At 43.4% G+C, this 535,391-nt stretch overlaps 2 protein-coding genes and 4 pseudogenes across 17 annotated transcripts; 3 read left to right on the top strand and 3 right to left on the bottom strand.

Annotated features, from left to right (window-relative positions):
• The first annotated feature begins 244,725 nt into the window (after positions 1-244,725).
• Positions 244,726-246,656, top strand: LOC129141804 (centromere protein N-like; annotated as a pseudogene).
• Positions 246,657-270,401: 23,745 nt separating this feature from the next.
• ANAPC1 (anaphase promoting complex subunit 1) lies at positions 270,402-387,236 on the bottom strand. Of its 14 annotated transcripts, none has more exons than XM_063789425.1 (48): positions 386,805-387,236; positions 383,449-383,685; positions 382,147-382,308; positions 376,925-376,976; positions 376,620-376,720; positions 375,942-376,024; positions 371,343-371,416; positions 368,076-368,221; positions 366,887-367,107; positions 365,604-365,813; positions 361,505-361,600; positions 359,995-360,085; positions 359,804-359,869; positions 353,940-354,074; positions 350,901-351,041; positions 350,314-350,374; positions 346,617-346,804; positions 341,661-341,735; positions 337,840-338,108; positions 336,458-336,549; positions 334,534-334,682; positions 329,007-329,085; positions 328,360-328,396; positions 328,195-328,265; positions 325,661-325,839; positions 322,444-322,658; positions 320,048-320,166; positions 316,571-316,842; positions 310,191-310,425; positions 307,051-307,142; positions 304,956-305,090; positions 304,699-304,781; positions 303,680-303,758; positions 302,038-302,112; positions 296,058-296,134; positions 295,468-295,558; positions 295,313-295,366; positions 293,593-293,786; positions 289,490-289,576; positions 286,625-286,742; positions 285,588-285,665; positions 285,162-285,229; positions 283,636-283,774; positions 281,644-281,730; positions 280,020-280,115; positions 278,202-278,400; positions 273,673-273,807; positions 270,402-270,747 (listed from the first exon to the last, which is right to left on the bottom strand). In XM_063789425.1, exons 2-48 carry the CDS (start codon positions 383,659-383,661, stop codon positions 270,632-270,634), a joined length of 5,835 nt encoding a protein of 1,944 aa, XP_063645495.1. In that variant the 5' UTR covers positions 383,662-383,685; positions 386,805-387,236; the 3' UTR covers positions 270,402-270,631. The 14 variants fall into 14 exon arrangements, with proteins under 14 accessions (XP_063645495.1, XP_063645496.1, XP_016804732.3 ...); XM_063789426.1 differs by having other exon boundaries at positions 322,444-322,670; positions 382,147-382,366; positions 386,805-387,127; XM_016949243.4 differs by having other exon boundaries at positions 322,444-322,670; positions 386,805-387,127.
• MERTK (MER proto-oncogene, tyrosine kinase) lies at positions 387,118-533,407 on the top strand. 3 transcript variants are annotated; one of them, XM_515690.8, is made up of 21 exons: positions 387,118-387,319; positions 398,450-398,534; positions 400,068-401,638; positions 432,113-432,533; positions 448,004-448,104; positions 450,438-450,611; positions 468,178-468,264; positions 471,121-471,236; positions 478,354-478,537; positions 485,916-486,067; positions 497,326-497,479; positions 500,404-500,557; positions 504,282-504,367; positions 506,176-506,271; positions 506,986-507,066; positions 511,481-511,573; positions 513,046-513,164; positions 522,500-522,609; positions 524,518-524,677; positions 525,356-525,492; positions 532,390-533,407. In XM_515690.8, exons 3-21 carry the CDS (start codon positions 400,795-400,797, stop codon positions 532,901-532,903), a joined length of 3,783 nt encoding a protein of 1,260 aa, XP_515690.5. In that variant the 5' UTR covers positions 387,118-387,319; positions 398,450-398,534; positions 400,068-400,794; the 3' UTR covers positions 532,904-533,407. The 3 variants fall into 3 exon arrangements, with proteins under 3 accessions (XP_515690.5, XP_054534707.1, XP_024210259.2); XM_054678732.2 differs by lacking the exons at positions 387,118-387,319; positions 398,450-398,534; positions 400,068-401,638 and adding an exon at positions 401,783-401,981; XM_024354491.3 differs by lacking the exons at positions 387,118-387,319; positions 398,450-398,534; positions 400,068-401,638 and adding an exon at positions 425,972-426,172.
• LOC107966565 (eukaryotic translation elongation factor 1 epsilon-1-like) lies at positions 390,563-391,565 on the top strand (annotated as a pseudogene).
• On the bottom strand, positions 443,299-444,036 carry LOC107973603 (RNA transcription, translation and transport factor protein-like; annotated as a pseudogene).
• LOC129143201 (zinc transporter 6-like) lies at positions 455,177-456,252 on the bottom strand (annotated as a pseudogene).
• Positions 533,408-535,391: the final 1,984 nt, after the last annotated feature.

The raw sequence follows: 535,391 nt of genomic DNA, 5'->3' as shown, positions 1-535,391 counted from the left end.
GCCAGTCAGCAGCATTCCAGGACAAGAGAGCAGCTGTCGCCAAGACCCCAAGACACAAAGGAACAGGTAAGAGTCCCCAGGATGGCTGCTGCTTAGTAAGCAACAGCAAGAGAAGACGGGATGGGGCTGGAGAAGGTGGCAAGGAAGGAGCTTGAATTTTGTGCCAGGTGTGATGAGAAGACACTGGAGGCTTTTAAACAGTAGAGTGACATGATCTGACTTGAATTTTCTGAGGACAACTTTTTCTTTTTCTTTTTTTTTTTTTGGACAGGGTCTCGCCCTGTTGCAGGCTGGAATTCAGTGACGTGATCATGGCTCACTGCAGCCTCATCCTCCTGGGCTCAAGTGATCCTCACACCTCAGCCTCCCAAATAGCTGGAACTACAGATGCACACCACCACTGCTGGCTAATTTTTGTAGTTCTTATAGAGACAGGGTTTCACTATGTTGCCCAGTCTGGTCTTGAACTTCTGAGCTCAAGAAATCCAGCTGCCTCAGCCTCCCAAAGTGCGGGAATTACAGGCATGTGCCACCACGCCCAGCCTCTGAGGATAACTCTTACTGCTAAGTGTGGAGCCCTTGTGTAGGACCAGGTGGAAACAAGGGAGATCAGTGGGTCCCCTTGGGGTCTGATGAGTGTAACAGAGACAGAAAGATGAGGACCTGTTTGAGTAATGTTTTGGAGATAGAGTTGTTGGATGGATTGGGTTCGAGGGCAGTGATGGAGAGAGATGAATCAAGCATAACCCTTCGATTTTTGGTTTGAGTAACTGAGGAGTGCCACTTACAGAGATGGGTGGTGTGAAATCCCAGATTTGGTTTTGGCCATCTTAATTTGGACGTGCCTATCAGATATCCACGTGGAGATGTTGAGTAGGCTTAGAATTCTTGGGAAAAGTCAATATTAGAGGCAGATTCAAGAGTTAATGTCCTACAGATGGAATTAAACACCTGGCCTGGATGAGAGAGAGAGAGAGAATATGTGGAGAAAGATGAGAAGGGAACCCAGCACCCTCAGCCAGTGAGGGTGAGGTTGGAAGAAAACCAAGAAAATCACCGCTCAGAAGCCAAGGAGTGAGCGTATCAAGAAGGCAGGAGAGGTCCACCTGCCAGCACTGCTGAGAGGTCAAGTCAGACAGGAGTAGAGTAGGATGCACTGACCTGGCCACAGGGAGGCCATGGGGACCAGGGAGATGGCCCCGGCAGCCTCCATGAGTGAGGCACAGGAGCTTGGCTGCAGGGAGTGGGTGCAGCACCCATAGACAATGCTTTCAAAAAGGGAAGCAGGAAAATGGGATCTGGAGCATCCTTTGAGGCCCCACCAAGTACAGTGATGGCAATTGAATGATAGAGGCCTGGGATCCACCAGCTAGCTTCTGAGTATTGCAGTTATCCTACAAATGGAGAAGGCAGGTCAGCATGGAATTAGGTGGGTGCTGCTAAAGAGTGCATGGTCCATGAGTGTGCAATGACATCATTCAGTCCAGGCAAACACGTTTTTCTTGGTATCAACTATTTCTAGTTTGGTGAAGACAGACTACGTATTTGAAATACTAGCAAGAAAACCATAAAGTAAAACTATTATTAAGAGCCAAGGCAGTTTAAATTCTTCAGTTTTGGCTAACAGGAAGAACTTATAAGTGGTTTCTTTTTGTTGTAAGCAAGGGTGGATGATAGCCTTCATCATTTTGCTTGATTTGATGTAAGTGGGAAGTTTCTTAGGCTTGATAACTGGCAAAACAAAATCCTTGACACCTAAATAACCCTTTGGTCTAATGCATACTGCCAAGAGATCAGACGGAGCCTGATCTACCATCTTGTTTCTTAGCTGAGTGATTCTTTAATAGCTTCTTAATTTTCACTTAATTATTCCATGCCCCTAATGACTCCCTCAAAAACACTACAAGGACAAATACACCCTAAGCAATCTGAGTTTGCCCTCTGAAAAGTTCATAATTAAAAACTTTACCTGTATTGAAAAAAAATCAGCACACTTCCTGACCACTACTCCTGAGTTGTTGAATTTAATCAGACATGGACTTGATAGAGTGCATTCATCTATAGTGGCTGTTAATGGGAACCAGTGAGTCAAATCTCATGTCTAACAGGGGACAGCCTGACTGAGGGCCTGAGAGGAGGTTCTCAGGTCAGCACTGGGTCCAACACAGTCCCTCCCATCCCAGGCATCACCCACCTCTTCACAGCCTATCATCATCACAGTGTCTGCCTGTCCTTCCTGCCTCTGACCTGCACACTCCACTCCTTCTGTGAACTGCTTCTTTCACTTTTGTGATGACACAAAGTCATAGATCTGATCGGGCCACTCTGGGTTTCACATCTGCACAGCTTCTCGGGGCCCTTGTGTGGCTTCAAGGTTTGTCCCTGAGACAAACAGACCCAGAGTGGAACGTAGCTCCCAACTCAGTGGCCTTGAGAAAGAGCCCTTCCTGAGCCTTTGTTTCCTCATTTGTAAATTGAGAATAGCCCTGGTCATGAGAGAGTCCTCGTGCCCCCACCTTGGTGAGGATGAAGTGAGATGATGCAGATGGTGAGGTTCACAGAGGGCCAGGCCCTTAGTGCCCAGCAAATGGCAGCTCTTTGTAGTGGATATGCTATCGTTCTGTCTAACAAACTGCACCCTTTCCTGGGGGACCCTCTCCTTCCCTTCATGTGGTCCTGAAGTTCTGTCATCTTACTCTGCTTCCCACCCTAAACCACCTATCATTAGGTCTGGCTGCACATTTCTGGAAAAATACAGCAATGCATTAAGTCAGGACTTCTTTTTCTCTTTCATGTAAAAGTAGCCTGGCATAGGAAGCACAGGCCGAGGGTGCAGCCCCAAAGCATTGCTAGGAAACTGGGCCCCTGTCTTCCTGATCCACCATCTCAGAGCCTGGCTTTCATCTTCAAAGTGGCTTCACAGCCCAGGATGGCTGCTGGCACTCCAGCCAGCAAGTCCGTATTCCCCATATTGACAGTAGGAGGAAGTGAGGGAGGACAGAAAAATGTGTAACGCCATCTTTTCCCACCGTGATGGAGCCTACTGAAAATTCCACATAATGGTTCCACATATGGAACTAGATCACCTGGGCTCACCTAGCTGCAGACTAGTCTAGAAAATGTGGTCTTTTCACTGACACAATGCCATCTGAAATAGAATTTTTTTTAATTAAGCAAGAAGGGGAGAAGGGTATCTGTTGTCAAGTAGTAGTGTCTGCCAAGGCAGGGGGCCCCAGGCTGGACATGAGTGCCCTTCCATGGGATCTGGTCTCCAACACTGGCAGAGGGATGGTCTGCATTCTCTATAGGTCATGGGCTGGAGGGACACAGTCGTATACAGAGGAACATGAGCCAGGGGAGGGAGAGAGGAGCGAGGCTGCCCTTGGGCTTTGGCTGGGGAAAAACTGATCCCCTCTAGACCCAAGTGAGTTTGAGTAGAGTCTCCAATGCTGTCATGTTGATTAAAGCACCACAGTTATGACTGTTTATTCTAGTGAGCAGGTCATTCTATATAAGCTGATTATTGACATTAATAATACCCAAGTGACATCAGGGGCTCCTCCAGCTGCATCCTCTCTCCAACCCCAAAGCTCCCTGCAGCCCCTTCCTCCATGCTGCCTCCTCGTAGGGTCTCAAACCAAAAGCCCCTTTTCTTCTCTCCCTGCCTACACCTGTGCTCCCCCTACCCCCAGCCTGCTCATTTCTCCTCCAGCCCCTCTCTCCAAGCAAATTCCTACTTCATCTTGAAGACCAGATTCAAATGTCACCTCCTAAGCGGAGCTTTCCCCAACTCCTTTGCGTTCACTTGAGTCCCTAATGTTTGAATGATCTTTCATATTTTGCTGCAAGGTTTTACTCCTCCACTAAATTGAAAACACCAAGAGGGAAATTTTCCACCCTTCCCACACACACACTCCCACAGGTGACCATAAACACTTGTCACTGAATGACTGAATGAATGGCAAGTGGATGAGGTTTGGCCAATGCAAGCTCTACCCAAGCAGAAGCCTTCTGAGTGAGGGGCTGGGTGTGAACCTCACTCTGCCTCCACTGCCTCCTCTGTAAAAGAAAGATAACAATTCTGACATCTCTCTCAAAAGATTCACAATGCCTGACACAGCGTAGAACCTCAACTAATGTCAGCCATTCATATCGGTACTGTTTTACTGCACGTCGTCAACCCTGCGGTGCATATTTCTTTTTCACATTGTAATGGCACTTGCTTTATACGGCATGACATGGTTTAACTGGCAGAGGTTTGGGGTTTTTGGGTTCTTTTTTTTTTTTGGTTTATTTTTTTCCCCTTGGTGATGCAACCAATGCTGTTTAGAAGTCAACGGAATTGTTATTCTTAGGAAAGGAATAGAGTTCAGAAATTCAGGGCTTTGCAAAGTCAGAAAAGTCAACTGCTTATAAAGCCCAAATATTAGAGATGAGACTGTGCTGGCCCTTGAGTGGTCAAGGTCTGAAGCGGCTCAGAACGAGATGAAGGGAAAGGACTGGCGTTTGCCATATGGTGTTCCGGGAAGAGTCAAGGTAGCCACCATTCCATCAAATGGGAGTGAGGGAAGGGGCACAAAAGAAAAGCAATAAAGCAGGTCTGAGGCATAGGCCTTGGCAAGAATTCAGTGTGACTGCAGCCAGGGAGCTGATGAGAAGCAACTAGGTCAGAAGCTGACTGTGTTTTTGTGGATCCTGAATTGTCAAAGAAACCATGAGTTAAAAATATATTTTATGGATAAATTGGAATATTATTCAGCCATAAAAAGAATGAAATATTAATACATGCTTCAACATGGACAAGCCTTGAATACATTATGCAAAGTGGACACACACTACATGATTCCATTTATATGAAATATTCAGGAGATTCAGCGAGGACTTTGCACCCAAGACTGTGTGGTAGATAGAGCTCCCTCTCCCCTCTCCCCTCCCCCCTCCCCCCTCCCCCCTCCCCCCTCCCCCCTCTCCCCTCTCCCCTCTCCCCTCTTTCCACGGTCTCCCTCTGATGCCAAGCCGAAGCTGGACGGTACTGCTGCCATCTCAGCTCACTGCAACCTCCCTGCCCGATTCTCCTGCCTCAGCCTGCCGAGTGCCTGCGATTGCAGGCGCGCGCCGCCACGCCTGACTGGTTTTTGTATTTTTTTGGTGGAGACGGGGTTTCGATGTGTCGGCTGGGCTGGTCTCCAGCTCCTAACCGCCAGTGATCCGCCAGCCTCGGCCTCCCGAGGTGCCGGGATTGCAGACGGAGTCTCGTTAACTCAGTGCTCAATGGCGCCCAGGCTGGAGTGCAGTGGCGTGATCTCGGCTCGCTACAACCACCTCCCAGCCGCCTGCCTTGGCCTCCCTAAGTGCCGAGATTGCAGCCTCTGCCTGGCAGCCACCCTGTCTGGGAAGTGAGGAGCGTCTCCGCCTGACTGCCCATCGTCTGGGATGTGAGGAGCCCCTCTGCCTGGCTGCCCAGTCTGGAAAGTGAGGAGCGTCTCTGCCCGGCCGCCATCCCATCTAGGAAGTGAGGAGCGCCTCTTCCCGGCCGCCATCACATCTGGGAAGTGAGGAGCGTCTCTGCCCGGCCGTCCATCGTCTGAGATGTGGGGAGCACCTCTGCCCTGCCGCCCCGTCCAGGATGTGAGGAGCGTCTCTGCCCGGCCGCCCTGTCTGAGAAGTGAGGAGACCCTCTGCCTGGCAACCGCCCCGTCTGAGAAGTGAGGAGCCCCTCCGCCCGGCAGCCACCCCGTCTGAGAAGTGAGGAGCGTCCTCCCTCCTCGTCCGGGAGGGGGGTGGGGGGGGTCAGCCCCCCGCCCGGCCAGCCACCCCGTCCGGGAGGCGAGGGGTGCCTCTGCCCGGCCGCCCCTACTGGGAAGTGAGGAGCCCCTCTGCCCGGCCAGCCGCCCCGTCTGGGAGGGAGGTGGGGGGGTCAGCCCCCCACCCGGCCAGCCACCCCATCCGGGAGGGAGGTGGGGGTGTCAGCCCCCCACCCGGCCAGCTGCCCCGTCCGGGAGGGAGGTGGGGGGATCAGCCCCCCGCCCGGCCAGCTGCCCTGTCCAGGAGGTGGGGGGCGCCTCTGCCCGGCCGCCCCTACTGGGAAGTGAGGAGCCCCTCTGCCCGGCCAGCCGCTCTGTCTGGGAGGGAGGTGGGGGGGTCAGCCCCCCGCCCGGCCAGCCGCCCCGTCCGGGAGGGAGGTGGGGGGGTTAGCCCCCCGCCTGGCCAGCCGCCCCGTCCGGGAGGTGAGGGGCGCCTCTGCCCGGCCGCCCCTACTGGGAAGTGAGGAGCCCCTCTGCCCGGCCAGCCGCTCTGTCCAGGAGGGAGGTGGGGGGGTCAGCCCCCCGCCCGGCCAGCCGCCCCGTCCGGGAGGGAGGTGGGGGGGTCAGCCCCCCGCCCGGCCAGCCGCCCCGTCCGGGAGGGAGGTGGGGGGATCAGCCCCCCGCCTGGCCAGCTGCCCCGTCCGGGAGGGAGGTGGGGGGATCAGCCCCCCGCCCGGCCAGCTGCCCTGTCCAGGAGGTGGGGGGCACCTCTGCCCGGCCGCCCCTACTGGGAAGTGAGGAGCCCCTCTGCCCGGCCAGCCGCCCCGTCCGGGAGGGAGGTGGGGGGGTCAGCCCCCCGCCCGGCCAGCCGCCCCATCCGGGAGGGAGGTGGGGGGGTCAGCCCCCCACCCGGCCAGCCGCCCCGTCCGGGAGGGAGATGAGGGGATCAGCCCCCCGCCCGGCCAGCCGCCCTGTCCGGGAGGTGAGGGGCGCCTCTGCCTGGCCGCCCCTACCGGGAAGTGAGGAGCCCCTCTGCCCGGCCAGCCGCCCCGTCCGGGAGGGAGGTGGGGGGGTAAGCCCCCCACCGGGCCAGCCGCCCCGTCGGGGAAGTGAGGGGCGCCTCTGCCCGGCCGCCCCTACTGGGAAGTGAGGAGCCCCTCTGCCCGGCCAGCCGCCCTGTCCGGGAGGGAGGTGGGGGGTCAGCCCCCCGCCCAGCCAGCCGCCCCATCCGGGAGGGAGGTGGGGGGGGGTCAGCCCCCCGCCCAGCCAGCCGCCCCGTCCGGGAGGTGAGGGGCGCTTCTGCCCGGCCGCCCCTACTGGGAAGTGAGGAGCTCCTCTGCCCGGCCACCACCCCATCTGGGAGGTGTACTCAACAGCTCATTGAGAACGGGCCATGAAGACAATGGCGGTTTTGTGGAATAGAAAGGGGGGAAAGGTGGGGAAAAGATTGAGAAATCGGATGGTTGCCGTGTCTGTGTAGAAAGAGGTAGACATGGGAGACTTTTCATTTTGTTCTGTACTAAGAAAAATTCTTCTGCCTTGGGATCCTGTTGATCTGTGACCTTACCCCCAACCCTGTGCTCTCTGAAACATGTGCTGTATCCACTCAGGGTTGAATGGATTAAGGGCGGTGCAAGATGTGCTTTGTTAAACAGATGCTTGAAGGCAGCATGTTCGTTAAGAGTCATCACCACTCCCTAATCTCAAGTACCCAGGGACACAAACACTGCGGAAGGCCGCAGGGTCCTCTGCCTAGGAAAACCAGAGAACTTTGTTCACTTGTTTATCTGCTGACCTTCCCTCCACTATTGTCCTGTGACCCTGCCAAATCCCCCTCTGCGAGAAACACCCAAGAATGATCAATAAAAAAGAAAAAAAAAAAAAAAAGAAATATTCAGAATAGGCAAGTCCATTCAGATAGAAAGTAGTTTAGCGGTTGTCAGGGGCTGGGGGAGGTGGGAATGAGAATAATTGCTTAATGAGTACAAGGTTTCCTTTTGGGGTGAGGAAAATGTTCTGGAACAAGATAGAAGTGGTGGTTGTACAATGTTGTGGTTGTCCTAAATGCCGCTGAATTTGTTCATTTTTAAATGGTAATTTTATGTTACCTGAATTTCATCGCCCTCCTTTTTCTTTTTTTCTTTCGGAGACAGTGTTTGGTTCTGTTACCCAGGCTGGAGTGCAGTGGTGAGTTCATGACTCACTGCAGCCTCGACCTCCTGGGCTAAAGCAATCCTCCCACCTCAGCCTCCTGAGTAGCTGGGACTACAGGCACGTACCACCACATCCAGCTAATTGTTTTATTTTTTTGTAGAGCTGAGGTCTCACTGCATGGTCCAGGCTGGTCTCAAACTCCTGGGCTCAAGGGATCCTCCGGCCTCAGCCTCCCAAAGTGCTAGGACTATAGGCGTGAACCACTGTGCCCCACGACATCTCAATTTTTTTAAAAGGCATTCGACTATTCAACTGTGGAACCTCCAACCTTCAGCAGCAGCAAGTGGGAAGGAGGAGCTGTGCAGACCCCACTAAGGGCATGTCCCTAATCCCATATCATACACAGCTATCCAGAGTGAGAGACCAGAGGGTCTCTCTGAGCACAAGCTAGGGGCCCCAGAGGACAGTGAGTAGAGAGGTTCCCCAGGGATAAACCAGAAAACCAGGGGGAAAGGCCTCCCACTGCATGCTCAGAAGGTTTATTGCTAGGCGGGGGCCCCTGTGTGCCTCCTGTCTGCTCCTCTTAGAATGGTGGTGCTGTTGCTATTATCCTGCCCCTGTTCTACTGTAGGGTACCGAGCTGTGTGTGGCAGCTAATTTATTGCTTTATTATCTGTTTATAGGCTTCTGGGTCGAGAAAGGCCAAGTTGCACACTACTGAGAGACTGCCATGCACCCCCTGGAGGCCTCAGAACATTCGACATGCTCCAGTCATGGTCACGGCAGTGACTGCTGATTGCCTAACCCCACATGTGTTCTCCCCCTTCCCTGATAATCAAGCCCCTGATTTTCAGCTGGGCACAAAATAATTCTTCCTAGGACAACTCCACGTGTGTTATCGCCCTTGCAGCTGGGGGTGGCCACCACTGGGGAGAGGCAGGGTGAAGAGGTGGAAGGAGCCTGAGTTAGCAGGGATGAGCAGTGGCCAGGTAACCCCAGACCCATTATCCTCTGGATTTCTTTTATGTGAAACAATAAAATGTCTTGTATTCGAGCCTTTGTTATTGTAGGTTTCTGCTATATGCAACGAACCGTAAGTGTAATTGATACAGTGGGCCCCATCCTAATCAACTCTGGGTACCACATTGTAAAAATCTGCAGTGTGGCTGTAACCCCACCATAATTTGCGATTTGGTGAACTTCCTTATTCTCTTAGATCTTTCAGAAATTGACTAGGGAACTAAGAGTTTCCCACAAAACTACCCCACATTTTCATAGTAGGAAACTGCAACAAGGAACTTAACAAGTTCCTTGTTGGCAAGACAGTTATCCCTGAGCCTGCAGGCCGCCTCTCTGGCCACTAAAGTTTCTAGACAGGCCTGCAAAGCGGTAAAGGAAAGCAGCATTGATCACTGCGTCCCTCTGTACAATATTTACTTGAAAAATAATTGCAAAATACCTTGATTTTACCCAGGATATTTTTCAGCATGTCCCAAAGAGGAAATTCATTTCTAATGTAGTTTGTGGATTTTTTGTTTTTATTTTCATATTGTTTTTGTTTTGCTTTCATTTCATGGGCAGTTTCGCCCACTGATTACCCAGTGGACAATTGCTCCCACCAGTTTCTGTTTAATGTTTATATTATTAATTGTGAAAAAATATGAATTAACCAAGATAGCAGCTGCTCGTTAGAGTAACATAAATTTCTTTTATCAGATATTCTTAAAGCTGGGGAAAAGTATTAAAATATGCAAAATATGTATATTTTAATATAAAGTTTATTTTTGTATGATTATAAAAGTTATAAATGCTGCCTGGGGATAACCTAGAAAATTAGAAGAGTAGAGCGTATTTTTTTTTTTTTTTTTTTTTTTGAGACAGAGTCTCATCTGTCACCCAGGCTGGAGTGCAATGGCATGATCTCGGCTCACTGCAATCTCTGCCTCCCGGGTTCAAGTGATTCTTCTGCCTCAGCCTCCCAAGTAGCTGGGACTACAGGTGCATGCCACCACACCTGGCTTATTTTTGTATTTTCAGTAGAGACGGGGTTTCACCATGTTGGCCAGGCTGGTCTCGAACTCCTGACCTCTTGATCCACCCACCTCAGCCTCCCAAAGTGCTGGGATTACAGGCATGAGCCACTGTGCCCAGCCAAGTAGAGCATATTAATCCCACCTTCCAAAGCCACACACTATTAATATTTTCCTATATTTCCTTCTGCTCTTTCTCTGTTTACAGAGTTGTAGTTACACTGTATACATTGCTTAGGACTCTACTTTATTTCACTTAACATGACAACATAAGCATTTTTCCACATTATTAAAACTCCCTGGTACCCAGAGCTAAGTTCTATTTTTATGGTGAAGCATAGCTGGTTCTCAGTGGGCTCTGCTACCCAGCCTTAATCACACAAAGACAAGTTATCAGGTTCCCTCTGAAGTCCTGGGCTGCCCCTTGCCTACTGAGCAGGAACCAGAACTAAGGCTGGCATGGAGGGGAAGGACAGGCCAAATATTGTTTGGCTGCCTGCTCCCTCTCGAGAAAGAGCCAGCTTGCAGCCTATTAAGGGGCCCTGCTGATCCAGAAGTTCTTTCTTGCAGAAACACACACTGGCTTTGAACCAAGGAAGCAGGCTTACTGCTGCAGCCCCAGGGGGAAAATCCAGACACAGAATAAAAAAGTAAACTATGCCAGTGATTGTATGGTGAGATAGCAGGACTGCTCATTTTAATTTCCAGAAAAGAGTCGTCCTTAATCACAGACATGACAAAGGCTGCCCAGCAGACTTCACCCCTGCTTTCCTCATGGTGAGCGCACTGGAGATTTCAAAAAGCCTGTGGACTAGGACCGGGGGAACAGCAGACACAGCCCACTGGGCAGCCCTGGGTGTTGACCCCTAGAGTGGACTCGGGGCCAGGCTCCTGGTGAGCGATTTGGCTTCCCTGAAGCAAAACATCTTTTCTGCAGAAATGCAGTGACAGGGCAGGGGCTTTGCTTATTTGTTCACTCCTGTGTCTCCAGCATCTACAACATGCCAGGCACATACTGTAGTATTTGGTATAGTTTATTGAATAATGACTCTTTTTGCCAACTCCCTTGAATGTTGACAATTAGAACCCAGTTTGAGTTCACAACCATTTCCTTGTGAAGGAACAAATGCCTCCAGGGACACACGCACTTAGCAGTCACTCTTTCCAGGTATGGCTCAGCCTTCACAGCTTGCTGCTTCTTCACTGCCCTGCACCCCATGGTAAGGTGGGCATGGCTTCAGCAAAAGAATGGCAGAGGGACGTGGGGAAGTAGACACTACCCAGAAGAGAAGAGGTGCAAGTGATCACAGATAGACTTCTCAATCTCAAAATGTGGCTCAGCATATTCATCTTCTTCCAGTCATTTTTCCTTCCCTGTTTCTTTCTCTTTTTTTTTTCTTTTTTTTTTTTTGAGACAGAGTCTCACTCTATCACTCAGGCTGGAGTGCAGCAGTGCAATCTCAGCTCACTGCAACCTCTGACTCCTGGGTTCAAGCAATTCTCCTGTCCCAGCCTCCCAAGTAGCTGGATTATGTCAACTAGTAGTGTCTGCCAAGGCAGGGGGCCCCAGGCTGGACATGAGTGCCCTTCCATGGGATCTGGTCTCCAACACTGGCAGAGAGATGGTCTGCATTCTCTATAGGTCAGGGGCTGGAGGGACACAGTCATACACAGGGGAACATAAGCCAGGGGAGGGAGAGAGGAGCAAGGCTGCCCTTGGGCTTTGGCTGGGGAAAAACTGATCACCTCTAGACCCAAGTCTGCAGAACAGCTAATTTTTGTATTTTTAGTAGAGACAGGGTTTCACCATGTTGGCCAAGCTAGTCTCGAACTCCTGACCTCAGGTGATGCACCCGCCTCAGCCTCCCAAAGTGCTGGGATTACAGGCGTGAGCCACCACACCCGGCCTCTCCTTCCCTATTTCTTAATCTTTTATCTCCTCCTGGTTCCTAGGACCCAGAACTCAGGTTGGTACTCTTAATGCCATTTAAAGGTCAGCTGTGTTAAGAGTTAAGTATGATAAGCAGTCCTGTGCACAGTTTTTATCATTTTATTTCTGGAAAAATGCAATGACAGCTTTGACTTTAAAAGAATATTTTGGATCACATGTATGCTCTTAAGTTTGGTGCTGCTTGTCTGTAGAATTTTCTGGGCATCTAGACCAGTTAAGAGGAATTCCAGAGTCTCCTCTACACTGAGAGATAGGAAGGCCAAGTGGTGCATCTATAATGTGAAGGTGTTTTCTCTACAATAAGAGAAAGAGACTATGCTGTGATATATACAGATAGGCATATCTCCCAAAGTTAGGAAACTGTAACCACATCTTAGAATAGAAACTGAATCATAATCATCACCATTGTCATCATCAACATCATTGTCATCATCATCATCATCTCCATAGCCATCATCAACGTGGTTAATAAGTGTTGGGCTATTACTATGCCCTTGGCACTACGCTAAGCAATATGTATCTTCTCATGTAATCCTCTGACAGGCAACCACATTATAAATTAGGAAACTGAGGCCCAGAGATGTCCAGCAGCTCACACAAGGGGACACAGAAGTGACAAGGTGGGGACCCACACCTAGGCAGTCTTTCTCTGGGACCTGGACTCCTAACCACTCATCATTGTAGGGAATGCAGAAGCAAAGCAGATGGGACTCCAGGACTCTGACTTTAATGGAAAGTGACTGCATCCTAAGCCCCTGCCAGCAAAGCAGGTGGGACTGGGTCTCTCGGAGTTGCCTGGGTTCTCATCTCTCTTATTCACTGCAGTGGCCCCAGGCAGTGCCATGCGCACTCCAGATAAGCAGAAGGTAGATGTTGAATGGACATATGAATGACCTAGTTCTCAAGTTCATTTCCCACTGGGAACTTCCTCAAATTGCTTTCAAATATTTAAACCAGGCTTCCTGACCTGTACTTGGGAGGTTGCACTGTGATTTCTGTGCTCCCATTCATAGCCCTGAGACTCTAATGTTGGCTTACTTGTTTACTTGAGAGTGAGCAGCGTGAGGGTGGGTGTTGAATCTCCCCCACCCAGTCACATGAACTCATAAAAGACAAGGACAACCATTAATAGAGCCATCGCTGGCTTGCAGGGCACAAAATCGGCTTGAGGAGCAGGCTTGGTGGTATAAAAGAACAGTACTCAAGCATTCTAATCAGGAGCCAATATTTCAATGAGGAGAGTGCGAACAAAGACATACAATGGAAAACTTGAGAATAGACACTAAGCTGAATATTAACCCAAGTGAAATGTTAAGTAGAGGATATGTTAGTGATCTAAGATAGACTTAAAACAATAAATATTTACTATCACAGTTTCTGTAGGTCAAGAATCTGCACATGCATTAGCTGAATGTTTATGGCTAACTGGATGTTTATGGCTATAACTGAAAGGTGGAAAGGGGCTGGAGGCAGTGGTGCACTTGGGGATAATGGTGCATGTGATTACATTTCCCAGACTCCTGAGCAGCTGGAGATGGCTGTGGAAATGAGAGTTGAGCTTGTTGAGTGGTACTTCCCAGGATGAACAGGATAGTCAGTGGGCTGGTGCCCTCTTTCTCTTCTCCCCCTGTTCTTTTCTTGTTGTTCTGCTGCTTGGAATGCAGACATGATGGCAAGAGTTCCAGCAGCTTAGGGCCATAAGCGAAAGGCTACAAGAACCACAGTGCCCTCAGCCTTTGAGCCAAGGCCAGCAACTGACTGCCTCCAGATTTCTCATTAGAAAAAACAACAACAACAACAACTCTTCTGTGTTTAAGCCACTTAGGTCGAGCCTGTTAACAGCAGCAGCTGAACCCACTTCCTAACTGGCTGGCCCTCTGTGGTAAGCAGCCTCTCAGATGGCTCCCAATATCCCTACCTCTTGGTACTCACACTCTTGTGGAATCCTTTCACTTGAATCTGGGCTGGATTTACTGACTTGATTCTAACAAAGAATATGGCAGAAGTGACAGAATATCACTTCCAAAATTAAGTTATAGAAAAGACTATAGCATCTGTCTTAAGAGTTCTCACATTCTTTTACATTCTTCACCCTGGGGAAAGCTAGCTTCTGTGTCATGAGATAACCCTTTGAAGAGTTCCAGTGTAGTGAGGACCAAGGCCTGCCAATAACCACATAGATACAGACACCACCCCCAACCAGATGAGCCTTCAGATGAGACTGCAGCCCTGACTAACACCTTTATTGAAACCTCAAGAGGTCTTGAGCCATAAACATCAAGCTAAGCCATGTCCAGATTCTGGACCTACAGAAATTGTGATAATAAATGTTTATTGTTTTAAGCCTATTTTAGATAACTAATATATCTTCCAATAATTTACTTGGGTTAATATTCAACTTGGTGTCTATTCTCTAAGTCTTTCATTGCATGACTTAGCTTACACTGTAGTTATTGATATATTGGCTCCTGAACAGAAAGTTTGGCATAGAGCCTGACACACAGCAGATGCTCAATAGATGAGTGAATAAATGAATGGGTGGATGAGTTAATGCATGACAGAGCCTATGTCCTACTCAGCTGGTCTTCAGCAACTGTATCCTCAATAAGTGTCAAACAAAGCACATAGAAAAGATGAAGGAGCCGGGCGCAGTGGCTCACACCTGTAATCCCAGCATTTTAGGAAGCCGAGGTGGGCGGATCACGAGGTCAGGAGATTGAGACCATCCTGGCTAACACAGTGAAACCCTGTCTCTATTAAAAATACAAAAAAAATTAGCCAGGCATGGTGGCGGGTGCCTGTAGTCCCAGCTACTTGGGAGGCTGAGGCAGGAGAATGGCGTGAACCCGGGAGGCAGAGCTTGCAGCGAGCTGAGATCACGCCACTGCACTCCAGCCTGGGCGACAGGGCAAGATTGTCTAAAAAAAAAAAAGAAAAGATGAAGGAAAAATAAACAACTATGATTAGTTCATCAGTAATTTTAACTTTGGGTTGGCACTTCTAGACCCAGTTTTATGATTTGCTGAAGGAAAATTCCTCATTGGAGGCCTACTATGTTAGAAAAGTTTTTAATAGCACTCAACATTTATCTTTGGATGTAAAAGTAAACAAAAGTTCTATTTATTATTGTGCTCAACTAAACAACACATTAGTGGGATGTGTTAAGGCCAGAAACTACCAGTCAAATAAACAGACTGACATTAAAAGAGAAAACTCACCAAATTCCCTGATAATTTATGAACTAGGGCTGATTTCAGAATCAGCAGAAAGGGTGGTGGGAACCCTGACTGCAGCTGTGTGAGAGGCAATGAGGGATCATTCTTTAACTGTCACAGGCAGACAGGACTCTTATTCTTCACTGTCACAGGCAGACAGGACTCTTATTTTAGTCTGTCCAGTTTTTCATTTCATTATTCAAGACATTTAAATGGTCACCTGAGGCAAACTATAAAACCCATATTGTGCTTTAATCTAAAGCAGGTCAATTTAAGAGCTTTATGCCGACATGTGATTGTTTGCCAAATTCTAGTTTTATGATGGAAGTGACAGGAGAAAAGGATTTTGCAAAACAGAGAGAGATAAAAAGTATGTTGGCTGGAGGGGCTGGCCATAGGGAGAAGAAAGAGCAGGCAAGAAGGAGGGTGCATGGCAGAGCAGGGAGATGGGTGAGAGCTCCGTGCTATAGCCTGATGGGATGGTCTGCCCAAGAGAGCAGGAAGGACACACTAAATATGCATGGTCAGGATCTGCTGCATTGCCATACAGTGGGGACATGATTCTCTCCAAAGTGACTCACATGACAAAGACAATATTTATTAATCTAGTCTCTAAATCCAGTTTTAAATTCAGAGAAAAAAATCTGTCTGGCTTTTTATGTGAATTGCTTCAATGTATTAAGTAGATGAATGGTTGTGGCTGGGGTGTTGCAGAGAGCTCAGAGGAAATTCTACCCCTCAAGAAGCCCAGGAGCTTCATCTGATGTTTATTCTGGCAGCCGTTTGATTCCCTCCACCCACTCAGCGCCTGCCCTCACCTCCTCCAAGCCTGCGTCCCCCCAGCTCTCTCAGGACAGGTCCTTGTAGGGCTGTAGAACATGGTTCCCATTCTACAAAGCAATGTCACTTGTATTTCTTAGAAATAATTGTATCCTAAGTAGCAACATCTTGAAAACATAAATGGATTCTACTACTGGTCAGAAAGGAGAAAGGTAGATCACAAAATTACTCAAGGAAGTAGTTAACATTGAGAAATAATCTCTTAAATTGTCCTTATTGTGGAAGGCCAAATGATCGGGAAAACCAGGCTCACACTGGTAAGGCAAGTGCCAACACCAGCCACAGGGGCTACTGAGTTCCAGGCAATGAGTGGAGTCTTCTCGTGGTACATTTTCCACTCTGTTGTTTGGATCTATCAGTGGAGAGGACCCACCAGCCAAAAGGACTGTCCCTTTCCTTAGGTCTCTTGGTCCATTTACACAACAATTTCATTCCTGAACCAACAAAAGGAAAAGTTCCCACGCTCCCCACACACCAAGATCCTCCCATCGCAGAAGCCCAGTGCCTCCTTCAAAAGACACTCATCAGTTCTCACGGCTCCCCCAGGCCAAGGTGCTATGCCTGGGAAACGGCCAGTCCCCACAATCAGAGAGAGGCCATGGAAAGCCTGTGTGAGAACCAGCTAGAAAAAAAAAATGCAGCTAGAAAAAGGAGGCAGAGAACAATCAGGTCACATCCTCAGTCTTCAAAGAAGAATATCAGACACGGAGCAGGCTCCATGGTTGGCCAAAAACGGAAACTTCATTTCATTTGTCAGAAGTTATGTAGAGTCAGAGAATGAGATCTGGCTCGTCCTGGTACCTGATAGGGGAGCATCTTCAGGCTCTAGAAACTTCAGTGTCTGAACATTTTCCAGCTAGATCCATCCCCAGACCTGGAATACTTGAGATCAAATGTACTCAACAAAGGGGCCTCTAAAGGTGACATTTCTGGGTGTGTAAGTTGAAATCCAGAGCTATGCAAAAAAATACATGAAAATATGTCTCCTCGAAAGTACTTGGAAATGTAGTAGTCACTGACTTAAGACAAAGTTTCAATCCCATGAAGGGTTTGAAATAATCAAATCCCAATCCTGTTTGAAAACAAGAGGATAGTGATGGCTGGTGGCTGAAAGAGCCACAGATTACAGGTAGCCCAGCCCATCACTGGTGTCTGCAGGGAAGCTGCCCTCTAGGCAGGGACTGAGTCACTTTCCTCGAAGGGTAAAGGAACCTCATTTCCACATACAGGCCCCTTTCTGTCCTTCAAGATATCCATTTATTCTCATTTCTTCCTCCTCACGCTTCTGTGGCTTAGCACATCATGTAGTCCAGAAGCAGAAATCCTTTTGTGACAACATACTTCCCCCTCCACCAGCAGTTTCTCTAGGGCTGGTTCAGTTGCCTTCACAGCGTGGGTACCTTGGAGGGGGACTGCAAATCCAGAAATGACATGCCAACTACCGTCACTGTCCACAGGTCTGTGTCCCCCTCTACTCTGTTGCTGCTGATTTCCCTGCACTCCTGGGACCAGGGCTGGCACGGGCTGACCATCTCTGCCTTCCCAGGATTCACTTTGCAAGGCTCTCTTTGACTCTGTGAGTAACTCCTATATCTTCCCATATAGTCTCTCTCTCCCTTGTGTGATCTCAAGTTTTCTGAATTTTCTTTTAGCTTGCTACCAAAAATGCCTAACAAATACAACATCTGGTGCCACCCCCTTTTTGGAGCCTGAACTACTCAACACACCAAATAATAGCATTTTATGTGATTTTTACAACCTCACTGAGCTGCAATGAATGAAGAAGTGAAATTTTGTCCATGATCACTGTTAACCCCAGGAACCAACATTGTGATGACGGTTTAAGAACTCAAAGTCTCTCTCACTTGGGGAATATAAATTAGTGTTTCTATAGCTAAAAGCCACCTTGAGAATATGAGGATAAGAGCTAATCCATTAGTCTTATGTCAGCAGCTGTACTAGAAGGAGAAAGTACGTCAAATGTGACACAGCTGATAGTGAGGGCATCGATTCTGTATGGTCCTGAGCTAATCACTCCCTTTATCTGGCCCTCTCTCACAGGCAAATGCATCCAGCAGGACCACAGTTAGTTATTGCTCACCTAAAACATGTGGGCTACCATAGGGGCGGGGAGGAGGGGAGGTGGATCGCAGAGGACCCGCTGCAATTTCAAAGGCATGTGGGATCTGACAGGCAATGCTGCCATGTGCAATAGATCATGGACAGAAGGGCAGTCCTTTCTGCCCAGACCTCTGTCCTCAGCAAGACTACAGTGCACAGGCCCAGAGGCAGATCCTGCAGGAGAGGCAAAATTCTGTCCATGACATCTTAACATCCCTCAACGTTTGGGGCTTATTTGACAAGAAGAATCTGGGAAGGACACAATTATCCTTCCACTAAATTATCTGTGATTCCACTAAAATTATCTGTGATGATAAAAGAGGCCCTAGCCATTCCTATGTGGAGGAGAGGGTCTGATGGGAAGCCCATGGAGGGTCATTAAAGCCTAGATGAGACGGGGTGAAGAGGAGAATCAGAAATGGAAACCCAGGGAGTACAGATTTGAAGGGACCCAGAGCTGGGTGATGTGTACCTTTGATCTAAGGACCGTGGTCTGACGGACCAATCACTTGGTAAGTAGAGGCATTCATGTTACAATCAAATAAACACGGCCATGCTAACTCAAATCCTGAGCCTTAGCCCCAAATCCCTCTAGTGGGTCCTTGCAATGGAAAGCTCAACTTGTTTGCTGTTTAGGTGGGCCAGTATTTCAACACAGGAGGTTAGAATTAATCTGAGAAATGAGGGAGTCTGTCAAACCCATACAGAGCCACATTAACCCTGGTGAGCCATTGGTGTGTATTTCACTTTTAAAAGGTTTGTAATATTTTGCAAATGTTGGCAAATCCATTGGATTAGCCTGGTGACTCCAATTTAAAGTGTATAATTGGGTATTCAACTTTAGAATCTGGATATTGGTCAAAAGGTAAAAAATGACTTGTGTAAGGTTTTACATAGGATGAACATGCATTCTATGTTTCATTTATCAGATTTCAAAGAATGCTTTAAGTTCTTGGAGAGGTCTTGTTTGTTACAAGCTTTGGGAGAACTTAAGACCGTCACATACATTAGATGCATACACGCAGTTTAAAATATTTATGGGGTGTAATTAATAAGTTGTAAAATTAAATTAGTAGGTAGAATAATGAAATTTATAATTTGAACTCTAAAACTTAAAGAAGCTAGGTTTTTGAATGTTTAAAAAATTCTAACATTTATTTTTCAACCCTAATACATTTGACCTGTTTTCTGTGCACTTACTGCTCTCTGGGATTCTACCCTGACTGCCACTGACAACACCCAATAGAGGATTGATTTTGTAAATAAGACGAGAGAAAAGGCTTGGACAAAATTAAAGAGTAGGGAGTCAACAATGCATTCTAGGCAAGAGTAGTCCAAAAGTAAAGTAGATGAGTCCAGAAAGCAGAATGGGAACCGGAGAGCAGGATTCTGTAGTGAATGTGAATGGCTTCCATTGGCTAATGTTTAGCTTGATTGGATTGAACCGGAATGATTTCAGCTGGGGAGGAGAGGGAGCTAAAGGAGGAACAACAAGGTGGGATTAGACTGCAAGACCCTGACCGTGGGGCTAGAAATTTATTTCTGATTCATGACATTTAGAGCTAGTGTCCTATAACAAGTGTCTCCCCTGGTGAGAAGCAGGCCATCTCTGAAGGCTGCCAAGGAAAGGAGAGTGGTAAGAAAATGCATCCGCCCTTAATATGGAAAATGGACTGGCACTATCGAGGATGCCGGAGGCAAGAGTAAGGGGCTGGCAAGGGAGCAGAAAGGAGGTCATCAGAGACAGGAAAAGCAAAGCAAAGATGACTCCGAGTTTGCCACCCAGGCACCCGAGTAATCAGATGGATGAAACAGGCACGGGGAGGCAGGAGGAGACACCCTGTGGGGAAAGAGGAGATCAGTGTCTGGCGCGTGTACTTTCAGGGCCTACGAGACCCTGGAGGGAAGCTGGCCCATAGGTAAGAGCACAAGAAGGGGTGTACAGAGCAGGTAAGCTGGGGTTACAGATCCAGGTCTGGGATTTGGAACAGAAAAATGTGTGCAAAGTGATCAGAGCAGTGAGGAGCAGGCTGGGGAAGAATCTTTCCAAAGGAGGTGAAGAAGGAAGGCACGGACTCCACGAAAATCACCTCCCACCCACCACTTACTAAACACACAGGAGAGGTCCCCATTCTCTGTATCTCCAGCCCACACAGCAACTCTGCAAAGTGGATGATTTTGCCCCATTTTACAGATGAGGCAACTGAGCCCTAAGAAGCTACAATTTTCACCCAAGTTCAAATGCTATCAGGTGGCAGAGAAGGGTGAACACCCAGGTCTGTGGGACTCTCCACTGGTTCCTCCTTCTAGGGCCCCGTGTCTCCAGGCCAAAGGCCAAGTACTTTCCAGCCCTTAAATGTGACATTTGCACTCACAACAGATGAGATTGGAGATGGGTTTTGGTTACTGGATTCCTTTTAATTTCATAAGAACTTGGTACATCTGTGTTTCAGGAAAAAAACAAACTATTTTCAGGTTCCAGTAAAGTTATGAAATCCAGGGAAGTGTAAACAGTGCAAAGCTGGCTTAAGCCCTGGGTCAGTTCTACAAAGGCTCCTCTGGAACCCAGAGATGCCAGAGAAACCAGAACCAGACCCAGTTTAACACAGACGATGAGTACACAGGCTGCAGCCGCATGACAGACATGGCCCCACGGCCCCACAGCCCCCAGACTCCTCTCTTTAGATAACAGGCCACAAAGCTGCCTCTGTGCAGTTAACTTCTTGCTTACTGGCTTGCTTTTTAAAAAAAACTAAAATCAATACCATAGTGATTAAAAAAAAAAAAAAGTAGTCTTCACAAAGCACGGGGAGTCCCTGAGATCTTTCTTTCTCCTCTCACATCTGCCAGAATGCAAATAAATTTCCCTAGGGTCTCAAATTCACTCTCCAAAAACTAAAGGTACCACCAGTCACTCAAACTTCCATGTAAGAGTTCAGACATCTTAGAGGAAATTTGCTTTTAGAACCCATGCATAAGGTGGAAATGACATCTGTCAACCAAAATGTAGTGCCTCCTCTTCATGCTGTGGCCTTGTGGCCAAAAACTACACGGCCCAGCCCCCCTGCAGCCCGACATGGCCCTAGGTCCAGTTCTCACCAGTGGGAGGAGAGGGGAAGCGTCATGGGTCTCACTCAGGCCACTCTCCCTGTCTGCTGGCTGAATGCCAAGGCCGCCGGGACCTCCGAGGTCTCAGGGAATGGTGGAGGGCGTGAGATGGAAGGAACCAGGGTCTCCGAATCACAAGGGAAAGGAGAGAGCCTGCCAACCAGGACTGTTCCACGAGCACTAAGGCACTGGTGTGCTAGGGTTCATCTGTATAGCTTCTGGCATTACCCTATCTAATGTATCTGTGTGTACAGAAATGTATTTATTCCTGTATGTGGTGTGTGCATTGTTTTAAGAAACCCTGAGATCCAAATGTAGGTTTTTATTAAATTAAATACATTTGCAGCACCGGAGGGTTCCTCATTGTACAAATTATTCACTGCAGGATTCCTTTACAAAAATAGCTCCTCATCCCATGCAATAAAAAATATTATTCTGCTTACAAAAAGTTGCTTTCCATATAGCTTGAGAACACACTGCCCGCATCATAAATGTGGACATGGATCCACACAGGAGACGGGGGGGCTCTGGTTCACCCTGGAGTCCTGGAAGACCCCTTCCCCTTCCCCCCTGCCTCCAAATGAATGAGGTTGGGACAGATTTTCTCCTCTGATCTGAAACGTCGCTGGGATCTCTGTCAGGCTTTTTCTTAGTGCACTCTACAGACCCTCCTTTCCACAGGCAAGCCATAAAAACAGCAAAGCAGGGATGTGCATTGTAATAGATTCACTTTTTGTTGGTGAACAGTGACGTGGAGGTTTCTAGGTTGTTCCTTCCAGAACAAGAGACTCAGGACCCAGTGAAGAGTGTTTGGGTACAGGCTTCTGTCAGCATGGGGCAGTGATCTGGGAGGCAGGCTGTGTGCATAGCTGGAGATGGGGCAGGTTGGGGGGCTTCCGGAGGGGAGAAGGGAGGAAAGAGAAAGGCTCTCAGAATGACACTTGAGTTGATTTCACACTGAGCTGACAAAAAGCAGATGTAAGAAAACACAAGAGAATCAAGCTAGAAATAGGATACATCCAAGAAGGAAAACAGATCCTAAAAACAACCTGACCTTTCAGTGCATTCATCATTTACGTAAAAAGTCAAAGTGTCGTGATATGATTTTAAATCTATTTTATCTAGACTTTTGGAGGGGAATGGTTATTTGGTCAAATAAAAAGTGGTTGCAAGTGTAGGCAGCCACTGGAATTGAAGGCAGTGTTGTAGCTCAGTTCCAAATCTTCTGTGAAAATGTCCTGTTAGGGCCTGAGCATGGCCGGGCAGGACGGCAGCCTGGGTCTCAGTCCCACATGTGGCCAGATCCTGCCAGCTTCCCATGTTCCTCTAGCTACCAAAATCCATTTTGTCTGTAATTCTCCTTCTCTCCAGAGAAGGTGTTGATAAATGAAGTGGTAAGGAATGCAACTAACCAAGGAAACCCAAACTATAGACATGATGCCAAACAAACATTGGAAATCCAAACAAGTGTTTAAATACTAAGCCCCTTACCATGTTTAATTAAAATCTCCCAAACTAGGATCTAAAGGACCTTAGAAACATACTCTAAAGAGAGTAGAAGAGAGGATCATCCACGTTTGTGGGCTAGAGCAGCATTTCTCAGCTTCTCAAACACCTGCGGGCATTCAACTCCCCCAGGATCTCAGCAAAATGCAGATTCTAATTCAGTAGGTCTGGGGTGGGGCCTAGGATTCTGCATTCCTAACAAGATTCCTGGGGATGACATTGCTGCTGGCTCCTCTAGTTCCAAGATTACATTGCTCTAGTTAAGTTGCTCCTGTAGCAAGGGTTGAGAGCAATTTAATCTAAGGACTAAAGGAGCTGCACATATTAGAGACACAGCTTCTGATCTGAGGCTTGGGATATGCAGAAAAATGGTGGCATTAATGGAAGTCTGCTCAGATCCATGCGATTTTCAAGATGTAAGCACACACACACACACACATACACAAATATATGTGAGCTTACACACATGAAGGTATCTATTTAAAACCCATGCTACAGATTTTTATCCATACCCTACATCACATGGGTAATAGATTCAATCTGGAAGCTTGAACATTCATCCTGGAAGTTTCTTTTTGAGTCTCAGTCACAAGGGTAACTTTTAAAAGCAAATTTCTAAAATACAGTCTGATATACAGGCATTTACACCTGACTCCTGACTCGTGACTCTTTTTCTCTTTTTTTTTTTTTTTTTTTTTGAGACGAGGTCTCACTCCCATCACCAAGGCTGAAGTGGAGTGGCACGATCATGGCTTACTGCAACCTCATCCTCTGGGGCTCGGGTGATTCTCTCACCTCAGCCTCCTGGGTAGCTGGGACTACAGGTGCCCACCACTACACCTGGCTAATTTTTTGTATTTTTAGTAGAGAGGGTTTCATCATGTTGCCCAGGCTGATCTTGAACTCCTAAGCTCAAGAGATCCACCGGCCTCAGCCTCCCAAAGTGCTGGAATTACAGGCGTGAGCCATTGCGCCCAGCCACGCCTGACTTTTAATAGCCCTGACCTCAACAGATGGGTACTGGGGTTTTTAATTGATATTAACACACTCAGGTGCTCATAGCCTGAGGCCCCAAAATGAGTGTGATTATCTCGTTCTTCATAAGCCAGACAGATGTTGACTGCCAGCAACATGAAGTATACCAGGCCTTATGGAGGGGAAGGAGATTTGAGAATACTAGGTCAAGGTCAGCTCCCAAAACACCTTCTCTAATCGCTCAATAGTTAACTGATGTCTTGAATTATCTTGGAGCTTAAAGGGAAGGGCTATCCTCTTTCTCCTCTAATCATGTCATGTTTATCTTTAAACTGAACAGACTTCCACCGAAAATATGATCTACAAGTAAGGTAAGTTAACAGGGCAGTTTCTTTGCATATCAGCTTTATTTAGAATTTACATTATGTTTTCATTTTTCTATCAAACAGTTGACCTAGGCTCTGAATTTTAAAAAGCAGAACATGTGGCCCAACAGGAGCCCTTGCCCAGGATCATTAGTCATTTATGTAAATAAATGACTTTCTAGGGAAGGAGCAGATGCAAACTCATGCTGAGCCTTGCGGACGCTGGGCTGTGGCTGAGGGTGCAGCCCCCTGGCCTGTATCTTGGGGATATGTAGTGGGGTGCCCTTTAGGGCCGACACAGCTAGCCCGTGCCTTACCACGGGACAGCAGCCCAACTTCAGGCATGGCACCAGGCCTCACTCAACCTCAGTTTCCCTAGCATGATCATATGTACTTCACAGGGTTGCCATCCAAATGGGACGAGATGTTATTAGTAAAGGGCCAGTATGTTGCAATCCCTATCCATGTGACAGTGGATGGTGGTAAAGCTTCTGCTGCCCAGAAACTTCCTTCCCTCAAAGGGTTTTTGACCTATTTGCAAGTTGATACTCCTCTCTGAGGCCTGTTTTACAAAACAAGGGAAATCTGCTGCCCCTACATATTGTCTAAATTCCTGCTTTCTGATTCTCATAACCTTCTTTTTCACACAAGTGGAGGAAATTATTATCTGTACCCAATATTATTATTATTATTGAGAGAGTCTCCCTCTGTCCCAGGCTGGGGTGCAGTGGCATAATCTCTGCTCACTGCAACCTCCGCCTCCCAGGCTCAAGTGATTCTCCTGCCTTAGCCTCCCGAGTAGCTGGGATTACAGGCATGCACCACCATGCCTGACTGATTTTTCTGTTTTTAGTAGAGACAGGGTTTCTCCATGTTGGCCAGGCTGGTCTCGAACTCTTGACTTCAGGTGATCCACCTGCCTTGGCCTCTCAAAGTGCTGGGATTACAGGCATGAGCCACCGTGCCCAGCCCCCAATATTATTTCAATGCCTTATTTTACCCACTTTTTTAATGGTGCTTTTGGCATCCTAATTAAGAAATCTTTGCCTTGGCCAAAATCATGAAGTTGCCCTCCTATATTTTCTTCTAAAATTTAAATTGTTTTATCTTTCTCATTTAAGTTTGCTCCGTATCTGGAATTAGTTTTTAGCAATGTAATTTTAAGTATTAATTTGCCATTCAAATATAATTTAAATATTAATTTGGTAGTATTTGTCATAATTTTTGTCTTTTTTGTTTTCAAATAAGAAACCAGGAATTTAGAAAGTGCCAATTTTCTGGGTGGAAAAAATTACATGCACTAAAATTATAATATTGTGCCATATTAGAATAGTCAAAATGTCAGAAAGGAATTTTTCTATTTCATGAGACTCAAGAAAAGCCAATTTGCCATAAGTATTAATTACATACATAGAAAGAGAATGCTTGTATGAGATGAATGAATCATAGTGACTACTTATAACATTGAGGCTGCTTTAAAGGATTTATTCACCCATTCAACAACATTGTATTGATATTTATATTATAAATATATATTCATAATAAATATACATTTATTGAAAATATCTATGTCTCATATAGGACAGTCATACTTGTTATATTCATTATATTTATTTGTACATGTTTACATATTCATTAAAATATATTACATTCAAAACATTGATATCGATGTGCCTATGAAGATATGTAATTTGCTTGGGGGAAACTAGGGAGATTCCAAAAATCACTCAGCATTACACAGTGACATTTGAGGACAAATTTGATGATGCCATTGGTATGCAATGTCAACTTCATTCCTTGCCTCTGTGCTTTGTCATTATTTCAAAGCACTGTCTTCTAGGTCACAGTGTGACTCCATGCGCACCAGAAAAGATGTCTGGTCTTAGTCTAGTATGAAAGACGTGGCATATGTGGTGCAGCTGTCACCAACATCCTGAGTCAGAACCAGAACATCAGAGACTGAGTTAAGACACACGCAGCAAAGCACAATTTCTCCCACTGGGAATTGATGTCAGATACTGGATTTCAGATGACCAAGCTACTAAGCAGGAAAGCAGTTTATTTATCCTTCTTTTGAATATGAAGATGAATGAAATCATGAAGTGACATGGGAGCCTTAGGTCAAAAGCAAAACTATTTGCTGTCCTATTTACAGGGCCGCAAATCACTTTTTATTCCAAGCAATAAATGCTATCATCATCCGTGATCCTGGTGTGTTTACGGTGAAGCAAAAATCATGCTGCCTGAAGGAAAGTGTTCGGCGGGGGGAATCAGGGTTTCCATGTTATAAAGAATGGGGCAGGGCTAGGAGGAACCTGAGTACAGTTTCCTGCTGAATTTGAACTGCCTGCAGTTATTGAGACAGAGCTGTCCAGTTACTCTGAAAACTTTTAAAGTCTGTCTTTATTATCATCCAAATAAAAGTCTAAATTTCACATCCACGTGGTCTGTGAGCATCTGAGAGGGCCCATATTTTCCTCAAACTCACTTTAACCAAAGCTCCTGGGGAAGACGCATGACTCAGAATACTGGCCCACGCATTGTCTTGAACATGGTGATTGGAACTGGAAAACCTTCTTCAAAGCCAGGATTACTAGCCAACTGTAGCAAGCGCACAGGAATGTCACCATGGGGCATGCAGACGGTGTCGCCCAGGAAAGAATCGTGCCCACGTAGGGGCTACAAGATGCTATTTGGCTCCAATGTTCACGCCAACATTGAAAACACCTATGAAAAACCCGGGTTTTGCATAACTGTAATGCATTCTAAGCCTCTCTGCCTGATAATCATTTACCTGTATGGCCTGCTTCTTTTAACTCTAAGTTAGGAATCATAAAACTCACACCTTGGCTCAAGGGAGGAGGCCCACATTCTTGTGCACAGCTATCTTCCACTGACTGCTTCAATCGCCCATCATATGTTGAAAAAGAAGAGTTTGTTTATGCCCTCTTTTATGTAGTGTTTCAGGTTCTCAGCATCCGAAGTTCATTATTTGTTGATTTGTAGCAGGTGTGGTCTAATCCACAGCCAGCCGAGCCAGTAGGGTCAACCCCTAAAAGGACAGAGAAGCTCTGGGAGCAGCCTCCCCTTGTTCTTAACTGGTATCTTGATTAAACTAAATAGAAAATGGAATGAAAGCTGTTAAATCCACCTGCTCTTTATGCTCGTGTCAGTGGGAAGACCTCATTCGGCTTGCAAAACTTTAATGTCCTCCAGGACCCTGCTGGCCATCAAAGACAAATATTAGCATCCCTTTCTCTTCTGTGATGGGACCCTTCAAAGCAAAAAAAAAGTCCTAATTAAAATTCTAGAAATATTACCACTTGAAAAACTGCATTAGCATTAGTGAATTTCTCATGCAAGTTCCTTTCTGGCTAGCTTGGCCAAAAAAAAAAAAAGCTGTTAATTTTCAATGCAATTCCATGAACTGGGGTTCCTTGTTCAAAATGTATAGCAAAGAAAATGGAAACTGCCATAATGACTTATATTGTGGCCAAAACTCTTCCAACTCTGGTAGAAAATCACATTTCATTTCTTTGGCGGGTGAGAGAGGCAACACAATACATTGGAAATGAGAGAATGATAGAGTCGGATGCCATGTTTCCTTCTAACTAGGATTCCAGTTTTCACCCACATCACTTCAGCAATGCAAAGTGGCATAAAAGCAGGTCACCGCACAGTGCCTGAGCAGTGAATGCAAATACAGTACTTGGTTCCTGACCACAGCATGTGAAAGCACATAAAAGAGAGAGGGTCACATTTCATGTCGATTTTGCTTCTCCATGACCAGGCTACATGGAGGCTGAGCAGCCGCTGGCTGCCTTGTTCATCTCTTTGGCCCTTGTCTAAATCACAACCTATTTCAGCCTGGAAAACGAAGGAAGAAACATCAGAAGACCATTTTCCAAATGTCGATCGTCTGCTTTAATTGTGGTTGTGCTGATTTTGTTGCTCTTGGCAAAATCTTGTTCTCCCTTCAGTGCAGCCGAAAATACTAGGTTGTATCAATTGCCATTGAAAACAACCCATTTACTCGTCAGACAAAGGAAATAAAAATCGCTGACACTCTGTTTTGCAAGGACAAATTAATTTGCCCCAGAATGGCATGTTTGCCACCAATCTCATTAAAAGTACTATGAGATTATCAGGAAAAATTAATACAAGCTGTTGGTTATCAGCGACATCATTTCAGCTCACAAAGGCAAGTCCTAGTTGTCAGTTTGCTGCTGGGGGCAAGGACAGGCATTTACAAAGAAAGTCATATTCAATTAGAAACCATAGCTGGAGCTGGCATTTGCGGTTCCTCTGCACCGGATCAGCTTGAAGAACAATTGCACTGCTTCTTTTTGGTTTGAACTTGAAAGCAAGGGCATTTATGGCGGCAAGGGGAAACAAGTCCTTTCTCAAATGTGCTTATGAGAGAACAGAGAAGTCTGCTTGGAAATGTGGAAACTGAGGCTCTATGGCACTGAGCATGCTCAGGAGATACAGGATTGGATAACTATTAAAAAGTGTCTTGGAACTACTCATCTACAAAACATGGGGCTGGATGAATCTGCTGATGACACCTCCCTCCTGTCTGTGTGCTTAGGTCCCTTCAGAACCTCTCCCCAGGTGTCAGTCCCATGATCTCTGCGCATGGCTCTCAGGCATTGCAGGCTCCTATTTAATGTCTGGGACACTCATTGACAACGACCACACTGATAGCCTTTGTGTGTCTTCTGAAGCATTCATTTATCAAACCTCTATTGAGCAATAGTTCTGAGCCCAACACCATTAGAGTGTACGGTAATGAGCAAGAACATCAAAGAAAGAGAAATTCTCTTCAAAAGCATTTTATTGCTAAACAAATTTCATTTGGTCTCCAACTTTCACAGATTACTAATCTAGGCTGTGGGTTATTTCTGAGTTATATTCATCTAGCAACGTTCAGGAATCACCTGTTTTCCAGTGATTCTACATAAGCAGCTATTGTATGTGTGCCTCTGCTCCTCCTTAGACCAGTACAGACAGTTTGTAAAAGTACAAATTTGGTCCCTGCTATAGGTGCCAGCACGTTAAAGGACCAAGGTCCTTCCAGGATATTTATTAATAAAATTATATAAAATAAATAAACGCGGTTTCACCATGTTGGTCTCCAACTCCTGACTTCAAGTGATCCGCCCACTTCGGCTTCCCAGAGTGCTGGGATTACAGGCATGAGCCGCCACGCCCAGCCTAAAGATATATATATATTTTTAAAGGCATATACGGAAGTCCAGAGCAGTCTGTGTCCCTGCATCAGATTGAGCCTTGGTTAGCATTGGCTTGCCTCTCCTGCTGGACCTTCAGATCCTGGGCCGGGAGGGTGGGGGAACATGATGTGTCAGATCATGTCCCCATAGCACTTTGCACAAAACTTCACTATGGTAAACATCCAAAAAAAGAAAGTGTTGACTGTGAATTTGCTTCTTTATCCTCTCTGGACTCTGAATCCCAAGATCCACGATTAAGGCTTGGGACTCTCCATCCTGCAGCATTCCCTGCTTTACACTGAGAGGCAATGGGAGGGACTGGGCCTGGGCAGAGGGATCCAGGAGCCAGTTGCGTAACTGGCCTGAGATGTGCATCTGAAAAGACTTTTTGCAGGCAAATGTGGCTCCAGCCTCCTGCTGCCTCCAGCCAGTCCTCCCTTCCCAGTCTGGGAGCCTGGCCTGTTCATGCTATACTGTTTGGTTTTGGCTGTGGCCTCCACCCTGGTGCAACCTGTGCATCTAAGGAGGCTCAACTGGAGGAATCCAGGCCCCTTCCCAGGAAAATGTGTTTGTTGGTGGCAGATAGCCAGGCTGACAGAGGTGTTCCCCCTCAGGTGAGGGGGCCTCATGGCCACAGCACTAATGGGGGGTAGGAAGGGGTTCACGTCCGCTTCCTGAGCTGAGCTGCCTCTGTAGCACCTGTGCCTCCTCTAGGGCGGCATCCTACTTCCAGTTCGTTCTTGATCCCACAGAATGCAGGGACAGGGCACTAAGTGTTCAGCTCTGCTGGCCTCAGCCACTCGCTCTGAGCTCCCAGTGGTATGAGTCTGTCAGAGACACTGGTACCAAGAGGTCCAACATGTGACACTTCCAAGCAGTCAGTGTGGAAGTTTCTCACAACAGTCCAAGAAGAAGCAAGAACAACTCTCTTGGGCTGGAAAGGATTAGAGTTGATCCAGGAGCACAATCTTCAGATCCTGCCTTCAATCTTGGCCTCAGGAGACAGAGCCTCCCATCAAAGGACAGAGCCACCAAAACCAACTCCGTTTACAGTATTCCAGTGGCTTCTGTGAGCCAGAAATTTCTAGAAGCTCTTGAAGGGCCTTTTGTGGCAGTGCACAAGGCTGAGTTGTCACAGCCCTACTTGCAGAGGTGGTGAACCCTGTGAAGAGCCTCCATCTCAAAGACACACACTTTGGAGAGCAGTAGACCTTGCAGGGGATGGGGGATTCACGCCCCCGTGAAACTGGGATGACGTAGAATTATGGAAGAGTACCTGTCCCTGAGTGTCCTTGAAAGTCAAGCAATTAAAACAGATGCAATCCCTTTGGATGGAGATGCAGCACAGCATCATTGCTGTGGAAGTCCATGGTACAGGGGTGGCTGGCAGTCACAGCAGACTCTGCAAAATGGGACTCCATCCTGGTTGGTTTCTAAGGATCAAGGTAGACCATTCTTACAATAATGACATAGAATAAGAGACATAGATACTTCCTCGGTTGAAAGAAACACACTGGCAGCTAGTACAGTGGAGAACACCTTTTCTTGTTCATCCTAGAGAAAGTGTCCCCGGGGTCAGGGGACAAGGCTGGGCCAGAGCTGCTCTCAGTTGAATATAAGTGAGTGGTGTTTGAATTACTGTAAGCTGGAACTCAAAAGCTCTCTGTGATTCATAAAGCAGCTCTTTTCATATGGGTTCCAAATTTCCTTTTCTGTTCATTCAACATCCTCTGACAAGCTCTCTGAACTTCATTCTGGCTTAAAAATCTAAGAAAGCCATGATAGTGAATACCCATGTCATGACTGTTTACCCTCAGTCCTCAGACTCGCCCTTCCCTGCTGAGGTGCCGCCCTGTGGAGAGGGATTAACCTCGAATGAGACGGTGGGACAGAGACCGATGCACTGTTGTGGTCACGGTTCCATAGGTGTGCTGTGTTTTTTCTCAGCATACCCATTTTAGGCTCGTGCGGTATCAAACTTTTCTGCCAGTAAGTAGAAAAGGCAATTTTTGTAAAAACTGAGAAACAAGTTGCAGGCGAGAGCAGATATTTCAGAAATGACTCAGAATCATGTTTTGCTAGAAGAATGCTAATGAAATACAGAGCGCGTATTCATGAAACTGATAACACTCCCTCGGAAAGAAAATGACTCTTATTAGACATCTGAACTTGAGCAAAACATTCATGTCATCGATTATAATATAATGGATGGCTCCTACTCTGGCAGCAAAATTTAGCTTTAATGTAACTACAGAAGCAAAGATTATTCTTGGGGGAATAATGACAGAGTGTATCTTTCTGATCATCTGAAGCAGTTCATTCACCTCTGAAACTGACTGTAAACCTCAGGAAAGAAGCTTCTCAGAAATACATGACCCACTAAGCTAAGAGCCAACTCCCTAGTGAATCACCTTCCACACCCGTGACCTCAAGTCCAGGACCCGTGTAAAGCTAGTTTCTACCATGTCTTCTATGACTGCTGGGGGATGGTACACTATCATCCTAGATCCAATTACCCACAGAAAAAAACAAAAAACAACTAAACCAGCTACTACTAAGCTTGAGCATGACTAGCACTGAACTACCTAATTTCTGACTGTTACAAATTAATCAAGTCACAGCACATTTGCGATTCATATCAGCTACCTAGGTCGTTTCTGTAGACAGCCAACCCATTTGGGAAGCAGTCAGCTAATACTATCTGGATGTCAGATGCATCTCATGTTTTGGCAGCTCTTTATAGTCTTTCAAGGGGATTGTGTTGACAGGCACTTGCCCTTCAACTTGCTGCTCTGTTTGGCAGCAGCTCTGTTTTCAGTCTTGCCTTCATTGCACTTGAGGATTTTCCACAGCCATGCATGGGGATGTTCTCGTGTAAGAGGGTCAGACGGGCAAAAATCCGGGAAGAAGGTAGGTGCATTCACAAAGCCATGCCTGGAAACTCTAGATCAGAGGGTGGACTCAACTCCTCCCAGAATCCAGAGGCTTGAAGTTGAGGTAGCTTAATCTCAGAGCGTACCTCTAGCTTCTCTAGGAGCAGTTTTTGGAAGGATCAGAGTCAGACTGCAACGCGGGCTTCAAACAACAGGAAAAGTCATTTAAAACCAAGAGTAATGAGAAGGGTGTGACTATTGGGAGGGTTTTTTAACTTCGTGAATTGGGTGTGATTTTTATTAAAATCATTTCCTAAAATCATGATGATTATGATTATGTCTATTAAAAATAAGAGCTCATATATATTTAGAGACACATACTAAAATATTTACAGATAAAATGATACAATGTTTAGGATACGCTTTAAAAAAATTAGAATGGGGTGAGATTGGGTTGTAGCTGAAACATAATTGGCCATAAGTTGATCACTGTTGAAGACAAGTGACAGATGGGAGCTCATTATAATTTTCTCTATTTTGGTGTATGTTTAAGATGTTCTATGATAAAAAGTTAGAAATGAAATATGAGATATATGAATGCCTTTCTCAGAGACAATTATCTAATTTGAAACTCAGTTTCCTTTAACTCAAGATTTGTTTGCATATATCTAAATCACATGGTTTTTATCTTGCAAAAAAGAAACCACAGCGTTAAACCCGGGCTTCTCTTCTCGGTTCTGCTTTCTTCCAGGGATTCCAAGTGACAGGGCACATGGTACAATGCCTCCCATTCAGTAGATGCACCCCAGAAACATTGTTATGTTGCCCTCGCCATGAAAACCACTCTTCACTGAGCACTGGCCGTTTAATGGGCCTGAGGTCACATTGCCACGTGAAGCAGCCAGCCCTCTACTTTTGAAAACACCCTTTAAGGAAATGATTGCAAAGCTTGACTATAAAATATTTTCAGATATTTGAATGAGAAAACAAAAAGCCATGGTTCCCCACTGAGAGACACAGAAAGAACTCCTACAGCTCTGCCCCCTCCCCACACAGACCAGCCCTCCTTCCTTGAGGACAGGACTGACTGGGTCTGAACACAGCAGGTGCCCCACGCATGAGCTGAACTCCACTGAACTACAGCCAGTCACACAGACTGGAGGGTCTTTCTGTGGGACTCTCCCATTCCCACTGAATCCTTCCCATAGGCAAAAGGTAGTTCCCTAAAACAAATGAGAACAGCTGGAAGGGATCTGTTTACTGAATCAAGAAAACACTTAAATCTATTAACTGAATGAAGACAACTGAAAAACAAAACATTCCTGAAGGATTAAACTCTGCAGAAAGAAGCTGGCATTTGCCCAGGACAAGGACAGGCATCCTTTACAATGCTTATCTCAGTTAGAACAGCCTTGTAGGTAGACAGGGCAGAAGGATCTCTGCTGGGTCAGCCTAACAGGAGCAGAAAGGGTCGCCTGGTGCAAAAACAGGGGAGGAAAGTTTCTGACCAGCTGATGTGAAAGCAAAGTTGGCCAGAGGTCATGTGAGGGAAGTCTGCTAGGATGCCTGTCTCAGTCTGTGTAGTTTTGCTATGAAGAAATATCTGAGGCTGGGTATTTACTTTTAAAAGAGGTGTATCTGGCTCATGGGTCTGCAGACTGTACAAGCAGGGTGTCAGCATCTGCTTCCAAAGAGGGCTTCAGACTGCTTCTGCTTACGGTGGAAGGTGAAGGGGAGCCCTGTGCAGAGATCACATCATGAGAGGAGAAGCAAGAAAGAGGACACGAAGGTGCCAAGCTCTTTTTTTTTTTTTTTTTTTTTTTTTTTTTTTTGAGATGGAGTCTCGCTCTGACGTCCAGATTGGAGTGCAATGGTGCGATCTCGGCTCACTGCAACCTCCACATTCCAGGTTCAAGCAATTCTCCTGCCTCAGTCTCCTGAGTAGCTGTGATTACAGGTGCACGCCACCACACCCGGCTAATTTTTTTTATTTTTTTGTATTTTTAGTAGAGATGTGGTTTCACCATGTTGGCCAGGCTGGTCTTGAACTCCTGACCTCAAGTGATCCGCTCTTTTTAACAACCAGCTCTCACAAACTAACAGAGTGAGAACTCATTCTCCCTCACCCTACCCAGGGAGGACATTCATCTATCATGAAGGATTCACCCTCATGACCCAAACACCTCCCATTAGGCCCCACTTCTTAACACTGGGGATCAAATTTCAACATGAGATTTGGTGGAGACAAACATCCCAGCTCTAGCCATGCCCACCTGCTGAATGCTTATTCACTGTGAACAACTGCTGTCTTCTGAAAAAGTTGTGAAATGCATTTTGTGAAAAGAATTCTATTTTGAATGCCTGAATGGAATTTAATTTAGAGGAAATCTGTTGTGAGTTACCTTCAAGAACTGCCAGGTTAGCTGTGTGACCTCAGGCAAGTTATCTAACTTCTCCATGCATCAACTTCCCCATAGAAAAAGCAGGGAGAATAGAATAGCAGTGCCTACTTCATCAGGCTGTTGTGGGAATTAAATGACTTGACACATCTGAAGGGCTGATGATGTGATGCTTGAGAGACGCGGGATACAACCCTTGCAGCCCTTGGCAGGCTGACGGTGCAGGCACTTTCCCTCAAGTATCTGGGCCCTTCCCTGCCCAGTGCCACCTGCCTCCCCAGAGCAATTACCAATCACATCAACAAGGGCTACCCCGGGTGGTCACTCCCCTGCTCAGCAGTTCTCCACGTCTGTAGCTACCGTGCCTTCTCAGCACCCCACACGATGTGTACCTCCTAGAAGTCACTCAATGAGCATTTGAAGTGAACAAACACCTGGCCGGATGCTCACCTGGAGGGTCAGATTTTACACACATGACTAATAAAGACCATCCTGCCAAGTCTTTTTTAGTGACCTTACACAGCGCCACACACAGATAGGGTCCTCAATGAATAAATATTCCTGGGTGGATAAAATGGGACTTCATTCTATGTAACAAAAGTTATGCCTTTAAGATCTTTCCATTCAATTTCCAGACAGTTTTGTGAGCTGGGGGTCTCCCTCCCGACTCTGGGGTGCCCCAGCAAGCCCAGGTTCTGCGCTTGCCTGACCCAGGCCACGCTGGCCCCGGGGGGTCCTGTACCAAGCTGGGATAGAGCCTCTCTCCCCCAGCAAGTGGACGGCCCACGCTAGGGCTCGGGTGCTGAGGTCTGAAGCCTGGTGGAGTCTTGGCTGTTCTTCAGCTGGGTTTTGTGACTTACGCATTGTGGGGTGTCTGGTGAGGAGCTGTGGTGAGCGGAAAGACGACATGAAAGTAGGTATCATTGAGAAGCAGCAGCAGAGTGCGTGAATTCTAAAACCATTGGTGGTGAGGTGGTTAAAAAACATTTTCCCTCCTGTAGCTACCATGACCACCAGACTTTTGTGGGGTAGGATAGAGAAAACTGTAAGCACAGTTCAGGGCCTTTCGTGGATGTGGCGTGGGTGCAGAGGGAGGCTCCCTGGTGGGACTCGCCCCCGCTGTCTGGACTGCATGTCTCCGTCCACTGCGTCCCTGCACCCATCACAGAGCGGCGCCCAAGCCCAAAAACAAAGATGTTCTTTTTTTCTATTTTTTTTTTTTTTTTGAGATGGAGTCTCGCTCTGTCACCAGGCTGGAGTGCAAGGGCATGATCTCGGCTCACTGCAAGCTCTGCCTCCTGGGTTCAAGCAATTCTCCTGCCTCAGCCTCCCAAGTGGCTGGGACTACAGGTGCACACCACCACGCCCAGCTAATTTTTGTATTTTTAGTATAGACGGGGTTTCACTGTGTTGGCCAGGATGGTCTCGATCTCTTGACCGCATGATCTGCCTGCTTCGGCCTCCCAAAGTGCTGGGATTACAGGCGTGAGCCACTGCGCCCAGTCAAAGATGTTCTCTTTTAAGATTACTTTTTAAAAAGACTCATGCTGTACCTTCCTGCAAGAAGACATGGAGACTATGTGACGCAGCCTGTGGGTCCCTGGACACCGGGACTAGAGGACCCCTCCCAAGAGCAGACCGCAGGCAAGACACCATTCATTGGCCTCGCTGCCTGTGCCCGCGGATTCCGCACGTGGCCACACCTCTCCTATACAAGGCAAGGTGGGTGTGAGGAGGAAAACATGCAGTCCTGACCTGGGCAGCTGGCATATGGGGGTTTCTGCCCCCAAGGCGCTTCTAGCACAAAACCTAGTGCTAGGTCTCAACCTCAGTAGCAAAGAGGGAGTCCCCAGAAGGTGCCATGAGGGTGGGCCCTGAAAAACAGCTGAGTGCGGTCGCCAGATTTTGGGGGTGGAGTGACAGGAAGACTGGTAAATTTGAACTTCTCTGCTTGGAACATAAGAAATACTCTCCATGACACAGGTGTCTGCACAAAATCAGGCATCTCTTGTCCCTGGAAAGTTATATCCCCAAGATAGAGCTGGCTGGCTCCCAGAACTAGGGTGAGCAAAGCCCCCACAGCAAGGAGCTCTGTTCTGATTTTGGCTTCCTGGGTGGCCCTGGAGATCCTGCAGCCCGGTGGTTATGGAGTGGCCTGGTGCTCCTCCTCATCAGAGATCCAGGCTAGCCTCCAGGGAGATAAATGAGAAGCACAAGCATTTTCCCCATATGACCTAACTTAAAGGATTTGAAATGCAGTGAAAACAGAAGCCACAACAGAAATCCCAGAAGCATAAAAGACGAAGCGTCCAGTCTCTCCTGACCCACTATGGCCTGCCCAAGTCCTGTGGCTCATCAGCTGCACACTGTCACCCAGGCCACCGGTGTATGCCCGTCTCCCTGAGCCTGAGCTGGCCAGAGGGAAGCTGGGCTCAAAAGACCTGAAGGAAAAACTGGAAACAGACAAAGGACTTCAAGGACCCACTGGAAACAGCCCGCACTTCCTGTAGAACTAGAGAATTTCTCTCCTTCTTTAATCTTAGTGGACTCCAGAGAAAGTGGATAGAAATAGGCATGATATAAAATATCACATCAAATCCACTCACCTCTTGCATTCCTCTGTGAAGGTGGTTGCCAAGAAGGGGAAGTTAGAAACCAGGCCTGGAGCCACACCGCTGGCCAGGAATCCCAGCTAAGTCCCTTATTAGCTATGCAACTTGAGCAAGGAGTTCTCCAGCTCGTGACCTCCATTTTCTTATCTGTAAAATGGGAATGAAAATAACATGACCGTGGGCCACACAGGGATGTTATAAGAAGAAATGAGTGAATACATATGTAGCCCTTAGAACAGCAATAGGCATGCAATAAGCAATCAAAACGTTAGCTATTCTTAATAGCTCAAAGGACTTGAAGGCACTCTTTTATATATGTATTTATTGATTTTTCCAGAAGATGAAAATAGATCATTTGTCTCTAATCACATGCAGTGCCAAAAGCCACCAGGTTTCTCGGGGTTTGTGTCACTGAATCCACATAACCCAATGTGCTTTCTGACCATCATCATTCCTGCTCATGGTTCCTGGGGCTCCCGAGCATCCCCTTAGTTACCAGACATAAATTCAATTATCCTCACCAAATGCCAGGAAAAGAGGATTGCATTTCACCAACCAGGAATGTCAGAAAAAGTTCATTCTCTCACTAGGATTTTCTTTCCTTTGGCTATATTAAGACACTGAGTTTTACTTAGAAAGCACTAAAGGTGAAGATATGGTCACAGGATGCTGTCAGTTCTATTGACACGACCCAGCAAAAATAATAATAATAAAAATGCTTGAAATGCAATACACGTATGTGGACATAGAAATGCTAAGATGTGTTTCAGAACATGCAGTCTCTCCATGTTCAGAATTAACACCCTCAGTACATGCTTCTGTGCTTCTTTACCAGTGCCTACATCCATGCCATCCTGTTGTTATCCATGGATGAACAACTCAGAATTTGGAGAAATGGATTTTGGGAAATCTCTGAGACACATTTTGAAACCAGCGAGGAATTAGGCTGCAAGCGGCAGCAGCAGTAACAGTGACAGCAGCAAGAAACAGCCACCTGCATCTCAAGAGTGGCACAGGGCTTCCACCGGCTGAGGCGGACACATGGCGGATGTGTGAGAAGCGTGCAGAAAGTGGTCAGTCGTGTGTGCACACACGAGTACATGCTCAGTGTCAGGCCAAGGCCCTGTGGGCCTAAGGAAAACAATGTCACGTTTCAACATGATTTGGGAAACCCTACTCTCCACTGAAATCTCATATTGGCAGCAGAAAACTCTGCCGATGCCTCAGAAGCCAAAGATAACTAAATTGTGTTTCTTTTAGTTCTTGCATAGGGGAAAGCCCACTTCACATTTCACGATACACCAACTCCTAGAGAGCTCCTTTGGGGCCCTATTTAATTTACTTAACTTTTGTTGGCAATGGAAAGTGGGCCTGCCACATTTGATGACTAGAGCAGGTCCATCCCAGTCACCTGCCTTCCCAAAAGCGCACTGGAGAGTGGAACAGAAACCACAACCCACTGTCTTGGACAGGCGTCAGCATTGTAAAATACACTCTGGCACCCAGCCCTGGCAGAATAGTGGTCTACAGAGGCAAAAGTTCAGATTTTTACTATACCCAAGGCATAATGAACTTTATCGAGGGTAAATATTGCCCAGCCTTCTTTTATGTAGGAACCAAGAAAACTAGACCCAACAGTTTTGCCTTTCCTTCCTTCTCTGTACATGTTCTTCCTAGTAGTACTGGATTTTGCTAATATCATAAGCACAGCTGTGATACAGCCAGGTCTTTATGCATGGATTTTACTCTTTGAGCAGCTTGAAGACAATTCTGTCTTGCTCTCTCTGGGTTCTCACGAGCTGTAACCATAATAAGCTCTCAATAAAGGTTGAATAGAGGCCACAGAGATCTTCAGGCCAGAAGTCAGAGGTCATTCCTTGAGGACATGTTAGTGACAGTGTCCTGTACAGTGGCTAGGCAGAGAAAGACTGCTGAGAACAGACAGACCTGGCTTTCATTAGTTAAGAGATGGACAGAGGAAGGAGCTCCATCCACTCACAAAGACAGTGGCCTCCATATCCCGAGAGGTGAGTCAGGAGCATGACATGTTCTACACAACTACAGTCTTCATCATAATCCCAAAGGCAGCCATAACCATGGGTAATTGGGATAATATTTAGAAAATATTTGCATGCCAAAACTGACATTTTTAGAGGCCATGGAGAAACAGGTTTCCAATGTCAAGTTTTGTTGAAAGAGGACACACATTATTCTAGATTCCGAAAGTCCCCTTCATCTTCAAAGAGCTAGGCCTTGCCAGTGTGACTGTGGAGTTTGCTATAAGCCTGAATAAAGAGAAGACAGAGGACATCAAGTTAGGGAAACCCCACCCAACAGGAAGGAGACACTCTTCTGGCCAAGAGGCAAGTTGGGGAGGGAGGGATGCAGAGAGAAGAGAAGATGAGAGAAGTTAAGGCTGAGCTAGTATCTGAGGGTACCTCACATGTACCCCACAGCCTGCCTCTTCCTCTGCTACACTGTGGCCAGAAAGGGGTCTCAGTGTTCTACGTGGCCCCAGAGAGTGTAGCTGCGAGCCAGACTGCTGAGAGGTCACCTTTGCAGAGCCTAGAGACAGATGACAGACAAAGCTGAGATTTAGAGATCTTTGGGGCCAGGAAGATCTGAGCAGTGGAGGTCCCAAAGCACCAGGAGAGACAGCTAGACCTAGTGGCCCCAGAATTGGATGCTCAAAGACATGATCAGGCCAGGCCCAGCTCAATCAGCACCTGCTATGTCTCAAAGGCAGGATGAGTTCAGAGGCACCACTCCACACTGTGAGAATCCATCATTGTTTCCCTCTTCCAGCTGCCAACCTGGGACATAGAGAGTGAAGAGACATCCTTTGAGAAGGAAATCTTAATTTTTATTTAACTGTGTATTTACCCAAAAGAAAGTGAGTTAGACCAAAAGAGTCTAAGTTGCTTTCAATGGGCAAGTTTAAGGTTCTCCCTCCTTCCTCTGCCATCAACAGGAAATGATGAGATCCATATAGAGAATATTTAAAAGGAAATAAATTATCATTTTCTGCCCCTCTGAGTTGCAGGGTGTAAATTCTTCCTCTGCTAGAAGCGTGTGCAATGTGGGAAGCCCAGCACACAGAAAGAGCTTAATTCATGCTGCTGATTTAATAGATTTTTTTTCATGGATGTGCCAGAAAGCCCCATTCATGTAAACACTACAATTGCAAAAGTTTATGCCAGACAGAAGCCTGCATTTGTTGGGGATTAAAAGAAAGGGCACTTGACTTTGTAGCCCAAAGACCCAGGTTTTCCAGGTGCAGTCCTGGCATTGAGTTGTCATGTCATCCCAGGCAAATCATGGACTTGTTCTGGGCCTCTGTTTCTTTCTTCAACATGAATGAATTTGTTAAAGAAATTTCTAAAATTCTTCTGTTAATGAGTAATGACGATAATATCAGTAGTCACAAGCATTTATTGAGCACTGACTAGCTGCCAACCACTGTGTTGTTTGCTTTGTTTATATAACCCCATTCACTTTTAAAATCATCTTATGAGGGAAAGAAACCATTATCACCCACATAAGGTATGACTGCTTATATAGAAAATGCCCAAAATCCATAAACAAATGATTAAGAACAATTAAATTTAGTGAAGATATAAAATTTACATACATCAAACAGCTAGAAAGTTTAATTAAAAGACAATATATTTTTTTTTAATTTTGAGATAGAGTCTCACTCTGTCACCCAGGCTGGAGTGCAGTGGCGCTATCTCAGCTCACTGCAACCTCCTCTGCCTTCCGGGTTCAAGCAATTCTCGTGCCTCAGCCCCCTGAGTAGCTAGGATTACAGGTGTAAACCACCACACATGGCTAATTTTTGTATTTTTTTTTTTTTTTAACTAGGGACAGGGTTTCACCATGTTGGCCAGGCTGGTCTAGAACTCCTGATCTCAAGTGATCCGCCTGCCTCAGCCTCCCAAGGTGCTGGGATTACAGGCATGAGCCACTGTGCCCAGGCCAAAAGACAATATTCTTTATAACAGCATCAGAAAACATCAGGTATCTAGTGGGGCACAGCGGCATGTGCCTATAGTCCCAGCTACTCAGGAGGGTGAGGTAGGAGGATCACTTGGACCTAGGAGTTCGAAGCTGCGGTGAGCTATGATCGTACCACTGCACTCCAGCCTGGATGACAAAATAAGACCCTTCCTCAAAAAAAAAAAAAAAATTAAAATATCAAGTCTCCTAGAATAAACCTAACAAGGAACACATTTTCAAGACCTCTAGAAGGAAAAGTGTAAAACTTTAAGAGATATTAAAAAGGGCTAAGTAATTGGAGAGAGATAGTGTGTTCATGGATTATATAATTTAATAGTGTAATTCGATCTATATATTCAGTGCAATTCTTGTCAAATTCCTAATAATTTTTTAAAAAATAGAACCTGAAAAAATGATTCTAAACTTATGTGAAAGCATAAAAGACCAAAAATAGGATGTTTCTGAAAAGGTAGTGATCAGGGGTTTCCCTTATTGATGTCTGGACTTTTATGAAGCTGGAGCAATTAAAACCCTGTAGTTTTGGTGCAGAGACAGAAAAACAGACCATGGGGTATGAATAAGATCCCAGAAAAAGATGGATGCAAATAAAGAATGTTGGTTTATTACAGAGGATACAGGAGGTCAGTGAGGAGAGGAGGCTGATAAACAAATGGAGGTGGAAAAAAGTAGTTATTCATATGGGAAAAAATGAACTTGAATATCTCCCTCAAACTATATCCGAAAAATAACCCTAGATAGATTCAGGAATTAAATGTCAAAAAGAAACTTTATAATTTATAGTAAAATACAGGTAACTATTTTATACCTTGGAGTAGCGATATGGTTTGGCTCTGTGTCCCCACCCAAATCTCATTTTGAATTGTAATTCCAAATGTTGGAGGTGAGGCCTGGTGGGAGGTGCTTGGATCATAGAGGTGGTTTCTAGTGGTTTGGCACCATCCCCCTAGTTCTGTATTTAAAGTGTGTAGTACCATCCCCTTCTCTCTCTCTCCTACTGGCCATATGCAGATATTCCTGCTTCCCCTTCGCCTTCCACCGTAATTGTGTTTCCTGAGGCCTTCCCAGCCATGTTTCCCGTACAGCCTGCAGAACTGTGAGTCATTTAACCTCTTTTCTTTATAAATTACCCATTCTCAGGGAGTTCTTTATAGCAATGCAAGAATGGACTAATACACACAGCTAAAGTTTTTCTTAAGCACTTAAATTGTGGACTATAAAATGATAAATTTAACTATGTCAAAATAAAGAACATTTGTTCACCAAGAGATACCTTTAAAAAGTAAAAAGACAAAGTAAAAACTAGGACAAGATATTCATAATATCAATCACAAAGGTTTAGTACCAAAATATATGTAGAACTGCTACAAATCAATTTTGTTAACAAAGCACAAATAACCAGTATAATAATGGGGGAAAAAGGCACCAATGGCATTTCACAGAAGAGGAAACATATATGCCCAATAAACTTATGAAAAGATTCAAAAAGAAAAGTGAAAAAAATTATGAATACCTAGTATATGATAGCACAAAAGGGTGACTATAGTCAAAATAATTTAACTGTACATTTTAAAATACCTAAAAGAGTATAATTGGATTGTTTATAACACAAAAGATAAATGCTTGAGGGGATGGATACCCCATTTCCCATGATGTGATTATTATGCATTGTGTGCCTATATCAAAACATCTCATGTACCCCATAAATATATGTACCTATTATGTACCCACAAAAACTAAAAATAAAAAAATTTGTTAAAGAAAAAAAGTGAAAATTAAAATCACAATGAAATAACATGTTATACTCATTCAATTAGCAAAAAGTAAAAAGCCTAACACAATTAAGTGCTGGAGAGGATGAAGCTTGTGGCATTGTAGATTAGTACAGAGTCTTTAGAGAATGTTTTGGCATTGTCTCCTAAAGCTGAACTTTCACATGTTCTCTGACATGATTCTCCTTGAAGGTCCATACCCAAGAGAAACTCTTATACTTGTACAAAGGCTGACATGTACCAGTAGGACTATAACAGCACTGTTCTAACTAGCAAAAGTCTGGACCCTCTCCTTTCCCAAGGACCCCTCAATGGGAGCATGGATGATTACACTATGGTTTATTTGTATACACTACTATGCAGCAGTCAGAACAAAGAAATTACAACGACACACAATACTGTGAATGACTCTTAGCAATATAACAATAAATGGAAAAAAGTAAGTCCCTAAAAGTTTTATAAAGTTAAAAAACAATTAAGATAAAAATATACCTACTTTCTAGAAATACATATGGAAGCATAAAACCAAATAAAATGGGAAGCAGGGGTATCAGGAACACAAGATTCATGATGGTGTAGACCTTAGAAGTGGGGAGAAGAGGTTATAAGATACTGGGGACTAGCTGAGAAGATGTAGGTTATTGTCCTAGACTTAGCTTTTGTTTGGTGGTAGATTCATGGGTGCTCATTACAATATTGGAAATAACTAGTTACATAACTAAATAAATGACAAAGTCATGGATGGATCCGTGGTGGAAGGTACTGTGAACAGGGATCAAGATTCATCTAATTCTTGAGCTCCAAGGAATTGGGATTGTGGGGACCCTATGTCCTATGGAATAAATGCTGTTACTATCAGCATGTTACAGGCAAGGGAACTGAGGATCAGGTTGGTGGAGCAACTTGCCCCAGGCCACACAGCTGGTGAATAGCAGAGCTGGGCATTGATTACACCCACATAAACAGGTAGTCACGGGGCCACGTGTTTAGATCTGTTGACTAGAACATCCCGTGGTGTCCATAACAGGAGTTTCTCATTTTAAGCCTGAATCGTTTATTCCCACACCAACTCCTGAGGTTGTTCGCATGCCATTATAACCTGAAGGTCTTGGAACCTTCCCATGATCTGATATTTCCCCCACCCCCGTGCACACACATGCACACACAGTCAAAGTATTTTCTGGCACCTTTTCAAGTCATTTTCATATTCTTTTTGAGCAGTTTCATTTTCTAAACCTGTTACTTCAGAACTCATTCATACGGAACCTATGAAAGAAATTCTGCTTGGCATTGACTAAGCATATGAGTAAGTTTTTATTTTAATAGCACCAAGTGGGAGGTTTCTTTATAAATGAATGGGGAGCAGAGGAGGGAATGCTTGCAAACTTCCCACAGACAAGAGCTAAGCCTATAAAAGCATATGGTAACACAGAATCATTCTTTTCAGTTTCAGGGTAAGCTCTTTTGCAGGGTAATATCATTTCATTTGCAAAAAACAAAAAGTCAACAAATAACCTTTTTACCCTGCAGCTCTTAAAAATGACAACTGTTCAATGAATGGAAATTTGTGGGCCACATACACAGACAGCAAATTTACCAGGATCCCATTCTGCCTAAAATGTATGTGTAATGGATTGCCCAGCTCAAAGTTGAGGAGGCTGGTCTGAGTTTAAGCACCATTATTTTGCATTGCTCCAAGCTGCTAAAATTCCAGATACAGCTCAGTGGGGAGAAGTGATTTCACTTTCAGAGAGATTGGGCCATGACAGTGCGTATGATGGGCTGTATGTAGCATCACCCTCCAAAGGACGAGTCAGAGTCAGGAAATGTTAATCACGTGCCCGCTGTCCCCAGCTTGCACACTTAATCTCTTCACTGTCACTGAGGTGGTCCCATCTCTGGAAGGCAGCACCCAGCAGAGCTGTAGCTAAGCACATGGTGCATGACGACATAGAACCACAAGGAAAGGCTGGGGTGTAACGCTGGAGTTTGGTTAAGACCCTACCCCTCATCTAAATGAGGGCTCCTTGTGCATTTTGTATCCTCAGAATGTGTCCCCTAGTTTTTAGTTCTCTTCCTCATAAGCTAGCCCCCTGAGCCTCTCACAGCGATGGGGAGGGTCTGGATTCTGCCAGGCCCTCCTTCGGTTATGCCCAGCAAGCACCTGTAGTCAGTGTCTCCTGGTGGAGGGCCCACTCACCCAGCCATGCCACTTTGCAAATTCTTCAGTATCCATCTCTCTCTCTTGGACTCCCCCAGACACAGGGACACTAAGGTCCCACATTCTCAGCTGATGGCCATTTCCCAGGCAGTGGTCTAATGAGCAGGGCTGTCCTAAGCCTCCTCAGGCAATTCCAGTTCCAAAGAATCTGCGTAGCCTCTTCCTGGGGACCTCTCCTCAGAATGGAGTGTTGGATGGGGTGTCTCATCCCCACCCCTCTCTCCTCCTTTCTCCTTCAACCCCTGGCTGCCCCTTTCCTGTGAGCTTCTGCAGGTAGCCAGGCCAGGGACTGCACATGCTGAAGGCCATACTGGGGATAGAGGGCTGCCACCCTGTCCCACAGTCTCGTGGGAGCACCAAGTTGGGGTGGACACACAGCCCAGAGCAGCCTCCCACGGGGGGATGTTCCACAGAAGCATTTACCCCCATTTGAATATCTCTATGGTAATGGACTGGATGTTCATGTTCCCCACCCCCTATCCCTGCCAAATTTGCATGTTGAAGCTCTAACCCCCTATCTAATTACCTTTGGAGATCATTAGGTTTAAATGAGGTCATGGGGGTGGGGTTCTCATGATGGATTAGTGCCCTTATAAGAAAAGAAAGGGATCAGAGCTCTCCCTGTCTCCACCATGTGTGGACACAGAGAGAAGGCGGCCATCTGCAAACCAGAAAGGGAGCCCTCACCAGACACCAGATCTGCTGCACCTTGATCTTGGACTTCCAGCCTCCAGAACTGTAAGGAATAAATGCCTATTGTTAAAGCCCCCCAGGCTATGGTATTTTATGAGAGCAAACACAATGGACTAAGACACCTAGCACGCCCCCACCTCCCCACGGGAATGAGTCATATCACTCCTGAAGGACCGCTGTGAGTTCAGGCATATGGGGCAGAAAGACGGAGGCGCACGCTGCCATTTGCCCATAGGTTGTTACTGCAAAGCAGCCCGGGGACAGCTGGAGGTGGTATGGAGGCTGGGCCACCTTGTATTGGATTGTCCACAGACCTTCTTGCTTTCTAAATAGATCTGATTTCCACAGCAGAACTCAGCCCCTCTTCCTTTATTTTTTTTCTTTTTAATAGATTTTTAAAAATTAATACAAGTACATAATTGTTATAGGTATTCAAAAGCTACAGAGCTATATAGGAGAAAGTCAGACCCCAGAAGTGCCCACATTCCACAGGTGAATAGGCAGCGCCTCCCAGTCATTCTGTGTCCCCCTAAGAGGCTACAGGTATGGAAACGGGGGCCCAGAATGGACCCATCGGCATCTCTCTGGAGGAAGCTGATATTGCACACTCCCTTCTCTGAGGCTACTGGCCCACGTGGTGCTAATCCAGCTGCAACTGTCAGAAAATGATGCTCCCTGGGAGTTTTCACTTAAGGATTTAGGTGGGGCTCCAGAAGCCCTCATAATGTAAGAGTGCTTTCCCCTCCAAATGCTGCAAAGTCAGAGGAAGAGGGGCTGTTTGAGGATCTTTAATGCTATTTTTATTTTCTCAGCATCATCTCCAATATTTCTTGGGATGCTTGTCCTAAAATTAGCAGACTGGTATTTATTTCCTGGTGTTTTTAAATCTTCATGATATTTTATCTCACCTAACTTTCTTTCTAAATTTACTGATTGTGGGTGTATTTTTTTAACAATACCACTGGAATCACCTCTTAATGACAATTAGCCTATCCTGCAGTAGAATACACTATTTGTTTTAAAGATCATAACACAGCAAAAGTTGAAATGACTTTGCAGTAATTATCAAAAGCACAGGAGTCTGGAAGCAGTGATTCACACCCACGAGACAAAGGATGGTGACATTCCTGTCTACCTGCTTACCCCCTGAAGTGGGAGACAGTTCACACTCCGCACCTCGCCCCCAAGAACAGCTTTGAAATTATGTATTTTTTGTTGTTTTTCAACTAAGAAAATGTTGCATTATTTCAAGTTTCAAATCAGATTATACAAAATCATGTATAATATTCTCTCACTGGTTAGGTAGGAGCTGCACTCCTTTCTCTAGTGTTGCCAAGATTTCCATCACTGGTATGTGAAGCCCTTCACCTCTCAGAACGCCAGAGAGAAGGAGTCCCTCCTGTGGTCCTGCAGCGTCACCCCAAAAGCTGCCCAGGTTGCCAGATGTGTCTGAGAGAAGTGAGGCCACCTGACTCATTTAGCCCAGTGCAGGGGAACTTCTCTGAATGTGGCCCGGGTGCTTGAAAGAGCTCTACCCCACAAGTGGAAACCCCTCTTCCCCACTAGGTATTCTGCTCTCAGATCCACCCCTGCTGAGAATACACCTCTGGTGGAGAGGCACTGCTCCTAAGTGCTGTCAGCAATGAGGACTTCCTGTCTGGAGTAGGGTAGTCCCAGTGAAACTGACTATCACTACAGGGCCCGGCCCACCTCCGTGTACCCCAGCACACCAGGCACATCGCTTACTGCTGGTTCTTTACACGCCAGCCTGATTCAGCTGTGGATGCTGTAGGCATTTAGTTTAGAGATCTTCCTCCACCCTGGGCAGTAAAACAGTGTCTGAAGTTGTCTTAATGGCCTCCCAAGCCTGGTCTCCTACCTGCTGGGCAAAAGCTGCAGGATGGGTCCTGCCTCGGTCATGGGAATGAATATGAAACCGAAAGAGCCAGTCCTTCAAGATGGATCCCTAGTGGCTAACTGGGCCTAAATTTAACATTGAGCCTAGTGGTCATTTATTGACTAGACATCACAGAGGTACTCCGTGTCAACAGAAAACCCATACCTCTGTTCAACTTTGGGACTTTCAGAACTCACCTGAACCAACCAATCAGAACTTAGCTTCATCAAGTAATTAGAACTAAGCAAATTTGAATCCTTCATTTGCATAAATGGACTTGAGTGGGAACCCGGACAGGAACTTTTGCTGTCAAAACTGAAACCTCCTTCTGCTCCCTGGAAGGAACCTTCATTTCAGACCACAGGCCACATCTCCCCATTCTGCAAACTGCTTAGTGGAATAAAGTCTCTTCCCTTCCAATTCTTTTACAGAGAACTTTTGTTCACCGACACCTTACCTCGCACCCTCCTTATCCCTCTCCAATAACATGCTCCCATCTGGGCTGTCTCTTTGTTCCCCAGATCATGCTATATCCACTAAAGGGGCTAGTTCTTTCTCTTTGTTTAATATTCAAATCTTACCACTGAAATTTTCTGCAAATAACAATCAACCATGAGAAAATCTCTCATGGAAATGGCACCTCTTCAGGCGTCAGCTTTTGATGCCCCACGGGGTGCTGAGCCCCTGGCAGCAGCCCTGAGGCTCTCTGTCATGTGTGGGGCACATGTGAACCCCTGGAAACTCACATCGCCTCAAGCCAAGGCTAGAGGGGCCTGTGCCTAACAGAGACCTGTTGGGAGCTCCAGGTGGGGCAGACAACTAGAGGAACTGGCAAAGTGGTTTAGAATGCAGCAGCCTGGTGGGGGGGTGAAGGTGGGGATGCTGCACAGGAGAGGTGCAGCATGTGGGATGGTGGGGGGCAAGGGGCAGGGGGAGAGTAAGTGGGGGCAGAGGGAGGAGGTAGGGAGAGGGTAAGGAGACTAGTTAGTGGGTAGGGGGCTTCTGAAGAAAACACTTGAGCACTGGAGCCAGTGGGGTGTCCAGGAAACAGCTGTCGATGGGGAGGCTTGGGCAGGAGGGTCACTCCACAGTCAAGGTGATTTATATGGCCCTGAGGGGCCCTCAGCTGGGTCTGAGTTGGGGCACTGCACAATCCTTCACAGCCATCAGCACAGGAGACAGGCCAGGAAAGCCAGAGCCACCAGGCAAGTGTCCCCTTTCATCATGGCTGCTATAACTTAGGCCCTTAACAGCAGAAACTTTCACATTGTAGGATCATTTTTATAAAACTGGTCCTAACTATAACATCAGAGTCATTGAGGGGGAAAATGGCATCATATGGCATATAAAAACATGCTGCAATCATCCTCGTAAACTTCCAAATTGTATCCTTTTCTCTGCCAGTACCATATATATGTATATTTAGAGACAGGGTCTCGTTCTGTCACCCAGCCTAGAATGCAGTGGTGCCATCATAGCTCACTGCAGCCTTGAACCCATGAGCTCAAGGGATCCTCTGACCTCAGCCTCCTGAGTAGCTGGAATTATAGATGCACATTACCTCGTCTGGCCCACAGATTTTTTTTTTTGTTATAATACCATGAAGACATGCACCAATGAATGAATGAAAAGAAATATTATAAAATGATACTTTCTTTAAAAGTTGTATGCATTGAACATTAGAGGTATCATTGTAAATTGTCATATTACTCAAAGAGGCATTCCATAGAGTATACCCTAAGGAAATGCTCACTAATGTTAAATGAAATTTTGAGAGGCCATTGTTTTGGACTGAGCTCCGGCACTAGGCTTCAACGGACCACACCAAACCAAAATGAAGTCACTCATGCTAAATGCCACATAACTAACGGGAACTTTAAGGAAACAGGTAGATCCCCAAACAGACCAGCTTTTTCTGGAAACAGAAGATTCCAGTCTACCTAAGTCAGCCTAATAAGGAAGTCCCCTCTGCTTTAACCCTTCAAAAGAAGTAACCTGAAGAAATCAGATGTCAACCCATCAGTATTTTTTCTATTGTTCAGTTTCCTTGTTCCACCTTACAAAACCCACTGTTGTGCCACTGCCCAGTGGGAGCCCCCATTCTATTTTATAGAATGGAGGCTGCCCCAATTCATGAATTACGAACATCAGACAACTAGACCTATAACTAAATTGGTTGTGATTTTGTCTTCTGACACTAGCACACACAGTGTGTGGCTGGAGGGGCTGCCATACAAGAAAGAACTGACCAGGACTGGTGGGCTTGTGACCTTAAGTGGACATTCAACTTCTTGCCCAGGAAAGTGCTATGAACAGAGCTGAATGAGACATTTCTAGGGAAGAGAGGAAATAGGCCAGGGAACAGCCAATCAGCCACAGCTACTGATCCCCTCTGCGGGGCACTGGGCCCAGTGTAGGAAGCCTCCATGATGAGAGGACCCGTCAGATATGCCTGGCCCCACCAGCTGCCACGCTCCAGCTCCTGGCCAGGGTGCAATTTTTCTTGATATCCCAATTGCCACCTGATATTCTGTGATATCATGATTGCTCGCTTGTTGCCCCTGTCCCCTAGTAGAATGACAGTTCAGTGAGGACAGAGCCTCACACACTCACACAGATTGACACCCCACACGACAGTCCCTGTCAACATCACCATCCATTGTGGCCCGGCCAACGCAGTGTTCTGTGGGGGCCAGCACCATGCCGTCCTTTCCACAGGGGTGCCCCCCTAATCTCCCACAGCCCTGCACTCTGAGTGACCATCACCCCTAGTTACAGAGGGAGACTCCCAGCTCCCACAGCTGGGAAGAGGCTGAGCTGGGATTCAAGCCCAGCTCTTATGAATTATGTGGATGTTCCTGAGAGTTCCTCGGGGTATAGGAGGGTGGGCACAGCACCTGCAAAACTAGGTGAAGACCTTTGTGAAATGCCGCTGCTCTCCCATCAAGCTGCCTCTTGACCCCTCTGGCCTCTCTGGCCTCTCCACCTCCGTCCACCCCACACACCCCACTTACAGCCACCACACCCCCATACCTCTCTCCCCACAGAGCAAGCGAATCTTGAAGAAGATAGCGGAGGAGACAAGTAACACATCTTTCCCCCTCACATTCCTCGCTCGTTCTCCTCTGCTGCGTAGGTAATGTGCACTTGAAAGGAAAGAGGGGCAGGGAACTGGCATTAATTCAGCACTGCCACATGCCAGTCCCTGTCCTGGTGACTTCTTGGTGTGCCACCTCAGATAATCCTCAAGAGAAACCTTTGGGTATATAGGGTCATTCTGACTTTGCAGGCGAGAGTTGAGACACGAAAGAGCAGAGCTGGGAGCCCGGCCCAGGGCTGTGTGGTCAGAGCCCAGCGGCAGCTGAGCAGAGTGAGGCTGAAGTGGGGAGGCAGCCCCCAGAGTCCCAGGGCCACCCAGAAGGTATGGGGGTTGGGAGGGGGAATGAAAGTGGCCCCAGGGTTAGCCCTGCAGGGTGGCAGGATGTGGCACCAACAGCAGGGGTCAAGTTCCTAAGGGAAGAGAGATTTGGGTTCAAAGGTAGCAGGTTTGGCTTAGGGCATCTTGGGGTGAAAAAGCCCCTTATGTTTGGGGAAATGTTGACCAGCCCACCTTCTCTCTGGGCTGATTAGCACCCACAGAGATGACCCACAATGGCTCCCAAGGCATGGTAGCTGCCTCGTCACCTTGGACACCGTGTACTCACAGCTTCGGTGCCCCTCAGCTCAAAAGCTCTAGGGAGTTACAGCAGAGCACATGGTCAGGCAGGTCAGAGATCCAGCCAGCAGGAGCACCCGAGCGCCACTTTAGCTCCCATCCATGGGGAGGAGGCGAGGAGAAGGGTGGAGAATGAGATCAATGAGGAGCTGGCAAGGAAGCCCCAGCTCCCCCTGGGCTGACTTCTGATCCTGGGCCTGAAGAGTGAGCTTAGGAATTCCCAGAACTAAAACAGAGCCCACATGACAATTATGGCTGTGCCTGAGTAATGTGGCATTTGTGCACAGAGATCAGGACAGAAAGGGGACATGGGGGAGGCTGCCCTCCTGTGTTTGATAAAAGCTTCCTGTGGGCCTGGGATGGCCATTGCTAGACCCCAAATTTTCACAGCCAAGGGAGCTGCCAATAGGGGCAGCCAGCTGTGATCGCAAGAGCAGCTCGACATAAAACACGGTTCACAATCATTACTAGCTGCAAGGCCTTGGCCGAGGATCGAAGGCCTTGGGACTTCCATTTCTTCCCAGAGAAAATGGATAGAAGGGTTCTGTCATATTTATTTGGACACTATTCTCATCACTTTAAAGACACACCTTTAATCAAAATAAAGGCACAAGGGTGTTGAGTGGTGTGGGTGTCAAATGCCATGGGTATCAAATGTTGTAGGTGTCATGCCCCTTCCAGGTCAAAGAAGAGGATTAATACCATTTGTTGAAAAATTCAGAGCAGAAAGGGATTTAGTCCTGACTCTGCTGCTCACTGGCTGTGTCCAGTTCTTAGCTCTGAGCTTCAGTTTTCTCAACTATAAAATAAAGGCCATAGAGCTACATTTGTGGTCTTCAACCTCTTACCAGAAGCATTATTTTATTAAGTACAATTTTGCACATAGCCTCAGTAATGACAATGCCTAATATTTATTAGTTGAACACTTTTCAAAGAGCTTTATGTGCATTAACTCATTTAAACCTCACAAAAACCTTATAAGGTAATAGTATTATCCCCATTTTTCAGATGAGGAAATTGAGGCACAGAGTGCCCAAGGTCACTCAGCTAGTAAGAATACTAAAGCCAGGTTAAAACATTGCTCTGAAGGCCACAGTTTCAACTCCTATTTCTGGACAGTGAAATGCTCTGCTAGGTCTGGGGTTAGAAGGGCTGCGGGTGAGTCTCATCTTCTCTGGTATCCCTTCTTCTTCTCTACTCAGAAGCCCCTTGGCACAACCACAAAGCCCTCAGGTTTCACATACCACCTAGGGCAGTCTAAAAAGTTCCCTTACAGTACTTAAATTCAACCAAACGCTCATTTCTCATGGAGGTATCAGCATTAAATGGGACCTGCCCATGGAGTGCTCCGGGGTCTCTGGCATGGGACACAGGTGGCACAGGTACGGGTATAGATAAATATCACTCACTCTTTTTGGCAGCAGCAGTGGCGGTGGTGCTGTTAGCACGGCCTGGGAAGGTCAAATAAGCATATTTAAATTGTGCCCAGGAAATGTTATGATAAACTCAGAATCAGGAGAATGAGAAGAGAGAGATGGATCACAAACCTTGGCAAGAAAAGGGAAACCCTTTAGCTGAGAGGATAAAGGAAGGTACATAATAAATACTTGAAAGAAACGATGGGGAGAGGGGCAGAAAACCTGTCCAGGTCGAGAGACTGGAAAGCAGGCGGGGAATGGAGTAGAGTGGGTGAGGGGGATGAGCTGCCAGAGAACTGAGTAGGAGAGGGCAGCAGGAGTCAGGGCCAGGCAGAGGGGAAGTGTGCCTGCATTTAAACCAGAAGTGTTGTGAGCTAGGCTTCCATCGATTTGCACAATGCTTGAACAATGTGATTAGGCCAGGCACGATGACTCATGCTTATATCCCAGCACTTTGGGAGGCTGAGATGCAAGGGTCACTTGCATCTCTTGCCAGGAGTTCAAGACCAGCCTAGGCAATAAAGCAAGGACCCATCTCTACAAAAAAGCATTTTTTAAAAAAAGTTAGTCAGACATGGTGCAAGGACCAGTGGTCCTTTCTACTTAGAAGGCTAAGACAAGAGGATCACTTGAGCCCAGTAGTTCCAGGCTACGGTGAGCTATGACTGTACCACTGCATTCCAGCCGGGGCAACACAGCAAGACCTACCTCTAAAAAATAATAAAAAATAAAATAAAATAAGAACAATGTGATTAAAGGGCTCCATTTATTTTTTAATTTAATAAGGGGATAGAACTCAGGTAATGATGTGCTGGTAAGTGTTTAATAACCAGCTGTCCAAATAACTAAGCATGATTTGCTGATTTCCATGGTGAAATCCTCCCACACAAGTAGGAACTGGGGAGAGAAGCACAGCTGCCCCGTCGCCCAGTACAGTATTTCCACCACACAGGTACCATAACGTAAAGAGCCTCAAGGGCACAGGAAATGGTAAAATGTCATAAAAAGGTAGTATAAGTTTTGTGTATCCATTACTTTTGTTTGCGATTTAATTTGCTTCCCTAAGGTTCTATAATTTTTAATAGTTGCTCTGGTTAACAACCAGGCCGAAAAGTTCCTGAAGATCTTGTAGCCAGTGCTAGTAAGCTAGTACTGGCAGCTCTAGCACCTCTGCACCTGGATGTTGCTGTGGAGGAAAGAATCGTGGCCAAGACAGCCTGCCGCCAGGAAGAGTTGGTCCCAGGAGAGGCCCACCCAGGAAAACCTGCTCCCCACCCCCAGAGCCCACCTCCCCAGGAGAATTTGCCCCCTCCTCAGAACCCCTTCCCCAGAGCCAAACCCCCAGAGACACCCCTCACCCAAGGAGATCCTGCCCACCCCCAAGAGCCTGCCACCCCCAGCCTGTCCCCGCCCTGGGGAGAGCTCGCCCCCAAGAGTCTGCCACCTAGGAGAGTCAGCCTGGGGCTCCACCACACCCAGCGCTGCAAGCACTTGGCAACCACATGTCTCAGAGCTCAGGGGCTCCCAACAGGAAACAGGTCCTGAGACTGGGAAATCATGTGGGCTGCTAATCCCGGCAGACAGCTCCTGTTCCCACATACCTTGAGAAAAGGAAGTACACTAGCCAGGGGGAGATCCCTCGGGAATTTCAGGGATGTGCCTACAACAGTCCCCAGAAGAATCTAACTGTGGGAATGTGCTGGAAGGACAGCACTGGAGCACAATGGAAGGCGTATTGGGGGAGCAGTAGAACCTCTGGAAAGGCCTGGAAAGAAGCGGTAACTCTGACCCCACCGCCTCCCGAACTGCCAACTGGACTCCCAGCCCTGAGCAAGGGGCTTACTTGGAATTTCTCAAGGCTGAAAATGTTGGGTGGTGGCAGGGAGGCATGAGAAGAGGGAGGTGAAGAAGAAAGGTGGCCAGCATGGGACCCTCACTGCCTACTCTGGTGTGTCTGAACTATCCCAAACAGGACTACCCACCTGTAGGAACTTGTGTACTGAGCACATGGCCCAGGAGACTCCAAGCTCTTTCCCTATTTAGCAGACTTCTTCACTCTTGCCTCTTGGCAAGCTTGGTTTATAAACTGTCCAGGTCCAAGGCAATAGCAATCAAAAGAGGACCTACAACGAGGCTGACAGAGGTGTCGGGGTCTGGGAAAGAGAGCCTGAGTGGAGCCTGTGGACTCTAGCCTGGCCTCGCCCAAGATGGGATGTGACAGTCATGAACACAGGAGAGCCTGGAATAGGCCCCCTCTACGAATCTGCAGCCTTCACACCCTCACACTGCCACAGCCAGCAAAGGTGACTGCAGAGGCCAGGACAAGCAAATGCATGGCGCTGAGAAACTGGAGGGTCACCAGATAAAACACACAGGGCCCCCACTAAGCCCCCTCACTATGCCCCAACAACCAGACTAAAAATCAAAACAGAGTTATCTATGCTACAATTCCACCAAACTGAAACTAAGTTGTTATCTGATCTTCCACAAAATTAGGAGCATGAGGTAACAGCTGGTATGGTTTGGCTGTGTGTCCCCACCCAAATCTCATGTTGAATTGCAATCCCCAACACTGAGGGAGGGACCTGGTGGGAGGTGACTGGATCATGGGGGCAGAATTCCCCTTTGCTGTTCTCATGATAGTGAGTGAGTCCTCACGAGATCTGGTTGTTTAAAAGTGTGTAGTGCTTCTTCTTTCACTGTCTCCTGCCACCACGTGAAGATGTGCTTGCTTTCCCTTTGCCCTTCTGCCATGAGTGTAAGCTTCCTGAGGCCTACCAGCCATGCTTCCTGTACAGCCTCCAGAACTCTGAGTCAATTAAACCTCTTTTCTGCATAAATTACCCAGTCTCAGTTAATTCTTTATAGCAGTGTGAGAACGGACTAATGCAACAGCCAGTTTCTCCAACCCTCCAGGCTGGTCTCAAACTCCTGACCTCAGATGATCTGCCTGCCTCGGCCTCCCAAAGTGCTGGGATTACAGGCCTGAGCCATGGTGCCCAGCCCCTAATTCTTAAACAAGAAGATAGAGTCATGGTTACCCAACAATGAGAAAAATCTCTCAATGTGAGAAACTCCAAAACAAACAAACAGAACACAAGAGACGCAGTGGAAATCATGCAGAAACCAGAAGGAAACAAAGCAACAGTAATTAAGTTTTAAATTAAAATGCAGCTACAATAAATAAACTCTACCATAAAGATACAGATCTATCTAAAATTGTCTTCAATTAATAAATCATAGATTAGCAATCAAAACATACTATATAAATTGTGGAAGTCAATACCAAATAAATACAACCAAAATAGACGAAAATATCTGCATGGGGTAAGGGGGTTGTTCTTTTCCAGTATTTTTTAAATTACACTTAATTTGAGGTAACTGTAGATTCATAAGCAGTTGTAAGAAATAATAGAAACATCACATGCTCTTAACCAAATTTCCCCTACTGGTAATATCTTACAAAACTGTAGTACGATATCACAGCAAGAACACTGTTATTGAAAGACAAGCTATTGACCAGGTGCAGTGGCTCAGGCCTGTAATCCTTGCACTTTGGGAGGCTGAGGCGGGTGGATCACCGGAGGTCAGGAGTTTGAGACCAGCCTAGCCAACACGGTAAAACTCCGTCTCTACTAAAAATACAACAAATTAGCCAGGCGTGGTAGTGGCACCTGTAATCCCAGCTACTCGGCAGGCCTAAGGCAGGAGAATCACTTGAACCTGGGAGGTGGAGGTTGCAGTGAGCTGAGATTGCACTACTGCACTCCAGCCTGGGTGACAGAGCAAGACTCCGTCCGTCTAAAAAAAACAAACAAACAAAAAGAAAGTCAAGCTATGAAACAATTCCATCCCCACAAGCATCCCTCATGTGGCCCTTTTGCAACCACCCCACTTCACTGCTGTCCCACCAACCACTAATCATCTGTTCTTCATTCCTGTAACTTTGTCCTTTTTAAAATGTTGTATAAATAGAGTAACATAGTATGTAACTTTTGAGGACTGGCTTTTTTTCACTTAATGTAATTCTCAAGATTAATCAGGGTTTTCTGTGTATCAATAGTTGGTTCCTTTTTATTGCTGAGTAGTATTCCATGATGTGGATGGTTTAACGCACTAAAGGACATCTTGCTTCTTTTCAGCTTTTAGCTATTATGAATAGAGCTGCTATAAACATTCTTGTACAGGTTTTTGTGTGAACATACATTTTCATTTCTCTGCAATAAATGCACAGGAATGCAATTTCCAGATCAAACAGCAATTGCATATTTAGTTTTTAAAGAAACTGCCAAACTGTTATCTGAATGACTGTAATATTTTTTGTTCTAACCAGCAATGTAGGTGTGATCCAGTTTCTCCATACTTGCCAGCATTTTGTGTTATAATTTGTTTTTAATTTTAGCAACTCTGATAGGTGTGTAGTAATATCTCACGGTGGTTTTAACGTGCATTTCCCTAAAGGCTAGTGATATCAAACATCCTTTCCTGCACTTCTTTACCATCTGTATAGTCTTTTTGGTGAAATTCATGCACATATTTTCCCCTCATTTTCTGATGGGATTCTTCATTTTTGTTCTTGTCTTTTTACTGTTGAATTTGATAAATTTTTGTGTATTGTAGATATAAGGTCTTTGTAAGATATGGATTTGAGTCCGGGCACTGTGGCTTACGCCTGGAATCCCAGTACTTTGGGAGGCCGAGGCAGGCGGATCACGAGGTCAAGAGATCGAGACCATCCCGGCCAACATGGTAAAACCCTGTCTCTACTAAAAATACAAAAATTAGCTGGGCCTGGAGTCCCAGCTACTCTGGAGGCTAAGGCAGGAGAATCGCTTGAACCCGGGAGCTGGAGGTTGCAGTGAGCTGAGATCGCGCCACTGCACTCCAGCCTGGCAACAGAGCAAGACTCCATCTCAAAAAAACAAAAAAAAGATATGGATTTGAAAATAATTTCTCCCAGTCTGCAGTTTGTCTTTTCATCCTCTTCACCGAGTCTTTTACACCACAAAAGTTTTTAATTATAACGAAGTATAGTATATTGACTTTTTCTTCTCTCTTTATGGATAGTGCTGCTGGTGTCATGCCTAAGAATTCTGTCTAGCCTTAGGTCCCAAAGATTTTCTCCTGTGTTTCTTTCTAAACATTATATATTTTTATGTTTTAGGTTTAAACTCATGATTTGTTTTTAACGGAGTTTCGCTCTTTCCCCCATGCCGGAGTGAAGTGGCATGATCTCAGCTCACTGCAACCTCCATCCCGCCAAATTCAAGTGATTCTCCTGCCTCAGCCTCCCGAGTAGCTGTGATTATAGGCACTTGCCACCATGCCCAGCTAATTTTTTTTTTTTTAGTAGAGACAGCATTTCGCCATGTTGGCTAGGCTGATCTCAAACTCTTGACCTCAGATGATCCACCCACCTCAGCCTCCCAAAGTGCTATAATGTTTTAATAGACTTTATTTTTTATAAGTTTAAAAAAAATGAGACGGTAGAACAGAGAGTTTCCATATACATCCTCACTCAGTGTCCCATCTTATTAACATCTTATATTAGCACAACTGTTTCAATTAATGAACCAATATTGATACATTATTATCAATGTATCAAAGTCTATATCTTATTTAGATTTCCTTAGTTTTACGTCACATCTTCCTATGGTCCAGGGTCCCATTCAGGATACTTATTGTGTTTAGTCATCACATCTCCTCAGGCTCCTCTTGGTTGTGACAGTTTCTCAAACTTTTCCTGATTTTTAGGACCTTGACAATTTTGAAGAGTCCTGGTTAGGTATTATCCTATATTCAATGTATTCTATGATACCCCCTTATTGAAATTCACCTGAGGCTTTTTTCATGATTCGACAAGGGTAATGGGTAAAGCAGTGAAGTGTCATTTTCATCACATCATATCCAGGGTACATACTCACACCATGATTTATCACAGCAGGTGTTGACCATGATCACCTGGCTGAAGTAGTGCTTGTCAGGTGTCTCCAGTGTAAATCTACTTTCCCCCACCCCCTATCTATTCTATACTCTTTGGAAGAAAATCACTATGTAGGCCCATACCTAAGGACCAGGAACTTACACTTCTCCTCCTTCAGGCTGTAGTATCTGTATTAACTATTTCCAGTTCTTCATAAGAGAGAGTTGTCTTTTTTCCCCCATTTATTTATTCGAGTATTTACTTCTATCACTATGGACTCGTGGATATTTATTTTGGGTGATAATACATTACTACTTTATTATTTTCTTGCTCCAATTATTCCAAGTTTGGCCATTGAGAGCTCTGTGGGTTGGCTCCGGTGTCTCTTCTCTCTCACACACACACACACACACACACACACACACACACACACACATTTCCTTACATTCTGGTGCTACAAAATGCTCCAGGTTCATCTCATATATTTTTCCCCCAAGGCCTGGAATCAGCCATTTCTCCAAGGAGCCCTGATTTGTTTTATTGGTGAATGGTGTTAGAAACCGAGATCTGTGTGCCCGGTGTGCTAATTGCTAGAGGGTTGTCATTGCTTCTTTGTTCTCTCAGGTGACAGAGTAAGGAAAACTATGTATGTATACTAACCCACACATATATTCATATCTATAGTACATTTTTAATATATCTCTTCATCATATAGTTTACTAATTTCCCTAGATATTACAATATATATACATAATATGTCATAGCTAACTGTATCAGCATTTTACCTCTTCAAGTGAAGTACAGAAATCTGACTTTTATTTAGGTCTGTTTACCCTCCCCCTTAAAATACAAATATGTTAAATAAATATTTCCACTACGGACACTGAACACCTCACCAGATGATGTTGTATTTTTTTGCTTCAACACAATTTTTTAAACACTTGAGGAGAATTTTTAACCATCGCATTGTTTTGTTTCCTTCCCGAAGTTCCAGCCTCCCTTTGTTATTATTCACTTTCTGTTTAGAGACGTCCCTTTAGTCATTCTTTAATGCTGGTGACAAATTTCTTATTTTTCTTCTATCTGAGAATGTCTTAATTTTCCATTCATTTCTGAAGGATATTTTTGCTAGGTATAGGATATGAGATTGACAGATTTTTTAAACCCCTTGGTCAATTTACATCAGATTTTCTTTTTAAAAATTTTATTTCTAAGACTATTTCCCCCTCAGCGCAATCTCACGGAAGGTAAACCATTCATATTATCAGTGCCACATTCACTGGGATCCTCAAGAGGAATGTGGGGCAAGGTCTTTGTTTGAATAAGTAGACTTCTGGAACCTGCTTTTGTTTTTAAACCAGAACCATAAGCAAGTATAGAATAAAGGCCATTTTTTTTTAGTTCCTTTCTGAAGAACATGCCTTTTGTTTGAGGTGAGATGTGATATTATCCTGGTTGAAACTAGAAACTTGCATCAACGTCTGTAGTTTTTCAGAATCATTTTAATTTATAATCTCCTTATATTCAGGAACATCAGGAATGTACCTAGTTTAGTGATATGTGGATATAGCTATTAATATTCTGTTTTATGCCATTTTCAGCTAGATTCAACCTGCAACACACTACTTGGAGGCTATGGGGTGATTCTGAAGTAAAGACTTGTGTTTTCCCAGTTCCTGGGCTTCTTCGTGCTGAAAGTCTTGCTCCATCACCTGTCCCATATTAATTTCCAGAGCTCCTTCTGAAAAGCTTGTTATCACTCAAGCTATTCTTTCGGTTCCGTCTTTGAAAAACATTTATAAAGGGCAGAAAACCTCCAGTGCTGAATTTTATTATTTTCGGTGTGATCGTTTCTTATTCCACAAAGTAAAATACCTTGGCTTTGATGATCTACTCATAAAGTTGCCAGTTTAGAAGAGCAACACTATTATCACACTCCTGCAAGCAACACCTACCATTTTCTTTTGTGCATCTCTTTCAAATGGAGTGGAATAGGCATTCTACCATCTTTATTATCATTTGTTTGAATTCTTGGTTTAAGATGAGTTTGCTTTGGATGCTAGATAGCTTATCCATATCAGAAAAAGTACAGAGCTACAAAAGAGAGTAATTTATTAAAAGCACTTGCTCAACTGATGCTGCAGTGCCTTTAAAGCTGGCCAATGCCTTTCTCCATACAAAAGGCGTTTTGAGTTTACCACTTTTTTCCCATATACCAACTCTCTTCCCCACAGCTTTCCCAGAAGTGTTTGACTTCTTAAGTACATACAACCTTTCGTGGTTGCTGCTTTTGTTGTCCAAGGTTGTATCTAATTCATGGTCCTTGATCTTTTTTTTCAAGTGTAATTTCCCTCTGTTTGAACACACTTGAGCCTGGAGCCTTAAAAGAATGCTCACTATGTCTGGGATGTGGGACAGTGATTTCAGCACTACCTGCTGATTCTAGACTTGGCACAGGAGAAATTTGACCCAAAGCTTGTGCCAATTTTGCTCCCTTTTTATTTGAAATAAGATAACTGTACCTTATTTGGGAAGATTGTCAACTCTCCCTCCCAGATCTTCGATGTCCTTTTGCAGTGTTTCAGATACCATGACAGAAGGCACATCAAGGAAACATGGTTTTCCACAAAGTGCTTGTTTTTAAATGCTTCCTATTTGTTATCCATTTTCACACACTTTGAAGATGGTGTCTTCTTTGTTCTGGAGCTTGTTTACTTAGATTTTAGCCTGGAAATGCCCTTTGCTGTGAATGCTGACAACTCCGAGATTCATGGCAGCTGTCAGTACCTACATCCTGGGTCCAAAGAAAGTGCCCTGGACTGGGGACCCAAGAAGAGGTGGCTCTCCATGCATTTGAGATGCCTGTCCGCCTCCTCACCGTCACCTCCTTCCCTTGGCACCCAGGCACGCTGGCCTCCTTTCTGCCCCTGAAACACAATGACTCTGCTACCACTTCCAGGCCTTTGAACTTGCCGTTCCTCTACTACAATAATCTTCTCCAGATCTCCACAGGACAGCTGTCCCTCCTTATTCAGGCCTTATCTCCTCCCCAAGACACACACATGCATGCGCACGTGCGCACGCACACACACACGTGCACACACACACACACACACACTTGTTGAGACCCAGTAATCTACCCTGATTCTTTGGTGGTGATGGGAATTGCTTTGGAAACTCTTATAAAAATGAAATTACCCAGTGTCTTTATTAGTTAGGTGCTCAGCATCTCTCTTCCTGGTAAAATTTTAGTTCTGTCCAGGGCAGGAAACTTGACCATTCTCTTCTCGGTCACGTGCCCATAACAATGCCCAACACACTGTGTAAATATCTGTTCAAACGCATTGCATTGAATCCAGTTGAAGTGATTTCAAAGGAAATAAATGAAACTGTTAAAAGATGGATATGTTTTTGGCTTGAGGGCTCATTCAAAAGGAACAAAGCTGCTAAAATTAAGTATTGGCCATGAATTACTCTAGACTTTCAATAGAAAAGAACATCCACCAGGCATGGTGACTTGCTCCTAGAGTCCCAGGTACGTGGAAAGCTGAGGTGGGAGGATAGTTTAAGCTCAAGGGCTGAAGGCTGCAGTGAGCTATGATTGTACCACTGCACTCCAGCCTGGATGATAGGGTGAGATCTTGTCAAGAAAGAAAGAAAAAAGGAAGGAAGGAAGGAAGGAAGGAAGGAAAGAGAGAGAGAGAAAGAAAGGAAAGAAAGAGAGAGAATGAGAGAGAAAAAGAAAGAGAAAAGGAACATCGTACTAAACCTGGATTCAACAAAGGAAAAGGTTCCTGTCTATCTCTCCTTTATTAATTAATTTATTTATTTATTTATTTATTGAGACATTCTCTTTTTTGTCGCCCAGGCTGAAGAGCAGTGGTGAGATCTCAGCTCACCGTAACCTCTGCTTCCCAGGCTCAAGCAATCCCCCAACCTCAGCCTCCCAAGTAGCTGGGACTACAGGCATACACCACTATGCCTGGCTAATTTTTAAATATTTTTTGTAGAGACAGGGTTTTGCCACATTGCCGAGGTTGGTCTCAAACTCCTGGGCTCAAGCAATCCACCTGCCTCAGCCTCACAAAGTGTTGAGATTACACGAGTGAGCCACCACACCTGGCTATCTCACCTTCTTGCCTTCATCCAATGTTTCATGCATTTGACTAACAAGTAGTGGAGGACATCCTGCAGCCAGCTGCCTGTCAGGGGCCAGGGAATGGGTTGAGGACCCCCTATTCCTGCCTTCAAGGCACTCACTGTCTGAGCCCATGGTGGGAACAAGGACAGGAAAATGCACCTGGGGGACTCGGAGCCTGGAGCAGAGCAGGTCACCAGAGTTCAAGCTATGCAGGGGTGTTGACGAGGTAGCTGGAAGGTACCAGCTATAGGTCAGCTTCCAAGGGTCCAACCTTGAGGAGATGGCACAACCAGCAGCAGAGTCCATTGCAGAGGCAAGGAGAAAACAGGTCAAGAGCAAAGACAGGAGCAGGAGAACAGGAAACCAGCATCCAGACTGAGTGGGTAGCCCGCAACCTACACAGGGCCTATTGGCCTTGGCCGGGGCTGGCGCTTGCACCTAGTGTTGTTGTTGTTGTTGTTGTTGTTGTTGATGATGATGATGATGTTGTTAAGAAGAAGAATGGTCAGCATTTACTAAGCATTTATTTTTGCCAGTTATCATGGTGACACATTACATGCTTGATCTCATGTAATCCATCACAACAGGGTGATGACTTGGAGACTCTTACTTATTGCACTAGACTTATGCAAAATTAATTGGCTTTTTCAAGTTTACACAGCTAATAAGTGGCAGCACTGGGCCCAAACTCAAGGCTGTCTCCTCTGGATATGTCAGAGGGGCTGGAGCATACACTGATCTCACAGATCCAACAAAATTCCTTGTGGGCCTCCTACAGCAGCTCCTTTCTCTGTGCTCAGCCTTGACCTGGCCTGACCTTGACACATCTGTATAGGGAGCTCCAGGCTGGTTTCAGACAAGGACAGCACACGCACAAAAGGTCGGGTCAAGGAGAGGGCACAAGCCTGGAGGAACAGAACTGAGCTCCAAGCACCTGCAATGAGAGTGTCTGGAAAGCCAAAAGCCCAAGGTGAGTTTAGCAAAAATGCTAATCACAACAGAAAAGGTTGTTTTTGTTTGTTTGTTTTTTGCTTTGGTTGGTTTCGCTTTCAAAATTATTTATTTGTAGCAATCTTGTGAAACTTTTATTATTTGCCTGATATCTATCAATCTCAAATGAGCATTAAAAATAGTTTGTACATTCAGGAGTTGTTCTTGGCATCCATAAGACAATAATATTTTCACTGGATAAGGCATGTGACTCGTCCGCAACTGGGTAATCCTCTACCACAAACCCCAGGATGGAAGGAGAGACAGAAGGGGCATGGGGTGGAAAAGAGCTAGAAAAGCCTGTAAGAGAAGAAATGAGGGGGCAGGGGTAGAGGGGAAGGGGAGAGTTCTCCTCCTGCATTTGAGAACAGTTTGGTTGGATTTTGGGGAACCCTAAGTTACCTTCCTGGTGAAGTCTGGGGTGTGGACATAGCCAAAATCCTCATCTGCAACTTAAATAAATTCAGGAATAAAGAAAAGAACTACAAAAGAACAGTCAAAGGATAAAAACAACGATCAGAGGAAAGATAGAAAGAAAAGTGAATTCTGGAGGAGGCGGAAAGAGGCTTTCAACTACATGACAATAAATAACAGCTTCTTAGATTTCTAGCAAATAATTAACAAATGTGAATTTCACATATCAGGTGGTGGTTGGTCTGATGGCAAGATGCATGCTTGACCACAGCGATTTATGGAGGCTGCAGTGGCCACTGGGGCCTCTCCTTTAGCAGAGACCCTCAAGGACAAGCTGACTTGACATCTGCCTGGGTTTCAGGGTGGTTTTGCTAAAGAATCAGAGATAAATGAGGAGGCATATACAGATGACTCTCCTAACCCTGACTTCCTTCACACAGAAAGAGATAAATGGGCAGTCCATTTTGGGATCCAAAGGGTGTGGAGTGGAAAGCTATCTGAGTGATGAAATTCCACCACTGTAAACCTCCCGAGAGGCATAAAAAGGGGCATGTATAGCATGTGCTCAAGTAAGCAAAAAGTAAAAATAAAAGGTAGATAAAGAGAAGTGTAGTTGTAGGAAAAAGATTGGGCCAAAGGTTTTATAAATCACAGTTACAGTACGAGTTTTCATATTGGATGGAGATGTTTATTATTAAAAACATGCATTGCATGGTCAAATGAAGAGAGTGCACTGATATGGTTTGGCTGTGTCCCCACCCAAATCTCAACTTGAATTGTCTCTCCCAGAATTCCCACTTGTTGTGGGAGGGACCCCAGGGGGAGGTAATTGAATCATGGGGGCTGGTCTTTCCCATGCTATTCTCATGATAGTAAGTCTCACAAGATCTGACAGGTTTCTCGGGAGCTTCTGCTTTTGTATCTTCCTCATTTTCTCTTGCTGCTGCCATGTAAGAAGTGCATTTTGCCTTGATTCTGAGGCCTCCCAAGCCATGTGGAATTGTAAGTCCAATTAAACCTTTTTTTCTTCCCAGTCTCAGGTATGTCTTTATCAGCAGTGTGAAAATGGACTAATACAGTAAATTGGTACCAGTAGAGTGGGGCATTGCTGAAAAGGCACCCCAAAATGTGGGAGCAACTTTAGAACTGGGTAACAGGCAGAGATTGGAATAGTTTGGAGGGCTCAGAAGAAGACAGGAATATGTGGGAAAGTTTGGAACTTCCTAGAGACTTGTTGAATGGCTTTGCCCAAAATGCTGATAGTGATATGGACAATAAGGTCCAGACTGAGGTGGTCTCAGATGGAGATGAGGAACTTTTTGGGAACTGGAGTAAATGTGATTCTTGTTGTGTTTTAGCAAAGAGACTGGTGGCATTTTGCCCCTGCCTTAGAGATTTGTGGAACTTTGAACCTGACAAAGATGATTTAGGGTATCTGGCAGAAGAAATTTTTAAGCGGCAAAGCATTCAGCAGGTGACTTTGGTGCTGTTAAAGGCATTCAGCTTTATAAATGAAGCACAGCATAAAAGTTTGGAAAATTTGCAGCCTGACTGTGCAATAGAAAAGAAAAATCCATTTTCTGGGGAGAAATTCAAGCCACCTGCAGAAATTTGCATAAGTGGCAAGGAGCCTAATGTTAATCCCCAAGACCTTGGGGAAAATGTCTCCAGGCCATGTCAGACACCTTCATGGCAGCCCCTCTTCCCATCACAGGCCTGGAGGCCCAGGAGGAAAAAGTGGTTTCTTGGGCTGGGCCCAGGGTCCCTGTGCCGTGTGCAGCCTAAGGACTTGGTGCACTGTGTCCTAGCCACTCCAGCCATGGCTGAAAGGGGCCAACATACAGCTCGGGCTGTGACTTCAGAGGGTGGAAGTCCCAAACCTTGGCAGCTTCCACGTGGTGTTTAGCCTGTGGGTGCACAGAAGTCAAGAATTGAGGTTTGGGAACCTCCACCTAGATCTTTAAGATGTATGGAAATGCCTGCATCCTCAGGCAAAAGTTTGCTGCAGTGGCAGGGCGCTCATGGAGAATCTCTGCTAGGGCAGTGCAGAAGGGAAATGTGGGACTGGATCCCCCACACAGAGTCCTTACTGGAGCACTGCCTAGTGGAGCTCTGAGAAGAGGGTCACCGTCCTCCAGACCCCAGAATGGTAGATCCACTGACAGCTTGCACCATGCACCTGGAAAAGCTGCAGATACTCAATGGAAGCCTGTGAAAGTAGCCTGGAGGGAGGCTGTACCTTGCAAAGTCACAGGGCAGAGCTGCCCAAAACCATGGGAACCCACCTCTTGCATCAGCATAACCTGGATGTGAGACCTGGAGTCAAAGAAGATCATTTTGGAGCTTTAGAATTTGACTGCCCAACTGGATTTCAGGCTTGCATGGGCCCTGTAACCCCTTTGTTTTGGCCAATTTCTCCCATTTCATAGATACCTGTACCCCCATTGTATCTAGGAAGTAACTAGCTTGCTTTTGATTTTACAGGCTCATAGGCAGAAGGGACTTGCCTTGTCTCAGATGAGACTTTGATCTGTGGACTTTTGGGTTAATGCTGAAATGAGTTAAGACTTTGGGGAGCTGTTGGGAAGGCATGATTCGTTTTGAAATGTGAGGACATGAGATTTGGGAGGGGCCAGGGGCAGAATGATATGGTTTGGCTGTGTCCCCACCCAAATCTCAACTTGAATTGTATCTTCTAGAATTCCCACATGCTGAGGGAGGGACCTAGCAGGGAGGTATTTGAATCATGGGGGCCAGTCTTTCCCATGCTATTCTCGTGATAGTTAATAAGTCTCATGAGATCTGATGGGTTTATCAGGGGCTTCCACTTTTGCTTTTTCCTCATTTTCTTTTGCTGCCACCATGTAAGAAGTGCCTTTTGCCTCCCCCCATGATTCTGAGGCCTTCCCAGCCATGTGGAACTGTAAGTCCAATTAAACCTCTTTTTCTTCCCAGTCTCAGGTATGACTTTATCAGCAGCATGAAAATGGACTAATACATGCACTATGAATCACAGGTCACAATTAACCCAGTTTCATATACCTGAGGTCCGATTTACAAAATAAAATGATTGTCATGATATATTATTTAAAAATAGGAGAAGTTTGGCATACAAAAGACACTCCTTTAAAAATAGTAGAAGTTAAATTTCTGGGTGAAATTATTGGAAGAAATTTTTATTTACTTTTCAAAGTTTTCTTGGATAAGCATGTAGTATATTCATATGCAGAGAAGGGCAGGAAGGTTTTTTTTTTTTTTTTTTTTTTTTTTTTTTAAAGTACACCCCATGACCCTTCATTTAGGCCCTCCCCTTCTCATTCTAATTTTTATCAGTCTCCTAATTATATCAGTTCTTAGACATGGGGTTTCCTCTTGGGCAATAGGGCATTTCCTATGCTGGGTCCGGTTCTCCTGAGAATGTGAAGCAGGCCTTGCTGGAAAGCCAGGCCTCCCAGAAGGTGCCTGGCAGTGACTCCAGCCTCAGGTCCCTGCCGCGGATACCAACATCTAATGTGCAATGTGTTTTCCCAAGCCAAGGCGCCTTCTCAAGAGTGGGCTCATTGCCACACTGGCTGGGAAGAAGCACTGTCCAGTCCTCGCCATTCAACTCAGACATTGGCCCCCAGCCAATGTCCGTCCAGTGAGACCAGGGACTGCCAGCCACTGGTCAGGAAGCTGTTTATCAAGCTGGGGAAGTCTGGAGCACACACAGCTCACTCTAAGGTCCATTTATTCTCCCAGCACTTACAATCCTCTCTCAAAAGACACAATGCTTTCCTAAAAATAATTAATCATGGCAGCAAAAGTGAAAAACAAGCTCCGTCTCCTTCCTTCCACAGACATAAAGAACTTCAAGGCTGTCTTGATCAAAAAATGGGAGGTGCAGGCTGAGAGCAGGGATGACCTGGAAGGAGGGATGAGAGCTCTCCTGTAGAGTTATTCAGGTTCAGTGCATCTCCTACAACATAAAGGAACGTGCCTCCTGTCAAGCGAAGACACTGTGTCTAAAGACTGTAAAACAATAATATATTGGGCAACTCCATGCCCCACGGACAAAGAGCATTGTGACCATGACAGAGCTGAATTTCCACCTGGCTCTACTGTTGCCTCTGTCTGGTCTTGGACTAGTCCTATAACCTCTCTGCACCCCTATAAAATGACAGTAATAATATTAACACCAGACAGGGTTGGATGAGGATTGAACACATAGCACATTAACTGGTATATAATATGCCCTCAATATTTTGTAGTTGTTATACTTATCATATGCTTTTCTAAGGGTAAATCTTGACAGAATAAGGCCAACCAGCCAGGGGGAGACCAGGTTACAAGCATAGGGTGTTGGCATGAGTGATCACTGCCTTTCATGTCTACCCCTTAAAGAGTACCTTGGAAGGAAACTATCCAGCCACCACCATCTCGGGTCATACCTGTAATAGGACAGTGACATGAGCCCTGGACTGGGAAATGGGAAAATCATGTCATCTCAAATGCTCTTCATTTTATTGAGGACTTACTATGTGCCAGACGCACTACTAGAAGCCAAAGTAGCAATGAGGTAACTTTGGGTAAATTACATATCATATCTGAGATCTGGTTTTCACATTTCTAAAGTCAGAACCAAAAATGAGATGCTAGAAATAAAAGCTCACTCTAAGTGGTCAAGTGGCTTTTAGATACACTGAGTTAGAACTTTCGGCATGACCGTATTCTGAGGCTACACCACATAGACCACATGCACAGCTTCTCAAGTAATGCTGGAAATGTGTGGCTGCTGACTAAATGTTAATGGGCATTGTCAGGGATGGTGGAGATGCAGATGAAAGTCTATCTGAGGGGTTCATACCTTTGAATGTGGTGTCTCAACTAATATTTCTTGAACACAAACCACACTCCGGCATCATTCTTAGAGCTTTGGGCCTTGAAGTCTGATGGAGAGAGCAATGCAGGACTAAGCCAGTACATGCCTACTATGCTTTGAAGGTGTTCCCCAAAGTTCATGCATTGGGAACTTGTTTCCCAGTGCAACTGTGTTGAGAAATAGGATCTTTAAGCGATTATTATTTCATGAGGGCTCTGCCATCGGGAATGGATTAATGTCATTATTGAGGGAGTGGATTCTTTACCTTGAGAGTCGATTTGTTATAAAAGCAAGGTCAGCCCTCTCTTTCTCTCCCCTGTAAACTTTCTTGCCATATGAGAGCTTCCCTTATCTGATGCAGTACCTCAATATTGGACTTCCCAGCCTCCAGAACCATAAGTCAAACAGATATCTATTCATTATAAATTACCTAGTCTGTGCTATTCTGTTACAGCAACACAAAATTACTAAGACAATGCCCACATGGGAAGTCAAACACAAGTGAAGAAACTCCCCAGTAGGAAATAATACTAGTCACAGAAAAGTGGTGGGGTTAGCCACCACTGAACTAGTGATGGTATCTTGATAAATATTTTATAACCTCTATGCATACTTCTTTTTAGCTGAAGTATGCCAGGCCTGTCTCTAACATATTATGCATATTTGTGATACCATTAAGTATAGAGGGTTTTTAAATAATAATCTGACTCAAAAGAAAAAGACAAAATTGAATATAATGAACTCCAAGGAGATACAGGAATTGTACAGATTGCTCAGAGTATAAGAAACTTGCTTAAATATGTGAAACTTGATTGTGATTAGAAAAAAAATTTATTTAATCCTGTTGTTCCTAGTTATTCAACATTTGGATGCCATAAAAGAAAAAATGGGCTGGGCACAGTGGCTCACACCTGTAATCCCAGCACTTTGGGAGGTCAAGGCAGGCAAATCACTTGAGGTCAGGAGTTCGAGACCAGCCTGGCCAACATGGTGAAACCCCCATCTCTACTAAAAATACAAAACAAAAAAAAAAATAAGCTGGGCATGGTGGCACACACCTGTAATCCCAGCTACTCGGGAGGCTGAGGCAGGAGAATCGCTTGAACCTGGGAGGTGGAGGTTGTGGTAAGCCGAGATAGCATGCCACTGCACTCTAGTCTGGGTGACAGAATGAGACTCCGTATCAAAAAAAAAAAAAAAAAAAACAGAAAAAATGAAAAAAATAATTCAACTATATTTTGAAACAATAACAACAACAACTTCATGGCAAAAAAAGAAAAAGAAAAAAGAAAAATGCCATGGGCAAGCACAAAAGATAAATAACAAACCGGGAAAAAACACTGCAGTTTATAACACAGACAAAAGATATGCAGAAGGAGCTTCACGTATAAGGATCTCCTAGAAATCAACAAGAGAATAAAACTCAGTAGATAAATGTGCGAAGGACAGAAACATATTTCACAGAAAAGGAAATGCAAATCGTCCTTAAACAAGTAAAACAATAACAATAAAAATGACAACTACATTGGGATGGCATTCACTACCTTTCAAATTGGCAACATTGCAGTAGTGTGCTGGAGCTGACTCTTGACAGTTGACCATGAATAATTACCAGATTTTTAGGAGCTGGTTTTATGAGTAGGTTGTTAAATGCAGATTGTTGCTAAGATTTAATTATATAAATTTATAACTAAATAAATCATACAAATACAAAGGAAATAAAAACTCTTAAATTCCTTATTATTTTACCACATTTCACAATTATCCATGCTACTTGCATCTCTTGCATCTGTGTGGTAGAAATACTATACAGTGGGTGCTATGGCCCATCTCTTCCCAACTCCATGTTCAGGGACATCATGTTGATAGCTTGCAATTGGCCTGGGTAGAAGTATTTATGCCATGGAAATCAGCAGATACTACAATTAGGGCTTCTTGTTTTTTTGGTTTTGGGTTTTGTTTTGTTTTGTTATGTTTGGAGAAGTGGTTGTTAAACATTTATTAGCACACCATTGCAGAAATCCCAAATGCTAGTAACAAAGTTGCTGGGATTACAGGCATGAGCAACTGCACCTGGCTTCAAATGTTGGTAACATATTTTATTGGAAAGGCTGGGAGAAGCAGCCACTCTTACTGCTGACAGGAGTGCCCAGCAGTTGATAGAACCCTGTAGAAGGCACTCTGGCAATATGTGCCAAAATTATAAAGAGATTTACCCTTTGCCCAGCAACTGCCCCACTGGGAGTCTATTCTACAGCTCTGCCTACGTGTGCATGCAACAAGGTGATTGTGAGATCATCCAGCAAGGTTTGTAAAAGCAAAAGACACAGGTCAGCCAGGATCCTTCCACAGAGACTGATGAAACCAAACACAGTCCATCTTGACACTGGACTCTCACGCAGCTGATGAAGAAAGGGGAAGCTCTCCATATAATGATGTGAAAAGTTCTCAGACATAGTAAGTGAAACGAAAGCAAGGCACAAAACAGTGTGCCTCCTTTTGTGTAAAAGGGGGGGAAACATGAATGTATTTATGCATGTTTATATTTGCATAATGAAATTCTGAAGGATAGACTGATACAATAAAACGAATTACTTGATTCAAGAGGTGATTGATTGGGAATGTGTAATCTGAAAAGACTAGTGATATAAAAGCAGACAAAATTAAGCTTTCCTTCACCAAGAACACAGAAGCAAACATTTCCCAAGGAGCAATTAAGAAAGAAGAATAAGCAGTGGGTTTTGTCTTTGAATGACATTTCCCTACAGATTTACACAACAGAGGACGGCCAAAGGAAGATGGAGCTAAGGGGAATTGGCAAGGAGAAGGCAGAGCTCAGAGGCTTATAGGAAATGAAAGAGAAGTCATTGCATGACTGAGAAGGTCACACAGAGAGGCACTGCGGTTTCATTTGAGAGGGAGGAGAAAGTGCAGTAGCAGAGACTTAGCCTAGAGGTGTAAATCTTCCCAGGAAGGCTTGCAGGCTGTGCTGCGGCGCTGTGTGGTTCCAAGGCTGAAGACAACAGTCAGGAACATTCAAGACCAGGATAGACCCGAGGGTTGAGGCACAGCTGCTCAACCCGACTGCAGAAACACACATACAAGAAGCAAGGAACAACCCAGGACACACAGCTGCCCTCTTTTGGTTTTTTTAGGTGCCATGCATATGCCATAAAATTCATCCTTCTAGAACGTACAATTCAGTTAGTTTCAGTATATTCACAGAGTTGTACAACCATCACTACTATCTAATTTCAGAACATTTTCACCACCCCAAAAAGAAAACACCACACCCATGAGTCATCACTCCCTAAATCCCTCTCCTTCTAGCCCTGCCACCACTAATCTACTTTCTGTCTCTACAGATTTGCCTGTTCTGGATGTTTCAGATAAACGGAATCATACAATATGTGGCCTTTTGTGTCTGGCTTTTTTTTACTCAGCACATTTTCAAAGCTTACCCCTATTGTCCCATTTATCAGTATTTCATTTCTTTGTCTTGCCAAAGGATAGTTCTTGGTATGAATATGCCGCATTTTATTTATTCGTTCATCAGTTTGTAGACACTTGGGTTGTTTCCACTTTGGGCTGTCATGAAAAATGCTGCAATGAACATTCGTGTACAAGTTTTGTTTTTGCGGGGGCATGTGTTTTTATTTCACTTGAGTATATACCTAGGAGTGGAATTGCTGGGTCATATGGAAACTCTACATTTAACTTTTCAAGGAATTGCTAGACTGTTTTCCAAAGTAGCTATGCCATTTTAAAATGACATCAGCAATGTCTCTATATCCTCACCAACATACATTTTTTTCAGTCATGCTAGTAGGGGTGAAATGATATTTCCCTGTGGCCAGCTGCCCTTTTTTGATTGACCTTCATCCTGCCTGCCAGACTTTTCACCTTTTTTCTCCATCATCCCCTTCTGTTTGAGAAGCTCTAAGCTTCCTGGGCTTACAGTGTTGCTTTCCTTGGTAATATATGCTAAATGTTTACTAGTGCTCACATAAAGCAATTTTACCCAATATCCTTTTCAGCAGGAGATTCCCCAACCCATGAATACTCTCAGAGGAAACTGCAGAATGACCACAGAGCTCACAGTCCTTGGGATTTAGGTTGCCAATGCAATGCACCCAGGGTTGGAAATCTGGGGTGGCCTACTTACTTGGGGACAAACATTGAAGTCTTCTGTTGGTCACCTCAATCATTCTTTTTTCAAAACAACATGAATTCATCATGTATTAATTGACAGCAGCAATTTTGAATCATTGAGATTCTCAAATTTGAATTTATTGGATGCCCAAGGCTATGTCATCTCTAAGCTCATGTTGGTCCCAAAGAGAAGGAAAAATGGATTTGCTCACAAGCCAGGCTGTGCAGACCCACCACGTGGAACAGCAGGTGGAGGGTGGAAGTTGGCTCTCCTACTGCTGACCACACTGCTCCATTTTCCACTGCACATAAACTCGGGACTGGTGGTGTCGACGAATTCCCCACACAAGACTCCAAACCTGCTTCCTAAGCAACGTGACAAATGACTGTCCTAGTGAGTACATATTCCTGGGATCCCGGGAATTATAGTACAACAATGATTCATTCTTTGTTCACATTTTATCACATTTGTGCTCTTTCTCTTTCTTTCTTTTTTCTCTCTTTATGTCGTTGAACCATTTGAGAGTAAATTGACCCTCTGCATCTCAATACTTCAGCATATGTACTTCCTAAGAACAAGGAATTCACTTATATAATCACAATACACTGATCAAATTCGGAAAATTTATTCATTTTTATGGTTTTTTTTTTAATTTTTGAGACGGAGTCTCAATCTGTCATTCAGGCTGGAGTGCAGTGGCATGATCTCTGCTCACTGCAACCTCTGTCTCCTGGGTTCAAGCAATTCTCGTGCCTCAGCCTCCCAAATAGCTGGGATTACAGGCACCTGCCACCATGCCTGGCTAATTGTTGTATTTTTAGTAGAGATGGGGTTCACCATGTTGGCCAGCCTGGTCTCAAACTCCTGGCCTCAAGTGATCCACTTGCCTCAGCTTCCCAAAGTGCTGAGATTACAGGCATGAGCGACCACACCTGGCCCAATTCAGGAAATTTATTATTTATGTATTATTATTTAATATACTGTACAAATTTAAATTTCATCAAATTGTTCTAATAATATCTTTTATAGGACCCCACCCCCAATTCAGGATCCAATCTAGGATCATGCATGGAATTTAGTTCTTTATTTTCCCAACTTTCAGAAAGGAAGGAAGGAAAGAAGGAGGGAGGGAAGGAGATAGGAAGGAGGGAAGGAAGGAAGGAAGGGAGGGAGGGAGGGAAGGAAGGAAGGAGGGAAGGAGGGAGGGAGGGAAGGAGAGAGGGAGGGAGGGAAGGGAGGGAAGGAGGGAGGAAAGAAAGGAAGGGAGGGAGGGAGGGAAGGAAGGAAGGAGGGAAGGAGGGAGGGAGGGAAGGAGAGAGGGAGGGAGGGAAGGAGAGAGGGAGGGAGGGAGGGAGGGAAGGAGGGAAGAATGGAGGGAGGGAAGGGAGGGAAGGAGGGAAGAATGGAGGGAGGGAAGGGAGGGAAGGAGGGAGGAAAGAAAGGAAGGGAGGGAGGGAGGAAAGAAAGGAAGGGAGGGAGGGAGGGAAGGAAGGAAGGAAGGAGGGAAGGAGGGAGGGAGAGAAGGAAGGGAGGGAGGAAGGAAGGAAGGAAGGAGGGAAGGAGGGAAGAAAGGAAGGAGGGAAGGAGGGAGGGAAGGAGAGAGGGAGGGAGGGAGGGAAGGAGGGAGGAAAGAAAGGAAGGGAGGGAGGGAGGGAGGGAAGGAAGGAAGGAAGGAGGGAAGGAGGGAGGGAGGGAGGGAAGGAAGGGAAGGAAGGGAAGGAAGGAAGGAAGGAAGGAAGGAAGGAAGGAAGGAGGGAAGGAGGGAGGGAAGGAAAGAAGGAAGGAAGAAGGAAGGAAGGAAGGAAGGACAAACAGATTTAGTACCTTGGCCACTTTAATAGTCACAAGATGATCTTTCCTATAATGGCCTCTCAGCTCTTGAACGCGCTTTGCCCCTCCCTACTCTGCATGGGCCACTCCATCCATGCCATGCCCTAGTTGTGGACATTGCTGCAGTAGGGCTAAATTAGTCCCAAACTAAATGCTGCTCTGGGCCTGCCATAAAACATAAAAGTAAGCTTTGAAGTGGTCAACCTGATCCCAAGCAACTTAAGTGTGTTCCAAAAGAAAGTCCAACACTCTTTATGGAAATGCAACAAAATCTAGCCCTCAACAATGAAAAGTGCACTATATAGAGCATCTAATAAAAAACTGCCAGGCATACAAAGAAGCAAGAAAACCATAACCCATAAACTGGATTTTTAAAAAAGACAGTCAATAGAAATTACAAAGATGATGAAACTATCTGATAAGAATCTTAAAACAGTTATTTTTAATCTTACAAATATTTTCTTTTTCCTTTTTTTTTTTTCTTTTTTGAGGTGGAGCTTTGCTCTTGTTGTCCAAGCCAGAGTGCAATGGTACGATCTCAGCTCACTGCAACCTCTGCCTACCAGGTTCAAGTCATTCTCCTGCCTCAGCCTCCCAAGTAGCTGGGATTACAGGCATGCACTACGACGCCCAGCTAATTTTTTGTATTCTTGGTAGAAAAGGGGTTTCACCATGTTGGCCAGGCTGGTCTCGAACTCCTGACCACAGATGATTCACCCGCTTCGGCCTCCCAAAGTGCTGCGATTACAGGCGTGAGCCACCAAAAAGGAAGGCATAAACATGACAAGCAAAGAAATGGAAGATACAAAAACCAAACAAATGAAATTCTAGAAATGAAAAGTAAAATATCAGAAATGGAAAGTTCACTGGATGAGATGAATGGTACATTAGATGCTGGAGAAGAAAAGATCAGCAAACTAGAAGGCAGCCCCATGGCACCTATCCCAAATGAAGCAGAGAGGGGAGAAGAACTCAAAAAAAAAAAAAAAAAAAAACAACTTTTACAGGGTCTCAGTGAGCTGTGGGGCCTCAGTGAGCTGTGGAGCAATATCAATTAATTTAATATACATGTTTGGGGTTTGCAGGTGGGGCAATATCAATTAATTTAATATACATGTTTGGGGTTTGCAAGGGAAGGAATGGTATAGATGGAGCAGGATTGGTCAAGATCGTTGTTGAAGTGGGTGGTGGAGACACAAGCATTTTGTTCTTTCATCCTGTGTTTGTATATGTTTGAAATCTGCCATGAAAAAGAGTTAGAAGAAGCCTCTTTTCTTTCCTTTTTTTTTTTTTTTTTTTTGAGACAGAGTTTCGTTCTTGTTGCCCAGGCTGGAGTGCAATGGCACAATCTCGGCTCACCGCAACCTCCGCACCCCCGGGTTCAAAAGATTCTTCTGCCTCAGCCACCTGAGTAGCTGGGATTACATGCATGCACATCCACTTCCGGCTAATTTTGTATTTTTAGTAGAGATGGGGTTTCTCCATGTTGGTCAGGCTGGACAGAGCCTCTTTTGGCCTACATCCTCTCCACCCAACCCTTTGCAGTTGTCTGTGTCCACAGTCCCCAATTCTCTTGAACCCACCCCACTCAGGCTTTTGCTGCAAAATCTCCCTCAAATGAGCTCCAAATTGCCAAGCCCCCAGATCACCTGACCTAAGAGCTGCTGTGACACAGCCAGACACCCCCTCCAGTCCACCGCTGCTTTCCTGCTTTCCTCTCCCCTCACTGGATGCCCCTCTACTGTCTCCTCCCCTGGGTCTAGCCCAACCTCAGAATGTCAGAGGCACTCCCTAGGTAACCCCATCCACTCTCATGTTTGAAATGCTGTATGCTGTCTGTGTGCTGATGACGCCCATGCTTATATTTCCGGGCTGGACCCCTCCCTCAACTCCACATGCAGATATCCAGCTGTCTAACAGCCTTCCTTGGCATTTCCCAGTGTAATGTATCCAAAAATCAGTTCCTGTTCTTCCCTGCAAATCTGCTTTCCTGTTACCTGCCCCACCTCGGTGAATAGCAATGTCAGAGTCAGAATCAATTCTTTCACATCCCTCATCCTATCCGTGAGCAAATCTTTGGGTCCCGCTTTCCCAGTTGAACCTTATTGTGACCACTTTTCACCATGTGTGGAACAGCCACTCTGGTCAAAGTCACCATCTGAATTATTGCTTGAATTATTGCAATAATGTCCTAAGGGTCTTCATGTTTCTGTCCCACAATTATCTGTTGTCAACTGGGCAGCCAGAGCGATCCTGTTAAACGCAACTCAGGGCGTGTGACTCCCCTGTTCCAAACCCTCCATGGTTTCCCACCTTACTCAGCAAAGAGTCATTCCTCACCATGGCCTGTGAGGTCCACCTGAGCTCATCCCCAGAAACCCCCCTCTGACGGCAGCTCCTATGACTCCCCCTCACTCAGTCACTTAAGTCACCCTGCCCTCTCTGCATATTCTCAGCCTTGGCACACTGCTGTCACAGGGCCTTTGCACGGCCATTTCCTCACCTTTAATGCACAATCCCACCCCAGGGTCATGCTCTCATCTCTTTCAAGTCTGTCCTCAAATGCCACTTTCTCATAGGCTTTTCCTGGTCAAGATATTTACTCTTGCAAATACCCCTGAAACCACAACCCCTGTTTCTTCTCTGTTTTATTTTTCTCCATAGACCACCTTCTAGAATACTCTATGTGTTCACTTTGTTCATCATTCATCTCACCCTGGGGCACCATCAAGGCAAGAATTTCTGTCTGTCTTTTTAACTGTAATACCCTGGCAAGAATAGCATTTGGCATAAAACTAATATATAATCAATGTTTTCTACTAGTCACTTAATTTGCATTTTATCTTTTGAGAATTATCTAGTCCTGTGGCCAGTTATTAAGAAGCGGCTCTGACACTAGCTGCTACCCCTGGACAAATTATTTAACATATCTGAACCTCAGCTTTCAAATCTATGAAATAGAGATGACATGTTATTGTGAGATTTAAATGAGTTAACTGGTGTTTCCTTCCCTTGCTCTCTCCTTGGATATTGTACGATGCCCTCCCTGATCCAGAGCTCAGTAGCTGCTGTGCAGGCCTGCACTCCACCTTTCCTGTCTCCTTCAGTGAGCATTCAGGGACTCAGTGCACTGAGTTGAGGAGGGTTCCAGCATTTCCCACAACTTGATTCTCTTGACATTGAACCAAAGAAAATCACAAAACCCTATATTTCCTTAGGAGGGAGATTCCTTGACCCCTGTCCACCGGGGTTTGCTCATTGAGTCCATATCTCCTGGGGTGTAACGGTCACCACGTGGCCCTCCTCTGACTCCCCCAGGGTCAGACTGCCACTGCTGTCCCAGGCAGCTGAGGGTCAGCAAGCTCTGGGTCACATCCACCGGTCCTGTCCTTAATGGCCTGTCCCAAGTTCTCGAGAGAGACTAATGTCCAAGCCTAGCTAGCGCTACTGCTACACATGTTGTCTCCCACAGTAGCCAAAAACTGGAAATAAACAAGGGTACAACAACAGGAGAATGAATAAAGAAATTATAGGATAATTATACAATAGAACATCACCCAGCAAACAAATAAACTACTGACAGACAAAACAGCAGGGATGTGTTTCTAAAACACTGTACTAAATTCAAGCCACTAGGCACCAAATAGTGTGTACTATACAATTCCATTTATGTGAATCTCAAAAACAGACAAAATTATTCTGCGGGGTTAAAAATCAGGACAGCAGTCACCTGTGAGTCAGCAGAGGTTGGGGTAACATACAGGCAATTTTACTAGAAAGGGACAGGAGGGGAGGGGAGTTGAGTCGTGCTGGTCAGACTGCCATCTGGAGCAAGAATGCAACGAATGCGTGCACAGGCAGCACTCACGGTGTCGACGCTGCTGGGAAAGATCCAGAAGACTGCACCGTGGCTGGGGCACAAAGTCAGAAAGGCCATCTCTTACTAAATGCCGAAGACGAGTTCCACTGCCTGTGACCTGAGTACTAGAAACTAGCAGGACAAAGGGTTGAGTCTATTGAGGAAGCCATGGCGAGGGTGTGGAACCAGAGCTGAGTAACTGCCACCACCTCCTGGAAGTCAGGAAGGCAAGAGAAACAGGAACAGGAATGTTAATTTCAGGCAGTGAGAACAGAGATCCAGCTGTGCAGTGGGAACCACAGGAACACAGGAAGGTACCAAACCCTGTGGAGGTAGAGGGATGAGACGCCAAGAGAGCCCTGGAGGAAAGCGCCATTTGAGCCCAGAGGGACACAGTAGATAAGGTGGCTGGAGGGCAGGAGCCTCAAAGGACGCAGCGCCTTCTCCATTTTTTTTTTCCCATTTGCTGAGTGAGAAGTGAACTGTCTGGGCCCGGGCTGCATCTTTCTAGGTGTTCAGAAAGTGCAGGCAAGTTCGACCTGAATCCGAGGCTGGGTAGCAGCGTGATAGACAGCCGAGGCTACAGCCAGCCCAGCTCGCCTGCTTAGCCATCCATACCATCCACCTCCCTTCCAGGCTTGCACCAGCCAGAGGCAGTGTTGAGTACACAGCATGGGCACATCAGCCCAGGAGGATATGAGAAGCAAATGGCGGAGAGGAGGGGGAGCACTGCTGATGGGCAGAGCAGGGTGTGCGTGGGCCAGAGGACTCTTGTGGTAATGGTACGATCCATGGAGAGACTCACCAGCTCTCCGGTGGGAATACATGGCAGTTTACACGGTCTTTGTATTTTCATTTTTTATTAATACATAATAATTGTACATCTTTATGGAGTACATGTGATTTTTTTAATGTAACACATACTAAGGCCAGGCACAGTGGCTCACGCCTATAATCCCAGCACTTTGGGAGGCCGAGGCAGACGGATCACCTGAGGTCAGGAGTTCAAGACCAGCCTGGCCAAACGGCGAAACCTCGTCTCTAGTAAAAATACAAAAATTAGCTGGGCTTGGTGACGCGTGCCTACAATCCCAGCTACTCGAGAGGCTTAGGCAGGAGAATCACTTGAACTTGAGGGAGGCAGAGGTTGCAGTGAGCCAAGATGATGCCACTGCACTCCAGCCTGGATGACAGAGTGACACTCTGTCTAGAAAAAAAAAAAAAGAATAGAATGTAACACATACTAAATGATTTCTGGCACTGCTTTTTAAATTCCACTGCTCACTGTCTAAATGCAAAATCCTCTTTTTCTATCATTTTAATCTCCTTAAATGAACAACAGGCACTGGCAACTGCTTTTCCTTTTAACCTGTGTGAAATGATGCATTGCACAGTGAGCCCGGACCCCATCTGAAGGCATGGAATGGCTCCTGGGCGCCCCCATTTTCACCAACCCGTTGTTGACCGCGTATTTAGCTGTTGAAATGAAGGATGTTGCCGGGAAGCCAAGCCCGGCACTTCAGGGAGATGGGTGCAGAGGTGAACAGAGGTGCCCTGCATAGTCTGTGGTTCTGCCTGGGGCGGTCTCCTCTGGCTCTGAGGCTCTGGTGCAGGCCTGCCTGGTTTTGAAATCAGCCATGGTCAGGGGAAAATATACAGAGGTGTTTGTTTATAAGAAACGCAAGCGCTTGATTTGGATTCCCTGCAATTAGAGGAAATACTTTCGAAACACAATAAATTATTTTGGAAAAAAAAAAAAGTATTTCCTGCTTAAGAGAACTATTTTCAAGCACTTGAGAGGTGACCCTGCATATCGACAGCTGCTATTAAATTACTTTATCTTCTCATAGAAGCAGCACAGCAAAGTGGGAGGCAGGCTATGGAGGTCTCAGGAAACATGGGGTCCTGGAGTCCAGCTGCCTCCTCCAGAGAGCTGTAACCTGGAAAATGTCACTTAGCAACCCAGAGCTCATATCCTCCAATGTCAAATGGGGATGTCGGTATAGCATATGATAATACACATCATATCATGGCTGGCAACAAGCTCTGATGTGTTTACTTAACACATTTGTGTTTGTGCATAATATATTATTGTACATTTCATTATTCAGAAAAGTATTTACACTATTATTGCTATTATTAAAATTTCCAATTATTTTAATATTTTAATTATATAACATAGTAATTTATTGATCACAAGGATTTTTGAAGGGTCAAGTGGAAATACAAGTCCAGCATTCCTGACCAATGCTCAGCATTTTGCCAACACCCAGTAAATGCTATTTGGTGATAACAGGAGGAGGAAGAGTATCATTATTATTGTTATTATCATTTAATAATTATTTGTGAGGTGAGTTGCTGTATAAATTCAAAAGAATTAAAATTTGAGTCTTCAGAAATAGTCTAAGTTTCAGAAACTGTTTTCTGCAATCCAATCAAGCCTTTCCTTAAGTACCCCAGACTCTCTCTCAGCGTCCATATTCTGTAAACAGAGGTTAAACACAGAGCTTCAGTCTACCCGCACCTCTGCTCATTCCACACTGCTGATAGGAACCCAAGCCTCTCCTCCTCATCTCCAACTCCACACCAGAGGTGTCCAAAGACAGGCAGAGGGACAAAAGCCGTCGGCATGAGCATGGCTGGAGCACTCCAGGCATTCGGGTCCTCCTGGGCAGTCTCATGGCAACTTGTGTTGAAATGTGGGCAGCCCCTGTGTATACAGGACCTTTGACCTAAGTGACTCCATCTTAGAAAAAGACTCCATCTCACATTTTTAAAAGACATCATGCCAACAGGAACCAGATGTTTGTCTAATCAATAGTGACTATACCCAATCAGATAAGGTTCACTTTATCAGTCCTCACCAGAGGACTCGGGGGCTATAAAAAGAGGAAGAATTCACCAGCTCCAGATGGCCGTCTTCATAGACCCCATCCTGCTGTCACTCATGACCAGCACCCAGCATCTGCCACGATAGTCTCTTTCTTACAAAATGTTGATGTCCATCCAGATCAGACCAGGACATTCTCCTTGTTCATGTTACTCTCTTGGAATGGTTCATTAACCCGTTTATCCTATCCCCCTTTCTCTTAATGTTAAATATTACTTTATGAATGTTTACTGATGTAGAAGGTTTAATCTATAGCAATTGTATATTGATTAAGTGTACTACTATGTCTTGTTTGCAATACTGACTGATTTGTAAAGTGCGCCTGAGGCTTTAACTACCAAGTAAACAGGTAGCACTAAAGAAAATCACCTCCTTGGGAACTCCATGCAGCTAGTGGCCTTTATGATTGAAATTGCATCAATAAAAGTCTGACCTTATACAAAGACACAAATGTTCATGGACCTGGTTATGTCTGACCCTGTGCCACTCAGGACACACTGGCTGGGCCGAGACCCCGCTGCTCCTGCTGCTGGGTGTGAGATGTAGGCTTTGTTTCCACATGGGAGAACCAGAGCCAGCGGCCAGCATTCAAGCCTGCCAGAGCCAGGCATTGCCCCATAAGGCTTTTTACCTGGTTAACCCAGTGAAGCTCAGTGAAGGTGCACTATTATCTTTGCATTTATCAATGAGAAAACAGAGACACCAAAGAGTTAAATGACTTGCTGAGCATTATACGGCCTTTCCATGGTAGAGCTCAGACTCTAGAGGTTCCAGCTCCAAATCTCCGCCCCCTGCCAATTACAGTAACCACGAATTCCCACTTGGAGCCCCCACAGAGGCAGAAAGAGGGGCAGACCCTGAGGACATTTGAAGACATTATGCTAAGTGAAATGAGCCAGGCACGGAAGACAAATACTGCATGATCTCTTTCATATGTGGAATCTATGATAAAAAGTCAAACTCAGAAGTAGAACGTAGAGTGGTGATAGCAGGGGGTGGAGTCAGGGGTATGGGGAAGGTTGGGGAGATATTGGTGAGAGGATACAGAAGTTCAGTTAGACAGGAGGAATAAATTCAAGAGATCTATTGTACAACATGCTGACTATAGTTAATAATGTATTGTATTTTGAGAATCACTGAGAGTAGATTTTAAGTGTTCTCACCACACAAAAAAATAGGAGGTGATGCACATGTTAGTAGCTCAGTTTAGCCATCCTACGAAGTATACATATTGCAAAACATCATATTATAAGCCATAAATGTATACAATTTTTATTTGTCAGTTAAAAAGAAAAAGAACTCATCTTTTTATTTTCCCCTTTAAGGCTAAGTCTTCTATCTGGGACTAGTTCAATGCAAGAAAAAATTTCATAAATACTTTTAAGAAGGTCCAATATATTATGTTTCTCCTTTTGGGAAGTTAGATGACACATTAGCATATTAAAACTTTTGAGAGGCTGTGCAGTAATTTAAAATGTTTAACTTTGTTTAAGCCAATGTTTCATATTCACTCTAGAACCCTTTCTTTGAGCGGCACCCATTAATACCCTGTGTAACTCACTGTGGAAAATAATACTTCAACATCTAAACTTTTGAGAACTTGCAATCTTAATCATCTTTTCATCGTATCTCCCACTATAAACCCCTTTCCCTGCGGCCTGCTGTCTTTTGTGCAAGTAATGGATCTGCAATAAATATTTACTAAATAAGGGGAAAAAATAGAGAGAGGACTGGGGAGTCTAATGGTTGAGAATGCATGAGAAAGACCCTGGAAAGCCGAAGTCACTGTCATGAGCAGGGACTGGGCCTGGGTGGCCTGCTGCACCCGCAAGAAAGCTGAGGTGCAGAGAGGAGAAGCTCCAGGGGAGTCTTCTGTGGAACACAGGTCTTCCAGGGAGGACCCCCTGGATTCAATCTGAATGGATGGAGGAAAAAGACCTGCCTTCACCTGCAGAAGACAGACCACCTGAGTGAGGCACCACAGTCGCCTGGTTGTGGCATACTCTAGTTTTAGAATAAAAGAGAGATATAAAGCTATAGCCTTGAGTGCTGACCTTGCAAAGCAGTCAGTTTAATGATCACAGCACCAGCACACGGCCGCTCTGAACTCGAAGGTCAGCTCAGAGGCCATCGCACGACCCTTACTTTGTCCCTGGTGTGAGGGGGGCTTGTTGAGGTCCAGATTTAGAAGAGGTTTGTAGTGACCATCTGAGACTGACCGTGGAAATGAGGGCTTAACAAAAAGAATGTCTCTCCTCTCACCCACCTATCACCTACTTGCTGTGATCCAGGGCAACTCCCATCGGCATCAACACACTCGTTAAGATCTGTAACACACGTCTGCTTAAGTTCAGGATCTGCCAGGAGTCGCCACAGTGGATGCAACACACTGTAAATAACCTTTGAACTTTAACTATGACAGACTAGGAGCACTCCCCCCACACGCTTTTTTTTAGGGCAAGTGGCTTTCTCAGAACAAATTCAGTATTTCCTGAAGTCACATGAGCTCTTTCAGACCAAGCAGGCGCCACCTAAATAAGACACCCAAGACGTTATTTTGGGGGCGACTGAGTCCAGGGAGTGAACACCCTTTAAGAAATACAAAAATGCTTTCCAGCCATTTGCAATAGGGCCTGCGTCATAGGGTGCAGCCCTGCAGTTGTGCAGGTCCCCATACAGAAGAGCCTCATCAGGATCAGCTATAGAATTTGCCTAATGCAAATGGCATTCAGGGCCTCTTGCTAAAAAAAGGTATTAAGTATGACAAGACAGCAGGAGCAGAGCATTGGGCCAAGCAGAGGTCCTTCTGTGTAGGGGCCTGCACAAGTTCCAGGCTGCACCCCATGAGACAGGCCCTATTGCAAAGAGCTGGAAAGCATTTTCATACTCCTTGTTTTTTGAAATGGAGTCTTCGCTCTGTCGCCCAGGCTGAAGTGCAGTGGCACAATCTTGGGTCACTGCAGCCTCCGCCTCCCAGGTTCAAGCGATTCTCCTACCTCAGCCTCCTGATTAGCTGGGATTACAGGTGCTCACCACCACACCCAGCTATTTTTTGTATTTTTAGTAGAGATGGGGTTTCACCATGTTGACCAGGCTGGTTTGAAACTCCTGACCTCTGGTGATCTGCCTGCCTTGGCCTCCCAAAGTGCTGGATTACAGGCGTGAGCCACCGCATTTCTTAAAAGGCGCTCACCCGCTGGACTCATTCCCTCAGGAGGCATTTCTCTGAGTACTGCACATGGACCACTGAAAACAGGTGGAACCCCTGGCAGCTGCTGGGAGCCCCCAGCCAACAGAGAAGCATTGAATGGGCCCCAGAAAATATCCTGATTGCCAGACAGATGGAAGATGGATAGACAGAAGCAGCTAAGGCACTCGTCCCTCCTGCTCCAGGTCTCTGGGAGACCCTCCCATTGCTTGACTTCAAACCTGTTGTCCTTGCTTTTTCTTGCAAATATCGGAACCCCAGATCCTCTGAACTTAGCACACGCTGAGACATGGCAGCACAAAGTGATGGCCAGAAACCACTCCAGCAGGTTGGTTCACTCAAACTCAGAAAGTCTTGGGCTCAATGTTTCCTGCCCTTCTTTACTTTACACACATGCATTTTAATGGAAATACAGTTCTTTCAATATGCAATTCCTTTTTCCTCTACCAATCAAAGTATTTACAAAGCACTTGACTCATAAGAAGGCTTTTATTATTGACAGAAGTTGGAAGCTCCTCTCCCAGCTCTGATTCATGTTCCATTTAGAGTGAAACATATGGGGAACAAGAACTCTCTGTTTCACAATCTGACTCTTAACGGTTCTAAGGGCCAATTCTGCTCTTCCCAGGACTAGGAAGATCAGTCACACACTTTGAAGCTGCTTTCTGAAACACATCTGAATTCGGATTTTCAGTGATTCTTCCCCATTAACGAGCATCCTTGCTGTGGGAGGCCATGCGCCCATTCACGTGAAGATTCCATTGCTTGAAACAATTTTTGAGCTGTGCCTTGGAGAGTGCCTCCCCTCAAGACTGTGGCCTCTCTCCTGAGTGAGCTAAATGAAGGTGCATTGTCCTTTGAGGGTGTATTAGCTTTCTGGAATCAGCCTGAAGTCATTTGAAGTCAAGCGGTGAAGCGAAAGGGAGCCAGAAATAAGGTGCATCTTTGCCCTCAGTCAGTTGGGATTCTTTTGGGCATTTAGAAGGGGCGGTCCTAGAGTTCTAGAGAATTTACGGAGGAGAGTTTCAGATCCATGCTGGGCAGGGCAATAGAGGCTTGGTTAGACTATATCTGCAAAGGAGGGTTACTTTGAAGGAAACAGCATTCATTTTATTGTATGCATTTAAGTGTGTTTATTAATAATGCGTTTACTTTTCTTACTTCCTGCTAAGATCTCATATGCATCTGGTTGTAAAGAAGATTTAGCCATGGCCTGTGGGCTGCTGTGCTTTTGAATATCTAACACTGAGAAACCACAGCTCTCAAGGAAGCTACCGGAGACAGGGAAAGCAAGAAAAAGGGACTGAAAAAAGTCACCAGGAGACAGTTCCATGAAGCAGCCAAAGCTCTCTATCCTTCATAATTAGAAACTTGCTATCAAGATTAATGGTGCCATTTCAAAGGAACGTACATTGTTCTGTCATATTCTTTGTTTGCAGAACAAGTTAAAGCTACTAAAAAGAAAGAAAGAAGAAAGAAAGAAAAGAAAGAAAGAAAGAAAACAGAAAAGGACACACACACAAAAATGTAAACTATGACAGAGTAAGAGCCTGTTTACTTTTTAGGTTAAGTGACTGCCTCATGACAAATTTGGTAAATTTCGAAGTCAGGTGAGCTCATTCTATTTCAGATCAGATTTCTCTGGGCTGATGTTGGCCATCTTACAAAGTCAAGAGCAGCAATATCATGGTTCTGCCACCTTTCCCTCTGGGGCTTAGGGCATTTTTCTCTCTTCCCTTTAATCCAATGTGGGTAGGCAGGGATGGATGTAGGGAAATTGCTAGAGAGGAAAAGAAGGACTTCTCGCAAGCCAGTACAAAACCAAGACCTGGATTTTCTCTTTCCATTGCTTGGGTCACATTCTATATAAGCAAGAGTTGCTGATGATTTCGTCCACCTTCTTCACACAAAAGTAGCACTGGCTTACATGGGAGCTCAGGACTGCACAGACAGCTCTGGGGATGGACTAGGGGAGATAGCCGTGTGCACACAGCCTGCCATGCTGCAGCCTGAGCCTGCCAGGTGGCCTTGTAGCATGGGCCAGAATGTGACCAACAGGCAGGGCTTCTGCCAACTTACTAGTCAAATGGTTGGCACAGAAATGAGCTGCTCATGTGAAAGCAGTCAATAGCCAGAAACTCACTGTAATCCACCCTCTACCCTATCCGTCCTCTGCCCCATCCCCATCTCACACAGTCTCAGCCACTTTCTCTCCTAGACCCCTGGCTGGACTGTTCTGAGGCCTGTGCTAAGTAAAGGTGGAAGACCTAGAGAGAAGCTCAAGGTCAGATACTGGCCTGGACATTGACCCAAAGCTGAGCAGTGGCATCCTGTGCAGGGGCTGCTTCTCAAGGGCATGTTCCATTCCTGTCCACACATTGTCAATTTGCATTGAGACATTTTTCTGGCAAAGAACAGGAAGGTGTCTTAGGATATGAATGCCTTTTTTCAATTTGCACAAAGGCCCCACAAGGGCTAACAGCAGTGCTGACTTTAACCACCACAGCCGGGTAGCTTCTGCCCAAAATAGCAGTGAAGAAACACACCACCCTCTGGGACTAGGTGGGGCTTCAGGAGAAAGGAAAATGTAAACAGATGTGTTCCTGCTGTCATCTCTGATATAAACAATTTGGCAGATCTATTCATTAGGAATTAAGTTTGGTCTATGGTAAGAGGGATCACAAAAAAAGGGGGAAGAGCAACTTAAAAAGAGGATGGTTTATTCTCTCCATAAAAGACAGAAAGTGAGTAATCCAGGACTGATACAGTAGGTCCACAAGCTCATCAGGGATTGAGCTCCTTCCATCTTTCTGTTGCACCATCCTCAGCAAGTGACCTCCTCATTCAAGATCATCTGTGGTTCTGCCATCATATCCACATTCCAGAAAGAGAGAAAGAGGGGAGGTAAAAAGGGAGTTGCACCACCAACTAAATCAGCCTTTCTTAGGCAACATTCCCAGACTCCCCAGACTATACTCTCAATTAGGTCTCACTGATGGCATTCACCTGCAAAGGCAGCTGGGAAATGTAGTCTTTAAGCTGTGCGTGGCCACATCCTGGATTCTCTTGCCACCCTGGTGCCTGCCAAGCAGGAGTCTTTTCCATTTCCCTAGTGCGTGAAATTATCTCCTCCTTTTCAGCACTCACACAGACCACAGCCAAATGATAAGAAGCAGATTCAATATACAGAGCACAGCTAGGGAATCTGTCCCACTTGGAAAGGTTGGGACTCCTTTCTTCCATTAGCCAAGCAAACTTTTGACCTAGGAAACTAGATAAGGTAGAAACAAACAAAAAAAGTGATTGATCTGAGTGCTTCCACATTCGTTATTTCTTGAGCTCCTCAACACAGATCTGAGAGAGAAGCAATTATACTCACTTTGCAACTGGACATCAGAGGCTTTAAGAGCAAAGCGACCCTGTCTAGGATCCTGCTGTCAGGGTTGGCAATAAAACCCAAGGGCCATCTTGACTCAAAAACTTGCTACTAGTGGAAGCTAACATAAAAATTCAATTACAGTAACTAATAGGGAGTTAGTTGATAAAACCATGACTTTTAAAGCTATAACAAGAATTTCAAACAGTGTCCTAGCACATGGAGGACTCTGCTAGTATCATCAAAACCACCCAGTTGATGACCTAGCTAGTCTATAACAAACACAGTGCCCTCACAATGACATTTTTTCCTTTTCCTTATGAAGTCATTTACTAAAATTAAAGTCAGTAAAGGCATACCTCATTTTATCACACTTCTCAGACATTGCATTTTTTACAAATTGAAAGTTTGTGATAACCCTGTGTCAAGCAATTGTATCAAGAGCATGTGCTCGCTTCCTGTCTCTGTTAAATTTTGGTAATTCTCACAATATTTTCAACTTTTTCATCGTTATGTCTGTATGGTGACATATGACGTATGATCGGTGATCTTTGATGTTACTATTATAACTGTTTGGGGTACCATGCCCATATAAGATGGCAAATTTAATTGATAAAGGTTTCGTATGTTCTGACTGCTCCGCTGACCAGCTGTTCTCCCATCTCTCTCCCTCTTCTCAAGCCTCACTGTTCCTTGAGACACAGCAATATTAAAATTAGGTCTATAATAACCCTACAATGGCCTCTAAGTGTTCAAGTGAAAGGAGTCACACATCTGTCACTTTAAATCAAAAGCTGAAAATGATCAAGCTTAGTGGAAGGCATGTCAAAAGCCAAGACAGGCGGAAAGCTAGGCCTATTGCACCAAACAGCCAACTTGTGAATGCAAAGGAAAAGTTCTTGAAAGTAGTTAAAAGTGCTCCTCCAGTGAACACATGAACAGGAAAGTGAAATAGCCTTATTGCTGATATGGAGAAAGCGTAAGTGGTCTGGATAGAAGATCAAACCAGCCATGCTGCCTTAAGCCAAATCCTAATCCAGAGCAAGACACTAACTCTCTTCAATACAATGAAGGCTGAAAGAGGTGAAGAAGCGGCAGAAGAAAAGGTTGAAGCTAGCAGAGGATGGTTCATGAGGCTTATGGAAAAAAAGCTGTCCCCATCACATAAAAATGCAAGGTGGGCCTGGTGCGGTGGCTCATGCCTGTAATTCCAGCACTTTGGGAGGCCAAGGCGGGCAGATCACCTGAGGTCAGGAGTTCGAAACCAGCCTGGCCACCAGGCATGGTGAAACCCCGTCTCTACTGAAAATACCAAAAATTAGCCAGGAGTAGTGGTGGGCGCCTATGATCCCAGCTACTTAGGAGGCTGAGACAGGAGAATTGCTTGAACCTGGGAGGCAGAGGTTGCAGTGAGCCGAGATCACAGCATTGCACTCCAGCCTAGGCAACAAGAGTGAAACGTCAAAAAAAAATTTTAAAAAAGGCGAAGCAGCAAGTGATGACATAGAAGCTGCAGCAAGTTATCCAGAAGATCTTGCTAAGATCATTGATGAAGGTGACCACACTAAACAACAGATTTTCAATGCAAGCAAAACAGCCTTCTATTGGAAGAAGATGCCATCTAGGACTTTCATAGCTGGAGAGGAGAAGTCAATGCCTGTCTCCAAAGGACAAGCTGATTCTTTTCTTTTATTAGGGCGAATGCACCTGGTGACTTTAAATTGAAGCCAACGCTCATTCCAAAACTCCTAGGGCTTTTAAGAATTACATACTCTGTTTATTGTATTCTCTGATGGTAGTTTGTATTTCTGTGGGATCGGTGGTGATATCCCCTTTATCATTTTTTATTGCGTCTATTTGATTCTTCTCTCTTTTCTTCTTTATTAGCCTTGCTAGCAGTCTATCAATTTTGTTGATCTTTTCAAAAAACCAGCTCCTGGATTCATTGATTTTTTGAAGGGTTTTTTGTGTCTCTATTTCCTTCAGTTCTGCTCTGATCTTAGTTATTTCTTGCCTTCTGCTAGCTTTTGAATGTGTTCGCTCTTGCTTCTCTAGTTCTTTTAATTGTGAAGTTAGGGTGTCAATTTTAGATCTTTCCTGCTTTCTCTTGTGGGCATTTAGTGCTATAAATTTCCCTCTACACACTGCTTTGAATGTGTCCCAGAGATTCTGGTATGTTGTGTCTTTGGTCTCATTGGTTTCAAAGAACATCTTTATTTCTTCTGCCTTCATTTCGTTATGTACCCAGTAGTCATTCAGGAGCAGGTTGTTCCGTTTCCGTGTAGTTGAGCGGTTTTGAGTGAGTTTCTTAATCCTGAGTTCTAGTTTGATTGCACTGTACACCTCTATGCAAATAAACTAGAAAATCTGGAAGAAATGGATAAATTCCTCAACACATACACCCTCCCAAGACTAAACCAGGAAGAAGTTGAATCTCTGAATAGACCAATAACAGGCTCTGAAATTGAGGCAATAATAGCTTACCAACCAAAAAAAGTCCAGGACCAGATGGATTCACAGCCGAATTCTACCAGAGGTACAAGGAGGAGCTGGTACCATTCCTTCTGAAACTATTCCAATCAACAGAAAAAGAGGGAATCCTCCCTAACTCATTTTATGAGGCCAGCATACCAAAGCCTGGCAGAGACACAACAAAAGGAGAATTTTAGACCAATATCCCTGATGAACATCGATGCAAAAATCCTCAATAAAATACTGGCAAACTAAATCCAGCGGCACATCAAAAAGCTTATCCACCATGATCAAGTGGGCTTCATCCCTGGGATGCAAGGCTGGTTCAACATACACAAATCAATAAATGTAATCCAGCATATAAACAGAACCAAAGACAAAAACCACATGATTATCTCAATAGATGCAGAAAAGGCCTTTGACAAAATTCAACAACCCTTCATGCTAAAAACTCTCAGTAAATTAGGTATTGATGGGATGTATCTCAAAATAATAAGAGCTATCTATGGCAAACCCACAGCCAATATCATACTGAATGGGCAAAAACTGGAAGCATTTCCTTTGAAAACTGGCACAAGACAGGGATGCCCTCTCTCACCACTCCTATTCAACATAGTGTTGGAAGTTCTGGCCAGGGCAATCAGCCAGGAGAAGGAAATAAAGGGTATTCAATTAGGAAAAGTGGAAGTCAAATTGTCCCTGTGTGCAGATGACATGATTGTATATCTAGAAAACCCCATCGTCTCAGCCCAAAATCTCCTTAAGCTGATAGGCAACTTCAGCAAAGTCTCAGGATACAAAATCAATGTGCAAAAATCACAAGCATTCTTATACAAACAGAGAGCCAAATCATGAGTGAACTCCCATTCACAATTGCTTCAAAGAGAATAAAATACCTAGGAATCCAACTTACAAGGGATGTGAAGGACCTCTTCAAGGAGAACTACAAACCACTGCTCAGTGAAATAAAAGAGGATACAAACAAATGGAAGAACACTCCATGCTCATGGGTAGGAAGAATCAATATCATGAAAATGGCCATACTGCCCAAGGTAATTTATAGATTCAATGCCATCCCCATCAAGCTGCCAATGACTTTCTTCACAGAATTGGAAAAAACTACTTTAAAGTTCATATGGAACCAAAAAAGAGCCCACATTGCCAAGTCAATCCTAAGCCAAAAGAACAAAGCTGGAGGCATCACGCTACCTGACTTCACATTATACTACAAGGCTACAGTAACCAAAACAGCATGGTACTGGTACCAAAACAGAGATATAGACCAATGGGACAGAACAGAGCCCTCAGAAATAATGCTGCATATCTACAACCATCTGATCTTTGACAAACCTGACAAAACCAGAAATGGGGAAACGATTCCCTATTTAATAAATGGTGCTGGGAAAACTGGCTAGCCATATGTAGAAAGCTGAAACTGGATCCCTTCCTTACACCTTATACAAAAATCAATTCAAGATGGATTAAAGACTTAAATGTTAGACCTGAAACCATAAAAACCCTAGAAGAAAACCTAGGCAATACCATTCAGGGCATAGGCATGGCAAAGGACTTCATGTCTAAAACACCAAAAGCAATGGCAACAAAAGCCAAAATTGACAAATGGGATCTAATTAAACTAAAGAGCTTCTGCACAGCAAAAGAAACTACCATCAGAGTGAACAGGCAACCTACAGAATGGGAGAAAATTTTTGCAATCTACTCATCTAACAAAGGGCTAATATCCAGAATCTACAATGAACTCAAACAAATTTACAAGAAAAAAACAAACAACCCCATCAAAAAGTGGGCGAAGGATATGAACAGACACTTCTCAAAAGAAGACATTTATGCAGCCAAAAGACACATGAAAAAATGCTCATCATCACTGGCCATCAGAGAAATGCAAATCAAAACCACAATGAGATACCATCTCACACCAGTTAGAATGGCGATCATTAAAAAGTCAGGAAACAACAGGTGCTGGAGAGGATGTGGAGAAATAGGAACACTTTTACACTGTTGGTGGGACTGTAAACGAGTTCAACCATTGTGGAAGTCAGTGTGGTGATTCCTCAGGGATCTAGAACTAGAAATACCATTTGACCCAGCCATCCCATTACTGGGTATATACCCAAAGGATTATAAATCATGCTGCTATAAAGATACATGCACACGTATGTTTATTGTGGCACTATTCACAATAGCAAAGACTTGGAACCAACCCAAATGTCCAACAATAATAGACGGGATTAAGAAAATGTGGCACATACACACCATGGAATACTATGCAGCCATAAAAAAGGATGAGTTCATGTCCTTTGTAGGGACATGGATGAAGCTGGAAACCATCATTCTCAGAAAACTATCGCAAGGACAAAAAACCAAACACTGCATGTTCTCACTCATAGGTGGGAATTGAACAATGAGAACACATGGACACAGGAAGGGGAACATCACACACCGGGGCCTGTTGTGGGGTGGGGGGAGGGGGGAGGGATAGCATTAGGAGATATACCTAATGTTAAATGATCAGTTAATGGGTGCAGCACACCAACATGGCACATGTATACATATGTAACTAACCTGCACGTTGTGCACATGTACCCTAAAACTTAAAGTATAATAAAATAAATAAATTAAATAAATAAATAAATAAATGAGTTACATACTCTGGCTGTGTTCTAAAAATGGAATAACAAAGCCTGGATGATAGCATCTATTTACAGCATGGTTTGTGGAATATTTTAAGCCCACTGTTGAGACCTGTTGCTCAGAAGAAAAGATTCCTTTCAAAATAGCACTCATCACTGATAATATGCCTGGTCACCCATCAGCTCTGAGGGAGATGTACAAGGAGATGAATGTTGTTTTCATGCCTGCTAATAAAACATCCATTCTGCAGCCCATGAATCAAGGCATAATTTTGACTTCCAAGTTTTATTATTTAAAAAATACATTTTGTAAGGTTATAGCGCCAAAAATAGTGATTCCTCTAATGGATGTGGGCAAAGTCAATTGAAAACCTTCTGGAAAGGATTCACCATGCTACATGTCATTAAAAACATTGATTCATGGGAGGAGGTCAAAGTATCAACATTAACATAAGATTGGAAGAAATCGATTCCAACCTTCATAGGTGGCTTTGCGGGGTTTGTGACTTTGGTGGAGGTAGTAACTGCAGATGTGTTGGAAATAGCAAGAGAACTAGAATGAGAAGTGGAGCCTGAAGATGTGACTGAATTGCTGCAATCTCATATTAAAACTTGAACAGACGAGGAGTAGCCTCTTATGAGTGAGCAAAGAAAGTGGTTTCTTAAGATGGAATTTCCTCCTGGTGAAGATGCTGTGAACATCATTGAAATAACAACAAAGGATTTAGAATAGTCCATAAATTTAGTTGATAAAGCAGCAGCAGGGTTTGAGAGGCTTGATTCCATTTTTTTGAGAGAAGTTCTACTGTAGGTAAAATGCTATCCCAAACAGCATTGCAGGCTACAAATAAATCTTTCCTGACAGTAAAAGTCAACTGACGTTTCAAACTTCATTGTTGTCTCATTTTAAGAAATTGCCACAGCCACCCCAAGCTTCAGTAACCGCCACCGTGGTCAGTCAGCAGCCATTAACACGGAGGCAGGACTCTCCTTCAAGCAAAAAGATTATTACTCACTAAAGGCTCAGATGACCTTTAGCATCTTTTAGCAATAAGGTATCTTTTAATTAAGGTATGTATGTTTCTTAGACAGATAAGGAGTGGTTATTGCACACTTAATAGACTACAGTATAATGTACATAACTTTTACATGCACTGGAAAACCAAAGAAATTGTATAAATTGCTCTATGGTGATATTTGCTTTATTGCAGTGGTGTGGAATCGAACCTTCCATATCCTCAAATATGCCTGTATGTAAATGTCTTTTGTTCACTGCACATTCAGTGGCTTAAACATGAAGGAAATGTTCACCTTACATTATTAACATGAAAAAACGTTTGTTATCATTTTATTAAGGAAATCAGGATCTCCCAAGTGCTGGCTCAGAAAAATATTGACACAAGAATTTCCCTTTGTTGCACTGGCCCATATTTATAATCTTCAGACTGATCTCTTACTTTCTTACAACCGCCCCCTCACCTCCTTAATCTGGTGGCACTGGGCCTGTTTAACAAGAAACCAAGAACAAGGAATAAAGGTTTTGCATGGTCTCATTCTCTTCTCCAGGCTCCATGGCCAGCCCAGTCCCATTCTCCAGACTCAGGGTCTACATCCTTCCCACTCAATAAAACTAAAGCGGCACCAACAGCTGATACATTCAGCAGCCAGGGACAAAACCACTTCTAGCTGTGAATTCCATCCAGTCATACACAGGGTGCAGCTGCAGCCCACATCTGCAAACTCTGCATTCTGAAACCCTTTGTGTATATACTTCCTAGGGACTCAGACAGTGGGCCCCAGGGGCAAGAGGACTTGTCCTTCCCAAGGTCACAGGGTTCATTGCAGGGCCTTCTTCCCCCGTCTTTCTCAGGCTGCTAGGACTTTCAACACAGTTGTGTTCTCCTTCCTCCTACACCCACCTCCTTTCACCCGGTGTCCCTCCTTCCCGGCCGCTTCTTCCTTACTCACCTCCTGTCCAGGAGACTGTTAGTGTTGGTTCAGGCCAGGCTCTCCACACGTCTCATCCTGGGCACACTCTCTAAATGAATCCAGGTTCCTTGAGCCAGTAGCACCTCCATTTCTTCAGCTGCAAAATGATTCTTGTTAGCACACCTATCTTACAGGGACTTTCTAAGATAAGAAAATGTGTATAAAATACTTTAGGACAATGGCAGACTGGCAGCAGCAGATATCACCTGTTAACATTAAACCCCTGGTTCCCATCTGATTTGGATGGGTTGGGTTGCAATGTCTGTGAGATTTCCACATGGAAGAGACAAGAAGGGAATAGGATTTTCCTAGAAGAGTGGTCTAGGCTACAGATGCACCCGGAATGAAGTCATTAATGGAAGGATAGCCTGCCCTTATGACTGGGTGCCTTACATACTACATTAGTCAGGGTTCTCCAGAGAAACAGAAACAACAGGACATGTAGAGAAATATAAGAGATTTATTATGGGACTTCATTCACCCAATTACCCAGGCTGAGAAGTTCCATAATCTTCTGTCTGCAAGCTGGAGGCCCAGGAAAACCTCCAGCTTGCAGACAGTGAACTGATGTAACTCAGTTCAAGTCTAAAGGGGAGGTGATGTATAAGCCCTGTTGTGTTAGTCCATTTTCATACTGCTATGAAGAAATACCTGAGACTGGGTAACTTATAAAGAAAAAGAGGTTTAATGGACTCACAGCTCCACATGGCTGAGGAGGCCTCACAGTCATGGAGGAAGGCAAAGGAGGAGGAAAGGCATGTCTTACACAGTGGCGGGCAAGAGAGCATGTGCAGCGGAACTGCCTTTTATAAAACTTATCAAATCTCGTGGGACTTATTCACTATCACTAGAACAGCATGGGAAAACCAGCCCCCATGATTTAATTACCTGCCACTGTGTCCCTCCCATGACACATGGGGATCTTGGGAGCCATAATTCAAGATGAGATTTGGGTGGGGACACAGCCAAACCATATCACCTTGTCTGAGCCCAAAGGCCAGAGAACCAGGAGCACCAATGTCGGAGGGCAGGAGAAGATGTGCAATCAAGCAGGGAGAGTGAATTTGCCCTGTCTCTGCCGTTTTGTTCTATTCAGGCCCTCAGTTGGATAATGCCCACCCACACTGGTGAGGGTAATCTTCTTTACTCAGTCTACTGATTCACATGCTAGTCTCTTCTGGAAATGCCCTCACAGACACACCCCAAAGCAATGTTTACCAGCTATCTGGGCATCCCTTAGCCCAGTCAAATTGACACATGCAATTACCCATTACATACACATTGCCTCTGCTCCCTTCCGCACCCCCTCAGCTCAGTAAACAGCATCGCCATGCACCTAAATGTTCTGCCTAGAGCCTAGGAGTTGCCCTTAAGTGCTCCCTCTCCCTGTCTCTCACATTTCCTCCATCAACAGATTCCACTCTCTCTTCTAGAACATGGCTATCACCATGGTCCCAGTCTCTTACCAAAACTGACAAGCAGTCTCCTGCCTCCATTCCCAATCCCTCCAGCCCACTGTCCACACAGCTCCTTAAGCCTAAGCCTGATCATGACATCCCTCTGCTTACAATCTTTCAGTAACGTTGCACTGGATGTAGTAGGAAACCCGAAACCCTCACCATAGCTGGTTTACAAGGCTCTGCACACTCGTGCCCCACTCATCTCACATCCTCCCCTGTGCTACTCTCCACTCCTGAGTAAGCTGCGACCACACCAGCTGCTCAGGGAGCCTCAGGGCCTCTGCCCTGGCTGTTCTCTCCACCTCGCGCCCTCACATGCCTCCCCACCCTCCTCTCCCACAGCCACCTCATTCTTATCCTTTCCATTCCAGCATGCATGTTGCCCTCCGCAGAGTGGGCTTCCTGCGTCACCCCATAGGAAGTAGATCTTCTCCCTCTCTGTCATGACTGAATGTCTGTGCCCACCCCAAAATGCATATGTTGAAGCCCCAAGCCTCAGTGTGATGTGATTTGGAGATGAAGCCTTCGTGGAGATAATTAAGGTCAAATGAGTTCATAAGGATGGGGTCCAATAAGATTAACATCCTTGTAAGAAGAGATATCAAAGCACTCTCTCTCTCTATCTGCTCAAACACAGAGAAGAGGTCATGTGAGCATACAGTGAGATGTGGCTGCCTACAAGCTAAAAGAAGAGGCTTCAGAATAAAACTTGCTGACACCTTGATCTCTGACCTCCAGCCACCAAGAGCATGTGAAATCAGTGTCTGTTGTTTTAGCCTCCCAGTAGATGGTATTTTGCTATGGCAGCCCACCTAAGACACACCCTCATCCTCATTCTCCCTTCAAGGCAGTGGTTCTTACATGTAATTAGTGTCTCTGCCCACTTACATAGTCTTTGCCTATCTCCCACCACTGGAACATAACTCTGAGGTCATCGTCACTTTCCTCAGGCCTAGCACAGGGCCTGGTACATAATAAGTGTCCATAGAACAAATCAGTGACTCAATGAATCCATCAGTCAAAGACTACGTACTTCTAGCAAGGGATGGAAGGAATTGAACCCACCCCTCATACCCAGAAAGGCATCCTGAACAAAGGAGCCACTCTTCCCAGGATAGACTCTGCAATAACTACCCTCTAAAGCACACATATTTATCTACTTCTTGGTTTAGATCCCATCTTGTCCCAAAATGAATTTAAGTGAGTTTATCAAAATATAAACAATACAACAGAATAAATAACATAGAAGGAAAAGAAAAATAAGAGAAAGCCACTTAGGTGACAGCATGCATGCCATGGTCACTTGCTCCGGGCACCCCAGCAGCCATGGCAAAGAAGGTAGTTCAGTGAGATGTACAATTCAGATTATCCATGAGATGCAAAGAAAGAGTTCTTTGTAAGAAGCATCTTTTTTTTTTTTTTTTTTTTTTTTTGAGATGGAGTTTCGCTCTTGTTGCCCAGGCTGGAGTGCAATGGCGCAATCTCGGCTCACCACAACCTCCACTTCCCAGGTTCAAGTGATTCTCCTGCCTCAGCCTCCCGAGTAGCTGGGATTACAGGCATGTGCCACCATGCCCAGCTAATTTTGTATTTTTTTGGTAGAGACAGGGTTTCTCCATGTTGGTCAGGCTGGTCTCAAACTCCCAACTTTAGGTGATCTGCCCACCTCAGCCTCCCAAAGTGCTGGGATTACAGGCGTGAGCCACCGAACCCGGTCGTAAGAACCATCTCTTAATGAGCCAGATCAGCTCAGCACTGAGGTCATGGAGGAATCCCCACAGTCCTCCCATGGTAGATGGGTCCTGATCAGCATCCTTAAAGAAGATTCAAGAAAGGGTTTCAGGCAGCTCTTCCTCCCAAGTTGCCTGAAGGCAACTCACAGCAATGCCTCACAAAGCAGGATGAGCTGCTCTACGGGCAGCAGAACAGTGAGTCAGTAATGCACTTTGTGCTCCTATAATTCTGTATCTCCACATAGCCTACATCATTATAAAGTAAACTTCCCTTTGTCTTCACAAAGCCAACCCTTGCAGCTGGTAATGGCTTAGAAAGTGAGACCCCAGCATGAGTGGTTTATTCCAAAGATGACAGATACCCAGCAGTTACAGCATCTGTGGGTGTTTTCATGGGTTGGGCAGCCACTGTAGCTTCTGGAGTCTGCAGTTCAAACGAACTCCTCTCCCAGCACAATCTTGCCCATCACCCATCCTATCCTGAAGATGGTCTCCTACTCAATTGCACACTACCCAGGCTGTGGTGACAATTATGTTTCCTCTTAAACACTGCTAACACATCCTTTGAAATGTTTTAAGAGGTTATTATCTTTTAATAGGGTGGACCAAACCCAGGAAGAGCTTGGACGCTGTAAACAGTTGGCTGTCTCTGACCTTATCTTGCCTGTGTTTGCTTTCCTGTCCTACTGGGGAATTCCTGCGCTGCAGCTGCAGTCTTTAGCTTCAACTGCAGGGGGCTGGGTGCTGCTGCCCTGCTGCCTCTTGCTCCAGGTGCACAGCCAAAAAGTGGCATCCTACAGCATGCCCAGAAAGCAACACAGGTGTGTCCCATGTCTGCTGTGCTCCTTATCCATGCTTACATAGATGCAAGGAGTTTGAAAGAGCCCTAAGGAAGCAGTGAGCTGGGATAAACCACCAAAGAGCTTTTGTGGCCAGATGTATATGGAAACAAAAAGGAATATGAAAGGTTTCCTTGGGCCATTTCTATTTTATTTCAGACCTCCCTGACTTCACAATCCGTAAGATCCACCCTGTGTCTGCATTTTCTGTAGCTTTCGTCCCAAACTGATTAAACCAGGCTTCTAATCCAGAATTTGCAAAAGCTATTCTGCCAGCCAAGATGAAGTCTCTTTATTTTTCTGGGATTCTAGCCTTGCTCATTTATCCTTCCCTGTCATTCCCTGACATACTTTCCTTCTTCTGATAAATTCTTTTTCTAGTCCCTTGAGCTCCTGGCCTGTCTGACATCTCTTCATTCCCTTCCCAAGAAACTGTTTAATTAGATGGCAGAGCATGACAAGAACAGGGATTCTGGAGCCAGATGGCTGGAGCTCACAATCCTGGTTCTGCTACTCACCTGCTGTGAAACTTTGGACATGTTACTTAACTCCTCTGTGCCTCAGTTTCCTCAGATGTAAAAAGGCTAATAACAACACCTCCATCATAAGGTAGTATGATAGAGAAGCTTGTGAGTGAGTCTCTTGTCTCTCTTCCCCACTACAGAGGCTAAAGAAACCCCATGTTCCAGAATGCACAGCCTAAAGAAGAAGGTAGCCTGTCAGCCTTGAATCCTGAGTGACTGTATGGAGCAGAGCACCACCTTGTAGGACAGACAGCATTCACAAGCAACCAACCTTTGCTCCGTTAAGCTACTGAGATTCTGGGAAAATTTGTTATTGCAGCAAAACTTAGTTCAGCTTGACTAATAATGGAACCACTTGTATGGCTGTAATTAAATACCAGTGAAAATTGAATACCTAAGTAGATAACTTATTCCTCCTCCAGGAGATGAGATCCCAAAGCAGCAGGCTCACTCTCTGTATTCCCTCCAGCTCCTGGCACCTGGCCTGGCACACAGGAGGAGCTGCATGAGTGTTTGTTGAGTGACAACTGCAAAAGTTTCCAGGCCCTTCTCCTCCATCATGTGCTACATCTGGCAGCTTCCAGGCTCGCCCAGCCCCTGCACCCAAGGATAAGGTTGTTCCAAGGAGGGGCAGTACAACCAGCATGAGAACACATTAGCAGCTCCTCTGCAACACACACATACAGAAACACACAGAGGCATACATGCACACACATAGACACACAGAGAGACATACATGTATGCACGCGCACACACACAGAGACAACACACAGAGAAAGAGACACAGAGAGACACAGAGACACACACAGAGGCACACACGCACACACAAAGAGACATACACGCACATGCACACACACACACAGAGACACAGCAAACACAGAGAGACACACACACACAGAGACACACACACAGGACACAGAGACACACACACACACACACACACACACACACACACACAGGCAGAGCATGAGCCCTGCACTTATTACTTCTGAGAAACAGGTGGGAAGAAAACCAGAGTGTTTGGGTCTGATCACTGTTCCTTCCGCCCATTCAACAGGGCAGTGAGTCACCTGCACAAAAGGACTCAGGCCTCCACATCAGGCAGAATTTGGCTGTGATGGCCAACCTCCATTGCTTTCCCTTGCTTTCTCAAGCCATGCTCAGAGAGTAAACCTTCAAGCATGATTAGAGGCTGGGGGCAGAGAGGTCCCCACTGGTATCAGTGACAGCCACGTCTCATAGCACTTCCCTTTCAGGAAGGGGACCCTCCCTCCCCTGCCCTCTACAGCTTCAAGCGGTCACTGGCCTGGACAGAAGCAAATCTGGACTAAGTCCTGGGAAAGCCTCAAATTTTGGAGCACTCTGGCCCTGAGCTCAGGTCCAGGATTCATTTTTCACAGGCATGCTTTATTATTCCCCGTGGGGAGCCAGGTTTCCATCCCTTGTCGTTCCTGAGGAAGGAGAACGTGCCGGGATTGCAGTCACACGGTGTGCCTGTATCTCTTTTCCTATAAAACAACTCCGAGTACCTGAGTTATGCACCTTATCAGAGACCATGTGCTGGATGATTTTAAATTATTATCCCCCAAATACGTATATATATTATGCCAAGAAACCATCAACAGTAAATTACCTCCTGTTCCAAGGGCCAGAACATGGTTACTGTCACATGCAAGTCATTCACATAAAATTCAGAATGTCTCACACTTTATCTTGAAAATTTACAAAATTTATTAATCTTTATAGCCCGAAAGGCAAAAAGATATATATTTTAAGTGCATGTCTTGTATTACCGACCCAACTGGCCATGTGAAATGACTCAGATTTATTATCATGTCCAGTTACCAGCATTTATGGCAACTTTTAAACATGTCATTTTACTGTGGACACCTCATGGTTCGGGACACTTTGGGACTTTAGTGAGTAACTCTCATTTCAGGAGCAGAACAAATAAATGATTTAAGTACTTTTACAGCTTATTGGAAAGAGAATTTGAAATTCACTTGAGGAGACTGTTAACCATGGATCACAGAAATGTAGGGAAGGGGCAAGCTCTCCCCAAATTTATGTCTCTTTCCATATGGGAATAACAGGAGAAGTTCCCTTTGCCAAATAGAGGTTCCCACGCTCCCCAGTGTGTACCTCTGCTCTGTCAGGGAGGTTTAAGAAAATAGCATTCAATTGTGTCCCTAGTTGCTAAAAAGAAAGTTAATACTGAGAAATGGAAAAGGAAGTTTGGGTTTCTTTACAAACATTCTTCAATGCTGTTTACTATTCAACAAGTATAAATAAATAAAACAGTCCTCACTGTGCATGGAATTCAGCCTCTGCTCATGATAAAACCCAGAGATGGTTTTTAAAATACCATTAGTTATTGAAAAAGAACAAGGGTCCTCAGGCCTCAAACTCTGTATATTCTAATGTACATGCCAAGCTTGGTCAAGCAGGCAGAAGCCATGGTCAGGTCTCCCTTCACCCCTCCCCTTCCTTCAGGCTCACATGTCCAGCCTGCCCTGGAATTCTGGATCCTTCCTTTGTGCATTTGTCCTTTCTCTCTCCTGTGCCTTCATACAGTGTACTCTGCCACCCAACCAATCTTCCTAAAAGTTGGCTCTATGAGGTCATCTCCAAGCTCAGACACCTTCCAGGCTTCTCACTGCCTAGGCCCAGAAGACCAAGTTGAAATCTGTTTGTCTGCCTCAAGGCAGACATCGCCTCTGTCTGTGTCTGTCTCTAGTCTTACATCCCGTCATTCCCCAGCAAGAGACATCTGCTCCATGAAGCTCAGTGAAATCCAACTCACAGCTGCTCCAGACTTTGCTTATAACACACCCACAAACTGAATGCCCAATCCTTTCTAAAGTCTCCCTGTCCTACCTGATAAGATTCGGAGAACCCCTCAGCCCTCCCTGAACAGGACTGCCCCACTCCTGTGGGCCTCTGCAGACACACAGGCCTGAGGCAGGACGGCTGTCTTCTGGGCACCAACCTCTCTCTCATCTACCCTCCATAACCCATGCTGGACACTTAGCCTCATGCTGCATTTCATCATTCTGCATACGGCATCTCTCCTTCATGGGATTGTACACCTGAGGGCAGCTACCAAGTCCCACACATAATTATCCTTCCGGGGTTCCAGCCCAATGCTAACAAAGGGTAGGTTCTGCAAAAATAGATTTTGAAAGACACAACTAAATGTATCTGAAAAAATAAAAGACTCAGGTCATAAGCTAGAAAAAGTAATGCAAACTCATTCATTTCATAGAATTCTGGGAAGAGATCATACATGTTATTTTTCTTTAAAAGCCACTCCAGTGTGGAATTGTGTTCACCTTCCCTGAAGGGCTGGGGAGGGGCTGGCTGGGAAGATATATCCCATGACGTCTATGGAAGAGATGCTTCACGTCTAGGAGTGACCGCTCCCTTGCCTCTGCCCCTCACCTACACCTCTCGTCTACAGGGTGTCTGCGGCAATACATCTGTGAGGTTCCAGAACCCCGACACATGCTGTGAGCTCAGCAGTGACTTGAGGAGGGCAGGCAGCAGACTGGCTTCCTCTAATGGGGGTGAAGATGGCTGAGTGCTATGGGCTAATGAGAATGCGTATGTATTTGGGTTTTTAAAGCCATCCAGCAAGACTGGTAAACACTCTGTTTCTTTTAGGTGCAGTCAGTTGTTCCTTCTCTGATTCCAGGAGACAATCGTTTGTGGCCAGTTTCAAAACCCAGCATTCACAACTCTCTCCGCTCAGTCCCCGAGGGCTAGCCCTGTTGAAGAGGAAAAGTAAAACCCCCTTTCCCTCTGTGCTTCCCCTTCATGTGTCAATAGGGTCTTGTGGCCTCACCAAGGTAAGTTGAAAATAGAGCCAGAAGGACGCCTCCACTTTCATGCCTGAGGAGACAGCAAGCCCATGAGCAGGCATCACGGCTTCCAACCCAGAGACATCAAGGACTGCTGGCAACCGGGCGTCAGGAGCCCAGACCAAAGCACAGGCTGCTTCTCATCGTAAACAGCAGGCAGTCTATTTACCACAACGAATGAGTGACAAGCCAAGGAAACAAAAAGAGAAGAGAAGAGGATCATCAAAGAAAATCTGTAATTAAAAATAAATACTTCACAATGTGACTCCAAGAAGTTTATGGCTGAGGCGGCTTTCACGGGTACTTATGAGTGTCCACAGACAGCCTGGAATTGTGTCTTTAAATGTGAGATGTTCATGTATGTGAAAGGGCCAACTGGACTTTCCTCCCCCAAAAGGCACACTGTTCTGGATATGACACTTTCAATGACCTCTTGTGTTAGTCTGCTAGGGCTGCCCTAACAAAGTACTGCAAACCAGGTGGCTTCGACCACAGAAATGCTTACACAACCACCTGCAGGCTGGAAGTCCAGGAACAAAGTGTCAACAGGGTTGGTTCCTTCCGAAGCTGCGAGGAAAACCTATTCAATGCCTCGCATCTCACTTCTGGTGGTTTGCTGGTGACCTTTAGTGTTCCTTGGTGTGGAGATGCATCGCACTGATCTCCACCTTCATTTTCACACAGAATTCTCCTGAATGCATCTGTCTGTATCCACATTCTCCCTTTTTAGAATGACCAGTAGTAATACGGATTAAGGCCCACCCTACTGACCTCATCTTAATTTGATCATCTGCAAAGACCCTACCTATATCCAAATAAAGTCACATTCACAGATATAAAGGGTTAGGAATTCAACAGCTTCTAGGAGAAGACAATTCAACTCCTAACACCTCTCAAACATGAAATGTTTCTATGAATAGCATCATTGATGGTATTACTTGACAGAGGAACAGATAGAGTCAGATGACAAAGGCCTCTCCAACAGCCATCAGTTTCATTCAGATCTGGACACAAGCAGGAAAAGTGGTGTGAACAACAGCTAAGCAGCACAAAGAATCAAGACTTGGGTGTGAGATTCTGCCTTGGTCTTCAGCCATGTAGATGTGAGCCGCACCCCACTCTCATCCCACCCAAGTGCCACTGTTATAGCTTGGGGGCTCAGAATAAAGCCAGACAGTCAGAGTAGGGGAGAGATTTTCCAACATAACTCAGGCCCTGATGTTTCTTAATTTTCCCTGAAAGAGAAAGTATCTTCCTAAAAGAATAAAAGACTTAAAAGTAACTTGATGTTAAGACACGCCATAAACTATGAGAATAATTTCTCATTTGTTCCTTCCTCCTGTTTTTTTTAATCCAAGACCCTCCTAGAAATACAAGAGGACTTTAGGAAGTTCATGGAAAATGGAATCAAAAGATAAAAATGAAAAATATCAACTTTATAAACTGTATTACTCAATATAAGCTCCATCAAGTTCAAAACAATTTTGTAAGTGATGATACCACCCATTTAGTCCATTCTTAAAATATTGAGGGTCCTGAGAATTTAACCCTATCAATACAGTCTTTTTACATTATTAACTGAAGAAAATGGGTGCCTTTTAATTATTTTGTTTTAATTAGGAAACAAAAAGAAGTCAGAAGAAGCAAAATCATAACTGCAAGTTGGAAACCCAATGATTTTCTATTGAAATTCACAAAATTGCCCATATTTAATGAGAGGAATGAGCAGAAGCATTGTCAGGGTGGAGAAGGATTCTCTGCTGAATTTTTCAGTGGCATTTTTCTGCTAAAGCTTTGGCTAACTTTCTCAAAACACTCTCATAATAAACAGATGTTATCATTCTTTGGCTCTACAGACAGTCAACAGCAAAATGCCTGGAGTATCCCAAAAAACTCTTGCTGTGACCTGTGCTCCTGACTGGTCTGCTACTGCTCTGACTGGAAAATGTCCACCTCTTGGTATCCATTGCTTTGATTGTGCTTTGTCTTCAGGATTGTACTGGTAAAGCTATGTTTCGTCTCCTATTACAATTATTTGAAGAAATCCTTCAGGATCTTCATCCTACTTGTTTAATTTTCACTGAAAGATCTGTTCTTGTCTGCAGCTGATCTGGGTGCAATGGTTTTGACACCCATTGAGTGGAAAACTTACTTAACTTTAATTTTTCAGTCAGAATTGCATAAACTGAACCAACTGAAATGTCTGTTAATCATCAGGTCTCTTCAATTAGGGCATGGTTAATTTTTTCCTTGCAAATTGACACGAATGGTCTGCCACCACAGGCTTCATCTTCAACATCAACTTCTCCCTTTTTTTTTTTTTTTTTTTTTTTTGAGACAGAGTCTTGCTCTGTCACCCAGGCTGCAGTGCAGTGGCACAATCACGGCTCACTGCAACCTCTGCCTCCTGGGTTCAAGTGATTCTCCTGCCTCAGCCTCCCGAGTAGCTGGGATTACAGGTGCCTGTCACCACACCTGGCTATTTTTTTTTTTGTATTTTTAGTAGAGATGGGGTTTCACATGTTAACCAGGCTGGTCTTGAATTCCCGACCTCAAGTGATTCACCTGCCCCAGCCTCCCAAAGTGTTGGGATTACAGGCGTTAGCCACTGTGCCCAGCCTCAACTTCTCCCTTCTTAAAAGAAGTTATCTATTTGTAAACTGCTGATTTGGGGGAAGGGGGTATTGTCCCCATAAGCTTTTCACAAAGTATCAATGAGTTCACCATACTTTCCCTCAAGCTTCACTATAAATTTGATGTTTGTTCTTACTTCAATTTTAGCAGAAATTCACATTGCTCTGATAGAGGCTCTTTTCAAACTGATGTATTATCCTTCTTAGTGCCTCAAACTAGATTGCACATGAACATGTTATAAAAAGGTAGTACAAATCAATTTTGGTGCAAAAAATTTGAAATCCAGCATAGTTTTTTCATAATATGCATTTCCTATGAACTTTTTGAAGAGCCCTCAGACAGCTTCTCACACAGCTACTTCACATCCTTGAGGATCAGAGATCAAGGCATCAGCAGGGTTGGTGGCTTCTAAGGGCTGTGAGGGAGAAACCGTTTATACCTCTCTCCTGGCTTCTGGTGGGTTGCCCCCCATCTTCAGCATTCCATGTCTTGGAGCGCTGCATCACTCTGATCTCTGCTTTCATCTCCAGATGACGTTCTCCCTGGATGTATACAGCTCTGTGTCCAGATTTTCCCTCTGTATAAGGACATCGGTCATATTGAATTAGGACCCACCCTAAAGACCTCCTTTTCCCCTGATTACCTCTATAAATACCCTCTCTCCAAATAATGTCACATTCTGAGGTACTAGGGGTTAAGATTTCAACATATGGATTTGGCAAGTATGTAATTCAACCCATAGCACCCTATGTCCAAACTGCACTAGCCCTGGGGATAGATAAATAAATAAAACATGATACAGGGAACGAAGCACTCACTGGCCGTTGGGAAAAACTCACAACTATGTCCCTCTCTGTTATTACCTTTGTAAGCACATGAAACTGACATGAGACTCTTGCAAGTCCAGATGCCTAGGACCCAAAGAATCTACCTCTGGGATAACACATTTTTCAACAGGTAACCAGGTAAGGTTAGGGGATGGTTTCAGATTTCTCAGGTTGAAAATTTAGGAGTATGTAAAAAACAGCATCTAGGAGTATGTAAACCATAGAGTCCAACAGCACAGAGGAGGGAGGCACTCAGGTGACCAAATCTTCCTAACCCAGTGTGAGAGCAGCCATAATCGATGATGGAACACAGGAGACAGAGCCGCTTCTCCTGCTCCAGGAAGGAGGAGGCTGCCAGGTAACGCTGGGAGACTGCGCTAGAGCTACTCCGCAGACAAAGGGCTGGAGTTCGAAAGGGGCACAGGCTAAGGACACTCCGGGCGGAAAGAGCAGCCAAGCTGCGGAACAAGAGGTCCCAAGTGTGTTTCTGAGAACCTTGATTTTGCACCTTGTTTCAGACACTTTCTTGTCACTGAGCTGGTGTAGGTGGGAAGTGAAAGTGTAAAATACGGTGGTTTCCGAAATAGGGTGTTTATACACCTAAAAAGTTTTGAAAACTCCTTGATAGGCTATTTTTTAAAAATTAAGTAAAATAATCTAACAAAGTTTCTTAACTTCTCAACATTTCAATGAAACCCCAAGAGTATGTAAGGTGGGTTCATTTTTACTAATATATTTTGGAATTTTCTGCCACGTAAGGGACCTAAATGTAGAAAAAAAAAAACAACCTAAAATTTAATCTGCATTATATTAAAAGGAAAAAAAAATCTCTCTTTATCCTCCTTTCTCTCTTCTTCCCCTTAAGTAGACATGGCGGGATTTCTTGAGCTGTTGACTGGGCTCTTCTCCCTCTCCCAGGCCACATAACTTGGTCATTCATTTCCTGTTCCCTGCTTCAGCCAAAGGCAATTTGCAGAGAGCAGAGGAAAATGGAGGTCTTCGCCTTTACCTTTGAGAGCAAAGCTTCAGCCCCGGGTTAAGACCAGGGCTCAGGAAGAATATTTGGCCTTTCAAAGCAAATCTTTGGCCTCAGCAGCACAGAGGCCTCCTGAGTATGGGGGAGGGGTATGGAGAGGCTGCAGTGTCCTGGGAAGGGCCTGTGCCCATGAAGTGGGCTCCATCCCCACTTTGTGCAGTTTGTGCAGAAAGATAGCCTCAGACAAAGTCCAGAGTGGCAGCAAAACCCTGACGTTCCCTTGGAGAGGCAGGCTGCGCAAATGCCTATTTGGTGATTCAGAATCAACAAGCCAGGCCCAAATTCACATGGGCTCCCTCCAGGATGGGTGAGAGCTCCCAAGAGCTTCATGGGAGGTCCAAGTGGGTGGCTGTGGCCTGGAGAGAGTAGGATTGAAGCAGAGCTGGGGTGGAGTGAGAACAAGAGACAACAGCAGTGAACAGCAGGCTCTGACAACCAAAGACCAGAAAGGAGAGCATCTCCCAGCCCCCAAGGGGAGCAATGCCAGCCCCCAGCATCAGACACATCTGCAGAAAAAGCAGGGGACTTCAGCTAACCAAGAATAATGTTCCTTTACCCAGACAGAATTGAGCCTGGGAAATTAGATAATGCTAAAGGGAAGCCAACATGCATTTTCTGCACACCTGGCTTCTGGGTCTAAGATTTTTGTCTGCTCCTAAAATGCAAGCCTTGTTGAATTGGTGTGGGCTTCTCGTTAATCGCTGGGTAAAGCAGAGGGCTGGGGCACAGCCATATGCAGTAACTCAGCCTGCCCTTAACCAAAGGGCCCGAGGAAGAGGTGAGACCAAAGAAGGTGAATCACGGATTCAAAAGCAAAGCAAATAAAAGCAGTGGGGAAAGACGGGGTATGAATATGGGGCACACTTTGAGACACAGACACTTCCCAGGACCCTGCAGCCCTCTGAGCATCCCTCCGCCCTACTCAGAGGCATTTTTCCCATATCGAACTCCTCGGAGTTGGGGATTCTGGATCCTCCTATGTAACCACTCCTTCCTGCTTCATCTCAACATCTGTGTTGTTTGCAAAGAAAGTGGGCTCCATAAGGTCAAGGGTTGCCCCAGGCGCATTTGGGTGTTTAACAGGGCACTGGGTGATGACTGTGTTAAAAGGAACAATATTAGAGTTTTTGACCAGAATGACTGAGGAGCTCACAGGAGTACAGGGTGGATGAGTCCCACCAAAGATTCCATGTGCCTTGGGACTGCCCCATCCCATTGGGAATTCCAGTCTGGCTTCTTGGCAATGGGTGCCTGGGCAACAGAACAACAGAGCAAGGTGGAGGAGAGAAGCCCTTCTGGTACCCATCCCCACATCAGCAAGAGGGAGCGCCAGACTCACAGCCTACCATCCCCTCCAGCCCCAGCCCACCTGACCTACATCAGCCACCTTCTGATTGATTCTGTTTTTTCCTGGGGAAAAGGCCAAAAAGCCATCTAGGCCTCAACCCCAGCATCTCTGAACCTCTGACCCAGCCCTGGACTTCCAACTTTCAGACTTCTTTCAGGTGAGACAAGCAAACCCCATGTTTTTTAAGCCTCTGCTATTCAGGTTTTCCATTGTTTGCAGCCTAACGGAGCCCTGGCTGCTCCTGTCTGGAGGTGGGGCACGTGGACGAGGCCTTGGAGAGGCCAGCATCTCTCACCTCCTTTCCAGCCCACAGCTCCAGGCACACGGACTCTTCCTGTGACTATATAGAAGTCATCTGTCTTCCTAAAGCCATAACCAGACAGACCTTCTGTCAAAAGGCAGGAGAGTTGGGAACGGGATTTTTGAGGCCACAGATTGACACTGTCATTGACCCCTCCAGGATCCTGTTTCCTGACATACACCCTTGATTCAGGTCATCTGGTTATTGTGAGCTGGGTCATAAATCTTAAGGAGCTCCCTTTCTTTGCAAACAACTATACCCCAAGAATACTCCTTATTTATAAAACAATATGTATGCTGGTTCTATGGAAGGTTTTCAGTCCTCAGGGTGCTAAAATTCTTGTGCCCTTCTGCCTCTTTAACCATAGCACACATGCTCAAGAGAACTAGAGTTGCCAAGAAATCATTTCTATACATGGGCTCCAACAAACCCAGGTTACGGAGGATGGCCTATTTCCAACAAGCTTCATTTAAGGTTCTCCTACATTAAAGGAATAAATATGATGATGTGAAGCAGAACATAAATGCCTGCAGAAAGTCAGAAAATTCCCTCCTGGTGCCTCATCATCATTGGGGTGAGGGGAACAAAAGGTGGAAAAATCGATTCCACCTTCTTATTCTTGGAGAAGAAAACAACTCTCTAGACAAGAACGTGGACCAGCAAACAGGGAGAGACTGATTTCAGTCAATTATTGCAGTTGCCACATTTCTCAGGAGTGTTGATGTCCAGGTCGGGGCTGACCCATGAATGGTCAGCAACACACTCAGGCTGACAAAGGAGGAGGAGGCCTGGCTGTGAATGCTCGACGTTAGCTCGTCATGTGAGCAGGTCACAGAGAGCAGATGCCTGTGGGCGCTTAGTGAACACTGCAGGGCATGGCACTGGTACTGAAAGGGACTAAAGTTAAATGTTTATCAGAATGTTTAGAGCAAACTTCCCACAGCACAGGTCAGGTGAACTCTTTCTGCCCATGCATGAGCCTTTGGACAGACAGCCCCCAAAACTATGAGTCTTTAATATTAGCCTGCATCCATCAGTTCTGGACTTTTCCACTGTACTGGGTTATACGTCATTCAAAATTCACCTCCAAAGGAACCTCAGCATAGATTCCTCACTCACTGTGGGACTGGACACAGCCTTTCAGGGCATCTCCAAATAGAACCAAGATAGTGAGGTAGGGGGCGGGACTCGACTCCAGAGGCAGGGCTCAGACACTGGACCAAATTGAGAGCTAGCTGAAAGAGGGCGAGGGCAGAAGTAGCTTTCCATAAGACATGCCCACCAGTGTGCCATGTCAGTTTACCATCGCCGTGGCAACACCTGAGAGTTACCACCCCTTTCTATGGCAGTAACCCAATGACCCGGAAGTTACCACCTTTTTCCTAGAAATGCCTGCATCAACTGCCTTTTAACTTGCATGTAATTAAAAGTGGGTACAAATATGACTGCTGAACTGCCCCTGAGCTGCTACTCTGGGCACACTGCCTGTGGGGTAGCCCTGCTCCACAGGGAGCAGTACAGCTGCTGCTGCCTCAATAAAAGTTGCTGTCTAACACCACCACTTGTGCTTGAATTCTCTCCTGGGCAAAGCCAAGAATCCTCCTGGGCTAAGCCCCAGTTTGGGGTCTTGCCTGTCCTGCATCAGTTGCAAATGGTAAGCTGATAAGAAATGAAAATGTAAGGAAAACTCCTACATACCACCCAGGGAGAAGCCCACTCCCAGGCAGCATCAAGCCCAGAAGGAAGCAAATGGAGTTTGCAGGACTGCTTGGTGTTTGTCTGTGCAACAGCCACTGGGCCTGGTACGGGGCGAGTATGTGGGCAGAAAGAGGAGCTGGCAAGTAAGAGTTAGCTTTAAAAAGATGCTGACTCTGGGCTCCCCATTTGGCCATGGCATCAAACGCTCCTGCCAAGTAATTTGGCTCACAAATATTCACCACATGAGAATATCTGAGCATTAAAAAGCAAACAAGAAAACAATCAGGAACTAAGTACCTCAGCTGGCTGGACAAAAAGGCATATGCTTACAAGCCAGGAGATGGGTGTGCAGGCTACTGAGTGTCACAAGAAGTACAGCTTGGCCAATTGTGACTTCTGGAATGGTCTGTGTCAAAGATTTCAAATGCTGTGTGCAGTTGGCATGTGGCTGCTAAGCTTCTAATTTTGGGACCTTTAAGATTGTACAAATGAGCAAAACCCTTCGTAGATCTTTAAAGGGAATTTTAAGCAAGGTTCAGGAGCAATGCAATGGTAATTTTTTTTTTTTATTTTACCCAGTTAAAACAGACTTTGTCAGGCAATGTGGAGACCTCTAAATTCACATCTTCTAAGGACATGGAGAGAAGGGAGTTTGTGTCTATTTTCACAAGAAAACCACCAGCCAGTTCCATGGTGCCACTCATCCAAGCTGCCTAATTAGTGGCATCAAGCCCTCTGTCTGAAAAGACTGCCTTGGATTTATTTAGCACCCATCTTCCTATAAATGTCTCCCAAAAGTCTTGGGAGTTCATCTCCTTTGCATTTTCACCGTATCACACAGACCACCATGGCCACACATTAATGCCCCTGCCACCAGCCTCCATCGTCCACCAGGGATAAGCAAGAAAACACTGATTTGGGACTTCTGCAGGGTCCTTCCTTCACATGGTGTATGCTTTGAAACTGCCACGTCCCCAATCCACCACCATGGGTGGCCTCCTTCAAAGCCCTCAGCTCTCCACAGGAAACCTCCTCCTCCAGGACACCTGTCATCAGCTCTCCAGCTGCCTTAATTTCCTTCATCAAAACACTCTACATTGCAATCATGCGACCATGCAATTGTTCAGCATATATGTTAGTTTCCTATGACTCCTGCAGCAAATTACCACAAACTCAGTGGCTTCAAACAACACAAATCTATTCTCTTACAGTCCTGGTGGTCAGAAGTCCAAAATGTGTCTTTCAAGGCTGAAAGAAAGGTGTCAGAGGGTTGGCTCCTTTGGAAGGCTCCAGCAGAGAATCTGTCCCTTGCCTCTTCCAGTTTCCAGAGCTGCCAGCTTTCCTTAGTTTGTAGCTGCATCACTCCCACCTTTACTTCCATAATCACATCGCTTTCTCCTATGCTGATCACCTGCCTCCTCCTTATAAAAACCTCTGTGATTACATTAGGCCAATGCAGAGTAATCTCTCCATCTCAAGATCCTTAACTTAATCACAGCTGCAAAGTCCATTTTGCCATATACGATAATATTCACATGTTCCAGGGATCAGGATACGGACATGGTGGGAAGGTGGTGATTACTCAGCTTAATACACAGTGTGTCTTTCCCACTAGGATGTTAGAGATCAGGGTCTTTGTGCAGCTAATTTAGTCTTTATGCTCCAGGATCCAGCACAGAGCCAGATTCGCTGTTCAGAAAATGAATAAGGAAATGAACGGAAGAGTGAATGTGCAAATAGTGTTCTTCTCTCAACTCTTCCACACTTCCTTTGAACTTTTTTTTTTTTTTTTTTTTTTTTTGAGATGGAGTCTTGCTCTGTCACCCAGGCTGGAGTGCAGTGGCACAATCTCGGCTCACTGCAAGCTCCGCCTCCTGGGTTCACGTCATCCTCCTGCCTCAGCCTCCCGAATAGCTGGGACTACAGGCGCCAGCACCATGCCCACCTAATTTCTTGTAGTTTTAGTGGAGACGGGGTTTCTGAACTCTTATTTATTTATTCACTTGTCTATTTCCTTTTCCTCTCTCTTCCCAGCTCCTGCTTCTTCCTCACAGGTACACCAGGGCATCCAGCACATTGATTTGTCCCCACTCGCCTTAGCCTGTCTCCTGCCACAGTTGTCTCATTTTGGTGAAGTGCGTGTCCAGGTTTCCCCTTGCTCCCAGCTGCAACATGGATCTGTGAAAGACAGTACAGCAGAAAAGTCTTCACATCCTGGCTCTCTCTGCCCTTCATTGTCTTTAAGCTCTTTAACAACTTTCACTTGGAGAGGAAAACAACTCTCTAGACAGGAACATGGAGCAGCAGAGGGAGAAATTGTGTGTTTACTGATTTCAGTCAATTATTGCAGTGACCACGTCTCAGGAGTGTTGATGTCCAGATGAGGGCTGACCCATGAAAGGTCAGCAAAAAGGAGGACCTATACTTTCCTCGGTTTGTAAGTTGTAAAAGACCCATGGAATGCCAACTATCCTTGTCCATGGACATGTGGACAGACTGTCCAGTGGCTATCATCAATTTTGCATCTATTTGTAAATTCTATGTCAGCATTCCTATTGTCCTAGCTATGCGTGGCATTTTTAATTCTCCTTTGGGCTGGTTGTAGCATCTTACTGGTTCCCTCATTAATTAATGAACTAAATAAAATCTTTGATATGTGTTCATTTTACATTTGTGTAAGAGTCATGATTTTACCTTTAAAAAAAAAAGTCATTTTACAGGTCTCAGGAGAGAGGCAGCTGCATCAACAAACACAAGGACTAGCTCTCCTCTAGAGAATTCACAGCTGAAGCGTGGATTAAATGCACCCTTTGCCTTTCCCACCTTTCATTCCCTTTACCGTATCTAGCAGCCGGATGGAATGCATTGCAGAAGGAACAGTGGAGAAGCATACACACACAGCACTTGCCTGGGAGGGTCCCCTAGAGCAGCTGGGATCTCTATGCCCCCACCTCCACCTTTTAATCTCATGGTTTCTTGGCCTCTTCTCTCCCTTTCACACCCATCTAGAGATGACTTGAAGAGGCTCTGGCTTCCCCTTGGCCACTCTCAGCTGTCTTCCCAACTCCCGCCTGATCTTCACACTGGCAGTTATTGTCTTCTCAATCCTACACAAAGTCTATGCCAGCACGGCCTCCCAGCCCACTTCCCACTCCAACAGACATCACACGAAGACATTCTGGAGTTATCACTCCATCCATGAGGAGCTGCCTACCAGTCCTTAGAAAGAAAGGGAAACTCTGCTTCCAAACATGAAAAGGGGTTAGACCAAGGACTACCTCCTGGCCAGGTGACGGAGGACTGGAGAAGCCAGATTAAGCCAGATTTCTGCCAATCCAAGCAAAAGGCAGGTGGCCAAGCAGCTACAGGGAAGAAAATATGTTTTTTCCTCACCCATTACGAGGGTCATAGCTGAGGCACCTATGGCAAAATACAGATTAACAAGAGAAACATCAAACTTATTTAATTTAAATTTTATGTGACATAAGACACCTCAGGAAAAAAGATCCAAAGAGGCTGGGCACAGTGGCTCATGCATGTAATCCCAGCACTTTAGGAGACTGAGGCAGGTGGATCACCTGAGGTCAGGAATTTGAGACCCGCCTGGCCAACATGGTGAAACACTGTCTCTACAAAAATTAAAAAATTAGCCGGGTATGATGGCGGGCACCTGTAATCCCAGCTACTTGGGAGGCTGTGGTGGGAGAATTGCTGGAGCCCAGAAGGCAGAGGTTGCAGCGAGCCAAGATCACGCCATTGCACTCCAGCCTGGGTGACAGAGCAAGACTCCATCTTAAAAAAAAAAAAAGAAAAAGAAAAAGAAGTAGGGAATAGGGACACCTGTGTGTTTTGATTGTAAGGTTGATGGAGAAGTGGATAGTAGTGGAAAAGTGTGATTGGACAAAGGGAGTATGATCTAATTCGTTATATACAAGGGGGAACTCAGCAAGGCCTGTTTGTTCAGCTTTTTTTCTGCGTCCCTGTGTCTTCAGAGATAAAGACGTTCCTCCCCTCCAGGTAAAGAGTGGGCACCTCTCACACAAGGACCTTATGCCTTGCTCCAGGAGAAAGTCAGCTTGGTTTCATGGCCGGCTTCAGGAAAAGAAGGGCAAGGAGAAGGTGAGAGAGGCCTTCCTGCTTCTGCCGTTTTCTCCAATGCCAATCTGCCATATTTTGGGGTAGTATTCCCTGAACCCCACCACAGCCTCAGAGAGTGGGGCTTTGCCCAAGGGTGAGTTGCAGCACTCTGCCAGGTGTTTCAAACAGCAGAGGTTAGTTACGGGGTATTGATTCAAAACAGCTACCACGCATGAGCTTGTCACCCTGCACCAACTCATCCTGTGCAGTTACCACTACTGTTAACTCTGACCTAGGATTTGTAGTTCATTCGGGATGTCATGCATGCTTCAGATCTCAGGCCCTAGTGACCTCACCTATAAATTTGGGGTGGGCAGTGATAGGCCTGGATGACCCTCAGTGGCCCTTCTAGCACAAAAATTTCTCAAGTCAGAACAACAAAACCCTGTACTTCTACTCTCCCTGGGACAGTGGCACCAAATATACCATAAGTGTTCATCTTTCCGGTGGAGTTCATACGTGTAGTGTTGTGTTTACTTTACTGACTGTAAACAGAACAGGTGCCTGTCATTCACTCACCCATTCCTTCCATCTGGATACAGGGCAGCAGAAATCAGCAGAATGCTTTTATTCACAGAGCTGAATGCCTACACCAGAAAACAAACATTAAGCAAATAGTGGCAGAAATAATTTTTTTTTTTTTTTAGACGAAGTCTCACTCTGTCACCCAGGCTGGAGGGCAGTGGGACGATCTTGGCTAACTGCAGCCTCCACCTCCCAGACTCATGTGATCCTTCCACCTTGGCCTCCCAGGTAGCTGAGATTACAGGCATGCACCACTATACCCAACTGATTTTTGTATTTTTAGTAGAGATGGGGTTTCACCATGTTGTCCAGGCTGGTCTTGAACTCCTGACCTCAAGAAATCCACCTGCCTCGGCCTCCCAAAGTGCTGGGATTACAGGCATGAGCCACCGCACCCAACCACAAATACATTTTAAATTGCAATTATGATCACTTCTTTGGATGAGAGGCTGGTCCTAAGGGAATGTATAATGAGTGTTTGACTTAAACATGGGGTCAGGGAAGTCTTCCCTGAGGAGGAGTAAACGGGTTTAGGAGATAGTTCAGGCTTTCACCATTAAGCATGATGCAACCTGCAGGAATTTTGTAAATGCCTTTATTATTTTAAGGAAGTTTCCTACTGTTCCTAGTTTGCTGAGAGTTTTTATCATGAATGGATATTGAATTTTGATAAATGCTTTTTTGCATTCCTTGAAAAGATTTTATTATTTTAATCCTTCATTCCGTTAATAGAGTAAATTACATTGATTGGGTTTCTAATGCTTAACCAAGCTTGCATTCCTGAGATAAACCCAACTTAATGAAGATGTATTACCCTTTCTCTAATATTAATGGAAGTCAGAGACAGGGACCAAGGAATAATTTAATTCTGCCTGTAATTCTCGATATGATTTGGATTTGTGTCCCCACCCAAATCTCATGTTGAATTGTAATCCCCAATTTTGGAGGTGGGGCCTGGTGGGAGGTGTTTGAATCATGGGGGTGGTCCTTCGTGAAGTTTAGCACCATCCTCTTGGTGCTATTCTTGCGATAGTGAGTTACTGGGGGATCTGGTTTTTTAAAAGTGTGTAGCACTGCCCCCCTCACTCTCTCTTGCTCCTGCTCCTACCATGTAAGATCCCTGCTCCCCCTTCGCCTTCCACCATGATTTTAAGTTTCCTGAGGCCTTTCCAGAAGTGGAGCAGATGCCAGCATCATGCTTCCTGTACAGCCTGCAGAACTATGAGCGACTTAAACCTCTTTTCTTTATAAATTACCCAGTCTCAGGTATTTCTTTATAGCAATGCCAGAACAGACTAACAATTCTCAATCCTCATTTTAAAATAATCACCATCTCCTAAGGCTGGGTGAAGACATAATATGTGTTACAAGGGAGCATGGTAAATGCTGGAGACACAGGTTGATTTATAAATGCCCTGCCATGACGCGGGATACATGGCAAGACAGGTTTCAGTATGAGCCATGCCTTGAATGACAGCAGGGAAAATCACTTTTAATGGATGCCAGGGGCTGGCAGGAGCAGAAAAGACAGACAGACAGAGTCTGGGAAACAGAGAGCAAACCAGCATGGCTGGGTAGAAGAAGGGCTGTCCATGGATGATCATGAGTGCTGGGCTGTGGCATTCAAACCTTATCCTCCTGGTCAGCAGGGAACCATGAACACAGGAAAGAGCTCACAATGCAAAGATGAAGTGAATAAAGCATGATACAGAACTGGAATGCAGAATGACTCCAGTTTTATTAAATTGTGTGTGAGATGAGAGAGGCTGGTTGTATTAGTTTGCTAGGATGGCCAAAACAAAATGCCATGAATTGGGTGGCTTAAACAACAGAAATTTATGTCTCACAGTTCTAGAGGCTCAAAGTCCCAATCAAGTGTCAGTAGGACTGGTTTCTGCCGAGGCCTCTCGCCTTGGCTTGCAGATGGCCGCCCTCTCGCTGTCTTTTCACGAGGTTGTCCCTCTATGAACAAGACCTCCTCGTGTTTCTTCTTCGTCCAAATTTCCTCTTTTTATAAGAGCACCTATCAGTTTGGATCAGGGTCCACCCTACCAGCTTCATTTTAACTTAAGTACCTCTTCAAAGGGCCTATCTCCAATTACAGTCAAGTCCTGGCATCACCATTCCCAGTGACTGAGGAGGCCAGAAGTAAAATGAAGATGGTATCTGCCCTCCCCCTGTACCGTGTTAAGCGCAGGGCAGAATCTGAAGGTCACCAGGTAGAGTCCATGGCTCCCTATCCCTGGGGTTTGAGGAATGCAGCCTTGCTGGGCATCATTGGCCTGCACATCCAGATGCGGCTGCTCTTTCTCACCCCACGCTTGCCCTGGTCAGCCAGAGCCTGAGCACCCGCGCTTCAGCCGACAGAGTGCTCACTGGAGCAGCATCAGAGCCCCTCTGTCCTCTTCAGAGGCTGGGTCAGAGCAACTTCACTTCGATGCATGACGCCTGAGAGGCACCTGCACACAGGTGCACAGCTGGAGAGAAAAGTCAGCGGCCTGCCTTGCCAGAGGGCAGACAGACCACGCTTGGACTTCAGTTTCCAGGTGGAACAAAAGGATCTCCACATTTTTTACCTTAAAAATTAATTGACAGGCCTCGTCTGTTCCCAAGTGTCTAACATCTAAGAGAGTTGGGTTCATAGTCTGGCTAAGGATATCCTTTCCCTCCCCTCCCATTTTTACTGTAAAAACATTTTGACTAGAAAAAGAAAACCTCTTATATACTCACTATCCCAGGCAAGGTTCTTCTTTTTTCTTTTTCCTCTCTGGTTGTTTTTTTTTGTTGTTTTTTTGTTTTGTTTCATTTCCTTACATGCTCTGTGCATTTGCCTATGCACCATGGGATTTAAAGAATAGATTGGGAAAACAGTGGAGAGGGCACTGAGGGTGCCCTTTTGTGGTAGAAATTGATTTTGCAACCCTCCCCTCCCCCCCATACACACGCACATACACACACTGGGTATTTGGTTAGTCTTAACCAAAGATCAAAACAACATAGCCTTGACCTTAACTCACAAACAGCCTCCAGCTACAGGGAAAAAGTCTCTGAGCAGGGGGAGTACAAGTCCCACCAGAGCCCTTATTGATGGCAATTTAACAACAGGTATTTTATTTAAGGCCTGAATTTTTCACACAGAGACACAGTGACTCGGCTTTCAGGTATGTCTCATAAGGAAGTAGGAATGGAGAAAAGACTTGGGATTTTGAATATTTTACACAGCTTTGCTGATGAACAGTAAACTGGAAGTGATCGCCATGTCTGACTGTAAAGGAATAGTTAAATACATGTGCCACCCATGAGTAGAATGCATACCTTACGCACGTGTGCATGCACCTTCTCCAGGCAGGAAGAGTTTCCTGTGCACCCCTCACCTCCACCCATAGGAAGAGCTATGGGGCCTACAGGAACTCCAGTGCTCCTGGGGCACTCCCAGCCTGTGGCACTGGAGTGTCACGTGGACAACAGAGGGTGGCTTTGTGGTCAGAACAGCACGGGCTCAAATCCAGCTTGGTCTTGCCTTGGCCTGGGTAGCCCGGGCAGCTCTTCTGCCTCCCCCAACCCAGGGAAGTGGGGTTGATATTCTGAATCTGCAGGGCTCTTGGAGAAGTTACAGGGTGCCTGACACATGGGAGCCAGCCTCTGCCCACAGTCACCCAGCCAGCATGTTGCAGAGCCAGGATTTTAAATTAGATCCAGCCAGTTCCAGAATCATTACTTTTTCCGTTCTGTATGCATACCAGGCTGCCTCTTTCTAGATTATCCTCCAAAAAGCCCTGGGGAGGCGGCAGCAGCATGAGCGGCAGACAGGCGGCCAAGAAGTGAGGCCCCAGCCAGGGATCTGAGCGTGGTCTTTGCCCTTGGGACACAAGGCATCCATCCAAGAGGTCACAGAAATCAGCAGCTTTCACCGGGAAGCCCCAAGTCCTGGGATTGGGGTGCTGAAGGGGGATCCAAAAAAAACAGTCATTGATTTGGAAGGAGATGCTGTTCTCCATCTCAGCCAGCTGTTAAAGGGACATGGATTGAACTCGCAGGCAGGGAGGGGCATTTTGTTTCCCTTGGCCACATCAGCATGTTTTTACAGTTGAGAGAGCAGGAGATGACTCTCCAGCCTGTGGCAGAGAGAAAGTGCCCTTGGCCCAACTCCGTGGAAGATGTTCCCCACCCGCCTTCCAGGAGAAGCTCCTGCTGGTGGATGCATGACCCCAGCTGGTGGCGACACAAGGTCAGTGGGCACTCTCTGCCTTGCTGAGGCCTCAGGCTCCTGGCTGCGAAGGCCCCGGGTTCCCCTCTGCAGCCAAGTCTTTACTTCCCCTTCACCCTGAAAAATGTCTTCACAGACTATCATTCTTGGTCTCTTGACTGCCTTTCTCCGGTTTCATTTCACAATCCCCCAGAGATGGGACATCTCTCCAGAGGACGCCTGGGTTGTGAGGATCTATGGTCAGAACATTTTGGTCAATGACAGATTACATACACCACAGTGGCTCCCTCAGATTATAAAGGAGCCGAATAATTCCTATCACCAAGTGACAGTGCTATGCCATCTAAGCTTGTGTAGTACACCCTATGATGTTCACACAATGACGAAATCACCGTTGTTAAGTAAATGGGTTTGGGAGAAGGTTCAAACAGCTTCCACCTGCCCCACCCTTCCATTTCCTAAGCTCAGCCATGCCTTTGGAGGGTAGCACCTTTGTTTCTTCCACATGTCGCAAATACAGTGACACATGACTGTATTCAGGAACAAGGAGGCTCTGGTGCAAAAAGAACATCATTTCCATATGTGAGTGCGTCTTCTGGGTCCATCACAGGCAGCCAATTCAACTGGTCCATCCGTCAACAGAATTCTTCTTCCAGGCTCACCGGGACTTCTTCCAGCCATAGCACATAACATCATAGCACAACACATTACCCACGTGTTTGTGGCAGTGCTGACGTCAACACAACTCCTGCACCGCCAGGCCTGTAAAAGTCTAGCACAATTTCATACAATACATAATACTTGATAATAATAATAAATGATTAGATTGCTGGCTTATGTATTTACTGCTGTATTTTTAATGGTTATTTTAGAGTGTATTCCTACTTATGAAAAAATAGTTAGGCAGGTCCCTCAGGAGGTATCCAGAAGAAGGCGCTGTTATCCTAGGAGATGACAGCTCCATGCATCATATTGCCCCGATGTCCCTCCAGCAGCACAAGATGTGGACAAGAAGGCAGTGATAGTGACGATCCTGACCCTGCAGAGGCTCACGCTAATGTGTGTGTTTGTGTCTTAGTTCTGAATAAAAAAGTGTAAAATGTTAAAAAAAATTACAACAGAAAAAATGCTTATTGAATAAGAATATACAGAAAGAAAATATTTTTGTATAGCTGTACAACGTGTTAGTGTTTTAAGCTGTTATTAGAAAAGAGCAAAACAAATTTAAAAATGAAAAGATCTATAAAGTAAAAATGTTACAGTAAGCTAATGTTAATTTATTATTAAAGAAAAAATGTTGAAATAATTTTAGTGTAGCCTGAGCGTACAGTGTTTCTAAAGCCTACAGCAGTGTACAGCAATGTCCTAAACCTTCACATTCTCTCACCACTCACTCACCGACTCACCCAGAGAAACTTCCAGTCCTGCAAGCTCCATTCATGGGAAGTGCCCTATACAGGTGTGCCATTTTTAATCTTTCATACTGTGTTTTTCCTGTGTCTTTTTAAGGTTTAGATATACAAATTCTTGCCATTGTGTTACAATTGCCTGCAGTATTCAGTAGAGTAACATGCTGTACAGGTTTGTAGCCTAGGAACAATTGGCTACACCATACAACCTAGGTGTGTAGTAGGCTATGCCATCTAAGCTTGTGTAAGTACACCCTGTGATGTTCACACAACGATGAAATCACCAAATGATGCATTTCTCAGAGCGTATCCCCGTTGCGAAGCGACACATGACTGACTGTATTCAGGAACAAGGAGACTCTGGTGCAAAAAGAACATCATTTCCATGTGTGAGAGGTCTTCTGGGTCCATCACAGGCAGCCAATTCAAACGGTCCATCTGTCAACGGAACTCTTCTTCCAGGCTCACAGGGACAGAACTGATAGGCCCACCATCCTTCCTTCCTTCCTTCCCTTCCTTCCTTCTCTCCTTCCCCACCTTCCACTCCTCCTTTCATCCTTCTCTCCTTCCTCCCTCCTTCCTTTCCTTCCCTTCAGAGGATCCTGCAGAGGCTCTGGGTGTCAAAGCAACACACTCCAAAGATCAGTGGAGGGACATGGATTCCTACATCTCCATACAACTTCACCCAAGGTACAGTCACCTTCTCTGAGATGAAAAAGAGAGAGAAAGGGAGGGAGGAACCCTTTATTAAGCACCTAATGAGTGGTAAGTGACCTCACAAGCCTGTGAGGAGGAATGCGGCTTCCCATCTGTATGGATAAGGTTGAGTATGGGAGTCAAGAGGGTTACTGATAGAGACAAGAACAGGACCGCAGGTTTCTGGCGCCAGTGTTCACACCTCTGCAACTTAGCATCACAGAGCTACAGAAATGAAACTCCCCCAAAGAGGCTGCTTCCAAAACCAGTGACTTGCCCAAAGGCCACAATAAAAAAGAGCCCACATATCTGTACACCTGGGACACTGAAAATGCATGATATGCAACCACACGTCACCAGGTGAATGAGTCCTGCAGATGATGGGGCTGGCCCATATCAGCTCACAAGACTTGATCACGAAATAGTCTGGAATTTAAATCATTGGTAGCTTGACATCAGCCATGGTGGAGGTGTTGACATTGGTAAATGTTAAAACTGAGGTCTTGTTTTGTTTTTTGATTTTTTGGTTGGTTTTGTTTTTTGTCTTCTGAGAACCAATTGACCAGAACGCCACTGGATGGCTTTTACAAATGCTGAGCAAAAGCAGCCAGATACAAAAGAGGACACTATGCATGACCCACATGAGGAGATCAAGGACAGCAAAGCTGAGCTATGGTGATGGAAGCCATGGGTATGGCAGGGCATCCGGGGAGCCGGTTGTGTTCTGAGTCTTGATCTTGGTGGTGGTTTCATGGACATGGTCAGTGTGTGAAAATAGTGCTGCAATGAACATACATGTGCATGTATCTTTATAATAGAATGATTTATATTCCTTTGTGCCTCACATTTATGATGGAATGTTTTTCATAGACACAGCCTCATAACATTTCTATGCATGTTGGTAGTGGAGAAGAAAATGGGGACCCTCTATTCCCTTTTATGAGAAAAAAGATCACTGATTGAACCTTTAAAAGAGATCAGATGAGGTCATACACGGGACTCTTGAATACTTCAGGATCAGGAGTTGGCGGCTCCATCCAGCTCTGCAAACTTGGGCAAGTTCTAATCACTCTGGCCTTCAGTTTCTTCCTGTGTTAAGTGGAGATAAAAACTTCTACTTCTGGCCGGGCATGGTGGCTCATGCCTGTAATCCCAGCACTTTGGGAGGCTGAGGTGGGCGGATCACCTGAGGTCGGAAGTTCAAGACCAGCCTGACCAACATGGAGAAACCCCATCTCTACTAAAAACACAAAATTAGCCGGGCGTGGTGGTGCATGCCTGTAATCCCAGCTATTCGGGAGGCTGAGGCAGGAGAATTGCTTGAACCCAGGAGGCAGAGGTTGTGGTGAGCCAAGATCATACCATTGCACTCTAGCCTGGGCAACAAAAATGAAACTCTGTCTCAAAAAAAAAAAAAAAAACTTCTAGTGTTGTTGAGGAGATTAAATATGTGTCACATTGTCTAAAATACTACAAATGTTCAATATATTGGCTATGATGATTATTAATCAGCCCCACAGGTGGATAGGAGAAGGGAAAGAGAAGAAGAATGCATATTTGAGAATACAGCCAGTGAAGGCAAGAACACAGTTCCTGCCCAATATTGTGGCCTTTGTGCATGGCTCTGTTCTCTCCCCGTGGCTGGCTGAGCTCCCTCCTAACTCTGAAAATATTGAATCTGCAGTGGTTTAGAGTAGTCCTGGGTCAAATGACCCCAACTTGGAGCAAGTTTGATTCTGGGGCACATCTGGGGACATGATCCAATCTAGATTCACATGGATGACACATTTTCCCAGCTAAGCCCATAGCAGGTTCACAGTTCAGCTCTGAAGGAATCATACCAATCGTGGAAGGGCTGAAAATTCTGACAAAGGCTTAGAGAAGTGCCTTGCACTGAGAAAGATCCTCACAGAAAACATAAATAATGAAAATTGCAAAGCTTCCATTTCTCTGAGTGGATTGTGTTAGAATCGAGTGTTTCACACTTTGATCCCAACATGATTTCCACCCAGTCTATTAGTAAATATGAATCATAGATCCTCAGGCCTAAAAGGGACCCAGGAAATTGTCTCATCCAATTGCCCACTGGAAGCTCAAATTCTCAAATTTCACTAGCTCAGTGGTTGACCGGCCAGCACATCCAACACATTGGACAACACGTTCCAGGAACAGGGAGCTCACTCCTTCATAGGCAGCCATGGCATCCATGCATAGCTGTGTGGAAACATTCCTGTGGCAAAGACAAATCAGCCTGGCCGTGGCTCCCCAGTGGGCCTGGGCCTATGCCTTGGGGTCACCCAATGACATCAGAAAGACACCTCTTCCATGAAACATTCCCCATCATCTGTGCAAACACCTTCCACCGGCCCCGCCCTCCCATTTCCTAGGCTCAGCCACGCCTTCGGAGGGTAGCACCTTTGTTTCTTCCACATGTCACAGTTTCCCATTTCTTCATCTTCCTAGTCTTGCCTTTGCATTTTAAACTATTGCAGAGGTACCAAAACAAGGCCTTTTCCCTTCAAGGCCAACTTTTTCTTTAAAAAAAAAAATGTTTTCCGCAGTTCATGGCATCCAGATCTTTTGCGATCTGTCTCTGCCTATCCTTCCAGCCTTGTCTTCTGATGCTGCCCCACACCCACTCTCCTTCAGCAGTAATGGATCTTCCTCCATGACTCTGCATGCTGCTCCCTGCACCCCATCATCGCCCCCACAATTTCAGCTCAGATGCTGCTTCTCACCTCACTACAAGGCCCACACCAAGTCTATCTGTGCCTCACTATCCTCCCCTGCAGGTTGCTTCTCCCTCCATGGTGTCTCCAGGAGTCTCTTCCCTACGATACCACCGCCCCAGGATCATTTCTTTCTATTTCTCTCTCCTACCAGACACTGAATGCTTGGATCAGAAACCAAGCATTGTGTCTCATCTTCCAGCACCTTCCAGCCTTCTCACACCTGTTACACCTACCATTTATTTATTTATTTATGTTCAGAAACAGGTCTCACTGTGTTACCCAGGCTGGACTGCAGTGGCTATTCACAGGCACAATCATGCACCTACTATTTTTTTAATCAACTTTTATTTTAAGTTCCAGGGTTCATGTGCGGGATTTGCAGATTTGTTACATAGATAAACATGTGCCATGGTAGTTTGCTGCACAGATCAACCCATCAGGTAGGTATTAAGCCCATCATCCATTAGCTATTCTTCCTGATGCTCTCCCCCCAATGCACCTTCTGACAGGCCTCAGCGTGTGTTGTTCCCCAACATGTGACCATGTATTCTCATTGTTTAGCTCTCACTTATAAGTGAGAACATGCGGTGTTTGGTTTTCTGTTCCTGCATTAGTTTGCGGAGGATAACGGCTTCCAGCTCCATCCATGTCCCTGCAGAGGATATGATCTCATTCCTTTTTATGGCTGCACAGTATTCCATGGTGTACATGTACCACATTTTCTTTATCCAGTCTAGTGTTGATGGGCATTTGGGTTGATTCCATAACTTTGCTATTGTGAATAGTGCTGCAATTAACATACATGTGCATGTATCTTTATAATAGAATGATTTATATTCCTTTGGGTATATGCCCAATAATGGGATTGCTGGATGTTGCTGGATCAAATGGTATTTCTGCTTCTAGATCTCTGAAGAATTGCCACACTGTCTTAAACAATGAACTAAATTACTCTCTCACCAACAGTGTAGAAGCGTTCCTTTTTCTCCACAGCCTTGCCAGCATCTGTTGTTTCTTGACCTTTCAATAATTGCCATTCTGACTGGCATGAGATGGCATCTCATTGTGGTTTTGATTTGCATTTCTCTAATGATCAGTGATGTAGAGCTTTTTGTCATATGTTTGTTGGCTGCATGAATGTCTTCTTTTGAGAAGTGTCTGTTCATGTCCTTTGCCTACTTTTTAATGAGGGCAACTACTGTTTTTAAGAAATTATTTTTCCTGCTCCAATAACCCAAGTCTGCCAAATATGGGTTTGCCACGAATTAGCTGGTTGTGTTTCTTTAAGAACTGTCAAGAGCCCATTTCCTGATATAAATCACAGTTTGTGTGGAAATAGTAGCTATGAGTTTGTGTGGAAATACTAGCTATGTTAAGCAACATGTTCAGATGCTAATCTCACTTAAGCCCAGCACATCAGTGCATTTCTCAACATGGATTTCTAAGAAGAAAGCTTCAGTGAGGGTTCCAATTACAAGATTTGCTCACAGAAGCAAGTCACAGTTGTAAAAATCAGCACATTTGGTACATGGTATATAGAACACAGTCCCTTTGACGAAGCTTTTATTGTCTTTGGATATTCATCGTGTTTTCAAAATTATAATCCATCAGGCCAGAATCTATTACAAGTTAGTAAAAATGAGCATGATTCTTTTTTTTTTTTTTTTTTTTTTTGAGACGGCGTCTCGCTTTGTTCCCCAGGCTGGAGTGCAGTGGCGCCATCTCAGCTCACTGCAAGCTCTGCCTTCCGGGTTCACGCTATTCTCCTGCCTCAGCCTCCTGAGTAGCTGGGACTACAGGCGCCCGCCACCACGCCCGGCTAATTTTTTGTATTTTTAGTAGAGATGGGGTTTCACCGTGTTAGCCAGGATGGTCTCGACCTCCTGACCTTGTGATCTGCCTGCCTCAGGCTTCCAAAGTGCTGGGATTACACAGCATGTTTCTTATAATTAAAAATGTGATGCCAGAATTTGAGCTTATGAGATGAAGGAGATGTACTTTTCCCTATTCCTCCTGGTAAGTACAACTAAAAACCCTGGACATTATATGTAAAATCAATAACTAGGTAAGAAGATTCTGAGAGGTGGAGAGAAGGCAGACAGGAGGCTAGGAACCTCAACACACAAGTAACAAAATGATAAGGAGTTCCAAGTTAATGTTTTGCCTCACATATGCCAGAGTTGGAACTGAACAAGCCAGCAAACTGGAAACACCAGTGGGCACAGACAAAAATCGCCCTGACAAAAGCCTGCTCCCCACAGCCAAAGGGCCAGCAAAAGTCAGCCTAGCAAGACAGAAAACTTTCAGACAATAACCATCCTACTCCAGCCAAACACCCAAGAAAAACGGTGGCTCAGCCACTACCCACACCAGCCAAGGTCAAGTGGGAGCCTAGCCTTGCAGGAATGTGCCCCAATCACCTGTCAGGTGGTGTCAGAGAAAGTTGAATAGGGAGCCAGGACTTCTATCCCCACCAAGCAGTAACAAGCATCTCCCATCACTACCTGGTGCCTTTAGAGATCACCTGGTCAGTCTGGATTTTTACCCCTAACTCAGAGTTATAAGGCCTCCCGCTCTCTGCTAGTGTAGTCTCAAAGGAGAGTGGAGAACCAGGATTTCACCACAGCCCAGTGTAAGAAGGCCCACACCCCATATCAGTGGTGTCAGTTGAGGCTGCATGGGGAGCAGAAATGAGTCACTCATATCTTTTTCAGCTAGGGAGGTATCAGTAGATACCAACACTGAGAGAAATGAGATGTTAGATTATCTGACAAAGATTCTAAAGTAGCTGTCATAAAAATGCTTCAATGAACAATTATAAGCACACGAGAAACCAATAAAAAATTGAAATTCTCAGCAAATAAATTGAAACTCTCAGCAAAGAACAAGAAGATATACAAAGAAAAGAGCCAAACTGAAATTTTAGAAGTGAAAAATACAATAATTAAAATAACAGGCTCAGTGGGTGGGCTTAGCAGCAGAATGGAGGGGACAGGGAAGAATCAGTGAGCTGGAACATAGAACAATAGAAATTACTCAGTCTGACCAACAGAAAGAAAGTAGACTGAAAAAGAATGATAAACAGAGCCATAGGGATTTGTGAGACTATAACAAAAGATACATCTTTTGTATTATCAGAGTTCTTGAAGGAGAGGAGAAAGGGCACAGGGCTGACAAACTGGTAAAGGAAATAATGACTAAAACCTTCCAAATTTGGTAACACCTAAAGATTCAGCAAGCTGAGAAAACCAAAAACAGGGTCAAACCAAATAAATCTATGCAAAAATCTATCATAATCAAACTTCTGAAAATTAAAACAAAGGAAAAAACCTAAAACAGTAAGAGAGAAATGACACCTTACCTATAGATAAAAACCAATTCAGATAACAGCATATTTCTCATCAGAAACCATGGACTCTAGAAGGAAATGGCATATTTTTCAAGTGTTGAAAGAAAATAACTGTCCACCCAGAATCCTATATCTAACAAAAATATCAGAAATTAAGGGGGAAATTAAGGCATTCTCAAATGAAACAAAACTAAGAGAATTTGTAGCAAACAGACCTATAATAAAAGAAAGGATAAAAGAAGTTCTATAAATACAAAAGAAATGACAAAAGAAGAAAATCAGACCTTTGAAAATCAGAAAGGAAGGAAGAAAACAGCAAACAAAAATGTCGATAAATACAATACACTTTCTGTATTAGTCTGTTTTCATACTGCTATAAAGTCATACCTGAGACTGGATAATTTATAATTAAAAGAGGTTTAATTGACTCACAGTTCCACATGGCTGGGGAGGCCTCAGGACACTTTCAATCATGGCAGAAGGCAAAAGGGGAACAAGCACGTCTTACCACGGCAAAGCAGGAGCAAAAGAGAGCACGCAAAAAAGCCACACACTTTTAAACCATCAGATCTCATGAGAACTCACTCACTATCATGAGAAGAGCTCGGGGAAAAATGCCCCATGATCCAATTACCTCTCACCAGGTCCCTCCCTCAATACATGGGGATTACAATTTGAGATAAGATTTGGGTGAGAACGCATAACAAAATCATATCACTTTCCTTGTCTTAAGTTTTCTAAATTATGTTTGAAATTTGAAGTAAAAAATTATGGCCCCCTCTGATATAGTTCTAATTATGTAATAGAAATATTTAAAACAATTATATTATAAATGAGGATAGTAAGGGGTCATAAAGGCAAATAAGATTTCTACACTTCACTAAAATTGGCAAAATTACGACACCTGTAGACTGTGATAAATTATGAATCTATAATGTAATACCTACAGCAACTAAAACGCCATGCAAAGAGGAACTGATATGGTTTGACTGTGTGCCCACCCAAATCTCATCTTGAATTGCAGTTGCCATAATTCCCATGTGTTGTGGGAGGTAACTGAATCATAGGGACAGGTCTTTCCTGTGCTGTTCTCATGATAGTGAATAAGTCTCATTAATCTTACGGCTTTATAAAGGTGAGCTCCCCTACACAAGTTTTCTCTTGCCTGCTGCCATACAAGATGTGACTTTGCTCCTTATTCACCATACGCCATGATTATGAGGCCTCCCCAGCCATGTGGAACTGTGAGTCAATTAATTCTCTTTCCTTTATAAATTACCCAGTCTCAGGTATGTCTTTATTAGGAGCATGACAACAGACTAATACAGGGACATTCAAAAATGCCATAGATAAACCAACACTACATTCTTAAAAATGTTTAAATAACCCATAGGAAAGAAAGGAAAAAAGAGAAAAATGCAAACAAGGAGAACAGAGAAAAAAAGTCAGATTTACGTCATGTCAATAATTACATTAAGTGTAAATGGTTACAATATGACAATTAAAATACAGAGATTGGCAGAGTGGGTTAAAAAAACATGATTCAACTATATAATATCTATAAAAATCAATTTAAAACATAATAATATAGATAGGTTGAAGGTAAACAAATTGAGATTATATATATAATGTATATCTCAGACAAAGTAGACTTCAGAGCAAAGAAAATTATCAGAGACCCAGAGGGACAGAGGGACATGGTATAATGATAAAAGAAACAATCCACCAAATGATTTAGCAATCATAAATGTGTATGCAACAACAGAGCTGCAGAATAGGCAAAACAAAAACCAACGGAACTGAAAGGAGAAATAGACTAATCCACAATTACTGCTGGAGATTTCAATAACTCCCTCTCAACAATTGATAGAATAACCAGACAGAACATTGGCAAGGGTATAGAAGAATGGAACAATACCATCAACCAACAGGATCTAATCAACATTTATAGAACAATCCACCCAACAACAGCAGAATATACATTCTTGACAGTTGCCTACAGAGCTTATACCAAGACAGACTCTATCCTGAGCCAAACACACGTCAACAAATTCAAGATAATTGAAATCATACAGTGTATTCTCCAGCCACAATGGAATAAAGTTAGACATCAATAAGAAAAATCTCAAAACACTTGGAAACTAAATAACACATTTCTAAATTATCCATAGGTCAAAGATGAAGTCTCAAGAGTTTTTTAAAAAATACATTCAACTGAATGACAATGAAAATACAACATATCAAAAGTCGTGAGACACAGCTAAAGCTGTACTGAGGGGGATATTTATAGCATTAAATGCATACACTGGAAGAAAGAAAATCTCAAGTGAACCTAAACTTCTACCTAAGGAACCTAGGGAAAAAAAGAACAAAATATACTCAAAACAGTCCAGGCACGGTGGCTCACGCCTGTAACCCCAGCACTTTGGGAGGCCGAGGAGGGCAGATCACTTGAGGTCAGAAGTTCGAGACCAGCCTGGCCAACATGATGAAACCCCATCTCTACCAAAAATACAAAAATTAGCCAGGCATGGTGGTGCGTGCCTGTAATCCCAGCTACTTAGGAGGCTGAGACAGAAGAATGGCTTGAACCCAGGAGGCAGAGGTTGCAGTGAGCCAAGATCACACCACCGCACTCCAGCCTGGGTGACAAGAGCAAGACTCCACCTCAAAAAAATAAATAAATATGCTCAAAACAAACAGAAAAAAAAAAAGAAATAGTAAATATAAGAGCAGAAATCAATGAAATTAAAACAGAAAGACAATGCAGAAAATCAATAACACAAGTGTAGAAATCTTACTTTCATTTAGATTCTTTTACTGTCTCTGCTTATTAAATGTAATCCTCTTAAAAGTATACTCTCTGCAGACATCGAGGACTACATCAAATGGTGTTACAGCTTTTGCTTCGACTATAAAACCATAAAATATAATCAAAGAAATTCATGAGATGGAGAATCTGTTTACTTCTAATTCTATCCATTCCATTGTTTTTTGTTGTTGTTGTTGTTGTTTGTTTGTTTTTTCCTTTCTGAAGGTTCCAGCCTTTTTCTACTATCATCTTCTTTCTGTTTGGAGAGCTTCCTTAGACATTCTTTAAAGGTAGCTATGCTAGCAACAAATTATCTTAGTTTTTCTTCTTCTGTGAAGGTGTTTATTTCTCTTTCAACCCTGAAGCATAGTTTCACTGGATATGTGAATTGGGGCTGTTCTTTTCTTTCGGCACTTGAAAAACATTGTTCCACTTCCTTCAAATAGTCATGGTTTCAAATGAGAAATCCACTGTCAATCAAATTGGTATTCTTGTATAGATAATGTATCATTTCTCTCTGACTACTTTTTTTCTTTTTTTAAGATGGAGTCTTGCTCTGTCACCCAGGCTGGAGTGCAGTGGCACAATCTCAGCTCACTGCAACCTCTGCCTCCTGGGTTCTAGCGATTCTCCTGCCTCAGCCTCCTGAGCAGCTGGGACTACAGGCATGTGCCACCACACCCAGCTAATTTTTTTTTTTATTATTTAGTAGAGATAGGATTTCACCATGTTGGCCAGGCTGGTCTCAAACTCCTGACCTCAGGTGATCCACTCACCTCAGCCTCCCAAAGTGCTGGGATCACAGGCATGGGCCACCATGCCCAGCCTCTCTCTAGCTATTTTTAAGATTTTTTCTTCGTCTTTAGTTTTCATAAATTTGGCTATGATGTGTCTGGGTGTGGATTTGAGTTTATCCTATTTGGGATTTTATTAGCTTCATGAATCTGAAGATTTATATATTTTGCCAAACTTGGGAAGTTTTCAGCTATTAGTTCTAATATTTTCTTTAGTTTCACACCAACATAGGCCTCCTGGCTGCTGCCACTATGGGCAGATGGGATCGCCCACTGATCTGGGCTTGTGAGTGGGGCCTGGACTGATCAAGGCTTCATTTCTCCTCCTCCAAACAAATCAGACCACCTGCAGGGAACCCGGTTACAGACCTGAGGCTGGAGGTCCCCACTAGGTCTCTGGTTGGCTTTCCTTTCCCTAGTCTTTTGGCCAGGGAGATCAGGCTTCTCTTGTTTGTTTTTAATCTAAGTCTGTTGTCGGTCCCAGGTTGCAGATCCCTCCTGCACCCAATCTGAGAGATACAAAGAAAACCCAAGCACTCACCTCATTGTCATTCCTCAAGTCCTGAGGCCCATACCAAATCCTCCTTCTTTTCAGTTTTTAGGGTCCTTTTATAACTGTCTGTCAAATAATTTCCAGGGGATTTAGATATATTTGGAGAGGGGAAACTGAGTGTATGCCATCTGATTCTAGAACTAGAAGAGCTGGCATTTATTTTTGATGCCACTTTGCACCAGGCACTGCACTCAGCTTCCACGGCTAACCAACAGCAGACCCTCAGGGACTTTGATGACTGCCTGGACCATGGTGATGGGTCACCTCTGCTGTAAGGCTATTGGCTTCTCAGGGGTAGTCTTTGAGAAAGGTGAAGTTTCACAAACGTGAATGTTCCTTTAACCCAAAGTTTCAAAGTTGCTTTATTTAATTTCACAGGATGAAAAGGTTTCTCGACGTATTGCACAGTCACTAAATGGGACAAAATCTAAACTCCTCTGGGCACCCTCTACCCTTTGCTGTGTTTCTGTCTCCTGTTCATGGTCCAGCTCAATAAGTGGGTCTCTCTTCTCCCCATTTTTTATACCTCTTTTCTCCCTAGACTTGCTGTCTGTCTGCCAGTTGTCACTCTGACATCAGGGTACCTACTTCTGGAAGGCTCTCATTTCAATCCTTACTTCTAATTTGCTGAGGGTCAAGGAAATCATATAACCAGGATTATATTATTGTATCTAAATGAAGAGTAAGTTGACTGGGAAGGCGCATCTAAGAGACATATATATTGTGAGCCAGAGCTTGGGTTCTTGGAGTTTTGATAATATTTTGGCAGTTCAGTAGCTGCTTTTACTAAATTCGTGTTCTTGGCTGTGTTACAAATAATCAAGGCTAGAAAAGTGGCCTCTAGATAACTGGAGAATTTTTGCATTTACTTTGTAAACACCCTCTCCCCACAACCCCACTACATCCCCAAAAAACAACACTAAACAGTTTTAGGCTCAAGACACAGACTCAAGTCCTTTTTGGGAAGAATACACAAGAGTGAAGATAGTTTTTTTCTACTTTTTACTACAAGAAAGCAACTGAAAGGATATTTTACAACACTTTCCAAAAGAAAGTGTTTCTGTGCCAAAATCAAGCATGAGACATTTCATCCCAAAATGAAATCTGACAATGTCATGGGTAACTTAATTATAGCTCTTCTACAAGAAAAATAGTATGGAGGCAAAAGGGGGTTTCAGCAGAGCTTTGTGGGAAATTAAATCCAATTATAATTAGTATTAAATGTGTGTTGGATAATGCCATTTCCAAAATGTAGAACCCTCCTCTCCTAGACCCAGATTTTCATTCTGAGTCTCAGCGCCAGGGACCTTCCATCATTGAGAATCAGCCCTAAAAGTCCACAGCACAGGTTCTGGAATTAGGCCCAGCTGGTACACAGACCTGTGTGACTTCAGGAGACAAATATAATGATGGTTACACCTTTCTAATCTCACCCATTTAGAGTCAAGACAGGTTCCTAAAATAATCACATACCCTGATTTCCTAACGGCCTTTGGCAAAGTTGCTGAACCTTCATTAGCAGCACATGTAAGGACCAGACAAACCACCCTTTTTCTCTCCACACTTCTGTCTCCCACTGATGCACAGTGAGAAGACTTATCTGGAGATTCGGCATCCCCCTCCAGATACCCTGAGCTGTCAGGTGATTGTAGAGCTATGCTGAAGCTTCCCTTTCCCACCTTGCACTGAATGATGTGGGCAATGACGTCATCCTGGGGCCCTACTTCCTTTCTCAGGCTCAGCTTTCACCCCAGGGCTCAGAGAAAAGCAGCTTTTTAAGAAAACTGGCCCCCAGGAGCTGTTGTTTCTTTGGACTCTATCCTTCCACAGCAAGTGCAGCCCGGCACCAGTTTGAGCAATTGATTCAGGAGCAGCAGCTTCTGCATCTGGTTGTGCAAGAGAGAGAGTGCGTGTGTGTGTGTGTGTGGCAGGTGTACACGCAGATGCACAGTTTCCCAAACATAAACATCCTCATGGGTACTTTTTTCAGCTCTCAGAACTCCAAACAGCCTCTTAGCAGTGTCTCCATTCAATCCGAACTGCCCCATCCAATCCCTCCTCCTCACTCATACCACCCGGGTCTTTCTGAAACCCAAAACTAAGGGGAGTCATATCTCCCCTCCCTGTTCAGAACCATTTGGGAATGTACTGCCTCACTGCCTGGAACTGGGCTGTGGACCCACTGTCTACCTCCAAGCCTGACTTTCCCCACTCCTCTCCCTTTATGCTGCCCACTCACCTTTCAAGATTCAGTTAGGACTCATATCCTCTGTAAAATATTTTCCAACCAGTCCATCCATCTCCCCACCTCCGCACACAGAAACAACACCACATCATCTATTTTGTAAGCACTATCATCCTACACAGAGGTTTCTATGGGATAAAAAGCCCCTGCAAAGTACCTAGCCCATAATGGCACTTGACAAATGTTGGGCAAGTGAATGAACACATCTTGCAGCTGGCAGAGAATTCCAGGCCCTTATCTGAATTGAATAAAGGATACATCAAAAAGAAAAGTTTGAGGCCAAGGGGATCCCCCACATCAGGGAACCGTGCAGTGGGAGCCTGCTGGGCCCTCCAAAGAATACACATGTATCTCCCAAGAGGCCCGTCATGTGGATGGCAATGAGGCAGGGGGTGCTTAGGGCCAGAAAAGACCAACGGAGAAGGGCCAGAGCCATAGCCAGCTTCCCCCTTCGGCCTGCCCGGGCACAGGGGAGCTGGACACAGGGAGAGGCCAAAGGAGGAGGAAGGAAAGAGCAAACCTTATCTGCACCCGTGCCCAGTACTGCTTCCCAGAGCCTGAGATAGGCCTGTGTTGGAGGAAGAGACTCCCTTTCCTGTTCTCTCTCCTCTGAGTTCTTGGGTTCTCAAAAAAAAAAAGAATTAGAGAAGACACTAACCAGAGCACACATACCTTCCTTCCCTCTCATCCCAAATCTCTGGAGACAAGAATAAAGTATGCTTTATAAAAGAAAACAATCCTTACCTGGGTCAGATAACCAGAAAGGGTGCTTAAAGGACCCAAAACTTGTAAGACACCATGAGGGATGAGGTCAGATGGTGACTGAGCCCGCATCCACAGTGTCTTTGTCTGTTTTGTGTTGCTACAACAAAATACCACAGACTGGGTGCCTTATAAACACTAGAAGTTTGTTTCACTCATGATCTGGAGGCTGGGAAGTCCAAGATCAAGAAGCCACATCTGGTGAGGGCCTTCTTGCTGTGTCATAACAGGATGGAAGCCATCACATGTGTGAGAGAGAGTGAGAGAAGGTGCCAAACTCACTCTTCATAAGGGCCCACTCTTGAGATAATAAGCCCATTCCCCAGATAACAACATTAATCCATTCATGAGGGTAGACCCCTCATGCCACAATCACTTCTTAAAGTTTCCATCTCTCAACACTGTTGCATTGGGGATTATGTTTCCAACACATCACTTTTGGGGGACACATTCAAACCATAACACACAGCCTACTCACTGCACAGCCTTGCCTGCCCAATACCACCCCCGTCATTAGACTGTAATAAAGGGGAAATAGCAGTCAGACAACCTTCAATACAAAACTGAAAGGGACATCAACAAAAGCATAAGTATTTAAAGAAGACTATAATCCATCAGAAAAAAAAAGCTTCAAACACACAAATAGAAAAATAAATTATCCAGAAAAAGAATTAGGAAGAAACAGAAGATAATCTTTAAATAGACATAATTAAACTGATACCAATCATAGGTATATATTCTTTTACAAATAGAAATTTAAAATGTTTAAAGTAAAAACTACTAAAAAGAGAACAAGTAAAATCTTCAAGGCATGAGAGAGGATAGGATTAATTTTTTTAGAAAAAGAAAAAGAAAATAAATTAAAAGAACTTAAAATCCTATACTCAACCAAACTATCATTCAAGTGTGAGGAAAAAGAAAACTGTTTCCAGTTACGTCATGGTAAATTAGATTATTGCTTCCAGTTATTCACTGTCTCCCTCCACTGTGGGACCCTATCAACCCCACCCCATTGGTTTTGGGCTTGGCCAAGTGACTTGCTTTGGCCAATGATATGTGAGCAAAAATTGGGGTGTGTCTGCACGGTTTTGCTGGCCTCTCGAGCTCCTGTGATTTGCCATGAGAAGAATATGCCCCAGGGAGCCACTGCTCCCAGAACCAGACACATGGAACAGACTCAAATTCAACTTACAGCTGGAGCTAAGCCCAGTCAAGCCCAACCAGAAGCAGACAAATTCCAGCTGACCCAAAGAGCCACAAACAAGGAAAATATATGTTTGCCATTATAAGTCACAAAGTCGTGTATTAATTATTAGATGGCATTAATGCAGCAACACCTGATTAATAGGGAAATAGGAAGTTTAATATTCAGGCACCTTCTCTGAAAGAATTACTAAAGGATAGCCTACAGCAAAATGCAGTATGATCCAAGAGACTGTCGGGGAATTTTTTTTTAAGTGATAAGAAAAGAGCAATATATACTTACATCTAAACAACTATCAATCACAAGAAAAGACAATACTCTTGATGATCATTCCATATAATCTTAAATGAGAAGTGGTGATGGCAGGGGAAATAAAAGTTAAGATTCTTGTTTTATTCAGACAATACAGTAAACAATGAGGAATATAGATGAAATTAAATTGACACTGAGAGAGGAAATAAGTGTCAATGTATAAATTACAGTTTTAGGAATAATCACTAGAAAAAAATGTATAATTGAGATATATTGCTTTCAAACCATTAGAATAAAAATGAAAGCAGCAAAAAGAAGAAAATCCAACAGAAGGTAAGAAGTTGTTTGGTTTTTTTTTTTAATCAAAAAGGAGAAGAACCAGTAGCATTTTAGAGATAAAGTAACATGGCAAAAATAAATTCTAACAGATCAGTGACCAGTACAATTTCTCTGTAAAGGTAGAAATTCTGAGAATGAGGGACACTCCTGAAATAAAATAATGCAAGAAGGCTAAAGCAAAACAAACCAAAAGGCATCACAGGCAAACACTAACAAATAGATACCAGATCAATAATGTTAATTTCAGACAACAGAGTTCAAAGATAAAAGCATCAAAGGAGACAAAAATATTTCTAATTTAAAAAAGGTAGAATCTATATAAAAATCATCTACCTTTAAGCAGCTAACAACTAATTCCAAAATATTTAATTTAAAAACTGATGATAGAAAGACAAGAAATGGATGAGTCCATCTCACATGGATATTTTAACCCACTTCTTTCAGAAATCAACAGATTGAATATACCCAAAAAAGTAATAATTTAGAAGATTTTTAAAATATTACCAACAGAAATTATTTAATAGAGAACTTTGTATCCAACAAGCAGAAAATACACATAAATTGCAAACACACAAAACCTGTCCAAAAATTGATCACTATCAGCTTCAAAGAAAACCTCGGCAGGTTTCTCAAAGCAGAAATCTCACAGGGCACCTTCACGAAACACAATTTCATAAAATATAAATTAATAGCAAAAGAAGAAACAAAAATCCAATTCATTTGAGAACTTTAAAACAACGTTTTAAAAAACAGTAAAACTCAAACAGGATTATAAACTATTTTAAAACAAACACAGGGCAATGCATATCAAAACCCATAAATTGCAGTCAGACAGATATTCTGAAAAAAACTTAGTCTTTAATGCAAATATTAGATAATTCTAAAAATGAAAATAAATGCATAGAACATTCAACTCAAAAAGAAAAAAAAACAAGGAAGTGTAGAATTAATAAATACAAAAACATAAATAAAGTTGAGGTAATAAAGTAGTAGAGTTGCTCAATAAAATAAAAAGTGCTTTTCTTGAAAACTAGATCAAAAACTAGATAAATAACTCTAAATAGGAGAGAGGAGTCAACAATGTATAATTTAGGAGTGCATGTGGGTGTAGATACGGGTATGTAAGCCACTGAATGTGAAAGTGATGGGATCTCAGGTCAGTGGGAAATTAAAGTTTGGTGGGGCACAGTGGCTCATGCCAGTAATCCCAGCACTTTGGGAGGCTGAGGCAGTAGGATTGCTTGAGCACAGGGGTTTGAGACCAGCCTGGACAACATAGCAAGATCCCATCTCTACCAAAAAAAAAAAAAAAAAAAAGAACTAAGAAGAAGCCAGGCATGGTGATGCAAACCTGTAGTCCTAACTACTTGGGAGGCCGAGGCAGGAGGATAGCTTGAGCCCAGTAGTTCGAGGCTGCAGTGAGCTATGATCATGCCACTAAACCTCAGCCTGGTGACACAGTAACACCTTGTCTCTAAAGTTAAGAAATAAAAATAAAATTTGGGGATTCAATCCAGTATCTATGTGGGACAAAACAAAGTTTAGATTCCTACCTCACACCATACACACAAAAATGAATTTCAAGTGAATTAAAGAACAAACATAAAATACACACTATAGAAGCATTACAAAAAAACTGTAAGATCACATTTTGGTAAATCTAGAGTAGAGTAGAAATGAAATGCAACAGCTATAAAGAAAAGGACTACATACATATCTCAATTATGTACAACAACAAAAATAGAGTTTGAAAACAACAGATTGGAACAAAAAAATTTGCAACACACATTGTCAATAAAGAATTAGTGTCCAAAATTTATAAGCAATTTCATAAGAAAACAGTAATAATCCTCTTTTTAAAATAGGAGGATGTGGATAGGCAATTTACACAAAGAGAAACCCACACAAAGTAGCTAAGAGGATACCCAACCTTGCTAGTCCCTGCACTAAGGGCTACCACCTCCAACTGGCTGTGGGGAAGAAAGAAGGAAGAGGCAATCACAAAGTCTTGGACTTGAACTCTTTTAGGAGAATTGCAAAACAGTGATGAAGGAAAAGAACTTCAGTGGGCTAAAAGGAGGCATTATCCAAAGATATCTACCACCAAAATCTGAATCTTGACTTAAAGGTCCTCTATGATTTACCAGAAGTTGTGCCTCAAAATTTCTGGAACTTTGAGAGAAGCACAAATTCTTTTATGTTTCCATCTGCACCAAAAACAAGATCACACATTGTTTTCCTTTTTGGATCACACATTCCAAAGCCAATCTTAGGTATACTCTTCAAAACTCACCCACATGTCAATCAGGCACAAGGCTTTTTTCTGGCAAAAAGCACCCAGGTCTTCTTCCCAGGCATGCAACATAAAACCTAGTCAATGTCTTAGAAACCACAAACCCGGGCTTACCCACAAAAACACCACCCCTGGGGGCCCAAGCCAGCAGAGCCCTGGTGGAGAGCTCTCAACCATGTGATGCATTAAAAGCTAAGCATAAGGGGCAGAATTACCAGCTAACAATCAAGAGAACATCAGGGGATATGGACCAGGACGGGGGATGACATGATAGTTATATTGGTATTCACAGCAAGTCACGTGGCACCCGAGGGCATGACAGCCTGCCTTAGAGACGAGCACTCACCTTCATGAATTACCACATTTAACCATCCTATTGTTTTAATTGTGATAAAATACATGTAACCCAATAGTTCACCATCTGAACTATTTTTAAGTGTACTGTTCAGTGGCATGAAGTACATTCACATTATTGTGTAACAATCACCACCATCTATGATGGGTTTCATCATCCCATTTGAAACTCCATACCCATTAAACATTGGCTCCCTACTCCCCTCTCCCTGCCTGCCCCTGGCAACCACCATTCTACTTTCTGTCTCTATGAATTTGACAACTCTAGATACCACAAATAAGTGGAAGCATATAGTATTTGTCTTTTTGTGACTGGCTTATCTCACTCAGCATAATATCCTCAAGGTTCATCCATGCTGTTGCATATGTCAAAGTGTCTTTTCTTTTTAAAGCTTAATTGTTTTCCATTTTATGGACATACCACATTGTTTATCCATTTATCCATCTATGGACACTTGTGTTGCTTCCACCTTCTGGCTATTAAGAAACCATCCTATTTCCCATGGCATTCAGAAGATTCCACAGCCTTCTAGTAATTCATTGCAAAGCCTTGCAGTAAGCTTTGTTTTTCCCAAGTTAGTCTCATGTCTAACCTAAGTCCTCTGTGTTGTCGTAAGGCCGTCTATTCCTTGTGTTCACTGAAGGCTCTGCCTGGCTCTACCACTTACCAGTTGAGGGCCTTGAGCAGCAGCCTTTGCCCTCCACCTTTCTACACCTTAGTTCTGTCATTGGTAAAAGGGAAAATCCTCGCAGAGCTTTGGGTAATCCTAAGAGAGCTAATGCACATACAGCACCTGACCCTGGGCCTGACACATAGTAGGGGTGCAATATTGGTATCACACTGAAAGAAGCATGATTTGTAGATTTTTTAAAAGTTGTCAATCTTCTGTACTCAATCTAAGTTCTTTGAACTCTTTCAGATGCCATGTTTTCTAGTCAAGCCCGCAGGGGTGTGTGTGTGTGTGTGCGCGTGTGTGTACATGGACACGTGTGTGTTGCCACTGAGCCACTTTCACACAGATGCCAGCTGAGGCATCCATTCTCCCTTCCTTCCACAGGCTGGCTCAGAGCTGAGATGCAGGGCCATGCTGTCAGAACCAGTCAGTCTGAGGGCACAGATTAGCATAATTTCAGCCACCTCAAGGACCCACATCTCTCCACGTCTCACCACCTAAACATCCAGAAACTCCCTCTTGGCTAGTGCTGAAGGAAGAGAACTTCAGTCAGCCTCTCCCCTCTCTTCCTCTTCGCCTTTGGGGCAAGTCTTTCCTCAAGATGAGGGAGCTCTCAACCCCAAGGCCAATGCATTCTGAATGAGGATGATGATTGTGATGGTATGGTAGGAAGAATAGCTGCCCTACAAAGATATCTGCCTAATAATTCCTAGAACCTGAGTATAAAGATATTACAGGTTCCAGAATAATAGGTTACTGGTTATGTGACAAAAAGGAATAAGGTTGCAGAAGGAATTAAGGTTGTTAATCAGCTGATAGAGTAATTATTCTGGATTACCTAGTGGGCCCAACTGAATCACCTGAGCTATTAAAAACAAAAGAGGGATCAGGCATGGTGGCTCCTGCCTGTAATCCCAGGGCCAAGGGAGGCCAAGGCAGAAGAATTCCTTGAGGCCAGGAGTTCAAGGCCAGCCTAGGCAACCCCATAGTAAGACCCCACCTCTACAATAAAAATAAAAAATAAAAAAAAGATAGAGCAGCAGAAGAGTTGGTCAGAGATGTAATGAGAAGGGCTCAACCCACCATTGTTGGCTTTGAAGATGGGGGAAGGAAGCCACAAGCCAAGAAATGTGATGGCCTCCAGAAGCTGGGAATGGCCCTCAGTCTACAGTGAGCAAGAAAATGGAGAATTCAGTCCTACAACCACACGGAACTGAGTTCTGCAAATAACCCAGATAAACAAGGAAAGAGATTCTCCCCTAGAGTCTCCAGAAAGAAACATAGGTCTGTCAACACCTTGATTTTCACATAGTGAGATCCATGTTGTACTTCTGACCTCCAGAATGGTAAGATGGTAGATCTGTGTTGTTTTATGTCACAGAGTTTGTGATGATTTGTTACTGCAACAATAGAAAGTAATACCTATGGTCATAATGCATGCATTGCATCAGGCCTTTGCTGAAAGCTTTACATGCCTGGTCTTGTTCAATCTTCACTACAGTCCTGTTAGGTAACTACTGCTGTCATCACCTCCATTATATGGAATGGGAGTGTATTCATTTGCTAGGGCTGTCATAGCAAACGACTGCAGACCTTGTCTCCAAGTACAGCTACATTCTGAGGTACTGGGGGTTAAGACTTCAACATATGGATTTGGGAGGATACAATTCAGCCCATAACAGGGATACAGTGTCATAGAGAAGCTGTGTCCCTTTTGCAAGTTCATACAGCCACAGTCCCTAAATGGAAAGTAGGGATTGGATCCCAAATTGGTTGGACCCCAGAGGTTGTCCATTAGCTACTATGCAATGATGCCTCCCCAGGTCCCCAGTCCCAGTACAGAGCCTCTGAATAACTCCTAGTCCCCTGAAGAACACACAGGCGTGCATGCACACACACACATTAGTAACATCCTGACCATCTTTTCCTACTCCATTTCCCTGCGGATCCAGGTGCCTTTTCACAGGAATGTCTGCTTGTGTTGTTTGATTATAAAGTCACTCATAATTTTTTGGTTGTCTAGGTTCTTGTAACACTTGACATAAACTAGAAAAGCAAGTTTCCAAGTTCAGCAGCTACTCCAACAGGAAAAAACATCATGTGGAAGGTTGGTGTGCTGCTTAAGAAAGGGTGAGAACCAAAGTTCACACCCCTGCCACTCCCTACCATAGAAAATCAAACCCATAGGCGCCAACAAAATTAATCATCTTAAGAATCCTTGTGTTAAAAGTCAAGGAAATCAGATATAAATCTAGAATAAAAGACTGGTTAATAAAGGGAGAAAAAAAAAAATGAATCCTCAACAGGTGATGTGGTTTCTTTTACTATCTGATGAAGGTCAAGATGATGTTATAAAAATAGTGAATTCACACTAAGGAGGCACAATATCTGACATTTCTTTGTCACCAATTCTCAGAATTCTAACATGGAACAACAATCATCATAATAAACTGTGGTTTTGTGGACTGTGACCTATTGAATTACTAGAGGGGTTTCACCCAATGTTAACCCCTCAATGATTTTTTTTTTTGTATCTGATGTTATTGTCTCCATTTGCAAACGGCAGTTATGACAGAGCAATTGTGACCCAGGGTGAGCACCCATGTGTCATCCCTGGCAGATTTCTGCCTTCTCATAGGACTTTGCTGAGGTCTCCATAGGAAACTTCTCTTTTTATTTAAAAGAAGTAAGTCTGCAATTTTGTGAAATGTAGGCAAGCCCAGGAATGAAGGACCATTCAGTTCAGCAAATAACTGACTGGGAAAGGGTTCCTTAAAGAGTACAACAGTGTTTTCCAGGAAGCCCACATCTGCAACCTCAGCTGGGAACCATAAGGCATCAGAAGAGGCAGCATTCCCACTTTACATTCTTCCTATGATTCCTGAAGTAGAGACAGAAATCAGGATTTGACTTGTTGCTCAAACACCACTAAGCCAAGAAAAAAGGAGGAAATTGATCTTGACTATTTACCATGTCTCAGAGGCTGCGGAAGCAACAACCATGAACATGTATTGAGTTAGAAACTCTGCTACGGCTATTACGAGCATCATCTCATTTGATATTTCTCACAGGGATGTCATAAGTCCCTAACATGCAGAAAGAGAAGCAGAGACCAAGACAGGTTTCTGTTCTAAGGTATCTCTGTTAGTGGACAATGAAGTCCAGATTTGAAGGTGGCAGCCAGGAGCTTTCACATATGCCTGCTGCTGTAATTGTTACAGATGAGGAATCTTTGTCACTGATTTACCAAAAAGTCCACCCAAGGTCACCCAACTGGAAAGCTGGAGTTGAGGCTGGAAACCACATTGTCTTTTCCCCAAATAAAGAAGGTTCAAGGAAGGTGGATTGGGTATCAGAAAAATCTTTTATCAAGATATCCAACTTGAAAAGTTTGGTAGCAATGGTAGCCATGGATTTACCCTGTGGTGGGCTGAGTAGGTGGGGCAGTCAAGGCCTTACAAGTTTTCAAGGGACTGGACCAAGGAAAATTCAAGAAGGCAAAAGAGGAACTGCTGCTGCTGCTGCTGAGAGCTGCAGATAAGAGGCTGAGTGAGCTCTGCTGTGTGAGCTGACAAGAGCCCAAGCACGCCCCAAATCACACCTGCCCACAATGCCCTCCCAAATGAGTAAGTCTTCCTCTTGCATGGGAACCTAATTGCCTTGTGAGTATGAGGAGCCTGGTATCCAGAACCAGGAATGCAGAGGATGGGGGTGAGCAGGGGAAAGCGGAAGCACAGCCAGAAGAGGGAAGCTGAGCCAAGCACCTTCCTCCTTCTAATTTTCTCTTCCCACAGGTGAGTAACTTGCACTGAAGGAAAAGTTTCTGAGCAGTTCTGGTTTCACACTTTTTTAAAACAATCTCTTTCCCATCATTAAGTATAAACTTCATGGCCAGGCGCGGTGGCTCACACCTGTAAACCCAGCACTTTGTGTGGCCAAGGTGGGCGGATCACGAGGTCAGGAGATCGAGACCATCCTGGCTAACCCAGTGAAACCCCATCTCTACTAAAAACACAAAAAATTAGCCAGGCATGGTGGCGGGCGCCTGTAGTCCCAGCTACTCAGGAGACTGAGGCAGGAGAATGGCGTGAATCCAGGAGGCAGAGCTTGCAGTGAGCTGAGATCGCGCCACTGCACTCGGTGACAAGAGCGAGACTCTGTCTCAGAAAAAAAAAAAAAAAACTTCATCTGGAGGAGGAAAAAATGTTTCCACTTGATAGGAAGAAGACTGTGCCATTAGAAGTAGAACTTCCAATGGAGGAACCCCCTTCATGATTCAATGAGAGCCTGCCATGGGTCAGATGTTACACCAGGCACTGGGTAGACACATAGACAGGAAGAAGGCAGCAGACAAAAAGATGGATATGCAGGTGCAAAGCAAAGCAAAGGTGGTGACACAGAGCTAGAGGGAGCACAGGAAATGTCTGATTTGGGGTAGAACAGAGCAACCCTCATCATCTTCTTACTCCTGCACTGAAGTGAGGCACCCACAGAGAAAAAATTATGAGTTAGGCAAGTCTGTTTTGCCTGGAAGCCCTGGGACAGGCTGAGAAGCCACCGAGGGGGCTGGCTTCAGTGCACAGAGATACTTTGTTTCAGATGTTGCACAGACTAGTAGAGCTAAAGGAGAACCTGAAGATGTTCCACACCAGTACTATCCTGTTACAGGTGAATAAATAACCTGAAGAAAGTGGCCCCAAGAGAGTTTCAGGGATGTGTTCAACAAAATGAAATGATTGCCAGATCAAAACTGAGGCCCACATATCTTTAATTTGGCCTAATCATTAATTTGGGCTGCTTCATTCATTTATTCCCTCATTGAAAAGATTACTGAAATATTTATTTGTAACATTTACAGAGTACAAATGATATGCTGAGAATTAGGCTTGTTTTATATTTTTATCTGTATAACAAAGAGACCTAAAGTTCATATGGAAATGAACTTCATTACTGCTATTTCAAATTTATAAATCATCAAAAGTGTTGCAATTTTTTTGTCACTTGGTATTTCCCTGCTTTGATCTCAATATAACTACCTACTGCCAAAAGGATCCAAGAAAATACATGTGAAACATAGACAGCACCTTCTGCAGTGTACTATAATAAAATCAGAGAAAACTAAAGACAAAAGAAAATATTAAAAGTAGCTAGAGGGAGGAAAACATATTTTCTTCAAAGGAGCAACAGTGAGACTTATGGTTAACTTTCCAGTAGGAACAATGGAATGGTTTTTCTTTAAGGCTGAAAGAAAATAGCTCACAACATAGGAAAACATTGTATATTGGGTAAATGTAGTTAAATATTGGTTGTACAAAACAATAATGATGATGGCTTACAGAAACTAAAATATATTTAGAATTAAAATTCATGATTACTATAAGAGCATAAAGGCATGAGATGGGTAAATAAAGTTAAAGTGTTCTAAGGTTATAACATTGACTGAGAAATGGTAAAAATATTCATTTGTATTTGGATGTAATTGCCCAAGGTTTAAAAAACTAATGAGTTAATGCAAAGTGGATATCAAGTGATAAAAATACTTTATTAATACAAAAAGAGGCAGGAAGAGAGAGAAAAAGAAATGTAAAACAGATTATATGAATAGGAAAATAAGACATATGTCTGTGTGTCACATGTATTCTCTTGGATCCTTTTGGCAGTAGGTAGTTATATTGAGATCAAAGCAGGGAAATACCAAGTGACAAAAATATTGCAACACTTTTGATGATTTGTACATTTGAAATAGCAGTAATGAAGTTCACTTCCATATGAACCCTAGGTTCTTTTGTTATAGAGATAAAAATATAATAGAATTTATCTATTCTAGGTGGTGGCTTACGCTTGTAATCCCAGCACTTTGGGAAGCCAAGGCAGGTGGATCACCTGAGATCAGGAGTTCAAGACCAGCCTGGCCAACATGGCAAAACCCCATCTCTACTAAAAATATAAAAATTAACCAGGCATGGTGGCATGCGCCTGTAGTCCCAGCTACTTGGGAGGCTGAGGCAGGAGCATCACTTGAACCCAGGAGGCGGAGGTTACAGTGAGCCAAGATCGCGTCACTGCACTCTAGCCTGGGTGACATAGTGAGACTCCATCTCAAAAAAAAAAAAAAAAGAAAAAAAGAAATATATATATATATATATGTATATATATAATAAAATAGACATAATTATATAGGAGATAAATAAAATAAGTCAAATAAAATACTGAGAAGACATCAGCAAAAACAGAAGAGTAATGAATTCCAAAAATTTCCCCTCCATAAAAGCAATAAAAAATGGGTAAAAATTCTCAAAATCAACTGTTTCCAGAAGTCTGAAAATTAACCAAAAGCTCCCAGCAACCCAGGGAGAATTTAATCAAGAAAAATTGCTGAATCTCATAAAGAAAAGCAAGCTTTGTGGCAATTGAACATACTCTAGTCTCATCCTTTACTTCCCAGCTCTGTGGCAACCTTGAAAATTAACAGCCACATTCCCAGGGCCTGAGAGAGTATTATGGGTCTAGAGTACTTTAAAAGCCTTAATCCCAACAAAAAGCTATTAATTGGCCTATTTGGTGTTTCCCTGGCATATACTGGAAAGGTGTCACTCTAACTTTCTTCCTTCAGAGGCCTTTGTTGAATATTTTTTAATTACAGCTACCTGAGGTAATAGATAATAGTTGGACCAAACAATAGGCTAACCAAAAAACTTAAAAGGAAAAGCTGAGAAGTGAGATGTCTATATGGGCTTTGAAAAGCTCCCACACAGTCCTGGGAATCTACAAGGAGTGTGTGTGTGCTCAGGAAAATAGCTGAGAAAGCTCTTATCTCTCACTTCTAACTGACCTTGAGTCTCTCCAAGCAAGAAGTGAAGGCTAAGGCATAGTGGTCAACTACCTGGCTGACCGTTAAGCAGCGTCCCAACACCCACAGAGAAATGCTCAGCAGAAACACAAAGACTGGAGACTTACTGGTTACTCATTTAAAGAAATCTTTGTCAAGTTATTAGCCAGCCACCATGTAAAGCAAGTAGAGACTTCAGTGGCCACATACTACAAAGCACACACTTTAACTAATCAGTTCATAAAAATCACTAAACAAACAACAACTACTAAGACAAGAAGCTACAACAACAAAACAAAAGAAAACATTATTTCCAGAGTTGCCACACTATATCATTTGAAATGCCCAATTTTCAAAACAAAAAAAAAGGGGTGGGGAGAGATGTTCAAAAACACAAAAAAAAGAATAACTGGTATGCAGAAAAAACAGAAATTAATAGAAACTGTCCATGTGGAAACCCAGGCATTGGAATTACTAGTCAATCAGCTATTTTAAATCAGCTATCCTCACTTAAAAATCAAAATAGCTATGTTTAAAGAACTAAAGGAAAGCATAAAAACAATGCCTTAACAAATAGTATCAATAAAGAGATTATTTTATTATTAATTATTAAAAGAAATTAAATAGAAACACTGGAGTTGAAAAGTACCATAACTGAAATGAAAAATGATTACAAGAAATAAAGAGCAAAATGAGCAGGCAGAAAAAAAGAATCTGCAAATTTGAAGGTATTTCAATTGAGATAATCCAGTATGAGGAACAGAAAGAAAAAAGAATAAAGAAAAATGAACAGAGTGCAGTGACTTCTGGGATACCATCAAGCATACTATCAAATGTACAGTGGGTACCCCAGAAGGAGAAGATAAAGAGAATGTGTAAAAACAATATTTAAACAAACAGGCCAAAGACCTCCCAAATTTTATGAAAAATTTTAATCTACACATATGAGAAGCTACAAGAACTACAAATAAGATAAACTCAAATATACCCCAACCAAGACGTAAGATAATGACATGGTTGAAAGCTCAAGACAGAGAGAAATCTTAAAAGCAGCAAGAGAGAAGTGACTCGTCATATATAAAGATTTGCCAATAAGATTAATAGCTAATTTATCATCGGAAACCATGGAGGCTCAAAGGCAGTGAGATTACATATTCAAAGAGCTGAAAGAAAAAATTGGCAACTAAGAATTCTATATCTAGCAAAACTATCCTTTAAAAAAGAAGAAATTAAGATATCCAACATAAACCAAAACTGACAGGGCTTGTCCTTAGCTCACCTGCTTTATAAGAAATATTAAATGGAGTTCCACAGGCTGAAATGAAATTAAAGTAGCTTGAGTCCACAAGCAGAAATAAAGAGCACTGGCAAAGGTAAATACATAGATAAATGTAAAAGAGAGTATAATTGAATGTTTGCATATAATTCCTTTTTTCTATCTGATTTGAGAAACAACTGCATAATGCAATAATTGTAAATTTAAGTTGATGGACATACAATGTATAAAGATGTAATTTGTGGCAATAAGAGCACAAAGAAGCAAATGAAACTATACAGGAGCAAAGGTTTTGTATACCATCAAAATTGAGTAGGTATTAATCTAATTGTTACAAATTAGATTGTTATAAATTAAGATGTTAACGTTAATCCCCAGGACAACCACTAAGAAAATTATATAGATATATATGTGTGTGTGTATATATATAATTATACTTATATATAATTATATTATATATTTATACATATACTTATATATTATATATGTGTATATATATACACACATATATATACAAACATTTTATATATAAACAAATATGTATTTATTTATATTTGTGGGACTCCCACTATGCATTTGTAAATGCACATGTATATATGTTTACTAGAAACACACACACATATTAAAAGAAATTACAAGTGTATTAAATTGGTACTCTAGAAAATATTTAACAAAAAGGGAATGCAGCAATGGAGAAACTGAGGGGCAAAAATACATAAGACATATAGAAAAAAAATAGCAAAAATGGCAAACCTAAATACTACCTTATTAGTAATTATATTACATATAAATGGGTTAATCTCTCCTATTAGGTTGAGATTGGAAGAATTGTTTTCTCAATGAGCCAAATATATGTTGAATACAAGATACATTCTTTAGAGTTAAAGACACAAATAGGTTGAAAATAAAAGAATGGAAAAAGATACACCACGCAAACAGTAACCAAAAGAAAGCTGAGTGGCTATACTAATATTTTTAAAATAATCTTTAAGAAAAAAATTGTTGTTACTGTAGTGATAGAACATTTAGAAAGATAAAAGGGTCAATCAACCAAGAAGATATAACAATTATACACGTATATGCATCTAACAATATGCCCATAAAATACATGAAGCAAGAAATGATTGAGTTGAAAGGAGAAATAGACAATTCAATAATAATAGAAAGTTCAATATTCCACTTTCTTTTTTTTTTCCAATCACAGTAAGATTCAAGATCCAAGAACAGCTTACAATGAGGTAGAACTATGTATATTTCAACCTGAATCTATATATATTTCAACCTGAATTTTAAAAAATCCAGTTTCAATAATGTATAGAACAACCAGACAGAAGATCTTCAAAGAAATATAAGACATTAACAACAGTATAAGCAAACTAGTCTTATGTCTATAAAGCACTCCATGCATTCAATAGCTAAAGAATACTCCCTTTGGCTGGGCTCAGTGGCTCACGCCTGTAATCCCAGCACTTTGGGAGGCCAGAGCAGGTGGATCACCTGAGGTCAGGAGTTTGAGACCAGCCTGACCAACATGGTGAAACCCTGTCTCTACTAAAAATACAAAAATTAGCTGGGCATGGTGGCAGGTGCCTGTAATCCCAGCTACTCGGGAGGCTGAGGCAGGAGAATTGCTTAGACCCGGGAAGCAGAGGCTGCAGTGAACTGAGATCATGCCATTGCACTCCAGCCTGGGCAACAGAGCAAGACTCCATCTCAATAAAAAAAAGAATACTCCCTTCATCAAATGGTATTGAGATAGCAGGATATCCACACAAAAAAGAATAAAGTTGGACCCTTTCCTCACTCAATATACAAAAATTAATTCAAAATGTATCAACAACCTGAATATAAGAAATAAACTATAAAACTAGACAAAAACATAGGTGTAAGTCTTCATAATATTGGATTAAGCAATGGCTTATTGACTATGACACTGAAAACACAAGCAACTGAAGAAAAAATAAATTAATCAGAATTTATTAAAATTTAAAACTTTTGTGTGTCGAAGTACACTATCAAGAAAATGAAAAACAATGCACATAGTAGGGAAAAATTATATATCTAATAATAGTCTATTATTTAGAATATATAAAGAACACTTATATAGCTAAAAAGACAAGTTACACAATTTAAAAGTGAAAAAAATGATTTGAATAAAACTTTTTCCAAAGAAGATATACAAATGCCAATAAGCACAAGCACATGAAAAAATGTTCAACATCAATCGCTTCTCGGCCTTTTGGCTAAGATCAAGTGTAAAAATGTTCAACATCATCAGAGATATGCAAATCAAAACCACAATGAGACACCACTTTACAACCTTTAAGATGGCTTTTATTTTAAAAAAAAATGCTAAGGAAGATAATCATTGATGAAGCTGTGGAGAGTTGGAACCCTCATACATTTCTGGTGGGAATGTAAAGAGCTCCAACTACTATAAAAGCAGTTTGGCAGTTTCTCAAAAAGCTAAACATTAAATTACCATATGATCCAGCAATTCAATCCTAGGTATAAATCAAAAGGAATTAAAAACAGAAACTTGAACAGATATTTTTATGTCAATGTTCATTGCAGCATTATTCACAATAGCCAAAATTTACAAACAACTTAATTGCTCATTAACAGACAAATGAGAGAATAAAATAAGTTGTACACATACAATGGAATATTACTAAGCCACAAAAAGGAATGAAGTTTTAATACATGCTACAACATGGGTGAACACTGAAGACATGATACTAAGTTTAAAAAACAGAAACAAGGCCGAGTGTGGTGACTCACACCTGTAATCCCAGCACTTTGGGAGGCCGAGGCAGGCGGATCACCTGAGGTCTGGAATTCGAGACCAGCCTGACAAACATGGAGAAACTCCATCTCTACTAAAAATACAAAATTAGCCGGGCGTGGTGGTGCATCTCTGTAATCCCAGCTATTCGGGAGGCTGAGGTAGGAGAATCACTTAAACCTGGGAGGTGGAGGTTGTGGTGAGCCAAGATTGTGCCATTGCACTCCAGCCTGGGCAACAAGAGCGAAACTCCATCTCAGAAAAATATAAAAATAAAAATAAACAGGAACAAAAGGACAAATAATAGGCAAATTTATAGAGACAGAAGATAAATTAGAGGTTATTGATGGGATTGGGGGCGGAAAAATGGGACGTTATCGCCCAATGGTTACAGAATTTGTTAGGAATCATGAAAAAGTTCTGGAAATAGAAGTGATGATGGTGCAACATTGAGAATGTTATTTTTGCTTTAAAATGTTTAAAATGGTAAACTTTATGTTATACATATCTTACCACAATTTTTAAAAATTAATAATGCAATATATCAAAACTATTGAGTTATACACTTTAAACAGGTGAATTGTATGGTATGTGAATTATATCTCAATAGAGATGTTAAATTTTTTTAATTACAAAAGTACAAAATTTTACAGACAGCCATAAAACATAACTGAGAAAAATTAAATGAGGCATAAATATTTGAAACTGCAGTTACTTTTGCACCAACCTAATACATGGAAGGATGAACTATGTTCATGGATCAGAAGATTTTGTGATTCTGTATTGTAAAAGTATTGATTCTCCCCTAATCATCTATAACTGCAATGCCATTCGAATCAAAATCTCAGCATGGTGGGGTGTGTGTGTGTGTGTGTGTGTGTGTGTGTAATGTGACAAGCTGATTCTAAAATATATAGAAACACACAGCTCCAAGAATAGCCAAGATAATCTTGCAGGGGAACAAGGTTGGAACTAAACTACAGTAGTTAAGACAGTGTGGTTTCTCATAAAAGAGTCAACAAATAGATACATTGTACAGAATAAGGAGTACAGAAACAGACCTTCACATATAAGTCCACTTGATTTACAGCAATGGTTCTATAGCAATATCCTAGACAAAGGATAAAAGTACATTATTTTTTCAATAAATGGTTTTGGTTCAATTGGATATATGAACGGAAAAAACAAAGCTTGATGCCTACCTCATACCATATACAAAAATCAATTTCGGTAGTACCATAAATCTAAATGTGAAAGGCAAATCAATAAAGTTTCTCTAACATTACATAGGAAAATAATTTTATAGCCTTGAGCTAGGCAAAGATTTCTCAAATAGGACACAAAATCGCCAATGAGTAAGTGAAAAATTGCTAAATTTCACTTCATTAAAATTAAGAATATTGAGAAAAAAGACACTATTCAGAAAGCAAAAAAGCAAATAATCTAGTAGGACAAAGTAACTGTAGCATAGGTATCCAACAAGGGACTCATATACAGGATATATAAAGAACATCTCTAAATCAGACAAGCTCTGATAACCCAATTTAAAATTGAGCAAATAATGTAAACAGGCCCTTCAAAAAAGGAGATATCCAAATGGCAAAAAAAATATGAAAAGGTACAAGACATTATTAATCATCAAAGAAATATAACTGAAGCCACAATGAGATACGACTGCACACACTCCAGAAAATAAACCAATAATACCAAGTGTTGGTGAGGATGTTCAGCAAAGGAATATTCATATACTGCTAGTAGGATATAAGTTGGTTCAAGCACTTTTGACAACTATTAGACAGAATTTACTGAAGCTGAACAGTTGCATACCTTATGACTCATCAGTTCCACTCCTAGGCACAGACTCAACAGAAATGCCTACATATAGTCACCAAAAGGCATGTTCATAGTAGCGTTATTCATGGTAGTCAAAAACTGAAAACAACCCGAATGTCCATTAAAAAAGGATGGATGAATAAATCAAGTGTATGGATAAAATTTACACGATGGAGCCCTATACAACAATGGAAAAGAAAGCGCTACCACTGTCAACAATGTGGAGGAATCTCACAGGCAGAATATCAATCAAAAGAAGCCAAGCTCAAAAGAATGAAACCATGCAGTTACATTTATACATAGTTTTGAAACAGCCAAAAATTAATCTATTGTGAGAAAAGTCAGGATACTGGCTAACGTTGAAGTAATGCTTATGAGGAGGCATGAGGCAGCATACTGAGTGCTTCCAATGTTCAATATCTGTAGTTAGGTGGAATATAGACAAGTATGTTGATTCTGTAATAATTCATCATGGTGTGTGCACCGTTCACTGTGTATGTCAAAAGCTTTACCAAAGAAAGCATTTGGAAGGCAAGGCAAGAGAGGTCATCCAGAAACTGCCAGAAGAAGTGTGCATAAAAAGCAGTGCAGGTGAGAGTGAGTCTAAGCAGAATCTGCAAGCAAAGTCAAAAAGCAAGACTGGATTCCTCTCTTATCACATTTTCCAGGAATCAAGTGCTTGGTCTTGCTGAAATGGAGCAGCTGCTATTCTGAGTATGAGAGAGAGACATTTAGAAGGGCTGACTTGGTCCTCATGGAAAACTCCATCACACTTGCCTCCTCTCATAGTTTTGAACCATCTTCAGTTCCTTCCTGATAGCACAAAAGGAAGAAATGTGCATGCATAGAGCTGACTGGAAAAAAAAAAAGTGTCTCTGAAGATGACCAGGGAAAAATATTAGGCAGATTTCAGAAGGCAAGTGTGCAACACTGGAAGTCCAGCACACAATTCTCCTATATGTCAGAACTCAGCAGCACTGCTTCAGCCCTTCAGCAGCACTGCTAACTAGCACAGTTGAGTAAAGGATGAGTACAGTTGAGTGTCAGGATGTGCTCTACGCCCTTGATATGTATTAACTTGTTTAATCCTCACAACAAGCCTATGAAGCATAGTTTACCATCATCATTCCATTTGACAGAGGAGGATATTAAAGTACAAAACTGTAGGCACTTTGACAAGCTCCCACTGCTGGTTAGTAGTGGAGCTGGCATTTGGCCTGTGCTCTCCAACTCTGCAAGATACCACCTCCTACTAACACAGACCCAGATTGCCTCTGCATATTACCAAAGGCAGCTTCTGCAAGACTGGGTTCATTTCTGGAGAAATATTCTTAGGGAATTCAAATCCAATGCACAAAATCCATGCACCTAGAAGGTAAAATGTGCCTTCCAGAGGAAAACGCTGGGATGCTGTTTGATTCCACCCCAGAGATATCACATTGCTAATAAAAAGACTAACCTCAAATTTTTACAGAAATGACCACAAACACAAAATTTCAACTATAAGTGATGTTCTTTTCAAGAGGTCCACACATGCTATGGAAAGTCTCATTCAATCCCAGGCTCAAGTCCTGCTCTTTATTCTATAAAACTGAACGACAATGGGCCCTAGCAAAAAGTTTTTCCCTTTATTGATAATGTCTCAAGGGCAGACTTGTCCATCAAGAAAACCATCTGTATTGGGTTTCTAGCCATTATTCCAGGCAGTGCCTGTAGGACGGTGGCCTCCCAATGACACCACAGCCCCTGGAAGCCACTTGGCACTTGTCTTCAGAAGCAGCACATCAGCATTGCAGGAGAGCTGTCCCCTGAGCTAGCACTGCTGAGACCCTTCCCTCTGCCCTCCCTCCTATCTGGAGTGTTCCAAAAGCAGGCTGACAGATGGGGGTTCCCGTGAGCATTCCTTGCTGCATCTAAGGGCTGGAATGTGGGCTGAAATGTGGGAGCACAGAGGTACACTGGCCCAGTGATCCCACCCTAACTCACTGGACCCTGAACCTGTCCACACTGGGAAGGTCTGCATTGAGGTATAGCACGGCTGCTTCTTTTGAACCACATCTTTATCATTTATGGGGATTTGTAAATATCAGCTTCCAATCTTGGCAAAGAAGTGAATGCACAATTTGGAATGTGTTATAGATCAGCTGGGTCATGGTTAACAAGCCCATTATTTTCTAGCACACAATCTATTCATGCCCCTCTCAAGTCATTCACAGTCCCCTCTCTGTTTACAACCGATGGAGTCAACTCCGTCAAAAACCACTATACCAATACCACTGAGACTAAAAAGAAATAACAAATGGACAATGTGGTTGCTAAGTGTGTGGGCCTGTTGTTGGTGCCGTGCCTAAGTGGAAGAATGGATGCTGTTGCCTCAAGGATCACCTTCCAGGGAAAGGAATATGGCTCTGCATACTGCTTTCCAGATCATTTCTACAAAATTTCAAGTCTCATCCATTGCAATACAAAGTTTTGTGTAAGTGGAAAATGTTGTCCAAAAAATGCAAGACAAGGACAAAATAATTGTTCCGGTGTCTAATAGTTCTATTAATCATGATATTTCATTCTGATGTTCATACTCCTACAGAGTTTCCATGCTCATAATCTAGTTTAGAGCCTGACACCTTCCTCCCACACTGGAAAAACTCTAGCCCCCCGCCCCCCTTGAATCCTGAAAAAGAAAAGGAAGGCAAGTTGTATTCTCACCCTTGGGCCTTCTGCCCACATCCCCTGTTCTGGTATTGGTGACCCAGGCACACATCAAGTTCTTGAGACAACTGCGGAATCATAGCCTGAGGGCTGAACAGCTGCTTGGCTGCCTGCGCTCAGTCAGTTTGGCTTTGAAGACCCTGCCTTAAAAACAGAGAGGTTGTGGATGGGGGAGCTCTGTGCAGACCAACCCCAGCAGGGGAGTAGAGAGCCCACCTGAGCCTCATCCCACCTTCACTGATCACAGGCTGCAGGGCCTCAAAGAGGCTGCTCAGCATTACTGAACCTCATTTTTCTCACCTGTAGCCCCAGGATAGTTAGATCTATTTACAGGGCTGTTGTGAGATTTAAATAAATTCGCACACCAAGCCTAGCTCACTAACTAGCACAGAGCACCAGTCATACATCTTGGTGTGTAGCCGAGAAATGGCATCAGATGGCTGTGCTGTGGGCGGAAGGCCTCTGCCGGGGGATGTTTCTCCCTGTTAACAAGCCTGCAAAGCCCACCCTCAGCTGCCTCTCACCCACCACCCCCACCACCTCCAAAGAAAGAGACCAGAGCTCTGGTATTTATTTCTGTTAGACAATAATGTTTCAGTGTTTCTCTGTCAATAAAGGTGCAGGTAATTCTTCAGCTTAATTAAAAGAAAATAATGCCCAGAACACACACAGATGTGCGCTCTGCTAATCCAGCTGCAGTACCCTTGGTGACCGGCCTCAGACCACTCTACTCAATTTCTAGAGCAGCCCACAGGCCACAGATGCTACTTCATGGTCAGTATCTGCTCTGTTTCCTCCTCTGCAGACACTGGCTGTCAGCCTTGGACTTTTCATTTGTCATTGGGTTTTTCTCTGAAATATCACTCTTATTTATTTTGCCCCAACCTTTTGATATGCACAAGTTTCATTTTTCAGAAAGGAAAGATAAGCAAGACAGTCAACCCGAGGGAATGGTTTTGAGATTTTTACCCACATCTGATCAATATATGTTACAAATCATAAAAACTTCTAAGGCTTTGTTCCAAAAGAGAGAAAAGAAAAAAGAAAATCAAGAATGCAACTGGGGAGACTCTTAAAAGAGTTCTGCAAGCCCCTCACTCCCAGAGGGTCTTCAGTTGGTGAAGAGATTCACAGATTTTACTAAAGATCAGATTTCTTAAAAAAAACAAAAACAAAAACAAAAAAAACCAGAAACTCTACCTGAAAGTTTCCCCTTCTTCTATTGATGCTTATTGATAATGCTATGGATAAATCACTCTCCCAAGAGTCTTGCTCTGGGAATTTATTATTTCCGTTTTTTGCTTTTTAAGTCACTGTCATTTGCTACGGTATGTGCTGCTGGCATTACTAGTGACCCCGCAATGGGCTTGATGTTCTCAGCCCTGCCACAGCTAGGATGCCCTGGGCCTGCCACCTCTACGAAGGCACTCAGACTTCCGCATGGAGTAGGCAGTTCTGACCCAAACCTTCATACAGAGCCTTAAAGTACAACCATTCCCAATTGGGTTTGTTTTTATTGTTGGTGAGGAGGTAGAGTATGGTGTGGGGGCAGAAAGGGGGTTCTGTTTTGGGGAAACACAAGACAAGGCAGAAAGCCACTCAGAGAGGCAAATAGGAGAGCAGCCTCTTCTGCAACCATCACACTTGGAGCCCACCTTCCAGCTGCGGGGACACAGTATTGTTATCTGTCGAAAAGGCAAGATGACGTCTGGGTGTCCTTGATGGAGCTCTGTGAGGCCCTGGGCCTCAAGTGGGCTCTCCACTCCCCTGCTGGGGTCGGCGTGCAAAGGGAGTGTGCCTGCTCCTTGAGCGCCTCGTCTTTCCACAGCAAAGGACGACGTGCGTGGATTTGTTCTTTGTGCTCCCAGCAAGGGTTAATCCAAGTAATGACTGAAAATGTCTTTGCCAAATACGTAAAACACAATCTCAGCCCCAAGACTAAATGGTTTCAATTCCCCTCCTGCTCGACATCCTCCCTCCTGCCTTCACGATAACTCCAGGCGGACGAGCCGGGCAGGTTAGCAAGTGCCAGGACTCCATCCTTCCACAGCCGACGCACAGACCTCTCTGCCTTTCTCAGAATAACCTTGCCGCTATTCTTACTTCTGTTCTGTGTCACCTTACTTGAAGCTTTCTTTATTTTATTACCAGCCAGAGGGCAAAGGTTTCTTCATGGAGTGCCGTCACCCACCGCCGCTCCCGGGTGACAAGGTTATTCCTTTCTGCTGGCCAGAAAGCAGCCACGACAGCCATGGCCAGCCCTGAGCCAGGGTAGAGAAGGGTGTGTGTCTGTTACCCAGGAAATTGGGGATTTCTCTCTCTCTCTCTCTGTCTCTCGGTCTCTCTGTCTCTCTAGCTCCCGCTCCTTAAGCTTTTGAGGTGTCTTACACCATATCCACTCTACATTTCCACTGCATTTCCATTTCCATTTCCATTCCATACTACTTTTCCACTGGGGCTCATTGTTAATGAAGCCAGTTCCCAATAATGCTTTTATTCAGTGGACTCAGGCACAACTGGACTCCAACCCAGCTCCCGAGTGACCAGCTGAAACCCCAAAAAAAGTCACTCAACCTCTGAGCCTCAAATTCCCCGCCCAACAAATAAGGATGATACAGGTCTTACTTCCTGGGAGGGGGGCAGTGAGACAGAGTGTGGAAAGTGTTAGTACAGGGCCTGGCACGTAGTCAATGCTCAGTAACAGCTCCAGAGGTGCTGGCTGGGGTAGGACCATCCATGCTATGGACAGTGACAGCTGGGGGCAAAAAGATGCATGGCATCTAGTCGAATCTTTTCACTTTACGATGAGGAAACCAAGGCCCAGGAATTGGAAATGAGTTTCCCAAGGGTACTCAGACATGTCTAGGCACAGCTGGGATTGGAAGTCGTACCTCCTCACGCCCCATGCTCTCCCTGGGACCAGGCTGCCTAAGGCCTGTCACACTGCTTCACTTTCGACAGCTGGAGGTCTTATACCGAGGGTCTCAGCAGTGAGACTGCCCAGGTGAGGATGAAGCAGGAGGAAACCTGGTTCAACTTGGCATGTACTTTATATCCAACAGATACTTCTGATCACAATTACCAACCAAGCTTCTAAGATTGAAATATGATAGTGTTTTCACAGCTCATTATTTTTCCTGAGAAACAATGAGTGTAATAAAGACAATTAAAATCAAGTTGATGGCTCAAGAAAAGCCATCAACTTTGGGAGGCCGAGGTGAGCGGATGGCTCAAGTTCAGGAGTTTGAGACCATCCTGGGCAACATGGTGAAACCCTATCTCTACAAAAAAATACAAAAATTAGCTGGCCATGGTGGTGCATGCCTGTAGTCCCAGCTACTCAGGAGGCTGGGGTGGGAGGATAATCTGAGGCCAGGAAGTTGAAGCTGCAGCAAGCCTTGATTGCACCACTGCACTCCAGTCTGGGCAACAGAGCAAGACCCTGTTTCAAAAAATAAAAAATGAAAAAAAAAAAAAAGGCCATCAGGTCAAACCCATGGGCTGTTCAGACTAGGATGTATCACTCACAGTCCTGGACATGAGGTGTTTGGAGAGGCCTTTCCTCTCAGAACTAAAAGATCAGTGGTTCTGACCACTAACCTTTAAGTGAGTGGTCCCTAAAATACCCATGTTTCCTCCATAGCTAATTAGGGCTCAGTCTTAGTGTCAGCAACTATCCTTCCCATCAACTTTCAAACTATTTGGATTTTCAAGCAAGACCTTCTCTCAAAACCGTAAATTCCAAGGCCAGGCGTGGTGGCTCACACCCATAATCCCAGCACTTTGGGAGGCCAGGGTGGGTGGACCACTTGAGGTCAGGAGTTCGAGACCAGCCTGGCCAACATGGTGAAACCCTGTCTCTACTAAAAATAAAAAAATTAGCGGGCATAGTAGCATGCACCTGTAATCCCAGCTACTCAGGAAGCTGAGGCAGGAGAATCACTTGAGCCTAGGAGGCAGAGGCTGCAGTGAGCCAAGATTGCGCCACTGCACTCCAGCCTGGGCAACAGAGCAAGACTCTGATTCAAAAAACAAAACCAAACAACAACAAAAAAAAACAGTAAATTCCAAATGTTGACCAAGTTTTCTGTCCTAGACTTATGTGTTGAGCGTTTTAAGGACTGTCTGGGGTCTGTGTCCACAGTGTGGTGTTTGTGCATACCCCTCACTGCAGCGCCACTGCCACCCTGAATCCTGCCATCTCTTGATCTCCCATCAAGCCTTTCTCAGCCTTACCCACTGAATTTGGACAACAACCCTGAGAGGCAGGTCCTGTCAGTCCCCTCACCTTACTTAGGAAGCATATCAGGTTCTGAGAGGGCAGAGCCTCACCCAGCAAGGAGAAGCCAGGATCTGAACCCAGGACTCTGTGATGAACAAACTTGTGCTGTGGTCTCATCAAAATACCTGTTTGTCTTTGTCCATGGTTTCTGGCACAGAGCTTCCCAAACCCTTCTCATTTCCTGAGTGATTTCACTGTGCTTTGTTATTCAGAAACAGCCCCTTATATAACTCCTACCTGAGTTTGCACGAAGGAGGTGGCCCTCGCATAGTTTCAGGGGAGAGGCTGGCCACGTCAGAAAGGCCAAGCACGTGATTAGAGAGTTGGAGGTTTCAGCCCCACGCCCTGATCTCCAGGGAGCAGAAGGAGCTGAAAATTTGAGTTCAGTCACATGCCAATGATTTCATCGCACATGCCTACTTAGTGAAACCCTGGACAAATACTGCAACAGAGAGGCTTGGGGACTTCCTGGCTGGTGAACATAATTGACTCTCTGGGAGGGTGCAGCACCCTGACTCCAGCGGGACAGAAGCTCCTGCACCTGCCGCTGTCCCCGCCCCCACCCCTGCCCCAGACCTTGCTGCCCTACATCTCTCCATCTGGCTGCTCATTTGTATCCATTATAATAAAACTGTAGTTGTAACCTGTAGCACATTCCTGAGCTCTGTGAGTCATTCTAGCAAACCATCCAACCAGAAGGGAGGTCATGGGAACTCTCAAATTTGTAGCCAAGTTGGACAGAAGTATGAGTAGCCTGGAGACCCAGGACTTACAGCTGGTGCCTGAAGTGAGGACAGTCTTGCCAAGCCCCTTCACCTGTGGGGTCTGTGCCAACTCTGGGTAGTTAACATCAGAATTGAACTGAGTGTGGGACACCCAGTTGGTGCCAGAGAATCCGTGCTGGACGGACAGGCCCTTCACCCCTCCCAGGCCCTGGAAGGAGCCTCGCCTTTCCTCCTCACCAGCTTCTCCCTGATCACATGCCTGTCTTTTGATGCAATCAATAACAATAACCGCACACTTTCTCCAGCTCAGAGGCTTCCTGATTGTGTTCCACATGGTACCAGATTGTTAATAGAGCATCAAGCGGGGTTGAGACCTCGTAATTTTAATACTGAGGGGCAGGTAATCTAGCCTGCAGTGGGTTGAAAATACACGATGAGAAACTCAAAATGCAGTTCTCTCTCCTTCCCTTAAATAAGGTGTTCGCATGGCCAGCATAAAGCATAATGCTCAGATGGAAATATTTTGAAACACAATTCTGAAAGGCCCGTCATCAGTAACGTGTGGGGCAGAACACGTGGGAATCCCCACTGAGCAGTGTGTGCCCGACAATCAGTGCTAGCATAATCGTTTCACAAAGGTTTAATAGACTACCTTATAAGGTAGCATACTTAGGCAATTGATTTGGGACTCAAAGGGCCTACTCTTTTTATGTATTTATTTATTTATTTATTTTTCTAGAGAGTCTTGCTCTGTCACCCAGGCTGGACTGCAGTGGCACAATCATGCCTCACTGCAGCCTCAAACTCTTGGGCTCAAGCAATCCTCCCACCTCAGCCTCCCAAAGCACTGGGATTACAGTCATGAGCCACCACACCAGGCCCATTTTGAAAGTTAAGTTTGCCCTAGATGATTCCCTCCTATGCTCACTGATGTTACCCACACATTGTTGATATGGTCGACAGGCCCTTTAAATAAAGTTTCCCTTTCTTTCATTAAAACAGAGACCAATAATGGGGGATTTTATGTTCTTTCCACAAATTCACTGGGAAAACACACAGTTTTATTTAAGACCATTTTTCCTTTTGAAACCCAGCATGTGATTCTCTAGCTTATTCTCCTAACTCAACACATAAAATTCCCCATGTCCCTAATGTTCCCTCGACCTCCTCAACGAAAGTGAACTGAAGGCTCCTCCAACAATAATACTACATTACACATTTACATTTCCAAATTACTTTCACACACATTACCCTGTCTCATTCTTTTTCCAGAGCAGAAAAGCTATTGCCATCTTCCTTTTTAAATATGAGAAGACCAAAGCCTCAAAACTAATGGCAAGCATGTATTCAACATTTCTCCTGCATGGGCCTAAGTCAGTTCCATATATTTCCCCATTTGATCCTTTCAGCACCCTATGAGACCAGTGCTATTAGTGGCCCAGTTTACAGAGGAGGAAACTGGACTCAAAGAAGCCAAAGAGATTACTTAAGGGCCATATAGGGAGTGAGTGGCAGAGCCAGGCTTCTTACTCCTGAGTATACAAGGCCACCTCTGTGGGCTCCCGGCCTGGGGCTTCTTACCACTGGGTGCCTGTCTAGGGTGTAAGCTTCCAGGCCTTGTTCCCCCGGGATAATCCAATAGATCTGGACCCAATGGCATGAGGGCACATGTGCCCTGTCTCTTTCAGCTTCTTCCTCCCCCAGCCCCTTCCTACTAATATTCTCCCTTATGAAGTTGATGGAGTCAAGGTCAGTGGACAGAAAACTCGCACATCTACTCACTCCTCAGACCCCTGGCACCTCCTGCATCTCAAATCTCTCTCCTGCTTTCATGCCCACTCCCTTCTCCTGGGTCTCCCGCCACAAGGATGATTCCTTCCCAGCCTCCTTCCCTGGCACCTCCTGTGCCCTGAGGTGCAGTCGTTCTCCAACCCTCAACACTCAGTGCCACACCCCTGCCATCCCTTCAACCATTCCCTCCATGTGGAGGCTGCACATTTCCAGACGGTGGAGCTAAGGCCTTCAATTTGTCATATGTCTGGCCTAATTACTGGATGCATAGTATGGGTGAAATAAACATTCGTTTAATTGAATCATAAACCTATAAATAGATATAAATAGATATAAAATTATAAATAGAAGTAGCTAATGGTTTAAATGAGTAAGGCATGGAAACCACTAATGACAGAAGAGTTAGACAGATGAACTTGCTTCTACTCACTTAATTCTCACCAAAATGCTATAGTAGATGACATTCTTGTTCTCATTTTGCACTTGAGAGAGGCGAGTTTTAGAGAGGTCAGGTGGTTTTCCCAAAATGACATAACTAGTAAATAGCACGGCCATGACTCCAGTCGCAGCCCTCACTCCAGGCCCTTGCCTGGTCTGCACCAGTAGCTGACTAAGTGGCCTTAGCCATTGTCCCCACCCCGCCAGTCTCCTGGGGCTCTTCTATAAAATAAGGGAATTAAGGTGGTGATCTCTAAGGCCCATCTCAACTCAGAAACCCTGAAGTCCTCTCTAGAGTTCTGTTAGTGACATGCATTCTGCCAAAAAAAAAAAAAAAAAAAAAAATCACAGGGCCAGAGACTCAGATTTTGTCAGTAGATGTGATTCACACTGTACTTCCTGCCAATGCATGCAACCTCTGTGCAAAGCCCTGGACAGAGATGATTTTCACTGTAATTTGGGAAGGGTGCCTGAAGAAGGGATGAAGAGGGAGAGAAAAACATCTCTTTTCAAAGATAATAATGCCTAAGCCTCACTTTATTTCATTTGTGAAAATCATTATGTATTTTTGGCCTGAGAGCAACATCTGAGGCTTAAACCGGGACCAGCTTTGAATTGCAGACACAAGCTGCTGGATGGGACTTGTGGTGTGCACCCATCCCCCAACTCCAGGCCACCAGCCCTCCTGCCCTCTGGTTTCCTTTCTTGGGCTCCTCTTGCCCCAGGAAACCCCTTCTTGCCCTGTCCAGAGCTTTTTTCTTTCCTCACATCCCAGTCAGACTGTGGGTGCCAGGAGCCCCCAGTAGGACCCAGGCCCTCTCCCCACCAGTGCCTGGCTCTCCTTCCTCCCAGCTCTGGCACCTAGAGAGCCCATGTCGCTCATATGGCTACCTCCTGCAACTCCAAGACGTGCCAGGTCCCAGAGGACCCTTGGGAAGCAAAGGGTGGACTCTGTTTTGCATTTTTGCATTTTTCTCCTGCAGAACAGCACCCAGGCAGTTAGACCATTGCTCACAGCCTGACACCCAGCTTCTGAGTCAACCCAGAACCTGCCAGAGAAGGTGAAACCGAGAGGCTAAACCAGGAACCTCTATGAATCTCAGCCAAGAACGGAGCAAACCACAGACTCTCCTAGAACCAGCAGCGAGGGCAGGGCAGCAACCTTGGAGGCCGACTCGGCTATGCTTTGACTCTACATTCATCCCCAAGGAAGCAAGGCTTCTGTAGGCAGCACTAAGGACAAGGATCCCCAGGGCCCTTCACAAATCCTACACATCAGTGGGACAGGCAGGAATTGGCTTCTTACAAACACCAATAGGGTTGAGCACGGTCTGGAAAACAGACGGGGTGAAGGGCTCCAACCCCACCACTTCTGCTGCTCTGTGATCCTGGAGTCTCATCTGTGACATCTGTCAAATTATTTGTTCAAAGGGTGGTTATGAGGACTCAATGAGATAATATATCTGCAGCTCAAGATAGCTGTTATCAACTCCATTACAACTGTTCAGAGGCTCTTTGCTTGGATTTTAGTTCCACAAACGTGCATGTTTACAGAGTGACAGACAGCACCCCTGTGAGAACACTGCCTGAGAACACGGCATTAAGTCATTCCAAATGCCGTCTCCCTCTGCTGGCTCTTTCCATCCTTCCAAAGTTTAGTCTCCACACTTCACATCATTGTTGGTGGTCGCTGCTCTTATGAAGGCCAAACACACAGCAGGAAGAACTAGACAGATGACAACCATCACTCCCTAGGGTCCTGTGCGCTGGGCAGGATGTAATCCATCTCGATTTTTCCATCAGCGTCCTAAGGACTGAAATTGTGATCTTTCACTAACTAACGGTAGCCAAGCAGTACCTGGACCCATGCTTACTTCAAGACAGTATCTCCTGTTTCTGAAGATTCCTTTAGGCTATATTTCTTTTCTTAGTTGAAGTGGGAGTTCCAACTCACCAGAAAAATACACTTTATGTTTTGGCGCATAAAATGTCTTGAGGTCTGGATTTTCCACTATCCTTTTTTAAAGTGAGAATCTGCTCTGGCCAAGTTCTCCTCCTTAAAGGCATTTGACCAAATTTATATCCCCAAAAGTTTGGCTCTGAGACGAGCATAAAGAAAAACAGATTCAGCACAAAGGATCTGGAAAAGACAGGCCAGAGGTTGGCACATGCTTCCAGGGCCTGGGGAGGCGGAGGCATGAGGCTGCAGACCCTCCCTTCTCCTAAACTGCAGATGATCTTCACTCATCTGCTTCTTTCGCTGCATTTTTTTTGAGTAGTTTTGAGTAAGAATATTAAACACACACACACACACATACTCATTTTGAAATTCCAAGCCCAATTCATTTCTCTCATTTCACAGGTAATAAACGGGTGGCTGGGGAAGGAATGATTGATTAGCATTGGTCATGCTTAAAATCCAGGTCCCCTCACTCCACGACCAGTGACCTGACCACAAACTGCTTCCTGGCCCCAGGAAAGGGGTGTTGAACATCCCAGCCCACCAGAACCATCTCAAACCAGGGCTCTTCCCCAATAGATTCTCAAAAATATGCCAATGGAGGGAAAATGGTTCTTTGCTAAGTAAGTCTTCTTTAGCCATAGATACTCCAATATTTTTTTCTGTGTGTTCACTTGGAGACTGGAAATCCTTTACTGGATAGAACAGAGAAGGCAAACTGGCTATCTGGAGACCAGATACTATTCCTAAATGTGTTTGTTTGACCTCATGGTTATTATGAGTTTTGTTAATGCAAGGAGTTATCTACATTTAAAAATGAAGCATTTTTGCATTTAAAAAGTTTAGATTCCAGCTTCTCTTGGAAAAAAAAGATTAGAAAATCTGGCAACAATGGGCCCTCCTTTTCTCATGGCAAAACTTGGCTAGACCTCAGTGCTTTGTTCCATTGAGATGGGCATGTGTTCCACATTCCCCGCAGCCCCCACTCCCCTCTGCCTCACAGCTGGCCCTCTGTGCCCACCACCACCTGCCCACTGGGAGGCATGTCAGCTTGCACCCCAGAAGTCTACCCTGGAGCCTGGTTCTCTCATAATACACCCCTCTCCTGCCTCAGGTTCCCCATTCCTACCCCTACACCCATCTAGTTGCCCCTCAGAGCAGAAAAGGGAAGCAAACTTCAGCTAGCTTCTGGAACGCTGGAAAAGCCGCCCCCACCTCACAGTGTTTCCACATCTGACACAGTCGGGCAAAGAAATCACTGTTGAGTAAATAAATGAAGGAACTGTCATTAGTACTGGACCTGTTTGTATGTCTCAGGCCTGTTTCGGTGCTGGATTTATCAAAGCATGATATACTATGTATCTAGTGAAAGTATTAATATGTCTTTTTCCACAGAGAGTAAAATCTAAAGGGACAGAATTATCCAATAAGGCTCTCCAATACTTCTGATCCAAAAAAGACAAAACTCCTGCCATTGCCTGCAAAGATGAGATGGGCCAGAAATAAGCGTGGAGAGAGAAGCCTCCCAGGAGAGCCCGCCTGGCCCTGGCATCAGGTGGAGTGACCCGGCAGGGGGCTGCAGACTGGTGGGGAATGCCTGTCCTCACACTGAGCCCTGCAAAAATCTCACAGCCTCCTCCACTCCTCTTCCTAAACTTAAACTAACCCATCTCATCCTTAATATGCCTTGGAAATAAAAACAATATTTGACCCTGCTGCCTTCAAGTTTCTCTTCCCTTATCACTTTCTTCCACCTTCCTTCTGTGATGCTAGCCCAGGAGTGTGAAGCCTGGCCTCTCCCCATGGCACCCAAGGTGACCCTGCTCTCTAATGACACAAATCTATGGTGCTTCCCCCTTCACGGTGCACCCTCCTCAGACAGCACATTTACGTCTTCACAAATGCTCCCCAGAAAACATGTATGCGTGTGTGGGCAAGTGTGATGAAGCACTGTGCAGGCAGGGTTTTAAAGTAGTCTTTAAGGTCTCGGACTCTTTCTTCAGGTGGAATTGCAATATGAGAAACAAATCATGGGGCTTGCCTCAGACTGAAGAGGGTTTTACAAGTGTAATCTGAAAACCTCTGCTCTGAGTGTGGTCCACATGTGGGATGAGGGTGGTGAGGATGCTGCTGGTGGTGGTGATGGGGATTATGATGGAGGTGATGGTAGTGGTTGTGATGGCAACAGAGGTGGTGATGATCATTGTAGTGGTGGTGAGTGATTGTAGTAGAGATGGTGATGGTGATGGTGATGTTGGGACTGAGGTAAAGGTGACAGTGGTGACAGTGGTGTTAGTGGTAGTGGTGGTAGTGACGGTGATGGCAGGGATCTTGGGGGGGCGGTAGTAGTAGTAATGTTATGCTGATGGTGTTGGTGGTGGTGATGGTGGTGATATGTTGATACTGGTGATGATGGTAATAGTAGTGGTGATGACCATTGATGGTGGTATAACTGCAATGATGGTGGTGATGGTGATGGTGGTGTTACTGGTAACAGTGGCCATGATGGTGTTGTTAGTATTCATGGTAGTGTTGATGGTTGTGTCATTGGTAGTGACGGCAGTAATGGTGATATTAGTAGTCATAGTGGTGGTGACGGTGGTGTTAGTGGTAGTGCTGGCAGTACTGGTGATATTAGTGGCAGCAGTGGTGGTGACAGCAGCATTAGCAGTACCAGTGGTGATGATGGTGGAGCTGATGGTGGTGGTGATGGTGGTGGTGGTGGTTATAATGGCAACAGTATTAGGTATAGACAAGATTCTACTGAAACAAAGGTTTATTAAAATGTTATTAATTTCAGGCACTCACTATGGTAAAGAAAATAAAGAAGTAAACCCTTTTTTTGAAAAGCATCTGTATTGGTCCATTTTCACACTGCTGATAAAGATATACCCAAGACTGGGCAATTTACAAAAGAAAGAGATTTAATTGGACTTACAGTTCCACATGGCAGGGGAAGCCTCATGATCATGGCAGAAGGCAAGGAGGAGCAAGTCACGTTTTACATGAATGGCAGCAGGCAAATGGAGAGACTGTGCAGGGAAACTCCCGTTTTTAAAACCATCAGATCTCATGAGACCCATTCACTATCAGAAGAATAGCATGGGAAAGACCCACCCCCATGATTCAATCATCTACCACCGGGTCCCTCCCACAACACATGGGAATTATGGGAGCTGCAATATAAGATTTGGGTGGGGACAGAGAGCCAAACCGTATCAGCATCAGGTTCTAATTCTTTTCTATTTCTCACTGGTATACATATTACAGGCAAAGGCACACAGTAGCCACCAAATAAATGTAATTTAATTTGCGATTTTTATGTCTTAAAAGAAACAGCTGATCCAGGAAATTCTGCTAAGATATCCCTAAGCCCAAAAGGACAACATTAAGCGGTGATAAGAAAACTTTTGCTGAAAAGTTATAAAGGTACTTTAAAATGAAAGGAAAAGAGAGCAGAGGAGAGAGGACAAGGAAACCTCTTAAAATCAGGGAGGTGGATACCAGCCCTATCTAGGAAGGAAAAGGAAGTAAGAAAACCATGGAGTGTGGAGCCCCTTGCTGACTCTTAACAGTCTTGCAGGGCAGGCTCTGTGACCTGCATTCCACAGAGGAGAACAGAGGCTCACACAGGCAGAGGCCAAGGCACTGCAGAAATCACAGCCCTGGGCCCAGAGGGCACCAGCCTGCCCAGCTCTCTCCAATACCAGCTCTAGACCGTCAGCCTGAGGAACGAAGGAATTCTATGGAACAGCCCTTCTGGAAGCACATGAAGCTCTGAGGACTTTAGCCATAAGACTTTAGCTGTAGTATCTGATGTGGTCCTGTTGATGGCATTCATGAAATATGCCTGACAGGGGTTGTTTCTCCTCAGATTTTTGAAACTTCCTTGTCCAGTTTTGAGGCAGGCAGTGGGACTCGACTCTGAAGGCAGGGCTTGGACTCCAGACCAGATTAAAGACTGGCTGAGACAGGTAAGAGGCTAAAGTACCTCTCCATAAGACATGCCCACCACTGCCATGTCAGTTTACCACTGCCATGGCAACACCTGGAAGTTATCAACCCTTTCCAAGGCAATGACCCAGAAGTTACCACCCTTTTTCTAAACATTTCTGCATAATCCTCCCCTTAATTTGCATGTAATTAAAAGTGGGTATAACTATAACTGCTGAACTGCCCCTGAGCTGCTTCTGCGGACACACTGCCTATGGGTAGCCCTGCTCTGCAAGGAGCAGTTCCTCTGCTGCTGCTATACACTGCCGCTTCAATAAAAGTTGCTGTCTGACACCTCCAGCTCACACATGAATTCTTTCCTGAGTGACACCAAGAACCCTCCTGGCCTAAGCCCCAACTTGGGGGCTCGCCTGTGCTGCATCCATTTGATTTCTGCCTGCCTTAGGTTTTCACTCCAAATGGACTGTGGCTAAGACACCAAGTCTATCATTATGTTCCACTGCAAATCTGAGGCTACAGAAAGAAACAGTGAATATATGTACATATGTGTGTGTGTGTGCGCATGTGTGTGTGATTTATTCTGAGGTATTGGCTCACACATTATGGAACCTGAGAAACTCCATGATCTGCCATCAACAAGCTGGAGACCCAGTGGTGTAATTCAGACCGAGTCCCAAGGCCTGAGAACCCAGAGAGCTAATGATATACATCCCAGGCCAAGGGTGGAGAAAATGAGTTGAGATGCCCCAGCTAAAGCAGTGAGGTAGAAAAGAGGCAAGTTCCTCCTTCCTCTGTCTTGTGTTCTGTTCAGGCCCTCAGTGGATTGAATGGCACCACCCACACTGGGGAGGGAGGTCTCCCTGACAGAGTCACTGATTCAGATACTAACCTCATTCTGAAACACCCCACAGACACATCCAAGAGTGTCCTGCGACCCACAGAAATTCACATGTAAAACTAACCATTGTGAGAGCAAAGAACCAAACTTGCATGAATGGAGTAGACCAAGCGCATGGCCAGGCAGCAGTGGTGGAATCCCTGTGCCCGCTTTTGACACTGCTGAGTTTCTTACTGGCCTGCTCCAAGCTGCACACTTGATTACAGAGCATGACCAAAAACAAAAAAAATACATTTATTCACCCCCTAAGTCACATAACACAGGTGACCTAGGACAGGTGCTCCCCACCATTGAGGGCCCTGCTCTCCCACCCAACTTACTGGATTTTTGTGATTCAGAAAAGAAAAAGTGAAATATTTGATTTTTCTGTTTACTTTGCATTTATTTGCCATGGAATAAAGGCAATATACATGTATTGATGACAGTTTAGAAAACATTAAAAATTACCTTCAAAAAGCATGGAAAATCCATCCCTAGTTTGACCATCAGTAAACAAGCACAGTTAACATCTTGGCATTCCTGCCCTTTTTCAAGGTGTGTGTGCGCTTGATGAGGGGTGTGAGGAGGGTTGCTTTTTTTGTTTTTTTTGTTTTTTTTTTTTTAATATAATCAAGCTCAATTTCTCTAAATCAATTTTGATTTTTTTTAATTTAAACTCCATTCACAAGCATTTCTAAACCATTAAATATAAAATAGCACCCATCCATTTAGTCTGTTCACAACTTTGTGCTGGGCACCTACTAGTTGTCAGGCACCAGCTGGGGACACAGAGGTGAACAAGACAGAAAAGTCCCACCCGTACGTCTAGAAGTGAAGGTGGACATTAAACACTCACCATAAACCAAGGGAGGGCTGAGTCAGGGGGCCAAGAACACGGAGAATGAACGCTGAGGGCGACTGTCCCGCCTGTGCGGCTGCTGGTCACCCTCTGTGAGGTCAGCCTTTCCACTGCACTGTGCCCACTCTGCGTGTGACATGCTGCCTTGGTTTTAGAGCAAACGGATATTTAAGTGTATTTAGTTATGAGAACTTGCAAGGTTGTTTTAAAACACCCTCTTGTGGTAACAGAAGGGGATCTAAGATGTCTCCAGAGTTTTGGTCAACAGATCAACCCATTGAAAAACCACGACAAGCCCCGCAAAAGTGCCTCCCGCTGCATCACCACTCTCCTTCAGCTCAAAGGCTGTGGCCAGAGGAGGGGGCTTGGGGTGCAGGTCCTCCCTGGGAGGGACAGCCCATATGAGGCTGCGGCACGGCCTTCAGATCACGTCCACCTCCAGCACAGAAGGCCATTGAGGTGTCCGTCAGGAAGTGCTCTGTGACTTGACGGACACGTATTTGTGAACACAGAGCAATCAGGAAATATGCCCTGGCTTGAGTGCAGCCTCAATTCTGACATTTCATCCTCAGCAACACAGCTTCAGAGAGGCGGGCCTGCCTGTGTGGCAATAATAATAGTATATAGTAATGCAGACACTGGAGCCTGGGCTGACATCGCAGGCTGGGCCCTGTGCTGAGAACTAAGCATTTTTCAAAGAGATCTTATTTAACAGGAGCAAAGGGCTAGCAGACCTATGGGGGCAGCTTCCCTAATCAACCTTTTCACACCCCAAAAGGTAAACACCTATGCATTAGTACAACTTAACCCAACAGCTAACTAGGACAGCATGCCCAGAGTACCTCTATTTTAAAAAACAAATTGTGCATGTTAATAATTTTAAGTAAAGCTGAAATTTTTAAATTAACTTTTTAAATTTGTTTTTCGTTTCAATTGCTCTAAACCAGGCATGGGCCTGGGCATGGAATGAGCGTTTCACATTTATAGACGAGTCTGAACTCGACAGTGATCTATAAATAAACTTTTTAAACTGGAGGTCCCAGCCACCTGCACAATGCAGCTGTGGCCTTATGCACAGACACTAACCCCAGCCCCCAGCTCCCAGCCCCCACCTCTTGGCAGCTAGCAGCCAACATCGTCTTCTTGGGGAAGAGACTTAGGACGCATTGGAAGATCTCTACAAGGCAGGGCACGGGGAGAAACTCGGCTAAAGGGAGAAGCAGTGGTGGTACTGGCGATGAAGAGGGCAGGCAGGTCGCCCCTCTCCTCCACAGTGTGACTCTCAGGCCTGCTATGGACAGAGGGAAGGGGCCGCCTGCCTGCCAGTCAGAGTGGCTCGCCTTGCTGATCTTCAGTGCTGGTCCTTGGGTCAGCTGTAGGATGAGAATTACTCTACCTGGGCTTGAAGATACCATTCTCTTCTCCTCAGACTCATTTGTGAAGCAGAGTTTAACATGTGGCAGCTTCCTTCTTCTTTTTTTAATTAATGGAATAACCATCATGTTTCAAAATGTTCCAAGACACAGACATGCCATGGAGAAGTGAAGGGTGGGAGCACATGAGTGTATCTTATTTCAATAAGAATACAGAGCCGAGGTATTTGAGCATAAGTAAATTAAAACTTGAGGACAGCCCCGAATAACAAGAGTGGGATGATCAGTGAAAGAGACCCAAGAGGAAGGAAACCAAAGTCAATACGAAAAGAGCTGGCCCTGGCCTGACCTTCCCATGGTAACGGTCAAATGCTCACTGGGCTGGTGACGTCAAACCTTCACCATCCCCTTGCCAAGCTTTTCCTCACAGAGTTGCAACGCAGGCTGGAGGAAGCGGTGAAAGGGCAACAAAGGAGGGACCCAGCTGCCTCCACTCTCAGTTCAGGGCCACTAGAAGGCTTCTGCCCTGGCAGGCAAGTCCTCAAAAAAAAAGGCAGTGAGCCTCAGTTTACCCAGGAAACTCTCTGGCATCAGGCCCTCCCCACCTCCTCTGACCAACTGGCTCCTCTGCCTGGAGGAATTGGCATGGTCCTAGGTGAGGAGGCACAGGAATCAGACTTGGTACCTGGATGGTGACCCTCTTCTCTCTTGGGGACCTGTCCTTTGTAGGAGGCCTCTGTGGAGTGGGATAGCCCCAACTTCCCAGAAGGGAAAAAAACTTTTGTAAAAGTGAGAAACAGCCCTCTCCCTCTCCCCGGTCTCCCTCTCCCTCTCCCCGGTCTCCCTCTCCCTCTCCCCGGTCTCCCTCTCCCTCTCCCTCTCTCTCCACGGTCTCCCTCTGATGCCGAGCCGAGGCTGGACTGTGCTGCCGCCATCTCGGCTCACTGCAACCTCCCTGCCTGATTCTCCTGCCTCAGCCTGCCGAGTGCCTGGGATTGCAGGCGCGCACTGCCACGCCTGACTGGTTTTTGTATTTTTTGGTGGAGACGGGGTTTCGCCGTGTTGGCCGGACTGGTCTCCAGCTCCTGACCGCGAGTGATCTGCCAGCCTCGGCCTCCCGTGGTGCTGGGATTGCAGACGGAGTCTCCCTCACTCAGTGCTCAATGTTGCCCAGGCTGGAGTGCAGTGGCGTGATCTCGACTCGCTACAACCTCCACCTCCCAGCCGCCTGCCTTGGCCTCCCAAAGTGCCGAGATTGCAGCCTCTGCCCGGCTGCCACCCCGTCTGGGAAGTGAGGAGCGTCTCCGCCTGACTGCCCATCGTCTGGGATGTGAGGAGCCCCTCTGCCTGGCTGCCCAGTCTGGAAAGTGAGGAGCGTCTCTGCCCGGCCGCCATCACATCTGGGAAGTGAGGAGCGTCTCTGCCGGCCGCCCATCGTCTGAGATGTGGGGAGCACCTCTGCCCTGCCGCCCCGTCCGGGATGTGAGGAGCATCTCTGCCCAGCTGCCCCGTCTGAGAAGTGAGGAGACCCTCTGCCCGGCAACCGCCCCGTCTGAGAAGTGAGGAGCCCCTCCGCCCAGCAGCCGCCCCTTCTGAGAAGTGAGGAGCCCCTCCGCCCGGCAGCCATCCCGTCTGGGAAGTGAGGAGCGTCTCTGCCTGGCCGCCCATCGTCTGGGATGTGAGGAGCGTTTCTGCCCAGCCGCCCAGTCTGGGAACTGAGGAGTGCCTCTTCCTGGCCGCCATCCCATCTGGGAAGTGAGGAGCGTCTCTGCCCGGCCGCCCGTCGTCTGAGATGTGGGGAGCGCCTCTGCCCTGCCGCCCCGTCTGGGATGTGCGGAGCGCCTCCCTCTGGCCGCGACCCCAGCTGGGAACTGAGGAGTGTCTCTGCCCGACCGCCACCCCGTCTGGGAGGTGAGGAGCATCTCTGCCCGGCCGCCCCGTCTGAGAAGTGAGGAGCCCCTCTGCCCGGCCGCCACCCCGTCTGGGAGGTGTACCCAACAGCTCATTGAGAACGGGCCATGATGACGATGGCGGTTTTGTCGAATAGAAAAAGGGGGAAATGTGGGGAAAAGAAAGAGAAATCAGATTGTTATGGTGTCTGTGTAGAAAGAAGTAGACATAGGAGACTCCATTTTGTTCTGTACTAAGGGAAATTCTTCTGCCTTGGGATGCTGTTAATCTATAACCTTACCCCCAACCCCCTGCTCTCTGAAACATGTGCTGTGTCCACTCAGGGTTAAATGGATTAAGGGCGGAGCAAGATGTGCTTTGTTAAACAGATGCTTGAAGGCAGCACGCTCGTTAAGAGTCATCACCACTCCCTAATCTCAAGTACCCAGGGACACAAACACTGCGGAAGGCCACAGGGTCCTCTGCCTAGGAAAACCAGAGACCCTTGTTCCCATGTTTATCTGCTGACCTTCCCTCCACTATTGTCCTATGACCCTGCCAAATCCCCCTCTCCGAGAAACACCCAAGAATGATCAATAAATACTAAAAAAAAAAAAAAAGTGAGAAACATAAAACAACTCAGACACACATGAAAGGAATCTGTAAATTATGAAAAATCTGGTGGTTCTATTTCATTCTGCAACAGTTTAAAAACTGCAAGATAAAAAAGATCGAGATAAAAATAGAAACCTACTGTTACCATGTCTAAGCAAATTATGCCATTCCACCCCCAGCCCTGCAAACATTCTAGGTATGCTCCTCTGGAGGTCACGAACCCAGACGCAGGCAGGGGCTGGTGGTTCAAGGGACAAATAAAGAGGCCCGGCAGCCCCAGAGACCCCTGCCCCATGTGCAAGGGGCAGCCACCACTCACCTCCTGCCCACTTGCAAATTTCCAAGAGAGGCAGAAGATCCAGATTTTAAATCTCCTGCTTTGAAATATTAACAACTAATTTTTTCCAGCATTTAAACACTGCCGGCCAAATAGAACACATCTAGGGGCAGATTTGTCCAGCAGCTCCTCTCTTTCCCCATTTGCACCCTGTATTCTAAACCTCTGTGCTATTTCTAGTCGAGGTCAGATAATTGTGTTTTTCTCCTAAAAGTCAGGCTTGGCTCTGGTACACTTCTGGCAGAGCCATACGTTGGCATCACTTTTGGGGGGAGGACAGTTTGGCAGTATTTATCAAAATCTGAAATATCTTTCTATCCGGCCATCTCACTCCTGGGAATCTATGCTAAAGACACACTTCCTCAAGGGTGCAAAGATATAGACATGCAGAATGATCCATGGGTTTGTTTTTTAAAACAAAAAATTGGGAAAAAAATTTAAATGCCCTTCAATAAAAAGATGTTTAAATAAATCCTGCTATCCCTGGGCCATCAAATGCTACCCAGCCATTAAATGAAATGACTTGGGCCAGGCGCGGTGGCTCACGCCTGTAATCCCAACATTTTGGAAGGCTGAGGGTGGGTGGATCACTTGAGGTCAGGAGTTCGAGACCAGCCTGGCCAACATGGTGAAACCCCGTCTCTGCTAAAAATACAAAAAGGTAGCCAGGCGTGGTGGTACGTGCCTGTAGGCCCAGCTACTCAGGAGGCTGAGGCAGGAGAATCACTTGATCCTGGGAGGTGGAGGTTGCAGTGAGCCAAGATCACACCACTGCGCTCCAGCCTGAGTGATGGAGTGAGACGCCATCTCAAAAAAAAAAAAAAAAAAAAAAAAAAGGCTCAGATCTGAGCACATTGACATGAAAAGATGTCCATGGAATGTTTTTGTTAAATAGCCACAGAAAAATATACATATGGGGGCCCGTATTGTGTTAAATGGAATGCTCAAATATTTGCATGTTTGTGTACAAATATAAAAAAATTTGGAAGGACAGTCAACAAATTATGAACGATGCTTATGGAAAAAGTAGGTTTCAAGGTGATTTTTACTTTATAAATTAAGCGATTGACTCATTATTTTTGTAACTGGTGTATTTTATTTGAAAGTGAAACTTAAAACTGTGCTCTTGCAGGGATAGTGTCTGGAGGCACTCAGAATGGTCCTGCATTGGGCATAGGCTTTCCTACAATGCAGCCTCTAACAAAACCAGACTTTCCCAAACTTCTGATAATAGAATTGCTTACTTTATACCAAGAAGGCTGGGAAGACACCCATATCTGCATGTGACCTGTGCCCAGGCAAATGGAGGGATTTGCGCTGTGAGACCAAAGTTCTTAGGAGATTGTCTAGAATGAAAAAAGTCAGCAAGGCTGATGGTGGTCCCATGAGTGCCAAATGTGTCTGTGACCGGACCAAGTGTGCTTTCCTTATTGAGGAGCAGAAAGTTGTTGGGAACATGCTGAAGGCACAAATACAGAACCAGAGAACTAAATTTAAAATAAATAAATAAATAAAGCTTGAGTAATTAAAAAAAAAACCCCAAAGGCAAAAACACACAAGAACATCCATTGTCTGAAAAACGAGAGAGAAACTGAAACCAGTTAAAATGCAAGCCTAAACTATATGAATATCAATGTTTGGACTCAGTGCTGTGGGCTCAGATATTTACCATCAGTAGTGAGGTATTTCTACTTCCTCTAAAGAAAGGTTATGCATAGTAACTACATACCTGGACCAAACCCCTAGAGATCGTCTTGCACATGTCCCTAAGGGAGAGTGTGCCCTGCAGCTCCGCATGGACAGCAGAATGGTGGAGACAACCGAATATCCACTGACGGCAGTGCAACAGGCTGAATGCGTGTGTCCCCCAAGAATTCATGTGTTGAAACCCAATCCCCAATGTGATGGTATTTAGGAGGTGGGGCCTTTTGGAGGTGCTCAGGTCACGAGACTAAGATCCTCATACAAGGGATTAGTGCCTTTATAAAAGAGGCCCCAGAGAGCTCGCTCACTCCTTCCACCACGTGAGCACACAGCAAGAAGGCATCATCTGTGAACCAGGAAGAAGACCCTCACCAGCCACCAAATCTGCTAGCACCCTGATCTTGGACTTCCCAACCTCCGGAACTGTGAAGAATAAATTTCTGTTGTTTATAAGCCACCCCAGATGGCATTCTGTTATAGAAGCCCAAATGGATTGAGACAGGCAGAATGGAGAAGTAGAATATGCCCTGCTCAGCAGTTAAAGGGAACAAGCTAGTTCAAACTCCAGGAAGATACAGATGACAGTGATGAGCTAAAATAAACAAATAAGTAAAACTTCTGCACCTACAAAGAAGTCCTGTCCCAAAAGCTGAACCAGCTTCTAGTCCAGCCTTTAGATAAATATCCATTTCTTGGAGTTAATGAAATACAGGATCAGGCTGTATGACACTCTGAGAGCAAAAGGAGACCCCCGAATGGGGGCTGTTTTCCAGGCAAGTGATTGGGTTCCTTTGCTTTCATGGAATAAAAATAAAACAGGAGAGGGAAGGATGCTCCACACACAGCATCTGGACTCTAATTCACACAGACCAACCGAAAAAGGTATTTTTAAGACAGGGAAATCTGACTACAGATGGTAAGAAATTCTCACTGCTTTTGTTACATTTGATAGTAGCTTTGTGGCTATGTAAAAAAAAAAAAAAAAGTAAACAGTGTAGCATTGCACACAGCTGTTAGGATGAAATGACAGGATGACTAGGATCTGTGATAAAACACTTCAGCAAAGAGGACAGGAGGAAAATAAGCAAATGTGGTAACATCCTAAGAACCACAGATGCTGAATGGTAGGCATAAACTTCTCTGCTCTGGCTGTGTGTGTGGACTGTATGGACAAGTGTAAGAAATGGGCTGGAGGGGCACAAACCTGTAGTGAGGAGGCTGCCTCTGGGGCAGGGGGCCCGGGGAGTGGGGAGAGCCAGTGAGACTCCCACCTCTATACAATGCCTTAATATAGCATTAAAACAAAGACCCAAGGCAAGAATGACGAGACAGTACTGATGACCGAATCCGGGTGGTATGAGCACAGGGATTGGTGTGTTCTCTGTGCTTCTGTGTATTTAGTTTTTCACAATAAAATAACTTCAAAACAGAAGGCACAGGAAGATGAAACAAGAGCTTATGCAACCCATGGGAAGATACAGACCCTGGAGCCAAGCATGTAGGACCCGCTTGGCTCATGGAGCTGCTCGCCAGGAAGGCCCAGAAACTCGGCATTTGCTCACACAGGTGACTGGGGCTTTGGCCACACTGACTGCTGGAGCACCACGGGCCCTGGGAGCACTCTGGGGACACAAAACCACATATGAACATATGTGGCCACGTTTGACAAATGGAGAGAAACCTGGACTGCTGGTCACCCTCCACAGACCTGAACAAAGGATTTAGTAGTCAGGTGTCTAAAGCTGGGCTGGTATGGGGACTTTCTTCTTTAGGAACAGGCTCATTTCCTTCAATACCATTGATTATTGATTGTTATTTAAAAGCTCCATACATTTAGCCATTCAATAACTATTTAGCCAGTGTCTGCTCCTTACCAGGCACTCAGGCCCCATACAAGAGTGGCGGATACCAAGCTACACAGCTGGGCATCATCCTAGCCAGCCAAAGCCTGCAACAGGAGCCCCACCTGGGTGCCCGCCCATCCCCATACCTCCCCCTGGTATCTGCAAATGGGGTAATCAGAGCACCTGAGGAGGGAGAGCCAGCTAATTATCTTCAAGCCCTTAGACCAGTGCTTGCCTCACAGAAGCCCCCAAATACTCCTATGGGCCTGTCCCCATGGACCCTGTCCTTGTTCTTATCCTGTCCTCGGGAGCTGCCCTGAATGCCCCTTTTTAACAAGGTCTGCCTTCCCTGGGGGTTTGGAGTGGCTTCCACATAGCCTTGGCCCCAAGCTCACCGCTAAGGAAAAGCCCAGGGCTCACTTCCCTCTGAGTTTCAACAACAAAAACATTCTAAGAGAGATCACATGTATTCAGGAAAATTTCAAGAAAGGAGACCATGGAGAATCATTGATTTAAAGTGATAGAGGGAGAAGGTAGAAAATGACAAGCAGATTAAGGAAGCCCAAAATAAAATCAGCAAGAATACAAATCCTGAGTAGGATTTTATATATGTGTGTGTGTGTGTGTGTGTGTGTGTGTGTGTGTGTGTGTGTACCTCCTTCTTGGTACTTTGCTGATTTTCATTTTTTTTTTCAAACATGAGCTTATATTACCTTTATCTTTAGAAAATAAAAACCTATTTTTAAAAAACCTATCCATTCAAAGTCAATTGTGGTGATCAGATTTCACCTGTTTTTCATTCACAATAGTTTGACGTAGAATAGGGACGGGAACCCTCATTAACCGCATAGAATCAGGTGCCTCCAAAACTGCACTTGGGGGATATCTTTACGTGCAGCAAATTAAACCAAGCCAGTTCAAGGTTACAGAAAGCATTCCACAGACAGGGGCACCCCATGACAGAACCCGAACCACGTGGGAAGAAGTGTTTTCAGCTGTGCATAGCAATCACAGCTAGAATATCCACATTCTTATTGCTTTAAAAAGATACACCTTTTCCTGTTTTAAATCAGCAGATGCAAATGCAAAATGCCAGCCTGTCCACGCCGCAGCTTGGTAACAGTCAGGATGGGCCTCAAGAAAAATCATGATTATAGTTCTGTGCTGAAATGGAGACAAACAAGATTCTCCTGGGTGGTGGCTTAACTGCCAGAACTGCCCTGCCTCCCCCCGCCCCTCTTCCCTGAATCTAGTCCTTTGCTTCTCTTCTCCTAAGTAGTCACGGCTCATTTTCAAGTGCCCCGAGGAACCTTGTGTTTTCCTTTGATCTGATGATGCTGAGTCAGGGGAGTAAGTAGATGAGGAATAGAAGGAGAAAGCAACATCGGGGTGGAAGGACCAGGGCAAGGTTGCCTTGGGAAATGGAGTGATTTTCTAGGTATTTGATAAACCAAAAACAATGTGATCCATGTGCACTACATTTGATGATTTGTAAAATGCAAAAGTCATGCATTATTCATACAAAATGAGTAATTCACCAACTGGTTCCCAAGGATCAGGCACCAGGCCTACACTGACACCTTGATTCCTTACAGTAGCTAAGCCAGCAGGCAGCAGCAGCCCACGACACCCCCAGGGAAACCCAGAGTGGGGGCAGAGGGACCATTCCAGCCCGCGTCTGCCAGGCTCCAAAGCAATCCCCTTGCCACAGCTCCATATACAGCTGCAGAATGTTAACATTAAGAAAAGAAAAAATAGCATAAAACTGATTGCAGAACAAAAACCAAACTTTGGGCTCAAAGTTAACTGTCAGTTCATGAGAGTAGTGAGCTTTGTTTTATTTACTCCTGGGTCCCCAGGCCTCAAAAGGAAAGCAGTCACACTCAAGAAGACGTTAAACGAAAACAGCACAAAGCTCAAAAGCCACAGACTTGCATCATCATTTTAAAAATCACAGATTTCTGTTGAAATGAGAGCTGCCATGTGCATCCGTGATGATTCAATGCCAATGAGAGGCTTCTTGGTGACAGAAACCACTGGGACGTATTCTGTATCAGATGAGATGGCAGTGGTGTAGAATGCATTGGTCACACCAATGCTATCCTAGTCTTGCACCAAGAACTGAATTTTTCAGGTGAGCAGATGAAAAAATGAAATTCTCCCCCCAAAAAGATACCACAGCAAGCATTGTATTTGCTTAAGTTTAACCTGCACCAGAAGGATTCTTTTTTATTTTTTTAGAGACAGGGTCTCACTCTGTCACCCAGACTGGAGTGCATGGCACAATCATAGCTCACTGCAGCCTCAAACTCCTGGGCTCAAGCAATCCTCCCACCTCCGCCTCCCAAGTAGCTGGGAACAAAGGCACCTGCTACCATGTCTAGCTATTTTTTTATTTTTATTTTTGTAGAGATGGGGTCTCACTATGTTGCCCAGGCTGGTCTTCAACTCCTGCCCTCAAGCGATTCTCCTGCCCTCAAGCGATTCTCCTGCCTTGACCTCCCAAAATGTTGGGATTATAGGCATGAGTCCCATACCTTGCCCCACCCAAACAATTCTGAGTTGTTTATCATCCCTAATACCCTCTATGAAGAGGGCCCTGCACCCTGGGCAGCAATGGGTTCCACTGAGCCCCACGACAGGCCTGGGTTGTGAGATGGGAATAGGAGCAGGGACAGGGCTGAACTGCACCTGGTAGTCAAGGATGGAGACTTCCCAGCTGTGTAGAAGGTGGTCTGAGAGGGGACATGAGTGCTGTGACCGATAAACCTCCATGCTCAGAGATGTCTCACGATGAAAGTTCTTTCTTGCTCACAGGCAGTCCAAGGTGAGTGTTCAGCAGGCAGCCTTCCACACCATGGTTCAGGGATCCAGGATCCTTCCAACTCGTGGTGGCCTCTGGCCAGTAGACAACCACTTAGGTGAGGTGACCCACATCACGTCCACTCCCATCTCACTGGTGGGAACTGGTCAAGGGGCCCCATCTAGAGGGAAGGGAGACTGGGGACATGACCCTTGCCAAGGCAGCTGCATCCATCACAACTCCATACAACGGGAAAGGAGCAAGAGCCTCCTCTGGTGGGGATGAAGGAAGTCCTAGAGGATGAGAGCAGCCTCTGAGGCTGGGCTGGGCTGGAGAGGGGTCAGAAAGAGAGCCCTCCAGAGTCCAGCAAGGATGTGTCAGCTGGTGGCTGTGATGACATGAAAAACCTCCTTTACATCCTCCCTAGAAAACTCTCAGTGATGTTTTATGGGGGATAGCTAGAAAGGCACTGAGTTCTGTGTTGGCTCTTACATGAAAAGAACTACAAATACCAGAGCCAGCCTGCATCAAACTTACATTACGTGAATGGACAACCCCAACTTCAAGATAGCCTGATGCTATGCATGCAAATTTCAATACCATCATGTATCTTGCAACTGTGGTCCTGAAATGAGTATCCACATTTTGCACATCTGGAATTCGAAATGTACATTGTAAGAAAGGTGTACTGGGTTCACAAGTGTTCCTCCAAAAATTCAGGTCTATCTGGAACCTCAGAATGTGTCCTCATTTGGAAATAGGGTCTTTACAGATATAATTCATTCAGATGAGATCATACTGCAATAGGGTGAACCCTAAATGCAATATGATTGGCGTCTTTATAAGAAGTGGAGCGGCACACAGGGAAGAAGACTATGTGAAGACCAAGGCAGAGAGATCGGAGTGACGCAGCTACAAGCCAAGGAACACCAAGAATTGCTAGCAGCAGCTAAAAGAGACAAGGAAAGGATCCTCCCTTACAGCCTCCGGAGGGAGCAGAGCTCTGCCAACACCTTGATTTCAGACTTCTGGCCTCCAAAACTGTGTAAGAATAAATGTCTGTTGGTATAAGCCACCCAGTTTGCTTCCTAGGGCTGTTTGGTTACAAATCCTCATACAGTAGGGGATGGTCAGAGGGCAAAGTTAACAAAAATGAGTATAGAAGAAAGTATAGCTATCAGTGGCTCTTCCCAGTCTATCCCCGCCTCTCTCCTAGCACTGGACATTTTTCCAACAGACTGTAAGTCTCCCCAACCAATTGTCTTCAAACATGTTAAATACATGAAGTCTAGAGCCCTTCCCATGCCTCCTCCAACCACCCCTCTCTATGAGCCCGCCTTCCTATTTCTCCATCTGCTCACGCGTCCAGGCTGGAAGCCTTAGAGTCAAGCTCACCTCCTCTTTCCCGGACACCTCCCACATCACACCCATCACCCAGTCCTCACCTCTGCCTCCAGGTTCTTTTCTCTGATATTGAGAGGTGACAGCGTGCTGGAAATCCTCACAGCCCTCGCTTGCTCTCCGCGCCTCCTCTGCCTGGGCTACCACTTTGGTGGCACTTGAAGAGCCCTTCAGCCCACGGCTGCACTGTGGGAGCCCCTTCTGGGCTGGCCAAGGCCGGAGCTGGCTCCCTCAGCTTGCAGGGAGGTGTAGAGGGAGAGGCGCGAGCGGGAACCGAGGCTGCGCGCGGCGCATGCGGGCCAGCTGGAGTTCCGGGTGGGCGTGGCCTTGGCGGGCTCTGCACTCGGAGCAGCCGGCCTGCCCGGCCGGCCCTGCCGGCCCCGGGCAGTGAGGGACTTAGCACCCGGGCCAGCGGCTGCGGAGGGTATACTGGGACCCCCAGCAGTGCCAGCCCACCAGCGCTGCACTCAATTTCTCACCGGGCCTTAGCTGCCTTCCTGCAGGGCAGGGCTCGGGACCTGCAGCCCGCCATGCCTGAGCCTCCCACCCCCTCCATGGGCTCCTGTGCGGCCAGAGCCTCCCTGACGAGCGCCACCCTCTGCTCCACAGCGCCCAGTCCCATCGACCACCCAAGGGCTGAGGAGTGCAGGCGCAGGGCGCGGGACTGGCAGGCAGCTCCACCTGCAGCCACAGTGCAGGATCCACTGGGTGAAGACAGCTGGGCTCCTGAGTCTGGTGGGGAGGTGGAGAACCTTTATGTCCAGCGCAGGGATTGTAGATACACCAATCAGCACTCTGTATCTAGCTCAAGGTTTGTAAACACACCAATCAGCACCCTGTGTCTAGCTCAGGGTTTGTGAATGCACCAATGGACACTCTGTATTTAGCTACTCTGGTGGGACCTTGGAGAACCTTTATGGGATTGTAGATACACCAATCAGCACTCTGTATCTAGCTCAAGGTTTGTAAACACACCAATCAGCACCCTGTGTCTAGCTCAGGGTTTGTGAATGCACCAATCAACACTCTGTATCTAGCTACTCTGGTGGGGCCTTGGAGAACCTTTGTGTCTATACTCTAACTAATCTGGTGGGGAGGTGGAGAACCTTTGCGTCTAGCTCAGGGATTGTAAAAGCACCAATCAGTGCCCTGTCAAAACAGACCACTTGGCTCTACCAATCAGCAGGACGTGGGTGGGGCCAGATAAGAGAATAAAAGCAGGCCACCGGAGCCGGCAGTGGCAACCGGCTCGGGTCCCCTTCCACACTGTGGAAGCTTTGTTCTTTCGCTCTTTGCAATAAATCTTGCTACTGCTCACTCTTTGGGTCACGCTGCTTTTATGAGCTATAACCCTCACCGCGAAGGTCTGCAGCTTCACTCCTGAGCCAGCAAGACCATGAGCCCACCAGCAGGAACGAACAACTCCAGACGCACCACCTTAAGAGCTGTAACACTCACTGCGAAGGTCTGCAGCTTCACTCCTGAGCCAGCGAGACCACGAACGCACCAGAAGGAAGAAACTCCAAACATATCCAAACGTCAGAAGGAACAAACCAGACACGCCACCTTAAGAGCTGTAACACTCACCGCGAGGGTCCGCGGCTTCATTCTTGAAGTCAGTGAGACCAAGAACCCACCAATTCCGGACACAATATGGGCCTTAGCAATCACCTCCACATGGCCCCTGCTCTCTGGTCTCTCACTTGGCAATGCTTCTTGCATGCCCCCATAGACCGCGTGTGCTACACCTCCAATGGGAACATACGCCCCAGCTTCAGCATGTCTGCTCACCCTTCCCCAGCTACCCCCTAATCTTCCAACGTGTTAAAGTCTAGATCCCTCAAGGACATGTAAGTCAAGAACTTGACTTGGGTCACTTAAATAGCCCCCTTAAATCCACTCTAAAGTTAGGTCCAGGCATTAACCCATCTAATAGGTAAGAGTGAGGAAAGATGAAGTTACAAACAACTTGAGGTGAACTGTGCCTCCAAATTAAGCCAGTTCTGTTGAAAAGCTTCAACTCGAGATTGGAGAATAAGACATGAATTCTCCCAGAAGTCAGAGATCTGTGCCCCTGTTAAAATACTAAGTTCATCATAATAATTATGGCATAGTAATAATAACGAATGATGTTGGGCTATTCAAAAATGAGGTTAAGCCTTGTGGGTTTACAAGATCATCCATGGAAAGTCCCATCACTGAGATCTCTTCAGAGTCTTGAAAATCCTATCTTAGCCGGGTGCAGTGGCTCACGCCTGTAATCCCAGCACTTTGGGAGGCCGAGGCGGGCAGATTACTTGAGGTCATGAGTTCGAGACCAGCCTAGCCAACATGGAGAAACCCCGTCTCTACTAAAAATACAAAGATTAGCTGGGTATGGTGGTGCGCATCTGTAGTCCCAGCTACTTGGGAGGCTGAGGCACAAGAATCACTTGAACCCAGGAGACCAAGGTTTCAGTGAGCCGAGATCACGCCACTACACTCCTACCTGGGCGACAGAGCGAGACTCCATCTCAAAAACTAAATAAATAAATAAAATAAAGTCCGACCTCATCCAGGTGGGAGTTCCCTAGTGGCTGGAGTTGGGGAGCACAGAGGAATGGAATGTGCACCTGAGGAGTCTTTCTTCAGAGCTCTTCTAAGAAGGACTACCCCCAACATGTCTAGGCAATAAAGCTGAATATCATGCACCTCTTAGCTAAGCAACTAAATCTTTAGAAACCAAAATAACATGTAAGCAAAAGGAAAGTAAACATGCAACATATGACCCCATTCAGACCCCGCTTCAGAGCTCCTACCCCACTCCCCACCCTCACCTCCCTTGGTGAGCTTCAGTGTTTAGCCAAATATTTTCAAACCATATTTTTCCTACTGAGCTGGCCAGAAAAACATAAATATCATACCAGGCACAAATTACTTTAAGGAAATAATAATTCTTCTCTTAACACACAGTCTTTTTTTCTACAAGAAAAATGGAAGAAATCAAATTTTAGATACAAAACCTATGTCTTTCAGGTTCCAGGTACCCTATCTGTGACACTTCTGACCCATCATGTCGATATGAAAGATGAACCCTGCTAAGCCACATGCACAGGGCTGCACCCCCACAAGTGCTGCTAAGGCTGCAAAGTTCCCCTCTTGTGACTGTATTTGTTTTATGTTGGTGCATATCAAATTATCACAAACTTAACAGCTTCACACAACACCCGTTTGTTACATACAGTTTATTAGGTCAGAAGTCTGGGTGTGGTGTGCCTGCATTCTCCCTTCAGGGTCTCACAGGACTGAACTCAAAGCATCAGATGAGCAGTGTTGTTTTCTAGAGGATCAAGGGAAGATTCTGCAAGCTCATTTAAGTTGTTGGATGAATGAATTGTAGGGTGGAAGTCCCTACAGAACCACAAGGAAACTGAACTCTCCTTGTTGGCGGCCATCCATATTCCCTGCCATTTCTTCCACCCCAGGAATTGAGTATCTCCCTCGCATCCACCCCTCTTAGATTCCAAATCTCTTGCACCAACAAGAGCCTGGGCCTTTCTAAGGGCTCACCCAATTAGGTCAGGCTCACCCAGGATAGTCTATTTTCCCTACAGTCAACTTATTTGGGACCTTAACTACATCTGCAAAATCCCTTCATGGCAGCACCTCAATTCGTGTTTGACTGAACAGGTGGGAGAAGCCGTGTGTAAGCCAGGGGGACAAGCATCTTCGGCACCATCTTAGAATTCCACCTACCACAGTGGTTTAGCCTTGGTTCACAGGCCTCATTGTCTTCTTTATTCCAAAAGAGCAAGAAAGGTTCCCTTTCTTCTAATTATTTTAATATGCTAGAAAATGAAACTTATTTTGGAGCTGACAATCTATTCTGTGGCCAAATTGGCAAAATTTCAGAGCCCAAATAAGATCTAGCCTACTCTGAAACCTGTTTGCACAGGGCCTGGTATTAAAGTATCTTATCAGTTATTGCTATCATCAGAACAGCAGGGCACCTCCAGAGAATTCAGGCCCCATCCCAGACCTGCCCTTCCAGAATCTGCCTGTCAACAAGATTCCTGATCATTCATATGCACTTTCAAGGGTTTTTTGGGGGTTTTTTTCTTAATTTTTTATTATAGGTTATTGGGGAACAGGTGGTGTTTGGTTACATGAGTAAGTTCAATAGTGATTTGAGATTTTGGTGCACCCATCACCCAAGCAGTATACGCCGCACCCAATTTGTAGCCTTTTTTTTTTTTTTTTTTTTTTTTTGAGACGGAGTCTCGCTCTGTCGCCCAGGCTGGAGTGCAGTGGTGCGATCTCAGCTCACTGCAAGCTCCGCCTCCCGGGTTCACGCCACTCTCCTGCCTCAGCCTCCCGAGTAGCTGGGACTACAGGCACCTGCCACCATGCCCAGCTAATTTTTTGTATTTTTAGAAGAGACGGGGTTTCACCGCATTAGCCAGGATGGTCTCGATCTCCTGACCTTGTGATCCGCCCGCCTCGGCCTCCCAAGGTGCTGGGATTACAGGCGTGAGCCACTGTGCCCGGCCCAATTTGTAGTCTTTTATCCCTCACTCCCTTCCCATTCTTTCCCCCTGAGTCCCTAAAGTCCATTGTGTCATTCTTGGGCCTTTGCATCCTCGTAGCTTAGCTCCCACTTATGAGTGAGAACATATGATGTTTGGTTTTCCATTCCTGAGTTACTTTGCTTAGAATAATAGTCTCCAACGTCATCCAGGGTTGTTGTTGCAAATGCCATTAATTCATTCATTTTATGGCTGAGTAGTATTCCATTGCATACATATACCACAGTTTCTCTATCCACCCATTGATTGATGGGCATTTGGGTTGGTTCCACGTTTTTGCAATTGTGAATTGTGCCGCTATAAACATGCATGCCTGTGCACTTTCAGGTTTGAGGAGCATTGGTGTCAACCACATGCCCGAGGACCAGAAATAAGTCATTTTTCTCTGGAAAATGCACTGAAGACGTGGTGAAGATTAAACAGCATGTCACCCCCTCCTCCACACAACTCACATTCATCCCTGCCCAGGCCAAGCCTTGGTAATGGATTAGGTCTATCCTATATCTAGTGTTATGGTTTAAATGCATGCGTACCTTCAAAATTCATATGTTGGAACCTAACCCCCAAGGTAATGGCATTAAGAAGTGGGGTCCTTGGGAGATGATTAGGCCACGAGGGCTCCACTCTAATGGATGGGATTATGCCCTTCTAAAAGAGGCCTCAGAGAGCTGCCGCCCCCATTTTGCCCCTCTACCCTGTAAGGACACCAAGATGCTGCCATCTATAAGGAAGAGGCTTTCACCAGACACTGAATCTGCTGACACCTTGTTCTTGGACTTCCCAGTCTCCAGGACTGTGAGAAATAAACTTCTATTACCTATAAATTACCCAGTCTGTAGTATTTCTGTGGCCTAAACTAAGACATCTAGCCAAGCTAGAGGACTCTCTTAACTTAGGCAATATTTCCCTAAAATCGTTCCCATGTCCTGTGTTGCAGGCCTGAAGCTGGTGACTGAGGTGAGGCAAGTGCAGAGCTGACCCAGTGGGCTGGTTAGGGACCTTCTCTGTGACCCGGCATACTAAGCACTGCCCTCACAGGGTCATAGGTGAAGCAGCTGGCATGGAATCAGTGCCCAGAGCAGGGCAGAGAGAGAAAGGAGAGTATGACAAGGCCACCTGCTCACTGAATAACTTCTAACAGCTTTCCAAGTCATCTGAGGCTGGTGTTCAGCTCCTCTTTCCAGCACATCTTCTGCCCCAATTAATTCTAGGACCCACCATGTGTCCAGAGAAATGGGCACTCTGGGAAGCAGCCTCTGTCACTGACCCCTTGGGCCTCTCATCATTACTCCACAGCTGTCTGCATCAGGAACCACAAGTCCATTATTGGGAGGCAGGATGCCTGCACTCTGGAAGCAGCCCTGGGTTCAAATCCTTTCTCACTGCTTTCCAGCCATGTGACAGTTTTGGCACAGTGCTGAAGCTCTCTGACTGATATTTTCCTTGGATACCTAATTCTCTTGGTTTGGCTTTCTCTGCCAGATGGCCATCACTGCCCAGGGCTAGGAGGGCCTTGGTTTTCAACTGCAGCCCCAACTTCTGGTGCTCACTGGGGTCACTCAGGGACACTGATTGATAGAGGAACACTCTCAAGGGTCTCAGATCAGCACTTAACAGTATCACTTCAGCTCACAGCGAATTGGCCAGGACTGGTCACACTCTCCACCCAGCCATGAGGAGCAGGAGGTGCCAGCTGCCACACTAGGAAGTGGAGACTGTCCAGTGAGCACTGCTTACAATTGATGGAGAATGTGAGGATGGTCTCAAGGCCTCCAAAACCCCCCTTTCGGCCTCCCACGTTCTCAAAGCATTCTGAGACGGCAGGACACGATCTGAGGTGCCCTGGAGCCCAGTCTCTAACATCAGATTTTCTGATGGATAATGAGGGGGCAGGGGTGTGTGTGGACTCAGTTCTTGGGGTGAGCACAGACCGATCTCCAACTCCCCAGGCTCGCCCCAGCACCCGCGGAGCTGCGGGGCCTGTGTTGGCTCGCAGGTTTCCTATTCTATCATCCTGCAAGAAGATGGGGCTTCCCTAGCAGAACCCAGACCTGTCACGCTGGTGAGGGGCTTCCCTGGGCCAAGAAGTCCCAGAGCCTGGCTGCTCAGTTTGTCATCTGTCAGAACACCAGCTCTGCTGCAGACTTTGAGGCTGGGCAGCCTGCTTTCTAGTCCCTTTTACTTCCCAGCAGAGTGACTGTGAGCAAGTCACATGACTTTAAAGTGACCTAAAGGTTCACTTGTTGGTCCCTCAGTTTCATGAAAGGGCCTTAACAGCATCTCCCTCATAGGGCAGTGGGGAGGGTTCAAAGCATTAGAGGATTGAAAGAGTCAGAAGACTGAACAGTTGGGGGACTAAATGCACCACGTTTGCTATGGAAACTCTCATCCTAAGAACTCTTGCTGTCACACCTCGGGGAGTGATAGATTGGGATGCAGTTTTTTGGGTGGAGCTGGTATTCCTCCCTGTCCAAACTCTCACTCCCTGTTCTGCATGGGAAACGGAGCAGGTTTGCATTGTGTGCTGCCTGTGTCTGTGAAGTGCTCTGAACCCTGCCTGGCCCCGAGCGTACGCAGCTGTTACTAACTAGTGAGAGAGCTTCCAAAGCACATCCGCCGCTGATGGAGGCACAACAAGGACCTGTTGGTTACTTTTTTTTTTTTCCCCAAGTGAGGAACCAGCTTTTGAGTTCTTTCTTATTCTCCAGGGTTCCTATCACTGTGATGTGTACATAAGGGGCAGCTCTGAACTTTTATTTTACAAACAAACTTCCTGACGTGGGCCGGTTTGGATTCTTAACTGGGGCTCCTATCATGGATGGAACTGAGTTTGGGATGGTAAGTGCTGTATGCCTCCCAGCTTCGCTCCAAGCCCCGGCTGGGGACACCAGCAACAGCTGGACATCCCAGCCTGGCTGAGGACAGGCCCACCTGACCCCATCACACTCAGGTCCCAGCTATGGATCCAAGAGCCTCCAAGTTCTGCCACCCAGCAAAGGCGCCTGAGTGATTTCCCATGCTGTGGCTCAAGCCCATGGCAATCCAGTGGGGCATGTCCCACCAGAAGCTGTGCCCAGGAGCCTGATGACCACAGACAGTAGACAAAGGGTGCAGAAGACAGAATTTTGCCTTTTGTCCCCATGGTAATTGGGGCTCCTTGTAAAGCTTGTGATACTTCACACCCCATATTTAGTAATTGGCAATGTTTATGCAAGTCGTGCTCCAGTACCTTTGCTACAGTTAAGACCAGAGGGCCTTCTAAAGAACCAATTTTTTAGAGAGTATTTTTAATGGTGGTTGTTTTGGTCATTTCAAGCAATATAGGCGAAAAAAATTACCTGTCCAGAAAAACCATTGTAACATGTTGTGATTCAAAGGGCTAATTTTGGATGACCCTCAGAAGTTTCTGGACTTCTACAATGGTCAGGTGTTCTCAGTGGGAAAGAGAGAAGCACCTCTTTAGCAAACAGAGATGATGGCAGGTACAGTCTGCTTTCTGATGCTCTACAAAATGTTTCATTCATGCAAGTGGGTTTTCTCAGGGCAGCGGTGGGAGGAGGCCCCCTCGGAGAAACTTCGAAAATCAGTAGGGCCTTTTCTGTCATCACCATGACAGGGAACGGACACTGACAGAATTTGGCAGATGCAGTAAGAAATCCAGAACAATCCCTGACAACAAAGAATCATCCCACATCCCAAATGATTTTCAAACATCCTTGTTGACAGCCTCATGGGTAAAAATCTATTAATTACCTGAGCCTGGAACCTAATTCCATTTTATATGTAAACATTGTATGGGGTGTTTTTTTACATGGCTTAAAATACACTGAATTTCCCAGGAATGCAACCATTGTACCCATCAAGAGAAGTCTGTATTTTGATTTGTTTGGAACTTTTCTAAGAGCCGTCCTCCAGGCTGGACAATCTGATTACAAACAGCATTGCTTTCCAGGTATTTCAGTTGGCAGCACCACACCCCAGCTCCAGTCTGCATTTGTCAGTGACAGTGATTCTACGCTTAGGAGAAAGTCAGTGTGCAGACATCATTCAAAGAATCCTCTCACCAGCCGGGCACATTGTCAAGGGGCTTCTTGGGGTAGTGACTTAGAGACCTAAGTGAGGAAAAGAAAGCTGAAATATTTATCCTAGGTTCTCCAACACTTGAATGTATACCACTGACACAGAGCATAATTGCATCTAAGAGAAAAAAAGTCCATAATATAAAAGTCCCCTTTTGGGACAGGATGATTTGCATAATCAGCATTCAGGTCATATGGCCTCCAAATCTATTCCAAGATTCTGTCTCCCACACTAAGAAGGACCTAGGCTCAACAAGAGACCTCCCTGGGCCTGAATATCCTTGCAGCTTACAGCTTTGCCATTCTCAGCAACTTCCCTACCTGGCTAAGGTCAAACACTACACCCATAGCCCAATGACAGAGCCTGGATTTGGCAGCAATCAGTATACCCCTAGTTCTTCTCTCACCTGCTGGGTAGAAGCCCCACTGCCCAGTACAGGAGTCAATGGGCCCAGATTCAAGTCTCAGTTCTCCCTTTGCCAGCAGGTGGCCCGGAACTGAGTCCTCACACTTAGCTTCCATTTCCTGAGAGAACAGCAGTATCTTCCCCATAGGATTCGGTTAGGAGCTGCATGGGGTAAAGCAGTGGTCCCGGGGTCAATGTTAGGAGAAAGAGGTCTCTCCCTTACCAATGATGACCATCCCACTGCTGTGATGTCTGAATTCCACTGTCTTACAGTAGGTTTGGTGTAGCTCTGAGCTCAGGGGCAAGGTGAACCCCTTCCTTTACCTTCTATTCCAAATAACATCTCATCTTGAGGGCCCCTGGTCCAACTTAGAGGCATCCTAACACGCTGCTGGGGTAACACTGGAAGATTTGGCAAGCTTGTCACCCTCACAGTTTCACAAGTATGTGACTCCTCCCTGGGATTCTGCAGCGCTTGCCTGTCCTCAAATCTTCGTTTATAAGATTCTCCCACCATGACACTGAGCTCTGCAAGAGAAGGGGCTAAGTCTCGTTACCTTCTGTCTTCCCAGAGCCATCTACACAGTAGGTGTTTAACAAGTGTTGGTTGGATGAATGGATGGTTGAATGGACAGACAGATGAAGGGATGGATAAATGGTAGATGGATGGACAAACAGTGAATAGTTAGATGGATGGACGGATCGATGGATGGACGGACGGATGGATGGATGGATGGATGGACGGATGGACAGATGAATGGATGGATGGATGGTTGGTCACTAGCAGCAAATACAGCCCAGGTGGGAAGCTACATGTAGGTGAGCATGGTTTCAAAGTGGCTCTCTCTGTTCCCAGGGAAAGAAAGCATCTCTCCTCTCCTGCCTGAGGCCCCCTCTCCCAGGCTCTCCAAAGCAGCTGAGCCAGGAGAAGCTGGTGGTAGTTTGGGTTCATCACAACATCTCAAATCATTTTTCAAACTCTTGGCCCAGCCCCTCAAACTCTTTGCCAAGCACTTTTGTCCTCGGTTTCTACACTCTGGGGAAATGTTATCTGAATGTTTCCAATTCATTTATGCTCAGCTCATCAAAATGCCATTTTATAAGAGCTGTCTAAACTCCAAAAGGTCTGGGAAACTTTCCCTTCCGATATTTATATGTGGAGAGCAGCCTGGGTTCTCCTGTTAAATGGGCCCTGCTGTGCCACCAGGCCCCACTCACTCTGCTTGCGCCTGGCTGCCCCATGACAACCTGGGGTAACTAAAGCACAGACACAACTCAGGCCATTTCAGGGCAGGAGGGCAGACTGGACACCACCCAGTCCACCTCACCTCCACACCCAACAAAGTCCTCTTGGACCCAGGGAGGAGACTAGGATGCCCAGTGCAAACGTTTTCAGAAAGAATCCTCCTGAGGTCACTGTCCTTAAGCACAAGTGAAGAGCTCAGAATTCTCAGGATCTTCAGGTAAGGAGGGACACACTCCCCACATAGAGGCTTAGGGAGTCTCAGCTTCCTCATCCATTTCTTGCTGACAGGGCTTATGAGGTTTTAAACTAGATAGTACCCTTCAAGCACCCAAAGCCCTGCCAGAGCCAGCGTCCCCTTAAAGAGAGGTCAGGAAGTGCTGGTGGGGGCTGCCTCCTCACCGCCTTCAGCTCATTCTGCAGTGCAACCTGGAGTCAGAAAGAGAGTAAATCAACAACACCTACTCTAGCACCCCCTCTCAGCTACTTAGGCTGTTGGCCTCCACCTTCATCCACTCCCGTCTGCAACTCCCTAAAGTGGAGATGGCTTCCTCACCCCACTCACTTCTCCTAAGCCCAGTTCAAGCTTCTCCTGCTGGAGGGTGGAGGAAGAACACCAGAAATCAGAACAAAGCAAAAATCAATAAAACTGAAAACAGAAAAATACAGAAAATCAGTGAAACAAAAAGCTGGTTCTTTGAAAAGATCAATGAAATTGACAAATCTCCAGCAAGAAAAAAGAAAGGGAAAACACAAATTACCAACATCACAAATGAAATCGGAGATAAAGCCATAGCTATTGTAAACACTGCACAGATAATAAAGAAATACTACAAACAACACTACATGCATAAATTTGACAACTTCAGTGAAATAACCCAATTCCTTGAAAAGTACCAACTACCACAACTCACCAAGATGAAATAGAGACTATCAATAGCCCTGAAACTAATAAATAACTAATAATTTTTAAACTGTCTTAAAAAAACTCCAGGCCTAGATGGTTTCACAGAAGGAAATTCTAACAAATATGTTTAAAACACCAATTTTATGCAATTTCTTCCAGAAAATAAAAGAAAGGAATACTTCTCAATTTATTTTATGAATCTAGTATCACCTGATATAAAACCAAAGACAGTACAAAAAAAACTTAGAAACCAATACCTTTCATTAAGTATAGATGCTAAAATTCTTAACAAAATATTAATAAATAAAATTTAGTAATATATAAAAAGAATTATACCACATGACCAAGTGGGGTTTATTTCAGGGGTGCAAGGTTGGTGCAATACTTGAAAGTCAATCAATGTAATTCACCATCAACAGGAGAAAGAACACAAATCACATGATCATATCAACTGATGTGGAGAAAACATTTGACAGAATTCAATACCCATTCATGACAAAATCTCTCAGAAAACTAGGAATAGATGAGAATATCAACTTGATAAACAACATCTACAAAAACGATGGCTAACACCAAACTTGATGAAAGTGAATGTTTTCCACCTAAGAACAAGGTAAGGATGTCTGCTGTCATGCTATTATCAACTTAGTACTGAAAGTTTTAGTAGCACCATAGGCAAAAAAAAAAAAAAGTAAATAAAAGGAAAAGGCGTACAGATCAGAAAGAAAAAAAGTAAAGCGTTGCTCTTTGCAGATGACATGATGATGTCCATGGAAAACGCTATGAAATCTACCAAAAAATTAAAACTCCTAGATCCAAAAAATAGTGATGAAAGAAATCAAAGAACTAAACAAATAGATATACTATGTTCATGAATTGTAATAAACAACATAGTAAAGTTGCCAATTCTCCCAGATAGATGTACAGGTTTAAATAATTTCTATTGAAATCCTAGAAAGATATTTTTAAATATAAATAAGGTTATTCTACGACTTATATGGAAAATCAAATAAACTAGAATAGCTAAAACAATTTCAAAAAATAAAATGGGAGGAGTCCCTTGGCCCAATTTTAAGAGTTATTGTATAGTTCAGTAATGAAGACTGTGTGATATTGGCAGGAAAATAAATGCACAGACCAATGAAACAGAAGAGAAAGCCAACTGATTTTTGATAATGGTTCAAAAGCAATTCTATGGAAGAAGAGTAGTCTTTTCAACAAATGATGCTGGAGTAAGGGGATGTTCAATGGCAAAAGGAAGGAAGGAAGAGGGAAGGAGGGAGGGAAGGAAGGAAGGAAGGAAGGAAAATTTTTTACTTACACCTCACTTTTTACACAAAAATTAACTCAAAAAGAGATCATATATTTGAATATAAAATGTAAACTATGGGCCAGGCATGGTGGCTCATGCCTGTAATCCCAGCACTTTGGGAGGCTGAGGTAGGTGGATTCCCTGAGGTCTGGAGTTCAAGACCAGCCTGGCCAACATGGCAACACCCCATCTCTACTAAAAATACAAAAATTAGCCAGGTGTGATGGTGTGTGCCTGTAGTCCCAGCTACTCTACTCAGGAGGCTGAGGCAGGAAAATTGCTTGAACTCGAGAGCCAGAGGTTGCAGTGAGCAGAGATCGTGCCACTGCACTCCAACCTGGGTAACAGAGCAAGACTCCATCTCAAAAAAATAAATAAATAAAAAATAAAATAAAATAAATAAAATGTAAATTATGAAACCTTTAGAAGAATACCTGGGGGAGATCTTCAGAACACAGGCCTTGGTAAACAGTCCTTAAACTTGATACCAGAGCATAACCCATAAAGGAAAATAAATGACAAATTAGACTTTATCAAAGTTAAAGCTATTGCTCTGTGAAAGACCTTGGTAAAAAGATGAAAAGACAAACCACAGTCTATGTATTAGTGCTCTGTTGCTTCCATAACAAATTACCACAAATTTGGCAGCTTGAAACACCCATTTATTATCTCACATTTCTGTAAGTCAGAAATCTGGCAGGCTCAACTGGTTTCTTTGTTCCTAATCTCCCATAGCAGGAAGGTTGTGTGCCTTTCTGGGGGCTCTGGTGATTAATACACTTTCAGGCTCATTCTGGTTGTTGGCAGAGTTCAGTTCCACGCAGTTATAGGATTGAGGTTCCCATTTTCCTACTGGCTGGCAGCCCAGGTTTATTCTGAGCTTCTAGGCTCTTCCTGCATTCCTTGGCTCCTGCCTTACTTCCTCCATCTTGAAGTCATCAGTGGTGGGTTGAGTCCTTTCTCACTCTTGGAATTACTCTGACCTCCTCTTCTGCCTCATCTCTTCTGTTTTCCTCATTCAGATAATTCAAGAAAATCTTCCTATTTTGAAGTCAGCTGCTTAGTAACCTTAATTGCATCTGAAAATCCCTCACAGCAGTAGATCCGTGTTTGACTGAATAGGGGATAAGGTTCTTGGGGAACATTTAAAAGTTAATCCTATCACAGACTTGGAGAAATAATTTGCAAACCATATTTGTGACAAAGAGCTTATATCTAAAATATATTTTTTAACTCTTGAAAAACAGGAAAAAAATTCAATTAAAAAATGGGCAAAGAGTTGAAGAGAAATTTTACTGCCGGACAGTTTACAAATGCCGAATAAGCACACGAAAACATGTTCAGCATTACAAGTTGATATAGTTTAGATATTTGTGCCCTCGAAATCTCATGTTGAAATGCAATTCCTGATGGAGGTAGGGCCTGGTGGGAGGTTTTGGGTCATGGTGGCGGATCCCTCATAAACGGCTGGGTGATGGGTGAGTTCTTGCTCTGTGAGTTCACACAACAGCTGGTTGTTTAAAAGAGCCTGGCATCTCTCTTGCTTCCTCTCTTGCCATGTGACACACTAGCTCCCTTTTCACTTTCTGCCATGGCTAAAAGCTTCCTAAAGCCTCACCAGAAGAAAATGCCGCACCATACCTCCTGTACAGCCTGCAGAACCGTGAGCCAAAATAAACCTCTTTTCTTTACAAATTACCCATCCTCAGGTAGTCCTTTATAGCAATGCAAACTAACTAACACACAAGCCATCAGGGAAATGCACATTAAAACCAATGATGATGTGATATCACAACGCACCTATTAGAACCTCTAAAATAAAAGTTGTAACAATAGCAAATGCTGATAAAGATGTGGAGAAACTGGGTCTCTCCCACATTGCCAGTAGGAACATAAAAATCTACAGCCACTCTGGGGAATAGTTTGGCAGTTTCTTAAAAAGCTAAACATACCCTTACCTTATAACACAGTAATTGCAATTCTGGGTATTTATCCCAGAGAAATAAAAACTTATGTCTGCACAAAAACCTTTATACAAATATTCATTGTTACTTTATTTATAATAGCCAAAAACTGGAAACAACCAAAATATCCTTCAATGAGTGAATAGTTGAGCAAACTGTAGTATATCCATGCCATGGATGTATTAGTCAGGGTTCTCTAGAGAAACAGAACCAATAGGGTGTGCATGTGCGTGCATGTGCGAGCGTGTGTGTGTGTGTGTAAAGAGACAGAGAGATTTATTTTAAGAATTGCCTCACATGATTATGGAGGCTGGCAAGCCCAAAATCTGCAAGGTAGGCTGCCAGGCTGGAATGAGTTGAGGTTGCAGCTCAAGTCTCAACGCAGTCAGCTGGCAGAATTCCCTCTTCCTTGGGTAACATCAGTCTTTGTTCTATTAAGGCCTTCAAATGATTGGATGAGGCCCACCCACATTATAGAGAATAGTCTGCTTTACTCAAAGTCTACCGATGTAAATGTTAATCTCATCTTGAAAATACTTTCACAGAGACCGGGCACAGTGGCTCACGCCTGTAATCCCAGCACTTTGGGAGGCCGATGTGGGTGGATCACGAGGTCAGGAGATTAAGACCATCCTGACTAAAGTGGTGAAACCCCGTCTCTATTAAAAAATACAAAAAATTAGGCAGGCGTGGGCTGGGCACGGTGGCTGACGCCTGTAATTCCAGCACTTTGGGAGGCCGAGGCGGGCGGATCACAAGGTCAGGAGATCAAGACCATCCTAACACGGTGGAACCCCGTCTCTACTAAAAATACAAAAAATTAGCCTGGCGCAGTGGCGGGCGCGTGTAGTCCCAGCTACTCGGGAGGCTGAGGCAGGAGAATGGCATGAACCCAGGAGGCGGAGCTTGCAGTGAGCCGAGATTGCACTACTGCACTCCAGCCTGGGCGACGGAGCCAGACTCTGTCTCAAAAACAAAAAATCAAAAAACCAAAAAAAATTAGCCAGGCGTGGTGGCGGGCGCCTGTAGTCCCAGCTACCTCAGGAAGCTGAGGCAGGAGAATGGTGTGAACCCCGGAGGCACAGCTTGCAGTGAGCCGAGACTGCGCCACTGCACTCCAGCCTGGGCAACAGAGAGAGACTCTGTCTCAAAAAAAAAAAAAAAAATACTTTCACAGAAACATCCAGAATAACGCATGACCAAATATCTGGGTACCATGACCTAGCCAAGTTGGCACATAAAATTAATGACCACCATGGAGTACTACTCAGCAACAAAAAAAAGAATGGACTATTGATACATGCCACAACTTGGATGGGTCTCTAGGGAATCCTGCTGAGTGAAAAAAAAACAAAAAAACAAAAAACCCAGTCTCCAGCTGGGCATGATGGCTCACACCTGTAATTCAAGCACTTTGGGAGGCCAAGGCAGGCAGATCACTTGAGGCCAGGAGTTTGAGACCAGCCTGGCCAACATGATGAAACCCCATCTCTACTGAAAATACTATATAAAAATTAGCCAAGAGTGGTGGCACATGCCTGTAATCCCAGCTACTTGGGAGACTGAGGCACTAGAGTTGCTTTAACCCAGGAGGCAGAGGTTGCAGTGAGTCAAGATCACGCCACTGCACTCCAGCCTGGGCAACAGGGCCAGACTCTGTCTCAAATAAATAAATTAATTAAATAAAATCCAGCCTCAAAAGGTCATATACTGTGTGATTCCATTTATATAACATTTCTAAAATATAGACACGGAGAACAGATTAGTGGTTACCGGGGGTTGGGGACGATGGGGGCGGAGGGGGTGTGACTGCGGAGGGGAAGCGCAGTGTCCCTTTGTGGCGACGAATCAGTTCTGTGTCCTGATTGTGGTAGTGGTTTCGGTGCTCTCCACATGTAATAAAATGTCATAAAACTATACACACACAATATACCAAAGCCAGGTTCCTGGTTTGGGTACTGTACTACAATTATGTAAGATATAACCAATGGGGGAACCTGGGTGGAGGGTACCCAGGACCTCTCTGTACTACGTTTACAACTTCATATAAGTCTATAATTATTTCAAAGTAAAAATTTAAAAAAACAAGAAGATACATAGCAGAGAGTCAATATACACATTTTCAACAATAAACATGTATACCTCCTGAAAAAAAACAAGCTTTTTTTTTTTCTTTTCCTCTTAACAAGGATGTGCACAACTTTTCCCTTGGAAGGAACTTAGACACACACCAATCAACCCCGTGATGCCTATCAGTAACTGTTGGAGGAAGAGAGACAGGGCCTCTCAGGTGCAAGAATTAGGATGTCCCCAGCCTGAATGCCAAGAAACTCCTGTGGCAGCCAAGCCCCCAGGGTGTCAGGCCCCTGAAGGGAAGTCTGAGCTCCTCTTTCTTTCCTTAAGTGATCCTGGGAGAGGTCACAGGGCAGCAGGGCCGGGAAAATGGCACGTGGAAAGCGGTCACTTCAGAACCAGAAGGTGTTCTTTTCCATCTCGTCACCTTCTTAAGATAAACCACTTTCCCTCCTTTTCAGTTCTATCTGAACCAACAGCTACAAATAAATAAACACCACTGTTTGCAAAGGCCACAGAGATTAATATTATTATTAATATTAATAGTATTAATAGAGTCTAATCATAGTAAATACATAGAGATGAAAGATCTTTCCCAAAGCAAGTTATTGATAACTATTAGGGTTGACAACCGAAAGATACATTTGCAATTTATTTTTGAAGCCACATAGATTCATTTCAGCCGACCCTCTAGTTATGGGACTAGACCACATTCAAGTTGCCTTTCAAATAGTACTGTAAAATTAAAATTTAAAAAGCATGTAGACGTGACTTTAAGGGACCCTCAAGGAACTACCAAACAAGAGCTCGGCAGCCAACACCCTTTAGTGAAAAGGGTAGGACAGTTTGGGGTTGGCACCTGGGAAAATGGTCCACATGATGACCTTTGCAGGGGTGCTGCCCTGTCCTGTTCCCAGCAGCCTCACCCCCTTTCTTGCCTGGCTCGCTGCTCCTCCTCCTCCTCTTCTGACCCTGTCAGTCAGGCGTTAACTGACCTTCCCAGGGCTGGGCACCTTCTATAGGCGCTTCCTCCCCTTCTCCCCGTCCATGGGAATGAGTCAGCAGGGTTTGGTTGGCTCCACTTCCTGCCTGTGGTTATTATAGCTGACTCATCAGACCATCCTGGGTACACAGTTCAGAGTCTTGATGCAATTCACTTCACGTTAGATCATATTTCTCTCCGTCATTAAATATTCTTGGAAAACATGATTTTCAATGGCTGCGAATATTGCCAGGACCATCTGCTTGCTAAATGCTGGTGTGCGAGCTGGCAGAACCTCCATGTGCTCCAGGTCTCTGATCCATACGTGGAGAACGCACACCCACGTGTGGCCATTTGCTAGTATTCCATCACTCACTAAGTCCCCAGCAGAGCTACTGCTCTGAGTCTAGGCATCTAAATATCAAAACATGATAGACACATAGACACACACACACACACACACACACACACACACACAGCCCTACAACAAATGTTACTGTGATCCTGAAGCCACTTGTTTAAAGAAGAAGAAGAAATTTACTTTCTTTTCTGCCTGAAGAGTGATAGACAGCCAGTGTGCAAGTTCAAGGAGATAATATTAAAGAATTATTGGATCATAGATGTTTTGAAATAATTATGCTCACCACACATAAGATTCATTCAATAGGCATTACATGCCCAAAACACATAACAATCTAAAGGCTTTAAAATAAGGCAGTTTAGGCCAGGTGAGGTGGCTCACACCTGTAATCCCAGCACTTTGGGAGTCCGAGGTGGGTGGATCACAAGGTCAGGAGATCAAGACCATCCTGGCTAATACGGTGCCTGTAGTCCCAGCTACTTGGGAGGCTGAGGCAGGAGAATTGCTTGAACTTGGGAGGTGGAGGTTGCAGTGAGCTGAGATTGCGCCACTGTACTCCAGCCTGGGTGACAGAGCAAGACTACATCTCAAAAAATAAAAATAAAAAATAAAAAAATAAAAAGAATAAGTCAGTTTTCTACCTATCTGAATAGATACTGTAATGTTAAAATTATCACCACAAAGTTCCTCACCTTTTAGGAACTCGAGCTGGTAAGGGTGAGGTGGACTTTTATAAACCCTCAGGACAGTGGCTGGGTGGAGACTTTCTTCACACAGTCCATCTTCTGGACTAAAGAAGAGAGGCTGGGCGTGGTGGCTCACGCCTGTAATCCCAGCACTTTGGGAGGCCGAGGCAGGTGGATCACCTGAGGTCAAGAGTTCAAGACCAGCCTGACCAACATGGTGAAACCCCATCTCTACTAAAAATACAAAAAAGTTAGCTGGGCGTGGTGGCGGACACCTGTAGTCCCAGCTACTTGCGAGACGGAGGCAGAAGAATGGTGTGAACCCAGGAGGCAGAGGTTGCAGTGAGCAGAGATCAAGCCACGGCACTCCAGCCTGGGCGACAGAGTAAGACTCCATCTCAAAAAAAAAAAAAAAAAAGGAGAAGAAGAGAAAGGACACAGTATTCCTCCTAGAGCATGCATTAATGATTATGAGAAAGCCAGACAAGAATAATAATATTCTTGTTTGTTAAGCATGTACTAGGTCCCAGGCACTACACAAAGCACTTTTACAGAAAGCTATCATCCCCGCTTTGTGGTAGTATTTTTGGCCCAAAATGGCAAGGAAATAGCTACTTCACTGCATAATGCAAGAGCTCAGATTCAAGAGTACAGAAGAGCCCGTGGAGCTGGCCAACCACATGGAGGTGCCCAAGCCCCCTGCCCTCCATGTGGGTGTTTCCTGGTCAAAGGCATGAAAATCTGCAACTGTTTCCATTACTGGTTGTTCATGGGAGCTTTCCTGCCAGGTTTTGCTTTATTTATTTATTTATTTTGAGATGGAGTCTTACTCTGTTGCCCAGACTGGAGTGCAGTGCTGTGATCTTGGCTCACTGCAACCTCTGCCACCCGGGTTCAAGGCATTCTCCCACCTCAGCCTCCCGAGTAGGTGGGATTATGGGTGCCTGCCACGATGCCTGGCTAATTTTTGTATTTTCAGCAGAGACAGGGTTTCACCATGTTGGCCAGGCTGGTCTCAAACTCCTGACCTCAAGTGATCTGCACACCTCAGCCTCCTAAAGTGCTGGGATTACAGGTGTGAGCCACTGCACCTGGCCTAGGTTGTGCCCTTCTCAACCATGTGTCTACCAGTAAGCCTGGGCAGATGAAAGAGGAAGCATTACAGTTTCCTTCTCCCTGACTGGTCTATGGCAGATTGTGTTTCCAAAGGTAGCCTCAGAATACCTCCCATCCCACATGCTATTCTAGAAACTCATCTTCCTCCACCAAGAGCTAGAATCTAATTCCCTATGTCTTGAATCTGGAAAGGTTTGGGACTTGCCTGCAACCAAAAGAATGTAGCCAGTGTTTCACATGACTTCCAAGGTTGGGTCATAAAATGAGATGCAGTCTCCACCTTGGTATTTGCAATCTTGAGCCCCAAGTAAGAAATCTGACACCCACTCCCGCCCTGAGGCTACAGTGCTGAGAGAAGGCCCAGGCCACACGCAGGTGTGCTGGCAGCCTGCTCCAACCGAAGTCCCAGCTGATAACTGGCATGAAGTGCCATAAGTGCAAGGGAGCCTTGGAGGACTCCAGGCCTCAGCCTTTGCACCTCACCTGACACTTTGCGCCTCACCAGCTGAGGTCCTGGACACCACGGAGCAGAGACTGGCCAATGAGATCAGTGCAACTCGTAAAATGTGACTGCAATAAGGACATGGATGATACTCTTGAATGAGTGGAGACACTTCTAAGAGTATTTCTGATTAGCCAGAGCTCAAGAAAACTTACATTTCCCTGAAATCTTACAACTCATGTGAGAGAACACTTGATGAACATAAGGACTAGACAACCCCAAAGTTGGAAAGCTCACCGCTCTGTGCAAAAGCTGGATTCTAGAACTTGGTTGGTCCCAGAGGGCGAACTGGAGGCTCCTAGCATCACCCTCAAGTCTTGGGCTCGGAACTGCCAAAGGGGAGGATTGAGTCCGCCAAGTCCCGTTTGGAAGGTTACGCCCGGCCCAAAGGTCCAGCAGATGGCAGGCAAGAAATGGGCTGTCAAAAGAGACTGGTTCTGCCACAGATGTCCTTTTCCCTCAGAAAGAAAACAGAGAAGGGCCCTGGCACTTCTTCCCGGTGGTGAGATGCGTGGTGGGTGAGAGAGACAGAGAGGAGGAGAGAGAGAGAGAGAGAGGGAGAGAGTTCATGACAGCAACATGGTGGCCATGGTCGCTCATAAGTTGAGCCAATGTGCATCAGGCCCTCAACAGTCTCTCTGGTCAGACAAAACACAGCACCTCCCTGGGGCCAAGTCAGAAAATCGGGTGGAGAAAAACAAAGTGTTCAGCCCAACACTGCCCCTCCGTGGTAGGGGAGAGGAAATTCCCTTCACATGAACTGAGAACAAGGAAAGACAATTCCCCACCCACACCAGATGAAAGGTGCAGTCGGTCCACCTTCTCTCCCAGGCCCTTGTGTTAGAGCAGTTTTCACAGCTCCCTCTCTGTGTGAGCACAAAGGAAGGGAGGCCCCAAGAATGAAGAACCCCTCCCACGTGTCCACAGCTGGTGGACTCCTAATGGCTGCGGGGAGAGACACTCAGCTTGAGCCTGCGGACTTCTCGCTCCCTCCCGAAGGCAGACTTGGAGGACAGGCCAGGCCGGGCTCCCCTCCCCGGACCACATGCATCTTCGCACAGAGCGAGATCATGTTCTGGTGAAGTGCGGACTGTGGAGGAAGGAAAGGTCAGGGTCATTCGATGTTGGGAGAGAGAAAAAGGGACTCAGTGTCCATCTCCAGGAAGTGAGAGGACAATGGAGCACAGGCAGTAAAGCATGCTCCTGGTTTCCAAGGAAGCTGGTAAACACAGGAGGAGGGGCACCAGACTGCTCTGTGGGGTCTCCCCTCCTCCTGATCTCTCTTCTAGGCACCAACCCACCACACTTTGTGCCCAAGTCTGATAGATGTGAAGATCGACCTGGGCAGGTAAGTGGCAGACATGCTGGGGTGATTGTATTCCTGGAGCCACTGCCAGATGGATAAACAAAAACCAAGGACTGGATTTTAAACATAAAAGAGCTGGCAGGGCGCAGTGGCTCACACCTGTAATCCCAACACTTTGGGAGGCTGAGGTGAGCGAATTGTTTGAGCCCAGGAATTCGAGACCAGCCTGGGCAACATGGCAAGACCCTGTCTCTACAAAAAAATACAAAAATTCACCGGGTGTGGTGGTGCACATCTGTAGTCCCAGCTACTCGGGAGGCTGAGGTGGGAGGATCGCTTGAACCTGGGAGACCGAGGCTGCAGTGAGCTATGATCACACCACACTGCACTCTAGCCCGGGCCACACAGTGAGACCCTGTCTCAAAAAAAAAAGAAAAGAAAAGAAAAGAAAGAAAGAGAAAAGAGTAAATGCTTCTCTTCTGTTGGTAGTTCCTGAATGCCCCTGTCATCCCCATCTCCACTTCCCTAAGAACCTTCAGGCTCCGGGAAGCTTGACAGCAGCTCCTGTCACGATGCCTCATTGAGAACCTTCAGGCTCCGGGAAGCTTGACAGCAGCTCCTGTCACGATGCCTCATTGAGAACCTTCAGGCTCCGGGAAGCTTGACAGCAGCTCCTGTCACGATGCCTCATTGAGAACCTTCAGGCTCCGGGAAGCTTGACAGCAGCTCCTGTCACGATGCCTCATTTCATCCACTACCAGCCACAGACACATCCCTGTGAACCTGGCACAGTTCCCTGTATACGGTAGGCACTCAATTCATGCTAGTCAAATCAACAAACCTTAGGAGTGGCCTGTGTGGATTTTAGGACCCTTGTCCCCCTCTAATCCTGGATTCTCATTGTCCCTGCACAGACAACAAATGCCTCCTAGGCATTCAGAGGCTGAGCAGAGCCAACTCTGCCTCGGTGAGTAGTGAGCGTGGCCAGCAGGGCAGACATCCACCAGCCATCCTCACTCAGGCCCTTGGAAGCCTGTGGGCTCCCAGCACCTTCCCTGTGCTAGCAGCCCCGAGCCCTGGGCTTCCCCAGCCAGGCAATAAGCCACCCTCGTCTCTTCACCGTGGGCCTCTGCAAAGCACAGACACTCCCCAAGTGTGGGAACTGCAGAGATGGAAGGAGTCTCTCATTTGCCTCAAGGGCACTTGCGACTGGCGTGCGGCCTGTCCTGATGAAGTTTCACCCTTCTGGCGAGGACATGCTGGTGAGGACATCAATTTAGCCACAAGCCAACTTGCTTGGTCATTTATGACAGCTGGCTTTGCCCAGATGGCTCAGGGCTCACCTGCAGCCACTGTTAGGGGACCTACAAGGCACCAGCTTCAACTTCCCTTCACACAGGCAATTCACACCTCAGGGAGGCCCAGGCAAGGGCCCACGAACACCCTATCTGATATACATAAGGAATCGGAGGTGAGGATGTCTCCTGAAGTGACGGGTGATGCACTGTCAGGCTTTCCACCCTGGACTGCCTCTTCTTCAAAAAGAATAAAACAGATTAATCCAACAGATGAACTGTGTGCTGGGATCTGGACATGTCCACAGTACTGGGGACACAGCAAGATACAGAGCAAAGTCTGCCTGCAGCGACTGCACTCGCCCACCTTTGTAACTGGTGCCTCCTGGAGAGCAGTTGGTTGCAGTGAGGTGCTGGCCACCTCCCTCAGAAATGACTTCAGCAACAATCACCCCGAGTATCTGACTCACCGGCTGCTCTGGTTCTTCCCTGCCAGCCGCAGTGGCACAGCAAGGCAGCAAATCTTTGGAGCTCTCGGCCATACAGGACAGAGCACAAGTACCCCATGATTTCCAGGAATTCCCACAGTCTTGGGGTCTGGTTTGGTGGCAGGGGATGGGGAAGGCTATGCCCTGAGCAATCGCTATTCGGCATTACAGTCACCTGTGCTCCAAGCTGCAGAATACAGCCCCACTCCTGTTTTTGTTTTTTCTTTTAAAAAACACTTTGTTTTTCTCCACCCAATTTTCTTTTTAAAAATTTCTTAAAAGAAATTTAAAAAAAAAAAAAAAGAGCAGGCTGGGCGTGGTGGCTCATGTCTGTAATCCCAGCACTTTGGGAGGCCAAGGCAGGAGGATCACTTGAGCCAAGGAGTCAGAGATCAGCCTGGGCAACATACTGTGACCCCATCTCTACAAAAAACTGAAAAATTAGCCGGCACATGCCTGTCGTTTCAGCTACTTGGGAGGCTGAGGTGGGAGAATCGCTTGAGCCCAGGAAGTCAATGCGGCGGTAAGTTGCTGCGTTCGTGCCGCTGCACTCCAGCCTGGGTGACAAGAGCAAGAAACTGTCTCAAAAAAAAAAAAAAGAAAAAAAAAGAGTTCCTGGTCTGTTTTTCTGGCAGATCCCAGCCATGTCCAGGCCCAAGGCCCAGGACTCAAACTGGTGCCTCCATTTCCTTTGATCCCTGTGCAGAATTGCACAGACTTGCTTTGAGCCAGATTCTCATTTCTGATAGTCTTTGCAGAAAGCCTGAAACTCATCCTTTAAGGCCTAAGGACTTGAGGGAAGCCTTCAGCACCTGCAGCTGGGGAGGCAGGAGTTCTTGTCAGTCTCTTGGTACTGGTAACGGGCAGTGCACACGTTGACGTTAATGAGATTTAAAAAGGTGCAGCATCTGGCTGCCTGGCCAGGTGGAAAGAAAACCCACAGTAGCATGTGGACAAAGGCACTGCCTCTATTTCCCTCCAGAAAGCAACACAACTCAGGTGAGAGCTGCCGGCTCACCTGGCTACACGTATGAAAGCAAAGCCAAGATCCAAGCACACACGCTTATTCCAAGGTGGAAGTTCATCTCCAAAGGTGTGCGGGAGGGTGCTAGGGGCTGGCGCAGTAAGTAAGCAATTCAGATTAATGAATTGGCTGATTGACTCCAAGTTCGATTTAAATTCACAACAACCAGGTTCTGTATTTGTGCTCAGGGATGCCCCATCCCTCTCACGGGACTGGCTTCCGGCTTCTTCCAGGGTTTGCTCCTTATTCCAGTTAGGTATTCAGTGTCGCCAAGCCAGGGCAGCCTCGTGACTACAGTGAGTTGCTAACAGCAGGGCAGCACTGTTTCAAACAGACACCCAAACACCTGTTTTTCTTGTTAAGTAAAAACAAGTTAATAGTCACAGCAAAACCATGAAAGAAAACCACAAGTGACCTAAGGATTTCTGACTCACCCCCAGCCTGGGTACTTTGTGACATTCCACCAAAAGCATCAGCCACCTGCAGCTGCCCTGAGAACTGCTGATCAGCAGTCCTTTTGTCTCCCTAAGTCAGGGTAATTACCCATGTGTGCCCTGCCCCCAGATGGCTCTTGCCTTCAGAAAAAAAGAACAGAGAAAAAAAAACGAAAACCACCTTCCCTCTAAGCCCAAGTGACTAAGAAAAGCTGGCAGGGACCCTCCCTCAGACCATAATGGTGGGAAACCTCTTGCAAAACAGTTTTCTCTGCAAGATAAACTGTCTGTTCCCAGCAGCCAAGTGCCACACCCGAGAGGGTGAGAGGTTTCCTTTAAGAAGCCTCCAGAAAACATCATGAACAGTTGCTCCCCTATGCACTAGGAATAACTGTGAAGAGTTACACCCTAATAAAGATTTTTTGGTTCTTTTTTTATTTTAAGTGTAGCCTCCAGGATAGGCCCAGCATCTGCACTATTCTAGAAACCAGTGCTATGGAGCTCCAGCTCAGCCTAGACCTGGTAACCTCCTATGGGCAGAGGGATGGCCACACACCAGGCCCTGTCCCTGTTTGATCACTTACTGTCACAAGTCTAGCTGTCCAAGGGGGCGCAGGGACCTGTCAGGCCTCATAGCCATTCTAGAAGAGGTGGCCCACGTGAAAGTTGTCATGCTCTGTGTCACATAGCTCAGGTCTTGTGGTCCCACCTGGAAGGAACTGGGACTGGGCTGCAAGCCAAGGCTGCCTTCTATAGGCTGAACCATGCACAAGCGGCAGTAGGCTATGAGTTGCCTGTTCCCAAACGGTACCCACTAGGCTGCCCTGCCAGGGACTGGGACCCTCTGACCCCACCAGAGTCTCCTTCTCAGCAAGGGCAGGCGAGGGGACAGCCCCACTTCATCTGCCCGCAATACCCTTGTGCCTCCTGAGCCTCCATCCACCTGCAAGTGCTGCGCCCTGTGCCCGGCTGGGCTCCCTATGAGCCCAGGGAACACCTCTGCCCTCTAACCAGTGGGCACAGTGTTCAGGCCATGCTGCCAAGGCAGCAGCTAGGAATTCAGAGAAGATGCGAAGGACAGAAATATGAAGGGACTGCTGGGGCACCAAGGTGAGGAGGGACAGGGTTGCCAAACCCCATGTGTAGGAGCCACTGTGCATCCTGCCCGTGGGACAAGCACCACCTGAAGACGCAAGAAGACCTCCCTCACTTTGAGGGAAAATATCTCCCCCAAAGGCCCCCATACATACTGAAAATCTCTTATGATAATCACCCCTAGTGATTCTAGGTCACTGCCCCTGCTCCTGGATTGCTCAATCTGTGGGACAAGGCACATGGAAGGTAACATTCATTTAGCAACTCCCAAGCTTTTCTTTTTTTTTCAGACCGAATCTTGCTCTGTCACCCAGGCTGGAATGCAGTGGCACAGTCTCGGCTCACTACAACCTCCACCTCCTGGGTTCAAGCGATTCTCCTGCCTCAGCCTCCCAAGTAGCTGGGATTACAGGCATGTGCCACCATGCACAGCTAATTTTTGTATTTTAGTAGAGACGGGGTTTCACCATGTTGGCCAGGCTGGTCTTGAACTCCTGGCCTCAAGTGATCCGCCCACCTCAGCCTCATAAAGTGCTGGGATGACAGGCGTGACCCACCGTGCCCAGCCCTCCTAAGTTTTTCAGTACACTTCCAGTATCAACTTTTCCATCAGTGATTCCAACCACTCAGAAGGTGGACAGCCTGTAAGCCCATTTTATAGATGAAAGGATGTGATGCTGAGTGAGATTAAGTAATGTCTGCAGAGCCACCAAAGCCCAGATTCAACCCCACGGACATCAGCCACGACAGCCCATGGCTCTGTGGTGTCACACACCTGCAGCAGGACACTGTTTCTCACATTTCTACTGGCACCTGGCACCGGGAAGACGCCAGCCTGGGGGACAAGGCACCTGGAGCGTCTAATGCTTGACCTTCCGCCCTGGTCCTGGTGGTCCTGGGCCCTCAGCTGTCTTGGGAAGAGGTGGCAATGGATGCCTGGTAGAGGTTTTGACCCCTGGAGGGTGCTCTTTGGACACCTCCTGGGGTGACATTCGTCACTTCATTTCATTTCAGCATCACGAACATTGGCTGAGTGTATGGCTGGCTCCAGGCATCGTGTTTTTAGCTAAGACCTTTCTACAAATCTTTTTTATGGTTATTTAAAGAAATAAACCTAAATTTGAGGATCATTATGTTCTGCTTCACTGGCACTCAGAATCTACTTCACCCAGGAGGCTCAGAACTCAGCAGTTAGCAAGAAAAGTAGCCTCTGAACCCGAACAAAAGAGAAACATTACGGCAGAAAGCCAATACTTCCTCTCAGGACACCCTAAGGACTGCCTTCCCAGAGTCTGTGTACTTACAATTACGTGTAAAGTGACAATTTTGATGTTCTTCAGAGAGAGAGTCCAGCCTGACCTGAGCGTGCTTGGAACCTGCCGGCTGTTAACTGGGTACAGAGAAAAGTCAGAAGAAACGTCAGGAATTCAGGAGTCCACACACCTGCTGGATGTTACTGCTCACCACAGCTTGGGTGATAGGCATTGGGTCATTATGGTTCCCATCAGATCTGACACAGGTGCATTCTCAACACTCATTCATTCCCTTCCTCCGTTGTGGCCTACGGCTCTGTAAGCAACAAGTCAAATCTCAACCTCTCTCTTCATCTCAGAAATCACAGAAAGCGTGTGCAATGAATAAATGGCCTCCTCTCACCTCCACAGCCCCCAGCTGAGGTTGCTGGCAGTTGCTGGCAGCCTCAGGCATGTGTCTTTGGAAGAAGTATTCTGGAAAACAATTTGGCAATCTGGGTTTCAGGCCTTTATAATAAAGGAATTTATATCCCTCCACCTGGCAATAACCCTTCTGGCAAACCATGGGAAGGAAGGAGTCAGAAACTTGGGCTTCTTTGCAAAGATGTTCATTGAAGCTTTATATATAGTTGTGAAAAACTGGCAACAGTGCATCTGTCCCACAATATGGGAACAGTTAAATAATTATGGCACTGCTATAAGATGGAATCTATTGTAGCAACTTCAAGATGGTGTTTTTCAAGGCTATTTAATGATGCAGAAACATAGTTATATGATGCAAAGTGGAAAGCTATAGTACAAAATTTATACACAACGAATTCCAAAACAACAATAAAATTACACATATATGTGTATATACAGAGAACTGGGAAGAAATACAACAAAATGTCAAAAGTGGGTATCTCTGGATGGTGAGATTATGTTTCATTTTTATCTTCTCTTTGCCCCTCTATTATTTTCTATATGTTGACTTTATAATTTTAAAAAGCTACTGAAAAGAAATTTCTACCAAAAATTATAAGAAAAAAATGTTCCATAATAAATGGTTCAAAGTTTGGGTTTTTAGAAAATGTTCTATGTGGAATTTTAGTTAAACATGGCTGTAAAAATCAGCAGCTCTTGTCCTGGTCTGGCTTTGCTCTTGCAGAGCTGAGCCTGGTGCCCAGTGCCAGCCTCTGGTTCCTGTTCCCAAGAGCAAAATGGGGCAGGGGCCAAGGGCGAACAGCAAAGGATTGCAATAATTCTGGAAACTCAAAACAAAATGTCTCAGCACACCTGACTTAGGACAGCGTCTTTTGAGATTATTTTTTTAAACACTGTAATAAATGGGTTGCAGGAAAGGGTTATATAATTACTCTGTTTACACTGAGAGATTTAAAACAAAGAAAAAGTGTCAGGTATAAGCCACAGGATACATAAAGTTACTGACGGTTCATCCACCCAGTGTGGAGCTTGAAGAAAGCAACAGCTTCCATCTCACAGGACATCTCTGGCCACCTGGAACACTGGTTGAGGCTTCTGAAGCCCCATGGCTGCAGCAGAGAGGGGGCCAGAGACTGGACAGCATGTCCCTGATGGAGCAGCAAAGAGTGTGCTCTCTAGTAAGAAGCCCAGCAGCACTGCCCACATGTCCCTTACATGGGTGCTTTTGACTCTATTTTGACTCTACATAATCATCTGCGTGCCCCTAGAGCCCCCCCACCTGGCTTCTTCCACTCGCCCTTCACCTGTTTAGATAAGGAAATTGCTTCTCCAATGCAGGCCAAGGAATTTGGCCTTAGACTTACACATGCCCCAAATATCCTGACAAAGCAGTGCAAGAAAGCCCCTGTTGCTGATACAGAAGCCCCCAGGAAGGGTGTTCTGCACCCTCACTCCTGAGCTTCTGGAAGTAAGGGACATTTCTTTCTGTGGTCAGCCTGGGAGTCAACCCAAATCCACGGGAAGGGGCAGCATTCCAGCCAGCCTGGAAGCGTCCATCTATGGAGTGAGCTAGGCCATCACAGCTCAGGGAATCCTGAGGGAGACTGCTTAGAACTCTTGCCACTGCCAAGATAACGTGAAGGACTCCCTCAGCCTCTTCTGCTCTGTGGGCTGCAGGGTCTATAACATATGTCTCTGCCCACTGCCTTTCCAGACATGGGGCTTGAAGACAACTAAACCAGATCATGAGTGAAGCCTTCGAAGAGTGAAAAAGCTATGTAAATACAAGTGATTTTCATATTTTGAAAAGCTTTTTTCAAGCCACAGAAACTAATAAGTCTCCAGATATAGTCATTGGTGACTCTTACAGGTAAGAGGTGGATGCTTCCTGCTCCAAACTGAGGAAGGGAGGGAGTAACAGGAGCCATTCTGCTCCCTCCCAATGCTGGCCACTTGCTCAGCCAAGGCTGGCTCCTCCAAAAGCAGAACCAGGGCACGAGGCACAGAGGAAGGGAGGGGGCTGGGAGTCAGCTGGGCTAATGACAGCGGCCCAGGGGAGAGGGGAGGGGAGGGCCAGGACCCTGGTGGCTGCTGGGACATGGCAGGTTCCACGACAGGGAAGAATGCAGACACACTGCCCTGTGTTTCTCACCCACAGGGAACTTGCAACAATTTCAGTTGCAAGTTTACAGTGAGGTTTGGTTTTGAACTGAAGCTCTTCTGGATGCCATGTTTTGGAAGCTGGTGGTAGGGCCGAGCTCTGTGACTCTGCTGCCCGAGGCTTTCCCTCCTAAAGCAGGCCTCGGCAGAGGCTGCTAAGGCCAAGGTCAACAACATGCGCTTTGCAGGCAAAATGTTTACATCACAAGGTTAGAGCACAGGAAGAACCCCTAGACCAATATTTCCCAAAATGTGTCCCCCCATCACCACAGAAAGGAGGTTTTGTGGTCAAAAAACAAGGGGAAAGTGCTTGCTGAACACCAAACAGTTTTCTTCCTGCAGGTATCTGCAGAGTCTTTAATATGCTAATGAACTTGTAATTGAGAGGACGTGGAAGACCAGCTTTTTCCAGACATACTTGCCCATGGAACCTTCTTGATGAGACACCCACTAGCATCTGGAACACAATTTACTGCTCTTAGTTTTAAAGAAAAAAGGAAAGTTAAGAGGTTAAGGGATTTGCCTGAGGTCACGTGACCTGTGCACCCAAGGTCAGAAGCAGTTCCAGACCAACGCCTACTCCCCTGCAGACTCACCTGTGCACAGGTGTCCTGCCGCCTCCAGGTAACCTCCCAATGAAACTGCCTTTGCAAAAATTATAACAGTGAGGAAATTATGACAGTGAAAGAGATCTGATTTAATCACCCCCATCTTGCTTTTAACCTCCAGAGTATCCTTGGTCATTCCTGGACCTGGGGCAAGCTAACTTTGGGAGAAATTTAGTTTATAGTTTCAATGATGATAGCCCTTCCCCAAAACTAACCACCTTTGTAAAACTGATGAGAGACCACAAAGTTAGGGGGATGAGAGGGGCTGAATTCTGCTAAGATGTAGGCATAAATGATTACCAAGTCCCACAGATAACATCGCTCTTGTAGAACCTAAGATCGGCCTTTTGGGATGTCCTTTCAGGATTTTGCATTTCTGATGACCGAGTGGCCCCACCCAGACCCATGACTCTTGGCTCAACTGCTCCTGAAGCTCCCACCCAGAAGTGAACTCACAGCGTGAGAACCATTTTCCACACCTCTATGATTGCATCCCCAACTAATCAGCAGCACCCATTCCCCTAGCCCTGCCCACCAAACTATCCTTAGCCCTAGCCTCCAAATTTTCAGGGAGACTGGCTTGAGTAATAAAACTCCGGTCTCCTGTTCAGCTGGCTCTGTGTGTATTCAACTCTTTCTCTATTGCAATTCTTCTGTTCCTGATAAATTGGCTGTATCTGGGCAGGGGGCAAGGAGAACACACTGGGCAGTTACACCAACACCCCAACTACGCTCTCTTCAGTTAGACTGCCTTTCCATATCACCCCAAACTGAATATGATTGAAGGTCAATTTTGTAATGGAAACTGAGCCATTTGTCCCAGTGTTAAATGTACATATTGATTATGGATTGCTTGGAACTACTCGTGCCACAACTCACTTCAGCATTGATTTATGTGATGGTGAAATCTGTTGGGGAACCGGAAGAACAAGAGAATCTAACCAAAACAGTGGACTTAGGAAATCCCTGCAGAATCCCTGCTCGCTCCCATCTCGCAAACCCCTACATCAATCACACCCCCAGCTCGCAGCAAGACTCAGGTAGCCCCACAACTGGGGATGTGAGTGAAGGCCCTCCTGCTGCAGCCCAGGGCCGAGGGCAAGCCTCGGATGAGAAGGGTTTATTTAGCACCCTCAGAAGACAGCTGGTTAGTGTAAATGTTTTTTAGAAACTTGCCTGGGCATAATTAAAGTCTATGTAGCCTCTCCTCTCCTGATCTCTCATTTCTAGTATCCAGACCAGAAAACAAAGAGAGTCATGATCTTTTCTTGTTGGATAGAAATAAACTTCCAAGCTCCTTGTTGCTTCTGCAATGGTCCTCAAGCTGGAGATCACCAGCCACTGAGGTGAAGAACACAGGAGAAGGGGACACAGGGCCCATAGGATTTCTGGACTGAAATCAAGGACACAGCAACAGAAGAGAAGAGACAGGGCCAAGAAACACTGTCTCACCACCGAAGCTGCTCAGGTGTGACATGCACCATCAGAGTCCTTCACCCCTGCCATGGAGGCTGTGCAGGGGAAACCAGGATGTCCAGAGCATGCAGAGCCCTGCAGGTCCCCTTCAGCCATGAGCAGCCTCGTCCCACCAGCACCTCCCAGTGTGATTGGTGCAAATGTTATTCTCTGCATGGGCGGGGAGGTGAGGAAGGCCAGGGCACCCTTGCAGGAGGATGCTCTCCTGCCCCTCCCATGCTGGCTTAAGCACCCTTCCTCAATGCTGCCATGGATAGAGATCCCAAGCTGACTGCCCTCCAGCGGCCCTTATAGTGTCATTCACTGCATGCATGGCATGACTCGTGAGAGCTGCTGTAGCCTTCACTTCCCATATTCCCAGGACTTTGCACATTAATAGATGCTCAATAGAACTCTCACCAAACACTTGCCACAAGGCAGGCGCTGTTTAGAACACAATCAAGTATTAGTATAAACATGTGAGGTAGGTGCTATTCTAATCCTCATTTTAAAGATATGGAAACTGAGGCATGGAGAATTTGTGTTACTTGCCCAGGGTCAGCCAGATATACGCAGGCCTCAAACCCTGGCAGTTTGGCTACTGGGCTGTGTTCTTGACCATGTGTCATTCTGTCTCTTAAGAAATGTGTGTTGACCACATGTTCTCACTCATAGGTGGGAATTGAACAATGAGAACACTTGGACACAGGGTGGGGAACATCACACACTGGGGCCTGTCGTGGAATGGGGGAGTGGGGAGGGATAGCATTAGGAGATATACCTAATGTAAATGACGAGTTAACGGGTGCAGCACACCAACATGGCACATGTATACATATGTAACAAACTGCAAGTTGTGCACATGTACCCTATAACTTAAAGTATAATAATAAAAAGAAAAGAAATGTGTGTTGAATAATCAGTCAAGGCCATCAATCAAGGCTTGCTAGAGTACCTATTTCTTACATAATATTATGCTAAAAATGGGTCCCCCGGGTTGGGAAGGGAAGCAGATGACAAAGCAAGAGCAAGAAATGACAAAGCAGGCCAGGCACAGTGGCTCACGCCTGTAATCCCAGCACTTTGTAAGGCCAAGGCAGGCAAATCACGAGGTCAGGAGTTCAAGACCAGCCTGGCCAACATGGTGAAACCCTGTCTCTACTAAAACTACAAAAAATTAGCTGGGCATGGTGGCATGCGCCTGTAATCCTAGCTACTCGGGAGGCTGAGGCAGGAGAATTGCTTGAACCCAGGAGGCGGAGGTTGCAGTGAGCCGAGACCGCGCCACTGCATTCCAGCCAGGGTGACAGTGCGAGACTCTGTCTCAAAAAAAAAAAAAAAGAGAAAGAAGGAAATGACAAAGCAGTGTAGTGCTGGTCAGTCCCACAGCAGCAACGCCTATTACCATCCCACTCTTGTAACAACCTCCGTAAGCAGCACCTGATACAGGTGTAGAGAGAGATAGCCAGAGGGATGCTGCAGCCGGCATGGGCAGCGGATGTCTCTAGGGGGCTGGATTGTAACTGACACTGACTTTCTTCCTTGCGCTTTTGTTTTGTTTGCATTATTTTAACTTACAGTGATTATGATTTGATTTTACAGAAACCTTTTGTAAAGGTCAGGGTTTAGTCCCTCTCCTCAGGGGTTCACCGGCAAGTTGGGGTGATGTGCCAGAAGCTAATGAAAAGGAAAAGGTGAAAAACCCACCCTGACCAGCGCCACACAGGAAGAAAGAAAGCCCTGTGGCCTGGTGGCTTGGGGAGGATGCAACAGCTCAGGAAAGACCGGCTGGGAGCCAGCTGAGAGCAGGGCTTGCATGGGCAGAGGCTGGAGGTAGGACCACAACAGCTAAGCTCAAGAGGTTCTCTCGTGTTTCTAAAAGGTGAGTGCAATGGAACGCTAGTTTGGGTGTGGTATTATTGTTTTTCTTGAACTAAAAATATTCAAGAACAAAATGGTGCAAAATAGCATGTCCCTCACCATTTCTTCTCTCAACTGCTAGAAAACTGCACATCCAGAATGTTTCCTTGGAAGGTCTGGTGTGGTGAAGTGGGTGAGGCCAGTGGAGAGAAGCAAGGCACACACACGACTTCCTCAAAACCAAAACACGGCAGAGGAGATTCTGGGAACGAAAACCACAAGTGAGTCAGGGCAGGGAGAAAACATGTGGACAAAGTCTTCATCCCACCCCTCACACTTGAAAAGAACTTTCCAGGAAAAGGAAAAGCTCACACCCTCACACCCCAGGTGAGTGGGCAGCCATCCAGGCCACATGAGTCCTAAATGATTCCTAACACGGCCCTCTGGCAGTGACCACTCACCCCACCCTGACCTCGGGCTGAAAAGGGCAAACTTCTCCCCAGAAGGAGCACGAGACTCGGGCCTGTTTCAATCAGGACTCTGAGATATCTGCTCCCCTGCACACTATGTGCAGAAGTGAAGGCCCAGCCAGCAATGTGCAGTTAGAGAAGTCATTGCTGAATGAATGAATGAATGAATGCACCACTGTGGCTCATCTGCATCACTGTGAGTCACAGAGACATCTATTGATCCACTGGACTTACATCCCTAATGGCAAAAAATACACCTCAAAGTGTTTTTGGGTTTTTTTGGTTTTTTTGAGACAGGGTCTTTTGCTCTGTCACCCAGGCTGGAGTGCAGTGGTGCGATCTCGGATCTCGGCTCACTTAACCTCTACCTCCCAAGTTCAAGCGATTCTCCTGCCTCAGCCTCCCAAGTAGCTAGGACTACAGGTGTGCACCACCATGCCTGGCTAATTTTATATTCAAAGTTTTAAAGAAAAATTATGTGCACAGTGATGTGGAAGAAGGAGAGACACTGAGAGATTATTTTACTCAGAGAAGTGGTTCAGAACCACAATCCCTCTCTCTGGTGCCAAACACGATTGAAAGTCATGACTCCAAAGTACTTCTCATGTGCCTGGCATAATAATGCAAACAAAACTCTATAAGAAAGATCTCATTTCATTCTCAGTGACTTCATAACATGGTTTCAACTGTTATCCCCACTGATGGCCAAGGAACCTCTGTGCCAGAGAGGTTAAGAAACCTGTCCATGGTCACCCAGCAGGTCAATGGCAGGGCTGGAATTTGAGCCCAGGCAGGCCAACTCCATTCAGGATTACCCCACTCTCCTGAAATGTCTCAGCCGACAGCCACATCCTAATGTGCAGTGAATGCAGGAATGGGCCCGGTGCCCAGGCTCAACACTGAGCAAAATCCAAATTGGACTGGCATCTCACCAAAGGGCTTCTTCACTCCAAAATGTCAGTGACGTGGCTGAGGATGGAGGTGAACCACGCAAGGGGCATTCCGGGCCCCTCTTGCCAAAATGTCAACAGAGACCCTCATAGACTTTGTTAAGTGCAAACCCAACAGTAGCTATAACTCCTGCTGAGTTAGGCAAGAGAGAGAGAAAATGGAGAAAGAGAGGGGAAGCGGTGGTGAGGACAGGGCAGACATTATCTCTAGTCTGCTCCTGGCTGCGATTTGCCCAGTGTAAGCTGACTGGTTGCCCCTTCAGGTGTGGGAGGTTTCGCGACAGTGACTAGCGTATTTAGGAAATGCCTGGACACGCGGAGCCCCCAGCTATGCTCTTGACTCCCCCAAGACTGAGCAGTCTCCTAGAGTTCTACCATAGCAGCCACCTGCAGCCCCTGACACCTTCAAGCCCCGGGACCATCTTGCCTTCCCCCTGAACATTAGTCCTGCATTCTCTGGCTGCTGGCAGCTCAGGGTTGCATGTTTTCAGATGAAGGAGGGCAGAGAATAGAACTCATTGCTAAAGGAGCAAGCACCTCCCTAAGGCAAAAGCTCCCAACCCAGACCCTTTGGCCCTAAGGTGTCATGCAAGGTGTGCAGTATTTGCGTTGGCATTGGTAGCAAATCCAGTGCTTTCACTGCATTCTCAGAGTGGCCACTCCTGCTTTGGTGGATGAGTTGGGGAGGAGGAGAGATGCCTTAGGGAACGACCCTCCTCTTACTCCTCAGTGAGATCCAGGACGTCCGCCACAGTTACAGTGAAAACTGAGCATCACATTGTCAGCAGCTGTGAGCTGAGTGTCTCCAGCAGGAGTTAAGGCAGAGTGGCCTTCCCAGATGCCAGAGACCAGGCTGGGAAGAGGTTCTGCCCAGGGGAACTCGGGCATCTGGGGCCTGCTACACACTCTCTCTTTCTTCTTGTACTATTGTTTTCTTTTTATAAATGTACCAAGTATTCAAATAATAGATAAGTCCTTACTCATGGGAACATGTCTACATGGGGACAACAGTCTGCAGGATATGTGAGGGCGCGTGCACACTCAGCTGTGCTGTTGTTATTCCAAGTTTCCTAGGAGAGGCTCAGCTGACCCTGTGATCTACCACTGGGCAGGCAGGTAAAGGGAGGCCAAGAAAGGTGGGAGCCCAGGTGGTACAGCGTGAGGAGGCCGGGGAAGTTCCGATGACAATGACCCGGCCATCCGATGGTTTTCAGAGCAGCCGAACAGGAGCGTGTAGAGGCCACGCCCAAGTCTGAGCCCCTGAACTGACCAGGCCTAGCCGTGTTGCCGAATCTCTGCCTCCAACACCCACGTGTCATCGTCTTAGGAATTAATTACCCAATTGCCCCGAGCAGAATGCAGGAACTTGCAGAAGGCCGCAGGCGATTAGCAGAGGCCTGCAGAGCAAGGGAAGCGGCGTTTGATGCCGAACAACAGAGAAATCCTCCGAGGATGGATTCTGATATTTTAACACTGACTACAGCTCTGACTGCGTCTGAAGCTACTAGACCTCTGACAGAAGAACTTGGTTATGATGAGTTCATCAACAGAGAATGGTTAAGTAGTGAAACTACTTCAAGAGAATCTCTGCCGTCAGGACAGTCTTATACAAATCTAGTAACTTGATTTTTTTTAATCCAAGTATATGGGAATAAGGCAACGCACAGTTGGAAACAAACAAAAAAAAAAACAAGCTTATCATGATAAAGAAAAGAAATAAGAAAAAATCAAAGCATCATGAGACTCCTCTGGTGTTCTTTGTTCTTCGAGTTTGCATTGTTCCAGATGCTTTCTCCTGAATTGTGGGAAATCTCCCAAAATTGCTTCACCAAAATGTAAAGGCTGGGTTTGTAAAATTGAAGCTTGATTAAGAATTGACAATAATGAAGCCCACGATGACTGAAGGAATTAGCAAAGAGATGGTTGGAATAAGGAGTTACAGCCCAAGCAAGACTGGGAGGCTATGGAGAAAACTTGACATTTGAAGACTATGTGCCCTTTTCATGTCAGATGCAACAGAAGTCTTTGTTTTTGTTTTTGTTGTTTTTTGGGTTTTGTTTGTTTGTTTGTTTGAGATGGAGTCTCGCACTGTCTCCTGGGCTGGAGTGCAGTGGCATGATCTCAGTTCACTGGAAGCTCTGCCTCCCGGGTTCAAGCGATTCTTCTGCCTCAGCCTCCCAAGTAGCTGGGATTACAGGTGTGTGTCACCACACCCGGCTAACTTTTTGTATTTTTAGTAGAGACCGGGTTTCACCATGTTAGCCAGGATGGTCTCGATTTCCTGACCTCGTGATCCGCCCACCTTGGCCTCCCAAAGTGCTGGGATTACAGGTGTGAGTCACCACGCCCCGCCGCAACACAATTTTTTAGTGTAGAGTTAGGTTTTCATTTTCAGAGGCATTTCAAATAGCAAGGAGAGTGCACACTGCTTGTATTATATGATACATCACGTTTTCAAGGGTATCTGCTGGCTGGGCATAGTGGCACATGCCTGTAATCCCAGCACTTTGGGAGACTGAGGCAGGAGGATCGCTTGAGGCCAGGAGTTTGAGACCAGCGTGGACAAATAGTGAGACCCTGTCTCTACAAACAATAAAATATTAGCCAGATATGGTGACCACTGCACTGTAGTCCCAGCTACTTGGGAGGCTGAGGTGGGAGGATTGCTTGAGCCTGGGAGGTGAAGGCTGCAGTGAGTTATGTTGGTGCCACTGCAGTCCAGCTTGGGCAGCAGAGCAAGCCCCTGTCTCAAAAAATAAAAAAAGAATATCTGAAATGTTGTGGGGGAAAAGCCTATAGAGTAAAAAATTAAAGTTCTTTACTCTCCATCTGTGCCAATGGTTTAGTGTGCAATCTTACAGAACTTTATATATTTGCATACATACAGATAAAAATCTGCTACATATATCATTCCATCACTTACATTCTTTATTTAACAATTTGTCATAAAGATGGTTTTTTAGCCATGTCTGGCTAATTTTTTTCATTTTTTGTAAAGACAGGGGCTCACTATGTTGCTCAGGCTGGTCTCAAATTCCTGAGCTCAAGTGATCCTCCCTCCTCAGCCTCCCAAAGCTCTGGGATTACAGGTCCAGGCCACCTCGCCCAGCCTGTCATAAAGATCTTTTAATAAAAGATCTTTAATTGCTTCTTTTAATTGCTGGCTGCCTCCACTGAATCACTTACCGAAGCCCTGAGAGGGAATCACAATTCGCAGGTGATTGGGATGCCGGGGGATGCACCTGAGGGCTGGGCTGAGTTGCACTTAAAAAAAGGTCCAGGCCAGATGAGGGGACATCAGATCACTCAGTGGCCTCCTTCTCACCAGATTCTGTCTGACTCCCTTCGGGGCTGAGCTAAAGGCAGATGCTGCATTCAAATTCCATATCCTCCCAGCTGGAGCTCCCCATTCCTAGAGAAACCTCAGCTTTGTGTCTCCCACAGAGACACTAGAATGGGCAAGCCTGAGTGCGTGGCTTTGAGGGACAGAGTCCCCACCCACGGAGCTCTCACAGCTGGCAGCCACCCCGACACCCACGGCTCTTTCAGAATGGAAAGCCCGGGGCCTTGCAGCTCGCCCTGCTCCGAACACCGTGCGAGGCTTTGTAATGAGCTACCCTGGAAGTGTTTTTCAAGAAGACGGTGATCTCATTACACAAATCCACCATCAGTTGAGGGAAGAGAGGCAGGGCTGGCTTTCTAAGGCCACTGTGTATGACCTAAGGAGCCCACATTGCCAAAACAATAGTCACCCACTGATTTCAAACACCCACTTCTTTGCATGAAGGGCTGCGTTCCCCTCATCACCACCCCCACCCTTTTCATCCCTGGTACAGCTACCTCCAGCCATTCCCCCTAGGGGTCTTCCTTGGGACTCATCTGCCACTTGTTCCTCCTCAGCTGGGGTCACCAACCAAGTTGGGAACAAGTTATTCCTCCTTAATAGCAAGAGGCAAAGCCCTATCCAAAAACAGGGGTCTGCCTTATTCACTAAATCCAGTTTTCAAAAAAAGACCCTCATTGGACTCATTTATAAATGATTTAATTTTAGGGATTGCTAGCTAGATGAGTAGATAGGAAGGATAAGAAGCTAAGTAGGGGAGAAGAATGTGCAAGAATAAGGTGAAAGAATGTTCTCCATTCACAATGCTATTTACATGCATCCAGCTGGCTGGCAACGCCGCTGAGCACTCAGCCTTCAGTGGACCTTCCAAACCATGGCAGGCACTCGGAGTCCACAGGGACGCAAAGGACCCTGCTGTACCTCTCAGTAGGCTGTGTAGGCCAACCACTCCGGAATCCACAGGCACCAGTCACCAGCCCCATCCTCACCTTCGAGCCAGGCTCCTGTGGTCACCGTCTCATGGTGATGGCAAAAAGCTCCTCTTTTGCTCCCTGTGACCCCCTGCCCCCTCTTTGGTGTGGCTGGGGGCAGGAGGGAGGCCCTCACTGTGCTCTGGCCTCAGGGTAGAGTAGCCACAAGACAATCACACTGTCAAACTTCAGCAGAGTTCCCGTGTGCTCTTCTGGTAAAAGGGCTTCTTTGTAGCATTGAGCTGTATATGCAACGTATCCTCTTGTGTGTGAGTGTGCATGTGTATGAGTATGTGTGTGCCTGCGTGTGTGTGTATGTGTGTTAGAGATACACACATATAGGCCCCAGGAAGGAGTGAGGAAGGGGAAAGAAACCAGCATTTATTGCACTATGTATAAATTTTCAAAATTCATCTGTGACTAACACAAGAAGCTGTGTCCCACCTGAACAGGTAAACTTGCGTAGTTATTTCAGAACAGCAGCCCCATCTCCATCCCAATCAGGGTAATATTTTCCACTGAACTGAGTCAATAAGGTAAACAAACCCATTTGCCCAAGAGGCAAACAACAAGGTAGGTTAGAAACATAGCTTTCTGGATACTGCTCCTAGTGAAAGTATCTGGCAAAAAAAAAAAAAAAAAAAAGAAGAAGAAGAAAAAAAAGCATTTCAAATGAAACCCAGGGGACAAATACCTTTAAAAGTTGCAAAGGACAAAGGTGTCTACACAAAGCAGCATGTTCCAGGATTCCCCATTATTTCAGGACAGACCCATTCAAGGATCAGAGTGGGTCTGTGAACTTGGAGTGACCGTGCCTCACCCCGCCTGGCCCAGCTCTCTCTGAGTGCAGCCACAGGCCTTCCCCACCAGAAAAATCCATCAGCTCCTCTTCAGGCTTCACTCAGGGCACTGACTTCAGCTATCGTCCAGCCATGTAGCTTCAGAGACACAGAAACTTAAAGCTCACTGACCTACAGTATAACCCAAAACCTTCTTGGTTCAATTTTTCTTACCAATGTTTTTTAATGTTCAATTAACGATTTTAGAAAGAAATGAACCACTTTATTTTGAGACTGAGTCTAGCTCTGTCACCAGGCTGGAGTGAAGTGGCAGGATCTTGGCTCACTACAACCTCTGCCTCCTGGGTTGAAACAATTCTCCTGCCTCAGCCTCCCAAGTAGCAGGGACTACAGGCACACGCCACCACGCCCAGCAAATTTTTTTGTATTTTTAGTAGAGATGGGGTTTCACCATGTTGGCCAGGATGGTCTCAATCTCTGGACCTCACGTGATACGCCCACCTCAGCCTCCCAAAGTGCTGGGATTACAGGCGTGAGCCACTGTGCCTGGTCCATGAACCACTTTTAAAGCTTCTTAGAACAGAAAGTTATTTTAACTTTGGACCTGAGGAAATGCAAAATGAGGCCATTTCTAGAATGCTGTACCCCTATCCTCCCGCATCACACACATCTCAAAAATAAAAGGAAAACCCTAGTTGTGATGTAGTCTCCATGACTAAAGCAACCACAGATTTCTCCATTCAGAATAATGGTGCTACACAAAGCGGCTTCTTCTAGTATGACATCGAAAGCACATAGAGTAATCTTCTATTCTTATTTCCAACTTTGGATAACATTTTCCCTTATTTCTTCCATTTCTTTCCCCTATTTGTCTGCAAATCCGTAGGATGTAACTAAGGAGGTAAGTTTTTCAGATTGGCCCTAAGGAAAAAACTAAGTCCCACAGGAATAAGCAGTTGTTTGCAACCTCAGTGTAAATTACATGCAAAGCAAGAGCTGGAGCGGAATCAGGGGCACCTACCACAGGGAAGTCAAGGGCATGTGATATAACAGGTAAACCAGGCCTCTGCCCCGCACCTCGCAGCAGCTTTGCTGAGACCGGAACTGACGTCTCCTGATTCCCAACCAGCACCTCAGCTCCACAGACAAACCGCAAGACTGAGTACAGAGCCCCCCAGACAAAGGTGGAGAATGTGTCCTTGCAGAGCAAACCCCCAGTCTTAATTACAGACCTGGCAGGGTGCCGGCCAGGACGGATTGCTGGATCACATCAGTAAGACAACTTACAATTCGCATTTGTAAGACAACTTTTTCTCTAATAAATTGTCTTTAAATAAATTTATTAAGAGAAAACAGGAAGTGAATAAGCAAAGAGAAATAGCTGGTCTGACTTGAATTGGCAGAATGGTAGAATGGTATTCTCTCCTTACCTTTTGAACAGTCTTTCCTGAGAAATGCATGCTAATAAAATAGAAATTGGTGGGAGGAGTAGGTTATGTCTTTTGTATACATTCTATGGTACTTGACATCATTTTGTAGGTTTGGGTTTATATAGCTAACACAGGAGACTTTTTATCTCCTCCATCAAAACATCATTTTCAAAATATTAGGAACTTGGCTCTCATACCCTCATACATGTAGCGAGCACAATTCTTTAACTCATTACTGAGGGAACCCATAGGATGGAAAAGCCGATTCTCAAAGCATTTGAGGAACACAGATGTATCGTATGTCAGAAAGAATGCTGAAAAAAGTTTGCTAAGTTACATACAAAACTGGTTAATGTTCTATGGCACAATACAATTGTAATGTTTGGGTAATCTTTTGAACCTGAAGGAAATCGATCATGTTTGGCCGATTTAAACATAAAAGAGCTGGCTGGATGCGGTGGCTCATGTCTATAATCCCAGCACTTTGGGAGGCCAAAGTGGGGGGATTGCTTGAGCTCAGGAATTCAAGACCAACCTGGGCAACATAACAGAACCCCACCTCTACTAAAAATACAAAAATTAGCCAGGCGTGGTGGTGCACACCAGTGGTCCCAGCTACTTGGGAGGCTGAGGCAGAAGAATCACTTGAACCCGGAAGGCAGAGGTTGCAATGAGCTGAGATCATGCCACTGCACTCTAGCCTGGGTGACAGAATGAGAGAAAGAAAGAAAGAAAGAGAGAGAGAGCGAAAAGAAAAGAAAGAGAGAAGGAGGGAGGGAGGGAAAGGGAAGGGAAGGGGAGGGGAGGGGAGGGAAGGCAAGGGAAGGGAAGGGAAGGGAAGGGAATCATTTGCATCTGTACTGGACAAAATTGTATCCAGCTTATCTCCCACAAGTTGACAGGCAGCTAGTTACTAGTAAACAGTATGTGAAGCAAAGTTACATTCTCCTTGAGATTTAAATAATCCTTGAGTGGATCTAATAGACAATGCTCTGATCTGGACTTTAAAGGACATAGAGTCATCCTCTTTCCTTATTTCCAAGTTTTGGATAATTTTTCTGAACACCTCTTAGGCTCCTTGCTGGCAAGGCAGCTTCTAGGAAGTCCATGATAATGCCTGAGCTATAGCTTCATGACCAGAACTGGTGTGAACCTAAGCACACAGATAGCAGACAAGCAAAGCACAGATTTACTATGTAGTGCCATGAAAATGATCTATGTATTTAAAAATCAGCAGAATATTAAATTACTCATTTCAAATGGCCATGTACAACTGACGGCAAAATGTAAAGAAATTCAAACACCCAGGTACAAACCGGTACCTTTGTGCATCTTTACATTTTATCCATCATCGTTTTTTTCCCACTTAGCTTTAAAGAGAAAGTTCAACTTTTTCTCTAAAGGTCAGCCTGCAACCTCAGGCTTAGCCATTTGGGTTACGGTTACAGAATGAGAGTTAAGGAATTGGAGCAGGGCCTGCGATCATGGAACAAGGGACTGGCATGGGAGTTGACTGGACCCCAGGAGAAATCTGAAAACCTATGGTTAAAGCAGATCCTGAGTCTGGAGTACAGCTCTTATAACGAGTCATCCAAGGCACTGCCAGTCAAGCATCCCTGTCCTGCAACAACCGAGCTAGAGGCCTCTCCCTCAGTCATCCTTCCTTTGCATTTCTGTGGCCGCCCCTCTACTCCATGCCTTCATCATGCCATGTCACTATTACCACCGTAGAATCCAATCCTCCCATGCCAGTCCCTCCAAACACCTCCAAACACACAATGAATCACAGCATAATTCATTTCATTTATTCAGCAAATACTGAACAGCTTCCAAATGCCAGCACTGTTCTAGGACCTGGGGATAATCGGAAAATAAGATGAAGTTCTTTACTCTTACATATTTCCATAAAAGCAAGGGGATTCCCACAAAAGTGATGTCAAGTGGTAATAAGTAAAAAACGAGCAAACAACAACAACAAAAACTCAAGCAAGTTTAGTTAAGGGGTCAAGAATGATGAAAAGGTAGGTTTCTGTTTTACTCAAAGTGACTGAAAAAGCCTCTCTGATAAGGGACTTGGAGGGAATGAAACAGCTGGCTGTGAAGATGTGGGAAGGAGAGTGTTCTGGATAGGGAAAGCGGCTGTGAAGATGTGGGAAGGAGAGTGTTCTGGGTAGGGAAAGCAGCTGGTGCCGAGGCTCTGGGGCAGGTGCATGCTGCTCGTGAAGGACTGCCTGGGAGTCTGGTGAAGGAGGAGAATGGGGTGGAGTAAACTAAGTCAGAGATGAGGATACAGAGGCACCACAGGCCACGCAGAGCTGTGACGGAAAGGACTGTGAATGTCATTCTGAAGGAAACGGGAAACGATTTGATGGTTTTGAGCAGGACAGTGAAATGCCCTGACTTGTTCTTAAAGGCTACAGAGAATAGACAGGGTGGAGCAAGGGGAGAAGCAGGGAGTCCCACAGGGCAGCACTTGCCGGGGCCCAGACCAGGTGCAATGTGACTGTGAGTGCTGGAGTGGGGACAAGGGGCTGGATTCTGGATGTATTTCAAGGGGAGAGTCAACAGGATGGCCACAGGTCAGGTGTCAGGTGTGAGAGGAAAAAGACATCGATGATGACTCCGAGGCTGTCGCCCTGAGTAACTGGAAGAACAGAATGGCTTTTTCCTGTGATGGGGTCAGCAGGGGCTGGAGGAAGAGCATGCTGGAAAGGGATGTGGATAGAGAGTTCAGGCTGGTGTATGTTGAGTTGGAAATGCCTAAGAGAGAAGCAGAAGAAGATGGATGTAGATGGTGACTATTTGCACCCCCAGGTCCCAGACCGGAGACACACTGAACAGTGGAGAGCCTGTGTGGGTATCTGACATGTTCACACACACACACCCCACACACACAGTGGGTAGTGCATGTGCCTGACATTCTGAGGGCTGACAGACATAGAGGCATCTGCTGGCAGGCAGACAGAAGCCTGCAGAAGGAATCTAAGGCAGACACAGCACTCGCCTCAACAGTGAGGAGAGAGAGAGGAGGAGGGCTTGCAGGGAGGCTGGAGCCCTCTAGTGCATGTGTCTAAAACAAGGCTTCATGCGCTCACCTCAAGAACCATCCCAGATGCCCTGGGTCCAAGCGCTTTGGGCTGATCTCTGTGGGGCCGTGTCTGGTCATCCGTCTGCCTCCCAAGCCCACTTGCCAGTGCCTCGTCAGGACAGCCTTCAGCCAGGCCAGGCCCAAGGCTCTCGGCCCATCCATACCCCTGCATACCTGGGCTCGCTCCTCCAACCCCTCCACTCTGCTGACACACTCCCATTACAAGATCCTGGCCTGCAGAGCCCTCCGTGATAGCTCCTCGGCCAGGCCAAGCTTTGAACCTTTACTGCTGACTGGCAGCTATCAGCTGTGGTTCTCTAACAGAGTTCTTTCTTCCGGGTCCTGGCATCCCTCGTGCTGGGCACAGTACCCTGCACGGAGTGGGCATTCCGTAGAAATTTGCTGGTGAGAGCTGCATGAGCAAGGAGAAGGTCACCCATCATGCCACCCTTGGTGACCAAAGCCTCTGGGTGGCCTTCAGTCTGCAGCCAGCTTGCAGCAAGCCTGCCACAGGTGAGCCTTCACCTTCTCAGGCAGCCCTTGCCTGCTTCTCTCATGAGAGAAAAACAAAAACAAAAACAAAAACACACGGACTTTGTCCTTCTACGTGATGACTTTCCGCTCTGTTTGGCCACACTGAAGTTGGAAGAGAAAAAGATGAAGCTCACCTGGGGCCCGATCCCTCATCCCCTGGGACCATCCTTTCCAATCAGAAGATGTGCCCCCTCTCAGATGAAAGGGCCTTTCTCTAACTGTAAATTATTTCTAAATTGTATATCCTGTCCAATGTGTTTCAACATTGAAAGAAAATACGTCTCCCACAATTATAGTCATTTTGTAACTAAAGCCCGCAGTTTCCCAGCTCCCTCCAAACCTACTTATTTTAAAACAGAAAAATACTGCCGTTTCCCATCATGTTCTTTATTGAGTAATCCAGAGTGTGTACAGTAGGCCACTCTATTCTCTGGGATTATTCTAGGAATACCAGATTAAAGACAAATTAAGTAATATTGCAGGCTGCTCCCTTGCAGGCATTTCGAGAGCTGGATTTTAAGGGAGGTGAAGGCCCACCAGTGTGCACACCACAGTTGGCAGGGACCTTGTCGCTGCAACCAGCAGGGGTGAAAGGAAGAGAAAAGAAGTGAAAGATGAAGAGAAGCTGACCTCAAGGGAGACTTGGCGCTGAAGGTCAGAGGCCTGTGTGCCCACTGGGTGGAGGGGATGAGGCCTCAAAGGGTCTTTCAGTACTAACACGGGATCCCTAAACCTTTTCAGAAAACAAGCTGTAGTCCATACGTTTACTCTGTGACATTTTCTAGTGTCTAGTCACTTCTCTAAATGAAAAAATAGAGACCCTCCCTCCCCCAAAACACAGCTTAGATGGAGTGAACCTCACCTAAACTTGGCCCTGGACCTAGTGATTAGTAAATGACACTGGCTGAATCCCACAAATCCCATGATCTGGGGATACAATGGGACACACAGGCATGAGTCCATGCCTGCCATGAGATACATCAAGTTGACAAAGCTGACTCTTGAGGAAGAGGTTAAAGGACTCTAAGAGAAGCAGCCATAATGCACTTCCAATGGTATGGAAACACTGGGGGCAAATGTATTCCAGGATTTGTGACTCAGGCACCAAAAACCAGATGCCCCCAGCACATCCAAAGGGTGTGTCAGTTCTAAAACCCTTGCAAGAAGCTCTAGCCCAAGGCCAAGTCAGCAAGTGTTTGACACTCCCATGCTGTTTCTTTCAATTGCGAGTCGGTTTTCACCAGGTGTGAGACACGGAGCCATTGACTCTAAGCCAAGTATTCAGCAGAAACCTTCCTTAGCCTCAGACACTTGTCATCTTGGATTTAAACTTGACCCCGCCTGCCCCTAACGCACGTGGGATAAAGGTCAGGAAACGAAACAGTTCAGCATGCCGTAAATGTCTCCATGATTAATCACTTTCCACCCGATTTGACAACCACAGATACTTTTTCCTCTCGCCTTCAGGCATTATCTCAACACAGGATGAACTCGAAACGCCATTAGAGGCACACATGCGAACCTGATTCAGAGGACACGCAGAAGACCTGACTCACATGCATCGTGGCGGATGTATCTGCTTTCCTCAGGAGGAGGACAATGCAAACTCTTCTGCAAAACCCAGAGTTCAAAACTAGAGTCATCTCATCCGTAGACATGGTATCATCTCTTGCCTAAAAGCCAAGTAACTTAATTACATGTGGGAGTCAATAAAATGTCTCTAAAACTCTTGCACAGATAGATATCCATGGATTTCAGGAAGGCCAGTTATACGCTCTAGGCTAAAAGTGTTGATTTTGAATACAAATGGTATAGCCACCTTGGAAAACAGTTTTGCAGTATCTTACAAAGTTTTAACATATGTCTATCCTGTGACCTAGCAAACCCACTCCTGAATATGAACCAAAGAGAAATGAAAATAGAACTCCCCACAAAGTCCTGTACATTAATGTTTATAGCAACTTTATTCCTAATTGCCCAAAACTGGAAACAACTCAAATATTCACCAACTGGTGAATGAAAAACCAAATTGTGCTACCTCTGTACAATGCATTACTACTCAGTAATAAAGAGAAATCACACAGTGACATGGACAAGGCTCCAAAATATGCTGAATGCAAGAAGCCAGACATAAAAGAGTACACACTTCTTGATTCCGTTAACGTGAAAGACTAGAAAGGCAAAACTAGACTCACAGACTGGTTGCTGAGGCCAAAGGGAGGGGAGAAACTGCAAAGAGGCTCGAGGGAACTATTGGGGGTGATGAAGTGTTCTGTATCTCATTGTCGGGTGGTTATACAAATGCAAACAGTTACCAAAATTCATTGTGTGCACTTAAAATAGGTAAATTTTATCTTTTTTTTTTTTGGAGATGCAGTTTTGCTCGCACTTGTCAGCCAGGCTGGAGTGCAATGGCGCTATCTCGGCTCACTGCAACCTCTGCCTCCCGGCTTCAAGCAATTCTCCTGCCTCAGCCTCCCAAGTAGCTGGGATTACAGGCACGTGCCACCACGCCCGGCTAATTTTTGTATTTTTAGTAGAGACAGGGTTTTGTGTGGGGCTGGTCTCAAACTCCCGACCTCAGGTGATCCACCCACCTCGGCCTCCCAAAGTGCTGGAAATACAGGTGTGAGCCACCTAGCCCAGCCGTAAATTTTATCTTATATAAATTATATCTCAATATTTTCAAAAGGACCCACCTCCTTACTCCGAAAAATCAGTCTATAGGCCCCAGCCCTGTCCTTTAACTTACTTTCAGTCTACACCTTTGTTCCTGCAGAACGCTGTGATTACCTGGAACAGGGGGCTGGGAGGGAGACCCTGATGTTCTGTTCCTTCTAGAAGAGGGTGGCCCATGGCAGGATGATAACACACCCTCAGTGAGCCAGAATGAGCACAGCCTGGCCACCAATGCATCCTGGAATAAGCAAACACACATAAAAGATTTTACCTCATAGATGATGCACTCTATCACCCACAAAACATAAGCCCCCAAAGACAATGGGGTGAGTGCAAGGTGATTACTCCAAGGTGAAGCAAACACGGAGCAGGGTGTTATGGGTGCCCAGAGAGAGGCACAGGCCTCGAGGATCAACCCTGTGTGTTCCTGGACTATGAAAGGAAGGTCCAGGTGAGCTCTAGAAATTTGTGAGAAATTACACAAAGGATCCGAGGAGTAGGAGCCGGGAGCATCTGCCCCAGGGAGGCGTTCAAAGGTGAGAGGCAGAGGGACAGGAACACAGCAAATGTGAGTGCAGAGACCCCTCAACCCTGTAAGGTCTGGCCAGATTCCACAGGATCAAAATTCTCCCTTGCTGTTTCACTCGAACACAAACCACGAAGCTTCTTCTTATTTAGAGAACAAACAATGAAGGTTGGCTTTGTTATTTTTGCAAATTTACACAAGCACGGAGCCTGGGAAAATTCTTGAGCAAGAGCATGAGGTGTGGACAGTGGTGTTTGCAGGTCCCCACACTGACCACACGCCCGTCCACTGCCTGGTTCTCCTGGCAAGGTTTTGGGCAAACTCAGGAGAACCAGTGCCACCACATTACATGCCAACCGTTCGGACCAATTTCTGTGAAATAACAAAGAAATCATCACAGGTTCTCTTGAAGCCCAAACCCGGAATAATACCAACAATACCACAATAGCCCCCAAATTAAAGGCTGCAGCTGCCCGGCATGAAAGGGCTGCAGGGCACCCCGGCCATGGCCCTCAGTCTCTGCTGAGCATTGCCCACATACCTGGTTTTAAAAGCCACAGGGAGGTGCTGGGCCTTTGCAACTCCTGTAAATTCACAAGAAAAGAGAGAAAGGTCACTAATGCTCCAACTCAGCAAAGAATATACAACTTTTGCATTTCCCAGGGTTCCTTGTCAAATGACCTGGCCCCATTTTTTGCTCCTTACCATTTTTCTTGTTCCTTAGCCCCTCCATAAGAAGAACAGATGATTATGTCCTGCTCTAGGTCCCTTAACAGAAGAAGAGCTGCAAGAAGAGAAAAGATTTAAACTCTGGGATAAAGTGTGCAGGGTTGTATAGGCCGTGAGTAGCAGAGCTGGGCCTGCATGCAGTCTTTCCTCTCTCTACATGGCATCAAAGGAGGATTTTACATCTCCAAGCCTTCCCTGCAGCCCACACCTGCAGATATAATGAGTTTGTATTTTAAATCTCCTGCCCTAAAGCTGAGCTTTAGTCAGGGGCCAACTGAACAGAATTAGGGATGCATGTTGTGTGGGAAGCCATGATTAAAAGGAATATGCCCTTGAGACCCCCAGGGCTGCTGTGGACTGCAATCCCCCCACAGCCTTCCTGTGCCCTCAGCCTCAGCCTCCGTTTTCCTATCTGTAAAGTGGGTGTTCTCCGTGTTGTAAACAATGAATGCTATGAAATCAGTGCAAGGCAAGCTACAAATTGTTAGCCAAGATTATTGTACAAAACTTCAAACTGTTAGCCAAGATTACTACTCGGACAAACTTACCAAAGTTATTAGCTTCCATTTAATTAAAAGCCATTACCTCAAATAGCCCATTCATCTTTATTAACCAACAAACATCTCAAAGCTTATAATACTCAGTTAATTATGTGATTTTTTAAATAATAAAATTGGAATTCTCCTGCTCTTGAATAAGTTGTACCTGCCTCTGGGCAGCCAGGCCGTTGGCTGAGTGCAAGAATAAAATAGAAATCTGGGCAGGAGGTCGGGCACAGTGGCTCACGCCTGTAATCCCAGGACTTTGGGAGGCCGAGGTGGGCACATCACCTGAGGTCAGGAGTTCCAGACCAGCCTGGCCAACATGGGGAAACCCCATCTCTACTAAAAATACAAAAATTAGCTGGGCGTGGTGGCAAGCACCTATAGTCCCAGCTACTCGGGAGGCTGAAGCAGGAGAATCACTTGAACCTGGGAAGCAGAGGTTGCAGTGAGCCAAGACTGCACCACTGCACTGCAGCCTGGGTGACAGAGTGAGACTCCGTTTCGAAAAAAAATTTGGGCAGCTACTGGGTAGGGACTTATCCCTTTGCCAGGGAGTGACTTTATTTGGAATAATATTCAGTCACAGGAATCTTCTGGGATGTCACCAGACCATTGCTTTGAAGAGTAGACAGCCTCAGACCCTCTGGGGACAGGAGCAAGGCAGGCTGACTTATTAACCACACGGCGTCACCCTCTTGCCCCAGAGGTTAGATGGTTCCAGGATCCTCCGTCACCAAGACTAGATCCCAGAACTAGAGCCTTGCAGCTGGACCACTCCCCTCTCTCCGTGGCAGGGAACATGTCCACCAGCCCAGTGGCTGCCACTGGTAGCTGTTGGCTAAATGCAGGTGGGTGAGAGACAAACCCTGCCTGCTCACTTGCCCTAACCTGCTTCTCTCTGCCTAAACTTGGGCTTCACAACACTCTTCTCTCAACTTGTACTGAGCAAGTGGCTAGTGGAGAAAGAAAGTATCTGAGCCTGTAACAGAATACCACATACAGGTGGTTTATTTTAAAAAGAAAACAAAAAAAATTATTTCTTACAGCTCTGAAGGCTGGGAAGTTCAAGGTCAAGGAGACTGCATCTGGCAAAGACTTTCTTGCTGTGTCATCCCATGGGGGAAGGTAGAAGGACAAAAGAGCAGGAGGGAGCAATAGAGAAAGGGGACTGAACTTATCCATTAATCAAGAAACCACTCCCTCAATGATTAACCCACTCCTAAGGTAACACTATTAATCCATTGATGATGGCAGAGCCCTCACGACCTAATCATCTCCTGAAGGTGCCCCATCCAAACACTGTTGGTGTTGTGAATTAGGTTTCCAACACACGAACTTTGGACACACTCAAACCACAGCAGTGGGTCAACACTAAAGAGCACCTACACTATTCCTGACACTTCTATTTACATCATCCACTCGTTTAAACCTCCCAACAGCTCTGAGCTAGCTCTCACTACCCTCATTTAGTATATGAGGAAGCTGAGGCACAGAGAAAGGAAGGAGCTTGCCCAAGGACGCAGAGCAAATTAGTGACCAGCCTGGGACTCAGACGCAGGTCTGCCTGAGCACATCCCACCAGCCGCCTACCTGGCCATTACGCACTTGACCACTCACCAAGAAGCTTGTCACACCGTGAGCCCTGTGTCTCTCTCCCCATCATTCTCAGCTCTCTGCCTTCTGCTGACTTGCATCTGCCATATAACCTCTCTCTTCAGAGATGCTCGAGAGTTGTTTTTTTTTTTTTTTAAATAAGTGAATCTGGGAATAAAAGGCTGGCCCACAACAATGTATGGCAGTTAAACAACTTCAAGAGAATGTTTTGGAGGTAACCAAAGGATACTGTGGGCAGACATTTCTGGAGACCCCTGTCCTTCGGATAAATGTGGGTGCGCCATGTCCCCGGCAACATAATGGAATACTTGAAGGCCAGACTGAGGATCTAGAACTTCCCACCCTCCTACCCCCACTCTGAGGAGCGTCTTGGCGAGGGGGGCTCCTGGGACCATCTAACCTCTAGGGCAAAAGGGTGACGCAGCGTGGTTAATAAATCAGCCTGCCTTGCTCCTGTCCCCAGAGGGTCTGAGGCTGTGTACTCTTCAAAGCAATGGTCTGGTGACTTCCCAGAAGATTCCTGTGACTGAAGATTGTTCCAAATAAAGTCACTCTCAAGTGGGCTCCTAGGGTGGACACACTAACCCAGAAGTACCCACACTCAGCAGGCTCTCTAGGCAGAGCTCTGAGGGGAGGGCAGAAGGGGAAGTGTCTGGGTGGGTTGGTTGGTTGGTTGGTTGGTTTTGAGACAAGGTCTCACTATGTCACCCAGGCTCCAGTGCAGTGACTATTTCCAGGAGCAATCATAGTGCTCTGCAGCCTCAAACTCCTCAGCTCAAGCAATCCTTCCACCTCAGTCTCCCGAGTAGCTGGGATTCCAGGCGCATGCCACCACGACCAGCAGGAAAATGCCATCTTTACGGTCACACCACTTTCATAGGAAGGGATCAGGGAGCCTTGCCCACTCCAGAAAAAGCCCTAGAAAGAGCAAACTCGAAGTGTCCACACACCATCTCACACTCATTAGGATGGCTACCATCAAGAAAAAAGAAAAACAGAAAATAACAAATGTTGGCAAGGATGTGGACAAATGGGAACCCTTGTGCACTGTTGATGGACATGTAAAATGATGCAACCACCATGGAAAATAGTATGGCTGTTCCACACAAAAAAAATTAAAAATAAATTCTGTATGAGCAAGCAATGCAACTTCTGGGCATATACCCAAAGGAGTTGAAAGCAGGGTCTTGAAGAGGCATTTTACACCATGTTCACGGCAGTGTTATGCACAATGGCCAGAAGGCAGCAGCCTGAGTGTCCGTTGGTGAACGGGTGGATACACAAAATGTGTTATGTACATACTCTATTAGTCGGGGTTCTCCAGAAAAACAAAACCAGTAGAATATATACAGATACATAAGAGGAGATTTATTACAGGCATTGGCTCATCCAATTAAGGGGGCCAAAGAGGCCCACCCTATGCCATCTGCAAGCTGGAAAACTAGGAAAGCCATGGTGTCGTTCAGGCTGAATCTGAAGGCCTGGGAACCAGGGGAGCCATTGGAGTGACCAACGTTCAGCTGAAGGCCTGGGAACCTGGGGGGCTAAGGGTGATGAGTCCCCGAGTCAGAAAGCCCGAGAACCAGGAGCTCCAATTCCCCAGGGCAGGAGAAGACGGATACTCCAGCTAAGAAGAGAAAGAGAGAATTTGCTCCTCCTCTGCGTTTTTTTTTTTTAGACGGAGTCTCGCTCTGTCGCCCAGGCTGGAGTACAGTGACGCGATCTCAGCTCACTGCAAGCTCCACCTCCTGGGTTCACGCCATTCTCCTGCCTCAGCCTCTCAAGTAGCTGGGACTACAGGCGCCCGCCACCACGCCCAGCTAATTTTTTTTTGTATTTTTAGTAGAGACGGGGTTTCACCGTGTTAGCCAGGATGGTCTCGATCTCCTGACCTCGTGATCCGCCTGCCTTGGCCTCCCAAAGTGCTGGGATTACAGGCGTGAGCCACCGAGCCCGGCCCTCCTCTGCCTTTTTTATTCTACTTGGGCCCTCAACAGATTGGTTGATGCCTACCCACTGGCGAAGGCGGACCTTCTTTACTCAGCCTACTAATTCAAATGCTCATCTCTTCTGGAAACGTCCTCACGGACAAACCCAAAGATAATGTTGTACCAGCTATCTGGACACCCCTTAACCCAGTCAAGTTGACACATAAAATTAACCATCACGCATGCAATAGAATATTATTCAGCTTAAACAGGAAGGATATTCTGACACATGCTACAACACGGATGAACTTTGTGGACATTATGCTGAAATATCCCAGTCACTAAAAGACAAAATAGTGTGATTCCACTTATATGAGGTACCTAGAGTAAACCAAAAATAAAATTCTAAGCATCCCCCCATGCCCCTGCAACCATCTGAAAGGGCTTCCTTCTCAGCCAGGGCTCTTTTAAAATTTAACCTGAGAGACTGTTTCAGGCCATGATGGAAAGCAGGGGTCAGACATGCCTCATAATACCTCTCCAGCACTGACATCAACACAGACTTTAAGTCTGATAAGAAACATTTTAAAACCTGTTCCCTCTGAAGCCTACCACTTGAAGGCTTTCTCTGCAAAATAAAAACTTGGGTCTCCATAATCCTTTATCTTAACCCAGACATTTCTTTCCACTGGTCCCAGGTCTTTAGATAAACTCAGCCAATTGTAAACCAGAAAATTTTTTAACCTACCTATAAGCTGGAAGTCCCCCCGACCCAGTTTTGAGTTGTCCCGCCTTTCTGAACCAAACCAATGTATTTCTTAAATGTATTTGATTGATGTCTCATGCCTCTCTAAAATGTACAAAACCAAGCTACGCCCCGACCACCTTGGGCACATGTTCTCAGGACCTCCTGAGGGCTGTGTCGGGGGCCACGGTCACTCATATTTGGCTCAGAATAAATCTCTTCAAATATCTTACAGAGTTCGATTCTTTTCTTTGACACTAGAGTAATCAAGTTCATAGAGAAAGGAAGTAGAATGGTGGCTGTTAGGGGTTGGGGGAGAGAAGAACAGGGAGCTGTTGTGTAATGGGTAGAGAGTTTCTGTTTTACAAGATGAAGAGTCCTGGAGATTAGCTGCCCAACAGTGTGGACGTACTTGACACTACCGAACTGTACACTTAGAAATGGCTAAGATGGTAAATTTTATGTTATGTGTATTTTACTACAATGAAAATTTTTTATTTAGAAAGTGTACACATGTATTAAAGTCCTCATCGCCCCGTTGTTGACCACGTTCCACTTTTTGTTTTGCTGCAATGTGTCTCTTCATCCGCTTCGTATTTATCTGGTGCCAATTTTATTAAGGGTAGAATGAGATTCAAATAAACTTTCCTCCAGGGAAACGACAAACCCAAGAAGCAGGCAACTTGCCAGGACAAAAGAATAAAAAAATAAGCAAACAGCCCAGAAGGTGCAGCCCGGCCCTGCTGGGGGTCATGAGGTGGGTAAGCTGACTCCATGCAAGGGGATCTTGTCTCTCCTTCCTAAACTTCACAGCTGAAGGAAGGTGGAGAGGGCAAGGTGGACCTTGGACCAGGTTACAATCCACAGGATGTATTCTCATTGTCCTTCTGGGTTCTAAACGTTTCTCTCCATGAGTCACGAAGGTTAACTGGCTCTAAAATTTTAAAACCCTCAGGATTTTCCTTTTTTAGAGTGTCCTCAGGAGACCTCTCACTGAGTGTTCCCTCCATCCTCATTTCCAACTGGCAGCTGCTTCTTAGCATGCATGTTTACAGAAATACCAGTAGTTATTGCATGTTCCCTTCCATGTGATTAAGCATTGCCATAAAGCCAGGACTGGATTAGAAATAGATCTTCCCCTTCTGAGAAAGCACCCAATGGAGCAAAGCTGGCGGCAGTGATGGACAACTTGTGCCACCTACTGGCCATCGATGGTATCACATGCCCAATGCCAAAGACTGGACAAGGTTTTGCCACCTGCCAATGAACTGGCCAGAGCCACTGCCTCACCCACTTTGCATGGCAGAGGGTGACTGGGAAATATGACCAACTGTCCCACACTGGAACCGACCTCCAGGTCTGTGCTCCCTAGCCAAGGTTTCCCATCACCTAGGTTATTATCTGAGGGAACAGCCCCTTGGAGCTCTTGCTCCAAAAGGGCCTGGAGGAAGGGCATTTCAGGACACAGGGCCATAGATTGTGGCATTATTCTGCACGTAAGTTCAGACTTGGGAATGAATGAAATACACTCCACTGTGTTATGCAACTTTTGTCACAACATTTTACCTCCTTTGATCTCCCTTAACAGTTATATGAGCTAGGTTCTATTATTATTTTAGAGATGAGGAAACTGAGGCACAGAGAGGTTCAATCATTGGGTTAAATGCCTTTCCATTGCTACACAGAGGGATATGATGCCTTGACGGGGTACTCACTAGAAAGCGGAGCTATAACATAATGGTTCTCTTTCATGTTTATTTTTCAAAGCAAACACACCATCATAAAGATATCCAAGTGTTCTCTTAACTGTTTGGAAGATCTTGTTTAGAAGCTTCACAAGCAAATGAACATCCTCAACCTTATAGCCACAGTCTCATTTCTTGGTTCATTTCAGTGAATATGGATTGACCAACTTCCGGGTTCCAGATAGAATGGCAAGTGGGGAGTACGCCATCACCTACCCTGCGGGGCTATTTCTCAACTATAAGGTAACTTGAAATCATGAGACTCTGCCACCACTGAGGCTATTCATGTTCTGAAGCCCATTCACAGAAGTTTCACCAGTAATAGGAGCAAGTACATAAAAACCCCAAATGTGACCACTTCAAACAGGATTACACCCATGAAAATGCATGTCCTAATAGGTTCATTTTTTTAAAAATCAGTGGTGTCCTGTTTAGAATCCCACCTGAAATTTAGGAAAAGAACCTTCCCTGAGACAGGCTCACCTCCTTATTATAAGAAGGGCAGCCTCAGCTTGGCAGGAAGCAGTGCCTCATTGACTCCTCCTCACGTGGCCAACCTGACTGACAGGGAGCCCAATGTGCCGTCAACCGGCAATGAGCTGGGGAGACACCAGAGCAGAACCCAGGCTTCAAGAGAGAAGCAGGAGGCGGCCGGGTGCGGTGGCTCACGCCTGTAATCCCAGCACTTTGGGAGGCTGAGGAGAGCGGATCACGAGGTTAGGAGATCGAGACCATCCTGGCTAACACGATGAAACCCCGTCTCTACTAAAAATACAAAAAATTAGTCGGGCATGGTGGCGGGCGCCTGTAGTCCCAGCTACTCAGGAGACTGAGGCAGGAGAATGGCATGAACCCGGGAGGCGGAGTTTGCAGTGAGCCGAGATCGCACCACTGCACTCCAGCCTGGGCGACAGAGGAAGACTCCGTCTAAAAAAAAAATTAAAAAAAAAAAAATGAGAGAGAGAGAGAGAAGCAGGAGGCTTGTTTTTATAGGCTCCTTCTACTCAGAGTTTGCCTGGGGGCTGCAGCCTGCCTATGGCAAAAATTAACAAATAATACCTGCATGCATTTATTGAGGACTTTACATCCATCAGAACTCTCTGGTTCCATTTTCATATTAGGTCTCTGTTGCTTGCCCCAGAAGGCTGTAGGGTGGGGATTGTTACTCCCAGGAGGAGAGCAAGGCAGAAGGTTTGGGCACTTTGCCCAAGGTTCCAGGCAGAATCAGGATGGAAATTCCATTTCCTGGTGCTGTTGTCAAACAGCCACTGGATATTAAACCCCGCACGACAGAAAGAAAGAAGCTTGAGTCTACAGGAAATTGGAAGATGAGACTCATAAAAAGCTCTTAGACATGATCTCCTTCCTGAAAATTTCCTTTCTCTTTGACTTTTAAAGAAATCTGGAAGTTGGGGGTGACAGGTTGGGAGTGGGACGAAGGAACATCCTCAACCCTCAGGGAGCTGTTTATGTTCTGGGGAGGCAGGAGAGGGAGGAAGCATAGATATCTGGAGAGAAGAGAGAAATGTGACCAGGATTGAGGCCCATCTCACCAGCACAGTGACTTTTTTTTTATTTTGCAAAGCTGGATATGGCCTCTCTGAAGAAGGTTTGCTTCTATGATTCTGGGACAAATTCTGGAAATGTAAGAGATGGAAATGGTTGTAGGTGGAATTTAATCCAATCCACCTCACATTCCTCTTGAGGAAACAAAGCTCAGGGAGTTTCGGCCATTTCCCCAGAGTGATTCCAACCTTGTAACATATATTAAAGGCCTTAACCCCAAGAACAACGGGAGCTCATGAAGGCATGTCACAATAGAGACATGATCAGAAGTCAGTCTCCTTGGTCACTTTCTACTCCATCGTGCTTCTGCCAAAATTAAGGAATGGCTTCTTTCTGAAGTTCGGGTGAAACTGATGATTTATCGGTGCTGCAGAGAGGAAGGCAAGGAAATGAGAAGAATAGATGATAAACTCCCGTGAGAGAAAAACGACAGTGAGAGGCGAGTGTGAGAGCCAAGTGGTACACATTCCCAGTCACTGTAGCTGACGGCCTGAAAATGACAAGGAAGGCAAGTGTCTGCAGAGGCAGCAAGGGATGGAGGCATGAGTGGAGTTGGGTAAAACCATCCAAAGGAGACTCGGAGCTTCAAGGAGTGTTTCAGAGGAAGCAACGCCCAACAGTACTGGCATTTGGAGTCTACAGTAAGGATCGAGAACAACCCCACTCCTCAGTATTACCCTCAGTGAACATCTATTCAGAATCTATTCAGTTTATTGAGCACCTCCTACACTTCGCCCTGCAGATTCAGCAGCATAACATCCAAGCCAGCCTAGACCCTGCCCTTGTAGAGCATACAGTCAAGTAGAGGATACAGACATTAAACATGGAGTGATTTAATGACAAGAGGAGAGAGCACCAACAAGGAAGACACAGAGGGGTCTGACTGAGCCAGGGCAATGGGAGTGGAGGAGGCTTCCCTGGAGAGGTCACATTTAAGAGGCACTTAATGAACATGGGGATCTTTGCTAGCAATGCAAGGCAAGAACAGTGTTCCAGCAGAGAAAAAGCATCTGGAAAAGCCTTGGGTATGAGGGACTCAGCTCATGACCACTGGACAGTAGGTCATGGTGGCTGGAACATAGGAAGAGAAGGGGAAGGGGGCTGGCCATGACCTTCCCCATGAAAGATGCCACACTGACCTCAGAGCAATGGGAACTCATTAAAGACACAATCAAATTTGAGTTTTTCAAAAACCACACCAGCTTCAGGGTACCGAATGGTTTGTCGTGTGCGTGAGAGAATGAAGGGAGACCAGTGTAAATTCTACTGAGGTTACCTCAGCGAAAAGTGGTTGGGGCTGGGTCTGGTGGGCACATGGGAGGTAGAAGTGAGTAGGTTCAAGGACACTTTAGAAGTTAGGATCAAGGGAACATGCTGAGAGACTGGATGTGAGGGGATACGGTGGGGAGGTGTCAACTCCCAGGAGGATGGTTGCAGCATGTCTGAGACAGAGCGCATTTGAGCTGGAAGGTCTGAGCACAGCATTGGGTATATTGAGTTTGAGATGCATGAGGCCACCAAGGAGGGAGCCAGGGCATGGAATCAGGCATCCTCTGCAAGTGGGTGCCCCATGGTAAGCAGAGGCACAGGGAAGAATGAAATTGAATAGAAAGAGAATATAGTGGCCGGGCGCGGTGGCTCACGTCTATAATCCCAACACTTTGGGAGGCTGAGCCGGGAGGATCACTTGAGATCAGGAGTTCGAGACCACCCTGGCCAATATGGCGAAACCCTGTCTCTACTAAAAAATACAAAAATTTGCCGGGCATGGTGGCTCATGCCTGTAGTCCCAGTTACTTGGGAGGCTGAGCCAGGAGACTTACTTGAACCCAGGAGGCGGAGGTTGCAGTGAGCCGATATCATGCCACTGCACTCCAGCCTGGGTGACAGAGCGAGATTCCGTCTTTAAAAAAAAAAGAATATAGCAAGAAATGAAGGAGACCAGCCCCAAGGATGTTCAGTGTCTGGTCAGGAGGTGGGAAAGGACTAAAAAGGGACAGCCAGGGAGGTGGGGAAACCAGCAGAGCCTGAGATCTCCAAGGCCAAGGACACTGGCCTGGGGCGTCGGGAATGACAAACACTAGGAGGTGCCCAGGGGATGTCACAGGATGGCCTCAGAGGGCTCGTCGCTGACCCCTCCACCCAGGGCGACAACGCCTAACCACCCCTGAAATAAACAAGCCAGCCAAGGGCCTGCATCCTCATGACATGCGCACTTCCCACACTTCCCAGTGCTTCTGTTTTATACCAATAAAAATGCACAACGAACACACACACAAACTATCACCTGCGCTTCTCGCAGGTCTCATAAGGAATTCATCCCACCCAAGATTTCCACTTCCTGAATAAATTAGGCATGTTTTCTTTGGTGGCTTTTGTTAAAAATCCTGAGTATTTATTCACTCATTTATTCACAAACTATTTATTGGGCACCTAATATGTGTCAGGTACCATTCTGAGCAATTAGAATACCTCAGTGAACAAAAGAGATAAAGGTATTTCCTACTGAGGACTTTATATTCCAGATCTGGAGGCAGAGACGGCATAGGAAAGGGTGATAAGCGCTATGGAGAAAGAAAAAACAGGATAAAGAGGACTAGAAGTGCCGGTCAGGAAGGAGGAGTTAGGATTGCATTTTACACAGAGTGGTCAGGGAGAAAGAGACGTTGAGTAAAAATGGGGCTCATTTAATGTTGGACTTCTCCCTCTCACTACACAGGCGAAGCAAAAGAACAGAAAAGTCCAGAAGCACCTGGAAGATTCCATCCACAAGATTTATGGTGGACTCATCAACAAAACTGGGCACAAAACTCAGGAAGGGGGACCAGAAAGCTCTCCAAGATGCAAACCTGACTTTGCGACAAAACACGACAATGATGAAATAGGAAACCTGCACACAAAGTCTCCAAAGGTCAGGGGTTTAAGCGGCCTTAACCAAAGCTGGACAAACAACACACGATCAAGCAAAAACTCTACAAGTGGTGACAAGCCTCAAATCACAGAAACTTACCAAGTAAGCCAAACAGATGACAGCAAAAGCAGCCTCTGAGTCTCATCCAAATGCAGTGGTGAAGGGAGAGAGACCTGCTGCTCATAGCCAAAGCGGGCGCTGGCATGCAACAGAAAAGGAGAAAGCCCTTGGCTTCCTGCTCTCCTGGCTGTTTCTCATGGATATAAAAAGGGAGATTCTGCTTCCAAGGAGAAGCTGCCTCCTCTCCATGGATTTGTGTCTCCACATCAGTTCCACTTGGCCAACGTCAGAGCTGCCCTGTGTGGCCTGTTGAGCACCACAGGGAAAAGTAGTGATGCCCGAAGACTAGAGATGGAATGCAGCACCAGATCGCAAAGGGGAAGAAGCCGCACAACAATGAGTAGAAGGTGGAAGGAACTGGCTTCTGCACGATGCTGCTGAACGGCTGACTCACCCACCCTGGACCACCTCCCCTGTGTCTCCTGTTATGAGCAGGCCATTGACTGTTTAGTTGGGAGCTTTCCTTTCTTTTCTTTTCTTTTCTTTTCTTTTTGAGACAGAGTCTCACTCTGTCACCCAGGCTGGAGTGCAATGGTGTGATCTCGGCTCACTGCAACCTCCACCTCCCAGGTTCAAGCAATTCTCCTGCCTCAGCCTCCCAAGTAGCTGGGACTACAGACACACACCACCACAGCCAACTAAATTTTTTTGTATTTTTAGTAGAGACAAGGTTTCACCATGTTGGCCAGACTGGTCTCGAACTCCCGGCCTCAGGTGATCTGCCTGCCTCGGCCTTCCAAAGTGCTGAGATTATAGGTGAGAGCTACTGTGCCCAGCCAAGGAGGTTTTCCTAACCGTTAGATAGAAATGCACTGGTGGGGGTTATAGACAACAGAATCCCCTCTACCAGGTTTCAGGAGTGAACGATTTATTATAGGACAAAGATAGCATGCAGGAGGAGAGAGGTAGCTGAAGACGTGGGCCATGACAGAGAGATGGATGAGACTGTTGCTGAGTTTATTAAGAGGATCATCTCAAACATCCTCATGGCTGGGTGTGATGGCTCACTCCTGCAATCCCAGCACTTTGGGAGGCCAAGACAGGAAGATCATTTGAGCCCAGGAGTTCAAGGCCAGCCTGGGCAACATAGTGAGACCCCATCTCTACAAAAAATAAAATTAGCCAGGCGTGGTGGCACATGCTGTAGACCCAGCTACTCAGGAGGCTGAGGTGAGAGGATCGATAGAGCCCGGAAGGTCGAGGTTGCAGTGAGCTGAGATCACACCACTGCACTCCAGGCTGAGTGACAGAACAAGACCCTGTCGAAAGAAAAGAAAAGAAAAGAAAGAAAGAAAGAAAGCAGGCAAGCAGGCAGGCAGGCAAGAAAGGCAGAAAGAGAGAGAGACAGAGAGAGAGAGAGAGAGAAATAAAGAGAGAAAGAGAGAAAGAAAGAAAGAGAAAGGAAAGAAAGAGAGAGAAATAAAGAGAGAAAGAGAAAGAAAAGAGAGAGAGAGAGAAAGAAAGGAAAGAAAGAAAGAAAGAAAGAAAGAGAAAAGAAAAGAGAGAAAGAGGATCCCCATGACGGAAATGACAACAATCCTAAAGCCTGGGATTTTTTGTCTGAAAATCAACTGCAGACTTTAAATTTCCGGCAGAGAAAGGACTCTCTCGTTCAGCACTTGGTTCTGCTGTGTGAGAAGCATGCAAATCCCTATGACGCAGCCCTTTGAGACACAGTTTATACTCAATTTCATCAGCACAAGAAAGTTTGGGATGCTTTTCAGATGAGTAAAGGACCAGGTGAAGATGCTGACCTTTTTGATATGAAACAACTTAAAAATTCATTTAAGAAAATTCCTCAGGCTGGGCGCGGTGGCTCATGCCTATAATCCCAACACTTCAGGAGGCAGAGGCAGGTGGATCACGAGGTCATGAGTTCAAGACCAGCCTGGCCAAGATGGTGAAACCCCGTCTCTACTAAAAAAATATAAAAATTAGCCAGGTGCAGTGGCAGGTACCTGTAATCCCAGCTACTCGGGAGGCTGAGGCAGAAGAATCACTTGAACCCAGGGGCAGAGGTTGCAGTGAGCTGAGATTACACCACTGCATTCCAGCCTGGGCAACAGAGTGAGACTCCGTCTCAGAAAAAAAAAAGAAAGAAAGAAAAGAAAAAAAAGAAAATTCTGCAGTAAGCATTTACAAATGTGACAGCTTTAGAGACATTGAGGGGAATGCCGTCTGGATTAGAATTGCCTGGGGAACACAGCACACAAATCCAAGCCAGTACATACAAACCTACCACCTTTCTTTTTCTCTCCTTCCTTCCTGCCTGCCTGCCTGCCTGCCTTTTCCTTCCTTTCTCTTTCTTTTTTTCCCAGACTGCATGTGCCTTCACTTTTTCCTCCAAGCTGAGGTGCAATAGACCGCTTCTGGGTCAGGCACTGATAATTGCTAGCAGACACCATCAGACTGTGAAAATGGATCTGAGAAGCTGACATCTGGACTCCCAAGGCTATTGTTTTTAAACAGTATGATCAGATCTTTGAAGCTCACAACTCGACGACACCTCTACAGGAAAGAAGCCTTGGGCTGGATATAAATATGGATTCTAGAATTATTCATGAAAACATAGTAGAAAAAGGAAGAGTCCAAGGAATAACTCAAAAAGCTGTTGGGGACGATCCTCAACCACAACTAGAATTTGCACAATTGAAGCTTGAAAGGAAATTCAAAAGTGATTTAAATGGGACCATCTTGGCTGAGAAGGAAGAATCCCCTTCAGTGAGTAATAAAGTTCTCTTGCCCACGTCTTTTGGAAGCAATGAAATCCTTAACCCCCGCCAGCCTTGCAGATACACCGCTTTCTCCACCACTCACTTGCATATCCAGCAAGAGAATGAGTTATTTTTAAATTAGAGATACATGAGACGTGGGTGGTTTTGTATGCACAGGAGCTCCTTCACTGTATGGTACATGCATTTCAGTTCATGGCTAGCTATATGGCTTCTGTTTATACACTAGTACTTTAGAAGTTAACCCTTGGTATTGAAATTTCAGAAATGTTCATGTAATTTTTGGGACTGACTCATTCCTCCATGATATGCCTCCTCTCTCCCATATCTGCTAATTGTCACAGTTGCGAGCACTTGAGATGCAGGATATAGACGTGGCTGCACACTTGACCTTGAGTGCCTGCATGCTCTGAGGTCAAGCATACGGCGCAGTGCTGGAGACGGTGGGAGTTGTGTCCTGCGTCCTTTCTCCCACTCCTGTCCTCTTTGATCCTGGGGAGGTCTGGTTCCAATTGCTGCGTTTCCAGAGACTCATTCTTAAGTCTCGGATCACAGAAAGAAGCAACAAGAAACTATATCCAACTCAAAACTTTTTAGGAAAATCATAAAAGTGGTCCATTCCGAGGGTAGAGTTGGGTCTAAGTTATTGTTGCAAGAGGCTGCATATTCAGTCAATCGGTTGTGTAAAATAATGTTCTCTTTTTTTTTTTTTTTTTTTTTTTTTTGAGACGGAGTTTCACTCTTATTGCCCAGGCTGGAGTGCAATGGCGCGATCTCAGCTCACCACAACCTCCGCCTCCCAGGTTCAAGCGATTCTCCTGCCTCACCCTCCCTAGCAGCTGGAATTACAGGCATGCGCCACCACACCTGGCTAATTTTGTATTTTTAGTAGAGACAGGGTTTCTCCATGTTGGTCAGGCTGGTCTCAAACTTCCGACCTCAGGTGATCCGCCCTCCTCGGCCTCCCAAAGTGCTGGGATTACAGGCGTGAACCACCGCACCCAGCCAATAATGTTCTCATTGTTAATATGATACTTTTTATCATCTGTTTTTATCATATGTGTTACATTAAACTGATAAATAGCAATATTATAACGACTTGTGAATAGAGATAATGAAAAGCTGATCAAAGAAAAAAAAAAAAGATAACATACCAAATCGAATGCTGGAGAAAGAGACCCCCAGTGCCATACCATAGAACTAATGCAGTGAGGGGCAGCCACTCTGGCCCCATCTGGAGGCAGCTGAATCAGGACGCCTCTGCCACAGCTGTTAGCCCCTGCCCCTGCCCCTCCACCGCAATCTGCCCCAGCCATGGGAACTGTTTGGGATCAAAGCCTTGAGTGGGTGCCTATGATGCCTTGACCTAAATCATATGTTTGCACCTCAAAAGCAAGGACAGCTGTGAAATGGAATATTTGGAGACTCATTAGAAGGCAGGAGGTACACTGTGGGGAACTATCAAACTGTGAAGAGGGTGCTGAAAAGATTTGAGGAGCTACAAATGGCAGAGGTCCACCACAGCACACTCACTGACTCAGCCAACACACGAAAAAACAAAAGCGAGGTTAAGGTACGCCACCGGAGCGCTGCTGCAGGAGGAATGCGGCACACTGCATTCTTGCCTCCTTTGTTGGACAATGGGAGAAAACAATGCGTGGTACTAGAAAAATCAGAAAAGGATGTTGCTGTTCACTGACAAAGTGCTTTCCCCGAAGGGACCCCACCACGACAGCAGCCACATCCGTGGGCCACAGCTTGGAAAGTGTCCAGGCCACGCCCTCTGGGGAAATCCTAGCACTCCTCTTGTCTGTCTCTCCCTCTCAGGGACCACAGCTCTGCGCTGTCTGATGGCAACAGTTTCGCTTTGTTGTTTCTTTCCTCATCTATTTTGTCCTGTGTTAATTATGTCAGGTGAAAGGATAAACGCCGTCCCTGCTACTCCATCTCATCTGGAAGCAGAAAAGCAGTGCAATGACCCTAAGAGTCACAGGGAGGATAAGGGCGGCTTTCGCCACCCCAGCCCAGCCACCTCTGACTCTACCTGGAACCTCTCCTGACCTGCCCCTAACTCTTCCCAAGGAGAGGCTTCCTCCCTCTCTGGTCCTCTCGCAGACCCCCGCTGCATTCTGAGCCACTCCTCTTCCCTCAGCTCCCACTCACCTCCCACATCCCCTCCATCCCCCTCACCACGGCCCCACTGCATTTTAGTGTCTGCTGTGGTTGACCCCAGATGTCTGCACCAGCCTGTCTCATCTGAACACGCTCCCCTCTCCAGCTGCCCATCCATCACTGCCCCCTTCATGCCATACTGAAGACAGTGCCTTGTTCATGTGGGTGACATTTATGTATCTGCATAGCGTGGGTTCTTTTTTCTGCTCTGATAAGGACCCAGCATGTAGAAATGGAATTCATTTCCCATACATAAACTCAGGCACTAACCAGACTGCATGGCCCAATAAATGTAATTCAGAATTAGGAGCCGCAGGAGCACAGCCCTTCCTCACTTGACCATCCTATCACCAAAAGGCCCACCAAGGAGGAAGCCTTACCACACACTCAATCTCTCTAAGAGAGAAATGGCCCTAGATTAATCAACGAACCATACATACATTTAAGCTTCTTAATAAATTGTCCTATAAATTCCACGCATTATTTCTAATGAAAAAATTAAAATTCCTCATACTTATGTAACCATTTACCAAAACACTCTCCCATAAGTTATGGTGGTAATTCCTCAAAACCGCCATGAAATAGCTAAGCGACTGGCCTTTTTTACAACAGACATAAATAAATTCCAATGTATTAACAATTTAAGATGGTGACTGATATGGTTTTGCTCTATCTCCACCCAAATCTCATCTTGAATTGTTGCTCCCACAATCCCCACATGTCATGGGAGGGACCCAGGGGAGGTAATTGAACCATGGGAGTGGGTTTTTCCTGTGCTGTTCTCGTGATAGTGAATAAGTCTCACGAGACTGGATGGTTTTATAAAGGGCAGTTCCCCTGCACACACCATATAAGACGTGCCTTTGCTTCTTCGCCTTCAGCCATGATTGTGAGGGCTCCCCAGCCATGTGGAATTGTGAGTCTATTAAAACACCTTTATAAATTACCCAGTCTCGGGTGTGTCCTTAGAGCAGCGTGAGAACGGACTAATCACAGTAATTGTTAAGCACAAGTCCCTTAAGCATGTATGTCCTTTGATGTGGCGTGCACGTTCAGCATCATTTCTGCCCTGTGGCAAGGACGCTCGCATTTTGCTCTTTAGACCTTCTCCCACTAGAGGGCGCGCTAAGCCAACCTAGGCCGGTTCACAGCCATGAACACCCCACCCGGCCTAAGCTGTCACAGAGACAAGGCTTTGTGGTCTAGAAGTCCCCACACAGCCTGCCTGCTGCAGACATTCCTCAGCTTCCTTTGAGGAAGAAGAGGTAGCCATTTCCAGAGGAGGAAACAAGAAAGAACGGAAGACTCTCTTAGCCCAGAATTCTCTTTCTCAGACCCATTCTGCCATAACTCAAATGCCACATGGCCCCCAGTAGCCCACACCTCCCACTGCAATGGTCCACGCATCCCAGTTCAAGGATCCATGCCTCCCAGGGCAATAACCTGCACCTCCCAGTGCTATGGTCCGCACCTCCCAGGGCAATAGTCCGCACCTCCCAGTGCAGTGGCCACACTTCCCAGTGCAGTGGTCCACACCTCCCAGGGCAATGAGCTGCACCTCCCAGTGCAATGGTCCATGCTTCCTCATGCAATGGTCCACACCTCCCATTGCAATGATCCACACCTCCCAGGGCAATGAGCTGCACCTCCCAGCCAATGGTCCACATCTCCCAGTGCAGTGAGCCATGGTTCCCACCAATGGTCCATGCTTCCCAGTGCCATTGAGCCGTACCTCCCAGTCCCAATGCTCAATAACTCCCAGTCCTAATGGGCCATGCCTTCCAGTACCAATGGGCCATACCTCCCAGTGCCAATGGCCCATGCCTCCCAATGCCAATGAGTCACACCTCCCAATGCCAAAATCAGCCACACCTCTGTGTGAGTTCCCTCTCACATTGAGTCTGGACATTACCATGTTTTTCCTTTTCCATCCATTTACTTTCAATGTATCTGTGTCATATTTAAAGTGTATCTCTGTAAATACTGTATGGTTTGGTCTTGCTTTTTTATCCAGCCTGGCAATCTCTGTCTTGAATTCATATCATACCACTTTACATCTAATGTAAGAAACTCTGGTAGCCCAACCCCAGCCTCTTGCATTGCTATAATTAAAGGATTCTTACCTTTTCTTCATGTTTGGAAGCTGGGGAGTGGCTACTGTTTCAGACAGTTTGGATTCACCTTTAGGTTCACCTTCTGCAGGGCTCCAGAACCCAAGCCTCACAGAGATGTGTAAGGCTGTCTGTATTCTCCCTGCTACCAACCCCTTCTCCAATGCCACTTTCCCAGCAAAATTCCAGGTAAGGAAGAGAGTTGTTGGGCTGAGAGATGGATATTTGCATTCGGAATTCCTCCAGAGCCAAATGTTGCCCCTGACGCAGGATGCTCCTCCTTAACCCTGCAAAGCCTCCTGCCTGTAGGCAGCTGCTACTTTTCCCACCTGAACTCATTCAGGCACTTGCCCCAGAGAGCTCCAGGGTCTCTGCTCATCTAGAGGGTGTGTCCTCTGCAATTCAGTGAATCAGAGCTTCCTTACATCTTCCAATCTTTGAAAGCCCCATGAACGTATGATTCTTATGTGGTTCATTCTTGTCATCACCACAGGAGGAAAGTCTTCATGTCTTTCTACATCCTAACGAGAAGCAGGTGACCTAATCTTGTTTAAGCCATTGATATTTGTGCTTTTGTTATATATAGAAAAGCTTAATTTCCGGGTTCATAATGTAGAAAAGCCAAGCACAACTTATATTGAAGCAGCTGCTGACCATTTGTGGTCAGATGTGATTATCCAGCCATCACAATGTTTAAAAATTTGAATTTGAAAACATTCATATTGAATTCAAGATCTCCAGTTTATTGACAATGCCCCATAGTTTCTATTATTATTTATCCACTAACTCCTTATATTTACATTTTCTTCTGGCCCTTACTGACATTTTGAGTGTGAGACATTTCATACCATCAATGAAAACTGAGAAATTCTGTGCATTTTACCTAGTAATCATGTCCACTTTACACTAAAATACATACATGAGGGTAATTTATCTTTCTACCCAGATATTTTGCATCTCATCGCAAAGTTCCCATAACTGCATTCATTTTTTTGCACCCCAATTTCTACTAAGAAAACCATTCTCTATGAAAGTCAGATGCTACAGTTCACTAATGCAGGATAATCTCATCTACCTGCCCCAGCAGGTGGGTCCTATAGTTTACCTTTAGAGATGAGAACAAACTTGAAACAACATAAAGCATCTTGCAACTCTGGCTAATTTTTTTCTCCTCCTTATACTCACAAAAGCTTTCTAGTTCACGGTATTTCTTCTGTCCTTGGCACGTGACAAAGACTTGAGGCCAAAGTCTGCATGTGATGTCAGCCTCCATGAAAGACTCATATCTCTTCTGCTCTCCATCAATAGGGGAGGGGGCACAGAGGTATCTGGGGAGTGTCTGGCGTTTAGCATCTTTGTACAGAGCCAGTCTCAGTGGATGTAGCCTCAGGACTGTGCAGAGAAAATCACCTGGATTATTCAGAAGGGCATTAAGGACAGCAGTGGAAACCAATGGTGCCTACATAAGTCAGATTCTCCCTCTTGTAACTCCAGAATAGGACCAAATCTCCCCTCACTCACTCAAAGCCCAAACAATAGCTCATGGAGAAAAGAACAACCAACTCTTACACAATTGGGAAAAAACAGGTTCTCTATGCACACAAGAGACTATTAAGCAGAAGCCACATTAGACTGTCCATTTCCTCTTTGCACCAGGGAAGTGAGTAGGGCAGTCTGCAGAGGAAGAAAGTACAAAATAGCAAAATGCTTTGCTTTGCTTTGCTTTTAAAAACTTTTTTCTTTTGAATTCATTGTAGACTGACACATACAGTTATAAGAAATACTAGAGAGACTCCCATACACCCTTCACCCAGTTTCCCCAATGGTGAAAACTTGCAGGACTATATAGTACAATATCACCAGCAGGGGAGGGTCACTGAAGTCTCTGGGTAGTGTCTGGCCTCAACCACAAAATTGCCATTGATACCATCCTTTCGTCTATTGATATTTCACCACTTTTACATGCACTCCAGTATGTGTGTGTGTCTATGCAGTTTTATTATGTGTAGATTTGTATGACCACCACCACCACAGATAACACAGTACAAGGAATCCTCATGCTATTTCTTTCATAGCCACAGCCATCCCTCTCCCTACCCTCTTCCCTAAACTGGCAGCTACAAATCTGTTCTCGACCTCCATAAATTTGTCACTTCAATAATGCTATATAAATGGAATCATGCAGCATATAACCCTCAAAGATTTTTTTACTCAGAATAATTCCCTTGAGATCCACCCAAGTCGTTTCTTTTTTTGCTGATCAGTATTCCATGCTTTCTTAAAATAAAAGAGAGAGGGATGTCTTATATTCTCTTAGAATTCCAAGGATTGTCAGAACGTTATTAATGTTATTCTCTATTCTCATAACTTTTAGGTATAATAGTGAACAAATAAAAGAGAAAAGAAGTGTACATGAAGTTATCACATACTCTCAGGTTGCATTTTTCTTCCTAATTTTTTGGTGCCTTATTTTTTATATAAATACAGCTTTCAGGGTAAACACTCCCTCTGTTGAAGAAAGTTTGCTAACAGTAATGGCCTCTAGACACTCAAAATTTAATGGCAAAATAAAATTACTCTCTTGAACCTCTGGTTATGGACAAGATGGAGTAGATAAATTTCTCTCTATTCCTCCTTCTAAGTGCTGCGAAAACACTGGACGTTATATATGAAGCATGAAAGACTTTGAAATATGGAAAGAAGACAAACTGAATAAGGATCCCAGGACATAAGAAATGAATGACATGGTTATAAGTTCTCTGATTGGCTTCTTTTTTTTAGACAGAGTCTCACTCACTCCATCATCCAGGCTGGAGCACAGCAGTGGTGTGATCTCAGCTCACTCCAATCTCCAGCTCCTGAATTCAAGCGATTCTCCTGCCTCAGCCTCCCAAATAGCTGAGATTACAGGTGCCTGCCACCATGCCTAGCTAATGTTTGTATCTATAGTAGAGATGGGGTTTCACCATGTTGGCCAGGCTGGTCTTGAACTCCTGACCTCAAGTGATCAGCCCACCTTGGCCTCCCAAAGTGCTGGGATTACAGGTGTGAGCCATTGTGCCTGGCCTCTTTTTGGCTTCTTATGTCTCAAACTGGGTGCCAGAGAAGCAGCAACCTAGAAATACCAACAGGCACAGCCAAAAAAAAAAAAAGGCCCCAAGAAAAGCTTCCCCAGCCAAAGGACCAGAAAAAAAGTCAGCCTAATAAGGCAGAAAACTTCTGTCTACAACATAAGCACCCCCAGCCAAACACCATGAAAAAAATGTGACTCCAGCCCCACACTTGTTAGCAAAGGCTGAGTGGAGAATCTAGACTTGCACCCTCTCCTGGCTGCAACAAAGCACCCTACCCATCCCATGCCAGCCAGAATGGTGTTGGACAAAACCAGATGAGATCCAGGAATTTCATTCATGCCTGGCATTAATGAAGCATGCCCTTCCCCCTCAGTAGTGTTGGTGAAAGTTACATGGAAATCTTAAGACTCTGACCTCTACCTAGCAGTAACAAGGAACCCCTTCCCAGCATAGGTGTCAATGGTGCCAAATGGGTAACCTGGACTTCCACTCCCATCTGGCACTAAGAAGGCAATGCCCTTTTCCCCTCTGCCAACACAATGTCAAAGAACACTCGCTAAAATAGAAAAGCTTCAGTGAGCAATTATGAAAATGCTTGAAACAAATGAAAGAATAAAAACGTCTCAGCAAAAAAGATATTGAAAAGGACCACATAGAAATTTTAGAATTGAAAAAAATACAATAAACAAAATAAATATTTTAGCAATATGGCTGAAGAGCAGAAACAAGAGAATAGAGAAAAGAATCAATGGACTTCAATATAGAAAAATAGAAGGTACCCAATCTGAGCCAGAAAAAGAATATATACTAAGGCAGGGGGAAAGAGCTTCAGGGGTCCATGGGACTATTTTTAAAAGGTCTAGCATTTGCATGATCAAAAACCAAGAAAAAGAGGAGAAAGAGTATGGGGCTTAAAAAGTATTCAAAGAAACAACAGTTGAAAAATGACAAATTTGACAAAAAGCTACAGATTCGAGTAGCTGAGCAAATTCCAAACCCCAAACTCAAAAGAATCCGTGCTAAGACATATTATAATCACAATTCTGAAACGAAAGGAAGAAATCTTGAAAACATTGAAATGACATTTTACCTATAAGAGGAAAACAATTCAAATGACAATGTGTTTCTCATCAGAAACAAGAGACTAGAGGAGGTGACAGATTTTTTTCAAGTAATGAAAGAAAAGACCTGTCAACCCCTAATTCTATATCTAGCACAAATATCCCTTAGGAATGCAGGGAAAATCAACATATTGTCAAATAAAGGAAAACAAACAGGATTTATTGCCAACAGACCTACCCTAAAAGAATAACTAAGGAAATTTCTTGAGATGGATAGGAAATGATGATAGAAAGAATCTTCTAATAGCAGAAAGGAAGAAAGGACAAAAAGAGAAAAAATATGGGTAAATATATGCTACACTTAGCTTCCCAAGTTTTCTAAACTATGATGGTTGATGCAAAAATTATAACATTGTCTAATATACTTCTCGAGATATAGAAAGAAACTATTTAAGATAATTATATTATCAATGTGATAGGGTAAAGTTATCTAAAGGGAGATGAAGTTTCTACACTTTATTCGAACTGATAAAACATCAACTCAAATAGACTTTCCTGAGTTACATGTACAGGATGTAGCACCTAGAGCAACCACTAAAAAATTGATACAAGGAAATACACTCAAAAAACACTATAAGTCAAAATGGAATTATAAAATATTTTCAAGCAATCCACAGGAAAGCAAGGAAGATAAAACAGAGAAAAAAAAGAGATAAACACACAAATAAGCACAGATAGATAAAATGGCAGACTCAGCCTTAATATATCATACTTATATTAAATGTAAATTGTCTAAATAGACCTATTAAAAAACAGAAACTGGCAGAGTGGATTAAAAATCATGACCCAACTATATGCTATCCATATGAAATTAACTTCAAATATAAGAATATAAGTAAGTTGAACATATATGGATGAGAAAAATATACACCATGTTACCATGTAAGCATCAGTCAAAACAAAGGAGGAGTTGCTATATTAATATCAGATAAAGCAGACTTCAGAGAAAAAAGATTATCAGAGACATAAAGGGATATTACATAATGATAAGAGTCAATCTACCAGGAAGACATAGCAATCTTAAATGTACATGCATCAAATAACACAGCTGCAAAATATGTAAAGCAAAAACTGATAGAACCAAAAGGAGAAAGAGAGAAATCACATTATAGTTGGAAATTTCAACACTCTCTCTCAACAACTGATAGAACAACTAGGCAAAACCACCAAATAAAGAAATAAAAAATGATAATAAAAAAGAACAACTAGGCAGAAAATCAGCAAGGATTTTGAAGAACACAAAAACAGTGTCAATGAAAAGAATATAATTGAGATTTGTAGAACTTTGCCCCAGTGACATCAGACAGCACACATTATCTTTTCAAATGTCCACAAAACATTTATCAAGATAGACCATATCCAGGGCCATAAAACAAATCTCAACAAAATTAAAATTGAAATCATACAGAGTATATTTTCATACCATAATGGAATCAAACTAGAAATCAATAACAGAAAGACATATGAAAAATCTTCAAACACTTTAAAACTATACAACACAATTATAAGTAATCCATGGGTCAAAAAGAAAGTTCTCAATTTCTCAGAAAATTTTTAAAATACATAGAACTGAATGAAAATGAAACTATCACATAAAATTTGTGAAATGTACCTAAAGCAGTGCTAAGAGGAAAATTCACAGCATTAAATACTTACATAAGAAAAGAAGTCTCAAATCAATAATCTAAGTTTCCACCTTTAAAAATTAGAAAAAGATCAAAATAAAACCAAAACAGGCCAGGCAAGGTGCCTCACACCTATAATCCCAGTGATTTGGGAGGCAGAACTGGGACAATTGCTTGAGTCCAGGAGTTTGGGATCAGACTGGGCAACATAGCAAGACTCCATCTCTACAAAAAATAAAGAACATTAGCCAGGTGTGGCAGCATGCACCTGTAGTCCTAGCTACTCAGGAGGATGAGGTGGGAGGATTGCTTCAGTCCAGGAGTTCAAGGTTACAGGGAGCTATAATCATGCACTCCAGCCTGCATGACAGAGCAAACCTTGTCTCTAAAATAAATAAATATAAGAAAACCAAAACAGAAAGAAGGAAATAGTAAAGAGCAGAAACTAATATAATTGAAACCAGAAACACAGTAGAGAATCAATGAAACAAAGAGTTGATTATTTTAAAAGATTAATAAAATAAACCTCTAGCAAATCTAACAAAGAAAACAAAGACACAAATTATCAATATCATGAATGAAAGAGGGGATATAGATATTTAAAACATTAAATGATAATAAGGGAATACTATAAACAACTCTACAAACAAATTTGTCAACTTAGATATATGAACTACTTCTTTGAAACTTACAAACTGCCACAACTCACTCAAGATGAAATAGATAATTTAAGAAATTGAATTTGTAATTGTAAAACTCACATAAAAGAAATCTCTAGATTCAGATAACTTCCCTCGAGAATTCTAACAAATGTTTTTAAAAGTTTAAACACCAATTTTATAAAATCTCTTACAAAAAAAAAAAGTCAGGGAATACTTCCTAATTTATTTTATGAAACTAATATTACCCTCATACCAAAACCAGATAAAAACAGTATTTTAAAAATTATAGACCAATATTTGTCATGAAGATATATATAAAAATCTTTAACAAAATGTCAACAAATAAAATTCAGCAATATATATTTTTTCTTAACCATGACTAAGTTATTCCAGGGATATAAGGCTGACTCAAAATTTGAAAAGCAATCAGTGTAATTCACCATATCAACAGACTAAGGAGGAAAAATTACATGATCATATTAACTGATGGGGAAAAAAAAGCATTTGACAAGTTCTTTTATGCATAAATGAACATTCTTATCTCTTTTCTGCTGAAGAAAAGAGGAAACTTACCAATGAAATTGATGCCCCATTCTTTAAATTAATATTATAATGCCTTAATTCAGGTCACTAAATAACCAACCCCTCTCAAGAAGTATAATAGAAAATATTATATAAGTGTTCCCAAAATACCTGCAATAATACCAAGTTCTTTCTCAAAGCCAAAACTGTGATAATTCTACTTTGGAAATTGTCCAAGTATTTGGATAAGTAAATATCCAAGTATTTCCTTTAATTGCCCAGCTGAGATTTGGTAATGATGATGTGAGAGAGCAAGCTTACTCTTCTCCCGTATATGGAAGAAAGTGACCATGTAGTGTATAAAGCTCTTTGGGAGAAAGGATTATAGCAGACTTCTCTCATTAAGAACTCTAGCCAGGCCATAGCTAAGTGGAAAGGCAAGACAGAGGATGCACAAGACAAAGTATCACTCCTTGAGCTGGGCATTATGGCATGGGCCTATAGTCCTAGCTACTCAGGAGGCTGAGATGGGAGGATCACTTGAGGCCAGGAGTTCAAGGCTACAGAGTGCTAAAATTGTATCTTTGAATCTAGGTTCCTGCACTCCAGCCTGGGCAATGTAGTGAGAGAAAGAAAAAAGAAGAGAAGAGAAGAGAAGAGAGGAGGGGAAGTGAGGAGAGGGGAGGGGAGGGGAGGTTGGAGGGGAAGGGAGGGAAAGGGAAGGAAGAAAGGAAAGGAAGGAAGGAAGGAGAGAGAGACGGAAAGAAAGAAAAGAAGACAGACAAAGAAAGAAAGAAAGAGACAGAGGAAGAAAGAAAGAAAAGAAGGAAAGGAAGGAAGGAAGGAAGGGCGGGCTGGACGTGGTGGCTCAGGCCTGTAATCCCAGCACTCTGGGAGACCAAGGCAGGCAGATCACTTGAGATCAGGAGTTTGAGACCAGCCTGACCAACGTGGTGAAACCCCATTTCTACTGAAAATACAAAAATTAGCCGAGTGTGGTGGCATGCACCTGTAGTCCCAGCTACTCAGGAGCCTGAGGCAGGAGAATTGCTTGAATACCAGAGGCAGAGGTTACAGGGAGCCGAGATCTCACCACTGCACTCCAGCCTGGGTGACAGAGCGAGACTCCGTCTCAAAAAAAAAAAAAAAAAAATACAGAATGGGAGAAAATATTTGCAAGCCATATAAATGATAAAGAAATTATATTTAGAATATACAAAGACAATTAAGGCATTTACTGTTATGTAAATATGTTTACCCAATAAAATATCTTTTAAAATTATGGCTCAATAATGAGAAGACATGGGCAAAGGATAAACATTATTTGCCATCTGTGTGATGTTATTGAAAAGATATTTCAGTTAAAACCACAGTCTTATATGGTTAAAGTAGAAAATAACGATAACACCAAACACTGGCAATGCAGAGAAAATGGATCACTCAGACACTGCTGGCAGGCATGTACAATGGCAGGACCACTCTAGAACAAAGTATGGCAGCTTCTTACAAAGTCAATGTGCCCTTATCGTATGACTGGGAGCACCACTAGGCAATAAAAATGAATTAACTATTGATTCATGCAACAACTTGGCTGGATATCGGGAATTATGCTAAGTGAAAAACACCAATCCCAGATTATATACTGGCTGGTTCCATTTAGGTAATACTGGGGGCTTTTCATTTTTGTTTTCTTTTTGTTTTGAGACAGGATTGCTTTGTCACCCAGGGTGGACTGCAGTGGTGCTGTTATAGTAGGTACCTGGTCAGGTCTGAGCAGGGCAGGAGAGAGCCCCCCACAACCCCCAACCAGGAATGTTAGGCAACCACCAGGTGATGGTCAAGCAGTTGTTAACTGTCTCTCTAAAATAATAATTGGTTACAGCCAGTGCCAGAGAAAGGCAGTTTCCTGATAAATAGAAAATACCTGAACCTGGTGATCAGTAGCTTCCCAGTAAAATCTCAGGAGTTGAACAAGTAGGCTCACACACGCAGACTAAGAGGCAAGATGGCAGAGTTTAACTGGTGTATGACCTCCTAGGGGCATTCAGCTGGTAAGGGAAGAATGCCTCAGGTGAGCATGCATACAACTCCAGTCAGCACACTGCACACGCTCCTTTCACAAGCGCTAGCAGGCCACTGTGCATGCAGACAGCCCACCCCAAAGAAAGAATCAGGGGAGAAGGAACACAAAACCCCAGAAGTATGCCTGCATACCAAACCCCAACGAACCCTGCACTTTTGTCCTTCAAGTTGCCCACTTGGGCCTCTTCCAAGTGTTCTTTCCTTCCTTTTGTTCCTTCTCTAAAGCTTTTTAATAAACTTTTACTCCTGCTCTAAAATTTGCCCCAGTCTCTTCTTCTGCCTTATGCTCTTCAGTCGAATTCTTTCTTTTGAGGAGGCAAGAACTGAAGTTGCTGCAGACCCACATGGATTCACCACCAGTAATAGTACAAACATAGATCATTGCAGGCTTGACCTCCTGGGCTCAAGTGATTCTCCCAACTCGGCCCTACAAGTAGCTTGGACTACAGGTGCGCACCACCACGCCTGGCTAATTTTTGTATTTTCTGTAGAGATGGGGTTTCAACATGTTGCCCAGGCTGGTCTCAAACCCCTGAGCTCAAGTGATCCGCCCACCTTGACCTCCCAAAGTGCCCGGATTAGAGGCGTGAGCCACCATGCCTGGTCAATATTGTTCAAATAACAAAATTATAAGGTTGTAAAGATTAGTGGTTGCCAGGGATTAGGGAAGATGAAGTTCTAAAAAAAGTAATAGGAAGTATTCTTATAATACAACTGTTCTGTAACTTGGTGGTGGTCACACAAGTGTATACATGAGATAAAATTGCATAGAACAAAATGCACACACACTAGCAAGTGTATATAAGTCTGATGAAATCCGAACAAGGTCAATGGATTGTACCAAACTCAATTTCCTATTGTGATATTGAACTATAGTTATGCAAGTTGTTACCACTGGAGAAATTTTGATGAGGGGTATCTAGAGCCCCTCTGTGTTACTTCTTACAATCACATGTGAATCTATGATTATCTCAAAATATTAAAGCTTACATTTTTAAATTTTAATATGATACTAAACACAAGGCAAAATAAAAATAAACAATATTTGTAACTTTGTAGTATAGATGAGAGGTTAATCAACTTTTAATTTTGCATATTCTCAATTTTCTGCTATGTGAATGTAACATTTTCATTTGAAATCATTAATGGATTTGATTGAACACAAGATGAGACCCCACGTGAAGGTCATGTTGGGGTAAGAGCAGGTGACTCCAGCATTCGGGCTGGGACACTAACCCCCTTCCCTGTGAGGCTCATGGCCTTTTCCTTGAGTGCCTTTTATAAACCAAAGAGCCATTCCTCGTGGAATGATGTGATGTCATCAGTGAATCTAGACCAACGCTCTGGAATCTTGGAAGCATTTGGTCCCTAACGCTTGGCTACAGCCAGTGCTCTTTCACACTGTCATGGGGCTGCACTCTGGGTAAGTGTAAGCTCCGCTTCAAGGGCCTGGAACTCCAGAGAGCCATGAAGGCACTCACTCAGGGTGGCTATCACTCATTCCTGTACTAGACCAAGTCTCGGATCCTGAACTATCTTCTCCCAAGGAGTCTCAGGGGATGGGGAAGGGACCACCTGTGAGTCTCCAGATGAATGATTGGGGATGCAGCAGGAATAAAAACAGTTTTTGAATTTTGGGGGAAGACAGGAGAGGAGGGAATGTGGGCAAAAGAGAGAAGGAAGGAGGGCTGACAGGAGAGCCAACTCCCACAGAGAACCTGGCCATCAGTGGCTGCCTCGAGAGCCTTGAGGAGCCCCAGGGACAATGGGGGAGGAGCAGGAAGAGAGCATCTACCAGACATGAGGAAGATGCCTCAGACAGGGGTAGGTGTCACCAGCCTTCTTGCAGGGCATCTAGGCACTGCCTCAATCAGCTTCAAGGGCTATTGTAGGCAGGTCTGCACCACTCTCGTCATATTTTTGGGCCACGCTTGATTGCCCATGAATTTATAGTGGTTCACAGGGATATTTAGACACAGCTGAGAGCACAGAAAATAAGTATGTCAGGTCATCAGTTTGACCCTACTGGAAATGAGACTGAGGCTAAGTGTCACTGTAGCAGGACGAGCTGCAGACAAAACCCCTCAGACACCAGGTTAAAGAAGGGAGCTCAGAAGGCCACAAATGTTAACAAAGTCTTTGAGGTCATTCAAGGAAAAGATGAGAGCTCAGTTCTTGAGACACAAGTCGGCCAGTGCTCCCGGCCAAATAAAGCCTCTTCCTTCTTTAACCCGGTGTCTGAGGGGTTTTGTCTGCGGCTTGTCCTGCTACATTTCTTGGTTCCCTGACCCAGAAGTGAGGTGATTAATGGACAGTTGAGGGAGCCCCTTAGGCAGCTTAGGCCTGCCCTGCGGAGCATCCCTGTGGGGGACTCCAGCCAGCTTGAGCAATGCGGATCCTGAGAGCACTGCCAGGTAGGCATTTGCCCTGGTGGAACGCCTCATCAGAGCAGTGCACGGCAGGGCCCCATGGAGGATCAATGCAGCAGCTGAACACTGGGAAGGAACCGGCGCTTGGAGTCTGGACATCTGGAATACAGTAGGACCAGTCCTGGGAATTTGCCCGCTCCATTTGAGTGGAAGCGTCGCCTGATCACCCACAATGTGCCCTTATCAGCACTTTGATCTCAGTATTGATTTTGATTTGGCTTAACTTGTTTGCAAAAAGGAAAGTGAAAGTGAATGAGTGCTTGAGTTTGAGACGGGCAAGATGAGTGAGTGACCCCTTTAGACTTTCCTTCTTGTGGTGTGAGTGTTGTTTTGTCTCAGGAGGAAGATGGGTAGAACGCAAAGTAAGCCCACTCCACTAGGAACTATGTTGAAAAATTTCAAGAAAGGATTTAATGGGGACTATGGAGTTACTATGACAACAGGAAAACTTAGAACTTTGTGTGAGATAGACTGGCCGGCATTAGAAGTAGGTTGGCCATCAGAAGGAAGCCTAGACTGGCCCCTTGTTTCAAAGGTATGGCACAAGGTAACTGGTAAGCCAGGACACCCAGACCAGTTTCCGTACATAGACACTTGGTTACAGCTGGTTTTAGACTCCCCCCCGCCAGTCGTTAAGAGGACAGGCAGCAGCAGTACTAGTAGCAAAGGGACAGACAGCCAAAGAAGAATCCTGCTCCACCCGCTGAGGGGAGTCAGCTCCTGAAGTCCTGTCCGACCCAACATCAGAAGATTCATGGTAAGAAACGGCACCAGTGGCCCCCCGTTTCACCAAGAATGAAGGCCTCCCACTCCTGAGGCCACCGCGCCTGAGCTTCCCAAGGCCTACATACCCCTAGGCCACCCAGGGTAGAAAAGACAGGATGTGAGACCTCAGGAGAAACCCCTCCCTTGGCAGCCCATTTGAGGCCTAGAACTGGGATACAAATGCCCATGAGAAAGCAACAGTATACTGGGGTAGATGAGGATGGGCATATGGTGGAAAGGCATGCCTTTGTGTACAAACCCTTCACCTCTGTCGATCTCCTCAATTGGAAAAACAATACCCCATCCTATACTGAAAAGCCTCAAGCTATAATTGGTTTGCTCCAAACTATTATCCAGACCCACAACCCCACCTGAGCTGATTGCCACCAGTTGCTCATGTACCTCTTTAACACAGATGAAAGGAGAGTACTCCAAGCAACAACTAAGTGGCTGGAAGAACATGTTCCAGCTGATTACCAAAACCCCCAAGAGTATGTGAGGATCCAATTACCAGGAACAGACCCCCAGTGGGACAGCATATGCAAAGGCTAAACCGATACAGGGAAGCCCTTCTGGAAGGGTTAAAGAAGGGAGCTCAGAAGGCCACAAATGTTAACAAAGTCTCTCAGGTCATTCAAGGAAAAGATAAGAGCTCAGTTCTTGAGACACAAGTCTGCGGACGCTCCCGGCCAACTGAGACCTGGGAGGCGAGACCAAGCCCGGACAACACCTGCATAGTGACTCTGAAGAAGACGACAAGCCCTGCTCCAGTAACACTCGGAAGCTGACTGGTCCATGCACAGCCGAAGCATGAGGATAGTTAGAGACATGACAAAGCTGGCACATGTGCCCGTGCAGGTTTAGCATAGGCTTGATCCTGGATTCCTGTTTGGAAAATGGTTTCCAGCTCTAGGAGGATTTAAAACTCTTATAATAGGAATAATAATAGTATTAGGAACCTGCATGTTACTCCCCTGCACATTACCCATATTTCTCCAGTCACTAAGAGGCTCCGTTACCACCTTTGTTCATCAAAAGACCTCAGCTGTCTCTCAGGAAGACCTGGATAGTGAAGATGAAAGTGAGAACTCCCACTAGTGAGTGAGGTTCTCAAAGGGGGGAATGAGGAGAGAGGCCATTTCTCTTACTGTCTCCTGTCTCTGAAGAGAAGGAGGAAGTAAAAGCTGAAAAAGATTAACCCCGCACTCTAACCACATGTGCTATCTATAGATCTTAATCTATCACGACCCTTTCACGTGGATCCCTTAGAGTTGTAAGCCCTTAAAAGGGCCAGGAACTCTTTCTTCAGAGAGCTCGGTTCTTGAGACGCAAGTCTGCCAATGCTCCCAGCTGAATAGAGCCTCTTCCTTCTTTAACCCGGTGTCTGAGGGGATGCCTCTTTTCTTGTAGCTCCCGCCCATCCCCGCCTTCCCCCTCCCGCAACAAAGAAGCAGTGAACTTAAATCAACAAGCAAAAAACAACCCCATTAAAAAGTGGGCAAAGGACACGCACAGACACTTCTAAAAGAAGACATACAAGCAGTCAAACATGAAAATATTCTCAATATCACTAATCACTAATCATCAGAGAAATACAAACCAAAACCACAATGAAAGACCATCTCACCCCAGTTAGAATGGCTATTGTTTTTTAAAAAAGTAAAACAATGACACATGCTGGGAAGGCTGCACAGAAAAGGGATCACTTACACGCTGCTGGTGAGAGTGTCAATTAGTTCAGCCACTGTGGAAAGCAGTGTGGAGATTTCTCAGAGAACGTAAAAGAGAACTGCCATGTGACCCAGCAATCCCATTACTGAGTATATCTATCTAACAGAAAATAAATTGTTCTATCAAAAAGACACACACACTCACGTGTTCATCCCAGCACTATTCACAATAGCAGAGACATGGAATCAACCCAGGGGCTCACCACCAGTGGACTGGATAAAGAATCACCAGCCTGATGAGCAGCAGGGCAGGTTTTCATTTCCTCAGTCCAGGCTTTCTCTGAACTTATGTAAGGCTGTACTGAAAGCATAGTGAGACCCACTGCTGCAGCTTTGAGATTGGTGCCACCCAGGTGAGTTTGTTCAGGGGTTAGGAAATTGCAAAGAAATTCTGGCATTTTAGAGAACAACTGAGGATTTGAGAATGGAAAAGTGAACAGCACTGGGAGCTCAGAGGAGGTAACCAGAGGGCTAGAAATTCTAGAAGCAAAGCCTAGTCCCTGAGTGGCAGTGGGTGGTTTTGGTGGGACTCGAGGATGGGGACGACTTTACATCTGAGCATTGCATCCCTCAAGGGGTCATGGATTTTGCTCAGAGATCCAAACAGGAAAATGAAGGAAGCAGAGGACAGAGAAGCTCCTGTAAACTTCCAGAAACTCAGGAGTGGTGACACCTGCCACAGCTGGTATTAGCTTCCTGCAGTCAGGAGTATGCCATCTGCCCTGTGTCTGCTGTAGCCAGTGCAGGAGAGTAAAGGCCTCACCTCCTCCTCTATCCTCCAGGCCCTGCATGGGCATCTCCCACTGGAAGACTCTCATCTGACACTACATGGGGAAAACAGCTGGAAGCTAAGGAGAGACAAAAGGAGGCAGTGAAGATGCCAAGCTGACTGACATTCAGCCCACGCATGGGGCACAGTGAGACGAGCCACAAATGAATTAGTGCAACAGAGCGGGGAGTTTGGAGGGAAGTGACACTGGAGACAGCACCTACACCCTGCTCTGTGGATTTGCAGAAATTTGCACAGAACATGGAGAGAGAAAGGTTTGACCTCATCTTCTCTAGATCCAACGGGGCAGGCAGATGGCAGCTAGGGATGCTAACCATGATGGATTTGCTAACGCATCTTCCTTCAACTTTAGAGTTGCATACATTTACCCACATTTCCAGCTGATGAAACTGCCCTAATTTCTGAATTGGTACAGTAAGCAGCACTTACAATATTCTTATTTTTTGAGATGGAGTCTTGCTCTGTCGCCCAGGCTGATGTGCAATGGCACGATCTCGGCTCACTGCAATCTCTGCCTCCCTGGTTCAAGTGATTCTCCTGCCTTAGCCTCCCGAGTAGCTGGGATTACAGGCATGTGCCACCACACCTGGCTAATTTATATATATATATATGTATATATATATATATATATATATTTTTTTTTTTTTTTAGTAGAGACGGGGTTTTGCCATGTTGGCCAGGCTGGTCCCGAACTCCTGACCTCAGGTGATCCGCCCACCTTGGCCTTCCAAAGTGTTGGGATTACAGGCGTGAGCCACCACGCCTGGTCTAAAATATTCTTGATATGCACAAAAATGAACGTTAAGACAAATGAAAGAAACACGAGTGGCACCAACTAGCTTCCAACCTCCATCCTTATGTTAAGCTCCCCTAATGAGCTAGTGTGCCTGAGTTCTTAAAGCACATGGCCTACAGCATCACAAGGAAGAGTGCCCGAGTGTGACAGATCCCTTAACTACAGAGACAAAGAAAGCACTGAGAATTAAGACTTTCCAGTTATTTATATATTTTACTGAATTTAGTATAAAAATTTTATTTTAGGCTGGGTGCAGTGGCTCATACCTGTAATCCTAGCACTTTGGGAGGCCAAGGCAGGAGAATCACCTGAGGCCAGGAGTCTGAGACCAGACGGCACCATAGCAATACTTCATCTCCACAAAAATTTAAAAAATTTAGCTGGGTGTGGTGGTGTGCACCTGTAGTCCCATTTACTCAGGAGGCTGAGGCAGGAGGATCGCTTGAACCCAGAAAGTTGAGCCTGCAGTGAGCTGGAGTGAGCTATGGTCAGGTCACCGACGCCAGCCTGGGCAACAGAGGGAGACTCTGCTTCAATCAATCAATAACTTATTTTAAGATTTCATATAATAATGTACCATATGAAATAGGAATAAATCTTTTTAGCTATGAGAAAAAAATGTAGATTAAGGTGGTTGTTATAATGTGACCAAGAAAGCAACACATAGATTAATTCAGTTAATCAAATTCCAATTACACAAAGCCTTTGCTTTTCCAAAGGTGTAAAGAAGAGTTAGTATGTCTGCTTCTCAAATGTGTTCATAAACTCTTCCTGGTGCCAAGTCCTTTTAACTTACATTTAATCACTGCTTTCTCCTAAGAGTCTGCTGGACTGGGAATGCAGGCAGTACTGGACCCGGTTCAGGGTGGGGTATAGGAAGTGTGGTTGAAAGTCAGCTTCATTAGGGTTGTGATGGGTGCTTTGGGGCAGTCAACCTCCCTCCCTGAGCCACAGGGATCTCACTGTAGGAGGGGCAGGACCGGTGCCATCTAAGGGATCTGTCAGCACTGACATTTGATGCAGGTGTCTGATCAGTGGGTCTCCTTGCCTGAAGCCTGAAGGTCCTGACTGCCCCAGGCAGCCCCTACTGCCCATTCCAGCTTCCCTTTCACCCAAAGACATAAGATAGAGGATGTTGGGCAGGCAAGTCCATCCTTATCCACAGGTAAGAGTTAAGGACACAGCCGTAGAGGCTTTTTATTTAAATTTTTTTTCTGCAGCTTGTGACGTAATGAGAAGCAACCAATGTATTTCAGAGAGGGGGGAACCCGGGCAGCCCTTGGAAGCAGGAAAAGGCCACCACTTGGGAACCTTTGTACACTAGCGTGGATATCTGTGGGGTGCTCGTGGGCGCTGAGAGGCAGCCAGCCCAGTTACACCGTCCAGAGTGGCCACCTCTCCCACCTCACCTCTGCTTCTTTCCCCTGCTGGCTGGAGGTAGCATGCGCTAAGGATACAGAGGGGATCAGATTCTGTGTCCTCCCCCACAACTTAATTGGGGTGATCCTCACACAGTGAGACATTTCCCCCCAAATTTGATCAGCATAAGGATGGGAGACCACAGAAGAGAGGCCTTCAACCCCGCATGCGGGAGGCAATGAAGTCTTCCTGGTTTGGATTTTCACATGCTCTGGCTTCTACTCCAAATCCTGGCCCACACTCTGACCCATCTGCCCACAGGCACCCTGGCCTCCCACCAAGTGGGTGTGCACAGATCATCAGGCTGAGAGGTGAAAGACCCCCACCTTCTTGCTTCCTCTGGGATGTCAGGAGACCCCCTGAGCTGAGACATGCCCCTTACCATGAGCTGTGGAGTCAGCTAGTTACTAGACAAAGGGTGAGAAAATGGCCTTATTCAAGGAAGACTGGGCGGCACACGGCGAGGTTCTGTAGGGTTTCAACCTGAGTCTCCTGCTAGGTCCTTCAGAAGACCTGCAAGGGAGGAACGCAGATGTCAGCGTCTACTGGGGAAAGAACCACCACTCTGAGTGTATGTGTAAATTGTATGGTTTCTTTAATTATGTCTATGGAAGCAATGATACCTATTTCTATCTATCTAAGTAGAAAAGATGGGCACAGGGAATTAGTAAGTTAGGAACCATGCTGTAACTGGCATAAGATCCTCACCAGCGTCTGCCTCTCCTCCCAGTCCTGGGCACATGAGGTAGAGCAGTGTGACTACTTCGGGCCAACAGGCTTTAACAGGAAATGATGTGTGCTATTTTTGGGCCAAAACACTTAACAGCCAAATGTTTTTCTGCAGCACTTCCCTTTGAGCCATGGCTCTAAGGAGGCTGCAGGTTCTGGATGGTGAGAGCCATACCCTCAGGATTTTTTGAGGCCCCAAAAATAGCTGCAATTGATTTATTTGATGATCCAGCAGGCCTACTCAAGGGCTGACTTCCCAGCCTCCCCTTTGCTCCCTGCTAGCTAATCAGACGGCCTAAAAATGCTGCTTCCAGACCATCTGCAGTCTTTCTGTCCTCTCTCTTTTAAAGCTGATATTTGCTTTCATTGACAATGTTCTAAAAGCTGTTCTCCCTTAAGTATGAGTTAATATGTGTGCAAACAACTAATGTCTCTCCAGTCATTCTTTATTCAGGGAAAAGCACACAATCGTAAACAACGGAGAGTGAAGACAGTAACAACTGGTTTGATATTGAATTTTTAAAATCTTGATTCAAATGGAATTTTCATAATCTACCACTTAAAATTTATTTTTAATTAGAAGAAAACTATGTAACTGTGAAGAGAAGCACATTTCAGCCTCTCAGTCAGCCCCATCGTGCCTCTGCTTCACATCCAGGAAGAAGCGAGTCCTCAGGGCAGCCACGCAAATGCAAGGACAGAGAGTCCAGAGAATACCACTTGGCCTCCAGGTGCATGCCTTCCAAGTCTACTCTGCAGACGCAAATGCCATGTGGGTTTTTGCCAAAATCTCAATGGAAACATTTCTATTTGCTTTAATTTATTTTTAAAGTCAAACACCACAGTTCAGGATGTGGAAGAAATATGAAGTCAGTGGATGAAGATCTTGCTTCTACCAGCTTATGATCCCACTGGCCATCCAGGAAGCACAGGACACATATCAGCATCTGAACAGCAGGGAGCATTCTTCCTCCTGTGTTGGCAACTCGAAGCTGGAGGTGCCTTTATATGAACATTTTTCATCATCATCTAGTCCAGAAATCCCTCCTTTTACAGACATACATTCTGTAAATCTTAGGTAAATATGGATTGTCTTGTTTTTAAATATAATTTCTAAAGAGCCCTCTGTAGTAATTTCTTATTTTATCTATTTAGAGCAGGCTTCACGTATTAGTCTGTCTGGGCTGCCATAACAAAATACCACAGACTGGGTGGTTTCAACGACGGAAATGTATTTTCTCGCAATTTTGGAGGCTGGAGGTCCACGATCAAGGTGCTAGCCAAGTCTGTTCCTGATAAAGGCTCTTCTTGGCTTGCAGACGGCCGACTCCTCACTGTGTCTTCACATGGCAGAGAGAGAAAGAAAAATCTCTCTTCCTCTGCTTAGGAGGCCACCAATTCTACTGAATTAAGGCCCCACCCTTATGATGACCTCACTTAACCTTAGTAATCTCCTATATGCCCTATTGCCTAATACAGTCACACAGGGATTAGGGCCTCAATATATAATTCTGGGAGGACACAATTCAGTCCACAGTACCTCATGTTGAGCAACTGAGGGCAAAAATCTCCTTCTCCTGTTTAAGGTGATCACATCATAAGAGTGTCTGGCATTGTCACCAGAAGTACAAACTTATTTTAGATAGGACAACTGTGACATCTGAGGAAATGCTAAAGCGCTCTTTTGCCACAGAAAGTAAAACTTTATGACATAGCTTCTTTTAAAACTTGGCATTTTTGGACATAGTCACTTCACCTATACCACCACAGTTCAAAGACTTTAAAAATCAATATTCACTCCAGCAACCCCTGCTCTATTCTCTAAGTCCAAAACTAAAGCAATCATTGAGAGTTTTGAAAACAAACCAAAAACTTTATTTACAAAAGTAAATTTTAACTTGCTTTTATATATCATATAACGTTAATGATGACAGCAACAGATTTAAAATACATTAAGGTTTGTGCAGCTCATTTCCCCCTAGTTATACCATAAAACTTTATAAACATTGCTTTAGCTTTGATGTTTGGTCACGTTTTTTGTGCAGAAGTCACGTTTCAGGGTAGGTTCACCGCCAGACACGGTCACATCACCATTGGCTGTGGATTTCCAAGAAGCAAAGGAGCCAATCTCAGCAAAGCTCGCACTGGCATTTTTAGCTGCTTAAATTTGAAGAGCAGTTCAGCAAAGCTTGTGCTCCCTAAAATGGAAATGGGGTGGGAAGGTCACATCTCTAAATAAATTCAGCCATACCTCTCCTTTCAAGGAAGCTTCAGAAACATAATCATGTTTAAAACAGGCATTTTTCCCTTTGAAAATGACTATGCAAAGACAATATTTAAAATTATGAAATTCCTTAATACACTGTAATGTAAATTGAGTATCCCTTTTCCAAAATGCTTCCAAAGAGAGGTGTTTTGGATTCTGGATTTTTTTAGATTTTGGAATATCTGCATTACACCTACTGGCTGAGATTTCTTTTTTTTTTTTTTTTTTTTGGAGATGAAGTCTCACTTTGCCACCGGGGCTGGAGTGCAGTGGCGCTCTCTCGGCTCACTGCAAACTCCACCTCCTGGGTTCACCCATTCTCCTGCCTCAGCCCCCCGAGTAGCTGGGACTACAGGCGCCCGCCACCACGCCCAGCTAATTTTTTGTGTATTTTTAGTAGAGATGGGGTTTCACTGTGTTAGCCAGGATGGTCTCGATCTCCTGACCTCGTGATCCGCCCGCCTCGGCCTCCCAAAGTGCTGGGATTACAGGCGTGAGCCACTGCGCCCAGCCCCGGCTGAGCATTCTTAATCCAAAAATCCCAAATCCAAAATGCTGTAATGAACATTTCCTCTGAGCATCATGTTGGTGCTCAAAACGTTTTCAATTTCAAACACTTCAGATTTCAGATTAAGGATACTCAAACCTGTATATGATTTGATAGAATTTACCCATTCTAGACTTCAGAAAGTGACCTATAACTACATGTGATACTAATATTGTTTAATTTTATATATATATATATATATAAATTCTTTAAATATAATGTGCAAAAGTGCCTGTCTACCTTCAAATACTATCTAAGTGGTATTTTACTGGTTCTAATACAGTTGACCATTGAACAACCCTGTTTGTCCAGCCTGGCCTGAAAAGAAGTCTATACTTTCAAAATGTCTTCCTTTTCCTTTTAGTAGTTTGACTATTAATGTGACTAGGTATGGTTTTCTTTGTATTTATCCTGCTTAGGGTTCACTGTGGGTTAATATTTAACACCATTTTTCAAAATTCTTAGCTTCTGTCTCTTCAAATATTGCTTCTAACTCATTTTTTCTCTCCTCTTATTCTCTTATTCCAACCCCATGCATGTTTTTTTTTTCACGGTTTCCACATGTCTCTTGTACTCTTCTCTGTATTTCCTAATCATTCTTCCCTCTGTGCTTCAGTCTGTTTACTTTCTACTTGTCTTCCAGCAGATAAGTGTCTTCCAGTTCACTTCAAATAATCCAATACTGAGATCTTCATTTCAGTTACTATATTTCTCAGTTCTAGAATTTCCATTTAACTCTTTTTTATTGACCCCAGGTTTCTGGTGAAATTCCCTATCATTCCTTCTATTTTCCTGGAAACATTAGACATAGTTATTTTAAGTCCCAGTATGATAACTCCAATATCTGAATCACACATAAGTCTGTTTCTATTATGTTTTTTTATTATTATTATGTTTCATAATTTTTGATTCAACACTGAATCCTGTAGACTAAAAATTGCGGGGGCTCTGGGTATGTTTTCTTTCTCCTATGAAGGTTACATTTTCTTCTGTCAGGTGGGGAGAAAGCACACAGATCACCTTAGTTCTGCTCTAGGCTAATTGTAGGTCAAGTCTGCTTGGAGTGAAACTGAAGCAGACCAGATCTAAAATTAGGCTAGAGCAGGCTTAGGGCTTGGCCATGTATTAATTCACCTGAGGAGCTGGGATGCTGATCAGAGCCACTTCACTTTAACAAGCGTTGAATTCCACCCTTTGTCTCCTCAGTCCTATGCTGCTGCTGACATTTTTGCTTACATTTTTGGCCTTGTGGCTTCTGCTAGATCTCTTGAAGTCTTATCCCATGTATATGAAGGCTAAAATATCATTAAGTAACTCAAGGGAAAGGTATATCCAGAGTCTGAGTTATGATTTCTATTGTTCTCTCCTGCCTGAGACTGTGTTCCTCAAGTTCTAGGCTCTTGGGCAATCACAAACCCAACCTCTGGCTCCTCAGCCCTGCAGCATTGCTGCTTTTTGCTGGCACTCTACTTCTTGTACTATGAACTGGCAAATGCCTTTGGGGGAGAAGCTAGGGTGAATATAAAGCTCTCCCTGTTGTACTTCCCTTTTCTTATTTTTTTTTTTTTAGCTTTTATATTTGTTTTTGAGGGCAAGTGAGTCCAATAAAAGCAATTCCATCATGGCCATAACTAGAAGTCTCTAGATAGTAAACTTTTATCAGAGGCTTGCAAAACAGCAAAAAACTAGTAATGTAATTAAACTTCAAGTTTAAATGATTAAATGGAACAATCTTTGCCCTTATCAAAAAATATTTTTTTTGAGAATCTCAAAAAAATTGGGTGCTTAGAATTCATCATATCTTAGTATTCAGCTTAATGGATAAATTTTTTTTATCTGTTTCTATATTCTGAAAAATACAATCAGGTGATAACACTATTAATTTTTAAAACTATTATAAAAAAATTCAAACACAAAATTAGGTATTTATTAGTTGTAAAGCTTTGTAATATTAGAAATTAAGATTACATGTGATTGTAAAAAACCCAAGTGAAAACCTAGAAAATAAAGAAAAATAGCTTTAATAAAAAAATCAATTAGTGAAGAATAATATGGAATATTTAGTTTATTAGTATAGATCAGTGTTTGGGGCTCTGTGAAGAAGAATCCATCCTTTTCTGAATAAAAATGAAAGTTATTCATATATAAAGTTGATAATTTTTTCTTTTTTGCTCCAAAAAAGTCCCTAACAATGACACTGCAACATTAATGAAGAGGAAAGTCAAACTAGGGGCAGTAACTACCGAGAAACTAGAACATAAAGGGATAGGTAACAGAGGTACTGAAGATAAGACTTAGATATGCAATTACCTTCTAGTCCTATAGGTGGCAGGTGCCGTGGAGCTGGCACAGAGTGGTAGACGAGGAAGCAGGCCAGCATGCTCAGCTGTGATTCCTCCAAGGGCTGCCCGCTGAGGTAGGCGTGCACACACATATCACCCCCGACTGTGAGAGAAACAAATGGAATGGAACCAACTGATGACAGAACTGAGAGGCACAAGAAATATCTTCTATTACTTTTTCATCAAGAACTTATTGAATGCTCAGCATATATAAAGCAGGTTCTATAGCCGGTATTGAGGCTACTCTGACAAGCTAGACTGAGTCCCTGTCATTGTAGAGTTTAGAGTGTTGTTGGGGGAGACAGATATTACACAAATAATGACACAAACAAATGCATAATTACAAATTGTGATGCGTGCTATAAAGGTGGTCACGTGGGTGTCTCCCCGAAATAGCCCTTGTCACACCCTACCCTCCACCATATATGATATTTGATGGGACTGACTTCAGCTCCAGAACTAGATCCTTATTAGTCTTGGCCAGGGGTCCTCAAACTTTAACATGTACCAGAATCACCTGGAGGGCTTGTTAAACCACAGATGAGTGGGCCCCACTCCATGCACAGAGCACAGAGATTCTTATTCAGTAGGTCTGGGGTGGGGCCAGAAAAACTCCATTTCTAACAAGTTCCCAGGTCATGCTGCTCCATAAACCACACTTTGAGAATCACTGATCTTGGGTGATCAAGGCAATCCCATTCTCCTGATACAGTGTTAGTTCAGAGACAGGCAGACCCAGGCCATTTTTTCAATAAGAGACATTCTCTGCCACAGGGATAGATTGAGGGGTGTGCATGAGATGCAACTCGAGCCAGAAACCTGAGGAGGTACTTAATGACAAGCTTGCTGGAGGCTCCAGGGAAAGAAATTCCCTCATTCTCATCACAAAACTCCTAGAAGCAACTCTATTCTTCGTCTGAGTATCATGCTGAGCTACAGGTGAACATGTTACAGCCATTTGATTACCATCCGAAAAATGCACTGAGGATAAAGTCATGGCACAGAATGTAGCTGATGGAACCTCAGAGAAATGGAGTTGAAGACACTGGAAAAAGATGACCCTTTACGTGCCTTACCTGCAGACCTCTAATAACATAGGCATACTTGTGTCCTTACTGTTTAAAGGCAGGTTAAGTCAGGCCTTCTGTTACTTGCAAACAAAGGCATTTTGATACAGAAAAAAGGTAGAGAGCATGAGCGGGCAGGCTAAAGATGTCTGGAAAGCTGCCTGAGGGAGAGTGGTCTTGGAAGGCCTGGGAGGAAATGCCATTAAAACTGAGGCTGCATGGATAAATATGAGTTGGGCAGGTGAAGAATGAGAGGAAAAGGTTCTAGGGAGGGAAAACAGCATATTCAATGGCCCCACAGTGAAAAGGAGCTCAGTGTTTTTGAGTAAGTGGAAGGGGCCAGGGTGGTGTGAGGAGCAAGTGGTATAAAAGAGGCTTTGTTGAGGAAAACAGGCGCCTTGCAGGTCACACAGCTCCTGGTGCCACACAGTAGGGATTTCTTTCACAGCTGAATCAGGAGCCATTGAAAAGCTTTAAGCAGGAGTGTTACATCAGTTTATTCTTTAAAAGACTGTTCTGTCAGTTAAATTGAGATGGTTGGAATGGAGATGAGAAAAAGCAAGGAGGCTATTTAGGAGGCTATAACAGTGGTCCAGGCACAAAATAATCATTCTGTTCTAGGTAGAAATAGTAAAATGTGGACAAATTCAAGAAATATCTATGATGAGGATTGAAAGGCATCAGCAATGGGTCAGCTATTGCAGAGAAGGGAAGGAGGGAAAGGAGCAAGGATGACTTCCAAAAGGGTCAACAAAGGAGTGACAGTGAAATGGTGACAAATACTGAGAATTTTTAAAGAGGATTTTTTTTAAAAATTGGGAAAGTGTGCTATGACAAAGTCAAGGGAGGCTCATTTCAAGAAGGAAAATGTAGCTAAAAGCCTCACCATTGTAGAGATGGAGTGAGATGAAAACTGTAGACTCCACTGAACACAGTTGTGAGGATGTCAGTCTACTGGGAGGTGGAAGCAGAGGGAGCTCTGCTTCCTCTGGGGGTTTGGGGGAGGCAGCAGAGGGAGAAAGGTTAAGGGAGAACAGATGAGATTCTTCTTTGAACAGCTCATCATGAAGGAGAGCATGGTGGTTCAGCCTCTCTTCAATGACTTTCTCATGTCTACCAGCATTTTGTTTCACTGATTTTCTCTATTGCTTATCTGTTTTTGGTTTCATTGGTTTCTGCTTTTATTTGCTTGCTTTGGGTTTACTTTGCTTTCCTACTGCACTTGACAAGTCTTAAAAAAAAAAAAAAAAAAAGGACAATGCCAAAAATTGCATTGCAATCCACTGCTGGTGGGAAAGTAAAATGGCACAATTTGGAAAATTGAGTGTGGCAATGGGTGAAAGTACAAATGACGCAAAAATAGGAGAATGCTGGCAACTATTAAAATTGGTGTTGTGGTTTATTACACTAGTCTACTTACTTTGTATATTCTTTAAATTTCCATAACAAAATATGAAAAAGTTAATAAAACTTTTTAAAGTTCTTAAACTTGAAACCCGCTTTCTTTGCCCAAAATTATAATTTGAGGAGATAAATACTGTACAAAACATTTATATAGGCCAGGCGCCATGGCTCACGCCTGTAATCCCAGCACTTTGGGAGGCCAAGGCACGTAGATCATGAGGTCAGGAGTTCGAGACCAGACTGAACAACATGGTGAAACCCCGTCTCTACTAAAAGTACAAAAATTAGCTGGGTATGGTGGCGTGCGCCTGTAATCCCAGCTACTCAGGAGGCTGAGGCAGGACACTCGCTTGAACCCAGGAGGTGGAGGTTGCAGTGAGCTGAGATCGCGCCACTGCACTCCACCCTGGCGACAGAACGAGACTCTGTCTCAAAAAAAGAAAAAACAAAACCGACATTTATATAATATAAATTGGCTGCATTTTCAGATTAGTGTAGTGATTTAATGGGTTATCTCAGATCTAATGAGTTGTTAGTGAGTGATCCTGAAAGTCCACATATGCATCTGTGATTTTTACACACAAATATGAATGCAATTTCCAATTTTCAGTTAATTTATTGTTCTCTACCCCAATGCCAACTGCTAGTGCTTGTAAGAGAGGAGACTATATATTTAAGAGGTTTTGTTTTAAAAAAAATTCTAGTTTTTCACTAAAAAATAAACACATTTTTGATAAATCTGTGTGGCAAGTCAAATTCAATGGAGGCTGACAGCAATGCTGGAAACCACCAAATGCGCTAAAGAGCAACAAGACAATCAGGGCCCTGTTTTAGAGAATGTTCTAATCACTGCCAAAGTTCCATACATTATATGAAATGTGCAAATCAGGGAATCTGCAAAGATTTAAGGAAGTATTTCTTATCAATAGCAAAGGTCTGCCATAGGTGATCAAATGTTAAATTGAATAAAAACGAAACACGAAAACCTTTGAAATAACATGTTTTTCCCCAAAAATGAGGATAAAAATGACTATCAAAAAAATTATGAAGCTATATGATCTTTGAATCTGAACAGGAAATGACAAATACAATGCAGCTTTTAAATATAAACATGGAGAGTCTGAAATCAGGCTTTCCAAGTATATCCCTCACAACTTGGTTTACAATTTAATTTTTTTCAGAAATTTATTTCCTAGTGTTACAGGTGGATAGTTTTAAACTGAATTATATTCAAACGCTTAGGGTCTATTGATTACTAATAGTTTTCACTAATCAAAGCAAGAATTGTTTCTACTACTATTACTAAGGTTAGTATTAACCCAAAGCAAGCAACTGTCAGATATTTACTGGGAGCATTTGAATGAACTAAAAAGAATGAAAAGATCAAGGAGTCTACTCCTGAAAATCAGTTTCAGGTGTATTTAACACACAGATACATTTCCATAAATCTAAAGGCCCCATCGCTTGCCTCATGTAAGTCAGAATCACTTCTACACTGTTAATGAGTAACTACGATTTCCTTGCAATCACAAATCCTGCTGATAGAAAGCCACCACTGTGACATCACATAGCTGTGCGGTCCCAGGTTTTCAAAACTGAGTTGGTACAACAAGCTCACTCAGCAAGCACACGTCAACTTCTACATGTACATGTGGTGCCAGTACAAAAACAGGATGGCTGCTGGCCTCAGGAAGGCGACAGGCCACACCCCTAGGAAACAGGAGACAGAGGCACTGGAAAGGAAATGTGATCTGATGCTAGGGAAGAGAGAACAAGGTCCTGAGCACCAAGTGGTATTTAAAATGCTATAAATATTATCTGCCTGGGTCAGATGTATTTTACTAAAGAAGCTAAAGTAGATAATCAAAGTCTAACTCATCTAGCTGGAAACGTTAAATCTATAGCCATTCTTGCTTATACTGAGATTTATCTTGCTTACCAATGAAAAAACAAAGTTACAACAGAAAAGCCTGAACCGAATGTATCTCAAAAGCACAAGAGCGCTATGCTACAATGCTACTATTACCTTGTAGCCACTGGTCCAGGGTATTATCAATGGTGCACTTCACAACAGGGAGGAATTCCGAGTTCATAAAGAGCCCCCGCTTAGGGTGGTTCTGCAGCCGCTCCTGATGGCTTCGGGAGCTGAAAAACTCTAACACCAACTTTATCTGCCAAAGTTCAGAAGTCTCAGACATTTCTCTTCTCCCAAGTCTTCTTATAGCCTTGAAGAGGAAAGAGGACAACAATCTATTTAATCAAAGAGTGCTCTGTCTCTTTATCAGAGTTGTAGACTGAGTATTTTTTAAATGTGGCTCCTAATTATAAAGGGTCGGAGGGGGGGGTCCGTTCTGTGTTTTGATGCAGTCTGCCCACAGAGGAGCCGTCACTGGGTACAGGTGCATGGCTCACCTCCTTCAATATGGCCCTACATGAGCAGCTTGCAGGGAAAAGTAACAAAGGTGAATGAGCTCATTCTTGGCTCAACAGCTCCGAATAACCAAGACCCAAAAGGTCATAGCCAGTCACCTCTGGGAAACTCAAGCTGGGTACAATGACATGGCAGAGATCCCAGGGGGTAGAGGGCAAGAAGAACACTACTAATAATACTGCCCTTGAGATCCATCTGCAAGTCACTACAGCTGCAACCAGAGAAGATATTCATGCATAAAGACCTGCCACCCATGACTGTAAAGGTGTGAGGGTTCAGAGAGTAAAAAGACACATTCTCAGCCAGCAAGATTCTCATCCAGCAAATAACACAACTTGTTATCTGGCTGCTATACAAAGAGGCACTGTGAGAAGCAGTGCCAGCGTGGATACCATATATCCATACTTTCCAACCAAAAAAGGGTGGATTCCAGACAATAATGGCATTCTGGGCCTACTTAGTTATATTGGAACTTGGTTTTTAATGATGTTACTTAACACTGTGTGTTTTCTGGTTTGGGGGAATTATCCTCTGACTAAATATATTTTTCCATTCAGCTTTTTAGCAAATTATTTTTACCGTTAAAGGTTATTTCTCTTAGACACTGAGTCTTAGATGCTCAGCTGTGAACTTATTATATTCACTTAAAGAGCTGTTTAAAACTAGATTCTGGATCTCACCCCAGAAATTCTGATTCAATAGATGAGGCATGGAATTAAAGGATCCGTATTTTTAAGATACCAAGGCAAATTTCTGCCAGGTTAGAAAACTACTGGCTTGGCTTAACTCCAAATCTGGGTCTGAAAGATATGATAATACTGAAAAGGTGTATGTATTACTAATTTGCCTAAAGTGAATAAATTGGTCTGATCCTTTAAGAACATTATTAAGCATTATTTTCTGCATTACCCCTTTAGGCTCTTTTAAAATAGCAATAACAAGAGAAATTTTAAAATGAACTCCAACACCTAGATAACTACATATGGACTCTGTAACCTCTTGCAAGCTTCATCACATAGGTCTAATTTCACAGTACTGCCATCGCTAGGGCTCTGTTCACTAACGGCTCACATGCAGACTTCTACAAAGAGGCATTGCCAGGAGGGAGGCAAAAATAAGATGGGAGAGAGGGAGGGAGTGCTCCCCTCCTCTCCTAGTCAGGGGAGACAAAAGGGAGGAATGGGAACCCTTAAAGGAAGACAGCCCCCCAAGGGGCACTCCTGTCAACATAAAGCCCAAGCTTTTTGGATTTTTGAGAGCTTTCAAATTTTATATGGTTTCCTTTCTTAAATTTCCAAAAGCAAATGGGAAACTAAAAGGAAGGACACTAGGAACCTTACCACACTATTCAGTGAGTTACTTGAACTACAGGACAAATTTCACCAGAATTGGTATAGGTTTTTGGATCCATACCTGATCCATTGCTATGTATGCAGGCAACATCTCTGGGGTCTCCTGGGTAACACATTCATAGAGTACTGAAGAAAAGAGATCCAGAATTTCCTGTTTCTGCAGAAAATCAGAAGTTTTGTAGCACAAAGTATATTCCAAAATCAATTCAAAAACGAATTGTATAGCACTACTATGGCCCATTCTTAAGTTTTATAATGAATGACATAAAAGTAACACTACAATCTTTTTTAAAAAGCCACAGCACATGTAACATTAAACATTAATAAAAAAAAAAATTAAGTCCCAAGAGACAGTTAAGGATAGTAAGTGCTACAGAAGAGAGGAATGGACCAAACTAGGACAAAATGAGTAGATAGGACATCACAGAGCTATGCCTTGGGTTGGGCTGGGAAGAGTAGGATCCAGAAAGGAAACAGAGTTAACAAAGCTGCAAGAAAAAAAACACTGACCAGAACAAGTTTAGGGGAGGCGGCAGAGTCAAGTCCAGCTGGGGTTAAGGGTGGGCATGGGCTTTATTAGAGACCCGTGACCTGGAGTGCACAGCCCAGCTCTTACTAGCTGTGTGATCTTGGGCATGTGACATCTCTCAGTGGCAGTTTCCTCATCTGTAAGCCCAGAATGATAAAATATCTATTCTCAGGGTCATAATTAAATGACATTTAAGTATTAGCAGAGTATCCCATGTATAGTAAAGATTCAATAAAAAAGAGAGGGGAAGGTTATTTCACTTAATCCTCAAAACAATACTGTAAGGTAGGTTCTATTATAATCACTTTTAGAAATGAGGAAACTACATTTTGGAGAGGTTGAGAAATTTTCTGAAGGCCATATATGCATCCAATCTTTCCTTGTCTCTATGGTGGATTAAGTCAAAGATCTGGGCCAGGCACAGTGGCTCATGCCTATAATCCCAGCACTTTGGGAGTCCAAGGTGGGAGGATCATTTGAGCCCAGAAGTTCAAGACCAGCCTGGGCAATATAGTGAGACTCCATCTCTACAAAAAATTTTTTTAAAAAAGTAGCCAGGCATGGTGGCTACATGCCTGTAGTCCCAGCTACTCAGGAGGCTGAGGTGGAAGGATGGCTTCACTCCAGGAGGTCAAGGATGCAGTGAGCCATGATCACGTCACTGCACTCCAGCCTGGGCAACAGAAAAAACCGACCCTGTCTCAAAAAACAAAAAACAAAAAAATAAAGAAAAATCTGCTAAGCACCCTTGGAATCTTGAAGGTAACAGGTGTATGAACAATAAAAAGAAGGGTTATAACATACAGAGGAAACAGTTAATGAAATTACATAAAAATAAGAGAAAGGTGGTAAACACTGAAAACATAAAGCAGAATATGGATGGGTATCATTCTTGTAGATGACAGAAACTATCATCTGTCAAAACTGATGTCTTATAAATTTTAAGTTGTTTCTTCTATCAAGGTAGAAAGTTGCTGAATTTAATAGTTTTAGGCTATGCAAATCTATACGTGCCAAGCAAAAGTCATCCAATGTGACTGACGCATGTCATCAATCTCAAAGATAGATATAGATAGTAGAGATGTTTTGGGTGACCCATGCATAGAAATAATAACAAATTCTAGTCCTGGGGCTCGGCAAACCATAGAATATATACCTGACCCATGTTCACAGTTGGCTTGCAGAAATATTCAGCAAATGACAGAAGTGCTGGATCAGAAGTGAATGCTGAGATTGTTTCTGGCTAAAAAAACAAACAACCACAACAGTATAAGATAACAAAAGATTATTTTCCTTACGCTTAAACTGTAATACACACAGTTCTAACAACTCTACCTCCCCTTTGTCACACAACATTCCCAAAAAAACCCAGATGATGCAAACTTGCCTCATCAACCTGTTCTGCTAAGAAGTTACAAGAAGCTTTTGCACAAGTTAACATGAGCTACTAATTTATCAAAAGGCCAATAACAAACAGGTCTTCCTGTTTACACAACTCATCCAAAAAAGGCTTTTCCCTCCTTCACTGACTAATTAAAAAGCCTACCAGAAACTAGAATTGTTACTGAAAAGGTAAGGAAAAAAGAATATCACTCAAGCCAGCCACAAAAAGATAAACAGTGTATGAAACCACATAAATGAGGTACTTAGTATAATCAAAATCACAGAGACATAAAATAGAACGGTGGTTGCCAGGGACTAGGGGAAGTAGAATGAGGGGTTATTGTTACAGGTATAGATTTCAGGTCTGCAAGATGAAACAGTTCAGAGATGGATGGTGGTGATGGTTGTGCAACAATGTGAATGCACTTAGTATTACTGAGCTGTAACTTGCAATGGTTAAGACAATAAATTGTGTGCATTTTACCACAACTTTTTAAACTTGGGAAAAAAACAGTATCACTCAAGGTTCAAGACTGAAAATGAAATATGAAGGTATTACTATTTTCCACTGAGGTTTATATTTTATTTCTGAACTCCAGTAGGCAGGAAATAGAAATAGCTTTTAATTTTTATGTACTTTCTTCGTTCAAACTCAAGTCTAAACTTATCTATTTTCTTCACAAATTGGGTTAGAGTCTTTGGAATATGCTCTAATTTTTAGAAGAAGCAATACTACAAATTTAAGTTAAACTGTGTCCAAAAATCTTTCAAAAGTATTTCATAAACAACTTACTGAATACTGCCAAACAAAATTCACCAATGTCAACCCTGGGAACTATTTATACATTTCAATCCTGGGAACCATTATAAAGGCTCGGTCATAAGTAACTGACTAAAATGAAATATGAGTTGAATTAAAATAAACTGCTGTCTCCGTACTTGGAAGAACAAAGGATGCTAACTCAGTCCTCTGGCTGCCACTCATCCAGTCCGCCTGCCCCACTTTTGCCGTCTAATTATTCTTTAGGGTCCTAACTACTTTAGACTACTCTACTTTGTATCACCAGCAGGGACACAGTTGCTCATGGAATTACAGGAAACTGAAGTTAAATTCAGAAGTCTGAATGCCTGATTATGGGACAAATTTCTTGTGTTGGAAACTTATCTGAGTCAAGAATATAGAGCAAAATATGTGCTGACCCCGCCGTGGGAATGAGATTGCTTCCTACCCTCATTTATCGTAACTATTTCCTTATTTCAAACACTACTGCACTGGCAGCCGAGTACTGTGCAAATAATAAAGCAAACTAATAAAAGAAGTCTGAATCTGTCATCAGTTTATCCTCACCAAGATTAAGGAAACAAATGGTGGTTTTTAAATGGAGTTAATAATTGCTAGCTTGCAAAACTCATTTTCTATTTTTGCTATGAAATTAAGTAAATCTTCACCGATTTGAAGATCAATAATAAAATCACTATTTGTTACAGTGTCAAGATATGGTGTGACTGTCCTTGCTGCTAAATGTAAACATTAACTTACAGTATTTTACTTTATTATATATATATTACTTATTATATACAGTATTTTGTATTCATTATATTTTATTATGGCCATCACATAAAAAGCAAACAGAACCACAGTCAGTCTTTACAATCTGCAACAATGAAAAAGGAAGCAGATCCACCTTTGAAGTTTATAGCAATGGGCGAGGAAGCCAGCAATTTAGAATTATTTCTTTCCGTTTTTACCAATCAATAATACTACCTTGAAAGCCCGGGCTTCAGAGTTCCTGTTAGCAACAGTCTGAGCCAACAAACTTTGCCATCCCATTGGATCTTCTTTGTAGGAGAGCTGACCCGCCCGGAGTTTAACATATAAAACCCCATCCTTGGAAAGGATGGACCTGAAAGAAAAGGAATGAACTTAATATAAGGTATTATTGGCAGTTCTTGGCTGGAAACAGTGTTTTCCCAGTACCATGTTCACAGGAGATGAAGCTTTTACCATTTTCCACTAAGGTAAATGATTATTTACTGTGTCTAAGATTAAATCAGTCCCTATGAGAAAGCCTAGAATAAAGTTCTGTTTTTCTTTGGTGTCTAGATTCACGGAACTTGTTAAATGAGGAGGCACTTTGACTATTGGCTCAATTACGAGCTTCAAAGATAGCATTTTGTCTAACATTTCTTTGTATTCCCTATATCCCCTAGCTCTATGCCTAGGGTACATGAGGTACTAAATATCTATTAATTGGTTTGCAGCAAGAAGAAAATAATGCTGCAAATCTAAGGACAGAACAATACAGAAAACAGCTAATATATAGTCTGGAAAAATTCACATTGGGACCAAACTATAAAAACTTTTACATGCTTGTTAAACTTCCTTGAAATTTAAAGGCTTAATTGACATGCTACTTTAGGTATAAACGTATCAACACTCTAAAATAACTGCATGTGATTATTTCCACCCAAAATAAACTGGGTGAGTAGTATATATTATCTACAATAATCTTAAATTTAGGAGAACTTTCTAGCAAAAGAATGGTAAAGAGATGCAACAAAAGATGTGGTCTGATAAACACTGATTAATAAAGTTCTTTTGTGCATGTACAAATCAGCTTTACTTTCTGACATGGTTAGGCTCTGTGTCCCCACCCAAATCTCATGTCAAACTGTAATCCCCACATGTCAGGAGAGGGACCTGGTTGGGGGTGATTGGATCATGGGGGCAGATTTCCCTCATGCTGTTCTCATGATAGTGAGTGAGTTCTCACGAGATCTGATGGTTTAAAAGTGTTGCACCTCTCTCTCTCTCTTGCTGCCATACAAGACATGCCTTGCTTCCCCTTTGCCTTCTGCCATGATTGTAAGTTTCCTGAGGCCTCCCCAGCCAGGCAGAACTGTGAGTCAATTAAATCCCTTTTCTTTATAAATTACCCAGTCTCAGGTAGTTCTTTATAGCAGTGTGAAAATGGACTAATACACTTTCTTAAACTAAATCTTATGTTAATATACCAAGAGATAAGTCCTTTACTGTCACAAGGAAGTCAGTGCAAGTTTCTCAATAAATAAATATTTAGGGTTGGAGTTTGAAATTAAAACTTTCACTTTCTAACACAAGTCCTGTTTCAAAGATACAGACTGTTTTACAGAAGACATACCCTACATATAGTCTTGAATGAGATTAAAGGGTGATGAGTCACATTCCAGATAATAATCTATAATTTATACCTTCTTATATACTTCTATTCACTTCCTAAAAGGTAAATTTGAGAAATTTAATGTACTTACTTCAAGTGTTGTGTTCCTTTGCTTAAATCTATAAGCAGTTCCCAGTATCTTGGGCCTTTTACTTTAATCTGTCAAGATAAACGTAAACATAGTCAACCCAAAGCTGAAAAATATGCTCATCTGACAAACTGAAACCTATGTTTCTCAGAGGAAACAGTAACAGCCAGAAAGAGGCATCTGGAGGTTAACAAGCTCCATTTCCAGACAAAAAATGAATGTAAATCATGTTCTGAGGCCACCTAAGCTATCAATAAAGATCTCTAAGACAAGACTTGCTCTATTCTTTCTGACTTTTCCTCCTGCTGCAGCTTTCTTATCTGCTACAATACATGAAGAAAGCAGAGGCTTTTATTTAGCTATCTTTAACGCTATGCCATTCTGTTGAATTGACCCCTTGGACCCAACTCCCGACCACGCCCAGCTTACCTGCTTTAAAAGATGGAGTTCTGGAAGAAGGGTAGGAGCCATCAATTCTTCTTTGGTTTGTTCATACCACTGAGTGCCCTTTACAAATGTAAAAGTCCAGCCACAATTCACTAGGTAGTCAGTGGAAACAACAAAGAAGAAACATCTCCACGCTATACCTCCCCCCATCCCCGCAGTTCATACAGAGACCTTTAAATGGCATAAAATCCTCTCTGGTACTCAAATCTTAAAGGACTGATGTCTAAATTCCTCACAGGGTATGTATCCTTCCCATCACTTCAAGCCTCGCTCCTCATAGGCCAGCAGGACCAAAGGCCGTGCTCCAATGCTGCTGGGTTTCTGCACATTGCCTTCTCCGCTGGGAAGGAGCTCCACTCAGTGGGCCAGGCCTAGTCCAAACACTGTCCACTGTTGACAGCCTCAACCCCATAACTAACAGCTAAGTGAGGGTGCTTCTCTGCTTCCCCTGCATTCCACAGACATCTCCAATTATCACCCTCTATTCCCATTGTATCCATGCCTGGCTCCCCAGGGGATAGAAGTTCCTTAAGGAAAATGACAATGTCATCTCATTTTGTACCCCAGAGCCTAGCATGGTTTTGAGTCACAGAAGGTACTTAATAATTTGCTGAATGAAAGGAGGATATAAAACTTGTAATCTATGCATCTAAATGAAAGCTGTCATCAAATACACAATTTTGGGTTTTCAAGTTTCAGCTAACAAATCTAAGAATGGGTCTAACTCAATCAGTTATATAAAACACTACTGTCAGTCACATAAAGTTAACAGGGACATTTTCAAATTATAAGCTCTAAGGACAAAAGAGTAGCTGATGATCCCTAAAAAGTGATACCCAGAGCGTATAAATGAGCATGAATGGCCTGGCAGGATATACAATAACTTTGGAAGCTTCCATTTTTATGAAAGTTCAATTCATTACTTATCACCTTTTACTGGACAACACATTTGAAATATTATGACCTGCAAAGACAGATGAGTGGTAATAAAATTACAAGTAAATGATAGGGAGAGATACCTTGTAGGTAACTTCTAAGAGGGCATAGCAGGGCGTGTTTGTGTCCACATCCACAGGCACTAGAAGCCTGGGCTCCGCGGCCAGCACATAGAGGTGCCGGAGAGCCTGGAGATGATACCTGTTCACAAAAAAGACAGAGGGTGGGTAACAAACAACTGTGACAATATGAGCTCTGCAATCTGCTGTTGCCTATAAGCTAAGACAGGACAGAAGCTCAAGTAATACCTTCAAATGAACAGAAATCTTACAGGCAGATAAGATTCTATTAAAAAGTAATGGAGAAATTATCTTTTAAAAATTTTATATAACTGATCTTTGACCCAATAATTCTTTACTTTAGTCTTCACAGTGAAGAGGTTTTACAGGGAGGTAAAAAGTGTCATAACATGAAAATATTTACTATCAAACTGACCACTTATAAAATCAATCACTCTCAAAAATCCCTTTCCACTCAACATAGGCATCTGTTTTTATCTTCTCAGATTTTTTTTTTTTCTTTTTCCTTAAGGATTGATAGGGAAGAAGGGGGAAGACAGGATGTCAATTCTTCTCAGAGAGCAAAGTTCTTCTACACATACATACTTGCACATACATATACACACGTCCTTGAAACACAGTACATCAAACATCTATGTGGGTATGGCAATGTTTTTCTTTGGGGTTCTCAAACAGTTTTTTAAACTTTAATATTTCTATTTTAGAATGTAAAAACAAAAAAGTTTTCATATTTTAAGATCTCATAAAAGAAAAATAGGCTGGGCACAGTGGCTCACACCTGTAATCCCAGCACTTTGGGAGGCCAAGGCAGGTGGATCACCTGAGGTCAGGAGTTCGAGATGAGCCTGGCCAACATGATGAAACCCTATCTCTACTAAAAAGACAAAAGTTAGCCAGGCCTGGTGGCACATGCCTGAAATCCCAGCTACTCGGGAGGCTGAGGGAGGAGAATCACTTGAACCCAGGAGATGGAGGTTGCAGTGAGCTGAGATCACGCCACTGCACTGCAGCCTGGGCAACAGAGGAAGACTCCATCTCAGAAGAAAAAACAAAAAAAAATCGCCCAGGTGCAGTGGCTCACACCTGTAATCCCAGCACTTTGGGAGGCCAAGATGAGTGGATCACAAGGTCAGGAGATCAAGACCATCCTGGCTAACATGGTGAAACCCCGTCTCTACTAAAATACAAAAAAATTAGCCAGGCGCAGTGGCTGGCGCCTGTAGTCCCAGCTACTCAGGAGGCTGAGATAGGAGAATGGCGTGAACCTGGGAGGCGGAGCTTGCAGTGAGCTGAGATCGCACCACTACACTCCAGCCTGGGCAACAGAGTGAGACTCTGTCTCAAAAAAAAAAAAAAAAAAGAAGGATAAAATGAGACTTCAATTTTAAAAAGCTTTATAGACAATAACTTCCCTCTTCTTTCTATAAATCTATTAAAAATAAAATCAATAAAGATCAGAAAAAAATGACACTAACAAATTACATAAAGATTCTTGTCACCAGCCAGGTGCAGTGGCTCACGCCTGTAATCCCAGCACTTTGGGAGGCTGAGGCAGGCGGATCACAAGGTCAGGAGATGGAGACCATCCTGGCTAATACGGTGAAGCCCCGTCTCTACTAAAATACACAAAAAGTTAGCTGGGCGTGGTGGCAGGTGCCTGTAGTCCCAGCTACCTGGGAGGCTGAGGCAGGAGAATGGCATGAACCCGGGAGGCGGAGCTTGCAGTGACCTGAGATCACGCCACTGCACTCCAGCCTGGGCGACAGAGCGAGACTCTATCTCGAAAAAAAAAAAAAAAAGATTCTTGTCACCAAATGGAAAATGGCTTTATTTACAATAGCTAAGCCAAATAGCTATGACCAGCAGTATGTGAGTGTGGCTCTCCACTGTACCCTAGCCAATAATTGGCTTTAACAACTCAAAAAATCTTTCCTAAATGACAGGCATGAGGCCACATGTCAGAAGTGTATTAACTTAACAATATTCTTGTGCTGCACCTACCATCAGAGTGTGGTCTTCAGATTAGGCTACTTTTGTAAAACAGCTATCTTTCTTCTGTCGTTGGTTATACATTGTAGTGTAGTTTAAAATGATGGCTTAGGTTACTGTGATAAGTGCTCCTGACCCTTCTCCCATAAACAATAAAGGGCTCTTGACCTGTCTCTGGGGAGACAACACGGGATGCCTTCAGTTGAGCACAGGGCTCAGGTGTCTTATAGGGGCTATTTTCTTCTCTGTCCCCATATGCAAGAGATCTGCTATGTCTCAAACTATATCTAGGGAAACTGAAGTGTTGGTGGTTCCTCGTACCCGAAAACACAGAGCTTTTAACTGCTTCTACATGGTTTGAAGTTCTACCGCTCACTGCCACTTCTAAATTGTCTCTGGTTTTTTGCTGTATTTTGCTTTTCTTGTCCCGTCTATGTCATTTATACACAATTTCTCGGCATCTATGTGAAAGGAAAAAAAGAAACTCATACAGACATTGCCACTAAATCAGACAAAGTTTTCTCTTGGAATTAAATAATTAGAGCACAAAAAAAGTATCCTGAACTTCCCTTGGCAACTATCCTTTACCTGATGATTTTTTCCCTAAAGACAACTTTACTTGATCTCCTTTTGGGTTTAGAGCAGTTCTATAGATCTGAGAATGGTGGAAGACTGGTCAGTCATCAGGTGTCCAAAGTTATCCTCCGGTCTAACACTTTGTGAGATAATTTTCTTAAAAGATTTAGCCAGGAATATAACTAAGTTGAAGAATAAAACAATGCTAATTTGGAAATAATTCCATGAAACCAAAATACAACCAAATGATCCCCTTAGAGAACTTAATAAGTATCACATTGAAGACAGAATCACTAGACTCACCGGTTGTCAGTGCTGTGAGCTGGGAAGTGCGGATAAAGGGCACAGAGAAGAGCAGCAATGGAAGAATTTGATGTGCTCAAAGAGTACCTGCAAAGTAAGTTCGGTGGGGACAGATGTTATTGATTATATTGCACATACTTTCAAGGCATTCTTGAGAATCAGGAAACTGGGGTATAGTAAGGCATACTGATAAGATGCCCTCATAATACAAGAGTGTCAGTGGTGTGAACATTCCACTTTTCATTTAGTCCTTGGGCCATTTCAAGATCATCACTATTTAAAGCCAAAGTAATATCCCATAAATGTTAAATTTCAACCCTTGAAGCAAGGTTTTAACATAAAATAGCACAGTAGTGAAGCCCATGAATGCAGTCCTAGAAATTATAAATATTGAAGAGTCATGTACCAAGTATGCCACCTTCTTATCCAATTTTATTAATGTATATGCCTATTTATACAATTATAAATCTGATTTTTAAAAATACAGGATGTTGTAATTGGTATTTAAACAGTTTTTTCTGTTTCTGTGAAGCATGAGGATTTCTTTAGAATGACTGACTAAATGAAAAGGCAAAAGTTATCATTAAAAAGTTACAACGAGGCCATGCGCGGTGGCTCACGCCTGTAATCCCAGCACTTTGGGAGGCCGAGGCGGGAGGATCACGAGGTCAGGAGATCGAGACCATCCTGGCTAACACGGTGAAACCCCATCTCTACTAAAAATACAAAAAATTAGCCGGGCGCCGTGGCGGGCGCCTATAGTCCCAGCTACTTTGAAGGCTGAGGCAGGAGAACGGCGTGAACCCGGGAGGCGGAGCTTGCAGTGAGCCAAGATAGCGCCACTGCACTCCAGCCTGGGCGAAAGAGCGAGGCTCTGTCTCAAAAAAAAAAAAAAAAGTTACAATGACTGTATAAACAACTATTCCTCTAAATATAAATTCTTTTCTCACCAATATGATACACTTTTAAGATAAAGTTTTATAGACTTTAAAAATATTCTCTTGGTAAAGGGTCTATTAAAATTTTCCTTAAATTACTTTATTGTTGCTCAAATTTAGTATAGCAAACAGGCAAATTAATCTAAAGTCCCAGAGTTTTTCTAAAAAATATTTTGAAATAAAGATGGTGTAGGACATCACATAAAACCACTTCTAAAACTATTGAGTATAAATACTTTTCTTACACACAAACATGCACACACATATACCCAAATCTCTTTCCCTGTCTTTTAAAATAATTGGAGTATTAAATAAGGACTTATAATTCATTATATATGCTTATATATTTAATGGATTAGAAAGAAGAGATTTCAAAATTTAAGCAAAGAGATACATCTATTTTGGCATGTGCATGGAATAAGCCATTTTCTTTGTACCCTTTTGATAAACCAAAATTCAAAGATAAATATTAAGATACTAATGTTAGAAATTTTGGGTAGAAACATAATGGTGTAGCTATGCTAAGTTTAAATGTTGTTACAGAGTATACATGACCATTTAAAAACCAAAAATCACTAGAAAAGCAGTAGCAGAATGGTAGAAAAATCTATTCGATACGAAAGAAGAGCAAGGAAAGTCATACAGTTTGGAACAATGAAAGATGGGATTAAGAGACATGGAGAAGCTCATTTTGAAAGGAAAAAATTTTCAAAAATCATAGAATAAAATAAATAAGAATTTTCATAGTAATATTTCTTTAACCATTATTAATTGTAAACAATTAAAGAAAGACAATTCCACAAAACATGTTGAGAGGAAATGCACACCTTTCTGATCAACTTTACTTGTTGTACTTCTGAAAAGGTGAGTTCCAATGGTAAGCTCAGTCTTAAAGAAGAGGGGAAAATTAGCCTACACAGACACTGTAGCCATTGATCAAGGTCACACACACTACAGCTAAATATATGCAGGGGTATACCATATTCACAGAATGGAAGACAATACTGTAACAGATTCTAATCTCCTTATCACAGACACATACAATCAAGGCAATTCTGATCAATATTTTATCAGATTATTTAGTATGGAACAGATTCCAATATTTATATGAAAATGCAAGGAGCCAAGAGAAAAACACACTTCTGAAGAAGAAAACCGAGGTTGAAGGATTTACTCAACTGGATACCAAGACTCATAAGACAATGGAGTATTGGTGCAAGTACAGAAAAACAGACCAGCAAAACCTAATAGCCCAGAAATAAACACAGGTGTATAGGCACTTAACTTATATAATAGAAGCGGTACTGCAGAGCAGTGGAGAAGGATAAACTTTTCAATAGCAGTGGGAAAAAAACATGGAGAAAAATCCATGCCAGGTAGATTTTAGATTCAAATGTGAATGGAAAAGCTAAAAACTTCTAGAAGATAAGATAGGAGAATATCTCCTTTTCTCTAGGTAAGAAAATATTTCATAAGCAACACAAAAAAGTAAAAACTATAAAAGAAGAACATTAATAATTGTGTCATCAAAAGACACCACTGAGAGAGAGTGAAAAGGCAAACAAGCCCTAGGGTGGCAAAGATAACTGCAACAAACAAAGCTGACCAAGGGCTTAGGACATAGTTTAAAGAATCCATAGAAATCAATACAAAGCTAAACCAATGTGGAGCAGTCAACCTCATCAAAACAGAAAGTAGAATGGTGGCTGCCAGAGGCTGGTGGGAGGGGCAAACAGGGAGTTGTTCAATGGCTATAGAATGTCAGTTTTGCAAGATGAAAAATTTCTGGAGATTGGTTGCACAGCCGTGTGAATATAATTAACACTACTTAATTGCATACTTAAAAACTGATAAGTTTTATGTTATGTGTATTTTACCACAAATAAAAATTTTAAAATAGATAAATATAAAAACTGGGTAGCAAGAGATTTGGACATCACAAAAGAGGTTTTGCAGTTGGCTATTAAAAGTGTAAAATGGTACTCAAGAACATTATTCAGAAATACAGAAATTAAAGCCACAATGAGATCCTGTTATATACCTACTAGTTGGCTAAAACTAAAAAGACTACTAAAAAGACTATACCAATAACAAGGGTTGACAAGGATATGGAACAACTGAACTTCACATCCTGCCCATGAGTATGTAAAATGGTACAAGTGCACTGCAGCACTGATGGTATTATTCACTGAAAGTGAATACACACTTACAACCTATGACCCAATTCCACACAGTTCTATATACAACAAAATTGAAGACATGTACAACTTTCCCTAACAGCACTGTTCATAACAGCCCCAAACTAGAAGCAAGAAGCATATCCATCAATGGGGGAGATCAATAAAATGTGGTACAGTCATACAATGAAAGTGTAATACAACACTGAAACTTGAATAATCCATTGCTACATACAACATGAATCTTACAAACATAATGTTGAGCAAAAGTAAAGTGCAAAAAGATACATCGTGTATAATTCAATTTAAATGTCAAAAACAGGCAAAACCAACGTAAGGTGTTAGAAGACTAGATAGGGCTATCTTTGGGGAAAGGAAGGTAATAGTGATTGAGAGGGGTGCATGGCAGAAGCAGAGATGGGTGCTGTGAGTTGAAAGTGCTATACAGAATCTTGATCTACATGATAACAAAGAGATTTTTCTGTGGTAGATAGCTCTTTGACCTGCACACCTATGATTTATACACTTTTCTGTACATGGTTTTTGGTTCATCTAAAGCCAGGGCAGTCTTATAAAGGATGTAGTCAGGAATGGCACATGTTGGAAAAAGATCAAGAAAGCTGAAAACTAAGAAAATGTCACAGGATCTGGTAAACGATTTTGTTTGTGACCTGAGAAAGTAGCTTAGTGGAATGGTAAAATTTTTAACCAGTTGGGCACAAGCAGTGATGCACTGAAGAACAGAGCACAGACTATTCTGAGAAATACAGTGATGCTCAGTGTGTCAGAGAGGATGGTAATTCTACTGAGTAGACCATAAGTTGACGGTTAAACTACAAAGAAGCCCATCAAGTCGAATAATGCTGCTAGTTAAGCTAAGAGCTAGTCAGAATTTAAATTTTTCATGTTATCTTCAAGATCAAGGTAAGTCACCCTTATAGATCTCACCAATGAGATCTTTTCATTGGAAAAATACATATTCACTTACCTTCCTCCTCCCAAAAATAGAAGTCCAAGGGCCATGTGGTGGGCTAAGTGAAAACCATAGTTCATTTCACCACCCGTTTTCATGTGTAAGAAGCGACAAAGCTGCAAAACCTTTAGGTTTCCTGAGCCAGCCATGACCATGGCGAGAGACAGCAGCACCACGCTCAGACAAGTTTCTAGGTTATAAGGACCTGTCTGTAAGGTGAAGAGATGACATCACTGTAACTGTTGTGTTACATTTCTTTATTATCAGAACTAGCTTAGCCATCGTTAGAAGACTACAAAAGTTTGTAACTTAAAAAAAAATCTGGGCTGGGCGCTGTGGCTCATGCCTGTAATCCCAGCACTTTGGAAGGCCAAGGCGGGCAGATCACGAGGTCAGGAGATCGAGACCATCCCGGCTAACACAGTGAAACCCCGTCTCCACTAAAAAATACAAAAAGTTAGCCGGGCATGGTGGCGGGCGCCTGTGGTCCCAGCTGCTCAGGAGGCTGAGGCAGGAGAATGGCGTGAACCCGGGGGGGCGGAGCTCGCAGTGAGCCTAGATCGTACCACTGCACTTCAGCCTGGGCGACAGAGCGAGACACTGTCTCAGAAAAAAAAAAAATCTGTAAATACAAATATTTTCCCTGATTATGAAATATAAGTTCAACAGAGATAATTTCAAATATTGAATATCAAGACATAACAATCACTTGGAATGTCACACCCAAAGATAACTGGTGTTAATGTTTTGGCTTTTTCTCTGAATTTTTCCTTTACCTACACATATTTTTTCCAAATGAAATGGAGATGTTACTCTACACAATATTTTTAACCTTTTAAATGACCTATTACAAGCAAGCTTCACTCACAAAAAAAAGTTGTTTCTTTTTTGTTGTTGTTGTTGTTGTTTTTTGAGACAGGGTCTCTCACTCTGTCACCCAGGCTGAAGTGCAGTGATGCAAAAGCCTCAACCTCCTGGGGTCAAAGGATCCACCCACCTCAGCCTCCCAAGTTGCTGGGACTACACGTGTGTGTCACCACACCTGGCCAATTTTTTGTTTTTTGTAGAGATGGGGTCTCCCTATGTTGCCCAGGCTGATCTCAACCTCCTGGGCTCAAATGATCCTCCTGCTTCAGTCTCCAAAAGTTGCTAGGATTATAGGCATGAGCCACTGCACCCAGCCACAAAAAATTCTTGTATAACGTGATTTTGGTAGCTCCACCGTGTAAGAATATATAAATAAACCATAATCAAATTTAATTAACTACTTTTAGACTTTTTTGATGTTTCTAACTTTTCCATATTATAAATAGTGTTGAATAAATCCACGTAGCTTTTACCAGGAAATAAAATCTCTCAGTCTTGTCATCAGAGAAGCAATGCCTCAAAAGCAACTGAATCCTTACTAAGTACTAATATTTTTTAAAAAGGAAATTCCCAATATTTAATACTGAGACAGAATTACATGAGGTATGACAACCCGTGAATATTATGGCCTTTTTTATTCTCTTGTCACAAGAACTAGATACCTGTGCATCCTTCCAGGGTAATCATATTCTCACCTAAGTTAATATCGCAAAACAAAAATAAAAAGATGAGCTAATGGTTCTTCAAATCTCTCATTCTACATTCAAACAAACAGCAGAGATATCTGATAACACATAAGTAACTGGATCAACAGTAAATTTTTTTCAAGTTTAATTTTATTCCCAAGGAGAATGATAAAAAGACTTACAACAGAAGCATTAGGTGCAGACAAATAAGTCATAAAATCTTTGGCAAATTTATGCTAGAAAAACAAAAGAAAAAATTCCAAGTTAAAAGAAGCAACTTAAAGCTTTGTTAAAACAAACAAACAAAAAGAACATAGTAAACTAAAATACTTCTTACCAAACAGTTAAATGCTGATAAGTTTTCTGAGCCAGCAAATCGAAAACCCAGAGACAAACAGGCTCCTGCAATTATGTAGACATGTGCTTGGCTGAAAACAGGTGACAAGAAATTTAATAATCATTATTTTACTTTAAAATTAACTTGAAATAAGTAACAATAAATATTCCAGTTCTCTAAGCTAGTTTATATCTTTCTGGGAATGATGAAGTGCCCTCTACTCAGTCAGCAGATTTCTATGTATTTTTTTTTCAGCAGAAGCATCGGGTCACCTTACTCATGAAGTTTGCCCCTTGCCTACAGTTTCATATGCAGCAAAAACAATTTTTAAAATTGTTGCCAATTTCGTTAATGGAAAGGATAAAAGACAAATACATACAAGTTAAATCTCCAATATTGCTTTTTGAGGGCAAGAGCTCTATACTTCAGAGAGCTTTAACCAACGTCATGAACATCTGATAAATAATTGGTTAGAAACATGTGGGATTCATAATTACTTAATCAAGGACAATATTACTCCCACATGGTATATTTCAATTTAATTATCTGATAGACGCTAGGATAGCTAATTTGCATTATACATCACTTACGACAAAGTTTCCAAATTCAAATCCTCTGAGCACGGCAATTCGATTTCACTGAGAGAGATACTATTTTCTCTTATAATCTGTCAATATAGAAAGCAAGAATACTTAGATATCACTGTTCTCATTACAAATATTTAATAATCTGAAGAATAACATACTGCTTATCATGGCTATATTTATATAAAGTAAGCTTTACCAAACCATTTCGCTCAAAAGCCTATATTTTAATCTCATTGAATGTAATCAAATTTCAAATCTAAGATGGGCTAAGAATAATAATTAAGGGCAGGCATGGTGGCTCACGACTGTAATCCCAGCACTTTGGAAGGCCAAGGCAGGTGGATCACGAGGTCAGGAGTTCGAGACCAGCCTGACCAACATGGTGAAACCCCATCTCTATTAAAAATACAAAAATTAGCTGGGCGTGGTGGCGCACGCCTGTAATCCCAGCTACTTAAGAGGCTGAGGCAGTAGAATCGCTTGAATCTGGGAGGTGGAGGATGCAGTGAGCCAAGATCACGCCACTGCACTCCAGCCTGGGTGACAGAGTGAGACTCCGTCTCAAAAAATAATAATAATAATAATAATAATTAAATAGGGCTGAACAAATATAAACAGGAAGACGTAAGTATATTCTAAATCAGTAACAGGGTCATAATATTGCATACCAGTCAACTGAAATACAAAGATGATGGCTTTAGAATTGGGGCAGGGGTGAGGGGAAGTGGGAAAAGAGAAATAGGAGACAACTCTAATCAGACTTCTTCTTTACGGGATGTTTCCAGCATTAATCCAACATACCTACCACAGGTGAGGTTATTCACTAGGCTAAGCTAAGCTAAACTGTCAATATGTTTATCAGCTATGTTACAACTATTGTTTAGAAAAGATATCCTTTTCCTTTTAGTATAGGTAATGAACAATTTACCAAAAAACATACACAGAATATCTAGCTGTAACAACCAAGAAGACATTTGATCCTTTTCTCCTAAAAGAAAAAAGCCAAAAAAGATAAAGCTAATGTTTGCTAAACATATGAATGTATTTAAGATTTATTCTTTTAATCTTCTGAGATTTCTTAGAAGATTTCTTAACATTTCAGGATGTTTTCTTCAATAAAACAATAAATATTGGCCGAACACAGTGGCTTACACGCCTGTAATCCCAGCACTTTGGGAGGCCAAGGCAGGCGGATCACTTGAAGCCTGGAGTTCGAGACCAGCCTGGCCAACATGGTGAAACCCGTATCTACTGAAAAACAAAAAATTAGCTGGGCCTGTAATCCCAGCTACTCAGGAGGCTGAGGCACGAGAATCACTTGAGCCCGCTAAGTGGAGGTTGCAGTGAGCCAAGATCGCACCACTGCACTCCAGCCTGGGCAACAGGGCAAAACCCTGTCTCAGTCTCAAAAATAAAATAAAATAAATAAATATTAGAAGGCACTTATAATACAGTCTTCTTATGTACTGAATATCACCAAATCAAAGACTTAAAATATCTTTCTTCTTTTTTTTTTGCCTTGAGACAGGGTCTCCCTCTGTCACCCAGGTTGGAGTGCAGTGGTGCAATCACGGCTCATTGCAGCCCTACCTCCCGGACTCAAGCAATCCTCCCATCTCAGCTTCCCAAGTAGCTAGGACTATAGGTGCACACCACCATGCTTGGCTAATTTTTGTATTTTTCTGTAGAGATGGGATCTCACTATGATGCCCAGGCTGGTGTTGAACTCCTGGGCTTAAGCAATCCACCCTCCTTGGCCTCCCAAAGCGCTAGGATTTGTAGGCGTGAGTAACCGCACCCTGTATGTAAAGCTTTTTATGAAAGAAAAAGTGCTATGAAGATGCTAGTTGTTATTTTACATATGCCCTAAGTTCAAACAGACAAGCAGTTTACAAAGTGACCTTTAAAAAAAAAAAAATCCTCCTTTTAACGCTAGGTTGCTCACTACAAGGAACCCTGCTCCAGAATCAATGTAGCTCCCGATGAGAACCCAGAGAAAAGTGGAAGCTGATAGGAAATATCAATCAGGAGAACTATGAAATTGTAATTGTTATCTCTCCTATTTGCAGTATCCCTGATGTAATAAAGACCAAATATAACATTATAAAGTCTGAAGTAAAAAAGAGAGAGATGTTATTCTATACTAAAAGTCCAAAAACCATATTTTCATAAAAACAAAAAACGACCACTGTTTTTTGTGATGTTTTTTTTTTTTGTTTTTTTTTGTAGAGACAGGGTTTCACCACGCTGGCCAGGCTGGTCTCGAACTCTGACCTCAAGTGATGTGCCCACCTTGGCTTCCCAAAGTGCTGGGATTACAGGCATGAGTCACCACACCAGGCCGCAAAAAAGACCACTCTCTGACATGAATTTATACTTTCCACTTTGGAACTATAGTTACTTGTATACATGTTTAATCTCAGTAAGCTGAACTTCGTGCATTTAATAAACTAAAGTTTTTTGAGAACACTCTATATGTCTGATGTATCTTTAATGTATTACAGAATTTAGCACGTGCCTTGCATTTACAGAGGATTGAGTATGTGCTGAATGAAGGAGTGAAAGAAAAAGCGTTTCATCCTACAATATACATTTTAAAGAGCACTTTCAAAAAAACTAAAATCGCTGACATCTGAATATGCTAGAGTTAAAATTATGGTAACAAATGAGCGAGTCATTTAAAAACAATTCTTCCTCACCTCTTTCATATCAGTGATTAACAAAACTGGAAGAACTAAACAAATAAGAACAAACCTAGGAGTTCTACTTCCTCAAATAATAGATGAATAAACTCCTATCAGATCAACTCATACAACAAGTATAAACCCTAGACAAAATATAAAATCCAAACTATCTATGGCAGGGGTCGGTAAACTATTTCTAAAAGGGTCAAATAGTAAATACCAGCAACTACTGATCTATGCATTTGTACCAAAAAACAGCTACAGACAATAAGTAAACAAATGGGCATGGCCATATTCCAATAAAATTTTCTTTCTAAAGATCAGGTGGGCTTAATTCACCAACTCCTGACCTCAAGACACTGGAGTGAGAACAAAAGCAAGCAGATTCTAGAGGGGAGAGTCGATCCATGGAAGAGAGGAACACCACTAGATACATTTTCCTTTCTGCGGTTTCTGCTCTGAAAGCAGGTCTATCTGCGCCAAGAAAGATGGCAAAAGCTACAATTAAAAGCTCATAACCTTCTTGGCCTTAACAACCAGGATACAGGAAAATACCACACCCATTGGGAGGTGAGGACAGAATATGACAAAGGAGAGAGCCACAGAGACAGGGCTCCAAGCTCTGTATATAAATTCTGTGCAAATGTCTGCCTGATCCATGAACCATGTGTGCACAGGGCAGACTCCAACAGCCCACAGGATAAAGACGTGCACCAAAATTAGAGCTAGCAACCAAGAAAGAATGACAATCTGATTCCAAGTAAATTAACCGGTTGCTTTAAAACAAAATGTATATATCTGTGTTTAGCGTGCTTGAACTACAAACAATGTGGTTTAGGCTAATACACATTCTCCTGAGAATCTGGAACTTGGGTACATACAAGGCAGAGGGTACCTTACCTACATGTCAGCTCCCAATTAAAAACTTGGGCGCTGAGTCTCTGATGAGCTTCCCTGGTAGACAACCTCAACCTGTACCTCATATCATATACAAAATTACTTTGAAATGAATTATGTAAGTATACATAAAAACTAAAACTTTGGAAGCTTTTAGAGAAAAGCAGAAAAGATTATCTTCATGATGGGGTTAGACAAATGGTTTTTTTCATAGGAATAGAGAATAACCATAAGAAAAAACTGACAAATCAGACATTATTTAACATTCTAATATCTTCTGCTCATCAAAATTATTACTAAGAAAATGAATATGCAAGCCACAGATTGGGAGGGATATTTGCAAAAGAAATCTGACAGGCCAGGCGTGGTGGCTCACGCCTGTAATCCCAGCACTTCGGGAGGCTGAGGCGGGCAGATCACGAGGTCAGGAGATCGAGACCATCTTGGCTAACACAGTGAAATCCCGTCTCTACTAAAAATACAAAAAATTAGCAGGGCATGGTGGCGGATGCCTGTAGTCCCAGCTACTCGGGAGACTGAGGCAGGAGAATGCCGTGAACCTGGGAGGCGGAGCTTGCAGTGAGCCGAGATCACGCCACTGCACTCCAGCCTGGGCGACAGAGCAAGACTCGTCTCAAAAAAAAAAAAAAGAAATCTGACAAAGAACGGGTTTCTAGAATGCATTAAAAAAACTCCAGCAACGCAGTAATAAAAATACAAATTTTTTTAAAAAATAAGCAAAAGACATGCACAGACACTTCACAAAAAAAGATAGATGGAGGACCAATAAACCAATGAAAAAGTTCTCAACATTAACAGTCAGCAGAGAAATGCAAATTTAAACAACAGTCAGATATCATTACGTATTCATCAGCAGCACTAAAACTTAAAAAACTAACACCATTAATTATCGGTTAGATGGGCAACAGCCAACACTCTCAAACACTGTTGGTCAATGTGTCAAATGGTACAGCCACTTTGGGAAAAGATTTATCATTTCTAATAAAACTAAATATACCATCTACCCTATGCCTCAGTAATTCCAACCCTACCTAATAGGATTGCAAATGGAATACACAAGTTGAGGATCCCTAATCCGAAAATCCAAAATCCAAAATGCTCAAAATCCAAACCTTTTTGAACATTAACATGATGCCCAAAGGAAATGCTCACTGAAGTATTTCGGATGTCAGAGTTTCAGATTAGGGATGCTCAACCAGTAAGTATAATTTCGAGTATTCCAAAATCCAAAAACGCTTCTGGTCCCAAGCATTTCAGATAAGAAATACTCAATCTGTACCACCCAATAATAAAAAGGATGAACTATTATATACTCAATATCTTGAAAACGCTGAAAGAAGTCTTATACAAAAGGGTATATGCCATATGTGGCTTCATTAATATAAAGTTCTACATCTGGAAATTAACATATTTTGGGAGAAAAACAAAATACATATTGGTTACCCTGGGGGTACAGGTGAATGCACAAAGAGGGAAGGGGCACAAGGGATAGAGGCTGGTTTCCACAGGTCTATGTGTTAGTTAGTCAAATCTTATCCAATAGGATACTTAACATTTGTGCATTTCACGATATATAAATTTTATCTTAAAAGGAAAAAATGTAAATAACAATTCCAGTTAATATGTATGGTACAATTTTAGGATGGAGTGTATTACTGTTTAGAACATTGAAATTCATCAAAAAATGCTGGATTAGATAGACGAATAGATAAGTGGATAGATAAGTGATTAAACATGTTTATACAGTAAAATACTATTATAGAGTCTATTGGTGATGTGGGTGTTCATATAAACTTCTTTCAATCTTTGAGATTTTTCTTCTGAAAATACTGAAAGAAACAATCTACATAAAGAAACTGAGACCACTAGACATGGACAGTTGTCTAAGGGCAGTGGCTAGTTACAATATTCAGTTTTCAGTTTTTACCAAAAAAATCTGTTTATTTTTAACTAGTATACTTGGCTTATCGAATAAATATGATATAAAGTAATTAAAAGAGTTATTAGGAGATCTAAAATTGTCACGAAGTAAAATAGCATCTTAGAAATGTGCACTTAATTATGACAAAAATATCAACACTTTTTTAGAGTATTCTGGCAAATATATTTAGTTTTTTCCTTTCTTTTTTTAACTCCCACGCAACACCGATATTCATATTTAATTTTTTAAAACTACAATTTCTAGGGACCTGAGGCTAAAAGAGAAGGCGGTGGTCTGTGCAGCACAGAATCTTAAAATGAAAGTTCTTAGGTCTTTAAGAGGTATCCTAATGATCAACATTGCCTTCATAAGAAAAAATATTTTACAGAATTTTGAAAAATCCCATAAGAAATCATAATTTTATGCTACTAAAGATATAATATTTATTATATGTACTTACTTGAGGAACATTGCTGTCAACCCACTTGGAATTTGGTAAAATATCATCCCACAAAATCAGGCATCGAGCAAGTGTCTTCAAAATGCAACAGAGATAAAATCAATTAGAGCAAGTAAAGTTCATACATTTTATAACAATGATAATAATAAACAGAACAATTTAAGAATCAGTTCCCAACTGTTGAGAATTTTGAAAAATAAGTATATGCAAATGCAGGAAGGTTATGTACTGATAAACCTATTGTAAGTTGAAAATACCTTAAGCTGAAAATACACTTAGGCCAGGCTCAGTGGCTCATGTCTATAATCCCAGCACTTTGGGAGACCAAGGCGGGCAGATCACTGAAGGCCAGGAGTTTGACACCAGGCTGGCCAACATGGTGAAACCCCATCTCTACTAAAAATACAAAAATTAGCCGGGCATGGTGGCACACGCCTGTAGTCCTAGCTACTCAGGAGGCTGAGGCACAAGAATAGCTTGAACCCAGGAGGCAAAGGTTGCAGTGAGCCAAGATGGTGTCACTGCACTCCAGCCTGGGCAACAGAGTGAGACTCCATCTCATAAAAAAAAAAAAAAGAAAAAGAAAATACATTTAATACACCTTGCCTGCCAAACAATACAGCTTGGCCTAGCCTACCTTAAACACGCTCCAAGCACTCAAATTAGCCTATAATTGAGTGAAATTCTCTGTCAGCATAGTAAACTGTAGAGTATGGGTCATTTACCCTCATGACTGCATGGCTGACTGGGAGCTGCAGCTTGCTGCCATTACCAAACACCATGAGAGCATCATACTGCCAGGAGTACAAGAAAAAAATTAAAATTAAAATTGGAAGTAGTTTCTTCTGAATGAGTACCGCTTTCACACTATGGTTAAGTTAAAAATCCTAAGTTGGGAACCGTCTTACTCATTAAACTACTCATTAAAATAAAGATTTAAATTTTAACAAAGAAAAACTAAAATTGAGTTGAATATCACCAAAGTTTAGAGAGCTTGTGGGGGTACTTTTTAAAATGTACTCTGGAAAAGAAAAAAATCACAAAGGAAAGAATCATAGCTCTATCTACACATAATTTAAAAGCTTCCATATGCTAAGTTTAAACATCAGAAAAAAAAAAGAATTAGAGGGAAAATTTTAGACAATTAAGTCAAATTGTTACTTTCTTTAGATTCAACCTTAACAGTATTATCACATCCCTGATAGTAATCCAAAAATGTAAAACAAAGCAGTAAAAAAGTCCTAATCACTTGTTGCTTTTTAGGAAGTTTTGAATAATAATGTGAGACAGTGAAATGTCACTCCAAGTATTATATATCAACGTGGTTACCTTTCTTGGGATTCCCAAAGTCCTATTTGTGAAATTTCAAATGAACACTGCCAATTAGATATGCATGACAAATTAAAAATAAAAGGCTCTCTTGTAAAGACATTTATGTTTGCCATTCATTCATTCATTCATTCATGGAGAACAGCCTGTGTTGCCCAGGCTGGTCTCAAACTCCTGGACTCAAGCAATCCTCCTGCCTCAACCTTCTGAAGTGCTGGGATTACAGGCGTGAGCCACTGTGCCCGGCTTACAAGCTAAGTTTAAGAACCACAAATAGACTTCTCATGTTAACACAAATGAAGACAAAGCATACCCTAAGCAAGAGAAATTCTGGCTTCACAAAGTCCAACAAATACATGGTGTCAGGGGCTCGGAGCCAATCTGCAATAGATCTGGTGGTGGAGGAAAACAGTAAGGGACACTGTTCAAGTAGAGGGCAAGACAATCAAGAATCTCAAGCTCTATTTCAAAACATTTCTTCCCACTCCACTACTGCTCTACATATTTTTCACAATACTTCACACCTTCTAATGTAATAGTTATGATAGATGTACATGTATGTCTTACTATAACATAAACTCCATGAGGGAAGATATTTTTAGTTTTGCTCAATGAAATATCCCCAGTGCCAAGGAAGCACTGCCCTACACATTCATCCAAATAGTAAAGTAATAAATATCTATTTTTAAACACTTTGTTAATTCTGCACACATTTACTTTTTCTAAAGGGAGAAATGTGGAACACTGAAAACTCCTTGAATCTTAGAATTTGTTTTTAATTAATAGACTTAAGACATGGCATAACGTCTTGTACTCAACTTATTCCTCATGCAAAGTGTAAGCATAAATGCCAAAGACCTTACTTTCAAGCGTCAGCATTAATATAGCAAGTTAGGAAGGTAGACGGTTTGGTAATTACAAAAGCTCCTGAAGTAGGCAAAAACCATTGTTTTACATGGTAACCAAGATCACACTAAATGATAAGTATTTCTGGCTTAACCAGTCCTCACAGCAATATGCTAAATTAATGAAAACAAACATGGGCATTGTTTGGGTGTTACTGACATCAACTACAAAACAGAAATGAACAGAAATTGAAAACTATATTGTCAAATACCATTAAAATAGCCAAATACATTATTTCCAGGTAAAATCTTTATAACTTCAAATACTGCAAGTTTTCTTTCAAAAACTTACAGTACTTGAAAGAACAAAAATCAGCTTAATCCAGCACAGGGGAAAGAAACACATGAGATAACCGAATTTTACAACCAAGGTCAGAGAGGATATCACACTATCACCGCGGGAGGAAGGGTGAGTGGGTAGAAATACCTGTTATTGGTTTTTAAGTAGATCATAGCCAAAGCTAGAGTAGCACCTGGACAAGTCACATCCACATTTATGGTATCTCCTTCCTATTGAAAGAAGAGTTTATGCATGTAGAAGAGTTCTAAATTATTATAAAATTCCTCTGAATAATAACTATGCTTAAAATTAACACATTTACCAATGTCAGTATGAACACTAGTATTTTCCAATTAACTTCCCAGCTTCCAGACTTTTGATCTATTACTTTGCTGTGTACTTACTTTGATTTGATAACTTGGTGATTTATGTTTCTCCCTATGCATTCCTGTTTGAAAGCGCCTATGTCCTCCAACCATGTACTGATAGAGCTGCTCAGGCACATTGAGATCAGACATACCTATCAAATTGCTGCCATGCTGGAAAAGACAATAACAGACGAGTGAAAAGAAATTTTATGAAGGAAGATCCATAACACATACCCATAACAAATATAAAAATGAACTAACTTCAAAGCAGGTTATTTCGGGTTTTGTTTTTTTTTATTTCCAATTTAAAGCAAACATTAATCATGAGTCAATAAATATTAATAATTCTCATAAAAGTTTTAATACATGAATGTTCAACTTTAAGTACTGTCTTAAAATACATAAGAGCTTTAGAGTTAGTTACATTTAACAATAAAGAAAAATATTAGTTATATAATTGAAACTGGAACTGTAAATACCTGAATACTGTCATTATTGTACTTAAGAACTTTTCCAACAATAACTATGATAATAATAGTAATTTATTAAATGCATGCTCTGTGTCAGGCACTATTCTGTGTGTTTAACATGAATGAACAGCCATATCAAATAGCTACTATTAAAACCCTATTTTATAAATAAGGAAAGTGTGGCACAGAGGGATTAAGCCCAAGGTTATACAGCTATTATAGTTAAGTTGCAGGGCTATATATAAAACACGGCCATCTGGCGCAACAATCCATGAAGCTGATTAAGCAACAGACAATAATGTAGTTAAATGACTTGACTCACTAGTTAGGACCAGAATTCAAGTTGCAATTCCCTGTGTGATTCTTTTCTTTTTTTTTTTTTTGAGATGGAGTCTTGCCTTCTTGCCCAGGCTGGAGTGCAGTGGCACGATCTCGACTCTCTGCAAGCTCCACCTCCTGGGTTCACACCATTCCCCTGCCTCAGCATCCTGAGTAGCTGGGACTACAAGCACCCACCACCATGCCCAGCTAATTTTTTTGTATTTTTAGTAGAGACGGGGTTTCACCGTGTTAGCCAGGATGGTCTGGATCTCCTGACCTCGTGATCCACCCATCTCGGCCTCCCAAAGTGCTGGGATTACAGGCGTGAGCCACCACACCCAGCTGATTATTTTCCATTATACCACCAGCCTCTTTAGCTTACGTGCCAATGTGAATTCAAGGCCCTAACAGATGGTCAACCACAAGGTGGATTTTCAGAACACACATGAGAAAAAATTCCTTCCACTATAACTTTTTTTTTTTTAAGATGGAGTCTCACTCTTGTTGCCCAGGCTGGAGTGCAATGGTGTGATCTCGATTCACCACAACCTCCGCCTCCTGGGTTCAAGCGATTGTCCTGCCTCAGCCTCCCGAGTAGCTGGGATTACAGGCATGCGCCACCACACCTGGCTAATTTTGTATTTTTAGTAGAGATGGGGTTTCTCCATGTTGGTCAGGTTGGTCTCGAACCCCTGATCTCAGGTGATCCGATCACCTCAGCCTTATAACTTTCTTTATATCATTTACTTTGACCATAACAATGTATTGGTGGTTTTTCAAGGGGAACCACATTTCAAGTGAAACAATCATTTAATGAAACATTTCTGGTAATTCTGTACACATCTCTTAGATGGAGTTAAAGATGGGTCAATCTGATACTGCATTTTGTCACAAGGAAGATGCTACTGGGACAACATTCTGGGATACACAGTGAACATCACTATGGCAAAAGGGGGTTAGGGTTTGTTTCAAGCAGCTACTATAGACTCTTAAGGCTCCCGATCATATACGTTTTCACTATTCTCTGTTTTCAGTCATAGTGGGCTGTCACTTATTCATTCTATGTCCTGAACGCTTTAAAAAAAAAAAAAACTTTATTCCCTTTAGTTTGTTCATGAACACTGTAAGCTGGAGGAAAAGAAATCTTAAAGTCCCACTCTTGACCACAGTTTCTCTCAATTTGCAAATCTGGTACTTTGAAAAATATCCAAAAAGACAAGAGAGCTGGGCAGCAGATTAAGTCATAGTAAGGGACAATATTCAGGTTTAGCTGTCAACGTTATTTGTCTCAACATGTAGATGTACTAACTGAAGCATGGGAAGGCATAGGCTATGCTTACCCCCAAGCAGACCATGCCCAGGGCCAAGCCAGCAGCTAAGGAGTATGACTCTCTGTCAGTGCAGTATTCCATTTCAGGACCAGGAGGCCGTCCTGTAAAAAGAAAAGCAACACAGTTCAAACTAGCTTCTCAAAATCTCATCTCGAGTTAACTTTCTAGCAAGTTGCACTGGACATACGAACGGAATATAACTCCATTCAGAAAGTTATGACACTATAATAAATGGTGTCCACAACTGTAGGTTTACCTACCAAAAAAAAAGGGCCCAAAATAGTTCTTTTTAAATTGCCAATTTAAGTCTTTATAAGCAATGATATTCAAATACTGTGAAACTTTGAGTCTTACCAAAACAATTACCAAGTAGTAGAAAAAAATTTTAAAGGGAAAAAGGTAAGAGTATTCAAAAAAAAAGTTTTATTTTTTTGTTAAAACATCTGGGCCGGGTGTGCTGGCTCATGCCTGTAATCCCAGCACTTTGGGAGGCCGAGGCAGGTGGATCACTTGACGTCAGGAGTTGGAGACCAGATGGCCAACATGGTGAAAACCTGTCTCTACTAAAAATACAAAAACTAGCCAGGGTGTCAGGTGCCTGTAATATCAGCTACTGGGGAGGCTGAGGCAGGAGAATCGCTTGAACCTGGGAGGTGGAGGTTGCAGTGAGCCAAAATCAGGTCACTGCACTCCAGCCTGGGTGACAGAGTGAGACACCATCTCAGCAACAACAACAACAAAATATCTTACATTTTGTTTTCATTACTTTCAAATCCACACATCACATGTGGTGAAACATGTTCGAATGATGATAATGAATAAGGAGGTCACTTACTTATGTTGTTAAGCTGTTAAATATTATGTTTAGACATTTATTTTGAGTGTATATAATAATGAGCCCTACTATGGTAGACTTTCTGTGTACTGATCCTAGAAGTCTGACTGGATACAAAATTCATACTTTTAAAAAGCACCCTATAACTCTAACACTACCTTGTTGAAAACGATAAAATGTACTATGTATTAAAACCCTTCCCTCTGAAAAAAATGTTCACATTCCTGAAATTTTATCCCTATAGGAAAAAAATGCAATTAAAAAAAAAAGAAAAAAGGCTGGACGTGGTGGCCCTTGCCTGTAATCCCAGCACTTTGGGAGGCCAAGGCAGGCGGATCACTTGAGGTCAACGAGTTCGAGACCAGCCTGTCCGACATGGAGAAATCCCATCTCTACTAAAACTACAAAAATTAGCCAGGCATGCTGACAGACACCTGTAATCCCAGCTACTTGGTAGGCTGAGGTAGGAGAAATGCTTGAACCTGGGAGGCGGAGGCTGCAGTGAACCGAGATCGCGCCACTCCACTCCAGCCTGGGTGACAGAGCGAGACTCTGTCTCTAAATAAATAAATAAATAATAAAAATTAAAGAAAAAAATTACACAAAGGTAATCAGTGTAATGTTTATACATAACAACAAAGGATTATTAGAAACAATCTAAAAAGTTCTAAAAGTTAAAAAAAGGCATTTTACAGACCATCGACTCAATGAATATTATACAAAATTTGTTTTAAAACCCATTTATAACAATGATCTATAAAAACAATTTTTAGGCGGGGCACAGTGGCTCATGCCTGTAATCCCAGCACTTTGGGAGGCTCAGATGGCGGATCACAAGGTCAGGAGATCCAGACTATCCTGGCTAACACCATGAAACCCTGTCTCTACTAAAAATACAAAATAATTAGCCAGGCGTAGTGGCGGGCGCCTGTAGTCCCAGCTACTCGGGAGGCTGAGGCAGGAGAATGGCGTGAACCCGGGAGGCGGAGCTTGCAGTGAGCCGAGATTGCACCACTGCACTCCAGGCTGGGCAACAGAGCAAGACTCTGTCTCAAAAAAAAAAAAAAAAATTTTTAATGTACATTCTGACAGTAATTATATAAAAAGGCATATACATATTAATTAAAGATGAAATCTTCTATATACAGTGTGAAAGAGGTATGCCGCAGCTGTGAGACTGTGCAATGACACCATTAGACATCATCATGATATAGCCAAAGAAGGGTAGACTACTTTGCAGATGAACATGCTTTAACAACCAGTGTTGAATATTTTCAGAATAAGCGTTTTTCAGATCTCTGACTTATGCTACCATGTATTGTGATAGCCAAAACATTTCAACTTTGGGAATAATTTCATTTATCATTATAGTAGACTAAATTATGGGTCCCAATCTTCACTGGTTCTCTCTTAGGTTTCTATCAACACCACGAGAGAAACACACCCTCCAGCCTGGGTCCCAGAATGAGGCAGGTGAGGCAGAACGGCAGCAGAACAGCCGGCTACACATCTACAGCCTAAAGCAGAGCTGCCTGGGCCAATGCTATGCCTGTATGTATGTAGCATCACTGTGGCAATAGCTATCTGATACAATTATACTAAAGAATAATACATCTTTAACAATATATTCACAAATGCATATAGAAAAGATCTTGAATAGGACATATAAGTATGTAACTAAATTGTTGAGCATATTAATAATGCCAATAGCATTTCCATTTGGCAGAAAAAGATGACAACACATAAAGATTTCCAAAAAGTTTGGACCCAATAAAAAACAGAGACAATGTTCACTAAAGTGAGTGTGTGGACCTTACCATTTCCAGGTTCATCACCAACATACCCACCAGCATGTAAAGGAGGAAAGCAGGAGTCCATTACTTGACTTCTATTGGAAGTACTGTTATCCAACACAGTAAACACTGTGATGTGTTTAGTTTAGTGTCTCTCAGGGACCAAAACAATCTACTCTGAGTTTTAAGTGCAGGCCACTGATAGACACTGCTGGTAAAGCAGGATAAACAGCATACTCATAGCTGATTAAAACCACAGGTACCTCATTAAATGTGACCACTGGAATTCAGTAATGAGCTAGCAAATAAATATGGAGGTTAATAACCTGCAGTTACATTAGCCTTGGATAACATTACTTAGAGTTTTGTTGTTTTTTTTTAATTAGTACTAGATCATTCTTTGCTCACAAAAGCTACCATTGTCTTTCCTTAATTTTTATAATTTTACTATCATTTTTACTTGGGTTCATGTGGAGTGGAGAGTACATGCCTATGAAGATTCAGCACTATTAATCCCATACCTATCTCAGCCAACAGGACTTCTGCAGTATGTCTGTGAGCTGTCCCTTGATATACAAGGCCAATGCCAACCACTGCAGCCACTTGGACATTGTGAGGAACATCCAGCTCTGTGGACGTTGGGGGTAAGAGAGCAGGAATGTGAATGCTAAGAAGCCGAGTAATAGACATATCCATGGTGCCTAGTTTTGCAGCAGAAACACCAAGTAGCAGTCCAATGCTTGTCATTTCATGGCCCTAAGATAGAAACAAAACAAATACATAGTTTAAAATAAAATACTGTCTGCCACTTTCAAGAAGTACTTTTATGTTGACAGGCAAGGTGAGAGGCACTGAGAATACAGCAGTAAACTAAACAAACATGATCCTTGCTCTCATGGACCTAATGTCTTAATAGGAAAAAAAGTGTTAAATTAAAAAACATAAACAAATATATTATTAAAAAGTAGTACAATAAGAAAGTACAAAGTATTATGAAAGAGTATTTTAAAATAGCTTAATTTAGATTGGGAGGGACTAGAGGACTATTAGGGATGAAATCTCTAAAGATTATACAAAGAAATTTATATTAGGACCTGAAGGATGAAAACAAATTAGCCAGGAACAGTGGCAGGAAAGGGGACACTCAAGTTTAGAAGGTGAGGAAGACTGTTTCAGGTGATAAAACAGCACGTAAATAAATGGCTCTGAGGCGATTCAGAAATAAACCCTCACATTAACATCAACTGACCACAAGGGTGCCAAGACAATTCAACAGGTAAAGGGCAGTCTTCAAAAAACAGTGCTGGGAAAAGTGGAAGGACACATTCAAAATAATGAGGCTGAACTCAACACAATATAACAAGTGTTGGCAAAAATATGGAGAGATTGGAACTCTCATGTATCGCTGATGGGGTTGTATAATGGTGCAGTCATTATGGAAAACAGTTTACAGTTCCTCAAAAAGTTAAACAGAGTTACCATATAACCCAGCAATTCCACTCCTAAGTATGTACCACTACTTACCATTACTTCATTACTCTTGAGTAATGAAAACATACATCCGCACAAAAACATGTATACAAATGTTCATAGCAGTATTATTCGTAATAGCTAAAAAGTACAAATAACCCAAATATTCATCAACTTATGAATAAAATGTACATTCATAAAATAAAACATTTATTCAACAATAAAAAGGAATGTATTGCTGATAGATGGCACAACATGGATGAACCCTAAAATTATCAGGCTAAGTGAAAGAAGCCCATACTAAAATACCATATTTTGTATGACTCCATTCATATGAAAGGTCCAGAAAAGGCAAACCCATAGACGCGGAAAGTAGATTAGTGGTTGGCAGGAGGTGAAGTGAAGGTGAGGGGGTGAGGTAGAGGAATGGGGAGTCACCACTAGTGGGTACAAGGTTCCTTTATGGGGTGAAAAAGATGTTCTAAAATTAACAGTGGTGATGGATGCACAACTCTGTGAATATACTAAAAACCACTGTACCACATACTTTAAACAGTGAATTGTATGGTATGTGAATTTTATATATTTATATAAATAAAGATTCCTTTAAAAAAAATAACGCTGTGAAGTGAAAGAGTTTAGTTTGCCAGGGAGCTAAAATAGCCAATCTGTATGGTTAGAGTGTGGGGTAGCAAGAAGAGTGGGGCTGGGTGCAGAGGCTCCCACCTATAATCCCAGCACTTTGGGAGGCTGAAGTGGGCAGATCACCTGAGATCAGGAGTTCAAGACCAGCCTGGCCAACATGGTGAAACCCCGTTTCCATCAAAAATACAAAAATTACCCAGGTGTGGTAGTGCGCACCTGTAATCCCAGCTACTCAGAAGGCTGAGGCAGGAGAATTGCTTGAACCTGGGAGGTAGAGGCTGCAGTGAGACGAGATCACACCACTGCACTCCAGCCTAGGTGACAGGGTGAGACTCCATATCAAAAAAAAAAAAACGAAGAACAGTGGTACCAACTAGGGCTGGAGAAGTGAACAGGATCACACCAGCTCCTAGAATGTATATTAAGAGCAATGGTCGATCCCCCTTTGCCCTCTGGTGTTGGGAATGTTGGCCTTGTTCTAAACCAGTTTCCCTTCACAGAAGTTCAGCCATCATGTGGGATCAGAATAAGGTCCTGGGGCAACTAAAGGTATCTGGCCAAGGGTACATCCGAAGGACCCTACACCGGCCCCCAGTCCCCAACAGCCTGTTCAGGTGTCGGACAAAGACTTCCAATCTTTCCTATCATGTTTTTCCTACTGCTCTTCTGAGAAATGTTACTTAGTTATGTGTCTCTTTGAGAAATTGCTTCTTTTCAGGGCAGGATGCTGGGTTATGCTTGATGAAGCTAAATAAACTGCCAGCCAGATGAGAATTATAGACAAATAATATGCAGGGACCCCCAGGATTCATCTTTGTCTTGAGCTCATATCGAATTCAGAGAAATCAAAGGCAGTTGACAAGGAGGGTCAAGGCTGAGTGCAAGTGAACGCAACTACTCCTGCTGGCTTGATCCTCCCCTGGTCATGAATGGCGGTTGTGCGCACATCCATGACCAAGGCAAGCCTGAGAGACGCCTTGGACTCTAGCACAGCAGAGGGAAAGACTAAGGATGCCTTTTTCTCCCCTCTCTCTTTCTAAATGGGTAGCCTGCACTCCTCTCAAGTGCATTTTGAGACATTGGGACTCCTTTGATCCTCAGACTCTGAAGAAAAAATACCTGGTATTTATCAGTACCAAGGCTTGGCCCAGCTAGAAGTTGGAAGATGGGGAGACCTAGTCAGCTGGGGAAAATAACAACTATAATACTATCCTATAGCTAGATCTCTTCAACCACAGAGAAGGAAAATGGTCCAAAATTCCATATGTACAGGCCTTTTTTGCCCTGCAGAATAACCCCAAGCTCTGTCAGCAATGTATAATAGACCTTGCACTTATAGCAGTGATATCCAGCCAGACTTAATCCAGGCAGAAGGGAAAAAACAGTCTGCCTCCTTAGAAAAGGAGACAGAGGCCCCTGCACCAGCCCAGGTCCCAGCTCGTCTTGGATCATCTCGTCCCGCTTATCCAGGCCCCCTTTTGAACCTCATCCTGTTAGAAGAGTTCAACCTGGATGCGCTCCAGCATCACTTCTTCCTTTACAGGAAATGCATAGTGAAGATGGTCCTATCAAAGTACAAGTCCCCTTTTCTTTACAAGACTTGAGGCAGATAAAAAGAAATCTAGGACAATTGTGTCGACCTTGATAGGTATATTGAAGCCTTTCAGAACCTTACTAAAGTGTCTGAGCTTTCATGGAAGGGTATCATGTTACTTCTCAACTAGACTCTTAGAGCTTCAGAGAAGCAGGCGGCTTTACAGGTCACTGAGACATTTGGGGATGAAATGTTTATCTTATTATGGCACCTACCAAAAGGGGGAAGAAATTAGGGAGCCCTTTCTGACAGCCAAGCAGGCAGCATCCACCAATAATCCTCAATGGGACTCAGACACTGCTCTAGGAAAGTGGCCGAGAAAACATTTTCAGGGATGCACAGTGGAAGATCTGAGAACTAGAGCCAAATCTCTCAATTACATTAAGTTATCAACCATAAACCAAGGGTCTGAAGAGAACCCTTCTGTTTTCCTGGAAAAACTGAGAGAGGCTTTAATTAAACACACATCTCTCTCCTGACTCTATAAAAGGATAGTTAATTTTGAAAGACAAGTTTATAACCCAAGCAGCCCCAGATATTGGAAGAATGCTGCAAAAAGTTAGCTATTGCACCAGACAGTACTCTAAAGAAAATCCTGAAAGTCACCACCTTGGTCTTTTATAATCGGGACCATGAGGAAGCCCAAGAAAAAGGGAGAAAAGGAACGAGAAAAAGGCAGAGGCACTAATAGCTGCCATACAGGCATATAAACCTCTCGATCCCAGGGAGCTTCTCATTCTATGACCGGCTGTTATCAGTGTGGGGGCACTAAAAGAGAATCTGCCCCCGAAATCAGAAGCAGCCCCCATGGCCCTGTCCAATCTGTAAGGGAGACTACTGGAAGACAAACTGCCTCCAGAAACATACGTCCCAAGGTTCAGAGCCGGCTTCTCAAATGGTCCAGCAGGACTGATGGGTCCCAGGGCTCTCCTCCCCAGCTCTGAAAGCCCAGGCTGCATTACCATCCAGGAGTCCTGGGTGAGTCTGGAGGTCAAAGGACTCAGAGGACGGACTTCCTACTCCACACCAGAGCAGCCATTCCTGTTCTCCTCTCCATTCTGGGCCTCCCTTCCTCCCTTAGCACAACTGTGAGGGGCGTCTCAGGAAAGCCTCTGACTTGATATTTTTCTCAATCCCTTAGCTGTACCTAGGGAGACCTTTCGTTTACCTATGCCTTTTTAATCATACCTGAAAGCCCGACTCTCTGAGGTAGGGATATTTTAGCTCACATGGGAACCACCATCCTTATGGCTCCAGGACAGACTCTTTGCCTCCCTCTGGTGGAGACTGATATTAATCCAGAGGTTTGGGCAATTCAGGAAAATACTGGCTGAGCTCAACAGTCTCACCAGTCCAAATCCATCTCAGGGATCTCATCTCCTTCCCTAATTAAAGACAATATCCCCTAAAACCAGAAGCTAGGAAACAACTAGAAGCCATCATTAATAACCTAAGGATGCAGGGCATTGTTAAACCCTGCAACAGTCTTTGTAATATCCTAGTATTGGGAGTACAGAAAGAAACCCAACAGGGAATGGAGACTGGTCCAGGATCTCCACCTCCTTAATGAGTAACTGGTGTAATTAACCAATTTACCCAGTGGTTCCCAATCCCTATACTTTGTTAACTTAGATACCTGAAGGAACTAAATGGTTTGCATTCTTGGAATTAAAAGATGCTTTTTTTTTGCATACCATTATACCCCAACTCCCAAAACTTGTTTGCATTCAGGGATCCCTCCAACCAGACTACCCAGCTAACCTGGATGGTGTTACCACAGGGATTCCAAGACAGCCCCCACCTGTTTGGGCAGGCAATCTCAAAAGATCTCTCTGAGTTCTTTCAAACTCAAGTTAGTCTTAATATGTAGATTACACTCTACTCTGTGCCCCAACTGAGGAAATTTCTCAGAAAGGCAATAAGGCTCTTCTTAATTTTCTAACTGACAGAGGACATAAAGTTTCAAAGTCCAAGGCTCAACTCTGTCAGACTTCAGTGAAGTACCTATGCCTGGTCTTGTCAGAAGGGACCAGGACACTGGGCGAGGAGAGAATTGGATCCATTTTCTCCTTCCTTCTCCCCAAGACCCTCAGCTAACTAAGGGGATTATCAGGCATTACTGGATTCTGCAGCCTATGGATCAGAAATCTAATTAAAAGCATTGCAATGCCTAATTATAACATATCTAATAATCTAGGGGGACATGCCCATGACAACCCTATTTTGCAAAATCCTGGAATAGAACAGTCCATTTCAGAGGTTTTCTTCCTGTCCTTTCTAGGTGTCCCTAATATATGGGCATGGATTTTCCCCCTTTTAGTTCCTCTTTGTGTTCTCATTGTAATACTCATATTTGGTCCATGTGTACTTAACCTCCTTGTAAAATTTGTTTTTTCTCGCCTAGAGGCCATCAAACTCCAAGTGGTCATGCAAATGGAACCTCAGTTGATGGCTCTCTTTTACCAGGGGACACTTAGATAGGCCTCTAAGAGAGACCTGACTGCTGTTTCCCAAAACAACACCCTCCGTCAGCATGAAGCAGAACAGTCATCACCCCTATCCGAACAGCAGTTAGATATACCTCTTCAGAGCAGGGATTGACAGCGGTAGGAGGCAGGTAAATTCTCAGATGAAACTCAACCTTCAAGCCAAGGACAGTCGAAAGCCTGAAAACCAAGCTACAAGTTCTGGATAAATCCATGGACTAGAGAGCTCTCATTCCTGTTTGACATGCTCTCTCCTGATTGGTCCTTATCCTTCACCTACTTTACATATACCCGCCCTTCCCCAGTTGCCTATTTCTAAATGGTGCTTTTTCAAGCATACCCACAGACCAATCAGCATGCACCTCCCCCATTTCAAGCCCATAAAAACCTCTAGACTCAGCCTCGAGGCTGGCAACCCACCTTCGGGTCCCCTCTCGCTGTTGAGAGCTTTCTTGTCACTCATTAAATTCTACCCTGCCTTACTCAAAAAAAAAAAAAAAAAAGCAATGGGAGATCATTAATTAAATGGCTTTGACCAGGGAAGTGACATACTCTGATTTACGCTTTAGAAAGATTATTCCATGTACTATGAGACAAATGGACTTAGAAGTACAAGAATGAAGAAAGAAGAGCAAATAGAGCAATTAGGAGCTACTACAATAGCCAGCCAAGGCACAAAGCCAGGCACTGGGAGCACAGGTCTCACCTTGGTCAAGTAGTCATGGATATTGAGAGTCGCCAGCTTGGTAAGGTGCCCATTCAAACCCAGAGCCATGAGAAAGCCAGCATACTCATTGGCTAACTCAGCATGCTTGGGCTTATTGTAAACAATCCAAGCTGAGTCGATCTGGGAGGCAGGAGCTATCTTCAGGCCAGCAGCCACACCATTATGAAAGCTGGCCCAGCTTGTCATGTTGGGAGGCACATCGATGTTTCCACTATTAAGGTCTACTGTTGTGTTCCGAGGAGGGGCACGCCCTATCCAGCCAAACGAAGAACATAGAGAGAATAACAATTCACAAAACCAAGATTGTTAAATTTAGATCTTTGAGACTAAGATTACTTACGTTTTCTACATTCAAAACCATTAACCCCATAATGCCTGGAATGTTAGGTCTCTGTGACCACTTAAAACTTTTGTACATGTGAGTCAAACTTAATGGAACTGGAAAAACCTTCACTGTCTAAACAGTTCATTGTCCTTTTTGTTAAAATGTATGAGGCTATATAATGAGATAACTGATACCAATTTAACATTATACAGAGATGACTGGGATAATCACTCATTTTTTCTTTCAAACAGAGAGCTTAAAAACCAAAATGAAGACTAACATCACTGTTAAACTATACAAGTTATAAATCCCAACATCTGATGACACTGATGTTAATTTCAAATGTTCTATCCTATATTTTCCCCTAGACATTAAGGAAAAATGACATCTTAAGAAAAGACAAAAGCCAGGCCTGGTGGTGCATGCCTGTCCCAGCTACTTGGGAGGCTGAGGCATGAGAATCACTTGAACCTGGGAGGCAGAGGTTGCAGTGAGCCAAGATCATGCCACTGCACTCCCACCTGGGCAGCAGACAGAGACTGCATCTCAAAAAAGAAAAAAAAAAAGGAAACAAGAACCTTAATAAATCTGCTACAGGTCTTACCTATATATATGCCCCCTTCTCTCTCTTTTTTTTTCTCTCTCTCTATATACATACAGATATAGATATCTAATTATATGCTATCATTTAAAATGCTTAGAGATAGTTTTGTAAAAAACATCCTTTTATAGACTTGAGTCACCCAGTGAACTTCAAAAGGGCATTCACCAGATTATACGTAAAAGGTCCATTTATTTAAGAACAATGTAAATTATATGTTCACAATGCTATATGTTCTCTACAAATTTTTTCTTGATTCTTTTCTTTTTGATCTACATTATACACAGCAAACATTGAATCTTTTTAAATATATTTTGAATATTGTCTTAAGTCACGGATAAAATAATTAACATAAATATTTTAATTACTGCATAAAGTTATCCATTTCACTGCAGCTTTAAAAATACCATTTTTAAAGAGTTCTAAGATGTTATGTAAAATAAATATTAAGTAGATGCAAAGTGTCTTATTTGTAGCATGTACACACACACACACAAAGCACAAAGTAAGACTTATTTGTCTTTACTATATGCTTTTTGTACCTGAAAGCTAACTCAGCTGCTAGTGTTAGCACCACAATGAGTAATAAGTTCATAAGTTACACTTGTACTTTCTCAAAAAAGGCAGACATATCAATATGAAAAAACTGAGTGACCTTTCTGAAACATTCATTCATCATATGCAAAAGACATAATATTTATACACGAGAGAAAATAAAATGCAAAGGGTAAGGTAAATTTTCTTCAATGAGAATAACAACATACAAAAGTACAACAGGCCACATCAGTGTGGGTTAAGCAACTATTTAAGAAAATATTCTTTCCTAAATTAACAGGATAACCTTTCTTTTTGGCCTACCAGAATGACTAAAAGAATAAAATGTTGGATTAATGTCATAAACACATTTTAAATCATGCAAATTCAATTAAGTGTATTCGGAAAAAAAGATGCATGTATGTATTTTTTAAACCCACCCAAGTATCGCTTGAGTGCTACATCACCCAGATTGAATGCATTTTAACATTTGCCAATTTTGCATTAGATTTTCTTTTTAATCTGCACTTATTATATGAAATCTTTCATATAAACAGTTGGAAAGACTACTAAAATGAACATCTATATACCATGCCTTCCATCAAGAATCAATAATTGTTAAAATTTTGCCATAGGTGTTTTACCTCTGAGACAATTTAAATATAAAAGCAACTCTGCTCACTATGTCCCTCAGTGAGATTAGGGCTCAGAATAAGCATGATATGGAGATGGGAATGTGTTCTTTCACTTAGTCAATCTCATTTCCTGCATGCTGCTCAAAGCACAAGCTTTTCACAAATCTGAGTGGAACTCTGGATTTTTTAAAGTATGCAATTTAAAATACTGTATAATTATGTTTGCATATATTATGTACTATTTATCATATATTAAATTATACATTATATACTACCACATATACTATACACTACTACAACATACATTATATACATACATTTTGTATAGGTTTCACAAAACCATATATACTATAATAGAGTTTCAGTGATAATTTCAACTATGTAATTGTCACCTTTAGAACACATTCAAATCAGCATTAGGAGGACATGCACTATAAAATTCATTGTAATCAAGACTATAACTACAGTTATATATGGCAGAAATAAAAACTTGTGCCAACCAGAAAGGCAATTTGACATGTTCCTTAAAACCATTCATCTTGCTGTCCTAAGAGTTCTACTTCTAAGCATTTAGCCTAAATACACAGGACGAATACGCCCCAACAATGTTTATAATACCAAAAAACTGTAATTTCCAACAATACCAGGCTGCTTCTATAAACTATGGTATATCCACTGAATGAAATACTCTGAAGCAAATAAAAATGAATGTATCGATTAAAAACACGTGTATACAATACATACACATAATTATAAACACATACATTTATTTGCTAGATATAAAAGGATGTTCACTGTAAATTTTTTTAAAAATCTAAAATAGATTTAAATTTTCTGATAATTAAACAAATATAAAATTATAAATATGTGGAAATAAACTTAGTAAACATATATACTAAAATGTTAAAAGGAGTGACTCAGAAGAGTGGGAGTACTGCAAGTGACCATTGTTTCTCTTTTTGCTTAGTACATTTCTTGATTTATACAATGATCATCTGTTTAAACTATGACATAAGACATTTTAAAACTAAATATTTTTACAATTATACTTAAGATTATTTAAAATTCAATAGTCTCATCATTATCAATAATATCTTTCTGAACTTTTCCAAGTGACTTTTTATATCTTGAAATCACCTCATTAAAAAGCAAAAATCAGTAATGAACTATATTCTGCTTCTCTCAAAGTTTAGTTTGACATGGCATTTGAGCTGTGATAACCACTACAGCAGCTATTAGGAAAATTTAAAATCACTGGGGCTAGAGAGAGCATTTCTTTTGTTTTAACTAATTTAAAGAACTACACTTAATGCATGTACTTAATCATTTTCCTTTCTCATTGAGCCCAGAATTTAACATACCAGTCAGATTCAATTTAGGAATAGGCAATGGCTCTGTTGGAACAGGATGGTACGAAAACAAGGTAAACATTCCTCGTCCTACAGGAAGAGCCATAGTTCGCTGACACAATTGGAGCAATCTGTAATTAAAGTAAAAACCAACATGTGAAAATGTTTAAAGCAAAGCGCAATTGAAATATCATCTGTAAGTATTTCAAAAGAAGGTGTACTGTGTAAGATGAAGTTGTCTCAAAGTAAATTCATACAGAGATGTGAGTGAACTACCCAAACATGATTATTTTCATTTTAATATTCTTGTTCCTATTACACTCTTAGGGAGAGACATATTTCCTCTGTTTTGTTTCATATTTACATTGAATGAAAACCACCTGGCCTATAAACCAAGCCGACTCTCTCTAGGCATTCAAAAAAAAGAAATTTAAAATTCCACTCCGATGGATGCTAACCTTCTCAAAGGAAAATACAGTACTTTTGGGGTTTTTATCACTGTGTTAATTTCAGTCTAGCTGTCCTCAGTACATGTGGGATCCTCCTCCCATCCCTTTTGCCAATACAGCCTCAGAAGTACCATTTCTGTGGCCTGCACACAAGAAAATAAACAAGGTCCTTGTGTTAGAGGTGAATGGATTTCATGGTGTCTCCAAGGGAAATACAGATTGGTTTCACTTACATGGTGGCTAGATTTATAGGACTAATACCATTATGTATCAGGTATGTTCAAGGTTAAAATGGTTTCTGTCGGCTCTACTGTGAAATTAATACACCACTCTTCAACTTGTTCCTATGTTAAAATAGCTTAACATTCCATATAGCCACTTAAAAAAAACTAACAGAAATTTTGGAAGTAGGGCATTTATAACTAAGAAACGCCTATACAAGCTATATCTGAAGACACAGAAATATCCCTTCAGAGGCTGACAACTGACAAACATTTTCTCTGCAGACAAAGCTATTCATAAGCATACTCCCTCCTTAACTGGACACACATAACTGCTTTTCTAGCTAACTGGAAAGAAAAATTTTGCTGTCTTAAAGATTCTCTGGGAACACAACCGCAACATTAATTTGGGATCAGGAAAATTCAAAGCCAAGAGGCTGTTGCAACCCATAGAATTTTTTTAGAGGAAATCTTACACATAATTCACTTCAACTTTGTGCAAGTAACAAAATTATAATGAGAACAATATTATATCCCCTGAATATAAAATGCCACTGATAAGATGTATCATTATTTCATGAGAAACTAAGAAAGAAAAAGCACTGCCAATTAAACTATGACACCTGTTCACTGAAATACACAACTGATTTCAGAGATATTAAAAAGTGAAAAAACTTGCATCTTAGAATCAATGAACTCTACTACTAATAATGGCTGACTGCACTGAGCTTTACTATGTATTGAGCAGTATTCTAAGTGCTATGTAAAAATAATTCACTTGATACACAGCACCATCCCATGAAGTATGCCTACTTTTACAGATGAAGCAACTGAGGCAACAAGAGGTAAAGTAATTTAACCAAAGTCACCCAGCACAGCATGGCCATGCCTGGCTCTAGAGGCCATGCTCATAAATCCTATGCTCTAAACTCAACTTCTGTCACTCCATCTTTTTATTCACAGGTGACTAATAACTGGGTACATGTGGAGAGGAAACAGTTAATAGGGAAATCACAACTAATTCAGATCTTCAGCAGCCTGTGGCTAAGTGTGGGTGACGGTTCCCCTCAAAACAGTACCATAAAAAAAGTAAAGAGAACTAGAAAACAGTGGCAGATGAATGATAGATGATAGAGACAAGCAGATAAAAGAACAGGAGAGAATTTTAAAACAGAAGTGTCCCAAGAGAATAGCTCTGGAATGTCATAGGCATGTGAGTCTTATAATGTATCAAGGGATGTATCCTGTGCAGGGGAGTGGCAGAAGAAAGGCTTATCTATTTTTATTTGGAGTATCGTCTATCATATCCAAAAAAAAAAAATACTCATACAAGTTTAAACTACACTAAAAACCCCACTAACCTCAAAATCTATTCCTGATCAAGACACAGAAAAACAAGTCCAGTGTTTTCCTTGTTTGTAAATTCTTAAGGTAACTATCAGGCAAAATAGTTTTACATTCACCTTTTCTAAAGAGTAAACCGTTATATGTATTTCAAGAGGAGGACGGTATGAAATACAACAATTACGTCCTCAAAAGCCAAAGACATTTTGCTAACACACGTGGTTTGTTGAAGTTGGATGAAAACTTAAAACACAGGGCATATTTTCACTTGAAAGTATCTTTTAAATCTCTTTAGGGTTTTAAATGCTAAAAACTTGAAGGAAAAACAAATATAAACAAGACACAAATGTAACAATGAAACGTGACAAGAGATAGTGCGCGTGTTTTCTTTCACCTGTTTTCCTTTTCCTCGATGAACTCGTGGTCACTGAGCTCTGGGTACTGCACTACGTTGACACGGACAGGATGCGCACTCTGAAGAAGCCTTCGCACATCCTGCACCCTTAAATCTTCACTCCATATTAATGACATGACCTCGTGATTCATGTCATTCATGCCATCATCTTCCTCCTCAGTTTCTGTTCCTGAAGGAACATCTGATGAGAGCACCTGAGTAACAGACTTTATTGTAATAATAATTTCAAAAGCAGTTAACATGCACTTGCTGAACATGAGGATATATAGGCTGATGTGCCATGACTATACTAGCACAGAGAAAATATGTTTTCCAAAGCAGGCATGGGTTGGAGCCACAATGTATACTGGGACTCTAATCTACAAATCTTTCTAAAAAGTACTATATTGCTGGCCGGGTGTGGTGGCTCACACTCTGTAATCCCAGCACTTTGGGAGGCCGAGGTGGGCGGATCACCCGAGGCCAGGGGTTCCAGACCAGCCTGGCCAACATGGTGAAACCCGGTCTCTACTAAAAATACAAAAATTAGCTAGCCAGACACAGTGGCGCACTCCTGTAGTCCCAGCTACTGGGGAGGCTGAGGCTGGAGAATCACTTGAACGCGGGAGGCAAAGGTTGCAGTGAGCCGAGATCGTGCCACTGTACTCCAGCCTGGGTGACAGAGTGAGATTCTGTCTCAAACAAACAAACAAACAAAAGTACTACATTGCCTACTTGGAAATATTTGGAAGTGACAGGGAGAGTTTAAATTTAGAACAACAGTCAAGGGGCTGGATACAAACAGAGAAATATTCTGAATAAACTATTAAAAAAAATCTAACTACATCCTCATCATTTTTTAAAAAAATTTATTGCAAGTAGAATATGAATACTAGTCACTGCTAATAATGCTAATTTAAATATTGTCTGTTCATTAATAGAAGGAGAAGGAAAAAAGCCTGAAAGGATATACACCAAGGGTTGGGGAAAGTCACACAATGAAATACTTTTTACTTTACTACTTTAAATAGACAGGATCATGGTGGGATTTCATTATTAAGTTTTTTTTTTTTTTTTTTTTTTTGAGACAGTGTCTTACTCTGCCACTCAGGCTGGAGTGCAGTGGTGTGATCCTGGCTCCCTGCAACCTCAACCTCTTGGGCTCAAGCAGTCTTTCAACCTTAGCCTCCCGAGTAGCTGGGACTACATATGTGCACCGCCCACCCAGATAATTTTTTTTATTTTTTGTAGAGACAGAGTCTTGCCCTGTTGACCAGGCTGGTCTTGAACTCCTCACCTCAAGGAGATCCAACCACCTCAGCCTCCCAGATAGCTAGGACTACAGGCACATACCACCACACCTGGCTAAATTTTTTTAAAAATTGTTTTAAGTAGAGATGAGGTCTCACTATGTTGCCTAGGCTGGTCTCAAACTCCTGGGCTCAAGCAGTCCTCCGCCTTGGCCACCCCAAAGTGCTGAGATTACAGGCATGCGCCACCACACCCAGCCAGTTTTCACTATTTTTAAAAAAATGTGTTTCCAATAAAAATTTCTTAGAAGGAAAAGTACTGAACTGCAGCAAAACAAGTAAGAGGGTAAATTCCTTGATTGTCATCATGTTCTAAGCCCAGCATGTGCTTTAATATGGGGCTTCCCAGTCCAAATAATTAAATCTAACTGCAACACAGATGTGAATTGCGTGGAATCATATCATATTCTCTCAAAAACAGTATTATACTCTTTTAACAAAAGAATAACTCCAAGTTGAAATGTTAAAGTTTTGCAACATTTAATGTGAAACCAACAAGGTCAGCCTGAAAAAAAAGTAGATACGACCAAATAATCACTTTTAGTTCCTAAAAATTCATTTTTAGTTCCTATAAAATATCTAATTTAAAAAAAAAAACTATATTCTAATGGGTGAGTTAGCTATAAAACATAGTCTCAAACAGTGACAAAATAAATTTAGATGGGATTAATTATAAAATGTAGCCTCAAATAACTGAACAAACTGTATTTAGACTAATTACTTAAAATCACATTCAAATACAGATTAATGTTTTAATGCTAATGGTGCTGAACTGCTCTCTCTCACAGGAAAATCATTTTATAAGCAAAAAGATTTGTTTTCTGTTTAAAACAGGATGTAAATACTAATTCAACGAAGAGCTGTGATAGAGGTGCAGATTAAAGGAGAGACGTGCTGGAATGACCCTGCTGGAGATCAGATGCCCATGGAAACTGACTCCGGCATGGGTACACATTAGGCAACTCTGAGGTTAGGAATAAGTTTTGATATAGGCTCTGAAGAAGTAGTAATAAGACCTAAGGTGACTCATAGTTACAATGTACTAATTATTATGTATTGATTCAAAAGCTACTAAGAGGTAAGGCCAAATTCCCACTGTCTTCTCAGGGACATGAACATAAAAGAGTCACCAGGAGTGGAATTATTATTCCTGAATCCTCCTTGATGAGATTCTACTGTTCATTTTTTAAAGTTACCTAGAATTCTAGAATAAGTTTTAAAAGTTTCATTTTCAAGTTTTGAGGATGATTTAAAAAGGTAATTGGAGAGTAATGAAATAATTTAACTTTCTACTTGCAGGATTCCTAGAACTCATTTAAAAAAAAAAACAGACTTAATGATTGATGAAAGACAGTATTTCGGGAGGGATAGCTTAAGACATCTTTTTAAACAACTCTACTGAAAAAAACACATTTTTTCCCTGGGGCTGCAGTTTTATGTGATTAAACAAATATGTTTACACCTATTTAAAAGGTTAAATTCAAAAAATTCAACACATCAAAAAATATGCAGTAGAAAATATTTATATATAATTACTCATCCAAATTCAGGATATATGTGCTCTCCCTTTTCCTATGTAATAATTACAAAGTGGTTAATTACTAATATGGTACAAGTAGGGAAACAGCCATGGTAGTTTCCATGACTACCCTCAGGACTTGTCCTGATTCAAGGCAAAGAAAGATCCAGGCACAAGACAGAACATTCACAAAATCTCCTGCTCCTAATGCTCAACTTAACAATTAATAAGACACGTACAATTACAAACCCCGTCTGGCATATAATATAAAAGACAAGCTAATATATATACTTAGAAAAAGCCTTAAAGGAAAATGAAGAACATTTCTACTTTATGATTTTATTTAAGGCTAAAATTGGAACTCTGAACTTTCTATGTTGATACTCACAGACTTCCCTTTGGGTAAGTTTCCTTCGCAGGCCTGCTTGGAAAGATCCTGACGTCCAATCAAGAGACAGACAGCTTCTGGCCAGTCTGAGGCAGGCTGCTCACGACAGTGATAAATTGCATCTCTGATGGGAAGAGCAATTCCAAAGGGAAGAGTTTCCAAATCTCTTAAAGTGAATCCTAATGGTTAAAGGAAGAGAGAAAAATTTTAATTTAGACTTGCCACTGTCCCAATTATCCTGACTGAAGTTGGCAACAATATCTATCCTGACAAATAAATTCATTTTATTCATCTTACTGCCAGACTAATGTCTTAACATCAGGGACTAGTATAGGAAGTCTCTTTGAAACAACTTGTAAAAACCTGAAGAAAAAAAGACAATCTAATAGAAAAATATAAAGGACAGAAAGACATTTCCTAGAAGGGGAAACATAAATGGGCAACATGCATATGAAAAGATGCTCTACCTAATTAGTGATCAGGAAAATGCAAATTAAAGCCACTGAGAAATATAAATGTCAAAGCCAATCAATACTAAATGTTGGCAACTATGTAGAGCAATAATAATTCTTTTTATTCTTTTTTTTTTTTTTTTGAGATGGAGTCTCGCTCTGTCGCCCAGGATGGAGTGCAGTGGTGTGATCTCGGCTCACTGCAAGCTCCTCCTCCCGGGTTCACACCATTCTCCTGCCTCAGCCTCCCAAGTAGCTGGGACTACAGGCACCCACCACCATGCCCGGCTAATTTTTTTTGTAATTTTTTTTTAGTAGAGACAGGGTTTCACTGTATTAGCCAGGATGGTCTCGATCTCCTGACCTCGTGATCCACCCGCCTCGGCCTCCCAAAGTGCTGGGATTACAGGCATGAGCCACCGCGCCCGGCCCGAGCAACAATAATTCTTATCCATAGCCAATGGTAGTGTAAACTGGTACAACCACTTTGGAAAACAGTTGGTATGTATAGGTCAATCCACCCATTTGATCCATCAACAGCCATATAGAAACTTATACCCATGTACACCAAGACACAGGTATAAAAATATTCATTAGCAATACTGGTTTGTTATGGAAAAAAAAAAGAGATGGAGAAAGGGGTGAGTCCGATTGTCGATCATCAATAGAATGGGTAATTAAATTATGATATGTTCAAACAAAGTAATCCCTATATCAGAGAAAATGAATGGCCCACTGCTACTGCTACATGAGTCGACATGGATGAATCTTTAAAAAACAAAGTTGAGTGAAGAAAAAGGAACACATATTTACATCTATGTATTTTCAAAACTACATAAGACCTAGCAATTTATAAAGATGTAAAACTATAAAGAAAAACAAGAGTAAGGTAACACAAATGTAGGTAGGGCAGTGGTTCACTATAACACTGGGGTGTGTGACAGGAGGGGACCATCCAAGAACAGATATGTGAGGGCCTTCTACTATGCGGGTAATGTTCTGTTTCTAGGGGTGGGTGACCAGTACATCAATACTCACTTTAGTACCATTCTCTAAACTAAACATATACGTTTGACATATTATTTTGTAAGTACACCATATTTCATATTTAAATTTTTTTTATCCTCAGGTTAATTAAATCATGTTTTTCTTATGATTTTCTAAATTTTATAATACTATGCATTATTTATAATATAAAAAGTCGATTAACTATTGAGGCAAAAAATGTTTCCTTATATGAGAATAACACTTATTAAATATTACGCAATATACAAATGGATAGAACTAATCCAATATTTTTCAGCATAGGTATCCTGTATGTATACTATGCAACAGTTATTGTCATTTTTAAGGTAAAATGCGAAAAAAAAAAAAACCTGTCAGAAACTTCATTTAGAACATACTTTAGATAAGACTTCAAAAACATCTTTTAATATTCATTAAAACTTTACTTTTTAACATACATCCCATCTAACAGCCTCATTTTTAAAATCATGTCTTCGTGGCAGTAATTTTTGTTTTTCAGTTCTTTGTGAAAAAAAATTTCTTTGGTATTTTACTTAATTTAAAACCTAGGAGCATAGGTTTGGGGAATAGGGAATATAGAACTCTTTTCCTTCCTCTTCCTCTTCCCAGTTCAATGTTCATCTTGGTGCCTGAAATCCCTTCGAAAGTGCATTTATCCTTCAAAAGTATACCCTGAAATGTTTATATTATTGCTTTTAGACTTTGCCAAAACCACCCATTTCTGATATCTGAGTATCACAATGATTTCAGGTGTGTATGTAGGTGATTAGAGTTCTCCATTCTCAGAGACCAGCTTACATAGCCACAGCCTCAAATGTTCCAATTAAATGGCAAATAAAGATTCCTTATGCATCAAGATAAAAAGGTGGTATCCCAAATATTATTATATGAAAGTTGTGAGATGGTCGAGAAAAAAAGAACATGGCTTGATGAACCATAACCTCAATCTCGTGAGGCCTGTTCACAAAGCCAGAGCCGCTCTCTCCTCATGCCTTCCACTTCTAGCTGGTCTAGAGGAAGCACGGCCTAGTTAGGAGGTAACAAAGAAGCTCTCACCTACATTAGTCATCCAGACAACCAATCTTTCAGCTAGACTAGAAACAGATGTAGAATGCCTGAAACTAAACCTATAAGAGAATAAAACATAAAGTTATTAAGCAGAACAGTAAATAATATTGTTTTAAGTGTTTGACATAAAAGCACAGTCTAAATAAAAGTCACCTGTTTTCCTCTTGTTCTACTTGCAACTTCTGGAGGGCTAAAAGGCAACAAAATGAAACTTAATTTTGATAGTCATCCTGGTAAAGAAAACATGTAACATGTAGAAGACATTTGAAAATAAGAATCAATTAGCAAACAACATCTAAAAAAACAATAAAATAAGCAATACTGTGGCAGGCTGAAAAGTACAGTCAAGGCCCTCAGAATACTCAGGGGACTGGTTAGGACACCCCATGCGAACCCAAATCCGTGCATGCTCAAGTCCTGCAACTGGCCCTGCAGAACCTGCATATGGGTTTCACATCAGAGAATACTGCATTTTCTATCTGCATTTGACTGAAAAGAATTTCATTGTAAGTGGACCCACACAACTCAAACTCATGTTGTTCAAGAGTCAATGGTACAATAATTTCCTTCAGGCTAAAATAGTCCTTTTTACCCGCACTGAAAATACAAGATGTATTAGATTTTAAGTAATCCTGATACCTGAAAATTAGTTGTGGACAACAGACTGCAACAGACCAGAACAGTACTAAAAAGGTAAGACATGGCCGCCAAAGCAAACAAGAAAAATTCAATTCTTTTTTCAATTCTGATACTGACATTTACAAAAATTTGTTTCCAGAGGCAACATTGCACCAACTTACCTATAGTTATTCTGGTTAAATACTGTGAGGATTCATCAGAAACCGAGCTCTCATCACCAAGTATGTACAGTGCAATACTCTGCAAAAGAAGAAAATTAACATTATTTTTCTCTTTTCAGAGACAGCATCTCACTTTGTCACCCAGGCTGGAGTGCAGTGACACAATCACAGCTCACTGCAGCCTCAAACTCCTTGGCTCAAGTAATCTTCCTGCTTCAGTCTCCAGAGTAGCTAGGACTACAGGCACACACCACCATGCCCAGCTAATTCTTTTATATTATTTTTATTTTTTGTAAAGATGGAGTCTCGCTGTGTTGCCCAGGCTGGGCTCAAACTCATGACCTCGAGCAATCCTTCTGCCTCAGCCTCCCAAACTGCTGGGATTATAGGTATGAGCCACCACACCTAGCTACATAATTGAAGTATAACTAGAAAATAATTATAACATAGAATAATTCATCCATTTTAGGTGTACAGCTCTGTGAGTTTCGACAAATGTTATATCACATAACCACTACCACACTCACAATATAGTATACTTTCATCACACCAAAAAGTTCCCTTGTTCCTTTTGTAGTCAATCCTTTCCTCCTACACTCAGCACTGGAAACAATTCATCTGTTTTCTTGCTCTACAGTTTTGTCTATCCTACAATATCATGTAAATGAATCATATGATATGTAGTCTTTTTTGTGCTACTTCTTTAACTTAGCCTAAGTCTTTGAGATTCATTCACGTCTCTCCAAGGATCACCAGTTTCTTCCTTTTCATCCTAAGTAGTATTCCATTATACAGACATACCAAACTTTGTTTACCTACTCAAAAACTGATGAACATTTGGTTCCAGTTTGTGGTCACTATGACCAAAGCTGCTTTATTTATTTATTTATTTATTTTTTTTTTTTTTTTTTTTTGAGATGGAGTCTCACTACGTCGCCAGGCTGGAGTGCAGTGGCACGATCTCGGCTCACTGCAACCTCCACCTCCTGGGTTCAAGCGATTCTCCCACCTCAGCCTCCAGAGTGGCTGGAATTACAGGCATGCGCCACCACGTCCAGCTAATTTTTGTATTTTTAGTAGAGACAGGGTTTCACCATGTTGGCCAGGATGGTCTCGATCTCCTGACCTCGTGATCCGCCCTCCTCGGCCTCCCAAAGTGCTCAGATTATGCCACCGCACCTGGCCCCAAAGACATTCACATACATGCGGGTCTTTATGTAGGCATATGTTTTCATTTCTCTTAAGTAAATACCAAAGTGTATGTTTAACTTCACAAGAAACTGCCAAACAGTTTTGCAAAGTGCCATGCCACTTTTGCAGTCCCACCAGTAATGTATGAGAGTTTCGGTTGCTCCATATCCTCACCAAAAGTTATTTTCAGTCATTCCAACAGGTATCGAATAGTGCTCTCTCACTATCTAAGAAGTATCTAGTAGTACCGAGCTGTAGTGTTATTTGCTTTGAAGAGGAAAAGAAAAAGATAAGACAAAGGAAAAAGTCTCTCAAAAGAGTTAAAATATTCAACATATAACACAAACACAAAAGTACATAAGATCTCTCTATTAAATGAGAAAACATACATAAAGTTCCTTGAAGACAACAGGCTCCCAATAAATGTTATCTCACTTCCTTCCTTTCCCTCATTTCAACAAATGGTACACAGACAATGCCATCTCCGCATATACAAGTGACTCAATAGAAAAAGAGCCACCATAAGCTAGAAGGTTACTACAAATGTCTCATTAGCTAAACATCACATAAAAAAAATTTATCACTTGCGGTCAGGAGTTCAAGACCAGCCTGGGCAACATGGTAAAATCCCATCTCTACTAAAAATACAAAAATTAGCCAGGTGTGATGGTGTGCACCTGTGGTCCCAGCTACTCAGGAGGCCGAGGTGGAAGGACTGCTTGAGCCCCGGGAGGTTGAGGCTGCAGTGAGCCATGATTGCACCACTGCACTCCAGCCTGGGTGACAGAGTAAGACCCTGTCTCAAATAAAAAAAATAAAAAATTAAAAAAGTCCAATAAAGCTTATAATGACGAAACCAAAAACCTATCAACAAGGGCTTCTGTTGATATTTTTCAGAATATTTTTATAAATAAAAATAAATTAATATTTTTATAAATAGATCTCTGAGCTGACAAGTTATAAAGGAATACCAAGAGGATAAAACTAAGATGAAAGGCCAGAGAGGTAAACTGAGCACTCATGCCAGTTTTACTGAAAAGACATTCACAGAAAAACCTATAGAATGGGAGAAAATATTTGCAAATCATGTATCTGACACATTAATATCTAGAGCATAAAAATGCCTAAACTCGAAAATAAAAATCCAATTTTCAAATACACAAAAGATCTGCATAGATCTTTCTTCAAAGAAGATACGTAAATGGCCAATAAACACAAGAAAATATGCTCAATATCACTAATCATTAAGGAGGCAAATCAAAACAATGAGATATCACTTCATAAATACTAGGATGGCTATAATTTTTAAAAAAACAAATAGAAAATAATAATATGTGTTGGCAAGACTGTGGAGAAATTGGAACCCTTCCTCTTGCATTGCTGATTAGGATGTAAAATGGTATAGCCACTATGAAAATGAGTTTAGCAGTTCCTCAAAAAGTTAAACATCGAACTACCTACCATATGACCCAACAATTCCACCACCAGGTGTATATTAAAAAGAACTGAAAGCAGAGACTTGAACAGATATTTGCATACCCATGGTTCACAGCAGCACTATTCGCAACAGTCAAAAGGTGGAAACAACCCAAATGTCCATCATCAGGTGAAATGATAAATTGTGGTATATCCATACAATGGAATACTATATAGAATACTGCCTTTAAAACAATGTAATTTTGATACATGCTACAATATGAATGAACATTGAAAACATTATGCTAAGTGAAATAAGCCAGACACAGAGAGATAAATATTGCTTGATTCCCATAACATGAGGTACTTACAAGAGACAAATTCATAAGAAACAGAATGGAATTACTAGGGCCTGGGAGGAAGGGGAATGGGGAGTCACTGTCTAATAGGTACAGAGTTTATGTTGGGGATGATGAAAAAGTCTTGGGTACGGACAGTGGTGATGGCAACATAACAATGTGAACGTATTCAACGCCACTGGATTGTACACTCAAAAATAATTTCAGGCCGGGCACAGTGGCTCACGCCTGTAACCCCTGCACTTTGGGAGGCCAAGGTGGGCAGATCACCTGACGTCAGGAGTTCAAGACCAGCCTGGCCAACATGGTGAACCCCCATCTCTACTAAAAATACAAAAATTAGCCAGACTTGGTGACTAATGCCTGTAATCCCAGCTACTCGGGAGGCTGAGGCAGGAGAATCGCTTGAACCTAGGTGGCGGAGGTTGCAGTGAGCCGAGATCGTGCCACTGCACTCCAGCCTGGGCAACAGAGTGACTCCGTCTCAAGAAACAATAATAATAACAATTTCAATGACAAATATTATGTTATATATATTTTGCTATCATTAAAAAAATCTGTGTTTTTTAAACAGAATCATCATTCTGTATGTCTGTTTTGGAGCCATGGGGGGGACTCTGAAGCACTTCTCACCATGAAGCAGAGCAAAATGTAGAGTAAAGAAAAAGAAGGGCAGGGGGCAAAGACATTTACAGTCTGCCAACATTTGAGAGAAGGGACAAAAGCATATGGTTCTCCGGCAAGCCTGGGAAGACCCCACCTGGAAAGGCCCACAAGGGGCCTATGAGCAGGCTGCTCCAGGATGGGGGGACTGAGGAACAGGTATGCCAAGAAACTTACCTTATTCACCGTTACAGCCCTATGGTTCTATATGAAGGTTTGATCTTGGACATGTATTAACCAGTAATAACAAACTAATTTCTAAAAATAAATAAATCATGAGATTTGCAGCTAGAGGTAAACAAAAAATAATAAAAATAAATAAAGAAGTGTTTCTTGAAAAAAATTTCAGCAGGATTTTTCTTTGTAGCTATAGACAAGCTGATTATAAAATCAGTATGGGACGGGCGCGGTGGCTCACACCTGTAATCCCAGCAATTTGGGAGGCTGAGCCAGGCGGATCACTTGAGGTTGAAAGTTCGAGACCAGCCTGGACAATATGGTGAAACCCCGTCTCTACTAAAAATACAAAAAATTAGCCGGGCGTGGTGTGGGATCCTGTAATCCCAGCTATTTGGGAGGCTGAGGCAGGAGAATCGCCTGAACCCAGAAGGTGGCGGTTGCAGTGAGCTGAGATCACTCCACTGCACTCTAGCCTAGGCAACAGAGTGAGACTCTGTCTCAAAAATAAAAATGAAAATAAAATCAGTATGAAAAGGCAAGAAGAGTCATGAAGGGAGGAGTAACGCTAATCAATTTTAAAGACTTACTATAAAGCTACAGTAATGACAGCGTAGACAGCCACAAAGATCAATGAACCAGAATAGAAAGTCCAGAAACAGACACACAAGAATGTGGCCAAATTAACTTTTGACAAAAGTGCAAATGCAATAGAGAAAGGATAGTCTTTTCAAAAAACAGTGCTGAAAGAACTGGATATCCAAATGAAATAATAAAAACCTTGACTTAAAACCTGACATGTTATAATAGATTAACAAAATGGATTAGAGATCTAAATGTAAAACATGCAAAGAAACCCAGGAGAAAATATTCAAAACCTGAAGTTAAACAAAGAATTATTAGACATGACACTAAAAGCAACATCCATTAAAGAAAAATACAGATAAACTAGCTTCATCAAAATTAAACACTTTTGCTCTTTGATGTATTAAGAGAATGACGAGACAAGACAAAGTAGAAACCAGAAGAAAATATCTGCAAACCACATATCTGACAAAACCTCATACCTAGAACCCTGAAAACATCATTGGCCATTAGGAAAATACAAGTTAAAACCACAATGAGGTATAACTACACATCTCTCAGAAAGACAAAAATAAAAAAGAGTGACAATACCAAACACCAACAAGAATGCAGGTAAATGATCTCTTAAATATTGCTGGTAAAAATGTAAAATGGAAGAGCCACTCTGGAAAACAGATGACAGTTTCTTTAAAAACAAAATATAAACTTAACTATATGACCCATCAATCCTACTCCTAGGTACCTGTCCTAGAGAAAGCAAAACTTACATTCACATAAAACGCTAAGCATGAATGCTGACAGCATCTATATTTACAATTGCTAAAAACTGAAATCAACCCAATTATCTTGAATGAAAAACCAACTATGGCACATTCATGCAATCAACTACTAATTAGCCATAGAATGCAATGAACTGTCGATACAGGAAACAACTTGGATGAGTCTCGAAATCATGAGAGAAATTTTTGAGGGTGATGTAAATGTTCTATATCCTCATTGTAGTAATTACATGAATCTATACACGTACTGAAATTCACAGAACTATACACAGAAAGAAAAACTTAATATCAGGTGTACTTTTGAAAACTAAATTTTAAAAGAAAAAGGAGATAGGTAGTAACACTCCACATACATACCAAGACTACAAGTCTGCTTCTTTCACAGATTCCAGGGAGGTAAGGATAAGGCGGCATTCCTTCACCCTTCAGACAAGAACTCACCCACTGATAAATACTTGGTGGCTCAGATGTAAAAAATGATGGATGATGCATAAATCCTGTTTGACCTTTAAAATTAGATAAATATTCAAAAAGACACGAAAATACATTAAGACAACATTATTTTATTTTAAACGGAAGATGATCAACAGTTACTTGTCATTTTGAAACAACTAGAATAATATTTTTCCAGCCGTGTGCAGTGGCTCACGCCTGTAACCCCAGTACTTTGGGAGGCCCAAGCAGGTGGATCACGAGGTCAGGAGTTAAAGAACAGCCTGGCCAACATGGTGAAACCCCATTTTTACTAAAAATACAAAAAAAAAATTAGCTGGGCCTGGTGGTGCGCACCCATAGTCCCAGCTACTTGGGAGACTGAGGCAGAAGAATCACCTGAACCCGGGAGGTGGAGGTTGCAGTGAGCCGAGATCACGCCTAAGAGACAGAGCAAGACTCTGTCTCAAAAAAAAAAAAAAGGAATAACGTTTTTCCATATTCTCCAAAATGCTTCATGTTTTCTGCCACAGTACATAAGTAACTATGTTATTAAATGTAGAATTTAAATGACTTCTATTTTATCCCATCCTGGATGGAAATTTAGCAAATTCTTGTTCCCAAGGCATATAAAGAATCTAACCAAAGGCTGGATGTGGTGGCTAACACCTGTAATCCCAGCCCCTTGGGAGGCTGAGTCAGGTGGATCACTTGAGGTCAGGAGTTCGAGGCCAGCGTGGCCAACATGGTGAAACCCCATCACTACTAAAAATACAAAAATTAGCCAGGTGTGGTGGCACACATCTATAACCCCAGGCAATCCCAGGCACTTGGGAGGCTGAGGCAGGAGAATCGCTTGAGCCTGGAAGGCAGAGGATGCAGTGAGCCAAGATCGTACCACTGCACTCCCGTCTGGGCGACAGAGTGAGACCCTGTCTCAAAAAAAAAAAAAAAAAAAGCAGAATCTAATCAAAAATCTTGACCTAACCCTAAAGGTGAAAAAAACAAAAGAAACATCCAGGATTCAGGTCTGTTCCAACAACTGGGACCCAAATTTCAGTACCTTTAGCTCAGGGTCTAGGATAGTACAGTGGTGATGGAAATGTTCTGTGTCTGTATCTGCACTGTCCAATATGGTAGCACTAGCCCCATGTGGCTACTGAGTTCTCAAAATGCGGCTAGTGCACTGAGGAAATATATGTTTTATTTTAATTGAATTTAAGTAGCATATGGTTAGTGGTACTAACTGTACACTACAAGTCTAAGTTAAAAGCATCCTTGGTGGCCTGGCGCGGTGGCTCACGCCTGTAATTCCAGCACTTTGGGAGGCCGAGGCGGGTGGATCACAAGGTCAGGAGATCAAGACTATCCTGTGTAACACGGTTAAACCTCGTCTCTAATAAAAATACAGAAAAATTAGCCAGGTGTGGTGGCGGGCACCTGTAGTCCCAGCTACTCAGGAGGCTGAGGCAGGAGAATGGCGTGAACCCAGGAGGCAGAGCTTGCAGTGAGCCAAGATCGCGCCACTGCACCCCAGCCTGGGTGACAGAGCGAGACTCCGTCTCCAAAAAAAAAAAAAAAAAAGCATCCTTGACACTGGAAGCTCTTTCTCTGACTTTTGCAAGTCAGAACCTTAGGGATGGGTAAAATTTTCCCTAAACACTGAAGATAGTATGGCTTACCACGTGTCAGAAAACAAGCACTATGAACTAAAATCTGCCTGGTGGAAAGGCACTGCCCCTGACTTAGAAGCTAATGGTAAGAAATACATCCTCTGCTATTCATTGAGAAAGATACAAGGAAATATCACTACACTGTTGACAAAATATTTAAAAGCATGACTACTTACCTGGATCAATTGTGCACACTTGTCCAGTAGTTCTGACAAGCGTTGGGTAGTCTCTATAGTAATGATCTACATAAGGCCCCAATTTTAAGTCCCTAAAACAGTAAGGGCATGTAAAAAAGAAGGTATTACAGCACTTTCTCCCAACAGAATTGGAAGGATTCATTAGTTGAATCTTTCAATTTAAAAACTTACTTATGAGAAAGATAACCAAATCTAGAGTCTCTCTATTGTATTTTTGGACTTTAAAGTGCCCAGTGTGACAAATGGAACCCAATCTCTTTTTGCTAAATTTTGTGGAAGTAAAACTACAGTAAAAGCACCGTGATCTAGTTCCTCCTCTGCTATTTACTAGCTGTGTGATCTTCCATAAGTCATGTCTATAAACCTCAGTATTTTCTTCTAGAAAATGGGGCAATACCAGCTCACTTACTCTGAAGTTTTAAAGATTAAATAAGATAAAATATGTAAAAAAAAAAAAAAAAACCTGATAAAATGTAAAACATCATACACATTACTTATTTCAGAGAGCCATGATTATGGTTTGGAAATTACTTAATTACAAAAGAATTTTCATGATAGTAATGACATCCTAAGAGATATTTACCATTGATTAAAACTGCCATGTCTCAGGATTGAATTTCAAGATCTCAAAAAAGACAACAGAAATTAGAAAATGTACTATATCTTAACTCAGAGGTTGACATTTCAATTCAAATTCAACTTCTTTATCACCAAAGGTCATAAAGGTCAAACAACACATAAGTATGACCCTAGAATTCTGAGCCATACACCAGGTGCTTCAAAGCTCTTGAAAGGTGTTGAAACGTATTTTTAGAACTATCTTATTGTGGATCTACTATGAGTGCCTCAAAGACAGGGACAACCTCAGACTGCAACAAGGATAGCATAGCAAAATGAGTCTACAACTATCAAACACTCATATCCCAGGAAACAAATTTAGGCAAGTTTCCTCATCACTAAAATAGGAAACTTACCTTGTTTGAGACTTTATATGTAAACTATGATTTTGTCAACTATAAAGCACTATTTGAATGTGGATATTACAAAACAGCAGATGTTATTCTAGAACTCCCACCGCAGTATAGCCAGTCGGTCATCCTGTCAAAATGAAAATCTGAGCAGGTCATCTCCATTTTTTCGTGACCTTCCACTAATCTCAGGACAAAGACTAAAAATCCCTGCATGGCTCACAGGCCCTTACAAAACCAGTATCTTCAAACAACTCTGTGGTTTACAGAGATGCCCTAGTTTTCTGAGAAGGTAGATTTCAGAAAATTATTTACAAGGTCCCTATATGATATCATGGAAAAGACAGTCATCTCAGGACTTCCTGGCAGTTTCTAACCTACAAACAAATTTACCTTGCCAACTGAACGAGAAGTTCAACAAGTGAACAAATTCCTTCTCCCATTAGAGTATTCAACTTAAGCTCCTCATACACAAGGTGAAGAACGAAAAAAATTGCAGGTATGTGCGTAAAGAGAAGTGTAGAAGAATCCAGACTGAGATTCTGTGAAAAATCCTCATCCTTCATCTGTGAAGCTTCTGAAGGACTCAGACATAAAGATCTGTTCAAAAGATGAGACTCAACATTCTGGTGGTAGTCTGAATTTAGTAAATATTCCCAGTCCTGAGAAGAATAAAAAGAATATTAATTTTTAAAAATAATACCTCCTTATAATATCATAAGAAAATTAATTCACTTAAAACAATTCAAGTTTCATTTTCACATTAAGTTGATCTAAGAGTATGTTAAAAAAAAAAAGATAATGCTAAGAATGAAGTAACTATAAAATAGCAAGTCAGTTATAAACGTTAAGGCAAGCCACCTTTAAAAACCATTAAAAAAAATCTTTTCATGCCCTCTTAGGAAAGACATTGGGAGAAGAATTATACTATTTAGGTAGAGATTGAGAGAGAAAATTTAAGATTATCTCAGGCTAGGTTTTATAGGAAAAGTAGATGGCAAGTTAGTGGCCACTACACTGAACTGTGTTTTGGTAAGAAGGAAGGTCCACCTGCATTCATCTGGTGTATTCATCTTTCCACATGTATAAGATGCCAGGGCTAGTAATATAATCTAATAATCAACTGATTTTTATATTCAGACTGATTGGACTACATTTTCCAAATGTTCAGTCTATTTTGGTTCTACTTGTGATTTACTGCATTTGGTTCAGAGAATGTGGTTTATGCTATTTCCAGATCTTGGAATTTACTGGTGTTTTTATAAGGCTTAATACAGTGTGTTATTCTAAATTAAAAATTCTTAGACTAGATACAGAAAGAACTAACCATAAAAGAAAAAACTGGGCCGGGTGCAGTGGCTCATGCCTGTAATCTCAGCACTTTGGGATGCCGAGGCGGGTGGATCACGAGGTCAGGAGATCGAGACCATCCTGGCTAACACGGTGGAACCCCATCTCTTCTAAAAAAAAACAAAAAAATTAGCTGGGTGTGGTGGCGGGTGCCTGTTAGTCCCAGCTATTGGGGAGGCTGAGGCAGGAGAATGGCATGAACCTGGGAGGCGGAGCTTGCAGTGAGCTGAGATCATGCCACTGCACTTCAGCCTGGGCAACAGAGCGAGACTCCGTCTCAAAAATAAAATAAAATAAAATAAAAAACTGATATATTGGATAACTAAAATAAAAAATTCTGCTCATCAAAGACACTGTTAAAGCCACATTTTAAGGGAAAATATGGTCAAGAATTCATGTCTAGAACATGTAAGAACTTCACCAGCTTATATATTTTTTAAAATCTAACTTACAAGTCGATAAAGATTTGAACAGAAACTTCACAAAAAGATACATAAGCAGCTAATGAGCACATGAAAGAGTGTTTAACATCCTGCTACCTCAGCCTCCAAGTAGCTAGGACTACAGGTTATGCGCCATCATGCCTGGCTAATTTTCAAATTTTTTTGGTAGACAACTGGTCTTACTATAATATGTTGCCCAGGCTGGTCTCCTGGGCTGAAGCAGTCCTCCTGCCCCTACCCCTCAAAGTGCTGTGATTACAGGCGTGAATTTTCATTTAAAAGAAATTAAATTAAAAGAAATTAAAATTACAGATGTGAATTTTAATTTAAAAGAAATTAAATTAAATTAAAATTCACACCTGTAATCGCAGCACTTTGAGAGATAGGGGCAGGAGGACTGCTTGAGCCCAGGAGTTTGAGACCAGCCTGGGCAACATATTATAGTAAGACCTTGTCTCTACCAAAAAAATTTAAAAATTAGCCAGGCATGATGGAGCATACCGGTAGTCCTAGCTACTTGGAGGCTGAGGTAGGAGGATGGCTTGAGCCTAGGAGTTCAAGATTACAGTCAACTACGATAGCATCACTGCAGTCCAGCATAGGCAACAGAGTGACACCCTGTCTCTTAAAAAAAAAAGAAAAGAAATGAAAATGTACGTCCACGGGCTGGGCATGGTGGCTCACACCTGTAATCTCAGCACTTTGGGAGGCCAACATGGGCAGATTATTGAGGCCAGGAGTTTGAGACCAGACTGGCCAACATGGCAAAATCCAGTCTCTACTAAAAATACAAAAATTAGCCAGGCATGGTGGCGCACACCTGTAATTCTAGCTACTGGGGAGGCTGAGGCATGAGAACTGCCTGAACTCGGGAGTCAGAGGTTGCAGTGAGCCGAGATCGTGCCACTGCACTCCAGCCTGGATGACAGAGCAAGACTCCGTCTCAAAAAAAAAGAAGAAAATATATATCCACAAAGACTTGCCAGTGAATTTTGGCAGTAGCTTGCTTTATTCATAAGACTTAAAAAAAAAAAAAAGGAAATAGCCTAGATATCTACCAGCAGAAGAAGGATGGATAAACAAACTATGGTATATTCACACTACTCAGCAATAAAAAAGCACAAACTACTGGTATCTGTTAACAATATGAATTAATCTCAAAAGCATTATGCTGAATAAATCTTATACCAAAGATTACATACTATATTATTTTATTTACATCAAGTTCTAGAACAGGTATAACTAAGATATGGTGACAGAATTCAGATCAGTGATTGCTAGAAGAAGAGAATAAAGCTGATTAAAAACAGCAAGAGGGGCCGGGCCCAGTGGCTCATGCCTGTAATCCCAGAACTTTGGGAGGCCGAGGTGGGCAGATCACGAGGTCAGGAGTTTAAGACCAGCCTGACCAACATGGTAAAACCCCATCTCTACTAAAAATACAAAAGTTGGCCAGGTGTGGTGGCGCATGCCTATAATCCCAGCTATTCAGGAGGCTGAGGCAGGAGAATAGCTTCAACCCAGAAGGTGGAAAGCCGACATCGTGCCACTGCACTCCAGCCTGGGCGATAAGGCGAGACTCCGTCTCAAAAAAAAAAAAAACCGCACAAGGAAATTTTATGGAGTTATAAAAATATTGTGTGTCTTTATAGGAGTGTAGGTTACATGAGTGTGCATATATTAAAACTGATCAAACTGTAAACTCAAGCTGTATTTCATTTTTGTAAATTACACCACAATTTAAAAAAACATATTTGGACCACTTAAGAATAATACCATGGAGGCCAGGTGTGGTGGCTCATGCCTGTAATCTCAGCACTTTGGGACGCCAAGGTTAGGAAGGTAACTTGACGTCAGGAGTTCGAGACCAGCCTGGCCAACATGGTGAAACCCTGTCTCCACCAAAACTACAAAAATTAGCCGGGCATGGTGGCGGGCGCCTGTAATCCCAGCTATTCAGGAGGCTGAGGCAGGAGAACTGCTTGAACCTGGGAGGCGGAGATTGCAGTGAGCTCAGATCGTGCCACTGCACTCCATCCCGGGCGACAAGAGCGATACTCCGTCTCAAAAAAAAAAAAAAGGAATATACCATGGAACCTGATACAACTGAGAACCTTAATTTAAAAAACACTGCATAAAAAAGGTAAATGCTGTCATTTCAGGTGATCAGTTGATACTAAAATGTCTACAAACCCAAACTGAAATCATGCAGTAATACATGTATTAATTTTTAGAAAATCATTAAAGACCACAGAAAATGTAACACATCCTACTCTTCAAAATAATTGCTATTCAGTATTAAAATAAATAAAGTGAAAGGTGTTGGAAAGATAGAGGAATTGATAGGAATACCACAGAAGTGGAAGAATAGTATGAATATCCATAAATTAATTTATATTAGCAAGAAATAATAATGCTTACATCATCAGATCCAGTCTCGGAAGGCCTTGCTTTTTTGGGCGCAATGACAGGAGAAAGTGATCCTTCAAAGTCAAACTGAAAAGTAACCCCAAAAGAAAAGATAAAAATCATAAATGCATTCCTGTCCACTGACCAACTTAAAGGATTCAGAAATCAGTTCTGCCAATTATGAAAACTGAGAAAAGCCATCAAAACTCATTTTTTGATCTGGAAAGTCATTATTTAAATATCTTTCTTCCAGGTTACTGTAAAGATGAAATGAAATCATATTAATATATGCAAACATCTAGAACAGTGCCTGGGCTCCTAAGGACTGATTTTAATGGTAGTTTCCTTCCCTCTCCTACTTCTGTAACGACATAGATTACATCACATCTTTGGTAGAAAAAGAAACTTTAGGCATATCCACAATATACCAAGTCTCAAAGGATCAACCCAATATCAGTCAAATGTTAGAACTAAGCAAACATTTATTTACAGTCCACCTACAGTAAACTATCTAACAATTCTATGGCAGAGACAGGTAGCTACTCTGGAAAATCTTTTTTCTCCTCTTTCTCCTGAACCCACAGCCAGACTACATACATACGTCTGCCTCCTTTGAAGTTAGGTGTGACCCTTTGACAGAGTTAATTATAAATGGAAGTCACTGTCATCACTTTCAGGACCAGTCCAGTCCTACCCCTGCTCCTCCAGGCTCTTTGCCCCTTCCACCTGACTGGAATGCAGTCAACCAACGGCAATCTTTGAACCAAAGATAAAAGATCCTCCATCAACCTGGGTTCCTGAATAACTGTGTGGCCTGTTTATCTGCTAAGCCCTGTTATGTAAGCAAGACACACATTTTTATTGTGTTTGAGCCATTGTATCTTTTGAGGCCTTTCTATTACAATAGTGAGCCTATCTTCTAACTAGTACAACTACATCAAAGCAGTTTTCTACAAGTTGCTCTTCTTCAATTTCCCCTGGCATAATCTTTGCTGCCCCAGCTACTTCACATGGGCATTGACCATCAACTAATAAACTGTAACTCTATAAATGGCAATGGTTATTTTCCTATGCTGAAAAACTTAGATATTTATCAACTCACTCACCTAAACAGAGTTGATTTCTATATAAAAACTAAACATAGGTAGCAATAAAGTGATTTTTAAAACTGAATGTTATTGAGAGAGAAGATCTGCTTGTGAAGCGTTCAAATAAAAAACAGCCCAACTCATATATATTATAAAAAACCTGGTAGTAACAGTGAAATCAAAGCAACAAATATAACAGTAACTATCTAACCTAAAACTTCAAACAAAATGTAACACACACAAAGTCCCACAGTCAAAAAGAATGTCCCTGCTATAATTATCAGATTCATAAGGCCTGGAGTTATGAGAAAGTAGAAATTGCCTGATAAGGATGGCTCTCTGTGCCATACATGGATCTGTTTAATCTTCACTCTTTCAATGTGTCTCAGGTTAGCCAACCCTGTTATATGCTCCTATGGACCCTTACCCTTCATCTATCATAACACATTTATCATATATTATTTATTTGTTTCCCCCAAGACAGTCAATTCCAGAGGAACAATCTGTTTTGTCTGGGGTATATGTGAGAAACCTGGCATCATGCCTGGCCCACAGCAGGGATTCAATATTTATCTAATGAAAAAAACAGGAGCCCGGAAGCCACAAAAAGTTAACCCCAAATGCAACTGTTCCTACAATGTACAGTCCAGTGCACTCATGTAACACATCAGCAAATTAAAGAAAGCACAAAGAAATGCCAAAAATTGTGTAACGAGTCATTGGCAGAAATTCTGTACTCCACCACATTATATATATGAAAACAAAAAGAATAAATCTGAACAAAGCAAAATGAAAACCATTTGCCAATGAGGACCATTTTATCCTAAGCTTTGACTATGAGGACAAAAGATAACAAGGGTTTAACCATGCAGTCCTATAAATAAATGGCAAAGCAACTTGGCCTCAAGAATTGATTTCCTTATTCCTTCCTTTATAATTATCATGCAATAAGTAAGTCAAAGAGCCATGTCCTTCTCTGCAAAGGAAAAAATGGGTAGGTGCTCAGTCCTCCCCAAAACATGGAAACGCGAGGGGGCATAGGTTCTCTGCCAGAGACTAGGACACAACAATCTGTACTCATCAACAAGTTCCAAGGACAATGATACACAAAACTACAGAAAGCTGACGTGCTTTTTCATAATGTAGAAATCCAGTTTCTATGAGGCTTAATCTTTTCACATGTAATAAAGAACAGAAAAATTGGGGATAATGTCACTTGGATACACTTGTTTAAAATAAGAAAAGAAGGTAATCCTAGCACTTTGGGAGGCCAAGGTGGGAGGATTACTTGAGCTCAGGAGTTTGAAACCATCATAGCCGACATGGCAAAACCCCGTCTCTACTAAAAATAAAGAAATTAGCCAGGCGTGGAGGTACACGCCTGTAATCCCAGCTACTCAGGAGGCTGAGGCACAAGAATCGCTTCAACTTAGGAGGCAGAGGTTGTAGTGAGCCAGGATAGCGCCACTGCATTCCAGCCTAGACCACAGAGCGAAACCCCGTCTTAAAAAAGGAAAGAAAAGAAAAGAAAATTGTCCCTATTTTCCCATAAGATTTCTCTCAAGGAAATTGCAGAGAGCAATTCCTTCATGTGCTGAAATAGACACAAACTCTTAAAAACAGTATCTCACTCAGATGGAAAACGGCATTCACTCAACAAATGTTCACTGAGTATCCTTCTATGCCAGGCAATACCACAGGTCCTGGAGAGAGAGAGTAGTAAACAAAACTAAGCAAAAATCTTTGCCTTCCTAGAATTTACATTCCAGTTGGGGGAGGAAGGACACAAAACAAAATAAGTAAAACATATAGTATATTATATTTAAGTGAGAAGAAAAAAAAACAGGTAAATGGCACTAAAGGTATGGAGGCAGGTGTAATTCTATAGAGAGAGGCAGGACAGGCAGCACTGAGGTGACATCTGAATAAAGACCTAAGCACATCTTGTCAGAGGGAAAGCATTCTCCATACAGGTAATGGCAAGTGCTAACACTCAGAGGCAGAAACATGCTGGCAGTGCTCAGGGAACAGAGCTGAGGCCAATGTGGCTGGGATGATGCGTGCAAAGCATTAAGAAATAAGAGCAGGAAGGTGAGCAAGGGCTAGGTCACATGGCATCTTATAAGCCTATGGCCTTTACTCTGAGTGACATGGGAAGTCACTGGGGGATTCTATGCAGAGGCGTGACGAACGCAACCTGACGTTATCAAACAGGATTACTGTGGCCACTGGACTGAGAAGAGACTGGAACATAGACAAAGGACATGAAATACGAATCAAAAAATAAGAACTATAAATAACTGATGAAATTTTGAAAAAAACATTCCCATTTACTTATAGAGAAATAAGATAAAATTTCTCAGGAAGCTGGCAAAGGTTCACCACACCACAAATAAACATTGCAGTGAAATGGGCGCTTTTAAATGATGCTAGTAAGAATGTCACCGGCGAACCCCTTTCCAAACATTACTTGACCTCACAGTTTCTCTTTTAAGATTCAATTCTTGGGAAGTAACTAGAGATGTGGTTAAAGATTCGTGAAAAAGGATGTTTATAAATTACAATAAGGAAAACAACAGATTCACAAGGTACAATTATTAGCTATTGGTTAATTATGATAAAACTACACTATGAAGAAATGATGGAGATATTTTAGAAAAAATTTTTAATGATACGGGAAATTTTCATTGGTATTTTTATATAGAAGCTAACATCAAAAATATTTAGAGTGGTTATCTCTGAGTAGTATAATTATTTTCTTAATTCCTCCATTTTCCACATTTTCCTTTCATAATTAAGACAAAAAACAAATTTTAAAAATGGATTTGCTGGCCAGGCGCGGTGGCTCACGCCTGTAATTCCAGCACTTTGGGAGGCTGAGACGGGCAGATCACGAGGTCAGGAGATCGAGACCATCCTGGCTAACACGGTGAAACCCCGTCTCCACTAAAAATACAAAAAATTAGCCAGGCGTGGTGGCGGGCGCCTGTAGTCCCGGCTACTCGGGAGGCTGAGGCAGGAAAATGGCGTGAACCCAGGAGGCAGAGCCTGTAGTGAGCTGAGATTGCGCCATTGCACTCCAGCCTAGGCAACAGAGCGACATTCTGTCTCAAAAAAAAAAAAAAAAAAAAGGATTTGCTGTGCAAGACTAAAACATATAGAATGGTACAGCTGAGCTACCTGGAAAGGGGGTAATTACAATCTAGAGTGATTTTTTTTCAGAGTGACCAAGGCAAAGTTGTCCTGGGAGTGATCTCCAAAGCTAGAAGGCGATCACCAATACTGAAGACACCACTCTGCTGATTTTGTAAATAATCTAATAAGGGCCTGTAAGGATTTTACTGCGGGAAGAGGGTGAGAGATAAGGCCTTATACCATTAACAGAGTAGATACTCAGGCTAAAGTACTTTAAATCTCCCTCAAATCAAACCTTCCTCTTCACATCCCAAGCAATATGTGTGTAAAAAGACAATCTTGTCTTCAGAAAACAATGTTAAACAAGGAGTCAGAAGATGCAGTCTAGTCATAGTTTTTAAAAAATCACAGATCTGTGATTTCTTTGTGATCCAGTTTCTTCATTAATAAAACCAAGACTATCACTAATCCTAGCATAACTTGCAGTCATTTTACAAAGGTGAAATGAGAAATAGTCATATATGCTTTAACATCCTAAAGCTCAGTAATTATAATCACTAGTAAAATGTTAATATTAAATATTAAGTGAGATTTGATTTACAATATATAGATACAATAAATCTTAATATTATTCTATTATTTTGAATATGATACGCCTATTATGTAATCTCAATGTTATATTACCAATTATGCAACCATTACATTAACAGAATAACTCATAAAGAAAACAACTGTATTTACTTACATTTCTAGTCCATGCTAAGCGGTCTGTGTTATAACCCATCATGTTCATGAGACAAGTCACAAATAAATTCCACTCTGAGTGATAACTGGGTCCTCCTGGAGCACTGTGGACATTGTACCACTTGACAAGCATCTGAACTGCTATTTCTTTTGGCAGGATAAACTTAATTGCTTGCAAACACGTTTGTACTATTAAAAGCAAAGATTAATTTTAGTATTCTTACTCTGCATGCATTTCTTTTCCCCTTTCAATAACCAAGTTTTTTAACTTCTACTATGTAAAGGCCAATTATTATGAAAAGAAAACTGTCATTAAAGAGCCAATGGGATGCAAACATTACCTAACCCATCATCTGAAACTAAAACCAACTACTGAATTCAACAGGGCTTGAAAGGGGTCTGAAGACAGCTTTTTTTTTTTTTTTTTTTTTTTTGAGAGGGTGTCTCGCTCTGTTGCCAGGCTGGAGTGCTGTGGCACGGTCTTGGCACACTGCAACTTCTGCCTCCTGAGTTCAAGCGATTCTCCTGCCTCAGCCACCAAGTAGCTGGGATTACAGGCGTCTGTCACTGCCCCAGGCTAATTTTTGTATTTTTAGTAGAGACCATGTTTCACCATGTTGGCCAGGCTGGTCTCAAACTCCTGACCTCATGATCCACCCGCCTTGGCCTCCCAAAGCACTCGGATTACAGGTGTGAGCCACTGTGCCCGGCCAAGGACAGCTTTTTGATCATTAATTTTGCATCAGAAATAAAGTAACCAAATAGCCCAGTTTGCCAGAGACAGTCCTGATTTACATCCATTGCCCAGCAATTACTAACTGCTCCCCTTCTAGCTCGGGTGACAAATTAAAAGTCACTATGGGCCAGGCATGGTGACTCACGCCTGTAATCTAAGCACTTTGCGAGGTCAAGGCGGGTGGATCACCTGAGGTCAGGAGTTCGAAACCAGCCTGACCAACATGGTGAAACCCCATTTCTACTAAAAATACAAAAATTAGTTGGGCATTGTGGCAGGCACCTGTAATCCCAGCTACTCAGGAGGCTGAGGCAGGAGAATCGCCTGAACCCGGGAGGCAGAGGTTGCAGTGAGCCAAGATCACGCCATTGCACTTCAGCCTGGATGACTAGAGCGAAACTCTGTCTCAAAAAAAAAAAAAAGTCACTATGAAAAACATACAACTTCTATGTTTATACATTTATATAAAATATTGCCTATATACTTCAGTAAATATATAATATTCAATATATGCATCCACGAATAGCAATGCTTAGCTAGCATTATATGATGTTCTAAATGAGTTAACATGCCTATTAACCAAAGCTTTATAACTTTATTTCCGATGTCGTTCAGTTTCTAAAATGTTTCACAGGCTCTCTGTCTTAAAAGGGTTAAGAATTAATACCACATAATTTACACCATTCTTTTTTTGGTAAGGGGAAACAGGGTCTTCCTCTGTCCCCAGGCTGGAGTGCAGTGGTGCAATTATAGCTCACTGTCACCTCCAACTCCTGGGCTCAAGTGGTCCACCAGCTCAAGCTTCCCAAGTAGCAAGGACTACAGATGCATGCCAGCATGCCTGGCTGATTTTATTTTTCTTTTTGTAGAGACAGAGTCTCACTATGTTGTCCAAGCTGGTCTCAAACTCCTGGCCTCAAGCAACCCCCTCACCTCAGCCTTCCAAAGGGAGGGGATTATAAGCACGAGCCCACCACACCTGCCCTTATACCATTCTCAATGGCTCCACATCAATTATAGCACTACACTGTCATACAATGATCCCCTCAGAGTGGCCAGGGCTACCACTGTGAAGAGACCCAAATCTGCTTTTAGTAGTAAATAATCCCAAACTGCAATGTTTGTGTACTCACATATCCTCTCTTCCAGGATTCTTTTTTCCCTTTCCACTGTCATGCCACTGGGCCCACCCTCATCAACATATCCTCTATCCCATCAGTTTGCAATGTGCAAACTCACACAGCACAGGTTGGAAGCAAATAATATTAAAATACCAAATAACCAAGTATGTCATAGCTGAATCCAAAATAAGTGTAAACCCAATGCTGCATGAGTGTGTGAGAACCCTTTGCAGGTAAAGTACATAAACTTATGTGCATAAACTATGGGGCTTCTGTTTGGCTATAAAGGGGTAAGATTTTTTGTTTTCATTTATTTAATTTCTTCCATTATTATTTGTTTTTATATATTTTGCTTAGGCTTATAATAGTTCTAGGTACCTGGCCTTGTGATTACGAAATACCTTTTAGAGCCGGGCGCGGTGGCTCAAGCCTGTAATCCCAGCACTTTGGGAGGCCGAGGCAGGTGGATCACGAGGTCAGGAGATCGAGACTATCCTGGCTAACACAGTGAAACCCCGTCTCTACTAAAAATACAAAAAAATTAGCCGGGCGTGGTGGCGGGCACCTGTAGTCCCAGCTACTCGGGAGGCTGAGGCAGGAGAATGGCATGAACCCGGGAGGCGGAGCTTGCAGTGAGCCAAGATCGCGCCACTGCACTCCAGAACCTGGGCGACAGAGCGAGACTCCGTCTCAAAAAAAAAAAAAAAAAAAAAAAACCTTTTAGAAGGCAAGGAATCTCTATATCAACTTGGAATACCATTTACTAGCAGTGAAAATTCCTAAAATGTAAAAGTCATTCTTGTCTACAATCTGCCTGCTTTGGCAGTTAGATTTGAAACCAAGATATGTCATGAACTTCCTTATATCATACAGGCATTCTTTTCTTAACCTACATTTGTTGGCAAATCCCTTCAATTCTAACATTTTGTTTACTATGCTATGTTCAGAAATATTCTCCTCAAGCATTTTTGAAATTGCATCTCAGGAATAATTCAAGCAGAATCCAATATTTATTAAGATAATTCTGATTGTATTTTGACAATAATATTAAGTTTTATTCAATTAAGGCAATTAGGTTACTTTCACAATTTATCTGAAAATTGAGATATTTATTTTAAAATTAAAAACATCATTAATACATTACAGAAAAAAAAACATTAAATATGCCAAGAATTATCTTAGTTGCTTAAGCTTCCAGTTTCCCAGATGTTCTTGCAAGAGGCATGTCCATATATATACATATACATATATACATATACATATATATATTTTTTTTTTTTTTTTTTTTTTTGAGACAGAGTCTCACTCTATCACCTAGGCTGGAGTGCAGTGGCACGATCTCGGCTCACTGCAACCTCCGCATTCTAGGTTCAAGCGATTCTCCTGCCTCAGACTCCCAAGTAGCTGAGATTACAGAAGTGCGCCACCACACCCCGCTGATTTTTGTATTTTTAGTAGAGAAAGGGTTTCACGACGTTGGCCAGGCTAGTCTCGAACTACCGACATCAAGCGATCCACCCACCTCAGTCTCACAAAGTGTTGGGATTACAGGTGTGAGCCACCATGCCCAGCAGGCATGTCCATATATTATTATACTGCACAATATTCCCCAACAGAAGAACCTCAGGGAACAGAACTAGCACATCCTTCACCTGTACTCCAGCCTTAGAGCACACATAGAGTGGACATCACAAAGCACTCCCTAGCTCTTTAAAGCTCCTCTACAAAGCTAAGAACTTGATCCAGTGGCTTCAAAAATGTCAAAGTAATGTTTAAAACCCCAATTATTAATGTAAATCACAATTACTTCATGTCTTATAAATGAAACTTCTCAATCGTACCTAATTCAGAGGTGGCAATTTCAGGAATAGTGATCCTAACCATGGAGCCATTACTCAGTTCCTAGATGGAAACAAATGAGAAAGTAAATAAAATCTGTGCATTCTAAGTCTTTGAATGTCTTAAAAATAGCTGGTACAAGACTTTGCCCATCAAAGCAATAAAATAAATGAAAAACAATTTTCAAACAGAAATGAACACTTCCGAATTTCAGAAACTTTAAATGTAATTATTTGCAAAATGTTTTCCAAAATGCTTGTTTTAATAAAAAGTGTCTAATCTTTATACAGTGAGTCACCATCATCAAAAGGACATTTACTTTTAATGAGAAGACAAAAAATCACATCAATATACAATTCGACTGACTCAACAAGCTTTTGTTTTCACTAAGTTTTTAATAATACAGAAACTGTAGAAAACAAGCAGAATTACTGTATAGTAAAAAGTAAAATCGTGCCAAAAAATGACACAATAGATTTTTTTAAATCATGAGAAATGTTTGTTGTCATTTTTCAGACAAAATTCTGTATTCTGTCAAATTTGAAATGCCAGCCCACTTCTTGGAAAGCTACCAAATGTTTATACTTACTAGGGTGACTCTGTTATGGACAGGATCTCTGATAGAATGAATGTAAGTTCCAAGCTGTTGGAAAGTACAATCCTCATTATAGAGAGAATCATGAAGTTTTGAAGAATCCCTCAGTTCTGGAACTGGGGACAACAGAACAACCTGTAAAAAGTTGTAAATACGACACAAATGAATTGTTTTCTGAGAAATTAAGGACAAGGAAATTTAACTATTTCTTTTTTGCATATGGTCTAACAAACAATAATATGTAATGATTCAAAAACATTCTGCTCCAAGCCAAGCATGGTGGTGCACACCTGTATAGTCCCAGCTACTCAGAAGACTGAGACAGGAGAATCACTTAAGCCTAGGAATTTGAGGCTGTAGTGAGCCTATGAATAGTCACTGCCCTCCAGCCTGGATGACACGGCAAGACCCAGGCTCTTTAAAACATTTTGTTCCAGATAAAATGAAGTATCAGCAAACCAAGGTCCTCACAGAAAACAACTAGAAAAGGTAGGTAAAAGGAAAACATCTGATTGGTGGCTATGGAAAAGCTGTGGAAGCAACCTGGACTTGAGGGACCAAGATCTAGGAGAGAAGGCAACTGCAGGGAAGGGGGCCAACGTTCTTGGAGAACCTTGCTTTTTCTGCTCTGGCCATCTGCAAATTTTGGTGGTAAGAGGAACATATGGAAAGGGTGACAATATGCAAGGAAAGTCATAGCTAAGAGGGAGAGAAGCCAGCAGCACTGTTAGCAACCTTACAGGGCTAAAGACTAAACTGTGAGCCGGGGCACGCGGTGGCTCATGCCTATAATCCCAGCACTTTGGGAGGCTGAGGCGGGTGGATCACTTGAGGTCAAGAGTTCAAGACCAGCCTGGCCAACATGGTGAAACCCCATCTCTACTAAAAATACAAAAATTAGCCAGGTGTGGTGGCAGGTGCCTGTAGTCCCAGCTATTTGGGAGGCTGAGGCAGGAGAATCGCTTGAACCCAGGAGGTGGAGGTTGCAGTACGGTGAGATTGCCCCACTGTACTCCAGCCTAGATGACAGGGCAAGACTCCATCTCAAAAAAAAAAAAAAAAAAAAAAGACTAAACTGTGATTTGAGGCAGCTGAGGAACTAAGAGCCCAGGAAGAAAGGACAGTAATGAAAAAGCCAACAAATGAGACCAGTACTTAGTGGTATTTCCCCTATAAGCAATTATTTATTCAAAAATACAGGAACAGCATTTATTTGCTTAACTGCAGATATGCAAACAAAAAATTTAAATGATCTTAGTTACTATCTACATGCAGATGCTTCCAATCTTAATCTCTAGTCATGACCACTGATCCTTTTTTGATTCCTTTAATTCAATTTATATATCTCTAAGTGAATATCTTGTCAACACTGACAATCAAGACTAAGATGTATTTATTCTATTCCAGATTCTACTCTAAAAGTCACCAGGAAAAATTCAGCTCCACTGGTCCTGGCTCTAAGTCTACTAGCAAAATCTTCCAGAGAAGTGGAAAAGCCATCAGCCAATGTGTTAGACTATCATTTCCATGACCTTACACCTATCAAAAAGGCACTATTACCAGGCTTATAGAATTCTAAAAAAGTTGGAAACCATTTTCCATTATAAAAGAAATTCTTCCAAATCACACAAAACACTCTGACACTTCTCCAGTTCCCCCTTTGAATGTTCTGCAAATGTGCTGGTTTGAAGGAAAAAAAATTCAATGTGGCACATGTTTAAAAATATAATGAAGACATAGACATTATCAAATACAACTCATAGCACTAACCTTCCCTTTGAACCGTCCCTAAACATCCACACTCACATGTCCTTTAAATACAAACCACTTTTCTCCAGGCTTCCTACCTTGGTAAATCCAGGTACCTTCCCAGGTCGTTCAGAGAATTCGGAGCCTCGTTCCACATCACCTTTCCCCAGCCCAGCAGCACAAAACCAATCAGCTGACAAACTCATTTCCACCTCTCAAGGCCTCTCATATTAATCCCTCCTTTCCACACATATACTGCCCTAGCTCAGACCCTCTCATACTTCTTAAACTGACACAGACAACCTCACTTGGAGGCTAACTGGTCTCCTTATCTTTAATCCCAAAATACACCTATTTACAACACAGATCCAAAACCTCATAACTCCTTTCTCAAAATCCTGTAATGCCCTGTCAATTGCATTCAGAAGAAAACCACCTTTTCATCCTTTCTCCCTTTAAGAGCACATTAGTAAGAGTGTAAATCCCAGTTCTACCACTTAGTAGGTTTATTTCATTTGTAACCTCTATCTCATTTGTAAAAAAAAGAATCATAGTACTATCTTCTCAATAAAGCTGTTCTAAGGAAATAATTAATACTAATAAAGCACTGAGAACAATGCCTAGCACATAGAAAATGCTCAAAAAAGGTTATTATTGTTATCCAAACCCTATCCTGCCTCACCCTACAGACTACTTGTACTTTTATAAGTATTTATTCTACAGATTTATTGAGTCCTTATGACTAGGAGATGAAGATACAAATATCCATTAAAAAATGTTCCGCATTATCTGGCCTTCCTGCCTGTGCCTGTGTGGTTTCTCCTTGCCCTGAATGCTCCTTTCTACCAACAGATATCCTACTCAACCCCAAGGTCCAAACGAAGACGGACATGTCTCTCAGAGATGAGGCTTTGATTTTGCCATGGCCTCCCATTGGATGGTATCTTCCCATCAGTCAATCAACGATGGTACTCTCTTTTCCACATTACTGAGTCATGAGTCTTTCTTAAATTCTAATTTCTTATGCAGACAGTACATCAACTCCACACAATTGTGAGATCCCTAGATGGAAAAGAATGTATCATTTCCATCTCTCCAGCACCTTCAAAAAGTATCACATACATCACAAGGGAGGTCAGTGTATGTTAACTGAATCACTTCTGTTTGAAAACATTTATTCTGCAAGTAGAAACTAAAATTAAGTTAACCATGGAAAGAACTAATGTTTAACCAAACTTCTTTAAAAAATGTTAACTTTTTGGCAACACCTAGTCCTTTTCTTACCTCGTCCAATGATCCAAGGAGTTTACTAAGAGGCTTTGGAGTACTAACGCCATCTAGTGGAGTACTGGGCCGAGGCATTGTGTTGGACATCGTCAGAGAGGGAGCTGGCAATCCAGGAATAAAAACCTTTCCCACCTTTAAGCAATAAAAACATGTGGAAAAAAAAATACTGCCTTTAATGCATCATATCCTTAAATAAAATGTTAAGGAATATAAACATATATTTCTTTTGATATTTCTAAGTTTATGCTCAACAAACACAGCAAAGAAACAATTCAAATGTCAATAATCTATCCAATTCCACTATCCAACTGCAAATATGTTGGTATAATTTTTTTTTTTTTTTTTGAGATAAGATCTCACTCTTTTCCCATGGGTGGAGTACAGTGGCATGATCTCAGCTCACTGCAGCCTCAACCTACCAGGCTCAAGTGATCCTCCCACTTCAGCCTCCTGAGTAGCTGGAACTACAGGCACATGCCACTATGCCTGGTTAATTTTGTATTTTTTGGTAGAGACAGGGTTTCACCATGTTATCCAGGCTGGTCTTGAACTTCTGGGCTGAAGCCATCTGCCCACCTAGACCTCTCATACCTTGGTATAATTTCTCTTGGTTGGATTCCTTCTCTTCATTACTGAAGACTTTTTTTGCAGGCAAGGAGAGGAATGTTAATATACTCAACACATTATATAAAAATCTGCACACTATGTACTCTTCTACCTTTTTGGTCATAAAGACAGTAAGAACAGCGGCCGGGCGCGGTGGCTCATGCCTGTAATCCTAACACTTTGGGAGGCCGAGGCGGGCGGATCACAAGGTCAGGAGTTCAAGAGCATCCTGCCTAACACAGTGAAACCTCATCTCTACTAAAAATTAAAAAAAAAAAATTAGCCGGGCGTGGTGGCGGGCGCCTGTAGTCCCAGCTACTCTGAGGCTGAGGCAGGAGAATGGTGTGAACCCAGCAGGTGGAACTTGCAGTGAGCCGAGATCGCGCCACTGCACTCCAGCCCGGGCAACAAGAACGAAACTCTGTCTCAAAAAAAAAAAAAGAATGAGTTGACAATCCGTGCTAACCACTCCTTATTTTGGCTATCTGTAGGGTACTTAGCAAAAACAGAAATTCACATCTGTACAGGCTGAAAACTTGATAAGACTAAAAAGGAGATGCTCAGAACTAAAATGAGATCTTAACAATGTACATATTCATGTTAACACACTATTCAACAGCTAACAAAATAACAGAAGTTGCCCCAATAAAATCCTTAGGCTTAAAAAACAAAAATAACAGTGAGAACTAATTATGCATAATTTTTTAAAAGCTATCTCAAACCCGTAATTTACGAAAAGATGGAATAAGCACATACCATGCTATTCCCTCATTAATCACCAAAAAGAAAAAAAAACTGAATAAAATTTATAATGCAACTAACAGAAGATTCTGAAAAAGTGAAGAAAAGAAGACAAACTGGCTAGTAACCTGAGACCCAGGAATGACCTAATGATGAATTCCCTAGGTTTCTGGTCTTTTTGACTCCTTACATAACCAGGCCTCAGGCTTTCAAAGTGCCTATAACACAGACATGCCAACGTTCACAGACAAAACACGACCTAAGAAAATCTTACTCTTTCCAGCCAAAGTGTTGGGAAAAGAATGACCAACCAGGACAGAAACTTTTCACTATATCTGCCCTACTCTTTGCAAACACCAAGAAAAAAGTCATGGCCATCCCTTCCTCCTCATCAGGAGGCACAGTGAAAATTTTGAATGTCCCTCGTCTATTTGAGGAAGTCCCCTTCTATTTCTAGATGCTGAGGATTTTTTTTAGTCACGGATATTTGATTTCATCAAATGATTTCTCTGCATCTATTTAGATCCTTGGTCAGCAAACCATGTTCCATGACCAAATCTGGCTTGTATCCTGTTTTTGTACAGTCTGTGAGCTAAGAATAGGTTTTACGTACTTAAATGGTTAAGGAAAAAATAAAACAAGACAAATATGTAACAGAGACTGCATGTGGCCCATAGAGGCTAAGATACTTGTCTGAACTCCTACATAAAAAGTTTGCCAGGCTGGATGTGTTGGCTCATGTCTGTAATATCCCAGCACTTTGGGAGGCTGAGGTGGGAGGATCGCTTGAGTCAGGAGGTCATGGGTGCAGTGAGCTGTGATCCCACCACTGCACTCCAGCCTGAGTAACAGAGCGAGATACTGTATCAAAAAAACAGAAGAGAAAAGAAATTGCCAAGGTTGGAGAGGACATGAACAACATTATCAACCAAATGGAATGAACTGACATTTACAAAATACTCAAGGGTGCCTTCTTGGTGATTTGGCCCTTTAAAGTCTCTCTTTGTTCCTGGTCGTTTTTTTTTCCCCACTTTATAGCGACTCCAGCTATCTTTTGATTACTGTTTGCATAATATATCTTCTTTCCAGCCTTTAACTTACCTATGTCATTATATTTGAAGAACACTTCTTATAACCAACATATATAGTTGGGCTGTACTTTCTAATCTCTTCTGCTAGTCTCTGTTATTTGTGTTAGACCATTGTATTTAATTAGTGGCCTAGTGGGATTTAAATCTGCCATTTAATATTTGTTTTCTGTATGTTCCCACTTTCTTTGCTCATCCAGAAGAAGCAACTCTTCAAGTTTGATCATAAGATTTTGGCAATTCTGTTCAAGTTTGGCAATTCTGTTCAGGTTTAATCATAAGATCTTGGCAATTTAGTCACATCTTCAGGCTCTACTTCTAATTCTAATTCTCTTGCTATTTCCACCACATCTGCAGTGACTTCCTCCACTGAAGTTTTGAGCCCCTCAAAGTCACCCATGAGGGTTGGAATCAACTTCTTCCAAATTCCTGTTTATGTTGATATTTTGTCCTCCTCCCATGAATCATGAATATTCTTAATGGCATCTAGAAAGGTGAATCCTTTCCAGAAGGTTTTTTTTTTGAGATGGAGTCTCCCTCTGTCGCCCAGGATGGAGTGCAGTGGCACAATCTCAGCTCACTGCAAGCTCCGCCTCCTGGGTTCACGCCAGTCTCCTGCCTTAGCCTCCCGAGTAGCTGGAACTACAGGCACCCGCCACCATGCCCGGCTAATTTTTTGTACTTTTAGTAGACACAGGGTTTCACCGTGTTAGCCAGGATGGTCTCGATCTCCTGACCTCGTGATCCACCTGCCTCGGCCTCCCAAAGTGCTAGGATTACAGGCGTGAGCTGCCACGCCCGGCCCAGAAGGTTTTCAATGGACTTTGCCAGATCTCTTAGAGGAATCACTATCTACGGCAGCTCTAGTTAAGTAATGTATTTCATAGTAAGACTTGAAAGTCAAAATTACTCCTTCACAGGCTGCAGAACAGATATGTCAGCAGGCATGAAAACAACATTCATCTCCTGTACATCTCCCTCAGAGCTCTTAGATGACCAGGTGCACTGTCAATGAGCAGTAATATTTTGAAAGGAATCTTTTTTCTGAGCAATACGTCTCAACAGTGGGCTTAACACATTCAGTAAACCATGCTATAAACAGGTGTGCTGGCATCCAGTCTTTGTCGCTCCATTTATACAGCCCAGGCAGAGCAGACTTGGCATAATTCTTAAGGGCCCTAAGATTTTTGGAATGGTAAATGAGCACGGGCTTCAACTTTAAGTCACCAGCTGCATTAGCCCCTAACAAGAGGGTCAGACTCTCCTTTGAAGCCAGGCACCGACTTCTCCTCTCAGGTTATGAAAGTCCTAGATGGCATCTTCTTCCAACAGAAAGCTGTTTCATCCACACTGAAAATCTGTTTAGTGTAGCCACCTGCATCAATTATCTTAGCAGCTTCTACATCAGCACATGCTGCTTCACCTTGCACTTTTGTGTTATGGGGAGGGCTTTTTTCCTTAAACCTCAAGAATCAACCTCTGTTAGCTTACAACTTTTCGTCTGCAGCTTCTTCACCTTTCTTGGCCGTCACAGAATTGAAGAGAGTTAGGGCCTTGCTGTGGATTCGACTTCAGCATAAGGGAATGTTATGGCTGGTTTGATCTTCTGTCCAGACACTAAAACTTTCTTCATATCAGCGATAAGGCTGTTTCGCTTTATCAGTTGCCATGTTCACTGAAATAGCAATTTTAATTTCCTTCGAGAGCTTTTCCTCTGCATGCGCAAGTTGGCTCTTGTGCACAGGTGGTCTGGCTCTCAACCTATCTCAGCTTTCAACACGCCTTCCTCACTAAGCTTAATCATTTCTAGTTTTTGATGTAAAGTGAGAAACTTGTGATTCTTCCCTTCATTTGAAAACTTAGAGGCCATTAGAGGGTTACTAATTGGTCTAATTTCAATATTGTTTTCTCTCAGGATATAGTGAGGCAGGAGAAGAGAGAGAGACAGGAAAGGGGTCAAATGATCAGGCAGACCACACAAAACATTTATCAATTAAGTTCCTCATCTTATATGGGTACAGTTCGTGGTGCCCCAAAAGAATTCCAATAATAACATCAAAGACCACTGATCACAGGTCACCATAACAGATAAACTAATAACAGATAGGTTTGAAATATTGCAAGAATTATCAATATTTGAAACAGTGACACAAAATGAGCACATGCTGCTGGAAAAATGGCACCAACAGACTTGCTCAACACGAAGTTGCCACAAACCTTCAATCTGTAAAAAAAAAATGCAGTATCTGTGAAGTACAATAAAGCAAAGCACAAAACGAGGTACGATGGAATACTATTAAATATATACATCACACTGAATGAGTAAACAACACACGCATCAACACAGACAAATCTAAAACAAATATAATGTTGAGCAAAATAACTACATCAGAGGCGAGTACATGGTATCTTTTTTAATATAAAAATTCAAAAACAAGGAAAACTAAATAATGCATTCTTTAGTGATACATACATAACTGTAAAAACTAGTAATACAAACAACTGATTTATCACAAAATCAGGATTCTGTCTATCTCGAGGGCAGGGGAAGATAGGATGCAATCAGAAAAGAATGTAATAAAAATAAGGATACTGGCAATATTCTATTTCTTAACCAGAGTACTGGGTAGATGAATATTCACTTCATTATTATTATTCAAATTGTATGTATTTAAATTTCATAATTTAAATTTGTAAAATGTATATTCTCTACGTACATTTCACAAATGTTAAAAAAATACAGCTAACGGCTGGGCGCGGTGGCTCACGCCTGTAATTCCAGCACTTTAGGAGGCCGAGGTGGGTGGATCACGAGGTCAGGAGATCGAGACCACCCTGGCTAACATGGTGAAACCCCGTCTCTACTAAAAATACAAAAAATTAGCCAGGCGTGGTGGCGGGCGCCTATAGTCCCAGCTACTCGGGAGGCTGAGGCAGGAGAATAGTGTGAACCCGGGAGGCGGAGCTTGCAGTAAGCCGAGATCGTGCCATTGCACTCCACCCTGGGCAACAGAGCGAGACTCCGTCTCAAAAAAAAAAAAAAAAAAAAAAATACAGCTAACATATACCACATTTAATATAGTGAAACTTTACCAAAACTTTAGTACTTACCAAAGGTACCCATGCTTCAATTTCAAAACTTTAACTTTAAAAAAAAAAAAAAAAATCTACCTATACTCATTGAAGGTTTCCCATCTGTGACAGGTTTAGAGTACCAATGCATTTAATAGCAGTGAGCCATAGCCCTCCAAATTAGGACCCACCTAAATGGGAAGCTTCACTGAGAATTATTAACAAAATTCTTCTGCCAAATTGTGCAGACAGGAACATAACAAATTTAAAATATCAATCTAAAGTAACATTACAAATATTCATGCAGGCAGCCTGAAGTCCTACTAAAGGCATGAAGTGCTACTTATTGCTTACCCGAACCACTCCTGTGTATAGCACCAGGTTTCCACTGCCTTCCAAGACCAGCATGGTGTCTATTTTCTTAAAAAAAAAAAAAAAAAAAAAAGACAAAAAATGTATTTCCCAATCTGAGCAAATTAACAGATTTTTTGACTGAAAAATCTGATGAAGCGTAACTGTCAACTTCTCAAATGTGCCTACATTACCTCCACTGGTGCTGCATCCTTTGCTGGTATGTTGGTCACTGAACCAAAGATGAGCTGGGTTTTATCATTACTCTCTTGAAACTTTACACAGCTAAATAATAAAATAAAAAAGAAACTTGATACGTGCAACAACCTGTATGGGTATTAAAAGTATTATACTGAACAGAAAAAGACAATCTCAAAAGTTTACATACTGTATGAGCCCATTTATATAACATTCACAAATGCCAAATTATCAAGATGGAGAATTAGTGGTTACCAGGATCAGTGGGTAATGGTGTATGTGACTATAAGGAGTTAACGTAAGAGAGATAAAGATGTTTTGTATCTTGATTGTGGTGGTATTTACACACATCTACATATGTGAAAAAACTGCATAGAACCATACATACACATAAATGAGTACATGTCAAATTGATGAAATTTGAAATAAAGTGTGTACATCATCTATCTCCTGGTTATGATAATGTATTATAGTTATATAAGAGGTTACCTGTGAGGGAAAAAGAATGCAAGGTACACAGGACTTGTTTACTCTTTTGTAACTTCCTTTAATCTATCGTATTTCAAAATATGAAGGTAAATAAATGGGCAAAAGATCTGAATAGCTATTTTACCTAAGAAGATAAATGAATGGCTAATAACTTCATGAGATGATCAACATCAGAATGCATTAGAGAAAAGCAAATTAAAGCCACTTCACAACCACTAGAAAATAGCTACAATCAAAGAGTGTGATGATATCCAATCCTGTCAAGGATAAAGAGACATTAACCTTCATATTTTGCTGGTGGGAATATAAAATGATACAGGCTATTTGGAAAACAGTTTGGTGATTTCTTAAAAAGTTAAACATGAATTTACCATACAACCCAATGACCCAATCCTAGGCATTTACCCAAGAAAAATAAAATCACATATGTCCACATTTTTGCTCAAGACCTTTGTTCAAATGTTCATATGGTCATAATTCTCAGTAGTCAAGAGGTGGAAATAAACCAAAAGTCCGTCAGCTGATGAACAGATAAGCAAAACATGGTGGTAGATCTATACAATGGACTATTACATAGCAATAGGTATGAAATAATGATACATGTTACAAAATGGTGGATCCTAAAAACATCACGCTAAGTGAAAGCTAAACACAAAAAGGTACACTGTGTGTACATACATTATATATATATAAAAATGTCCAGAAAAATTAATCTATAAAGGCAGAAGCCTAGCATGGTTGCCTGAGGCTGGAAATGGGAACAAGACTGACTACAAACAAGCACAAGGAAATCTTTTTATGGTGATATAAATCTTGTAAAATTGGGTCATGGTGATGGTTGTATAACACTGTAATTTACTAAAAATCATTTAATTATACAGTAAAAACATGTTAATTTTATGACATGTAAATTATTTCTAAATAAAACTACTTAAGCCAAAAAAAAGGAAAGAAAAGAAAAAGAAAAAGCAGTGCTGAGTTATTTATACAGAAACAATGGGAAAGACATCCACCTACCGTAAGTGGAGCTGGGACTCTACTAAAAAGCACAGGAACTTTTGCCCACATAGGTCAGATGTAATAAACACTTTTGAGGCTTGTGAATTTTTCTCTCTATAATAGATACATTAATAAAGTAACTGTCAGCACTGGTCCAAGAATCTACCACAGTAACTATTAAAAGTCTTTGAGGCCAGGCGCGGTGGCTCACACCTGTAATCCCAACACTTTGGGAGGCCGAGGCGGGCAGATCACGAGGTCAGGAGATCCAGACTATCCTGGCTAACACGGTGAAATCCCGTCTCTACTAAAAATACAAAATAAATTAGCCAGGCATGATGGCGGGCGCCTGTGGTCGCAGCTACTCTGGAGGCTGAGGCGCGAGAATGGCATGAACCCAGGAGCCGGGGCTTGCAGTAAGCCAAGATCGCGCCAGTGCACTCCAGCCTGGGCGACAGAGCCAGACTCCGTCTCAAAAAGAAAAAAAAAAAAAAAAAAAGTCTTTGAAAATATTCTGCAAGAAATCTAAAAACTACTTAGGTCAAGCAATAATCTCAAAGACACAAACATTTCTAAGAATTAAACTTCATGATCTCTAAGATCCTTTCAGTTCTTTGATTATGAGCTCGTTACACACCTTTGTTGGGGAAAGCTACAATAAATTTAACAATTACTGATGAACTTTTAAATTACATACTATGTAAGCTCCCTACTTGTAAAGTAATGCAAACTAAGCCACCTACTTGTAAAGTAATGCATGCAAACTTGAATTCCTATCCCGCAAAGGGCCAGATCTTTCATAATGCTATTTCTCCTATCTACCCCCTCTCCTTCTCAGATTAGGCCTCATTCACATCTCTTTTTGAAATCATATCTCTAATTCCCAAACCCTTCCTTCTAAAGTGCTACAGAAGGCCGGGTGTGGTGGCTCACGCCTGTAATCCCAGCACTTTGGGAGGCCAAGGTGGGCAGATCACCTGAGGTCAGGAGTTCAAGACCAGCCTGACCAACATGGAGAAACCCCGTCTCTACTAAAAATACAAAATTAGCCAGTAATCCTGTAATCCCAGCTACTCGGGAGGCTGAGGCAGGATAATCGATTGAACCTGGGAGGCAGAGGTTGTGGTGAGCCAAGATCACGCCATTGCACTCCAGCCAGGGCAACAAGAGCGAAACTCTATCTCAATAAATAAATAAATAAATAAATAAATAGTGCTACAGAAGACCCATAAATCTAAAAAATAAGAATCTATAATATATTCAACTTACAAATAAGTTATTTAAAGAAAAATGATCTATAATTGTAGGATACTTTTATTTGATATATGAGAAACAAACCAGACAGACTACTTCAACATTGTATCCACATCTTTACTTTCTTCAGACTACCTATTCCCCATTTCATTCTCTCTAAGATTATGCATTTGCCTTCCATTTCAGATAAAACGAGGCTCTAAGGCTTGAGCTCAACCTCCTGCCTTACATATCTGATCAACCTTCACTTCTTTATCCCAAGGCTAATCTCACCACTTGTGCACCTTTCTGGTTACTTGTTCCATCAATCATTTCCTCTGTTCTGTATTTTCAATACTTTCCCTTGAGTATAGTCCATATAGCCTACTATTTCACATTAAAAGTCTTAAAATACAAAATGGACTCAACATTAGAGTATATAAAAGACCTTCTCAATTCGACTGGATATAAAACTTGTATTGTGGTTAGGTAAGAAAATATTGGGGGCCAGGCACAGTGGCTCACACCTGTAATCCCATTACTTTGGGAGGCAGAGGCAAGCAGGTTGCTTGAGCCCAGGAGTTTGAGACCAGCCTGGGCATCACGGCAAAATCCTTTCTCTGCAAAAATTACAAAAAATTAGTCAGGCGTGGTGGTGTGTGCCTATAGTCCCAGCTACCTGGGAGGCTGAGGTTGGGGAATCACCAGAGCCCAGCAGGCCAAGGCTGCAGTGAGCTGTGACTGAGTCACTCACTGTGCTCCAACCTGGGTGACAGAGTGAGACCCTCTCTCAAAAAAAAAAGAAAAAGAAAATACTGGGGCAAGATGTCATGAAAACTAATTTTATTATAGTTCAGCAAAAACAAAACTCTCCTTGACCAAGACTCCCTCTAATTTTGTATCTTCATTCCTATTCAAAGGCAAACTCCTTAAAGGGCCTGTATGCCTATGTTCATTTCCTCAGTCCCCATGTACTTTTTCTACCCCACTTTCCCCCGCCACCCTCCCAGCTTAAAATGCTCTGGCCAAGGTCACCAAGGAACCCACTGCCACCCAGGTACCTCCTCTCTGGGTTCAACTCTCAGGGCCACACTTCACCAGTACCTGGCAATACTGGCATCTCTGTATTCTTGAAATGTTCTTTTTTGTATTCTGTATTTCCTGCTGCTTCTCCCATCTGACCTCTTTTGCTTTGTCTCTCTGTGCCAGCTTTGTCTCTTTCCATTCCCCAAATCTTAAGTTTCCAGGACTTCAGTTCCTAGCCCTCTTCTCATTCTACACCACTGGATTTTAACTATTTGGAGGCCACAAATCCCTTTGAGAATCTAAGGAATGTTAAAACCCTCTCCTTGGGAAAAGGCCTATATACTACATGTACACACAATTATTGAATACAATAATTCTTCAATTCTAATCTAATTCTCTTACCTCAATCACCACCTATAAGCTGACAATTCCACATTTATTGTCCTGCTCTTTCCCAAACTTCTGACACACTTATAAAGTGCCTTCTTACCGCTGTCATCAAACAGACCAGAGGCCTAAAGGGCAATCAGTAATCTCTCAAGCCTCCTTTTTTTCTTTTTCAGACAGTCTCACTCTGTTGCCCAAGCTGGAGTGCAGTAGTGTGCTCTTGGCTCACTGCAACCTCCAACTCCCAGGTTCAAATGACTCTCTCACCTCAGCCTCCAGAGTAGCTGGGACTACAGATGCACGCCATCATGCCTGGCTAATTTTTGTATTTGTAGTAGACATGGGGTTTCACCATTTTGGGCAGGTTGGTCTTGAACTCCTGAGCTCAAGTGATCCATCTGCCTCAGCCTCCCAAAGTGAGTGATTACAGGTGTGAGCCACTGCACCTAGGAAGCCTCCTCTTCATTAGCCTTTTCCCTCCCCTCTGCAAAAACCAGAGTGGGAGTACTTGTAATTCCCTAAATACACCACGCACTCACCAGAACTTTTGTTCTGATCCCAGCTGCCGTCTGTGGTCTTTCTCAACTTACCTGCCTAGCAAATACCTATTCATCTTTCAAAGCCCTACCAACAAAAGTAGTCTCTCCTGTGTCACCATCCTTCAGCTATCTGCCTCTTTTGAGGACAGGGACAGTGACTTATTAGACTGTTAACTAGCACACACATTGGCATATAAATTAACACGTGAATTATTAAAGAGAATATAAAAGAAGAAAGGTCACCCAGAACAGAGATCTAAGCTATGTTTCCCAAAATGTAAAGCTGGCACTCAACTAACATGAACATAAAACTTAGGAAACATGCTAAAAAACCCACATTTCCTCATTGATAGAAATTAACTGTTTCTCCCCAGAACAAAAAACACCCGAAAAATGAGAGATTATTACTATAAAGGAAGAAATATCAGATGACAAAATAATATTTTTATAATGACTTTTTTTTTTTTTTTGAGATAGTCTCACTCTGTCACCCAGGCTGGAGTGCAGTGGCACGATCTCAGCTCACTGCAAGCTCAGCCTCCTGGGTTCAAGCAATTCTGCCTCAGCCACCTGAGTAGCTGGGATTACAAGTATGCACCACCACACCCAGTTAATTTTTGTATTTTTAGTAGAGACGGGGTTTCACAATGTTGGCCAGGCTGGTCTCGAACTCCTAGGCTCAAGTGATCTACCAGCTTCAGCCTCCCAAAGTGCTGGGATTACAGGCATGAACCACCACGTCCAGCCTATGATCACTTTAATATCATTAATATCCTCTACTGAAACTGAGGTGGCCTTAATACATATCTCTATATATTTTTACATATATTAATAACTGATCACATTAAAAGGAAACTTTAAACAAAATGCCATATATTTCCCAAGACTTTCAGCAACATTTTTCTTTGAATATAATAATATATATAACAAACCTTATATTAGTAATCGTTTCTGTCCACAAATGGTCAATACACAGTTCAGGAACAATTGGCTCCGTTTCTGGTGCAAGAAAGGAGCCATTAGAATTACTATTTGGAGAATGAGAAATACTATGTCTCTTTGGAGACTGATTATGGCTTGAAATGTTGAACCTTTGCACCCCTGAAAAAGAGTGCACTCCTAACGCAGGAGAATGAGCACGACTGCAAAATAAACAGAGGAGAGAGTACATCACAGTTAGCAGGGCAGGCTTATATGACACACACTCCAATGACACTTCCAAAAATTCCACAGACAGAAGAGCATTCATGGCATAATCCAGGTCAGAAATTAAAATTTTTCAAAAAGGAGTAGCTATTTAAATGGTTCATGTCAATGTGCTTTACTATATTCTAAAGATTTAGAATTATTATTAGAAGAACTCATCTTTTAAAACTAAAACTTAGATCATCTTCTTTTTCGGAAAATGAATGATTATTCAAAAAGCTCTAAACTATGTCCCTGTATAGTCAGACATACATATATATCAACAAAACAATGTCCCTGTAGCACCAGATATACATATCTGGTGATTTAAATATATATCTATATAGAGAAATAGATACATTTACATATCAAATAACAAGAAAAAAAAGAAAAACTAACATAAATTAAGGCAAAAATAAAATAGTGCCACAGTATTTTGGGAATTAATATTCATCAAACTGTTGCCCACATAGTGGTAGAAATGAGGCAACTAACCTTAGGTCAAGCATAGGCAGCTTCAAAATATGACTCAGGAAAGAATGTGACATGGTAAACTTAGAAATCTTAGTAAAAGTGGCTCAGGGCTGAGCACGGTGGCTCACGCCTGTAATCCCCGCACTTTGGGAGGCCAAGGCAGGCAGATCACAAGGTCAGGAGATCGAGACCATCCTGGCTAACACGGTGAAACCCCATCTCTACTAAAAATACAAAAAAAAAAAACTCAGCCAGGCATGGTGGCAGGCGCCTGTAGTCCCAGCTGGAGGCTGAGGCAGGAGAATGGCATGAACCTGGGAGGCAGAGTTTGCAGTGAGCCAAGATTGCGCCACTGCACACCAGCCTGGGTGACACAGCAAGACTCCGTCTCAAAAAAAAAAAAAAAAAAAAAAAGGCTCAATTGGGATAATGGCTATTTCCCCTAAAAAACATCTCCCCTAAATATATTTCCCCTAAAAACAGCTGTCAACAGAAATTCTAAATCCTTCAAAACAAAACAGAAAGCTTAGAAAGAAAAACCAGGAAACCCTTCTACCTTAGAGCTGCCATGTTGGAAATAGAAGGTGAGCGAGAATGTAGACTGGGTGATGAGGTTGAGCGACTCTGGCTGTGAATGGAGGAGTAATTCTGGAAAGGTGAAGTCACAGGGGAATCTCCTTTGGAGAGGCTTCTGAGATGTGCTGTGAGGGAGCTGCTAGTGGCCACATTCTGTGGGGTTCCCCCCTGTTCAGAGAACTTTAAAACAACATTCTCTTCCTTAAGTCAAAATAAAGAGAAAGAGGAAAAAAAAAACAATAATTAGAATAAAGTAGCAATTTCCTTGTAAGAATGCAAGTTGAAGTCAGTTACTAAAGACACAGTATTTCTTCTTTCCTAAGAAGCTCAATCTATTTCTCAAATAAGGCCAGGTGCCGTGGCTTACATCTATAATCCCAGCACTTTGGGAGGGTGAGGAGAGAGGATAGCTTGAGCCAAGGAATTCAAGACCAGCCTGGGCAATATAGCAAGATCCCATCTCTACAAAAAATTAAAAATTAGCTGGGAGTGGTGGTACACACTTGTAGTCCTAGCTACTCGGAAGGCTGAGGCAGGAGGATCACTTGAGCCCAGGAGTTCAAGGCTGCAGTGAACTGTAATTGTGCCATTATACTTCAGCCTGGGTGACAGAGTGAGGCCCTGTCTCTAGAGATGATGATGATGATGATGATGATGATGATGATGATAATAATAAAACTATTCACAAGTGATTTTTCCAAAAAAAAAAAAAAGTGAGGGTATGAAGTATTAACTACTCTTTCATATATATATATGTATATATATATAGATGTATATATATATGTGTATATATATATATATATAGATGTATATATATATATATATACTTTTTTTTTTTTTTTTTTTGAGATGGAGTCTCATTCTGTCACCCAGGCTGGAGTGCAGTGGCACGATCTTGGCTCACGGCAACCTACACCTCCCAGGTTCAAGTGATTCTCCTGCCTCAGCCTCCCGAGTAGATAGGATTACAGAAGCCACCACACCTGGCTAATTTTTTATATTTTTGGTATAGATGGGGTTTCACCATGTTGGCCAGGCTGGTCTTGAACGTCCTGACCTCAAGTGATCCGCCTGCCTTGGCCTCTCAAAATGCTAGGATTACAGGTGTGAGCCAGTGCACCCAGCCTACCCTTTCCTATTAAGGAGAAGTGACTTGCCTTTCTCCTTACCTCTGATTTGACTCTCCGGAGAGTCCACACAGAATGCACATTTTGAACAGCATCATAAGTCATTACAATAGAGGGGTCAGTATTGAGGAAAACAATTTTCATTGCATGATCTACAACATATTGCACCCGTGATGAACCAAAAAGACCTTAAAAATAAAATAGAAAAATCAGGTATAGAACAATGGGCTTTACAAGACTGATATTTATGAACGGAGCTCTTAAAATTGTTAAAGATAAAGAACAACCAAGCCAAAGAGAGCACAAAATCTATTACTATCTTAAATAATTAACTCTGAATTTTTAATAAATTTACTTTAGGCATCAACTCCCTTAAAATACATTAAAGATGAGAGCATTACAAGTTTTAGCTTCACATACATGCTGTTGCTAAATGTTAAGATTTGTGCTGACTCTCACCATTAAACGAATCAGCCACAGGTAAAAGGTCGATGATTTCTTCAACTGACTTATTTATAAATTGCACTCAACTATTCTGCCAAGTTTGACTTCCTTATTGGTTCTGTTTTTCTGTATGAAAGCTGTACTCTATAATTACTATTCAGACAGTGCCGAACAGTACACTGTTGTTTCTGCTTTACTAGTTACACATGCAAAATAAGGTTTTTCCCAGTGAGTTCAGCTTTTAATCTAAAGTACCATGGACTGGTCTCCATATCCTCATTTGACAGGAAATGTTTCCCACTCAGTTAAAATACTGAAAAATTTTAAAATATGATTCTATAATCATAAGAAATACTTTATAAATAAAAATCATGCCACCATCTCAAAATATCTACTATTAATACATTAGAGAATTTTTGGTTTTTTTCATACATATATACACACTTTATACATTTTTACAAAATTATAATCATACTGTGTTATTTGTATCCTACTTGACATCACAAATAAGCAACTTCTAGTTCACTAAATATTAGTCAAAAATATGATCAATAATGGCTGCACTCCTCCCTCCAGTCCGTGCCTCCAAGATGACAAAGAAAAGAAGGAACAACAATCATGCCAAAAAGGGGCACAGCCACATGCAGCCTATTCGTTGCACAAACTGTGCCCGACGCATGCCCAAGGACAAGGCCATTAAGAAATTTCATCATTCGAGGCTGGGCACGGTGGCTAACGCCTGTAATCCCAGCACTTTGGGAGGCTGAGGCAGGCGGCTCACGAGGTCAGGAGATCGAGACCATCCTGACTAACACAGTGAAACCCCGTCTCTACTAAAATAAAAAAATTAGCGGGTCGTGGTGGCGGGTGCCTGTAGTCCCAGCTACTCGGGAGGCTGAGGGAGGAGAATGGTGTGAACCTGGAAGGTGGAGCTTGCAGTGAGCCCAGATCCCGCCACTGCACTCCAGCCTGGGCAACAGAGTGAGTCTCTGTCTCAAAAAAAAAAGAAAGAAATTAATTCATCATTCGAAATGTGGTGGAGGCTGCAGCAGTCAGGGACATTTCTGAAGCAAGTGTCTTCAATGCCTATGTGCTTCCCAAGCTGTATGTGAAGCTAAATTACTGTGTGAGATGTGCAATTCACAGAAAAGTCGTCAGGAATCCACCTTGTAAAGCCCACAAGGACCAAACACACCCACCCCGATTTAGACCTTCGAGGAGTGCTGCCCCACAACCCCCACCAAAGCCCATGTAAGGGGCTGAGTCCTTAAACACTGAAGACAAGGCCAGGCGCAGTGGCTCATGTCTGTAATCCTAGCACTTTGGGAGGCCAAGATGGGTGGATTGCCTGAGCTCAGGAGTTCGAGATCAGCCTGAGCAACAGGGTGAAACCCCATCTCTACTAAAATACAAAAAATTAGCTGGGCGTGATGGCACACCCCTAATCCCAGCTACCAGGGAGGCTGAGACAGGAGAATCGCTTGAACCTGGGAGGCGGAGGCTGCAGTGAGCTGAGATCGTGCCATTGCACTGCAGCCTGGGTAACAAAGCGAGACTCCGTCTCAAAAAAAACAAAATGAAAATAAAAAGATTGAAGACAGACTATTCTCCAGAGAAAAAATAAAATGGAAATTGTACTTTAAAAAAAAAAAAAAAAAAGGCTGCATGCCATTTAATCCCAGGCCCTAGTATGTTTATTCGGGTTGTCTGCAATTAGTAACAACATAAAATTTGAACATTTTCTGTAAAAGATCAAAGACTAAATAGTGCAGTTTGCTGTCCACATACTGACTCTATCACATAATCTTTGTTATTTTCTACAACCCTTTAAAAGGTGAAAACCATTCTTCTGTTGGGTGTGGTGAATCATGATGTAATCCCAGCACTTTGGGAGGCCGAGGTGGGTGGATCACCTGAGGTCAGGAATTCAAGACCAGCCTGACCAACATGGTGAAACTATGTCTCTACTAAAAATACAAAATTAGCTGAGTGTGGTGGCACATGCCTGTAATCCCAGCTACTTGGGAGGCTGAAGCAAGATAATCACTTGAACCCAGGAGGCAGAGGTTGCAGTGAGCCAAGATCGCACCATTGTATTCTGGCCTGGGCAACAAGAGCAAAACTCTGTCTTAAAAAAGAAAGAAAAAAAAAAAAAAACCATTCTTAGCTCACAAGCTTTACAAAAACATGCTGCAGGCCAGATTTAGCCCATGGCCTACAGTTTGCCAAGACATAATATAGAAGATAAAAAGCAGCTAGGCACAGTGGCTCACCCCTGTAATCTCAGAACTTTGGGAGGCCGAGGTGGGTGGATCACCTGAAGTCAGGAGTTCAATACCAGCCTGGCTAACATGATGAAACCCCATCTCCACCAAAAATATAAAAAATTAGCCAGGCATGGTGGCGTGTGCCTGTAATCCCAGCTACTCGGGAGGCTGAGGCAGGATAATCACTTGAACTCGGGAGGCAGAGGTTACAGTGAGCTGAGATCGCACCACTGCACTCCAGCCTGGGCCACAGAGCAAGACCCCTCTCAAAAAAAAAAACCCAAAACAACAACAAAAAATAAACTTTACTTCATCTAAGTATCATTCATTTACTTATTAATTATTAAAGAACAAAGCATCTACAGGTAGGTTAATAAATATATCGGTATTCCTCACTGATTTATATGCCTTATTTTTACTAAAATAACTGTTGAGCAGTTAATACCATGATATTCAAGAAAGTCAAAATAGAAGTTATTTTTGTAAAATGTTTACATTATTTTTATAAGTCAGTTTTCATATAAGCGCCTTTATAACCTCCCTCACCAAAGTCAAAAAAAAAAAGAGCTTATCTAAAAGAATATAGAAATACACTTACTTCCAGATTTACAAACAAGTGGAGTTATTTCATCTAGTGGGTGCAGCATGCTGAACATAGTAGGTAAAGGTTCTCTAGCAATAAACAAATAATCAATTAATTACCAATACGAGTATGTCTGTACACAAATTTTGCACTTCTATTGAAAAGAAATCTCCAGATTACACGAGCAACTAGAAACCTATCATCTCAAAATGCAATCTTCTAAACTTTGTACATACTATTTTTCACATTGTCTTCTATTTCATTCCTAGAAATCTCTCCCCTTAGAGTAATTCTATCAATGCACGAACAGAGGGAAATCAATATAGCCAGGGAATTTCTGCAAACAGCAGTCATCACAGTACAGAACAAATGGAGTAATGTGCATAAAGTGGTCTTTTTTTATTGATCTCTCTTACTGGCAGTGTGTCTTTGGCAGCTAAGAAAGAAATTTATTCTCCCATATCTGCTGACAAAGGAATGCATTTTTTAAAAAAGGAAGAAACAAACTACTTCAAGTAAATTAAGTCTGCTTTTTTTTTTTGAGATGGAGTCTCACTCTGTTGCCCAGGCTAGAGTGCAGGGGCATGATCTCGGCTCACTGCAACCTCCACCTCCCAAGTTCAAGCGATTCTCCTGTCTCAACCTCCCGAGTAGTTGGGATTACAGGCACACACCACCACGCCCAGCTAGTTTTTTTGTATTTTTAGTAGAGACGGGGTTTCACCATGTTGGCCAGGCTGGTCTTGAACTCCTGACCTCAGGTGATCCACCTGCCTCAGCCTCCCAAAGTGCTGGGATTACAGGCGTGAGCCACCACACTTGGCCAAAAGCCTACATTTTTTAAGGAATTGTTTTTTTTAGAGCGAAGACAGGCTTTCTTTCAAAGCATAAAGAGATTAAAATCTATAAGCAATTTATTTAAGACTAAGCAAGTGTCTACCTCTTGCACCACAACATGACAGGTGCTGTATGTTGCTGCCCTTCGCTGTGCTCATAATTCATAGGGAGACAAGATAAACACACCGCTAATAAACATCTACCATTTATTGCATACTTAATACCTACTAGGCCCTGTGTCAAAGCTTATATACATTTAGCTAGTTTAACTTTGCATAAGTCCTAAGAGGTAAATCATAATATTCCTGTAACGCGTAAGGAAACTATAGCTAAGAAAGCACTAATGATCTGCTCAAAGCAGCACAATGAGAAAATGGCAGAGCTAAGAACTGAATCTTGTTATTTATTTTTTTTGAGATGGAGTTTTGCTCATCGCCCAGCTGGAGTGCAGTGATGTGATCTCGGCTCACTGCAACTTCCATCTCCCAGGTTCAAGTGATTCTCCTGCCTCAGCCTCCCGAGTAACTGGGATTACAGGCACCTGCCACCATGCTTGGCTAATTTTTTGTATTTTTAGTAGAGACAGGGTTTCGCCACGTTGGGCAGGCTGGTCTCGAACTCCTGACCTCAGGTGATCCACTCGCCTCGGCCTCCCAAAAGTGGTGGGATTACAGGCGTGGGCCACCGCACCCGGCCAAATCTTTTTTGAAGCCATTTATTTGCATGTTCAATTTTACCACTCAGATTGGGAAAAAAGGCTAATTAAGTGCCAAGTGCGTAGAGTTCATGAGTGTACATACAGGCTGAGTATCCCTTATCTGAAATACTTGGGACCGTAAGTGTTTTGGATTATTTACCTTACACTAACGGTTGAGCAACCCTAATTCTTTTGGGGGTACAAGTGGCTTTTGGTGACACAGAATTATGTAGTGGTGAATTCTGAGATTTTAGTGCACCTGTCACCTCAGTGCATGTTGTACGCAATATGTAGTTTGTTTATCCCACACCTTCTTCCCACCCTCCTCCTTCTGAGTCTCCAAAGTCCATCATAACACTCTGTAAATAGCCTCTGCATACTCCTTGCTTAGCTCTCACTTGGAAGTGAGAACATGCAGTATTTGGTTTTCCATTCCTGGGTTACTTCACTTAGAATCATGGCCTCCAGTTCCATCCAACTTGCTGCAAAAGACATTATTTCATTTCCTCATTATGGCTGATTAGTATTCCATGGTGTATATATACATTTTCTTTATTCACTCATTGGTCAATGGGCACTTAGGCTGCTTCCTTATCTTTGCAATTGTGAATTGTGTTGCAATAAACATACATGTGCATGTATCTTTTTCACATAATGACTTTTATTTCCTTTGGGTAGATACCCAGTAATGGGACTGCTAGATTGAATGGTAGACGTACTTTTAGTTCTTTAAGGAATCTCCATACTGTTTTCCATAGATGTCATACTAATTATGTTCCCACCAGCAGTGTATAAGCATTCCCCTTCCACCACATCCATGCCAACATCTATTGTTTTTCTGACTCTTTAATAATGGCCATTCCTTAAAGAGTAAGGTGAGATCTCACTGTGGTTTTAATTTGTGTTTCTCTGATAATTAGTGATATTGAGCAGTTTCATGTTTGTTGGCCATTTGTGTATCTTCTTTTGAGAACTGTCTATTCATGTCCTTTACCCACTTTTTGAGCTTCTGTCTTGCTGATCTGAGTTCCTTATATATTCTGGACACTAGTGCTTTGTTGGATGCATAGTTTGCAAATATTTTCTCCCACTGTGTGAACTATCTGTCTATTCTGACATTTCTTTTGCTGTGCAGAAGCTTTTTATTTTAATCAGGTCCCATTTATTTATTGTTTTTGTTGCATTTGCTTCTGGTGTTTTAGTCATAAATTCCTTGCCTAGGCCAATGTCCAGAAGAGTTTTTCCAAGGTGATCTTCTAGAATTTTTATGGTTTCAGGGCTTAAAGCCTTTGATCCCTCTTGAACTGACTTTTGTATAAGGTGAGAGATAAAAAAAAACCCAATTTCATTCTTCTAAAAAAGGTATCAGTTTTCCCAGCACCATTTACTAAATAGGATGCCTTTCCCCCAATTTATGTTTTTGTAAGCTTGTTTGTCAAAGATCAAATACTTGATTACAAGTATTTGGCTTTATTTCTGGTTTCTCTATTCTGTTCCATTGGTCTATGTGCCTACTTTTATACCAGTACCATGCTGTTTTGCTAATTATAACCTTGTAGTATATGGGATGGCTACATACTTGTTCTTTTTGCTTAGGATTGTTTTGGCTATTTTGGGCTTTTGGTTCCACATGAATTTTAGAATTGTTTTTTCTAACTCTATAAAAAAAAGATCTTATTTTGATGAGAATTATGGTGAAATCTATAGATTGCTTTTGGCAGGATGATCATTTTCACAATATGGATTCTTCAAATCCATGATCATGGGATGTGTTACCATTTGTTTGTGTCATCTGTGATTTCTTTCAGCAGTGTTTTGTAGTTCTCCTTATAGAGATGATTCACCTCCTTGGTTAAGCATATTCATAGGTTTTTGTTTTTGGCTTTTTGCTGCTCTTATAAAAGGGATTGAATTTTTGGCCAGGTGTGGTGGCTCATGCCTATAATCCCAGCACTTTGGGAGGCCAAGGTGGGTGGATCACCTGAGGTCGGGAGTTCGAGACCAGCATGACTAACATGGAGAAACCCCGTCTCTACTAAAAATACAAAAAATTAGCCAGGCGTGGTGGTGCATGCCTGTAATCCCAGTTACTCAGGAGGCTGAAGCAGGAGAATCGCTTGAACCTGGGAGGCAGAGGTTGTGGTGAGCCGAGATCATGCCACTGCACTCCAGACTGGGCAACAAGAGCAAAACTCCATCTCAAAAAAAAAGAGACTGAGTTCTTGATTTGATTTTCAGCTTTGTCATTGTTGCTGTATAGCGGTGCTATTGATCTGTGTACATTGATTTTGTAATCTGAGACTTTACTGAATTTATTTATGAAATCTAGGGGTCTTTTGGAGGAGTCTATAGGGTTTTCTAGGTATATAATCATATTATCAGCAAATAGTGATAGTATGACTTCCTCTTTTCAAATCTGGATGTCCTTTATTTCTTTCACTTGCCTGATTGCTCTGGCCAGAACTTCCAGTACTATGCTGAATAGAAGTGGTGAAAGCAGGCATCTTAGTCTTCTTCCAGTTCTCAGGGGGAATGCTTTCAACTTTTCCCCATTCAGTATGATGTTGGCTGTGGGTTTGTTGTATATGACTTTTATTAATTTGTGGTAAGTCCCTTCTATGCCTAGTTTGTTTTTATCATCAAGGGATGCTGAATTTTATCCAATGCTTTTTTCTGCATCTATTGAGATGATCATATGGTTTTTAATTCTGTTTATGTGATGTGTCACATTTATTGACTTGTGTATGTTAAACCATCCCTGCATCCCTGAGACAAAACCCACTTGATCATGACATATCTTTTTGATGACAGCAACCCTAATTTGAGAATCCAAAACCTGAAATGCTCCAATAAGCATTTCCTTTGAGTGTCATGCTGGAGCTCAACAAGTTGCAGATTTTGGAGAATTTCAGATTTTTGGATCAGGGATACTCAACTTGTACTGAGATGAGACAAAATGGCATATATCTATGCTGTCAACATGAAAATTATCATCATCTCAAACTTTTAGATAAACCTCAGAACCAACACAAACACACAAATCCCAAGCAGTAATATTCTGAAGTGAATAAAATGAATACCTGGGTGAACCTGGAGGTACTTCATGTGAAGAAGCGCTTCGTTCAAACAACAATCCATATTTAGTGGGCCAAACATTTGCAACCTTTCAGGTAAAAGGGTGGGAAAAGATAGAAGTAAGAGAACCTACCCCTTTATAAAATGTTTTAAAGAAACATTACAGAATGTTTTATTTTCCAATTTAGTAATAGCTTTACAAAGTAACATAATCATGAAATACGGTATTTTCTTAAAAGGTAATACAAATAAGCAACTCTAAGATAAAATCAAATCTAATAAAGAGGAGTTGTTCAATGTGAAATTCCTGCCACTGGCCAGGATCAGTAACAAAATGACAATGTGTTAACAATAGCCCTAGGCATTAAAAAGACGATGAGTAACAAAAAAAGACTGGTGTTATTCATATGCCTTATTTAATATAACCAAAAGTTCTTACGTATCATTTAAACCAACAAACACATACCACAGAAGACTTCCTAATTCACTTCATTAAATAACTTATTTTTTTGTGAAGTACAGAAAAATGGTAAGCCACTAAAGCTGCCAAAATTTAGTTATTTTGAGTAAAAATAACATTTTTGACTACTACGAAACATGAGACATAAGACATGCCTCTAAAACCAATTAATTCAAAAATGTTCTCCAACAAAACCCCCCCAAAATTTGAAACACTTGTTTACCTGAAATGGTAATGAAGCTATGTAATCCTTTCCTTCTATGCTATGCATGTTAATACATGAGCTTTGCAATATACATATGCATTTTTCTACTTCATTGCTACCTGAAAAGAAAGGGTACAACAAGACTTATGTGTTTTTTCCCTCAAAGGAGTTCAATCCTAACAGCACAAATTATTTAATGCACAATATAAAGATGCTTATGGTAAACCACTATTACTAGTGGCTACTTCATTTGAATGAAAAATACAATGAGATAAATATTTGGAATCATCATAAGAAAAATAAAATTTCAAAAAGAAACTTACTGTAGGCCTTTTCAGACTTATCCTGTGATATAATGAAGTCACACCACAATGCCTAAAATCAAAACAAAATGCTTACCTAAGAAAATTATATCTAAATAATCATCTATTAACTAATGGCATCTAAATAATAATAATAGCACCTACGTAATAACTTTGCCTCCTCAGCTCAACATGTACAATCATGGGAACAAAAAGAATAAGAAAAAATAAATTAGAGTAATAAATGATAAATATGATAAGGAAAGGCAAAATATGTTTACAATTAAATTTTATGAAAAGATCCATAGGAATTAAAATTTTAAATTAAAAAAATAAATTTTACAAAAAGAGAAGACAAGAATCAAAAAATCTACCAGATAGAAACTTTGTAGCAAAAATTCAAATAGTAGCTCAAACCATACTAAACCCTATATCCTCTACAAAACAAAAGATTATTCAAACTTTATAATCTCCAGATTAAACAACTGATCTTAGACTCTCTCTAGACTGACTTTTGAAAAAGTATTTAGAAAAACTAACTCCTCCCTTTCTTAAAAGCCCATCTTACAAAATATAAACTAGGAAAAGCTATTAAACTTTAACTGACATACCTGGCAATCACTTATTATTTAACAGCATTTTGTGTTTTTTTTTAAACTGTGGTCAAATATACACAATATGAAAATTAACATTTTAACAATTTTTAAGTAGACAATTCAGTAGCATTAACATTAAATTGATGAGCTTAGTACAATTTGTGAGCTTGTACAATACTGCACATTTCCAGAACTTTTTCCTCATCTCAAACAGAAACTCCGTGCCCATTAAACAATACTCCCCATTTCCCAATGCCCTGAGCTCTGGTAACCTCTATTCCACTTTCCCTATGAAAGGGCCTGTGCTAGGTATCTCATGTAAGTGAAACTGTACAACATTTGTCCTTTTATATCTATTTTATTTCACTTAACATAATGTTTTCAAGGTTCATCCATGTTATGACATGTATCAGAATTTTATCCCTTTTTAAAGCTAAACAATATTCCACTGTTAGCATATACCACATTTGTTTATCCATTCATCTGTCAATGGACATGGGTTGTTTCTACCTTTTGGCTATCATAAATAATGCTGCTGAAAACACTGGTGTACAAGTATCTGTGAATCCCTGTTCTCAATTCAATTGTGCATATACCTAGAACTGGAACTGCTGGATCATAATGGTAATTCTAAGTATAACTTTTCTTTTAAGAGATGGGGTCTCACTCTGTCACCCAAACTGCAATGCAAGGCATGATTCTAGCTCGCAGCAGCCTAGAACTCCTGGGTTCACGTGACCCCCCTGCCTCAGTCTCCTGAACAGCTTGGGAGTACAGGCATGCACCACCATGCCTGGCTACATGTATAACTTTTTGAGAAATTGCCAAACTTTTCCACAGCAGCTATGTTACATTCCCATCAGCAATGCACAGGAGTTCCAATTTCTGGACATCCTCACCAACATTTGTTATGTTTCTTTAATAACAGCCAACCTAGTAAAGTGGTATCTCATTGTGGTTGTAATCTGCATTTGCCTAATGATTAGCGAAGCTGAGCATCTTTTCATGTGCTTATCGACCATGTGTGCATCTTTAGAAAAATGTCCATTTAAGTCCTTCTGCCCAATTTTTTAATTGGGTAGTTTGTTTTATTGTTGAGTTGTGGGAGATTTTAATGGTTAAGAAATGAAAATTCAGGAAGAAAACCATGCATGAGAGCTGTGCTCCAACCTGAAATGTCCAAAATCTACAATGCACCGATTACAGTCTCAACTTCCTTTGATGAAATCCCATCCTCTCAGCCTCTAAAAGTAAATATTTTAACATCTCTTTTATCCCTGATATCTAAGAGATCACTAACCCCTTCCACATCTCCCTCTGCTTTATCACCCCTTCTTTGCCAAGGCACCAATCTTTTACCTGAACAGTCACAAAATAGTGCCCCTGACAACAGTCTCCCTCCTCTCCAGTCAATCCTATATATATATTGCTAACAAAGCAATCTCTTCTCAAAACACAAAATTGATCGCTTCCATTTTAAAATCCTTGGCAGGCTCCCTTCAGCACACAGTTTAAAATACAAATTCCTTGGTTTATATACAAGGCCCTTTGGTCTGTATACTGCCAGCATCCACTTGCATCTCTCCACACCCACACTTTGTGTACAGCCATTCTGAAGTTTAAAAAGTCATCTTTTTCCATAATTCTTTTTGCTGTGATTTCCTCTGCCTAGAATGCCCTTCTGCCACCATTTTATAACACAAATAGCATCTTCTTTGAAAAACCCTCCCTTTGGCACTCAGTCCTTTGGGCTCTCATCACTCTGTGGACAGGTAGTTATTATACAGCATTCAGAATACAGCATTTCAGGTGATCTGTTTGTTCTCCTTTCTAGGTTATGAGTCCTTCAATGGCAGAAACTACATTCACCTTTGTAGTCCCAGCAGCCCCAGCATAATGTCTGAAACAGAGTGAGACTAAATACTTGCAGAAGACCAGGCAGAGTGGCTCACGCCTGTAATCTCAGCACTTTAGGAGGCCAAGCCAGGAGGATCACTAGAGCCCAGGGGTTCAAGACCAGCCTGGACAACATAGTGAGACCCCCATCTCTATTAAAAAACAAAAAGAATAAATGAAAAAATAAAAAGAACAACCAAAAAAAAAAATACTTGCAGGATAGGTAAAACAATGAACAGATAAAATCTGAGTCACATATACCTGATATTATTTCATAAACAAAATAGAAAATTATCTTTCTCCATATTAGCAAGAAGATTAAGTAACAATATATTTTCCAGATCAAAAGACTGAAATTCCAAATCTTACAATTACACTTACAAGTGATCTTAAGATAAAGGAGATAATATATCTAACTGCACTTCCATAGAATCTAGTAAATAGGCAACTGTTCTTGGAGAAATTAAGATGAAGATATAGAAGCAAAGAACTACTTGGATATCATCAAATGCACTTTTCACATCTATACTAACTATATGAATTATATGGGAAAAAAATTACCATCAAAAAGATCACTGGCTTCAACACTCCAGGACACAAATGCTTTCACATATGCCCTCAAATGTTGGAATAATGATTCAGTTTATCCTTTCCAATAAATAGTTACAATACAGTACTCATCAGGAAATAGTTAATGTTAGGCGGGAGGAGTGGGAGGAAGCAGTATCCAGATACAAAGATTTCAGCATTTACAAAAATGAAACTTAACATTAGTCAAAGCCTCCAAAACCTCTTGTCAACCCTAATTCAACTAAAATAAATGCATTAGTTCTTCCTCCAACTTTTTGTTATAAAAATTTTCAGTAAGAAAAGTTGAAATAATGCAGCAAACATATTTCACCTAAATCCAACAATCATGAAAATTTTGCCATATTTGTTTGTGTGTGTGCATTTGTGTACATATGGGATTTTTGGAATGGGAATGCTGACTGTCTAAAAATAAATTGCACACACATCATGACATTTCACCCCTAAATACTTCACCATGCCTTTTCTAAAAATAAAGATGTTCTCCTATAAAACCATAAAATCATCATCCCTGAGAAAAAAATAATACTTCTCTAACATCAGCTACTGGCCAGTAATTTTCAACTTTCCCAAATTTTCCCCAAAAATATCTTTTTAGCTAGTTTTCTAAAACCAGGACTCAATCAAAGTTCATTTAACAAGGATCAAAAAATACTGCATTTGGTGATGTCTCTTTAGTCTCTTTCAATGTAGAACAGTCCCCATCTTTTTTTCTTTCTCCGTGACTTTTTTAAAGAAACCAGAATGTAGACTATAAACTTTTTATAATGGAAAATTTCAAATAAATACAAAGTAAACAGAATAGGATAATGAATCCCCATGAGCCAGTTTTAATAATTATCAAGCTTGGCTGGGCATGATGGCTCACGCCTGTAATCCCAGCACTTTGGGAGGCCGAGGTGGGTGGGTAGATCACAAGGTCAGGAGATCGAGACCATCCTGGCTAACACAGTGAAACCCCAGCTCTACTAAAAATATAAAAACAAAATTAGCCGGGTGTGGTGACGGGCACCTGCAGTCCCAGCTACTCGGGAGGGTGAGGCGGGAGAATGGCATGAACCTGGGAGGCAGAGCTTGCAGTGAGCTGAGATCATGCCACTGCACTCCAGCCTGGGTGACAGAGCAAGACTCCATCTCAAAAAACAAATAAATAAATAAACAATAATAATAATAATAAAGCTTTAGCCATTCCTAGCTATCCATTTCCTTATCTCATGGTATTTTAAAATATAATTCTCTATTGCCTATATTTCCTATAAACAGGAAGTTAGGTCTAAATATTCATATTTTTGGGAAGAAAACTTAGATGACATCATGTACTTCATTCTGTATTATAGCTAGAAGCACATAATACTCCTTCATGTCACTACTAATTATGCTAAACTCAATCACTTGATTGAGGTGGAGACTGACAAATAACTCTAAAGTAGAGGTACATTTGTTCCTGTGGATTACCAGGTAATCCACAGGGTGATGTGTTGGTGCCATGGTAATATTCTTTCAACCAACAGTGTTAGTATCCATTTACAATCCTTGTTGGAATCAATTATTGCACTGGAGGTTACAAAATGGTGATATTCTAATTCTACAATTCCTTTTACATTTATTAGCTAGCATTCTTCTCTAAGTACAAGTTTTCCTTCATCAAATGGAGATGAACTGCATGTCTTCCTGAAAAAATATGGCAAATGCTTAATTCTTTCCCTTTCATTATCAACTTTCAGAACAGTTAGTTATAACAGCCAACTGCAATGGCTGCAAAGCAGATTTTTTCCTTTCTCTCTACCATTATGAATCCCACGATTTTTATTTATTCAAATCTTTGCAATCAATTATAGTAATCATGTGTTAAAATATTTCTGTACTCTTCATGTTTTATAGGTTTTTGCTGGCAATAACAAATTGAATTACATAAGGACAGAGTGTTTAAAGATTACCATTAAAGTGACAAAGGAGAGTGTAAAAAAAGTGATGATATATAAAATAAAATTAAATTTTTATTTTCCTGCCATTATCTTCACATTACATTATGTCATGTTACAACGTACACCCAGCTGCTGAGATCATTATGCTGGTTTTATCATTTCTGTTAAATTTTAAAACAAAACTTTTTTTAAATTGCATTAAATAGTGAATCAAATGCTAAAATTCAAATCAACTCACCTGCTGAACAGGACTGTCAACTGTAAATGCTTTATAAACTGCCAATGCCTGGCTTTTACTTCCTTTGCTCCATATCACCATATTTCCAGCAACATAGAGTTCCTCATCATAGTCCACATCTTCTCCAATTTCACTTACTCCTTTCCTTAACTGCCAGCTTTCCTTTAAAATTAACACATGTAAAACATATTCAAGCACTCTTTTTTTGTTCTTCAAAAATCTGGAACAAAATTTATTTGCCCATGGAGTAAGACTCAATTCAAACACAACTCCTACAAAGTTTGGTACACTGATTAACAGAGGATGTGGATATATGCATTACACTACAGAATTACATGAAGAATTTACTCAATCATTCTCTATATTGAATGTTTTATATGATTCCTCTATATTACTCTGCCAAAAACAAAAACGAACAAAAAGTACACCTTCTCTATAGTTCCAAAAGTCAAATCACATGCTTGGGAGACTAAAAGGACATATTAAGTATATGAGGTAGGGTAGGGAAAGGACAGTGAGGTGCGCGTGGAATCACTCGGGGAGTTCACGCACAAATGCAGACTTCCTGCTTCGCAATCACATACATATTCACCTTCTTTTCCTTTGTCCCACCCACCAAAATGAATGGAAGAAAGAGAAGTTTCCATTTGTAACTACATAGGCTTTCCCTCCCCGAGATTTTGGTATCCCAAAGGGATATGACAATGGAATAAGGCAGGAGGGATTCATTTTCTGACACACACTTAACATCTCATTCCCCTACTTAAGAACTATTACTCGCCGGGTGTGGTGGCTCACGCCTGTAATCCCAGCACTTTGGGAAGCCGTGGCAGGTGGATCACCTGAGGTCTGGAGTTTGAGACTAGCCTGACCAACATGGAGAAATCCCACCTCTACTAAAAAAATACAAAATTAGCTGGGCGTGGTGGCACATGCCTGTAATCTCAGCTACTCGGGAGGCTGAGGCAGGAGAATCGCTTGAATCCAGGAGGCAGAGGTTGCGGTGAGCTGAGATCGCACCAGTGCACTCCAGCCCGGGCAAAAAGAGCAAAACTTCATCTCAAACAAAAAAATTGAAAAATAAAAAATAAATAAAACCACAAGTTATAGACGGTATCTAAATAAGTCGCTATGACAATGTAATAAAGTCATTATTTTCAACATTTATTGAAATTACCACACCTTAACTCTACCCTAGAAGTGGCATCACACCGATCTCTCAGTTGCATCTTAGTAGCCTTAAATTACAAGTAGATTATATCACTCTACATTTCAAAAACACAATGGGAAACTCAATGGAACCTTCTGTTTCTCGTGGATTGTAACCTCCTGAAGGGATCCCACCAAGCCAGCAGCACCATCAGAAGACCATAATTCAGAAGCTGGCTGCAGCTGGCGAAGTTGAAGGTTCAAAGCATTAGGGTGGTGCTTGCAGTGGTCTCGACCAAAAGGAACAAATTCCTGCAAATCCCTTGCTGCAATCATCGTTGTCCTTTCTTCATAGAAGTTCGACATGGGTTCCAAATATCAACATTATTTCTGTATGAATTCAAACACATTCTGGTCAGCTTCCAGACTCAAAACTAGAATAAAAATACCATAAACACACAAGTCATTAATCCTAACATGGGTGTCAAGTAATTATATCAGATTGGTAAGTATATAAGTTGGTCATAACATAAAAGGGCATTCTAGATCTGATTCAGACAGTTGCAATTATCACATTTTAGCCACAGACTGACAGTTACCACTACAGGAAACCACTGAGATGCAACAAGTACTTATGTCCCGCACCACCTATCCTGTGTTTCCCACTACTATACGCTAATTTTTCCATACTTTATATATGAAGTATTTAGACAAGTTGTACTCTATGGTCCCATAACTACATGGCTTCTCAACATTTAAGGTCATTTCTGGTTAGATGCCAGAACCTCATTTGAAAAGTACATCTAAGGGATCATTGTCATATTGGAATAAAACAATAAAAAACCACACATTACTCTAATTCATCAGAGGTTGAACTGCTTTCAGCTGACCAATCTACAAAAGACATAGGTTTTCAAATGTCTTAAGTAGCTGTGACACCCCCAATCCCACCTAAATATATAACTACAATCAATTTCAATTATTGGTCGAAACCCAAAGAACCGAGGCATGAATAACTCTAGCCATGGAACAGTTATGCTTGCAGATTTAAGGGTACTAGGTTTTAATTAATTATTACATCTAATTAATCTAATTATTAATCTATTACAGTACAGTTTATTACTAAAAAAAATGTGGATGAACTGTTAAAGCCTTCATCACAAGGTTAGGAAGCAGCCAGGCTTTAGACAAAAGTACAGATAAGCATAATTAGATTGCCCTTTGATCCACTTTCCTGTACCTGTTTATATATACCATGTTCCTATAGACAGCATTTTTAATGTTAGGAGCCTAAGACTTTTGAGATGATGCAAGCTAGTCTTAAGACCCCATCAAGGAACCACATTAGCATGAGAATGTGGTTTATCTCTCTGTCCTATGACTTCATCCTTCATTCTCTGACCAATCAATACCTTAGCCCACTACCCTCTCTTTAAAACCTCTGGGCCAGGCGCGGTGGCTCACGCCTATAATCCCAGCACTGTGGGAGGCCAAAGCGGGCGGATCACCAGGTCAGGAGATCGAGACCATCCTGGCTAACATGGTGAAACCCCATCTCTACTAAAAATACAAAAAATTAGCTGGACTTGGTGGCGGGCGCCTGTAGTCCCAGCTACTCGGGAGGCTGAGGCAGGAGAATGGCATGAACCCAGGAGGCGGAGGTTGCAGTGAGCCGAGATCATGCCATTGTACTCCAGCCTGGGCAACAGAGCAAGACTCTGTCTCAAAAAAAAAAACCAAAAACAAAAAAAAAAACCTCTAGACCTTAACTCTTTGGGGAGGCTGACTTGAAGTTTCCTCAGTCTCCTAGTTCGGTGGCCCTGCAAGTAAAACACTTTATCTGCTGCAATCCCCGTTGTTTCCCTGTATTGACTTGCTGCTCATAGGGCAAGAGTCCTATATGGTTACACAAACACCCAAAGCCTATGTAGTTCCTTTGCAGCTCCTCCAAAGCCACAAAGTTATTTTGCTGTGAATTAAATGTTATTCTTGGCCAGGCACGATGGCTCACGCCTGCAATCCCAGCACTTTGGGAGGCCGAGGCGCGAGGATCACCTGAGGTCAGGAGTTTGACACAAGCCTGGCCAACATGGTCAAACCCTGTCTCTACTAAAAATACAAAAAAAAAAAAAAATTACTCAGGCATGGTGTGGGCGCCTGTAATCCCAGCTACTTGGGAGGCTAAGGCAAGAGAATCGCTTCAACCTGGGAGGCAGAGGTTGCAGTGAGCCGAGATTGCGCCATTGTACTCCAGCCTGGGGGACAAGAGCAAAACTCCGTCTCAAAAAAAAAAAAAAGAAAAGTTATTCTGGATATAATTATGTCACAAAACATGACACAAGTTTTGTTCTTCCTCCTGCTAGAAATAAATGAGTACTGGGACACTTGAACTTGGAACACAAGTAAAAAGTGCCTTATAAAACTTACAAGGGGCAGGGCGTGGTGGCTCACGCCTGTAATCCCAGCACTTTGGGTGGCGGAGACGGGTGGATCACGAGGTCAGGAGTTCAAGATCAGCCTGGCCAAGATGGTGAAACCCCATCTCTACTAAAAATACAAAAATTAGCCAGACAGTGATGGCGGGCGCCTGTAATCCCAGCTACTTGGGAGGCTGAAGCAGAGAATTGCTTGAACACGGGAGCCAGAGGTTACAGTGAGCTGAGATGGCGCCACTGCACTCCAGCCTAGGAGACAGAACAAGACTCCTCAAAAAAAAAAAAAAAAAAAAAAACCCCACAAAAAAAAAAACCTTAAAAGAAAACAAAATTCAGCTGGTCTTCCTATATTTTATTCAACAGAATAACCAACATCAACGAACTTTTGACTTTATGAAACTTTAGTTCTGCAATTTTATAATGTTATTTTCTTATAACTTTGAGAGAAAATTACAGAATTGTTAAAGAATTATCATTTTGTACCGATTAATGCCACATATTTAATACTTTTTCAGTACCCCAAACTTTTAGAAATGTTTTTACTTGTTAGGTGCAACATAAACAGCTACACGTAAAAATACTATTAAATTTATATGCTATAAATAACAGTATCAGCAATGATTCCCACAAACACTACCCTGCCAAAAAAAAAAAAAAAAGAGAGACCCAAATGCACACTAACGGGAGCTTAAGTCTCCACAAGAGCTTCCCCAGCCTTTCTAGAGGACAGTGAAAACAGGCTGAGAGCCCGAGGCTCAGAAAAACAGCTCAGAGGGGCTGGACGCCAGTCTAGAAGCTGAGGCTGCACATGGGATGCTGCGCACAGCTCAGGAAAGAGGTTGGCAAGCAGGAGCCGGAAGGAGCACCCCAGCCCGCAGGCCAGGAGCCCCCTCAGCCCCGGGGCACGCTCAAGGCCCTCCCTCGGGTTCCCAGTCCCTCGGGTTCCCAGTCCCTCGGGTTCCCAGTCCCCCGGGTTTCCAGACCTACGGCCACCAGGGGAGGCTCGGCCTCGGGACAGGTGGGAGTCACGCGGCGCGCGACAGACCACCAAGTGCTGCGGTACGGCGCCCGCACCTGTATAACTCGGGACGCGTCAGGCGCGGCGAGCCCCGGCTGCTCCCCGGAGGCGCAGGGGCCGAGGAGGCCCGAGGGCAGCGGCGGGGTCCTTCACAGTGACTCTTCGGCCACAGCAGCTTCTCATTCCCTCTCCCTCCCCTATTCCGGAGGAAGAACGGGCAACAGCAGCGGGCTCGAGTGCTAATGGCAGGAAGGCGTGCGAGACGTTCAAATGGACGCATCCATCTTGACTTTCCCGTCTTGCCTCGCGCCGGGGCGGGGCATCGCGGGAGGCGCGCGGCGTCCTAGCAGTCCCGGCGCCTGCGCTGTTGAGGGAAGACCGCGGCGGGGTACAACTTGGGGGCTATTTCCACCTTCCGTGCGACTGATGCGAACCCCGAAGCCGGATTCTGTCTGCTACAGTCCTGGCGTCCAAGTTCTCTTTAGTTCATGTCACTAGGGACCTGAACTGCCTTACAGATCTCAGGGTTTTTTCTTCTGGTTTCGCTTCCGCCTCCTGACCCCACGTGGAGGTAGGCACCTCAGGCTGAGGGTGGGGAGCAGGGGTTGCTGATTTTCTCTACGTGCAGTGAATGCTCTATGCCTTTTTCGGTCCATACTCTTCGAAGAGTGGATGAACTGTGTGAAGGTCCTCACAGAAACGTTGCTTGCAATTCCCAGATTCAGAGACACTTCTTGAGGCGATTCAAAGACCCACGTTAAGAACCCCAGCGGCCACTCGCGCCTGTAATCCCAGCACTTTGGGAGGCGAGGCGAGAGGATTGCTGGAGCCCAAGAGTTTGAAACCAGCCTGGGCAATATAGCGAGACCCTGTCTCCACAAAAGAAAAATTTTAAAAATTAGCCTGGCGGCGTGGTGCGCACCTGTAGTCCCAGCTGCTTGGGAGTCTGGAGGATCACTTGAACCGGGAGTTTGAGGCCACAGTGAGCTATGATCGCGCCACTGCACTCCATCCAGCCTGGGCAACAGAGCAAGACCTTGTCTCAAAAAAAAAAAAAAAAAAGAATGGGTTATAGGAGAAAGGTTAGAAACAAAGATTCATGAAACAGTTAAAGTTAAATACAAATATACCTAATTGATATTTTAAACTTTTGTTTATGTGTGTGTGTGTGTTTCTTGAGACAGAGTCTTGCTCTTTCGCCCAGGCTGGAGTGCCGTGGCACAATCTCGGCTCACTGCAACCTCCGCCTCCCGGGTTCAAGCGATTCTCCTGCATCAGCCTTCCAAGAAGGTGGGATTACAGGCGCCCGCCACCACGTCCAGCTAATTTTTGTATTTTTAGTAGAGACAGGGTTTCACCACGATGGCCAGGCTGGTCTCGAACTCCTGACCTCGTGATCCTCCCGCCTTGGCCTCCCAAAGTGCTAGGATTACAGGCGTGAGCCACTGCGCCCGGCCAATATTTTAAACTTTTTTTAAAAAAAAAAGTTTAACAACCCCATCAAAAAGTGGGCGAAGGACATGAACAGACACTTCTCAAAAGAAGACATTTATGCAGCCAAAAAACACATGAAAAAATGCTCACCATCACTGGCCATCAGAGAAATGCAAATCAAAACCACAGTGAGATACCATCTCACACCAGTTAGAATGGCAATCATTAAAAAGTCAGGAAACAACAGGTGCTGGAGAGGATGTGGAGAAATAGGAACACTTTTACACTGTTGGTGGGACTGTAAACTAGTTCAACCCTTGTGGAAGTCAGTGTGGCAATTCCTCAGGGATCTAGAACTAGAAATACCATTTGACCCAGCCATCCCATTACTGGGTATATACCCAAAGGACTATAAATCATGCTGCTATAAAGACACATGCACACATATGTTTATTGCGGCACTATTCACAATAGCAAAGACTTGGAACCAACCCAAATGTCCAACAACAATAGACTGTTGGAACATTTCCAACAATGTTGGAAATGTTCCAACAGTCCCAAATGTTCAATTCCAACAATGAGAACACATGGACCCAGGAAGGGGAACATCACACTCTGGGGACTGTTGTGGGGTGGGGGGAGGGGGGAGGGATAGCTTTAGGAGATATACCTAATGCTAAATGATGAGTTAATGGGTGCAGCACACCAGCATGGCACATGTATACATATGTAACTAACCTGCACATTGTGCACAAGTACCCTAAAACTTAAAGTATAATAATAAAAAAAAGTTTAGATTTACAGAAAAACTGCAGCTAGTCCAAAAATTTCCCACATACCCTATACCCAGTTTCTACATCCAGTTTCCCTATTATTAGTATTTTACATTAGTATAGTACATTTGTTAAAATTAATGAAATATCAACACATTATTAGTAATTAAAATTCATACTTTATTCAGTTTTTTTTTAAGAGAGTCTTGCTGTGTTGCCTAGGCTAGAGTGCATTGGCACAAACACAGCTCACTGCAGCCTTGAACTCCTGTGCTCAAGCAGTCCTCCTGCTTCAACCCCCCAAGCAGATGGGACTCCAGGTGCAAGCCACTGCATTAGTTTGTAGAATATCCCTTAACTGAAATTTGTCTGATGTTTCTTCATGATTAGCCTGGGGATATGGATTTCAGGAAGGAAGATCATAAAGTGTCATTTTCATCACAGCATATCAAAGGTACTTATCAACAGTATCACTTATCGCTGCTGATGTCAACCTTGATCACCTGACTGAGATAGTGTTTGTCAGATTTCTCTACCATGATGTTACATTTCCCCACTTTCCGTATTGTACTCTTCGGAAGGAAGACAATATGTGCAGCCCTCAGTTACAGAGTGAGGCCAGTTGATTTTGTTGTTTTACAAACTTGCAAAAGCAAATGAAGGAGGGAAGCATCTTTTCAACAGTTAGTGTTGTAATATTTGTATATTCAGATAGAAAAAATGAATCTTGATTCATACTACACACCATATACAAAAATTTAAGTGCATCAAAGACCCAGATATGAGAGTAAAGCTGCCGGGCGCGGTGGCTCACACCTGTAATCCCAGCACTTTGGGAGACCAAGGCAGGCGGATCACCTGAGGTCAGGAGTTCAAGACCAGCCTGGCCAACATGGTGAAACCCCATCTCTACTAAAAATACAAAAAATAAATAAATAAATAAAATAGCCAGGCGTGGTGGCAGGCGCCTGTAATCCCAGCTACTCAGGAGGCTGAGACAGGAGAATCACTTGAACCTGGGAAGCGGCGGTTGCAATGAGTCGAGGTCACGCCATTGCACTCCAGCCTGGGGTACAAGAGCGAGACTTCGTCTCAAAAAAAAAAAAAAAAGAGTAAAGCTATACACTTAGAAGAAAACATAGCTGTAAATCTTCATAACCTTGGATTAGGCAATGATGTCTTAAATATGGTACCTAAAGCACAAGGAACCTAGGGAAAAAATTGATAAGTTGGAGAAAAGTTTTAAATTTTGTGCTTCAAAGGTATTGTCAAGAAAGTGAAAAGACAACTCACAGAATGGGAGAAAAGATTTGCAAATAATCTGATAAGAGTCTGTTATCCAGAATATGTGAAGAAGTCTTACAACTCAACATAAAAAGACAACCCAGTCTAAAAATGGGCAAAGGATTTGAACAGACATTTTGCAAAAAATATATTATACAAGTGGCCAAAAAGGACGATAAAAGATGACCAACATCATTAGTCATTAGGGAAATGTAAGCCAAAACCACTTCACACCCAGTAGGATAGCTATAATCAAAAAGACAGACAATAACAAGTGTTTATGAAGATTTGGAGTTATTTGACCCCTTGTACATAATTGATAGGAATGTAAAATGGTGCAGCTGCTTGGTAAAACAGTTTGACAGGTTCTCAAAAAGTTAAACGTTGGTCTCTTCCAGGAGCTACCGCCAGAAGATGGCGGCAGCCGCCAAGTTGTCACTACTAGAGAAGTCCCTGGGACTGAGTAAGGGGAATAATAAATAAAGTGCTCAGGACGAGTGACAGATTCCGGTTCTTCAAACAAACAATGGTCCAAGTCTAAGAGGATTGACTACTATAGCAGCTCATCTAGTCAAGCAAGCTAACAAAGGATATTTGCTAGGGAGTACTGCAGAAGAAAAAGCAATAGTTCAGCAATGGTTACAATACAGAGTCACTCCAGTAAAAATGATAGCCACACACTGGGTTTTTTTTGTTTTTTTTTTTTTTGAGACGGAGTCTCGCTCTGTCGCCCAGGCTGGAGTGCAGTGGCGCTATCTCTGCTCACTGCAAGCTCTGCCTCCTGGGTTCACGCCATTCTCCTGCCTCAGCCTCCCGAATAGCTGGGACTACAGGCGCCCGCCAACAACGCCCGGCTAATTTTTTTGTATTTTTTTTGTTAGAGACAGGGTTTCACCATGTTAGCCAGGATGGTCTCGATCTCCTGACCTTGTGATCCGCCCACCTCGGCCTCCCAAAGTGCTGGGATTACAGACATGAGCCACCGTGCCCAGCCCACACCCTGTTGAAGGATCTTATTTCATATCTTGAAGATAAAGTCTACCTTACAGGATATAACTACCTTTGCAGATATCCTATTGTACTATGGACTTCATCGCTTTATAGTTGACCTGACAGTTCAAGAAAAGAAGAAATATCTTAATGCGTCTCGCTGGTTTTGTCACATTCAGCATTATCCAGATATCAGGCAACATCTGTCTAGTGTTGTCTTCATCAAGAACAGACTATACACTAATTCCCACTAGAAGCTATCCGTGCCGTACAGGAGATGTATTAAAAATGTTTTAACTGGAAAATGTATTCTGACCACAGGACTAATATAAATTAATATACAGTCATTCATTATTTGTTGAAATCTATAGAATTTTTAAAGTGTCAACTTGTGTCTGAATGTTTTATTTGTTCTTTAGTTGAAGGTTTTTTTTTTTTGAGACGGAGTCTCGCTCTGTCTCCCAGGCTGGAGTGCAGTGGCGCGATCTCAGCTCACTGCAAGCACTGCCTCCCGGGTTCACGCATTCTCCTGCCTCAGCCTCCCAAGTAGCTGGGACTACAAGTACCCACCACCATGCCTGGCTAATTTTTTGTATTTTTAGTAGAGATGGGGTTTCACCATGTTAGCCAGGATGGTCTTGATCTCCTGACCTCGTGATCTGCCCATCTCAGCCTCCCAAAGTGCTGAGATTACAGGCGTGAGCCACCACGCCCGGCCTTTAGTTGAAGTTTTGCAATGTTTTATGTAAAAATTTAACTGCTATTAAAAAAACAGTTGAGATCAAGTTACAAAATTAACCTTGTTTTTAACAAATGACATTTATTTCAATAAAAGTTGCAAATCAGTGGTTTAATCTAAAAAAAAAAAAGGTGTCCTTTCAATGGTTGACATATTTGGCTATTTATTAACCTCTTTCATATTCTCAAATTTCTTTTCCCCTTTTGGGTATTTATGGAAGTTTGTTAAGAACTGTGATTAAAAGAAAAAAAAAAAAAAAAGGCCGGGCACAGTGGCTCACGCCTGTAATCCCAGCACTTTGGGAGGCCAAGGCGGGTGGATCACCTGAGGTCAGGAGTTTGAGACCAGCCTGGCCAACATGGTGAAATCCCCATCTCTACTAAAAATACAAAAAAAAAAATTAGCCAGGCATGGTGGCAGGTGCCTGTAATCCCAGCTACTCAGGAGGCTGAGGCAGGAGAATTGCTTGAACCCAGGAGGCAGAGGTTGCAGTGAGCTGAGATGACGCCATTGCACTCTAGCCTGGGGAACAAGAGCGAGACTTTGTCTCAAAACAAAAACAAAAAAAAAATTCTGTGTGTCTACACTAGATACCCCTAGATGGCACATATAGGTTTGTGACCTATCTGTCTCCAAAGTTGAGAAACAGACAGAAAGAGTTACAAACAAGATATTATAAAAGATTAATTACTATACCTTGCTATTATGAGGAAGGGAAAAGGCTTTTTATTTTTAATTTTTACACACAAAAACAACCACAAGCTTAGGTTTTACAACCTCGGCCACAGGTCCAAAGGAAATTCAGAACTCAAAAACTCACCAATCTAGCAGCAGCTCCATCATGCACACACATTTTTTTTTTTTTAATTTTTTCCCCTTCCTCCCTTCCTTCCTGCCTTCCTTTTCTCCTTTCTTTCTTTCTTTGACATAATTGTGCTCCTAGTGGCAAGCAAACAAGAGAAATACCATAAAGAATGCCAGGAGCTTGCAGTGAGCCAAGATCGCACCACTGCACTCCAGCCTGGGTGACAGAGGAGACTCCGTCTCAAAAAAAAAAAAAAAAAGAGTCATTATTGAGCTCAGTGCATTGGCTCATGCCTGTAATCCCAGCATTTTGGGAGACCGAGGTGGCAGATCACCAGAGATTAGGAGTTCGAGACCAGCCTAGCCAACACGGTGAAACCCCGTCTCTACTAAAAATACAAAAATTTAGCCGGACATAGTGGCTCGTGCCTGTAGTCCCAGCTACTCGGGAGACTGAGACAGAAGTATCGCTTGAACCCACATGGCAGAGGTTGCAGTAAGCTGAGATCTTGCCACTGCACTCCAGCCTGGGCAGAGCAAGACTCTGTCTCAAAAAAAAAAAAAATTATTATTAGTTGATTTCCTGTTGTCTGCCACCTGACAGATCACCAAATCACCAGCCATTCCCAGGAAATGACAAGAGCCAGACCTCTAATTTCAGTGTGTTGTACAGCAAATGGAATCTCTTATGTGTAACATCTCCATTTCTCCAACAAACTATAAGAAGAAGAAACTTATTTCCAAGATGGTTTTGGCAGGTAGAATGGAATCCTTTTGTATGCGCCATCTCAACTCCTCTAAAACTACAAAGACAAAGCACTTAGACTACTGTATTTTGCTCAAGAAACTAAATGGAGTTGCTTACAGGCATTATGTGGTTTCCCAATAAATTATAAGTGCAGTTTCCCAATAAACTACAAAACCTAGACCTCTGTGCTTCTGGTATGTTCTTCAGCATGCTGAATGGAGTCTTCTACATCTGCCATCTCTTGGGAACAGGCCCCAAAATCTGGCCATAAACTGGTCCCAAAACTAGCCACAAACAAAATCTCTGCAGCATGGTGACATGCTCGTGATGGCCTTGACGCCCACGCTGGAAGGTTGTAGGTTTACCGGAATGAGGGCAAGGAACACACCTGACCCACCCAGGGCAGAAAACTACTTACTTAAACCACAAACAATAGCGTGAGCTATCTGTGCCTTAAGGACATGTTCATGCTGCAGATAAGTAGCCAGAGCCCATCCCTTTATTTCGAGGCATCCCTTTGTTTCCCATAAGGAATACTTTTAGTTAATTTATAATCTATAGAAATAATGCTTATCACTGGCTTGCTGTCAATAAATATGTGGGTCAAACTCTGTTCGGGGCTCTCAGCTCCAAAGGCTGTGAGGCCCCTGATTTCCCACTCCACACCCTATATTTCTGTGTGTGTGTCTTTAATTCCTCTAGCCCCACTGGGTTGTGGTCTCCATGACCGAGCTGGTCTCAGCAGCCATCTCTCTCTCTTTTTGTTTTTTTTTTAAAGACAGAGTCTCGCTTTATTACCCAGGCTGGAGTACAGTGGCACAATCTTGGCTCACTGCAACCTCGACCTCCTGGGCTCAAGCGATCCTCCCATCTCAGCCTCCTGAGTAGCTGGGACCACAGGTATGCACCACCATGCCTGGCTAATTTTTGTATTTTTTGTAGAGACGGAGTTTCACCATGTTGCCTGGGCTGGTCTCGAACTCCTGGGCTCAAGCATCTGCCTGCCTCAGCCTCCCATAGTGCTGGGATTACAGGCATGAGCCACTGTGCCCAGCCTACATCCACCATCTCACTTTCCCTCAATCTTCAAGTGCTAGACTTTGTATTTCCAGTATGACTTTATGCTGACTTGAGACCCCTCTAAGCATCATTTCAGTGCCCCAGTGAACCCTAATGTTTAAACATTTGCACATCATAGATATTGTTCAGCATAGTGAAAGGAGTTTTGTACTTATACTATCTCAAGTTTCCAAAAGCTATAAGGGCTAGACACTGATCCTTCCACTTTATTGTTCAACTCTCGAAATGCAGCCTCTACATGCTCTAATAATTGTACTTCCCATATGCAGTTGATTGTGGTGATTTGAGCCTTTTAAACACACAATCTGACTTTGCCTCCCCAACCTCCCCCCAACAAATTACATAAGCTGGATACTAGTATTTCCAGTCTGTTGTTCAGCACATGGAATGAAATGTCCTAGGTTCTCCATCATTACACCCCAACAATTTCAAAAACTGGGCTCTTGGCCTCCTAGTATGTGGTTGAGCATGTTAAAGGAAGTATCATGACAGAACTCTCAATTCCATAACAGACACAAGTGCCAGACAAGGCAACTTCCATTGTACTTCTCAGCACAGTGAAAAAATACACTATCTCTTTTTTTTTTTTTTTTTTTTTTGAGATAGAGTCTCGCTCTGTGGTCCAGGATGGAGTGCAGTGGTGTGATCTCAGCCCACTGCAACCTCACCTCCCAGGTTCAAGTGATTCTCCTGCCTCAGCCTCCCGAGTAGCTAGGACTACAGGCATCCACCACCATGCCCGGCTAATTTTTTTATTTTTTTAAGTAGATACAGGGTTTACCATGTTAGCCAGGCTGGTCTCTAACTCCTGACCTCAGGTGATCTGCCCTCCTTGGCCTCCCAAAGTTCTGGGATTACAGGCATTAGCCACCATGCCTAGCCCACTAGCTCATTTTTCTTTTTTTTTTGAGACGGAGTCTCGCTCTGTCACCCCAGCTGGAGTGCAGTGGTGCCATCTCGGTTCACTGAAACCTTCGCTTCCCAGGTTCAAGCAATTCTTCTGTCTCAGCCTCTTGAATAGCTGGGACTACAGGCATGTGCCACCACGCCTGGCTAATTTTTTTGGTATTTTTAGTGGAGATGGGGTTTCGCCACGTTAGCCAGGATGGTCTCCATCTCCTGATCTCATGGTCTGCCCGCCTTGGCCTCCCAAACTGCTGGGATTACAGGCGTGAGCCACCACACCTGGCCCTAGCTCATTTTTCTAACAAACTGTAACACTTAGATACACTTCTCATGCCTCTTCCAGGATGCTAAATGGGTTGTCACTTACCCACCAACTATAAAAGCTCAACAACTGGCCTTCTGTACCTTGTTCAACACAATGAGGAGCATCTTTAAATGGTGCTGCCCCATTTCCAATGGGATGAGAGTGAGATTTTACTTCCAATGAGTTTTTCAGCCTCATTGGATGGATTATCTTGAAAGACACTCCAAGAAACCACTAAAGGAAATACTTTATTCCAGTATCGTGTTCACTGTGCTGAATGGAGTGTTTTACTTGTACCATTTCACTTTACGACAACTATAAAAGCGATTGTACTGTGAGGGTTAATTCCAGCAGGCCTGAAATTAGCTTGAAGTGTTTTGAAGTTCCTGCATGGCAATGACCCCTGGCCAAGAGCATGACGCATATTGATTAATAATGTTGCTTTTTAACCATCAGTCTGAGGAGCTTCAGGGAAACTTGTACTACCATCAACTTCGCTTTTCGAAAACAATGAGATAAACGATTTGCACCTGGTCTCAGCGAGACCCCTCCACCCCCTGCCACAGGGCTCTGCTGTTGAGGCTGGTTATGCCTGAAGACTATGCCGATGACCAGCAAAATATAAAAATCCCCAGCTGAGACTCCATTTTGGATCCCATTTCCGAGGTGTTCCATGCACACATCAATGGTTTTTGATCCAACAGAGAAAGTGCATCCTGCCACGTTCCTTACAGAAATTAGGACAAAGGAGCTGGCACCTGGCCTATCTGGCCATGAATAGCCTTTGACTGAGATGCTTATTCTTACTTTACTGCTATTTGCTATATTGTGTCCTCTTGCTGTAACAAACTCGAGATGTTGGATCTGGTCAGTAATTTTTTAGCAGTGAAACCGTTTAACTTCCACTTAACGATTATACAACTGGCCGGGCGCAGTGGCTGACACCTGTAATCCCAGCACTTTGGGATGCTGAGGCAGGTGGATCATGAGGTCAAGAGATGGAGGCCATCCTGGCCAACATGGTGAAACCACGTCTCTACTAAAAATACAAAAATTAGCTGGGTGTGGTGGCACACACCTATAGTCCCAGCTACTCGGGAGGTTGAGGCAGGAGAATCGCTTGAATCTGGGAGGCGGAGGTTGCAGTGAGCCAAGATCACGCCACTGCACAACAGCCTGGTGACAGAGCAAGATTCGGTCTCAAAAAAAAAAAAAAAAAAGGCAATTATATGACGGCACTTGTGTATGTGTGTTTGATTCAATATTTCAAATGGTTTACATTACCTAAAATATATGCCCCCAAAAGCCTTAAACCTATACTCCCATTATGTTGTTCAGCACATTGAACAGGGTCTCTTCCATGCACTGTCTGTGTTATGCAAGAAACTACAAGATGCTTGTACTTCCCTCAAGATTTTTGGCATTATGAGTTGACTTTTCTTATGGGCACCATTCCAGTTATCCAGCAAATTTTAAGAACTTGGCACTTACATTTCTAATATATTGCTCAGAATACTGAATGAAGGACAAGAGGTCAAGGGGTTTAGAAGCTGTGGTGTTGAAATACCATTTATAAGGTACCGAAACTACCAAAAGTCATGGCAGGGATAGTGTAAAGGGAGTGACCGTGATGCAGGCACTGCATCTTCAGAGAATTAGGAGAGACTCAGGAGTCTCTACGTGGCTGCAGCAAGCAGGGCTGGTCTAGTCTAATGACATCAGAGTCAAAGCCAGAGACTAGAGAGTAGGGACACATAATGGTCTTAAGACAGCAAAGAGAATCTCACATCCAGACCCAGGGACAGGGAGGTGAGTGTAGGAAGCATGGTTCACCAAAGGAAAACCAGGCTGCTGTTACTAGAGTATTGTGGTATGGATGCTAGCTGCTGGGTGAGTGAGTGCCAAAGTGGTCCGAAGTGCCAAAGTGGTCTGAAGATTGCTTTTTTTTTTTTTTTTTTTTGAGACGGAGTCTTTCTCTCTGTTGCCCAGGCTGGAGTGCAGTGGCACCATCTTAGCTCACTGCAACCTCTGCCTCCCAGGTTCAAACAATTCTCCTGCCTCAGCTGGGATTACAGGCATGCGCCACCACAGCCAGCTAATTTTTGTATTTTTAGTAGAGACAGTGTTTCACCATGTTGACCAGGCTGGTCTCGAACTCCCGACCTCAAGTAATCTGCCCACCTTGGCCCCCCAAAGTGTTGGGATTACAGGTGTGAGCCACTGTACCCAGCTGATGGGATAGAAGATTTCTGAGGGAGGTGAACTGGGGGGTCTACATGGTAGACTAGAGGCAGGAGGGGGAAATAAATTACAGGTATAGCTGTAGACAGAGCTGAAAGGGGTAGGGGACAGGGTAAGAGGACAAAGAGAAGCAAGGTATGGGTTTAGACATAGGGTCATTGAGGACTACGTCTTCACACATTTCATTTGTGTGTGGCCTGGCACGCTCCTGTGGGACCTTCCATTGGAAGCCTCAAGTCCTGTCACTGATACGTTGAACATGTTTGACACATAGATTGTGACCACAATGCCACTTTACCTTGGTTACAGCTCTTTCACACTTGAATCAGTGGGGGTAATCTTCCCTAGCCCTTAGATGAACACTGCAGCAGGCCTTTAACATTCCCTCTTTTTCTTAGGTATTAAACAGTAGGGGCTCCTACTTGTAGCACAGAGTCTTAGCTGACACAGGAGACACAGTGGGCATTGGAGAATGGGTTCCAGGTAAGTGTCTTCTTGTTGAAGTTGCACAACAGCCTTGGAACTAGTTATGTAATATGGGGTCCGGGTTGTTTTTTGTTTGTTTGTCGCTCATATTTTCCTACATGTAGTCTGATCACTTGAATAATTAGGACATTAAATTGCAATATCATTTGGACGCACAAGTACAAAATTAACATTGTAGAGCTGACATCTCACAGTTTAGCTAAATTTTGGCATTTGCAGATTTTTAAAAGCATAATTGCAACTTCTTTGACACTTCTATCTTCAAGAGGTTGGGCTTGAACCTCTATGGCTCCTCCCCATGAGGGTGGGGTTGTGACTGCTTCCATCAAGAGAGTAGGGTGGAGTTATGTGACCTCCGAGGCTAGGACATAAAAGGCCACGAAGCTTCCTCCTTGTTTACTGGAATGCTTGCTCTTGGAGCCCTGAGCTGCCGTGCAAGACTTCCAGCTACTCCAAGGCCACCATGGAGAAGCCTAGTTTAGGTGCTCCAGTTAGTCTGCAGCCCTAGTGCCCAAGTCATCCCAGTGCAGATGGCAGCTATGTGAGTGAATGAGCCTTGAGATCGGGGTTAGCCAACTTTTTATCTAAAGGGCCAGATTGCATGGCTTTGTGGGCCACATAATCTCTGTCACAATTACCAACATGAATGACTGTGTTTCGATAACGATTATTTGCAAAAAGAAGCCATGGGCCCGCAGGTTATAATTTACTTTACATGATTCTAATCCCCAACCATTTGAGCCTAAGGTCCCAGGCAGATATGGAGGAGCAAGGACAACCTATTTCCCCTGTGCTCTGTCCAAACCTCCGATCCACAGAATTCAGGAATCTAATAAAATGGCTGACATTTTACTCCCACTACGTTTGGGGTGGTAAATCAAACACCGGTGGATAGCTGAAGAGTATTGTACACGGCAGGCCTCAACAAGAAAGTGAGATTTGAGCTGACTTGGAGGAGAGCCAACTGGGAAGCTGTGTGTCTAGGGGAAGAGCATTTCAGGCAGAGAGAACAGCCAGTGCAAACCTTTGGGCGGAGGAGTGCTTGGTATATGTGAGCAATAGCAAGGAAATTGCAGGAGAACAGCTCTGCCGAGGTGTCCTTGGCAATCTTGCACATCTCTCGAGGCCATGTAGGCAAGGTATGACCACGGTCTGACCCAAGTCTTGTTGGACTGCCCTGTGATTTCCCCTAAAGCAGGGATAGGTAAGCCTGGTGAGGAGCCACTGGTGGGCAGTTTCCTATCCCTACCCCATGGGAGACTGCTGCAAGGCCATTTCTCTTCCTTCTCCAACGTTTCAGTTGACTGCAGGACTTTCCATATCCCTCCCTCCACCGCCCAGCCCGCTTCCCTCCAAGCATACAGCGGCAGGCTCCTGTGAAGTCTATAAAACTGCTTGGTGTAATTTAGACTTGGCTACTCAGCGGCAGGGCTCATGTTGTCTTATTTATTTATTTATTTATTTATTTATGTTAAATTATGTAGACCCATAGGATAACACTGACCCTTCCAGTTTGGTGTTATCTTGTAGGCCTAAGGATGCATGGAGCTGACACCACACTCATTTTGCTTTTGCTGTCGGTGTAAGTAATAACCTGTCTAAACCCATCTGGGCTGCCTGTCTCCTTCCCGTAGCCAAATCTACGGGAAGTGTCCAGCCAGTGTAGGGGTCAAGGGACCGCTTGACGAGACCAACGTAAATTGAAGAGGCGTAAGGAGATGAGGCCAAAGAGGAAAGGGGACCAGGTCACGTAGAACCTCGTAGACCACTGCAGAACCTTGGCTTATGCAGAGACAGCAGGAACCACTGATAGGTTTAGGGAGATTTGAGGAGAGGGACATGATTTGGCTCATGTTATGTTGTTAAAGGGACCACATTAAAATACATTCATTCTAAAAGTGTTACCTTTAAGAAACTACGTATATAAATTAAGTTACCGTTGCCATTATTAGCGTAAGTAGTTACATTTCTCTTACGATTCACTCTCTGCTACTGCCTCTTGGACCCTGCACACCTTGTGGAGGTCCATGAGAGTAACGTGCTGTGGTTCCCCCTCTCCCCACTCCTGCTCTGCACTTTGTCATTCACGTTCATCTCCCTCCTTGAGTGTCACCTCTCTCTGGCTCGTCACGGAGCCACGGCAAAGCGTCCTTTCCCAGGAACCCCTCCCCCTGGGGAGGTGAGCTCCTCGACGCCAGGGCCGTGTCGCGCACCTCGGGCCGGGTACCCAGGAGGCGCTCGGCGGCGAGCGGAATGGATGTGGAGGAGCGCTCGGCAGGGGGCGGAATGGATGTGGAGGAGCGCTCGGCAGGGGGCGGAATGGATGTGGAGGAGCGCTCGGCAGGGGGCGGAATGGATGTGGAGGAGCGCTCGGCAGGGGGCGCTGCCGCCGTGGCCTCGGCCTCTGGGAGCGGCGCGGCCAGGGTTTTCCGTGTCAGCCAAGCCTGGAATGCGGGGGCGCCTCTGGACCCTCCTCTTGGGTCTGGGGGCTGCCTCGGGCATCCTCTACTCCTCTCCCACCTTCTGTCCTTCCCTATCTCCCACCCACACGTGTGGGGCTCCGGACCCGCGCAGCGGCCAGAGCCTTCTGCTGTGGACCTCCAGTCCACCCCTCCCCTTCACTTCTCTTTCCAGCTCCCTCCGGGTCTCTCAGCCCCCTCCCCTTCCTCTCCGCCCCCTTCCCCGCCGTCCGCCCAGCGGTGGCCTTCGGCCCGCCCCTTCTCTCCAACCCCCTCCCTTTCCCCTTTACGCCTCCCCCTCGTCCTCCCGCCCCCTCCCACCCCAACCTGCTGGGCCCGCCGGGACTCGCCCCCCTGCCCGCTCCTCTCCTCCAGCCCCGGTCGGCCTCGGCTCGGCCCCCGGCCCGCCCCTTCCAGCCCTCGGCACCTCCCGCCGGCCGCTTGGCTCCGCCACTCGGCACTCACTGCCCGGGCCGCCTGGACAGGGAGCTTCGCTGGCGCGCTTGGCCGGCGACAGGACAGGTTCGGGACGTCCATCTGCCCATCCGTCCGGAGAGAAATTACAGATCCGCAGCCCCGGGATGGGGCCGGCCCCGCTGCCGCTGCTGCTGGGCCTCTTCCTCCCCGCGCTCTGGCGTAGAGGTGAGTGCGCCCGGCTGGGGGCCAGGCGATGGGGTGGGGGCTCCCGGGAGGAAGCAGGGGCCTCTGGGGAGGGAGCGCGTCCACAGGGGCGCGCCTGGCTGCTGGACAAGTTTGCAAACACCCTCCACCCACTGCGCTGCCAGAGAAGGGGGCGTAGGCGAACCTACCGTCCACTGACCGCGGCGCCTCAAGCGTCCCGAGGGTACCCAGCCTGGCTTGTGGGTGCGCATCGTGGTGAAGCCGGGTCGGGGTCGGCGTTGCAGGCTCCCCTCTTCACCGCAGAGGAGGAAATCGAGCTCGGCCGGGCGCGCTGCAAGTCCTGAAGTTCCTACGAGTGTGGAACGTAGGTAGCAGGTCTGGTCTGGAATGCGACGAGAACTTTCCACTAGAGTTGCATGGTGGGGCCCCGCTCTGGCCGGAGTTCCGGGGGCCACAGATCCGGTCTCCCGAGGGACCGGCGCGGGGCGAACGAACGGGCTGCGGGAGTCGGAGTCGCAGTCCGGGAGCCGCGATAGACTGAGGCCGAGCGACCGGCCAGGGGGGGACGGCAGTCCTGGCTGCTCCCAATGGGCCCTTACGGGCATTATTAGTATCCCTTTTTAGGGGCACCCAGAGAGTGTGGGAAAAGGGGAGCGTTCTTTTCACTCCTGTTATGGCAGAACAGAACTTACAGTGCTCGGCAGCGTTTACGTTTATCTGGATTCAGCGAAGTGTTGTTACAGGCTTTTTTTTTTTTTTTAATTTGAGACCGAGTCTCGCTGTGTCGCCAGGCTGGAGTGCAGCGGCGCGATCTCGGCTTACTGCAGTCTCCGCCTCCCGGGTTGAAGCGATTCTCCTGCCTCAGCCTCCCGAGTAGCTGAGACTATAGACGCGCGCTACTACGTCCGGCTAATTTTTGTATTTTTAGTAGAGACGGGGTTTCACCATGTTGGCCAGGATGGTCTCGATCTCTTGACCTCGTGATCTGCTCTCCTTGGCCTCCCAAAGTTCTGGGATTACAGTCGTGAGCCACCGCGCCCGGCTTGTTCCAGGCATTTTAATACAAGCTGCTGGACTGATACGTGGAGGCAAGGAAGGCCGGTTTCATTCTGCTTGAACAGCTTATTTGGGGAGTGAGTGATGAACAGATTTCAAGTTTGATCGCTGATGCACTTCTTGAGGAGGCTGGAATAAACTTACCAGGCTTTACCCAAAAGAAAAAGAAAGGGGAAAAATGCTAAATAAACACATTCCAAGTATTTTCTCTTAGCTAAAAGGTTTCTATTTCCATTCAGCATGTAGATTTTCTCTCTTTTGATCGAGAATGCACTTGACTAGCCTTCACCTATTACAGTCAAAGATGTTTTTTAGGAATACCTGGAAAGCTCAGTATATAGTCAAGTAAGTTACTTAAAAGTTTTTCCTTTGAGATTTTCCTTTGAAAGCTCATTTACTCAAATGAAAAATTCTTAAACAGTGCACCCACTTTTTGCACGTTAAATTACATAAGCAATTTATAATTTGGGGCAACATAGCAATTTGAAACAAACTTTAAGAGCCAGGCAAAGAACTAAAGCAGTTCTGTTCTCCACTGCCCCTCCCTCCACCAAACCTTCAAAAATTCCTCAGCATTTCTGCCAGCCCCATTTTTCATAATCTGCTGCAAATCTGTTGTTTGTTGCTACTAGTGAGGACTGGCCGTGAATAGTCTTGGAGGTAGTGAATGTGGTGAGAACTATGGAGAAAGTAATGGGAACAATAGTTTTGTGTTAAATACTTAAAAATTGGAGTGCTTTTGTTTTTCTAAAATTTTAAAAGGCTGTAATAACAAATTTTTGTAGCCGACAATCAACTTTAATCAGACAATCATAAAAAGGCCTTTTAAAATCCACCCAGCTGGAAGAATGAAAAGTTTCACCAATTGTTCTTGCACTTTTTGCTTTTGGTTTTGAACTTTACCTATGAGATGTCTGACAGTTTTACATCTCACCTTGTGAAAAGCTTAAAGAATGGGATTCTCACTGGCAGAATTACAGCACAAAGGAGTGCTGTATGAAGAAATTAAACATGGAAATTAGATTCTTCATCTAATTTTAAGATTTTTCTATTACACATGGTGGGTCTGAGTGCTTTGCTGACCACACAGGGAAGACAGAGAGAGAGAGAGAGACAATGAGAATATGTGTGTAGATTCTACACTGTTAGCAGTATAGAAGAATGGGTAAATAAAATTTAAGCATCACTTTAACCCAGGAATTCCCCTCTGCCCCCCAACACACATACACACTACACGTCTCACAAAGACATGCACACACAGAACTGGAACTGCCAAACCAGGAGCATTTCGAGGCTTTCCAGTCTTTCCTTTCTGCTCAGTCTCTGATGGGGGTGCCATTGAGCAGCAAAATGAGGCAAGCGGTGGCTCTCTGAAGGGCCAGGGAGAGGATGGAGCAAGATAAATATAAATGTGGATAAAAATGAACGCATTATGAGGACTTAGCTCATGACGAGGCTGTGTGTGCAGCTAAACTCAACCCTTAGAGTAAATTAGGCTTTTAAGATTCTTTAATGTTAATATTTCTTTTCCAAACTGATATTGTAACATGTATTCCAGTATATTGTAAACATCTTCCCAGAGGGAACTTTTAAGTTGTTCTGTTGCTTGTGGGCTTTATTCCAAAGGCTTCAAATGCTTTTTGAAAGTACATCGTGCATATTTTAAAAATGAATACTTTTAGAAAATTATTCTGACCCATTGAAGTGCTGAGTGGAATTCTTTTCTTTTCTTTCTTTTTTTTTTTTTTTTTGGCAGGGTCTCATTCTGCCACCCAGACTAGAGTGCAGTGGCACCATCACGGCTCACTGCAACCTCAACCTTCCGGGCTCAAGTGATCCTCCCACCTCAGCCTCCCAAGTAGCTATGACCACAGGCACATACCACCATGCCTGGCTAATTTTTTATTTTTTGTAGAGACAGGGTCTCACTATGTTGCCCAGGCTGGTCTTGAACTCCTGGGCTCAAGCGATCTTCCCACCTTAGCCTCTCAGAGTGTGGGGATTATAGGCATGAGCCACCATGCACAGCTGAATACAATTTTTAAAAAATTAACAATAATTATGTTTTTTTGTTTTTGAGATAGAGTTTCGCTCTTGCTGTCCAGGCTAGAGTGCGATGGCACAATCTCGGCTCACCGCAACTTCCCGCCTCCCGGGTTCAAGCAGTTCTCCTGCCTCAGCCTCCTGAGTAGCTGGGATTACAGGCATGCACCACCACACCTGGCTAATTTTGTATTTTTGGTAGAGACAGGGTTTCTCCGTGTTGGTTAGGTTGGTCTCGAACTCCCAACCTCAGGTGATCTGCCTGCCTTGGCCTCCCAAAGTGCTGGGATTACAGGCATGAGCCACCACACCCAGCCAATAATTATATTTTTAAATCTTAATTTTTGAAATAATTTCCAGATAATTGTAGAAGGGCCAGTGAGTTACTAGTCAGCATTGGTCAAGAAGAGGTTCAATCTTTTTATGCCTATGAATTGGGAACATGCTGCTGGGTAGAAAAACTGAGCTGGGACCTTGAACACACATGTGAAACAGTCGCTTTCCATATAATAGCCAGAATGAGATTTTGGAAATGAATCTGATTGTATTTTCCATTTGAAAATCTTCCAGTGGCTTCCTGTTCCCTACTAGAATTTGCAGAGACTCACAGCGAACCTCTTTGACCCATTTCCATTCACTTCCCTCTTGTTCCCACCACTCCGGCCACCTGTGTCTTCTTTCTAGGGCCTGAGCAGCCTTTGCAGTGACTGTTCCCTCTGGCTGGAACCTTTTCCCCAAGATCTCGGCATGCTGGCTTCTTCTCATCCTTTGGGTTTCAGTTCAGAGGTTCTCCTTGAGAAGCCTTCCCCAATAACCACCCCCTGCCAAAGTATCATACGCATACACCCCACTATCCCTTAAATTTGATTTCCTGATAATGCTTCTCACAACCTGATCAGTTCCTTCCTTCCTTCCTTCCTTCCTTCCTTCCTTCCTTCCTCCCTTCCTTCCTCCCTTCCTTCCTCCCTTCCTCCCTTCCTCCCTTCCTCCCTTCCTCCCTCCCTCCCTCTCTTTATTTCTTGATTGACAGAGTCTTGCAATGGCAAATTCTCCGCTCACTGCAACCTCCGCCTCCCAGGTTCAAGCAATTCTCCTGCCTCAGCCTCCCCAGTAGCTGGGATTACAGGCACCTGCCACCACAGCTGGCTAATTTTTGTATTTTTAGTAGAGACAGGGTTTCACCATGTTGGCCAGGCTGGTCTCGAACTCCTGACCTCAGGTGATTCGCCTACCTCGGCCTCCCAAAGTGCAGAGATTACAGGCGTGAGCTATGGCACCCAGCCTTACCTCTTTGTTTACTCCTTTTCCTCCACTGTCCCCCCACCACAAGGTAAGCTCCTGGTGGCAGGGCTGCTGTCTTTTTCACTGCTAACACAGCATGGAGCTCATACGGGTGCTCAGTGAGTATCAGAGCACAGCATGAAGGAACCAAGCCCCTGCATGTCTTACCAGGTGCTCTTCACCCTTCTCTTTTCCTACTGGCTTTTCCAGAAACAGAATTGCTGGAGCTCCCATGCCCTCACATTCGGGGCTTGTTTAATAGAAAACAATCTTATTTTGCTGTGATGCCAATGTGATTTCATTGCTGGAGGAGCTAGTCAATTAAAACCAGACAGATTTTTGGGCTGTATTAACCCCAAACATATTTTACATTGTCCTAACTATTCCAACTAGAAAAACAAATGTCAGAAGGTAATTTTTCATGTTAAACACAGTTCTAACAACTCCTTGCTCAGGGGCAGGTAGCCCTGGGTGCCTTGACTTTGGCCCTTGTCATTAGTTTAATCTTAACCCAAAGCACATGGCTCTGAATTGGTATGTTTCTCAGCAGGAGGTTAATTATTATAAAAACTGAAAGGGGGCTCACACTGTGTGAGGCACACTATGCCTCTGGGGACTGGAATGAAAGTGTTAACCGGGACTGGCTTCTGGGGCTTTGGGGGTGGTGATTAACTTTCAGGACCTCTGTTCCTTTTTGGGTACAGTGGGAGGCTCTTTTCATAGAATTGTTAGGAGGACGTAATGAGCTAATGGCAGGTGATATGTGCTTAAAATATATTTGCCATTATTACCAATGGTTCGCCTCCATTCTTCTGAACTCAAGTTTGGGGGAAATGTTTTTCCTAGACAAAAGGTGTTGGGAGGAGGGTTCTTTTCTTATTGAAGTGTATCCTGAATGGTCCACCCTCCATTGTTCAGAATGCTTTGGTGAAGGGGCTCTCCGGTGTCGCCCTAGAGTGCCCAAGTCCTTTGCTGCAGCTCTTTAGGTTTTTGTTTCCTAGTAGTTTGAGCAAAACCCACCCAGGACCAAGCAGTTCTCCAGAGAAGCAGGGCCCGCCCTGACTGCCATTCCCCTCCTACCCCTGCCCCCATACCTTCCCTTATGGAGTTCAAACTTGACATAGTACAGGAATAGCTTCCTGTCATGTGCCTGTCAGGAAGGTATAAAAATGAAGCCCAGTTCCTGTTCAACTTTTCCCACATAACTCTTTTCCAAACTGGGTGTGGTTTAAATTTTTTTATTTTTATTTTTTGTGTTTGTTTTGTTTTAGGGTTTTTGAGTGTGAACATCCAGAAAATTCTTTTTTTTTTTTTTTGAGATGGAATCTTGCTCTGTCGCCCAGGCTGGAGTGCATGTGGCGCGATCTCGGCTCACTGCAACCTCCGGCTCCTGGGTTCAAGCAATTCTCTGCCTCAGCCTCCTGAGTAGCTGGGATTACAGGTGCCCTCCACCAGACCTGGCTAATTTTTGTATTCTAAGTAGAGACGGGGTTTCACCGTGTTGGGCAGGCTGGTCTTGAACTCCTGACCTCGCGATCCACCCACCTCGGCCTCTCAAAGTGCTGGGATTACAGGAGTGAACCACCTCACCCAGCTCAGAAAATTCTTTTCCTTTTTACCACATCGAGCTAGGTTTTCCCAATGAGGTCAGTTGGCTGCAACATAGAGAAAATGAGGCTTTGGTTTTTAGAGTAGATTCCGTGTACAGGCGTGAGTATGTGTCCGCAGGTGGTCTTGTAGGAAATGCAAAGGGCCCCAGGTGCACTCCTGGCTTCTGGTACTTCCTGCTTAATGGCATGGGTGAGCCAACCCTCAGGTGCCCGGGAGGGAGCCCTGATTACTCTCCCTCTGGCACTCTGGGCATTGGCTAACCCGTGACCGGAGTTAAACCAGTTCCCTCTCTTTTCATTCTATGTCTCCCACTCCTGCCTCCAGCCGAAGTGCTAAAAATGCAGCCTGGCAGGGGCAGAGAATTCCATTAGGATCAGCAGGCCCCTTTTGGAGAACAAGGATACTAAGAATACCTGCCATCCTGGCACTTCCTCCCTCCTAGGCCTTAGTTTTCTCTGTCTGAACCATGGCTGTTGAACTGGGTGAAAGATTCTTAGCCACAGGAAGGGAGGGCCTAGATCTTCCCTAGTTTTGTGAAACTCTGCAGCTGGACAGCCATCCCTTCATGGGAGCTGCCACATTTTCACTCTCGGGGCCTCTGACAGGCACTAGGATCTAGGGACATGGCCGGCATGTGAAACCCTGGGCTGCTATGGCCAGGTCACCTCCTCAGGTCCTGGTGTTTCAGAGTGATAAAGAAGAAAGGGTGATTATGTCTCAAACATTTCATTGAGAAACCTACACTCAGTTCTTTTTTTTTTTTTTTTTTCGACATGGAGGCTCACTCTGTCACCCAGGCTGGAGTGCAGTGGCGCGATCTCAGCTTACTGCAGCCTCCTGGGTTCAAGCGATTGAACCCAGGGTTCAACCTCCTGGGTTCAAGCGGTTCTCCTGTCTCAGCCTCCCAAGTAGCTGGGATTACAGGCACCCATTACCACACCCAGCTAATTTTTGTATTTTTTAGTAGAGACAACGTTTCACAATGTTGGCCTGGCTGGTCTCGAACTCCTGGCCTCAGGTGATTGGCCCACCTCAGCCTCCCAAAGTGCTGGGATTATAGGCGTGAGCCACCGTGCCCAGCCAGAAACCTACACTCAATTCTAAAGCATTTTATTTCATCCTTCTTGGCTAATTCTTCAATTATCAGTGCTTCTTTCACTCAATGGTAAATGGATTTTCCATGAGTCTTGGAGGTGGCAGGCAGGGAGAAGGGGCAGAGGGAAAGAGAAAGAGAGAACAGATGTTGGCTTTATGTTTGGAATAAAATTACACCAAAAGCTAAGAACATTTATATTTGTGCTTAGAGAAACCCCATTTCATTTCAGAAGCTCAATGCCTGGATTTTTTTGCCAGCACATTTTACACTTGTATGTTTCTCCTTGTACTCTGTGCCTTCCATGTATTTCTGTTGGTCCCTTGAAAACAAGATCCAATCATCATAGGGTTAGTGCTCTGCCCTAGGTCACTCCAGTAGGGGGGTCCATCCTCCGGATTTAGATCTCAGGTTGGCACTTATGCAAATGCTCTCTGACAGGTCCCTTTTTTTGTGTAATCTGCTTTTTCTTTGAGGATCTAGATACCTCAGCATTCAGGGACAGTAAACATCTTAGAACTTGCCTTAGCTGTGGTCTTGCCTCTCATTAGATACACAAAGAAAAGCCTTGTTTATTTTGGAGAAGGAATTGTTTTGTTATTTTAAGCCTTAGGGCCTTGTGGTTAGAGCTACCAATAGCAGATTGGCTTCATTATGGTTTTGAAAATGATCACTTTCACAAGTAAGAACAGGCTGTCTTAGTGGAGAATATTAGAACAGAGACTCAAACTTAACTGAAAGTTGTTTTCTGTCACTGTGCCGCTTAGGGAATTCTCAGTGAGGTGATAAATATTCATGGACTTCCCAAGTGTTGTGTGTGCCTGGAGGCCAGGTTTTCACTTGTTCCAATTAATGGCAGGCTGCCTCCACACAGGAAGTGAAACCAGCCTTTAAGCCTTTTTACAATTCTGGCACATGATTTGAAGATTTGGTGATGAAAGCAATGTTCTTTGAAAGTTTTGGAGCAAATTAAAAAAAGAAGCTTTTTAGATTCACTCTTAGTTTAAAAAATAACCACTTTGGGAGTTGAAAGATGTAAGTTCTCATCCTAGCTTTGAGAGGAACCTGCAGGGGACAGCTGGGGTATAGTGTGTCCTCTTTCTAAAACTCCACATCCTCACTTGTCAAATGGGAAAGCAGATGGATGATTCTAGGCCCCTTTGGGGCAGAACACTGATTCCATCTAAAGGGGAGAGGTGGGAAGGGATACTTTCTCCCATGCAGTTTGGGACACAGAGCCTCAGCCTGAGTTTGACCCTCAGCCCTGTGCGTGACTCTGGGTGTGAACTTTCTTAGGCATCAGCCCAGAAATGGAGATGGAGGCTGTGTGAAGAGTTTCATTAAAAATGAGTGATGCAGCCAGGTGTGGTGGCTCACGCCTGTAATCCCAGCACTTTGGGAGGTCAAGGTGGGTGGATCACCTGAGGTCAGGAGTTTGAGACCAGCCTGACCAACATGGTAAAACCCTGTCTCTACTAAATACAAAAAATTAGCCAGGCGTGGTGGTGCATGCCTGTAATCCCAGCAACTTGGGAGGCTGAGGCAGAAGAATCACTTGAACCCAGGAGGCGGAGGTTGCAGTGAGCCGAGATTGTGCCACTGCACTCGAGCCTGGGCAATAACAGTAAAACTCCGTATCAAAAAAAAGAGTGATGCTAGTGGGTTCTTTGCTGTTGACAGTTGCCATTCCCTGCCACCTGGGCTGTCTGTTCCTCCAGTAAGTACCCCCTCCAACTCTGGGGCAATAGAATAGTCTGGAAACATGGAGGTATATTTCTGAGAATATTGGATCTCCCCAAACACATATGACCTCTTCCTGCTAAATCTTCTGAGAGACAGAGGGATGGACTAAGCTTTTTCCGGGGTGGATGGAGTGGGGCATATCCCCCCCGAGGGGGAACAGCAGAATCTTCAGGATCAGGGAGAATGATGTAGTTTTCAAAAGTTTATTCATTCAATATTATTATGTCATTTTATAATTGGAAATTTAAAAAACATTTTGTGATATAAACTGTAGAATGCAACGCTCTTAAATATTCTGGCTGGGAAGATAAGGATAAAGACAATGATTCATGACAGGGGCTCTCAAGAAGAGGTATGCTTCAGAACTACCTAGGAAGCATTTTCACAAGGTAGAAGCTCAGGTTCCCAGGACCCGTGGACTCAATCTTTGGGGCTGTGGCCCTGCCTTGTGTATGTCCAAGCCATTCTGTGCCACCTCTTTCATTACACTCCACTGATGCAGTATATCTGATGTCTGATTCTTGGGCAGTGGTGGGGAGCCTCTATTACCCCATCCCAGGAGGGGTATGTATCAGAACCTGGCCATTGAGGGTAGGAGTAAGCTAATTATGCTTATCCAAGGGAGGTGGCAATTCCTAGACAAAGTGAGAATGTTGAGCTGGATGATTCATTAAGCCAAGTGCCCTTAGGATTTTAGGACCTGTTGGTGGAAAGAGATACAGCTAATCAGGTGGGCCAACCAGTAAATAGTAAGGCCTTTCCCTTTTTACCATTATATTTTTTCCTCTCACCTACTCTTTATACTCACATCTTATTATAAAATATTTAGGATACACAAAAGGATATAACAGGTAATAAAACTCACCTGTGTACTCACTACTTGACGTAAGAAGTCAGACATTAGCACTACAGTGGAAGTCCCCAGTCGTTCCTCTCTCCAGTGTCATCCCCTCACTCCCACCCAGAGAAAACCATTATCCCACATTGGGTGTTTCAATTCCCATGCATGTCTTTATCCTTTGACCATGATTGACATGATTATGTTGGTAACACTCTATAGTGTTGTTTTGCACCATGTCAGTTGGGGTTTACATTTGATTGCATATAACAGAAAACCTTACTTCAGTGGGGTAACCAAAAGGGGAGTATTTTTCTCATACAACAAGCAGTCTGACAGCAACCAGGTTGGGATTAAACAGTGGCTCCATGATAAAGTCAATGACCTGGCTCTTGGCTCTGACATCTATAGTGTATGCTTTTAGAACACATTGTTCCTTAAATGGCTGCTGTGCTGTGCTTCTGGGCATTTCATTTGCATTCCAGGCAGAAAAAAGCAGAAGGGAAAAGGACAAAAAGTCTCATACCAGCTGAGTCTGTCCTTTTTATCAAGAAGGTGACTGGAACATCTCAACAGCAAAAAACAAGCAATCCGATTAAAAAATGAACAAGTGATCTAAACGTATTTCTCAAAAGAAGAAATACAAATGGCTAACAAATAAATATATGAAAAAATGCTTAACATCACTAATCATCAGGGAGATGTAAACCAAAATTACAACCGGGTTTCATTTCATTGCATTTAGGATGGCTATGTCAAAAAGGCAAAAAATAACAAATGCTGGCAAAGGTGCAGAGAAAAAGGAACTCATACACTGCTGGTGGGGATTTAAACTATCACAGCCACTATTGTGGCAGGCCAGGTCTCACTAACGCAGGCCTCTGTAACAACTGTTTCAGCACTGAGTGGTTAAGTTAAATATTAAAAGCTAATAGAGCCCGTGCCCTCATACAAAGGCTGGAGTGTAATGAAAGCCCACCAGAAGTTTTGCCCAGGCCTTTCCTGGGCCTTGAATCATGACAAGATAACAAAGGAATTCTTAACAGGCCCCATTTAGGATTAAACAAGTTTTACTGGGGATCTTAAGAAATTCCCCAGACCTCCACAAACAAGTTTATTGGGGGTCTGAAGGAACTCCTCAAACCTCCATGATTTAGCAGGAGACAAGAGAATAAGGATAATCACCCCAGCACCTGGATTCACTTAGATTAAGTACATTTACTGAGGCTCCAGAAGAAGGTCCTCAGGACTCAGATCTTATAGATTAGAAGAAGTTAATCACTTACGTCTTTAAATGAATGTACACTTACATGTAGACATATAGCTTAGAAGGTATATAATCCCTGGAAAACGTAATTTTGAGTTGATGTGGTGATGTTTTCCAGGCCTTCTCCCTGTACCCAGGGAGAAATAAACTCCCTTCTTTCCCAGTTCATCTGCATCTCATTATTGGGCATGAGAATAAGCAGCCCAACCCTCAGTTTGGTCCAGGAACACTATGAAGAATGGTATGGAGGTTCCTCAAAAAACTACAGATGGAACTACCATATGATCCTGTAATTGCACTACTGGTCATTTATCCAAAAGAAAGGATATCAGTATATCAAAAAGACATCTGCACCCTCATGTTTAATATAGCACTATTCACAATAGCCAAGCTAAGGAATCAGTCTAGGTGTCCATCAATGGATGAATGGATAAAGAAAATGTGGTATAAGCTTTGGCAACATGGCAAGACCTGGTCTCTACTAGAAATAAAAAAATTAGCTAGACATGGTGGTGCATGCCTATGGTCATAGCTGCTCAGCAGGCTGAGGTGGGAGGACTCCTTGAGCCCAGGAGTGTGAGACTGTACTGAGCTATGATTGCCTTACTGCACTCCAGCCTGGGCAACAGAGTGAGACCCCGTCTCTGTTTTTTGTTTGTTTGTTTGTTTGTTTTTTTGAGGCAAAGTCTCGCTCTTGTCCCCCAGGCTGGAATGCAATGGCATGATCTCAGCTCACTGCAACTTCTGCCTCCTGGGTTCAAGTGATTCTTCTCCCTCGGCACCCCGAGTAGCTGGGATTACAGGCGCCTGCCACCACGCCTGGCTAATTTTTGTATTTTTATTTGAGATGGGGTTTCACCATGTTGGCCAGGCTGATCTCGAACTCCTGACCTCAGGTGATCCACCCGCCTCAGCCTCCCAAAGTTCTGGGATTACAGGCATGAGCTACCTCACCCGGCTGACCCTGTAACTTAAAAAAAAAGTGTGTGTGTGTGTGTGTGTGTGTGTATATATATATATATATATACAAATGGAATACTATTAAATATTTAGCCATAAAGTAATGAAATCCTGTCATTGGTAGCAACATGGATGGAACTGGAAGACATTTGGTTAATTAAAACAAGCCAGAAACAAAGTTAAACACCACATGTCCTCACTCATAGGTGGAAGCTAAACAAAAAAGTTGGTTTTGTAGAAGTAAAAAGTAGAACAAAGGATACTAGGGCCTGGAAAGGATAGGAGGAAGGGGAGGATAGGAAGAGATTTGTTAAAGAATTCAAAATTACAGCAAGATAGGAGGGATAAGGTTAGTGTTCCATAGTACTGTAGGATTACTATAGTTAACAATAATGTGTAATGTGCTCCATAGATATGTACAATTATGTTAATTAAAGCAGCTTTTAAAAAAGAAGGTGATAACTTGATACGAAGCCCTATGCTATGGACTTCAGCTAACCTTTCCCTGACTACTCCAAGCTGCCAGGAAGAGTGGCAAGTCAAGTGTGCTAGCTGGGCAAGTTGCCACCCTGAAGGAGATTGGGTCCCCTTTGTGGAAACAAGGGGAAATGGGTGCTGAGCAGGACACTAGCAGCAGCTTACCACATACATGTTATAAAATTTCATATAAATAGTATGCTTTCTTCTTCAGCTTGCTTTTTCACTGTTTGTGAAGTTTGCTAAATTCATCTGAGTTGAAAAGTGTAACCTTTGTTCATTTATCTTCATAGACAAATATGTAAATATACCATAGTTTTATTTATCCGATCTCCTCCTTTTGTTTTTTTGTTTTCTTTCTTTTTTTTTGAGACAGAGTCTCTCTCTGTTGCCCAGGCTGGAGTGCAATGGCGCTGTCTCAGCTCACTGCAACCTCCGCCTCCTGGGTTCAAGTGATTCTCCTGCCTCAGTCTCCCGAGTAGTTGGGATTACAGGTGCACACCACCATGCCCAGCTAATTTTTGTATTTTTAGTAAAGATGGGGTTTCACCATATTGGCCAGGCTGGTCTTGAACTCCTGACCTCCAGTGTGATCTGCCCGTCTCAGCCTCCCAAGTGCTGGGATTACAGGCATGAGCCATAGCGCCCAGCCTTTTTTTTTTTTTTTTTTTTTTTTTGAGTTGGCTGTTGCCCAGGCTGAAATGCAGTGGTGCCATCATAGCTCACTGGAGCCTAAACTCCTGGGCTCAAGTGATCCTCCCACCTCAGCCTCTTGAGTAGCTAGGACTACAGGTGCATGCCAACACAGCCAGCTGTTTTTTAACTTTTTTGTAGAGATGAGGTTTTGCCACATTGTCGAGGCTGGTCTCTAACTCCTGGGGTCAAGTGATCCTCCTGCCTCGGCCTGCCAAAGTGTGGGGATTACAGACATGAGCCACTGTGCCTGGCTTCCAATCGCTTTATTTATTTATTTATTTATTTATGACGGAGTCTCACGCTGTCACCCCGGCTGGAGTGCAGTGGCGCAATCTCGGCTCACTGCAACCTCCACCTTCCAGGTTCAAGTGATTCTCCTGCCTCCGCCTACCAAGTAGCTAGGATTACAGGTGCCCACGACCATGCCCAGCTAATTTTTTTTTTTTTTGTATTTTTAGTAGAGATGGGGTTTCACCATGCTGGCCAGCCCGGTCTTGAATTCCCGACCTCATGATTTGCCCACCTCGGTCTCCCAAAGTGCTGGAATTACAGGCATGAGCCACCGCACCCGGCCCCAATTGCCTCTTAATGGGCATTTAGGTTTTCCTGAATTTTTCTATTACAAACAACGTTGCCATGAACATTATTCTTTTCTATTGTGAGGTTTCCTTTGCCATAATTAAATGTGCAGATTTTAAGTGTGGAGTCTGATGAGTTTTAATAAATATAGGTATCAAAACCCCTATCCAAGTTGAGAGCCCTTAACCTTCTTACATGTCTCCGTATGGACATGTGTGAGTCTAGGAGTGGAAATACTGAGTTGTAGGTTATATGCAATTTCAGCCCCATTATATGTTGTCAGACCTGCACATCTTATAGGCAGGTTATTGCCATGGGAGATCTGGACTAAGATATTTCTTCCCAAGAGTACTCTAAACAGATCTGAGAATACTCCTCAGGGCAGGTTGCAACTAGATTGTGAAGTGAGTGATGCAACTGGCTCTTTCACCACTCATGCTTATCATTCAGTGCCCCATCCTCACCCTTGGCTGTCACACACTGGAGCTTTCCCTCAATTCAACCCTCAGAACCACCTGCAACCCAGGGCTCAGTAGCTGGGGCTTGTATGTGGACTGCAAGGTTAGGGTCGGGGGTGGCTGTGAGAAGCCCTCTTCATTCCTTCCTAGCCATGGAGAGCTGGGCAAGTCGTTTAGCACCTGGGAACCTCAGGATCCTCACCTATGAACTGGGGACAATTCCAGTGATACACCCTTCACAGGATTAGAGAAGACTGTCTAGGTAAAAGGCCTGGCGAAAGGTGAAAAAGTTTCTGTGTGGGTTGATACAGGTACTGGGTCCTTTGCTTTTTACCCAGTAGAAGATATTGAACATAGATTTGTAACATTGCTTAAAGGACCTCTATGCCAGGAATCAAGGACAAAGGCCAAATATATACTTTGAAATTATACTACAATCTGTATATCAATTTGGGGAGAATTGATATTTTTTCTAGGTTGAGATTTCCAATTTATGAACACAGTATATCTCTCCATTTAGTTATATCTTCTTGTATTTCTTTCATCAGTGTTTTGTTGTTTTTAGCAGATGAGTTCTGTATGTGCTTTGTTAGATTTATACCTAAGTATTTCACCATTTGGAGTGATTGTAAATGGTATTGTATTTTTAATTTCAATGTCTATGTGTTTATTGCTTAATATGTAGAAATACAATAATTTGTATCTTGCAACCTTGATAAAATAACTTATTTATTCCAAGGAGACTTTTTTATAGATTCCTTGGAATTTTCTTTTTTTTCTTTTTCTTTTTTTGAGATGGAGTCTCACTCTGTCACCCAGGTTGGAGTACAGTGGTGCAATCTCGGCTCACTGCAACCTCCGCCTCCAGGGCTCAAGCGATTCTTGTGCCTCAGCCTCTGGAGTAGCTGGGATTACAGGCGCATGCCACCACCATGCCTGGCTAATTTTTTTGTATTTTTGATAGAGGTGGGGTTTCACCATTTTGGCCAGGCTGGTGTTGAACTCCTGACTTCAGGTGATCCACCCACCTCAGCCTCCCAAAGTGCTAGGATTGCAGGCATGAGCCACTGTGCCTAGCCTTCCTTGGAATTTTCTATGAAGATAATCATATCTGCAAATAGCAATGCGTTTATTTTCTTCTTTTCTGATCTTTTCTTTCTGATGTGTTTTATTTCTTTTACTTGCTTTATTGCATTGGCTACAACTTTCAGCACAGTGTTGAATAAGAATGGGGAAAGCAGATATCCTTGCCTTGTTCCCATCCATTTTTTTTTTCAGATCTTTATTAAGTTGAGGATGTGCCCCTCTTTTCTTTCTTTCTTTCTTTTTTTTTTTTTTTTTTTTTTTTTTTTTGAGATGGAGTCTCCTCTGTCACCCAGGCTGGAGTGCAGTGGCGCGATCTTGGCTCACTGCAACCTCTGCCTCCCAGGTTCAAGCAATTCTCCTGTCTCAGCCCCCAAGTAGCCAGGACTACAGGTGTGCACCACCACACCCGGCTAATTTTTGTATTTTTGTTTGTTTGTTTGAGACAGAGTCTTGCTCTGTGGCCCAGGCTGGAGTGCAATGGTGCAATCACGGCTCACTGCAAGCTCTGCCTCCCGGGTTCATGCCATTCTCCTGCCTCAGCCTCCCGAGTAGCTGGGACTGCAGGTGTGAGCCACTGCGCCCAGCCTAATTTTTGTATTTTTAGTAGAGACGGGGTTTCACCATGTTGGCCATGCTGGTCTTGAACTCCTGACCTCAGGTGATCTACCTGCCTTGGCCTCCCAAAGTGCTGGGATTACAGGCATGAGCCACCATGTCTGGCTTCTTCCTAATTTTCTTAGAGGGTTTTTTTTTCCCCCATGAACGAATATTGAATTTTGTTAAATGATCAATATGATCATGTGATTTTTATTTTTTTAGTCTGTTAGTATGCTGGATGACATTGTCTGATTTTCAAATACTGAACTAGCTTTCTATCCATGGCATAAATTCCACTTGATTGTGGTATATAATTATTTTTATATATTGGTGAGTTCTATTTGTTGATATTTTGTTAATAATTTTTTTGCGTTTATATTCATGAAGAATGTTGATCTGTTTTTTCCGTATTGTTTTTGTCTGGTTTTGGTATCAGAGCAATACTAGCTTCATAAAATATATTAGGAAGTTCCACCCTCACTTCTAATTTCTGAAGGAGATTATGTGGAATTGGTGTTAATTCTTCTTTAAGCATTTGGCATAATTCTCCATTGAAACCATCTGGGCCTGGAGATTTGTTTTTCGGTGGTTTAAAAAATTATGAATTCAATTTCCTTAGTAGTTATAGCCTGATTCAAATTATCTATTTCATATGGGGTACGTTGTGATAGTTTATGTTTTTTGAAGATTTAATTCACTTCCTCTATGCTACCAAATTCATGTGTGGTTATTTGTACTATTCACTTATCCTTTTGATGTCTGCAGAGTCTATGGTGATTTCCCCTGTTTTATTCCTGATATTAACAATTTGTCTTCTCATTTTTTTCTTTGTTGGTGTTGTTAGAGGTTTGTTAATTTTATTGGTCTTTTCAAAGAATTTGTTGTTTGTTTCATTGATTCTGTATTGCTTTTTTTTTCATTTTCTTTTTTTATCTATTATTTTCTTCTTTCTGCTTGTTTTGGGTTTATTTTGCTCTTTCCCTGTGTTCTAAACTTAAATGATGGATTTGAGACTTTTCCTCTATTTTAATACTATAAATTTTCCCCAGCACTGCTTTAGCTGTATCCCACAAATTTTGACATGTTGCGTTTTTATTTTCATTTAGTTCAACGTATTTTTAAAAATTTTTTTCTTGACACTTTTCTTTGACGCATGGACTATTTAGAAGTTTAGTTTGTGGCTGGGCGTGGTGGCTCACACCTGTAATCCCAGCACTTTGGGAGGCTGAGGCAGGTGGATCACCTGAGGTCAGGAGTTTGAGACCAGTCTGACTAACATGGTGAAACCCCATCTCTACTAAATACAAAAAATTAGCCAGTCTTGGTGGCACATGACTGTAATCCCAGCTATTTGGGAAGCTGAGGCAGGAGAATCACTTGAACCCAGGAGGCAGAGGTTGTAGTAAGCTGAGATTGTACTATTGCACTCTAGCCTGGGCAACAAGAGCAAAAACTCCATCTCCAAAATAAATAAATAAATAAGTTTAGTTTGCAAGTGTTGAGAATTTCTGTTGTGTTTCTGTTATTAATATCTGGTTATTTCCATTGTAATTAGAGAACATAAACTATATGATTTCAGTTATTTTTAATTTGTTGAGGTTTGCTTTATATCATTGATCTTCGAAAGAATGTGTATTCTATTGTTGGGAAGAGTGTTCTATAAATATAGATTATATTTTTTCTTTTCTTTATTTTTTTGAAACAGGGTCTCATTCTGTCACCCAGGCTGGAGTGCAGTGGCACTCTGATGGCACCATCTTGGCTCACTGCAAGCTCTGCCTCCCGGGTTCAAGCAATTCCGCCCACCTTGGCCTCCCAAAGTGCTGGGATTACAGGCAAGAGCCACCGTGCCTGGCCCTTCAAGTTCCCTTTTAGCCTTGCTTTCTTTCTCCTCTCCTTTCAGGACTTCAGTGATACGGATTTTAGATCTTTAATAGTAGTCCCAGAGACTCTATTCATTTTTTTCAGTCTCTTCTCATGGTCAAATTGAATTCTATTGTTTTGGTTTTAGTATACCGATTCTTTCTTTTGTTCCCCTTTCATTTTACTGTTGAACTTATCCATTGAGTTTTTAAATTTTTGGTTATTGTATTTTTTTAGTTCTAAAATTTCCTTTTGATTTTTAAAAAGATCTTCTATTTCTTTACCGAGACTTTGTATTTCTTTGCTGTGGCTTTCTGTTTTTTCATGTTTCAAGCATGTTCATAATTGTTCATTTAAATATTTTTATGATTGCTTCTTTAAAAGATTTTTCAGAAGATTTGTCATTTTGATGTTGGCATTTCATTCTGCTTGAGATCAGTTTTATTTATTTATTTATTTTTTTGGCACACAGACATTTTGAGACCCTGGATCTTATTTTAGTCTTCTGTTTTACCTGTTTTCCTCTGACTTACTCTGGCTAGGGAAGAGGGCATGCTGCCTCGTTGCTGCCAGGTAGGGGTAGAATTCTAGGTTCCTCACTCAGCCTCCATTGACATCTGAGTGTGGGGATATCTTCATTACTGCTGGTCAGAGGTCAGGTGGCAGTTCCGGCTCCCCACCAGGCTTCCACTGATATCTCTCTGGCTCGGAGGGGTAGAAGTGCCTCATTTCTGTTCCAATTCTTCCCCACCTGGCCTCCCCAAACACTAGAGTAGGGGGAAGGATGGCCTTCTTTCTGGTTGGCAGTGAAAGCCCTGACTTTCTGCAGGCCCCAGATACTGCCCCAGTAGGGAGGAGGAGAGATGCTTCATTGCTTCATTAATGCTGGGTGGGGATGGAAGGCCTGGCTCCCACATGGTCCTCACACCAGTCAGTGGGGCTAGACATCTTAGTTCGCTACTTCCTCTAGGCCCTTTCTGACACCACCCTGGAGGGCCACTTGTAGTACTTCTCTATAGCTTGGTGAGGGTGGAAGTCTAGATTTCTCACTTGACTTTTGCTGGTGTGGATGGGGATGGGGCCGTGATGTGTTTTGGGTTGCTTGCCTGGAGTAGAGCAGTTTATTGTCTAAAAGTTTTCTGTCTGGCTGGGCTGCCCCTTTCCTTGTCTTTAGCTCCTAGTCTAGGACATACGGGGCAAAAGGAAACCCATTTGTTCTTGAGTCCTGAGGTTCCTAGCCAGTCTGCCTGCTTCTCTCTACCTTTCAGAGTTTTGTCTTGTTTTTTAAAATTATGCTAAAAGACGAGGCCAGGCGCAGTGGCCCACGCCTGTAATCCCAGCACTTTGGGAGGCCGAGGTGGGCGGATCACAAGGTCAAGAGATGGAGACCATCCTGGCCAACATGGTGAAACCCCATCTCTACTAAAAATAGAAAAATTAGCTGGGTGTGGTAGCGTGCGCCTGTAGTCCCAGCTACTCCGGAGGCCGAGGCAGGAGAATCGCTTAAACCTGGGAGGTGGAGGTTGCAGTGAGTCGAGATCGTGCGACTACACTCCAGCCTGGTGACAGAGTGAGACTCTGTCTTAAAAAAAAAAAAATGCCAAAAGACACATAACATATAATTTACCATCTTAACCATTTCTAAGTGTAGAGCTCAGTGGAATTAAATATATTCATAATGTTGTGCAATCGTGGCCACCATTCATTTTCATCCTGTAAAACTGAAACTCTGTAACCATTAAACACTAATTCCCCATTCCCTCTCCCCTTAGCCCCTGGCAACCACCATCCTATCTATGTTCTGTTCTATGTGATTTTTGACTACTCTAAGTCAGAGTTTTGAAAATGCTTATTTAATATCTAGTGTTCTGGGGTGTACTTAGTGGGAAGAATAGGGAAAAGTACATCTAGTCTGTTTTTGGAGGGGATTCTTTGTTCTCTGTTACTTAGGGAGGACTTTAACAAACTTCTTGCTAACAGGTCTGGTCTTCCGGAGATAGTCACATTTTAAAAGAAAATTGTTTTTTCCTTAAGGATCGGCTTTTTAGTAATAGTAATTCAGGTACTGGTAGGCTGGAGTATATGTTTTGGGAGTGGCATGATGGAAAAGTTAACATGAACTGAGTATCTCATCTGGGTCTTATGAAAGCCACAGTTGGGCCTCCGGCAGTATCAACCCCAGACCCCCAGAGGGGAAAGCCCCTTTGAGACCCTGGCCAGACAGTATTGCCTCAGAGCCTTTCTGTGACACTTGGCATGCTGCCAGTGGAGAAAGCAGAGGGAAACCTTTGGTTAAGTAAACATGATATTGTATACAGTATTCATATTTCATTGCAGGAGTTGAATGGTCTGAGTCAGCATAATCAGTTCCATATGTTTGGCATTGATAGTCCAGGCATGACTAGTTGCACCTTTGAAACAAGACAGATCAGATGTTTCATGTTAGGAAAATAATAGCTGCCATTTATTGCATGTCTGTGGATGCCAGACACTGTGCATTGTTTCACGTGCAATATTCCACTCTTATCTTGGAGAGAAAACAGGTACTGAAGTAGAGAATTCAGGTACTGGTGAGCTGGAGGGTATGTTTTGGGAGTGGCATGATGGAGAAATTAAACTTGGGGACTCAGCATCTCTTCTGGGTCTTGTGAAAGCCACAGCTGAGTCTTGGGGAGAATCAACCCCAGAGCCCCAAAGGCTGGAGGGAAACTGTCTCATTTTACAGAAAGAGGAGAGTGAGTTTTGAATGGACAGGTGACTTACACAAGGTCACCTGGCCTCTACGTGGCTGAGCTGGGGCTGTGCCTTGTCCCTCTGACTTTAGGGTTCTTGTTCTCACCCCACCCCTCCTGCAGCCTCCTCATCTCCTAAAGCACGTGCAGTCAAACCTGGGCCCTCTGCATGAGGATTTGCGAGCTCCATCCAGGCCATTCAGTGCCCCCCATCCCTGGCCTTCCGCAGCCCCCTGGCCCACCTTAGAGTGATTTGTGCCCCTGAATCTATTCCCTAAAGTAGGGGTCTGACCCTGGCTGTACATTAGAATCATAAGAGGAGATTTTTTTTTTAAATCCCAGTGCCCAAGCTGCACCCTGAGCCAATAAATTCAAGCCCTGGGTGGGACATGGGCATCAAAAGCTTAAAAACATTTCCTGGAAGATTCTGATGTTCTGCTGGGTTTGACAGCATAGTGGGAGAATTGGAAGAAGTAGTGAAAAGTCGTGGTCAGATTCTGGAAGGCTCTTTTCTGGTTGCATTGGTGCCCCCCATGGTAGGGACATGGACATTGCAGTCTGTTTGGGAAGCTTCTTTTGCAAAGCACCACGAAGAAAAAGGCAAATGCCCCAGTGAAAAAGTGGGGGACAGGCTGAAAGGGATGATGAGAGGGTACCTAAAGCCCTTTGGGGCCCTTGGGGCTTGCCGTGCTAACATGTGTGTTCAAGGCCAAGCAGAGAGGTACCTCTGCTCATTTTGTTTTTTGATGTTTTTTCTTTTTCTTTTCTTTTTTTTTTTTTTGAGCCAAAAGGAATGTATGGGGCCAGGGGCAGTAGGAAGGTCACCCCACTGATAAGCAAGCCCCTTGTGCTTTTGCTCAGATGTCTCAGCCCCTTCATGCTGCAAGCCTTGGTTCAGAGAGGTTGGATAGCTTTCCTGGTGTGCCAGGTCCCTGTTTGCCCCTCCAGACCCACTCTCCATGCTGCTCTAAGCCCCAAGAAGCAGCCTATGGGAAGGGCAACAATGAAATCCCTAGTGCTGTGGCTCCGGCTGGTTTTGACTAAATGATACTAAGTTATATTTGTTCCACTAAGTAAATCCGGGGTGTTCCCATATTGGTTGCTTATCTGAAATTCAGGTGTAAAGGGCTGTACTGTTTTTTATCTGGCAACCCAATGCCAACACCGTGTTTTACAGGCAACTTCACGTTCCTTCCACCGTGCAGGCATTTCTGGGCTTTCACTGGCACTTGGGCTTTTCTCCTCCTGTGGCTGGGCTGTGACCTCTTGGGGCACACACTGCCCAGCCATTTACTTCCTTTCCTTCCTGCAAGCCCCAGGCCTGTTCTCTCCAGCACTGACTCAGGGCCAGCCACCCGGTTTCTCTTGCAGGGCTTTGCTACACTTAGGGCAAATGGGTGGCGTGATCGTCTCTTCCTCCTTTAACATTCTCCAAGTGGCCCAAGGGTCACTCCAGTGAAGTTAATAATTACCATTTGCAATTTAGGACTGATCCATCAGGTCAAGTGAGTTCTGGTTGAAGGTTTGTTTTTTTTTTCTTTTTCTTCTAATGAAGTGTTGCTACTCTGTTTGTTTGTTTTTCTTCTAATGAAGTGTTGCTACTCTTTATTTTATTTATTTATTTATTTATTTTCCGAAACAGAGTCTCACTGTGTTGCCTAGGCTGGAGTGCAGTGGCGTGATCTCAGCTCACTGCAACTTCTGCCTCCCGGGTTCAAGCAATTCTCCCTGCCTCACCCTCCCGAGTAGCTGGGATTACAGGCGCCCGCCACCAGGCCTGGCTACTTTTTGTGTTTTTTAGTAGAGACGGGGTTTTGCCATGTTGGCCAGGCTGGTCTTGAACTCCTAACCTCAGGTGATCTGCCCGCCTCGGCCTCCCAAAGTGCTGGGATTACAGGCGTGAGCCACTGCGCCTGGCCACTACACTTTATCAATCAGGAATCCTTTGGGTATTGCATAAATAGTACTAAGTAGAAAATTTCCTTTTGTGCTATGTTTGGCCTCAGCTAGCTGTGGGGGTGAAGGGAGTGGGGTGGGAGTCCTTAACCTGGGTGACAGGGCATTGTTCAGGACATGATTCAAATATCAGCCTGGTGTGTGCACACAGAAATGGGGGGTGGGGGCACCGGTCTACGTTCTGCGTTTTCTCCTAGAGAGGGTAGGGAAACAGGGATACCAGCATTTACAGGATTCCAGATGCAAAAGCCTTTCTCTGAACTTTGGGAGGTGGAGGCAGGCAGATCACCTGAAGTCAGGAGTTCGACACCAGCCTGATCAACATGGTGAAACTCGGTCTTTACTAAAAATACAAAAATTAGCTGGGCATGGTGGTACCTGCCTGTAATCCCTGCTACTCAAGAGGCTGAGGCAGGAGAATTGCTTGAACCCTGGAGGCGAGGTTTGCAGTGAGCTGAGATCATGCCACTGCACTCCAGCCTGGGCTGTGACAGACTAAGACGCGATCTCAAAAAAAAAAAAAAAAGCCTTTCTCTAAATCACAAACCCACCTGCAGAAGGGCTGTAGGGCTGTTTGATAGCAAATACCTTCAGCAGACAGCAAGACTGGTGAGGAAACAGCGTACCTCTGGAATAAGGTGCATCCTCTTGGCCATGCATTTATGTGCCATATGTTCGTGTGTGCTTGAGTTGGGAAGCAAAGAACCTCTAGGAGCTGAAAGATAAGCCCTCACTCTTTTGCAGCCTCCTCTGGGCCTCGTTTTTCTTTTATTTTTATTTTTGGTAGAGACTTGTCTCACTCTGTTGCCCAGGCTGATCTTGAACTCCTGGGCTCAAGCAATCCTCCCGCTTCGGCCTTCCAGAGTGCTGGGAGCCACCACGCCTAGCCTGGGCCTCTTGAGTTTGAGGCTGAACTTTAGAGAGCTCAGCTGATGCTTCTGCCCATTTTATTGTTGGGGAAGGAATAGAAAGAGCAGGAGTAATGGGTCCCACAGGCTGGCACTCACTCCTGCCATTACTGTAACTCTGGTAGAGGAGCTATTCCTCTCTCTTCCCAGGTGCCTGGGATCATAAAGCAGGCTGATGGCACACAGCATCCTGGGGTGGCTGGGGTGGGGTGGAACTGAACAGGGTTCACCAGCCAGCACCCTCAGTCCCACAGGGCTGCCACCTGCCCTGCTCAGCCCTCTTCCCACAGCATGGAGGGACTCCAGGGCCAGGGAGGCTGCTTGCTGCCACATCCCCACCCACTATCATGGGACCTGCAATTTCAGTTGCTGCTGCTTTCTTTAGTCACCTCGGTGATCACCTTGGGCTGTGATCACCAAGCTTCAAGAAAATCAAAGGAGCTCATGTTAGGAAAGGCTTGTGGAGACCATCCCTGGAGAGACTGAGAGATGCCTTAGAGCTAAGAGCCCTTCGCATCCCAAGCCCGATGTATATTTTTTCCTCTCACTCATGGCTGGCAATTATATTACTCTAGTATTGCCCTTCCCCATGCATTGTCCAAGGCAGACATCACTAATTAAACTCAGCCCTTATCCCCGCAGGGCCCAGACCTGGCTTTAGAAATTCCTACTTTAGGTGGCCAGCAGGCCAGGGTTCAGATGCAAGCCAGTAACAGCCATGTCAGCCAATATCTTTGGAGTCTGCTGGTGGACTCGATGCCTATCAGCTCCTACTGCTGAGATCCTCTTGTCCTCACAAGAGTGCAAAGAAGTTATAGAGCTTTCCTGAGGCCATACCTTGAGGTGGTGAGGGACTGGGTGGGCCTCAGCCCTCTGACTGCAAAGCTGCTAGCTAACCTCTGAGCAGCACTGCCCACCAGCCCTTCTGCCTTTGCACACTGCATTTGACAAGTGCTCAGCAAGGATTCATGGATTTGAGGGTAGGATGCACTAGTTGATCACATGGAAAATAACATTCTTTACTGGCTTGCCCTCATGAACGAATTTTGAGTCTAAGAGACTATTCACAAAGTCCCTCAATGTCTGAGCCACTGTAATTGTGTGTCATAGGCATGCTGACAGCCTCTCCAAGTTCCGTCTCCAGCCACAGCAGTGTCCTTGCCTGGACCACCTCTCTTCCCTGCTCACCCTTCAGGACTCTGCACGTCACACCCGTTTATTCTGTAAATGTTTGCTGCATGTGACTCCATGCCAATCATCATGGTGGGTTCAGATGATGCCACCTCCAGCCTTCAAGGAAGTTACAGACAAGTATGTTCAGAAAAACAGGGCAAACTCACACAGAAAAATGGGCAGTATGTGAATAAACATTCATTAATCACGTCCCTTGGGCATGTCCTGTGCTGGGTGCTGAAGAAAGATGATGGAGACAAAAGCCCTGACTTTAAGAAGTGGACGTTAGGGCTCTGGTCAAGGGCTGCATGGTGATTGGAAACACATGGGCACAGGGCAGGGGTGCTGTACCACACAAGTCCAGGACTGGATGGAGTGGCCCCTGGAGTTGGTAAATGCAGCTGCTGGAGCAGCTGGGCAGCTACTCTGGGACCTGAGTGGGAGGCTGGTGATCCAAGGCAGCTTAGCAGCACTCGTTTATGTGAAGTTAAAATTCCACTCCAGCTGTTTATCCAGTCCACATGAGGAAGCAATCCTGGAAGAAGGTGGGAGGGATAAGGTGGAGATTTCTTGTGAATTCCACCCAAATTACAACCAGAGGCACCCCACTTTTCCATGTGCTGTGTAGAAACGACCACATTTGCATTAAGTCTTTGATGTGGGTAAGCCTTTCAGTTTGAATTCCTCTGCAATCACTCCCCAAAAATAATTTTGAGAGTATTCCACTTCTGTGGGGGAAAAACAGGGGGAAAAGATACGTTATACAACCAAAGTAATAGAAACAATGAAAAATTTAGCAACTTAAAATATAATTTCTAATTCATCATTGCCCAAACCCTTGGGTCCAAAACCTTGGAATGGTTTTTGTTTTGGCTTTTTTTTCTTCACATTTTGTATAATCACCCAGGGCCCCCACATAGGGCTGGTGAGGTTATGCATTGCACAGCTCTAGAGAACAATTTATACAGCCAACAACGATGTGAATGGCAATACCACCCCCCTAAAATTGTGCAGTAGGAGCCTCACCAATCTCACCAGCCACGTGGGGGTCCGGCCTCAGTCCCAACAGTTCTCAAGGGTTAGACCATGGAAGATTTTTACTAACTCATAATAAAATGAGAAAATAATTAAAATAATAGCTAACATTGAGTGCTTACTGTGATCCAGACAGTAATAACTCCTTTATTCCTGTTGGCAACCCTATGAGGCACCATGGTTGCCATCCCCACTTTCCCTGTGAGCAAACTGAGCCTGAGCAGCCTCGAGCCACCAGCCGTCCACTCCTGAGAACTCTCCTTTATGCCAGGATTGCATCTTTCCTCAATATCTGGTGTCAGACTGACTTTCCTTTGTGGAACACTGGTGGTAGTGAGGATGCTGTTGCTGTCAGCCCCCTCTTCTCGGTCTCCTGTATCCTTCCTACTCCTCACTGACTGCCCTTGTAGTCAGGTCTTCACTGCCTTCCTGGAAGGTTCCCACTTCCTGCTCTTCTTCCTTCTACTCAGCCAGTTGCTGGTGCCAGAATCCCCCTCATCAAGCCTAGCTCTGAGCCTTGCTCTCCCTTGCTCAGAAGCCTTCCAGAAACTTCTCCTGCCTCGACTGGGATTCAGGGCTCTCCACATTCACCTTAATTTTGGTTTATCTCCCATTTTTGTTCTAGCACAGTAGCTCTACTCTTCAGCTAAATTGCTGTTCCCAAACTGGTTGGGCTACTTCCTGTCTCTTCAGTTTCCCACCACCTTTGACCCTGGCAGCCCCAGGCACCTTCTCCATCCCTCCTCAGATCCATCCTTTACTCACTCATTCAACAAACCTATTTTGAGCACCTCCTACATACTGGCTGTAGTGTAGGTGGTAGGTATCATGGAGCTTTCAGTCCGGCAGTGGAGAAAGAACTGGATGAGTAATCGTAAGATGTATTACAAAAGGGTCCTAGCACCTAACCTGGGGGTGCTAACTATAGGAGGTTAGTCAGAGAAGGCCTCCCTGATGCTATGGGCAGCCTCCCCTCCCCACCCCCAGTTAGCCATGTCCATCTCCCCTTCAGCTCCTGGGACCCACTGTGGCTCTGTTCCTGAAATAAGTCTCTTTCTTTATCCCATTTGACTGTCGTAGCAAATCTTGAACCCAGGAGGTGCTATATAAATATCTGTTGGCAATCAAATCATTCTATCAACTTCTGGTAAATCAAATTGTACAGATCAGATATATATAGATATATAGATATATATAGATATATAGATATAGATATATCTATATATATATATATATATATTTTTTTTTTTTTTTTGAGACGGAGTTTCGCTCTTGTTGCCCAGGCTGAAGTGCAATGGTGAGATCTTGGCTCACTGCAACCTCTGCCTCCCGGGTTCAAGTGATTCTCCTGTCTCAGCCTCCTGAGTAGCTGGGATTACAGGCACCCGCCACTACGCTTGGCTAAATTTTGGTATTTTTAGTAGAGACGGGGTTTCACCATGTTGGCCAGGCTTGTCTCGAACTCCTGACCTCAGGTGATCCACCCACCTCAGCCTCCCAAAGTGCTGGGATTACAGGCGTGAGCCACCGCGCCTGGCCCAGATATCTTTTAAACCATCTAGAGTGTTGAGTGATTTCAGGGTAGGTTTCGTGGCTCCCTGACTTCAGTGATGTCACTTTAGTGGGTGGCCTTGCCCGTAACCAAGTTAACACTTTGTTTGGTGAACAGCTTGGCTCATGGAAAACTGAAGATTATACCCCAAATTGTAATCAGAGGTTATTATCTTGCAGGGTTGGGCTTACAAAACAGACTTTATTATTATTTTTTTTAATTTTTTTTTTTTTCTGAGACAGAGTCTCGCTCTGTCCCCCAGGCTAGAGTACAGTGGCGCGATCTCGGCTCACTGCAAGCTCCGCCTCCCGGGTTCCGCCATTCTCCTGCCTCAGCCTCCCGAGTAGCTGGGACTACCTGCGTCTGCCACCATGCCCGGCTAATTTTTTGTATTTTTAGTAGAGATGGGGTTTCACCATGTTAGCCAGGATGGTCTCGATCTCCTGACCTCGTGATCCACCTGCCTCGGCCTCCCAAAGTGCTGGGATTACAGGCGTGAGCCACTGCGCCCAGCCCCAGACTTTCATTTTATATTGTATATGCTTCAATAAATATTTGAATTTTTTCACAACAAATTTGTTAAGTTCCTAATTAAAAATTTAAAATATTCTTAAATAAATTAAACCAATGAAGGTATAATTTGCTTCTCCCACTTCCCATTTTTGCCTTCTAAGAAAGGGACCTATATTTAAATGGGGGGAAAAAGTGATTTGGATTAAACCCCTAACTCCTGAGTCCTCTGTAGCTCAGTGAATAGGAAGAACCACAGATGAGTGTGCCCACCCAAGTGGCAAAGGTGAATTGTCAGGGCTTCAAAGTACATGAATAAAGGGCCAAGTGTGGTGGCTCACGCCTGTAATCCCAGCACTTTGGGAGGCCGAGGCAGGCGGATCACGAGGTCAGGAGATCGAGACCATCCTGGCTAACATGGTGAAACCCCGTCTCTACTAAAAATACACAGATTAGCCGGGCATGGTGGCGCGCACCTGTAGTCCCAGCTACTCAGGAGGCTGAGGCAGGAAAATCACTTGAACCTGGGAGGCAGAGGTTGCAGAGAACTGAGATTGCGCCACTGCACTCCACTCCAGCCTGGTGACAGAGCAAGACTCCATCTCAGAAAGCAAACAAAAACAAAGCCTACATGAGTAAGTAGAGCACCCTTGAGGGAGCTCTGCAGGCATGAGACAAACAGCCAGAACATGCATTGCTGCAGAAAGCATCCACACATCAGAGGAAGGGGAGCCCCCTCCTCCCAAGAGCATAGGTCCACCCTTGTGAAGGTTTGCCTGGCATGTGGGCTGTGAGTGACTGGAGAGGCAATGGTCCCTGTCTGTTGTCATCCTGATCTTCACTCCCTAGCATAAGTGAACACTCCCATGATGGCACATTCATCTGTCTGGACAGCTGGGCTCCAGGCCAGCCCACAGCTGACCCACATAGCCCTCCCCTAAAGCACACAGAAGGCCCTACACTCCCACACTCACCAAGACCTCAGGATAAGGAAAAGTCTTCCTGTATCCTTGTAGGAAAATCTCTTCTATCTGGCATTGATCCTGACTCACTAAGGAGGCAGTTCCCAAAGGCAACAGCCATGAGAGTTGGCCCCCAACATCAAAGGGGCCTGGGAGGGAGCAGTTGCTGGAATGGGAGAGGGAGCTGCATGGCAAGGGCTCCCAGACAGGGGTATGCCCTTCAGTTGAGGCAAATGTGCTGTCCAGAGTGGCTTGGCAGAGAGGAACCTAGAGGAAAAATTCCCAGATCCCCTCCCTTCTGCCCCACGATTTCCTACTTATATCTCCCATTAGCCAATTAAATACTTAACTGAATACTTAAATTTTAAAAATTCCAGCCTGGGCACATACATAGCCAGACTCCCTCCCTACAAGAAAAAATTTTAAACTAGCTGGACATGGTAGCATGAGCCTATAGTACAACCTACTCGGGAGGCTGAGGTAGGAGGATCGCTTGAGCCTAGGAGATTGAAGTTGCAGTGAGTTACTGTACCACTGCTCTCCAGCCTGGGTGACAGAGCAAGAAAGCCCTGTTTGTTTAAAAAACAATTATTTGTTGTTCATCCGAAATTCAAGCTTAACTGGGCGTCCTGTGTTATTTGTTAAATCGGGCACAACTCTGAGCAAAGAACACCCTACTCCCTGCACACACACACTCAGGAGCCCAGGAGGGCATGATGTCCTGAGCACGGCAGGAGGCCAGCCCTTGAGCAAGGATGGAGCCCCCACTGTGTACCTCCAGTCACCAACCCATAATGTAGAATGCTAGGCCTATATCTCTCTCACCCACCTGTCTCACTCACTCCCTCCCAACGTATTTGAATAGATAACAACCAGTGTAGAATCTGTGTCCAAAAATGCCACTCAGAAAGCTAAAAGTACAGCTATTATGAGCCTTCCCTTGCTCAGAAACCGTCTAAAATACTTGTGGACCAGATGAAATAAAAACATTTCCAGGTTTATTCCAGCAAGCAAGCATTTTCCTGGAAGCTTCAGTATTCTATAGCTGGTAACTTAAGAACACTTTTTTTGTTGTTAAGGCACAAAAATTGTAAACTCATCTCTTTGTGGCCATGAGCAGCTTTTTTTTTTTTTTTTTTTCCTGATACAGGGTCTCACTCTGTCACCCAGGCTGGAGTGCAGTGGCACAATCTTGGCTCACCACAGCCTTGATCTCCTGGGCTCAAGCGATCCTCCTTCCTCAGCCCCCCAAGTAGCTGGGACTACAGATGCATGCCAACACATCTGGCTAATTTTTGGGGTGGTTTTTTTTTTTCGAACCTCAATCAGCTTTTTAAAGACTATCAGCCAAATTTGCAGCATAGTCTCTGACAGAGCAGACAGTAAGAAAAGTTATTTATTTTGAGACAGGGTCTCTCTCTGTCGCCCAGGCTGGAGTGCTGTGGTGCTACCTTGGCTCACTGTAACCTTCGCCTCCCAGGTTCAAGCTGTTCTCCTGCTTCAACCTCCTGAGTAGCTGGGATTACGGGAATGTGCCACCATGCCCAGCTAATTTTTGTATTTTTAGTAGAGACAGGTTTTTGCCATGTTGGCCAGGCTTGTCTCAAACTCCTGACCTCAGGTGATCCTCCCGTCTCGACCTCCCAAAGTGCCAAGATTACAGGTGTGAGCCACCGCGCCTGGCCAAGAAAAGTGACCTTGAGCCCTGCTGTGTCATCACCTTCTTCTTATACTGCTGAGTTGGGCATGAAGGACTTGGAATGAGTCAGTAATAAGAAAATTTTTATTTTTGGTAGGGGTGGTTACATTTCTTCAGGACTCTTCCAGAGGCGAGTTTACAAACGAATGAACTGGTGAATGAGAATATGTCCAGATGTGTGTGTTAATGAATTCTGCTTATCTTTTCCTGGGGCACAGAGGACACCCCAGTGCTCTCTCTTCTTGGCCTAAGAAGTTGGGAACATACTTGGGAAACTCTTCTTATTTAAAAGGCTAAAATTTGGATGTTCTGTTTTACAGCTATCACTGAGGCAAGGGAAGAAGCCAAGCCTTACCCGCTATTCCCGGGACCTTTTCCAGGGAGCCTGCAAACTGACCACACACCGCTGTTATCCCTTCCTCACGCCACTGGGTACCAGCCTGCCTTGATGTTTTCACCAACCCAGCCTGGAAGACCACATACAGGAAACGTAGCCATTCCGCAGGTGACCTCTGTCGAATCAAAGCCCCTACCGCCTCTTGCCTTCAAACACACAGTTGGACACATAATACTTTCTGAACATAAAGGTGTCAAATTTAATTGCTCAATCAGTGTACCTAATATATACCAGGACACCACAATTTCTTGGTGGAAAGATGGGAAGGAATTGCTTGGGGCACATCATGCAATTACACAGTTTTATCCAGATGATGAAGTTACAGCAATAATCGCTTCCTTCAGGTATGTGTTCTTTCTTCCTTTTTTATTTTTTTAGTTTTAATATTTATTTATTTATTTATTTACTTACTTATTGAGACAGAGTATCATTCTGTAGCCCAGGCTGGAGTGCAGTGGCACGATCTCAGCTCATTGCAACCTCCACCTCCTGAGTTCAAACGATTCTCCTGCCTCAGCCTCCGGCGTAGCTGGGATTACAGGCGCCCACCACCACACCCAGCTAATTTTTTTTTTTTTTTTTTTTTTGTATTTTTTGTAGCGATGAGGTTTCACCATGATGCCCAGGCTGGTCTCAAACTCCTGACCTTGGGTGATCCGGCCACCTAGGCCTCCCAAAGTGCTGGGATTACAGGCATGAGCCACCTTGCCAGGCCTCTTCCTTTCTTTTTAAATGTCATTATGCTAATGCTGCCTCAAAAGCAAAAGCCTTTTGTTTTCTATTTAAGCAAACCACTGGTCCCTTTAGAGAGTTGAAGGATAGCTGACAGTGTGTGTTCAATCTGAGCTTGGCAGTGTTGGAACTGTTGGTTAACAGATACTCAGGGGCTGGGCCTGGGAGGCTACTTCCCACCTGACCTACATATCATATCAAGTACAGCTGGACCCAAGAGCTCTACCAGTGAGTGGGAACAGTGTTTCTTACCGGGTAGGAGGAGACGTTAAAATCACCCTGGCCATGTGGGGCTTTTTAAACAGTGCAATTGCTTGAGCTAGAGAGTTCTGGGCTATAGTGTGCTATGCCAATTGGGTATCTTCATCAATATGGGGATTCCCCCCACTACCACCAAAAGCAGGGGACCACCAGGTTGCCTAAGGAGGAGTGAACTGGCCCAGGTCAGAAACGGAGCAGGTCGAAACTCCTGCACTGTTCAGTAGTGGGATTTCACCTGTGACTAGCCACTGCATTCCAGCCTGGGCAACATAGTGAGACCCTGTCTCAAAAAAAAAAAAAAAAAAAACCCAAAAAATAAAAACCAGTGCAGCTCTCTCATCCCTTCAGTTACCCTGCCGCCCCTGCCTTCCACCTCTCCCCACCGCCTCGCAGTGCTGATGTAGCCCCTGTGCACCGTGGGGCAGGAAGAGATGGAAAGTCTGTCTCTGGAAATGAGACAGGCCCTAAGCCTCAGGCCATCATCTCAGTGCTCCACTTTGTTTTTTAAGAGCAAGCTAGATGAGGTGGAGGGTTGTGTGAGACAGGGATAAGCTAAGCCAGGACTTATACCTGGAATACTCTGTCTTCCCAGGGACCCAGCTGTCATGTCTCAGAATGCTGCAGACGGGCAGGTAGATGCTTCTCTTCTTGCCACCCCTTTTGTATTCTCCCCTCTTTCCTCCTAGCCAGGAGGTGTTTTGCTTTTCTGTTTTTGTTTTTTTGCATCAGGATTTCGTTGCGTGCACAGTTTTAGAATTGGGTTGGCCTGTGGTTGTTAAAAGCACAAAATGAGGTCAGAGCCACACAGGGTGGAAGCAAGAGCCTTTTTCCTGCAATTCCTCCACTTTGGAGTGGAGCCTTCTTTGATCTGTTACATTTTCACTTTCTGTGACATGATACTTGGCACCGTCCCATACTGGGTCATGCCTTTTAGTGAATCATTTTGTTTCCTTTTCAGAAAACCACCTCACAATTACCACAGACCTAACTACTCAGGTTAGTGTGCCAACACTTCCACAAGATGTGCCCTTTTTTTTACATTTTTTCCCCCAGGTTGTAGGCTTGCTTAGTGGATAATCCCTTAGCCTCCAGGCAGAAAATGCAACTTCCACATTACTCTGGCTGAGTCTCTCGGCAGCCATTCTCAGCCAGTGGCTAAGACTGCTTAGGAGATTTGACTATATTTTTTCTGCATCAACTATAAAAAGCAGATGTCTTACAATTACATAGACATAGCTTCTGAAGAGATAAGTAAAACTATCATTTAATAATAAGTGAATGACCGAGGCAGGCGGATCACAAGTCAAGAGATCGAGACCATCCTGGCCAACGTATTGAAACCCCGTCTCTACTAAAAATACGAAAATTAGCTGGGCGTGGTGGCGCACGCCTATAGTCCCAGATACTGGGGAGACTGAGGCAGGAGAATTGCTTGAACCTGGGAGATGGAGGTTGCAGTAAGCCAAGATTGCACCACTGCACTCCAGCCTGGCAACAGAGTGAGACTCCATCTCAAAAGAAAAAAAAAAAAAAAGAAGTGAATGAGGAGTAGTTTAAAGATTTCAAGAACAGCAAGCTGGCACATTGGTCTCATTGGGTGTCACCTAGGAGGGGAGCATAGCCCTACCTTGCTGTCTCTCTGGACTTGGCCAGTGTATGACTGTGGGTGAGCTGCCTCATCTTCCCTGGTCTATTTTCCAAAGGAAGAGATGGACTTGGACCATGTGACTGCCAGCTCTACTTCTGCTCTCAGATGCCATGAGCTGTTCAGAGGACTTAAATTGTAGAGTTTTAAAATTTTGATTAGTCAGTTTCTTGTTTTGGACCCATCTCTTTAGAGTACAGAAGATGACCTGGGTATTATTTTGAGAACTTTAGAAGTTTGGAGTAGAATTTATTCTACTGTGTGTTTTCAGCTTATTATATATAAACTCATTCTAAAGGAGAAAAATCTTATTTGACCTCCAAACTAAGCCTGAAAGCAAATTTAGCGATCAGAATTTTTGCAAATGATGAGCATTTCTTTTTTGAGACGGAGTCTCGCTCTGTCACCCAGGCTGGAGTGCAGTGGCGCAACCTCGGCTCACTGCAAACTCTGCCTCCCGGGTTCATGCCATTCTCCTGCCTCAGCCTCCCGAGTAGCTGGGACTACAGGCGCCCGCCACCATGCCCAGCTAAGTTTTTGTATTTTTAGTAGAGACAGGATTTCACCGTGTTAGCCAGGATGGTCTCGATCTCCTGACCTCGTGATCCACCCGCCTCGGCCTCCCAAAGTGCTGGGATTATAGGCGTGAGCCACCGTGCCTGGCCATGATGAGCATTTAGTTGAATTAGGTAGCATACATGATGATACCAAATTTGCCTGTATATGATTCTTCAACTTTATTAAGATAATGTTCAGGGGCACAGTAGTTGTACAGTGATTCAATGAAATAAATTATAGTTGTAAGAGTTAAAGAAAGAGGAAAGAAACACGAAATGCAGCTTAACAGTTAAAGATGGGTTTATTTTAGAGAAATAAACCTGAGAGGGGCTCCTGGCCAATTTTGGTGAGGAGCATTATCTTTTATAGACTAAGAGTATATATTAGTTTCAGGGTAGGGGGCTTATCACAAGCTTGGAATGTTTGTATGTTGGGCAGAAGTTTATAGCAGGGTTGGAATGTCTCTGGTCAGACGGGAGGTTATCTTGGGGCTGACATCTCTCTGGCCGAAGGGGACGTTATCTCAGGGCTGGCATGTCTCAGGTCAGGGAGGAGTTTGGAATGTTTTTGGTTGGAGATGTTATTTGTGGTTTATGGTCATGCTGACCTTAGCCATTAGGCTGATGCCCTTTAGATTTAGGCGGTTTTTAATCAAGGTGAACTTTAGAATGACAGTGCTTGTCCAAGATGGCGATACTCCTGCTCTGTCAATAGTTACTTAATCAAGATGACAAATATTTATATAATTTCTTGGCAAGAGAGGATGATGTTGGAGTTGCTAAATGTGCATTGTTTTTTAGGTGAGGACACTGAGCCCCATGAGCAGGGTCACTAGGCAGTGAGCTAGTCTTACTTAAACAGGGAGCCTGATTTGCACACCTGCAGTGACCTCTCTTCTCACATCTCCTGGGCCCTAAGGAAATCTACTGTGGCTCCCAGGAACAGTGAAGAGTTAAAAAATAGTTTTAGGCTTTCAATATAAGTAATTTTGTTAGAAATTCATTAGCCTGCAATTTTGCTGGAGTTGCCATTAGCGACATCTATGTGGACTATGTTTATTCAAGAGAATGTGCAATTAAAATCACTAGGGGCAGAGAACATGGATGTATATTGGCAGGGGTCAAAAGGACTCTAGAGAGAAACACCTGGTATTTTCAGTTTGGTCATGGGACCTTTTTTTTCTAAAAGGTATTAGGATCACACATAGAAATTCCCATAAGAATAGGCAGAATTTATGTGAATTTTTAACATGATGAGGTCTCTAGATTGAGGACCCCATACTTTGTATCTGCACTCATTCTTTAAATATGGCACAATCGTGAGTTACTAGAGACTGACCCGGTGTTTTATCTTTCTTTTCATTATACTTTAAGTTCTGGGATACATGTGCAGAATGTGCAGGTTTGTTACACAGGTATACACGTGCCATGGTGCTTTGCTACACCCATCAACCCATCATCTACATTAGGTATTTCTCCTAATGCTATCCCTCCCCCAGCCCCCCCACCCCAACAGGCCCCGACGTGTGAAAGTTCCCTTCCCTGTGTCCACGTGTTCTCATTGTTCAATTCCCACTGATGAGTGAGAGAATATGCAATATTTGGTTTTCTGTTCCTGTGTTAGTTTGCTGAGAATGATGGGTTCCAGCGTCATCCATGTCCCTGCAAAGGACATGAACTCATCCTTTTTTATGGCTGCATAGTATTCCATGGCATATATGTGTCACATTTTCTTAATTCAGTCCATCATTGATGGACATTTGGATTGATTCCAAGTCTTTGCTATTGAGAATGATGCTGTAATAAACATATGTGTGCATATGTCTTTATAGTAGAATGATTTCTAATCCTTTGGGTATATACCCAGTAATGGGATTGCTGGGTCAAATGATATTTCTGGTTCTAGATCCTTGAGGAATTGCCACACTGTCTTCCACAAAGGTTGAACTAATGTACACTCCCACCAACAGTGTAAAAGTGTTCCTATTTCTCCACATCCTCTCCAGCATCTGTTGCTTCCTGACTTTTTAATGATCGCCATTTAAACTGGTGTGAGATGGTATCTCATTGTGGTTTTGATTTACATTTCTCCAATGACCAATAATGATGAGCTTTTTTTCATGTGTTTTTTGGCCGCACAAATGTCTTCTTTTGAGAAGTGTCTGTTCATATCCTTTGCCCACTTTTTGATGGGGTCGTTTGTTTTTTTCTTGTAAATTTGTTTAAGTTCTTTGTAGATTCTGGATATTAGCCCTTTGTCAGATGGATAGATTGCAGAAATTTTCTCGCATTCTATAGGTTGCCTGCTCACTCTGATGATAGTTTCTTTTGCTATGCAGAAGCTCTTTAGTTTAATTAGATCCCATTTGTCAATTTTGGCTTTTGTTGCCATTGCTTTTGGTGTTTTCATCATGAAGTCTTTGCCCATGCCTATGTCCTGAATGGTACTGTCTAGGTTTTCTTCTAGAGTTTATATGATTTCAGGTCTTACATTTAAGGGGAAGAGAAGGGAAAGCATCTGGTCTTTGGTCCTAAAACAGCACCTGTCCTAGCTGAAGATGTGGTTTAGAGTATCTAATGGCCCAGAGCTTTGGTTACTTCTCACACCTTCCATTGCTCTTACACCCTCTTTCCCATAGTGGCCCCTGCTGTTATATAGCTCTCTCCCTTCCAAAGGAAGAAAGGACTGTGATAAAGTCATTTACTCTAAGGAAAGCTGTAACATTCACTGGTGATGTCATTTTAGACACCAAGAAATAGAGATATTGTAAAAATCAATACACATAGGCAAGTACACACTAGTTATCAAAATGGCCATCCTTGCACATGAAGGTGTTTTCCGGCAATTCATTATTTGTTGGCTGCATAGTTAACTGAGGGATGGCTGAACATTGAGGCAAGTTGGGCAGACCTGGTCCCTGTCCTCCTGCTCATGGTTGTGAACAGAATGGAGGGGAAGGGCCAAATCAAACGTCAGGTGCGGCGGCGCTAAGGTACTGTTGCCTTCAGATTTTAGATTTGTCCTTGAAGTATTAATTTAAAGGAGGAGGAACTGGCACCAGGACTGGGGGAGGTACACTTCTGCCTCTCAGGAGCAACCGCATCTTGCAATCAAATCTCAGTTAATTGAAACTTGGGGAAGAAAGATGGAAATAATAGGAGCTCATGGACATTTAAGTACGAATCCCATGTACTCTGGAAAGACTAAGGGAGATTTGGCATCATGCACAAGAGTGTCCCTGAAAGATTTTTAAACTACTTGGTCTTGGCTCGTGTGTGTGTGTGTGTGTGTGTGTGTGTGTGTGTGTGTGTTTAAATTATTTTAATAGTAATATATGTATTTTGTCAAAAACTTGGAAAATACCAAACAAGTACAAAGAAAGAAACAATGGCTTATAATTGCAACTCTGAGAAAAATTTTCCAATTATATATAAATAAATTAAATGTTCTTGAAATTAATCTTTTATTGCATAGATGATTATATATCCTGTTTCATTCAGTTTATATTATGAATATTTCTGTATATTATTAAAAGTCTTCAAAAAAATTTTTTTGTTTTTTGAGACAGAGTCTTGCTCTGTCACCCAGGCTGGAGTGCAGTGGCGTAATCTCAGCTCATTGCAACCTCCACCTCCCGGGTTTAAGCAATTCTCCTGACTTAGTCTCCTGAGTAGCTGGGAGTACAGGCGCCCACCACCATGCCCAGCTAATTTTTTGTATTTTTAGTAGAGACAGAGTTTCATGGTGTTAGCCAGGATGGTCTTGATCTCCTGACCTCATGATCTGCCCTCCTCGGCCTCCCAAAGTGCTGGTATTATAGGCATGAGCCACTGCGCCCGGCAAGTCTTCAAAATATTTAAAGGTATTTTATTGCATAGATGATTACATATTCTGTTTCATTCAGTTTATATTATGAACATTTCTGTATATTACTAAAAGTCTTCAAAATATTTTAAGGCTGCTATATGCCACTGTAATCTGCTGTTGTGAAATAAAAGCAAATATAGAAGGATGCAAATGAAATTATAAAATTAAAAATTTTTTAATTTTTGTAAATGACAAATTCTTTTTAAAATGCTGAGTTTGGGGTATATACAAGGGAAGAAATAACTGATGTTCTGCTCCTAGCCTAGGTGCCCTCTTGAGCTATGCTTGTTTTATGCTAATAATCTCCCTCTTCTTTTCCTGTTTCACTTGGATGTCTGTTATTGTTGATGGAGCCAGGAGTCATCTTTGATTAATAGGTGTAGAAAACATTCAGTGTCTGCTACAGGTTGAGGTCCCTCGAGAGCATTCACCTGGCCTCCTTTATGAGACTTGAGTCAGTGGGCTGGGCCTCCTCCTTGGTGCTGTAGCCACTAACCTGCCTCACCTGTATCCAATATCAGCTCGAAACTAGCATATCCGTTTGTCCAGGTTCCAGAACACTGCTTGACCAAGACCTTTCACTGGAGTCTCCAAAGAAGGGTGTAATTTGGGATATATATTATAATTAGCTCTGATGTCTAGTATAGCAAGTAAACAGCCCTCTAGCTTGGGTGGAAATGTGCCCTGGTCAGGCGCAACACTCCAGAAGGGCAGCAGCCACCAGACCAGACGACAGGGAAGCCCAGCTCCCAAGCAAAACCAAAAACTGGTGGGAGTCTTGTGGTGAGGGGAAAGTATTTGTTGTTTGTTTTCTGTTTAGTCTAGGGATTCACACTGCTTTTTAAATTCTGGCATAGTTCCTAGTGGCTAAAGCTGGAAAGATTCTACTGTTTCATTAAATTTTCTTTGTAAAAATGTTAAGTTGGGGCCAGGCACGGTGGCTTATGCCTGTAATCCCAGCACTTTGGGAGGCCAAAGAGGGAGGATTGCTTGAGCCCGGGAGTTCGAGACCAGCCCGAGCAACACAATAGGACCCCATTGCTACAAAAAAATTAAAAAAAAAAAAAAATTAGGCAGACATGGTGGTGCACACTTGTGGTCCCAGCTACTCAGGAGGCTGAGGTGGGAGGATCGCTTGAGCCTCGGAGTTTGAAGCTGCAGTGAGCCATGATCCACTCCAGCCTGGGCAACAGAACAACACTGCCTCGAAAACAAAACAAAAGCGGGTAGTTTGCGTCTCCTGACATCCTGTTTCCTTTGGGGCCCCCATCTCCATGCATCTCCATGCAGGCTCCTGGTACTGTGGATGCTGTGTTTTCGGGGCCCCCATGGGCTCTCTGTGCTGGGCTTTTCCCTCCCATCTTGCCTTACTGGGGCTGATGCCTGTTGCCGGTTCTTTATTCTGCTGCTCTTGGTGGCAATGAGAACAGAATCTAGAAAATAAAAATCTAATTTCTTTAACCAAACCATCTGCTGGAAAAGCTGTTATTAACCACAGATGCCTGATACTTTCTGACTTGTGACCTGTTCACAAGACTTCCTTTCAGCTCGAACTTCCTTGCCCTTGGCTTACGCTGACGGCACCATGTGAACGGTGGCAGGTGAAAACAGGGCGCTTACAGTGGACCTATTTCTTAAAATTATTTTTTTTCATTTTTAATTTTTTTGACATGGTAAAATATATATAACATAAAGTCCCCCATTTCAACCCATTTTGAGTATACAATTCAGTGGCATTCACGTTTTTGTGCAACCATCAGCACACGTTGCACATCCATCTCCAGAACTCCAGTAGAGTAACCACTACTCTATTTTTTATTTTTTTTTTATTTTATTTATTTATTTTTCTTGAGACAGGGTTTCACTCTGTTGCTCAGGCTGGAGCGCAGTGGTGCGATCACGGCTTATTGCAGCCTCGACCTCCCAGGCTCAGGCGATCCTCCCACCTCAGCCTCCCCAGTAGCTGGGACCACAGGCATGAGCCACTGTACCTAGCTGTTTTTTATTTGTTTTTTTGTATTTGTAGAGACAGGGTTTTGCCATGTTGTCCAGGCTGGTCTTGAACTCCTGGGCTCACGTGATCCTTCTGCCTCAGCCTCCCACAGTCTACTTTCTTTCTCTGTGAGTTTGACTACTCCAACTACCTCATATAGGTGGCATCATACAATATTTGTCCTTTTTTTTGTATTTCTTTTAAAAAGACTCTAGAGGATAACTGCTACTTCCAAGTCATTTCTGAGCAGGCTAGACTGGTAGTGGTAAGGACTGAGGGTTAGAGACATGCTGTGTGTGTATAAGATGTGCCTGGGCTAACCCAGCCTGTGCTGCCCTGGGGTGATGGGTTTCTGCAGCTGCTGGCCATGCAGCTGTACCCAGGTGGTTCCTGTCTAGACACCATGGCTGAGTATGTGCCATTTCTTTTGTCTTCCCTCATTCAGATGTTTGTATTTGGCCAAAATCTGATGAGATTTTTATACCATTTTTCTTAAGCAGTGGTAGAACATTCTGACTATTCAAAAAGTGTTTTTTCCACTCCAGCCCCCAGCCCTCTCCCTGTAGGGAATGGAGGTTACCCATCTCTTGGGTATCTTTCCAGAGATATTCAATCCCTATGTAATCCTATGTATGTCTGTATGTGTGTGCTAGTCTCCAGCATGGTGTGTTAATCTAATAGAATGCTACTCATAGCTGTGGTTAAATCAATACCCAGGGTATTTTTTTGTGGCTATGGAAATTCTGTTTTCAGCTGAATCATGTAATATGCTATAATTATATTTTACTTCTTGTCTTAGTCTGTTTTCTGTTGCTTATAAAAGAATACTTGAAACTGAGTAAATTATAACGAAAGGAAATTTATTTCTCACAGTTAAGGAGGCTGGGACATTCAAGGTCAAGGACCCCCATCTGATAATGGTCTTCTTGCTGATGCGACTCTGCAGGGTCCTAAGGCAACGCAGGGCATCACACGGCGAGGGGGCTAAGCGTGCGCATGTGCTAGCTTAGGTCTCTCTTCCTCTTCTTATAAAGCTGCCAGTTCCACTCCCATTAATTCTTTATCCCATTGTTAATCCATGAATGGATTAATCCATTCATGAGGGCAGAGTCCTCATGACCCAATCACCTCTTAAAGGCCTCACATCTCCATACTGCCACATTGGGGATTAAGTTTTAATACAACTTTTGAAGGGAATATTCAAGCCATAGCACTTAAGGACTTAGCACTTAATTAATTAATTAATTAATTTGAGACAGGGTCTCACTCTATCTTCCAGGCTGCAGTGCAGTGTGCGATCATAGCCCACTGCAGCCTCAAACTCTTGGGCTTAAACAATCCTCCCATCTTAGCCTCCCAAGTAGCTGGGGCTACAGGCATGTGCCACCATGCCCAGCTAATTTTTAATTTTTTTTTTTTTTTTTTTTTTTTTTTTGGTAAGAGATGGATTCTCGTTATGTTGCCCAGGCTGATCTCAAACTCCTGGCCTCAAATGACTCTCTCACCTTAGCCTCCCAAAGTGCTGGGATTACAGGCATGAGCCACTGCACCCAGCCCCATAGCGATTCTTGAGTAGCTTTTTGATTATCTTGAATTTAATAGTTTCCTAAGTATCAATCACTCATTCTTCTCTAAAGGAATGTATGCATCTCCTCACACCACGACAAAATTATCAGTACTGATATTTATTTATTTATTTAGGAGATGCCTGTCCTGGCTTCTTCCCTTCTGCCTCTGTCTAATCAGGTTCCCTCTGGGTCTGGGGTCCAGCTATCTTTACTACTATTCTGAGGATCCTCTATGCCTCCTGTGGTCCAGCTCCTGTTTCCTAGAGCCCGGGTCCTCTTTCTTGGCTTCTACTCTTTTTTTTTTTTCTACTTTCCTAAACTTTATTAAAGAAAAAAGTAATGGTGGTAAACCTCTAGAACTTACTCAATTTTCTGGGATTCCTCCCCCGAGAATGTGATATATTGATTTCCAAACATGCCAGAAGTGTACATGGTTCCCAATTGTACTAAATAGACTAAATAGGTGAAAAGCTGAAGTCCTAAAGTGTTCATCTTCCAACTTTTCCCAGCCTGTGGTCTGTCCTTGCATCAGCAATAATTGCCTGAACAGCTGCTATGGCTTCATTAATTTTTGTCTGTAGCTGTCTGAGCTCTTCTGTATGCAGCAATCACAGAATTTGAGTAGCTTCATTAAGAACTGCATCTCCTGTGTCAAAACCAAGAATATGTTTGTCTAAAGCAACAGGCAAGCCCTCTTTTGTTTGATTTGCTTTAGCAACTGCATCCTGTGTCAGGTGCTCCTGAACCAAAATTTGAATTGCCTTAAGCATTACCAGGCAATCATCATGACATTGAACCTGAAGCAGGTTAGCCAAAGCCATTACACCAGGCTTAAAATCAGGATTATTTACGTCCAAATTTATCAATCGTTCTGCATTTTTAGTTGCATTGTCAGCAGTTTTTGCATTATCAGGTACTAAGTCCTTGTATTTTTCAGCATTATCTCCATATTCAAATCTAACAGCTAAACCAAGAAGCCAGTCAATAGCTTCTTGTCGATCTTGAATCTTTAAACAACAGTTAACATCTCTGAGATACTTTTGAAAGAACTCAGGCCAGTCGCTGCTGTGGATGTTTCTTAAATTACCTCTGTCTTCAATCTTGTAGTGTCTGATTTTCTGGTCTTCAAGCCAAACAGTGAAGTTTCTAAATTCTGTTTCATCTTTGCAGTTGAAACCGGCAGGGTTGTGGTAGTCGAGAGCCGTCAGCTTGCATTGGAACATGCTCCCCGCTTCTCACTCTCTTTGGCTTTTACTCTTTTACTTTGGCAAGGAGCTCATCCGTCACTAACTTCCTGGGACTTGCATGCCTGAAAATGCCATTCTTTTTACTACCTTCACCTTGAGGCAGTTTGGCTGGGTACAGAGTTCGAAAGGAAAATATTTTTTGTTTTAACTTTGAAGTCACTGATATATTTCCTTTGAGTTCTGGGTTGCTCTAGAGAAGCAGGATGTCATTCTGATTCATTCATAAGTGATCTGCTTCTGTTCTCTCTGGAAGCTTTTGGGATCTTCGCCTCATCTTAGAGTTGTAATGTTCCCTGATGAAGCCCCCACGTGGTGGGTCTTTTTTCTCCTGCTGTGCTGCCCAGCTGGGGGCCCGGTTAGGAAACACCCATATCTTCAGTGCTGGGGCACTTTCTTGAACTTCCCCCCTTCCGCATCCACTCTCCGCGTTTCCTCTGCAGCTCCTCTTACATGGTGGTTGGGATGCCTAGATTGCTGTTCTGAGCCCGGAGCCTTTCTGGTTGAGCCTCCACAGAGACTGAGCCTCCTGTTTTTCTGGGCAGAGGGAGGAGAGCCAGGGACAGCCCCTCCAGTCTCCAGCCCCACCCCACACCCCACCCTCCCAGTGGGAGCCTTTCCCTTGGATGTCTAGAAAGCAACAAGTATAATGATTTATGGAAAATCTTTGCTGTAATATAGGTAGCATGGGTCGGGCCTTGCTAATTAATGCAGGCGCCTATTTTTACCATACAACTGCTAAGCCCTTCCTGCCTTGAATGACTAAAGACAAAATTCTGATTGAGTTCTCTTTGCATTCTGCATGCTCCTTTTCTATTTCTGGTGTGTATCCTCCTTGCTGGTTGGCTTAAGGTTCTCCTGGGCATCTTATGCAGTCTGATTTCTACAGTCCAGGGTGTGCTGCCAAACGGTCCTTTGTGCCTCATAGTTTCTCGGCTTCTGGGGGCTCTGCACCTCTGCTTTGTACCTCTGGTCTGGGTGCAGTCCCCTCAGGCTGCCTTCCTGGGGCTGTGCCCCACCTCCCTCCCGGCCTTCACTTTCTCTCTAGTCCCTGTCTCCCTGAGTCCAGCTGCAAGCCTGCTGCCACTCCCGGGTCCCAGACCTTGAGGCAGAGCCAGTCTTCAAAGGCACAAGTGTCCTCAGTCTGTCCGATCTCATGGTTCACTCTGTTGAGCCCCTGGGTCTTGCCTCAAGAAAATGATGCCTCTTCTAAAGTGGATTTGTGAAATATGTAGAAGCACCCCCTCTTCAGTAGCCTTGGTTTCCCTTTGAACTCCAAAGATTAGATCCATCTGTTGTGCAGGATCTTCAGGAACTGCTGAAAGCCAAGGTCACCGCTCAACCACTAGTCATTGCCCATGATGGGCAGGACATCATTCTAGGCACAGAATTCCCCCATCTTTCTTCAGCCCTTCCTGTCACCATGATATCCAGGGGGCTACCAGGAGAGGGGCAGCCAGCTCCTTATTTGGAGATATTTGTCCTGTGTATTCTCTTTTCATCTTCTCCTGGTAACCTCTAAGCATTGTGACATCCAGCCACTGCCCCAAAGCATGAAAGGATCTGGCCTTTCCTTGATCCCTGGGACCTCCCCCATGCCCACCATTCATTCATCAGGTGCATTCCAAAACTATATTGCTCCTACAAAAGAACGAGGGGAAAGGGGAAGACAGAGCATTTCAAGTCAAAGGGATGCCACTCAGATTTACACATCAGGAAATGCAATGACAGGGGACTGTTAACTCCTGGATCCTGGGAACAGTAAGGAAGTAATGTTAACCTGAGTAGCTCTGACCCCCCGAGTTCTGACTGATGCCATTGTTGAGCTGTGTCTTAGCTGCTCTATTTATCACAGGCCAATGAGGATCTGCAAAATGGTATTGTTGGGAAGAAGTAAATTTAAAATGTTTAGTGTTCAGAAAACTGAATTCAACCTCAGGAAACTCTGTCTCATTCAGACCTGGGGACCTCATTCACTACCACATGTCTGCTCCAGATGCTAACCAGGCTGTGCTATCCTCTGGCAGCTGCCAGCCCTGCCTATCAGGCCATGGTTCAGGATGGAGCCCCCTCTACCCTTGACAGCTTCCTGGTTTCTTTTAAGCCTTAAGCCTCAGCCCTTCACAGGTTGAGGGATGAGATTTATTTTGTTTAGAAATAAATAGGTTATACAGGGAAGCAAGCTTCTAGGAAGGAAGGTGGAACTTCCATGTTTTTCTTCTTTTTCTTTGTTCCCCTGGTCATGGTCTTCTTTGCTGTGTTTAAAGAGCAGTGTCTTTGAGCCAATAAAGAAATCCTCTGGAGAGCATCTGAAAGTATTTAAAAATGTTCCCCGGCTGAGAAGGGTGGCTCATGGCTGTAATCCTAGCACTTTGGGAGGCTGAGGTGGGAAGATGGCTTGAGCCCAGGAGTTCAAGGCTGCAGTGAGCCGTGATGGTGCAACTGCACTCCAGCTTGGGTGACAGAGTGAGACCCCATCTAAAATAAAATAAAATAAAATGTGCATTTCAACATGTAAACACTGGGCATGTCCACCCCAGGAGAGATCATTAAGTACCCAGGGACTTGCACCTTAGGTGCACCTTCAAGCACTTGACCTGTGACTGCTGCAAATACGGTCATGCTGTCAGTGAGAGACCTTACAAAATGATGGCTAGGGCCCCAGAAAGTTCTAAACAGGACAAAGGCTACCAGCTCTCCATTTTTATAGTCATTGCAGTCCTGGTAAATTAGGTGAATATTGAAACCATACAAGTATGTTAAATGGAATTAGGGTCTAGTCTCAGGAGGTCATTTGGGATATGGAACAGTTGCCCTTGGCCCCTAAAAACCAATGGAGCCCCCCTAGTCATTGTGACCACCAAAAACAACTCCACAAATTTCCAAAATGCCTTGAGGGGGCAGTACCCCAATGCAGAGAACCACTGGTGCAGAGTCTACCATAGAAATCAAGACAGGTGGCCGGGCATGGTGGCTCATGCCCATAATCCTAGCACTTTGGGAGGCCAAGGTGGGTGGATCCCCTAAGGTCAGAAGTTCGAGACCAGCCTGGCCAACATGGCAAATCCCTGTCTCTACTAAAAAATGCAAAAATTAATCAGGCATGGTGGTGCATGCCTGTAATCCCAGCTACTCAGGAGGCTGAGGCAGGACAATCACTTGAACCCAGGAGGCAGATGTTGCAGTGAGCTGAGATCATGCCATTGTACTCCAGCCTGGGCTACAAAGTGAGACAGAATCTGTCTCAAAAAAAAAAAAAATCAAGACAAATGATAGCACATATATTAGTCAGGGTTTTTCCAAGAAACCGAACCTATAGGATCTGTGTCTACAGCTTTATCTAGAAAGAGAGAGAAAGAGGAATTATTTTAAGGAATTTTCCTTAATTCCTTAAATTAATTCCTAAATTATTTAGGAATTCCTAAATTATTTATTAATTCCTAAATTATTAATTCCTTAAAATAATTCCTCTGTTTTAAGGAATTATTCTTTAAAATAATTCCTTTATTTTAAGGAATTAGCTCACACACAGTGGGGGCTGACAAATACGGAATCAGCAGGGTGTTGGGTGGAGACCCATGAAAGACTTGATGTTGCAGTCTTGAGTCCTCAGGCAGTTTGGAAACAGAAGCCCCTCTTTCCCTGGGGACCTCTGTCTTTTTCTTATAAGGCCTTCAACTGTTTGGATGGGGCCTACCCCCGTCATGAAGAGTAATGTGCTTTACTCAGAGGCTGCTGCTTTAAATGTTAGTGACATGTGAAAAGTACCTTCACAGCAACATCTAGGCTAGGGTTTGACCAAACAACTGAGTACAATGGCCTAGCCAAGCTGACATATAAAATTAACTATCACAGCATATGACAAAGAAGTTGAAGAAGTTTCCATCCTATAATAGGAACTCAAAGGGTAGTCACTGTAAATATCTTCATGTGTTTTTCTTTGCAGCATAACCAGTGTGCAGCGTTCAGACAATGGGTCGTATATCTGTAAGATGAAAATAAACAATGAAGAGATCGTGTCTGATCCCATCTACATCGAAGTACAAGGTAAGTCCACAGACCGGAGTCCCATTGCCAGAGAGCTGTTTGTTTTAGGGCCTGTGTTAAATGTTTTGTGTATAATACTCCAGAGTTTTGCCTGCCCATTTATAACTCTGTATGCAAACCTTGCAAATCTATCAGCACTGAAATTTTACAAGGTACTCCTCTTTGTAGTCTATAAGTAATAATGAAATGAATTCAATTCCTGAAGTTTGAGCTCTATTCTAGGCATTAAAGGTGAGATAAAAAGAGATTGTGGACTTCCTTGTCCACAGATTATTGACAATAAAAATAAGCTGAAGACTTCTTTTTAAGAAGCAAAATGCTTTCTACTATCCAGTTTCCAGTACTGGTACCAGATACCACTCACCTGGTCAAGTGGCTGTTGGCTTATTATTCAGCATCTTTTCCTGTCTTGCCTATGCAGACAGTGAAACCCTGGAGGGTGAGTGGTTTTCCTCGACTGGCTCCACAGCTCAGCCTGAGACTTCTTTTGGGCACTGGTATCTGTCAGGTGCATGGTTCAGAGAAATTCCATGACATCATGTGAAGGTCCGTGGGGATGAAGAGTGAGACATCAGGCTAGGAAAAGGCAATCTCTGCCCTCAGGGAACTTGAACTCTAATGGGCAATGTGAGGTGATGCACAGGTGAACCAGGCCAGGTGAGCCCAGGTCCTGGTTTGGTGCCCTGATTTGGGGGTTTGCATGCCTGGTTCTGCAATGGCAGGGCTGCAAGGAGGAAGCATCCTTATTATCACCCTCAGAGGTCACTCCTCACTACCCCTGGGGGCTTCCCTCTGGGGCCCTTGTGCCCCTCCTCTCTGAGGTGCCCCTCTTAGCAGAGCCATTAGGTCACCTCCCTTTTCTACTTTATCCTGACCTTCCTTGTCACAGGCTTTAGAGCAGGTGATTAGCTTTTCAATCAGAAACATCTCCCACTGAAAGTCTGCTATGCTACCCATTCTTTTGTGAACCTGAAATTGATGCCCACCAATGTGGAGGGAAGCCTCAGGGAGCACAGATGGAAGGAGGAGGAGTGAGTGGGGAAGACAGAGGGGAGGGGGAAGAGACTCCCTCAGAGGAGTCTCTTCATGACCTTTGCTCTAGGCCCATCCCAGGCTGGACAGCTCTTTCTCAGGGTTACGTCAACATCAGCCAAAGAGGGGGTTTCCTACATTTGCAGCTAATTTGGGAAAAAAATATTTACAGGAGATTTTATTTGTCAGAATCCCAGAAAAATGCCCAGAGCAGGAACATATTAAGTCCAAATAGAGTTTCAAAAAAACCTTGAAACAGGATAAAAGAATTCCATTTCACATAACTGCCACGTCATTCCTGCTGGAACCAGATCTGTGAGTTCCCAATCCCCAAAAGAACACAATTAGCTGGACTCGTTATATTTTTGAACACCTGCCCCAAATAAGTACTGACTGGCTTTCTCTGAGCTTCCTTGGGACCTTGATTTTGGAAAGTACAGTAGATTTAAGGATTGTAACTGCAACTGTGTTTATACAGTTTTCATGAGAATTTGCTTTGAAAAGCACTCAGCCTTATACAAGGCTGTGGATTTTAAAATTCCTTATGACCTATCTGAAAGTCACACACATAATAGAATGTCTTCGTACCATGGACAGATCTATTACATAGCTTTGTTTTACTCTGCGTTTATTTTGGTAAGAAATACTGAAAACGTGCCAACTAGTCAGTCCCAGGAGTTTGAGCAACACCTGATGTAAGAACTGCCTGTGGCCTGCCTTCTGGTAAAACCAGTTCTGAGTCACTATTTATAGCCCCTTTGGCAAAGCATCCTAGAAAGCTGGCTTAAAGTAGACTGGCAGGAATTAGCCTCTGTGCTCCTTCTTATCCAACTTAAGGAGGTGAAAACTGATTAATACAGACCTGCCTGAGGCAGTAGATAAAGAACTCTTGTTTGCCAAGGCTGGGCGCGGTGGCACGCCTATAATCCCAGCACTTTGGGAGGCCAAGGGGCAAGGATCACTTGAGGTCAGGAGTTCGAGGCCAGCCTGGCCAACATGGTGGAACCCCATTTCTACTAAAAATACAAAAATTAGCCAGACCTGGTGGTGTGCGCCTGTAATCCCAGCTACTTAGGAGGCTGAGGCAGGAGAATCACTTGAACCCAGGAGGTAGAGATTGCAGTGAGCCGACATCAGGCCACTGCACTCCAGCCTGGGTGACAGAGCAAGACTCCATCCCCACCCGCCCCCTGCAAAAAAAGAAATCTATTGCCAAGTTCTAGTCCAGTTTCCATTCCCCTTTGGGCTCTGTCTCTGTTTTCAGATCTGAAACATTCTTTTGTGTAATGTTTTCTCCGCAGGACTTCCTCACTTTACTAAGCAGCCTGAGAGCATGAATGTCACCAGAAACACAGCCTTCAACCTCACCTGTCAGGCTGTGGGCCCGCCTGAGCCCGTCAACATTTTCTGGGTTCAAAACAGTAGCCGTGTTAACGAACAGCCTGAAAAATCCCCCTCCGTGCTAACTGTTCCAGGTAAGTCCGAGCTGTGGGCTTATTGATTTACTCTCTAATAGCGGACAGGATCAAAAGTTTGGCGACCCTTGCTGTGCACCACTAGCAGGCAGTGGAGACAGATGAAAATACAGGTGTGGCAGCAAAGTTATGGGACCAGGTAGACGGGAAGGCAGGTGGGAATCACAGGTGTGAGAATTCACGGGCCAAGGTGGGGAAATAGGTGAGGGCCTCTGGGGGTACATAGGGTTAAGTTGTTGAAGTGGCCAGAATCCCTGAGCCCAGGCAGCAGGAGCCCTGCTCGCATCTCCCGTTGTAGCTGTGGCCTTGCTGGTCTGTCAGGTCTTGCGTTTATGGAACCACTGATGTGAAGACCTCAGTGGATTTGACACCGAGAGAGTGGATTCATCATGGGGAGCTATTGCAGGAAGTGTGAGCCCTTGTGGGATTGTGGCTGAATGGACATTCCATGGTCATCTTGATTTCCATCCAAATGAAAGTGGCCCAGTTTTAGTCCCGCACATCACTGATGATGCTCTTGTCAATACCACTGACGTTTCCCATTCACTGAAGTCAGTGGGCTCTTCTGTGGCTCCTCTCATTGCATCTTTCAGCAACATCAGGCAAGGTTACCACACTCCCTCCCTCCTTCCTCTCTCCAGGGACTGCTGTATGCCTGAGGCTGTTCTAGGCCTTCAGGACACAGCGTGGACTTTTGGAAACACTGTCCTGGCTTCCATTTCATTGAGTGACACCAATTCATTGCTCCTCCTTTGTCATTGACTGGAGTTTTGAATGGCAGGGCTCAATCCTGGGTCCCCTTCTTTTACTCTGAGATGCTTCCCCTTGGGAGAGTTTCTTTGGGCCCATGGTTTAACACCATCTATAAGAAATGACCTTGAACTCCAGCCCAGACCCCTCTCCTGAGTTGCAGGCTCATGTATCCAACCGCCTCCTTGGCATTGCCACTTGCTGGGTACATAGGCATCTCAGAATGAAACTCTTAACCCCAGACTTGTTCCGCTCCAGAATTTTCCATCTTAGTGAATGATATCACCATTTTCCCATCCTTCCTTTTTCTCATTTTTCATGTTGGCATCAGCAGTTCTGTCAGTTCTGCTCCTACAATACATCTGAAATCTGTCTCTTCTCCACCCTGCTGCCAGCACCCTGGTCCATGTCACTGCCAGCTCTTGCTATCGCCTCTGCAGTAGCTTCCTAACTGGGCCTTTTTGCTCCCAGCCTTGTCCCCACTCCCAACTACCCTCCTGGGTGGCAGATGACATCACCTGCCTGCTGAAAACCCTGCAGTAGCTCCCTTCTGTCTTAGACTGTCACCCAGTCCTTCCTGCCCTTTCCCTAGGGGCTGCGTGTCCTAGCTCCTTCCTATCTATCCAACCCAGCCCCATCCCATGCTCTCCATCCTGCTTGTTAGGCACGAGTCACATTGATTGTCTTTCAATTCTCTAGGCACATCCTGTTCCTTCCTGCCTCAGGACCTTTGCACTGTCTCTTCTATCTGCTTGCAGTGTTCTTCCGTCGGCCCTTTGTCCCATGACCCAACTCAAACATCACTTCTTCAGAGAGGCCATCCCTGATCACTCTTAACTGTTTTAGGTCCCCTCAATCCCATATTCCTGTGTACTCCTCCATTGCACTTGTCACCGTCTATAATTACTCAGTTTATTCGTTGGGTCTCCTTGTCTAGCTTCTTAGAGAACATATGCTCAGTAAGGACAAGAGCTTTGTCTCCCCCATTCACCTCTGCACTGCCAGTGGCTGAAAAGGTACCTGCCTCCTAGTAGTACTCAGTAAATATTTATGGCTAGGATGGATCGGTAAGTGAATGCCAGCCCCTACCTATTAACTCTGAATCACTTTTCTAACCCGTGACTTCAGGAGGAATGTTATGGTTTTCTCTCCTTCATCTGAGTTTTCTTTGAGTTTTTTTAGGGAATTAATTAAGTAACTTTTTATTCAAAATCAATTTTAAAAAATAGACTCTACCCTTTATAGGATGATCACTCTGAAATCCCATAAAGACTTATTTTCATTGAGGTAAAATTGACATACAATTAAGTGCATAGAATTCAGTTGTACAACTCAGTGAGTTTTCCTAAGTGTAGACACCCATGTAGCTACCACCTCGGTCAAGATATAGAATATTGCCATCACTTCAGAAAGTCCTTCATGATCCCTTCCAGTGGGTCAACATCTCCCATAGGCAATTCTGTTCTTATATCTGTCATCATAGAATAATTTTGCCTGTTCTTGAACTTCAAAAAATGGAATATAAAGTATGTACTTTTTTGTGTCATACATACTTTCCGTGGCTTCTTCCACTCAACATGATATCTTTGAGATTCATCCATGATGTTTTATCACTAGTACATCATCTTTATTTTTATTTTTATTTTTATTGTCAGAAGGAGTCTTGCTCTGTTGCCCAGGCTGGAGTGCAGTGGCACGATCTTGGCTTACTGCAAGCTCCACCTCCTGGGTTCAAGCGATTCTCCTGCCTCAGCCTCCTGAGTAGCCGAATTACAGGCACCTGCCACTACGCCTGGCTACTTTTTGTATTTAAGTAGAGACAGGGTTTCAGCATGTTGGTCAGGCTGGTCTCGAATTCCTGACCTTAAATGATCCGACCACCTCCACTTCCTAAATTGCTGGGATTACAGGCATAAGCCACCGTGCCTGGCCAGTACATCATTTTTTATTGCTGATATAGTACTCTGTTGTATTAATGTGTTAATTTGGTTTATCCATTTGTTTGGTAAACATTTTGGATATTTGTGGCAGTTGGCTATTATGAATAAAGCAGCTATGAATATTTGAGTGCAAGTCTTTTGGAGGACATATGTTTTTATTTTGTCTTGGATAAATGCCTAGGAGAGGAATTGCTGCTTCATATGTTTAACTTTTAAAGAAACTACCAAATGGTTTTCCAAAGTGATTGTGCCATCTTTCATTCCAGCAACAGTGGATGAGAGAGTTCCAGTTGCTCATCGATATGCTTACCAACATTTGATTTGGTCAGTCTTCTTAAGTGTAGACATTTAGTGGATTTGAAATCTAGTAGATTATTGTGGTTTTAGTTTGCATTTCATTTTCCTGATGCCTAATTTTAGACAAGACTTAGAGAAGATTTTAGTGTCTTTTCTTGTGCTTATTAATCAGTCATGTCTCTTTTTTGGTGAACCGTCACTTCAGGTCTTTTGCCCAATTCTATAAAAATCCTAGAATCCACTTGACAATGTTTACACAAAAATACCTGCTGTGATTTTGTCTGCAATCGTATTGTTTTTATAGATAAGTTTAGAAGAAAAAGACATCTTGACAATATTGAGCCTTCCAATCAATGAATACATTATATCTCTTCATTTATTTAGGTCTTCTTTAATTTCTCTCAGCAATTTTTGTAGTTTTTGTTGTAGAGGTCTTACAAGTCATTTGTTAAATTTTTTTTTATTTTAAAATTGGAATTGTATGTACTTAAGGTATACAATATAATGTTTTGAAATACATAGTGAACTGATTATTCCAGCCAAGCTCATTAATATAGCTATCTTTTCACATAGTTACCATTTGTGGCGGAGTTGTGGGGGCGGGGAGGGAGGGAGGCGACAGGGGAGGGCATGTAGGAGGATGAGAACACTTAAGATCTACCCTTTTAGCAAATTTCCAGTATACTGTGCAATTTTGTTAACTGTGCTGTACATTAGATCTCTAGAACTTATTCATCCTGTGGACTAAAACTTTCTACCTTTTGACCAACATCTCCCCAGTCCTCACCCACCTCCACCCACCCTTTTTAACCACGGTTCTATTCTTTGTTTCTGTGAGTTTAACTTTTTTAGATTGCACATGTAAGTGAGACCATGCAGTAGTTTTTCTTTGTCTGGTTTATTCACTTAGCATAATGTCTTCCAGTTTCATCCATGTTGTCATAAATGCCAGGATTTTCTTTTTTGTACACGCTGAATAATATTCCCATATATATATATATATGTACCATAATTTTTTAATCCATTTATCTGTTTATGGACACTTACATTGTTTCCATGTCTAAGCTATTATGAATAATGCTGCAATGAATATGGGACCACAGATACCTCTTTGAGATCCTCATACCATTTCCTTTGGATATATATACCCAGTATGGGAATTGATAAATCATATGGTAGTTCTATTTTTAATTTTCTGAGGAACCTCCAAACTATTTTCCTTAATGGCTATGCCAATTTACATTTTCACCAACAGTGTACAGCCAATCAGAATGCATTAATTTAGTACTTATGTACTAATAAATAGCATATTTGATTTTATTTCCCAATTATTTACTATTAGTAAATAGAAAATAGATTTTTGTATGTTTTATAAAAATAGGGACAAAATCTGTCCATCTCTGTTTGTCTAGAACTTTTCTGTATGTTTTCTCAAAATTAGAAGTGTGTTTTTGTGACAAGATGTGCAAATTATTTTAATACCCAAGGCCGTAGTTTGTCTTAGCTTGGAGATCTGATTTATTTCTAAAAGGTCAGTTACACCCTTACAACGACCACCTATTTTGCATTTCAAGTTCTTTACAATTTAATTTTACTTTTTAAAATTTGAAGCTTTTTTTTTTTTCTTTGGTAGAGAAGACTTGGGCTCACATTTTTTTCCAGGGTGTTACGTGAAAATTCTCAAGGGGGGCTACTAGGTTTAGCTGGAATCAATCTGACAGTGTTCAAATCATCAGTACCCTTTAAAAGAGTCATTGGAATTACATGATGATCTGAAAAGCTTAGGAGACAGACCCAGACAGCAGGGCAGCCTAATCCAATCATCCTTAAAAATCTGAACAGTCAGAATAGAACTGTAGCATACAGCCTGTTGGTCACAGGAACAAGAACTATTTGTTCATTTGCATCTCACCAAATTCTTACATGCACTGATCCAACAAATGAGCCAAAACTTAGGCTCCAAAAATGTTCATTTTGGTCTTCTAAAACTCTGTGAAGTCTATCCAGGGTAGATACCTGTCTGAGTTTGTCCAGCTGACCAGTGCACGGGGTGGTGGAACCGAGTGTTGTTGCTTTCCCACTGTACACACTCATGGAATCCACAGTACCACATGCTGTCAGGGCAATGGCTCCACACTAATCTTCTCTGTTATTGTTCCAGCTTTAGTGTATGTGCTACCAAAGCGAGCACCACCAGTATTTCTTTAGGAGGGATATCTAAATGGGAGTTGAAGGGAAAAGTGAACATATTTTAAATTTTAATACATTCTAATCTCCCTCCAAAAAGGCCTTGCAAGTTGGCAATCTTTTTAGTGGAATATGGTAATATGTGCCCTATATCACATACACACAGTATTCAGTCTTGACTTTTTGCCAGTCTGATGGCAAATACTCTCATCTGTCAGAATATCTGATTTACGCCTCTGCCTGTTTCCATGAGACCAGGGGGGCTCTTGAAGGCAGGAACTGAAGGATTTTTTGGCCACATATTCAGGGGTCTGGTTTAGTGCCTGGAACATGGTAGTTGTAGAAATGACCAGTAGGAGAGCACTTGCGGCAGCATTCACCAGAAGGTGCTTCTGAATGTGGGTGTGCATGATGAATTCACTCTCCATCAGGGGCCATCGGGTACCAAAAGCCAAAAACTGAACCATGATGATGGAAATCCTCACTAACATTTCACCAGCTGTTCTAGAGTTTTTAGAATAGCGACAAATGTGTCTGTAAATGAAGAACTCTTACTTAAACTGCTGAGTCAAAATTCTAGTTTCTAAATCAATACGCAGTATACCGCACTGCTCGGGCAGTTTTCCTATTTGTGAAGGGTTTGGAAAGTGGGGCTGCTGACTTTATTTTTCTTAGTGATAGTATTTATTAAATGCCTGTTTCATAGTGAAGATGGTCTAGCTCATGCTATACAGTGAAGTGAAGGCCTGGAGGAGTAATCATATATTCAAGCCAGAAACCTGAAACTTACCCAGATTCTTCTCTCTCGCCCATCCAACAGTCATCGCCAAGATCTGTATATTGTTCTCTCTTTTTTTTTTTTTTTTGAGATGGAGTTTTGCTCTGTCGCCCAGGCTGGAGTGCAATGGCGCGATCTCTGCTTATTGCAACTTCTGCCTCCAGGGTTCAAGTGATTCTCCCGCCTCAGCCTCCCAAGCAGCTGGGATTACAGGCACCCACTATCATGCCCGGCTCATTTTTGTATTTTTGTAGAGATGGGGTTTCACCATGTTGGCCAGGCTAGTCTTGAACTCCTGATCTCAGGTGATCCACCCACCTTGGCCTCTCAAAGTGCTGGGACTATAGGCGTGAGCCACTGTGCCCGGGCCCTGTACATTGTTCTCAAATGTCAATTGTGCTCATTTCTTCCTCTGCCCTTCCACCACCATGGCCTTAATTCAGGCTTTCCTGGTTCATCGCCAGGACTGTTGCTGTCACTTCTTACCTATGGTCCAATCTTTCTTGTTCTCATCCCCCTACCCCACCACCATAGTGAGTGATGCTCCACCTTGTGATTAAAGAGGTTCTCCTAAAATACAGAGCTTCTCATTCCTGGCATGACTCCCCACTACATGCAGGTTAAAATCTACCATTTTACCCTGAAGTCTGAGACCCACTGGGGCTTCAGCCTAACTTTCCCACGGTCTCCGCCTGCCTCACCTGCAAAGGCACCTGCTTGTGAGACCTGATGAACTTTTCGCAGGCCCATAAGTGACTGTGTCTTCTTGCCAAGCTGCCTTCTCATTGTCTGGCAAACCCCTGTTCACTTGACACACAGATCACGGCTCTCCTCTGAAAACCTTCCTGGTCACCCCCTTGTCTGTATATTCACAAGGCCTCTTCCCCATTGCATTGAAGAACAAACCCTCTATCTATTTGTCAGGCCTCCAAGAAGACTTACTAATCAAGTGATTATTATGTATGATTTATTAGTTAGGTTAGCCCCATCACCCAGCACAGTGCCTGGCACATAAGAACTATGTGAATGAATGAATGAACTAATGAGCAAACAAATGAATTACAAATAGTCCCCGAGTTTTAGGTCCTTTCACTGGGACAAAGGGACATCATGATAATGAAGTAACTTGTATTTATAAAATTATTTTTATATTTAAACTCTTATCTCTTCGCTCGTTTATATCTCCAGCTGGTCCTGTAAAATTAATAGAACAGGATCTTTAATGTCCATTCTGTAGACCCAAAGGGCTAAAACAAGTCCAGGGAGGAAGGGCGTGGGGCCCAGGCTGCTGACTGTGGGGATTGTGCTGGGCTCACAGGGGTTACTCTCAAAAGTCAGCTAGTTGCTGACTGTTCCCTTGTGTCTGCGTTTTGTAACATTATAAAAGAACTACGTAAAAACTTATTTTTAATTAAATTTTTTTTAATTTTGAGGAAGCTTTAGTTTGATACCTGAGTCCCTTCCAGTAATTCATGTATGAGGAACTAGGTGCTGAGGTCAGCTTTGGGGGGCCTTGTGCAGAGCAGCTGCCCCTGACATGCTGATGTAAATAAAGCAGTGAGTGTTCCCAGGGAGACGCCATTCTCTCTGAAATTGACCCCTAAGTAAACTTTGCCGACCCCTTCTACTGAGGGAATGCTAAGTGGTTTAAATAGCCGATTGTTTGGACTGCTTTGAGCAAGCATTGTTTATGAACAGGAAGGTCATATGCCTTTTCCCTCTTGATACAAGTTTTTATTTTTCCTCTGTGTTGTATGAGCTTTCTTTAAGGGACATGAAAAGAAGTACTTTGTCTAAAGGACATTATTCTGAGTGAACAAAGCCAATCTCAAAGGTTACGTGCTGTACAATTCCATTTAGATAACATTCTCAAAAGGACAAAATTTTGCTAATGGAGAACATATCAGAACAATTTCAGGGGTTAGGTTTGGGGGTAGGATGTTCTATAAGCGGGTAGAAGAGGGAGCTTCTTTTTGGCAATGGAACAGTTCTGTAGCCACAAATCTGTACCTGTCATAAAATTTCATAAACCTATACACTCATTCTTCCCCCCAAAATAAAACAAAGCAGAAACTGGTAAAATCTTAATAAGGCCTGTGTTTTAGTTAATAATATTGTACCAAAGTCACTTTCCTGGTTTTGATCATTATACCATGGTTATGTAAGATCTTATCATTGGGTAAAGCTGGGTGAAGGATGTACAGTAACTCTGCTATTTTTGCAACTTCTTGTAAGTCTAAAGTTATTTCAAAATAAAAAGTTTCTTTTTTAAAGAATTTTATCATGGGCAAAACCAAATCCCAAAATAAAGAGCAGAACTGCAAAGAGCTTTAGCTTCATGGTGTTCAATGGTGGAGTGCTTTATAAGTTAGTGGGTAAGCATGTTCTCACTCATAGGTGGGAATTGAACAATGAGAACACTTGGACACAGAAAGGGGAACATCACACACCGGGGCCTGTCATAGGGTGAGGGGAGGGGGGAGGCATAGCATTAGGAGATATACCTAATGTAAATGACGAGTTACTGGGTGCAGTACACCAACATGGCACATGTATACATATGTAACAAACCTGCACATTGTGCACATGTACCCTAGAACTTAAAGTATTTAAAAAAAAAAAGTTAGTGGGTAAGAGCTCTAGCTTTGGCATGTAGACTGATGCCACTTTGCTGTCATGTATCCGTGGGCAAGTTACTCAACTTCTGTATATAAAATAGGGATAATAGCAGTGTCTACTACATAAAACATTTATGAGGTTTCAGTGAAATAATGAATGTAAAGCCCTTGGTACCAGGATTGCCTATAGGAATGATTGAAATGCCACCTATTATATTTTTTGTGTTGTTATTTTTATATGCAATAGTTACTAACTCATTGTCAATTTTGACCTGCCTTTCTGTTAACAATGGTGGGCTTGCGTTGATCTTTCAGGCTTTTCTTTTTTAAAAAATACTCATTTTATATTTAAATCCACATCTAGGAAACAGCTAAGCTAGCTTTTGTTTTAGTTAGCTGGATATAATTATTAATATCCTTGTAATAACAGAAACAACAATAATAACTAGAATTTATACAAATTAGTTCATAATGCCCACAGTACTTTCTGTAAAGAATTACTTTGAATCACATAGCAAGCTGTGATAATTAGGCAGTTTTGTTGTTGTTGTGTTTAGAGACAAGGTCTTGCTCTGTCACCCAGGCTGATGTGCAGTGGCGTGATCTCTACTCAATGTAACCTCAAAACTCCTGCACTCAAGCAAATCCCCCTACCTCAGCGCCCCAAGTAGCTAGGACTACAGGGATAAGAAGCTTTTTTCAAATTTTTTGTAAGACAGGATCTCACTATGTTGTCCAGGCTAGTTAGGCATTTTTAATACCCATTTTACATATTAGAAAAACATTTGGAGCTATTAAGAGACCTGCCTTTTTTTCTTTTTTTTGTCACCCAGGCTGGAGTGCAGTGGCGCAATCTCAGCTCACTGCAAGCTCCACCTCCCGGGTTCACGCCATTGTCCTGCCTCAGCCTCCCAAATAGCTGGGACTACAGGGGCCAGCCACCTCTCCCGGCTAATTTTTTGTATTTTTAATAGAGGTGGGGTTTCACTGTGTTAGCCAGGATGGTCTCGATCTCCTGACCTCGTGATCCGCCCGCCTCGGCCAGTGCTGGGATTACAGGTGTGAGCCACTGCGCCCGGCGAGACCTGCCTTCTTAAGGTCTACTCTCCACGTGGCCGCTGGAGCAATCCTGATACAAGTCAGATCATATCAGCCCTCTGCTCAGAGCTCTGGGTTTTCTACCCAACTCAGAGAAAAAGGCAAAAGGCCTCTCCCACATGTTGCCTCTGCCTAGAACCTCCCCAGGCCCCCGAGTATCAACTTGGCCCATTTCCTCACTCCTACTCTTTCCTCAGAGGCCATTTCTCAAGGAACCACCTCTGATGCCCCCCTGCCCATCATTTAAAATTACAGCTTGCTTCCCCACCCATCCTGACCCTCTGATCGTCTTCTGTTTTTCCATAGTACTTATCACCTTCTAATATACCATACATCTTACTTATTTATCAAGGTTATTATTTATTGCCCATTTCTCCCCCTGAAAATGTGAGCTCTATAAGGGTGGGGATCTTGGTTTTATTCATGGATATATCCCAAGTTTCTGGAAAAAATGTCTGGCTTGTAGTAAATACTCAGTAAATATTTGTCAAGTGGACGAAAGCAGAGCAGATAGAGAGGTCCAAGTTAAGAAGCTACCTCACTTATGCAGCATGATCTTCCATTTGTTGCTTCCTTTGGTAGAAAGATGGACACTAGGGAAAAAAGAAAAAGAAGGGACAGAATTGTTTATCTAGTTAATTTGCAGGATTGCTTAATCCAGAACTCAAAGAACTAGCTCAACTGTGCTCTTAGGAGTTGCTCCCTCAGCAATTCAGATTGTCCTTCTCTCAAGGGAACATCCTGTTACTGAATGTTCCTTAAAAATATCTTTCAGAGCTGTGTCATAAATATCTTTTCTCAAACCAGCAGAGGACCAAGCAAGAGGGGTGTGAACCATCATAATGGAGTCGGGTGAAAAGGAGAAATTGCTCTGAGAGGGACGACCTACCCACTAGAAGAGGAGTTGGCTCAGGAGATTGTGGGGGTTCCAGTGCCCGGGGCCATTCAGGATAGAGTGGGTGGGAGGGTGGAGACTTAGGGAGGTGGATGCTTTTTCTCCCTGGAAAGTCACAAGGGTTTGGGGCTGTAAAATGTCAAGGTCTATTCCAGTCTGGTAGTTACTGTTCATCCACACAGAGAGAACTGGCGAGTGAGAGGGAGCTGTCTTCTCCTAGTGTACACTCATTGCTATGGTCAATCCAGGCTTATAAACGAGTGTCTAGTTGGGAAGCCAGTGCCATTAAGCCATTAAAGTTTAGCTGAAAAAATTAAGCAAAGAAGACTATATTTGGCCCTAAGTGCTGTCTGGTTTTGGAGAAATTTACCTTTGGCTTGAACTAGTTTCCTCTTCTCTCTACTGGTATCTCTTTGGCCTATGGGCGCCAACCACCTGACCTTGTACACTGTTTTAATACACTGTGTGGTTACTGCCAGGCAATTCAGACTTGGTGTACGTGTCTTGTGCTAGGACATTTGCTATATATTGTTTTTTTGACCTTGTGTGCACTATGAAAAGAAACACACAGGAGAAATGACTGTCCATTTGACCTGAAGTCATGTTCTGTGATAATGTTTCCCTTTCAGCATTAATAAACCTGTTAGGACTAAAGACCACTGGGCCTGAAATCTGCTACTGTAGGATCCTACTATAGGTTCTATAACTGGATAATGGATCTCAGTGAAATAAACCTCCGGTTTTACCTCAGGGCTGGCTCTTCCCCTTATGACAAGTTTGGAATGTAATTTTGTAGTTTGTATTCAAGGGTTTCCTAAGAGTTTTGATAATAATTGAAGTCAAATGACTAATTTTAAACTGCCAATGTCTCCTCCAATATATAAAAAAGATAAGTTAGTAACTCCCTGTATCTTCTGATTGAGCCAAAGCCAATTTTTCTAAATATAAGCCAGGTTTTGCAAGTTCATGCAGCCTGGTGGGTGAAATGGGCATCTCACTTGGGAGCTTAGGATCTGGAAGGTTAAAAGTGATGCCAAGGCATGAAAATCAAAGTGTTAAAGGCCTCACTGTGAAACAGTGATCAGCAGAGCATGGACCCCTTAGTGGGATCAGTGTCTCCATCCTCATCCTGTATGTATCTTCTTTCTTAAAATCAATGCTTGACAAAGTGCCCAAAGTCCAGATACTTCGCCAGTTCTCCCTTTCCACCTCCCTATTTTCCTTTCATCTCTTCCTTGCATTACAAAAGAAAAAAGACCTCTCTTGCTTGTCTGGAATCACCACTATGAAGCATCAGTTCTCAATGCTTTGGTCTCAAGATCCTTTGTTTGTTTGTTTGTTTGTTTGTTTGTTTGTTTTTGTGTGTGTGTGACAGAACCTGACTCTGTCGCCCAGCCTGGAGTGCTCACTGTAGCCTCAACCTCCTAGGCTCAGGTGATTCAGCCATCTCAACCTCCCAAGTAGCTGGGACTACAGGTGCATATCACCATGCTCAGCTAATTTTTGTATTTTTTGTAGAGATGGGGTTTCACCATATTGCCCCAGGGTGGGGCAACTTCTGGACTTGAACTCTCGAACTTCTGGACTCAAGCGATCCTCCTGCCTCAGCCTCCTGTAGTGCTGGGATTACAGGAGTGAGCCCACTGTGCTTGGCCTCAAGATCCTTTTACAGTCATAAGTTATCAAGAACCAGAGTTCCTGTTTATGTGGGTCATATCTATCTATATTTACTGAATTAGAAATTAAAACTGAAAACTTTTAAAACACAAAAATACACAAGCATACACTTCATTGACTAATACATCTATGCTATGGCATCATCATATATCATATAGCCTCTGGGAAATTCTTTTGGAAAATTCCATCATATATTCCTGAGATAATGATAATTAAAAGAGCAAACAATATATTATTATTATGAAAATAGTTTTGACTCTGAGGACTACAGAAGGGGTCTCTGGAATCCCCAGAAGTCTCTTGACCATATTTTGAGAATGGTTGCTGTGGTGCATTGTCTTGGGGTTAAGAAATTTCCAGAGACAGAAAATTCCAAATTTTGGCTGGACGTGGTGGCTCACGCCTGTAATCCCAGCACTTTGGGAGGCTGAGGCAGGTGGATCACCTGAGGTCAGGAGTTCAAGACCAGCCTGGCCAATATGGTAAAACCCTGTCTCCATTAAAAATACAAAAATTAACCGGGCGTGGTGATGCATGCCTGTAATCCCAGCTACTTGGGAGACTGAGGCAGGAGAATCGCTTGAACCTGGGAGGTGGAGGTTGCAGTGAGCCAAGATCATGCCATTGCCCTCCAGCCTGGGTGACAGAGCGAGTCTCAGTCTCAAAAAAAAAAGAAAAGAAAATTCCAAATTTTGTCCAGCAAAGAAATTGCTCTTCCAATAAAGTTGTACTTATGTTTAAGAATCACTTACATTGTTTTGATTAATTGCATCCTAATAATGAGTATAATCAATTCAGAAGAAAATATTTTTGCAATTTCAAGGTATATGTATGTTTTTGTTGCCAATAAGTTCCCATGGTTTAAGCAAAAACTTTCAAATGTGTACCATTAAGATGAAATTCTTGGGGGTGGTAGAAGAGTCATGGTGGAAAACTTGCTGCTGGGGAAGAGTCGTTACAGTGGGTGTTGGTGTCAAGATATTCAAGGTACCTCAAATTACATTCTTTGAAGATGTTTAAATTACGAAAAATTTAAGGATGCAAACTTCAAAATGTGTCAGAGGCCACGTATATTTTTCAAAATTCTCTAGGAGGAATACAAGCAGAAGATATAAAGACCCCGAGGCAGAGTATCACAGGGATCCTTTTATAGATGTGTGTGTAATGGGTGTGAGAGAAATATTCCTCCTCAGTGCAATAAATATTTTCTAATTCACTACACAAACTAGTAGCAGTTTCATGCCTCACTTGAGAGGAAGTGACCAAAATATGAAAGTAGATGGCTTCTACCAGGAGTTTTTGTTTCTTAGCACTTTAAATTTTCTTTTTTTTTTGAGATGGAATCTCGCTCTGTCGCCCAGGCTGGGGTGCAGTGGCGCGACCTCGGCTCACTGCAAGCTCCGCCTCCCAGGTTCAGCCATTCTCCTGCCTCAGCTTCCCGAGTAGCTGGGACTACAGGCGCCCGCCACCACGCCCGGCTAATTTTTTGTATTTTTAGTAGAGACAGCGCTTCACAGTGTTATCCAGGATGGCCTCAATCTCCTGACCTCCGCCCGCCCCAGCCTCCCAAAGTGCTGGGATTACAGGCATGAGCCACCGCACCCGGCCGGCGTTTCAAATTTTCAAGAGAATTTAATTTAATCCAGCTTAGGGTTTCCTCCCGTCTGAGGGAAGTATTCCTCATCTTTGAAAATTAAGATACTGTGAAGTAGCTGTCAAATTCTCTGCACAATACCATGTTATTTTTGAAGAAATGAAAGGTTACCGCCGAATCATAGGACAGAGATGCATGGGTTTGCTTTTCCCTGAGGGACCCGTGTGTAGTCAGGGAAACGCAGACACTGGTGACAACCTTCCATCTAGATGGAAAATAACAAAAACCCACCGGCACTGATTTTCTTTTTTATGCACATTTAACCCCTCAGGAGAAGGACTCATATAAAAAGGATCAGATATGCATTTTTTCTACAGCTTCTCTCAGTCACAGCTCCCTGCCGTGTAGTGGCCACTTGGCTGCAGCCCCGGCACAGTCGTGGCCGTGCAGACACCCGACCAGGAACAGCTTTTCTAGGCTGATGCCTGCTGTGCTTCCCTCCGCAAGTTTTTTCCCTTTCATTCTTCAAATATTTTATTACTCTTATTAGTGATAAGCTTTGAGTTTAAAAATATCTGATGGAAAATTTCCTACACATGTAGACAGAAGAAACAAAATAAGCTTTTCTGCCAAGAAGCAAATGGTGGCATATTTTCAACAATTTTATGAAGATACTACTGTATGCCAGATGATGTTTTTGTGTGCCACAGATATAGAAGTTTCCAGATTCAGCTACATAGTAAATACTTGTATAGTTGTAATTCTAAAAAATAACCATTCAGGTCGGGTGTGGTGGCTCACACCTGTAATCCTAGCGTTTTAGGAGGCCAAGGCAGGTGGATCACCTGAGGTCGGGAGTTCAAGACCAGCCTGGACAACATGGTGATACCCCGTCTCTACTAAAAATACAGAATTAGCCGGGCATGGTGGCGGGTGCCTGTAATCCCAACTACTTGGAAGGCCGAGGCAGGAGAATCACTTGAGCCCGGGAGGTGGAGGTTGCAGTGAGCCGGGATTGCACCATTGCCTGGGTGATGACAGAGTGAGTCTCGACCTCAAAAAAAAAAAATTTTTTTTCAAATTTTAGGATTGTTTTAGACTTATAGAAAAACACTGGGGATAATACAGTGATTTCCCATAAACCCCACCCCCACTTTCCCCTATCGTTAGCATTTTACATTGGTGTGGTGCATTTGCTACAATTGATGAACCAATACAGATACATCATCATTAACTAAGGTCCATACTTTAGTGATATTTCCTTAGCTTTTTACCTCCTGTCCTTTTTCTGTCCCAGGATCTCATCCAGGACACCACATTGCATTTAGTCATCTATGTCTTATTAGGCTCCTCTTGGCTGTGACAATTTCTCAAACTTTCCTTGTTTTGAATGACCTTGACAGTGAAAGGGTGGGTTGCTCCTCCACGCCTGTGGGTGTTTCTTGTTAGGTGGAATGAGAGACTTGGAAAAGAAAAAGACACAGAGATAAAGTATAGAGAAAGAAATAAGGTGGCCCAGGGGACCAGTGTTCAGCATATGGAGGATCCTGCCGGCCTCTGAGTTCCCTTAGTATTTATTGATCATTCTTGGGTGTTTCTCGGAGAGGGGGATGTGGCAGGGTCATAGGATAATAGTGGAGAGAAGGTCAGCAGATAAACACGTGAACAAAGGTCTCTGCATCATAGACAAGGTAAAGAATTAAGTGCTGTGCTTTAGATATGCATACACATAAACATCTCAATGCTTTACAAAGCAGTATTGCTGCCGCATGTCCTACCTGCAGCCCTAAGGCGGTTTTTCCCTATCTCAGTAGATGGAACATACAATGGGGTTTTATACCGAGACATTCCATTGCCCAGGGATGGGCAGGAGACCGATGCCTTCCTCTTGCCTCAACTGCAAGAGGCGTTCCTTCCTCTTATACTAATCCTCCTCAGCACAGACCCTTTACGGGTGTCGGGCTGGGGGACGGTCAGGTCTTTCCCTTCCCACGAGGCCATATTTCAGACTATCACATGGGGAGAAACCTTGGACAATACCTGGCTTTCCTAGGCAGAGGCCCCTGTGGCCTTCCGCAGTGTTTGTGTCCCTGGGTACTTGAGATTAGGGAGTGGTGATGACTCTTAAGGAGCATGCTGCCTTCAAGCATCTGTTTAACAAAGCACATCTTGCACCGCCCTTAATCCTTTTAACCCTGAGTGGACACAGCACATGTTTCAGAGAGCACGGGGTTGGGGGTAAGGTTATAGATTTACAGCATCCCAAGGCAGGAGAATTTCTCTTAGTACAGAACAAAATGGAGTCTCCTATGTCTACTTCTTTCTACACAGACACAGTAACAATCTGATCTCTCTCTCTTTTCCCCACAGACAGGTTTTAGGTATCACTGGTCAGGTGTTTTGTAGAATGTCCCACAATTTAGAACTGACTGGTATTTTTTTCATCATTAGCCTGGGGTTTTTTTGTTCTCAGGAGGAAGACCATAGAGGTGAAGTGACATTTTCATCACCTGTTTCCAAGGGTACATTCTGTCAACATGATATAGCACTTGATCATATGGCTCAGGTAGTTTGTCAGTTTCTCCACTCAAAAGTTTTCTTTCTTTCTTTCTTTTTTTTTTTGCTCTTTCCATAATGTACTTGTTGGAAGGAGTCACTGTATGCAGCCCATTAAGGAGTGGGGAGTTATGCTCCACCTCTTTGAGGGCAGAATATCCAATAAACTATTTGGAATTATTCTGCAAGAAGGTTTGTCTATTCTCTCCAATTTATCTAATTATTTGTTGATATCAGTAGAGACTCCTGGATATTTTTTTCTTCTTTGGGTTATAATCCAAAGCTACTTTATTTTCCTGCTCAAATTGTTCCAGCTTTGGCCATTGGGAACTCTTTGAGTTAGCTGCTGTGTCTCTTTGACATGCCCTATCATTGTCTCTGTGTGTGTGTGTGTGTGTGCGCGTGTGTGTGTGTACGTTGTGTGTTGTGTTTGTTTTATATTTTACTCCAGACTTATATATTTCCTGCTCCAATCTGAGAATCAGCCATTTCTCCAAGGAGCCCTGGTTCCATTTATTGGAGAATGGCATTAGAAAACAAGATCTGGCTAACTTGTCTTCCTACTTAAAATTAATAAATCAATTTTTTAAAGATGTCTTCAAACCTCTGAAATGATAGAATTTTTCATTTAGCACTAGTGTCTTCTCTTCGATTAGTTATAACGCCTTGCATTTATATGATGCATCCTTGTGAATTGACCAGTTTTTACTATTAAAAAAGGATTCATCACAACACATCATCTGAGATTTTTAAACTGTGGCTTTTATTTTGCTATTTCTGGTATTCTGAAACATGCATAGCATAGTGGCACTGTGTGTACTGGGGGGTTAGGCAGCAGGATCAGGTGAGCCTCAGAACCCACTTTCCTTGATATTGGGGCTAGCGATTTGCAGTAAAAGTCTGAATGATCCTGCTTTATTACCTAATGTCTCACCATTCAGGATCTGAATAAATGAAAGCAGCTGCCTTTTGGGCCCATGGCTGCCTTGCTCTTGGTGCCTTGGGTGTAATCCCAGGTTTGTTTCTCCATAGCTAGCACACCTTTTAAATTAACTTTGCACTAATGCCCAAAAGCCATGAACCAAGAAGTAAAATAATGCAAAGACAACCATAGAATTGTAGTGAACAGCAGCCTGTTTCTCTGCTGCTGGTCTCATGAGTCTCCTTCCATTCCAGGCCTGACGGAGATGGCGGTCTTCAGTTGTGAGGCCCACAATGACAAAGGGCTGAGCGTGTCCAAGGGAGTGCAGATCAACATCAAAGGTAAGCAGCAAGGCTAGGCTCCCCATGCATGTTCTGGGAGCTGGTGAGGGCACAGCATGAGCTTGCAGCTGGCCGCCCACGTGTGGGTCCTGGCTTTCTCACTGTCTCAAGGTTCTTTGTGACCTTGGACAACTCACTTCTCCTCTTTGGTGTCAGGGTTCCCCTCTGAAAAGTGGAGATAATTACAGAACCTACCTATTGTTGAGGCTTATTGATTTACTACAAGTAAATTACTCAGAAGCGCCTGGCATATAGGTCTTTGATAAACATTCACTCGTTTAGCTCTGCTTACTCCAAGAAGAAAACAAGCTAAAATGTTTTCTCTTTCTTCGTTCCTATTTTCACTTTTCCCTCTTCCACCGTGAACTACTCATTAACCCTTGAAGAGCCCTGGGGATGGGGCTGTCTTGGGGCATGATCTAGGAAATGGACCCTGTCCTTCCCAGGTCAGCGGGGCCTGACATGAGTCTCTGCCACCTACTGACTCAGGGAGACAGAGGAAAAGCAAGGAGCAGATCACTCTTTGGAGCCCAATGCTCCTGTCCCTCTTCCTCCTAAACTCCGTCTTCCTCTTGTTTCCTCTGAGCTAGGATTTCACTAGGCTGAGCTTGCTTGGCCGTGAGTTATGATAATAGAATTAAAGGCACACATTTGAAGGCCTCCAGGCTAGTGGACACATTTCAACCCAATCTACCTTATTCTCCTTCTGTGTGATCAAAGGTGTTAAACTTGAAATTTGAAAGAAAAGAAAAACCTACAATTAGATAGTATCTTTTTATTTCGTTTTAAATCATCCTCCTTAGTGTGTCATAGAAATTCAAGCAAATTTTATGTTTTACTATTTAATCATAGTTTAAATATTGAGAAGTAATTATTTGGCTCATGTTCTTTTCCTCTTGTCCTCAGGGAAACAGTGCAAGGAAAAAGGAGAACTTGTTTAATAATGAATTAAAGGTTGGGTACATACAGAAGGAGACTCAAAATTACAAAAGAAGTTATACTCAAAAAAGACGCTAATTTTAGTTTCAGCAAATCAACTGGACAAACACTATGAAAGGGAATATTTTAAAAGTTCACTGGGATAAAAAAATAACCGAACTAAAAGTTATTACTGGAGGAAGTGTATAACTTCCTTCCTTCATCACGATTCCCATTATTACAATTTCCAAAAGACATGTTGGGAATGTCAAAAATTCATGAGTGGGTGTGAGTTTGTAAAGACATTTTCATAAAGTATAAACCTCTTAAAATTTAAAAATGTATAAAATGAAAAGCACTTCTCCAATTTTATGCTTCAGAATCTCAGCTAAGGTTTTATTCTGTTAGATCATTCCCCAAACTTCTGTTTTTGGCTTTCATTTATTATAAAATTTATGTCAAAGCTACCAAGCCTCCCTTCTTCTAATGTGTAATTACTATGGTATATGTGGTCCAATTTTGGTCTGGAAAGGCAGATGCTTTAGGGCAGTTCCACAAATAATCTGTGGAGGAAAGTGAGTCAAACCTTATTCTTCCCCATTCCCAAGGCTTTGTGTGTACTAGTCAAACCCAAACTCCTAAATGTGGCCCCCAGGGCACGCTTGATATGGTCTTGACACACCTTCCTCCTTCTCTCCTGCTCATTCCATCATCACCTTCATCCTCACCACACCCTCCCTGGGCCTCATCCACAGTTCCCCACATTTATTCCTCACCACAGCTCCATGGAGCAGTGCTGGTACTATCCCCATTTATAGAGGAGAGAACTGTGTGTAGTTGTAGATAGGGCGTGTGTAGCTGTGCCTGGGGCCATACAGCAGGTCAGGTGGTAAACCAGACTCACAGTCCCTGCTGGTGTTCCCACTGTCTGCTTGCTGCCCTTGGCAATAGGCCTCCAGTGTCCTGTTGAGGGACACAAGCTCCAGGGTCAGGCAGACCAGAGTTCAAGTCCCTGTTGTACTGCTTACAACCTCTCTGTGACTTTTGCCAAGCTTTTAACTTCTCTGATCCTGTTTCCTTATCTATGAATGTGGATTGTAAGACTACTTCTCTAATTGGATTCTAGGAATGATTAAAGAAAGCCCTCAAAGTGTCTGGCACATAGTAAGCACAGGAAGTGTTAGCCTTCATTTTTAATTATGAGTGTAATTATTATTATGAATTAAATTCAGCACAAAGAAATAAGATTCCCCAAATTTAAGATCCTTCTTGGATTCTAATTGAAATAGCTACCCTTCACCCATCTGTTTCCAAGGTCATAGCCCACCCATTCGAGGACACACACCCCTTCCCCTCCCCCAGCAGATGCAGCTGGCTCTTTTGCTTGAACTGACTCTTAGTGTTTCCTCGGCCTGGAAAGCTCCCCCTACACATGCACACATACACATGCACACTCATGCGTGCACACACTCTCCTGTGGCACCCCTCTCTTCTGGTGACAGGGCGCTCTTATTCTTGGTTAACGGGGGTCTCCTATACCAGGCCATGTGCTCCACGAGGGCAGGGCTATGAGTCTGTCTCTGTTTAGGAAGCTAGTGCCCAGCCAGGTGCACACAGTAGGGTCCATGAACATGTACTCAGTAAAGGACATGAGTATTTCCACATCTTTTCCAGTTCAAAGGTCTCCTCATTTCATTAGTGAATAGGAAAGTGGGTCTGCGTTCCGCTTCTTTGGCCCTTCACTGGAAGACTTCTTTGGCCCATCCATAGGCTAACACAATTACCCTCAGGCATAGGGAGGCTCCTCTTGAAAACATGTTTCCCTTTACTAATCTCAAGGAACGAAAACAGGTATTAATGCATTTGTTTGGTAGCTGTAGCCTGTCATCTATAATTGTGTTTGTGTGTGTATGTGTGTGTGTGTTTTGTTTTATGCAGCAATTCCCTCCCCACCAACTGAAGTCAGCATCCATAACAGCACTGCACACAGCATTCTGATCTCCTGGGTTCCTGGTTTTGATGGATACTCCCCGTTCAGGAATTGCAGCATTCAGGTAAAGTTCCAGGGTGAAGAGGGAAGTAGCTGTTTGGTGCTCTCTGTGGGTTTAAGGATTTTTCTTCCTTCCAAGGATGGGCACGGAGGGCATTTCTCCATCTCTGTACAGAGTCCCCTGACCTCCCTGCTTCAGTGTCCAGCATGCATGCACTATTCCATGTCCATGCTCTGCCCATGATACTGTGTCCTTCCTGTGCAGGATTCAGGGCCCAGTCAGAAGGAAAATGTGTTTCCAAGGGAGAACATCATGAGACCAGGGAGAGTTCTTCTTTTTTTTTTTTTTTTTTTTTTGAGACAAAGTTTTGCTCTTGTTGCCCAGGCTGGATGCCCAGGTGTGATCCCGGTGTGATCCCGGCTCACCGCAAACTCCACCTGGTTCAAGCGATTCTCCTGCCTCAGCCCCCTGAATAGCTGAGATTACAGGCATGCACCACCATGCCCGGCTAAGTTTGCATTTTTAGTAGAGATGGGGTTTCTCCATGTTGGTCAGGCTGGTCTCAAACTCCCAACCTCAAGTGATCCGCCTGCCTCGGCCTCCCAAAGTGCTGGGATTACAGGTGTGAGCCACCACGCCCAGCCAGACCAGGGAGAGTTCATTTTTAAGGTCCCAAAACACATGCTTGTGACCAGGAGTTGAGGAACCCAGGCACTCCCCAGTGTGGCTCCTCCTGGGCTGGTGGCCATGAAGGACAGAAGGGCCAGGACAAGATAGGTTGTCTGTGCTATTGAGCATAGCACCTTAGCCAGTGTCACCTGGGGATCCTGGTCATTACAGGCCTTGTGGAATCTTCAGCCATTTTTCACTGCTGCCTTGAATGGGTTTGAAACGGTGCTATTAGCCATCCTAAAATGATAACTTGCCCATGATGTAAGCTGTGCTCTTGAGTTTTCACTTCATAAAAATGAAAATGGTGGCAGTAACAACTGTTTACTAAGGGACCACAGGGGCTTTGCAAACATTATCTTACTTAACACACGCTGCACTGCAGGCTCAGGGTACTCACACAGCCTATGAGTGGCAGAACCAGAACTCAAGTCCAGGAAGCTCCAATGCCTAAAGCAGCGATCAGAACCATCAGCTCTTCCGTCTCAGGAGGGACATCGCATCTGGGAGCAGGTTACCGAACATGCAGGAATTATCCACTAAAACTATTAATGCATCCTGCCTGGTACTTAATCATACAGTAGGGTCAGGAATTAGTTTACTAAATATCTGGTCTCATTAGTTAAAAATATGTTAACCTGACACAGACCAGTCATGCCAACACAGCTAAAGAATTTTGTGTTGACAACTAGATGTTTTTACTTGCTAGTCAAATTAATTTCTCTGTTCTTAACGCCTCCCACTTTTATCTAACAGGTGTTCCTTCCCTGAAGAGTAAAAGCCTGTATTATCCCTAAAATAGCCTCCACCCTCACCCACCACCTCCAGCCTTTCTTTTTTTTTTTTTTTGAGACGGAGTCTCGCTCTGTCGCCCAGGCTGGAGTGCAGTGGTGCGATCTCTGCTCATCTCACTCATCTCGGGTCACTGCAAGCTCCGCCTCCCGAGTTCACGCCATTCTCCTGCCTCAGCCTCCTGAGTAGCTGGGACCACAGGCCCCCGCCACCGCGCCCGGCTAATTTTTTGTATTTTTAGTAGAGATGGGGTTTCACCGTGTTGGCCAGGATGGTCTCGATCTCCTGACCTCGTGATCCGCCTGTCCCGGCCTCCCAAAGTGCTGGGATTACAGGCTTGAGCCACCGTGCCCGGCCCAGCCTTTCTTAATTCTTGCTCAGTTTTTTGTTTTTTTTTTTTTTTTTTTTTTTCTGTAAGCCTCCCAAGCACTGGTAAGTGTTAGGAATTCTTATTGCATCTACAATTCCTCGCCAGGAATGGTCTTTTTTGTGATTGATTTTTTTTAACACCTTTTTTTGAGATATAGTTTACTTTTTTTTTTTTAATTTGAGACGTAGTCTCACTCTGTTACCTAGGCTGGAGTGCAGTGGTGTGATCTCGGCTCACTGCAACCTCTGCCTCCTGGGTGCAAGCAATTCTCCTGCCTCACCCACCCGAGTAGCTGGGACTACAGGCCGGTGCCACCACGCCCACCTAATTTTTGTATATGTACTAGACATGGGGTTTCACCATGTTGACCAGGCTGTTCTCAAACTCCTGACCTCAAGTGATCCACCAGCCTCAGCCTCCCAAAGTGCTGGGATTACTGGTGTGAGCCACCATGCCCAGCTGAGATATATTTTATATACCATTATATTCACCCATTATTTAAAATGTACAATTCAACGGTGTTTAGTATATTCAAGAATTGTGCAGCCATTACCACTATCTAATTGTGTCTATATTCATAAGAGATATTTGTCTGTAGTTTTCTTGTGGTAGCTTTTTCTGGTTTTGGCATCAGTGTAATATTGACCTTCTAGAATAAGTATGAAAGTCCTCCTCCTCCTCCTCCTCCTTCTCCTCCTCCTCCCCCTCCCTCCTCCTCCTTCCACCTCCCTCCTCCTCCCTTGTCCTTCCTCCCCCTACTCCTCCCTCCTCCCTTCTCCTCCTCCTCCTTCTCCTCCTCCTCCCTCCTCCTCCTTCCACCTCCCTCCTCCTCCCTTGTCCTTCCTCCCCCTACTCCTCCCTCCTCCCTCCTCCTTCTCCTCCTCCTCCTCCTCCTCCTCCCTCCTCCTCCCTCCTCCCTTCTCCCTTCTCCCTTCTCCTCCTTCTCCTCCTTCTCCTCCTCCTTCTCCTTCTTCTTGTTCTTTTCTTGGAAAAATTTGTGAAAGATTGATGTTAAATCTTCTTTAAATATTTAATAAAATTTGTTCTCTTTGTGGAAAGTTTTTTCAATATTAGCTCAATCTTTTTACTTGGTGTAAGTCTATTCAGATTTTCTATTACTTCTTGAGTCAGCTTTGGTAGTTTCTATGTTATAGGAACTTGAACATTTCGTCTCAGTTATCTAATTTATTGGTATACAACATAGTATATAGTATTCCATTATAACCTTTTTTATTCTTTGAGGTTAGTAATAAGATCCCCTGTTTCATTCCAGGTTTTAGTAATTTGTCTTCTCTCTTATTTTTCTTAGTCAATCCAGCTAAAAATTTGTCAATCTTATTTATCTTTTTGAATAACCAACTTTTGATTTTGTGAATTTTTTTCTATTGTTTTTGTATTCTATATTTTCTTTATTTCTGCCTTAATTTTTGTTTCTTTTTTTTCTGTTTGCTTTGGTTTAGTTTGCTCTTTTTCTAGTTTTGTAAGGTAGAGGTTAGGTTATTGATTGTGTTCTTTTATATATTAAAAAAAACAGGCATTTACACTCTACATTTCCCTGTAAGCACTGCTTTAGCTGCGTCCCATAAGGTTTTCGTTGTTGTTGTTGTTGTTCATCTCAAGTTTTCTGTCATTTTCCTTGTGAATTTTTTTTGTCCTCTTGATTATTTAGAAGTGTGTATTTAAATTGTCACATAATTATGAATTTCCCAAATTTTCTTCCTTTACTGATTTCTAATGTTATTCTACTGTGTTTGGAGAATATACTTCACATGACTGTGATCCTTTTAAATTTATTAAGGCTTGTTTTATGACCTAAGTCCTATCCTGGAGAAAGTTTTGTGTGCACCTGAGAAGAATGTACATTCAGCTGTTGTTGGATGAAGTGTTTTGTGCATGTGGTTTAGGTCTTGTTGGTTTAGAGTCTTCAGTCTTCTGTTGCCTTGCTGATACTCTGTCTCATGGTTCCATCTGTTATTGAAAATGGGGAATTGAGATCTCAGCTCTTATTTTTGAATTGTCTGTTTCTCCCTTCCGTTCTATCAGTTTTTGCTTCATGTTCTTTTGGGGCTCTGTTGTTAGAAATATCCAGGGCCTCTTTCCCTAGAGGTAGACATTTATTTATTTGTTTGTTTGAGACAGAGTTTTGCGCTTATTGCCCAGGCTGGAATGCAATGGCTCAGTCTCAACTCACTGCCACCTCTGCCTCCCGGGTTCAGGCAATTCTCCTGCCTCAGCCTCCTGAGTAGCTGGGACTACAGGCACCTGCCACTGCACCTGGCTCATTTTTGTGTTTTTAGTAGAGATGTAGTTTCACCATGTCACCCAGGCTGAGGTAGACATTTATATACATGGACATAACTGAAGCATGGGCCAGCCCTTTTTAAAACTGTTACCAAAGTGCTGAGCTGTTTGAAGAGCCTGAGAGGACATGAAACATGAGGATGGTGAGCTTCAGGGAGACTCTCAGGAAGAGTACCACCCCACCTTGAGACGGCAGGTCTCAGTGACGTGAGGTGGGTAGGATGGTTGAAAAGTCTGAAAACACCAGGTCACCCCTGATGATGGAAGATGATCACACACAAGATTTACCTGCTCTCTCTCTGCCATGGTTTTGGGTGTTCATGGTACACATGAAGAAGCATCCTGAGACAGCCAAATTCCAGTGCTTTCTTGCCCACCTTGGATTCTGTGGTGCTGGATATGATGATTCTGTTCTTGTCCCCCTTGGCTAGCTCAGCCTCCATTCATCCTTTCTCCTTTCCATCTCTGGTAGGCTTTCCAGATTTGGCAAATAAGAATACAGGACACCCAGTTAAACTGCATGAATAATGTCGTGACATACCTATACTGAAAAGTTACTTGTTTCTTTGAAATTCAAGTTTAACTAGGTGTCCTTTATATTCTCTTGCAGTCCCACTGGGGTTAATCAGCACAAGCTCTAAAAGTTATCTTTTCTATTCTGTCATTAACAGTGTATTCCCAGTTTTTGAAGATACCAAGTATGGCTTTGTAAAATTATAATTTTAAACTCTGACTCGGGACCAAATGAATGTTTTGGATGAGATTCAGATCCATGCACTAGCAGGACACACCCTCTCACTTCCTTTGGTCCTGATCTTAGCTCTTTTCTTCACCCATTTTTGGGCCACACACTCCATTTCTAATTTTAGCTCTCCTACGTACTTCTTGCCACTTCATGCCTCTTTTCCCTGAGGACCCACTGACTGAGGAGGACTGTTAAAGAAACTCTGTTTTCCTCTAGGAACGTGCCCTCAGAGAGCGTCCCTGAGCCTGGAAATGCTCCCCACATGTCTCTGGAAGTGGGGCGGGGAGGAGAGCCAAAGGTTTCCTCCACCTTCGCTTTGGTGGTTGGTCACCAGGAAGTAGGTGCACACTCTAAAGTGAAACAAACAAAAAGTGATGTCTGCCAACAGCCACCACCAAGACAAGCGTCTGGGTTCTCGTTTCTCCTCTGGTGGCTCCTCAGGCCAAATGATACCTTCTTGTCACCCACGGGGTCTGAGTCAGAGGTGAAACTCAACCCCCACACCGTACTCCTGGTATCCGCCAGGGGATTTGGAATTCCAGAATGTTTATTTCTGGTTCACTGACCTAAGATTCAAGCACACATAGCCTGAAATTACAGTACTGTATATCCAGAGCCCAGAACTGCAAGCCCATTATTAACAGTAATACATTTTGTGGCCTGAGGATTTTTCCCAAATTGCTCTCAGTTGCATGTTTTACCCGATATCATTTTGTCTGTTCTGATTTTATAAGTGCCACATATTACAGAAATTTTGAAAAAGCATGTAATGGAGAACAAAATCCCATACTCTCCCTTATCCCCATACCCAGACAGGAGGTATGCAAGGAAAGAGATGGAAGTTTCGCCCAGGACTAGACTTGTGCTGGAAATCGCCCTGTCTTGCCTATGTATACAGAAATTTGGAGGGGGATGTGGAGAGACTGGTGGAGTTATGGAGGGAAAGATAAGGCAGTATGTTTAAAGGAGATTTGGAGAAAAGTTTTCTGAAGGAGGGGCAAATGACCCTTTGCTATATCTCCTCATCAAAAAAAAAAAAAAAAAAAAAAAGCCAAGAATCTACATTTCCTGTGTATGCCTCTGGAATTCAATTTCTGTTGGGGTCGAAGGGGTTAAGAATAAAGGACACACTAAAATTAGCCTCAGGATGAGTGCATTGGCTCATGCCTGTAATCCTAGCACTTTGGGAGGCCAAGGCAGGCAGATCCCTTAAGATCAGGAGTTCAAGACCAGCCTGGCCAACATGGTGAAACCCCATCTCTACTAAAAAAAAAAAAAAAAAAAAAGTTAGCCGGGCATGGTGGCAGGCACCTGTGATCCTAGCTACTCTGAAGGCTGAGGTGGGAGAATCACTTGAACCTGGGAGACGGAGGTCAAACCATTGCACTCCAGCCTGGGCAACAGAGTCAGACTCCATCTCAAAAAAAGTAGTAATAATAATAACAATAAAATAAAATAAAGTTAGCCTCAAGGCAAGAGCAGTGTTCCTTAGGTTACATAATAAAAAGAAAGATTAAGAAACGCTGGGTGTGGTGGCTCACGCCTGTAATCCCAGCGCTTTGGAAGTCCAAGGCAGGTGGATCACCTGAGGTCAGGAGTTCAAGGCCAGCATGGCCGACATAGTGAAACCCCATCTCTACTAAAAAGACAAAATTAGCTGCGCGTGGTGGCACATGCCTGTAATCCCAGCCACTCAGGAGGCTGAGGCAGGAGAATTGCTTGAATCCGGGAGGCGGAGGTTGCAGTGAGTTGAGATAACACCACTGCACTCCAGCCTGGGCAAAGAGAGCGAAGGTCCATCTCAAAAAAAAAAAGAAAAGAAAAGAAAAGAAAAAGAAAGCAAGAAACCCATCCTCTAAAAGCAGAATTGGGGAAATATTTCCTTTAAAAGGCAAAATAGTAAATATTTCAGGGTTTGCCAGCACATATTATTATCTGTTTTCTCTGTTGCTCCATGAAGCAGCTGAAAGAAGTCAAGAATCGAAGAGGTTCTAAGAGAGAAGAGGCTTTATTTTATAGTATAATATGAATTTTAATCATCATAATTATTTGCTCCGTTACCTGCCACAGTGAGAATTGTTAGTTGTTATTTTAGGCGTTTTCCTCAGGTGTTCAGTTATTGTCTGAGGGCATGAGTAACACACAGTGATGCTGGCGGGAAAATGTGTGTGTGCCCAGAAAGGAAGCAGGTCCTTCCCCTTAGCGTAGAGGAAGGGCCACGTGCACCGAATGCACACATGCCCTGTGCCTGACATTCCCACCACCTTACTAATGCCCGGTCCTCATGTTTACTCTTCGTTTAGGTCAAGGAAGCTGATCCGCTGAGTAATGGCTCAGTCATGATTTTTAACACCTCTGCCTCACCACATCTGTACCAAATCAAGCAGCTGCAAGCCCTGGCTAATTACAGCATTGGTGTTTCCTGCATGAATGAAATAGGCTGGTCTGCAGTGAGCCCTTGGATTCTAGCCAGCACTACTGAAGGAGGTAATTCCTGGGGTTCAGAATGTATATTGCCCCCAGTGACATGTGATTCAACAAACCCTTCCCGGTGGCCTGACTGAGAGTTGAAACTTTGCTTTGTTTGGACTTTGTCTCTGGAGGAGAAAATTATTGAGGCGACTGATGAAAATGGGAAAGATATTTCCTCCATACTGTAAAAGCATTCAGTGACAAAACTTAGCCGTGTTGTGTATAGGTAATCTTTTCTTTTACATAGGAGATAATAGCAGCACACTTTAAAACATGCTCTCTCACAACACAACAATCAATACATGTTACCAACACAGTGGTCAATACAGAAGCCTTCGGCCACTCCAATATATGTGGGGATTTCTCTCCACCAGCAAGCAGTCGGCTCTGCAGCGGAGACCAGCTGAGTGTCCTCCATTCAAGTCTGACACTACATGGAGATAGCTTCAGATCCCACAGGTTGAGGACTCAATCCCCAGGCCTCCCCTCCCTCCCAACCCCGTCCCCAGCCTTTAGATGCCAATCACAAGTCTGGGCCTCTGGAACTTCTGACTGACTAAGTGTTTCCCATGACCTCAGCTTTGTGTCCAATTAATTTGCTAGAACGGTTCACAGACCTCAGGGAAATACTTACATTTACCAGTTTATCATAAAGGATATTACAAAGGATACAAATGAAGAGATGCAGAGGATGAGATATAGAGGGAAAGGGTGTGGAGCTTCCATGCCCTCCCTGGGCGCACCACCCTCCAGGAACCTGCACATGTTCAGCTATCTGGAAGCTCTCTGAACCCTGTTCTCTTGTTTTTTTGTGGAAGCTTCATGATGTCAGCATTCCTTCCTCCAGGTTATGGGTCAGGACCCCCTTTGTAATAAGGGTCTTATGACCCACAGTCAGAAAGATGGGGAAGATTAGAGTCCTGCATTGAGGCAGGTGAAAGGAGGGCGGGAAGAGGTCAGAGAGATTGTTTTCTGAGGCCTGCCCCTGAGGCGTAAAGCACCCAACATCATAGCAAAAGATTGTAACCAGGACTATGGGAGTTGTAAGCCAGAAATCATGACAAAAACCTGTGTGTGTGTGTGTGTGTGTGTGTGTGTGTGTGTGTGTGTAGGTTATTATATATATGTACATATACACACATATATACACATAAAATAACCCACAAGTCCATTAAAATGTAATCGAATCATTCAAATGGATAGGTTTAATTGCATCGTATTTTCTATTTGTTCTATCTGTAATTTGTTCTCCTTTTCTTCTTTTTCATTTAAAAATTATTTTTATATTTTTAATATTAATATTTTTATGATTCTATGTTTAATATTTTTATGATTCTTATTTTTTATTCTTTGTTTGGCTTATTAGCCATAGCTCTTTTTCTGTTCTTTTAGTGGTTGCTTTAGGATTCACAGTATACATATTTAACTTATCACAGTGTACCTTCAAGTGATTTATACCATTTCACATATATTCCATTTTCTCCTTCAGGTATTTTTGGCTACTGTTGTCAAATATTTTACTTTAATGTGTCTTAAAATACCATTGCTACACTGTTGTTATTTTTGTTCAGTCCGTAATCTTTTACAAAGAGATTTATATAACCAGGAAAAACACATGTTTATGCGTTATGGTTACCATTTCTAGTGGTCTTCATTTTTTGGTCTTTATATTTTATCTGGCATCATTCTCCTTCTTCCTGAAGAACTTTTTAAAAAATCATTTCTTCTAGTGTGGATCTGCTGCTATAGTATTCAGCTCCTGTAGTCTGGGGGGAAATATTTATTTTACTTTTGAAGTGTTCTTATTTTTATTTTTAGCCTTCATTTTTGAAAGGTGTTTTTATGAGGTATAGAACTGTAGGTTCACAGTTTTAGCTGGTTTTTTTTGTTTGTTTTTACTTTCAGTACATTAAAAGAAGTTGCTCCCCTACCTTCTCGCTTGCATTGTTTCCCACATGAAATCTGTGATCATCCTAACTTTGTTCCTCTGTATGTAATGTGTCTTTTGTTCCTATTTTCACCCTTATCACTGATTTTGAGCAATTGAATTGTGACAGGCTTTGGTGTAATTTTATTTATATGCCTTGTGTTTGGAGTTTATTGAACTTCTGGGTTCTCTGTATTTGTTGTTTACATCAAATTTGGAAAAAGTTTGGCCATTATTTCTTCACATTTTTTTTTCTGTTTCCACCTATCCTCTTTTTTAAGGACTCCAGTTACATATATATTAGACCATTTGAAGTTGTCCCATAACTCACTGATGATCTGTTATTATTTTCCCCTTCTTTTATCTCTGCATTTTATTTTGGATAGTTTCTGTTGCTATGTCTTCAATTTCACTCATCTTTTTTGGTGCAGTATCTCATCTGACATTAGTCCTATCCAGTTTATATTTCATCTCATACACCGTAATTTTTATCTCTTTTTTGCGTTTTTATGTCTCTAACTTTTGGACCATCCAGAATGCAGTTATAATTACTTTCCTTTTTTCTTTCTTTCTTATTTTCCTTTTTTGAGACAGAGTCTCATTCTGTCACACAGGCTGGAGTGCAGCACCAATCATAGCTCACTGCAGTCTTGAACTCCTGGCTTAAGCATTTCTCCCACCTTCGCCTTCGCCTTTTGTGTAGCTGGTACTACAGGTGCATGCCACCACACCCAGCTAATTTTTGTTTTTGTTTTTTTATGTTTTGTTTTTTGGTTGTTTTTTGGTTTTTTTTTTTGAGACGGAGTTTCACTCTCGTTGCCCAGGCTGGAGTGCAATGGTGTAATCTCGGCTCACCGCAACATCTGCCTCCTGGGTTCAAGCAATTCTCCTGCCTCAGCCTCCTGAGTAGCTGGGATTACAGGCATGCACCACCACGCCCAGCTAATTTTGTATTTTTAGTAGAGATGGGGTTTCTCCATGTTAGGCTGGTCTTGAACTCCTGACCTCAGGTGATCTGCCTGCCTTGGCCTCCCAAAGTGCTGGGATAACAGGCATGAGCCACCACACCCAGCGTGTTTTTTGTTTGTTTGTTTATAGAAACAGGGTCTCACTATTTTGCCCAGGCTGCTCTCAAACTCCTGACCTCAAATGATCTTCCCACCTCAGCCTCCCAAAATGTTTATAGGCATGAGCCTATAATAGGGGATTATAGGCATGAGCCACCGTGCCCAGCCTTTTCATAACTGTTGCAATGTCTTTGTTTGCTATCCTAACATCTATGTTATCTGTGGGTGGTTTCAACTGATTCATTTATGTTTCCACTCTAGGTAGTATTTTTCAGGTTCTTTGCACGCCTGATAATGTTTGATCGGATTACAGACATTGAGAATTTTACAGTGTTGGATGCTAGATATTCTTGTATTTCTGTAAATAGTGAGCTTTGTTTTGAGACACAGTTAAGCTAGTGGGAAACTGTTTAATCCTGTAGGGTCTTGCTTTTAAGATTTATTAGGCAGAACCTGAGCAGGGCTCAGTCTCAGGTCGGTTATTACCCACTGCTGACACAAGACCATTCTGTGTGCCCTACTCAGTGCTTCTTGAATCATTAGATTTTCCAGTCTGATTGATGGGAACAGGCACTATTCTTCCCCCATGTGAAGCCTGGATACCATTACCTTTAATTGTTTCGTGTGGTTCTTTTTCTATTTTCCTTTAGAGGCATCCTAAGGATTCTGGTGCCTTCTCCTGGGTATTTGCCTTTCTTAGTTTATGCCCTCGTTTTCATGGAGCCCATTCTCAATTAGCTTCCACAGAATGTATACATAAAAAGTAAAGATTGTGGGAACTTGCATGTCCTTATATAATACTGGCTTAGTAATTTTTCCAAATATAGAAATTTAGGTTGAAATTATTTTCCCTCAGAAGTTTAAAGGTGTTTTTGTATCATTTTTTAGCTTCATGGGTTGCTGTGGAAAATTCTGATACTTAAGTTTTCTATGTGAACTGTTTTTCAGTTTTAGTTTTTAAAATATCTTTTCTCTTTAATCCTGGTTCTGTGATAAGCTGTGATGTGCAATTTGTTTTGGTCATCAAGGGCATTCAGTGGCCCCTTTGATCTGGAAATGCAAGTCTTTTGGTCCTTAAACTTTTTTTTTTCCTTTGGAAATGTTCCACTCTCTGTTTTTTCCAGAAATTGTGTTAGACGATTGTTAATTAGACCTCTTCGATTGCTTCCTCAATTTTCTTTTTTCAAATTGGCCTATTTTCTTTGCCTTTTTATTCTACCTTCTTGGAGATTTACTTGATTTATCTTCCAATTCTTCTATTAAATATTTTATTTTACTTATCATGTTGCTAATTTCAAGTTTTTTTCATTGAAAATTTTTTTCTGGTTCTCAATCATAAGAGTCTTTTCTGGATATCTCAATTATTTTTTGTTTGTTTGTCTTTAGTCTCTCTAGTTCCCTACACTAGCTTTGTCTCCTCTAAGCCCTCTGTTCTGTGTGGTTTTGTTTGGTCCCTGATATTCAGTGGGGAGGCTTCCCCAGACCTCTGCTAATTTCTGCTGTCTGCTCCTATGGAAGAGTGAAGAATCATTGATTTGATTGGAACTCTGTGGGTATGGGCAGAGCTTGTAGGCTTCACTATAGGTGATCGGACAGTGACCTAAGTGTTTTGATCTAGATACGATACCCCCCAACTGTCAAAATTGGTTTCTTTCCTCTGTAGCCGCTCACTTCCTCTAGAAAAGAAGTGTCCTGCTCCAGGAATTAAACGTGGCTGCTGATATTCTAGTAGCCAAGTGGGGGAGGAGGGGAAGGTAGAGTCCTTGTTATTTAGTATATAAACTTTCACTTATTTTCCCAGTTTTCAGCCTGGCTCCTTATCATGCCTCCATTCTACAGGTGCCCTAAGTTTAGTGGCTTTCTGCTTCAGAGAATAAATCACCCTGTGTCCTATGGATATTTGAGGGCATACTTGCCAGGTGTGTAGGCATGGAGAAAACAGACTTTGAGACGCAACTATTTCTTTTTTTCTTTTTTTTTTTTTTTTTTGAGACGGAGTCTTGCTCTTTTGCCCAGGCCGGACTGCAGTGGCACAATCTCGGCTCACTGCAAGCTCCGCCTCCTGAGTTCACGCCATTCTCCTGCCTCAGCCTCCTGAGTAGCTGGGACTACAGGTGCCCGCCACCACGCCCGGCTAATTTTTTGTATTTTTAGTAGAGACGGGGTTTCACCGTGTTGGCCAGGATGGTCTCGATCTCCTGACCTCGTGATCCACCCGCCTCGGCCTCCCAAAATGCTGGGATTACAGGCGTGAGCCACTGTGCCCAGCAGAGACACAACTATTTGTTAATCAGACTTCCAATCATTCTTTCCAGTTTTAGTCCCCATTTTACTACCTGGGCCCACAGCTTCTGAGCTGCTCTGTGATTCTTTGGGAGAATATTGGCTTGCTGAGTTAATTATACTTTCTTCATCTCTTTTTCAGCTTTCAAATATGTGTTGAAATCTCTCTTCTACTGTTGACTCCTCTTTGCCTTGTGAGTTTATATCTTTTTAAATTCTTTATTGCCATCATAGAGGGGTTTTGGGAGGAGGCAGACATACAGACATGTTGTGTTGGCCATATTTATCCACAAATTCTACAACAGGTTTGAAAGTGTGCGACTGATTTCATAGGCAGCTTTAGTTGTGTGATGTTTTCTAAGCTGAAATTCATTTTAACTTCATGATTACTGTTTCTGGAATCAGCAGAGAAAAAGAGGGTTATAGTATCCTTTCACACATATCTGAAATATAGAATTTAACCTCCCCTCATTCAACTACAGGCAACAGTTTGGTGTATATTATTCTAATTGTTATTATTCTTTCTAGATATAGAAGGTTTATTGTTTTAATTTCTAAAATGGATCTATATACTTTTTACAATCTGATTTTTCCCCCATTGGATTTTTTTATATCAATACACATGACCTAATTCTTTCCAGTGACGAGGTAGTAAGTATTCCATTGGAAAATGTATCAAAATTTGTATTATTATTATTATTTGAGACAGAGTCTCACTCTGTTGCCCAGGCTGAAGTGCAGTGGCATGATCTTGGCTCACTGCAACCTCCATCTCCCAGATTATATCATAATTATTGACCAAGCATTGCATTTATTTCTATTTGTCACTATTATGCTGCAATGAATATAACATCACCTACAGATTAAATTCCTGGAAATAAAATATTTGGTCAGAGAGCATATTATTTTCAATTTTAATAGATATAGTTAAGTTATTCTCTCCCAAAAAAGACTGTAGTAATGATCTTGACTTGTTTCCCAAATTATTTTATACACGTACACTCGTGCACACACACACACACACACACACACGCACTTTTTAAATGTGTTGACAGATTAGCTCTGTTCAGACTGTCAGTAACTTGCCTCTGGACTTTAAAATGGTGGCTGCATTCTGAGCTCAGCAGTGTTTCCTACCTTGTGCATCTCAAATGCCACCAAGCTGATCTCTAGCCGGCCATGTTAACTTTCTGCCCCACAGGTTTATGCTGGAGAACATTGTTCAAGTTGTGTCTGCTTCACTTCCCCAGGAGTCCAGAGCACCACCCACCCTACCTTCCCTGCCTTCTTCTTCTTTGCTATTTTACTTTAGGTGCTCATGAAATTTCCTTTTTTTTTTTTTTTTTTCTTTTGAGATAGGGTCTTGCCCTGTCACCCAGGCTAGAGTGCAGTGGTGCAATTACGGCTCACTGCAGCCTTGACTTTCCAGGGTCAAGTGATCTTTCCTCAGCCACTCAAGTAGCTGGGACTACACACCTGTGCCATCACACCCAGCTAATTTTTTATTTTTAGTGGTGATTGGAGTCTCACTATGTTGTCCAGGCTGGTCTCAAACTCCTGACCTCAAGCAATCCTCTCCCTCTGGCCTCCCAAAGTGCTGGGATTATAGGCATGAGCCACCATACCTGGCCAACATTTTCTTCTTTTCTTTCTCTTTCTCTTTCTTTCCTTCTTTTCTTCCTTGCTTGCTTTTTCTGCCCAGGCTGAAGTGCAGTGGTATGATCATGTCTCACTGTAGCCTCAACCTCCTGGGCTCAAGGAATCCTCCTGCCTGTCTCCTGAGGGACTGGAACTACAGATGTGCACCAAGCAGTCAGCTAATTTTTTAGTTTTTTGTTTTGTTTTGTAGAAAGGGTCTCACTATGTTCTGGCTGATATTTTCAACTTAAGAAATGAATTTCTAGGCTTCAGTAACCTAAAAGGGCTCACTTATTTAAAACTCATTGATATCTCAGTGAAAATCTTAGTTGAAAAGGTGAAAATGTGCTATAAGTCTTGGTCTCATTTGAGTGCTTTTCATAGAGCATTTGAAAACCAAACACTTGAAAACCCAGATGAGAATACATCTGTGTGTGCTTTGTGGTTCTTCATTCTTCTCTCCTTTTTTCTTTTGTAGCCCCATCAGTAGCACCTTTAAATGTCACTGTGTTTCTGAATGAATCTAGTGATAATGTGGACATCAGATGGATGAAGCCTCCGACTAAGCAGCAGGATGGAGAACTGGTGGGCTACCGGATATCCCACGTGTGGCAGAGTGCAGGGATTTCCGTAAGTCTAAACCCTAGAAGAGCACGATTAGTCATCTCCTTTCAACTTGCTGGTTTACTTCAGTTTTAGAAGCTTTCATTTGGTTTTGAAAAGACCTGGTGTGATTGAGTTAGGCAAGGCATCTTTCAGGGGAACATAAAGAATATAGTAAATATTAGAGGTGACTGAACAGTTACAAAATTCTAAGGAATCTTTTGGGACTTTCCTCACTTACTCATTCATTCATTCATTCATTCTTTTACTTATTCATGAGATAGACATAGAATTCATCCTCTGTTATCACCTGACTTTTGCCCTCACGGAATTTAGGCTCTTATAGCATGACAGTGTGGACTACCCAAGTTGTAGCATTAGGTCAGGGAGCTACAGGGCTTAGCAGTCCAGCAATTCATGGCCTTTTGGAAATTTCATGGGACTTTGCAAAAGAAGAAGATAAGGGAATAACCTCATCCTCATAGAGAATGGCAAGAAGTAAGCAGACACCAAAGGAGGAGACCAAGCAAGCTCTCTGGCCAGCCTGGCACAGCTGCAGACAAGCCGAAATTAGACATCAGAATTACTGGATCAGGACATGCAGTCTGACACTACATAACACAACCAGGTGCATCAGCCAGGTGGCACAGGTTCCCTGCTCCACCAAGTCCCATTGGGCGATGTGATGTACCCACTTGGTGGATTGTGCACCTGAGGGTGCTAGGGTCAAGGGCTCAGCACCCTGTGTAGTGAGCAGCAAACAAGCTGATCCTCTGTGCAGCTGCACGGTCGTCATGCTGTGGCCACCTTGACCTACTTCACTGCCCACGTGACTAGCCCCAGCATGGCTCGGGGTTGGGGATGGTTAGGCCTTGCAGTTTGTCACACTCAGCAAGGATGAACAAAGATGCCTGGAGCCTGTGGCAGACTGCCTCTCCCAGAAAAGGTGGTACTTGAATTGGGCTTGTGTGTTAGTCAAGATTCTTTAGAGAAACAGCTAATTGAACATGTATGTATAGAAGGAGATTTATGATAAGAAATTGACTCATGCAATTACAGAGGCTGAGAAGTCTCACGATCTGCCATCTGGAAGCTGGAGACCCAGGAGCCAGTGGTGTAATTTAGTCAGAGTCTGAAGGCCTGAGAACAGGGGCAGTGGTGTAGATCTCAGTCCAAGGATAGGAGAGTACTGATGTCTCAGCTCAAGCATTCAGGCAGAAGAAAAGGGGAGAATTCCTCCTTTCTTTACCTTTTGTTCTTGTCAGGCCCTCAATGGATTGAGTGAGGCCCAGCCACACTGAAGAGGGCAGTCTGCATTATGAGTCCCCTGTTTCAAATAATAATCTCACTGGAAACACCTTCACAGACACACCCAGAAATCATGTTGAGCCACATAGCTGGGCACCTCTGTCACCCAGTCAAGTTGACACATAATATTAACCATCACAGCTTAGAGTAATTTTGACAGATGAAATTTGAGGAGTCTCAGATGGGAAAAGATAACATGAGAGAAGGCACAACGTGGCAGCTTTAAGTTCTGACTCACTTGAAGGTCTGGAACATAACGCTTTTGTGAGAGCGAGGTGTGAGATGAAGCTGGATTGAGGAGTTCTGACCCTAAAATGCAGGGCCCTGAAAGTGAAGCCAAGGCAGGTAGAAATTTGTTGATAGCAGGGGAGCCAATGATAAGCATGAGCTCAGGAGCACAACTTGAGACTTACAGATCATGATGATGACCTAGATGATTCTCCTTTCATGAATAATTACATTGAGTTTGCTGATATAAGTAACCTTCCAACCTGCCTTCTTTCCACCAGAGCATATTTGCTGAGCACATTCCACTCTGGTCTTCCAAGACTGAGCAGGCAACTCAGCAGCAGGCTCCTGCCAGCTACAGAGGTTTTCTTGCTCCCAGAAAATGTATATCAGAATCATCCACAATGTTTATTTGGAATACCACTGTGTGCTTGGAACTGGGTAGGGGTATGGTAGGGGAGCATCAATATGTCAGGTAATTCCTGCCTTATAATCAATCTAAAGCTGGCAAGATCCTTTAGATTTTTGCTAAAGCTGGCAAGTTCAGTGAAGACTCTCTAGTGTAAGTACTGGTTTCATTTCACAGTGGCAAACAAAAGGCAAAGGGAATCTATGTGCGAAATAGTGGCTTCCTCCCCAAGTACCAGCCAGTGCCCTTCCAATGACTTTGCTAGGCATGACTCCAGTCAAACCCAGAGGGACATTTGATTTTGATTTCTATGAAGTCTAAAGACCACTGCTGTGATGTGAACCCTGGACCCAATATAGCAGCAGGAAAGGCAGCTGGGTGATGATGCCTGGGTGTGATTAGGTGGGCAGCTTCTAGACAGGTTCCCTTCCCACCTGGGAAAGGAAGAGAGTGGGGTATTGCTGCCTCCTTTTGTGACACAGAACATCCGTGGAAGGGCAGATGCACTGGTTTCATTATCAAGTCTGTCTCTTCTTTACTGTGATCATGGAAAACATGCTTCTTCTGTGTTGCCATATTCCTGATCAATCTAACCCTAGTGACAGATTGTATTAGTCTGTTTTCACACTGCTAATAAAGACATACCTGAGACTAGGTAATTATAAAGAAAAATAGGTTTAATGGACTCACAGTTCCACATGGCTGGGGAGCCCTCACAATCATGGCAGGAGGCAGAGAAGGAGCAAAGGCACGTCTTACATGGTGGCAGGCAAGAGAGTGTGCAGGGGAACTCCCCTTTATAAAACCATAGGATCTCACGAGACTCACTGTCAAGAGAACAGCACGGGAAAACCCCGCCCCCATGACTCAATTACCTCCCACCAGGACCCTCCCATGGCGCTACAAGTCAAAATGAGGTTTGGGTGGGGACACAGCCAAACCATATAATAGATCCAAATTTTAGCTTCTTCATGGCATCTATATGGAGCATCAGATATAGATGCTGCATATAGAGATGAACAGGGTGAATGGGTGAGCAGATGCATCCACTGATGATGCTCAAGCTTTGTTGTAATCATTTTTAGCCACATATCATCCAGCATTTATCAAAACTGCCATTTTCTGAAAGGACACTTAAAATTTATTTTAATTTCCCTGCCTCAGTTTACCTATCAGGAAGCAGACTGTTGGAAGCAGTAGGTGATGGAAGTAGAGAAAAAGAAGGCTTAGAAGTCCATGTTGTTCTGCCTCATAGTAAATGATCATGGTATTAATTCATTTTAAGTACCAATCCTGCTTAAAAGTCACAGCTGCGAGAGAAGCAGCCTTTCCTTTTGTCTTTTGTCCCAAGGCATTTGTGCGAGGTGCCTCTGGATTAACTGCATTTCTCCATTGGCTGAGTTGCAGGAATCAAATGCCTCTTTGAGAGAAAGGCTTTTGTTCACAATGCCGAATGCTTGGTATAGCTATACTAAGCATAAAGGTTCAGTAGGAATTTTATCTTTCTCTATTTGGCAGAAAATAGTGATTACCAGCGGACACTTAGGCTGTCTAAAAACAAGCCAGTTTGTTTAAAGAGCTGCAGGTCATCCTTTCTCCTTCTACTTCTGGCATGGGTGAAAGCTGCTTTTCTGAAGGGGGCCTCTTGAGCCGAGGCGTTCTGAAGGGCAGCAATGATGAAAACCTTATGAATGACTGTGGCTGGAGAGCCTTGTGCACTAAATGCCATTAGCACTCAGCTAGGCTGTGCATTCTCATTGCCCTTTGTTCAGAACGGTCCCCTCTGCAGGGAGAACAGAACTGCCACAGTTAAGGCTGTGACCTTTCCAGTCACTTACCTCCTTAGGGATGCCAGATCATCCCAGTGAGATCATTTTATTATGCTTTACACTATATTTATGCATCATGACAGTCTTGTGACCACAAAGACACAGTGGCTCACTTTACTTTGGAAAACATTCTCTGATGCAGCCAAGTTTCAAGCTTATGATCCAAAACTAGGGACAAATAAGAACATGGAAGAAAGGCGGACCCTGGGAGTCCCCTGAAACCCACACCCAAAAGGAAGTTTAAGATGATCTTGGCATCTGTCACTTTGATTTCCTTCAATTTCCTTCATCTCAGAAGGGCAAAGCTTAGACAAAACCTTGTCTCAAAATTATCCGTTCATTTTCATTTTTAGATAACTGATACTAAAGCTACTTCCTTATGCAGGACAGAGCAGTTGGATATTTTTGAAAGATATTTCTCATTATAACTGTAATTAAGGGTGGGGTTTTTCATGTGCATGCAGTTTCAGAACTTTCTTGGCAGTCGTTTTTCCTTGGCTTATCGCAGCTACACAGAAGACAGGTTTGTAGCTTTGCATTCCCACAGCAGTCATGTCACTTTCAGACTAAGAATCCTTTGATCTTTACTGAATGGATATTTATTATATCTCAAACGATGATACCTACCTTTTTTGTCCTATTTTTCTTGCGATTCCTTGCCTTCCAAATCAGAGTTTAAAATCCAAAGATAAGGAACAAATACAATGTGTTCTCTTTGAAGTTGGAGGCAGGTCTTGCTCGTCTTTGTACTGTCTGAACACAGGGCTTTGACCTTGCTTTGTAGGCATTTGTGGCACTATGGATTTGATGTGTGGGCCCAGCTGCACCATCTAAACCAGCTGGAGAATTTCTCTCCGTGAATGGGACAGTCTTTTATTAAGTGTGGACTAGTATTTCCCAACCCACCCTCATTCCCGTAAAGTGTCAGTGGATCTTCTGTGAAAAAAGAGTTCAGTGAGCAAATAGAATTACAAAATATTGCATATTATACCACCTTGAAGGCCCACCGTGTATACTGGCAAGTTCAAGCCTCTTTGAAGTTCAACAGAAAATAACTCTTTTTAACTTTGACCCAGAATCGCCTAAATGTTAGGCAGAGACACATTTTTATACGTGCGGTTTTTATGGAGTTTGTTGCTTTGGGTTTATTGCTCTAATGCTACTTTACTCTTCGTTTTCAAAGGTATAGATCTTAGAAGGAAGTCTCATAGCAGAGATTATTATAGCCTTGAAACAGCATGATATATAGAACTAACTTTTTTTTTTTTTTTTTTGAGACAGAGTCTCACTCTGTCATTCAGGCTGGAATGCAGTGGCACGATCTCGGCTCACTGCAGCATCTGCCTCCCAGAGAACCAAGTTCTTTGGAGACTCAGGGAAGCTGCAGTGTACTTGGCCCAAGACCTCAGCCTCCTAACAAGCTCCCCTAATGAGCAGAGCTGTGTGCCTGGATGTTGGCATGTGCCCACCGCCTCTTCCTGTCTCCTTTTCTCCCTCTTTCTCACTGTCAAAGGAGAGCAGAGCATTTGAACTGGTGTTGTCTTAAAGTATGAGGAATAGGCAAGGTTCTCATGGCCAGCCAGGGATCTGAACCTCTTCTGAAACCCAGGGATTGATCAAACAGGGTACATTTTGCCTGGAGGAGAAACTTAACATGGAGGTAAACTCCATGAGTAGGTCAAATAAGCTTCTTGGTTTGGGGAACTAGACAGCCTTGATGATTTTCTCTAATGCACTAAGACTTGAAAGATACCACAAGCTCAATTCTGTAAGAAGGTTTTGTATTTATTTACAGGGAAAGAAGACCCAACTGTAGCACCACCTTGAACATGATATAAGAATAATCATAGCCACCACTGATTACTGGCAGCATGCCAGATCGTGTACTATGTGTTTGACATAAAGGAACTCATTTAACCCTTAACTGTGAGGCCAGGCGTGGTGGCTCACGCCTATAATCTCAGCACTTTGGGAGGCCAAGGCAGGTGGATCACCTGAGGTTAGGAGTTCGAGACCAGCCTAGCCAACATGGTGAAACCCTGTCTTTACTAAAAATACAAAAATTAGCCCAGCCTGGTGGCGGGCACCTGTAGTCCCAGCTACTTGGGCAGCTGAGGCAGGAGAATCGCTTGAATCTAGGAGGCGGAGGTTGCAGTAAGCCAAGATGGCGCCACTGCACTCCAGCCTAGGGGACAGAGCGAGACTCTATCTCAAAAAACACTGTGAGAAAGATAATATGCTCAATTTTCAGTTGAGGAAACTAAAGCTCAGAGATGCTGGGTAACTGCCGCAGAGTCATAAAGGTGGGCTAAAAACCTCACTCCGACTGACTCCAAAACCAGGGCTTTTCAGAACCCCCCTACTCGTTCCCAGGCGCCCTTGGCTTTCTTCATAATACAGCCTCATTCAAATTCCACAGTGTGGCCTCTCCGTAGAAAGAAGGAAGAACAGGACGTGTTTTGAAGAGTTAGATGTGAGAGTTTTGTGTTGATACCTGTGAATTTGAAACCCCTTTGAACAAGTCACCTTTGTTGTTGTCATGAGACAGAAACTTTTATCTCATTGAGGTTATAGAATAGGCCAGAGTCTTAAATGCAGTTACGAGTTATAGGGTTGTGAATTCTTTTTTTTTTTTTTTTAGACGGAGTCTCGCTCTGTCACCCAGGCTGGAGTGCAGTGGCGCGGTCTCCACTCACTGCAAGTTCCGCCTTCCAGGTTCACGCCATTCTCCTGCCTCAGCCTCCCGAGTAGCTGGGACTACAGGCGCCCGCCACCATGCCCGGCTAATTTTTTGTATTTTTAGTAGAGACGGGGTTTCACCGTGTTAGCCAGGATGGTCTCGATCTCCTGACCTCGTGATCCACCCGCCTCAGCCTCCCAAAGTGCTGGGATTACAGGCGTGAGCCACCACTCCTGGACGGGTTGTGAATTCTTATAAAGTAGTTGGGGATATTTAAGTCTTTTGATCATTGAAAACAAGTACCACCGCAGTTGCCCTGCCTAACTCTAATGCCACACATAGGATAAAAAACAAATTGACTTTCCAAAGATGTGTTATTACTTTTCTGACTGTCAAGATCCACTGTGTCTTATCTTACATGTAAGTAAAGTTGCAATCAAGTGCCATATTATAAATCTGATTTTATTACCAGGAAATGCTTTCAGATGTTTAAGTCCTTGAGGCTATGAACCTGGTGTTGGTGAAAAATGAAAACTCACTCAATGAAAAATATGCAGTTGGCCCGTGGCATACACCCCATGACCAGACCACCTCATGTCAGAGAAATGTCCCCAACTTATGTGATCTGTACCCTGACAGCACCAGAGATAATACACATGGGGTAGCGCCTGTGTGCATCTGATTTTAGTGGATTTCTCTGACAACTTGAAAAATCAGACTTAAATACTTGGGGATATGAATTGGGGCACACCGTTCTTTACATACTTGGCACCAAAACAGTATGGATAAATTACATCCATTTTAAAAAAACATGAATCATTTTAAAACTATATTTAAGTTTACCATTTAAGGATATCCTTAGAGAAAATTGTTAAACCTCTTTTAAAATATATGTCATATATCTTTCTAATCACTATGGCAACATTTATTATAATTCCACCCCTAAAATATGATAACCCTTGACCATCTCCAAAATGTGTGACTGATAAACACTGGCCAGCATCTTTGTCATATTTTGATATTCAGAATGATGGCAACGGCTATGATGCTGGCCATCATCGAACGGTGGGAGCATTTGCTCTGGGCCAGGCACTGTTACACATTTGTTAACTCACTTAGGAGAATAAGAAGTGGAAATTTAAAAAGTAACCTTTCTGGGGTTTCCTACTGAGTCATAGGCCCTAAGTGAGTAGACACAGGTTAAGTATCCGTTATCTAAAGTGTCTGGGGACCAGAAGTGTTTCAGATTGTGGATTCTTTCTGATTTTGGAATATTTGCATTATATTTACCAGTTGGGCATCCTAAATCTCAACTTATTTACTTAGCATTTCCTTTGTGTCATGTCAGTGCTCAAAAAGTTTTGGATTTTGGAACATTTCAGATTTCAGATTTTGGGATATGGGATGCTCAAACTGTATTATAGCCTACTTGAATGTTTATTTCCAAAAGAATAATTTGTTTTTGTTAAGGTTTCTATTCTTCTATTCATTTAATTCTTTCCCAATCGTGTAATTCCTCTTATTTTGAGATGATTCTCTCATAAGTGAGGTATCATATTTGAGCCTGCAGCCAGAAGCAGGCCCGTGTTCCGCATCAGGCCGTGAGGCTTGTCCTTTGGAGGAGCTGTCTACTGTGAAGCCGATGTGTTAGTTATGTCTCAGCAATGGCCTGAGTCACCAAACGGCTCCATAACCATGGGGGTTTGGTCCATGGAGTTACTCTACCTGATGATTTTCTGCCCCGCTCCCAAATTAAACACAGAATGACCAACTAACTCATAATCAAAACTAGTCTGCAGTAAATACAATGCTCTATTTTTGTTTTTTTGTTGCTTGTTTTGAAATGGAGTCTCAGGCTGGAGTGCAGTGGCGTGATCTTGGCTCACTGCATCCTCCGTGTCCTGGGTTAATGCTTTTCTCCTGTCTCAGCCACCCGAGTAGCTGAGATTACAGATGCATGCCACTACACCCAGCTAATTTTTGTATTTTTAGTAGAGATGGAGTTTTGCCATGTTGGCCTGGCTGGCTTCGAACTCCTGACCTCAGGTTATCTGCCCACCTCAGCCTCTCAAAGTGCTGGGATTACAGGTGTGAGCCACCTCGCCCAGCCCAATGCTGTATTTCTGAAAAAGATATCACCAGAATATTTTTAAAAAGGTTAATTATTAATTTGTTCACTTAATTAACAAAAAAAAGTCTATGGCAAATCTCATAGACTCAGAGTCCAGTGGGGTAGAAAAGCCAACATTCTTAACGGTCATATTTTCCCTTTCATCCCTTGTCTGGGGGTGTGATATTACGATATACTGTGTGTCTGGTTGTGTGTGTACACATACAATATATATATAATGTGTGTGGAGGGGAGCTTTCCATCCCGGGGTCCTGGCTTATTACTCCCATAGCCCTTGTTGTTTCCTAAGGGACTAAAACAACAAGCATATCTTTTGTTGAAGTATTGCCCTTTTGTCCTTGGTTTCTGAAGTAGCTTCAGAGCTTTAACGGTGAAAGACGGTCTTTTGCTATAATGTTTGGGCACTTTAGGCCTCAGAAAACAGAATCTCTCTTGCTGATCTTCTCCTGCCCTCCTTTCATGTACTCCTTTGTCTCCCCAAGGCAGGGCTCTAATTTTCCCCTGCCCTCATCCATAAAGAAATTCTTTGACCTACCTGATCTGATTAGAAGTCATAAGACTCACATTTTGGAAGGAGTCCTGTTTCCATTCCCTGGAGGAAGGAGCCACGCACAGAGAGGCCAAGAAGAATCTGAACAGATAGGTCTTGTTGGGTTTCCTCGCTCAGTCTAATAGTACTAGATCATGCCTTTTTTGTCCAATCACAATTCTACATGGTTGTCAATCACGCCTATCCAATGGAGCCTCCATGAAAGGCCCATGAGGATGGGGTTCAGAGAGCTTCCAGGTAGTGGAATACGTGGAGGTTTCCAGAGGGTGGTGCACCCAGGGCGGGCATGAAAGCTCTGCACCCCTTCCCATGTGCCTTGCCCTGTATAGCTCTTCATCTGTATCTTCTGCAATATCCTTAATAATAAACCAGTGACCAGGCATGGTGGGTCACGCCTGTAATCCCAGCACTTTGGGAGGCTGAGGCAGGTGGATCACCAGGTCAAGAGATCGAGACCATCATGGCCAACATGGTGAAACCCCATCTCTACTGAAAATACAAAAATTAGCTTGGTGTGGTGGTGTGCACCTGTAGTCCCAGCTACTCAGGAGGCTGAGGAAGGAGAATTGCTTGGACCTGGGAGGTGGAGGTTGCAGTGAGCTGAGATAGCGCTACTGCACTCCAGCCTGGGTGACAGAGCAAGACTCCGTCTCAAAAAAAAAAAAAAGAAAGAAAAAAGAAAAAAATAATAAACCAGTGAATGTCTTTTCCTAAGTTCTGTGAGCCACTCTAGCAAATTAAACAAACTCAAGGAGGGGGTCATGGGGTCCCTGATTTATATAGCCAGCCAGTCAGAAGTACAGGTCAAACTACCTGGGGCTTGTGATTTGTGCCTGAAACTCGGGGAACTCTTGGGGGCTGAGCCCTCACCCTGTGGGATCTGACACTATCTCCAGATGATAGTGTTGGAATTGAACTGGGTTGGAGAATGCTCAGCTGGTGTCTGCTGTGGAATTGACTGATTGGTTTTTGGTAGGGAAAAATTCTCATACACTTCTTGGTGACCAGAGGTCACAGAAGTCTTCTGTGTTGACTCTTGTGGTGTGGGAGCAGAGAAAACTGCTTGTTTTTTTCTGCAGGGGGCATTTCTGGGCCATGATGTCCACTGCCTGTTTAAATTTAGAAACAGTCTCTGGATGGCCAACCCAGGTGCCCCCTTGGTCATGAATGATGGACTGCTCTCTACTTAAGGGTTGAGATGGTTCTATCCTTCACCATTGCTAGGAAAGTGACTGGCTTGAGAGTGAGTGACCAGGAAATAAAGTTACCAATAGCACTGCCTTTGCTGTTCATTGATGACCTGTGACATCTGTGACCTGTGACATCTGTGACCTGCATGACCTGAGATCTCTTTCTGTCTCTGAAATCAAATTTCCAAAATTCAGAGATAAAGACATGTTCCTAGAACTTCATTTCAGCTTTCACAACCCCTACAATTTCCATTTGAAAAGCCGGTCCAAACACAAAATTAGTTTCCTACGCCAGAGAACATTATGATTACAGAGGTTTGGAAAAGGGGAGGAAGGTGTTGTATAAACCCTTAGTTCTGGTTATTTTTTTCTCTTTATTTGAATGACAGTGACTTTAAAATAACATACAAATAAAAGTAAAACCAGAGTTTTGAAAATTGAGCAAGTTGTACATTTGTCACACTGAAAGAAAAAAAAAGTGTCAGTGCCCTCTTCCAGGTAGATTTTAGTCAAAATTCTAATAATTTCAAGGAACAGGAGCCCACTTGTGCTGGTTCAAGGGCAGGTGGCAGGTGGACAATGTCAAGGGACAGTGTGACTGGCGTATTGTGATGTGGGTGGTTCTGAGGATCGAGGGCTTGAGGAGTCAGGCTTGCTCTGCCGTCTGGGTGCATCTGCTACGTGCTCCCTCTCTTCCAGAAGCTTCTTTAGGACCACTCTAAGTGCCATGCCCTCATGGCCCTAGCTTGCCAATGCCCCCCAAAACTTGATGTTACATCCTGTCCCTACCTGACTTTTGGTTCCATTGGCCATGGCCTGAGTGACAAAGGAATGCTGTGGAAGTGTGGCTTCTGGCCTCGGACGTGGGCGGGATGGCTTCTCTCAGAAGGAACTGTAGATGCGCCTGCAGTTTGCCCAGACCTCAGTGTTTTCATTTCCTCTCTTCCTCTCTGTCTCCAGAAAGAGCTCTTGGAGGAAGTTGGCCAGAATGGCAGCCGAGCTCGGATCTCTGTTCAAGTCCACAATGCTACGTGCACAGTGAGGATTGCAGCCGTCACCAAAGGGGGAGTTGGGCCCTTCAGTGATCCAGTGAAAATATTTATCCCTGCACACGGTGAGAGCTATACCCAGTAAGGGCTGATAGGATGTGATGGTCCAGGCAGTGCAGATTGCCAGAAAGTAACCTGGGGGATGGATGGCTGATTAAAGAATGAAAAATAAGGCTGGGCTTATCTCAACACTTCAGGAGGCAAAAGCAGGAGGAGTTTGAGACCAACCTGGGCAATGGGCAACATAGTGAGACCCTGTCTCTACAAAAAATATATGTATTTTTAAAATTTGCTGGGCATGGTGGATCATGCCTGTTGTCCCAGCTACTTGGGAGGCTGAGGTGGGAGAAGTGCTTGAACCTAGGAGGCAGAGATTGCAGTGAGTTATGATCACACCACTGTGGTCTAGCTAGGTAACAGAGTGAGACCCTGTCTCAAAAAAAGAAAAAAAAAAAAAAAGAAGGGAAAAATAAGAATCAAAAATAATTTTTCCAATGATAAAGATATGATATGATAACATGCTTTACAGAACTGCTGATACCCATAGGTCCCTCCTGTAGTTACTATTAATGGTAATAACTTACTTGAAAGATTAGTCTTTTCAGATGCCAACTTTGGCTTTACTTATTGAACTTAGTTGCAATGATGTATACTGTACATGACTGAATTTTAGACAGGCAATATAGCTAACCCTTAGCTGTCTACAATTGGGACAGTTTATTTGCTGTTGCTTGTTTTGCTGTGTTTGAAACAGTACTGCTTTGCCATGTTTTTACCCATTCAAGCCTTGGGTAACATGCTTTGTGCTTTGGTCTGCACGGAACATGAAATATTTCCTATGGAAGCCATCCTCAGACTGCCCTGGGCCCACGGAGCTAAATGCCCAGCCATGCGTGTTGGCTTTTGCATGTTGCTGGAATGTCCTTTGGCACAGTGCCACTGTGGTACCCCAAGTGAACCAAGTGCTGTGCTCACTCCATAACCCAATGGACCCACCTTTGTTTGACTCTCACCTGCCCTAGGTTGTTTAATGTTAAACGGCTGTCATAAAGTCCATGCATAGGCATCTAGATCAGTGTGCTTATACATTAAGTTTTTGCCAAACATGACCTTTGTACCCAATAGCAGACAGAACTTGTGAGCAAATGATTGAGTTCCCACCTGTCTGTTCCCAGTGACCCTGAAACTTGCTCTCCCTTTTGGTGCTGAAATGGAACCATATTACGTTCCTGCAGCACATAGGCACAGTTTCTGGGAAACATTAGTAACTGGTGATGGGGAGGCAAGATGTGTCTACCTGGTAGAAATTCAACGACCCTGAGATTCTGGCTGGACGCAGTGACTCACGCCTGTAATTCCAACACTTTGGGAGGCCAAGGCAGGCAGATCACTTGAACTCAGGAGTTCAAGACCAGCCTAGCCAACATGGTGAAACCCCATCTCTATCTAAAATAACGACAACAACAAAAATTAGCAGGGTGTGGTGGCATGCGCCTGTGGTCCCAGCTACTTGGGAGGATAGCTTGAGCCCAGGAGGTGGAGGTTGCAGTGAGCCAAGATCACACCATTGTACTCCTGGCTGGGTGACAGAGTGAGACCCCCATCTCCAAAACAAAACAAAACAAAACAAGAACAAAGACAATGAGATTCTGATTCTAAAGGGACAGCTTAAAAAAATCGGAGTTTAGGCTGGGCGCAGTGGCTCATGCCTATAATCCCGGCACTTTCGGAGGCCGAGGCGGTTGGATCACTTGAGGTCAGGAGTCCCAGACCAACCTGGCCAACGTGGGGAAGCCATGTTTGCTATGCAGGCAGTCCTTACCTTGCAGGGCTCCAGTATGCACAAATTTCAATTACCACGGTTAAAACCCATTCCCCAAAAATATAGTTCAAATTTTAGTTACCATTCTATATTAACCATAACGGCATAAAGCATAAACTCGGGCTGCTGGCTCTTCAGGCCACCAACCATCGTAGAAATAACAGATGCACATCCTATCATGACCAACGGCATCATTTCTTTCAAAGTCTGTTGTGATTGGTCACTGCGCCTTTGTCATTCTTTTTGTGCCCACCTTGCGGAGACATGTGGCTGTGTTGCCTCCTTGTCTCCCAGGGACAAACCCACATGACATTTTACAGAAATGGGTAATTGAAAGAGGGAGTTGGTGAACAAAGGTAAAAGTGCAGTAAAGAAATGCAAAGTGATAGTGTTCAACGTAAAATTTGAATTGAATGCAAGACTGTGGGAAGTTGATAACTGCCCCCGCTGATAAACTTCAGATGTGAACCAGCGGTCCTTAGTGAAGGTGAACTTATGCACATACATCAAGAGGTTGTGACAAAAAGGTTGAAAATGTCCCAGAGAAAGCGACACTGTCAAAAAACAGCATTGAAGGAATACTGGGAGATATTTTACAACATTGAAAGAACAAAAGCTAAAACATTAGCAGTCGATCCAAACTTAGAAAGGAATGTGACAATTCTTCGAAACAGAGAAACTATATTTTCTCTGTATCATAAGTTACATGACTAGAAGGCAAACTATTTAACCTACTCTCGATCGTTTTTTTACAAAGAAATGACACTTTAATTTTTCATGTTTCTAACATTTTAAACTACAGTAGAAGTAAATATTAGTTGTAATTTTGTTATTTTCTTGTACATGTATAACGACATGAGTTTTCTCATTGATTTTAAAATTACTATTTTTAATTAATAATTGAAAAATTGTATATACCTGTGGAGTACAGTGTGACATTTTGATCTGTGTATATGTTGTGGAATGAGTAAATCAAGCTAGTTTCCCATCAGTTATTAAGATCTCTTCGCATGGTCTCAGCTTACACAAAGTGAGGCCTGCCTATATTTGTAGGTTATAAAAGATTTAACTGAGTTCTGAAAGCTTTGACTATTTGTTCTTCCCTGTTACAAGCCAGTGTTTCTCATATATTTCAAACCCATGATTGGTCTACTGGTATTTCACCAGGTTGGGTAGATTATGCCCCCTCTTCAACTCCGGCGCCTGGCAACGCAGATCCTGTGCTCATCATCTTTGGCTGCTTTTGTGGATTTATTTTGATTGGGTTGGTTTTATACATCTCCTTGGCCATCAGAAAAAGAGTCCAGGAGACAAAGTTTGGGTAAGTCTCCCAGCTAAAAATGTTTGCCCACTGGTATTGACAAGGTTGTTATACCAAGTGATTATGCCTTTCCTGTTGGGCCAGCTGCTTACATTGCTCCCAGATGGCTGCCCTGCCTTATGCATACCCTGGGCTCAGGCAGCTTCCTGACTTACGCCATGGTCTACAGAAGCAGCTGCCAGCAAAAGCCAGCCCTGAAAAGGGTTCCTTTACAGAGAAGAGTATCAGTAGGCCTTTGCTACTCAAACTGGGTTGCTGTTAAGTGAGGACTTTTATTAGAAGCCTTAAAAATAGGCCGAGTGCGGTGGCTCACGCCTGTAATCCCAGCACTTTGGGAGGCCAAGGCAGGCGGATCACTTGAGGTCAGGAGTTTGAGACCAGCCTGGCCACCATGGCAAAATGTCATCTCTACAGAAAATACAAAAATTAGCTGGGCATGATGGCACACGCCTGTAATCCCAGCTACTTTAGAGGCTGAGGCACAGGAATTGCTTGAACCCAGGAGGGTTGTTGGCAGGTTGGAGTGGGACAGAATGAGTGAGGGGTGTATGGCTATACTTTGGAGGGGGCTGAGCCTCCCTCTTTCATTGCTCCACCTTCAGAATGCTACTAGAACATCCCACTCGCTCCAAGACTTGCCATAGGCGTGGGAAGGGCTTAAGATTGGCAGCCAGGCTACCCTTTATTTGTGTTCATCCCAGTCTTAGGGGTCAGTTACTTTAGTCTTTATAAGCCTATTCTTACAATTGTTATACCTTAGTATGTGAATTCTAAGAATGACTATTTTAAAGAAGTGGACAAAATCTGATCTAAATCTTGAACATATAATTGACTAAAAGACATCCCAGGATCTTGGTGTGACATGTGGGTTCATCATAAAACAAGTACAGAGAACCTCTGCAGAAGCTGCAAGAGTAGCTCATTAATATGTATTAAAGGCCTGCTAGGCACTGGGCACTGCGGTAGCCTAGAATACAGTGGTGAACAAAATCCTGCCCTCGTGGGTTTCACAGTTCATGGGGAGTCAGGCAGTAGTCAAGCAGTCACAAAATAGATTAAAAATGGCAACTGTAATACATTCTATATAAAGGGGTAAGAATGTGTCAGAAAAATTTGGCTGCAGTAAGAAAGTCAGAGAAGGCCTTTGTGCAGAAGTGGCTGACACCAGAGCTAAGATCTGAAGAAAGAGCAGGTATTCATTAGATGAGAGAGAAGAAGAGCATTCCAGCCAGAAGGAGCAGCACATGCCACATTACCAAAAAGTGGGGCTGCTGAGTACAGCAAATATATTAACAAGATTACAATACTATTTCAAATATTTAGAAATAAAACTATTTCCAGGAACCATTAAACTCAGCAGAAGCTTAAAACAAATGAAAGACTTTGTAACAGGTTATTTTTATCTATGCCGAAGTCAGTTCCCATGGATCCTTACTACAAGATCTATTCATTTGTTCCTTTTGTAAAACCACTTTCCAGCTCATTTTTAAATGAAAATACTTTTATTTTTACTTATAAAAGTAACATTATATTTTTTTAAAATTAAGATTATATTGAATAGTCAAAAGGAGAAAGTGAGGCCCATTTCAGGCCCATAGATGGTGTTGGTTGCTATTTTGGCATACGTCTTTCTAAGTGCTTTGCTTTGTGTACATCAGTATTTTTTTCAAAATTGTGTTATCTCTTTAAAATAATCTATGTACCTAAGGTAACTTGAGATTAAATCTGTAATCTAGACTTTCTAATTCATAATACTTTCCCACCAATTAGTCTAAAACAGTGACTAAATGGATTATTAAAATAGACTTCATTTTTTATTTTTAAAATTAATTTATTTTTTTGAGACATGATCTTGCTCTGTCGTCCAGGCTGGAGTGCAGTGGTGCATTCATGGCTCACTGCAGCCTTGTCCTCCAGAACCCAAGTGATCCTCCCATCTCAGCCTCCCGATTAGCTGGGACCACAGTCACATACCACCATGTCTGGCTAATTTTCTTACTTTTTATAGAGATGAGGCATCTCACTTTGTTTCCCTCGCTGGTCTTGAACTCCTGGGCTCAAGTGATCCTCCTGCCTCAGCTTCCCAAAGTGCTGGGATTACAGGCATGAATCCCAGCCTTATTTTTCAGAACAGTTTTAATTTTACAGAAACATTGAGAAGATAGTACAGAGATTTCTCATATGCTCCATACCTAGTTTCCCCTGTTATTAACAGCTTACATTATTAGTGTCACACGTGTCCATGTAAAGAGACCACCAACAGGTTTTGTGTGAGCAATAAAGCTTTTTAATCACCCGGGTGCAGGTGGGCTGAGTCCGAAAAAGGAGTCAGCAAAGGGTGGTGGAATTATCATTAGTTCTTATAGGTTTGGGATAGGCAGTGGAGTTATCCAATATCCAATATCCACTGGAGGACCAATTTTTTGTAGGCAGGGGGTGGATCTTGCAAACTACATTCTCAAGGGTGGGGAGAATATTACAAAGTACCTTCTCAAGGGTAGGGAGGGTGTATCATACAAAGTACATTCACAAGGGTGGGGGAATACCACAAAGTACATTATCCCAAGGGCAGGGAGGGTGTATTGTCACAAAGTCAATTGATCAGTTAGGGTGGGGCAGGAACAAATCACAATGGTGGAATGTCATCAGGTAAGGCAGGAACTGGCTATTTTCACTTCTTTTGTGGATCTTCGGTTGCTTCAGGCCATCTGGGTGTATACGTGCAGGTCACAGGGGATATGATGGCTTAGCTTGGGCTCAGGGTCCTGACAATTAGTACAATACATTTGTTACAGTTAATGAGCCAATATTGATCCATTGTCATTAACTAACATCTCTACTTTCTTGAGATTTCCTTAATTTTCACCTAATGTCCCTTTAGTGTTCTGGGATCCCTTCCAGGATGCCACATTTTACAGTCAGTCGTCACATCTCCTTAGGCTCCTCTTGGCTATGGCCATTTCTTAGACCTTCCTTGTCTTTGATGATCTTGCCAGTTTTCAGAAGTGTTAGTCGGGTGTTGTGTAGGATGCCCCTCTATTGCAATGTGTTCGATGTTTTGCTGATAATGAGCAGGGGTTATGGGTGATTGAGAGGAGGAGCACAGAATTAAAGTGCCATTGTCATCACTTCTTATCAAGGGTGCATATTAACATGATTTATCACTGTTGGTGTTGACATTGATCACCTGGCTGAAGTAGTATTTGCTGGGTTTCTCTACCATGAAGTTATTTTTTCTCCCTTTCCCTACTGTTCTTTGGAAGCAAGTCACTATGCATAGCCCATATTGACAGCATGAGGGTTTAACTCCCTCCACCCCTTACTAGCTACATAAAATATTTGGAATTCTTCACCACAGGAGATTGGTGTCTTTTCTTCCATTCATTCGTTCAATCATATTTTCATAAGTATAGACTTATGGATATTCATTTTATACTCATAGTCTAGTATTACTTTAGTTTCTTGCTCAGACTGTTAGAGCTTTGGCCACTGGGAGCTTATCTGTTATTCTCTGTTCTTGGCGGTACCTGGCTAGAGTAGTTTCAATATTGCCAAGTAAGTCTAAAATAAATCAAAGGAAAGAAACACGTTTCTTCTAGGGGGAAAGCTTTTGTTGTAGAAGAGCCCATTGAAAAGCGGAAGCTCTGTAGCATCCTTGTGGAATCAGTGCCTGCCCCAGTAGCCCTGTTTTTATAGTGAAGTATCTTTGTTTTCATTCACCCAGGAATGCATTCACAGAGGAGGATTCTGAATTAGTGGTGAATTATATAGCCAAGAAATCCTTCTGTCGGCGAGCCATTGAACTTACCTGTAAGTTGACTTTCATTTCCCTTTTTGGCAAAAGTTAAAATAGTTGAGAACAAAGAAGGATCAATAGACAGATTTCTAACAAAAGCCAAAGATGTCGAAGAAGAATGGATATTTTTAATGTACAAAATGTCTTTAAAAGCAGCAAGTAGATAGCCAGACATTGCCATGCACAGCTCTGTGGGCTAATTTACTGCAATCAGGAGCTTGACCTGGGGTTAAAAGGACTCACAATGTCATGAAATGTGGCAGAAAAGAGGAACCTTTTAGGGCGACAGAAGATGGGTAGAGGCCAGGGATTTAAAGAAAACTTCTAACTAGCGAACATAATCTCAAGCCTCATTTCCTGTTTTCCTGGCAACCAACTCCGAGGATGATTTGCCAACATGCTTTATGGTAATTATGGTTTGAGCTTTGCTGAATCAGAGAGTGGGGGCTTCTGGTTTAAACAGCGGAAATAAACAGACACTAGTGTTCCTGAATAATTTCAGAAAAAGTATAGAAAGGACATGCAAATATTAACAAATTCATGCTTCTGGATGTTTGCCCCCAATAAAGAAAATACATAAGAATGACAGAATACAGGTTGCTATGAAATAGAAACTTGCTTGGTGTAGAATATTATTAATTTCTTTACCTTTCTAGTCTGTAAGTTTTGACTTTTAGATAGCCTCAATTTTTTTTTAATTTAAAATGTTAAAATGTGTCATTTAGACCACTTTCTTTCCTTTATTGGAGAACCACTGGATAAAGTTTTTTCTCTGAGAACTAATGTGTCCTAGTTATCCACATTTTTTTGATCTTTCAAGAGCTTGTTCATGCCTTAACTGTGGTCCAGACTGAATCATTTGCCAAGAGTTGTTGAACTGGTCTCCTTCTGGTTAATTTCTCTTGTTGCCAACATGACTCATCTATTATATACCTTACTATATTATATATTTTATTATAGAAAAATCTTTTTCTCCAATTCCTCAAAGTGCTCAATTTAGCCCTTGCTATGCTGTTATAATAGGTTTCATATACAGTATGTAAAATAAGAGCTTATTCTCTAGATGTTTCCTGTGGTTTGTGAGACTCCGTCCATGGCATGGGAGGGTAGGGGACATGTGGTTCTTTTGTATACTGTAGTCAAGGGTATAATATTAATAGTAAAGAATTCACCAGAAAGTACCTATTGACTTATCTTCCTTACCCCTTTAAGTCAAAGGCAAACCACCCCTACATGAATCTGATTACCGGCTGCTGCTACCACACAACAGAAAGAGAAATGTGGTTCTGATTTTTGTAATTCTTCAGAATTAACCTTGCCCTGAAGGATTCATTATACTTAGTTTAATCATTCTAAAGTATGAAATTTTATCACTGGCATTTTTGGGAGAGAAATAATAGATACAAAATGAAAAAAGGGGCCGGCTATGGTGGTTCACACCCGTAATCCCAGCACTTTGGGAGGCCGAGGTGGGTAGATCACTTGAGGTCAGGAGTTCGAGACCAGCCTGGCCCAGATGATAAAACCCGTCTCTACTGAAAATACATAAATTAGCTGGGTGTGGTGGTGCGTGCCTGCAGTCCCAGCTACTTGGGAGGCTGAGGCACAAGAATCGCTTGAACCCAGGAGGCAGAGGTTGCAGTGAGCCAAGGTTGCACCATTGCACTCCAGCCTGGGCAACAGAGCTAGACTCTGGCTCAATAAATAAATAAATAAATAAATAAGGAATGTTTTATTATACAGGACTTTATTTCATTTTAATTATCAAGTGAAAGAAAACACGCTGACAATTTTTGTACATACTATGTTACTCCTTTTTCAGTACATAGCTTGGGAGTCAGTGAGGAACTACAAAATAAACTAGAAGATGTTGTGATTGACAGGAATCTTCTAATTCTTGGAAAAATTCTGGGTGAAGGTAAGCAATTTAAAGTAATTCTTTTAAAATGTGGGATAAGAAGGTAGCAGTTTAGAATAATTCTTTAACATATATTTATTAAATAAAATAGCATCTCAGGACCCTGAGTTATACTATGGATAGTTATATTTTATTATTTAAAATGATAGACTTGATTTTTGAAACTCAGATCTGGCAAATGAAAAGATTCTCTTCAATGCCTAGCACATACAGGTCCTTGAAAAATATTAATTTTCTTTCTTCATTGAAAAGCATGTAATTCATTGATTAGTTTCCTATGTACTTTAAGTTTATTCCTCTAGTTCTTAAGTTCATTGTTCTTGGCACCTTTCTAATTAGGAACAAAAATGAAAATATGTATTTAACTTGTTAAGTTGTTCTTAGGATGAATGATAATGGTATTAAAAGTTTGTGCTTTAAAAACTTCAATAATATTTTTCATGTTCTCTTCTAAGTGACTTGGATTGGTTATAATGCTTAATAAAGTGATGAGCAAAGGTAGGCCCAAGCCACCCAAGCTCGTGACAAGCAGGAGACTAGAGCGTGGCGCATCACCCTGGTTTGCGATGTGGGTGGCCTGGGCAGGCTCTGCCTGGCTGCCCGTGGGTGAGTTGCTCTCATACCACATGAAACCAGCAGCTCTGGCACTGTAGCATTTATGTGGTCAGGGAAGAGTTTGCACAGTGTCCATACAGGTGTTCTTTCACTTCACAGGAGAGTTTGGGTCTGTAATGGAAGGAAATCTTAAGCAGGAAGATGGGACCTCTCTGAAAGTGGCAGTGAAGACCATGAAGTGTGAGTTATCAGTGATGAATCCCATTCTTCTAGGGTGGGCAGTTGCTTCAGTATTGGGTGCTCCATGAGGCCATATGTCACAATCTCAGTTGCCAGTGGGCCAGAAGGCAATGTGGAACACTGGTCACCAAGGGGGACTTACTTTAATGAGCTCTTCATGCATGCATTACATATTCTTTATACTCAAGGCAATAACATTTTTTATTTTTACTAACTCCTGCATGCCTATGCATACATACTGTCTGTCTTGCTCTCTCTCCTCCTCTCACTGTCTCTCTTTCTCTCACTCTCATCTAGTAGAGCTAACAACTCCAAAGTAGAGCATCAATTGCTGAGGCAGGGGTGATCTAATAGCAACATCTGACCCCAGGGGTTGTTCTGGCCGGCCTGTCTAGTGTGGTGGGGCCACTTCCTCATTTGAGGATGATTGCATGGCCCTGAGGAAGCTGCGGGCTGCCTGGCAAGTAAGTTCCCCAGAAAGAGGAGAAATATTTGGTCAAGGCATATGAAGAGTTGCTATCATAAGCTAGAACTTCCAAGCAAGCTGGGAAGAGAGCCAGCAGTGGGGCAGGGAGAGTCTTGTAAGTCATAGCCAAGAACCTGCTTTATCCTGCAAGGAGTAGAGCGCTGTTAAGAGTCTTAACCAGCCGGGCACGGTGGCTCACGCCTGTAATCCCAGCACTTTGGGAGGCTGAGGCGGGCAGATCACAAGGTCAGGAGTTTGAGACCAGCCTGACCAACTTGGTGAAACCCCGTCTCCACTAAAAATACAAAAATTAGCCGGGCGTGGTGACACACACCTGTAATCCCAGGTGACTGAGGCAGGAGAATCACTTGAACTCGGGAGGCGGAAGTTGCATTGAGCCGAGATCACACCACTGCATTCCAGCCTGGGTGACAGAGTGAGACTCCGTCTCAAAAAAAAAAAGAGTCTTAACCAAATGAAGAATAGAGCAGGTTAAATTCCAGAAAGTTCACTTTGATGTCAGTGTGGAGGAGAACAAATTACAGTGTTGACAAAAATAGTGGTAGATGCCAGTTAGGACACTCTAAAATCTATGCAGTCTAGGCCCTCTCAAATACTTTTTTTTTTTTTTTTTAAATGAGATGGAGTCTCACTGTGTCACACAGGCTGGCATGCAGTGGCGCCATCTTGGCTCACTGCAGCCTGCACCTCCTGGGTTCAGGTGATTCTCCCGCCTCAGTCTCCTGAGTAGCTGGGATTACAGGCACCCACCAACATGCCTGGCTAAATTTTTGAATTTTTGGTAGAGAAGATGGGGTTTCTCCATGTTGGCCAGGCTGGTTTCGAACTCCTGACCTCAAATGATCCACCTGCCTTGGCCTCCCAAAGTTCTGGGATTACAGGCATAAGCCACCTCACCCAGCTTAAAATCTATATAGTTAAGGAAACTATAGTGACTTGCTGACTTGTCTAATTGAAATAGCTAGAAAGGGGGCAGGTTGTGCTGGGCTTCTTCATTACCATAAGATGACCAGATTTCACTGGCAGAGCAAGGCAGCATTTCCTCTCCATGTCCTTCTTCCAGGAAGTGCATTTCTGGAGCTGGGGCCACACAGCTGTATAAGTTTGATTCTATAGGTGTCTGGCTGGGCATGGCCTATCACTGGGGAACTTAGAAAATAAGTCGTGGTCACGTGGCATTTCACCCAGTCTTCATCATGAATCATGGATGGAGATTATTTGGTGCTCAGTTTGTCAATATTCTTGATGTTGCTTCCTTATTAACCCCTTGTACCTATTCAATACTATTTTTGATCAGGGAATAAAAGTAAAATTGGATTCTTCCTAAAATTTAAATCCACTATTTACTGGACATTAAAGCATAAGTTAGATTATAAGCATGTACTGAGACTCTTAAATGAAAAGGCTGAAGTTTATTTATTTTTTTCTTTTTGAGACAGAGTATTGCTGTGTCACCCAGACTGGAGTGCAGTGGCATGAACTCAGCTCACTGCAACCTCTGCCTCTGGGTTCGAGCAATTCTCCTGCCTCAGCCTCCCGAGTAGCTGGGATTACAGGCATGCGCCGCCATGCCTGGCTAATTTTTGTATTTTTTTGTAGAGATGGGGTTTCACCATGTTGGCCAGGCTGGTCTTGAACTCTTGGCCTCAAGTAATCCGCCCACCTCGGCCTCCCAAAGTGCTGGGATTACAGCTGTGAGCTACCACGCCTGGCCTGGAGGCTGAAGCTTAATTCAGTTATAAAAAGGAACCACAATAACCAACAAGTCACATGAACCGGTACTTTTTCTTTTTAAGTAGACCATAATGACTAATATTTATGCAATACTCACTGTTAGCCAAAGGACATTGCAGTTATTCCTGTATTTCATCAGGACAACAGGAAGAGAAAATGAACATAACTAAAAAGGAGGTTCAGGAACTAGCCCCCAGAAACTAAAACACCCTGAAGTTAGAATACTCACTGGAGCTGAACCAAGCACTGAGCCATATTCTGCACCGTTCCTGCCTCTTGTATGATTTTATCTGAGCCTCACAGTGCATCTGTGGGGAGTCCTTCCATAATCCCTATTGGGGATATAAGGCAGGTATATTAGGAGGCCTGGTGGGAGGAGCTGGGCCTGGAGCCCACTTTTTCTCTGGCTTGACTCTGCAGTTATTTAATTTCATTAGGGTAAGTTGCATAGGGATTACACCCCTGCTAATTGTCAAAGATTGAGAGTATAATCTCTAGCTTCAAAATCCCCAGGCTCAGCTACATTTACCTGCAGGTTGGACCCCTGGGGAGTAGTCTGCAGGCAGAGCCCTACCCCTCTATTCCCCCACCTGGTTGTTTGCAGCAAAAGGAATAGGTGAGGGCAAATTTTTGCAGATGTATAGATTTTCTTTTAATTAGAAAAATTTTTTAATTTTTCTAAATTTCCTTCAGTAGAAAGAAGATTAATATATATTAAGCCCATAGGATGGTATAGACACTGCATTAGATGCCCTCATGCATGATTTTAATCAGTAGTTTTACACTGTTAACGCAAATTCCCTAAGGCAAGCCAGACTTTTTGTTTTATTTGTTTGTTTTTAATTGTGGCAACATATACATAATATAAAATTTACCATCTTAACCATTTTAAGTGTATAATTCAGTGGTATTAAGAACCATATTCATAATGTTATACAACCATCACTACCATCCATCTCCAAAACTTTTCTTTTTTTTTTTTTTTTTGAGATGGAGTCTCGCTCTGTCACCCAGGCTGGAGTGCGGTAGCACGATCTCAGCTCACTGCAAGCTCCGCCTCCCAGGTTCAGGCCATTCTCTTGCCTCAGCCTCACAAGTAGCTGGAACTACAGGCGCCCGCCACCACGCCCGGCTAATTTTTTGTATTTTTAGTAGAGACGGGATTTCACCTTGTTAGCCAGGATGGTCTCGATCTCCTGACCTCGTGATCCACCCACCTCGGCCTCCCAAAGTGCTGGGATTACAGGCGTGAGCCACTGCGCCCGGCCCCAAGACTTTTCGTCTTGCAAAACTGAACCTCTACACCTACCGAACAATGACTCCCCACTACCCTCTCTCCCCAGCCCTGGCAAGCACTATTCTATTTTCTGTCTCTGATTTTGACTCTCTAGGTACTTCATGTAAGTGGAATCATAGAGTATTCATCCTTTTGTGACAGGCTTGTTTCACTTAGCATAATACAGAATTTTAAATGTCTCTCAAGCCAGTTTAATTCAAAAAATTTGGTATGAAAATGCATCCAACTCACAAGGCGTGGTTGAGCAACCAGACTTGCAGGACATACAACAATAGAAACAGAGAGGTGTGGGGTTCTTTCTTTTTTTAAAAAAAGCAAATATAATTGCAACAGATCAGTTAGAATTGTTCTTTGTTTTGGTGTTGGGGGTTTTTTTTTGGAATTTTTTTTCTTTACCATTAGACTTTAACTTTGTAGAGCAGTTTCAGGTTTGCAGAAAAATGGGGCAGAAAGTACAGAGAATGCTCATAGGTCCCCTCCTGACACACATAATTTCTCCTATTATTAATGTCTTTTATTAGTGAGCTGCATTTTTTGCAATTGATGAACCCATACTGATACATTATTATTAACCAGAGTCCATATTTTACATTAGGGTTCACTCTTGGTGTTATACAGCTCTGTGGGTTTTGACAAATGTGTAGTGTCATGCATCCATCATTATAGTATCATACAGAATTATTTCTTGGCCCCAAAAGTCCCCTGTGCTTTGCCTGTTTGCCCCCCTCTTATCTCCCCTAGCCCTACTAGCCCCTGACAACCACTCATCTGTTTCCTGTCTCTATAGTTTCATCTCTTCCTGACCTGGGTTTTAGAGAACAGAACTGCTGTTGCCCACCCACTCCCCTTAATTGAGTAAATTATCCATACTTAACCTTTCCTATTTTCTCCTTTAGTGGACAACTTTTCGCAGCGGGAGATCGAGGAGTTTCTCAGTGAGGCAGCGTGCATGAAAGACTTTAGCCACCCAAATGTCATTCGACTTCTAGGTACTTCCGAGAAATGCGGGAGTGGGTGGCCAAGAGGGCTCTGCTGATCTGCTCTGTGCCAAAGGAAAAAATCTCTGGTGTAGATAAGTTTACACTTTGTATAACCCCAACATAACTTATAACATTGAGGGTTTCACCCAGACTTTTCTTCATAATGATGTTTTCTGAGGCTAATAGTAATAATGAGTTTGCATTTTCTGGACACTGATGGGCTCAGGAATGATTTGAGTTTTCCACAGAATTCTAGAGGAGTGTGAATTAAATTGTCCTCAGTTACTCAAAGGCAAGACACAGAGGTGGTTGTGTTATAATTTTTATTAATTTAAGGTTATGCATGAGTTAGATAGCAGTGGGATAAAGGTTGAAAAAGTAGGCAAATTCCGTAGGTTTATCTTTGAGAAATAATTTATTAACCTCTTTGAAAGTACTGATTTCTTAAGATCATGATACATTGATGATTTCATGGAATATGATTTAACAGTTCCATAGAACATGATTTAACGTAATTTGGCTTTGCAGCTCCATTGGCCAAAAATTACAAAACAGGAGATTAAGTATGGAGTGGATGCTCTGTAAGTGGCTCTGTCCCAAGAGAGAAGAGTAACCTGGAAATAATTGAATTTTCTGCTGACCTTGGTGTTTTGTTTTTGTTTTGCCATCCTGTGACTGGATACATGCTAAATTCTTTTGGGATCTTTCAAAGTTTTATATGATTGACACTGCAGAGAGATGTGAAAATCAATGTTTGTATACAGTATTATGTCAAATGAGCTACTGTTATTCATTCACTGCTATTGGCTTCAGCCGACTATGAGAACAATTGCACTTTGTGATCACACCACAGAGTGCAGGAGCTTTGCAAGCATGGGATCAGGTGACAGCCTCTGGCTCTCAGATTCCATGATAAATGATATTGTAGCTTCTCCTTTGCAAAACTGTTAAAATTTAGGGATGTGAATTTTACCTATAGCCCTTCAAAATTATTGTAATAGTTTAAGCATTTGCAGTGGACTTCTTCACGTGATTAAATATCTATCACCTGAAACTAGTTCGCCCTAGTTCAATACTAGTTCAGTATTGACTTTGAGGGTTGTAGCGTTAAGGAATCATAGCCACTGGGGACATTGTGTCTTTCATTTCCTAGGCCTCCTTATCTGAAACAAAAATCTTATGGGGTCACTACCCCTCAGACTCAGTTTAACAAATTCCTAGGTTTCTAGATGGCTATACTTGTTACAGTTTAATTTGTGACAGCCCTCATGCCCTCATTAATCTGAAAGGGGGAAAAAAAATACCAGTAGTGGACCCTGTGTGTGTTCCATTTTCTAGAAGAGTGTGAGTTAGGCGCTCTTGGTTTTTTCAAACCATTAACTTGGTAACACATGGCTTCAGTTTGTCCAGTGGTCCACCAGGGCTTTTCTGGTCACAGTAACAAGGACTCTTTGTAATTGATGCTGTGTTTGTAATTTCAGGTGTGTGTATAGAAATGAGCTCTCAAGGCATCCCAAAGCCCATGGTAATTTTACCCTTCATGAAATACGGGGACCTGCATACTTACTTACTTTATTCCCGATTGGAGACAGGACCAAAGGTAATGATCTCCTTGTGTTACCCCTGAACGCTTCTCAGGGCTTATGTGACTTAGCCAGGACAACCAAATCATCTAATCTTGAAAGTGAAGCCAGGAAGGAGAGGACGTTGACTTTTGTTCAGTGCTTCCTGTGTGTCCAGGGTTGAAATGTGGGGTCTATCCTCACAGCAGGCCTGCTCCAGGTATTATTATCCTGCTTTATGGTGGGGTAAGTGGCTGTGTGCACAGTCTTATGGACAAAGCCTTACCGACTTGAGTTGGGTGGCCCAGGCTCCTGGTTCTGCACTTCACACCCCTCATAGCCACATACTCCGCAGAGCTTGCAGACTATGGGAAGGCCATTGAAGGTGGCTCTCCTAAAAGAAATTTTACAGAGCTCATTCTGGATTTCAACCTTTGAAGAAGTGTTGGTGACCCAAGAAGACTGCACACCTGACATTCTGAAAACTGTTTGTAACATTTTACTCCCTATGTTGACTTACCCACCATGAGCACTGTGAAGCCCTGGGAATGTGGGATGTAGCTGTAGAGGCAGTTACGGATCATCTAGGAAATTTAGGACCACGGAGACGCTTGCCTTTCTTCAGGGTGAATTTTCAGTATTGACTTCGAGGGCTGTAGCGTTAAGGAATCATAGCCACTGGAGACATTGTATCTTTCATTTCCTAGGCCTCCTTATCTGAAACAAAAACAGTATCCTCCTGTTATGTTTTGTGGACAAACGGTGGACTGCGAGCAGGCAGTGTGTGTCCTGACTACATGCCCAGCTAAGCAGGACGCCCCTTCCTGCCTTGCACGCATCTTCTCTGTTGCAAAAGGCAGCGATCCTGTGGGGTTCTGGTTGGGACACATGTGGGAACAGGGTGTGGCTGGCCTCTGTCAACAGTCATTCTCTGACTGGGCAAAAGGCAAAAGTCACTCCAGATCATCACTGCCCTTAATCACAGCTGTAAGAAATCACAGGTCCTGGGAAGGAACCGAACCACCCAGTCTACACCTTGGCATTCTCGGACACACCCCACCTTTGTCCCTTTAGCTGCCATCAGTATGAGGACCGCTGAGTGCAGTATGCAATTGGGAACAACTGCTTCCTTCACTGCATCAGCGATGGCTCCAGGAAAGAATTCTTGCTGCTCTTGCTTGATGGTCTGATGAGTCCACAGGATGAAAGTGCAAGGAAATTAGTTCTTAGGGACCATGAAAACTCACTCCCACTGGCTCTGCAGACAAAACACAGGGGAAAATGTCCCATGCAGCACCAGTGTGGTGGAGTTCTGCACACTCCCCTGTATCTACAAACCTGGGGTGACAGTGGCCTAGGGTCAGCCAGGTCACTTTTCCAAGTGAAGCAGTGCCATGGGACTCACTCACAAACTATTAACCAAAGGAGGTTTATTAAGTTCTGCCCAGGTGCGGTGGCTCACGCCTGTAATCCCAGCACATTGGGAGGCTGAGGCGGGGGAATCACTTGAGGTCAGTTCGAGACCAGCCTGACCAACATGGTGAAACCCCATCTCTCATGAAAAAATACAAAAATTAGCCAGGTGTGGTGGCAGGCACCAGTAATCCCAGCTACTTGGGAGGCTGAAGCAGGAGAATCATTTGAACTAGGAAGGCTGAGGTTGCAGTGAGCCAAGATCACGCCACTGCAATCCAGCCTGGGCGACAGAGTGAGACTCCATCTGAAAAAAATAAAAAAAACAAGGTTTATTAAGTTCATTAGTTCACTCTGTGAACAAGTGCTGACTCTAAGGTGGGCACTGAGCTCTGGGGACACTGGAGGGAACATGACAGATGTGGTTCCTGCCCCATGGAGCTGACCTGCTGGTGGTGAGTGAGAGGAGAACAGGAGACAGACAATTGGTTATTCACAGTGAGGGAGCTATGGGCACCAGGAGCACAGGGGCTCAAATGCCCAGTGGGCCAGGCAGAGCCCAGTGGGGGCATAGGGGCAGGAAGTGTGCAAGGTAACTAGACTGCGGGGGTGTGGTGTCCATGCACAGATGCAGAACCTCATGGTGGCAGGGCCAGGACTTCTTCGTTTCAGTAACCTGGAGAATGTTGGCAGATAGATCAGAGATGGTGATTGGAATATGAAGCCCCATATGCTGCGGGGTCTGCCGTTTAGAAGGAGGGATTGTGCAGAGAAATGTGCATTCCCTTCCCCCCGCCCCCCACATCAGTCACTGAGCATCCTCATGTCAGGGAAGCCACACAGAGAAATGTGCATTCACTTCCCCCCCACCCCCCACACCCAGCCATTGAGCATCTTCATGTCAGGGAAGCCACATTCCTTCTAAAAGATGTTTGGGCCCCATGTGCTGTCAGAGAAGCTTCTTGTTTTTGGAGTCCCCTCTTCTTGGCTTGTTCATTATAACATCTCTGGATGCAGGGTGCCTTTCAGTTCCCCGGTGGAGGCTGCATGGAGTTGCTTTCTAGTTGTTCACTGAGGGTGAACATGCTCCCTCCATTCATCTTCTCTTTGTCATGAGCCTATCCATCCTCAGGATCAGAAGATGTGTTGGGAATTGGTAGGCCAGCTTGCTTGCCTCAGCAGTGCCCCTAAGAGGGGCAGCAACCCCTGCCCTGAATCCTTCCAGCATGGAGAAACTAGAGAGAGGCGGAACCTCAGACTGAAGTGCCCCGACCTCCTGTAACTTATGAACTTAATAACCACAGGTCACAGGTGACTGATAGAGTTACAGTGAACCATGATGACAAGAACGACAACTGAGGGCCTTCATGGGGGAAGTCGGCTTAGAAAAACACTAGTCCTCATCCCAAGAGACAGGTCCATCTGTAGAAACAGCCCTTTATTTAAAATTTGGGAAAGCTGAAACAAATAGGCAAAAATGTGAGACCCAATTTAGGGTCAGCACATGCTGGAGCCTCCTCTTCCACTTCCAGCTGACGTTGTTGGTATCTTACGCCTGTGTGTGATGGAGGGGAGGGAACTTTTGCTTTGCTTTTTTTCCCCCTTTTACTCTTTCTCTTCTTCCTAGGGACAGCTTAAGTGATCAGGACAGGAAAGTGGCCCCCTTTCTTTTTTCCAGTTCCCCCCTGGCCCCATGCCCACATGTACTCCTGTTCTCTTCCATGAGAATGCACTTGTCTTTCACCAACATGAGTACTAACCGTAGAGACAGGAAGCTGCAGCCGCATCACACAGCTGTTATAAAATCACCGAGACTCTTCCAAAGAGGTGAGGGGCCTAGTCCTACACAGAAAATATAATAGACAGGGCTGAGTATTTTCCTCCTCTTTTTCCCCCAAAAAGAAAGATGATTGCATTATAGGAAGTCTGTAAAAGGATAAAAAATTACCCACAATTCCCAACACCTTAGTACAATTGTTGGCGATTTCAGACATTCATCTCTCATTGTTCACTCAGTGCCTACATTTCTCATGGCCTTCACGTCACTACATACACACTTGCCCCTGGGATGACAGTGGCTAACCTTTCTCAAGCATGTAGCATAGGCCAGCCTGTATTTTGTATGTATTAATGCACCAGTGGCACAACCACCCTAAAAAGTAGTTACTAGTGGAATCTAAGCTGAGGAAACTGAGGCACAGGGGGCCATGGTGAAAGCAGGATTGGCCCCTAGGCTGCAGACTGTGAGCCTTCAATGCTCTTCTGACTGCCCCATTCTGTGTGCACCCCTCTCCAGCAGGGCAGCCCCCACACATCCCTGTGAGTGGCGGCACCACATCTTCAGTGGGTTTTGTTTCATGTTGATGGGTGATTTTACTCACATTTAATTTATGGTACGTTGTATAATTTGGGAGGGGGGTGGTGGCGGGGGGATGGAATTTCACTCTTGTTGTCCAGGCTGGAGTGCCATGGCTCAATCTCGGCTCACCACAGCCTCCGCCTCCCAGGTTCAAGTGATTCTCCTGCCTCAGCCTCCTGAGTAGCTGGGATTACAGGCATGCGCCATCATGCCTGGCTAATTTTTTTTTTTTTTTTTTTTTTTGAGACGGAGTCTCGCTCTGCTGCCCAGGCTGGAGTGCAGTGGCGTGATCTCAGCTCACTGCAAGCTCCGCCTCCCGGGTTCACGCCATTCTCCTGCCTCAGCCTCCCGAGTACCTGGGATTAAAGGTGCCCGCCACCACACCCAGCTAATTTTTTGTATTTTTAGTAGAGACGGGGTTTCACTGTTTTAGCCAGGATGGTCTCGATCTCCTGACCTTGTGATCCGCCCACTTCGGCCTCCCAAAGTGCTGGGATTACAGGCATGAGCCACCGTGCCCGGCCATGCCTGGCTAATTTTGTATTTTTAGTAGAGACAGGGTTTCTCCATGTTGGTCAGGCTGGTCTCAAACTCCCGACCTCAAGTGATCAGCCCGCCTTGGCCTCCCGAAGTGCTGGGATGACAGGCGTGAGCCACCGTGCCTAGCTGTTATGTTGTATAATTTTTCTAATAATTTCTTGGGGGTGTGGAAATTTCATGTTATTGTACAAGAGTGCATTTTGTAGCAAAAAGATTAAAAATACACAGGGCTATTTGGTGGCCCAAATAGTTTTGTCTATTCAAGAATGTTACATAAATGGAGTCATACGTTTATAACCTTTTTTTTTTTTCTTTTTGAGACAGAGTCTCACTCTGTCACCCAGGCTGGAGTGCAGGGGCGCAATCTTGGCTCACTGCCACCTATGCCTCCCGGGTTCTAGCGATTCTCCTGCCTTAGCCTCCTGAGTAGCTGGGACTACAGGCGCCTGCCACCATGCCTGGCTAATTTTTTTTTGTATTTGTACTAGAGACGGGGTTTCACCATGTTGGTCAGGCTGGTCTCAAACTTCTGACCTTAAATGATCCACCCGCCTTGGCCTCCCAAAATGCTGGGATTACAGGTGTGAGCCACTGCACCCAGCCATTTTATAACCTTTTGAGACTGGCTTCCTTCACTCAGCATTATGTCTTTGAGATCCAACCAAGCTGTGTATATCAATAGTTCATTCCTTCTTTATTGCTGTGTAGTATTCCATTGTATGCTTCTACCACAGTTTATCTTTTCACCTGTTTAGGGACTTATGGGTTGTTTCTAGGTTTTAGCAATCATGAATGAGACTGCTATAAAATTCATGTACAGATTTGTGGATGAAGTCTTCATTTTTCTAAAGTAAATGCCCAAGAGTAGGATGCTGGGTCATATGGTAAGTGCATATTTAACCTTATAAGAACTCTTTTCCAGAGAGGCCATTCCATTTTACATTCTCACCAGCAGTGTGTGAGAAATGCAGTGCTCCCCATTCTTATTAGGACTTAATATTGTTGCTGGCTTTTCTGGTTTTTTCCTTATAGCTGTCCTGATTGATGTAGAGTGATATCTCATCATGGTTTTTATTTGCATTTCCCGAATGACTAATGATGTTGAGCATCTTGCCATGTGCTTATTTGCCATCCTTACATCCGCTTTGATGAGTGTCTGCTGTTCAAGTATTTTGTTTATTTTTTAATTGAGTTGTTGATTTTCTTGTCATATTTTGAGAATTCTTTATATGTTCTAAATACAGTTCTTTTGTTGGATATGTGGTTTCCAGAGACTGTTTTCCAAGTTTGTGGCTTGTCATCCTCTTAACATGGGCAAAAATAGTTCAATTTTGATAAAGCCCAATTTATCAGTTTTTTTTAATGAATCATGCTTTTGCTCTCATGTCTAAGAACTCTTTGCATAACCCCTAGTAAAAAGATTTTCTCCTATTTCTTTTCTAAAGATTGTGTTCTTTTACATTTTACATTTAAGTATATGACCAATTCTGAGTTATTTTTTGTATAGGGTTTGAGATTTAGTTTAAGGTTTGCTTTTTTTGCGTATAGATGACCAATAGCAAAAGACTATCCTTAATCCATGAAAAGACTGTCCTTAATCCATTGAGTTGCTCTTGTACCTTTGTCTAAAAGCAGTTGGTTGTACATTTCTGAGTCCTCTGTTCTGTTTCATTAAACTCTGTGCCCATCCTTTGCCCCTACCACATTGTCTTGATTACTGAAGCTTGTTATAAATCTTAAAATCACCCAGTGTGATTCTTCCTACTTTGTTCTACTTTTTCAGAATTGTTTTAACTATTCTGGTTTCATTGCCCTTCCACTGAAACTTTAGAATCAGCTTATCTGTGCCTGGCAAAAGTTCTGCTGTAATCTTATATCCTTTTGAACAAAATAACAAGTAAGGGAAACAAGTACACAGCATTTTACTGACCGATGAATAGTTTCCATTTGCAAAAAAATACAAGTGTATTTTCAATGATGGAAAATAACTTTCAAGTGTTAAAAAGATAAAAAGGAATGTAGTTTCCTATTTTGTTGCTTAGTAGCCACAGATAAGGTGGAAGACACAAAGTGCATAGACAAACAGAAAAATCAAGCTTTTATTCAGATCTTTTCTTTGCTGCCTGGAATAAATAGCTCCTGCTCCTGCTAGAGCAGCCCAAGACTATTATCAGTGTATTTGATACTGCGATGGCCCAATATCAATGTATTTAAACATGCTTCTCCAGGAGGGCTTGGGTGCTGGACCCATAGTGCCACTCTGCCCAGGGCAGACATCGTCTCTGGAGCTGTGCAGGGCAGACAGGCAGATGATGAGACATGACCCCCAGTTCTCATGGAGATCGATAGCACAAAGGGAGATAGGCTGTAATAACATAGGCATCACACAGTGATGTGAGCAGCCTGCTAGAGCTTCAGGGAAGAAATGAGTTCTGACTGGAGAAATGTTTAAAATATTCTACACTGCTGACTGGGTGTGGTGGCTCACGCCTGTAATCCCAGCAGTTTGGGAGGCCAAGGCGGGTGGATCACCTGAGGTCAGGATATGTCCAGAGTTGGTTCCTTCTGGTGGGTTCTTGGTCTCACTGACTTCAAGAATGAAGCCGCGGACCTTTGCAGTGAGTGTTACAGCTCTTAAAGGTGGCATGGACCCAAAGAGTGAGCAGCAGCAAGATTTATTGTGAAGAGTGAAAGAACAAAGCTTCTACTGTGTGGAAGGGGACTCAAGTGGGTTGCCACTGCTGGCTGGGGGTGGCCAGCTTTTATTCCCTTATTTGTCCCCACCCACATCCTGCTGATTAGTCCATTTTACAGAGTGCTGATTGGTCCATTTTACAGAGTGCTGATTGGGTGCATTTACAACCCTCTAGCTAGACACAGAGTGCTGATTGGTGCATTTACAGTCCTTTAGCTAGACACAGAGCACCAATTGATGCGTTTTTACAGAGTGCTGAATGGTGCCTTTACAATCCTTTAGCTAGACATGGAGCACTGATTGGTGCATTTACAATCCTCTAGCTAGACAGAAAAGTTCTCTAAGTCCCCACTCAACCCAGGAAGTCCAGCTGGCTTCACCTTTCAAGGAGTTTGAGACTGGCCTGGCCAACATGGAGAAACCCCATCTCTACTAAAAACATAAAAATTACCTGGGCGAGGTGGTGCACGCCTGTAATCCCAGCTACTTGGGAGGCTGAGGCAGGAGAATCTCTTGAACCTGGGAGGGAGAGGTTGCAGTGAGCTCAGATCGCGCCACTGCACCACTCCAGCCTGGGTGACAGAGCACGACTTCGTCTCAAAAAAAAAAAAAATTCCACACTGCCATCATGGATATCCTCAAAAGAGTGGTAGGAGGAGTACAGTGGAAAATTAAGAGCAGCACACAAGATGAGAATGAGCAAAGACCAAATGATCTGGGAGCATACCTATGTTTTAAGAAAAGCAGATTGTCTCACATGGCAACAGCAAAGCAATGGAAGGATAGGAGGAGGGGTGATAAAACAGGAAAGAGAAGTTGGGGTCAATGTTTAGGTTCTACAACAAGTAGAATGACTTCACCAGCATGTAATACAAAACCCAACTCAAAATGACTTTCAACGGAGATACAGGATCTCATGCAATAAAGCCCAGAAGTAGCACAGCTCCAGAGTTGGCTAGGTGGGTGCTTGAGGAATTAATTGAGAAATTAAAGGGCTACAATTGCATTTGTAGCCCAAGCTATTAAAACAGCTCCTACACAAGAAGAAGGAGGAGAAGAAAGAATTTTCTTAATTTCATTTTCAGATTATTCATCACTAGTATATAAAAATACAGTTGATTTTTGTATGTCCATCTTGTATCCTACAACCTTGCTGAACTCATTTATTAATTCTGCTACACAATTATTTTTTAAGTGACTTTTGGTCACAGTCTCCAGGAGTAACAGAAGTGTTCTAGGAAAAAACAGCACAAATGAATAGTACCTGATACTCATTACATCTTCATGAATGACAGCAAGATGCAATATTTCTTATGACCCAAATCCTTTCCTGGAAATCAGTATCTAGAAAACCAAATACCCAAATAATACAGAATAGAGGCATAAAACTTCCATACTTTAAGATTAAGACATTTCATTTATTTATACAGTATGTAATTGACATGTGTCTTGGAGTATAAAATCATGGAAAATGCAATGTCTTCGTGAGTACCATTTTGGAAAACTCACGTTTGGAAAGGAAGCCATGGCAAATTCAGTGCCTTGGGGAGGGTACATAATGGAGGGACCCATTCATGACTGCCAGGGACTTGTGCAAATCCTTTTCTGCAGGGCCATGATTGCACTAAAACACTTCATTACTACATGGAAGTTTTGTCAGCAGTCATCCTCATAACTGATTCCAACAGTGGCTGCTTTTCTAACACAGCAATCTAGTTTGATTTTTATAAGCTAGAGAAAACACTAGACTGTTGAAACTTATAGGCAGGGCCTACGGGAGCAAAATGAAAATTCCTGAGTATGTCCTTGTGGTGCTTTGGCCCTGTGGGAAGAGGTGAAGACTCTCCTAATTTCTGTTTAGAAGAAACGAGTATCTTTCAAAACATTTCGTAGTAAAATGGTAGCAGAGAGGGGTGCCTAATTGGAAACAGCTCATCCTAAGTGGACTTTTCCCCTCCCAAACATTAGACCCCTGACACACACACACACCTCGCCGCTGCTGAAGCCAGACCACCTGTCCCTTTCCCTCCTCTGTGCAATGCGTGTGCTCTGTCCCACTCTGAAGGATACAGGGAAGGATCACATTTGACCTCATACCTTCTGAAAAGAAACAATGTCATTCACTGTAAATACTTTTAAAGATGGGGAAAAGAGAATATGATGTTTGCCAAAAAGTTTAAGGTTTTTCTCATTCCTTTTTAAAAACCTTATTTGTGATATTAGTGATATGGAAATAAAAGATTTGTTTCCTTATTTCATCACTGCACTGTAATAAATTAAAGCATCGTTTCCCCCCCAGGCAGAAACTGCTTGCAAGTTTTCCTTTTTAAAAGATAGTCTTTCTTCTTGTTTCCTCTATCATCTAGCATATTCCTCTGCAGACACTATTGAAGTTCATGGTGGATATTGCCCTGGGAATGGAGTATCTGAGCAACAGGAATTTTCTTCATCGAGATTTAGCTGCTCGAAACTGCATGTAAGAGTCCTCGGCTATCCTGGAAGGGTTTGGACCTCATGGTGTTTGGTCTTTGCAGGGTTAGGGAGATGACCTGTTCCTGTTTAGATAGGCAAGGAAGCTGCAGTCAGCGGGGGATGGTGTGGCTTGCTCCGAAGATGGAAATATGGCTGGGTGTTTGGGAGTTTTCACTGCCTCTGCATCTGAGAGTCAGGTTGGCTTCCAAAGCTTTCCCTTATGACTCCAGTTTTACCTTCACTCTCTTACTCGGTAGGAATGTGAGGTGTGACCCTTGTGATCCTTCCCCAGCCATCAGCTAGCTTTGGACCTAGAGTTATGTGTACATCAGCTCCTCTTAAAGACAGCAGTGAAAATCATAAAGGCTTTTCCCTAAGTTTTCACAACACTTCCTTAGGAAGAAGTTTTGTACTTTGAATACATGGAAGCTGTCCTTTCACAGCAGACAATGGCTTCATTATACAAGAAATGTGGACTTAGGTTCTCCCTATTTCTTCAACCTGCTTCAGCAGAGCCATTGTCTGCTGTAAATCTTCAAAAACAATAACTATGTCTTGATTTTAAGTTTTTTATTGCAAGAAGAGGGAGTGGTCCTTCAATGTATTTTGTCATTTGTTTTTCTTGGTCAGAGATGTGACAATGGGGCCTGCCCCCTCCCACCTCCCAGCTGACCCTGCCCCTAGGGCTCCTACCCCTTTCACCTCATTTTTGAAAACACTAAAGGGGTTTTGGTTTTGTTATTGTTATTATTTAAATAATTTTTCGACCATGGAGGGAGAATCATGAAAACTCTTTTTCCCTTACTGTTTCCTTCATGTTTTCCCAGCAGGTAGGTAGGGTGACCAGCTTTGCAGTTTACCCTGGCCTGAGGGGTTTCTCAGGACAAGGGATTTTGTGTGTAAAAAGTCAGTGTCAGGCAAACAGGGACAAGTTAGTCACCTTCCCCAGACTACTTTATATCTATTTCTTCTCCTCTTCCTTTTATTCTTTCTTCTCCTCTTCCTTCTTCTTGTGTAGGAGCTGTTTTAGTAGCTTGGGCTACAAATGCAGTTGTAGCCATTTAATTTCTCATTTAATTCCTCAAGCACCCACCTGGCCATCTTAGCAAGAAGCCCAGCATCTTGCTCTTACTGCATGTAATTCCCCATCTTCCCCAAACTCTCAGGGGGCTTACTTAGTCCTTAGGGCCAGTGCTGCTTCCAGACCTCTGGGAGAAAGGCTGCTGGGGTCCTGGATCAGTCCACCAGAGGGCTCTGGTTTTGAGCTGCTGCTCTTTCTGCTCCTGCTATGCTGCGTCTCCATGTTCTCCAGCTGTTTCTATCCACTGTGGACAGGTGCCCTTGCTGGTCCGCATCCCACACAGATCAGAGTGATGCAAGACTACATCACTTGAGGCCAGGCGTGGTGGCTCACACCTGTAATCCCAGCACTTTGGAAGGCCAAGGCGGGCAGATCACTTGAGGTCAGGAGTCCGAGACCAGCCTGGCCAACATGGTGACACTCCATGTCTACTAAAAAAAAAAAAAAAAAAAAAAATTAGCCGGCTGTGGTAGTGTGTACTTGTAATCCCAGCTACTCGGGAGACTGAGGCAGGAGAATTGCTTGAACCCGGGAAGCAGAGGTTGCTGTGAGCCGAGATCATGCCACTGCACACCAGCCTGGGTGACAGGGTGAGACTCTATCTCAAAAGTCTCAAAAAAAAAAAAAATTGCATGACTTGCTCTTGCTCTTGCTCTGCCGTTGGCCCTCACTTGCTCTGCCATTGGTCCCAATGCAGCATGCTCACAGGCTGGTGGTGTCTCTGTGTTCTTTTGGTCAATTATCACAAGTGTTTTCACCTGTGTCTGATACAGACCAGTAATTTAAGGCATTGCCTCTGACGCTGCTGAAGACATAACCTGCTCTCTGTAGGTTGCGCGATGACATGACTGTCTGTGTTGCGGACTTCGGCCTCTCTAAGAAGATTTACAGTGGCGATTATTACCGCCAAGGCCGCATTGCTAAGATGCCTGTTAAATGGATCGCCATAGAAAGTCTTGCAGACCGAGTCTACACAAGTAAAAGTGATGTGGTACGTACACAGCTTTGATTCAGGGGTCCCACAGCGCAAAGAGTAGGGCGTATTGAAAGAAATGACTTCAGCTGGTATGGCAAGACATTTTACTCTTTGATAAACTGAGGGTTGGCAGCTTGCTCAGATCTCTCTTTTATATCTTACCATCAGATACTTTAATTCAAGTGGAACAGTAGATTCTGATGAAGTGTCCTGACATTCAGAAGATGTGTGCTTTGCAAAAGCCCTTAATTTCTTCCCATTTTTCCTTGCCGTCAAAGGATGACTCATTGCCCACAACTAGGATAGTTCATAGTCACATTAAATTGAATGAGTTCATCCACTGGCTCTTGGAACCTAGATGCTATATGAAAGGTGCTGTGTAATTACGCCCTTGACCCGAGATAAGGAAAAAAAAGCACCTCACAGCAACAGCGGAGGAGAGCACTAAGCAGATGTGTGACGAGGCTGTTTCTGCCTCTGCCAGATTTCCCAGAACAGCTTTTGTAGAAGTGGGGAACTGTGACACTCCAACCCCACGTTATTGCCGCGCTGGGAGAGCAGTGCGTCTCACACATAATTGCCAGCTTTGTGCATGATCATCAGTGTTTAAGGAAATGACCTTTCCCAGTGAAAAAGTCCATTCAGGCTTTGTGGAAAGGCTTGCATCCTGACTTGTTGTTGCTTTGTTCCCAGTGGGCATTTGGCGTGACCATGTGGGAAATAGCTACGCGGGGAATGACTCCCTATCCTGGGGTCCAGAACCATGAGATGTATGACTATCTTCTCCATGGCCACAGGCTGAAGCAGCCCGAAGACTGCCTGGATGAACTGTGAGTGGGCTTCTGTGTCTCCCTTCCATACTCTGCATGGGGCAGCCACCTGGCTCTGCACTGATCTCGGAAACACAGCCATGGGAGGGGAAGGGACTGCTGTTAGCCAGGTGGGCATGTGCAGAGGGGTGGAACCCACAGACACCCCAGCCCAGGAGCCATTCCTGATGTGGGAGATAGTGTGTGGTATCTCCAGTGAGCCCACTGAGGCTCACTCATCCAAAGGGCCTCAGTCTCCAACGACAGGCACGGTCAAGACAAGGCAATGGCACCTGTCCTAAAATTCCTTACACACCTCTAGGAAATATATCCACAGATAATAGCTTTGCCTTATAGTGCATGAGGTCCTTGAATGATTCCTCACCCTCTTTTGGTCCAGTTATCTTTCTCCTTCTATGTAGCATTTCAAACACTCCACTCACCGTAGTAGCCTTCATCAGGAAACTCAGAAATCTAAACCAATGACTTTGGGATCAGGCTGCTCATCAGAATCGCTTGGGAGATAGTGTAACAATACGATTCCTTGGCCCTGTTCCCGGAAATTATGATGCTTTCGGTACAAAGTGGGCCCAGAAATGTGTGTTTTAGAATGCTCCCTGGGGCTGGGCGCAGTGGCTCATGCACGTTATCCCGGCACTTTGGGAGGCCAAAGAGGGCAGATCGTTTGAGCCCAGGGGTTTAAGACCAGCCTGGGCAACATAGAGAGACCCTGTCTTTATTAAAAAATAATAAAATAAGGCCAAGTGCGGTGGTTCACGCTTGTAATCCCAGCACTTTGGGAGGCCAAGGCGGGTGGATCACGAGGTCAGGAGTTCGAGACCATCCTCGCTAACACAGTGAAACCCCGTCTCCACTAAAAATACAAAAAATTAGCTGGGTGTGGTGGTGGGCACCTGTAGTCCCAGCTACTCGGGAGGCTGAGGCAGGAGAATGGCGTGAACCCGGGAGGCGGAGCTTGCAGTGAGCTGAGATCGTGCCACTGCACTCCAGCCTGGGCGGCAGAGTGAAACTCCATCTCAAAAAAAATAAAAAATAATAAAATAATAAAATAAAGTGCTCCCTGAGAGATCATGTGTTTAGACAGTAGAAAGAACTACCAGCTGTGACACACATCCCATCCTGACAGGGCCCCCGTCTTCAAGGCCAGGCAGTATGGGGAAGAGACCCAGGCCTCGGAGTCAACAGGCCACGCTCTGCTTCCTAACTGGCCCTGTGAGTGGCTATGGCAATTAATCTTCCCCAAGCACTTTGCTGACCTTATTAAAATAATTTCTTGTGGCATTGCTGGTAGCTTGGTGATGGTGATTTGAACCTTCCTAATGGGGAGTCTCCTCCCTGTATAATAAGGGCCATGGGCTTGGAGAGGGGCATTCTCACCATATTTAGCGAGAACATTTCAGGACTGTGGGCCTGCGCTGGCTCTGTCATGGAGTGCCATGCCTGGGCTGGGACAGGTGAGTGTGGACAGCACCCTCCCTACACACACACACACACACACACACACCCTGCTGCCTCATATGGGAGAGAGCCTGGGTCCATGGCAGCACCCTCCCTAGACACACACACACACACACGCACACACACACACACACGCCCTGCTGCCTCATAGGGGAGAGAGAGCCTGGGTCCATGGCAGCACCCTCCCTAGACACACACACACACACACACACACACACACACGCCCTGCTGCCTCACATGGGAGAGAGAGCCTGGGTCCATGGCAGCACCCTCCCTAGACACACACACACACGCACACACACACACACACGCCCTGCTGCCTCATATGGGAGAGAGAGCCTGGGTCCATGGCAGCACCCTCCCTAGACACACACACACACACACGCACACACACACACACACGCCCTGCTGCCTCATAGGGGAGAGAGAGCCTGGGTCCATGGCAGCACCCTCCCTAGACACACACACACACACACACACACACACACACGCACACACGCCCTGCTGCCTCACATGGGAGAGAGAGCCTGGGTCCATGGCAGCACCCTCCCTAGACACACACACACACCACACACACACACACACACACACACGCCCTGCTGCCTCACATGGGAGAGAGAGCCTGGGTCCATGGCAGCACCCTCCCTAGACACACACACACACACACACACACACACACACGCCCTGCTGCCTCATATGGGAGAGAGAGCCTGGGTCCATGGCAGCGCCCTCCCTAGACACACACACACACCACACACACACACACATGCACACACGCCCTGCTGCCTCATATGGGAGAGCCTGGGTCCATGGCAGCACCCTCCCTAGACACACACACACACACACACACACACACGCACACACACACACACACGCCCTGCTGCCTCATATGGGAGAGAGAGCCTGGGTCCATGGCAGCACCCTCCCTAGACACACACACACACACACTCACACACACACACACACACACACACGCCCTGCTGCCTCATATGGGGGAGACAGCCTGGGCCCATTTGCCCACAGGCTTTCCAGGTCCCTTCTAAGCCAAAAAGAAGGAAACTGTTTTCATCAGAGCTTCGTCCCGTTGGTAGTGGTTGGTTTTTATTGTGGTGGTAGATGTATAACATTAAGAAGAGAAACAAGCACTGCAAAACCTTTAAAACATCCTGAAATGCTAATAAAATTAGTTCTAGGGTTTCATGGTAGTTTTTAAAAGTGCCATGTTTATGAAGTGCCTGCTTCTGAAAATAAGGAAGCATTTCAGTCAAACAATGTTGACTATGGAAAGAGTTTTGTTGCAGTTTCTTTCTGAGCTTTCCTCGCCCACCAAAATAAATTGATATTTGCGGTGATTATGTTGGGTCTTAGCAAGGTCTAAGCTGTGTCACGTTGTGGTTTTTGGAGCCAAAACAAGTGAATGCTGAGTCGGTTTTCTGTGAGACATTTTAGGGGACAAAGCAGCAGAATCAGCACACGCTGTGTGGCTGGGGAAGTCAGGCAGAAAGGGGCGAACCTGCCACCCCCGCCTCCTGCGGGCTCTGTGCCCTGAATGTGCTAAGGGGGCTATGGCTGTGCTGTGGCCTCGGGGCCCCTGTGAGCCAGGCTTTCTTCCATCTCCTCTCGAATCTAGATGCTGGGTAACAACAGCATCCCCCAAAGAGGCCTCTGTTCCATTTCTGAGACATTTCCTTTGTAAAATGAACTCAGGCTGAGTGCAGTGGCTCATGCCTGTAATCCTAGCATTTTGGGAGGCCAAGACAGGAGGATTGCTTGAGGCCAGGAGTTTGAAATCAGCCTGGGCAACACAGTGAGACCCCATCTCTACAAAAAATAAACAAAATTAGCTGGGTGTTGTCGGGCATGCCTGTAGTCCCAGCTGCTCAAGAGGCTGAGGTGGGAGGATCACTTGAGTTTAGGAGGTCGAGGTTGCAGTGAGCTATGATTGTGCCACCACACTCCAGCCTGGGAAACAGAGCAAGATCCTGTCTCAAAAAAAGAAACAACAACAACAAAACCCAAAAAACAATCTAAAGTGTTTCACATGATGGCTGAAATAGTAAACGTGAGGGAAAGGTCAGTGACTCTTTTCATAGTGAAGGAGGTCAAGGTCACGGATGAGAGCAGGGGCCCTGTGTCAGATGGACTGGCACTGCCGCCGACTGTTGGCGTGACTTCAGTCACTTCCTCTCCTCTCCAGGCCTCAGCTGCCCTGTCTGTGAGTGTGACTGCATCTCTTCCTTCGTGGGGCTGCAGTGAGGAGTGATCGGTTAGGGCCCATCAGCCCACACACAGCTGGCACTTGCTGGTCATGTTCTACCTGCATCAGCCACCTTGAAGCTGCAGTTGCGCGGACTTAGGGGCTGCTCTCCGGGACTCACCTGATGCCCATCCCAGCACCACCCTCGCGCTTCACACACCTGACCAGCCTAGCATTGCCCTCACACTATTATTCACCCTGGCACCCAGGACCTGGTGTGTTGGCTGGCACAGAGCTGGCCCTGCCTCTTGCCTGCTTCTTGTCTGCCCCAAGAACCCCAGCTTACATCCACCTTCCCCATCTCAGAAACCCTCCTCTACCCATTGATGTATCCCTCCCTCCACTGCCACCTGAAGCATCTGAGATCTGGAGAAGGGACAAGGTGGGAGTCACAGTGGGCTGAGTGGCAGAGCTGGGTAGATACTGGCTAGCACAGTGGAAGCACAGCTGATAGGAGACGGGCATCATTTTCCCGTGCAGACTTGCAGCCTTGCACTCAGCCATCCTCAGAGCCAGGAGCAAAGCAGGTGCTTGAAAAATATGAGTAAAGTTATACATTTACAAATTTTGTAAATTCATATGATTGCATTTAATTGTGATAAAATATACATAACATAAAATGTACTCTTAATCAGTGCGTACAGCTCAGTGGCGTGAAGTACATTCACACTGTTGTATAACCATCACCACCATCTATCTCCAAAACTCTTCTTATCTTGTAAATCTGAAAGTCTCTACCCATTAAACTAATCCCATTCTCTCCTCCATACAGCCCGTGGCAACCTGTATGATCACATCTTTTATAAAATCTCAGCAGAAAAATAAAAATGACCATTTACAAAAGCAATTACCAAACTTATTTTTCTTTCCATCCATAAAATTTTATAAAATCTAAATCACTAAATATCACAGCCTTCCTATTACTTACCAGATGGGGGCTTCTTGTTAATCTCCTTGTTCTACTACGATGAAATTGCCCATTTGTGGGAGTAGGTTAGACAGTATACATGTTCACCATGTCTTTAAAAGTCATATTTATATTTTTATACATTTGATAAGGTATTGAATATTAAAGGAAAAGAAGTTTCAAAGTGATATTGATACTATTCTACTTGGAAATAAAGATAAATTATTTAAATACTTTCTCCTAAGACATGAAATAAATGAAAGTAAGTTAAATACCACAGCCTCTTGATGAAATAATGAAAAGGAGATTATGTCCCTAAGAACAGAATGTCTCAAAGCTCACCTTAGATGGCAAACAATCAAGGCTGTGTGGAAAACAGAGTCATGCAAATTGACTTACGCCTGAAAACCTCAAAAATAAAAACAGAAACCGTCTGTCAAGTCTAAGTGACCATCTAAAGAAGGTAAGACAGGGAAACAAAACAGAACCCCTAAGCCTGAGATGAGAACAAGGATTGTGAGACAGGGAAATGCGCCGTGCTGTTGTCTAGGCCTACATTCAGGATCAAGCTCTTCACATGCATGGCACTTTGCCAGCCTCCAGCTTCCGGATGCGTGTGCAAGTGTTGATAAAGGCTGGAAAGTGGACAGATGAAAAGATATTATTATACATCTACGTGAATGAGATGTGCATGTTGTGTGTGAAGTAGCATGTTAGTAGAATTAGCCAAAGGTTCCATAGGCTGTAACTAAATGTCAATATGGAAATTGCATATTTCTGTTCATAAGATGCTAGTAATTTATTGCATGGGTCAGATGATTTAAATTTGGGTCATTTTTTTGTCCAATGACGTATGAATTATCAGTTTCTCAAAACAGAAAAGAATCAAAATGAAATGATGCCTAGGCATGCTGGTGTGTACCTGTAATTCCAGCTACTCTGGAGGCTGAGGCAGAAGATCACTTGAGCCCAGGAGTTCAGGGGTTCTCCACCAGCCTGGGCAAAATAGCAAGACTTCGTCTTATTAAAAACATAAATACATCTATTTTTAAAATTATATATATATATACACACACACACACACACACATTTTTATATATATACACATTTCAGGCCAGGCATATTAATTGGCATGCATATATATATATATATATATGCCATATATGTGTATATATATGCCATATATGTGTATATATATGCCATATATGTGTGTGTGTATATGTGTGTGTGTGTATATATATACACACACATATATGGCATATATATACACACATGCCAATTAACATGCCTGGCCCTGAAATGTCAGGTCTATCAATTATAAGAAAAAAAACATTTTTAATGAAATGATGGTATAACTCACTCTTCATCTCAGCCTATTGATTCCTAATTGTCATCTGTCTTACTGTGCTCCATTAAATGTCCCTCCATTGGGAATTCTTAACTATATTAGACACTGGGATGAAAAAACCACCCAGAAGAGAGTTGCCCTCTATAAAACAAAGTGGAAGGGGTTGTGAGGAGCACTTGGACGCAGGAGTTGTCCAATCTGAATCTGAATCCCTGGCTACCCACATGGCCATGGCACGTTCTGTAATGTCCCTGAGCCCACTGTCATCTTCATTACAAAGTGACAATGACAGGGCTGTTGAGAAGACTAGATGGAGTGATACACAGCACACAACTACCCCCTGCCCTCACCCCTGCTCCTGATCTTCTTAGCCCTAGCCCCAGGGCCCCAACTAACTCAGCTGTCCTGGTAACAACTCAGTTTGACGGCATAGGACAGAAGTCAGCAAACTTTTCCTATAAAGTGCCAAATAGCAAATATTTTTGGCTTTGCAGGCCTTTTAGCACCTGCTCAACTCTGCCATTGTGACATAAGAAGTCACGGATAACGTGTAAACAAATAAGGATAGCTGTGTTCCAATAAAACTTTATTTACAAAGTAGACAGTGGGCTGGATTTGGCTCATGGGCCATAGTTTGCCAGCCGCTATATAAAGAAAGAGACCTAAATACTCCTCATCTGCAAAGTTAGATGTAATTGCCACATATGTGCTCTTCCTAGAAACAGAATCACTTTTTTGTCAAATACCATGGAACATTTACAAAAGTTGTATAAATATTAGGCCACCAAAAAAGTCTCAATAATTTTTATAAAAAGTAGAATGAATGCTGATTAAAATGTGATAAAGATTCTGTAAAAACAAAGGCGTGGATTGCACAAAGAGATGGGTGCTATGCTGGGAGATAATCCACTTCTTTTTAACTTTCAGCTATGAAATCATGTGCTCTTGCTGGAGAACCGATCCCTTACACCGCCCCACCTTTTCAGTATTGAGGCTGCAGCTAGAAAAACTCTTAGAAAGTTTGCCTGACGTTCGGAACCAAGCAGACGTTATTTACGTCAATACACAGTTGCTGGAGAGCTCTGAGGGCCTGGCCCAGGGCTCCACCCTTGCTCCACTAGACTTGAACATCGACCCTGACTCTATAATTGCCTCCTGCACTCCCCGCGCTGCCATCAGTGTGGTCACAGCAGAAATTCATGACAGCAAACCTCATGAAGGACGGTACATCCTGAATGGGGGCAGTGAGGAATGGGAAGATCTGACTTCTGCCCCCTCTGCTGCAGTCACAGCTGAAAAGAACAGTGTTTTACCGGGGGAGAGACTTGTTAGGAATGGGGTCTCCTGGTCCCATTCGAGCATGCTGCCCTTGGGAAGCTCATTGCCCGATGAACTTTTGTTTGCTGACGACTCCTCAGAAGGCTCAGAAGTCCTGATGTGAGGAGAGGTGTGGGGAGACATTCCAAAAATCAAGCCAATTCTTCTGCTGTAGGAGAATCCAATTGTACCTGATGTTTTTGGTATTTGTCTTCCTTACCAAGTGAACTCCATGGCCCCAAAGCACCAGATGAATGTTGTTAAGTAAGCTGTCATTAAAAATACATAATATATATTTATTTAAAGAGAAAAAATATGTGTATATCATGGAAAAAGACAAGGAATATTTTAATAAAACATTACTTATTTCATTTCACTTATCTTGCATATCTTAAAATTAAGCTTCAGCTCCTCCTTGATATTAACATTTGTACAGAGTTGAAGTTGTTTTTTCAAGTTCTTTTCTTTTTCATGACTATTAAATGTAAAAATATTTGTAAAATGAAATGCCATATTTGACTTGGCTTCTGGTCTTGATGTATTTGATAAGAATGATTCATTCAATGTTTAAAGTTGTATAACTGATTAATTTTCTGATATGGCTTCCTAATAAAATATGAATAAGGAAGGATATGTTGAACTTACTTGAGACTTGAAAGACAGTGGTCGGCAGCAGACTTGTGGCCTTTGCAAAGGAATTCCCTTAATGCCTGGTCCTTGGGGCAATTGCTCTGACCATTCTTGGCATTGCTTTATAGAGATATGGAAAAACCACACCAGGGTCTGTAGATAAGGAATAAAGAATATTAAAGGATTGAAAAATACTATGTGAATGGAAAGATTTAAAATCAGCTGAAGAAGAGAATCTGGCAGGTGAAGCACTTTTCTGTTTGGGAGGCGTAGCTCATGGGAGGTAGGCATGGGCAGTGGGGCAGGGCATAGCTGAGCTCACGTTCTGCCTCTGCCACTTCGTAATAGCTATCATTTGTAGAGTACTTGTTTCAGAAACTTTATGTGAACCATCTTATTTAATCTGTATGTCATTATAACATGGTACAAATGCCATCATCATGTATGAGCCAAGAAATCCAGGCTTAGAGAGACTGAGTAACCTGCTTGTAGCCCACATCTAAACAGTGGGGGAGCCAGAATTTAGAACATCTGATTCTGGCTAGTTCTATGCATGTGATTTGGGGGTTGTATTAGTCCATTCTTGTATTGCTATAAAGAAATACTTGGGACTGTGTAATTTATAAAGAAGTTTAATTGGCTCACAATTCTGCAGGTTATGTAGGAGGCACAGTGCTGGCATCTGCTCAGCTTCTGGGGAGGCCTCAGGAAGCTTGCCATCATGGCAGAAGGCAAAAGGGGAGCAGATGTCTCACATGCAGGAGCAGGAGCAAGAGGGAGAGGGGAGGTACTGCACACTTTTCAACAACCAGATCTCACAAGAACTCACTCAGTATCACGAGAACAGCACCAAGGGGCTGATGCCAAATCATTCATGAGAAATCCACCCCCATGATCCAATCACCTCCCTCCAGACCCCACCTTCAACACTGGAGATTACAACTGAACAAGAAGTTTGGGTGGGGACACAGATCAAAACCATATTAGAAATCTACTCCAGAGCTTCTCAACACTTTTACTTTATTTAATAAACATATAACTCTTACTCTGTGCCAGGCATGGCACTCATTTAATTTTCATAACAACACTACCAGATAGGTACTACTATTATCTCCACTTCACAGATGGGCAGACTGAGGCAGGAAGAGGCTAACTTATGCTGCTAGTAAGGGCAGCAGAATGATGCAGTCAGTTGAATTGTTGATTTCCCAGCCTTCGGGGCAGCTGAGCAGGCCCCGAGCCACTGGCATCTTCAGGCCTGTTTACTCCCCACCAGTGAGCAGCCTCGCCTAGGCCTCTCCCACAGTCTTCAAGAATCAGAATCTACATGGGGTCCAACAGTGTGGCTCTCACCCAGCTTCTGGTCCCAGCTGCCCACCCAGGCACCCAATCTCCAGGGTGAGCCAGCTCCTCTGTTACTGTGAAATGCTCCATATGAAACAGTTCTGGCCAGATGTGGGGATTCACAACTGGAATCCCAACACTTCAGGAGGCAAGGCAGGAGGATCACTTGAGCTCAGGAGTTCAAGACCAGCCTGGACGACATAGTGAGACCCTATATCTACAAGAAAAAATTAGCCAGAAATGGTGGTGTGTGCCTATAGTCCTAGCTACTCTGGAGGCTGAGGCAGGAGGATCACTTGAGCCCTGGAGTTTGAGGTTACAATGAGCTGTGATTGTGCCACTGCACTCTAGCCTGGGTGACAGAGGGAGACTGTGTCTCTAAAAATTAAAAAAAAAAGTTCTGAGGGTTTGAAAAGAATCTGTAAAATGCCACCATTACATTTTATTCGTGAAAGAAAAAAAGCTGTAGCTCCTATAAAGATAACTTACACTGTTGAAAATTTTGGGTCATTAAAAAATAAAAAAATTTATCACCTACTTGTACAAACAGTTTCTTATCGATGGTAAGTAGCAGGAAGTTGAAGAACTGATCATTAAAGTCTTGATCAGAACCTGATGGTGACTAGTTCAAACAAAAA

Source organism: Pan troglodytes, chromosome 12 (assembly GCF_028858775.2).
Source record: "Pan troglodytes isolate AG18354 chromosome 12, NHGRI_mPanTro3-v2.0_pri, whole genome shotgun sequence".
NCBI lineage: Eukaryota > Metazoa > Chordata > Mammalia > Primates > Hominidae > Pan > Pan troglodytes.
This window is presented reverse-complemented; position numbering and strand designations above follow the sequence as displayed.

What these genes read in the sequence shown, in the direction of transcription:
- MERTK (XM_515690.8), top strand. Translation starts at nt 400,795, where the DNA reads ATGTGGAGGAGCGCTCGGCAGGGGGCGGAATGGATGTGGAGGAGCGCT. An exon ending in TCAGGAATTGCAGCATTCAG is followed by an intron (nt 471,237 to 478,353) that starts GTAAAGTTCCAG and finishes CTCTTCGTTTAG; the next exon opens with GTCAAGGAAGCTGATCCGCT. An exon ending in AATATTTATCCCTGCACACG is followed by an intron (nt 497,480 to 500,403) that starts GTGAGAGCTATA and finishes GTATTTCACCAG; the next exon opens with GTTGGGTAGATTATGCCCCC.
- ANAPC1 (XM_016949243.4), bottom strand. Translation starts at nt 383,661, where the DNA reads ATGTCGAACTTCTATGAAGAAAGGACAACGATGATTGCAGCAAGGGAT. An exon ending in AGTGTGCACAATTGATCCAG is followed by an intron (nt 334,683 to 336,457) that starts GTAAGTAGTCAT and finishes CTAATTTTAAAG; the next exon opens with GTCAAACAGGATTTATGCAT. An exon ending in ACTTACCCAAAGGGAAGTCT is followed by an intron (nt 322,671 to 325,660) that starts GTGAGTATCAAC and finishes ATTACAATAAAG; the next exon opens with TCTGTTACTCAGGTGCTCTC.